The sequence below is a fragment of the Lipophrys pholis genome, assembly GCF_963383615.2.
Source record: "Lipophrys pholis genome assembly, chromosome: 12".
NCBI lineage: Eukaryota > Metazoa > Chordata > Actinopteri > Blenniiformes > Blenniidae > Lipophrys > Lipophrys pholis.
Window position 1 is genome coordinate 15,654,035 of NC_137641.1, and position 576,716 is coordinate 16,230,750.

Genomic DNA, 576,716 nt, shown 5'->3' on the forward strand with positions numbered 1-576,716 from the left:
AGTTATGCCTTGGAAAGGATTCATCCAAGTGAATCAGACTTTTATATATGTGATATGTGATCATTCTGTGTATAGCCCACGCATAATTCAAACCTTCATTTCCCACATAAGCTACTTATATAAGGTGCTTTTTAGAATGATGCTGCCTTTCAAGGTATTGTTGGCCTTTCTCTTACAGTTTTTGGTATTTATCCGTCTGGCAATCTCTCCGTTTGTGTCAGATCGTCTGCGCTTTCTTCCTGTCATCCACCGCTGTGCTGGTCTCGCTCCCCTAGTTACCATGGAAATGAGATCAACATGCAAATACCTGAGCACGCTCGCTAAGGCCGTGTGATGGCAGATGCAAATTGCATCTGCTTGTGGGATTACACGCCACACACACACACACACACACACACACACACACACACACACACACACACACACACACACACACACACACACACACACACACACACACACACACACACACACACACACACACACACACACACACCCCTGCAGGCCACCATAAGAACCACACTGAAGCGATCCTTACATGCAGCAGCAGTTATAAAGCTGGATTTCAAAGGAGATTGAATTGATAGTGAAGTTTGAACCAGACGTGCAATAATAACAGCCTTTCGGGTAACTTCAGCATATTGATGGAGATGTAGGCTATAGTGATGTGCACTGTCTCAGGACGTTAAAGCTGCATTTAGTGATTGTTGGCTACTTGGGGGCAAACAGCATGTAACATTATGTTTACACTACCTATGTATATGTTGATTTGTTTTGGATTGATATTTTGCTACTGATTGCTAACTGGCAAAAGCAGCATTTTGCGCTTGTGTTTGTAAGCAGATAACAAATGATTGCAAAAGTTCTTGTTTTTATGTATTCATCTCACACTGTCAATGCAAATAATGGTAAAATGAGATGATGCACCATGAATGTATCTCTATATATAAGTTGAACATCTAATGAAAAGAAATAACAACACAAACATTTAAACGTGCAATAAGAGAATAAATGTAATGTTTTATTTGCTCTAATGTTTTTTTTTTTATATATTGTAATAGCAGCATGAAATAATGAAGTCACTTGATGTGTGTGTAGTGTAGGCTGTGGTATTTTGTTATCAGCTGATGGGCAAAAGAAATAAATAGGAATTAATCGTTAAAAAATTACATTGGGCAAAAATGTGGTTTATGTCTATGTGATGTATATTTTAATGCTATTATCGTGTTCATTAGCTGGTGAAAGCAGTTTCATCTCCGACCGCTTCATTGATGTCAGTCTTTTTTTATGAATGAACGGCAGAGGAGGAAAGGGCACGCGGAGCTGCTCGCTCTGTGATTGGCTGTTCACTGGTTGACGTCACCTCCGTCGTGACGCGATTCTACTCATTCATAAAAAAAAAAGAAAGAAAGAAAGAAGGCAAAACGAGAAAATAGTCCTGTGGAGAAACAGAAGGAGAAAAGAAGAGAGAAGTGACCGGAGTGCGCGTGCAAAAGTCGTGCGGATACCATGCGTGAGACGGCGCGTGGATAGAGGGAGAGGAGCTACACGGGAATCCGCCGCTTCTCTCTGGGTTTTGGGAGGAGGAGGAGGGTGGAGGCGCAGAAAGAGCATAGAGAGAGAGAGAGAGAGAGAGAGAGAGAGAGAGAGAGAGGGAGGGAGAGAGAGAGGGAGAGGGAGAGAGCGGTTACCAACAGCAGCGCAGCAGTAGACGACAGCCCGTGAAGCGAGCGTGCCATGGAGGACCTGTGCGAGATGGACTGCTCGGTGCTGAAGCGCTTCCTGAAGGACGACGGGGCCAAGTGCCTGCTGCTGGACTGCCGCTCCTTCCTGGCGTACAGCGCGGGCCACATCCGCGGCGCCGTCAACGCCCGCTGCAACACCATCGTGCGCCGCCGGGCGAAGGGCTCCGCGCTCAGCCTGGACCAGATCCTGGCCGGGGACGAGGAGGCGCGCAGCCGCCTGCGCTCCGGGATGTACTCCGCCGCGGTGCTGTATGACGAGAGGACGCCGGACTCGGACACGGTGAAGGAGGACAGCACCGTGATGTTCGTGCTCAACGCGCTGTGCAGGGACTCCGCGGACACGCGCATGTACCTGCTCAAAGGTAAATAAATTACGCACGTTTTACGCAGGCTGGGATGTTGAGGGAAATACAGATTTAAATGCACAGCTGGGAGAAAGAAACCCTTTAATCCAGCATTTCTATTATTTGATTCAGTGGTAATATTTCTGTAATAAAGAGGGAAATGAATAATCGTTATTACAGTTGCCTGTAATAATGCCACAGTGATGTATATATATATATATATATATATATATATATATATATATATATATATATATTTTTTTTTTTTTTTTTTTATTAAAAAATAAACATTGAGTACACTAAATATCGATATTTCTAATAAAATTGCTCCACAATATACACTGATTTTCAATATTATAATGTATTTGATTCTTAAGAGTCCCACATTTTATGAAAGGAATGATAGTCCCCTCTCTAATTGAGGTTATTTATTTTTCTAACATACAAAATCTCTTTAAAAAAAAAAAATTATATATTGTTTACTGCATTAACCACTAAGCTGTAAGATGACACATCTTGCTGTCTACCTTGAGTCTCCTTCTCCATGTCTACATATTTCTTTGTTACACTTTAATTCACTGGCTTCTCCACACATGCACACGCAGGCCAATGGCTGTGAGCTGAGTGAATGAGGTAATGCTGATGCGTAGAAACCACATCAAACCGGAGGGACTCGCTCTCTGATACATGATCGTCTCACACAGAGACTTTTGGGGGGCAGATCACTGATGTGGCGAATAGTCAAAATCGAGAACCAGAGATGCTGCAAGCTGTGGCGCATTCGCTCTCTCGCTCGTATGTGTGTGTGTGTGTGTGCATCCTAATGATGCAGACGTCTTAAAGCACCAGTGTGTGGTGCGTTCATGTGGCTTACAGGGATTCCTTGTTAATCTGATTTGATGCTGAAGGTGCAGATGGTCAGCCTGCAGATGATTTGCACAGGGTGGGGAAGTTGCACAGAAAATCTAGAACAGTAGAGGTCAGATGGTCCGTTCCACTGGCTACGATGTCTTGTGCCCTCAACTGTGCGTCTGCGGTTGTGTTCAGTGCATTCAAACCCCAAATGAAAAGCTTCTGTTGGAGCCGGGCACCGACGATTCACCACAGGATTACTCTAACATACTGCTGATAGTAAAATCATTCCACGGAGCGCGGCTGATGCCTTCTTCTTTTGCTTTGTTTTTCAGGGGGATACGACCGATTTTTCGCAGAGTATCCAGAATTCTGCTTAAAGACCAAATCCTTACCGCCCCTCACCAGCCAGTCCAGCATTGACTCGTCGTGCTCGTCGTGTGGCACGCCACACAATGACCAGGTAAGAGCAGCAGCATGTAACGCCGTGGTGAACAGGGCTTTTCATTCTGATGTGAGTCGTCTGTGTGTGTGTGTGTGTGTGTGTGTGTGTGTGTGCGTGTGTGTGTATGCATCGAGTAAGAACACTCACACAAGCCTACAGACAGAATGAGAAGCATATTTCACTGTCAGTGTTATTAGATCAAGACTTGCGTGATGATATTCCCCAGATTTACACGTATTAATCACATTTGGTCATCTTCATCATCATCATCATCATCAGGTCCATTTTATTGTATATCCACCAAAATAAATAGCAAAATTTGAATATTCTAAATCTTATATTGTTCATAAAGTATTAGAAATGTCATCACTGCGTTTACATTTATGAATCAGGATATAAGTCGGCTGTTAATGTGAGAGATGGACATTTCTTGAGGATTTGTAATCATATGAGATCTAGAAATGCCAAAACTCAACATCCACATCCACTCCGTTCACTTTTATATGGCAATCGACAAAAAAAAAGAAGCAAATTGTTGTGATCATGTTTTATATTTATTAGTTGACTCATGAGTCCCGTGATACATTTCTGGTGAGATTTATCACAAAAATTAAAGAATTTTAGTATTTTAAATATCACATTTGAGCCATAAATGATTACAACCATTATCCACTTTTACACTAATTAATCACATCATGAGACAAATACCCATTTATTTTCTTTTTTTATGATATTCAGCAGAACATTGAACAGATTCATGTGATTGGCATCACATTTGAGCTCGAAATGCGTACATCTGTAAATGTATTTATTGTACTTAAAAGAATACGCTTTTCAGGTGTGTCATTTTAAATATAAATGGCTAAAACTGGCACCACAGTCTCAGCTTTTACATATATTTATTTCACTATAATGCAGTTATTTATTTATAAATTTTTTCGTTTTTTTGCGATATTCAGTTGAAAAACATTTATGTTCAGTTTCATCGTGTTCATCATGTTCGATATGTTTCAGAAAATCAGAGAGATGTTAGTGTTTCTATTGGTCGTATCCGGGCAATAAATGGTTAATTCTGTTTCTAAGTTGTAAACGATTCCATGTTTTAATCTACTCGAGCATTGTGATCATTTTCTGTGATGTCTTGCGGAGCAGTGTGCATATTTCTGTGTTTATTGAACCTATTTAAGCTTCAGATGGTTCCAACTGTAACCAAATGATCAATATTTACAGTCATTATTATCTCACCAATGCAAATGTTAGTCTTTCTCGCACACAAAAGGGCTATTTAATGTTTTTCCCAAGTCTTATTTGATGATCTTGTAAAATGAGCTCTGACCCCCCGAGAGCTCCTGGGTACAATCACCAGAGGTTGTTTGCTCTGCTCGAGATCGACTTTCAGCCGCCGTTCCCACGTTTCCTCATCTGGTTGAGCTCTAAAAATGTATTTATTTATTCTTTAAAAAAAACCTCCTGGACTTATCTCTTCGGGGCTGCACACGGCGAGATGAAGTGACAGGAAGTCCATCTCAGGTGTGGATCTGACTCAGAGAGTCGGTCATGGGTTCCCGTCCTGTGCGTGCAGCCTGGGCCGTCGTTCGAGCCATCAGATTGTACGCTCGCGGTCACATGCGGCCCGGGGTTTAATTGCAGTGGAACGCACAGGAAGTGGGCGGGGTGGGGGATGGGGGGTTGGGGGGGTGCAGACAGACCCGGCCTCTGTGTGTTTTCTAAGAAGAGTCTGCGGTGACATCAGGTGCATCGCACAATGGTTCCGTTACTTCCTGCAGTGGCGTGATGAATATTATGCATCGGGGGTTAAAATACCTGACTGCCCTCCAACCCCCCCCCCCCCCCCCCCCCCCCCCCCCCCCCTTCCCCTGTCCCCTCCACCCCGCTCCTCCTCGCATTACATCCCTGAGCGGCATCGATCATTTCCTGACGCTGTGTCAGTACCGAGTTCGTCAGCAGCGGTGACATAAACAGAGCGAGCGGCTCCTGTCGATAAGTAGAGACCGCCCGCCGGCTGACCTCACAGAGCCCACCAGCAGCCCACCCTCACACCACAAACACTAAGACATGTAGGTCGGAGCATCACAACTGTTTGTTGTTGTTTTTTTTTCCTTGAAGTTAAACCAAAGAGAGAGTAAATCTCCTGTATCAGAGTATTTTTACGTGTTTGAACCTCCAAAAGTTAAAACCTGGTGGTGAAAGACCCGGTCAGGCCTCAATGAGGAGGCAGGTGCTTGTTTCACGCCGGATATTAACCCTCGATTAAATACCAGAGCCCCTCATGTAGCCTCATGCGTCTCGAACGAACACAATTTGGATCCACTGATAAGTTTAAATCTTTGCTCACTTGTTTATTTATCTGGTCTATAAATCAAATGCAAAATAAATAGATACAAAGCAAAGCAAATATTTCTTTATTTCTTCTCTTCTTATACATTTATATCTATATATTGACATATACGTACATAATTCACATTATCTGCTGTTGTCCTACCTGCTCTTTCTGGCGTTGTACTATACTAACTTATCAGTTTTATATTATATATATTTCTTCTCAAAAAGCTCTCATTTGACACCCAACCCTAAAAATTCAGTCATGTGCCTAATTAGTTGGATCTGCAATTAATCATTTCAACCAAAGCACCCAGTTTTAAAAGTTCTCTTTGAGCTCTTCAGCTGACTTGTTGCAAAAACCAACAACTTCCACATCCTAATCAGACTCAAACTGAATTTTCTATTTAATCCACTTAGATACACTTACTTCCTGTGACATGTGCTTTCATTTGAATTAAACTAATCTTTTCTAATTAACCATTTCCTTTATTCAGACCCCAAAGTATGATTTCACTCTGCTTTAATTAGACTTTTTTTTTTCCGCGCCTTTGACGTCAGCACCGGCGTCACAGTGCGTGGTGGTGAGAGCTAACAGGGGGCTGGTTCCTGCGAGCTCGGTCCGGCTGAGGACGCTCACATGAACCCAATTTAGAAGCTTTACTAAGAAGCATTAAAACGACGGGACAATAAACTGAGGAGGACGTCGGGAAGCTCAAAGCGTTGATGCTGAGGAAGTGGGGCCAACATGGCCGGGGGGAAGAACCTCAGTGTGTCTGGGGGGAAATCAGTGGGTTTTCTTTAGCCGTCTTAACTTTTTGTTTGGAACTCATCAGACCTGTAGTCTTGAACACGAGTTAGTTTTAAAGAGAGCTAAATCGATGGACCCCAGTGCTGAACGAGTGCATTCGCACAAAAAACAGGCGGCTCCTGTCCGATGAGAAGCGCCGCGAATGAGATTGATTCACGCTCACGCTGAAGTCATCCGCTGTGTGGCCTCTGCTGCTCCATGAGACACTCGCTCCTTTGTCTGGTTTTCTACGCTGCATTTTTAGCTCAGCCTCACAACTTGCTGTTTTGTTTTGGTTTTTCTGTTTTGTTTTCCTTCAACTATAGCGGCGTTTTTTTGATCGACTTAAACTCTGTAGTCTTAAGTCACACAGTGAGAGGGGTCTTTGTCACGGTCGGGTTGTAATGTCGGAGATGTCAACACGTCGCACAAAATGACTTCCCGCTAAACAGCAAAGCAATGAGACGAAGTGAAGATCAAAGCAGCGCCGAGTAACAAAGAACCGGTGATCTTGTCGTTCCTCCAGGGCGGCCCCGTCGAGATCCTCCCCTTCCTTTACCTCGGCAGCGCCCTCCACGCCTCCAAGAAAGAAGTGTTGGACAGCATAGGAATCTCTGCCTTGCTCAACGTGTCGGCTGACTGCCCCAACCACTTCGAGGGGGCTTACCAGTACAAGTGCATCCCTGTGGAGGACAACCACAAAGAAGACATCAGCTGCTGGTTCCTGGAGGCCATCGAGTTCATAGGTCAGTACGGAGGGCGCCTGGGAATGTGTGTAGTTTGTTGTTAAGTCACATACTTGATATCAGAAGTGTCGAATTTTCTCACTGGTGCTCCGTCCACGGTGTACTCTGATCGTAGTTAGAGGGGTAAAACGCTATAGAAGATGAATGGATGGATTGTCTGAAATATTATCGCTGAAAAATCCACAGAGGTTACTTAATAATCAGAATAGCTGATAGATTATTTTTACAGGGTATACGTTTTCTATAAAAATCGGCTTGAACGTTGTCTACCACCCCTTCATGTACATTCCGTCTAAATTAATGTACAAGACAGTGATCTGCCTTATTCTGGTAAATATATATATATTCTCATAGTTGTTACAGTGTTGCTCTGCAAGTGTTGGGAGCTTGTGTCTTTTCTCATCCTATTTAAAGTGGCTCACTCCACCACCTAGTGCTATCAAGTGGTATTGCAAGATCTAACCCTAACTTTCTTGAGCGTCTCTGCCCTATAATACATTGATCCTGGTGATTATTTAAAGTAAATGTTGACTGTAGTGAACTACAAACAAAGACAACTTGTCAATGTTCAGCTCGAATTTGACAAATTTGCCGTTCGTATAAATTAAGGCAGGCGATAGAACATTCCTTCATTTGTCCCGGGGGATTAATTCCAGGTTGCATTATTCACAACAGCAGAAACCAACAGAATGATGTAATGGGGAGGAATAAAATATCCAAATGAATGACTTGGCTGCAACGTGATCTACTCGTATGTTTGATGCGGGCAAACGTGAGCTTCGCGGTCGCTTTGCATATCCACGCTGTGCAGAGATGGTGTGTGTAGCTTCTCTGCGGCGCGCGCTCGCGCGTGTGTGTGTGTGTGTGTGTGTGTGTGTGTGTGTGTAGGTGCTGGTATGCGTCATAGTTAGCTGCTGTGGGACCACAGTCTGACTCATCCACTGTTACCGCCGTGGCGGAGTTACCTGAAATCTGTCTTTGTGTGAAAAATTGAGGGAGGAAAAATACAGACACGTTTAAAAAAAGAAAAAGATGCATAGGGAGGGAGAAATATGGCGCTTTCACACAAGTGTCCTTCAGTGTTGGGTAATTTTATGTGCAGGAGGTTGGGGGGGGGGGGGGGGGTGAACTTCAAAAGCAGTGTTTCTTTTTATCCAATTGGAAGACGAACGCGTGGCCGGCAGTAATGGAAAATTAGATTAACTCCATCAACACGCACAGAAAAACACAATAAATGAAGTTCCTCGATTATCTCCCTCACATTCTGCGCTTCTAATTTCCTGCATGCGACCAGGAATGTTCCAAGACTTCAACATGGCGGGGGGAAATTGAGTTACGGTAAACGTCTTCCTCGAACCGTCGTGCAGAAATTTGGTTATTCTCTGTAACGAAGTAACAACATCAAGCCGTACTTAAAGAGGCAGGACTATAAATAAGGCGGGGGCAGGAAGTGTGAACGAGGGGCTGATGACTCAAATATTGCACTTTGCGTGTGCGCGTGTGCGTGTGCGTGTGTGTGTGTGTTGACTTCAATGTGATTGGCCGCTTTAGTTATCAGCCGGACTGTGCGGGGAGGGGAGGGGCATGAAAGAAACGAGTCTGGGGAGAAGCTTCACTCTCCATCTGTTATCAGAGTTTTCTTCATGTTCATGTTCTGGATACTTTTTGTGTTGACTATAATCGTTTTTTTATTTTAATGAGCAGCTTAATTATATCTCATTTACTCTTATATAAGATAAAGAAAATCCTTTGATATTTAAAAAGCAGAAAACATTTTTTGAGTTATTTTTCTTTTGGTTGAAAATGAGACAAATTGCTATTTTTTTTTTTCAGTACAAAATCATTTCAGCTTCACAACAACGAGGGACATAAAGTATGTGACTGAAGATTTGTGGCTTTTTCTTCCAATGAAATGTCATAAATACTACCTAAACGACCAAATCCATCCATTTTGTTATTCAAGTACCAAGGTAGTTAAGTACTGCTTATCGCAACACTATTTGTGCCAGTTGACTGTAATATTTATGCAAAATAACAATTTTATACATGCAAACTAGTGTGACCACGTGGTGGTTAGGCAGCCATTGTGTTATTGTCAACTAAAGCCAAATGCGTCTTTGCTTAAACTAGTTTTTCTACATGAAAAATAAAAGTAAAGTGAACTTAGTCTTTTCCCGTCTCAGGATCGTTAGATAATCAGTTTAAACTGGAGTGTAGGTTTGATCGATTGTTCGTGCTCTATCTTCCTCTAATACATCAACATCCTGACTCTTTGTTTATCTTCATTCTATCCATCTGTGGTGCTTGGGCACGCTGGTGATTTATGGGTATTGTAGTATTTTGAAATACCCACTGAAAAGACAAGATTGTTTTTGTTGTTGTCGTGTGGATGAATTTGAAAAAGATTGGCTCACATGACTTAAATTATTCATGTTCTGGGAAAACATGCATAATGTCTTGTATTTTGAGGGAATATTTTTGACTTCAATTCCCCGATCATTTTTTGTAAAGATACTAACTTGGAATTTTTATTGTTGGTTTCGCAGATTCGATGAAGTTAAATTTGCTCCTCCTCAGATTTATTTCCCCCGGTTTCACTGTGAAACACCTTTAAACCTCGAGGAGTTTTTAATTAGTCTTCTGGCCAAAGTCACATAATTCTTTTTGCTGTTGGAAATGATTTTGAAAGCCGTCTGACCTCTGACCCCGTCTCTTCTCAGACTCTGTACGGGACTCCAGCGGTCGGGTGCTGGTCCACTGTCAAGCGGGAATCTCCCGCTCCGCCACCATCTGCCTGGCCTACCTGATGAAGCGGAAGCGGGTGCGCCTGGACGAGGCGTTCGAGTTTGTGCGCCGCCGCCGCAGCATCATCTCGCCCAACTTCAGCTTCATGGGCCAGCTGCTGCAGTTCGAGTCGCAGCTCCTCGCCACCTCCTGCGCCGCCGAGGCCGCCGCCACCGCCAGCCCGCTGCTGGGGCCCAAGGCCACCTCGGCGGCGGTGTCCGCGGCCGCCACGCCCACCTCGCCGTTCATCTTCAACTTTCCGGTGTCGGTGGTGAACCCGGCATACCTGCACCACAGCCCCCTCACCACCTCCCCTGGCTGCTGATGGACGGACTTTGTCTGGCAGCGCTGCCGACCACTTCAGTATGCCAACATGCTTCCAGGGCGGGGAGGCGAGGAGGAGAAGCGACACGGTGCCTGATTCAAAAAAAACTCAAAAAGACTGAGAGGAACGAACACAGACAAACACTTTTTAAGGCCCGACGCTCCTCACATTTCAGATGTAATCCAAAGCAACGGAAACAAAAACGAGGCGGCTCTTACGCCTTGTGACGGAGCGGAGGCGGCGCGTTGGACTGATGTTTACCGGAGACGTTTCCTCTCAGCAGCAGGGCGGCGGCGGCGGCGAACACAGAGACACACTGACACACAAACTCCCACACGGAGACGCACGAGCAGCAGATATACTCTCAGTCTCTCTCTGCTTCTCACACACACACACACACACACACACACACACACACACACACACACACACACACACACACACACACACGCACACACACACACACACACACACACACGCGCGCGCACACGCACACATTCATGACTACCAAACTGAATAAGCTTAGTATGAAAATGGGGGTGTGTTGCCATGGAGACGACAGGTCTTTAGGAGAGGAGATGGACACAGGAAGGAAGGAGGAATTTTAAGCACCCTGCTCTTTCCTCTGTGGGTGTCCCTCCTGTTTGCCAGACAAAAGAGATGGGTGGAAAAAAAAAAAGAAATGAGGGGACGGTGATAGAAAGCAGGTGCTCTGACCGGAGCTTCCTCCCCCCGCCATGCACACACACATACACACACACACACACACACACACCTCTTCCTCTCCTCTCATCTCCTTTTCATCATTTTATATTCCCTCCCTCCTGCTCATCCTCTCATCTCTGCCTCTCGGCTCTGCATCTCTTCCCTCGAGACGCCGGATAAATAAAAGTAGATGCCAAATAAAAGGCAGGGACCCTTGCAGATGGAGCGGGGAAACACCTCTCGCAGACTTCAGGAAAACCCGTCTGCTTCGTCAGGAAAAAAACAAACAAAACAAACTAAAGTGGCGTGAAAGAGATGAAAGAGAGAAAACGAGTCTTTGCTCAGCGCGTGTTGATCGCAGGACAGTTTTGTGACGACACAATCTTTTTGATATCACAGGGCCGAGGTTACAGCAACAGCACACCGACCAAGCGGCTATTTAAAGGACCAAGCTGATGGTTTTTCATCGTATTTTTATTTCTGTGTCTGGGAGAAATACGGTTTATTAAGATGAGCAACCTTAATCAAGTTGAAGTTAATATTTCGGCCACATTTTGTAATATAATATCATCTAATATCATTAAAAAAGGGGACACATGGTGGTATGGTAGAAATCTGTAATCAATTAAATTGTTATTAAATTTGTTGGCTTTGACCAATTAAAATGTATTTTACATCACCCTCAAAGGAACAAATGTTAAGCTCAGTGTCGTCTAATTTGTAATTGGTGACCAAATTGCCTGTGGTGATTCTGAACTAGATAAATTGGCATGACGCAAACCTGAACATACCTCTTTTGTGCTTTTCAAACAAATTGAATATGCTCATCTTGCTCAACCCCCGTGTGTTACCATTTGGAAAACGTACCCGAGTTCAAAGATCTCTTCTTAATTTCCTCCAAAATTAAGTAAAAACACAATGTCTGAGCTGATATACTTTTTTTTTTCTCGCCATCAGCAAAGGGCCCTGTAAGATGTTTGTGCCTTCTTCATAAAGGTATCCCATGGTTATCGGTGCCCCGACATCTTTTATTTATTATGCTACAAAGTACATTCCTGAATGTTTGCAGAAACTATTTAAGCAATCCCTCATTCATCCAACTTTCTCTGACAAAAACAAAACAATAAATGTCTATGATCCAAAAACCCAAAAGTGTACTTAAAGGTACAGTATGTAAGATATCAGTTCGTACCACCTCTGTACATCGGGTGGCAGTAGTGAGTCGCAATCTGCCTCCATGCTACTTCCCAGGCTTCTGGCAGATTGCTTTCTGGTTTGTGAAAATCTGCTATTGCTTTATTTGGATATTATTCACACACTCGTCTTCAGACTGATACAAGGAAAACAAACTATGTGACTCACAACATCCCCTTGTGGTACAGTTTGATATTACATGACACGAGAGTTAGTCGATTGCTACTACTCTTGATTCCTCAAAATTTATTTAGTTTTTTAACCCAGAAAAGTGTTTACATATTGTACCTTTAAAGCACAGTTAATCCGCAATGTCATAACTTCCCCGGCCATATCTCTCTTTGTAGCAACATTTTAGGACGTCACATGAAAACTTCACTTCAAACCTGCATTGTGTCACATTTCTGAGTTCCTGCCACTCTGAGCTTTGTTGTTCCTGTGCTGGAACAACGAAGGCAAAATAGACTAAATAAGCCCAGGCACATAAATACAAATCACTCACACAAACACAAGGGTTCAAGAAAACAAGAGTTTTTGGAAGATTGTCGGCACCTATCTGTAGCACTTTGAAGTGATGCAATACTGTATTTGTAACTTTTGATTGATTTGCACATTGTAGTGATGATAGACTGACTAGATTTTGTTCGCGTAGAGTGAGAAGAGAGAGAGAGAGAGAGACAGAGAGAGAGAAAGAGAGAGAAACGAGTCAATCAGTGAGAAATGCAATACTTTGTACACATGTGTGTGGTCTGTACCAACCTGTCTGCCTCTCTGTGTTAGTCCATCTGTCACCACTGTGTCGCTGTCTGGTCAAAGCTGTTCAACCACCATGGCAATATCAATCCTCAACTTGGGACATTTATATAAAAATATATATATGTAAGTATATATATATATAAAACAAATTTTTCCCTTGATTTTATTGTGGAATGGATGACCTGTGCATTTATTTATTACTGAAGATCCACTGTTGAATAAACAATGTTCTTAAATAACTTCAATTGTTCTTCCTTTTTTTGTTGTTGTTGTTCTGTACACACAGGCTCGTTTACTGGTACGTTTATGCAACTGGGAAAGTTACCAGTTTGCTACTGCTGGTGGTGCAGTCATGCAAATGGGAACTGGGAAAATTAGCAGTGAGTTAACGGTGCTTTCACGTGGGCACTGTAGAAGTTGCCACTTGGGAAATTTTGCGTCCGTCCAACTGGAAACTCTGGAAACTGATGGATTAGGTAATCACGCTCTAATGCAAGTAGGAAGTGGGAGAATTAGCACTTGGATAATGGTGCATTCATGAGCAGTATTGCTGCACCCATAAAACTGAGAACTCGGGAAGTTACCAGATGGGAAATGGTACATCTTACATCTGGAATCTTAACAAATTATAAGTGGGGTGACATGCTCACACCTGGAGCTTGGAAATGAACGCACTGGAAAAGTTCTGTTTATGAGTTTTGTAAAGAGATTTGAGTTGTAAGCTGAATATTATTAATTGGGAATTATGACGGCAAGGCTAATCAAGCTGTGAACTGTGATAGGACTGGGCTATTACAGTGCACTGTTAAGAAATACAATATATTTTCCCTACCTGAAGGTCGAAATTGACCCATTCCCAGTCATTTATGAACACACCATAATATCCATCATCACTAGGACTCAAATCAATGAACCGCCTGTTATTTCCTCCTGAAATAATTGAGATGTATCTGATTTCTGAGCAGCCCTGAAACGCTGGGCTTTACATTTTTTGAATTCCAGTTAACAAAACTGATAGACGACAATGAAAATGTAATCAGATGGGACGAACAACACCTCACTTAACAAATCCAGCTTCATGTTGACTGTTAGGATTTGTGAATCAGAAACAAACACAGGTAAATTAAGATGATTCAACACATTAGGAGGTTTAATGCATTAGTCATTTTCTTATCAAACATTTATGATCATTTATATGAAGAGTCAGGCGATAATCTGCTGCACACAGGACAGCAGAACAAAGTTGTTTTTGTACAACTTAATACAACGAAATCTATATTGTCATCTGCGTGGTGTGTGTGTGCAAATTCTGGCTGTTAGTTTAACAAGACGTCTGTCTGTAAGTTGGCCTGCAGCGCCATCTGCTGGGAAGAACAGGTAATGATGAATGTTTCAAGAGTATCACAAAGCCTCCCCACATGATAAAACCTGGTGTTACATGCCCGGCATGTCGTCTGAACTGGCCAATCACGGCCAACAACACTCCTTATAAAAGGACCACTCCTGCAGGGAGTAAGGGATATCAGTTTATGTTTCAGTTTCTTCGGGAGAGCAAGTTAGTAGGGAGGTTTATTTATTTATGTATTTATATTTTATTATTGAGAGGGCGGCTTAAACCATTCTGATCCACACTCCATATCAGTAGGTGGCGGTAATGCACCGGTTCGTTGCTTGCAAGAAGAAGAAGAAGAAGGTGGTGGAGGTGGTGGTGGTTTGTGAGGACTTTGGTAAGTTTGGGGTACCCTATACACTTCACTCACGTAGGTTTTCTGTTGTTAAATCACTGTATTTACTTTGATTTATCCACTGTTTTTAGATAAGTCAGCCAGGTTTTTTGTTTGATTTAGGTAAGGGGCCTGGCCTGGTAAGGCCTGGTAAGGCCAGGCCAGGTCTGGCCTTACCTGGCCAGGCCTGGTCTGATTGTACTTACAATTTTGGTTTGGCACAACCCCAAGTCCCAACCTCCTCCACAACTATATTGTCTAGTTCGGAATCACTAATTGTTTTTGTTTTTCTTTTGTCATTCCACTTTGACTCCGTTCACTTTTGTTTTTATCGCCATGTTGCGTCTCTTCATTTTTCCACCGAAGTGGAGGTAACACCTGGTTACTGGCCACAGAGTCCTCCTGAGGCCCTGCAAGAGAAATAATAATCTCATAAACTCATAGGAAGACATGTGAAGAAGTCAACTAAATGGCAACACAAAGACATAATATAGGTACAAGCCTGATTGTAGTGGTGTCCAACTTTGGTCTTGTCATTCCGCTGTAATCCATGTTTTACATGTTTTCCTGTTACAATACGCCTGAATATAATGTTTTTTTTTATCATTAATAGTCGCCTGAGAAAGCCCATTCAGGAACTACCCATTGCAATCTGGTGTGTTTGGAAAAGGCAGAGACCTAAACCGTGTGAACGGGACGCCATATTGGATGGGTCTAGTGAAGCAGAGGGCCCAAAGAGGAAACATGCCTTTATTTACAGCTGCCAAACTTTGTCGTAGTCAGTCAAACATAAAAAAAAAAAAAAAAAAAAAAGATATCACATGGAAATTAATTACTAAATGTAATTTGAATTGCGTTTGGCATTTTATAATATTTACTAACACTTGACTTATCTTCTTGATTGAGCTGGGAAACAAAAACTTCCAGGTTTGCTCATTGAAGGAACACTGTGGAACAATCATTTAATGTTTGGTGTGTCAGTGTTTCACAGATATATACAGTATTTTGGGAAAAGAAAAGAGACAGTATTCATCTATGTCTTTAGAAGCAACACATCATATAATTGACCAATCAGGAGTGGCTTTAACAGAAACAACAACATTTCTCTGATCATACAGTCTAAGGATCTCCTTCAGTTTTTGACATGTGTGAGTCACTAACTGATTGAGAAGAACTAGCGACAGACATGAAGAGCCTTCCAAACTTCGCCACATCAAACACGACTCGTTTCTTCAACAGTTTACTGGATTTTAACCAAACGTCCGACAATAACTTGCAGACTTCCAGTGACGGTGGCATATGCTCAGACAGGTGAACATCAGGTCCTTTCTTCAAGAAACGCTCAGAAGAACTGCAATTATGAGGCTGGAAGCTGGCTTTCTAGTGACATTAGAAATCCCTTTCTTCCATCACTTAGTAGATGTAGGTTTCAAACTTATTTTATTCTAAGTTCAAATAAGTTTTTTTATGACTTTAGTTTGTTAACCTGTATGTTGCTTAAAGATGGCCATCGAAAAATCAGTTATGTTTTACAAACCTACCGGCTTGAAAATACCAAACCAAACAACATTATTTTAAAATGGTTTCTATTCTGTAATAATACTTTTGTTTTATTTTGATGATTAACATCTCTTGTGTTTTCTGCATTTGTTTGCAATCTTGACAGATTGCCACTGGTGTGAAATTACAGGTGACTTTCTAATTATTCAACGGAAAATGAGTTTGATCATATTTTCATAATTTGAAAAAAAAAGAAAAGAAAGATTGACGAGAAAAGTGCGATAGGAAACGCTCAGAACTTCGGGTAGTTTTCATGTTTGGCCATTAGTATGGACGTGCACCCCAAAAACATTTGTAATTACTGATTTTTTAATACTGAGTGATTGTGTTGATAACTTCAGTTATGTCTCCACCATGAGCAGACACACCAGACTTTTCTTTGTGTTTACATTGTGTGGCTCCTAAGTGCAAGAAAAACTCTCCTCACATCATTGATTTGTATTCTGTGTCTCTTCCCTTATCCCCCCCCCCCCCCCCCCCCCCCCCCCCCCCCCCATGAATCACAATATCCGTTTCTGGTGCCTCATATCAGACATGATGAATCAGCAGCAGCGCTCCAACATTTCACAAGCAGTTCTATTCAGCTGAGATCTCGTTCAGCCTTCATTGTGCTTTATCACTTCTTCCACACAGCAATATGGAGTTCCTGACATAATTCAGCAGCGGTTTTATTTGAGGAGATTAGATCTCTTTAAGTATCTCTGGATTCTCCGAGTCCTTCCTGTTTGGAATTTGCACGTTCTCCCTATGTGTGCATCGGTGTTCTCTCGCTGTCCAAAAGAGTGTGCGTGGTGCGCTATGTTCACACTGCTGGTCTTGATGCTCGATTCCAATTTCTCGCTGAGATCCGATTTATTGGTGTGATCATTGACACTACATTCTAAAAGCGACTCCCATCAGACTTCAGTGTAAACGTAGCCTAAGTTTGATAAATCAGAAGAAGGATGGATGTATAAAGGAGTTTGCCCCGTCGACTCAGAGACCGTAAGACCAAGTTACGCCACTAGATGGTGAAGTGAGTCGCTTTTGTTGCTCTGAGTTAATTGGTTCCTCTGGCATGTGGCGTGTTCTGACAATGTTTGTGTCTATCTACTGAAGTTACCAACAAACTGCACTGTGTGCGGTGTTTACTTTCTGTGAATTTGTTCCTCAGCTCTGACTACTTTAACCCCACTACTAACCTTCTTCACCATAGTTTTTTTCCTCATCAGATTTCTTACACTGTCAGAAGTCGTCCATCTGCTCTGTTTCTGTTTACCGCGGCATATTTTCAGATTTTCAGCTTAAATTCTGTGATGACCAACCAAACAACAGAAATGTGACTTATAAATATGGAAAATCCAGCAGTTTGGTCATATATTCGTCAGTGAAAAGAATAACCGTGACAGAATCACACACAGGGCCTGAGGAACAGTATAAACATTGACAGTTATAATTCAGTGAAAAAAAGCAAATCCACTGACTTCAAAAGTGCCAGATTCACACATGTAAGGATAAATATTACAGCAGCATAAACCATTTTTCAAACAAATAATCCATCTCTATGCAGTATTCCAAAACAGCCCACAACAACAGCTAGATTAGATTATTACTGATGCTCATGTTGGATTAGAGTGACCTAATTAATGTTAAAATACATTTTGTGTTATTGATTTGTGGAGTTGGCGTCAGTGGTGTTTATGTTTGGTTGTCAAACACATTGCAATGGTCTTCTATTTACACAAACTGACCACTACAGAGCAACATTCAGTCGATATGACTTATACCTGTTATTTAGGTGGGTAATTGTTTCAGGTATGTCAAATACATATATTTGTCTCTGTTGTTTTGCACTTCCAATCTGAGGACAGAGCGACCCGTAATCCCACCACCCTGGTATTATGGAGGTGGGAATTTTCAAACTTTACCGTGTGGAAAATGTCCCAAATATTTTGAGGAAACTACAAGGAAATAAAAAGGCTTCCACTGAGACATAAACTTCGCTTCGCCAACTTTTGTACACCACAATGCTGTTTAATTCTAACAGTTGTCGTCTCCACGGGATTACATTGGACTGCTGGACATTTCTTTCAGTGTTTAATAATAAATCTTGCTAATGATCAGCCTGTAGTAAAGCATCGAGTCACAGGTAGAGAAGAAGCCGCAGTTCAGGAATCAACCAGCAGATGGCCCTCATGTAACATCTTTAGCGTTATACAGTTTGTTTTTCAATAGTTTCAGATTTTGTTTTGGGAAAAACATACATGAGTTCAAACAGTCTATACAGCTCATATCCGAAGAGTTTTTAATCTTTGATTGGCGTTTTTTTCACCACTTGTTAGTCATGTATCACCTTTAAGGATGAAAAGAGCTTGAAATAATTAAAAGAAATCAGATGAGACTGTTGACAGGCTCTCCTTTCGTTCCCTCTTGCTGCACACACGCCTCAAGGCCGTTCATCATTCAGCCCGTCTCCCCGGCCTGCCCTCGCTGTCCTTGCGCTGCCGCACGCTGCTCTCTGACCTGCATTCCCATCATGCCACACACATCATGCCGCTCGGCGGCGCTTTGCAACCTTGGGGCACGATTGATCAACGCCAGCGCTCCACTGACAACTCGTCATTTTCTGCCACTTGTGGCCACTGCGCGGCGTGCACGCCGCTCCCCGAACACACCGCGCAAGACACTGTGTTTGCTTTGATTAATGGATCCCCGACTTCCATTTTCTTTTTTTTACCCCCTCCGTCGGAGACCGGTGGGAAATAAGTGAAAAACTCAATTAATGTGGTGGCGTGTCGATGTGCGTTTGAATCAGAAGGAGCGCGGACTGAACTGCACATGCATGCACTTCTGTTTGGCTAATGATTTATGCTAATGTGACATATATCAATGGCAAATGAGCTGATCCTTTTCTCAATGAAGTCGGTGTCTGTACGTTTCCCTTAATAAGCTCAATTTGTTACAAAGTTTATGGCGCTCATGAATCCATTTCTAAAGCATTACCTACTCTGGAGGAGATAGTGCTGAGCGGGATCTTTTGCGGCGCTGCGGAGCATCACATTCACACCGGCAGTGGCACCAGGCCGTAAGATGAGCACCGTCACTAGGTCCAGGTCGCCACAGTGGATCCTGGAGGTCAGGACCATTGCAAATGGACCACGCCTCCCAAATGATATCATAACTGGAAGGAGGTTTTTTTTTTTTCCAACGTCCAGTTATTGCCATTGCCGCACAGGTGGAAAGAAAACAAACGATGAATACACCAGGGTTTTCCTATGGAGTTGTGTAGCTTTGTCCCAGTTGTTTGTCTGCCAGTCTGGTGAAAGACGTCGACCTTCCTCATCCTGTCACCTTTGCCCTCGATAGACAATCTCCAAAATGGTATTCAGTTCACTGGGTTAGTTCTCAGTGCCGCGTGTCTGATCTGATCACGACAACACTTTTAGGTGACTATGGATAGTTTTCATAGTGTTTTTGGAGCGTCTGTTTAGCCACCGATGACGCAACTTTATGCAAACGGCTCCCAAGCTGCAACCTTTTGAAAATGCTGTCTCTCTGTGTAAATGATGAGGGAAACGCAACTTTGAACTCTGAAGTTTGTGATCTCAGAAGGAGCTGCACACAGTTTGTTGGTGGACGCAGTGATCCAGACTGGGTCTGGAGGGTAGAGGATTTATAATGGAGACTACATCATAACCTTCAGCCATTGCTGTGTCACTTATCCTTCCTCCTCCTCCTCCTTTGACTCAATCCACCACCTTATGGCACGACCTTGTTCTGAAACACAAAACGTGTCGGAGCAAATTGGACAAACTTTCTGATTCTGGTAGAAACAGCAGCAGCACAACATTTAGCCAAAAACAAACTGGAATTTGGTGTATTTTGCCTCCAGAAACAACTTAGCCAAACTGCTAAAACACTATAAATGGTACCACGTGATCCTCATGAGGTAAAAAATCCCTACAGCTGTAAGCAATAATCTCTCACATCGTGGAAAATCTCATGAGACAAAGCATGTACAGTACGACATAGTTGTTGGTGTTGGAAGGTAAAAAAAATCTGCTCTGCACTGATTATTGATTTACATTACAAATCTCTATTATACCTTCTCTTTTCTTAATGTATAAACTGTGTATTTCCCGTAACTGTATTGAAATACTGTCCCTTTTTTCTTCACACAGAAGTTTAATTGCATGTCAGAGGGTTATGGTAAGGCAGTAAAAACGCAACGGTCTGTGCTGAAAGCCCTAAGTTCCTCACAAATTGCTGCATTAACGCACTCTCTCCTCACATCCAACGTAGTGACAGTTTCTTTCCTGCCCCCCCCCTTTTTGTTGCATTTTTCAACATTCTGTGGAAGTGGCGTGAGCGTGCCAACATTATTGACCCCACCTCAACGGAAAGCCTGCTGAAACATTCATAAGCCATGTTTTTAGGCTGCGGGGAGCCGGCGACTGTTCAAATGGCCCTTAAAGGTTAAGTGATCTCATGGCTCCATTGGTAAAAGTCAAAGAGCGTTTGAACATTACTGAATTCACTCTGTGCAGACGACATTACCGTTGCCCTTTCTCGCAGCGTTCTCATTTTCATATTGACAGCGTTGCGAGATTGCAGAGCGTTGTTGGAGTCAACTGAGGTTGAAGTTGGCTGCTGCAGGGTCGAGGTCTGGGAAGTGTTAGAGCAAGGACTGTTTGTCACAACGGCCGTGTTCGTTAAACATGTTTAAGGCGATGTTTCGAAGGAAGTGCGAATTGACAAAAAGTTAAAAAACCGTCAGAAATCCTATCAGAGGTGGATGTTTGTGTATGAAGGCCGTACTGCAGGGGTGTGGACCAATACTTTGGTTCAGAGGCCACGTACAGACTTGTAAAATAGTGCCATAATAACATTTAAATTTCAACTTTAAAGCTGTTTCTTTGTTGTGGCGAGTATATGTGATGCAAATGTCTCTATATTCATCTCAACATGAGGCCAATTTCAATGAAGCACTCTGCTGCAAAATACAGTGAAACGTCCTGAAAGGTCTCCTATAGCTGTTGCATTATGCATGTTTTTACAAACCGCATGGCTTCCAGGCCAGTTTGCTTGCAATGAGGCCTGATCCCAGCTGGGATTCTCACTATTGCAACAACACGTCATCAGTCGGGTTGAACTAACCTGCATCATTACGGTCTAATCCCAGCTCACGTTTCCTGTTTTTGGGGGTTTTAAGCAGGAGGTGTGAGAAAAGTTAGCACAGGGATAACTGGCTTCAGAGCAACATCACTTTTTGCTGCTTCGATGTTGGATTGTTCTTCCATTGTAAAGCAGAATTCCTCAAGCGTTGGATTGTTCACCCGCTAAGAGGGAACGTAAGTTGAGATTACATCCTCATGAGACAGGTTAGTTTCTCCCTACTGATAATTGCTTCAATGGTAATTCTTCCATTGAATCACTGATGTCTCAGCTCGGGTCTCATGTTGTGTCCACGACTCGGAAGGAATGCTTTTTAAAAATCTGCTCTCTTTGAAATGTTTACCGTTTCCTTGGTAGTTTGCCCGGATTGGAGCCTCTTGCAGGTTTACGGGCCATAATGTTTGACACCCCTGCCTTACTGCATCAGAAAAAAACTATTCTATTTACTAGATACTATTTCACTAATCTTTTGTTAGTATATTTTAATTATTTTGGGAGTCATTGTCCTCTATGTTTGATGTTTTTACTCAGGAAATTTACATGCATATTTAGGTTTTCTATCAATAACTTATTAAACACACATTCCATTAGATTTTACTGAGGGACGCCATACAGATATGTCGGATTAGATGAGCGAATCCTTCTGCCGGATCTTTAGTAAATCCAGTTATATCTTTGTTTGCTGGACCTTCTTTGGAAGCCGAGCTCCAAAAGCGTCGGTCTCTCCGCTCGCGCTGATCATTTGACTGTAATGAAACGGTGTTTGCTCAGGATTTCACCATTTCCACCTGATCTCACCTGTCAGGAGCGTGGCCCCGTGGTTACCATGGAAACATTTGATGTCTGCACGAAGCTGTGCGGAGTCTTCAACATCTTGCGCCCCGCTGTGAGATGAACTTGGCAGCCGAGGAAGGGAAGGCTCTCTGTGGGGAGGTTTCCGGAGGGCAACAGGTAGATCAAGGGGCGGGTGGGGTGCACCTCCAAAGGTTGGGTTTGGTTACCGGGGAACTCAAGCGGGTCCTATTTTAAAAGAACAAATGGAATACGAAACAAATGCGAATGAAATTGCGTCTTCCTTCATGTTTTGCACAGTAGTTTCATGAGCATTAACATACCTTCTCCTTTGGTCTTGGTGATTGTCACACATCTCGGTGACTTGTTTGGAGCTTAACCTTCTCATCTGTCTTGAAGAAAAAAAGAGAGAAAAAAAAAAGTCAATTTTCTGACACAAGAGAATGTGAATGACTGCCGCTCTCACTTCATGCCTGCAGATCACCTGCCTGAGTGCGATGTCTCCCGGTGGGGTTTCTATCTGGGGGTGGAAACTGAGCCGGGGAAGCAATGAGACGTGACGACAACGGGGAGGTTAACACGGAGCAGGTGGTGTATTGATATTAGTGGTGATTAAGCAATTAATTGACCATTTTGGATGATTTTATTAGGAAAAGTTGATTTTGGGGGAGAAGAAAATGGAGGAAACTAAAAGGTTTTGTAGTAATCTTTAGGCTTGTTGTAAATTCTCAGTCATCTGTGACAGTAACGGTGAGCGTGCACAATAGTAGGATCTTCAAACTGAAGCCACCAAATCCAACTTAATTCCTCACAGCATTCGACATGGTGTGAAACCTATCGCTCAAGGCTCTGTGTGATGTGAAAGAGACTGAAGACAAACTGAAAACTACGATTGAGCCAGTCGTGAAAAGTGAGGTTGTTTTTTTTTTTTTACCAATGGTGCAAAGCTGAGACACTAAGGCCACTTCACCCAACGCAAAGTAAAAGCGCATCATTTTTCCGTTTACATGGTGAAGTTCTCAAAACCATGTCTGTTTACATGGAAATGGCAGAAGTGCTGAAAATTGTTTTCAAGTTGGTGCTATACAGTACACTATAAACATAAAAAAATAAAGAGTACACAAGCATTTGTATGGACAGACGATCAAGTTGGATTGTTATTACTGTGACTCTCAACTATAAAACTATCAAGCCCCAGGAGAAGATGGACTGGGAGTCATGACACCATTGTTGTTATTGTCCATCGACTCGCGCATGTGCAGAAGAACTCTTCACTACGGCCGCGGTGCACACGCACAGCAGCAGCATTTCTGAAAAGTTGTGTTTTTCCCTCAACTCCACGACGACAGGGTCGGAACGCTTTTGAAGACTTCCACCTTGGGAGCGGTTTTCAAAAAGAGCACCGTTGAAAAGGCAACAAAGGTTTTGCTGTTTTCACTTGAAAACGTTGTCGTGTAGCTTTAGACTTGCACGACCTTGTGGTTGCTTTAGTTTCCTGTTAATGCATCGTGTGGATTCAGATTCCATAATGGAGTAAAAGTACCACCGGCAGGGCAAATATACTCAGTTACAAGGTCTTGCATAATACAGAGGACTGAGTAAAATATGAGTAAAGATCTCAGAGACCCTCAAAACACTAATGTTTTTAACATGAAATGATATTGTTAATATATATTTTTTTTAACTTTTCTTATGACACTTACAATAAGTGATAAAAAAAAGTGTTTGATAAAAATGAATAACAAATTAATAAAATACAAGTAATTTTATCACAGTTCTGACAATATAAAGAAACATTTTTGGGAAATGGCACATATTTCCAACTGCTGCTCTGTTTAACTAGTTTGAAGCACTTGGAATACAGATTTAATAAAAAAAAAGAGATAAATCTGATACACTGACATGAATAATGGGCGAGGAGAGGAAAGAAAGTATTGTTCTGATGCGCTTTTCAGCCTTTCTTCTCTAATCTTAGATGTTTCTTGGAGATAAAATCATTGTAATGAAACAATATGAGAGGTTTTCAAGAAAAGATCTCATAAACTGATGAGGACCTGAAAACACACACAGCTTTATTTTTCTCTAAAGAGACAAGAAGCCAAATAGTTGAGCACTTCTAGTGTAATGTCAATTTTAAGAGCTTGTTGCAAGCGATCTTCTATTTCTATATAAATTGGGTTACAGTGTTGTTCTCTACCTGCACTGGGATTACTTCCACTGCACATTTCTTTCTCAGCTGTCTGTTATTCCGAGCTAGAAATGACTCTATTTCCCTTTACTGCAACTGTCACCGGGATGCAGTAAAAGAAAGCGTAAGCTCAGCGAAACCTCCATAAGTATTCCTCTTTAAATACACAGAGCTGAGTTTTGACATCTCCCCCGAGAATAGAGTCTGAGGCGATCAGAACGGATGCCGATCAGTTGTTGCCTGCATGTGGAAGAGTGTGTGAGTTACTTTTACACAACAGGTGATTAAATGAACGGTGTAGCTACTGATACGTCTTAGATCTGTGCTCCCAGGGAGGATCAGGATCCCAAACTTTCACTCAGTTTGCACTCCCAACACAACCTGCATCATTACCAGACAGTATCACTTTAGTGCTCAAAAAATTATCTGAATATTTCCTTTCCTAAACTCCTGAAACACTTATTTTCTAAACTCTGAACAGCAGGCATGATTTTTCTTTTCACGTCAGGTATATGGACTTTGATAATGATCCAACCAGGTGTGCTGGAGCAGGTAGACTCTGAAACATGCAGAGAAGGGACTCCTCAGTCACTTCTGAAGTCTTTTATCAGGAGGGTAAACAAACAATCAAATAAATCAAACTTCCTTCGGATTTCATTACGATTTTAGAATTTGTATAAATTTTAAAAGCACGAATCCACCTCACGGCCTCACAGTTGCTTTGAATGTATTGTCCGCTTGTCTGTGCTTAAAGGGATTTATGTGTAGAGTTTGCATGTTTTCCCTGTGAATCTGTTTGTTTTCTTCCTCCAAAGTCCAAAAGACATATATTTATGGGTTATTTGGTGAGTCTAAATAGGTGTGACTGTGATTGTAAGAGTGTGTGTATCATTCTTTGTTAACTCTGTAATGGACTAGTGAGCTGTCCAGGCAGGTGAGCAGGTACAACATTATCACTTTCTCCATTATTATCATAATTTTAAATTGCGATTTTAACATTAGATGTCTTTAAAGGCTATTTTAAAACTTTATTATCGTGTTGTGGCATTTGAAAGTAAGTATAAACACCAATATATGACATTTATATGTGATCAAATGAAGTATTTCACAATTTGTAGTTGACAAACTTCTAAAATGGGGTAAATTCCTTCCTAGATGTCCTACAAATATCCCCCAATCTAGCTTAGTGCTGCTGAAACAAAGCAATTTCCTGCAGGCAATCAATAAAGTTCAATTCTATCCTGCATTCTCCCAATACCCCCCCCCCCCTCCCCCCCAAACAATACAGTTTATTTTTTCTGATCATATGAAATAAACCCTCTTTTAAAAAAAGAAATGTAATCCTATTGAATAGAAGTGAATAGAGCTAAGCTACTCACATCAACATAGTCATAGTTTTTTAATCCAGAAAAAATAAAATATGCCATTGTGTTTCTTGCTGGATTATAGTGAAGGATTACTAAGCTTTAAAGTACAAACAAACAAAAATGATTGAATGTGAATTTGTTGCGGTATATTTTCTAGCACATCACCAAAAATTGTGTAATGATAAGCCATTCTAACTTCATCCCATATTTTGAACCAAATTATTTTAGTCAAAGCAAAGAGGTAAAACAAAACATTGTAGAATTGAAATACTTGATTAATCACAGAGGGAAGTTATTTTACAGTATTGCCCCATTCAGAATACAACACAGAATACATAAAAAGGAAAGTTAGATATCCAACAAGACAGGATACAAAGAAAATATTAATATGTACAGACTATACAGTGACTAATATATTTGGAGGAAAGATGAAATAAACAGAAAACACAGCACACTATTTACAAATAGTTATAGGAGTTGTATTTGTGTAAGTATGTGAACTTTGGGCAGAATTTGTCATAATTTCGTATATTTGCACCACTTTTTTAATGTGTATTCGGTGATTATCATGTTAGTCTCGGTGGTTTGGAGAAAATGTGAAGAAATGAGGTTATCAAACATGGTAATTTGCCCGATAAAGGATTAATAGCCCACTAAGTGCAATACAACACAGATTAAGGGACATTGTCTTCAGATCTATTTGTTTTCTTTGTCTTTTGTAACCATTACCGATTGACAAATTGGTGTTTTTGTTTATGCCAGTGCTCTCCATTCAGTCTGTTTGTGTTATTGTGTCTTTAATCCCGTCACATCAGCAGCCTGTGAGCGTTACGCTCTGCCACCATCGGAGGGCGCTTCGGCAGCTCCTGAATCCTCCCTGAAACTCGGATTCCTGCGAGTCTGAAGCCACTTTGGCAAAGTGTGGCCGAGCCGTGAGACTCCGAACTTCACACGGAATAATCGGCACGTGGAGGGCTCGTTCAAGCTCCTCGTGTTGGGCGGGGGGGTCGTACACGCGAGCCCGAAACGCGGAGACCGGTCTCTACCATCAGGGTGTCTTCCCTGCCTCGGGTCGGTGATTTGGGACTCCGGCCGCTCAAACATACATCTGCGTCCGTCCGAAAGGGGAAACAACACAGTGAGGACGGAGACGGTGAACGGAAGGGAGGCAGAGAGCAGCAGGAACGCCGGAGCTGTGAGTGAACGCGGCGGCAACACCACGCCGGAGCGTGCGTAAAGGCGCAAAACAAAGTCGCGGCTCCGGGAGAAACAGCGGTTCTCTCGTGTTTTCCCCGGGCATGTTTCCGCTGCTGGAGATCCACATTTGGACTGGAGGGGAGATCCGAGCCTTTTAGAGCGTGTGGTCTCTCTTGTTACATCTATTTCTCGTCATCTTGAGCTTCTTGGATTTGACTGGAACTACTTGTTTTTGAACGTCATCGGGGAAAACGCCAAATGCACATGCGGGGGGTGACTCCTGGCTTTTTGTTGAACATCTAAAGAGACTCGAAGCGGATCGTCTCCCCCTCCACATCGCCTGGCAGAGGCTGTTTGCTCCAGTGAAATGTGAGACAGCGGCGGAGTGGGTACATGACAAACCGCTGCGTCCAGCTGTGTTGTTTGTTTGGACCCTCCGCTCACGCCTTCTGGATTCGGATATGCTGAGAAAAGTTTTTGAGAATGAAGAGGAGAAAATTTCCGTAGCACGCCTCTGTTCGCTGCTCCCATCCCCTGCTGAAGCGGACCCGTGTTGTTTTTGTTGTTGTTGTTTCCGAGGCTTGGCGGAGAGCTGACATGCGTCTGGATCCGGAGTACTGCGCGCCGACCTGCCGAGATTGAGTGAAAGTTGTGAAATCGGAGTTTATCGTGAGTGATCCAAACAGCCGGAGCCGGTTGGAGATCGGCCGTAGTGCCTGCTTGTGCGCCATAAAGCGCCGAGTTTTTTTTTTTTTTTTTTTCTTCTTTCCCTCCGCTGGTGAACCAGATCCAAGGAGTGCGGGTTGGGGTTTTTTTTCTCTTGAACTAGGATTTAGAGCGAGCGAGGACGAGTCTCCAGGAGCACGATATGGAGGAGTGGAGGCAATGCGGGCGGTGGTTGATAGACTGCAAGGTCCTGCCCCAGAACCACCGGGTCGTGTGGCCCTCAGCGGCCGTCTTCGACTTGGCACAGGCCCTGCGAGATGGTGTGCTGCTGTGCCAGATGTTGCACAACCTCTCCCCCGGTTCAGTGGACCTGAAGGAGATCAATTTCAGACCCCAGATGTCACAGGTGAGTGAGTCTGGGTGGAAGCCTCACCCCAGCAGATGATGGAGATTGATTTAGGCCTCAGGGCTGCACACTGTCAGACTCTGCTTCTCATTCAAACATTAGGATGGTCAGCCAGTGGGAGGCTATGATTTTGCCTGTGTGTTGGGAAATACTGATGTTACTTTACATCATTTCTACTGGTTGGATTTTTTTTTCTTCTTTTTTCTGTTGATCCTCAAGATTTTAACCTTCCTGTCACAACAAGCCCTCCTTCCTGCACATTGCACAGCTGCTATCAGTCTGATCACACAGATGCTGGCCGTATATGCAGTAATAAGCATGCCTTTCTTTCCACACATGCAGGTATTTTTGTTCAGAGAGGTGAGGGCAGGAAGGAGTCATAGACACCTTTGACTGTGACACCTTTGCATGCAGGTGTTGCTTCCTGATGGGCTCCAGCTGAAGTCAGATATGAAATCACTCACACATTATTCCCAAAATAGCCGTCCGTCCTTTAGGTGGGCAGTATTTCAGTTAAATGGGCCTGCATGTTGACAGCTGCAACAGACTTACATTCACTTTTGCAGGGTGTTAATTGAGTATCATTCAGTCGGTTTGACTGCAAGTGGATGTGAGCCAAGATCATAATGTCATTAAGGAAGGGGAAGTAAAACATTCACGCATCCTGGGTTCAATATTTTGCACCGGCTTAGTTTTTCATCCGAGCTATTTTAGCCGTGCCAAGTGGGTGTGGCAGCTTGAAGAACCTGAAACTGAAGAACAGGTTTTGAATCACATGGAAAGTTTAGTTGATTTTCACTTCTTGGCTAGTTTGAAGATGCAAATTTTTTAAAATACAGTTTTGGTTCATATGAAAGCATCACAGTGTTGACAGAGAGCCAGTGAGATTGGTCCCTCTGCTCTTAGGTTTTCAGTTACAGTCTGAAGTATTCAGTACTTTGTTTTAGGAAGTTAACCATCAACTGACCACCTGTTTATTGAGGGGAGAAATCCAAATAAAGTTATCAGCGATTAATATCTAAAATCAAGCACGTTAGTATTTCCTCTTTTATGCAAAGCGCGCTTAAATAACCCACAAATGGGGAAACATCATGAACTTCAGCATCGCTGCTGCTAAATCTCTTTTCTTCAATCGTGAACTTTGAGATACTTTCAGATCATCCGATGGACAATGGCGGTCTCCAGAGTGTCACGACGTCCAGTCCATATTCTCCTGGGACTTGGTAGTTTTATGGTTAAGAGTAATCTGAAACAACAATCCAACTTGGTTGTCCATCCATACGAGTGTCTGTGTACTCGCCATTGTTAATGTTTATAATGTGTTGTTCCATTAAAAAAAACAAAAGTCTTCGTTGAATCCGACATCGTTATCAAAACGTTGCCGTGTGAACTTGAAACTTTTCTGAAACGTGGAAAGGAGTCTTCAGTCGCATTCAGCTGCTGCTTCATTCAACAACCTTATGCTTCAAAAATCAAGAGCTGCCTCTGGGTACTCCGTCTCCCTCCCACAGTTCAAAAACATGCGTTGGCGGGTAATTGGGCACTCCAAGGTGCTTGTGTGTGTGTGAGTGTGTGTATATTTCCTTAGTGATGGGACTGGCAAACCGACCAGGGATAAAGACCCCTGTCTTTGTTTCATAGTAGTTGTGGTTTTTCTCAACCAACCCTCAGCTTTACGAAGTGGCACAGAAGATGAATGGATGAACGACGTCTATTGGTTGGAGAGTTGCTGTTATTGCAATGTTATGCGTTTCTCACTGAGCTGTGATGTCTTCAGTTGGATAATGTTATACAGGGGGGATGGGGGTTATTTGGAACTGTAATTTACTCCCAATATTTTGTGTTTCAGAATCTGTCAAGCTTGTGTTTACCACTCATCCTATTTCAGGCATCGTATTGAAAACCCCAAAATAACCCCTCTGTTCTGTGTGTTTGCTTGTTTTTGGGACTTGTTTCCTGCTGCACTCTGCGTGCGTTTCAGTTTTAATCAGCCACACAGGCGAGAAAAGGTAAACTGGAGTTTACTGTAAGTTCTTTGTGGAAAGACTTCTCGGGGAAACGGCTCAAACAAAACATGTGCTTACACGGTGGTGAGATTAGAGGTTTGGATGGTGATTGTCATGCTTCCACCTCTATAAAGCTCTCCCTCCCACTCAAGCCCGTTCTCGTATCCAAAGCCAGAATGAGGAAGTGTCGGGTGCCACGGGAAGTTTACGCGACCACAGTGGCGGAGTAGAAGTGCGCTGTGGCGAAACACTTTTTTATTGACTTTTATTCACCCCGGTGTCTGCCCCGACGTGCCGCAGAGCCTCCGTATCCGGATGGTGAGAATTCTGCGACGAGGATGGCGGTTGAACCACGTGGAGAACTGTTTTGGTATTCTTTCTGTCACAGCCGTGCAGACCTGAAACAGCCATCGCAGGAGAGCGATCGCCCCCTGACAGCACCTTTTGTCTGATGTGCCTGGCACACCTTCCATGACCTGCTTCTGTCATATTAATGTGTGAAAGTGTGTGTGTGTGTGTCTGTGTGTGTGTCTTTGTCTGCTCGGTCCGTATTGTCTGACTCTGTGTCGTGAACGTTGCTTCTTTTGTCTTGATGATTCCACAAGAAGTCAACTTGTTGACTCTGTCATAGGTGAATCAGTAAAAGGACTAAGGATTGATAAACAACAATCAAAGAACTCGATATTAAATTGGGCCTTACATCAAATGTGTCTATTTTGCCTGTTGCTTCGGCAAAATGTCTCTTTTCTTTCCAGTCAGTGCATCTGATTGTGTTTTACTGCAAAAAATCATATTCAAGGGGTTTGTAGAGGCAACATATATTTTTGGACTAAGTGTTCTTGTTGATCTGGATGGCTTTTAGATATTTTTTTTTTTTTGGCTTTCAAGAATGATAAAAAAAAAAGAAATTAGATGTTCTGCAATAACACTTCAAGCTTAACATTTTACATTTCCAAGTATTTAAAATTCATGCTCTGTAAAGGACGAAGAAGAGAAAAAGCGTTCCAGTTTTTTTTTTGTGATTCATAGCTCTTCAGATTGATCATCTTGGACATAAAATCATTTGTTGGACCGAACAAGCATGCCTTGAAGGCGCCTGGAAACTTGTGCTGGACATTAGGTCCTTTATATTTGGACATTTCATTCGCCACCTGCTCAGACGTGCAAAGAAAAGGATAATGAATGACGATGAATAAAAATAAAAGAGTGAGCTGCAGTCTTCTTTTTGCTTAGTAACCAACAGTGGCCATCGACTTATCAGCCACTGACTTCCATGATTACAAGGCGAGTGAGCGAGAGAGAGAGAGAGAGAGAGAGAGAGAGGTTTGGATGGCATGCTTTGATCCGCCCACTAATCCCGCGCTCCCATTCCCGCTGAGTGAATTCGCAGCGAGGGTGGAAGGGGAGTCCTCAGTGACAAATTGGGTTAAACAAAATCCTGGCAGGCGAACAGTCGCGTGTGATTTATGATAAGGAAAAGGTCAGAGCGCATGTGCTTTAACACCCATAACACCCAGTCGATGGCTTATCCAAATGAAGAGCTGGTGAAGCGCCGCGATTATTTGCTCTGGATAAAAACTCTTTCCTCTTCACGCTTCCACTCGGCCTGTGATTGATTGTCTCAGACTAAATTATTATCTCTGAATATGCCCCGGCATTTAAAAACGAGCTCGCCTCAGGTGTTGGAGGAGGTGTTCATATACAGCGTGTTACAATGGTTTTCTGACCTGCATGATGATGGTGGCGCTTCATCTTTTTCTCGCCACCCGTCACTTAACGTCACTTTCTGTTGTCGATGGACTGCGAGCACAATAATGATAAGATTTTTTTTTTTGTTGTTGTTCCCAATCTATGCTTTAGGCACATTTTATTGTCATCTACTCTTGCATTTGCAGAAGAAGTATTTACTAAGTCCGCGGTGCGCATGCACAGTAGCAGCCAAATAATGAGTGTCACCATGATCCTCATGTTGGACTTTGGATCTACTTTTTGAAATGAAAAAGTTTTTACCAAGGCTCAATCTCAAAGGGCTCTGACAACTCTAAAACCCTACAAGGATCCAAGCTTTTCCCCAGTTTTTCCCAACACTTTCATTGCCTCCATATCTGCTGTGAGTATTCCCCCAACTTCTCAGGCGTCCTTTCACATGAACTGGCCCAGAAATAGTCCAAAGGTGTGAATGTTTTTGCCCTCCGATTCCCAGAGCCTGGTCTCTCATATCCCACCAGAGATGGAGCCAGTCCCTTTCTTAATGGGATATACCTGTCACGAGGAAACACATGGCCGTTTCCTGGTTGTTTCACAGGTTTGAAGACGTCCAGAACGGCGTGAGGACTGACACATACAGTACATTGACTGCATAGTGGTTGACACTGTTGGTACCTGGTCGTTGAGAAAAGCCGTAAAATAAAACAGCATGACAGAAAGTTTTGACACAAGTTTCTAGTAGTTCTTCACATGTTGATTCAAATAATAATCCTTGAACTCGGTGATCTCCACAGACTAAGCTCGGGGCGATCCACTTCAATAAATAAGTACTCATTTGTCCACATCTTGTAAAAACTCTGCATTCAGCCTTAATTATCCAGCGTCGGTTCACTATGACCCCAATAGATTGTGGGCTAATGATACCTCTGCTGGAAAACACAAATCAAGATGGCTTTAGGTACACTGGGGAAAGTACAGCTCTTACCTTCAAATAAAAGCAAATCACTGGTTTTGCATGAATTTTCTTTTTTTTTCTTCCACTCATAATTTCTCATTGAGCTCAGTCAGGAGCCATCAAAGGGCTGCAATGACCGCCCACTGACCACATTTCTCTATTTTGTAGAGTGAGTCTACGTATAACAAAAGACGTTGTCGGTCTAACCTTCCCTTTTGTGGTTAAATAATCCTAAATTGTGTTTCTCCCATTTGCTCGCCATTAGCCCAAGGTTGTAAACTGATGCTTAATGAGCAGCGGTGTTTGCAGACACTTCGGGAGTTCTAAGTGTACATATTCAGAATCCGACGCCTCGGGCTGCGTCTCCAAGACAAGACTTGAGCCGTGTGCTTTTTTTTTTTTGTGTTTTTTTTTTCACTTCTCATTCTTTTACTTTTTTTCCCCCCTGTTAGTGAGGTAGTTGTGAATACCTCTGGGATGACTCAGGCAGATGAGTGTGTGCGCGTGTGTGTTGTTCTTTTGTCTCGGTGTGTGTGTGTGTGTGTGTGTGTGTGTGTGTGAGAGATGTTACAGTACCTGTGTTGAGACTGAATCACAGTTGGCTGAGCCTACAGAGCTCTCCTGAAGCTCCTCAGTACTCCGCAGGGCTCCTGATCCCACACAGAGCCCTGCTGCCTCCACTCGCAGTAATTGAGGTTTTTCCTCTTTGTCCAGCTCCCATCAGAAATATTGGCGGCTGCTGGCAAAGTAACAGGAGCCGCTTTGATTGAGGTGTTTTTGAATCCCGCTAACTGTGTAAACAAGGATTATCATGAAAAGTGCTCCTGGGTGTCAGATGTGATTTCGATTCAATATCTATTGTTTTGATTTGAAGGAAAAAAAACTCCACGAGGACAAACTAAAACATCAGAAATGGTCGAAACTGCTCCAATGTTTCAAAGCGGAAGCGAATCAAACAAGCTTACGGCGTTAACTGAGACCACGTTACAAATAAAAAGCGTGCTGTTTTTGTGTTTCCGTTTTCAAAAAACGTTGTTTACACGGCAACGTGTCTGTTTACACTGAAACAGCAGAAATGCTGAAAATGTAGTTTTCATGTTGGACCACTTGTGGGTGCTGTTGTTTCTTTTTTTGTAATGAAACTGCATGCGCGCAGAGAACAATAGGCTATAAACATTCACAATTTATTTATACAAAACTATTTACGACAGCCATGGTGTGCATGCGCAGTAGCAGCGTTTTCAAAAAGTTGCATTTCACCCCGTTTCCATGGAGCACGGAGTCGGAGCGTTTTCAGTGGTTCCAGCCACCGTTGTCGTGTCAACGGACCCTCAAAACTCATAGAACACTTCCTGTTTTTACTTGACAACGTTGTTGTGTAAATGGGGCATTAGAAAACTTTTGACATTTTCTGTAATGCTATTGAATTGTATTATACTGGAAAAGCATATGCTAAAACTTAAAATTTTCAATAAGAAAATACTGTCCAATGTTATAAAAATGAAGTAAATAGTTGGCGATCTGAGCTTAGTTCCGAGTTTTTTTTTTACATGAACCACATCGGGCCTGTTTTTATTGTGCGTTATAGCCATAACCACAGTTGGATGAAAGTCAACTGTGTGTCAACATATGGAGGAAACGCTTTCCTCAACATGCTGCTCAAACTATACTAAAAGAAAACCCAGAAACCTGTATGAGAATCTCTGTGGAGCATTTGTTCATTTGGCAGAGAGAAACCTTGTTTGGGTCCACGTGTTGGCAAATTCAGTGATATTTCGCACATTCTGCTGCTGCATATTGTGTTTTGCGCCACCGCTCAAATCCTTGAATGAGTTCACTGTTTTTGGGAGCTCTACCACAAACAAGGGCCCTTTTTGTGTTGTGAACACAATGCAGTTCCCAACCTTTTGTTTCCATGAGAAAGGGAGCTTTTACGTGTCGGACTTTGCTCGCCGTTGGCTCTCAAATATGATTTCAGCCAAATGACATATTCTGAAACAGTTGTGTTTTATTGCAGGGCCTGCATACAGTTCTATTGGACCTCGAGTGGGCCATGCTCGTAAAAAATATTAGCATATTAATGTTCCGTTTACTTGACATTTCAAGTGAAATCGCACCGTTTTGGCAATTCCGTGTAATTCTCTCAGTATTTCTATATAGCTGGCCAAATTTCATTTTTGCGGGCCATATTGGACTCTGGTGGGCCGGCTCATTTGACACCTCTGCTGTTGTGGTGATCTCATGAGTCTCAAGAAACAAGATTTCTGCAGCAGGGATGTTTTTTTTTATTTATTTATTTTTTTACATATACACCTTCAAAATTATGCGAATGCTACTTGATGAGCGATAATAGAGCTAACTTTCTTCATTTCTTTCCTTTTTTTTTTTTTTGCATTTATTGCTATTCTGACTTTGGACCCTCTAGTGAGCTGGTTTTGGTCTGCGGGCTGTATGTCTGACGCCCTTGTTATGAACTATTTCAATATCCCAACAAATGGAATATTTGTCACATTCATGGTTCACATTTTGTCCTTCCATGTTTTCCATGTGTTCTCGCCCACACATGTTGTTTCTGTGCTCAGTGGACTGCACACACACAGTATATCAGTGTGTGTTGGCTTGATTGCCTGTCATGAATCCTGCAGACACGTGGCGAGTCCTGTGCAGCTGCACTGAAACCCCCCCCCCCCCCCGATCACATCACTTCCATTCGTGGTCACAGTACACGCTCACTTCCTCTCTGTACGTTGTTCCTATAACACTGACAGGCCCATTTCTCAGCTCAGCGGGGTTCAGAAATGAGATCAGAAGCAGCGTACGAGCTGAAAATCGGGCATGTTAAATTCTGGCCCCTTTCTATTGTGAAGTCCCTGTTTGTGGCTGGATTGAATTGTGTGGGGTGGGGGGCTGTTACTGTAGACAGCCACCCACCCCTGTCTCCCAGAGGGGTAATTTAATCTCACCGTTAGGTCTACTGTTGACCCCCCGCGACCCCTGTGCTTGCCGGATGCAGGTAATACTGCTAATGGAGCTCATTAGGGGAACGTCCCGGGTTGAACAGCTGGGTCTGGGCCGCTGGAAGCTAATGGGATTGACAAGCAGAGAATGTGGCGAGACCAGAGTATTCTAACCTTTAGTGTGAGGTAATCCCACTCTTAAGGTCAGAAAATATCTTTCTTCACAGGAACTCATATTGATCTGGCTTTTTCTGTAAACATGAGACGTAAGATAGTTATTTCTTGAGGAAATAGTAGCTTTTGTTTGAATCATTGTCGGTTCACAATGGCCAGATGAGTCAATCAGGTCGACTATATCCTTTAAGCGGGTTAAAAAAAAAAAACGTGATCTCAAAGACACAAATGGTGGATGTTCGATCTGGTAAGACTATTTTATAGCAAATGATGATGTAGTGACATGTGTGTCACCAGTGAAGTGAGCAAACAACCCACTTTGTTTAATGTATAAAAAAATGTATAGGTTAAGTTAACCTCGAGTTTTGAATGACGAAGCCATTCTAACGTGTGAGGGCTTCGTCTTCAGCACATCAGTCTCTGCATTGTCCTGAAGGGTTTCGATACCTTCTGTAGGCCTCTGTATTATTCAAGCAGTTTTATAAGTTCATCACTCGATACTATAGATTTCATAAACATGTTTCAGTACACTATGTCGACCTCCACTGTAGGCGAGGTCACGTCTATTGACATGTGACTCTGGTTGCGTCATGCAATACGTAAGAACATTGACGTTGCAACGTCACAGTGATCCAGTCCTGGTCGAACTTGGGGGGTTACATTTTGTAACCAAGACTGCAGCCACAGCTCTTTTAGACTCTCAAACTTCATTTTCATGATGATGATGATGATGATGAATGCGATACAAACCAACGTGTTGCGTTCACGGTCACTATATACCCGTCAGTATGCTACCCGGACAAGATAACAGGAGTTCCTCAAGTTGAGAACCATGGCTATGGATAGAACGTACCGTATATAAGGCCAATTGGTGCCAGTTTGCAAAACTATCACGGGTTGTTTACAGACTTTAAAGGAGCCAATCGAGAAAGGGTTTAACCCTCATCTTTTGTCCGCAGAATAGGGCGGTCACCCCGTTACCCTCTTGAGGTCTACACTGAACTCAACATGCTAACAACGTCGTTTTCAGCGATTCTGCCGTTTCCTCACAAACCAACTTTATATTCGAAACGTGGCCGTGTAAACGCAAAACTTATCTGAAACGATGCGTTTTCACTTGAAACATTGAGTAAGTTACTGTATGTCACAGATCACTGCTATTCTATATACAAAAGTGAACTTTCTTCTTGTAATCCTTCAAGGAAAAGATTAAAGTCAGCACATCAATATAGTGTGATTTATATTTATTGGACGTTTGGTAGCATTTCTATTTACGTCGAGGTGTCAAAATCAAAGTCATTGGTAGTTTGCTACATACTACATTTGTCTCAGAGTAAAACAATATTTTTTTTCATCAAATGATATACAATCTACCATCTGCAAACTCTTCAAATGTACATAAAGTAAATTCAAATATGATTTTAGGACCAATTTACTATATTAGGCGTTGCTATCCAGAACAAAAGCTCTCGGTAATGAAATGTCTGGACATTGTGTCGTGCTGAAACGCTGCCAGGCCTTCATCACATGTTTTGTCACTCCTCTGCGGCATTCATTAACCCTGTCCTGACTCATTTAGCCTTTCACTGTGAGGGTAAACCTCGCCGGAGGTCTGTGCTGCAGCTGCAGAGCTGAACGAAATCACAAAAAGTGCTTTTTATTCCTGCCTCGCCTGAGGTGAACACCTTGCAATGTTCTGCAAAAAAAACTGGTGTATTATCCCACAATTAGATGTCATGTGACACTATTGTTTCAGTGATACTGTCTTATTTGCAAAACGGATGGATGTAATTAGCCCAATAATGCACAGACGTTAGAAAAGTTGTAAGAAATTTAAATAGGGATTTCTTTCCGGTAAGATTGCCCGGCCCGGTGAGGAGCTGCGTTTCCCCAAGTTACTTTTGTCCGTTCAAGCAAACCTTTAATTGAACGTCACTGTTCAAATTTTTTGAAATCTTTAAACAATCCCTAGAACAATAAATCAGTTGAACTTGTTTTAAACACCTGCTTTGGGGTATTTTCATACGCCCACTCAAAATCAATAAAAAAAAAAAAAAAGATACTGAAAAAGCAGTAATTAAAAATAAAAATCCTCGCGTCTGAATACAGCACTGTGTGGGGTTTCAGCTCTCCACTTATTAATAGGATACATCTGACTGTGTCACAAACTCAATGAGTAGGATGTGGTGAAACCATAAATCTTGCAGCGTTGCACGGATGAATGAAAGCACAGCACAGACTTAAATAGGATAACCTTTTAAGTTCTTGTATAGTGGAGTGATTAAATGAACCAATGAATTAATTGTGGGCCAGTGTTATTAAATGTTTGGCTGTAATCTTGAAGGTCTGCTGTCTATGCGGTGGGATAAAAAAAACATTGCCGCTGTCTCACATTCAAACACACTGGTTTTTTTGGGGGGATTTCTGTCCGCAGTAACTGTCTTACACAAGTACAGTGTGTAACACCTAACCACAGCCACCACCAGCAATTTTAGACACAACAGAAATACTTACCCATCCCCCCCCAAGAGAATAAGTGATTACCGGTACTAAAACAACGTCAATCTACATGTCGGGATTGAGCATTTAAATGTTTTGTCATGGAGGCTAAAGACTGAGAGATGTGTGCTCCACCTTAAATGCTTGTTTCTCCGCTCTAACATTAACTTGTATGCGGCGTCATCCTTTCCGATGGACTGTGAAGTTCCAACTGGTCTGCATCCAAATGCAAACTGTGAGCACTGGGCTCTTGTGAATGCTGGCCACGCGGGCCGGGTTGTGACAGCTCGAGTGGAAAGGCTGCTGCAGAACAATCAGGGGTGGCGCATGTTGATTTTCAAAGGCCCAAAAATCACCAGGAAAAAAGAAAAAGAAAAAGGGATGAACCGTGTGATTCAGGGGATTACTGAGAAATGAAGCATTGTGGGTGGAAGGGAGTCTTGATTAGTTTCAGATAACTTTATTATTATTTGACAGTTGTTTAATGTACTGCAGCACAGGCTCATGAAGAGGAATTTTTTTTCTCAATCCTGGGAGGACCTGTGATGCTGAGATCTGTTTATGCACGTTGTCATTTGGTGGATTTTTATTTCTTTCATTTTTGAGATATTTTTGAGGAGAACCTGTCTCGTCTCTACTGAACATACAATTTAGTGTTCACAGCTGCACAAGAGGAAAGCTACGACCACATGGACTATTTCCCTTCATCCCACCACCATACTACTCAATTGTACCACTACTACCTCTATATTTAATTAAGATGATCTTCCATTTCTTTGTTTTTTTTCCAATTTCTTAGTAGAACTTAAGAGAAAGTCCTGCTCGGGACAAGCTTTCCCCTGACCCCCTTCCTAATGCTACTGAGCACCTCAGAGGGCCGCGTCCCACACGTTGAGAACCACAGGTGTATTGAGTCACTCTGGAGCCGTACGTTGGCCTTTTCTCCTTTTACGTAGGGATGTCAAACGTTTCAATTTATTTTGAACTAGAAGTTTCATCTAAACTGACTGTGTTGAGATTGTTCTCATTATTTGAACGAATTGTTTATTTTCAGTAAAACGTTGAGATTTTCATCACATATGCTCTGCGCCATTGCAAAATCTACTTAAAGTTTAAAATGAAAGGTTATTATATATTCCTGTATTTTTATGTAGCATTGCGCTACGTGTACTTGTAATACTGCTGTGTGCCTCCACATGGTGTTGTGAGGACTCAATGGTTTATGGTAAGTGTAGTCATTTTTGGAAAGCCCCTCATCTCGCCTGAAGCGGCCCACTATTGGAATACCGTAGTATTTTCTAAATGAATATGATGTTAATGAGTCACTCTTGTAGTTTGTCTATCACAACCCAACAAAGTTGATTTTCTTCATGGTGTTTAACCTTTACTTGCAATCCACTACATGCTTGTGCATCATCTTCTTCAATGCATTTTCTCTCGGTGCTCAAACATGACTCAGGATTTCTTTACAGAAAACTTGTGCATTCTATCGTCTCCATTCAATGCCAGTGCTCCACCTAACGCCTGTGCTGAGTCTGCTGCTTCTTTCTGCATTCCTCAGGGAAAGCTTTTAGTTGGAAATGTGAGCGCTGTGCTTATGCGGGGAACTCCCGAGTTGACCTAATCTTTCAAACAGAGAGGGAGAGTGTAAGTGATGTCATGTAGAGGCAGATTAGAGCAATTCCAGTGAAGAGCATTTCGGTGTTGAGTGAGGAGAGTGTTTTTTGTGTCAGGTGGTGAAATTACCCCAAATTCTCACATCTGTGGAAACGTCCCGTGGAGACTTGGACGCCTGTGTTCGCCTCCTCTGGTAATTATCTTACCTAACTAAACTCTGGGGACGCATGACGCTTTGAGGAAACGGATCCTCCATGACAACTCGCCTGCCAGTTCTACCATTCCGCAAGAGGCGGACAAAGAGATCACGGAGCCTTATGGACGCCGTCTGATTTCTAAAGAGGCTCCATCTGCATAGCGGTTGTTGGGGGTGATTAACATGGGCATGCAGTGGAATGGCGCCTGGATCTTTCCGCAGCCAGCCACGCTCTGCTGGGCGCCATCGCTCCGCGGAGAAATGAGAAAGAGAAGGCCACAGTTCCTCCTTTTGTAGCGGCGAGATCCAGATGGCTGTATCAAACCCCTGCAGTTCATCTCAAATCAAACCACGGCAGACTTTTCCTTCCTCCGAGTCTTGCTTAAAATTGATTTTGACTGTGGAGTTGTTAATCAGTTTTGTTTACTGGGCCTTTGACTGACATCTGTCTTCATCGACCACTGGCAGTGTCGCGTTATTGTCGGGGTCCTACTGTTGCCGGTAGTCTAATTTGAGCGGTTGCTGTGGGTGACTGATTGTGGCTGTTTCCTGTGGCGGGTGAACAGATTAGGATCTGGGATTGGGGGAGAGGCACAATAGTACCTCCTCCTCTGTGGACACTTCCAACCCCAGCTGTAAACACACTTAATACATTAGCAACCTTCTGGGTGGGAAGATAAAATTAACAGCGTCATATTTTTCTCTATCTCTTTGCCAAAGGAAAGGGATAATATGCCCCCCTGTGATGCATCGCCTGGTGGCAGCTGAGTACAGGACTGTTTATATATTGCATGAGCCTCGGTTTTCCTTTTTTTATTTATTTTTTTTATTTAAGCCTTTGGCTCTGAGAGTCAACTTGAAAAAGCGCCAATATCCCATTACTGACGTGTATCGATCATATCACATAATTGGGTGTGGAATAGGAAGGGCACAAAGGTAGGGTTACAATGTTAGACTCTGTCCCGTAAAGAGCCAGCACGTATTGATCCTCTCCGTGGTTCAGTCTCTTGTTAATCATGCAAACAAAGTGGAACAGTGTGTTGTGGCTTACAGAGGGCGGAAGAGATTATTTCCCCATGCTCCACCTTTAGCTCTTGCTCTGTGACTTGTAATTTAAAACCTTTCCAATTGTAGAGCTGCCTTTGTTACCGTATCATTCAAAGAGGCTGTTACTTCATTTGTGCTGGGTTTTTAGATAGATATTTAGGTCATCCTTCACCTTTTTTTTGACTAAGAGTTAGAGAAAGTGTCATGGTTTCCATGGAAGAGAGTACTGAGGGGGAAGTGCCAGGGAGCGAGAGCCACTGGTATATTGGGTTTGCCCTGCAAATACAGATTAAATACTATTATTATTAATATTAAGTTTAAATATAATCTATTATATAGTGTATTCATGTATAAAACTATGCTTGTGTTGCAAAGATGAGTCTTATGGGGTCCATTGACGAAAAGCCAGATGGGATTTCTTGCCTAAGAAGTGAATGGAAACCAACATTTTAGCTCCTTCACAATCTCTTCTTCTGTCTAAAAACAATGACCATGATTGGTTGAATGGTTTGCCCTGCGCAACAGTCCAGGGACTACAGATCAGTGACATGAGTGACATGTGTGGTCCAGGTCTTTTTAGCTCGGGTGTTTGGAGTTGCTGATCTGAATCTATTCAATACCGACGACAAAAAAGCACTGAGCCGAGGAAACACGTGTAGAGTGACTATATTTGAGCACAACAGTAGGTGTTAGTTTGGTCTTTATGACCGGACAATAATTTTCCCTCTAAAATGAGAAATGTCAGTCCCTGGTTTGATTATGGCCTCTGTGGTCGAGGTTATGATGTCCTTATCGAAACCATCGAATTTTGAAAATGAGAAATCGGGTGTTTATTTTCCCCACATTCTTGATGATAGAAGGAACTAACCTGTTCAAAATAATTACAAGAAACCTGGAAGTAACAGAAACTGTCACGTTACAAATTGGTTTTATCCTTTTTTTCTTATCTCGCGCCGTTCAGCAGATTAAACTTGAAGACATTCGTCATGTGAAGACGTATTCGAGTGTCTCTGAAGCTGTGAACGTCATGCAATTTGCTGTTCTCTTCTAATTAAAGTAATGAAGAAAAAAAAAAAAAGTCACAACAGATCAGCTCTCTCTGTCCAACTAATCATCTCGTCTCTCCAGCGCTAATAAACTGCACAGTATGAACTCGGGCCCGCGAATCCAATTTTGGAACTGGAATTAATCCAGTTTCCCACATATGAAATTAATCACACGAGCGATTACGGGCTTAAAGAAACAAATCTCACAATGTGATGCAGGGAAACAGGAAACGCCTCGGCGGCCTGTCTGCCTCCAGCATCGTCGTCAAGGACGGGCGAGAGGCAGAGTGTTGTCAGATGGGACCAGACCCAGCCTCCAGAACCGTCTCGTCCCGTCTCCATCCAACACACTCTCATTTGTATTCCGGAGCTTTTCGAGCGCCAGCCTTCCGAGTCTTTAAACGTCTGCCATTAATTATGTGAAATACGCTGCCACTTTGCATACTAATGCCATTGTAATTGTCGCTCTTAACAAAAGCCAGGGAAAGTTGCTTTAAGCTTTTATCTGCCTCAGAAGTTATCTCGCTCGATTTTGTGGCAATTCGAGAAATCTTCTGTGCCGGGGCTGAGAGGAGGGGACAAGTGAAGGAAGACTCAGATGGCCTGTGTCGAGTGTTGCAACGCTGACACGCATTCCTCAGTCTGAAGTGTGTATTTGTGGATGAATTTGTATTTAGTCTACTGTCATGCCTTCCCTGTCTCGGTTCTTTCATGCAGCCGCTGTTTAATTCTGCGTTCATGAAAGAGCAACATTACACTTTTTTTTCATCGTTCAAATGAGGAAGACCCGAGATTTGGTGTTGTAGCGTAGTTCCATGAGATGAGTTGATCATGGAATGTTTTATTTAATTTGCATGTTTGCTTTAGTCTCTCTCATTGCTCCTGCCAGTTTAGAAATTGTCTTTTTTTTTTTCATCTCTCAGCCCCAATCGACTATCTGTGCGCCGTCCCGTCCCGTTTGATTGATGGCATTTCTCAAAAACCAATTTCTCATAAGTGCCATCTGGAAAGCGAAAGCAGGTGAGCATCCTCAATCCCGTCGAAGAGGGTGACAGGAAGCCGCCGCTGGTTTTGGCGTGAGCATAATGAGAGCAATCGTGTGTGAAGAGAAGAAAACCAAACAATTTAGAATTAATGGTGGAAGCTCCCTGGGAAAAAGAAAAAAAAGAATTACAGGTGGAAGGTGGAGGCAGAAAGAAATCTGACTAAGAGAAAGCTTTTAGCTGCTTTCTCTTGTGAAATTGAGCATGTCGCTCACTCCGACGTACGGAGCTCATCTGGTTCTCGGCAACTTATCTTCCATTAGTGGAGGAAGATTTACCTTAACTACACAACGAGCGACAACAAGCAGGATTCACAAACACTCTGTGCCTGCTGGTTTAGCAAACCTGCCCACTCAATCTGACCCAGGACAGATTTATACGCTTCTTTTTCATGTCTTTTTGTTTTTTTGCCAGTTCTCGTGCCCACACGTTTCGAGGAATTATGAGTGGGGGGGGGGGGGAGCAACACACACTTTCATTGAGATAGACAGAGTTGATAAGCAACACACTTAAAATAAAAGTTACTTCCTTATTACCCTTGGCGTATGTTCCAAAAAGCACACCGACTTTCTTGCTATCTTCGTTGTCTTTGGAGCCGACCCACTAATCACCCGCAGGTGAACCTTGATCAGATGCTTGGATAAAGTTTACATAACTTAACTCAATGTTTGAACGTCAAAGCTCCTTGAACAAACCCGCACATTGTCCGAAGGAAACCACATATTTAATCATTTAAAAGAATAGTTAGCGGTGTACCCAAAAACGTCATGCCGCCGTCTTTTGTTTTTGTACAGCTCTTTTAGTTTTTCAGATGCAAACACTTTAAGAGAAAGCAAACGTTTGCTAAAAATCTTCACAAGTCAAACATAGTTGCTTTAAATCTGATATGAGTTCAACACTGTTGGGACGTGTGAGCTTTGTTTCCCCCTTTTTCTGGCGTTTAACCAGTGGGCTTGTTTCTTCACACGAGCACATCTAAGAACAATAAGTGACTGTTAAAACCCCACAATGAATAAAAGACGCCAGTCACGCACCTGTGGATGGAAAGCTCCTCGTTCCAGTGGTGAAATGGTTGGTGTGGCGGGGGGGGGTAAAGAAGCCTGGGTGAGGAAGATAGCGCTGCAGCATGAATGTTAAATATCAAAGTTTGCATTATGATGCGATTCAGTGTGCAGGCTCAGAACTTCCAAGCAGAAAAGAAAAGAAAGCTATAAATTGAGAATTATGCAAAAATGGGTCACATGTTTGTGAAGATATGGATATTTATTAGTCGTGAACAAGCCCAGAGAGTGTTCCGCAACCAGCATGAACAGCTTTAAGATAAGAAAGCTTAATAACGAGGCTGTGAAGGTTTTGACACGAGAGAAGATGCACCTTTACGTCTCGTGAATCACGGGCCTTGGTACAACACCGTTGTGTTTAAAGTATGAAGCTAATCCAAATTCAACTGCATCTCCTCATTTCTCAAAGATGTGCTCATTTACTGCTATGTTGGTAAAATAATCAGTATCTTGGTCCAGGTTTGTTTTCCCTGGACTCTGCCCATAAAGTTGTTCCTCTTCCTTGTTCATCGGTGAACCGTGCAAACACTTGGTGCTGGATTGTGTTACTGAGGACAGACGTAAAGACAGGTTTCCTTTTAAAAATGTTCTGCATATGTATTGATTTTTTTAAGTGTGTGTTCATTTTCAGGTAGAAAGTGAAATCTGCTCCCGTTGTTCTGGGGCTCGTCTCTGATGTGATTCACAAAGGAATTTCAGTCGAACAATGGTACATTCCTGTAAGGGGCAAACGGCAGCGACGCAGCTGATTCATCTTTCTGGGTTTGTTTAGTTTTCCCTTTCCTTTTTCTTTTTTTTTTTCCTGTGACGACCGCTTCCCACTTCCTGCTTTGCATTGAAGCGCTCGGCGGGGAGAGAAAGAGTTGTGTAATCCCCCACACACACACACACACACACACACACACACACACACACACACACACACACACACACACACACACACACACACACACACACACACACACACACACACACACACACACTCAGCCAGACAACAAGAAACATCTGGAAGGAGAACAGAGAGTTCAGAACGCACCCATCCCCGCCTCGGACCGGTCCAACAATGCTTGGCCGAGGCCGCTCGGTGTCTGGACACCCCACCAAACCCCACGCAGGTATTCTGAACATGACTAAAGCACGTAGGCGGAGTCCATTAACAAGTGCTCCCTGTTCTCTGGTTTTTCTTTCTCTGAGAGGGGTAAAAAGTGTTATTCTCCCCTCTACATTTCCATCATGGCACCTTTTTTTATCCCCCCGCCCGCACTGAGGCTTCAGTATCATTACGTTGTCTGTTTTCACACAGTTCCTACACTCTGTCGATAACCCTGTTTGACCACGACTGCTACTGTGTTCAGCAGCTTCTGCTGAGTTCCGAGTTTTTAAACCAAGAAAGCTTCCCAAACTTCTGTCACACTGGCATTTTCCACATCAATGACCCCATGTGAGAATGCAACGCAGGTGCTCCAGCCAGAATTAGAGCTGTGGGGTGATAGCAGGCAAACTTCTGCTTTTACATGACTTTTCTATTTGCCTTCTCAGTCAACCGTGTCTTCTTCGGTTTCCACCGTTTCCTGCCCGTGTTTGTGTGCAGTGTTAGCAGGCACAGGCCGGTCCATCTGCCACTGCGAGGCATGATGGTTGAATGCATCTCTTCACATTCACACAATCTGCTGAACATAGCTGCTCTGTTATCGAGATGGGAGAGCTGCGGCGACTAGTCGGTGGTCTTTATGTCAGCTCAAGCTGAAACCAAAAATCGGGAAAACACGTTTCATTAACAGCTACTGGACGGAATTGATTCATATAGAAATTGCGATTTTTTTTTTTTTTTGGGGGGGGGGGGGGGGGGGGGGTTGTTTTTGAGAAGCAATGTCAAAATTTAGAATGCTTAATTTAATATGAATCATATGCATCAATGTGGGCCTATTCTGCCCTTCCTAAAGTTTTTATGTAAAGAGTTTGAGCTGATTTAGTGTATATTTTATTGATTCACAGCAAAAAAGAATGTAATTTACTACCGAGCACCTCTTCACTACACAATACAGTGTGTCGGTTTGCAGGATTTGTAATTTGACACCAGCACCATGATTTTTACAATAAATGTTTACATGACTGGTGCTTGGAGCCACTGAAAATGCCACTTTGTGAAAATGTCTCCCAAAGTGGAACTTTTTGAAAACGTATAGTGCTTATCGTGTTAATATCACATTTTGGCAATTTGATAAAATATCCTTGTTAAAGATCATTAATCAAGCTGAAAATATGTAAAAATACTGCTAAAACATTTTTATCTTGTGGACTTGTGAATTTATCTTTTGATCTCTGCCAAATCTAAAATACCTTTAGTCAGACATTTTTTCTCAGGCTTCTCGTGGGTAAAAAAAAAATCAAGGACCAACATTTAATTTTTAACCTCCTGAATAGGCTGCCAGTGGTAACCAAGGAACTATTCTGGTTATTGTTAGACACCAAAATATTATCATATATCATTCAATGTTAAGTTAATGCACTAAGTTATAGTATATATGCAATTATATTAGTTTCATACTTGAATTCACAGTTCAGTCATGGAGGTGTGTTCACAACATGTGTGTTGGAAGTACAGCTATTATCTGTTGTCTGATTTTGTGTTGTTGCGTTTTTTTTGATTCTGCTCTTAAAGGAGGCATTAAAGTGAACATCTCTAGGCAATATTGTGTTTTCTTATTTTCACACAATGAAACTTGAGTCTTTGCCTCCCTTGTGTGCTCCACCATATATTCACAAACTCTGTTTCAAGGTCTCCATCCATGTGATAAATATCTTTACCGTCAATGAAAGCCTTTGCTGCTGCTCCAATCTTCCCCGTCGACTATATCCAGGCGTGTCTTTCCACCTTCCTGGCGAACATTTAGCTCGGGGGCTGAATGTACGTTAAGCTCAACCTGCTCATTTTTGCCGCCCCTCGACATCGTGCTTTCATTCCCATCCCATCCTTCCCTTGTTCTCCCAGTATGACTTGACCTTGACAGTGGAGTATCGGGTGGTGGTGGCGGTGGGGGGGGTGTTATCACGTTTTCCCCCTGACCACAACCCTCAGATAGGTTTCTGCAATGATGAACTACACTGCTGGTGACATTCATCTTTCCTACATGCATCGCCTGTTCTCTGCAAGCCTCCACCCAGATTTGCTTTCTCTGTGTCGTCTTTGTTGAAGAAAAAAGCTTGTATGTGAAGCAGGAGGCATTTTGCTGAAGTATATATTTCTGTATCCAGTTGATACGTATTGAATGATCAAGTTTATAAAGAATCCCAATAGGAAAGATCGAGCCGAGTGATGTGACCTTCAGTCCATATGACAGTATTTATGGAGTATCACTTCAATAGCGATCCATCATCTCTTGGTTTTGAAAACACTCAGTTCATCATAGTTTATATCATTACAGTGATTTAGATCATGGAAGGACATCTATCACTTGCTAACCCAGCCAGTCAGTTTGAAATCAACGATGCCTCTATGCAATCCAGTCTCCATTAAACATAGCTGTTAGTAATTTTGAATTGTGCTTATTTTCTGAAAGTATGTTTCCATTGTTTCACTGGTCCACTCTGGATGACTTGCACACGTCGGGTTATTTGGTGTCTTTGGATTACACATTTCGAGTGGCTGTTCATCTTTGCCATGCCATGGACTGAGGCCCCATTTACGTAACATTTTGCGGGAAGAATAGAAAACTTTTGTTGTGTTTTGGGTGTCTGTTTACATGACAACGGTGCTTGGAGCCACTGAAAATGCAATTTTTTGAAAACAGGACTCGGTCTCTGTGGAATCTGAGGAAAATACAACTTTTCAGAAATGCTGCCACTGTGCATGCGCACCACGGCTGTATTGGCCCCAAATGAAAACTCCATCGTTTTCAGTGATTCCGTGTAAACAGACCTCGTGTTCAAAAAGTTGTTGTGTAAACATGAGACTTACTTAAAACGAAAACACAAAAGTGATGCATTTTCACTTTCCAACATTGTCATGTTAGGCCTGAGACGTCGCCTACCACTATTATAGGGTGGAGTGGGAAGTTTATGTTGCACTCTGCACTGACACGTTTCCAACTCGGTTGTGTTGCACAGTGATCCAATGTCGTGTACTTTATTCGGTCCAGTCTCACGCGCTTTATCTTTTCGGTCATACTCTACAAAGGTGCAACAATGTCATTTCTATCATGTACGTTAGAATATTACCACCATGACGATGGTAATGTTTAAATTATTTGTATTAAACATGCACCTTATCAGGTGAACGCGCAGTGATTTTGAGTCGTGTTTCAGATTTGTCTTTGCAGTTCCAACCAGCAGCCTTACAGAAGTGTAATATTTTGTTAGCTGATTTTTAATTTATTTTAATTTATTAGTTATTGCAATTTTTGGGGGTGAATGATATGCTTTTTTATCACCTTTTTCTTTCATATTTAAAGTCACGCCATTCTGAAATTGCAAAGAGTGAATGCACTACACATGGAAACTATTGATGCACAGTTACCAGTATTGGGTATCAGCTCTGGTACTGCATGGCGTACTCATGCTTGTGAAAGCTCCCTGATGCAACCCACCGGATATTAAATGACGTCATCCATCAAGAACGTCAGTAGCTGGTAGATGGTGCCCGGTGCGTGCCGTTCATGGGCGAGTGTAGGGTCGACTAAGAGGCTGTGCGTAGCCTTTGCGTATAGTTTGCTTCTGGAATATGAATTAGGCTTATTGGCACTTAAGTTCTTGTATCGGTACTCAGTATTGGTAAGTAGCTAAAGGTTCGTACTTGTCCTTTAAAGAAAAGTGATATCGGTGCATACCCGATTGATCGTACTAACTAGTCGCACTTCTTTCAATTGTTTTGCTGGGCTTATGATTTTAATTCAAAAGTGACTTGCATGTAAAAACAATCAGATTTTCTAGTGGTGCTTCCCTAATTTGTATAATTGCTATTAATAATGCAACGTGTCACACGCCTCATGTTTATCCATTTCCTTCTAGCAGTATCCAGTATTCCTGAGTAGGAAAGATTGAAGCTTGTAGCACATGTTGATGTGCCTCATTAGCAGTGTGCTCCCAGTTAATCCAAACAGCCTATTGACTTTGGAAACAGTGCACAGACATATTGCATCTCTTAGGTATTTAATTGTCTTTAAATGTCAGCACGAGTGATGACACTATTGGGAGATCATTACAGGGCTCGCTGGCTTAAATGAGCTTACTTCTTAACCAGACAGCTGGATGGCACTGGTGACTGGCTGTTTGACTGGCAGGGCTGATGTGTTTCCACCCCTTCCTGCTGGAATTTAATTTCAGTAATCATGGAGGCAACCTTTTAGAAATCCACCGTGTCGTCAAACTCCGCTTTGATTGATAACTTCAAATCTGCTGTGAACGTCTGGCTGTCAATCACAGTTTGGTTGACGAGTAGTCAGCAAAATATCCGACTGCTGCGGCGAAACGTGTTGTTTTCTGTGGCTGCTGTCGAGGAAAATCAGCACGCATGTTAGGTCTTCATTTTCATTAAGAACGGGGTTGATTAGTATATCTAATTAAAGCGGAGCATGTCGTCCTTTAGTGCATTATCAGCAGACATGAGTCTGTTATTTATACATGCCTGAACCACTCGACCAGAAATGATGTTATCAACTAAAAATCCTGTGTGTGTGTGTGTGTGTGTGTGTGTGTGTGTGTGTGTGTGTGTGTGTGTGTGTGTGTGTGTGTGTGTGTGTGTGTGTGTGTGTGTGTGTGTGTGTGTGTGTGTGTGTGTGTGTGTGTGTGTGTGTGTGTGTGTGTGTGTGTGTGTGTGTGTGTGTGTGTGTGTGTGTGTGTGTGTGTGTGTGTGTGTGTGTGTGTGTGTGTGTGTGTGTGTGTGTGTGTGTGTGTGTGTGTGTGTGTGTGTGTGTGTGTGTGTGTGTGTGTGTGTGTGTGTGTGTGTGTGTGTGTGTGTGTGTCCAAATCTACCAATGTTATCTTAAAGCCATTGAATTAGGTCAATGGCCTTTGGACTGGCTTTGGAAATGTCTTATAAGATGCTCTTCATACCTAATGTCGTACCGAATATGCATAATTATATCAAAAAATATATATTTTTTTCTTGTATATTTTAACTAGTTTGGTGCAAATTTACTATTTTCTAGAAATTATTTCAAAGAAAGGTGATATTGTTGCTCGGGGTGCGCTTGGTGAAAGGGACTATGCACAGGCCGTATCTAGCTGTTAATGCCAGTGGCTCGGTTGGTAGAGGGGTTGTCTCTCGATCAGAAGGTGGCAGGTTTGATTCCCCGTCGAAATGTCCTTGAGCAAGGTCTCCTCCAATCTTCTCCCAATGTATGGATTGAGCTCCTTGCATGTCCTACCATTGGTAAGGGGCAATGGTGGCATAGAGGTTAGAAAAGTGGCTTTGGAATCGGGAGTTAGCAGGTTCAAGTCTTAAAAAACAAAATGGAATTTCTCCCAAAGGGGTTAATAAAGTATGAATAGTTTAGTAACTAAAACTTTTAAAATGTGTAAAGCGATGCTGAAAATCCATCCTTGACATCAAGTCACAGAACTATTTGTATTTTCCACATTACAAAGATGTCATATTCTTCTTTCTGGAACGGCCTTGCACTAATTAGGGAGTGAATTGCTTGCTCACCATTCTGTTGACTCAGATTTGTTGACTCGGTTGAGCTGCGGCTCTGAGCTGCAAATGCTGCTGGTGAGCTTTTCTCCACATTACATTCATGCTTTCAACCTGCCAGCTCGCAATAAGCTAATGGATACCCCCGCTGCCTCATCTGTTAACCTTAACGTATCTAAAACGGATCCAGAAAAATTGGAGCGTAAAATCATTTTATCTCGTGTTTGAAAAAGAAGGACTGAAGTGAAAGGAGCACAAACTGCATCCTTGTGCCTTTAACAAATGGGATTATGGATATACAGGGGTCCAGTTTAGGCTGACCTTTGACCGTCACCTCTCATCTCCAAGATCAGGCGGTAGGTAGACGTGAAGGTTTTGTGGAGGGAGGGTAAGCGCCTCATCGATGAGCTCCATGATAGCAGACAGCTGGATGTTAGAGGCCCCCGGCCCCTTCACACCCTGCTGACGCTCCTGTCGTCTCTGCTTCCTCCTCCATTAATTAAACGAGGCCCGGCTCCCATCACAGGCCGGCGAGGGGAAAGACTACTAAAATATTCAAGTTAAGTACAAGTACATTACCTCTGGTTAAGGACATCTGAGAGAATATTCAAACATTTAAAAGGCTTCCCGAATGTACTGCTTCGAAATGTAAAAAGTGCTGTTTAAAACTCGGAAGGCTGCTGGTTTCTTCGTTGTGTGCGATAATGGAGAAGAGATGAATTTTTACCTACTCACATCCCTGCTTTGACTGTTAATTATCTGTTTCACCTTGATCACGATGCAGGCGTCACCATCATCTGCTCATTCACAATGAGAGACGGTAACTCGCCCCGATGAATGTTCTTTGAGAGTAGCAAACAAAATAGCTTCAGTGCATCCGGCAACATCAGTTCCTCTGTTTGCTCCATCAGGACGGGCCCAAAGCCTCACTTTGCTCTCAGAGCAGACACACAAGGTGTAACGCACCGTGAGAAGTGCAGAAACACAAACTCTTTAGATCCGCTGCAACCTTGAAGCGTTTCTTCCTAATTGGTACCGAATCCACCGGGCTCCCGACAACAAACGGGATTCTGCGCAGAACTTCACAAGCGCAATCAAACGCACTCGAATAAAAGAACACATTTCCATTTTCTCATCTACTTAATGACAGGTTGCTAACGCCTCAGGACAAACGGGAGCACGGTAATGAGAAAAAGCAATAGGATGTCTTGCTCCGTCGAGGAAGCAGAGGATTCCCCGCCATTTGTTTTATACAAGACTTTTAACGATGCGCTTGATTAATTGGCCATTTTGTTTTAATGCTGTTTTAAGAGCTCATTCAACTGCAACGCCCCGGGCGAAAACCAGCCTCAAACTTTCAGCTTGCGTCTTCAGGGATAAGGCCGCACTGCTGCGTTCCGGACAGCTGTGTCCCCGAACAGTTGATTGAGCCCGAATGGACGAGAAAGTTGCGTCCTGCAGCGGCTTCTTTCGTCACTGTGGCATCTGTTCCCTAAATTATTCAAGTGCCTGGGAACATTCGGTCGTTTTCTGGTTTGCATAGCAGCAATCAGGACTGTCATTACAGCTGTCTGAGACTTGTTATTGGACGATGTGTTTGAAAATGGCCTCGATAGAAGCTTTATTAATCACTCACGCACTATATTTGTGGTTTATTGTCCAGTTGTGGGCAGTGAGTTGTTGTCTGGTGAAGGTCTCGGCTATTGAAGATCTCTCACTGGCCGACGGGGGCACATTGACATCGTACAATGTCAAAACTTTGGAATGAACTGACAACAAGCTTGAAGATGCTGGGAGTTTGATGAGTGAGATCGGTTGTGATCCCTCATCGCACATTTTGATGTATTTGCTTTCTTCTTTTGCACCTCAAGCTTCAAGCCGGCTGCACACTGTACATCTCCTCACAGACCCCATAACCAATTTGTAACTCAAACTCGCAGCGAGCTGCAGCCTGTCAGACAGAAAATGTGAAAACTGTGCTCAGATCTTGTCAGAAACATGCATCTCTCTGGACTTTTTTTTTTTTTTTTTTTCTGGGTTGTTGTTCATCTACAGAAGCATTTGGCAAGTTGACTGTTTGATAGTTAATGGGATCATGATATGGAAGTCAAAATTTCAGATGACCACGATATCAAACGTATAGATAAAGGCATTCTATTCAGTTTAAAAGAGAAATACAGCTCTTTACATTTTCAAGGATGTGATTGAACTTCTTTTACTGTTTAATCTCAGGAAAGCTTGATCTGTGCAAGAAGACTTTTTGGTGATTCTATTGCTCAACTAACATGCTTCAAGAAATGGTGCTAAACTGTTGAACAGCTGTGGGCTGATGTACACTTACGATCAGACATATCCAATATTAGACACTCGTCATATCTGGGATGAACACAGCATACTTGAAGCCAGTAGTTTAACATATAGGGCAGACATACACTGGAAGTACGATGATAAAAGTTTCTAGGGAACAGGGAATCCTTTTCTCACACAGTTTCCCCTCTGATTTTAAAGAATAAATCATGATGAAAGAAAATCTGAAAAAAAAAGGCTTCTATTGCCTAGAGATGCCTATGTGGGCCAAAACCAGCCTACAAAAGGCTCCAATCTGATTCGTCAAACCACCAAGCAAATCCTTAAAGTTTCAAAGCAAACGTGATTTAAAAAAAAATAAAATAAAAAAAAACATTCTTAAGAGAAGTGGACACAACATAAACTGAGATATCGGTGATGAGAGCGAGCTGCGTGGTTGCTCAAAGGCATGTTGTCAGGGTAAGTTTCTAAAAACATGCAGAATGCAACAGCTACAGACGTTTTTCGACTGTATTTTACACGTCTTTATGTTGTCATTTTCAGTAGGAATTGTTTTTGCGAATATATAGACATTTTCATCACGTATACTATACACCGTAACAAAAAAAAACAAAGCAACTTCAAAGTTTACATTCAAAGGTTATTATGACAGTACTTTACTGGTCTGGCCCACTCTGGCCACTGAACTTTATTGTGTTTGACCCCCCATGATCTAAGATATTTCATGTGAACAACATTAGAAAGCCATTCAACAACATATTGTGAGCATGAGAGCCTGGGAATAGAGTTTGGTTTAGAATCTGTCTTATCATCACACAGTTATCGTCGTTACTGCTGTCAGCATTTGTACTTTATGTACCTTTGAGTTGACTGATCTGCAGTCATAAATGACTTTAATAGAGCTGTAAACCACCGCTTGACTTTGTACGTGTATTATCAGGAGTACGCAATACTGAGTGTGAACATCGGACAAGCCAAATCGTTCCAAACACACATTCAGATGCAGAGTACAGTTTTCCTCTTTGCAATTCCTCCTGTTTTGCACCCCTGCTGTGTTAAAAGGGAGATGGTTAATTTTTTAAGGGCCACAGCAGGAGTTGGAGCAGATAGGCAGGACGTGCACGTTTTATGCTGTCGCCACTTGACGGGTATTTGAGAAAGCCAGTTGTGTGCGAGTTGAGTAAACAGATCTTGCATAATGCTTCAAACTTTATTGCACTCGCACCTGAAACCATCTGACACAGAATGATGGGCCGTCATTTTGAGGACATTTTAACAACCGTCCATGTGGTTGCTCCTTTTGTACCTTGTTTCAGGCGAACTTCATCTTTAACCTTGTGGTGGGTGTTTAGTTTGCATTTTTTTTTTCATTTTGACGGTTCAGAGTGGTTGCGTGAAAGCTCTGACTGTTCATTTGGTTACTATTAAAGCCATCTGTTGGCGTTTGTTTCCTCCTCAGGACACCCCCCCCCCCCCCACCCCGATGTGTCGTGCGCTTGCCATTCATTGTGGCACGCGTAAAGCCAGACCTGTGCTCCGATTGGATTAACGCAACAAGACAATGAGCACCCTCACACGTTTAATGGAGCAGTGATGGATGCTGGGAGGAGACAGTTGTGGCCTGCTCGGCCATGCGTACAGAGGGTTGTGCACGTAGGCAAACATGTGCCATCTGTAAATCTCAACTGCAGTTAACAAGTTCAGCTAGATTTTCACGTTGCCATGTAGACGGATCTTTAAAATGCGAAAAAAAAAAAAACCAACCCAAAAAAACGCCGCGTAAACTGGACCCCAGAGTGTCCACGCTTACTGCTTTCTGCTCTGAAAGACTGCAAACAAATTGTACAACAATCTGCTGTCGTCCATGTTTTCGAAGTCTCTTAATAAAACCACATCTGTTTGTAACAAGTGGCTTGTTATCAGGGCTCCTGCAGACCTTGACAGTTGCACAGTCATTAACTTTGGTGTTGAAGCAGGAAACCACCTCAGACATGTTAGATAAGGGCCCTTTTATACCCCAGAGTGGCTGTTCCGGCTCAATGATATATCATATCAAGGTAATATTCGGAGAATCTGAAATGATTACTAGATGTAAGAAACACTGTTGCTCAGTTTATGTAGTGGAGACCACTGCGTGTGAGAACCATTACCTGTGAACAGTTGCTTACAGAGTTCAAAATCCATGATGCAAAGAAGAAACCATTCTGTTCCCTTCTCTGGAACTCCTTAAGAGGAACTCGGGGCAATCGTCGGGAAGCGTCAATTATTAATTTGTTTCGATGGAAGTCAAAAGTCTTCTTATGAACTGACGAATCAAAAGGGAAAACATTAGTGGTCATGGTACAGATGACTTGCACATCTGTGAAAGGGACCAGTACTCAAAAGGTCTGGAGCACCAAATGGTGCCATTGATAGTTTGCATTTATAATATTGGAAAACAAATTATAAGTGGACTTAACTGATGATGATACAGGACGCTCCTGTTTTATTCCTGTTTATAAACATTAAACACACATGCTGCATGTGCAAATTGTTCTCCTGAAGTTCAGACTTCAATCCAATTGTTTTTTTTTTTTTTAACGTTTCATTTAAATTATACTCAACAGTTTTTGAACCACACCTCATTCATTCCTCAACGTAAGCCATTTTCAACACTACGCCCACTCATATTTACCAGCCATTCCTCTCCGGGTCATCTGCATACGTGGCCACCTCGTGATGGATAGTTCCTCGATCCAAAGCTAACACGGTGATCGGTGGCTGCCGGCGGAAGGAGGCAAAGCGAACGAGCTGATCGCGACGTTGCCCGACGCCAAAATTGATCAGGAGGCCCGAGCGGGGTGGACCCGGCGCAGGATTTAATGAATAATTTAAATGTGGATGATGACTCGGCAGTCGTCGCTCTGGAAATACATACAGCCACAAGCTCATATTGTTTTGTTTCAGGAGTGAATTGTCAGAAAGGATTAGCGTGTATTGCTGAGTTTGATTTTTTTTTCTGTCGTAGCATCACTCAATGGATTTTAATCACAGATATGTTTTGCAACTTAGCCATGGTGTTCCTTTACAACCAGATTTTCATCCGAAATGGAAACAAAAAATAAACGATTTTATCTCTTTTTGCTTGGACAACCGGATGTTTTGTCCAGCCAACAGAAGTGCGAGTTATCTTCTCAGGGCCAGATGCTGGAAGAGCATCCATGTGTTGTTTCCTGTTTCATGTCCAGAAATAAATCACCAGGTCCACTTAATATCTGCTCACGCTCATTACACCAGCCAAGAGAAGGAAAGTAAAACTAAAAGCAAACACTGTTTGAGTTTCTATCCTGTCAAAGCACCTTTTAAAAAAAAAATAAAAAAAAATAAAAAAAGTCATTTATAAACTGGTGTTTTTGAATACTGCTGCTGCCTTAATGTCAAAGCAAATTGAATGTCTTCATGCTGGTTCAACAAATGTGATGCTCTTGAATAGATAAATAAAAAAATCGTGGCCAATCTGAACAATCACTGGTATCTGCTTCAATGTTGCAGGTAACCAAAAGAGCCAGACAAATGCATAGCCTTGGATCCTTTTGTTTCTATTAGGCGGCCCTCTTCATTGTATTACGAGCTATGAATTATGGAGTTCCTACAGCGTCTCTCTCTCTCTCTAACTCTCTCTCTCTCTAACTCTCTCTCTCTCTCTCTAACTCTCTCTCTCTCTCTAACTCTCTCTCTCTCTCTAACTCTAACTCTTTCACCGTGTAGCAGAGTCACTTTTCTGATTTAATGCTGGGAGCAGTTAGTTCCCCCCCCCTGCAGTCCACAGTCTCTAATGGATAAGGAGGGAAAACAAGCTTGTATATCTAATGGCCAGCCTTCTAATGTAATGCTAAAACAATCAGGAGCAGGGAGGAGGGGGAGGATGTTTCCGGTTTCGCTGGGGTTGCTAAGGTTGACGTGCCGGACGAATTCAGTAGGGATCACCCCCCCCCCCCCCCCCAGTGGGGGAAGCAGTGACCCCCTCAGGGAGGAAGTGGTGACTCTGGGACAAGGACGGCGAGATTAGAAAGGAACTGTTTGTGAATTAAGACAATGAGAAGACGAGAAGTTCATAGGAGACACAGGATGTTGTCAATAAATTGCTAATAAACTTAGAAATTTGACATAACTAAATATCTCAATTGAACTAAAATATCATTGCTGTTGCTGAATGTTGTTTTTTTAATGGAATAATATGAAATCAAAACAACCATTATTGGATTTAGGAGCAGAGGGATTTTTGCTCAAATTGGAGGTCAGCATCATAATGGTTCCCTAAAATAAATAAATAAATAAATAAATAAAGGCCAATTCATATTTTTTTTCGTTGCTTTTTGGGTGACAGCTCCAACATAACATAAAATTGTATGGTGCGCCCCGATACTATTCTTTAATAAACATCTCATTGTCGTCAATATATGCCACAACAGCACTTTCAAAATGTGTTGAAGTCAGAATGTTGACATTTGGGGATTTGATCGCAGTACAAACATAAATACAACTTTCAATGCATGTTACTGTCATTTTCAAGCCGTAAAATCCTTATTTTTAGATTTTATCTCGTGGGCGTTTAACCAGGATGGATGACTTTGATCGTTCCTTGGTGGCAATCGATGCTGTAGATAATAAACCCCATCCTGTAAGTGACTGAATAGTTACTTGATGTTCAGTGAGTGAGCCCAGTTAAAACGGAACAGTAATCAGAATCCAATGTGAACAGTGCACAAGAAAAGACATCTTAATAAATAACATAACCAGTATTTTTACTGTCTTCGTAAGCAATAGTATCTTGCATCAAATCTTCATGTTATATCATTTGAATTTCTTCGTCAATTACAGTGAATGGACTGGATGTGAGGTAGACACTCACTCATTGGCCTCAAAGGCCTCGCTGACACGTCAGCAACTTCAGCGATTTAAAAGTGGGATGAAATGCGACATGGTCGTTAATTCCGAGGCCCCTTTGTGAAATAAAACCTTTGTGTTCAATTTGGGACCTTATAGGAAAGGTGAATTGTCAAAGTTTCTGTGAAGCAACCGAGTGATGACTCGTGGATAAATACCACTTCAACATTCTTTTACGCTCCACCTTCCAACCTACAGTTGAAAATTGTTTAGTAGAAAGAGTACATGATTCTTCTGAAGTCTGATGTATTTTCTCGTATTTTGAAGCTTCTTTCTTTGACCTCATGTTTTGGTGTTAAATGCTGTCGGGTCTCCGCCTGCTTCCACTTACAGCCGTTTCACTGCAGGTGACGACAGACGGGCTGCGTTACTTGTTAACAGCCGTCCGACCCGAGCTGTTCTTTGCTCTCGGAGCTCACTTCCAGACGTGATTAACCAATCCCGTCCCGAGTGTTATGTAAGTTTATTGGCCGGTATGCGGACGGGGCCCTTTGTAATTCTCCTGCTTGCTGAGGGATTTTTTTTGCAGAGGAAGTCGGGACTGTTTATTTATAGGACGGGGAGGTCTTTCCCCTCTCTGTCTTAACTCTCAAACGGACAGAGGAAGCCTCGCAAGTGATTTCATGTCTCGGCCCGTGACGCATTCCACGGAATCAAATGTGGCGAGGGTAACGGGGTGATGCCTGTAAAAGTTTGCTTTGCTTCCTTGCTGTGGGGGAAAACCCCTCTGCCTGCAGCTGAGGCTGCTTTTTCAATTTCTGATGACACTGTCACTCGCTGCCTGGGAACGGCTCTCTCATGTTTGTAATGATAATGAACATTGCTCAGTGTTTGCCGTCACGTTTAATTACAGCATTAGGAATCGAACGCCTCACGTAGTTGTGATTTATAATCCGCTCGCAGTCAAAGTAGCCTTGCAGGAATGGAAAACCTTGGGAACGAGCTGCGTGGTAAGCGAGTGGACTCAATCCCCCCCCCCCCCCCCCCCCCATCCTAGAGATGAGATCAGGGGGTTCACTCTTGGCAGTTGTGCGTGTTTAAATTGAGGTTACTACATAGACAGTCACGCCTAGAGAGGCTCGCCTCAGCTCCCGCAACCACCGCCGTGACAACAACACCCACCGTGTTTACAATTAGCATTCAGTCATTCGCTGATTAGCAGCAGTGGCGTGCAGTGGGCCGCAGAGACCCGCTCGTAGACTAATGGAAATACACACCGCAAATGTTTTTCAGGGATTGATTTATTCCCCTCGGGGGCATTTCAGATGATCTGCGTTTTACTGTATATTAACAACAATACCGGTGTGCATCGTCTGGGCCTATGAATGCAATCGGGTGGAAACGATTTGAACCGCGTTTGCCTTTATGAAACCATTTACTCTGCTTTGCTGCTCTGCTTTATTGTGCAAACAAACACGCACACACACACACTCTGCTTTATTGTGCAAACAAACACGCACACACACACTCTCACGCACGCACAGGTGACCGCCTCCTCTCACGCATACATGGACATACATACACAATGGGGGAAAAAATCGCACACTGTTGGCTCCCTTGCCTTTGGGATATAATGGATGATATTTACATAGCCGTTTGGATAAGAGACTGGTACCATTAGAAAGATGGATTGTCGCAAAGTGAATGGGGATTTATCAGCAAGCCAAAGCACTGTGTGAAAAATGAGGCATGTCTCTTTGCCAATCCTCATGTCGCCATTGATTCCCTTTGACTCTCTGTGTTTTGCATATGCTTGTGTTTCCTGGGCGTGGCCCTGGCGCCACGGATATGTGTGGATTCACTTGATTGTTTCCTCATCAGTAATAGCCTCTCTGTTATCACTGATCTCCACCACAGCCCTGAAACAGCTTCATCCTCGTATCTCTTATCTCACACAGTCTCCTGAAAATGCAAAGGGGTTACCCAAAGCTGTGTGTGTGTGTGTGTGTGTGTGTGTGTGTGTGTGTGTGTGTGTGTGTGTGTGTGTGTGTGTGTGTGTGTGTGTGTGTGTGTGTGTGTGTGTGTGTGTGTGTGTGTGTGTGTGTGTGTGTGTGTGTGTGTGTGTGTGTGTGTGTGTGTGTGTGTGTGTGTGTGTGTGTGTTTGCATACTCACTGTGTCCAAACATTGTGCACTACCGCCATAGTCAACAACGTCAGCTTCCAGAGAATGAGTCCCAGTCCGTATTCAGTGTCATCCCAGATAGACACATACGTGTGTGTGTGTGTGGACATACATACACAATGGGGAAAAAATCTATCTATATATATCTATATATATATGATATGATATGATAACAATTTCTGCCGTGTCTGTGGAAACACAAAACTTTTTCTGAAACAAAAATTTTTAAAACGATGCTTTTTCCGTTTGAAACGTTGTCATGTAAACAGGGCCTTAGTGTCAAGTGTAAAAACTGTATCCGTATCTAAATATCTGTTAAGCTTTACTTGGGTGAATCCTTGTGTTGTTTGTTTGTTTGTTTCTTTATATCTATCTTCGCTTTCCAAATGTTTGTTCTCACAAGTGGCACAAAAGCTGCAGTCCTCCTCAAAAACAAGAAGGTGTGTGTCTGTGTGTGAAGTCATTTGTCTAATTCTTATCAGGTCATTTGCATTATCAGGGCAGTAGTAGCTGTATTCTGGATTTACTGGTTGTTGGCAGTGAGATGTTTCACTCTGATGAGTATGTCTTTAGATCGGAAGGAGGAGGAGAACCAGAGAAAGGCCAAATCTTTTGTCATGGGTCAAAGATCAACGGTTGTCGGGTACGATGATAGAGGACCAGTTAAACAGGGCTTGAGACTATTTATGTTTATGTGTATGTGTGTGAGACACTTATGAATTTGGGATATTTGTTTCTTTTCCTCATACGACTCCTTCCAGCAAAGAGGAAATGGTCAAGTAATCTTTATAAATCATCATTCCCACCCATTAATCTGTGTTTTGAATCGATTTACTGTGGTCCTTTTCCTTTTGACTTTAACATCCTACAAAAGGGCTATAAGTGCGTCATCCTTGGCTGTTTAATAACGTTGACTCTCGAGCCTGAATTGGCTGCTGACGCCGATCCACCGCCTTGTCAATATGTGCAGTGATAACGGTGAAAGCAGCCGCAGGGTTAGGTCTATTGCGATTGATCCGTGAGATGAATAGAGGCGCATCTGCTTTAGCCAGCAGGATAAACCGCAGCGTGCCAGAGTTTAGTTTGCGTTGTACTTCAACAGCTTTGTTTCCTCTTTGGATCAGTCATCCAGAAACAACTGGAACGGTCTGGCTGTATTTACCGGCCTACGAGCCAGATTTTGCAGCAGACCTGTTCCGTTTATTTAAAGCTGTTCTTCGTTCAGCTAAACTTGCCTTTTTCATTTTATTGAGTTAAAAAAAATAATAAAAAAAATAATCCTTATTTCTTTTGTACCGGCCTGTCACCCTCTCGGATCCAGGAAGTGTCTTTAAAGAATATAAAAATAAATACTGTGCGGCTCTTTCTGGCATGCAGCGTCAAGTATTTGTAATTTGACACCACCCCTTTGTGTCTTACAGGTTTGTGGTATCCCTAGAATTGTCTACAGCTCAAAATAATGTTTGCATCATTAAGTCTCGATAAACTGAATGTTCGGGGAAGCCTGAAACCAAACCTTTCATTTTAAAAAATAATAACATTTTATGCTAGAAAAATGTCCAAATATGGAAAGGCATCAAAGGTTCCCAATTGTAATATATTTATTAAAATGTGTCAAAGGTATTTAATATATTTTATGGAATATCAAAAGATATAAATAGAGGATTGACTGGTGGGCCTTGTAACCAGGTCTCAGAAGTTGAGATTTTATTACATTTAAAAGAAAGCTGAAACTTACTTGATTTTCTGATCATTTTTTTTCCAAACCCACAACAGGCGCCACGGACCATTGATCTTCTATAGATGCTTAATCCAGTGCAGTTTACAGAGAGCTGCAGCTGATCCCAGCTGATTTTAGACCATCAGGATATGTCCTGAGTGATCAGCAGTCCATCACAGGACAAACAGATTAATACAGTGTCACTCATGCGAACTACATCGTTTTCCGCCGTTTCATTAACGTGTCAACAGGGTCTTTGAATGAATGAATCTTAATTTTGGGGAAGCAGATTATGGTACAAAATAACACAAACGAAACTAAAAATATTTTGTGAATGTGAATTGTTTACAGACAACTGTAGACTTGTCCATTACAGCAGCTTTTGAAACCGAATCTAATTTGTAGCTGCATAAAGTAATTGATCCCTTTGGGAATTTGTCAATAGAGGAACTAATTACTAACTGTAGTGGCACATATTGTTTGTGTCAGTACGAGTCTTGTCTTCTATTGATCTTCTGCTGTTTCATGATCAATCTGAGCAACCTTGACTGTTTGTGTATTCAAAACGCCAGAGTGAGCTATTGTTTCAGGAAGAAAAAAATAAAATAAAATGGAATAGCCTTGGATTTCCCTTTGTCCTTGGCCACAGCTGTCATCTTCACTCATGTCCCTCTGTTTCGATTGGGATCGTCTCTTCCTATCGTTCACACAAGCGCCAATGAGGAGCACTTGTCACGTGAAGCTGCATTCCGTGCTTCGTATCGCTCTTGCCCTTCCTCCCGGTCAACTTTCCCGCTGCCCGAGGTACTAATTTAACCTACATGTGATTGCTATTTTCATCTTTGAACCCCCTCCTTCAGCACCTCTGTTGTCAAACCCCCCCAAAAAAAGAGAAAGAAACTGGCCGCTGGCTTGGACCAGGTGGGAAATCTGATCCTTCAAGTTGGCTGAGGAGCCTCTCGGGATTCTCTTTGTAAAAGTTGTCTGGGGCAAAAGAGAGGAACTCTCTCCTTGCCTCCAGAGCATCTTTGATTTTACATCGGTGGCATTAAAAGGGCTGATGTAGGGAAAAAGAGAAGCTCGACAGTCCAGATTTGCTTCGTTTGCCTCTGTGTAGTATTGAATAAGCAACAAATCCTCAAACCTTGATGAATTCATTGTCATTTCTTAACCCAGATCTTCATGAAGTGCGATGAGTGTGTGCTTGTCTCGCACGCTTTCCATCCCCAGAAACCCCCTTTTTGCCTTTGACACAGGACCGAGAGAGAAGGCAAGAGAGAGAGAGAGAGATGCAGAGACACACGGATAGAAGGAAGTCACGGCGGTGCACACAGCAATTTAAATTTTAATTGCCTAGATTTATCTTCCCCATACAGTGTGACGGGTTGATAACTAGGGCTGATAGCGCAGGGAGCCTGTTTGTTAAAGCTGGGCAACATCCAGATATCTGGGCAGCAGCAGCGAGAAAAAAGCAGAATGGATTTACCGCAACGTTCCTTAACCCCGGACAAACAGCCACGTTCACAGTACAATGCACAGTTCAGCCCGGGCTTAAGTGCCGGCTCTGCCGTTAACGCCAAGCAAATTGGCCGATTTCAACCTGTCTCTGGCACTAAATCACCTCCACTCAGGAACTCTGTTTCAACAGTCAGCTCCGAGCGCAAACAGGAGAGTGCCAAGGTAAGCTTCCCTCCACACGTCCAGACAAATCTTAAACATTTAGTCTTGATTAACAGCGAAGGAAGTTGCTCTATTGGTCAATAAAAATGGGGGCTGAACTCTTTTTAGCTTTGTTGCTTCATAATTCAAGTCATCAATGACAAGCTGGTCAAGACAACATGACAACATTGGTTGGTGAAAATCTTCTGTATATGTTTGTAATTTCAAGTTTAAATTACAAAAATCATAGTTAGTTTTGGTTAAGTAAACATTCTAATGTAATAACTTTCATGTAAAATGATGACTTTTGCCACAATTTCTCAACCTAATCCTGCTTTTATAATAGAATTGTGGTGATTTGTTCCATTCCACAAGTATCTCCGATGAGGTTTATATAAATTTCATACACTTCTCTTCAAACGGTTTGAAGTATTTCACGAGCTTAAAGCCAGTGAACGTCCAACTTCTTATTTCTCTTGAATTGTGAGTTCCGAGCAACTTCGATCAAATGACCGTGATGAAACGGCGCCAACATCATCAACGAGCGCTCCTCTCCAGTTTATTAACCCTCCTCTTCCACACCATCTCTCTCAAACATCCATCTTTTCTTATCATCCCCAGGCTTCTTTCTGCAAGTGTTCATTTTTTTCCCCCCACATCTTTGTGAAGAAAAAAAAAAAAAAACAACCTCCCTTTCACCAGCCACATTTGTGAGCCGCTATCAAAACAAAGATGCTTGACCACCATCTGTGCTTTTTTTTTTTTCTTTTTTCCCCTTCTGGTAATGTTCTTTATTCCCAGCCGCCATTGAGATTCGTTTTCAAAAAAAAAATAAACTCACTTCAACAAATGCAATGAAAGTGTAATTGAATAATTTTCTTATGGGACACAGCGGCATAATGTGTAATTTCCTCAGCAAACGCTGTGCCACCATGCTGTTTTGTAATATGCTCTCACTCAATCGTCGGCGCGCCCCGGAGTTGCATCTCCAATCACGCAATATGAATAAGCACCCCAAGTGGGCGATGGTGGAGAACAATCTAATGCAATCCCATCTTTTATTTGTCTCCATATATCTTGTAAAAGACATTGTTTTTTTCTTCCTCTTTCCCTCCCACCAATATTCCAACAATTAAAATCTCACAAATGTACTTAATTAACTGCAATAACATACACTTAACTATCTGTTAGTGGAAGTGTAATGAACCTTGAAGCAATGGAAGAAAGTCAAGCCTGTTGCATGCGTTTGTCTCCGGCTGTGTGAGAATCGAGGGAGGGACTCATTGGGATGACATGTGCATGAGCCGGTCGCGGTGATTGAGGGTTCATCAGGTAGTTAATTTGCTCGTGAGTGTTGTGACTCCTGTGAGCGATGGCCTTTTGGATGATAGCGCCGAGTGGAGTCGCAACCGGCTGCTGCAGAGAAATCTCGTTACCCCGACTGCCACCCGACGCGTCGGCCTCATTTGTAATTAGCATCAGGATAGGAATTTATAGGAGTTCCGCCTCGAAGTGCCACTTGTTCCATTCGTTTATTGATGCTCATTTGGCGGTTTTCACTCGCAGAGAATAAGAAAGTCATCGCAGGATGGAATTTATGACTTCGACATAAAAACCGGAAAAAACATTCAGCCTTACTCATCAAAATGTTACTCTGGATATATATCTTTTATGGGATACTTCAGCTTTCATAAGTACCAGGATCACTGCGTGGGCGTCTTCATGGAATTTGTGGCTGTGATCCAAACACACGGACTGTGCCCAGTCACCGGTCCAATCACTTCACGAGATTTTCCGAGTCTTAAAGGTCTTATATGGGGGAAAAAAGCTAATTACCTCAGAGATGTCCAGTCATTTAGCCTGTAATACCACTTCATACCACAAGATAGTGCAGCAACGTGCACTCGAGGTTTGTAAGCAAGCCGACTCGCCCCATCAAATCAAAGTGTTTTTAGTGTTGTGATAACAATGGGATTTGCGATAAATACAAACACATAAGTACATCATGTTAATGTCTTTCGATTTGCCCCTTTTTTTTTTTTAGGCCAGTTGTGACTGGGTCATGTTTTGTGTAAAATAATCACACTTTCTTTCATATTTAAGATTCTGTCATTTAGGATTTCCAGAACTCCCAAAACACAGTACATGGAGATGCAGTTTTCAAAAAAATGTTTTATTCCGTCTTTTGCAATATGGGCTGTATATCGTTCATGTTCATATTGCGATACACACATATAGACAGACAAACAACCACACACACTCACATTCACACCCAGAGCCAATTTAGCATCACCGATTGACTTCACGTGCATGTTTCTGGACTCGCTGTGAGGAGAAAGCTCGAACCACTGCGCCACCGTACGACCTGACTCAATTACAACACTAGTAAATACAATAGCTGAAGCTCTTGGCAAAAAATCAAACTTCCAGAAGTCTGAGAGCAGCATAGATACTCCAGCTATTCACCACTGCTGCCGTAAAACACAGCGAAGTGCACCAATGTGGTTTTGCTGAAAACTTCCATACTGCGCCTTTGAGGAAAGAAGACGCGCGCATGCAGTTGTGTTTTCATCTTTGTTGTGCTCCCCGCAGCGTGATGGATGGACGGACAGTGGTATATGTCTAATTATCATTAGCCTCCCGGAGAGAGAAGAAAGTCGTAATGGGGACTCTTATTACTGCGAGGCCTTTATCAGCAAATAGCTGTCCTCCTGCTGTTCTGCTCAGCCAACGCCGAGATGACCGTCTGTCTTTCACAGAAGTCCAGATACGAGCACGGAAGCTCTGTTATTGCGGCACAAAGGCTTATTTGTGTGTAATCCTGCTTATTTAGATGAAACTCTTTGGCTTCAGTGTTCCTCACTATTGAGAAGACTGTGAAGATGATTGGGGGAGAGTGGTACAAGGGAATTTGTGTAAACGCATGTACAGCTCTAAATTATGGAAAAGATTTAACATAAGTGTTTCTTCCAACACATCTATCCAGGAAGTTATAAAATATACCGTGAGAGTGGCCCTGCTTACCTCTTTGCCATTCACATTCATGTTTCTTTCACAAGCTGGCATATTTCATTCGTTTCATCTGGATTTTTTTTTTTTATTTTAAACCTAAAGGTAATCGAATTAGATGATATGAAAATGTTCCCCTCCCGTTTATCTCTTGATATAAATCCTATAGAGGTTTATGAGTATTTGGGCTTTTCTTGCAGCAAATATTTGTGTTAAATATATAAATATTTTGTCTCTGTGCTTGATGCGTTTTCTCACAAGACTGAAAAAATACATGTAAAATGCTGATTCAGCTATTTATTTTCATCAACACAATGGTTTGCTTACATTTCACTAACTTTCTCATGAATGTTAAAGAGGAGGAGAAATCAAGTCTAAACACATCAAATTGCTCCTTTTCCTGCTGTGTTGATTCCTCTTTGACCACAAATTGGAGGGGCGTGGCTGATTGTTTGCTATTAGCATAGTTAGTGCTCATTATAACACTACATGAGGGCAGGTGCTGGGCCGATCCTCTCACAATGCCTGTTCTGCTCGGAGGGATTGTTGATGAAAAGGAAATAGAACTAGGAGCACAAAGCAGGATTTCTCTTCATTTCAATGTATGGAATAAAACAGTCTGATGTCCAGCTTGTTCTTCTTATTCCGGAGACCCTGTGCTGTTCTTTACAGAACACCGGGAATGTTAGATCACAGATAAGTAAGGCAATCCTTCTTTTTCAGATGTATACCCAAGAAAAAAAACGAAACAAAACTCTTACATTTAGATCAATACGTTTTTGCCGGTAAAGAAAATCCTGTCAAAACAAAATCAGCAAATTACCTTGGAATTTTTGAGAAACTCAAAGGTTATTGAAGTCTATTGAAAAAAATAAAATAAATCCCTACAATTCAGTAGCTGCCACGGAAACCCAATTTTCAAGTTTTATAACTGTGACCTGTCTCGATATTGGTAGGTTTCTTCGTGCATCATGAAGTTTTAGTTTATTTAGATCTTTATTAATTCTATTTCTGTCAATGGCAGTATTTTTACATTCATCGAGTAAAACACTTTTCCGTATACATAAAGGTATTTCTCTTAATCTAAGCGACTAATCCATAATTCACAGTTAATCATCAGATACACCTCTTGTATTCCCCCCCCCCCCCCCCTAAATGATTTATAGCTGCAGTGTGGCACGTTGTGACAGGTCATGCTCAAGTATTCATATGTTCACGTGAATAAGACTCATGATGTCAGCTGATATAACAAACAAGTGTTTCCTGCACCTGAGACCAAACATTCACCAGACGTTTCGTACATCTTGGAAGAGTTCATGTCGGGTTTTTCTTGTACTCCAACCATATATTTTGTCAATCAAACAGAGAAGATTTTGTTACTGGTGGCGGCTGGATTCAAACCTGATTGAATAGGGAGGGTCAAAATAAAGGCTTTTTCAGTGTTGGAATAGCGTGAAGCTTGCTTGGGGGTACGTATATTCTCATAGCACATCCTCTATAAATAGCTTTCTTTGTATGCTGTGGTGTATGGAGCCTTTTTAAGCAGGCACGTAGGCTACATCTGGCCTGTGGCTGGTCTGAGCTCCAGAAGGATATCAAAGGGAGGAGAGACAAAAGATGGGTCTCTGGAAGCAGCGCTCACCTGCTGCTCCTCATGAGACTGTCAAGCACCTCTCTTGTTGTGTGTTTACAGTGAATATTTCACATAAGCCACTCAGCATTTGCAGATATCTCTCCTTGTGTGTCGCGATGCGCTGATTTAAATGTCACAGCGTGCACTTCACACTGTAGCGGCGATCTTTTTTCGCAGCGTTCTGCCTCAGGTTTTGCCTCATTAACTATCACATCGAGAGCTATAAACCAAGCCCTGCATTCAGCACGCCAGCTCAGCTCACCTGAGTATACATGCGCCTGCTATATCGACCGTTCTATAGAGTCATTAAAGAGTGGAGGCGCCCAGAGGGCTTTGTCTGCGCTATGTGTGTGTGTGTGTGTGTGTGTGTGTGTGTGTGTGTGTGTGTGTGTGTGTGTGTGTGTGTGTGCAGAGAGGGGTAAAAGTTTGTAAGTGTAGTTTGTGGCTATATTCAGATAGGATCTGTGGTTTATTTGTTGTGTTCTTAGTCAGCACGATGGCTTCTTCGATAAGTCTAAATGGACCGTTTGTCTCCCGTGCTATCTCAGTGGCATCTAATCGGACACGTACACTGTACTCTTGGTGCGCTGACATGCATTTTCTTACCGGGATAGACAAAACACAGACGCATGCTTGAGAGCGGGATGCATTCAAACTCACTGAACTAATCAGTTGTACAAATACAGATTTAGACTGATTATATGAAGATCCTGTAAAGGATGACGCCAAAATTCCTATGTGGTCTCATTTTTTGACTTATCAGGGACTTGATGTAAAAAAAAACGTGACGGAAACAAATTCTGGACTGGATGGAGCCTGATTTCTGATAGAGTCCCAGCGAGTTTGAAGGGGGGAGCTACAGGATAGGAGTGAGAACAACTGTGCTGTATTATTTAGAGACAGTGGTACTGGAGGTGAGTAGTGCAGGTGGCACAGCTGATGAGGATTATTGAGCATAACTTTCCTGTTTTCATTGTATTTGGCCAGTAAGTTGACTTACAGCGGCTAATTCTGGTGATTGAGTGCCTGAAGGTCATTCCAACGCTGTGATGTTTACACTGTTTGTGTCTGCATAAAGCATAAAAAATACTTGAAATAAGATAGAAAAGTACATATACCGTTAGGTAAACTTTTCCTTCATTCGTGCATCATCTGTATTTGCTTTACCCAACTCAAGGGCAACTCAGGCCCTGTTCACACGACAACGTTTCAAATGAAAATGCTTCGTTTTTGTGTTTTCTCCTCAGAAAAGTGTCATGTTTACATGGAAATGGCAAAAATGATGTAGTTTTCACATTTGTTTTTATAATGAAACCACAGAGAACAATTGAGTTCTAAATATTAACATACATTTGTACGGACAGTTGGATCGCTATTACGATGTCTCAACTATAAAACTCCCAGAGTCCAAATGTCCCAGAAGAATATGAACTTGGAGTCACGATACTCAGGTGGCTACCATTGCTATTGTCCATCTACTCGTGCATGTGCCGAAGAACTGTTCACTTTGGCTGTGGTGCACATGCAGCTTTTTCAGAAAATTGTTTTAACGCAATCAAAGTGTTTCATTTTCACTTGAAAATGTTCTTTGGGTTGGACGATGCCTTTAAGAAAAACCCACGCAAGCACAGGGAGAACATGCAAACTCAACGCAAAATGAGAACCCAGGTCTTCTAACTGAAGCAGGACCACCACACAACTCTCCATGTGAAAACACACAGCTCCGTCTGTGCAAATATTTTAAATATGAAGACAAGCCCGAATAGCCAGCCTGCGTCTTGAAATCTTGGATAAAGATCGCAGGGAGGAGTTGTGCAACAGATGGTTTGTCCTCCACAGGGTCCTGATCTCAGCGTCATGGATCCATTCTGGGATCTCACACAGAGTGAGAAGACGCCGAGTCTGAGCCTCGTTACTTCATCACATTTATTTCCTCACAAAGGAAAATAAAAAAGAAAGGGAACTGCAGCCCTCAGATGAAGTAGTTGTGAAGTGAGAGAAAGCTAAAATTGAGCTCAAGGAGTAATTAAGGCAATAAAAGCCGATCACTTGTGAACAATGTTCTGGCCGGCTCCTACTGTCTCCATTCTGATCATTTCTACAGAACATATAGTAAAGCTGTCGATAAACAGAAGCACTCAGAGCGAGCTCCAGCTTTCTTTTCTCGGTTACCACGGAGACGAGTACCACTCTGAGCTTTGTATGAGTGGTATTTGAAAAGCGGGGATGTGATGACAGCAGGTTTTTTTGGGATTTGATTTTTCAAATCTTTTTAAAAAGATGTGCTCTGAGCAAAACTAATTTTGGCTCCTATATGCTTAATGAGCAGATCAAACGTGTTTTCACAGCTTATGAATTGAGCAGCAGTCCCACTGCTTGGGTGAAACACTGTTCTGTTCCGTATGTAGAGATACTTAGGTGGATAAGTCCACATATCTTCCTCATTAAAACCGAGTTTTCCAAAATGCTTGAAGTGGATCACCTGGAGAGCTGGTGCCATGTTAAACAGAATTATTGTGACCCCATAGTATGAAGGATTAAAAACTAAGTTTTAACTTCTATCTGCTCAAAACTTTTACAGAATAAGATGTTGCTTTCTGTCTGACACCGATATGAACTCCACTCAAGCTCGAATCATAGCACTTAGTTGAGGTCAAATAAAGACGCAATCCTCTAACTTTAGTGGGAAAAGGTTTTAGCAACATTTTCTAGACCAACACCCCAGCGGGACGCATGCTGGTGTGAAAATGGTTTTGTGCGTCATTTAACCAAACGTTTTTCTCGCCTTATTTTGAAAACATTTATGTAAATATCAGCTGACGCGGTTTTTCTCGGCGTCTCTCCGTCTGGGTTCACCAGATAACAGAGGAGAGATATCTAATGTCAGATCTTTTCCTTCTGGAGAGCTCACATTTGGAGAGAAATTACACCTGTGTAAAGCCAAGAGGTCATTCATTGTCATTAATACATAACTGGCAGCCTTGATATTTCCTGTTTGACTTTTCTGTATACTTTATAGGCTCTCTGTCAACATCAAAATAAGTTTTTCTTTTATTTTCAACATTGATTGAACTTGATAAAGTCCTCGAATGATCTGATTCAGCAATTTTGAGACGAACCGCACACCTCAGTTTATCTTGTACTTTTCCATCCTCTGATTCTGTTGGACACACTTTAACTAGGGCTGCACCAATGTTCTAGTATTGCGTCCGATACTGCACGGAGTACTGGTGAAAGCTCCCTGATTCAACCCAGAAAGTATTACTCCACCCGTCCCCCGTCAGCAACATCAGCAGCAGGTAGACAAAAGAGCATGTGTGATGTCAGCGGTTTGGGGATTATTTAAGATAAGATAAGATACGATCTCTTTATTTATCTTGCATGTGGAGAAATTTCCAGTGGTACAACAGGATAGTAAAGAGAAAGAAGCACACATAGCAGGAACTAAAAAAAAAAAAAAAAATAAATTTAATCGTGAAAATGACAGAAGTGAGACTCTAAATTATGTTCTACCAAAAATATCAAGAGGATGTGAAAGCTAGTTTGTACAACACCAGCAACTTAATCACCAGAGATATTCGGACCAGCAGAGTTAGTGGGATACTTGTCATTAGTCTAACTGCTCAGTGGATCCAGAGGATTTTCCTCTGAGCCATGCTACATGCTAAATGCTACATGCTACATGCAGCAACGGATAGTCTTTGCACATTGTGTATGGAGTATAAATTAGGCTTTATGGCAGGTAATAAGTACTCATATTGGTACTCTGTATCCTCAGTAGCTTAAGGTTAGTACTCATACTTGTCTTCTAAAAATCAGTATCGGTATGTCTTTAGTTTTGATGATGGTCGTTATTGCCATTGATGAAGCACGCTACCATCGTATGAGTCTTGTGCTCAGTCTGTCCTCAGCTGCCGAGGTCATTGAGGGAGAAAAAAGTTTCCTCGTCTGGTATGTAGATATCAATCTGACTGTGTTTGAGTTGTTGTGTCTGTTCTGATTAAATGTTCCATCACTCTGCTCGGCTCCCCCACCTTCATTTAATTGAGTGGGCCGTAGAAATGTTCGAATGTCATTATCCTCTCGCAACAGTATCCATACAGTTACCTCTCTGCACATCTGCTCACTCTGGTCCTGGCCAGCGGCGTCACTCCTCGGCGTGCTGATGGGGTGATTGTTCCGTCGTGGTTTGTCCACACAATGCGATCTGTCAGAGCTTGGATAACAGCACTGTTTGCTTCTTTACAAAAGATCATAATGGAAAAGAAAGAAGCAGTTTCTTACAGCAGCATATTGCTCACATGTGTGCAGAGGTTTGATTGTTATGTTTTATTGATCTTTGTAAGGAGGTCCTCAAGCAGATGCTACTGAGTGGGATAAGAGATCGGGGTCATCAGCCAGCCTGGCATTTTCGTAGTTCAAGATTTCCCCCACTGCAAATATTAGCATCATTTCACTTGATGATGCAGTTGGCGTTCAGCTTCAGATCCATTTAGGATTACACTTTTAGGAAAAAGTGAACTCATAAAAATTAAAAGCCACAGTCTTGATGCTGGCATGCTGCCGTCTATTGCTTGTAATTTAACATCGGCCTCATTGTCTTGACAGTTGCTGCCGTGTCCCGAGTAGACCTCAGCTCATGCAAACATGATCCAATTCTAGAAACCACGACAGTCTGAGCTTTTATCCTCGTAGGCATTACTTAAAATACATTTGACCTCATTACTTCACCCCATTGTCACGTCCAATGTAATACCCAAAGCACTGTAAGATTATGTAATGGAAAATAAAGGAAGGCCGAAGTTCTCTTTACAGTCTACAGCTTCTCGTCCTTTGCTTATATAAATGTATAACAAAAACACACCAATAGTGGTGGGGACATGCAAGCTACAGTTTTCTGGCATTTTAAACTTTTCTGAAACGGAAATGCTAAAGTGACGAGGGAACTATTGCTAGACAATAAATTACACTGAAATTATGTGACAGTGAGCAGATACTACGGTGTGGAATATGTTTCTGGGCTGCTTTAAAAGAAGGCCAAAAGTGAGTGTATGCCCACTTCTCCAGGGACTACCACATCACTGGTATGCACCATAATATTTAGATATATATGTTGCAGGACCAGTCAAATAACTCGGGGAAACTGTGACTTATGGGCCCGCAATTACAGCGCTCGGTTTTGACCTGGCCTTGTTTTCCAAGTCGTGGTGTGTTTTTTTATTCAGTTGTCCCTGAAATGTCTTCATTGTCCCAGAGGGACTTGCACACTGTGCTGTCAAATGTCTTCTTGGATTAGAAAACCATTGTGTAGAATAAAGTCTCGTCCCAACTCTCTGTAATCTGTTTCTTTTAAGCATTTTGCTTATCTGATTGCAGTGCCGCCATGCTGTAAGTCTGGGAGTGTGTGCATCGTAATGTGTTTGGCACAGAAGTGGAGACGTTGGCCTCGTGCCTCGTTCAGCTGGTTTTTTTTTCTTCCCTTCCTGATTGGAGTGTGGCAGACTGTGACGTCACGTCTTGTTCAATTACTTCCAGGCGGGAGTTTATTCAGCCCCGTCGGTCCTCCCTAGAGACGGAATGATCTCTCCTCTCTCCCTCCACCTCTGGCCTTTGGTGCACTTTTGCACATCCATCTCCTCCCACGTCCTACCCTCCTCCTCTGACTCGCACGTCTCTTTGCGGCGTCCATCAGTGAAAACCGGCTCGCGTTAGTGGCTTTCACGAACGAGTCCACGTGGAAATTCCCACATGGGTCTTCGTGTTGACACGACAATATGGAAGCTTTGAGAGAAGGCTGTAATTCAAACCCGCAAACACATGTTGGAATAATACCTCAAGGACGCCGGTCATGATGGCTGATCGCGTGATTAATGATCGTCCTTGAGGACAGCTTGTTTATGATATGATTTACCAAACTCGCAGAGCATTGGCTCAACTCGCAGAGGGCTTGCATGTTAATTAATTACAGATAGGCTGATTGCAGGGGAGTTGATTGCTTCACCTTGCTTCCAGCTTATAGGAAGAGCTTTAGCAGCGCTGTGCGAGGTCTTTATGGCAGAGCTATTTACTGCTGGCAGTTTCCCCTCAGTCTGTGGGGAATGTTTACATCCCAGTATAGAGATGTATCCATCCCGAGGTCTCACGCCACATCTCTCCCCTCTCTTTATTTCATTTTAGAAAAATATCTCAGATTTATATCTGGACCTCTCGACTCGTAAATCCCCCCCGACAGACTTGATGATAAGTGCCTACAAGGGAAAAGTGGATCGATAAAAGTTTAGGCAGAGTTATACTTTGCTGTGAGTTTGTGCCTTTCGACAGCATGCTGCTTTGTTGTGGCTAACCTGAGCTGCACATGCTATCATCTAATAGCAGTAAACAATCACCTTTATGAAGGGTCGCACTCTAATCAGGTTTAAAATAGCTAGAACTGTTTTCTTAGGTCACCACCCTCTCTCCTCCCTCTTCCACGTAAAGCTCTCCACTCTGTTATTCAGCAGCTTATGAGATGCCCCTCCCTTCAACCCACTCTTTTTTTTTTGCCATCTGCTTTGAAATTAATGCACATGTTGGAAAGTAGGCTAAATCCAGAGTGACAGTTTTTTTTTTTTTTTTTTCTCTCTCCCCTCATTCCTATTTTTAAAGAGGTGCCGCAGGCAACAGCCAACTGCGTGGGCGATGGAGAAGAGAGAGCTGGTTCATCAAGCTGCTTTTGCCTCTTAGATTCTCTCACCTGTGCCCTCTGGGATGTTCCTGAAACCGTAGCTCATAGCATCGCTTCAGCTGCCTGCGTTGCTTTTTCACTGATCCCTCGAGTCGTTGGACACGTTTATGTCATGGTGTCATTTTCACGTCGTGGTACTTCGACTGTAACTCGGCTTCTCCGTGATCTGGCAGTATTTATTATTTTTTTGGAGCTCCTCAAGAATCAACATAAATGAAAACAATTTCTGCATCAGTTTGCTCAAAATTGACAAGTATATTGACAAGTCAGTGCTTCACGGTGACAGTCATAGGAATTCACGATGTATTTGTTATCGATTTGTTCAGTTGGCCTAAATGTTTATTTGTTTTCACAACCTCTCCGACCTCACACACTCTTATGTAGTCAGCAGGTATCTTGGACAGCAGGACTCCATCTGATTGGCAGAATGTGTTGACACAGAACATGAATACAGAGTGCTTTGCAGTATTTTATTGCTGTAAAGTCAGTCTTGATATAATATATTGTGCTATGTTGACGTTGCATTATACTGACAGCCCTAATTATTTCATACCTGGTGATCACAGGACAAAAGTCCAAAGCACAAAAATCTGGGAAAAACTTGTAAAACAACAAAGCACAAAGACATGAACATCGCCTGCGTACGTGTTTATTGTAAATCACACTTATCATTATGTATTATCACATGTTCAATTCATATGATTTGCAATAAAAAACACTGAAGTACTGAGGTAGATGAAATGTACTTTGAGATTTGTTTAATAAAATAACGCCGCTTTTCCTCCTTTTTTCGTACGTCTGCACTTTCCACAAGCAGCGCTCCAAAACCAGAGCAATTCAGTAACTTCATTTTTGATCATTTTCCCTTGATTTTTGTGCTTTTCTCTTCCGCCCTGTGGCCACCAGGTTTAAAATTATTCAGACTGTGACTTGATTACATTTTTAGAAATCAGTTAATTGCAAAACGTTTGCAGCACATCATTTACCACTCGTCACTCAATTTTAGTTATGTGTATATATCATCAATGATAATATTGGGATATATTGTACAACCCTAATTAACAAGCATCTGTCGTTTATGCTTCATAGACTGAAGCCTAAAAGAGACTTGAACATTTTCTCAACACTGAACGTGGTTGTTGACAGTACGAAGTACTGCAGACGGCTTTAAATACACATAAGATTTTTCTCTGTTGGTCACTGCTTCTTAACATTACCCACTTATGAAGCAGATTGAATGCCTCCAGCATTTTTTACCTTGGCTAGATTTTTAATGTTTTCATTATAGTGGACTGACCACAAGGTAGAATGTGCCTTCTTTCTCTCTATTGCTCCCCCTGAAGTCAGTCTTATTGACCGTGATGGAGACAGATAGCAACAATTCTCACACAAAGTGCTTAGCTTCAGGTGTTTGTTCAAAAACGGGGCACTTTTGGTAACTTTTAAAGTGGCCGCCAGCAGGAAAATCCCTTAGTCAGGTCAGCAGCTGATGAACTCGGTGAAGTGCAAGTGAACTAAAAACCTGATTTTATTTAACTGGAGCCATCCACTGTAATTTGATGTGGCACGTTTTGATGAGCTGTGAAAGAGACGGGCGTTATTACCATTGTGGCTTTATCACTGTCGAAAGGTTTATAGGGCAACCATCTTATATAATATTAACTGTATTTTCACAGTTGTTATGGAGCCGTGTAATCATGCGCATCCTCCCGTAGCTTCCTAATGTCCCCCGGCCTGCTTTTCAAATATGGACTCCGGATGTATTTTTAGAGTGAATGCTAAATGTTTCATACGAGGCGTTCAGTGATGATATAGGCTCTGACATATAAGCTTAATTTCTCAATCTGTTAGATTATGCCGAGGCTTATCTTGGAGGTATTAGAAGAGGGGAAAAGCTTGTACTTGTGTAGGCTTGTTTACACTGCTGCCATGTTGTGCACCGTACGTGGGCTGAAACCTCCACTTATGGAACAGGCCGAGTGTTGCATCTGAAAAGCATAAGCAGCTACATATGGGCTCTCTCTCTCTCACTCTCACTCACTCACTCACTCACTCACTCACACACATCCTTGCACACACAGACTCTTTCCATGCTTGAGGCTCGGGGCTGTGATCTTTCCAAAGGTTTCCTCCAGTGGCCCGTGTGCCAGACTGTCTGGAGAACCGCGGTGGGGGCTGGCGTTGCGTCGCTCGCCGGATGAAAATGCCAGTAACATTTTGCCTTCTGTGGCACCCCCACCACCACCACTCTCGAGGAGGATTACCGGCAGAAAACTGGACGTTTGATCCTGTCTTGCACTCCTATGCTGCTGCACCCACCAGACAAAGCTCCTTGTATCTCTTTCCCTCACCCAGACTCTCTCTCTCTCTCTCTCTCTCTCTCTCTCTCTCTTATCAAAGATAAGAGCTTTTCCTCCCACTGTCTGCTGTTTGATGCCTGAGATTTAGCTGGAGTGTACCTGGAAACGGGCGGGACAGCTGGGTCGTAGATATGCAAGAAGTTAATTCAATTTCCACCCGGGATGGCGTGAAGAAGATCACAGAGGCAGGTGTGGGTAATTTTATGACCGTTTGCTCTGATAACGTGGAAGAGGCGATGTAAATGGATAATTAACTGTCATGAAGATGAGAGGCTTTCACAAGCAATACCCCCCATTTCTTGGAAATACACTCACACAAAAAAAACATCCTCCTCATCCTCCCTTTCTCTCAAGATTCTTCTCGGTCCATGACAATTTTTTTTGTCTCAACAGTGATTAATGGCGAGGGACAGTGCCAACAAGCTTTCCAATATAATTTGCGGCGAAAGCGTAAACAGGAAGCACTCTCCCAATAAGTTCACCACTGAGGGCCAGAGTGAGGAGGAAAAAAAAAAAAGAAGAAGCCCCGTCAATGCAATGCCATGTGACAGAGGACAGTATTTGCTGACCTTAAGCTGTCAACCTGAAGTGTAAACACAGTTGCTCGCTGTAGGCCGACTGTCGGCGCGTTAATGTGGAGGGAAAAAGCTGCATAAGAGAAGGGAAGAAATATACGCCTCCTCAGTTTTGGCAGTAATAACAGCTGACCGAGACTTATTTGTACTGACACAGGTCATGTCATGTCCTCGCGTGCTAAACAGCAGTTATCTCAAAGTAATTAGCTCAATAAATACTGACGAAGGCTTTCTGGCTTCGATGATCACTGTTGGATTCTGGAGGAACTTAGCTGCAAATGACAGAGCTTTTTGGGTGTTTTGGGTATCCATTTACACGACAACGGTGGTCGGAGCCACAGAAAATTCAACTCTTCGTGTCCCCAGAAAGGGAAAATTCAACTCAAGGGGAAACGCAGCTTTTGGATGGAGCATGTTTTGAACTGTCAGTGCTAACCAGAACTTTTGCAGCTGTGTGCCATTAACCAGAAAACTGTTAATGTGCTCTATATTGACGAATACATTATTTTTTCGTATTCTTTCAGTAACGAGGACTTCACCAAACACACACCAGAAGCAGAAATGTACTATGTACTGTATCTCTTTTCTAATTTGCTCAAGGAATACAGTGTATGTTGTTCTACTGGAGGAGGCAGAGTTTTTATGCAGCGAGTCAGATGAGCGAAGTTTTGAATAAACAAGTGTCCATCTTGATGAAAGAGAAAGTAACAGTGATTACAAATCTGCGGCAGACGTGACATCAGCTGTTTTGACAGTTATTAATACTCGGTGCTACTCAGCGGACACATTTCAGCCTGCAGAGTATTCACACAGCTGACAATGATGGAAACAACCCAGAATGCAATGAAGTGTCATTTTGTTTCCAAAAAAAAAAAAATAGTGTCTCTGTAGCTCAATTGAAGCAGTGCTTTGATTTGGATTTAAAGTTCAGGTGGCTGCATGAAGAATCTCCAAATGCATTGTGTATTGATTGATTGATTTTGTCAGCGGTCCGGCCCCTCGGCCGCTGGCAGGTGTCCAGAGCTGCCACTGTAACCACTGTTTAAGTGCTCAGAGCAAACAGGATATTATCACAATGTGCAGCCTATGCAAACACGACCTGTTGGCTCGTCCCGGTTTGTTTTGTCGTTCAAGTTGCGTCACAATAAATCTGACTGTCCGGCGTGTTTACAGCCATATTGAAAAAAAGGCTTTACGTTTCACTCTCCCGCATGCTGGACGAAGGCTCACTGCGTCTCCGAGCATCCGCCCGTCCAATCACTTAATCTGTAAATTGGCTGATTGCTGTATTGTGTGTCTGCGTAAAGCCGCGTGATGACTGAGAGCTTGTTTATCCGAGGCGTTCGATGATTAAAGCAGGCCGGGCTCGGGGCCCTCCGAGCCAGTCGGGTAATTAACAGGCTGTTCTCCGTGTTAATAGCATTAGTCACCTTGGAGATAATCGCAGCCATCAGGAGCACAGAGCTGCATCCTCCTGTGTACCTGATAGCCTTTTCAAACAAAGGACCCACAAACATCTGGCACTCAGAGTGCTCTCAGTTCCTGGCCTTCAGGCCTAATCCCATCCTGGAAGTGGCGCTTATGGCTGCAAACCAAAGATTATTTATTCCTCACCGGTCTGTGAGGTGTTTAATCCTCTACTCATGCAAAAATGGCAGCTTTGAAACTAGGTTCGGCCAATCAATCCTGAATGGACACCGAAAAAGCAGCCAAGAATATGAGGCTTTTCAGTAAGGAATCAAAACAGTTTGCTCAAAATGTCTTCAAAAGGAGTGACAACACAATGTTTCATGCAAAATGTGTGGAAAGTTAATTTCTTATCATAAGTGCTTAAATTAGGCCCGAATTACACGAGAACCGTTTCAAGTGAAAACAGAAAACTTTTGTTCCGTGTTGGGTGTCTACTGTTTGTAGACAACAATGCTCTGAGTCACTGAAAATGCAACTTTTTGAAAACGATCTGTGTCATCAATAATATTAAGAAGTCTGATGATGAAACAAGGTGATTGTTTTGACATTATTCTTAAAGTTTATTTTAGTTCCTCACTGTTAAGCTGTGCTATTGACACATTTAGTCTTCGTGCTTTCAACTCCAATTACACTCACATACACATGCGTGTTTTACATGCCATATTTTTTTGCAAGCACATTTAATGTTACCGGAATGTTTCAGCGCGTGGTTGCCAGAAAGTCATTATGTGATTATAGCTCGCAGTTAAAAAAAAAAAAAAATCCCCACAAGACTCATCTGTATCTGATTTAGTTTATATGTATGTCAGCATGATCTAGTTTTGGAGGTCCACACAGATATCAGTGTTTTTCACAAAGCCGTGTAAGATGAATTTAAAGTGTTAAGTGAGTGCTAATGTAGCTGTGTCAAAACACATAAATCAATACGGGGTTTCAATCCCACGTTAGCTTTTCGGGTCGCGTGTGCAGCCTGCAAGCTCTCAGGTCTGCACCTTTGCCAAGGACCGGTCAAAACTCCGAGGCTTAACGAGCTATGAATGTGGCCGTGCGCAGTCGAGTCGGGATCCGTTTGTCAAAGTGATGTCAAACTTATGCGCGTGATGTGAGCATTTGTTGCGAGGTAAAAGAAGGTAATGGGGGATCTAAATCACCGCTGCGAGTGTTGAGCTGTGAGGGGAAACTCACCGGGGAAAAAGATAGATGTAGTCCTCCTCTCCCTGCGCCAGTGTCATAAATTACCTGGCCATTGATCCATGGGTGTCTGGGATTCTCGCTGGAGCTACTTCTCACATTCATCAAGCCCCGAATCTGCAGCTAAGACTGAGTGGAAATGCCTCACACACACACACACACACACACACACACACACACACACACACACACACACACACACACACACACACACACACACACACACACACACACACACACACACACACACACACACACACACACACACACACACACACACACACACACACACACACACACAGTCTCCTAACTCTCAGCCACATGGCCTGTTGCTTGGATACAACACAAATTTGTATTTATACCAAGAGCGACTAGAACTGAGCGAACTGCATCATGCATCAAGACGTCTCAGCATCTTCGGCACCTTGTTACAATTTTTAGTTTCGGCGAATGCAAAGCAAAATACAACACACCTTACGGTGCTCCGTTCCTCTCCAGACTCCAGAATGAAGCAGCAGCCTGCGGGGCACCCGGGCAGATGATGATATTTATTATAGTCTGTGAAAACCAGCTGCCTCGATGTGACAGTGTAAATGGAGATGGCGCCGGTCATGCAAAGGTGAATCCTCTCTCACACAAAACACGGAATAGAAGTCCTGCCTGTAGTTTTTATCACTTTTAGGAGGGGAAGAAAGGAGGAGTTATGAATTATTACTTCGTAGAGTTGGGGAAGAATAAAGCAAATTGAAAAATCGGGTCACAATTTCACACATTGCTGTTTCTTTCCCTCTGCTGTAACTTCGGAAAAGTCTTTATGTGGAGGGATGCGTTCTGTAGTGAAAACATTGTGCAAAGTAACCGTAACAGACAAATGCAGGGACAACATGTCAAAGCACTAAGCAACCTTCAAGGAGTCCTATAAGAGAAAAATCTTGTTTCTCTCCTTTTTTTTCCAGGTCCTAATGCTATAAAAGAGGAAAGGGACCAAGCTCAGCAACTGGGCTTGTAAACCAGACTTTTGATGAAAAACACTTTCATTTATAGAAATGTTTTGTCTTGACATGTGTGCAACATGATTGCGGTGCATCAATCATGTGACTCAGTCAGACTGCCAATCAGGTAAAATAAATAATATCCAGATACATTTTAAAGACAAACACACAATGGTATTGTCTGGGAACAACTAAAGTTACAGTGAAGTTGCAAAATAATCAAATTGAAAACCTTCAAATAGGAAAAGCATGCCTGGCATGGGTGATGGATACTAGGTTACCTTTATTTTATTGTGCTTAAACTGCAAACAGTGGTTCTGTAAATACTACATATGAATTGTGATTGGTATTTTTACGTTGGCTCTAAACAAAAAGCACAGCGAACAAGATAGTTCAGATTATATTGAAATGAACAATGGCATCTACAGACATTTGTTTGTACAGACAACTGTTGGATTGTTATTACGGATGACTACAAAACTACAAAACTTCCAAGTCTCAAGAATATATGGACTGGGAGTCATGACACTCTGGAGGCCCTTATTGTTGTTATTGTGCTTTGAAAAAGCTGCCTTTCCCCCCGTTTACACAGAGATAGAGTCGGACCATTTTCAAAAAGTCCCACCTTGGGAGCTGTTTTCAAAAAATTGCATTTTCACACACTGAGCACCATTTTCATGTAAACAGACACCCAATGAAAGTTTTCAGTTTTCAGCGTCATGAAAACGATGCCTAAGTATATTTGCAGACGCGTTGAGCTGTTCCAGTGTGAAAGTTGAGTCGCACTGCAAGGAAAGTCAGCGAATCTCCATAGCAACTCTTTAATACAATCACATTACGTGTCAAAGTATGAATTAATTCCCCATTAATTACGCCAACAGCTGCCTCAGCAAGAGGCCAAAAACAAATCCAAACTTTGACTCAACAACTGTTAAACAAGTAATCTTGATGGACTATCTGCTGTCTAAAAAGTGGTCCGATGTCTGTCCAACAAATGCTTGATAAGTTATCAAGTACCCCATCAGCTGCCTCGTAAAGACCCAACAACTGTTCCACAAATGATGAAACGTTTCTTCAACAGCTGTTCAATAAACACCCCAATAACCGTCCAACATATGTCCTAATTGAACAAGAAGAGTGGTCCAAACAGTCTCCCAAGAAATGTCCCACAATATCCTCAACATCTGTCCAACACATTCCCCAAATGTAACCCCTTACCTCAAACAATTACCCAACAGCTGTCCAACCACTGTCCTAACAGGTAACCATCAATACCTGTCTTATTGCTGCCCAACAGCTGCACAGCGAACACCTAAACCACGTTTGTGTGTTTAGAACGGGTCGGTAGACCGAGTGACTCCGCCTTTCATCCCGGTGATGCCCTTTCACAATAACGCACATTAAACTATAAACACACTGTTCTGCACAGCACCGGCCGCTTCAGTCATCCCAGTTCTCACAAGTGCTAAAACTAGCTCCTTTTTTCTCACTATTATCCAGCAGAGCAGATCCTTTCTTCCGGCTGTGGTCATTTCCGCCTCAGTAGAGGGAAGAACACGCAGTACCTTGAAGACATGCTGCTTCCCTTTCTTCTCCCCACTCTATTTCACAGTCCCCCCAGACAAAAAGCTTCCCCTTCCCACGAAGACTTTTTGAGTTTGCCCCACAGGGGTCACTGCTTCTCCTTTCTCACGAGTGACCTTATATGTGTCTGTGTGACGAGTTACTGATGGCGTGCTACACCGGCGCGGCTAATGCACCCCACCCCCCCTCCATCACAGGCCATGTCCGACACGAGTGCTTGTGTTTGGACGAGTCGCCTCCGCAAATGTGAAGGTGGACCGGCGTTAATTACGCTCTGCAGACACTGTAACTTGACTTGCGCCTGAGTCAGGCCTTGAAGCCGAATGATCTTCTTTAATGGAGATTAACCTCACTTGGAAAAAAAAGAAACGTACTTAGCCTATTTAACTTACATATTTTACCTTGATCCGCACGGGCGCCGCTAACTAAGCAGTTCTGCCTCAACAGCTAAGGGTTGTACGGGACTTAAAAAAAAAAAAAACCTGTGGTCAATCCCTGCCTGCTTACAAGCTTTTAAGGGTAATAGGATAAGATTAAGACATTTGCATACTATTGTAATGCATTATTCATGCGGGGCACCTCGGCTCTAATTTGCAAGAGCAAAGAGGTCTTTCTTTTTTTTCTGACTGGAACATCTGGGTGACCTGGAAGAGGGGCCCCTGCAATCATCAGCATCCTTTGCAGTCAGCTGATGTCAACAAAACATTTGACTAAACGGGGAGTTCCTACAAACAAGTTATTTATTAATACACTCTCTTTTTGGCAATCTTGCAACACAGGAAAAAAAAATAAATGCTGATTTAAAATGATCAAAGCAAATATTGATTACAAATAAGGGAATTTATAGACGAAAGATTAAATAATATCCAGATCGATTTTTCATTTTTTGCTTTTGTTATGACCCGCTCGTTTAGGCCACAATAAAGAAGGGAGGGCCACACAGAAAACCTAGGTTTTAGACAATGATTTTACTTGAAATTAGAACAAATCATTACAACAACAATGAGGAAAAGTTATGCGGTGTTAAATCAATAAACAGTATGAGACGGACATGTCGGGTACAATGAAAGCCATGTGTATACAAAATGAAATAACCAAACCAAACTGGCAGGATCTGGCCTGAAAGAGTAGCCAGTTAGCAATCTCAAAGAGAGGCGGAGCTTCCCAACAAGCAGAGGCGGAGCTTCCCAACATGCAGAGGCGGAGCTTCCCAGCAGCCAGGTAGGTAGATGAACGGGAGATCAGCAGAGCAGACAGCAGAGGTGCCTTGCCGAGCAGCAGCGAAACCCGCCCAAGCCCCGCACCTGTGAAAGACGGCAACCAGCCAGCCAGACAGGAAGACAGAACACGGCCATGGCCGTCACACTTTCAAAAATCTATACGTAGCTTTTTTCACATTTGTTGTTACTTAACTTGATTATCTGTTTATCTGGTGGGTCTTGTAATATTTTCACCATATTTCAGTCTATGAGTACAATCTTAACATCGCAATGGATTTTTATGTGAATTGATGAGACAATCTTGTGCTGAAATGACATTAAAATGTCATAAATGAGTAAAAGAGGAAACCACAAAGCGAAGGCACCAATTCAATGTCAGTGTCAGTGACGAGCGAGCTGGAAGTGACAACGTTTATCCCACTGTTTATTCTAAAGGAAGAACATAACTTTTCGGGAGAGGCCTTTTTTAACGATGCCATTCGCGGCTTTTGTCCTCCTTGGATCAATGTTTTAATTATTTTCTGTAGATGGGACTTAAGTCAATTATTGACCCTGCTGTAGACGCTTCCATGAGCTCTATTTAGATGAGCCATCATCATCACGCCAAGCTTTATTTTGTTTGAACAAGACAGAAAAAAATTGGACTCAATCTTCAAATACATTTTTCTCCTATAAGCCAGCACCCTGGAGGCAGATAATTGCTTTCCAAAAGGTTAAGTTGTTCTTCCAAGAGCTTTGTTTCTCGAGTTTTGGGGCCGTTTAACAAATGTGAGCTGTGCCGACTCAATAACCCATCGATTGAATACATATTTGGAGGAGGTTCATTTGAAGAAGATGGAAGCACCAGGCCCTGTTTTGACATTTCAGGTGAAAAGGCATCATTAGAAAAGGCCGTGTTTTCAGGAAATATGCATTATTCTGTCTACATGGAGTCAAAGAATTGTTGAGGCGTTCCTTTTTCAGTAACTCCATCGTTGCCATTTAAATAGATCCCCAAAGTGCAGCAAAAGTTTTCTAATTTCACTTGAAAACGTATAAATATGGCCTAAATTCCTCCTTCCCATGTCTGTGGTCGAGCTTTGGGTACTCTGACATGCAGAGAGCTTCTTCTCTGTTTGCTCTGGAGGTGCAGAATGAATCACTGCCACCAGACACAACAAGAGAGTGAGTGTGTGTGTGTGAGAGAGAGGGAATGTTGGTCTGCTACACAGGTCCCACCCAGAAAGATACCAGTCTCTTTCATTGACTTCTAGTCCTCTGACTGCCTGTCTGAGTATCTGATTATCTCTCTGACTCACTGCTGGTTGTAAACCCCCTCTCTTTTCCTCCTCCTCCTCCTCCTCCTCTCTCCTCATCTCCTCTCTTGGCTTTAATTGCCCAACTTCCTAATTGTCTCTATTTGTTCAGAAAGCACCTGGACTGGTGACCCTATGTTCCTCCCTGGGCGAAACGCCTCCAAAAACGGACAACAGCAATGCTCTATTTCTTTTTTTTTTTTTTTTCTTTCTCCCACATGATTTAATAACTGTTATTAAATTAAAGCTTAACCGCTTATTTCCCAAGATAATGAAAGCTTTATCTCTGCTGTGGGAAATAAGGTGAGTCTGAGCCAGATGCATAAACACTGTATTGCAGTGGGTTTGTGCGAGCCACGCCTTTTAGTACTCGTGGTCGTGTCTGCACTCAGAGAACGCCGCTGTTCCAGCACAGTTCTGATGTTTACACTGTTGCGTCATGTCAGCTGTGTTGAAGACGAGCTCTGGTTATAGATCCTGCTTTTTTATTTTGGGATTTGGCTTGGTTGAACTCTCAGCAGACACAAAAAGCACCCAAAGCTTAACAGTTTTCTATCAAAACTCGCTCATCTTTGAAGCGAATGCAACTAATTGATCCCGATAAGAGTTTTCAAGCCTCGTCCTTTGATTCCCCGACCTGAGGGTTTCTCCCTCCTGCCCGACGCCCCTCCTACCCCCTCTCTCCTGCCCCGATCACCGCCATCCCCCGCTCCCCGTCCCTTTAATTTGCTGTTGGGTTATTTTTTATTTTTTTTAAGGTGGAAGCTCTCATTTGTACCCCCTCAGATGTGAGCATGTCGGAGTATGAGCAGATAAGGACCACTCTCCCAGAGGAGTAATGCATTATTCTCTGTGTGATGTCGTCTGGTGATATGGTAGAAGGGCTTGTCAAGGATGTGATGGGTCTTTGTTACCTGCCTCCTCCTCCTCCTCCTCCTCCTCCTCCTCTCCACCTTCCCAACAAGTCGGCCTCTTTCAACATTTGTTTGTTCTTGACTTCAGTGGAAAGCAGAACTGTTGCTCCAGTTGAGCGTACACGTCGTTTTGTCTCCTCCATTGTTTCAGTTTTATTGTTGTGGAGGTATGCTTCAGTCAGTTTATGTTTTAAAGATTTAAAAATTCCTTCTCTCTTTAATACTTCCGCTTTATGCCGTGCATCTACTTCCTGTTGGAAACAAGGCATTTTAACATTTGGCCAACTTAAAATACACATTATTCTGGTGTGTATCAGTGGTCAGCTCTAAAACCACTTTGTAGGAAGTTATTTGAAGTCAGGATGTGCAACGGCAGCGTTTCCGCAGTCCCAGTCGGGGGTTATCAGTGGCACCGAGCATGGAAAGGGACACACAAAACAAATGAAAGTTTTCTGTTTTAACATGAAAACAGGCTCAGGTTAGGAGGTAATTAAAAAAAATATAAATTTTTTTTTTAGTCTTTCAAGATTCAAAAAATACCTTTTGTTCATTTTTTTTTTTTAAACCATTTCTTATTTTATTCTGGAAAAAAAAATAGGGTAAATTGGGCAAACCTGTTAAAGAGCAACTGAAAAATGTTTGTTGAACATCAATAATAAAGTAACACCACTGTAATTTGGCACCGGTTTCATCTTCTGGGAGGCAATGTTCTACCTGGACCAAATTCCAGTTTAACATCCTCTGTAATCAGATGAGTTTTTTTTCAAATGAGTTCCCTGCAATTGTAAGTATTGTGGTTATATTGTACTTAATTCACATTAAGCATGATGACCCAACTTTATACTCAAGTAGAGTATCTTATTCCTCCTTCAGTTCGTATTTTGGAGTCCTTTAGTTTATTTTTTTTCCCAGTGTGTCCAGAATCTGATCAGGCTGGACTCGTTTTGTTGACCGAACACCTCGAGAGGCTGATTTTTCCCTGCGAAAGCTGAACGTGAAGCACAAGTAGGGGGATTGACAGAGTGGTGGCTTCAGATGGCAAACACTCAAAGCAAGTGAACACACTCCAGTGCTCACAAACACGCACGCACGCACACTCACTCGTTTAGCGAGGCGTATGTTTTTCTCCGGTCTGCATGGGGAGATATTTACACATAATACAGTGTCAGATTTTTCTTTTCGCGGCGTGATTGTTCAGCACGTTGAAAGGAGTCGGAGGCATCAGGTGCACGAGACAGAACCAGCAGTGTGATTGCCAAAGGCGAGCGAACATCTGCACCCCTTTCTTCAGTTGCAATCGACTTTTATTGCAATGTTTCAATCCACATGTGGGAATTAGTTTTCCTTTTGTTGCTCGGAACAGAACCCGCAAGATGTCGGAGTAATGAAACCGTAATGTGGCCAATCTGTTTTTAAAATAGACCCGCAGCAGATGATTGTTTTAAGCTGACGTCGGGACTTTTGGGACCAGTTGTTTTGTCTGTGTGTGAGTGACAATGAGAGATAAAGTGAATCTTTAGAAGCTTTTTGTTTTTTTCTTATTGATCACAACCCTAATTATAATGACACAGAATTGTCTAAATGCAAAATTGAAGGGTAAAGGTATTTCTAGCTTTATGATTGGATGTCTGCGTAGCTGATTATCTTGCTTAAACTGGTACAAAACCAGAGCCAGATTTGTCCCTAAAGGGCTATTTTAGAATGGGATGTTTTATAAAAAAAAAGCATTAGAATCAGCAAATGTCTTTGTAATAGTGGTTAAATCACCTCGCTTCTCGCTTTACATTTAGGAACACAACTGATCTGATCTGTGAAATTGGCTTCAGGTTCAATGAGGAAGTTCTGATATATTGAAATAATACTGTATCTGTTATAATAATAATAATAATAATCTGTTATAATCCTCTCTCATGATGATCGGACCGCAGCGGTGCGCCCAGAGCACGAAATATGATTGCAAAGTCAATTGTTTTTACTGTTATTCCATCCCCTCATGAGATAAAAAGGTTCAAGTGTTTTTTAAAATTGGAATTGTGGTAAATATTGTGATTGAAACACTATGTTGTGAAATATTCAAGTCTCTGTTAAAAGATGCATTGTTTTTCATGGTTTAAAGGCTATAATCTCTTAGAATAACTCAATAATAACTTGAAATATTTCAGTTTGTGTCAGAGATATGAACTATATTTTCACACTTGAATTAAATTATAGGGCAATTTTACTTCCGTTTTTATTGTAATATTTTGATATGCATCTGTATACAGTGAAAATAGGCTTGTATTATTTTCAAGCTGCAAAAATAATAAAGTTGGATTAATTTTCCTTTGTATTAAACCCATAAGAACCACAGGTCAGACACAACCTGAAGGCTTTATAGTCATTTGAGAAACCTGCGATTGATAAAAAAATATAAAGCTATCTCCATGTGGGAGGGATGAAATTACCTCGACTTTAACCTCAAAGCTTTCAATTATGTTCTTTATTAATTTATTTCCAGAAATCAGTTTTCTTCAGTTATATCATAGTGTTTACACTTTGCTCCAAATGTTGCTGCTTATTTCAAATTCTTTGTTGTATTTGTTAACTATTAGCCTCATCGGGAAATTTCATAGCGAACTAGTTTATTTCTTCCTGTTTGGCTTTGCTGAGCTTTCCCGGTAACTTGGTGACCTACGGTACCTGAATGCCACACGTTTACCCGCTGCAGTTCATTTCCCACAGATTGAGAAATGACTCATGAAACGCAAGCGGGACTTTCTGAAAAGCAACAGTAATGTCACATTTAATGATTTTTTTTGTGCTTCTTTAACCCGATGGTGGTTGTTTCTGGTTATCATAGCACAATGCAATATGGCACCAGGGCCCGCCTGTAAATTCTACCAGCGTGGCCCTATTATTGTTGCATGCGAGAGAGAATAAATAGAAATCTGTAGACCTTGCTTTGAATATGTTGCAGACATCAGTGAGGTACCTCTGGATTGATTTTACAGAGTCTCCGGGCAGCCGCAGTCTCGGGAGATGACCCTGCTCGGCGCGTACCCAGGTGCTCTCATAACCCCCCACTCTGCAAAGAAATAGTGTATTTTCGCTCTTCTTTTTTTTTCCCCCAGATCATAGCACTTGTTTCTACCCCCATACTCAAGCCGTCTTATCACCAAACATACATTAAAATGTCAGACACATCTTCCCCCTCCTGATCTGTATCTGTAGTGCCCCTCTCTCTAGTCTCCAAACTACTCCAGCAAATGTTACCTTTTCATATCAGCGCTGGGAAAATAAGCTTTTTTTTTTTTTTTTTTTACCTCCCCCTCCTCTTTTTTTTCTTCTTTCCTGCCCTCGCACCACGTGAGGATCCACACACATGATAACCTTCGCCGCTGAACTGCAAATGTCACTTTGGTGCGGCAGCCAATGGCATTTCTTCTCGGTGGCTGGTGAGGCACTCTTATGGGGGTTCACACCCATGCACTGCGACTGAGCTGATGTGCACACTTGAATGAGAATGAGTCAGCAGGGCTCTCAGGTGTGGCCGTCAAATGCCAGGGAAGAAAAAAAAAAAAAACACAAAGCGGGTTTTTTTGGTTTTGTTTTGTTTTATCACAGAGGGAAAAAATCACTGGAGCAGCAACAGCAAGTTGATTTCTGCTGCGTTCGTCCAAAGCGCCAAAGCTAATTTGTACAGAAGGATGACGCGGGCGATGTCTCCCGTGGTCACTTGTGGCAACAATGTGCCTCATCAAGCTGCGGGAGGGGTTCACGGGACGTGCACTTCGCAGCCGTACCTGCAAACGTTGCCTCGGCGGCGTGCAGAACAAGGCAAAGTGTGACTCGAAAGGCAGTTTCGCTTGTTTTATGCAACAGCCGCCACGAAGATGAAGTATGTTGTCGAAGCTTTTCAGCATAATCGAGGCAATCAAGCATTTTTGTTCCACACAGTCTCTCTCGCGCAAACCTCTTTTGTTGGTGCGCTCTGCTTGCATCGGTTGGTATCGCTAACACGGCGGGGATTGAAAGGGCATATCTAAGCGGCATCTGCATCTGCATGCTAGGTAATGCGTTCCTCACACACGGAACGAAGGGAGATGGGAGGCGGTTCTGCTTATCATTAATATTTCAATACTGCAGTTATTGGTCTGCGCCCCAGCCCCTCAAGGTTTATCTGTGTGATGGCATATTTTAGGGACCTTAGACCATCAATATTCGTGGCAGGAGCGTATTATGCGGTTTATTATTAACATTCTTCAGTTTGCTGCGGATTCCCTGTCAAACTCCACCTTTACCCCGATATGGAACTTCAGTATCGAGTCCTCGTGTGCTTCATTTCTGAAAAACAATCCCCCCCCCCCCCCCCCCAGAACATTGCATTTATATCTCCTCATTATGTAATAACACACGCTAGATTAGAAGTTAGTTAATGGCAACTTTGGATGTCTTGTGATGGAGGTATGATAAATTGATATCCCGTTAAATAACTCATATGCACAATTTCAGGTTTATCTTGGTCTTCTTTAGCCTCTGTCTGCATAAGACCCTCTCTATTAGTGATCCTGAGAGTGTTGAGGAAGCCGAGATCTGACATAGCCTCTGGCATGTCGCTTCAACGCTTGTAATTTGACACCGTCCTCATCGTTTTTACGTATGGAGGTGATTGGAATATAAAAGTCTTTGGCAATCTGATGTCTTCTCATCTAAACTGAGCTATCACAGGATTGTGGAGCTTTCAAAACTTGAGAAAAAGATTTTCATGAGTTAAATAAACAGAGAAAATCACCTAATTTGTCAAAAAGTGTCATTTTCATTGAAATCTTTTAATCCGGTTATAAAACTAGGTAGCTTTGGGATAAACGTTTGTACTTTTAAGCTAGAAGACATGATTTTTATTTGACATTTTTTGTTTTGGAGGGTATCAGAACTGCACCATATGCCAGTTTCTCATCTCTTCATTTCCAATGTGAGTTAGAAAATGATGCTGGTGATGGACGATAGATTGTGGCTATTATTTTCCATCCCTCTTTAAAACAACTCTATGAAGAGTCAATCTTGTACTTCTCTGTCATATTAAACTCTTTAAAGTGAAGCGGATCTGCTCCTGTTCCTCTTCCTGAATGCAATACTAGTTAAATGATTGTATCGCTTTCAGTAAATACTCCAGCCTCCCTGTGGTTCTCAGGCGGCCTTTCTCTGGTTATTGTTTGACAGAATAGTGACCTTTCAGCTTGAGGTCGTGGCCTAAAGTCACCGGGCTGCATGTACTGTACCTACGGCTCCGGGCTCTTCGTCTGAAGACATCTTCAGCTGTCTGAGGTCATCTGACGGCTTCGTCTGAGGCTCCCCTTATCTGGATCAGGGAGGCCGCCCATCAGCCTATTGCTCAGTTCCTGGTGGGTGAATAATCACTCATGCAGGCCAGCCTGGCTGTCAGCAAACAGGAAATTAAATATTTACAACAATGCTTCTGTGCATTGATGGGGGCAATATTGAACACAGTGGTTGAATATTACAACAGTGGTTCGCTGTTGCTTACATTTGTGTTAGGTCCTGTTCGGAGGGCAACGTTTTCAAGTGAAAACGTAGAACTTTTGTTGTGTTTTAGGGGTCAGTTTCCACGGCAACGGTGCCCGGAGCAACTGAAAATGTAACTTTTTGAAAACCGTGTGAAAGCAAGACTTTCCTAAAACCAAAATGCAACAACGATGCCTTTTCACTTAAAACGCGGCGTAAATGAGGATTCAGTCTGAACATACATTCATGTTTTTATTTCTCCTTTCTTTTTGCAGTTCCTGTGTTTGAAGAACATCCGGACGTTTCTCAAGGTGTGTCACGACAAGTTCGGCCTGCGAAACAGCGAACTCTTCGACCCTTTCGACCTTTTTGATGTCAGGGACTTCGGCAAGGTGAGCTCACCGTCACGACTGAGTGCTCAGCACTTCGACACACTGAACTGAAAGCACTCACAGGCTGGGAGCCTCCCGGAAGCTGCAGACATACCAAAGCTTGGAAACATGATGCTGCTTGTATTACTGATAACATCGCTTCAGAGCTGTGATCTGTCACGTTTAAGAGGTGAAATGTTTACGAGCTTGTTAGACGGACTGGAATGCTGTGTTTTTTATGAGTCTTTCTTCTTATCTAAAGAAAGTTTTCTGTGCATTGGGAGTTTACCTACTTTGCCATATGTGTCAACTTCTCATGTGAGTTCAGCTACACCGTAAGATGGCTCGTCCATATGTTCTAAGAGGGCTAAGGGCATTTCAGAGTCCAATCTGTTTGTGCCGTTGGCCGTCAGTGAAGAGCTGAGAGCTCAGATGAGCAACACTTTAGGGTCATAAGTCAATGCAGCTTTTACAATACGGTCTGACAGTCTGCCTTCAGCAGTGAATCCACATCATGTATTACTTCAGAGAGAAGGTTCTAGATATTAAATATGTATTCTTCAGAGCATTCATTATTTCTGCTCTGTCTGGTTGTCCAAACCATGCAACAACAAAACAGGCATGCAACAACTAACAATATAATAATGGCCAATAATGTCATAATTTTGCTCAGTTTCAATGTAGGAAAGCCCATAAAGTAATAACTTACCACTAATGTGATGCACTAGATGTGAGGTAACATTAATTAAAGTCCTTTCAAAATGTAACAACTGCAGCCAATAATGTAATAATACATAATTAGGGCTGCATTTCTTGGTATAGAGGCTTTTCTTTGCAGGTTTTGTTGATTTTTGGTGTTGAAAAATAGGCATAGTGGATGCAATGGTCATCATATTGACACTCTCTCTTGATCAGGGTTGTAAAAAATCTTGTACTTTATTATGACATCAATGGCAAATTGTTACATTATTGGTTGTCATGTTATTTGATGCCTGGTGCACAAAAGTACTCTGCCAGTTATAGACTGATACAAGCCATAAATACTAGATTCATTTACTGTTTTTCGGCAACAGGAAGGGATTGCATGATTACAATTCCATCAGTTTTTCATAGTCTTCTGAGTTCCTATTTTAAGTTCCTATTTTAAGTCCTGTGTACTAAATTCTGTGGTTTTAACATATTTGACAAATGGGCTCAAGATGTGTTTGTAAAGATTCTTCTCAGGTTATTTTTTATTACCACGGCACAGTAATGCACTTCTTAATAATCTAACATAAGACACAGCGCTGTGGAATGTAGTGCCACTATGAAAACTACTTTACAGTCAGTATGTATCATGACTGGCATTACTAAAAGGTCATTTTGCACAAGTAGATTGGCCAGCAGGAAGTGGATTTCTGCAGAAAGAAATCCTGGGTGATGAAGTGACGGCACACTTGACTCTAAACGCTAATGGAAGATGACGGTCTGATTGGTGTTTTCATACCCATGACAAAGAGATTAAGTTGAACCATTCTTAGTCGTTTTCATGCAGTGAAAAGCCACATAATGCTTGGACACTGACAACTATATCTTCCCCGTTACTTGGTCAGTCCCATTTTACCCTGCTGATGTCTTTGTGACGCATTCGCTTGCACATTGGTTGTCCAATTTATTTAACGCTTGTAAACCCTGAACAATGTTAATGGTTAATGGCTATTATGGCCGGTCTGATCATACAGCATCAACAGCTTATGGATTATCTATGTACAGTTCTCAACGGAGACATTTTTTGCTTTTAATATGATTATTTATTGATGTGTTCCGGCCACAGCCTCACAGTATAAAGGCAGCAGCAGAATAACAGACACTTGCAACAAGTTGCAACACCCATTTATTTCGAATGAATACAGCAAGTAAGTATATCAGAAAAAAAACATTTGTCTTTCAGTTATTCATATGAGGCTAAGTTTTGTACAATTTATTATAAGATATTTCAAAACTGATGTACTACTTTCTTAGAGTCATTGCTATGAAACAGGAGTCACCAAACCCAAATATGCTAGGCTACTTGTAGCTTTCAAAAATTATGTGTAAATAAACATTTTCATACTATTTTTACTGTTGCTTTTATCTGTTAACCTACACATTGAGGTGAATAATGTGACTTTTAGATGAACAACGTTTTCTTTGACATTTTTACAATTTGCTTGCTGGTTTGGCCGACCGGATTGGAGCCTTCGGCCCATGGCCCTTATGTTTCACACCCTTGGCCTACTACAATGAAAAAAAAGTCTCTTTCTTCATGGTATTTGATAATGCAAATAAATGCAACATAAACTACAGCATCAGTTGTCGTACTATATTAAGTTGAACCAGCTCAGTTTCTAACCCAGACCCTGAAGGGAAATCCAATGTCGACTCGAAACCCCAGCATCAACCCTCATCAAGTGATCAAACAGTTTTCACTTCAACAGTCCAAGACCGAAAGTAATCCTCACACACAGATGCACAAATATACACCTCGAGAATTTCTCCTCAGTGTGAGAGTCACTTTGACTTTGGCTTATCTGGACCTGTGCCGGCGCTCTTGGAGAGTCCAGGCAACTAATGAGGATTCCTCGAGGATGTTGTCCTTTCAGAGACAGTCTGGGCATGTGTCCTACTAGTTGGACTATCCTGACATAGAACTGAGGAGGGATTAAATATCCCGTGAAGCCTGGGAATGCCTCGGGATGCCCCGCGGCTGCACCCGGGTGTCCACGGAGAAGCACGTCGGGAGGTTTTCCTCAGCCTGCTGTGATCTGGATTAGTTTGAAGTGTGTTCAGACTCCTGTTGGGCGCACGTTTCAAGAGGCCGTCGTGGATGGAAACGCAATTGTTGCATTTCAGCATTTCAATAGAAAACTGCTGCTTGGCGCTTGACAAAGAGGTCGCGGGGTTGAGGCAGCGTCTGGATGAGGAGACGAGTGCTGGCGGCAGGGGGAGGGATCGGCTGGTAATCCGTGATGGGCACAGCCTGTTGGCTTCGGCCTTAGAAAATGAATTGTTTCTCTTCACTTTCTAATCCCTTCGACCGCATTGTGTGTGGCTGTAGACGGAGGGGTGGGGCAGGAGAGGGTCGACTGGCCACTTTGGACGCTCACAGGCTCTTTGAAAAGGCAGCGAGGAAAGTGTGATATCATTAAATTGATGATGACAGCTGATGGTATTGTGTCATAGCCGGTGCAGTGGGAATGTTAATACTATAGCATTTGTACTATATGCAGTAGGGGGATTACTGTGCAGAGGTGAGGTATGAATAAAGTGTATTATAACCTCTTTGATCGATTGCACAGAGGATGTATTTGCGGAGGCTTATCTGCTCATTTGTCGAACCCAATCTAATCTAATGCGAAGCATCCACTCCACCTGCGCTGCGCCGAGGAGGAAAGAAAAGATGAGCGAGAAGAAAAAGGAGACAAGGACTCATTTGGCAGTTTGTAGATAAACCACAAGACGATGCCTGAGAGTCAATGAGCTCGCAGTGAACGGTATTAAAATCCAACAGCAGTCAGAATCAATCACATAGGCCCTCCATATGTCAATTTAGAAATTGCTTTTGTATGGTCTCAGCGGTGGCGGGCTTGTCTCGCCATTGATTTTCCATTAAGGCCAAACATCACATTATAATATATTGAATCGAGTAGATCCCTACTAATGCGGCATACATTTAAATAGTGAGAATGCCTCATAAATGGAAGAGAAAGGAGGCTACTTTATTCTCCCACTTAGTCGAACTAGTTTTTTTTTTTTCTTTATTCCTCCTTTGTTACCTTGGCAAGATAATTTCTTTGTGTGCACATCTACCAGCAAACAATAGGAATTATAGCTCCTGTCATATATATCATAATGCAGGATCATTCATCTCTTCTTTCCGTATCTCCCTTTTATCCCTCCTTTCTTTCTGTATCATGTGAAGGACAAATGCCTGCAACACAATGTGGATTGGAGCATTTTTGGAGCCAGTTTTAAGAACTTGGGCATAGCTTTGTGAGAAACCTTCATTTAGACAGTTGAAATAAATCTACTAATGGAACTTTCGATTTCAGTAATTCCTAGCTTTCGGATTTTCTGTTGAATTACATTATAGAATCTATATTCTGCTTCTCAAGTCTGCTTTTTGGCCATCGATCGCATTTTTAATAACAAACATTAGATACGTACAATTTACATGTAGCGTGTCTGAAAGCACTGCGATGCATCAAAATGACGGTTTAAAGACACTTAAAAGCATAAAAATCAATGAAACTGAGTTAAGTGAACACTGTTTTGTAATCAGCTCTGCAGATACGCTAGAAGACATCAAAGTGCAAGTCAGGCCAAAAACCCCGAACAGAGAAACTCTTATAAACATGTTTTTATTGGTAGTGATGTTCAGTATATACAGCCTGTTGCAATAGTGTGAATGAGATTAAGGCCCCATTTACATAACGTTTGCAAGTGAAAACGGAAAACTTTTGTTTTGAGTGTCTGTTTGCACGACAATGGTGCTCGGAGTCATTGAAAACGGCTCCCAAGGTGGAACTTTTTGAAAACCCTCTTAGTCCATGTTCTCCTGGGACTTGGTGGTTTTATAGTTAAGAGTCACTGTAATAACAATCCAACTTGGCCGTTTGTCCATTCAAATGTTCGTGCATTCATCAATACGAATGTGTACAGCGCGTTGTTCTCTGCATGCATGTCTGTGTAGTTTCATTACAAAAAATAAACAGCACCCACTAGTGGCACAGCATGCTAAATCGTTTTCAGCATTTCTGCTGTTTTATATAAACGAATCTTGTTTTCAAAATGTTGCCGTGTAAACGCGAAATCTTTCTGAAACGAAAATCCCAAACCATGCATTTTAACTTTAAACGTGTAAAAAAATTGTGATTGATTGGAGTTTTCATCTTCAATATGTTTTGAAAACTGTAGGAATAGAAAAATGCAAGACTAATGTTTATGTTATATGTTTGTTCAATCATTAGAAAAATGACAGTGGTTTGGTTATTAGATGGTGTTATTTCAAGATACAATGCCAGATGTTGCAACATACAAGCACTGCTATTGCCAAGAAGGGCACAGTCATGTCAAATACTGCTTCTACTATTTGTCCTTCCAAGGACTGCGTGAGCTTGAGATTTTCCTCTGAGCTGTCTCGTCCTGATTTGAATTCCTTTCATTAATGAAAAACCCGAAAGTAGTTTATTTCTTTTATGGCTTTCACGAGAACAAAATGCTAAATTTCCTTTTGGAAAGGGAGGAACTCTTGGTGCACATTTGGTGGTACCATTGTGCCTTATTAAAAACATGTCAAAACAGTTGGCTTGAATCAGACTGGACCGTGTTACAGGAGTGGAATTGAAAGCAGGAGCTGGGGGTAGAAGAGAGTGGTTTTCGATAGCAGCTGCTTCTATAAACATTAATCAGCCCCCCTCCACCTTTCATACCTCCACCGAGGCTGCCCGGGGACTCAGAGTTCATCCCTCTTGGCCCCTGATCTTCATCTCTTCCTCTAATGATGCCTTTTCCTAGGTCAGGCAAAGGGATACTGAAGGCCAATGGAGGGTGGCTGGGCGGCAGGTTGAGGGGGGGGGGGGGGGTCTCACTGCTGATAAAAAGTAATTTCACCTTCAGAATCCACCCCCTATTCTGTTTCCAGCGAGTCCAGTATTGAAGCAGATGGACCACATAACCGACTTGATGTCCTCTGCTGATTTTTATATCCACTGCTTCACTCGTTTTTGTCCAGGACCTCCGTGGTTCCACATCGCAGCCTCAGCAGCAGCATCCTTGTTCAACTCTTCTCTCCCCCCCCCGAAACGAACCGGCAGCATTGCTTCGTGCAAATATCATCGCGCGTCTCTTCTTTTGCTCCCCCTCCCCATCCCCCATCATTAGAAATTCATTATGACATCATTAAACCAATGAAATACAGCTTATTACAGTAGACCCCAGAGAACGCTTTTATTTAAACACCTCCCTTCATTGGAAACCCAGCCGCCTCGTTTCCTCCTTCTCCCAACCTATTTTAATTAGCCACCAAAGGAACATTGCTGTCACTTAAATGAACATGGCAATCAGTTTATTTGGCTGTTGCCATGATTAGCATAATTAGCCTGCACCTGTTAACCATCTATCAACAGTTTGGTAATTTTCCATCTGTGAGTGGAGAGCAGCGAAGGAAGGAAGCTTTCTGACAGATTTGCCGTCTTCATTAAAGGGAACGGCATCATTTGTTTGAAATGCAGACAGGGAGCCTTGCATCAATTTCTATCTTCTTTAAACAGCCGCAGAGTTATAACTGACTGCCTTGTAAAGTCCCCGAGATATCAATGTGACGCTCATTGACTTGATAGCGCCGTGTCAAGGTGAATGGATTTTTTTTTTTGTGTGTGTGTGCTGCATGTGAATGAGCAGTGTGAAAGTGGAAACAGCGATCCGTACTTGGACAAACTTCCACCGCACAGCAGCTGAGAGACTGAGGCGGTAGTTTGGCGCCGCATGTTTGCTCAGAGCAACTACATGTTCTCTGGAAGGGATTCTTAAAAATGAGATCCCAGCAATTTGTTCTGCACCAAAGCCTACGACCACCTCGGTGTCATAGACACAGAATGTTCCTTCTGGTAGATAAAGACTTGCACTGGGAACGAGTCAAAGCACAAACGCACACCAATCCCCTGATTGAATTTGTACCAACGCCTCCTTTTGCTGCTGCTTTTCTTCCCGCCTTACTTTCCCCATCCATCTCGTCTCCTTCTTGCATCATGTTCCTCTGCCCACTCATTCATCTCGCACCACTCCCACTGCGAGTGTGTTGTGATAAGGCTAAGCCGGCTGCAGGCGAGCCACTATTGTGTCAGGGCCGGCGTGATTGCCATTGGTCGGCGGTGTTTGATTACCCTCTCCGCTGCCCCGGATTCCGTGCACGCTGAACTCTGCTCCTTTCATTTCCTCTCCGCGCTCTGTGGCTGAAAATAGCTAGTCGCTTAGCATCCACGCCCAGTGCTGCTAACATCTGGAACGTGCCTCAGCCGCCGTCAGCCCGGCTCGACTGAATGCCATTTGCTGAAGTATGTTTTAACCTCAGTCGCACACCCTAGACGCAGCCTCATGCTCACTTGTTGTCTCTGTGGAAAATACATGAAAACTACATTAAACTCTCCGCTGGGTCAAGCCATGTGAACGCAACAGAGGCCCGCCACGTGATCAACTTGGATTTACATCACGATTCACCAAAAATGTTTCCTGATCCCCAACAAATACTCGGATTGGCTTAAAAAAGGACTCATAGATCACAGAACACAAGACATAACTTGATGAATATGCACCCGCGGAACAACTGTTTTAGTTGTATGCTGAATGATTGCAGGTTTCAGAAATTTGGGAATTTAGAAATTATCTTTCAGTCTTCAGGGTTTTTAAACTCAATTGTAGTTTTAAAGCATCTTTATCTCTGCAGGGTTTATCTTTTGTCCTCCACTGCTTGAGAATACTAAATAAGGTGATCATTTGTAGTGTTTCTTAAATTATGTTATCTCATGCAATCATTCAGTTTTTCGTATTTTGTTTCACAGTTTTAGATCCATCTAAATTATTGGCAGAAATTGAATATCCTATCATTTTTCTTAAATTACATATTGGAATTTTACATTGAGAAATTATAACATAATGGTTCTTCTTGTAAACAATGAGTGACTTTTAAAGTGACAAGCTATAGATTAGTATCTGGTGTGTTATACAATGATGATTTTGCTATTTGTTCAGTAAACAGCATTATTTTGTGGCAAATCAAAACATTGAGGTCAAGTCTGTTTAAATGTACGTCACTGGTTGAAAGGCGATAGACTGGATGACGAAAGCTTTGCCGTTGATCTGCCAGGATCTGAGGAAGTTCTGTGACATACTGTTATGCCATTGGTTAGCAGACTGTTGGGGACGTGGCTGACGAAATTACACCATTCGTCTGCTGTCTACTAATATATTGACTGATAAAGTTGGTCAGCAGAAAAAACCCCACCATTGGTTCACAGTCCAGCCATCTTACCTCGTCTTGTTTGAACAAGTCCCAGTTTAAGATTATTTTATGTTCCTGTTCATTGAAGCGCATGTTCCTGTTAGGTTGGAAAGATTATATAATGCTGCAGCGACCGCTCACCGTGAAGGGTTGCAAACATGGTGTGTTGCTATTGATTCACACAACTGAAGAAAAGGTAGTGATCTGTGCCTGTCAGACTCCAGCTGGGGAGAGTACAGTCAATGGTGAAAGGAAGTTTAAGGGTGAAATGCCAGGGTCGCCCGTTCCAGGTGAATGAGTTCTCTTCCATTAGTCTTCATTGCTTCACCACAAGTTCTCAGTTGTCGAGGCAGAAGTATACATTTTTCAAGTTACAGTCCGCTCTGTGTAGTTTTCCGCATTGTATTCCCTTATATCAAGATTAATTCGACCAGTATTACAAAGAATTATTCCTGCTCACAAGTAACACATTGAAAATGTTAATTCTAATCCTTATGTGTGCCATTGGTACTTTGTAGGATCTATATTCCTTCTCTACGATACCCTTGCCTTACAATAATGCATCCCTTGGTCCAGGATTACATTTGGTGCTCCCTGAACAGAGAATTTAACTTCTCTGGAAGCACTCCCTCTTGCCTCAGCAGACAGTTTTGTGGCAGCCTCTCTGGTCCCTGTGCCCTCGTACTTCACCCACTGTCCATCAGGACCCCCCCCCCCCCCCCCCTACACTGCAAGTTTTTACCTAAAGCTTCCAAGAAACAATCAATAATTCATACCAAATGCCACAGTGCTGATGATATTTCTCCTGACATGAATTATAAATGGGATCTTCGCTCCCTGCTTTTAGACCCCCTTCTATCTCTGCTACCCTCAACCTCATTATTCCTGTGGCTCGTTACTGCGCTGCCTGCGGAAACAGGTGGTTGCTGAGCGATGGCTTGTCGTCTGGCCTGCGGCTCGGGGATGCCGGCTGTTGGCAGAGGCGTTGTGGCGCGGCCGCCACAGGTGCTGCAGTTTACAGAAACGTCAGAGATCGGCAAAATAAAGCGATAGTGGCAGTTTTTTGTTCCTCTGTGATTTCTACTTTCTGTGATGGAAGAAGGTAATGGTTCAAATGACCTCAAATATGTTATTTGAATGATGTTGCAGTGCTTTTTAGATTCACTTTGACTTAAAGGCTTTTCAAAGAGGTTGAGCCTCTATTGCAGACACCCTGAAATATTTTGACCAACATTTGAGGAAAAGAAATCATTGTTATCTTTCATGTTTAACATTCGATGAATCACTTACTTCATTAGATCCTTAAACTTACTTTTTTGGGTAATATCACAACTAGTCTGAAAATATGGTAATAATCAAACTTTTGAGTACGGATGGACCGATAGGACTTTTTTAAAGGATGAGTTCGAACCGTTACTCGGTGATACAGCGTACCGATACGAGTACAATTAAATGCCATTAAGCCTAATTTATACTCCATTGCCACAATGTGTTGCCACTGCATTATGTGTACTGAGTTACAGACTCTGCTGGTCCAAATGTCGCCAGTGTTTTAAGTTGCTGGTGTTGTACGGAATAGATTTTGTCGTTAATGATCTTATTGATATTAAAAAATCTCCAAACGGCTGACATCCCTCGTCTCCTCTTATCTGCTGACCTAAAGAGCAAAATTGTTTATTCCTGGTGCCCCCACCCAAAGTCATATGGTTAACACCAAACTCTGAAAACCACTGCGACATACATTTAGAGGCAATGACTTAATGATGGATCGCCTTTAGATAAATATGAGGTAAAGATCTAATGATAAGGAGATTCTGTTCGGTGTTACTGGTCTACAAGATTTTAAATTGCCAAACACAAAAATCGACTTTTCTCCTGTCCCACAAGACTCTTTCATCGGTGAAGACATTCGGCTCAGAGTAGTTTCTGTCCTTTTCTCTCCTCCATACTATTTTGCCACCGCATTCCCTTTGGCAGCATTGAGCAACAGTGTCATTTAAATCCACCGGCAGAGAGCAAAGAAAAGCAGAAAAGTGATGAGCTGTATAAAAATCATTTATTGAACTTTTAGAGCTCGGCACAGTGTGAATCCCTTTGTGGAAATAATTGGCCTCTTTTGTTTTGGGTGGCAGCGAGTGTAGCTGTGCGCCGCTAGAGAAACTGACAAGATAGAAATAACACGGTTTTTGGCCCGAGCTCAGCGCTCAGTCTGGCTCTTTTTGAAATCGCTCAGCTCACTGTTGCGCCGTGCCAAGTGTCCAGAAGGCTGCCGAGATGCGATCGCAATTCCCTTTTTGTCGTTTGGATTGGGGGTCGTCGGTCACCGGAGGGCATGTACCTGTTGTCTGGGTGGCGTCTTTGCACTGCAGCAGGGCTGAAGGCGGGGGATAAATAAGACGGACCCCCACCAAGGAAGAGTCTCTGAATTCATGGCAGCCGGCGTGAGCTCTCATTATTTTTCTTGGCCCCCGCCCGTTTGCCTAAAAGCCCTACAGGTGCCGCTATGATGGACAGGTACATTCTCAGAGGAATCACTGGCATGAAAAAGAAGGAACTCACCAAAAAGCAAGCCCATCCTCAATCTTTTTCCTCATTGCATACGGATTACTCACACGGGGAGCTTAAAAGCGAAACCCTCGGGGCTCATAAATCACCCTTATTGCGCACAAATGCGAATGTGCATTTCAGTCCTACACTCCAGATTATGTAATATTGCTGCATTTGCTCTCAAAATGATGATCCTCTCCCAACCCCTCATTGTTATGCTGTAAACAGTGGCTCAGCACCTTATTATTTTAGGAGACATTTGGCATGCAGAGCACATAATGTCAAGGTTGCTTTGAGGGATCATCAGAAATAAGCAGCTTTTCAAAAACCATGATTAAATCATGAGAGTTAGCAAATGGCAGTGTGTCTCGTGTAAAATGATTGCTCTGTCTTTGTTGACTGGTGGGCTTTTCTGGTAAAATATCCCCAAAAATCCCTTGACAGATTGCACGGAATAATATCAAAATATTTAGTTTTGAGTCGCGAGATCTTTGTGGTATTTCACAGTCAACATGGGTATTAGGTGGTAAGAAAAGATAGACGTGAAATTAGGAAGAACAGAGAGAATGAAAAGCTCTGCTATGTACTGGTGTTAATGGGCCATGTGCTCGCTGACAGTCATTAAGGTTTGACTTCAATTCCAAAGCTCAGTGAACATCTAATGTTTCAATTTGAATACTTCGGGGTGGAGAGAGATTGTTTGGCAAGTGTTCAAGGTCAAGTTCCACTTCAGCCGAGTGACAAATGAGTGGGTTTTGGACAATTATGGAAACTGAGATAATGTGAAAGAAGTTTGGAGGCAAGTTTTCTTTCTTTGATTCACTCGTATTAATCATTTAACCACAGGGTTTTAAGGGTCGACATATTTTCTTCTAGAAGTCTTTACTGTACACTGATTCAAGCGTCAACCTGTTTTGCGATGCACAAGTAGTCTTACGTGACACATTCATTCAGTCCCGGTTAATATATGCTTTCTTGAACTGGTGAAAAATATTTTGCTAAGAATTGGAACTAACAAGGTTCCCCTCAGAGATGTGGAGACTGAACACTTTCTTTCAATGTGAATGCAAAATAAAAAAAATGATTCTTAAAACTGGCTTCAAGTGAAAATTGTGAAATTGTGCGTGAATCTGACAATGTCGTTTTTGGACCGAAACATGACAAAAGTGCATAAAAGGAATATATTAGTATGGAAGGGATTTGAGATGTTCCAATGCGCTTCACAGAAAAGTAACCGAGCATCACTAGATGTTGAGAATTTGAGCCATCATTTAAAAACGATCGTATAAGGCTTTTTTTTTAAGTTGTTCAATGTTTTCTGTTACATAAATCTTTGGAATACTGAATTTTTCTTTAAAATGAATCCACAAAGATAATTGTTTGTCTGATAGGTGCAGTATTGGCGGAAAGCTGTGGTTCTATTCTCAACATGTTATCTTTCCTTTTAGGAGGAAAAAGCCCTGCTGTGAGGCTGGCTCTGACCTCTGACCTCTGCTATCAAACCAGAAACAAAATTCCACCCACAACTCGAGTAGGATTTAAAGTGCAGGTCAACAGAACACACACGGAGAAATAAAACCTTGACAGCAGATCATTTCTCAGTATCTGCGGGGTTTAGTCAAGCACATGAGCACAGTATTATCATTTGCGCTGACCAAGAATGACCATGTCAGATAAGCATGACCATAAAAGTGGAAATGGCCCCGTCACTCAATTGGAACATGGACGGCTCCGTCAACGGGAGCCATTCAATTGGTCATTTCTTTTCATACGGTCCAGTTCAGCAACCCGAGAAAATCAAAATACAAGCATACAGACACATGGAGAGGTGGACGGTCAAAAGCATGCACGCACGCACACACACATCCACGCACGCACGCACACACACACACACACACACACACACACACACAAGCCCAGGGCCATAAAGTCTCTGCTGGAGCTGCTGCTCTCTGATTCCTCCTATCAAAGGGCTGTAAAATGGAAATTAGACTGAATGGATGACATGCTCTCTTATTACCCGCAGCGTGTATTATACAAAGTTGTAGCAACACATTTGAGCACGATGGCAACAGACAGATATTGGCAGCATGCTCGAGCCCACTTACCTTTTACGGATGCCATTAAAACAGTCTCCTCCTCCCCCTCCCCCTCCTCCCGCTCCGCCACCTTCTCCTGCCAGATTCTACATCATATGCTCCTTCATGCAATCATACCGACATCCAGATTGGATTTTCTCACTTTTCTTTCCTACACTCTTCTGAAAATCCCTCACGGTCACCATTGTTGTGCTTTCACCTGTGGGTGTAGATCACGCTCGGCGCGGGCACACGGTAATTCGATACGGCTGATAAAGAGTTCGCCGGTAGGATCCCGGGCTGTGAGGTGTTTGGGTGGCTTGCCAGGTGTTAAAAAAACACCCCCTGCAGGGTGCCACTAAACTGATTCCCTCCGTCGTGCTGCTATTCATTTATTTCTCTGCAGGTGCATCTTAGCAGGTAGCAATGATGCACAGACCCAATGTGGCCAAATGGGGTGGATTGTCTGATGTGTGTCACCACTTCAGGGAATATTAATATTATGTGGTGGAACATAATGATTGGACTGCAAAAATGGAAAATAAAGTTGGTAGTATTCAGTATATCAGTTGTAGGAAAAAGAGAGAATTAAGTTGTAAAAGGGGGATTTTTAAAAAAAAATACTGTTTGCACTTTTACAGAAATACTTGCTGCTCTGTGAACATAAAAAAAAAAGATGGTTCAACTCTGTATAATTTCCAACCCCAAAAGCTTTGAGCTGAGCAAGCTGAGAAACTGATATCATTTGCACATATAGTTGAATTCTATCACCCTCTGAAAATGAGTGCTTTGCAATTATGTGGCAGATGGGAAGCCCTTTTACAAACGGCATAACATACTGCACCAATAGTGGGGAGAAAATAGTGACGTTGCACAACAAATCAAACAGTAGAAACTTGGCCCACATGAACATATCAACACAACTCCAACTATCATCCTATTAAGTCTATATAGCATCATTTGATCAACCCACTTGCCACGTTTCATGACAGATGGGAGCAGAGTTTCCACTGATTATGAGAATATAAGAACATTTCAAGAATTTCAATGAACTCCTAAGTTGCGAGTTGCACGAACATGAAAATAAGCTGCTTCAATGTATCAGGGTACTTTTTAAGAAAAGGGTGGATCCTAAGGTGGATCATATATATATATATATATATATATATATATATACTTAATACTAAAATGCAACAATATTATCTGTTGAAATAATCTCATGCTGGTTCTGTTGAAAAGGTCAAGAGTAGACATAAAAAAAAAAAAACAATCAATACAAATAACTTAAAAGGTGGAGGTTCATACTCACAAAGAGAATATAAAGATCTTTGTTCCCTATTGCAAATAATAATAATGGTTTCGTTTTTTTTTTAAAGAGCCGTGGTTTATCTTGTATCTAAACCTAGAGTGTATTAGTGTGTGACTTTAACCTCACTTCATTAAATTGTGCTTATTTCACCTGCTGTAAGGGTAAACCCCGTTATGACTCAGATGCCTGGAATCTATTTAGGTTTTATGGCTGTTATTGTGCAATGAGTGAATGATTCTGGGACCTTTTTCAAAGGCTGTTTACACACCAAAGGTGCTCAGACCACTGAAAACACCACTTTTTGAAAATGGCTCCCAAGATCTGGCCTGCCAGCTACACCGTTTTCAAAACATCGCTGTGTAAACCTCTTTGAAATGAAAACGCAAAAACGATGCGTTTTTGTCATTTTAACTGTCAATCAAGGTGATTTTTCAGTGTTTTTGACTGTGCGCTACAAATGTTCGACCCTGTGGTGAATCGAGTCTAATTGAAAGGTCGTACTCGGAACTTTCTTGTTTGAATTTTCTCAATGTCATAAATAGTCTGGGAGTTATGGTTATTAGCAATGTGTCTGTCAGCAGAGACAGGCCGGGAATAAAAGAGTTAAAGGCCATTTATAGGTTGTACAAATTGGAGAATCATTCGCTGAAGGTAAAAGGAGAAACACATCAAAGGAGCAGTTTTTTTTTCTTTTTTTTTTTTTCTCTTCTGCTGCATGTTCTTGGAAATAACGTCTCCTCGTGTGTCTCCGGAACTGCTGGACGTGCGTCTGACTGCAGGCTGACACTTAGAGGCCGGTTTGAAGACGGGATGAATACATTTTGGGGGCCGTTTGTGACATTTACTTCAGACGGCCTCCTGAACATAATGCAGTGCCTCCGTGTGTGTGTATACACATGCGTCGCCCCCACGCTGCGCTCCGTCTGCCTCGGACACAATTACCAGCGGAGGGAGCGGCCGTGTAGCTACCTGCTCATCATCTCCGAGCTGGGGCCCAACCCCCGGACAAAGCGCACAGCCGCTCCTGCCAGGGACTGCATTATGGAGATTAGGGGGAGAGATTGACAAAGAGGAGGGAGACGGGTTCGTGGAGAGCGGCGAGGCTTCGGGGAAGGGAAATTAGTTTGCTTCTGGATGCTCCCCTAAGGCTCAAGGGGGAAGGAGGGAGGGTGGCGGAGGGATTAGGAGGGAAACGGTGGAGATAGAGGAGGACAAACAGAGCGAGAGAGAGAGAGAGAGAGAGAGAGAGAGAGATGGGCTAATCTCACCGAGTCCACAGAGGTTTGGATCTGGACTGAAGTGACCGAGAAAACCAATCAATTATTGCGTTTATCAGTTAATTTTTCAGGCATTCATCAAAGCAATGAGCCTAGTTTCTCTGCTTTTGGTGTTTCTGTTTTGAATTTCTTACCAGTCTTACTTACAAGTATTAAAAATAAATATTATAGTCTGTTACGCCACCTTTTATATTGGAGAAGACATCGAACAAACAAAAAAAACGAAGATGAATTCAAACTTCAACCTGTGATTATGTTTCTCAGGTCTGGCCACCGTGCTTTTAGTTTAGTTTTTTTCATCACTGTAGAAGTTCTTCTGAGTTTCTCACACACTCTGACCTCTTTCTAAGCTCTCGTTCTGTTTTCTCCTGCATTTTTTATCCTTTTTACTTGAAATCCTTCTGCGCAGCTCTTACTTTTTGGCAATATTTTGCTTGGGCCATCAGTAGTCATGGAGGTTTTTCTGTGCCACGATAAGCAGCATGTTGTTTTCCCAGACGGTATGTACGTCTGGGAATATATATATAATATATTGATAAACCACTTGGTAATATGTCCATGATATGGAATATTTGGACACTAGATGAGTGTACGAGGCGTCATAAACTCTGATTAGTAGATGTCACCAGACGCCGGGTACCATTGGGGCTGTTGCAGACCGGAAATGACAGAGTTTGGTAGAGTTCTGCTCAGGCCTGTTGCCTCGCACTTGACCAGCTGGTTTGTTCTTGTTCTTTGCGAATCTAAATAAAATCCCCCCCCCAAGTTCATCCAAACCCTGAATCATCATCTTTGGCTCTATCTCACAAAATTCCGCCACAGTCCATAAATAACTGAAAAAAAGTGACTTTCAATTTAGGAAAATGGCAGAACCACATATTGAGGATCAGAGTGTCTTCTCAGCGGTGCGCTGGAGCCAATCCCACATGACTATTGGAGAGTCACACACATTCATATTTACACCGACAGACAATGTGAATCACCTTTTAGTTTCATATGCATGTTTATGGACTGTGGAAGGAACCTGAAAAAAAAAAAGTGCTTTCCTGCCCTGTGTGTGAACCCTCATCGTGTGAGATGACCCCCCCCCCCCCCACACACACACACACACCTCTCTGATCGTGATGAGAGGAGTCGTCTGACCACGTGAGGTTGAGGCTGATGGACAGGCACACTGATGAAGTGGGACGACACTTTTTCGGCAGGCACAGACGGAAACGCTGGTAGACAAGGGGTCGAGTATTCCACGGGGAAAGTAATGCAGAGAAAGATGGCGGGCCGAGGTAGAAAGACTCACAGAGTGAAATGAGGGCGTCTGAAACGAAGATGAAAAGATGCTTGAAGATACCGGAGATGAAGAAATCAAGACAGAATTAAGAGCGACATGGCTGTCGTTTCTTTTGTGGCTGGACTGTGCAGTCAGCCAGGCACCTTTAGTGTCCTTTGTGATGAAGGGCTGCGTTTTCAATGCAGTCGGGGACGGAGACGATAGCAAGCTAATGGCCAGACGGGGCCTGTGTCAGCCTAAATGGCAACAATCGATAATCCCCTCAGTCTCGCCCAGAGAAAGGCTGAGCTGCAGCGGACAGCCAGTCTCTGGCTTCTCCTTTATCCAGAGTGTCTCCATGCGCTGCATAAACATGTGCTTTTCTTCTGAAGCTGGAGCGTCTTCATCCTCCCAATGCCCCAACATACCCGGATCAGATGATGACTGGCTCAACATCAAACAGACATCAGGAGGAAGTCATGTAAACATGCAGGGCAGTGGCCATCAAAGATGAGGGGCGGAGTCCATAGCTCCAGTGTGGGGGGGGGGTGGGGTTCATTTGATACATGTGATGGTTTGAAAATGAAACAGAAAAATTCATTAGAACTAGATCGAGAAACATGAAGGAAAATAGATACAATGATGATTTTATATTCAATATGTTTATGTCTGTTGCAGGATATCGACTGAAGCTGGTTAGTGAAGTCTTAGGTTATTCTTGTAGAGATGATTAGTGTCACATTGCACGGAAATGCACTGTATTGAGTTACTCTAGCGTCCAGTTGGTCTGCAGGTCAGTCAACACAATCTTGGATGGTATGAATGCATAGACCGGTTTCCCACATTGTGCTTTTACATAATCAATAAAACATAGTGACCAAGATGTTGCTGAAGACAAGAGACATGAATGGAAAGTTTTCCATGTGATGTTTTGTGGCTTCAGAGGGAGCTCCATGAGAACGGACTGAGTCAGCACCGTCTGGAACAGAGGACTCCACTGTAGGCGGGAGAACACACCCAACCTCTGTTAACTCTGCTCCACACCAATACTCTGGGTGAAGATCAGTTTCTGTAACCTCAAACTGTTGCCGTGAGGTAACGCAGATGAGTCGCGTCAACGTAGATTGTTCCTATCAGATTTTTTAATAGTTTCTTCATGCTTCATGTCCAGTTTGTCTCCTTGATTGATCATGTCCACATCAGGAGACGTGGCTTTTGTCTTAAAGCAGTGGTTCTCGAAGTGTAAGGTGCAAAGAAATCCGTGGGGGAAATGGAATAATTTCATTAAAACTTGAATTATATTCCTGAAAATGGTGTACATGTAATATAAATTCATTAAAATCGTTAAATCCATCAGTGTGACAAGCGTACCAGACTATTGTAGTGTCCCGCAGGACGGGTTTCTTGTCTTGCAAATCCGCTTCATCATTAAACAGAACCCGGCCGCTCCTTCTCTCTCTCCTCCAAACGGACACACACGCTCGCAGTGCATGCAGTCTGACCTGACCCGCCCCCCCTTCTCCACTCTCAGCCAATCACAGGCCAACTCGCTCTAACGGTGCGTTCAGGTGACACAAAACAATTGGAACCAAGAAATGTCAACAATAAACCATATCATTGCAACAGTAACACAACTCGTTTTGCAATTTTTATTCTTTTTCAATCAATCAAGCAATAAAAGACATCACCGGGTAAATGAATACCAGTAATCGTACAAATATGGTAATAAAACCTTGAGTCAGATAGAAATACAGCAAAGACTGGCGGTGGAAGGTTAAATATGTATCAGGGAAAACCACTTGTCCTTTTTATTTTGAGACGTTGGGGCGAAGTAAAGTAAATAAATGACTTTTTAGAGGAGTAACTATAATCAGTAATCAGATAACCTTTTTCAAGGTAACTGTGGCAACACTGGTCTGGACAGACGACATAGTGGGGTTGCTATTCCAGTGACTGTCACCAATAAAACAACCAAGTCCCAGGAGAACGTGGGCTGAAAGGCATGACACTGGAGGCCGCCATTGTGGAAGAAGTGTTCACTACAGACGTGGTGCGCAGTAGCAATGGGTCAGCATTGTCCTCCATTTCCATGGAGTGGGAGCGTTCTCAAAACATTCCACCTTGGCCATTGTCTTCAAAAAGTTGCATTTTCAGTGGCTCCAAGCACCGTTGTCATGTAAATGGACACCCAAAACGCAACCAATTTTGCAGTTTCACTCGAAAACGTCATGTAAACGGAGAGACCAGATTTTTCAACTTAAGCTTCTGACCAACACAAGAATATACTTTTTTTTTTTTATTCCTGATGGATCTCAGCTCATATCTCATATTTTGACAAAGATGACAAAGCCTGGCATTCAAATACAAACTCTTATTCATCCTCCCACGTTTTGAGACCCCCTGGCTTAAAGAAACATAACTTTCAAACTCGGAGCCAAATACTTGACCCAGTGAAAATAGCCACGAGCATGAGTTTTGTACAAAAACCTGGATTTGGTTTTCCCCTCAAAACATGCCATGAAAAACATCATTCTAACCAATGACAGTCGCATTTCTGCAGTCAGGCCTTTACGGGTGTAGAAATCTTTTTTTATTTAAGCCCAAGTTCCTTGGGAAGGGAAACATTCAGCACAGTGGGATTTTCACTATGTAGCAGAAAGGTGCCAAACTGCACCAAACATTAAGGCTGCCACCCGCTCACACCTGCAGGAGACCCCCCCCCCCCCCCCCCCCCCCCCCGTCCCCACAACACACACACACACACACACACACACACACACACACACACACACACACACACACACACACACACACACACACACACACACACACACACACACAGTGGAGACATTGTGGGCCTGCTGGCACGGCGCAGACTTCCCGGTACGGCATGTTTCCACCACGTCCCGAACAGTGCGGCCGTTGTGCATGCGGTCGCAGCATTGTGTGGACACATGCATGCAGCCGGTCGTCACACTGGATCACATTCATCGCAGAAGGGGATAGTTACAGACCGTCGCTCAGCAAAGTGTTGTGGTGAGATGTGTCACCGCGGTAAATCCGCCCCCAAACATAGAGGAACAAAATCAAGTTGCGGCACTTCTGCTGAATTATTTCTATTTTCTTTCCGTGCAATTTAATGTCATGTCAATCATCTATATTTAATTTCATTCATCATAAAGTGTTAGCCGACATGGTAGCAGTTGCATAAATTCATTCATATTATGGTGACTCACCTACAAACCACATTTCCTCAGGGAAAATAATGAAGTTTGAATTATACGTTTCTTTTTCAAGTGGGTTTCTTGTGGCTGAAGTAACCACAAACACTAAACGAATCTTAAAAAAGCTTTTTGGGAGAGGAACAGAAATCCTGAACAAGTACTGTGCGTATTAAGAAGCAACTGGAGGAATTATAGAGGTTCCATACAGCCAAGACTCTGCTGATTTTTTTTTTCTTTAAAGAATGAGAACAAGTAGCTGTGCTGTACGGTGCTGTTGTGTTGGCAGTGTAATCTATCACTCCTCTTTCAGGCTTTTCCAATATCCAAGGGTTGTGCTGTTCTCAGAAAGCTTTCGGAGCTCACTCTGTGCTGCACTGAGGGATGTTTAACTGCATCAGAATTGCCACAATCCCACCTTTTTTTTGCACTTTAAGCTCTTGTGGATTGGGTCCGACTCCCAGAACTGGAAAATCTTCCAATGCCTCCGAGTCTTACGGAGCAGAGAAAGCACTTGTTTCCTTCCTTCTCTCAGTAGGTTCCGCCATTGATCTCGCTCAGCGGGGGTCGGCACCGCACAGGTTGTTACCTTAGCTGAAGCAGATGGAGGTGAAGCTCTGGTTCGGAAAGCACACGGGCTCACTAATGCTTAAAACACATGACGGATCCTTTTGCACCTATTAAATGACTACATTTACATAGCTGCACACACACAGTGGCAGAAAGTCGCTCAAGTCACTTTCTCCTTTCACTCCGCTTTTGACACAATTTCATTTGACTCCAGTGACTCAGCCGAGGAGAACATGATGTCTTTAGCCTGAAGTGTGTGTGTGTGTGCGTGTGTGTGTGTGTGTGGATGACCAGCGGTGGCCTCTTTGTGCAGTGTTCATCAGTCACCGCTTTGTTGAGTGAGCTTATAGACCTGTTAACTGGCGGTTTGTCACTCCAGACTATGCAGCAGTTTGTAAGAGGAAACAAGACCCAGTACAGATGATAATCACATAATCTGCTTGCTATATTATCTGAATTAACAATATTTAGAAAAAAAAAATCTATAACTATGCATCCCCTCTTTCTTCTGATTATCTTCTTGGCTATTTGCTATATGCTTTAAGTTTTGACATAAAATGGCTGATGTCCATATGAACGGCATGCATGTCAAGTCAAGTCAGCTTTATTTATACAGCACTTTAAAACAGTTGTGGCTGAGGCCAAAGTGCTTTCCAATGAAAGACTAAAATAAAAAGTACAGTAAAGAGTAAAGAGTAAAAACAGTGAAATACAATAAACAAACAATAGATTGGCAACAATAAAACCAGGGACAGAGTCTCAAACATGGTTAAAAGCCAAGGAATAAAAGTGGGTTTTAAGATTAGTTTTAAAAGTGGACAGTGAGGGGGATTGTCTGACGGGCAGTGGTAGCTCATTCCACAACAGAGGGGCTGCAACAGAAAAGGCCCTGTCCCCTCTGAGCTTTCGTTTGGACCTCGGTACCTCCAGAAGAAGCTGATCAGCTGACCGGAGGCACCGAGCAGGGGTGTAGGGGTGGAGCAGCTCAGAGAGGTAGGGCGGGGCAAGACCATTCAGAGATTTAAAAACAAATAAAATAATCTTAAAACAAATTCTAAAATGCACAGGCAGCCAGTGGAGAGACGCCAGAATGGGTGTTATGTGCGTGGTTATAAACAGCCGCCATTAGTGGCCCCAACATGAATCCAGATATAAGATAAGATTGGACTTCATTAATCCCACATGGGGGAATTCAGTCATCACAGCAGCTCAACATTGCACTACATCATTTTACACTTATGTTCATTCAGCTGGGCACAAACGATCACATTTCCATAGACAATAAGTAAAGGTTTTCGTGTTAAGATGCTAAACTAAAATAAAAATGCTCCTTGTGTGTTCTAACCTCTTTATATCTACCACTACTAACATGACTCCTGCTGTTGTCTTGCTGACTCGTCTCCTTGAAAATGTTTGAATGCCTCGCCAGCTTCTCCGTGACCTTGGCTCTTTCATGCTACAATAACACGTGAGAATTAAAACTTTCTCATCTCATCAACTCCACGATTTTCTCAGTTTCCTTGACGTCCATACCTACAACCCTTGTTCGAAAACATTGACACGTATCAAAGTGCTCCTCAGCTCGACTAAACAGTCTCACTTGCCTCAAACGACTGCACAGGTACCTTTGTATTCCTCAGCACTTTGATGTAAAATGCAGTGGTATTTCACCTTATGTGCAGAAGCACTGCAGAGGAAATAATGAGATCTGTGTAGCCTGAAGAAATGCAGAGATTCCAGATCTCCCTAAAACTTTTTTTTTTTTTTTTTTTTAAACCATACTGCCATCCCTTCCTTGCTTTGGTGTTTGTTTTATTTCCCAGACAGCTCTTTTTCACCTTTAATATGTATAGCTTTACCGATCATATCACGGCATGACTGAGGATTCATTTATGATGCTTTGCAGCAGGTTGAACTTCTTCATCCTTGAAAGACAGCTTGCTGTGCTTTCTCTTAGTAGCTGCTAAACAAAGGGTTATTTTAATCTTGTTGTTTAATGTTCGTAGTGTTAAACATGATGGAGGCAGATGAGGAGACATTGCGGCTGTTGCAGTATCGCGTTTGTCATTAGATTTTGCAGCAAAGTCATTTTTGGTGGCTAAAGGGGGCCGACCTGGGGCGGCTAAGCTAAGATAATCTGTTTACATATGGAGGCGGGGTAGGAAGCAAGGCCGTGTCCAGCCAAAGGTCGGGACCCACTACTGCTCCACCCATGTGCGGGGGACGCTCAGACAGGTGTCTCTACGCCCCACAGGTGACCTCAACACTCCTTTTCACTCTCCTGCATACCAGATTTGCTGATTTAGTAACAGCGTCTCACTTCGGCGTGTTAATGCTCCAGTATAAAGATGTTTCTTGCGGCAGTTCCTTTAAAACTGAAGGTGACCCCATCAGAATTGCATCCCTGTAGCTGAAGTCACTTAAATTATGCTTGGTAATGTGAAAATGAGTGTTTTAAATTAAGCTGGAATCATTGAATACACATCCAAAAATGTCTTTGACATCTGTGCCAGTTTGTAAAATCCGTTGGGGTGTATAAACATTTGCATAGCTTTGAGTTGATTATAATGCCTTCCTTCCTTTACCCAGAGTCTTTGAATAAATGACGTCTATATTATCACCATTGCTTTTTTAATGGGTGTTTACTCTGTTTTATTACAAGTTCTATCAGTATAGTCATGTTCATTGCTGAATTGTTGTCCTAAATGCAACTATCTTTATATACTGTGCAATAACTTAAGTCTGCCGCCATTTAACAACGGAGGCAAATTAACTTTTGTTTATGCTTCCGGGTGGATGATTAAGTGGAACAGTGTCTGAAGCGTTTACTACATGGCTCGTGTGGTGATTTAATTACAGGAGACTGTTTTCACGTGGTAGTTCTTGGAGGGTATTGTGCTGTCTGAGTACGTGGTCTGAGCAATTTTCGTCTGCGAGAAACCTGCACCGACTTGTCAGCATAAATCTCCGGTCCCACGCAGTGCCAATAGCAATGCAAGATCTCTGGCAGTGCCACACAACAACAAGAGCGGCTTTGTTCAAGTCTACTTTTCTTGTACCTTTTCTTACTGTTTCTATACAACTTTTCTTCGGTTTTTTATTTATTTATTTTTTTTGTCAATGCAGAAGCGATGTGAAAAAAATAGGGAAAACACACTTCATAAGCATGTGAATAGGCAACCTTAAGTGTGGAAAATATTGTCACGGGTCTCTTTCTTGGAATCCATTCAGAGCCTTTTGTGAAGCTCATCTCACAAGTGTTCAATCAGAGAATAGATTTGCTGGTGTAGGGATGAACCCATACTGCTTTTTTAAGGGACGGATACTGACACAAGTACTTATTAAATGCCATTACGCCTTTTTCATATTCCATACGCAAACGTCATGCGAAGGCTATGGATTTCCGTGAACCACCTCTGCACTTGGAGTACCGCCATCCATCCTGCTGATGAATGGCGTTATGTAAGGCTCGCTGGGTTGTATCGGGCAGCTTTTATGAGTACAAGTACTCCGTGCAGTGTCAGACCTGTTACCCAATGCTGGTATTGGTGCATCCCTATTCTGCTGTATGAAGCCCTCATTCCAAGCACATTTTGTTTTTGTACCCTTGTATCAGCATGTTTTGAGGTTCTTTATCCAATTTTGTCAATATGATCTCAACAGAAGTCTTTAAAAATTGTGTGTTATCATGAAGTTCAAGGACTGTGTAGCCTCTGTTTGCGGTTTTTGGTGCATTCTCCCTCTCGGATGAATCCACACCTCAAATCCTTCTAGTGCGGGTCTTCTTTTCCAAATTTTTGGCCTTTTTTTTTGCAGAAAATATACAAAACTTGCAGACTGAGGAGCATATTCCATTTAGAGTTGTATCAACCTCCAGTGCCCCATCGCTCAGTCTGAGTGTTTTCTAATTATGACAGCATTTCAGCAGTGGGGAATGGATTAGTTACATTAGCATGCCAGTATGCTGCCGAGTCACGATGGTAATGGCGTTAGGGGCTATCAGCCGCTGCAGGCCGACTGGCTCCGACCGGCCCTTCCTCATCGAAGACGCAGTGAGTTGCAGGACACAGCGACACAGATCTGGACAACACTGACGAGAGACAAAGAGACAGCGCGTGTCTCGGGCCGCCTCAGATTTACACTACGGTCTTCCTCTCCTGCACCCTCGCTCGCACCCTCCTACCCCCGGCTCCTGACCTTAATAATAGCTGCCTTTTTTCCTGTATGACTCCCCTGATGTATAATCAAATAAGGACAGCTCCCTGCTTTATATTTCGGAAGGGGAGGTTACATCATACACTCACACAGACATATGCGGGCAAATTGCTCATCAATGCTGACGTCTGAGTACTTTCGTAGTTGTGTGCACACGTCATGTCAGGTAAAAAGCTCTCCACATGAAGAAGAGATATGCAGGGAGCGGGGATGTTTTCGGGCAACACATTTACAATTCCTTTGGCTTTTTGAGTTGTGCGAGCAGCTGGAGGGGATGCATTGGCTTTCCATCTTTTCTGCCCCGTCTTCCTGATAGGAACCGGTGCTCTCTCTTTATGTAACCTTGGCCCTCTGCTGTTCTCAGTTTGCCTTTCGGTCGAGAGGATCTTCGACCTCAGAGAACCCTCTGCAATCTGTGTAGTTCGGGGTCATTTCTCACAGCTGGTTGAGTCCTGATGGCATGATGTTGGTACGATAGCGCTTCCAATCCCTCAGGATAATGAGTTTCCACCTCTGTGTGAATGGGATTGAATCTAATTGACGGATCAGGCTCATATTTGGGTTCAGGAAGATGATTCAATTGTTTCAAATTAGACAGAATTGTTAAGAACCTCGTTACGGTTTGACATTTAGAAATATTGAAGTTTAAAAACATCTTTCCCATGAGCATACACCGTGAACAGATCCTTGAATGTAATATTTCTAGATGGCAGTATTTTTGCAAAGTTTAGCAGCCTTGACACCCTTGACGTTTCTTGTAATGGCTTTCTGAGGGTGGACGCATGCTACAGACTGTTCAAACCCGACCCAAAGATTGAATTTATTTGGGAAGTTCACTCCGGTACCTACTTTTATCCACTTTTGTTGAAATCATTTCGACACACTTTTCAATGTCCGCTCAAAAGCATCTACAACCTTTCGTTTGAAGGTCAACACAAACATCATCTCTGTATTTAGCCGAGTAGACCTTTTGTATTACTCATTGCCCTTAAAGTCACTTGTTTCAAAATGATAAATGGCCACTGAGTTATCTTGTCAAGCTCTGCCACATGTTAAAACTCAGATTCCACGATGTTAATGCAACTTGGAGGGAGCCAATTCAAAATGAATCACATGGACTGTTGTTTTTGGACACCTCTGTCCTCGACCATGGATCATATCCAGAAGATTCAAACTCCATCAGTAAGCAGATAAATAGAGCTCTGCTTTCATATTACTAGTTATTACAATGAACTTTGAGACTTCGACAGCACCACTGTCAAATCACAAATAAGACACACTTGTTTGTAACATGAGCTTTTCGGTACCGTCAAACACACAGATCTCAATCATTGGACTTTTTTTGGTGATAATTCTTCAACTACAAAATCAAAATGATTGTCAGCGTATTATTAATGAGGTTTTAGTTATTTCCACGTAATATGCAACATCTGGGATATTTTAATGCAGCATTGTTATGACAACTTCTTACGGGAGTTTTAGATCAAATGCAACAGTCCAACCTCCAAGTAAAACACACTTATTCAAAGTCGTGAAAGAAGTTAAAGCACACTGACTCATCATGAAAAGTTAAAATGTTGAAACTTCTTGAAGCAAATCTTCAGCCAAATAGTTCTTTGTCTGTTAGTGGAACGTTTTTTTTCAAAGACATTTCTCTAATCTAATCAATCAACGCAGCAGGCAGCCATCTCAATGGCCATGTCAAGAACATTTGTTTCAGACCGGCAAATAAAAGTGAGAGCAAAAGAAAAAAAAGCTCTCTCTCAGAGTCGTTAGGGGATGCAACATGTATTTTAAGATGTGATATCTACATGCGTGAATCTATTTGAATATTCAGCTTTTTTTTAATTTGATCTAATTTGTATTTCTATTCAATATATCTCCATTGTTTTATCCATTTCTTCGTCCATGTCCCATTTTGTGAAAATCAGCGTTCCAGACAGCTCATACTACTCACAGTGTTTCATTGTCTCGATAATTGAAAAATCTAAAAGACACGTCTTTCCTTCGGTTTAGCGCAAAGCTATAAATAGAGGATCATGCCAGCAGGTGCACATGCTTCATTAGAACATCTCTACCAGGTCTACCAGAACTGCATTAATATCCGATTTCCACAAATGCCATTCAGCCACAAACTTAATGGCGTCTGAGTAAATGAATATGTACGTTTGGAGGCTGGCAGGAAGGAGAGGAAAGTGCAGATGAGATGAGACGAGACAAAAAGAGAACAGAGGAAACTAAAAGCGGAGCCCTCCTCTCCTCTCCTCTCCTCTCCTCTCCTCTCCTCTCCTCTCCTCTCCTCTCCTCTCTCCATCCCTCCCTCTTCGCTCTCATACATGTGTTTTGCCTCAGTTGCACAAAGACGAGGTCTCGGGTGGCTTCGTTTTGACACAAATGAATTCAGAATCAACAAAAGCTTTAGGTTGTTTCCTAAGGATGCACGGCTGTGGAGACGGCAGACGGGTTTTTGTCTTCCTCTTAAGGACGACATCTTCCGCTGGCAGAAACAAGCAGTGTGCCGCGACAAAGAAAGAAACAAAACAAACACACCTTGTCTGATATTGTTCTATAAAGCATAAATAGATGGAGGTACATTTGGCAAGAAATGATTCCATTCCAGCAATGTCCCGTCTTGAAAACATTTCTTTAAGGGTCACATCCCAGCTATATAGTGCTGACACGGCAGCAGCTTTAAATCTTATTGTGCTCTCAAACGCTACAGACAATAAAAGACGAAGGCCACAGTGGGACGTTGCTGTGAAAGCCACAAAAGATTTGCAGAGTGTGTGAAATGTGGCGAAAACCAATGATATCTCTGAGCTGCAGTAATCACCAGGCGCATTATTAAAAACCTGCCCCGCCTAATTTCCACTAATCTGGCCCGAATTGGCCAGGTACACATGGGAATTGATTTGTGGCGGCGGCGAATTGCAATGCTAATGGCGAAGCTTTGAGGGGGCTTCTCTCCCAGATAAAGGCAGATTTAATGGAGATATTACACATGGAATCATTTATCAGGTACTGACAGGCAGGCGGTGAGACTTCCACCACCTAAAAAAAAAACAAAAAAAAAACCCTAACCCCACACATGTACTTTGATTGGCGTGGCCTGTTTTCATCAGTTCATAATCCACAGTGACACAACTTTTATCTGCCTGCAGCAGATTAACTCGACTGGGGTTTGTTGTGAAATTAGATGAAAAATGAAAAAGGTGGAGAGAAAAAAAAAAAAAAAAAAAAAGATGAAGAAATGCAGAGCATGTTTATATCACAGAGCATCAGATCTCATTTTTGGCACTACTGAACCGTGACTGCGGACAGACAAAAAAGGAGATTTTTTAAAATGCTGGAGAGGCTACGTCTGAAGCGAGTCATAGATCATAGATAAACCTGACAGTTTAATACAAATGTGAATGTTTCTGCACAGTGAGAGGAAGGGATAGGCGGGAGGCATACGTTTACCTTGACATTATTGCTTTATGAATAGTGCAAGTTTTCATACATTCAGAGTTAACAAGCTCAGGCAGCATGATCCTCTGTAATCTAAAAATGGTTATGGATGTTGCCTTGCTCCCTGATTGGCTCACATCATATAATGTATAGAATCTTCCTGACTGCCGTTGTGAAATATAATAATTTGTCTTAAAAGAGCTGTCATGCATATTTCACGTCAAATAATCTTCAGATATGTAGGACATTTCTGATCTGCTGGATCACAGCTTTAGAAAAGGCATGAGATTAAGGTGACATGCATAAATACAGATATATAATTGTTCCATTAAAGGTTGTTATCGTTGTGTTCATCCTCTATTATCTAAGGTCAAACCGACTATTGGCACCAACCTGGTTTCCTTGACAGAAAATGCTCCTAATGTTTTGCTTTCTTCTTCAAACCATTAAGAATTTACACTCACACATGTTTATGCAGCTATACAGTGTTTAAATGTATTGCTGCCTTTAGGTTTGTTCTTCTAAATAGCAGTGTCTGTATTCCTCTACAAACATGCACGTGAGCTTAATTGACGACGAGTTGGCGTTCCACCTGGAGAGAAAAACGGTGTTTGAACCCTAAAGCAAGGGAGATGGACGAACGTTTGTCAAATATGAACATGAGTTTTACTGGACACTGTAACTTTTGGACGTTAATAAAGGAGGAAGGTGTTCAGTCGGAAATTATGACTCAAACTTTCAATTCATCCAACAATCAACCCATCATTTTGGTATCGTGGTGACGACACTGTCAATCGATTGCAGTTTTCATATTACATTGTCAAACCATTTTTGTGAATTGATCCTGATTCATTTGACTTTAAAATTAATTAATTTACAAGTGGAAAATGTCCATAAGTCTTGCAGTCTTGCATGTGACTTTTTGAGTAGCAAAGTAATGGTTCATGCTTTACTTTTTTTTTAGTTGTTGTTGTTGTTGTTAAAAAAACATTTCACTTTCTTACACCTTTGAGATTTGGAAGACTTTCTCTCTGGGATCATTTCTGTTTGATGGTACTTTTCAAGCAGAAATAATCAAATTCGTCACAGAGGAATGACAGCGGCTGAACATATTCATGACGGGTTATACTGAGTTGTTGGCACAATTTCCATCATATCAAAAACTTAAAGCGCTTTACCACTCACTGTGGCCTTTGTGGCTTTACCATGATGTGCTGTGACATCTTTAGAAAAAGAAACAACGATTTATAGCGAATCTATGCACAAAAAAGCTCCACTGTAGCCCACATTATTCACAACACACTTAACTGCAACATTTAGAAAAAATAACAGACAGGCCTCTTGGGCAATAATATGTTGGAAAACAAGTCAAAGTTAAGCAAACAAATGTACCTGATCGGAATAGAATAATGTATTCCCAGCCAATGAAGCATTTAAATTAAGATATATGAGAAGCCTCAGGTCCACTGAGGCAGCATGTAACCTCTCTTTATCTCATCAGGATGTGCAGCTTTGGGGTACAGGGGGCAAAGGTTAGATTACAGTCGGACTTGAATATGGACTGCCGGCGGCCTGAGGAGCTCTTTTTGTTGTCCCCGTGGTGACCTCACCTGACCGGAGCGGCCACCTCCCCCTTTGTTCATCTCATCTTGCCTGCTAATACTGCTCCCAGGGGGACATGACTACTCCATGTCCCTCCCCCTCCCCACTCCAACCCCCCCCCCCCCCCCCCCCCCACCACCACCACCACCACACCACACCACACCCCACCCCCGCCTTTGTTCACCTCCTCCCACTCCATTTATTCCTGGAACCGGTGATTTAATGAAGAGCTCGGTCACCACGTGCGACCCCTCTTATCACCACTGCCTGCTCACATTTTGCCGTATCGAGTGAGTCGCAGACCTCCAGGAGCCCCACTTTGGATTGTTGCACCCATGGCCGCTGCCGATTGAAAACTGAAGCCTTTTTTGGTATACAAACCTTGGCGAACGCAACGCTCATTAGAGGGAATTTACTGAACTCCTCCTTGAGAACAACTGGAGTTAAAAAAAGACATCAATAGCTGTTGTACTTCTAGCTTCTATATTGTTGAATACCGAGTCATTTCTTCTATAATTTTTGAAAGTTCGATTTAATCCTTATCAAAGCTAATGGGCTGTGGCCGTCCGACTAATAGCGTCTGTCCCTGCAGAGTGGTAGTTCTTCTGTGTATGTCTCACGTTGGAAAGCTTTTGGTCGTCCTCTCGTCAAGGTAATTCCCTGTAATTGGCCTTGTAATTCTGTGGGATAATGAGAGCAGAAGCGAACTGCAGAGGCCACGCTGCTGCATTCACCTACAGCCTCTGACGTTTAGTACGGATGCTGGTAATCACAGGCGGGCGGGTGGACCTTTTTAATGAGGCCAAAATGTTACATGTTCTCATTTTGTACTTCCACTGTGTTAGATAAGGTTGTAACAGGGAGTCGTTTTTTTTTAATTACACAATTTGAAATGTCCTTTTATGGATCGTGAGTGAAAGGTTTTCCACCAAATTGCCTATATTTCTTCTTAGTTCACGAGTAACAGGGAGGTGGGGAAGTTTGGATGGAGGGAGAATTCATGGGATTGCTGTCAAACTTGAAACTTCCAATAAGAAAATGTTGATGGTGCGCACGTGAATAGTCATAGTTTGCCAAAACAACTTTTATATATCTGTGAAATTGGCGCCTGTCGATACATTTTCAAATGATTCCATTCCTTGGCTGGTTAATATGGTTTTAGTCATTTTAATGCCTCCAATTGAAAGGTTTGTCTTTTCCAACTGGTAACTTCCCAGGTTCCCAGATATATGAATGCAGCGAAACACTGTTATGTTGATTTTTGGTTAATTGGCGTACACAGTAATCCCCCGTTTACACGACAAGGCTTCAAGTGAAAACGCATCATTTTTTGGGTTTTTGTTTCAGAAAAATGTTGTACGGAAACGGCAGACCCACCAACAATGGTGTAGTTAGCATGCCAGATCACAAGTTGGCGCTGTTGGTGGTTTTTGTAATGAAATCACACATGCAGAGAACATACACATGCAAATCACTCGGGCTATAAACATCAACAATGGTGAAATGCAGGGACGAATAATTGCATTTTTATTTATCGCCACTGTCGGGACCAATTAAAGCAAATTTTTTGGCCCATTTTTGCAGTTCGGAGCAGCTCTGTAGTCAGTGCCCTTCACAAACTCTGTCAGGCAGTCTTGGGCGGACCACAGATGATCAACCCCTCAGGGACCCTCAGAGCGGCCCACAACTCCGACAGAAAGGATGCTGATTAAAGCAGGGCTCCCCCGGGTCGACAGTGGACTGTCAGATGTGTCAGCTCCAACCAAACCTCTGTAAATTGCCAGTTACAGATCCTAATTTAGGTGTCTTTAACTTTTCCTCCAATTCATCAGCCAGGATTCCTCTACAGTCATCAGCTCTGTGGCAGATTAGAGCAGGACGACGGACGGTTAGCTGAGGGGGAAAGAACCCTTTGAGAGGCGGGAACAATAGATCGGAAGCCGTGTTTCTGTCAGGCTCGTTTTCCCTGCACAGGCAGGAGGACCGGGTGGAGTGACGGGGCGTCTCAGTGGCACTCTGCCCTCTGGGCTGCATATGCTGCATCCAATGAGACAGCCAATCTGCGCGGATATGCACACACATGCATGTGGGGGTGCACAGATGCGTGCCGCATATTAAACACAGACGCGTATGCATGCGATACGCGCATGTTCCCTCTGGTTGGATCACATACACACCGAAAATACATGTAAACAATCACGCTTGATTTCACGCTCCAGCTTCTCTCCTCTCTCCTTGTGTGTCTTTGTATTTCACTCATCACATATGTGCAGCTGTGTGTTTGTCTGGCAACGCCAGACTGATAATCAGGGAAGCATGGTCCCATCACAATCACACAAAGACCGAGAAACTTCCTATATCATAATTAACTTGCTTATACAGTAAAATTTGCTTTTGGTCTAATTTATCTGATTTATCTAATTGTTACTTTATTCTACACTTTTTTTTTTTAAACTTACAATACTCAGTGGACATCTTGGTGTAAAGAAATGGAGCTTTTTTAAAAACAAATTTTGAAAGAATCTACAATTAGATTTTCAGCTCATCACACCAGAATTGAAATAAGACTGTAGAGCAGGCTCCCAAAATGATTCCATTGGGTGATTGTGATGTCATTTGGTAATCCCTCACACATCAGTTCAGCACACAACACTGTGTGGAAGCAAAATCGCAAAATCAATGAAGGCATCTATGTCATTCGGTCCAACCAGAGAATCGTATCACGTATGGACGCTGCTTCAGATAACTAACCTACAACCCGACAAACAACAACTGTTTACAATAAAAACATTTTCAAGTGAAAACAGAAAACTTTTGTTGTATTTTGGGGGTCTGTTTACACGACAAAGGTGCTTTGAGCCTCTGAAATTCTTTGAAATGGCTCCCAAGGTGGAACTCAAAAAACACCCGGTCTCCCTGGAAATGGTCCATTGTTCTCTGTGTGTATGTGTGTGTATGTGTTTCATTACAAAAGCAAACAACAGCACCTCCTAGTGATCCAACATGAAAGCTACATCATTTTCAGTGTTTCTGCAAACAAACCTCATTTTCAATCCATTGCTCTGTAAACGCGAAACCTTTTCTGACACGGAAATGAAAAGAAAAAAAATATATATGTATTTTTACTTTGTCATGTAAACAAGACCTTAGCTCACCACTCTGGTAATGAGATTGCAGTACTCGCCACCTCACCACTGTGTCACCCCGTGTTCCGATAATGAGCCTGATATTTGTTTATTACTGATGCACTTTCTTACAAGAAGCTTGTAACCAGCCTACGTCTTTCACTTTTTTGCTGTGTCATTGGAAGAGGGATTGCGTATTTTCAAAGCCTGGTATTGTGACAGTTCTGTTTTCTTCTATCGCCCTGTCTCCTCTGGATTTACACCTGAGGCGAGGGGCGACCTCACGGGCTAACGGAGGCTGAACTGGGACGAATTCTTCAAGCAAAAACTCTTCAATTTTCCAACTTGTCTGTGACTTTAGATCTCTGAGATTTGTGATTTAATGTCACATTGCAGGTCTGAGCTTTTGGCGGCTCTGCTGGGCCTCTGTCTCCCGCTGCTTGGTTTCAGCACAATGTTTATGAAGGCCATCACTTAAATACTGATTAGATGCTACACCTTGGGATCTCAGAGATGACGAGAATATAGGGAGCATCGGCCATCCGTGAGCGTGAATTAGTTTTGTGCCTGCGCCTTTTATTTGTTGCCCTGTGCCAGATCGTGATTTGTGAGGCTCCTCCTGGGGACGGACGGATAGAAATATCTCTCGGTAAGCGATAACCTCAGGCTTAAAACACTACCCAACGGCACCATTTGTTTTAGTTTTTTTATATATTTTATTTGTCCTTGAGAGAGGGAGCCACCGTCTTTGCACGGCCATAAAGCACATGTGAATGACAGGATGTAAATCACCGCCCAAAGTAAAGATCCTGCTAGATCAATCTCCCGTTTTTTGGAAGGCTTCAAGTTGCTGGTGTGTAATGAACACTCTCATCTCACAGTGAGACCGTCTTGGTTGGAGTTTTTAGCTATTCATGTTTTACCTGTGCATGCATTGATTTGATCTTGGTATGGCTTTCTTAGACACTTTACAGACTTATGTTAGTTAGTGCCTCTAAATTGCTCTGAGGTGTAAATGTGTGCTCTTTCTGTAAGCCTCGAGATGGGCTGGTGAACTATCAATGGTATGCCTGCTTTTCAATCAATATTAATTAGGATCAGTTTCAGACCTGCAACCGTAAGAGGTCAATAGCAAGATGGATTGAATGACCTAAAACACGCACTTACTTTATCACAATACATTTATGAGACAATTAAGTTAATACAACAGAGCAAGTTGTGCAGAACTTTCTTTTCAGTAAATGTCAAAATATGTGTTTTTTTCTCTGAGTTGCAATACGTGTTTGCGTTATTCATTCCTGCTCTTCATTATCAATGTATTTGTCCAGTCAGATGGAGCCCTACTGCCCGAGACTGTGTCTGTATTGCGATCGCATTATTTCAACATCATGTGGCGACAGCAGACCAGAAGACCAAAACATAAACATTGAATAAATAAAACCAACACAGCCAATGGTTGTTCCTTAAACACTGCTATTGTGAATTGCAGATCCTGTATAACAAAATAAAAGGTCCAAGAAGAGAAAGAGCATTGTTATCAAAGACTTACCTCATTTATTTAAGTGTCTATTTATCGCAAGTCAAATCACAAGACTGAACATTCTCTCATACATGTCGTACCCTACTTCTGCCGTCCACTGCATTAATTCTCTCCCATATTTAGTTTAGGAAGAACTGGGATTTGAATCTTCAAATGCTCACCAAAGTACGTGGGAAGCCATTAGAGCGTCAACATATGCCATCGCATTCCAGCTCTTGATGTTTACATGGCTTCTTGACCACCAGCACAATGTCAAGTTTGCCTTTTTTGTGAAGCGTCTCCCACCGGAACCCTGCCATGACCACATCGGCTTGGTGAATCCATCTTCCCTAGGTGCTTCTCGTCTCTGAGCGTTAAGTCCATGTCCTAGTTACGTCTTGGAAAAACTGTAACCTCAGGTGCACAGGAGGATATGACCCCACTTGGGGCACGTCCTTGTCAGGGAGCAAGCTCAGAGTTCAACTGCACTTAGTCTGCCGTCTCTAGGGAACCTAGCCAGGCGCTTGAATCTGCCATGCCCTTGTCAACCCCAATTGCTGCATTGGTCATCTCTCACTCGGTTTTTCCCTGAAGCACTAATGCGCCATCGTCATGGCCTATGAGGTGACGGCTGGTTCATTCCTGGCTCACAATGAGACTTCAGCCTGATCAGTTCTTCACTTTACTTGCGGTAAGTACAACTCAGGTGTAGTTGATCGTTATAGGCTTTGATACAGGTGTACAAAATTGACGAGGGCATATCGATACCAGTGCAATTAAAGGTTCTGCTTATTGGTCCCATTTTTATCTCGGCCCCTTTAATGATTCGTGGTTAATGTCTGTTCATCAGAGCCTGAATGCAAATGTGGTTGTTTTTCTGTCTGTAGCTGTGTGAAGCACATTTTCCATGGACCCAATCTGCAGAATCAACGAAGTCTGTCCTTTTCGTTCAGGGGGGGAAAAAGATTTTCTCTTTGCATGCAGTCCTTAACTGGAATTTGCTTAGTTCACAGGTCCAGCCTTCTTTTGATGAACATATTTTGTTTACACGACATGCCATGTTTTTCACTATTATCTGAAATAATGTATTGGGGGAAATTCCTTTTTCCTATTTGTAGGATGTGGTGGGCGGCTACATTACGGCGCTCCAAGGAGCTGATGGGGGGGGGGGGGGGGGGGGGGGGGTCAAGGGTCATGTTCATCTGTCAGCTATGGTTACAGTGATATTAACACCAGTATGTGGTGTTACTGTGCCCAGATGCGTCGTAGCTGATACCTAAAGCCTGATGTCACCTGACATCGACCTTGCTGGAGCGAATCAGTGCAGAAGGAGTTTTGGGAGCTTTGTGGAGATTTCAGATAAATAACAGTGGCAAATGTACTGCGAACTGCAAATCATGCACTTGGCTTGAGAAGATCGACTAAGTTCATGTCTTGTAGCAACCTCTGTGTGCAGTACACCATTAATTTACAGCAGGCGTGGCCGCTCCGCTGCACAGGTGTCACCCTCTGGAATTTTGTACATTATTCTCTTGAACATATGCAGCCTGTTTCCGCATCAGGTTCAGTAGAAGAGATCAGGCTAGACAGGAAGTACTCATTGGGAAGGCTCAGTAAATGTGATACTCTTCGAAATGAGATATCTCCCTTCATCTGATGGTATTTCTCCTTAATTCATCAAAACTTACGGCATAGTTGGCCAGAATTCAGAGGCATGACTGTGTGCTTATATACCATTTAGTGTTGTTTGCTCTCATTTTTAGGAAAAACACAGTGGAAAACCTTCAACAACATTTGTTACAGTCATTAAACGAATAGCATCTAATGTGGATAAAATATTTCCACAGCAATTCTTTGAATTTTCATCGCATTAAGTACTCATATTAGCACTCTGTCTCCTCTCCAGGAAATGAAGAGATATTCCAAACATGTAAATGGCTCGGGCTCTTGGTACAACCAAAAAAAAAAAAAAAAGACTGCCAACACTCTTAAGACTCATGACAGATTATGTGGTACAGTAAGTAAGGCCGCCCACTCGAGAAAAATGGCATTACCTAATTCTTGCATGTTAAACCATCAGTTAGATATTAAGCAGAATGATTCTCCTTTTTTACTCAGTTTGCGGAAACATATAAAGCAAATAAAAAGCATTTGAAAAGTGTTGTCGAACTACAAACTCAAACTGGTGTAGTTTTTGTGGAGCGAGGAAGAGTTTGCCTGCAGCATTGATGCCCGCAGCTGCTGTGACTGGAATCATCCTCCGCCGCCTCCTGCCTGCTCGGTCTCGTGTTGATTCAGGATTAAGACATAAATGACCATCTAAATGAGCTGTAATAGCAGAATAATCTCCCTGACCTATTACAGTAATACAGCAATAAAACAAACATGCACACAGACTCGCTTAAACACACAGCACACTTTAATTGATTTGCGAGGGTTATTTGCTGTGTTGCATGCTTATTTAAAAGGGAGAGGGTGTTTTGAGCGCATGCAATGATGATAATGGACCACTGAGTTGGAGTGTGCGAGTGGAGGTTTTCGATAATTGTACTGCATAATGGCAACGGAGAGATCGGTTATAGCCCGGGGAGAAGAGAAAAAAAATAAAACAAAGATTAAACTGTGAGCTATAAAAGTGTCACAGAGATACACTAATGGCCTTAGTCAGTGGCATGTTTTGGGAGATTACTTTGATCGCATTCAGGGCTTAAGCTCTCCATAACATGAAGCCACAGTGATTAGCAGCACAGCTCAACAATAGGTCACAAGTAGGAAAATGCAACTGTAGAATTTAAGGGGGACCCAGTCTGAAAAAAAACAACCCAGACTTCTGAAAGGACAAACAGAGCACTCTAATTTTGTTCCCTTTTAAAAATGAAATCCAAGTATTCTCCTGTCGCCGTGAAGAGAATGAATGAAACCGGTGAAGTCTGACGACCTACTGTGAGCCACATAACGCTCAATATTTTACCAAGTGTTTTTTCTTGCTAATGGAAAAGTTTATGAACGATCACAGCACTTCAAAAGAGGAACATGTGCAGAGCAAAGGGCAGTCCATTTAGGTGTTTTTTTTTTGTTTTTTTATTGTGTTTGAAGGCAGTTTGATTGGGTGTTTAGGAGAGAATAATGTGCAATTTTTATGTTTTCTGCAGTACCGGTCTGACTGTAAAGCTAACCAGCTGTTACAAAGCGGATCGGGTCAGACTGGACCAGCACACATTGTTTAAACTGATTAAATGCTCGTCAGGATGATTTGATCATCCACGGAACAGACTTTGGTTTTCATACCTGCAGCTGCATGTCAGAGACATCTTCCTGTTGTAGTTCCGTCCATCCAATTCCCCAACTACCGGTACCTTCAGGATTTCCTTCAGATTTGGCAATGTTATAGTACCAGGTTAAATTCCTCAACAATTCTGCATGCAAAGTTTACTTGTTGGTGAAGGGCATCGGTGTGTGTGTGTGTGTGTGTGTGTGTGTGTGTGTGTGTGTGTGTGTGTGTGTGTGTGTGTGTGTGTGTGTGTGTGTGTGTGTGTGTGTGTGTGTGTGTGTGTGTGTGTGTGTGTGTGTGTGTGTGTGTGTGTGTGTGTGTGTGTGTGTGTGTGTGTGTGACCAAAGAAGGCATGTGACTCCAAGGCTGTAAATTCTTCTTACCCCATTGCTTTTACAGACAATCCCGTAGCCACCTTTCTTTTCCTGATTAATCCTCTGGAATTTGTTGCTTGTCCAATTAAACACAGTCCAATTAAACAGAGTCTTTTCAGTGCAGCTATTCCAGAACTTGCAGTGTCGAATCAGGCCAATTTGTTTGTAGCTCGACATTACTACCGGCGAGGGACGGTTTTTCCCTCTTCTTTTATGACCTGATATATGATTTAATGTCACAAATAGCCACCGTAATCCTCCTCAAGTTGACACATGGCCTAGTCCTGCAGCGGGAAAGAGCTCTTTTCCACAAGCCTTCAGGCACATACACCTGCAAGGCTTGACTAAAAACAAATAGCCCCCGGGCACATTTTTAAGCTTTTTTTCCACGCATAAATGCACACATGTATGCAAAATGATGACTGAACCTGTAGGCTCCTATCAAATATAGGCTCATTAATTAAAACACCAGTCATAGACAAAGTCAGATGATCGTGTTTCTCAGATGTTTATCACCATAGCGACGAGAAATGGGTACACGCCACCAGTCTGCAGCTACCGAGAGTGCTATCCCGTGAAATAATGACTCCATTAATTACTGAGTGATGTTTCTGCGCCACGGTGCTCTTGCTACACCACGTTAATTGAATGTACCGATAATGGATTTACGGCAAAGTCCAAATGCTCTCAGAGTCGCGCGCTCGGAGACGGTCGCGCTCACCTAAATCAAGTCAAATCGAGTGTCACATGCTGTTTTGGGAAGATGGGAAGAGATGACACACAGAGAGAGGCTGCCAGAGTTCAGCGTGAGTACAAAGATAGATCGGAGTAAAGTCAAACTAATGATGGAGTATAAAGCGGGCCATCTATGTTTGATGAATGTTCGCGGAGAGACGGCGAATCGAGATGAAACAAAGATGAAACGGAGGGAGTCTGAGGAGTGTAGCGAGAACGGGGTGATTAGCAGATGAGATAACAACGGAGACACTTGAGAGCAGAAAGTTGACATATTGTCCCCTTGATTGTGAACCTCCCCAAAGAATTGATGTTTGCAAGTACTCATTAGACTTGAGAACAGCTGCTCTATCTTTTAACTTGCTTTGCGACGAACCTCTGCAGACTCACTGTCTGTTCAGTTAATCGTGCAGAGGCCAAAAGGTTAAGCGTTATGACACTGCATCAGGGTCATGCCATATTTCAGAACAATGGATGGGAATGGAAAAAAGTTTAACTTTTTAGATCTTCATCGGACAAATCCATATTTTTTTTTTTGTGTAATTGGTTTTTCTCCCAAGAAATGTTGTGTGGCAAACCTTTGGAGAGTTTCACCGGCGAACTCTGATCCCAGCCATATCTTTATTGGTGAAATTGCTCTCTCTTACCACATAACATTAGTTTTACCCTCACACGTTTGGCTTTTGTTTGGAATATTTCAGGCGATACCGGCGATGGCTTTAAAAATCCCATAACACTGCAGTCTACTTTTAAAAGGTTGCTGGTGCTTTATTGTATTGTATCTATTTTGGTTGTTTATTGTATCCTTGATGGACAGATAGTGATATGTTAGGAAAATATCTCTGTAAAAATGGATGAATTCTAAGTATAAAGTTGTGCGAATGGTGGCTTAATTAAAGTTTTTAGACCTACATTGTGCAAAAAAGAGTAGCTTTATATTTTTAAAGCACCTTGCAGTTGCAGTAGACTGTTACCAAATGGCTGATACACATTTTTGAAATCAAGCCACGTGTTTCATTTGATGCCATCAGAAGTCTGGTATTCACTGAAAATAGACCTTCACCCTTCGAGGAGGAGGTTTCAGTCGACTTCCAAACCACATCTCGTGGAGCAAAACTGTCAAAACCCAGCAGAAATGGAACAAGAGAGCAATCAGAACCACACTGGAGGGATTTCCACGGCTGCTCTGACTGCATAACAACGTTGTGGAAGTTAGAAGTTATCTTGCGCAACATTAGCATTCACAGTGCTTTCACCTGTGTCACAGAAATATTCAAAAGATCCATTCAGAATACATACCAACGTTTTCCTCTTTGTTCCGTGCGAGCCACAAAATAAATGTTATCATAGATCAAGTTTCTGTACTGACAGAATACCTGAGCCAACCGTGCCCCACTGACCCAATAAAGAATGTTTTCCTCACACCCTTTCTGGAGGATCCTTTACTGCTCTTTCCTGTTACTAAAGGCGACCACGCGTCACTGAAATCCTCAGCCTTATTTGTGAGCTTCAGAGGGATTTGCGAGTCATTTGTTTTAAGAGGTTTAGTGTACAGGAACTATTGGTAGGAATCCATGTCTACGTAGAGTGTTTGTGCTCTCCACTGAGCAACACCGTAGTCCAGAATAGACAAGGAAATGCACCAAAGCCTTCAGTGTATTTTACAGGTTTCTCGGTTGCTTTTCAGTTCTCGGGCCCCATTTACACAATAATGCGTCAAGTGAAAACACATCATTTAGTGTTTTGAATTTTGAAATTGATGTCCGTTCTCTACCAAATCAAAACAACAGTGTGATGCTTTCTGCTTTTGAAGCCACCGTGTGGTTTGCGGTTCGTTTGCCGGTGTAACCATCACAGTCGGTTCCGCCTGGTGCGGAGGTGTGCTGGATGTCGTCTTCGCAGTCATTAGTGCTTCAGCGCAGGTGCTAATGGAGTGCCCAGCCTGCCAGCTTCGGCAGTTTTTATACGTCTTCCAACTTTTTCATTTCCCCTCAGATCATTTCTCTGTTTTCTTCCCACTTTAGATGGTTTGTCGTCTTCTTCACACACCCTGTCAGCCATTAAGCTTGCAGCCTCCCCGCCCTCGCTGTGTTTTTCTCCCCCGTCCGTCATCTTATGGCCGGATCGATGTGGGCGGGTGCATTGCAAGCTCTCTGCTGTCTCCACTCACTCACGCAGAGATGAATGTTAATCAATTCAATGTGCAGCGAAGGAAATGCATGAAAACGACTGTGTCGTCCCCATTTGGGACGCGTATCATCTTTTAGTGCACATCGAGTGATATCATTGTTGCTCTGTGTTTCAGTTGGTGCCTTCACATGGTCACTTTTTTTTTTGTCTTCCATTTACCTGAACACTGATTGAACTGATCAGATTGATGTGCCAATTTGGATGCAGCAAGAAAAAACAAACGTGACAATAAGACTAAACGGCTTTCTGTTCTCAGACATAAAATTTAATAAAAAGCCAGGGACAATTAAATAAATGGATAAAAGTAATCCTGAATAATTTGTGGATCTGTCTCACATTTAATTTTTTAACCTTTCTCCATATTTTGTCATATCAGGTCTGTGGATTTTCTGTGATGTTGGTATTAAAAGACGCTACATTAAAATAAATAAAAATAAATAAATAACCCTTTGGTCCTGGTCAGTGGTATAGTCCGGGTATAAGCGAGTATATGATGAATACCCACTTGTTTTTCAATCAGTATTGCGTACGCCCACTTCAAAATCCCCCATGATGCACCACTCAGCAGTATTTTTTCCCCCCCTAGGATGATGAAGCCGTGACCTTTTACTCTGTTTCTAATTGGCTAGTAATCGCTGCATTCACGGATTTGATCGGTCAATGATGATGTTTACCGTGCAACACGAGGGCTGACGAGCCAATCAGAGACACGATAGGGGGAGTTAAGACGAGGCAGATATTGCTAACAAATAAATTATACCCAAATGATGTGACAATGCGTTTCTTTCTGGGCTGTGTCAGAATAAGTTAAAACTACCCACCACTTCAGCTCCTGTCTTGGTTAGTGTATTATTTATGTTACATGGCATGAAATGATGTCCAACATCGAGAAGAAAAACCTGAAGACAAAAAAACGTTGAGATTTTTTCACTCATCAACAAATACTGATAAAGCCAGAACCGCTTCAACAAACTCGACTTAAAAACTTGATCCAGGCAGTAAAGCTTCATTAAATACGGTCTGTCCAGCGACATGGCATTCGTCGTGTCTCTAGCGAATGGTTTCCTCAACACAAGCTTCATCTGTCGCTTCATACCGTTCGTCTTTTTTTAACTTCCACTGTTTGGCTGCCAATTTCTTTCAGCTTCTCTTCACAACATTCTGTCTCAACGAGTGTGTTTATTGGCGGTGAGACGGATAAGTTTGAGCCTCTCTGCAGCAAAGACGTCAGATTATGGTTAGACGTCGACCGGCAGAGCGAACTTCAGTGCAGCAGCGACTTTCCTAGTCGGCCGTCGCACCAGTTGAGACGACTGACTGCTCACTCGTTTGTAACTTATTATCCAGGTCTCAACGTTGGGGTTTTATAGAGAGTGTCTTTTTGGACTGTTGGCTACCATTCTAAACCTTCAAAGTATGTCTTGCGGGCAGAATTCACAATTTGTCAGTTAATGCACAACATGCACCACTGCTTTATAGTGACTATAAATAGGAGACACTGACAGTTACTGTCTCCGTAATAATCTTCAGTCGTTACACTGGTTTTTTTTTTCCTCTTGACTTTCAAAGTTTCGGCTCTCTTTCTTTCCTGTTCAGTTCCATTTCAAATAGTCTTTTCTACATTTTTGCCTGTCTTTTGCCTTTTTCCCCCCCTTCAAGGGTTTGATCCATTATAGATCAGTAATAAAGCTGTGAATCCCCCAGTCCCAATGCGAGTCGATGCCTCACCTGCTCTCCTCGTTCTAAGCCATCAGCCCGAAGAAGATCAATCTCCATAAGTCACTCAAACAGCCCTCCAGGGTACCTTCCCGCCGAGCCGTTCCACCAAAGACGCCAGACGCCGGCAGACATTTGAGTCCACCATCCCGGTCGCATTTAGCAGCTCTCATTTGTCAGAATCTGTCTTCTACCTCACAGGCGAAGACAATATTTTAACCCAGTGTGAATTTTATTGAAGAAGCTACGCTCTTTCTGACTTGATCTTTAATCAAAGCAGGAGGTGACACCATGAATGTCATCACACAGCGGGAATAAAAGAAGCAATGACGGCTGCGGTGTGGCCCGGGTCATTAATGGATGCTAATATATTGTAAAAGTAGAGGACACAAAGCGAAACCGAAGAGAAATGAGTCAGAGTCTCTTTTGATGCGGACACCTTTCAGCTTCATTAACTTGCGCTATTATAACCGGAGCCTCTGTGGATCAGCGCTCATGTCTCTGGGCCATCATTAATATCACACAGCACAGGTTTTTACAAAGGTATTAAGAGATTACAGAGGCAGAATAGATCACATTTTACAAGTGCTCATGGAAAATGGATTTATCCTTTGATACACCTCGTTCAGTCTCCGTCATTATGATAAATTCCAGAGCAATGAAAATCCAGAGGGGTTTTTATTCATTGGACTTATCAGTCAGACAAAGTAACAGTTACCTGTGGGAGTCTCTCATCAGGCAAAACACCATCAGTTCTTCTCTTTCAGTATATGAGAACTATCTATGGTGCTGTGTGTCATCTCTCAATTGGAAGTTTGCAGGTTCTAGTCCATATCTGTTCACATGTTGACGTGTCCTTGAGCAATACGCTGAAACCCAAACTGCTCCCATTATTCCCATATTTTTTGTCGGTTGATTTAAGTCGTAGGAACCCAATTGTAGGCAAATCAATTTTTCCTAATTGGAATCGCATCACTAAAGCCACTGACCTTTGGCCCATTGCTCAATTGCAAAGTCAACAATAGCCAATCACTACTGTCAGAGTTATTGCATATTTCAATCACTTTTACGACTACAGTCCTCACCAGTGACATTTCAGCAGTGGAGCACTCATTTTATTATACGTTTTTTGCCATTTCAGCTTCGATCGAGCGACCTGGTCCAGTATACCCATCCAATTGGACAAAATATGTTTACTTGCACATCAGGAATGTATAGTGCATGAAAACTATATTAAACATAAATTCATCGCAGTTTAGTTGTTTATTTCCGATATTCATATTGCACAGTTTGATATTGCGATAACTTCTGATATATCGTCCAGCCCCATTATCAATACCATATCTATATAGGTTTTCATTTTGTGTTTCTTCCTAAAGGACTTTTGGGACTTTTCCTGTTGTCACTACGTAGTCTCTAATACTATCCTGTGACTTAAGGTTCAAACTGAAAGGGAATTCTGATCATTTATGGAACGATCTCAGAGTTTTGCATCCAATCTCTTCCAAGACATCCACGTTGAACTAATTCATTTGTTTTGAGATGCTTCCTACCTGGAAACATATATAGACATGGAATGAGAGGTTGAGAGTTACTTTTTTTTTAAATCATGTTGACTAAGAGATTCACTGCAAAACATCTGCTCTCTTTGATTTCACCTGTCAACCTTCCATTTTACCTGTCATTGTTCAAATAAATGGTGGAAAATATTCAGTCAGTGCATATTCTACACGGTCCTACTTATTTCAGAAAGATTTTACACACTTGAGATTAGCGATACTCATCAGATGAGAATCTGGTGATGAGCCCAATACCATGCTATAGAGAAAAGTGTTTTTTTTTTGATTGCAGGTGCGTACCTTATTACAGGTGTAAAACAGTCCACTTAGTACACAGACACATACTGACGCGCGCCACTGGATTCACATTACAAATAATGTGAGAGACAGTAAGGCCTAATGGGCCGCTGCAGAGTCAGATGTAATGCAGCATAGAGGACAGGACATGACATCAAGCAAATATAGCAGCGAGGCTAATGCAGCATCACATCATCACATCAGAGACACATCAGAAAGACAGCGTGAGTCACGAGACAGCTGGAGGTCAGCAGACTGGAAGGAGACGGATAGGGGAAAAAAAACCTACTTTACAGAGTTGTCAAAGGTCCCTCATTGTAGCACAAAACAGCCTCTCATTCTTGCATCTTTCATGAAGCAGAGCAAGGTGTTGTATAAATATTGTGAGCTGATCAAAATGCTCAGCTCACACAGAGGTGCACAACCTGTAATCAGAAGCTCTGGCTGTTTGGACTGTGGTGACTTTGTTTGGAGTCACTCTGAGCAATTCCCACTGAAAACCTTTGTTTGTCGAGAAATAGATGATGGTGGAGAGAGGAAAGAAAACCATGAGAAAGTCTATGTTTGACTTGGTCAGCCATTCAGAACGTACAGTAGGTTGTTGACACCAAACCAGCATAAGACACGCCGAAGGACGCAAAATGCCAACATATATTGACATTTTTAAAAGTTACAATTGATATGAACACTTAAACTGTTTAAATTGATGTCTTACCGATGGCCTTAGTGTTAAAATAAACAACCTACTTTTTGATTTATTTATTTTTTTCTGCATTTATTAGAAGATGGTGCCAAATGTGTTTTCCTCATCAGATAGGACTTAAAACATAAACCGTTTAACATTCAAGTCAAGTCACTTATGCATGTTCAGTGGTGGTGAGTCACTGTAACGTCCAGGCTGCTTTCAGCACAGTTGGGGTTAGAGCAAAGCACTTGGGGTTATACTTGTCTTTACCGTCTTCTTGTATTTACTTACGCAAGACTAGACTGACTCAGTACTCCCTCTTGAGAACTTAAAACAAGGTGGTAAAGCATTGGTAACATTGCCTCACTGCACAACATACACACAAGCTTCTTGTTCTTTTTGTTGAACAGAAAACAGAGTGGAATGTGGGGTGACTCAGTAAACCACCTTGTGGTAGGTATTGGTATTATAATGCCTCATGGGCTGAGAGATGCTGGTTAGCCTGCAAATTGCAGTACTCCTGCACATGCACAAGTAGATAAACAATAACAATAATGGCGGCTTATAGAGTGTCTTGACTCCCCATCCATAGTCTCCAGGGACTTAGTAGTTTTATAGTTGAGAGTCACCTGTAACAGCAATCAAACTTTGTCATCTGCACCTAGGAATCTGTTGTTCAGCCATTAACTAAAAAGCCGGGCCTAAATTCTAACGACCCTTCTAATTTCCGCCCCATTTCCAAGCTCCCATTTTTTTCCAGAATTTTGGAGAAAATTGTTTTCATTCAGATGAAGTCATTCTTGGATGAACATGAGATCCCTGAGGTTTTTCAGTCTGGTTTTAAGAACCTCCACAGTACTGAGTCCGCTTTATTAAGGGTTTTTAATGACATTTTAATGTTGAATGATTCTGGCCATACTGTGGCTCTGGTGCTGTTGGACCTAACTGCTGCGTTCGATACAGTCGACCATGAAATCCTCCTGTATCGCCTTGAAAATCTGGTTGGCATTCGGGGATGTGCCTTAAAATGGTTCAGATCCTATTTAACAGGGAGGAGTTTCTGTGTTAAAGTTGGGGATTGTGTTTCCTCCACAGCCCCCCTGTCGTATGGAGTACCGCAAGGGTCCATCCTTGGTCCTCTCCTGTTTTCACTGTACCTGCTCCCGCTAGGATCTGTTCTCCGTAGATTTGGGGTGTCATTTCACTTGTATGCTGATGACAGCCAAATCTATGTGCCCCTGAAGCGTGAGAATGCTTTCAGTGCCACTCAACTTTTGGAGTGTATTGAAGCAATCAAATCCTGGATGTCTGCTAACTTTTTACATTTTAATGACAGAAAGACTGAAGTCCTCCTAGTGGGGCCGAGCACTTCTGGTACTGCCGCCCCAGTGAACCTAGGATCGCTGACACAGTTTGTCAAACCAACTGTTTCTAATCTGGGGGTAAAGATGGATCAACATTTTAAATTTGACAAACAGATCAGTGCTGTGGTGAAGGCGAGTATTTTCCACCTGAGGCAACTCGCAAAGATAAAATCCTCACTTTCAAAACATCATTTTGAAATACTGATTCATGCTTTTGTCACGACCCGGCTGGACTATTGCAACGCCCTGTACACCGGCATCAGCCAGTCCTTACTGACCCGCCTGCAGCTGGTTCAGAACGCTGCAGCGCGCCTCTTGACTGGCTCACAAAAATATGATCATATTTCACCCGTCCTCTCTTCTCTGCACTGGCTCCCAGTGCAATTTAGAATTGATTTTAAAATTCTGTTATTTGTTTTTAAATGTCTTAATGACCTTGCCCCTCGTTACCTGTCCGACCTGCTTGTGTCGTACTCCCCAGCACGTTCACTCAGGTCAGCTGATCAAGCGTTGCTTTCGGTCCCCCAGACGCATCGCAAACTCAGAGGAGACCGAGCGTTTTCTGTGGTTGGTCCCAAACTGTGGAATGAGCTTCCTCTGTTCATTAGACAGGCTGACTCCCTTCATGTTTTTAAATCACATCTTAAAACACGCATGTTCTCTTTGGCTTTTAACCAGTGTTGAAGTTGACTTTTACTGCTCAAAGTGTATTCTGTGCTGCCACTGTATTGTTGTATTTATAATTGTATTTTTATATTGTTGTACAGCACTTTGGTCAACTGAGTTGTTTTTAATAGTGCTTTATAAATACATTGGATTGGATTGGATTGGATTGAATTAGGAATGTCCATGTACTCGCCATTGTTGACGTATATAGTATATTGTTCTCTGCACGCATGTGAACAAAACAACAGCACCCAGTAGTGGCTTCACATGAATGTAAAATAGATTCCAGCATTTCTGCATCCCACATGTAAACGGACACAATTTTCAAAACGTTTTCGATGAAAACGGGGAAGTTTCCGGAAAACAAAATGCCAAAATGATGCGTTTTTGCCTGAAATGTTGTAAAAATGGGGCCTAAGTCCATCAGATGAAGTGATACATCCTCAACATTTATAGATAAAAGTTGCAGTCTGAAACTGGCTCCAGTTTAATGGAAAATTAATTTCGAGCGCTGTTGTGCCCGAGCGTCTGTGGCAACACTTCACTCTGCTGTCCTTGATACGAGGTTGTTTAGGGTGGCAATGTGCAACAAACAACACCTGCTTTGACGGTTCTTTCCTTTTCACTGTCCTTCAGTTTTTGTCTGTTTCACTGTGACTTTATTGGCGTTGAAAAGCACTGTTTGTCCTCAGAGTGTGAGCCAGGCCGCGGATGCCAAGTAGCAACAATTTCTGTGTATTTAATGACCTCCTCTTACTGTGGCTAATTGAGCCCTGCAGTGTGCGACCAAACATGAGGACTAAAATAGCATCAGGATAAGGAGCGAGCAAGAAGAAAAAAGGGAACTCATGTTTTAACACTCAGGTTTTCTTTTTTTTCTTTTTTTTTTTTTAAAGAATGGTAAATTATTTATACTTCTGAAACTTTCATTCTATATCACTGTGTACATGCTGTCTGAATCCAGTGAGAGCTTTCCACCCTGACACCTACCTCCGGGCTCTGGAGTACAGAGCGGTGACCTGTCAAGGTGGCACGCAGTGTCCCATATGGACTCATGTCAGCTGGAAAGTCTCAGCGCCTCCCCCTGTGGTGCTCCCGCCCCCCCTGGGATTTCCTGGGAAAAAGCAGACCGTCAGAGTGCAGAACTACTTCCTCCGCAGCCAACTTCAACATCGAAATACACGGCGTCCCTGCAAAGCATCTCACGTAAGGAACTCCAAATTCAATTTGAATTATTCAAACAAATCTCTTGAGAGTGAATCATTTTTGTGGATCAGCTTTCATTCGCCCCGCGATGCATCAGTTTAACATAGCAAAACAGCTCTCCTCCCGCCGCCTTCAGCTCCGCTGTTTGCACAGTTCACGTAGGAAATGTTTTTTTTGGGGGGGGGGAAGTCCCATTAGGGATTATTTTGAGCTAAACGGTGTGAATTCAGATCACGTTTCGCATTTCATTTTGGAACCTGAAATACACATAAATGGGGATGTGAGGGAAATGATGTGTTTATTAAAAAAGAAATCCTTGAAATGTTGTAAGAATAATGTGTGATTTTTCATAATAGATTCATATTTTGCAAAAACAAAACAAAAATGATGAGCTCGTCACCTTGCTATTTCGGTATGGAATCAAAATAATCGACTGTGTACTGACAATACTATGGTAATTTTGGGTGCGTGGCCATTTAGAAATAGCACCTTTTTACTCTTCATATGGCATTGGCATTGATCATGTATTATGAGGTGGAGACCTGCATAGTTCCTGAATGCTGGGCTGTCCAAAAATAAAGAAACCCAAGAAAATAGTAAAAATCAAAGTACTTTCCAGATAAAAGTTCTAAACCATTTTCTGTTGGAACTCTGAGTCTCAGCTTTGTGTGCGAGTCTGCTTCCTTTGTCCTCGTAGTGTCTGAGTAACTGATGCATTTATATAGAGCATTATAAAACCTTGGGGCTTCAGTCAATCTGTCAAAACTAACATAAACAAGTCAAGACGGTCCTGAATAAATCTGTCAACGTCTGCACAGACGACTGAAACAGCTGGCACAAATGTCTGGAACGGATGCATGATGTCCATCAGCACAAACTGTCTGACGCTCGCAGCTAATTGAGGTTGGCCATGTTAATTATGACGACTGATTCAGCTTTGATTCGCTACATGGCTTTGGGAGGAGTTATTTAAGGTTAACAGCAGCAAACAAGAAAATTATTTTCCCGGCCTCCTCAGTTCCATCTCCCACGTTGACACAACATGGGACCACGGGGGCACGGTGCTCACTTTACGACTCGGCAACTGATAAGGAGGGAATTCTTTCGAGCAACGGGAGGTACAATATTGCAGTTCTCTCAAGGGCCGTCCAGAATAGTTCAGGGGCTCACTGTTCAACAGAAGGTCTTCTGTGAGTCCCAAAAGTTGAAGTATGAGGAGGTGGCTTCTATCGAATAAGTGTTTAGAAAGTAGATGTTATTAAAGCATATGTGTCAAAAGAAGTGCTGGATTTAAGTGGAGGCTTAAATTATTTTACACGTGTTGAAGGGACAGCAGCTGAGGTAAAAGGAGTCATCAGAGAGTAGAAGTAGATAAAGGGATTGTCAGAATGACTAATTTCCCCGATGAAATCCGTCCTGTAAGACCTCCTGGAATAGAGAGTTATCATTACACGCTCACTATAGATAGCCTTGGAATCCCTTACAGACTTCCATAGCCTATTTTCCCCTCATCGGAAAAAGTGGTTGTAGATTTGAGTGGATTCTTGCTGCTTCTCCAATGGCTTGACCTACGACCTTGCTTGTTCATACCTGTGTAGGACATGTTGGAGTTTCTCAGTGGATTGCTGTGCTGTAGTTTTTTTTTTTTGTGAGATTCAATGTGACCTTGAAGCGTCACGGTGTTGTTCTGGGCCCCGGCTCACGTAAACCTGCATCGCGCATCAGCTCAGGGATGCTAAAAACGAAGCCTCTCTACCGTTTGTGGATTTATCCTTCTGCTCTCTTGACTGTAAATCCTCATGCTGCTCTCTGCTAATACCCCCCCCCCCCCCCCCCCCGCCCTGTCCTTGAATGCAGCACATTGTTTGTTTGTTTAAGGAGGTATTTTTGTTTGCTTGCTTAACCCCAGCAGTCCGGTGCTCACAGCCAGAGTATGTGTGCTTGTATGCATCCCCACTTAGCTGCTCCTCTTCCCACCACTTAACAATCGATTCCTCCTGGCAGCCAGACACCCCCCCCCACCACCACCTAACATCATCCCAAAAGAATATGACTGCCAGATAAGAGGGGGGGAGACAAAGTTAGATAATAGAAACAGTGAAACAGACAGAGAGAAAGAGACTGTGAGTGATGAGATGTGCATTTCAGAAAAGCAATATCAAACCACGACTGGATGCCAGACGATGATTGACTTCATGAATACAGTTTGATTACAAGTAATTATTGCAATGCATAGTGGGTTTTCTAATAAACCTCCAAATCTGGGGATCGGAAATGTGATTGAGTAATCAAGGTGAGGCAAGAAGAAAACTGCTGATGGACGTTGCTGAAGGAGACAAAAAGCAAAGCGTGCGATTTGATTAAGGAGTTTAATGACAGTGACATTCAGTTCTGATTTCTGCTTCTGATCTCGGCTCTCCTGATACAGATGTCTGCTGAATACTTTATTGTTCTCTGGAGAATAGTGTGTTCTACCCTGTCACACAAAGCATAGAAAACCAAGCTTGTGACTTGGAACGCTGCTGGTTTGAATCCCTGAACCAGTGAGAGACGTTTGTGGTGCAAAAGTGCAAAACCCTTTCTTAACGTGCTGAGGTTTCATTTATATGATGTCAACTGTCACACAGCTATTTAAAGAAGACATAATAGAAAAAGAAACAATCAAATGCCTAAATTCAGGTGAAAGTCAAAACGTCCTTATCGAAACCAACCCTGAGATGGTGGACCATGTCCCTCAACATGTTGCAGTTAGGCGATAGCGATCCAGATAGTGTGATGGAACAAGGAGGGAATTTGGTATGAATGAGAAGGAAAGGGGTAGAGAGCACCTAGTATAGTAGATATAGTCGCAAGTTCACGTGGCACGGCAAGTGAAAATGGGAAACTTGTGTTTTGAGTGTCTGTTTTTACATGACTATGGTGCTCCAAGCCAATAAAAATACAACTTTTAGGAAAACAGCTGCCAAAGTGATCTGACTCCGTCTGCGTGTAAACGTCACTTTTTTTTTCAAAACATTGCTATTGGCACATGCACACCACGGCCATAGTAAACAGTTCTTCTACACATGCGCAAGTGGATTGACAATAACAAAAATACCAGCCTCCAGACTGTCATGACTCCGAGTCCATATTTTCCTGGGACTCGGACATTTTATAGTTGAGAATCAGACATCCGTGTACTCACCATTGGTAGTATTTATGGCGTATTGTTCTCTACGCACCTGTGTGTGCGATTTCATTATAAAAAACAACTAACAGTGCCACCTTGTGGCCTAACATGCTACTACATCATTTACGTTGTGTTTAATTTCATTAACATGTGAACCAAATATTTTTCACAGATATATGAATAGTTTCCCTGCAGTACTCTGAGAACCCTGACACACCCTGCCTGGTCATTCTAATGGCAATTGCAGACTGGTATGGGATTATCATGGCTGGTTACAAAACCTAAACAAAACAGCAAATAAACATAAGTTGCAAATGCTAAAAGAGACAGTATTAGAGTGTGTGTTTGAAGGTTTTGGACATCAGAAAGAGATGCTCATTGGGGGCATTTACATCAACATCGCAGCCCCAGAGGAGCAACGTTTTGCCTCTCTGCACACCGTAATCACCTGCACAGTCCACAAAGTGCTCCCACACTGCGGCATACAAAAGTTTAGGTGGCACAAAGACGCACCAAACCCCTGCTATCAGCAGCAAGCCTCTGCGTCTCCACATGCACACCTGCCCTCTGACACACGCTCACTCTCCCAGTCCTTCCATACCTTAATGAGGGAGCTCATTATGGACAAACAAGCCGCTGCTCCCCTGAATAAGCAACGAGGACAGCTCTGCTGTTCAGCTGAGCGTGGAGCCCCTGCCTGAATTTTTTATCGATTCGACAAGTCCAGCTGTTGATCCGTCTTCTGTACACGTGTCATTAATGTAGTGTGTGCAGAACAAAGCCCCGCGTCTTACGACTTCATCAGGTTGCGTTAATTGTTCAGTGGCTGTTTTGTCGGGTCGTCACTGTTCGGGGTCGAGACAGAGTGTCTACTTCTGAGAAGGGTTATAATCTCTGTCACTGTGGGTTCTGTGTGGCTGTGATGTCTTTTTTTTTTCTGTTGATTCGCAGATTTCCACTGAGTGTTTGGGGCAGGAGTAGTTTTGACATTATTTGTTCAACAAAGGAGTTTACATATCGTCCAGGTGTGAGCCTCATCATATCAAGGAAGAACAAGCTTTGATCAAGGGTTCACATCAAATCTGCTGGTTTGGAGGTTGAACAACAGATAGCAACATTTATCATCTTTATTGGCACAAGAGTAAGGCCTTGTTTACATGACAATGTTTCAAGTGAAAACACATCGTTTTTGCCTTTTCGTTTCAGTTAAGTTTCACATGAACACAGCAATGTTTTGAAAATGATGTTTGTTTACATGGAAATTGCAGAAACGCTTTGCAGAGACGTTTTCACGGTGGGCCACTAGTGGGTGCTGTTGGTCGTTTTTGGAATGAAACCTCATACACACATGCAGAGAACAATACGGTGTAAACAATGGTGAGGCCACAGACATTCGTATGGACAGACGGCCAAGTTTAGATGGACGGTGGCGATGGCTTTCGTGGTAAGTTTTCTGTTTTGATATGAAACAAACCACCTGTTTTTCTAATTTATGTGAGACATGATTTTATAGAATTCCATCCATCCGTCTGTCCATCCATCCGTACGTCCGTCCACCCATCCCTCCATCCAACTCAAAGCTGTGAGGTGCCTGGAGTCACTTTCATTCACACTTCCAATTTGGGTCCAGCAGTTAATCTAATAACGCATGTATTTGAATTGTGGAGGGAAAGTAGCGGAGTTCCTGAAGGAAACCCACTCACGCGTATGCAAACTTCACACAAAAAGGCCCTCAGGCCCTGGATTAAACCCGGGGATATTTTGATTTTGAGGCGAGAGTGCTAAACACGGTTTACCACCATGAAGCTCCGGGGTTGAGTCAAGTTACCTTAAAGTCTGAAACGTTTTACAGGCTTGAATCTAAGACATAAAATATTAGAATCTAAGACACAGTCTGGTTTCATTCATGCACTCTAGCTACAGTGCAGGTACATTTACAGATGAGCATTTTCCATAGGATTTTCCAGATGCTGTCCAAGTCAAACATCATTCAGTTTATCTCTCTTACTCATCATTTTGTGGTCTTAATGGCAACCAGTTCAGTCCCTCACTTCTGGCCCAAACATTCATTTCATTTGGTCGGAGTTCATCTAAAACAGTCCCAGTCTCATACAAAGCACAGATTACAGAGAAATGAACAGCAGTGACCCGAACATAGTTGCTTTTTCACATTATTCTGTATGAGGTGACTCATGCCCTTTTTCAAATGACCTGCCTAATATACATTTGAGGCATGGAAAGAAAATTCAAACTGTAATGTGTTCAAAGATAAAGTTGATATGATTGAGCCAGAATTGATACAAGCCTTTGGGGACCATGAATGAATCAGGGTTAGCTGGAAGTGTTCTGCCCTGGCTGAGGTGTGTGTTGAGCCAGAGGTTCAGGCCGGCTAATGAAGTTTCTCCCTGTAATGTAATTAATTACAGCACTTATCTGACCAGACCAAAAAAAAAAAAAACCCATCTGGATGGATTATATTAGGATGCAACATCTTGGCCCTGGATGTCCGCCTGGGAAATTGGTCATGATTATCTCGCTGTTAGAACAACAGAGACTCAGACGGGCCCATTGCCTCATATCAGATCAATTAGCTGCAAGGCTTTTTCCTTGCAATAGTTTATATCATGACCGCAGCACACTGGAGGTCACAAAAAAAACCATACTTTTTTTTTTTAATGATAAGGCAGCTTTAAGTGTGGGTAGTTAGATTTTTTATTCATAAAGAAATCTGTCTTATTAGCTGAATTCCATATCAATAAATCAGCCTGAAGCTTGACTCCTTTAGGACTTTTGAATAATATTTAAAAGCCTGTGGCACAGTGGAGTAGTGGTTAGCATTCTGGCTTCACAGCAATAAAACCCATGTTTGCTTCTCAATATGGAGTATGTTCTGTCTGGGCCTTTTCTCATGGTAATCTACCTCTTCAAAGCAGTCCAAAAACACACTATTTAAAGTAAGATGTGAAAGTGTGAGTGTGTGGGTGTTGACAGCGGTGCACCGGATATATCATTGATAGCACATATGGAAGTAACTTGGGGTGGCCAAGTTACTTTATAAATAAAGCATGTATAGAAGTTGGATTGGATATTTTGAGAGGGACATCCTCATAGTAAGTCTCAGCCGTCTTCTGTACGTTACCTGCCTGCTATGAATAAACAGAAACAGTGCCAGTAATTTAATTATCCATGTGTGGTTCTCCACATATCGTCAGTCTCTGTTCGCTGGCTTTTTATTAGCTCTCTGTAAAAGCTCTCGCCGTGTGTCTTTGTGTGGCAGCTGAGGACTCATCTCAAACCTTCAGTCGCTTTCCTTTCCTGTCTTGTCCCTGCACGTTTGTGGACCTGATTCGTGCAATTTCATGCTGCTGATTGCCATAGGTGGGAATTATTAAGTTTTCCATCTCTTCTTTTCTTTTTCTTACACATACCATTTCAGGAAAGTCTTTTTTATTTTTTTCTAATTTAGTAGATACTACTATATGTTTACCGACTCATGGATAAATTGGTCTGGCCATATTTTTGTCGCCCCAAGGAAATTTCCCAACATTTGCCATTACTGTTCACGTGCACCTCAGAAATAAACTGATCAGATTGTCATGGTTATAGAATAAAGCTTTGAACAAAGGAATTTACATTTGATACATATGTAGAAACGATTTGCAGAGGGACTGCAGTGATCAGAGATCAAATGACTATGAATTCACAAAATGAAGAAGTAACTCAGAAACTATTGTACAATTTAACATGAAAGTTAAAAACAATTGACCAAAATTCTCATAAAGCTATCTACACATTCTTTGTTGTTTCTCTGAAACAGCTTTCTCAAACAGAAAAAAATGTAATTCATCACATGTTTGAGACCTTGATGACTCGCTGCACCATCTGGTGGTATAAAGTGGGATTACAAGACTGATCTTCTTGACGAGGCAGCCAGTTTACTAATTTCAATTGACATTGACACAAAAAGTTAAAATTGTTGCCTCTGACATTTCCGGGACTTTTAACATATTTAGAACAAACATTGTTTTTACATTGACTTTGTATGAAATCCCAACGCGTGCAGAGCTTGTATTTTCCAGTCCTTGTTGCTAACACATCCCTTGACAGTCAGCTGTTTGAAACCATGTGGCGCTGCTTCTGGAACAACCCCGCAGCTCTGACGTGACTGCTTATGAGCTGCAATATTTGGAAGTTTAATACTTCTAACAGCACACGTCTTAGCAACCAACAGCAGAGTCAAGTCGCAGCCGTCTGTGAAAAAGCAATACTGGCTTCATCTCCCTCGGGGAAGAGGCGCAGGCATCTTTATCTCCCACTGGCCGACACTCTCCATATTCCGCTGCTAAATTACTTCCACTGCCTCTCTGATGGAGAAGTAAAAGAATACGATAACTCTGAAGGCATGAATATGGAATTTATACACTATATAAATGGCAGTTTCTTGTGGGATCCTTTCGAGGCGAGCCCTCTGACAGATTGGAGAAATGACTCTTTAGAGTCCTGTGAGGGCTGATATGAAGAGAGGGATCGACACGAGGGAGGAATGAGAGAGAGCGGAGCATATACCTTCTGTTTTCTCCATCTGTCATACAGTACGGTACACGATAACCTGTGTGTCTTGGTTCAGCAAGCATGTAAAGTATGAACACTGACAAGGCGCGTTAAGGTTCCCAACATCTCATGACCTCGTGCAACCGTGGTTCTGCTGAAGAGAACGGTGGATTAAGAGGGGGATGTACATATCAAATGCTGTATTCACTCATCTCTTATTTTATTTATTTATTTATTTCCTTTTTTTCCCCTTTTTTTTTTCTTATTTTTTTCTCTTCCCCCCCCGCCATCTCTTAGATGTGTCGTGCAGTAATTTACGTAGACGATCCAGGGAGTACTACCTTCTGTCTTGACCCCAGTGCAGCTTCATGCTCAATGCCAAACGTCTTCTGATATTTTCATGCGTCCACGCATTCAATACGTCAGGTTTTCACGTTGCTCGTCCGTCTGGCCTTTTCCGAACGCGTAGAGGAACTACTAATTTGACATCCCATAAAGAACAAACTGAGACCCCCGTTTACACGTTTCAAATGAAAATGCAGTTTTTGTGTTTCGTTTCAGAAAAGTTTTGTGTCTACACTGCAGCATTTTGAAAATGATGTCTGTTTACACAGAAACGGCAGGAGCGCTGAAAACAATGTGGTTAGCGTGCCAGGCCACTAGTGGGTGCTGCTGTTTTGTTTTTGTAATGAAGCTACACACTCACATGCACAACAATCCACAATAAAACAATGGCGAGTGCAATTGGATTGTTTTTACGGTGACTCAACTATAAAACCGCCAGCGTTTTGAGTGTCGTCCAAAAGTTGTGTGTTCTGTGGCTCCGAGCACCGTTGTTGGGTAAACGGTCACCCAAAATGCAACAAGTTTTCTCTTTTGACTTGGAAAAGAAAAATTAAAATAGGGACTGATTCTGATATTTTAACAATGACAAAAAATGAGAAAGTATTTCAGAAATGGTTAAATAATTTAGTTGAACAAAGGGAGCTCTATCTTCTTGAGGCTATATGGTTTTTATCTTATATATTGTCTCCTATTTGCAGTATGTTGGCTAAATAAATTGTTTTTGGTTTTGGAAATGAGACTTAAACATACACCAAACGAAGTAAGCAGAGGGGTTACAATTGTTTGTTTTCACAGTATTTCCATTAATGAGCATTTTGCTGAGAGATGGAAACATCAACCACCTGTTTGGAAGGAAGCACACTCAGCAGTTTATCACATGTTTTGGCAACACACATTTTGATTTTCACCATCATGTCAGTTCTATTGGTGGACTTGGTCCATAGTTGCTTGTGGGAGGAATGCAACAGGTTGTATCCAAATAAACAGATGTGTTACAGCAAATTACATCAAGAGATACTTTAGAGAATAAGGCTGATTTATCAATACCAGAGGCTTTTTAGAATCAGCATGACACTCCATGCATTACATTTTCTTTTGGATCACTGCAGTTAGTGTCTATTAATTTCAAAATAAATGTGTCAGATTTTGCTTTTCAAATATCAACGTCCTTGCTGCCTTGTGTTGGCCCCAACCTTGTTTTTTTCTTGGTTGGAAATAGATATTATGATCAGATGCTATTTGCTTGGTTGGCTGAGGCCTCCCACATATTGTCCCCGAGCCCATCCTGCATTTGAAGCTTGTTTTCTGTGTTTATGATCAAGTGGTGTTAATTATGTTTTTATTTATGAATATATGATACCTATATGTGATGCATATGATGAAGCAGCAGCCTGTCAGGGCTGCACCCTGCCTTCTACCTAGTCTCAGCTGGGTTGGGTTTTTTTGATATTTACATGCCATGTGATTCAGCTACCGTGGGCGTACAAATGAAAGACAAAATTATTAGGGTACTGCTGCAGAATTCAAAATTGCAAAATTCGTATCGCTATAGGCCATCAATCAAGTTTGTTTTTGAACTGTGTTTTGCTCTTTCAGAGTAGCTTTTATTGCTTGGCTTCAAAATCACATTTGCCTCCCCTCAGTGACACAAACAGAAAGCACAGCACAGTATGGCTGCCTTGCATTAAGAAACAACATCAATTGTGTCACATTTCTCTGTTAGGTCCTCTCCTGTTTTCATTCCGATCTCGACTGATTTTGGACGCAGGACTCATCGCGTTCTTGCGATGTCGCAGCTTTCAAATCATTTGCAATGAAAATGTGTTCTTGCTTCTCTTCATGCCCACAAGAACGCCCTGAAAGGCATCTGTGCGTGCGACTAAACATGTTGCGCTCCCATCTGTTTGCCTGTTTGTTTTTTTAAGGATGTGTACAACATGAACGGATTTAATCAGTTTGACATCGCGAAAACAGAAAATCTAGAAAACCTCCAGGTTGAAAAATTCCTTCCAGACACATCATATTAAAAGCAATAATTTATGAGGCTCTGTTTGCGCATAAACAAGCCAGTTAGGTAATTGAAATATGAGCAGGATGCCTCAGCGTGAAGTACTTTGTCAAACTGTGTTGTTGTACTCGGTAAGTGATTTTAGCAGCTGCAGAGGTGCAGCTATGCATTCCATCAAAGCAGATTTATTGTGTGGGTATTTAGTATTGAAAGCACAGGCAGCATTACACCAGCTATAAAGCACAGAGCTGCATTGGACATTTATTCATGTCCTTATCTTGGAAAAATATGAGGCTTGGGCATGTGAATGAATTTCAGTCTGCATACGGCCACAGAACTGCATCATCGAGAGGATGCATGAAGATGCATTTCAGACTGAAAGGTGTCATCTGACATACTTGTATCTGTCAGATATATTGAAAACACGGCAGGCTCCGGGTGCTGAGGATACCTCGACGCTGTGATTGGACCTTTTCCTCAATGTCACCATCTGTCTTTATGTGTTTGCATTTTGCAGACATTTCCAGATTCATGGGACTGGCCTATATAGTTAAGTAGACAGCAAGCAAAAACATACCTCAATGATCACTATTTGTCTTTATGATGGACCAAATACAATAAAATGTATCATATTTTACCCGCATTTTGTAGTTTGTCTCGCACATTGAACAGTTTTGTGTCTTTTTTATCAACAAGATAAATATTGAAGTTAACATCATGTTCAGCTCAAGGATTAATAATGCTTGATGTTGGATGTTGGATGCATACAGACATATGCAAGTAGCTTTCTGTCTAATCTGTTCATTTAGCCTGTGTTTCTGTGCATCGCCTTGGAGAAATGGAGTTGTACCATGCATGGGAGTGTAATTGCAGGGACATCTACGCCATTTAAAGCATAAATGATTCTTTACATACATCCTCAGCCTCACCACAGATTGCTTCCCATTCATATCTGCCTTTAGTGTAACAGCAGTCAGCAAGAGGCTTGTGTCAAATTACAGTCACTTGAAGATGTATGTCTGCAGACTTTAGTCTGAAAATGACAGAAAACAAAGTTTTAGATAAAAAGATCCTCCGAACAGCTGCGTTAAAGATCACAAGCTCGTGGAGTTGCAGAATATGAAGAAACCCTCAAAATCTTTCTAAAAAAAGTTGCATTGAACAGAAACAGAAACCAAGGCAAGATTAGTTTTTTTTTCTTTTCGCACCAAAGCCTACATTCAGTACTAGAAAGCTGTGCTTGACCCCTTGGAGGTGGCCACGGTGCGAAGCAGCTGCCTTCTTGTGTTCCCTCTGCTCGGCTGCCGTCTGTCTGCGCTGGTTACAACTGGTCGCCGCCTTCTAGCAGACGCGCACATCAGAGTGTGAGGTATAACATGCTGTGGGCCGCTGCCCACACCCTCTCACTTAAATACCAACCGATGTGGCCTGACAGGCTCCACCTCAGTCGGGGGCATCTGGAATACACAGATTAAACCTCCGTTATGCTCTTTTACACAATTTACCTTAACATCATTGCTCGTGCAATTTTTTTTATATAATGTCTAATGCCAGTTTACATTTGAGACTTAAGTCTGCAGATATGTTCTATCAAGTGTGTGTAATTTGACACCAGCCTCACGTTCTCTGGGCTGATGATGTCAGCATGCCAGCAGCTAATGGGGGCATTGCTCTGTGTGTATTCTCATCAATTTAAAAGCTGGGTTTTGTTCTTAACAGTTTGCAACTCGTGGAGTTAGTTTTCAAGATCCCATTTATACGGCAACATTTCTAGTGAAAATGCATCGTTTTTGCATTTTTTTACAAAAGACTTTCAGAATATGGACCGGGAGTCATGACCCTTTGTGGTTATGGTCCATCTACTCAGACATATACAGAAGCACTATTCATTACGGCCATGGTGCACATGCACAGAGCAGCAGTGTTTCTGTTGTTTACAGGGAGATGGAGCCTTTTCAAATAGTCGCACTTTCCCTGTTTTCATAAAGAGGGGGTCTTGAATGTTCATACAAAAGTTATGTTTTCATCAACTCTGAGCACCGTTATTGTGTGAACGGACACCCGGAACAAAGCAACAGTTTTCTGTTTTCACTTAAACGTAAAAGGGGCCGACGTCTGTATTCATGTTTAACATTAACATCCAGCATTGATCAATTCAAAATGTTCATGGAAAGAAAGGCACACTCCTCTTGTGTCAAGCTCAGATTTAGTGCCTTGTGTGTGTGTGTGTGTGTGTGTGGGAAGCTTGACTGAGCTGGCCAGAAGCAGAAGATCTAGAACCGAATAGCCCATTATCATCTATTAGTAGTGTTGCAGTGATCACTTTGTAGTGGGAAGATTAAAAGGAAGCTATCCTTTGAAGCTAATGTGAGGAAGAGTCATTGACTGAGAGTGAGTTCATTGTTCCATCAGTGGTGGAGCAAACCTGATGGGTCTGTTAGATACTCCTTAGACTCTGAGGATTTTAATATTCTTCTCCAAACAAATCTGTGAATATTAGGACGTAAATGTAGGCAATAGGAAAACACTACTGAATGGGTTAGCCGTTAGCTGCTCAGCGACAGTCCACGGGATCTGCGATTCCGCTTTGTTACCTGCTGCTACTTCTACGGAGCCGTAGGAAGAGATTTTTGTGTGTGAAGGAGGGATAGAAGTTGACATATGCCGTGCAGATCGTACTCTCCCGGAGGCAGAGATTTTAGTCATATGCAGAAACTGAAGCGGACCAAGGAAGACACAGAGTGACACACCTCTGCTAGACATGTCATGGCCTCATGAAGGTCAGTGCTCAGAGATTTACAGTCCCAGTTTGGCCTTTGTTTCTTTTTGCAGAGCTACACTTGTATTATTTAGCGCCTCGTCCTTCTTTAAACCAATGTCACCTCTCTCCTGGTGCTAATGCACAACCTCCTAGAAGTGGGTATGAGTGCACTTAAAACATTAGATTATGTTTGCAATCTTGTATTGGGTCAAGAAAGACCATAATAGCCTGATGGTTTGGATTTTTTTCGTCACTAAAAATGCATTGAAAAAAATATCTAATATATTGAATCTTCAATTTTAATTCTACATTAGTGAAACCCACTATGTTTAATCCGTCTGCTGGAGCGCCACGTCTGTGTCATTAAAACAATTTTTTCAGTGTATATGTGTTTATCTATGGGGACGAGACGTCATGGGAGCGTGTTTGCTTCCCTGTTTGCTTCGTTTGAGCAGTTTAACCCCGTGGAGGCTCGGCTGTTAAAGCCTCCCGTCTCCTAGCAGATGGCTTGGTGTGTATGTGTTAGTACATGTTGACTCTTCAACACTTGAGGGAGCAAAGCCGTGTCGTCATACTTTCCTGACACTGGATATTTCTGCTGGCTTATACCAACATGCAGTAATCTCCCTTCGTTTTCCTCCAATTAAACTCAATTACTTCTCATGGAGACCTCCACTTCAGGTCCGCTCGCATTTCTGTGCAGCCCCTCAGCATGTGGGAGTCGATCTGAGATGATGTTTGATAATGCTCTGATTAATATTGCATGGCTCGTCTCACTTGACTATTAATGCATTCCTGCTTTGTGTGGTATCTGTTTGGCCAATCTCTTGGGCGATTCTGCTTGTTCTGCCGGTCCCATGTGTGTTGGTATGTGTGTGCGCTTATACTTTGGAACCCCCCCCCCCCCCAACAGACACACACACACACACACACAGCAGATAAGAACTCATTCCGATGCCTCCTGTGAGTGGCAGTGGAGGGATAAAAGAGAGCGGTGGGCTACCACTTTCTTTCTTATCAGCCACCAAAGAGGAGGCAGCTGGATAAAACAGGTATCGGCAGAGCCTGATTTCTCCCAAATCTTATTGTTATGGTACTTTCCAGCCCCTGTTCATCCTGTGGGGGTGTGCCTCCACTTCTTCACTATCATAGCGAGCGAAACAAAAACAACAACAGCCAAACACAGTTACATATAAGACTTCTTTGTCTGTCAGTGACAGGATTGACAAAGGCGGCGTTATAATCTCCCGCAGTCGCTATTCGTCACTTAAATGGCAATAATAGTCTGCACTTAGCAGCATTTATATAATGCAGAATGGCCTAAACCTCACAGTATAATGTAGATTGTGTGGTTGATTCACGTTACAGTCGCTGCCTTATTTACGATGTGTGTTCCTCTTTGTTGTTCTCCTGGGAGGGAGCCATTGTTCAGCCGGAAACAGTAGTGTCTTAATTATGTTCCTTCTACTGGAAGTGTCGGGAGCAGCCTCTCAGCGTAATGCAGAGCCAGCAGTCTGCACGAAAGCACATCAGTCCCTGGGGAGTCATTCCGACTTGACGCCCCCCGTGGAGCAGCCGGAGAGAGAAACCGAGGCATTGAGACAGACAGAGGGAAACACTGGGACGGACACGGGCCAGACGCCCCTTCCGGCTGTTTGGGTTCCCTGCCACTCACACGGATGTCGGAAAGCGCTGACCTCCGCACTCGACTGTAGCAAGTTAGAAAAATTTTACCAGGTTGTGAACCTCAATTTCAAGAGGTTACTGAACCCTGAACTGTGTTTACTCTTTGTTTGTTTCGTCTCTGATTGAGAGGGGAGACCAAAGAACACGGTGTCACGGTGGGAAAGAGCTGAAAAGATATTTGAAAAGATACTTTTTAATCAGCATCACACAAACCTCTATGTATCAGCTGGAAGTGAAGCTTTTTTGTTTTGGCTTGTCTGGACGGGGCCGAACTCTACGGCGCTGAGACCTGGAAGGGAAACCAACCAGACCGGGTTCAGGTGTTGGTTAACTGGTGCCTGCGTTCCATCGTCGGTGTCCGATGGCCTTTAAATATGTAGAAGGAAGTGGAGGTGGATCGAGCACACGCTCTAGAAAGCCCAGGACCGTGTGACAAGACGAGAGCTGTCTTGGCTGTCCCAATTTTAAATGATGTCCCTCTTTAACACACTGCTTATGCAAATTGATTAAAGTAAAATGATTCCAGAGTATCTGATCGAGCAAAAGTGTAAAAATTACTAATAATTAATGACTTTGCAATTTTAATAGATGTAACTACCGTAGTTTCCGGACTATAAGCCGCTACTTTTTTCACACACTTCGCACCCCGCGGCTTAAACAATAGCACGGCTAATTTATGGATATTTACGGGTAAACGAGCTTCATGCTGCCAATACATGGGTGATGAGGTCAGGTGCATCACGTAACTCCGACCTGCTTAGCTTATATTCAGCTGCTCTCAACAGTAAAGGAAATGATGTTACTGTTTTTGGTTTATTTACTCGCGCTTTTTCTCTCAAACAAATTCACTCTGATGGTGAATCTGTTTTTGTTTTTTTTAAAACCTTCATGCTGAAGGAGAAATTTTTTTTTGGGGCATTTTATACTTGCCTCAAATTCAAAGAGACATGTTGTTTTGATATTTCACTGTGTCTTGCACCATGAAGCCCTCGGATGATGAATTTTTACTTCCATTTCTCTATTTGTTTATCCTTTTTTTCAGGGTTTTTCAAAATATATTGAAGTTATATTCAATTAATATTTCATAGCTCACATTTCTTTGCCCTAAAAGATACTTGAAATGTGACTTATTGTTTATAATAACTTATTTTGCTGTTATTTTACTGTTCTTGGCCACTCCAGATCAAATTGGACTTTATGTGGCCAGTGAACTTAAAGTTGTGTTTACACCCCTGATCTTCGTCACAGTGACTTGACACATATCCTTTGAACACTTCTGCAGGTTTTTATAAATTTGGCGGCAAAATTAAACCTGCACATCGTTTTCAAGACATTAAAGGCGAAACTTGAAACAGAATCCTGTAAACGGGGATTCAGTGTTTTGCAAGGACATCGCATTCCGTGCGCCTGGAACCAAACTGGCAGTTTGTGCATCTATTTCAACACTAAACAATAAAAACTTCACAAAACATCACCTTCATATTGCTATCCATCTGTATGTGGTTGTGGTACCCTCCTCAGACTGGGGTGCTGTCCAACACTGTCACTTGAAAAGCCTTTGCACTGCAAATGTTAAAAAAAAAAGAAAAAGAAAAAAGTTAAACCGTCAAAAAGTTTTCTGCTGTCAGATGACAAAACATGAAAAAATGAAAAAAAAAAAAAAGATCCATTGCGCTTATGATGAATTCAATATTTCTCACAGCCCAAATGTGAAATAGAGCTCTTTTTGAGAATAATATGTTTTGTTTGATCTCCAGCTGCTTCCAATGAGACACTGTCCTCTCCCGCTGTGGAGGGCACCACTCCGAGTAATGGCTGCGATGGCCTTGGACGGATTGCCTCTGGAATGATTCCCTTTCTCTTTTCCACTGTGTAAAGTACAAAGCTAATCCAGCCATGTGGAGGTCGCCGGACCTTTTCTGTCCTCTTCCTGATAGTCTTCGGCGGTGCGTGGCGTCGTTATTGTGGTTGCTGTTGAATGAGCTCATCTGGAGGCAGCGCCGGAGCTCGAAGCGGCAGCCCATCTGATTGTGAGAAGCTTTTTAATATCTAATTGAAAATTTACTGACGCTCACAATTTGAACACACGAGAGAAGATAAAAAGAAGTGGAATCTAGTGTCAGGCGACATTCAACATGCATTAACACTTTAAAGGTGTCGAGGATATAATTTCCTTGTCTGAATATAAGAACAGTGATGGCCCCTTTCTGTTTAGCTGTGACTTATTTCTACATTTTAAATCAAAAATCATTGCTGAAAGGCTTCATGTGAATGCAAACCTTCATCTGGATTCACAAAGGAAGCCCTTTATGTGCCCACCACAACACCATTAGGTGGGATAAATGTAGTTATCGAGTATTTTCGCTCCCCGGTGGCCTCCCTTTCTTTTCTTCTGCAAACGTGTTTGATCAGTTTGATTCTCTCAAACAGAATACGTCCCTCTCTGTTTTCCGGGCAAACTCTCCACACCACAGGTGGGAGATCTCAGTGTACTTTTCATTTATTTTTAATGGCAGGGGCCTTTCACGGGCTGGACTCATGAGCCCATTCCCCGGTCCATTGTTGCAATGTCCACCAGCAGGAGCCCCTACGAGGGTCATATAGGTGGACGTTGAGGTCCTGCTTTAGATGTGCTGAATCATTGTGTCAATCATGTTAAGCTCCAAGCTGTTTTGGGGTGTCCATTCTTTCCACGATAGTCGCATAATTCTTGCACAAGTCAAAATCCCCAGTTGTATCTGTGAAATTGTGGAAATTAAATGAAAATGGAATAATGTCCGAGTGGAGAGTTTTTTTATTTTTTTTTGCTTTACCTACATACAGGGCCTCACAATGCGCTGTGATAACTAATGATTTCTTGACTTTTGATTTAATGTATCCGTTATTGTCCAAGTACAATCTCTATATAATTGATATTCATGTTCACATCAGTTGTACTTGGCTTTTTGAGCTCATTCGCCCTCAGATTAGCTGAACGTCTCGTGCGCGCCAGAATGGAATCACACAAGCCGGCAATGGAAATGCGAGATGTGTCCATATTTAACAGAAATGAACAAACAACTTGTTTGTTCTGTGGATCTCTGAATGAAATGTAGAAAACAAGCATCTCTTGTCCTGATTAGGCGAGTTCGATAATCCTGTGTGTGTGTGTGTGTGTGTGTGTGTGTGTGTGTGTGTGTGTGTGTGTGTGTGTGTGTGTGTGTGTGTGTGTGTGTGTGTGTGTGTGTGTGTGTGTGTGTGTGTGTGTGTGTGTGTGTGTGTGTGTGTGTGTGTGTGTGTGTGTGTGTGTGTGTGTGAGACACAGTCACAGATACAAAGGTTTGTCTTTTATTGCTACAGTGTGGAGCCTCAGTGGAACATGCCAACCACTGGTACCGCTGCCTGCAGCATACTGGCTGCATATTAAGTCCATACTTTAAACCCCCCGGTCCCCCCAACACACACACACACACACACACACACACACACTCACACGCACACACACAGAGGACACCTCTGTCCACTGGTTTTGCTTCGTCAGCGCCAGATCTCCAGTGGAAAGCTAAAAGATGTGGGTTTCATAGAGCTGTCACATACTCACACCTTTTCTACGCTGTACCATTCACATATAGGCATAATCGCACCGTAAGCGCACTTCCAGGGCCATTAGCTGACATGCACATGATCCACATATCGTGAAGCCAGGTCCTCACCTGGCTGTGAAATGCTTGTCAGTGTGTGTGTGTGTGTGTGGTGCAAATTACTTTTGCCAAGCTCGCGTTCAGAGGCACTAAGGCGGAGCTGTGTGAAGTTGGAAAAAGTCAGTTTTCTTCACAGTGGAGCCGCGTCCACAGCCCCGCTGCAAGCAGCATGCTCCCCTGTCCGCCTCGAAATGAACGTGTTCCTCAGGAAGAGGTCAGACTGTGTGAGTATACTGCAGAGCGCCCGGACCTGCCAATTAGGCCTGCCGAGCCTCTCTAGTCTCTCCACTCCTGAGCGCCGCTCGTACTACCCCTTCTTCGATTCACAGCACTGGCTCAAAGACATTTGCGGTTTGTTGCAGCGAGAAGTCTGTGCAACAGACCACACAAAGAAGGTATACTTTGATTTAAGGGAGACATATTCTGCAGAATAATTTCATATTTTTATCATGTTGTGTGTTCTCAGTGAGTTTAGGGATCCCTGCAAAAAAGTGTTCACTTAAGAAAAGTAACTCCTCTATTTCACTATGTCTTTTATTTCACTAAATTTGTGCTTTTATAAAGGAGGAGCCACTTTGCTGCTAAAACTATTCTCATGTATTCCATATTCACACACAGTTTTCACATGATTTTACACTGTTTTCTGAGTTTGCGGAGTTTTAAATAGAACCATTCCTGAACAAAAAACCACGGTAGCATCTAAAAGATAAATTCATTCAACAAGATCTTTATACACATAATGTCATTAAGTTCAGACAAGATTTTTGGTCTTAGGCCTTTTCAAGTGAAAATGAGAAACGTTTTTAGCAACTTGGGTTTCTGTTTACATGACAGCAGTGACACTGAAAAGGCAACTTTTTGAAAATGGCTCTCAAGGTGGATATTTTGGAAAACTCCGACTGTCTCAATGCAAACGGGGGGTAATTCAACTTTTTGAAAACGACTCCATCCATCCATCCATCCATACGTCCATACATTCATCCATCCATCTCCATGCTCTATACCGTTATCCACTTCACGGTCGCGGGGCGTTGGGGTCAATCCGAGCTTACTATGGGCAAGGGCAGGATACACCCTGAACTGGTCACCTCTCTATCACAGGGCAAACACACAGTGACAAACAACCACACTCTTTGTTTGTGGTGTTAATTAATATCTTTGTGATCAAACCATAAAAATGAAATTAGGTGTTGGACAACCACATTTTCCCCTGTGCATGATGATTCTCTTTAAAAAAACAACAACCAATTAAATAAAAAAAATAGCTTCTAGCCACATGAAAATAACACATGAAGGAAAACATCTGACCAAAAAAATGAATTGATCAGCAGATGAAAAGTCCCCATTGGAAAATAGGGATGGGACTGATTCAATCCGGTATCTGTATCGGGTTCCGATACCAACGTAATTCATGTATCGGGAATTTCTGATCCAACCTGCGGAGATTTCCGATCAACGAGCCACATCTCTCCGTTACTGTCTGCTGAAATGACTCCACAAGGCATTCCCTGCCGACTGCTCTGCAGATGGATTTCCTGAAGGCGGGTCTCAATGAGACGCCGAGTAATGAGTCAGGAAATCCATTCCAAAGTTTGCATGCAGCTAGCGGGCTGACGTGGTAGCACTGTGCTATCCAACTTTTCATTACAACATGTTGCTGTTTGGACGTATTTTACGCTCAAAACGCCGCAAAGCAAAACAGAAACGTGGATGTTTGCAAAGCCGTAGTACAGCGAGGCTCCACTCTGCAGCCAGACGTCACCGTTTTCAAAATGGCAGCTCGCCTAAAAGAACGGCACTGACCGCGGCATCAAAACAATGAAAACCAGCTCCTCCAAGCTGTAGCAGGCAATTCAGACCTCCGTGAAGCTGCGTCCTACTCCACGCAAGACTCGGTGAAAATAGTCCCAATCGTTTCTGCTCCATTAGTGCTGGAAAAATACTGTTTGTGCTGCGTTGCTAAAGCATTTCCCCAGGGATTAATAAAGTGATTCTGAGGTTTTAAAGATAGAACGAGTTTATTATGAGATGATGACGTCAAATAGACCCCTACGTTGTCCAAATGGAACAAAAATAGTTTGTACTGCTTCCTTTTATAACCTTATACTATCCTCAAGTTGCATTTTGAGAGAATACATGCACACATTAGTACATTTCATACTTGCCTTTAGAGAAGAGTTTATTACAGCCTCATATAAAATCAACAATAATGATAATAACAATAATAAAGCAAACAAAGCTCTGGTATCGGACTAGTATCAGTATCGGCAGATATCCAAATTCAGGTATCAGGAGTGGATCGGAATTGAAAAAATGTGGATGCGTGCATCTCTATTGGAAGGCCAATATGCGAGCTGTGCCCGCTTGCCGATAATGATTTCACACTAAATTATGTAAGGCATCAAGCACACTAAAGGTATCATCAAGTACTCATCAACTGCCGCTCACAAAAGCTCTAATGGATTTAAGACGAGTTTCTACGCCTGCGATTTTCTTTTTGGCATCGCTTCATTTGAATAATGTAGAAATCTGCAGAAGCTTTTGGCTGTTTAAAAATTTTTTTAAAAAAAGAATCAGAATCACATTTCATAACAATCTCACATCCTTTAATTGTTCAGCTTTTGTACTCGATCAGGGTTATTTCGATGAGCTTTTAATAGGCGCACTTGGGTGTATTATCTGAACAAAACCTTAGTGCTTGGCTCTCTTAATAAAGTGGCTTATGGCTTGGAGAAATTGAAGAGTTTGGGGAATGGCCTCATGAATGAATTAGTCATCTGCAACAGATTACAGCTGCTATAAAATAGCATGTCTCCCATGTCGACCTTCGCAACCATTGTAAAGCCCCGTCGTCACCTTCAGAGCCACGGGGCCATATCCAGAGCTGGGTGAAATCTGCTGCGCTGCACTTCATCTTTTAAGTGGTGTTTTGCAGAAAATAACCAGAGTGTGACACTGCAGGCTTGTGTTGAATATACTGTATGCATATTCTTTATTGCATGTGTGCAATGAGTTGACCTACGGTGTTCTGAAACCCAATAACCCAGTTTAACAGCATTAGAGAAGCTGTGTGAACAATGAACTACTTCCTGTTATTTTTGGGATTTCCAAGGCATGAACAGTCTCTGAATAAGTTACCAAACTACAACTTCAATATGCATTTCATGAAGGGTCACCAGATTAAGAATATAATAAGATGGGCTAGTAAGAGTTTGAAATTTAAGATCTGCTTTGGATGTTATCAGTAGTTTCTATTGTTCATTGTTGGGCTCTATGTTGGGGATAATCTTTGATTAAGTTCAGACATTACTGAAAAGTGGGTGAAGGTCCATACTTACTTATTCATTGCAAAGGTGATAATAGACCCATATAGATGGTAAATGGTCTTGTAATGTTTTTTCATGCTTGAGCAGTCGTACATATTTGCTCAGGCTCTATTTGGGCAAACTGGGATTCAGTGTCCCCCAAGGAGGAGTTTGCGGGATTGAACCAACAGCCGTGGCATCAGGAGATGACCCACTTCACTCTGCATAAATGAGTCATCTTGAAGCTGCTAGGTCATAGCCAGAGTGTTATCGAGCTAAACACTGAAGCCTTAGGTAATGTACATCCATTGAGGATAACCACTGTGGCTGCCACCAAAGGTACACGAGTGTAATAGTGACATTGAATGACGCTAACAGTGTAAAGCACTTTGAAACTGCCATTTCAAAACAAAACCTTCCGTAGTAAATACTTCTTCTGCACACGCATGAGTGGATGGACAATAACAACAATGGCGGCCTCCAGAGTGACTCCCAGTTGAAAACGACGTCATTTTCAGTGTTTCTGCCGTTTCTGTGTCAACGTTTTCAAAATGTTGCTGTTTATTTGTGAATCACTTCGAAAACGAAAATGCAAAAACGACGATTTTACAGTAGACTTGAACACGTTCGTGATTGACATCCAGATGTTGTCACTCTTGTTACAGCCCCTTTCTCACTGACTTTTCAACCCCGTGTGGTTTCCACATGTGGTTAGCATACATTCTGCTATCTGGGTTGACTTCGGGCCTACTGACTCATACTGAATGCACTTTTGTGAGGTAAAAGTTGAGCAGGCTTTGACTTATTACCAGAAACACTTTTTTTCAAGTGTAGAATCTTCCCAGGAACATTCGATAATAACATGTTTCTTTTCTGGAGTGTGACATTAAAACTTCCAGGACACAAAGGCCACAAAGCCCGAATGATTATCGTCTTGGCCTTTTATTGTAATTGTAAAATACGCATGGGGTAGGGGGTTTGTTATGTACAATGTAATTACAAAGACTTAATATGATGGTTCAGTGTGACCTTAGGGAATCAAAAAATATTATACGCTGTAACTGAGGGGTGTGTCAGCAAGAGGCTCTGCAATCTGCTTTTGTTTGTTTCTGCTATTACGGTCTCACTAAAGCCATCCATCTTTTCCCCCTTTACGAGTTGTTTCCAAAGGCCGGGCCACTATAAAGCGTCACCAGCACTCAACTGTCTCCTATTAAAGCACAAAGTCTGAAACCGTGTGAGGAGCCTGCCTGGAGCAGTTGACTGTTGTGCGCTATGTTTCTCTAAGGAACGGAAATGTCACCCAGCAAGAAAAACAGCAATCATTTCCCTACCTTCATTTGCTCTCTCTCTCTCACTCTCTCGCTCTCTCCCTGTAGTTTTTCCCAATACTCTGGGAAGTCCAGGAAGCAATGAATAAACAATAGAGGATACAAGTACTACACAGCCCAGAGCATCAACGTTGTAGGGCAGTGTGCTTCCACATGTCTGGCTCTGTTATGCTCCTCGTGTCTCATGGCCATTTGGCAAATCCCATTTCCTGGCCTCTGCTTGATCGGGATGCAGTATCTTCCATTATCAAAGGCGTACAAGACAAACGAAACCCACCAACAGTTTTTATCTGCTGTAGGAAAGAGGAGGGGGGGGTAATTTGGGGGCGGGGGGGGGATTGTGGAAATAGGATGAGAAAAAGGTAATTGAAGCGGCTTGTAGCCCAGCGATCTGGAAACGCTATATTATTGCTTTTATGTTTCCCCCCCATCTGCTGTTCTTCCTATGGCCCTTCCGCCGTTTCCCCAAGAACGCCCCTACCTCCTTTATCCGCAGGTACATTCAAGCTAATGTACCATTTAATGAAATAAAATACCTAAACAAAACATGCATTGTCATCATGTCCTTGACGGCGCCAGTAGACAGTAAGTCATCCAAACGTTGTCCCCAGGGAAAACAGCCAGTGACGGTGCCAATGGCTTCAGACACGGAGGGCAACCAAACGTAACCTTTTTATGAAGGATTGCTGATTTTCCGCACTTGCCATTTTGTTCTGTGGGAACCTGCAGGCTGTCCCCGTAGGACAGCAACAGGAGAAAACACATTATCGTAATAGCTCTCCCTGCCTTTCAGCCTTGTTTGTCCTCCTTCAGAGAACAGCATTAAAGAAATTACCTTTTATTCTGCTAAAGCTTCTAACGGATGCTTTTCAGAACGCTGAAGGAGTTGTCACTGACGCCTGATGTGTTTCAATTGTTGGTTTGGCAAAGGTGGTGGGTTTGGATTTCTACCACAGATAACGTATTGTGGAGCAGTAAGAAATTGCGGCGAATCTAACAAAAAAAAATAACCAGCCATTGTTGTAAGGCTCTAGGTAAAATGTGTGTGGGGGGGGGGACGCCCTCGCAGCTGTTTGTTCTTTACTACGGCACTCCTGCAATGCAGCGTCCACTCGTCAGATTGAACACGCTTTCTCACTTGGAGGAAAATGCATTAAAAAAAAAATCTGATGACTACAGCTAATTAGCGTGAGTGCATTCACACCCTAAAGTGGAGCTGAACGAGGAACAGCGTAACACTAAAACCTACTCTTGTCAGATACAATATATAAGGCGCCTCCTTGTGTGCCGTGTGCATTATTCATCCCAGTGACTTCCTCTGTCAAAGCCTTCACCTTGGTCCGTCGTCATTGGAAGCTAGAAGGCTCATGGGAAATACACTTGACCGTGTTGATGGTTCAGGGTCACGGGATTGTTGTCGCGCTAAGATTTTAGGAGCTTCAACTGTCATTCAAAGAGCACACTCAGGTGCATTTCCCAGCCTGGGCGAGATCGATACATAACTGTCATCCCCAGGATTGGGGGACAGGCTGGCCCCGTAGACTGTGGTATTTGACAGACTGAATGCCCTACTGACTATACAATCAATTACTCTCCAGATGGTACATTCATGGAAACTGCAAGTGTTTTTGAGAAGAATACACAACCCTCAAAACATCCCTCTTGGAACTTTAAGGTTTCTTGCGATCTGAGTTGTCGGTGTGATGTTGTTAAACACGGCAGCTTGTTTGTTGCCCCCCTAAAAATCATATATAAGTTGTAAAATTACAGAAAGTACAGTACTATCATGGGGACAAAGTCTTGTATCAGTCTACCTCCTCTACTTTGTTACATGTTATTCACCTAAAGCTGCAGTAGGATGGATTATGTTTATTTGTTGTATATAAGGAATATTGATTTCAAGCCTCTGTTAATCTATATAGATAAGCTAAAAGTTCTTCTTCACTTTACTGAACATATTTGTCTCTGACTGTGCAGTTATGTCCAGAGTTTCAGAAAGTTTAGCAGTGTTGAATCTGAGAACAAGCCAAACCACAGTAGACGTCGTAAACCTTTTGCTCTTTGCATTTCAGCCTGATTCAGCTCATTGCTTGTTGATTTAGCATCTCACTTACATTTTACATCCATCGTGGATCCAACAGAGAGAAAGTCACTCACAAACATTTAAGGCCTCAAGGCAATTAAAGTCACCAATCAACCTTCAAAGTATTTTATATTTAAAGAACACTTGTTCTATGAGGCAACCGTGCCTACCGCTCCTACTTTACTGTGAATCATTGCATCTTTAACAGTTTCTGTCAAGGTTTGGTCGGACATAACTATAAATGCTATTTGCAGGGCTTTATTTGGACCGTTGGTCAAATATTTGCTTGATTACATCAAGTGAAATGTTCGGTCTAGACGTAGTCTCTGGGCTGAGAACTGCTTCAGTGATGTGCTGAACTCTCTGTGGTCTTCTGTGGTTTCCTTCAACCCTTCTTGTTCCACTCTTGTTTTAGCAGTGGTTTTGGAGCCCTCAGTTTGTGCTTCTGGGCCGCTTTCTGCTTGGCTAATGACGGTTGCGGTTGCCAGACCTGTCTACGGGTGTCATGTCAGTGGCCTCGTGGCCGGATTACATCATCCCGGGTGCTGTAAGAGGCGACCTTTGCCCTGCGGCGCTGATTTAAGCCTTGGACCAAGAAAGCACGAAAAGATAACACAACCACCTACACAGTGCACAGAGCATACATATTCATACATCTGAATGAGAACACCACATGACGCAAGGAAATTCACTGGAAAGGACCTGCATTGCTGTCACACCGCATAGATAAAAGGCACCTTGGTGTGTGTCACGGTGTTGCAGTTTTCTCCAGAGACAGGATGAAAACACTTGTAACAGCCTCGGATCCAAGTAGCCTCCAACCCCTCTCCGGCATGACAGGACGGGTTGTCAGTCCCCCCTCATCCGCTACACCTGCAGTTATTGAGAGTGTCACTGTCTCTTTGCGTTTGTGCTCAGGAGTGTGCATTCTCGCGGGGCTGCGAGTAGCAGCACATATGTGTTTGTGCATGCATCTTTTATGCTGGATAAAAAAATAAAATAGAAAATAAAAAAACAGACCAAGACGCCCTGTCCACTCCAGGTTGTTTTGATTTGGGTTACCGTATAAGTGACATTTAGGTCAGTAACGTCCTCGGAGGAGTGAGGCATCACATCAATAATAAAACCTGCTGTCAAACCAAATTTTTCAGCATGTGAGAGTCACAAGCCATGCAGTCAGAAACAGAGGTCGGACTCCACTGCTGTCCCCAAGATGCAATCTACACTAATGTTTCCCGGGGGACTCGAGTAAAAATGTGTAGTTTTTGCATTTTTGTTTTGGAAAAGTTTCATATTTATACAGTAGCATTTTTGAAAAGTTCCACCTTGGGAGCCCTTTTCAAAAGGTTGCGTTTCCAGTGGCTCCGAACGCCAAACCACAACTGATGTTTCATGCATTCATTTGAAGATTTTGTCATGTGTAGTACGGTTAATTGTTTACTATCAAGGTTACCGGGTGTCTTTGGAATGGATGGTCCTGGAAGCTTTGTGACCCTTTTTTTTTTTTTTCGGAATCCAAAATAGAGCAGCTTAACTTATACAGTGCTTTCCAAGACATTTGCCAACTCTTTCACATCGAATTACAGTCAAACTGAATTTCCTTGAATATAGAAAGGCTGCCTTATCTTTTGGGATCTTTTTTTTTTTTTTCTCCAGTTTTTCTGTCTTCATTTTTCTTTTTGTTATTTATCTTTTGGACATGGCTTACACCCATTCTGTATTAGGATCATACCTCCTATGTGACTGTAGTGAAGAAAGGTGTATGGACTAAAAGCTTTCCTCACACAGAGGCTGGAAGCTGAATGAAAAGTAGTACATTTTTGACAAAAAATAAAATCGGTATTTGTGGTCTGGAAACCCTCTCTATTATTCAGAGTTCCATCAGGGTACACATCGTTCCCACGAACAGTAAGAAGTATAAGAAAGAAAATATATTATTTCTTGTGCAGAACAGTGTTGCCACAGTATACGATGGGCCAAAAGGAACCATACCATGTACCGTGGCAATTACTGCTACTATTGCAAGAACACATCGTCGCATGGTAAAACTAACCTGACACAAGTCTGGAAATGAAACTGGAATTTTGTACCACAAGGGTGCAAACAAGTACAAATCCCAAGGGTATGAAAGCAGTACCTCCAAACACTGCGACCCCAGTGACAATGTGTTGTACCCCTGAAGATACGATGATTTGTTTTCAGAGTGCGCCCACCTGACAACTCTCAACGTCAATCATGCGGCAAACTTGGAGTGCAAGATATTGGCTGGATGTCACTTAACCGTCAGTGTGTCCCTTGGATTTATTATGACTTTTTGAGAGACATTCAGAGCGACACACTCCGATAGCAGTGGGCAGATAAATATAAAAATGGCGTTAAGTGAGCAACATTATCACAGCCGCACAACATCACAGAAGAGTCTTCAAATAGTCAGACATCTGCAGTGACTCCGTAGTCTTTCCCATGACTTCTGATGAACCAGCGTTTTACAGCAATACAAATTAGACATGTGAGATCTGTATGATGTTTTTCAACCGCTTTGCAGTGACTGACAACTTAATGGATTTCCATGGTTTCTAAGTCCTTCTTCATTGTGGAGAGAAAGACAAAGCCAGCAGCTTCGTTGTGAATTCTGCTCTCCGTTCACATCCCTGTCAAGACAAACCTTCAGAAATCTTCATGAGAATAGAGGCTTCAGCATGACTGAGTAACAGTTTACCCACTGAGGGAGAGCTCAGAGTTTTCAGTCCAACAGTAGCGAGCGCAGAGCAGACCGAGCATGACAGTCGGACTTGTAAGGAGACATTTGCTTCGATGAGGTCCTGCGAGATACCACCCAGAGTCTACTTGACGGCTGGACATTCCTTCGTCAGTTTGAAGAAGACTATTTACTTGTTCTTTTGTATAAAGTGCCATATCAATAATTGAAAGCTCCGTTCGGGGTGGTGACAACTCAAGTTGGAAACTTCTACTTCACTGAGAGCTTCTCAGGGTTTCTGGTATCATGTTGAATTAATGAGAATGAGTTTGCCTCTTGAGGAATTTTCATAGAGAAGCAGTGTTCATATTCATTCTGCCAGAATTGTTGTGTGCGAGTGCCGTTTTCAATATTTAACTCTGCAAATTTTTCCAACACCTCATTTGTCACTGTGTAACCTTCAGTGGCCATATTATACCAGGATACTAGAAAGACGATATAAAGTAGCAGATATTTTGCAAATAGCAGTGACAATCTGTTTGTAGAGTAGAAGAAGGACAAACTGAAACATTTAGTTGTGCTTTGGCGTCTATTTACACGAAAACTCAAAAATGCAACTTTTGAAAAACTGCTTCCAAGTTCGAACTTGTCAAAAATGCTCCGTGGATTTATCTATTTATCAATTTGCTATATTTTGTAATGACCTGCCCTACTCTGCCTCTGATTGGCTCGTCAGAGCTGATGCTGCACTGTCAGCATCGACATCAGCCAATCAAATCAGTCAATGCAGTGAGCACGAGCTAACTGCAGGCAGAGTAAGGAGGGTCATGACTTCATCATTCTAAGGAAAGAGAAATATGCATTCTGGCTCATATATACTTCTGAGGGGTCCATTTGGGGGGATTTGGAAGAGGGTGTACACAATGCTGACTGAAAAAATAAATGGATATATGCTGTATACGCTGGACTGCACCACTGGTCTTATGATCGGTATAAAGGGTGTCATATTTGAGAGTAAATTAAAGTCAACCTTTGCTTTGGTTTCTATATAACCGTGTGTTGAAAACTTACCATTTCTTTACTCTGATATGCTGTCTGTTGGTTTTCCCGAATGCTGTGAAACACTCTTTAGGCGACTTGGATATTGGAAGATCCTTATCATTGTTCATGATAGTAGTTCAGTGGAATAAAGGAACTATTGTAGCACTGCACCCTTTCCTCCACAGAGCTGATTTTCCTCCACTCTTGTATCAATGTCTAATCCAATAAGGAATCTTTTCTTTGCATCCCCTTTTGGAACGAGCAGGAAAAAAAAATGAATACATGTGGATCCTCATCTGTGTGTCCCGGGCCCTCCCCTCCCCTCCCCCAGTCTGCTCCACGCTGTCCCTGGTGAGACATACTGAATGGAGGCCCATAATGAGCCTCTGTCTGCTCCAGCTGACACAGTGAGCTGTCTGAGGCTATGATGTGTCACTCGTGCAGAGCCCCTCTTCCTCTCTCCTTCCCTCCAGACGTCTGTGTGCAGAATAAAGGGAATTCTCTCCCTCTTAAAAAAAAAAGAATGCTTCCAACTGCCACAAGGGGATGGAAGAGGTTCAGACCTCTTTTAGTGAGGTCCTGCAGCTTTGACTTGTGCTGGAAACCACCAACACACATCTGCACGGCTCTGAAGGCTGTGGTTTTCATTTCTGGGCCTCAACCTTTCTTTTTCCCTTTGTTTGGAAAACAAGTCCGATGGCACAAAAGAACCCTGTCTAACAGTTCAACATCATCTCTGCTGCGGCCCCACTGCGGGGATGGCCTTGTGAGATTTTCCCCTCTTTGTAGCCGTCACAACAAATACGATTGTTAGGTCTTTGCCACTTTCTGAAGTTACGCTATCTCCCCGGCCACAAATTGCCTAATTCCAGCTCTTCAACGCGTGGCCCCTCCAGTGTGAAGCGGGGTTTGTTTTTCATTAGGGTAAGTGAGGCAGTTGGCGAGAACACATGTGTCTGGCAGCGGCAGCAGGAGCAACAGCCTGACAACACCCTGCCAGGAAGTACCACGTCTGCCTGCACATCGGAGAGAGCATACTGATAAACCTGGCTGCTTTTATCTGAAGACTTCCAATGCTTTGATACCGACAGATGTTAAAGGGTCGGCAGAGCTCCAGAGGCGATGCTGTTTCTGCCAGATCATTGGTTTAAAGTCTTATGTAAGTGGAATAAATGAGCAAAAAAAGGTAAAATTACAACTTTGAGTCTTTGAAGTGAGTTTTACAGTCAAAACATAAACGCTGTGGCTGTAAGCAGGTGAGGTTGAGAGAACCGGTCTCAAATGCTTGAAAAGGGAAATGATTCAATGGCCGACAGCTGCGAACAAGCTTCGTTGCATTGTGTTTTGTATGTATTCTCTCTTTGTGTGTTAAACATTGTCATATGAGCGTGTGTAAAAATGTACATGACTTTATGATTATTCCAGTAATCGAGGTATATACCTCAATATCAAGGTCATGAGCTCCAGCTTAGCCTTGAAGAGAAGCAACATCAAGCCCAATAAATCTGTCTTTTGTATAGTCCGACTCACTCAGTAATCATTTTATGTTTTGCCCCACATGGACACGTTTGTGCACCCATCGATATGTTGTCTTTCAAATGAGCTGCAATCAGCAGAAGGCAGCAGACATCAAATTCTGATGATCTAAAAAGTGGTGCAGCATTTTCTTAATATTTCAAGGGCACATGAGAAATGCCTACATGTCAATGTTAAATACAGAAATATCTGCTTCCAGCTATTTGTAGTAGACCAAACATCCAGATTAATGTATGACGGAAACATTAGATAACAGTATTGTGTTTATATATATATATATATATATATATATATGAGTGTCTTTCAGATTTATTGATTGTGTCAGTGAATGTAGCAGGAAAATAAAGTAAATTAACATTTCAGTCAGACCCCGTTATAGTGCTGAAGCGTAGAATTGGACCCGAGTGTGGCGTTAAACTGGACACATTTGTGTTGTTGTGTTTGAAACTTCTACCAAGGCCCTGAAACATGTATGAGCACAGTGAGCTTCTGTGAGTCCTCAGAGACGTTGGATGGCTTTGCTCCTGCAAAGCGTTTCCCTGGTGCAGATCATCGACCAGATAGCTTCCTGTATGATGTATAATACAATGTTTATTGATCATATAGCAAGTGAATGGCATGCTCGGACCGTGGTCAGCCATAAATGTATGGGGAATGGATTTTTTTTTATATCTTAATGCACTGGACCGTTTACGTCTCCGGAGACATTTATATTGTCTGTCATGGCAAGACCATGCCTTGGCTGTTAACAATGGGGGGATTTTCTTCAGCGATGAACACATGGAGCAAATCTTAAGAAACCAAAGGGAACAAAAGATTTAGTTTGGCAGCTTAAAATGACTTTATCACCCAAAAACGCTCCATTAACCAATCCTCCTGAACCACAACAAACAATAAGTGGTGGGTACGCCAAACTCTGGGACCAGTTCTACACTGAGATGTCCCATATTCCTCTGAATATAAGATGACTCTGATTATAAAGTCGACAATATTGTTTGTATTTTCCACTCCATTACTTTTGAATCAACTCTGACGTTTTGATCTTTGTGAGACGTGCAGTTCTCCTCATACTAGTCTTGTTTCATTGTTACCCTTTGCCAAAATAACCTGCAATCTTTCTTGTTCTCAGTCTTTGTTTTCTTTGGCCCCACCCTTCAGAGACTGACATTCTAGACACCCTCCAGTTTTTTGGTTTTTTTTTTTTTTTCTGTCAGACTTACGAACCATTGGAATGGACAGACACACGCTCTCGTGGAAATTCACACACAAGCATATTGTCACACACACACAAACACACACAGCGAAGTGAAAATACCAAAAAATTTAACGGTGTCCACATCCTGGTGAGTGAGCTCCCTGTAAGCCCATTGTGAGTGTTTGTGTTGCAGCCACAGCAGCAGTAGGAAACCTCAGATTCCTGCACTTATCTAACCGCACTCTACTTAACCTGGCAGCCTCTGTCGAAAAACATTCCCCTGACACAGCATCACCCCTCGTGTGAGTTGCACTTCACAGCAAACACACATCAAACACGCGCAGGCAGAGCTGAATCCCATATGACAAGCATGGTTTTGGGTTTTGGACATAAACTCTAAACTGTTTACAAGCTTTTAGTTATTTTGACAATTGATTGATTTATTAGTCCAGACCATTTTTTTTTTTTCTGGGAAAGCTGGGATAAAAATGAATGACAAATTAATGTTTACACAGTTTTATTGACAAAAATCAAACCTATGTGTGTTTTTTTCCTCTATTCCTTCACACAGCTTCTATTTTTCTCAGTAGGTTACTTATCTAAAGACTATAAAATCTATAGATATATTTAGAACGGAACTCGATATCTCCCATAAATGGTCGAGATACGGTGCTGAATCAAAGATGCTCAACCTCTTCCATCGTTCTCTTGATGGTGCAGTTTGTCAGCATCATTTATAAAACATGAATACACAATTAAAAGCAGCAGCCTGACTTTTTATGAAACTTGGCAGAAGGAAGAATCCATTACATTTCAGAGCATGTTGGCGTGTTACCTAACTGCCACTTTGCAACCCAAATTCCAGCTGGTTTGTAATGTTCATATAAAATACATAGCCCCATAGACTGCACCAACTCAATACTTTTAAACATCACAAGACATTCAGTTAGATCGATATGTTGCCTGATCAAATGGAATCTTTTTTGTGCCAAGATTTTTTGGAGCCGCTACACAAAGAAATCATAGTTTGAACATATAAACCATAGATAATCTTAATTACTGTACCAGTGCCCCAAAAAAAGGCAACAGTGACAAGAAGACAATCCCACTTTTTACAATAATTTCAAGCGTTCAATCATTCAATAATACAGCTACTTTCAAGTTGCATAACTTAGGAACAATTTTACAATTTAAATAGCATACACTAACTAAATACTTGCCGACTTGGCAACCTTTCATTTCCCGGTGTTGTGGGCATTAAATCCAAGAGGCTCCCTATTTACAAGCCAGTGTAACACAATTCCCTACAGCTTCACGTTGCCTTCACCTGCTCACTTGCAGAGTGTGTGTTTATGTGGGCGGATGCAGAGCGCGGATCATCTGTGGCAACAACAAAATGTCACGGTGTTCCCGGGCGACCTGCTGGCACCGCCAAAGAACCAGAGACATTAACCGCGCCTCATGAGAGGGAATAATTCACCAGTGCGGCGCAGAGCGCACAACAGAGGCCACCTAACTTTCAAGCTTTAGCCCGTGTCCCTCTGCAACCTCCTCCACCCCCTCATCGGCATGCATTATTCTTTTTTTTGGGGTGTCTGTTCACATTGGCTGACGAGCACAGTTTGGTTGGTGTAGCCCGGAGCGGCAAACCACATCACACATACCGCACACACATTCCCCCTCTCTCTCTCTCTCTCTCTCTCGCGCTCACTCTCGCTCTCTCTATGTCACACAGGCTGTTAACAGTGTTTTCAGAGTCAGGGAATGTGAAAATATTCAGCGAGAGAATGTGTGTGTGTGTGTGTGTGTGTGTGTGTGTGTGTGTGTGTGTGTGTGTGTGTGTGTGTGTGTGTGTGTGTGTGTGTGTGTGTGTGTGTGTGTGTGTGTGTGTGTGTGTGTGTGTGTGTGTGTGTGTGTGTGTGTGTGTGTGTGTGTTGGTGGGGTAAAAAGGAAATGGGGGAGGGGTTGATGTAAAATCTCCGACACCGGCTCGGTTGATGCGTGTGGCCCTCCCAAAGGTTAACAGACACCAGCCTCCTCTCTCCGGCCGATGTGACATGACACCCCCCCTCCTGACCGTTGTCGCCCGGTTTGATGTGGCATTCCTTCACGGTTCATGTGCTCGTGTTAGGAGGGAGAGGGGAGGGGGGGGCACGAGAGGGATCCTTCACTTTGTGTTGTGTAGGACATCATGAAGAGTGGCGGCGCCAAAGAGGAGCCAATTAATTATTTTCTGCATTTTCTTTTGCCTCCTTTTGATCATACAGACACATGAATGCGTGAAGGACCACACACAAACAAGTACAACTGTAATACAGACACACACACACATACAAAGCATAATGCATTTGGTCACCCCTCCACCCCCCCACCTACCCACTCATCCTGCTACAGAAATGTATTGTCTTCCCCTCAGAGGGGACATTAATAAGAAACGAGTCCTTTTGAAGTCCGCCGGTGGGCCGTTAGATCTCAACTGACATAATCTCACCCAAGAATAACCTCCTCCCACCTTTTAACACACACTCCCACACACTTTGGCCCCCCCTCTGTGCGCGCAGTGCGCCGTACAACAAAGGTGTCTTTCCAACATGTAATTCGGACGGCCTTTATCCGGATAACGCACCCCCACCCACGCAGCTGTACTCGCCTTTTTGTTTCCCTCCTCCCTAACTACTGCATGGCAGCCGCGATGCAAAGCGTATTTGTTGTTCCCTCACATTCCCTGCAACCCCACCCCCCATTCACTTTGAACTGCTTTGATGCATTTATGCATGCATTGGTAGCAGAACGCATTGGCAAAGAATAAAGGTGTTTCAGTAGTATTCTGAAGCAATGGCTTTCAATTGTTTTGCAGCCGTTCCGCCACTAAAATCCCCTGTTGCTTCCCTTAAAGTCATCTTGTGAGACGTGAGTGGTTCAACAGTTGCCGTTCTTTTGTGACTTGAACGCCTCGTCTCACCACACCCACTGTTGTTTTTGATGTACTGTGTGTGTGTGTGTGTGTGTGTGTGTGAAGCTTCAGTCTGTCAGTTCTCTTACCTCTGGAAATGTAGATCACCCAGTGCCCTCTCCGTCACCCCGAAAACTCCCCCCCCCCCCCCCCCCTCACCCCCACCTCCCCCTCTCCACTCTTCAAACGCACCCATCTCAGATTAGATTGGCGGTAGCATGTTGGTAATACCCCCCGGTGTGATACAGTAGCTGCTGCCCTTCACTCTTCTTTTTTTCCCCCCACTTTCAGATCCTCGGCGGTGCGACGAGGTGGTGAAGGTTTTCTGACAGTTTTTGCTTCATTACCAAACCAGAACTGATACAGCAAACCTGTCGTACAAAGGCGGCGGAAGACAGCGTGTCAAGAAGGCCCAGTGTGTGCGCTTTATTCATACATAACCACAGGCAGATTTAATATGAAGATTTTTCATTAAAAAAAAAAAAGAAGGTAAAATTAGAGAAACACTTAGAAAAGATTGGCGTACAAACTGGAATGACGACTCTAAAGGGGCAGATTCAGGTTGAAACTTTGTCAGACTTCCGTTCACCTCAGTTTAAAATTCCAGGAAACTGGGCGTCATGATGTTTTCTTTGTTACCCGCATTATGATTAAGACCTACATATGGAGAGTCTTCCACACTCTGCAAACACTAACAAGCTGGTCGAGCTTAAGAGATTTTGTCATTTGGCGGCTCACTGTGTTGACTTGAGCACGACAGAGGAAAATAAGTGTTTTGCACAGGGGGGAGTTCCTTCATGATGAGGTTGAAGTTGATAAAAGTTTAGTGGAGTTTCTGAGCTTGTCGTCACACTATTATGAGGCCTTTCTGTTCAGATTTTGTCCTCCCACAAAAGCTCGCTGTGTATTAGCAATGAAACGGTTCATTGCCAGGGATTGTTCATTGTGTTTGAATATTTTAAATATATCCTGGTTTTGGTAGAATTGATTTACAAAAATAAACTTAGCTAGTGAAAATCATTAAAGCTTCATGTTCAGGTTAACACAGATACACTTAGTATTTAGATTTACTCGCAACCAAACAAGGAAATGACGAGATCTGCACTTCAGAGTGTGTCATCAGAGGGTTGTGGATTCAAAGATTTGCCTTAAAGACACCCCGTACTACCTCCGTAATATGTCACACCACTCCATCAATCTGATAGATGAAGTCAGATTTAGCTTCTCGCCCCCTCCTCCCCTCATACCCCGGGCTCATTTCACACTTTCCGACTTCCCCGCCTCTCTGGCAGACAGTCGCACGCCACACCGCCGGTGAAGCTGCACCTCCTTTCTCCTGCAGCTTTTAGCTTCACTCGTAGCACCTGTGTCGAAGCCGCGTGCATTTATTCACTTATAAAATGGGCTCTTGTTCCAACGGTTTGCATGCTTGGGAACATTTATGCACAAGTATCCTAATGTATAACATGTGAACGTGCCCATCTGGAGGCACAGATGGACTATATGGGCGATCCAGACGACCGGGTGATGCACTCCTTTCAGCCTGTGATGGACTTAAACATCTTCATCCGTGACTTATTTCAACCTCTGGCCTCATCCGAACGCGCACTGAGCACAGGGCATTTCCCACAGCCAAATGGCACTCCTGATTACACATTGAAGCCCCATGGTGTTGCATAGTGTTGCATTTATTCAACCTATGTTGCCATTTCACTTTTGCGTAGTTCTGCGGTTGAGATAACTCGCAGGCAGACCGGAAAATGTTTCCCCACTTCTACGTGCTTCAGTTTCCTGGAGGCTCAGTCAGAGCCGGATTGTACTGTAAGCTCCTCGCTGCTGTGATTGACACCGTCTTCACACGTGTGGACAGTCCACGTCAATCCCTTTTTTTTTTCTTTCTTTTCCCTACAAATGCATTCACATGTGAAGAGTTCATGGGTTGTGAACGCTGCAGCCAACCGAGGGGCATGTAGCCAATGTGCTGAATGTCAGTGGAAGACTGATATCAGAAGAAGGGTTTGAAAGTGTTGCAGCATTTTCTATTGTTACTGTAACTTTCTCAAAATGTTGTGTTTTGTCAAAGCAAACAGGACTTTGTATGATCACTGAACCTGTTACATCACATAAGACTGAACAAGCGCTCACACGCACCATGAAGTCCCTCCATTCACAGGAATGGCCATCTAAAGATATGTATGTGTGTGTATTATATTTAAAAAAAAAAAAGAAATTGCTTGAAAAGTAACAACGCATTGCAATACTGTATGGATAAGTATGGTTAATGGCAGACTAACGGCATGATAGAAATATAAGAAAAACTGATCAGTGCTGGAATTTCTCCTAATTCACCCGTATGAACAATTCAAGGATAAATCTCTTAGAGTGCTTCTTGTACAAAGCCCACTTTTGTTCTCCTCAACAAAATCACACAAAGAAAGATTTCTTCAGTAAACTTCAGATGGTTGAATGAAACCTTGACTGTCTTAAAGATAGTGGTACTTTCATCTATTTTGCTGTGGTTTCTTTGCACAAAGGGTAAGGGCATATTACACAAACTGTAATATTTTTGAACTGAGTTTGTCACACCAAGCACAGATTATTTGGCTTCATCAATCGTCTTGCTTCTAAGAAATGCATCTGGTAATGAAGCTCTAAAGAAAGGGAAACGTGAATCTTAGGCCACATTTACACAACAGTGTTTTCTAGTGAAATTGGAAAACTTGTCTGTTTATACGACAACATTGCTTGGAGCCACTGATAAAGGAACTTTTTGAAAATGCTTCAACTCGGTCTCCCTGGGAATGGGGGGAAAAAATCTCAACTTTTCTGAAACACTGCGACTGCGCATTATGCTCCACTGCAGTAGTAAATAGTTCTTCTGCACATGCGCAAAGTGACCGACAATAACAACAGTGGCGGCCTCCAGAGTGTCGTGGATTTGGTAGTTTTATAGTTGAGTCACCTGTAAAAGCAATCCTACTTCGTGGTCAGTCTATACAGATGTCCGTGTACCCGCCATTGTTAAGGTTTATAGCCTATTGTTATCTGGGTGTACTTGTGTGTGACTTCATTACAAAAGCAACCAACAATACCCACTAGTGGAGTTTTCACTTGAATCGCTGTTGTTGAAGCAGTTTTGCATTTTCTTACACACTTTTGTGTGTCTGTATTTTGGCATGTGTTCAGATGCATTAGTGAAACATTACATATTTGTGCTGTAGATCAGCTAAAAGGAGGTATTGAGCAGATAAAACACAATCATTTGGTCGTAATACTAAAAGCTGTGTGCATATTTTCAAAAATATATAGAACACTTGTTAAAATGTGGCTAATGTTTTATATTTAGGGCTTAAATATGAGTGCACCTGGCTCTTAAAGGGACACGCTACTTCTTTCTTCATACAAAGCCAACTTGTGAGTAGTTTTGAAATACAACCTATCTGAAACATTTGCTGTTTTTTCTTCCCCTCTTGTCACGTTCTATAGCGTCATTCTACAGTTGATAAACTTATGCTACTACTACGTTTGCCCATGACCTGGTATAAATCCCATTTCGATAATCAGTCAAAGCTCTCCGTGTAGAATTGCTGCATTTATTCCTCAATAATTATTTCAGCCTCGTTTTTGTGTGACAGTCATTACAGTGAGGTGGGTTTATGATAATGATCTTCCAGGAGTAATATGGCATAATTTCCAATAATTAGGTTTCCATGTAAGAGTTTCCAATTTCTGAGTGATTGCGTGACTTGTGAATATGCATGTTGTGTTTTGATTATAAAGACATGCTTCTGCATATTTCAGTAATGTAGTTTGATACATTTCGAACACTTAGAACAAAGTTTATTTATTATTCAATTCTAATGGCTTATTCTGATTTTCCAGCAAATTGTAGTAATTCCTCTAGAAAGTGCTGCCGAGCATTGGAACAATTTCTTATGAATAGAATTTATTAATTAAAAAAAAAAAAAATACATGCAAGGCACTAAATATCAAGACTGTATTTACACCAGCATATGCAGTATTTACACAAAATGATTCTAGTGCAGACGTAGATTTATAAGGGTGCGAGTCATCCAGTCCTCCTTGCAAGACCTCGGTGACTCCATTTACACCAACCATAACATTGCCTGCTATAACTTATGTAACCAGATATAAAGTGAGTGCTTTATGGTTATGTGAATCACACAATACAGTTCTCTGTCTATAGGACCTACTCATAAAATATAGTACACTAGAAATAAATTAAGCTTTTGACCCATTTGCCTTTTAAACTTTCTCCCTGTGTTTTCTTTCATATTAACTGAATTAATTTAAGTACATGTGACTTGGGTGAATCAATTTCTAGCAAAAATGTTATTTCAAGTAGGGATGTACCCGATACTCTGCATCAGCAGGTAGCTAAAGGTTCGTACTCATACTTCTCCTTTAAAAAAGTGCCATCGATGCATCCCTAATTTCAAATGACTGCCTTAACTTGACCGTCTGTCAGCTTTTACTTCTCAAAATGAAAACTGATTTTTGAAGATTAAAATAACAGTGAAAGCCTTCACGGAGAGCCTCCCACGCCCCGTCCTGCACCTGTTTCACTGGTATCTGGTGAACATTTAGGTGCAGTGGTGAACGGGATGAGCGCCCTGCTGCCCCGTCGCTCTTCTTCATCCGTCACCGGCGCAAGGTGTCCCACCGACAGGGTCTTAATAGTGGCGGAGCGAAGGGGACGGAGCCTCTAATGGAAACCCTTTGTTCACTTGTCACTTTCACCGCTCCCATGGAAACGTCCTGCTGGCCAATCAGGTGAGCCCTGGAGGTGGAAACCCGCGCCGCTCTGTCACTGCTGCACTTAAAAGCATCCATCACGTCGAACTATCTCAAGTTTCTCTCCTTTTTTTTCTCACATTTGCAGACAATTTGTCAATTATGAGCCGTCGTTTTACATGCTGAGGGAAAAACTACATTCAAATTGTGCAACGCAGGCAGTGAGAAGCTTTTCCAGCTCACCGCCCTTCCCCGAAGTGGTCATGAATCCCTCCCACTTGACTCCCTACGACAGTAGCTGTGTACAAAGGTGGCCGTGGCCGCACGCGTCCCTCCGACTGGATAAACATTCTGGCATGCGATAAGGGTTTTAGAGAGAAAGGGATGTTGGCAGAGTGGAAAAAGAGGCGAGGATGCCGCGTATCTCTGCAGCCAGTGTGAATATAAAGCACCGGTGCGTCGCTGTAGGATTCATTTTGTGGGAATACTGCACTTCAGCAGACAGGGGAGCCGGGCGGAGTCGGACGAGGGAGCGTCGCACACTCGCACATGAATAAAGACACCAATAAGATCCGCGCTCTGGAGGGGCTTTAACTGGCAGGATTTGTGACGGAGCGCCCGCTGCAGTGTGCGGAGTCACAATCACTCGGATTTATCTTCATCATTAGTGAAATATAAGCAATGGTAATAAATTCCACTGTGCATTAGTTTTGATTCTAAATTCCTTCTCTAACTAAATTACAGTTATTAGAGAGAGCGTGTTGGCAGGGATGCTGTATATTGTGTGACTTTTATGAGTTTTTATAGGCATAAGCCGGCTGCTTGTACTGTATACACTGAGCCCTGAAGTATACATCAAATTTTGTGGGACTGAGGTTGATGTGAGGGTGGAACCTGCATGCACTCAAACTTAAACAAGCCTCAAACGTGTGGAGATGGAGGAAAACTTTCACAGACTTTTCTCGTCTGACTCCAGAACAAAATATCTCCCATGAAACTCTTGCTCCCCGTCGAAATAATTACAGCATCTTCTTGAAGGAGCAATGTGTTTTTCTGAGAATGAATGGGTTTTTTTTCAGTTTGAAACGACCTGTATCTGTTTAATAATGTCCTATAAATATATTTTTTCTATTGCTGCAATCCTTCAAGGCTGCACCGCCACAAGCAGAAATGATTGCACGAGTGAAAGAGGAGTTGGTAGAAGAAAATTAACTTCCAACTTCTTAAATAGCCTATCATAAAATATTTTTTATTTCTGGCTTTAGGCTGAACATGAGCAGTTTCCTTTTTTGAAAAGTCTTGAATGTTTAACACATTTGATTTGTAAAAAGGGCGTTAGTATGATCTCGAAAATTTTGTTTGATTTTAATTTGAATAAGACTTTTTCTTATGAAGTGTGCAAAGCATTCGCAGGTAGTTTTTGTACGAATTTCATGATATTTTTATTTGGGTTTGTATTTCAGTAGTGTTCTTTGGGGTATATGCGTCTGGATAATTTTAGACTGAAATATTTTATGTGCAGCTTCTAACAGATTGATCACCGAAAAAGCTATTAGATCAATCTATATAGATCAATTTCCAACATCATTTCTCTTGCTTTATGATTTCCAAGAAGCGACAGAAACAAAGTTTGAAGCGGATCGTGTTAATGTTTGGCTTCACGTGTGCAAAATCTAAAGCAACGTGGCATTTATTCGAGAGCTGTGATAAAACAAATTAAGCTATGGAAAGCTGTTTCAGCCCCAGCAATTAATGGAGAACATAGTTTGATAATGGGCTGATTAACTGGCCGAGGCATATTTTGACAATTCATTAATCATTCTAAGTGTGGTGTTTGGTTTTTTTCAGCCAATTTTGAGTCCTGCTGCAAGTTTTTGTGTGTGTTTTGTTCTTGATTTCTTAATTATTCTGTGACAAGCTGTGTAAATTTCAGTCTGCTGGTCAAGTTGAATCGAGGCCTTTTTGGCTCCAATCATTAAAGTCACCTAACCAGCATTGCGTTCTCCGAAAGATACTTTACCGGTCTTCTCTAAACTGCAGCGACGCTACATCTTCCAATAACAGGCATTTATGCAGGATTTGGACAAAATATCGATTGTTCCACTTGATGCAAAGCTTTTTTACAGTAGTGTCCAACCAGTAAGTTCAATGTTTGCATAAAAGGAGAATTTCAGTCCCCCCCCCCCCCCCCCTTTTATTTTTCAACTTCCTTATCTCCTCCAGCAGAACACTGTGGGCAGTCCTCCCTCCCACAGGCCAGCTGGATTACGTATGTTGGCCTAATCCCATTCATTCTCTCAGTACTCCATGTCAGGCCGACATGCACTCGGCCATGGTGTGCCTGACTCTCGTCCACACACACACACACACACACACACACACACACACACACACACACACACACACACACACACACACACACACACACACACACACACACACACACACACACACACACACACACACACACACACACACACGACGCAGGCTCAGGTGCCTGCGTCTGATAAGCACGGTGTGGAAGTATTAACCTCATCAGTCCGGCCCCGCCTCAACACGGGGAAATCCTGTTTCCTCCCATCATCCCCAGTTTGCCCTTATCACCGCAGCCTTCGCTCCAAAGCCCCAAACCCTTGTGTCATCACACGGCCCCCCAGCAGCTTTGTGTCAGGGATCATCTCTGATGTACACATGGGCCGGATAAACCTGAAAATGCTGTTTACAACGTCAGAGCGACTCGAAAAACAGAGTTGACCTCGGGGGTGAAGAAAATGAAAATGTCATATTCTTTCTGATCTTTTCTTTTCAGTCCTTGAGTGTGATTTCTGTATATTTCGACTCTGATATAGTCATTTCAATGACTTTTGATCTTGTGCTAATGTCCACGTATGTTATACAAACATTAAGTTTAAGTAAGTACAAATCTTGTTTGTTTGCCTTCACAGAGCCAAGGCTGCTCTTTGACCTACTATCAGCTTGTTTTCATGTATTTCTGGCCTTCTGATGCTTCTGAAGCATCTGATGCTCACATGTCACAGCTCTCTGCCACAGCAAAACAAACACTTTCCGACTCTAGTTGCTCAAGTTTCTTTGTCTGTTAGTAACATCTCGTCGCCTCACTTCGCTTCGCTGCACAGATTTGCCTCTTGGCGACTCTCTTGCAGCTGTTTGCGGAGCATTATTCCTGATGACGTGGAGGACCCCTCCATGCATCCTTCGCAATAGCTCCTTGATTAGGACGACAATGCCGGCCCAGTGGGTCACACTCTTTATGGATACAATAATTTGAAACATGACGTGACACTGGGGAGATCTTATTCACAGCAGGAGGGGAAAGATCCAGTCATTGCCGCACGCAAATGTCAAACACTTGTTTGGTAGGAAGGCAAAAAAAAAAAAAAAGAAAAAAAAGTGGGCCAAGCAAAACACGCAAGCAGGCAGACAAATACATTTTCCGCATGTGCGCTCACATGTGAAGTTTCTCGTTTCTTTTTGAAGTTTGCTTGTGGTGAAGGCCTTTCAGCGCTCGGAGGAGAAATGTGGTGGTTTTTTTTCGCAGCGGTGTGCTGGAATCAGGAGAAGCAGTGCGAGGAAGTGACCTGCTGCGTGTTTGGAGAAGCAGCAGTGGACAGACGACACCACTGATCTGTGCTCATTTCTGTCCCATTTGATTGTTTTACCATGAAAACGTGTCCAAGAAACCCACTGTAGCCTTTGTGTGTGTGTGTGTGTGTGGCTTTGTGCTTTGTGTCCTTCTCTCACAGTTGAATTTCAGCTCATCGTGAGATAATAGTTCTTGAACGATGCGTCAGCTCAGTTTTACTCCAGACTTCATCAGCAGGGGGAAGCTTGTTCGACATGAATTGTTCAGTGCTTGTTGTTTAGTTAGCTGACATGAAGTCCCTGAAGTGCTGTTTTGCTCAAACAGATTTAAACGCCTGTGTGCCGTCGAAGTGGAGCGCGCCACGACGCCCTCGCAGGCAGGTCAGGAATACTGCACCTGCAGCCTGACCGACTTCCAACTGTAGGAGGTGTATTTACTCACTGCTGTGATTAAACCCTGCGGGCTACATGGGATCCTGCAGCCACACATTTATCACGCCACGGCGACACCAAAGTCTGTTAACTGGAAAATGAAGTTTTTGCTCAGGACTTCTTGACACTTTATGACATATGTTGAAAGCCTTTCGTGAGCAACTCGGTTTAACTTGAGAAAAATCAACATGTCTGCAATTGCCTTAGTGTCACAATAGCACGGAAACAGATATCAGTCAGTGGGAGCAAGCCTTGGGTGGGCCTCTCCTGGCCAGGAGCACACCCAGAGTTCTAGGGCGTGGAACATTTCTACACAAGGATTTTCATGCTCTGTTGCCCTGTTTACACAATGATATTTTGAAGTGAAAATAGAAAACTTCCATTGCATTTTGGGTGTCCGTTTACATGACAACAGTGCTTGGACCCACTGAAACTGAAACGTTTTGAAAATGGTGGAACTTTTTGAAAATGCTCAGACTCCATCTCCATGGAAACGGGAGAAAATACATGCTCACCACAATCAGAGTACATAGTCTTTCTACACAATCATAACAACAATGTTTACCTCCAGAGTGTCATGACTCCGAGTTCATATTCTCCTGCGACTTAGTAGTTTTGTTGTTGAGTCACCGGAATAGCAATCCAACTTTGTCGTCTGTTCATACCGATGCATTCGCCATTGTTAATGTTTATAGTGTATTGTTGTCCGTGTGCATCTATGTGTAGTTCCATTACAAGTAGTGCCAACTCGTGGCCTGCCATGCCGACTATATTGTTTTCAGTGATTCTGGGTGACATATTTTCTTTAAACATGGTCATGTTTCTTGAAACCTTTCTTGAAACGAAAACGTTGCGTTTTCACCTGAAATGATGTCACATAATCTGGGCCTTAGAAGACGTTTAAAACATTGCGGAGCACTATCCTGTTCAGGCTCTTTCATGCCTTTCTTTCTATGACCTCCATCATACTACTGATGTTTTAAAAGAGAACATCACAAACCTTCTCAGAGGACAAAGACTTTTGCATTTTCAAAGGAGAACTATACATTTTGACTGATCAGACCACATGACTTGTTCCCACTTTGCATCAGTCCATCTTTATTGAAGTCCAGTGAAGTCAGCTTTGCGTCTGGATTGTGTTTGTGTTGGGTTTCTTCCCTGCGTAGTTGAGTTTTAATTTGCATGGATGGATGCAATGATGCATTGTCTTCATACTGTGTTTGGTCCAGGTACTTCCTCAGCCAAACTGTGTCTGTTTCTAATGTGGGGCTTTTCTTGAGGGAACAAAAGTCCCAGTCATCATGCATTTGGATTTCAGCTGTTTCCAACTGAGGGACCCCTCTTGAGAATTTGTATGGATTAATAGGATTGTTGTGATGTAATTTCTGACATGCCTATTATTATCATTATTAGTATTTTTTTGTTTAATCATGCAAAACAATTATCAACATAGTCCTGGTGGACATACTCTACTGCCTTGTTTCATTTTCACATCTGCATGAAGACAAAAAGCTGCAGGCTCTTCAACATGACTAACAAAATGTTAGTAAAACACACTGGTTTAAATTATACAGCAACTTAATGTTTCAACTCCACATCTCAGCTTGCCCCAAGTCGTCACATCTTTTTGTGCTTGCTCAGCAAGTCATTCGAAGGATCTTTGTCCAACTCCCCGTGTGCTGAGTCACCAAATGGCTGCAAAACCACCACACCACCTCCCGCATCCTCTCCCACCACACCACCTCCCGCATCTCCCCCCCCCCCCCCCCCCCCCCCCCCCCCCCAACAAAAACCTCCCACCTCCCACTCAGCCTGGAGCTAAAACACTGCTGCGAAGCTCAAAACTCACTGCCTCCTTATTTATTATGAATGATCCTCCTTTGCAACAAGTAGGCCATAAGAAGAGGCGGAATAATAATCCTCAGTGATCTGTTCCCGCTTCTTCCTTTGTGCTGGCATTCCTTCATAAGAGTTATTAATGCAGCTCGCTTCAGACAGCTTTAAAGCAGATTTACTGTGTGGTGATGAAGAGCTAGTCAGGCGGCATTTCTGTCCAATCTTTCCACCAAACTGTTCAGCTTAGGTTTATGGTGAAAAGAAATCCCGCACGCAACCAGCAAATCCATGGCGTCTCCTGCTGTTCCACAGTTCACTGCATCGTCAGACAGTATTAGGACTGTGGGATATTCCCAATGATTTTGACACGGTACTCCCACTGGATGCAAATTGAAAATGTTTTTTTTTTCCATATCTGTGGGGCACATATTCCTGATATTTAATGCAATCACGACGTGAAACTCATTTTTCAGTTATGACATTTAATATTTAGCCTCAAATCTCGAGAGTTACATAACTTCTGAGTTCATCAACCCAGCCGACTCGATGGTTGTGAGGCCAATTGACATTCTGTTTTTTAAGTTTTGTTTTTTCTTTTTGCTTTTAATAGTGATAGGATAGAAAAGCCAACCTGACTCCACTCAAGTCTCTTAGAGGCATTCCAAGTCAAAATGCATCATTTTCGTCTTTTCATTTCAGAAACATCTCGCGTTTACACAGCAACTTTTTGAAAACAATGTGGTTTTCATGGAGAGTCATTTGTAGGTGCACACACACACACTTTTGCAGAAAACAATACGCTATAAATGGCAATGGTGAGCACACGGACGTTTACTATAAAACTACCAAGTCCCAGAATAATATGGACTGGGAGTCATGACACTCTGAAGGACCCCACCATTGCTATTGTCCATCTACTCAAATATGTGCAGAAGAACTATTTTCTGGCGGTGCACAATAGCATAATTCCAGGAAAGTTGCTTTTTCCTCCGTTTCCATGAAAACAGAACAGTTTTGAAAAGTTCCGTGGTAGCGGTTCTCAAAAATGTGTGTTTTCAGTGACCTTAAACAACATTGTCGTTTAAACAGACGCCCAAAACACAACCAAAGTTTTCTGTTTTCACGATGAAAATGTGGTTATGTACACGTGACCTTTTTTCTACGGCAGAAACAATGTATGAAGTCACGGACAAGGAAGATAACAGTGTCGAATTTTGGTCAAGGACGAGTCCCAAACTGAACCAGAATCCAATCCTATCAACAAACCCTGCAACGTAACCGACAAAACAACTGACTTGGTTTCTTCATCATGGCTGATACAGAGTGTGTACTTGTTATTTTTATAGCATTGAAGATATGGGAGATTGTGAACAGGTCCTTATCAGGCCCTCACACATCTGGATCGGCTTCACTTGAGCTCCATCTCTTCCATTTCTTTTCATCCACACTGTACTCCCTGGTGCCCCATTGATCGGGGCGCTTTTCTGTTCGGATCATATTATCACGTTCCAGCTGGAGTGTGTGTGCTGATACACACACCAAACACCCTCTGACACATAAGTATAGTCACGCATAAGTGAGCAGGCCCATGTCTGTTGATTTAGCGTGAAATGGGACAGGGTCATGGACACGGCTGCAGAGCATTGGCAGGTGTTGACCGCGCCAAAGCGATCTATGAAGTACAATTTGCACACGTTAGCCACTGTTGGCCTTTTTTTTTTTTTTTTTTGCCTTCTTCTTTTTCTTCTTCTTCTTCTTTCTACAAGCAGCACGGGTTCAGATTGAATCAATATTTGAGGTCCTGAAGCTAAATAAGCTCCAAAATCAATGACGTGGTACATATTCACATCGATAAGCTACTTCATCGATGCTTGCAGGAAATGCGTTTCCTAAAGGCTTTACAAACCTTTAGCATCATGGGCATTATGGTAATCTAACTCGCATTTTCAATCAGGGACATTAGTGTACATTTTGTGGCCTCACGTAAGCTTTACAGCTGTTTTTGGTTTGGCTCCGTTGCTGCGTTGGGTCTCTGGGTCAGCAGCAGCACTCTTTCAGGCCCCCGGGCCAACCCGGAGGCTTTTCTTGTCCGCGACATACGCCGAGAAATCCCCTGTAATCAAGCAGCTGGAAGGTCTGCTTTGAAGGGGGATTTAGTGCAATGTGGCAGGTGCCAATCTGACTGCAATCAGGATTTATCGCGGCTCCCCGGCGGCATTCAGCAATTTTCCCGTGAACCGATGCTCGGAGACTAATCGCGGTCATTCATGAGGTTTCCTCTGCTCGGCATGTCTGTGTGCGCACTCCAACGGCGACCATCAGATGAGGGGTTGAGATGTCTTTCACGCCCGCTTGGATCCCGGTGCTTCTTTCGTTACGTGCTTCTTCACACTTAGAAAAGCTTTCATTAATAAAAAAAAAAACAATCCAGTGTCAGTGAGGCCTCTGTTTGTTCTGCCTCATAGTGCTTGAATTCTGAGAGTGGAGGATTTTCTTGAGATTTCTTTACATAGTTTTTGAGTCAGTTTCGAGTTGTAAATCGCTCATTTTGTCACATCCCAAAGCGTTTCAACAAGATTTTAGTTCAAAGTCTTATAATTGTCAGAGAACAATTTAATTTCTAAATACCTCATTTACACCACGTTTTCAAGTGAAAATGGAAAAGTTCCCATTGTGTTTTGGATGTCTGTTGTTACGACAACGGTGCCGGGACTTCTGAAAATGTATCTTTTTGAAAATGTTCCGATTCTGCCTCCATGGAAACAGGGAAAAAGCGAAACTTTTTGAAAACGCACGTTCTCCATCTCCATTGTTAATGTATAAAACGTATTGTTCTCTGCGAGCATTTGTCACAAAAACAACAAACAGCACCACCTCGTGGCCTGCCATGAAAACGACATGTTTTTCGGCATTTCTGCTGTTTCCGTGTAAACTGACCTCGTTTTCAAAATGTTGCCGGGTAAATGGGAAACTTTTCTGAAAGAAAAACAATGTGATCTCACCTGAAACGTTCTGGTGTAAACTGGGCCCAAGCTAAGCTCATGATTTCAATGCATATCATATTATATGACCTGAAGTCATGTTAAGAATCTTCCGTTTTGTCTATTTCTACTCGTTCTAACATCTACGTCTATATGCTTGGGGACAAATTCTGCTCATTTGTATTATTCATTCATTTCACAGCAACTCTAAATCCCTAATTTATTTACACAGTTATGTGTATTCTTATGATTCACAAAGCTCACAACGCTTTTCTGTGTTCATGGTTATGGATTGTAGTTGTTAGTTGGCATCAGTGCCTTTGTGGGACTGACTGTATGTGTTTAATGCCTGGCTGCAAGCCCAATTAACTCAGCTCCGTGCCAATATTGTTGTATTCAGCTATATTTATGGTGGATTTAATGGCCTCCCCACCCTTTACCATGTTTATTAATGTCATTTGTTTCAGTTGCTCTATTGAAGGTTTCGGGGCTTGTCTTGAATTCAGCTTTTTCACTCCTTTCTTTTTTCTTTTTTTTTTTTATTATTATTAACTCGTTTACACAAAGCAGCAGTGCAACAAAGCTGAAAATAAAAACAAAAAAGCACAAATAACGGAAACGGGGATTTAACTAATTGTATTTAACATTTTATCAGTCTGAGTATAGTTTAGTTCATGTTCCTAAATGTTCATAGTTGAGAAACATAAAATGAACTCATATTGACGTTGAGCATATGACACTTACTTCACATACTACTATACATATACATAATAAAAACCTGAATAGACGTGGCTTATGTGTCAGAATATTTTTCTGTTCCTGTGTTGAAGGAGCTCTTGTAGATTTCGATATTCATCAATATGTAAAGTACAAAGGGTTAATTGGTCAATTAAAGCTTATGCAAACGTTCATGCGGTTATTTCTGTAAATCTGTAATGTAATCCATGTGAGGCATTCATGGGCCTTAAGTAAACCTTTTTTATTGGGTGCAATATGTTTAAAAAACATGGTTACATTAAACATGGATACATTTCAGGCGTTTGGGGAACATGACTTAATTGATGCATAGTCTACAGAAAACTGCAGTGTGTATAGTGATTAGAAATAAATTGCAATTTGTTAAAATTTTGGAGCAAAAGAATGCATTCAATGTATTTAGGAGACGTAGGTTAATTAAAGCACAATCTACATTTGCATGCTTGGTATAAAGGGAACATGTGTTTATTGTATAATCTACCAAGGCATGTTAAGTGTTTAGACAACATTGTTTAATCGATATTTAGTCTAGAAAGACAAAATGTTAAAGGCTTAACAGCAAATTGCACCTGGTACATTTTCAGCATAATCTACCCAATGCATGTAGGCTCGTCAGGATTGTAAATTAGTGAAGAGTTGTCTGTCAAGGTATGTGAAGTGTTGAGGGAACGTGGCTAAGGCCCAGCTTGCACAGCAGCTTTTCAAGTGAAAATGTATAATTTCTACGTTTTTCGTGACAAAAACGTTTCAAATAGGTTTTGAAAGCGACGTCCATTTGCGCGGCAATGGCAGAAATGCTGTTGCGTATACGGACACCAAAAACACAATGAGAGTTGTCCATTTTGACTGGAAAACGTTGCGTTAAAAGGGCCTAAGACACTGTATAGTCTTATACTTTATGCATGGTGTTATAGAAACATGGGTAATACACAGCATTGGTGTTCATGTGACAGTGGCGATTTGCGGTGTAGCAACGTATTCAACTTGCTTGGAGATCAAAAGGGTTTAGAACACATGGGTGAAGATCCTATTTATCATAATTTAACATTGTTGTTTTCATTGCCAATGGGACTCTTATGTGGCTGATCGAATTTGAAGTGTAGCGGCTCAAGTGACAAATGAACCAAAAAGTGGAATCACAAATAAAAAAAGGAAAAAAAACAAAAAACAAGCTGAGCCAAAGAAAAGGGACAGAGAATAAGAGGTTTGTAAAAAGGCAGAAAGTCCCGGCGGCAGTGGGACAGTGCAACACACACACACACACACACACACACACACACACACACACACACACACACACACACACACACACACACACACACACACACACACACACACACACACACACACACACACACACACACACACACACACACGCACGCAGCCGGCCCTCCTCTGTCGGTCTATTATTGATGGGCATGCAGGGTTCCCACACAGCCATCTGTTCTCAGCTCTCCCACTCGGTGCCCCTTTTTTGCTTCATGCCTACCACTTTGGCAGGGTGGCATAAGCTGAGCGACGCGTCCCCATCAGTGTGAATGCTTCATAATATATCACACCATCACGAAGGTAGCCGTTAGAGCCCATAAAAGGGAAACAAGGGGGAATAAAAGTAATGTGATGAATCTCTCATTAATTCCACCTCTTTCTTGGATCACTTCCAGCTCTTGCATTGATTTGCAGCGTGAGACGTAATCGCGTCATCGCTGCGTCGGGACATAAACAGAATGGACAGTGTGGTGGGTGTTTGGTGACGGCCTGTCAATGGTGCCCTTGCGCCTGCATGCAGATCTTAATCAGATCACATCGCCTTCCCACTGTTGATGGCATATGACTGCAGGTTTTGATTGGATCTGCACTGTAACCGATGACCGTGCATGCTCAGAATCCTGCAGGTCTTCGGATTGGCTCGGGGTGGGAGCGTGGGCGGGGGCTGGTCACATGTGGCGTTGCCTTGGCACCCATATGGGACGGAGGCCTCATGCGGCGAGACGTGTAAGGTTGGCGTGTGTTTGCAAACACTTGGCTTTGAATTCCCCGTTAATCCATAGATGCAATCCTTATCCGAGCTCCCTTCTTTCCTGCCTAGACACACACACACACACGGTAAATGGAGTGTAAGTCTTTCAAGTCGGTCTCGTGCAGAAACCGAGAGCATCAGTACGGATGTCTCACTTTAACACGCATCCTCAATTACATCCTCCTGACTGGCTGACAAAAAGGGTCATGGGCGGTTAAAAGGATGCTGAGTGGGTTGACGTTTGGAGGTAACATATTGGGGCTTTGGAAACCCAAGGCTATCTCTCTATCATGCGACTTGACTCCTCCATATTCCTAGATGGGGTGAAAGAGGCTTTATTTTGTGGCCTGCCGGAGAGTTCAGACCCCCCGGGGAGCACGAGATGAGAGGGAAATTAATAATATGTAGACTCAGAAGCTCTGAGTGAAGCAGAGGATCAGGAGAGGGTGAGGAGAGTGTATCAGAGCCAGAGAGGGAAACAGAAACACACACAGGTCGCCTTCAAGCAAAGCCTGGGGAGCAAGAGGAGGAACAGAATAAAGGCAGATGAAAGACGTCCGCCTCTTTAAACTGAAAAGACATGTTTGTATATCTCGCGAGATTACAAAGATGCCTTTTTGAAGTTTTGGGCCTGCTCAAAGGCAAGATTCAAAACTTTTAACATGTGAAAATACAAATGTAAACAAAGACATATATTTTTACTGTTCAAAAGATCTTAATCCTTCATGAAGATTTAGAGTTTATTGCTCTGCTAAAAAAAAAAAAAAAAGATGCCTCACAGCAGAAAATTAACGAGGATTAAGGATGTAGAAAATATTTTCTTTTAGTAGAATGAGGTTGGCAATCAATTTATGTGACACTCGGGCAGCTCTGCAATAAAAACAAACGGGTTAAAATCTCTTCTCAAATCTGTTCTCAATGAACACAGCTCCAAAGCTAAATGTTAACCAATGCTGCAAATGAATCCGCCAAATATCAAGAAAAAGCGGAAATGCTGCCTCACGATGAATTGAGGCAAGACAGAAAAATGTCCTGTGGTCTCCAGTGTTAGAAATGCTGAATAAAAAGAGAGGAAACCCATCCAGTGTCTCATCAGTGCACAGTTCAAACATCAACATCTGTGACGGTTCACCAGTGCACACGGTGGGAGTGACTCGCACATCTGTTAAAGCTCCATTAATGCTCAACAATATTTACATGTTTTAGAGCGGGATACTTCATTATTATTATAATTATAAGTGTCTTTTTCAGATAAGCCGGCACACATTAGAACATTATGGCTCTGGAGTAAAGTGTCCAGGGCTTGTCAGTTCTTAAACATATTTGACATATTATAAACCAAAAATGCGACCACCGGCATGTCGGCGTGTAATTCGATTCTGAGTTTCTCTTTTATTTGTCCAATTGGCATTGAGCTGAGATACTTTGTAGATTATTGCATTTTCTTTAACAAAATGTTTCAATATGAGTCATATTTTCAAAACAATTACACTGTAACCCATTAGCCAAATATAAAAAAAAAAAAAAAAAAAAAGGTGGTTGTCGGCACCTTTTTCCAGCTGCCCTCAATATGAGGTTCCTAATCTAAGCCAGAGGGAGTCACGAATCCCCCGCGATCCCTCTGAACAGAGACACATTTTTCACATTAGGTTGTTGAGGTTAACATGAATGGGAAAAGAAACTCCTTAAGGTTGAGGAAAGGAGAGATTTAATATTAAATGACTTTACCCCGCGATGTGTGAAAGTCACGTTAGCCTGCTTGGTGCTGGCACACACATGTCATGTGTCGTCGTCCCCCCCCCCCCCCCTTTCCAGAGCAGGGTGGGCTTCTGGCCCCACTGTGACCTGCTTGGCTGGATGCCAGCGGCTCCCGCTCTCCTTTGAACCTGGACGAACCTGGCTGGAGCGCAGCTGCGTTCAGCCGGATCCCACCGCAGCTGATCGCACCCGGCCGCCATCAAATATTAATTCCAATTAAATACCAAACTTTGCCTTCATCTAAGTGTTTCTTTTCCCGGTTCAAGGTTTGCTGTGTCTTTAAAACGATGTCTCTTGTCAGGCTATCACAATGACAATGACGGCTAATAAGACTTGGGAAAGATGGGAGTTAATAACTGAGCTGAGGCCGGGTGCCATATGTGGTTCCTCCCTGCAGCGTGGGGCAGGTGGGCAGGGTGCCACCGGGCTGCACAGTGGCTTTGTCCACAGTGGTTCCTTAAACAGCCCAACCACCGGCCAAAGAGAGACATCGAGCGAAATTAGCAATCTATTGTTCTCCTTTTCGCCCCCCCCATGCCTCTTTATCCATCTCTGTCTGACCCTGGCTGCTTTTCAGTCTCTATCTGCACAAAGCAGTGAGAGTGGATGTTAAGGAGGTGTGTAATGGGAGACTGACCCCATATTGGAACCATTAGGCGTGAACACGACTGCCTATTACACGGGTCTTTAGCGGCACAGAGAAACAACCCCTTATCGTCTCGTCGAGGTTTCCCCTCGACATGAGTGAAAGTGATGTATACGTACGCCACGCCGGCGCTCTGTGTAATCTCTCTGCTCTCGAATATGGTAAACATTACTTGAATAGAGACAGTGGAGGGTTTTCGGTCAACAGCACTCCACAGAGGTGGTTGACTCTTCACGCGACCCTCCACTTGCATTTAAAAAAACGAGGCGCTCGCATTCTGTGTGTGTGTGTGTGCGTGTGTGTTTTTCGGTGAGGAGGGAGTTGGATGAGAGCCCGAGGACGTCGCACCTGCCGGGGAAGAGGGGTTGAGATAACAATTTTCTCCTCCCTGTCAAGGCGACATCTGGCACCGCTACAGTGCTGCAACCCGGAATACGCCCAGGAGTGGGTAATGAGGCGTAGGAGACCGGGTTTCTGTTCTGTGGCGTGTGTGTTTGTATGTGTGTGTGTGTGTGAGTGGCTTTCCCCTCATCACCCTGATCCAGCCTCTGTTGAGACGGCAAGCGCGCCATCTGTAGTCCTCAGCCATAAGCCCACATGCGTGTGACTCGGAAGCAGCATTAAATCTGCTTAAATACACACATTTAACCTTTTGCTACAAGGATGCAACAAAAAAACAGAAAGCAATAGAAGGGTGTAGGTGATGCACTGTCCCTGCGTTTGTGCGAGTTCACACGCACCTCACCGTGTGTGACTGTGAACTGCATGTCGTCTAATGCCTCTAATAACACGTTGTTGCGTGTCCTGTGCGGGGTTGCTAAGAAACATACAAGAAATGGTCAATTATCGTCCTCTGAAAACAGCCCATGTAGAATGAAATGAGTCTGTTTCTCTTGCAGCACACATGGTGTAGTTTTAAGATGGTTAAATGGTCACAGTGTTGTTGTTTGTTACTTTGAGTAAAAGAACGGATCAGTTTTATCCTATAATTATATATTTTTCCCTTCAAAAGTTATAAGAAGAATTTTAATTCCAGTGCTGAGAAAACAAAGACACACGGGATCCGAAGCCCAACCAATGACAGGTGTCCAACCAGGTCACTAAACCACTGAGACCCCCCGTGGAGATGCGAGGACCGATCTTATTTTCTGCACAACACAGTCAATGCGCAATAAAAACATTGATCCTTCAGCCTAATAAAGAAGATCAAAACTAGGCTTATTATTTCCTTTGACGGCTTGCTCTTGCTTCCACGTGTCTCCTGTAATTGTTGTGATGAAACGGTTTCAATACTGAACCAATATAAAAAAAAAAAAAAAAAACACATTTCTGATGAGAACTTGGCCACCATTCCCTTCAAAGCAGTCGCCTTGCACACTGTTACATCAGTCGCAGGGCGCTCGCGTTGCCTTGAACAACCTTTTCTTACATGTCGAGCGCCATCTGTAACTTGTCCTGGATGTCCTCCCCTGCAGGAAATCTTATTGCATCGATTGTGTTCGTTTGTCTGTAAAACATGTGGAGAACCAGCTCATAGTCGCTTGTGCCAAGTTGTGAAGGATCTATTTGCTGTTGTGCCACAGAATCGTCTGACTCCCGGGAATTGCATGTTGAGTCCCTGCGTACCGATCATCTTCCTCAGGTGATGGCCCTTGACTTTAGGATTACTGTCAGTTCGTTAAGAGGCTTGGCGAGTTTGACTCCAGCTGTGCAAAAGGTTGTTTTTGCTCATGCCGTGGTGATATTTTCTATCAGAATCCATGTGTGAAACTGTTGAATCCTTGTTGCAACAATCATGAATGGTCTTGGAACAATTTGCAGAGTTTTGGAAGAAACTCTGAGGTTCCTTCTTACGCAAGCGGGATTTCTCTAATTCAATGGTAACTAGGGGTGTTCTGTTGATTAAAGGAACATTTCCATGAATATAAACTGACTCCAATTGTGTTTTTTAAAAAAGAAAAAACTTTTCAAGTATAATTACATCCAAAGGTTTCATGGACTGGGAGTCATGAGACTCCAGAAGCCGCCATTGTTGTTATTCTCCATCTATTTACTATGGCTATGGCGCGTACGTACATGTTTTTCAAAAGACTTTAGTTTTTCCCCCGTCTACGCTAACTTAGAGTGTTTTCCAAAAGGAGCGCTTTCAGTGGCTCCGAGCACTGATGTTGTGTAGACGGACGCCCAAATCTCAACAAAATTGTCACATTGTCGTGTAAACAGGGCCTTAGGCTCAAGCTTTTAAAACACCGACCCCGAAAATCGATTCCGTCTGTTAAGAGACGAATACGAATTTAAGAATTATCTCTGATTTAAATTCGCTGCCGACATGCGAGACACTCTGCGTTATGCAGTGCAATCTAAGTTAGCATTTGACATCACGGTGTCTTCAGACTCAACTTATTCCATTGACTTCCGTGAACCTTTTACTTTTAAATAATGTAAAGTTATGTGGCACCATGCCTAGCGGAGTCATTGTTGTGATGGGCTGCGTTATCTTTTCAGACCAGGCAGGATAAGACCTTAACAGAGAGCTAGTTGTCCCTGCTCGCAGCAGCCGGGGGGTCGGCGCAGGTCAATGTACACATGATTGGGTGGATGGTTGTGCATTGCTCCAGTGAAGTGATCATATCAGTTTGTTTTTTTGGGTTGGTTTTTTTTCTGACACAGCCTCCACCCTACCTTGCTCTGACTTTCTCGATTAACATTCTGATGAACTGTGCTGGTTTCTAGTGAAGCGATACCTTTTGTTTCCTACATCACTTTGTTTTTAGAATATCCCACTTCAGCGCCGCCACCAGGAAGCAGCCTGTCAGTTGACGATGCAGTGTCATACGTGGATAAAACACGAGCCGATTAAAATTGACTTTGTTCCTTAAACGTCTCTCTCTCTCTCTCTCTCTCTCTGTTTGTTTCAGGTAATCTCAGCTCTGTCGAGGATCTCCCACCACAGCATTGCACAAATCAAAGGCATCAGGTACGTGTCTAATTTGTACCTTTTTTCATTCAGCATTTGTACAACAGAATCCCTCCGTGTCAAAGGGAACCATCTGGATGGACATATCCCAGGTTTTCTTAGTGGCCCCTATTAAAATGGATGTGGCCATTAACATCTGCTGCTCATTTAAAAGCCAATTTACATTTTAGGCAATTAGCTGCAGCTTTTAGTCACCATTATCTTCCGAGGCAAAGTAATCCTGCACACATTTCCATCTGTCACTCAAACGGCGCCGATATTGTATGCATGTGAAGTCGTTCTGTAAATCGGCAGTAATAGTGAGTATGGGGGGAAATCCTTCGCACTTCTTTATCGGTGCTCTGGATGAGCTTCTGATTTCTCTTCGTTTGCTCGCCGTGTTCGGAGCTCGGTGGCTCACCGGCGCCACATGGAAAGCCACTTTTTTATCTGTCTGAGTAATGAGTTGATGGAGAGGACCCATTAGGAGTCCTGCCAGGGAAAGAAAGGAGGGAGAGAAACAGAGAGAAAGGCCCGAGTCGTTAATAAAGACAACTTCTGGTCCATTCACAGCCGGATCACACTGACCATTTTGGTCGTGATTTTTGTGAAACAAGGTTTATTTTTCCCCGCTGTGTGAATCACTGGATGCATCTCTAAACTCAGGTTACTTAGAAAAACTGTAGTAAATAGTTCCTCTGCACATGCACGTCCAAGGGTGTCCTCCAGAGTGTCATGACTCCCAAATTCTCCTGGGACTTGGTCGTTTTATAGTTGAGCGTCACCCGGAATAGCGATCCATCTTCTTCCTCTGTCCATACAAATGTCTGTGTACTCACCATTGTTCCTTTTTATAGCTTTTTTTTGTTGTCTGCACGCGTGCTTGTTTCTTGGTTTACTCTGCCATATCGCGGGGACCTGCTTGGGGTGTGTGGAGCCTATCACACATGATAGGCTCTGGTTTGCACACGCCTCTCTGGATAAATTGGGTATTGGAGATGGATGCAGGGCTTCCACATTTTGTTTCCGTCCGTTTAAATATCCTTGAGCAACCCACCCCAAATAATATATATAAAATATATAAAATAATGTCAAAATATTCGTACCGTACACATCCTATACTGCTGGATGACACGTCTCCTCTCCCCACATGGTGCCTATGAACAGTCTCCTTTCCAACTAATTGATAACTCTGTTTGAGACAAGGTCAGCTACACACAAGGGTCCAAGGACTTGTCAGACCTTTTCTATCTCGCTTCGAAGCCCCTGTCATCTGTGCGCAGGCTTGACAAAAGCTATAACTCATTCAACACATTCCGTGTGCGTAGGTCGGGCACCATATAGGTGCTGTGCTCGTGCCCTCCAGGTCTGCATACACACTTTTTCGGTCACATATCGCACCTTTTAGAATAAGGTTGCAAAGTGGTTTTCAGGGCATATCGTTTGAAGTTCACACCCGAGCTTAACATAGGTGTTTTGGCGTTGAACAGCAACAGATTTAACTTCAGCTGTGAATGTATGCAAGGGTTACTGAGACATAGATCAGATACTGTACCGAACTCCACATTTAGACGTCATCCTTGATTTGTTACACCATGTTGTTTTAGCACCGCTATTCAGATGTCTTCTGGAAAACCTGATAGAAAAAGGAAACGTATAATGGCTTCCATATGAGGCATGTGTTTATTTGGATACTGAGCGTGAAGAGAGCGTTCGAAAACCAGAAGTGAGCTGAACTAGTCAGAGCCGTCCGCAAAACGCCTGTTAATGGTAGCTTGAGGGGTACTGAAATGAAGCTAAAGTGGCATTTCTAAGTTTAAGCTGAATTAATAAGTTGCTCTTCGCATGCAATATCCCCTGTTACTGATACCGGTATCTTGAGAAAAGTAGATTTATTTTTCACAACAAAGGCACGGGAGACAAATGTGGTTCAAAAGTCAGCATTTATATTTAAACTGAAAAAAAAAAATCTGACAATTCATTCTGTTTTTTATTTCTCGTGGGCACCTCTGCAACACATCTCTCAAGTGTTTTATTTCTATTTAGCAAATGGGCAACTATTTGCGAAAAAGGACAGAAGCCAATACATTCAGTGGTGCATGGAGAATACAGGAGATGACAAAACACAACCAAAGACTTCCCGAGTGTGGGTGGAGACCTTCAAAACTTGTAGAAATGACTTTAAGCATCCATCAGAAAGTAGCTGCCGCAGTAGTTCTCTCAGTAGACTCCCCCACAGTGCAAACACAACTGAAAGGTGTGCATGTCTCGATGCATACTGCTGTCATGAGGAGTCAGAAGATTTGGTGTAAGAAACTGGTACTGAGATTATTAAACAAACACAAACAGAGCAGTAAACCCTTAAGGGGAAGGCTCCTCCATAATCCCAAAGACTTTTTCACACCTGAATGTACTTTTGTAAAAACAAAACAAAAAAATGCTGCACAGATTTGTCAGTCTATGAGGGCCAGACTTCTGATTCTTCCTGGATTTACTTTAAAATCTCCCAGATGTGTGGAAAGCACAACTTTTTCAAAAAGGCTTTCGGAGTGAAACTTTTTGAAAATGGTGTTTTCCACTGTTTCCACAGAGCCCAACTCTGTGGAAACAGTGGAATAACAATCCGACTTGTCCGTACAAATGTCCGCTCACTCGCCATTTTTAATGTTTATAGTGTATTTTTCTCTTTGCGCAGGTTTGTGTAATTTAATTACAAAAATAACCAACAGCACTAACTCGTGGTCCTGCATGCTATCTACGTTGTTTTCTGTGTTTCTACTGTTTCTGTGTAAAGGAATATCGTTTTCAAAACATTGTCATGTAAACATAAAACTTTTCTGAAACAAAAAATGCAGGAATGAGGCATTTTACACAATGGCGTGTAAACAGATGCAGCAAATATAACACTAATTGCTTGATATAATACAGTAGTGTGTTCTTATTGGATTATAGAAGTCAAACTGACCCATAGGTGTGAATGTGAGAGTTTATGCGATCGTCTCGCTCTCTCTGCTCACCATGTGATGGACTTGACCTCTTCTGGATGGATGACATTTTTGTTACGTTGAATAAAAGAGTATAAGAGATTGGTGGGACGAGTTATAACTAAGTTCTCTTAACACTCGATGAAACAGTTTTTTCTTGCGTAAACCAAAGCTCTACATCATGTTATCCTCTTCAAAACCACTACTGAATAACAGGACGATCAGACGTGTCAATAGTTTTTTCTTCCACTTCAAACAAACAGGTTTCCAAAGACAGGAAGTAGAGGGCGCTTCAACGATCTAATTGACAAGCACTTGGATAATGGATTTTTAAAAGATCGTGAATTAAAAGCTCTTGTCCGGCTTCAGCTCCTTAAAGTGGTTGGCCTTGATGCTCACACAATAACCCAGTGATCCCAAATCGTTTAAACACAGATACGACGCGTCCATCCGTCGAGGTTTTCAAACGGCCGGAAAGTTCCTCACCGTATCGAGTCTCTGAGTAACATTGCTTCGGGCGTGACCATTGATGTTCTGGTGAAGCTCATTAATCGTGTCTGTTCACTGTAATCAGGCCACAATAGTTCAGCTCTGTCACTGTGTCAGCAATCCAGCGTTACAACAGAAGTGTGGGCTTTAAATTGGTCCCTTATAGTTTGTATACATAGAGAGGCCAAAAAGGTTAAACAATGGCTTTAAACCTTTTTTGCACTTCATATGGATCTTTTGAACTCTTCACCTCTCACACTATTTTGAATATTTGCATAGACAGTAAACACACTTAGATGCTAGAATACAATATCAAAGGTATCAGCAGAATTATTTGACTCACAGCTGGTAGAATGTGTCGTTCAGTCACAAGTGTACCACAAACTCTTAATCCTCCTCTTTTTAGAGACCTCGTGTTCTCATCTCTTTGTGCGTCCTGTCCTCACAGCTTATCTGCAGCATAAGCCCGAGTCACCCTCTGCCCTGTTATTCTTACTGCTTATCTTTTGCGTCCCCGGCCAACCCCATCATAACCTTCAAGTCAACTGTGCTCGCGTCCCGGTTCATCACTGATCCCTGCTGTTTCAGTGTGTGTCATGTGCTCTCGGGGGGGGGACAGGGTCGAAGAGTGCAAGAAGCAACAGTTCACCATCAAGAGAGGACAGGGACTGCCTACGAGGCTGTGCTCACTGTGAGAGGGACTTCATTTTTATGTAGTCATGTCTGGTGTATGAGGCCCTATGATGATTCAGATATCGATATTTTACATGAGCCATTATCAAAGAATAATCACACAAAATTATAGGGATGTCATTTTCACATCGTGAGATTAGCACACGCTCAACTACACAAAACAAATTTGCTTCTCGAAGATATCTGTAATTACAACATCTCCGGCCCTGTTTACGCGGCAATGTTTCAAGAGACAATGCATGGTTTTCGCCTTTTTGTTTCAGAAAAGTGAAGTGTTTACACTGCAACATTTTGACGCTAAAAACCATGTAGTTTTCATGTAGGGCCACTAGTGGGTGCTGTGTGTTTTTGTAATGAAGTCACGCACATGTGCGCAGAGAACAATATGGCATAAACATCAACAATGGTGAGTAAACGGACATTCATATGGACAGGTGACCAAGTTGGATTATTTTTCAAGGTGACTCAACTATAAAACTACCAAGTCCAAGGAGAATATGGACGGGGAGTCATGTCACTCTGAAGGCCGCCATTGCTGTTGTGCGTCTACTCGTGCAAGTGCAGGAGAACTATTTACGGTGACCTTGGTGCGTATGCGCATTAGCAATGTTTTCGAAAAGCCAAACATCCAAAACGCAATTTTTTTTTTACATTTTCACATGAACGCATGTCCTAAGGGATCGCTGCCACTCCTCAAGTTCCCCACTAAGATGCTGACCAGCTTCTTCGTGGGTTAACTACTGATCACTGCTGCTCTGTTAGTGACCAAGAGGGACGACGTTACCCTCTTTCCCTTCTCATCAGCCTTTATTCCATTGTGGGCTGATATCCATCTAGTTTCTGAGGCCCCATAGACACGACAATGAAGTTTTCAAGTGAAAACGCTAAACTTTCATCGTGCTTTTGGGTGTCGGTTTAAACGCCAGCGGTGCTCGGAGCCACTGAAAACACAACTTTTTCAGTCCGAGTAGACAGCGGAAACGCTGCTAAAACATACTCGCGCCACAGCCGCTGCGAAGAAAAAAAATGCACATTTACAAAACAAATAATCATTGCCAACTTGTGTCCTGGAATAAAAAAAACAAACAACATCAGTTTCAGTGTTTCTGTCATTGAGGTGTAAATGTGAAACAAATGTTGTCGTGTAAACATGGTCGAGAATAACACGAAACCCTTAATTGCTATAATGGAGGTATAGCAGTCTTCATCATTGGTGTATTATTGTATGTGAATGTGGTTAACAATCATTTGTGACTGAAGCAGAGAAATAAATGGTCTTGATAAGTGAAACCTCTTCAAACCTTGCTCCCTATATCTTTTTTTTTCCACATGTCTGTATATGTTATGTATGTTAATTTCCTCTCTCTCATTATTTTGCTTAGGCTCTCTGAGTGTAGAGGACGATAATCAGAGCATCTGAGCAGACATGCAAGAGATCAGTGTATTTAGTTCTTTTACTTCGGGATAAATATATATTTCCAAGAATCATTTACTCAGTCTTCTATTTTCTCATCATGTAGACTCAGCTCTGCGCCCATCACACATATTAGTATGCAGTTATCACATTGCACATCCGCTTCTCATTTTTCACACATGGCATTTGAATGCATCCCGTGTGCTAATTTCACACGTGAACACTGTTAGAATGACTCGCACGTGCCAAGAAATAACCGCCTTGCTTGTATGTTATCTGTGCACATTTACCCTCTCTCTCCACGAGCAAGAGTGGCTTGATGGGGGGAAAAGAAAAAAGAGAAAAAAAAAGATCACAGTGGTGCCTTTTAAAAGGGGGGGTAAAGGAGGGTTTTATAGACAGGCATCGCGCAATAAGTGACAAAGTGCACTTGCTGGCTGGAGCTCCAGAAACATATCGACCCCTGTAGATAAGAATCCGCATCCTGGGACATGAAACTGCTTCCACTGCCGACCGTTCACACATAACAGCCTCACTGTTGTTCTGCTGCTTGACAAAGAGTTGATCAATGGGAGCGACTCACCGCGGCATTGTGCGGCGCACGTGTGCCAACAATTCCCCCGGACAGTGCAGAGGACGTCGACATGATCACCAGCGGATTGGAGTTGATTACAGTGAAGCCGTCGGAGGGGGGGGGGGGGGTGGCCGAGGCGCAATGTGAAAAACCCAAGAAAAATGTTAGTACTGACAGAGAAATGAAATAGTTTGACCCCTCTGGCCTCAAGAGTTTTTCTGATAAAGTTCAGTGTATATATCACTGCGTGAATTAAAGCCTTTTTAGAGCCGCACACATTTTAGTTCCCTCGTTATTAATCGCCGAATATCTTTCACAAGCTAATGCTTCTACAAATGTTGGAAGCCTGAAATCAACCGCTATCAACTCGCAGCTTGTAAGCTTATATAGTCTCTTACGTCCTCCGTAAAGATATTATTACCTTTAGTAATTAAGTGCTTGAAAATACTTTCAACCAGGGGTGTCAAACATAAGGCCCGTGAGTCGAAACAGGGACTCAAGAAGCGCCAATCCAGCCCATCAAATCACCAAGCAAACTGTAAAAATGTCAAAGAAACCTGCTAATTTAACAATTAGCATCTTTGTATAAACGTGCATAAAGCCGCAGCTATAGAAGAAGGTCTTTGGACATTTCATTGTATTTTGCACCAGAATTATTCATTGAAATTGGCTTTATGTTGAGGTTGGAGGAATTTTTTAGTAGTAATTGTTTTTTCTAAAATATAAACATTTTCATCTGCACTACATCAAAGAAAAACTTTTTTTTACTATTTTACCAGTCCAGCCCACTCAAGATGAAGTTGAGCTGTATGTGGCCCCTGAACTAAAAATGCTTTTAACTGACATATCAACAACTTTAAAGAACGGTAGTTTAAAGTGGGCACAAACGTCATTCATCCAAATCAAATGGAGGCAGCTTTCTGAGAGGAAATCCTTCCAGATTTCCTTTTAAGAATAAAACCAAAAAAAACTCCTACATTTTGGAATGAAGGAACTGTAAGTGCTGAAATAGCCGATTTTTCATTTTTACAGCCTTGAATTTGGTGGGAACTGTGGGAACAATATTAGTTCATTTAATAAGCAAAATATGTTTCAATTTTTTTTTTTTTAACTTAAGTAAAGTGTTTCCTGTGTGAAAATCTTTTTTTCTCTATTATAGAATCACATGTAAAATATTAATCAGCAACTGTAAGGCTGAACTAATGATAAACACATTGAGCTTGAATAAAGTATTGAAAAATATAATCACACACACACTCACACACACACACACACACACACTGTACAGGAGAGCCATGGAAAGAGACGAAGAGGAGAAATTAATATTTCACCTGCAAGTATTTCCCCCAGCTTCAGCAGTTTGGTGGCTGCTGGTCAACAAAATGGCAACCTGCTGTTTTGCTGCTGAATTACTTCTGTGGTCGTTAAATTCGGCTTTTCAAAGTAACACATTCTCAATCAGTCGTCAGGGAACTTTTCAAAGTGCAACTTTCTGCATTAATAGTTTTCCACTCGGTATTCTGTCGTCAAAACACAACAAAAGTTTTCTTTTGTACGTTGAAGTCGTTGTGTAAACGGGGTCTGAGTCTTCATAGACAGTAACCTGCTGAAGCACATAAATAGTCTCTGTGATGAAGTTGGATGCGCCTCTAAAATCCTTTTACCCCAAAAAATGAGTTTTATTGACACCGAACTAACAAAGGAGAAAAACAAAACTGAATGAGCCAAATCAGGAAGAACTGCGGAGTTCTGTAAACAAATACTTTTTGGATCCTCTGAATCAAGAGTTGATTTCTTTTTTATTGCAACATCCTCTCTGGTTAACAGAGGCCCGAACAACGCGCTTGCAGGAAAGATAATGGAGCGGCGCGGAATAGCCAGGAGACGGCTCGTCAGAGGGCTCCTGATGAAATTATGAACATAGTTCAATTACACCTCGTTGCACCATTTAGGAGAAATGAAAACGGCAGCATTGGACAGTGCTTGGCTCCGCAAAACAACACGGAGGTGATAGATGCGAGCGCGCATCTCCACAAACTACTGTGTAATTAAATTTTGCCCTGCGGGACTCCATTAATAACTTATAATATAATGCACATTTCATTGTAGGGGGCCATCAGATGTGGGTGTGTTATTACGCTCCAGAGGAATCACCTTCTGGAGCTTCATAACAGCCAGCCAGAAAGCAACATAAATCACTTTTGTGTGTGCGTCTGTGTCTGTGTGTGTGTGTGTGTGTTGTTAATACTTGTAATTAGCTTTTGGGAAAAACTAGTTTTAATGAAGTTACACGGCGAAAACGAATCAGAGCGCGTGGCGCTGTTGGTCTTGGTGTGTCCGCCCGCAAGTGACGAGCTGACCTTTGACTATATCGCTGAGCATCCATTAACCTGATGGCTGACACCCTCTCGCTTTAATTACGCCGGGGCTAATAGCCGGTGTCACACGGCTCGGGACACGCACATGCATACCAACATGCACACGACCCGGACCATGAAACAAACTTCTGTTCGCCGGCTCTTTTTATATTCCTTTCGAGTTAACGGCGCGGCATTTGGCCTTAAACACACCGACAGGCCACTTCGCTGAGACACAATAAAAACACCTCAGCCATGCCATTCTATCCCGCGAAATAAAACGTCCAAGGATTTAGAAAGCTTGGGAGCGTTGAAGGTCTTGTGTCCGACGCTGTGGCGTGGGTATCAGCTCCCGTCTCACTGCAGCGTCTCCACCGTCCTCCCCTTTGTTCTCTTTGTCCTCCGAATATCGATTTCCAAATGACCCCGACATGATCTCTTTCAAACACAACCGGCTGACAGATATCGCTCATAATATCGCTGGGAAATACGGTGTAAAAAAGAAATGCAAAAAGAGATAAAGCAGTTCAGCTGTGCTTTCTGATACAGAACATTCTCATACTCGGAAAGCACGACTTCTCGACTGGTTTGCATTTTCTGGCGAGAAGATAACTCGTTTTCAGAGCAGCAGCATCAACATCTTGAGCTTCTTGCAGGACGATTCTGCTGTACGTACGTTCGACGCCCTGCTTTTAACTTCTTACCTGAAGCATGTCGGAGTTTAGACAAAATCTTCCGCAGCTCACATGAAATAAATCCAATTTTCAGCCACACTGAAACAAATTCTCTCCGCAGCATTAAAAATAGTTGTAGATTAGTTCTCTTTTTGTCACTTCTTGACGGCTGCAGAATAGCATATATTTTTAAAGACATTCTGAATGGAGGATCTGACGGGTTTTGGCTCACCCGGTTTCATATAATCAATGTATCAGAGTTTAATCAGCGCTATTGATTGGTGAACTGACATCAGTTACCACTTTGCTTCGCCGTATCACAAAACCATTTTTCGGCTGCTCGACTTTAATACGGCCACTCAGAGAGAGCATCATATTTCCCCCGTGCTCGCCTCCCCGCTGTTGACTATAGTGTTTGAATTTAAAATTTTATGGCTGAAAATTTTAAGGCCTGAACTGCTCTTAAAAGTTTATTGACGTGGCACGTGGCAGCACTGAGCTGCCAAGATGAGCCTGCTGGTTTCCTCCCGGTCCTGGAGGCCGAGGTGATGTGGAGCTTTTCCAGTCACTCATCACCGTTATTCTAATAAATGCTATAATTATATCGCCCTTATCCCAATTTCATTTTTACTTTCTTTTCATTCCTTAATATTTATGCGTTGTCCTTCATCCGACTAGAAAATCACTGTTTGACTTTTTGCCAACCGTTTAATTCCTTGTTTGCTTTAAATGTGACGTTTTTTAGAAATTGCTTGCCTCAAATTAGACATTTCAAACCCCTGTAGTGCATGTGGAAGGGATGCTGGATTTTTCAAGAGCTTTTTTAAAGCAATTTAAGCTGTTCCAGGAGTATTATCTGTTTGTGTTGGAACTGTTTTAATGATTTAGAACATTTTCAAGCAATTGTAGTGTTTGCAGTCATATCATCTATTCTCACAGGTTAGATTCTTTTAGACATTATTCTGTTTTTACATTTTTTTTCTATCAATTCTAGCTTTTTGCATTATTTTCTTGCTTAGCTTTTCTTGTAGTTTATTTAGCAGTAATAGCTGTTTAGGCCCTTTTGACTTATTTAGCCTGAACATAAAACTACTTTTGAAAATGAGTCTGTTGTGCAAATAAAATAGAAATGTTATTGGAAAAAAAAAAAAAGTATTTCCAGAGCATTTTATGAAACAGGGGCTTGAAGACTGTGATTAACATTTTGAGGCGATTCATTTGCAAAAACACTCTGATTTCAAACCGAATGAGAAATTAAAAGGTCAAGCAGCAACGCTCCTTTAGAATCGAGCAAAAATTCTATTCTAATCCGATCAACAAGAAGCAGGGTCAAGGAGAAGAAGTTCTCGGCTGCGTTACAAAATCACAAAGACAATGTGTCTTCACTTAAACATTGTCATTTATATGGAGCCTTGGCACACGGAGCTGCAACTATTTAACCATTTAGACGGTCTTATGCTCGTTTCAAAGGTTAAATATGTTTTATATTAAAAAAAAAAAAAAAAAAGGTAGGAAAATGGCCTCTCACCGTGGATCACCGTGTGTTTGTGGAGTTTTGTTTAATTCCGTTGGAGCTGAGGCTTGTTTCCCACTCCGGGTGTTTGGGTTTGAACATCAGCCGGGACGAAGCAAGCTTTATGGTACACTGCAGTGAATCGCTCAACTATCAGTAATAATGTTTAAAATTTTAATCATCGTTAATGTGGTGCGTTATTACCGGGCTGGGAAAGATTCCCAGTGAATCCTAAAGTTAGCGGGAGGAAGAGGAAGGAGTTTGTTTTGGCTCTGCAGATCATTCTGTTTTCTGCCGTGATTTTTAATGTTGTTGGGAAATTTGAAAAGTAAACCATATTCTTTCAGTTTTCAGCTGGTCTAAATTAATAATAACTTATCATTTATACTGTTGTGCACATGGAATGTTGTCTTATGTGTAGTTAAATGGTCAAAGCGTTATCATTCATGTCCATTAACAAAAAGAATCAATCAGTCGTGCATCAGAGATAAATACCAGTACTTTTTTAAGACACCTAACAAATTTGAAGCAAATTAAGTCCTTTGTATGTATTTAGTGCTTTGATTATAGAAGTAATTTTCACATTCACGCAGGATCACTACTGAAAGTGTTTCATGTCTTCTATTTTATTTACACTTTATATCTTGTTTTGTTTTACTAATTTGGACTGTTTTTGTTCTCAGTAAACGCTCCGTGTACAGAGATTGTTAATTAACACAGCTAATGCAATGCAATACAGGAGCACATACAAGATAATGGTTAGAATAATTATAAAGATAGTAATAATGAAATAACCTCAGTAATTGTGTGTTGATATCATGTAATATTAATCGAATGTGAATGTGAACGTTAATGCGACAATAATAAAGCAATTTTATTGGAGTAAATACAAACAAATAAATGGCCAATAAATCCAAGATGAACGTCGACCTTCAGATTCGTGCCTGAAGTGATAAGAAATGTTTATTTCCTCCGCTGTGGCATCCTCACAGATGTTGTTTAAGTTAGATTGTATAATCAGTATTTATCAGTATCAACTCTGAACATACAGCTTTGAACGTCTCTCCTCCCACACGCTCTGTTTTGATGCCGTCTTCTCTAGTGTGTGTGTGTGTGAATATGTGGGTCTTTTTCTTGTTGACAAGAGGAAAACAAATAGTGTGTCGGGTGGTCGCGTTAAAGCAGAGGGAGTGAAGGTCAGCCGAGGTGTTGATGTGCCTGCGTAGGACGTTGAGCTGGGAGGAGAGTACGGTGCCTCCAGAATCCATAAAAAGACACAACGAAACATATCAACAACGATGCATTCAATGACTCAACTGCTCTCAAGAGCCACTCGGGATCTAATGCAAATAATAAACACTTTATCTCAGTTATGTTAGTGCTGTTGATGGCTCGTGTTGATCGTGACCTCGCTGATTTTAATGGGTTTCGATTGTGCACGGCATTAAGATAATAGGCTGTAATTTACCGCAATCACAATCATCTCGTGGAACAGGGGGGGGAAAAAAGAGAGAAAAAAAAGAAGTCATTAGCACGGTTGGCCATTTGAACCTAATCCTGCACTTGATTTGCAGAAATCCCATCTCTTAGATAAATCCATGAGCTAATTGATTAGTCATTAGTTTTTAACGCTCTGCCACTCCCTGGAGGTATTGTTGGGTGACACGGCGTGGGAGCACGAATACGGAGATGAATCACACGCCGAGTTTCTTCTTTCTTTCTTCTGAATCCACCATGTTTGTCTCCCCTATGAAGGTCAATAACTCCAGCTCATCGCTGTCACTCCCCAAGCTTTACATTGCTCTACATTGTCCCCCGAGGGACCTTGAAAACTGGTCCAACCCCCCCCTGAGAGGATTCATGAGACACCTGCCTATCCATCTGAAAGGGGGGGGGGGGGGGGGGGGGGGGGTAAAAGGGCTGTTTTTCCTCGCGGTATCGCTGGGAAAAAGTTGGCTGTGGGAAGACGGCGGCTTCTTTATCTGTCAGCCGCGACGTGTTGATGTGTTCTGACAATGTTGTTTGTGACTGATGGGATCCTCTGTTGAATAGATCCCAGCCGCTGCTCCGCTGCCGGAGTGACAAGCTGACAGATAGAACACGCACCTTTCCAACCGGTTATTTCTCAGCCCGGGCCACTGGAGTGTGTGTACGTGCAGTGATAAAACACTCTCTCACGCTGTGTTGTTGGTTTTTTTCTGTGTGTGTGTGTGTGTGTGTGTGTACCAGGCCTTTCCCGTCGGAGGACACCGCTCTGAACGAGGACGATGTGTACCGCAGCTTGGAGGAGTTGGCAGAGTAAGTACACGTTCCTCCACAAAACACCCACACACACAGTTTTGTGTCCCCCAGCGAGGCATTGTAATATTTCTCTGAAGAGTTCCCCTAAATTTAACTGTAACCCCACCACTTGATTGCACCTCCGACACTGGACTGCACGGTTTGATGGATCAGCATTTGGTAAAGTCGTATCGCAGGCTGTGCACTTCTGAGTGAAAAGGTTCAATTCTTTGTGAGACAAACACAAAAGATTGACGAGATGCATGTATTTACAAACTGGATTTACATGGGGGGTCACCATGTGGCACTTTAGCTGCTATGTAGTAGCTCCCTGACGCTTTTAAAGTGAAAGTAAACTTATTTTATGCTACTTCAGAAAGACTGCTAAAAAAGGTAAAATTGCATAAATAGCAAACATTTCTGAATGCAGCTCAAAATGCAGAATGCCTAAAATGACAAAAAAGTGGAAAAAAGGTCTAAAATTTCGAGAACGACCAAGGTAAAAAGCAAACATTACCCAAATAGCCCAAACAATACTGTCAATATGTAAAAAAATAAATAAAGCCAAAATGCTGAAAGAGTCAAATTTAACAACTGTTTATTATCAGATTTTTACTATTACTGGTATTTATTTACCCGGCGATGTAGTTGTTGTCTTATTGTTGTTGCATGTTGTTGGTGCATACTGTTGTTGCATTACTTATCTATTTATTTATTTGCACTACCTGCTCTAAACTACCACTTACTTGCCCTCGGGGACAAATTAAGTCTTTCATTGATTGATTGATTGAAAAAAGGGGGTGGCTTCCTGCCAATTTATCTTTACACTCAGGAAAATTACAAAAATAGTGTAACATCTCTGCAGTTTTGTTCTTGTTGCGATGACAAGGTTTATTGATTATGTATGTTAGTTCCGATTATTTTGTGTCACCTGAACGCACCGTTAGAGCGAGTTGGCCTGTGATTGGCTGAGAGTTGAGAAGGGGGCGGGTCTGGTGAGCGTACGGAGTACGGTGTGGAAACTGCCTCTGTGTGTGTGTGTGTGTGTGTGTGTCTGTGTGTGTCTGTGTGTGTGTGTGTGTGTGTGTGTGTGTGTGTGTGTGTGTGTGTGTGTGTGTGTGTGTGTGTGTGTGTGTGTGTGTGTGTGTGTTTGGAGGAGAACGAAGGAGCCGCCCGGTTCTGTTTAATAATAAAGCGGCTTTACAGACAAGAAACTCGTCCTGCTGGACACTGCAATAGTAACACACAGTGACTTGGAGGAGTAACTTTAATCTGATTACTGGTTTAGAAATAGTAACGTGTTCAATTACTCATTACTGGAAAAAGTGGTCATATGAGAGGAACTCTCAGTAACGTGTTACCGGCATCACTGGTCGTGGAAGCAGTAAAAGAGAGTCTTGAAACTACTGCTTTTGCTCTTTGGACCACAAATATGGGGGTTAAAGAAATAACAAGATTTACTTACCGCATCTATTTATATTTCACATTGCTATTTGTTGTTCCTGGTATTGATCTGCTTATTGTTCCAGAACGAGAGCTCAGTTTTCAGTGTGGGATGACTCACTCACAATCTCGTTTTATTTTATTCTTTTTTAACTAAAAAGGTTTAAAAATGTTTTGGGTTTTTTTCTCTCTTTGTTTTACATGATGCAGTACCACTTTCATTTGCATTTTCCAGCAAACGGGTGGGAAGTGAGTCCTGAAACAGCTTCTGGGTGGGATGAAAAGGCAGAGGAGCTGCTCATCATGCCGCACTGATTTAAGTACAAGCAAAGACGCCACGGCACATCTGGAAGTTGGTTATTATAAAAGATCAACTCCCTCATGCAGAAAGCTGTCTTGGTGTGTCACGGTTCTCTCTGCAGTCTGCATGCAACATCTAAAATTGATCTTGATTGCCACTTCGTGCAATTTCCTCTAACTGCTTAATTACATAAGCACGAAGTCCTCTGTCACTCTGCCTGTTGCCATGGTGACGCCGTTGCTGCTTTGCCGCCACGCTCGCCGGGCTGACGGGCCCCGCCGCGCGCGAAAGAGAGTCGTAGGTCGTGGAAGTTGGCGGCGGCTCCAGCGGTGACAGCAGCCGCTCGCCTCAGATTAATGGAGAGTAATTAGTGAACGGCTGGGAGATGGGTGTCATTCATCACAGAGATAGCAGCGAGGAGAGCGCGATGAGAGAAGAAAAGGAGAGCCTATAGAAATATGCTCGCTGAATACATGATTGTCTGTATAGGGGACGAGGAATGTGCTAGCCAAGCAGGCTAATACTGGATTAGCTTCCACGTGCGGCGTATGTAAACTTCAAACGTCTGTTTCAGTCAACTCAGAAAATATATTTCGCACAAACAAATCAAATTGTGTCAGCAGGGAGAAAAGAGCACACGAGGAGGAGTCGTGCTGCTTGTTTCTTGACTTTTGAGGGCGATGGAGGATTCTAGGAACGCTGAGCTAACTGTATGTGGGAATTCTATAGCGGCGCTAGTACCGGCTGAAAAAGTCTTTAAGCATTTGGGAATGCGGAAACCTTCACTGGCATTTCACCTATTGCACATTCTAATGAAGAATTGTTTTGTCTCATTCATCAGGAAGTGTGCAGTTTATTTTTATACAGAAACTACGCCCGAGCTCTTTATTGGGAGCGGGCCAACACCACTTGAAGACTTGAGCGCTCTTGTTCGGTGCACGCCAGATTGAAGCGTTCACACCTCTGAACACGCCACAGTTTGCTTCAGTCGAACTGAACCAGCCAAGTGTGAACACACCCTCAGACGTCAGTGAGAAAAGAAGATGCTTGTTTTAACTTCAGAACTTCCCAGAGACTCAGCATGCCCAGTGACAGTGGCACTTCCCGGTGTATCAATGGGTGTTTGTTTTTTTTAATCGGAACAGCTCACGGATAGTTATGCCAATATTTAATGGAGAAAAGTAGCATTACACGGAATGGAGTTAGGAAATGTTCCTTTTCAAATGAAGGTCACAAATGGAAAAAATAAATAAATAAAAAAAGCAAGGAAAAATATCATTATATATGGGAAAATAGGTGTACAAATTCATACAAACAATGTCTTCCTAAACCAGGGTGTCAAAAAAACAAAAAAACAGCCCAAGGACAAATTCAGCCTCCCTGTTGGTCCAATCCAAAATGTAGGAATAATAAAGACATCAATGTCAAATTCCCAATAAAAGTAACTGCTGTTCCTAATTTGCTCACTGGGGATCACGCTGTTTCAGTAAGAGGAGAAGCAGATATAACACACTATGAGATCCAAGCCAGGAGATCGGTGGTCTCAACAGGAGGCATCATTAAAAAATATACCGAAATTTCAGTCTGGAAACAATTCAGTTTGATCAGGTTTTCGTAAAAAAAAAAAAAGATTTAATCACTAAATGTTGAATCTTTCATACGTCTGTGCACTTGAATAAAGGGAAACATTTGGAGTTGTCATTAAATAAGGGTTATTATGCTGTAATTTGACCAATCCAGCCCACTCGTGATGAAAATAGTCTGTTCTGCTCGAAACCCATGAGAAAAGTGACTTAACCCTCCAACCTTGTTGTTTTTCTTTTCTTTTCCTCACTCCATCCATCTGCACAGAATGGTCCGCTTATGTAAACCTCTATTGAAAGATCCGGTGCACGTATCCATAGCAACAAGTGCCAATGAGCCTGGCTGCAGAGCGAGCGAGCATGAAAGTGAAGTTATGAAGCTTGTTGCTTAATGTATGTATACTTAAAGCGCATGGTATTCCTCCAATCTATAAGCTCTGCTTCTCCTCTCTCTCACTTTTTTTTTTCTCTGTTCTTTTTTTCTCCTCTGAAACGGTCACTGAGGTCGTAACGCCATGCTCTTTGTGTAACCTCTAGGTGTCTTATTAAATTAATCATGGCGCCCGGCAGCACGGCTGCTCTTGACCTTTCCAGAAGAACATCCACACATTCTGTTTCACCAATAGACCCACGCATAATTGATTCATCAGCAGGTCGTGCACTTAATACAGTTGGACACACTTAGCACATGGGCCACGTTAGCACTAACCCCGCTCTCAAAGACTTATTAATTAGCCTGAAATATTGATGCACATGTGATTTATGATGAGTGCCCGCCTGAACTGCGAGAGTGAGGGAAAGCGCAATGATTGTCCTCCCGCGGAAATAATAGCCAATCTTTATGGATGTAAAATCGTTCGGCTCGACGGCCTCCCGGAGGAAAAACGTCGCAATGGAGGGACATATGGTGTCGTAAAAAGCGCCAGCATGCGAGGAATAAAACAGCAGTGCTCTCCCCAAAAATATCAGGTGTGGGAAGAAATAAGGAGTAAGAACCACAATATTGTAGCCAACAATAAAAAACAATCAGATTGCATCATTAAGCTCGATGGTATGAGGACGGAAATGTTAACGGTTATTATAAGAAAAACAAAAATAGATCCAGACTTGACATTTAAAACCCCATTTTATGCTTGGAGACCGAATGTTGGAACTTGTTGTTTGCAACCCAACGTCCAATGAAGTTAAACTGCTGTGCTTATGGTAAAAAATACATTGAATCACATGCAAATGAGTCATATGGAATATGTATTTGAATGTAGTGAGATGTTTCAAGTCTTGTATCAGTACTCAGGAGATGTTTTCCACTTTGTTCTGGGGTTTCGATGCTCATCAGATCAATGGCTATTTGACGTGTTCTTGCCATCTGAAGCACCAAATGCAACCACCAGTGGACATTTCTATGCCACAAGGAGGTAGTCAGACTGTGTTTTGGTAATGGTTCCAATAGTTTTTTTGCCAGGAGATCAAAGCGTGAAGGTGAATTAAGATACTTAACCATGTCGCCAATCTGCCAATGACCGGTCCATTCTGTGAGATCTACAACAAAATCAGACCTACTTTAACGTACTCCCATTCAAGGATGAGTGGCAGTTGTCTGACAGATTTATAATTGAGACCTGTAAACACACCGTTACAATAATCTAACCGGCTGAAAATAAATGCAAGTTTCTCTGAATCTTATTTGGTTGTCTTAATGTGATTGTTGAATTTTTGAGGTCTGAGTCCATTCGATCTTTAACTTTTCTTCTTTTCACCAAAATAAATTACCTCCATTTTTTTTCTAGGTTAAGTTGAAATTTCTTCCACATCTATTCATAAAAAAGTCATTAATATGACTAACTACATATCTTTATTTTTAATCAATATAGATACACTTTTTTAACCATAAAATAAACTACGTAAAACAGTCGTTTGAACGTTTTTTTAAGTGGCCTGGTTCAAATATGCTTAATAGGTTTGACATTGTTGTCTACTTGCAATTTGAATATGGAGATGAAATCATTTGTTACACAACATTTTAAAGTTTTAGAGGAAATGAAGGACATCCCAACCTTTGAGATGTCTGAGTAGTTAGTTTGTCAAAACTTCTCTGGTCTGTATTCAGCAGACAGTCTTCATGCAGTAGCAATACTTCTGGAGATGACTGTGTTATTTTAGAGGTTCTCTAGAGGTCAGTATCTGCATGATTTCCATATTTACAATATCATGTCAGAGGAGTTCATATCCAGCGAGGTGTGTTTCGAGCGTATGAGCTCACCGGAAGGTAAATAAGTGGCACAGAGGTCCCGCGATAGATGCAGGTACGTAGTAGTGAGGCATGCAAGTGTCTCATTGAGGCAGACGATGGTTTGGACCTAATAGAGGTCTCGAAGGTTAATATGGTAAACCTGCTCTGTGCCTCCGTTCTGATGTCAACTCTTCCCGTTACTTAACTCGGACCCCCACCCCATCTGGAATGACTCCATCCTGGAGTTGACAAAGCATGAAATGGGGGTGGATCGGAAACAGTCGCCAAGGGACCATTTCTTCTGCGAAAAGCACACATAGATTTCCATTCCTTAGCAAACACTGTCACTACCTCTTTGTGTCACTCTTTGGCGGTTTATTTTGCTCCATTAATCCCCTGGGCAGATTGACATGAAAAGTCAATAGCTTGAAAATGGATGGAGCTCCGTGGTATTAAGGTATTAACTTATTTACCACATGACCACACTCGGGATACACTATTTTCTAAATGGAGACAGATAGTAAGGACATGTTTCATATTATGATTAATATTGGCTCCCTAATGCTGAGCTGCATACAAAAATCTAAAGTGGAAATTTAAAAACAGAATTTATTAAGGACTTTATATAAAGTAGGGACATATTGCTTTCAAAACTATTGAGTGTAATATTAATATTTTGTGTAAGACTTATTCTAAAAGACAGACTAAAAGTACACTTTATAAGGTTATCTTTTATTACACTGGCAATTGAATACTGTAAGCATAGAAAAGTTACAAATGACCAAACACAATAATAGTATACCATAGTTTGAAGAAAGGATGTCCTACTTGATCAGCTTTTTTTTTTTCAAATTGAGAATCCCAATGCTTTCCCAAGGTAGCATGTCAACATGCAGGATGGTTTTATGGTGTTCAAAATGACATAAACCTATTCTGTGTTTATTATTCATCAAGTGTTCCTCCATGTTCCTCTTTCACATGTTCTGATGTATTCGACCAGTAAAACTGGTGTGACTGCAACACTCCTCGATTTAACTGACAAGTGTCACAATCAATCCGGTGTGCAGTGAGGTCGCAGTGACATGGAGCAAATGTCAAAGCTCCAGATGTCTGGACATCAACAGTGGTCACTTGTTTTCAATGATTTTGTCACTAGGGATGCACCAATGCCACTTCTTTAGAGAAGATACAGAGTACTGATAGGAGTACTTCTTAAATGCCATAAAGCCTAGTTCATACGCAAATACCCAAACGATATGTGAAGGCTTTGCTTTGCCTCCAACCACGACCTCTGTTGTCATTACCAACCGACTCTACCATTCGAGATCATTTTCCCTGGCACAATTCAAAAATGGCTGAGTAATTATTTGAGGAGCCCGACAATGAATTCAAAGGGCTAATATTGCTTCCAGATTCCCCAGATCTCAATCCAATTACACGGGCATGAGATGTACAGCAGAAAGCAAGTGTGATCCACCGAGGCTCGATTCCACAACTTAAGTGTTATTTTTTTATGTTTTGTTTTTTTAACCAATTGGCTGCTCACCTTCAGGGATCTGTTAAAGTTCATGTCCTAATAAGTTTGGAGTGTTTCGGTGGCCACATAATATAAGGGAGGTGTTTTTTTTAGGTTTTGTTGTTGGTAGCTAATTGGTGTTCACTGTTCAAGCATAAGTGAGCCAATTAATGCAACTTGACATAGTTGTATTAATGCATGGCTCGCTTGGTCGAGAGGTCGTCTCCAAATCGGAAGGTTGCAGGTTCAGTTCCCATCTCCACCTGTCCACATGCTGAAGTATCCTTGGGCAAGACACTGAACCCCAAACTGTGCCTCGCATGGCTGCAGCCTCCATTGGGGTGTGGGCGAATGTGATGAATGACGTAAAGCACTTTGGGGCTGCTCGTGGAGTTGAAAGGCACTATATAAGTGAAATCCATTTACTGTTTACCCTATCTGTTGCCTTGATTGTGCTGTAGACAGATGCATTGGTATTTGAGTGCCTTATATAATGACTACAGGCTGCGTGCCCGGATATAATCTTCTAAAAAGTCAAACAGTCAAATTTCTTTAATTATCTTAGATCTCAGAACAGAACTACCACATGTTACTGCTGATTCCTATCCTGTGCTGTATCCAAACGTTGGGTATTAATGCTTTCCAGAAGAGGTTGCTTAAGTCGATCAGTAGTCCCATGATATTGTTAATAATGCTGCCAATCTGTCCAAACTTTTCCCGACACACACACTGCAGTGGAGTCACTGCTGCACTCCCATTCATTTTCTTGACCACATATTCTCTGTAGGGCCTCATATGATAAGACCACATTTTGACAAAACTTTGCTGTCTGTTTGGCAGCACGTTATGAATTACGCCGACTGAGGCTCGCCATCGCATCACAAACGAAAGAGACACCCTACATTTTTAAGGCAACACACCATTGTTAGAATCCTGTAAAGTAGCCAAGCCTTTGGGGGGCATATGCTCAGTGGCTCCGATATGGTGAGTCACCGCATCCCTCCTCCACTGATGTAACCCTCAGTCACTGAGGGGCTGTGAGCACAGGCTCACGGGCCGATTGCGTGCAAGCGTAGTGGACACCCCCCGGCCCGTCACTGAGTAATCAGACAGAAAATCAGACCTAATTCATGAGTCCTCAGGTCCTTGTACGCCCACTCTCCATCTCCCCCTTGCATTGTGATGCGGACGCACGAACACTGCGAGCAACACATTTATGCATTCGAATGATTCATTAATGTCCACCCAAGCCCAAGAGACAAAATATGTCCCTCTGTTTTTGTATTCTTTCTCTTTCTAACAAAGTGCACACACTCTGCGTTGTATTTCTCTCACTTCAGCGGCCACTACATTGACTTACAGTCAATTCCTGGAAACACACCCTCCCTCACCCTTATCTGTTTCAAATGAACTCTTCTCCTCAACCTGCCACTATCCTCTCCTGAAGTAATCCATAACTCCAGCTCTATGGAACTGGAGGAAAACGCAACTTTTCCAAAACACTGCTTTTTTTTTTTTTTTTTTTGCATGATTTCCATTTTTTCCCAGGTCCCAGTCCAAAGACATGCAAATTTAGTCAAATGGCTAACTTTAAATTGACTGTAATGTTAGAGTGTTGTTTTTTTCCCCAACTTGATGTACCCTGCCCTATGTTCATTGTAAACTGGTATTTGATGAACCTGAAACCTTGTTTCAAACCATTAGCTTTCACTGGACATCTGGTTTAAGGTCTGGGGTAAACACTTAGAAGCAAACACCCATTGGGCGAGGTGTTTGGGACGAGTGTTTAAAAAAAATCCCAACCCATAGCAAAGTTTTATGTTGTTGAACCCAATGAACCCTCCACTACATCAGTATATCAATCAATCTGTAATCATTAGTGGAAAGCCTTGAACAGATTTCGAACTGACTGATTGGAAATGAACAAAACCCAACAACAAAATAACCAACTGAGAGAAACCAAGAGTTTTAAATGCCAACGCTAATCAATAGGGAATGTTCCTGATTCACATAAGGTATTAACAATCAGATGAATCAGTGAAGATGATAAAAACAAAGCTACTTGTGGGAAGCACATATTGAGTTTCTAAGCTCGTACAGAACCAGTGAATAAAGGGGGGGGGTACCTCATTCAGCCTGTCTTCCATCGCCTCCATCATGCTGTCCCTGGAGGAGCTGCTCCTCTTAGATCTTTTCAGAGGTCACATTCATATTACTGCACTAAACCTACCTCGTAAAATACTCTCTCCTAGGAGTTACAACAAAATGAAGTACAACATCTGCTTTGCTGAAACCTCCCCGACTTGGACCACATCTGTCTCTGAGGAGCGTACTGTAGTCTCAAAGTTCAGAAGGGAGATGCTTTTGGGACAGCTTCAGCCATCCGTTGTCCGCCCTCGCAGCCTCCTCGCTACTCAATATGAGCCACTTTCACTTAATGAAGGAAGAGAAAGCACGGAGCCGGGAGTGAACCAAGCCACCTCAATTAAAACCTCTAACAACTGCAGCTTGAGCATTACGCTGATCTTGAATGTTTGATTGAGGGCACTTCTGTCTTCTCTCATTCGTCGTGTCCCCTGTTCACACAGACAGTGGAAGGAGGAATATTTTAGCTTCAACAGCTGATGTAGAAGGTCTCATGCAGCCACGTCACTGTGGAACGAGTCCGAATTACCCAGAAGCTTTTCAGGTCTATTCATGAATTATTAAAGAGCACAAAAGTTGCAACAAAAAAGACCCATTTCATCCATGTTCAAATGAAATACTTTGAATCGGGTTGAGTTGCTGAAAGGACACCTGTGTTATGGCCTCCATTAGGCGGGGAGAGGTGAAGTACCTGCATCAGAAAAAAGCAGAGAGATTTCTGTGCAGTGAGATGACATTCATATGTACAGTATTGGAAGGAGTCCATTTTAACTGAAAACACAAATCCTGTTTTTGCTCACATTTGGATTGCTCAATAGCATCCCTTATGCTGGAGGGCTTAAAGCAGTCTGCTCAAGGACACTTTTTGTAATTTTTCAATCTTTCTTTAGTTGTTGTTCCTATTAACAATAAGGTGGAGGTTGAGGGACACGTGTCTGCTTTAATTACGCAGACACATATTGTATGGTAACTCTGTGTGCCCAATCCTAACAGTGTTAAAAGTACAATGAAAACGATGGAGTTTTCATGTTGGGCCACAAATTAGCACTGTCGTTTGTTTTTGTATTGAAAGCACACATATATGCTCACGGAGAACAATACACTAGAAACATTAACAATGGCGAGTACAGACATGCTTATGAACAGACAATAAATTTGGAATGTTTATTCAGAGTGGCTCTCTGCTCTAAATCTACCAAGTCCAAGGAGAACATGAACTGGGAGTCGTGACACTTTGGAGATGGGGTTGTTCCTACTGTACGTGTGCAGAAGCAGTGTCTCCTCCATCTACATGTGTCGTCTACGCAACGATGGAGTCGGAGCAAATTTCGAAGTTCTTCCTCGGGACACGTTCTCAAAACGGAGTGTTTCAGTAGTTCCGAGCACTGTTGTCGTGTGACACCTAAAATGCAACAAAGGTTTAGCATTTACACTTCAAATCGTGTGAAGTAAAGTAATCATGTAGGTCATGGAAATTCCTGCTCCTTTCTAACCTTTGACATCCATTAATCCATACATACATGATGGACGGAGGGACGGATGAATGCCCGCTCATGAGACTTTCACAGTTTCTGTCAAGTGTCCCTGTGCTAAACCTTTAACCACAACTAACGAACCTTACAATGTCACCATTTGGAGCCTTTTGAGGGTGTAATATATTAAATATATATCAGATCAGCCATCAAATACTACATTGAGTATCCAATCATACCGTCTACAATCTGCTGTGTGAGCAGTGGGTGGGGGTTTTTCACTGGAAATTGTGCAGGCTCAAAACTCAAGGATTCTGGAGATTAGCACCAGAAGTGCACAGCGCAGCGCGATTTCCTTCTTTTCATCAGCTGGGGGCTGGTATGTGTGATTACAGAAGGCAGCTAACTAGCAGTTGCTATTTTTGGTCACTGTGCTATTTATTTCAAATAGTTGGCTCCTACCTTGCCCCTCTATCATCGCACCTCATCAAGGCAGTGACACAACTGGCCACAACTGCATTTGTCTGGGTCTCTGAAGAGTTTTTACTCTTTAAAGAAAATACATTTCAACAGTCCTCAGCAGGTGCAGTGTATAAGTTTGAAGTATTATCACTATTGCCCAACAATGAGGCAATTGTCATCGATGTGTAGCACCAACCAGACGAGAAAAAAAATAAATAAATGCATTTTATCAAGGAAATGGAGAGATTTGATGCAATCGGTTCTGTAGATGACATTATGTTTTGAATAGAAATTCAATCAAACCACATATTTACTGATGGGATCTGTTATAGTCTCCATGCATGAGTTTTCATAAATGAGCCTGGAGATAACTCAATGTCAGTTGCTTGTGTATTATTAGGTTAGGTTAGGTGGCAAGATAGAAACCTGAGCAAATAGAGGGTAAACAGGATCAAGCTGTGCTTCACAGTGTACCTCACTGATTCCATGGCAACAGTACAACTCATCTGAGGTGACCTCTGTGTACTTAATTTGAGATTTTTTATTTTTTTTCAAAACAAGGTGTTGCCAAGCTTAAACTGTTAGTCCTCGATTATTTAGCAGACAACTCCACCTTTATTTATTGATAGCATTTAATAGTTTATTTCCTGTTTTGCGACTTTAAGCCCCCTTGTGACTAATTACGTCAACACGGCCCTGTTGCCAGAGTGTTCTCCTGCTGGGATATCTGCACTAAGTTTCCCAAACAATAATTGCATTTTAGTAACCGGGAGGGGGGATACAGTGCGAGCACCCCAAGCATGAGGATCCTTCCCAGAAGATGCTCCTCTCCACAGTAACTGTCTGTGCTCTGTTGGCTGCTTTCCTAATTAAAGGTCAGTTAGCCTGCTGGGTGTCAAAGCAACATAAACACATTAAAGGGAAATGCCACTTAATAACGCAGATCCGCTCGTGTTTGCGTACACTGGCTATTGTGTTGCCTTCGCCTTGGCCCACGAGTTTCGCGCTCCAGGCAGGGCTTGTGAGAGATAATGAGCTCACACTGCTCTGACTACTCGCTGCCTTTTAGCTGTCATAGAAGTTTAAAGTGGCAGCTTTTTTTTCTTTCTTTTTTTTTTCCTTCTTCTTCATCTCGAGAAAAAGGAGTCCTCCCTTGTGGTTTCACACAGCTGCTCATCTAACACGGGCACTTGTGTTTTTCTCCCCCCAGTGAGCATGACTTGGGTGAGGATGACATCTACGACTGCGTGCCATGTGAGGACGATGGCGACGACATCTATGAGGACATCATTAAGGTGGAAGTACGACAACCCATGGTGAGACGTTTGTGTCACACTCTGCTCTTTCTTTTTGTTTTCGGTAAATTATGAATGACGTGTTTGTCATAACGCAACTCTAATGTCTGGTGAAGGTCTGCAACTGAACCGTCATACTGACTGAGTGCGTGATTCCAATTTACAATGAGTTCAAATCGATTATTGCTCTTTTGAATTAGGAGGGAGTGCATTGACTCACCTTTAACTTACACTAGGTTAGTTGTCTGTGTTTATCTTTGTTGTGCATTGTCTGGATGGGCGAAGGTAGGGTTACACCCTGGACAGTTTACCAGTTTGTTTGACTTTCATTCAGTCATCTGTCTTAAGGGCTCCAGAGGAGGTGCCGTATGTAGGAGCCTCTTTAAGACTCATTCATACTTGACATTAGAAACACATGAAGATTTCAGTCTAATGAAGCAACGCCGCTGGTCTGTTAGCCTCGGGGGCAGTATTGAGATTAGAAATTCTCAGAAGTTCTGCAAAAAGTGGCCGTGTGCACTTCGAAGCGTGTATTGACCTGATATACATGATATATGTTGATTTAGTCTCTGGTGGATTAAATGCCAAATGTTCATGTATTTCCTTTTTCGTTAATACACAGAGTATACGTATGCACGTATAGTCGGACCACAAGACTTTTGGGAATAAGATGGTCTCGAGTGATAAATCAGAAATACTGTTTGGAGTAGACTGAATCCAGACCTCGAGCCAACTGTAAAGGTTTGAGATAGAAATGTTCTGGCTAGTGGTTCGCTTCACTCCCTCAGGGACAACTCGCCGTTATCGATTCAACCAGGGATTCTTTATCAGTCCAAAAAACGTACTGTGAGGGTGTTTGTCCTAAAGCTGGAGTAGAGCCCGTGAACATATTATGATCTTCAGAAAATGAGCAAACCCAGTAAGAAATGCCTCAAAAGAAAAAAGATGGAGGGTGAGCGAGCGTTAGATGAGGAAAAATCATCTAAGATCTGACATGAACTTCTGTAGGGGAAGATCTGAAAACTAGAACTATGTGCAGGAAACACTGCAGACTACAGAAAACAGCTAAAGGTATGACTTCTGCCCGAAAGAAGACTTAAGATCGGGAACAGGGTGTACTCATTTGCTTACACAGCAAAGTATGTTTTTTATTGAGGTTCTTGAGGTCATGTTCATCACCATTCCTACATTTATCAGTGAACCTGGTTTTAAAGAGAAAAAAATATTGATTTATCTAGAAAATACACAGTACTACAAAATAGATATAATCAACTGTATCGCAGAGCACGTTCATTCATTTTTCTTTTATAACCACTGATTATTGTGACTTGCTTTGCCTTCCGCATGCCGCAGATAAGATACATGCAGGTGAGTCCAAATGAGCCTGTGAGACACACACACACACACACACACACACACACACACGCACGCACGCACGCACGCACGCACACACACACACACACACGCACACACTACCACACACGCCCTCTTTTAAAACAAACACGCAGCATCCCTGGAGGATGACCCTCTGATTAGGGTAGTGACCCTCGCACGGTGGCAGCGGTGGTGGAGACCCCATCTGGTTCCACCGTCTGACTCAGGGCTTGTGACTTCAGCGTTAACCGGCGTCAGCGAACGCCACCAGCTGCCACATCAAAGCACGAGACAAACAAACTTGGTCCTGCTGGCTTTGGAGCGCTGCCTCTCTGATTGGTTGATTACATGGTGGATTAAGGCCTGCACTGAACTGGCATTTTTACATTTTTCACTCCAAACCCCCCCCCCATCAGCTCCAGTTATCAACAGCCAAATCTGCTCCAGATGGCTTAGTTAGTTATTCCTCAGTCAAGCTGCTCTTATCAATGCCAGAGCCGAGTAAATATGTTGAGAAATGAAGCCTATGTGTGTGTGGACTGCCATGGGTATCAGGGTGACTCACTTTCAAAGCTTTGGCACACATGCACAAGTTTGTACACGGACACAATCAGGCCTCATGAGAAATGCCCCATGTACAAGTTTGTATCTTTTCCCATCATTGCCTTGCCTTTAATTGCATGACCTATATATGAGTAGATTTGCATTACAGCCCACACATATGACACTCGCGTCCGCATTTTGTTCACCACTAAGAGAGGCGGCACGCGGCTTCCTTGACAATACGTTTTGCATCCAAAGCCTTTTTTTTGAGTTTTTGTGTCCAATTTTTGTCCAAGCACTGACGTCAATGGATTCGATTCAGAAAACTAATCACATGAGATGTTAGGGGAGGTTTTTCTTTCTTTTTTCTTCTCGCTTTGTCTGAGATTTATGATTTGTTGACTAATGGGCTCCAGATGACATTTATTTGTAGGTCAGTCAAGTTGTTAACTTCATCCTGGCTCCATTTACAAAAATCCAATCAGATTTTCTATTAATTGATTTGTTCAGTAACATAATCCATAAATTATAAATTCAAGAGCTACATATGATCAGTAAAATCATAAAATTGTAGCTTACCAGCATAGCTGTTTTCAATGAAAGTCATTTATCTAAAGTATTCTAAAGCAGTTGTGTCTAACCTATTTTAGTTCAGGGGCCACATCCAGCCCAATTTCCTTTTGAGTGGGCCAGACCGGAAAACCTGCCCTATAATAACCTTTGAATTTAAACACTACCTAAAGTGTTTTTGGTGAAAAGTTTGATATTTTCACAAAAAACAAACAATTATTATTGAAAAGATCAACACAAAGCCAATTTCAATCAAACCTTCTAGTGCAAATTACAGTGAAAAGTCCAACAAATTCTCCTATAGCTGTTGCATTATGAAAGTATTTACAAAGTCACCTGACAGCATGGCTTTGAAGCTAATGCTTGTTCAAATGTTTGGTGCAGCATCACCAATGTCTCAGCTCGGGTCGCAATGTTGTGTTGTGTCCGCTGTTCCTAGGAATCAATGTTTCTGAAATTTTTAACATTTGCTTGGTGGTTTGGTGGGCCGTATTGGAGCCTGTTTGGGCAACGAACCTTAAGTTATCAAACTTGAACACCCCTGTTTTAAACCTTAGAAGTGGTGCATTTGAGTTAAATTGAGGTAGTCAGAATAAAGATCTAAAATATATAAAATTTCTCATTCTCATGATATCAACATTCACGATATACATACTGCAGAGTACTTATTGCACTGCCATAAATGACGTTTCCGTGCACTGTTCATTGGGATCCATCTCATTGGCCAATCAGTGCTTCAAATGCTGCTGGTAGAAACTATTGACAAGAGTGTCGAGAGAAAAAAGAAAGAAAGAAAGAAAGAAAGAAATGCAATTATGTTGCTCTTGCGTCTATTTTAAATTAGATTTTTTTTCTTAAATAAACAAATTGATATCGTGCATTTTTCCCTTTATCAGTCTGAATGTGCTTTACATGACTCACTCATTCCCTCTCACACACACACACACACACACACACACACACACACACACACACACACACACACACACACACACACACACACACACACACACACACACACACACACACACACACACACTTGTTTTTGACATACCAACAGTATGTACAGGGTGAGATGAGGAATCAAACCCACAACCGTGCCATTGGAAATACCCTCACATATCATGCAGCCTCTTAAGGCATTTAAGACTTTAAAACTTACTTACTGATATGCTACTTTTAAACACAAAACTCACCAAAATTATTTGAAAATATTACTGAACTACTGATTTATTTACTGATTTTTGGGTTTAATGTTGCCGTAATATCGATAACCAACATCACATGTAGTGGTAGTCTGAAAGAAGATCGAATGTTAGTTTTCTCTGCTCTAACACCAACCCCCTCAACTACCACACATAAATACAAAGAGCATGTGTGCAGAACTACTTCATCTCTATGACACACATCTGCTTCATGTATTCTGTGTGTTTCTCCGGCCCACTGACTGACCCACCATTCAACATTTACACCATATCTTTCTTTTCCAGCCATGCCACCTGCTGCAGACAGTCAGCGCGTCTGTTTTACCATTCCTCCACAGCTTCTGTTGGTTTATATTCTGTTAAAACAGGAGCATTTCCATCAAGTATGTTCTCAGAGCACAGTTCAAACTACCGGACATGCCCTTTACTGGTAATCTGGCCCACGTTCAGAGTCATGATTAGGGTTAAGCTCCTTTACAGCACATCATCATGTATGTTTTATTCCCGACCAGCACGCGAGTGTGCCATTCCAAATATTTGGATGAACTTTCCCTCCTCCGGCAGCCAGTAATGTCCATGACAACATACCAAGAAACTTTTTTTTTTTTTTTATTGAAATAAAATCACTATTCTAGTGAGATCAGCAAAGCTGGATGTGGAAAGCCACTCGTCATCTATCACAGTCGACATGAAGTCTGCATTCAATTTGTCAATGTTGCATTATGGCGCCACTGGAAAGCAGTTTAGATTCAATAGAAGTTATTGGATTGGAAGGCTTGATGACATTATCTCCTACTGATAATGCAAAGTGATGGAATTGATGGATTACACAACTCCAGCTAGTTTGCAGAGGTGCGCTCAGATTTATAAAACACACTCAAAATAAAAAAAGATTCCATGAATTCTACAGTCATTGACCAGATGTAAAATGTGTGTAAATACTGTGTCGTTCGCCTGCGCTGACTTCTTTTTCTCCCGACTGTAGAAAATGGGTATGACAGAGGATGACAAGAGAAACTGCTGCTTAGTGGAAATCCAAGAAACAGAAGCCAAGTACTACAAGACTTTAGAGGACATTGAGAAGGTAAGCTGTCATTAGATGTCATCACTATATTCTGCTTTGTGTATTTTCTATTCCGGATCCAGCTGTTAGACTTTCCTTCCTTTTCCTTTTGTCACTTCTTCTTTGTTGGTTGTCTCAGGCCTGTGGGTGGGGTCACAGCATGGAAATGTCAGGTATCGGCACATTGAATGGGGAGCACAAATGTCAAGGGAGCTCATCGATCATGGCTATTATTGGCTCAGCTCCCTCGGGAGACGCCGGTCCCTGTGGCTTTAAGCACATGTCAGAAGTGCCAGGATGTACGTGTGGGGAATATTGAGAATCATATTAAGTACATTTAAGCTTAAGTGCTGCAGTTAAATACAGCTTTGTGCGCTACTTGGACCTCAATATTTCAAAGTTCTGTGCTTTGTTGTCACTTCCATAAGTAACGGGAACAGTACATCTTGTACTTTCCATCACACCACAGATTGCTTTTACTCATGTTTGAGACGAGGACATGACAAAATGATTACCTAGATTTGACAATGATGACAATGGAAAAACTGAATTTAGTCAATAAAACGAGTCATAGGGTTAGTGAACCTTTGTTGCATTTATACGACAACGGTATTTGGAGTCTCATCCCCGGCTAGCTCAGTTGGTAGAGCATGAGACTCACGATCTCAGGGTAGTGGGTTTGTGTCCCACGCCAGGCGCCACCTTCCTGTGGGCTCACCACCTGCAGGAAGGTTCTTAATCAGGTGCGATGTGATCTGGTTGACAGTGCTCAGACTGTCACCCCCGAAAATGGATGGATGGATTAATCTCATTTCACACATTTTCTCTCAGCCTTTTGGTAAAAAAACATTCGGTCTGCAGAAGTCCTCTTTGTAATGGTTTTAACGAATACATACATTTAAGGTGGGAAATAGTCACGATTGAAAGAAGGGGGAAAAAACTGAAAAATGTATTAAAAAAAATAACAATTGAGCGAATACTGGTGTAAAATAGGGGCAAGAGAAAGAGCACTGAAATAAAAAATGTTAATCTCGAGCATTATCACATTTTGCATGATCGAATTAAACCTTAGGACATTGGTGTTTCTGTGTTTTCTGTGATTAAGAGCTTAAGCAGTCACGCAGTGTGGAGAAAAGCTTCAGGACAGAGAACGCACTCGACAGCAGGAAAAAACATTTCCATATTCAGCGTCCACCTTCCCTGCATTCGTGCATTCATCCGGCCAACTAATGTGTAAACCAGCGTGCTCAAAGTGTCGTAAACTCACACACAGATCCGCGCGGCTTTCCGGGCGTAATAACGAACAATCGTCGAGATCGGCGCTGCTAACGCATCAGTTTCCGTGTTGATAGATTTCATACGCGATTTGATGGAGCACCGCAAATCATCTGCTCCACTAATTTCATTACGCCAAATGTGTCTCCCGTGTTTCCCCGCATAAGAGCAACACAAGTCTAAATTAGAATAAATAACCTCCTCGTGATCAGAGGACTCGTAAAGCGTAATTGAGTTGGGGTTAATAAAATCTGTCATCTTTTGGTTGCTTCGTAGTTGATCTATTTGTTATCATTAGCATGATGAAATGTGACAAGCGTAAAGCGGCGCCGGACAAATAAAGGGGCAGGTTTTCCCTCTCTGAGCCGAGGTGCGACACACACACACACACCAGTTTGTATGTATTTATGACGCACTCAGTGTTATGGGCTGAAATTAAATGGCCGTATATATGTTGCCTGTGTCTTTTACAGTCTGGCCTGGTATCGATTTTCTTCAACGCCGCCGTTAACTTTTTGTTGCCCTGTCCTTCAAACGCAGTCGTACAGATCAGCTAAAAGCTCTGCCAGCTTTATTTCATTCTGCTAACACATTCGGCATGGATTTTTCTATAAACTGATTTTTTTCTTCTTTTTTTTTCTTTTCCTTTCTCTTCTCAAGAATTACATGATCCCGTTGAAGCAAGTCTTGAGTCCACAAGACATGGAGGCTATCTTTGTCAACCTCGAGGTGAGTAAACCACTCAAGCAAGTCTATGCAAGCACGCCTGGATGTGTCTCACTCCAAGTGAATAATTCAATATGTGTACGGATGGCTGAGTGAAGGACAGGACGCGTCGCCTCTACGTCCCATAAATTAGCGGCGTGCCGGTATGCAGAATTCACGCTTCGTTATTCGCCGGCGTTTTGCCGTCACGGCTCGGTGTTCTCATCACAGCAGCGCCCCGAAACAGAACGATTTAATTTCTTTTTATTCCTCTTTGGGGGGGGCTTGTGGCCAATAACTCTGGGTGTAAAAACCTACATATGTTCAGTAATTATTGTACAACAGCAACACCACACACTTTCTGTCGGATCTGCTGCCGCAAATAATTCGTCAAAGCTGTGTTTGCTTTGCGACGCTCACAGCTTTTGTATTTGTAATTTAACTTTTTAAATGTTGCTGCATTTCCTTCGTAGTATTTTCAAATCAGATATTATTTCTTTTCATTTTAGACTATTGTGCGTGTAATGATACAGCCGGTACAGTTTGTCCCTTGTCAAAGGAAAAGCTCCCCAATAGATATGAGTCATTGTGTCCAGTTCCACCTTCCTAACAATTAAAATACTTATTTATAAATGTTGGTCGAGAGCCGCACTCAATATAAAAATGGTACAAAACTTGAAGATAGGTGAGGTTAACGTTTCACTAGAATAAAAACAGCTTTATGTCTTAATAACGATCATGATACTACTGCAAATAAATGTTTTATAGAAGATATAGAATCGAGTTGGACTGAATAATTCAAGTTAAATAATTTAGAACATTTTGTATTTGCTGCACATCCTATAAAGCAGAGGTCTGCAACCTTTATGACCAAGAGAGCCATTTTTGTCACTTTCAGCAAAAGAACCGCAAAAACATTTTTACCTTCAATATGAGGCTAAAGCAGCTTTCAAAGTTTCATGGATTATTTTGACATACGTATTTCTATTTTATTTCATTTTTTGAAGGTTTTGTATTTTTTCTCCATTTATGATGGTTATAGTTATATTCCTATTTTAGTTATTTTTCTAAAGCCCTTTTTGAAAATGACTAACCTCTAAATAAGCTAAATATAATATTTCGATATAATTCAGTGAAAGCTTCAGGAAGGGCTAAAAGTGGCTCCAGAGTGGCAGGTTGCATAACTCTGCAATGGACGGTTTCTCCTGGAAAGCAACGATTTACAAGTTTGGAAATATTACGCATGTAACTGCATAAAAGAAAGTAAGCAACTATATTCCAAGAAGGACAAATTGTGTTTGTGATCGTAATTCAGGATGTCATCCGGGTCCACTTTGCCCTGCTGCGAGCCATCGACCTGAACATGGTGAGCGGAGGAAGCGGCCTCGGGAAGATCTTCCTGGATTTCAAGGAAAGGTTAGTGTTCATAAATTGGTTTATTGTGAATGTGATTGCGCCGGCTGTCTTCTTTTTGTTTCGAGGCAGTGGCATCTTTTTTGCTGCTCTGCTTCCAGGAGTTCACATTCGGTCGAGTATCAGTTGGGAAGATTGAAGGGATTGAAATAAAATTGTGTTCACAGAAGAGCTGGGGGAGCATGTAAGCACACTGATATCCATTCAACCAAAACCTTCAGAGTATACACACTGCAGATCACATCAAATTTACAGTTATATGTATATTTCTTTTACAGTTTATTTTTACAAGTTGAAATGAATAGCTGCAAATATTTTCAATTTGTAGTTTCTAGTACAACCGGAGGGTCAAACACATTTTAGTTCCGGGGCCAAAAACACGTCAATTTCTTTGTGAGTGGGCCAGACCAGTGAAATAGGAGTATATTAACCTTTAAATGGAAATGTTTTTTTGTTGTTGTGACGCAGCATATACAAGATGAATATTTTTGCGAAACTGACAAATTACTGTAGAAAATGGCTACAGTCTCAACATAAAGCAAATTTTAATGATGCTCTCTGGTGCAAAATACAAACTATAAGTGTTGCATTATGCATGTTTTTACAAACGGACTCTGATAGCTCGGCTTTGAGGCCAGTCTTCTTGAAGTGAGGAAGCTTGCTTCACCAATATCTCAGCTTGAGTGTCAGGCTCTGTTTACTAGACAATGATTCCAGTGAAAAGGCAGTGTTATTGCGTTTCTGTTTCAGGAAATTTGTGCTTACAGGGCAGCGTTGTGAAAATCATGTCCGTTTACACGGAAACCGCATGCTGAAAACGATATAGTCGGCATGGCAGCCCACGAGGTGCACCTGTTTTTTTGTAATGAAACCACACACACATGCGCACAGAGAACAATACGCTCTAAACATTGACAATGGCAAGTACGGACTGAGTATGGAATGAGAGTCGTACCACATTGCGTTTCAGAAAAGTTGCATTTTCATTTGTTTCCATACAAACAGAGTCGGAGCGTTTTCAAAAAGTTCCATCTTGGAAGCTTTTTTTTTTTTCAAAAAGTCGCGTTTTCAGTGTTTCTGAGCACTGCTGTCGTGTAAACAGAAACCCAAAAAGCAACAAAAGTTTTACATTCTCACCTTAAAATCTTGTCATGTAAATGGGGCTTCAGTGTTGTGTTGTTTCCGCTACTGTAAAGAAATAAAAATAAATAAATAAATCTATATATTTCTTAAAATTGAAAAAAATTGCTTGGTGGTTTCGTTGGCCTGATTGGAGCCTCTTGTGGGCCCACGGACCTTATGTTTGACACCCCTGGTCTACAACATTTGATTTCCTAACTGACTATTTCCAAATCCACCTTTCTTAGATAATCATTTCCCTTGTACGTTGTGTTCAAGAACAAGCAGTCCCGAATCACAGACTGAATATTGGATAAGACTTTAAATAATCCGATTTCCCAGTAGGAATGGTTCAGTTTTGTGCAAAAAATAATTACTTTTGAACAGTCATGGAGAATTTTTTACCAAATATAACTTGATAGGTTGTAGATTTGAGCAGAGTGGAGATTCAAAAACATTGCAGGAAAACCTGACATTTCTTGGCAAGTAGGTTTTTTTTTTTTTGGTTTTTTTTCCTCCGATGAGCTCCATCTTGTCCAGCTGCGGAGCAACGTGGGGATAATTTGCATCCCCGAGGGGAGCAATGATTTGCCTCCCTGCTGCGCTAAGTGCCTGTGCTCCATAGGTAATGGTAATGACGCTGATGATACGCTCTGGCCCCGGTCATGATTCCATGCACATTCTCCTCGAATAATACTCCTATCTCCTGTGCGTGCGTGTGTGTGTGCGTGTGTGTGTGTGCGTGTGTGTGTGTGTGTGTGTGTGTGTGTGTGTGTGTGTGTGTGTGTGTGTGTGTGTGTGTGTGTGTGTGTGTGTGTGTGTGTGTGTGTGTGTGTGTGTGTGTGTGTGTGTGTGTGTGTGTGTGTGTGTGTGTGCGCGCGTGTGTGTGTTTTTGCATACGTGACTGCACATTATTTCCCACTGTGTGGTGATCCATAATTGTCCCTCCCTCCGATACTACCAACAGTCGCAGTATTTGTTTGAGTGACTTCAGCTTGCATAGGTAACGAGACTCAAAGGGCCAGATGACATAAAATTGCTGTGACACTGCAGACTGTATTCGCACTAATAGTCCGAAGCAGCCACATACTCTCTCTCTCTCTATTACACACAAGCATGAATCCGCTCCTACTGGATTGTCCTCTTTGCTCATCTGATTGAGCTGTCGTTGGACACAGTCCTACATCAGCTCCACACAGCCGAAGGTCCATACGAAGAGCCGGGAGGGTTTTAATCATTGGCCATGCAAGACATAGGAAATGTTTTTCATTTCTATTGTTTAAATGTTTTCGTGATCAGCTACAGTTGAATCGGTTTATTATTTTCTTTTTAGATGGAGTTTAAGATATACTGGTGACTACTACTCTTAAACAGTATCAAATGTATTACACAGGTACACTCAAGCACATTACAGAGCAGCAGAATTTGATTTTGATTTTATTAATTTTTTAATTTGTATTTGCGTATTATTAGTTGAAGGAATTATGGAGACCGAGTGGATTCTGCTGCACAGAAAATGAATCTATTTCACCAAAGCAATGGCTGGACTGGAGCTGAGGACTGAGGACGGCTGCTGTCCGACAAATCGACTCTGACAGTTAAAGCTCACCTGTCTGACAAGAGGAAACGGTGGACAATATTATCTGCTATTAGAGGCTGAGTGATCCTGTCCTCCTGTCAAGGTTGATTCATCAATAAGTAATGAAGAACCCGCTGCGCGGCCACATCTCCTACTTTGGAATGGGGACGCCGATGGCAGCTAATTTTCTTTCGGAATTAAAGCAAATGTTTTAATAAGTAGGAAAACATTCAGGAAACAGCGTCCGAATTTAGAACCATATATTTAGGCTGAAAGTAACCGGTTAATTCTCGGAGGTCATAATTGTTGCGGCGTGACCATCGTCACAGCGTCTCTGGGTAAATGATATCGAATTAAGTATAGGTTAGTAGTCAAATGCCTGAAGGCTGTTGTGTGTATTTCCAGTGGTTTTTTGTTTTTTTTTACCTTGTTTTGAGTTTCTACATGAATGTAGTGACAAACCTCGCTGGTTTTGCAAAAGGACATATTTATATTTTCAGCTTCTCACCGCACTGTTTCCGTCTGTCCGTATACCCCGCCATTGCTAATGTTCATAGCCTATTGTTCTCCGCATGCATGTGTGTGTGGTTTCATTATAAGAACAAACAACAGCGCCAACCCGTGGCCCAACATGCTAACTACATCTTTTTATTCATTTCTGCCGTTTTTGTGTAAACGGTCATCAATCTCAAAATGGTGCAGTGTAAAAGTAGCTGAAACACATCACACACACACCTTCGTCGGTGTCTGATGGATCTGTGGTTTCTACTGTTGACAGTCAATCGCATGGCAATTTTAACCCAAAAATATTTGTGGTAGCCAGCTAACAAAGATATTTTATTGTTTGGTCAACTAATCCCTACTTTGAAAATGCTCCTATTTCACAATTTGTTGCTGCTGATATACAATAAAACCAGGGAAAACACTCCTAAACCCACAAAAACAATGTTTTCTCCTGAAAACATTAAAAAAAAAAAAAACCCTTTGAACTATTAAAATAAAAAAATTCAGGTGTTACATAAATGATTGAAAGGTAACACTGCAACCTGCAATTTTCCTTTTCTCCATTCCATTGTTTGAAGGTAGCAGTGCTTCATCAACCAGTCAGTCTCTATTTATAGAATGAGTTTCATAGACATACGGTCCAACCCACCCTGCCCTCACAACACCCCCCAACCTCTCTCACTTGTTCAAATATGATAAAAAATATGAACAGAAAGATACACCACCAATGTACCTGACTCTCCATGTCCTGCAGACCAACACTCCCAAAGACCTCCTCAGGGGTGCATGTACTATTTACACATTGTGAGTGCGAGGCAGTGAAAATAACAGCAACAACACTTCTCACTCAGTGTCATTGAAAGTGTTGATGGAATTCTTCCAGTCACTGAATGATGACGATTATCATGCAAAAGGAAATGTGTGCTACAAAGATAATTGAGTCCTAATTGTCCAAATGCCTCAGAAATGCAGGTGTTTCCGCCAGTTTGTCAGCAACTCATGTATGTCAGGGATTTGACATTTCATTCCACAGTTGTGGCCATTAATATGCTCCAATAACAATATCCACACTCGCTACAAGGTTTTCTCTCATACCTGCAAGGATCTCTTTGATTTAATCGTATTAACGGTAGTTTCAAAAGCTACTGGCTTCAGATAACGAGATCTAGCTTTGTCCACTCGACTCAAAATGAGAAACGTCAACATACACAAGCCTAAAGATAGACGTATGCAACCCCCTCATTGTTATGTGATGGATCTTTGATCCATGACGTTTCTCTTCTATTCATGAGCAAATTTTCCGATTGACACGCAACGCTTTGCTGCTCTTTACCTTCAGCGACATTCTCTGAAATGCGACACGTGGGTTATTTTGGGAAAACAGTTCATTAGATTTGCAGATTCTGCGTGTCACCGGCTTTCACTGTCTGCTGGTGATTGACATGTATACCTCCCTCATTATGAGCCACTGCTGGGCCTGCTGTCTCTCTCGCTCTCTCTCTCTCTCTCCGTGGCAATAAACAGTGACCGTGGGATTTAGAGTCACTCATGCAGCCCTCTCTTCAGGCATCTTGGCAATTTTCCGCAGGACCTGGCTCGGCATAATTAATTTGGTTATCTATGCTTGTAAGTCCCCGTGACCTTTACAACAATGTGCTTGTATGTTTTTTTTTCTCACGTTGGTGCAAAAGATGAAAAGCCTTTTTTTTTTTTTTTCTTTTTTCTATTTGTCATCAAAGTGAATGTCATGCTGATAATGTCACTGGTTTATCTTTTTGGGTCCTGGAACAGCCAGAAAATGGGCTGAATGAAACTGTGCCCCTCAGAGAGGACTCTATAAACCAAATGGGCATCTAAGTGCCCTCTTGTTGATTTGCTCATTTGCGACGATCCCCAAATCATTTCCGGAGCAATCTGGCTCCCAGAGATCCGTGCAGCAGCTAATCACGGCTGCACTATGAGCCTCTTTAGCGGGGGGGGGGGGGGGTCTTTGCTCCACGTTCTCCTTCATTTGCTGTGTGCTTGGCTATGTTGAGTGGAGGTGAGGGGGTCCCAATGCCATGTGTCAGAGAATATTAGCTGGCTCCACGCAGCCTGTCACTTCTGCTTTGCTGGGAGATTTCCTCACCCGCTCGACTTTGCTCATGGGGCTCCGCAAGGCTGAAGGCCCTGGGCGCCGTTACTCAAAATTGCACTTTCTGTGAAATAACATGCACGGCAGCATCCTCATTACGGAAGAGGCCAGCGCAGCTGGGTCTTACCTGTACGCAAATGAATAGAAAACATGAAGCTTTTCTTTCGACCTGGCAAACTCCAAACCGACAACAGGCAGTCTCTACGTGCCGTTTCAAGGCTGCTGCTCGGAAATACGTTCTCTCGGGCCCTGTTTGCACAACGATGTTTCAAAGGAAAACGCAGCGTTCTTTTTGCGTTTTCGTTTCAGGCACATTTTCGCATTTAAACAGCAATGTTCTGAGGCTATCAACAATAGCATTGAAGAGTGGGCAGACATTCGTATGGACAGACGAGCAAGTCCGATTGTTATTTGGAGTGACTCTCAACTATAACAACTCCAATATGGACGATAAAACTAGAATTTGGACTGGGAGTCATGCCACGCTGGAGGCCGCCATGCTGGTTATTGTGTTGCACATGTGCAGTCGCAGTGCCTCCGCCGTCTACAGGGGATGGAGCCCAAGCGTTTCCAGAAATTGTGTTTTTTGCCCACTTACATGACGAAGGAGCCCGAGCATTTTCCACCTTGTGATCCATTTTTGAAAATTAGCTCTGTAAACGGACACCTAAAGCAAAATAAAAGTTGTCTATTTTCACTTAAAAACTTTTTGTAAATAGGGGGTTATTTGGACAACTGAAGGTTTTATAATGCCACCAGCAATTTATTTTATCACATGTGGAACAGATATTTAGGTTAAGATATGAATGTTCTGGATTTTACACATTCTTTACATTCTTTGAATAGTTATACTTGACATTGTAGTAATAGGTATTATTATTTTATAAGTAAAGAATCAATAACTACTTGCTTAAATATTTAAAGGAGCAAAGCGTCAATTGCATCATTAGCTCTCCGCTGTATAAGGTTGTTCTGGGAATTTCACAGTGCTGTGAGAAATTCTCCTTGGGCTAATTATTAGAGCTGAAGGTAATGTTTTTGGAGTACAAATGTCAGCCTCCAATCAATGTAGGCTACAACATGTATTGCTTTTCAAAAATGAACATATCACAGGACTAAAAGACTTTAAAAGATGTATTACTCACTATTGCATATGTATTACTACTGTTTTGTTACTACATAATGGTTAGATTTTTATTTATTAGATTTATTTTCTGTCTTTAATGTGTTTTTTACAGCTGGAAGTAGAAATTTCAAATACTGTTAAATGTCATTTTTATAGAATTTAATCCATTGATTCATTGTTTTTAGCTGTATATTTTAGCTTTGTTGCATGGATGAGTCGGCTTCCCATGTGGAAGAAATAATAGATCTTGTTTGTAATTCAGTTAAAAGGAGATGGGTACACACTAATACCCTGTTCAATGAGAACCTCCGAAGTGTTGCTTACAGCCTGTGGAAATCACATCAACAAGTTAAATAACCCACAAAGAGACATTTTCTACAATCAAGGCAGACCTGGGAAGTTAAACATTGATATGTTGTATGATGTTGAAAGACGGCCTGTCCACCAGCGTTTGGCTTCACGGTGATGTTCTTTCCCAAATGACTTCAGATCAAATTACACCGACACAATTCTTTATGAGATTAATATTATTTATTTGTGACAAGGGGTGAGAGTAAATAAGTTTTTACTTCTTCTCACTCCTTTTCGAATACTCTCTGACGATGTTTTTTTTTCTTGATTTATTTTATTTTTGTTGTTCATTTATTTATTATTTGAGAGGAAAACTTTGTTGTTAATTTTATTTTCTTTTATTGTTTTCGTATTCGAAATAAACATTTCAATCAATCAATTAACAGTCAGTGAAATGTTTTAATTTACCTGAATAGTATTTTTAATAGATGTTGAGAGTCATGGTTGACCTAATCCTTGCATCAGCATTGTCACCTATTCTCTTCCACATATAATAAAGTGTCTCAATTATTGAAAATGGGTTACAACAAAAAAAAAAAAAGGAAATTACTAGTTTCCACCCGCAGTCGTGTGTCAAGGCAGGAATGCGCTTATCACTGTGTCATGGACTAATTACGGCCGACTGGGTGGGAACAGTAGTTGCATGCCACAGTGTGCTTGAGTGTCATTAGCACTTTAGTTCTACTCCCACTGTCGAAGGAAGAGCACAAAGACGCTGACTGCCCCTCAAGTCTCAGACCAAAAGCTGTTATTAGATGGCTTTATTGTTTTCACACTGCATGGCATCTTTTCTTTTGGCTTTATGTTGGGATTTAGTGACCTTGGGTGGGATGTTTAGGAGCCAAACTAAAATATTTACCTAATCCTTACGTATTGAATGCAGTAAATGCTGGATTGTTCTAGATACATATAGTTAGTTTTTTTCGTCAGAAGACACTTACATTTACCATGGTAGTGCACTTCCTGGGATTTGCGAGGACCTCTAGTGGCTGTACTGATTATGGGGAAATCAATTAGAACTGACTGGAGACAAAGTTTAATAAATAAAAATGTCATATAAGTTCAGAATGTTGAAGTAACTCACATTAACCTACCTTCTTTTTTTTCTGTTTGTTTTTTTTTTTTCAAATCAAGCCAAAGGTTTCATGTTTTCCTAAAGCCCTGTTCCACTGAAAATGGAAAATTGTGCGTTTTGGGTGTCTTGTTTACACGTCAATGGTGCTCAGAGCCAGAGTCTGTGTAAATGGGGAAAACACAAAACGTTTTTAAATGCTACTGTACATGTGGACCACATCTGTGGTCAATAGCTGTTCTGCACATGCGCAAGTACAAAGACAATAACATCAATGGCGGCTTTCAGAGTGTCATGACTCCCAGTCCATATTCTCCCGGGACTTGGTTGTTTTATACTTGAGGGTCACCATAATAACAACCTGACGTCATTGTCTGTCCATGCAAATTTCCTTGTTCTCGCCAAATTTATAGTGAATGGTCCTCTGCATAAATATATGTGTGGTTTAATTACAAAAACAACCAACAGTGCCAACTTGTTTCCTGGCATGATAACTGCAACATTTTTCTGCAGATTCTGCACTTTCTGTGTAAACGGATATCATTTCCAAAATGCTGCTGTGGTAACGCGAAAACTTTTCTGAAGTGAAAACGCAAAAATGCCATTTCGCTTAAAATGTCGTCGTGTTAACAGGGCCTAAATGTCACTAAGCAGCGTTGACCACTAAAACTAAAGTGTGACCAAATCATAACGTGATTCTTTGACAAGAAGAGGACGATCTGGTGTGTTTGTTACAGGTAGCTTCCAACATTGATAAAAGTGTGACCAACCATGGATTTACCACTAAACACGGCTTAGAAAAGGATAAAGACGCACTAAACTCATTTTTTTTTATCCGTCAGCATTTTTTTTTAAGCTGTTTTGGTGAGAGGCCTTTTTTTTAAAATGGAATTTATAAAAGCTAAACATCTGTTCATGGATTGTGTTTCAGTTTCCTCAGATGTGGCGCTCGCCTCACCGAGACTCTCAAAAATCACACGTCCTGAAATATGCCTGGGAGTGTTGCATGTGTACTCCTGAAGCTGTTTACACAATTTCTTTTTGAGGATAATTAGTTTTTCACGTTTGTTTGATGGGGAACTAAATAGGATATCCTTCTTCTTTCTCCGTCTTGTAAAGTGAAAAAGCCCAGATCTCCTCTGTGTAATGAGCAAGCGTGAGGTTTTCCCCACTGAATGTTGCTGAAACTCACATTTTTCAGAGAACCAAGCGAGTTAAGTTCAAACCTTCAATTCACATTTGTTGGGAATTCACATTGATGTTTTTTCGTAAGGTTTTTTTGCCTCTTTGATGAAGAACACACACTTGTGCCTTCTTGATTTTTTTCACCTTTTGATTTGGTCTCTACAGACTTTTTTCAAGAGGAAGAGCACTGCGACGTGGTTGACCAAATCTCAAAGCACAAACAAAACAATAATATATTGCGCAGCCCTAATACCGTCTCCCCTGACAACAGCTCGCGTTTTAAAGATGCTCTAACTCAGTCTTTTAATCATCACATTTTGGTCTTAAAGTTCCTTAAAGTTTGATTGAAACCGTGCGCTTTTTGAGGATTTTTCAGCTTCTAACACGTCAACTTTGAGGACAGAATGGTCACTGGCTGCCTTATTTACCCCCACCTCACCATTAGGTGCCATGCCAATGCGATCACCACTCCTCATTCACTTTATCTGGCAGTGGTCGTAATGTAATGGCTGATTGCTGTACAACTGAAGCCATCTGGTACTGATCAGGTACCCAGCAATGATTTTTATTAGAGCTTTCCTTCTTGAAAGGTCGCCGAGCTGCCTTGGGAGTGAAAAAAAAAGATCAAAGAAATGACGTTGAAAGTGGCTCAAACAAACACGAATACACACAAAGGGGGCAGCCTTCCTTAAAACAACCCAGCTGAGCAAACACGTCTCTCTTAATCATTTTCATCCACTCGCTGCTTGTCTTTGCCATGCGAAGAATAATTTGCTCCCTTTGAGTGAGTTTTTCTTATTAAAGCCAGCCACCGATGAATATGAACGAGCCATGCAAGGACTCCGCGAGGCCTCGCCGTTTTTTACTGAACCAACAATGTGAAGAGTAGCGGCTTTTGGTTGATTTTCAAGTTTCTGATTACTTCTAAAATGACGTAACTATGGTTCTCAGACTTGAGTCATGAATCAGCTTGTTAAGAGAAGATCTTCATGTCACATTAAGTCCCGATAGCTACACGATTTGTGTCTCCAGCTGATGAAGTTAAACCCTCGCTACTGTAATTGATCAAGACCTCCATTAATCTAAATCACATTGTGGTCCTGGAGGAGCCGGAGCCGAGGGGAGCCGTCTCCCTGAGTGTGGATCAAGTCTTAATCTGGGTCTTGTTCGCTCAGGCCCAGCTTACAGGGGCCTCGCTGTGGGGGGTGTCCTCAGATACCCCCGATCTTCTCTGATGGACCTCTTTGGACTAGCAAGCAGAGTTCCTCTCCTGGAAACCATGACGCAGAATGCCTTATGGGATTGACATTCTCGTAAACATTGCTAAAGCAGAATTATTTATTCAGAGTGATGTTTTTGCATTAATAATGGAGCCTGGTGAGTTTGCACTCTCGTGCTTTGAGAACGGCATGTTCAAGCCCCTGAATTATATCAATTGAAATTAAAACGAGTCTTATTAGTTGTGGTAGTTTGTGTGCTGTAATTTTGGTATCACTATCTATTTATAACCCACAGTGGCTGATGTGTTTATCGCCGCACCAAGAACCAATGAAGGTTGATTTTGAATGTCTTTATTTAGTGGGAAAGAATGTCTTTATATCGTTGAGAAATCAAAGTAATTAAAACTTACGATTTTTTCCGTGCAAACCAGAAACACATTTAATGGTGGACTCTTCTAAGCCAAAAATACACATCATAGCAGGACTTCAATTGTTGCGCTAACATTATTACTGTTTCTTTAAAAAAAAAAAAAAAAAGGAAATATGGTTTTTACCTTGCTCACAAGTTGCATCTGCATCATCAGTCTCAATCAGAGTGTCACCTGATATATATAAGTACAGATTTTACACCAGCAACAAATTAATTGTTATTTTTTCTTCACGGGATTGCGCAGGAATTCAGAACAAATGTAATGTGATTATTTCTATTTGCAAAGTGTTTTTAAAAAGTATCCTAGTGTAAATTGTGAACTTAACCCTTATTGAAGTGAGAGGTGACTCACAACACCACCTTGTGGTACAATTGGGTAGTTCAAGGCACAGTATGCTAAATTCTGTAACTCAGTGTTACAGAATTTAGTTCTTCACTGTAATATCAGTAACTTACAGTGCACTGTAGATCTCTCAGAAATATTGACATAATTCGCCATCTGCAAAAATGAAGAAGCAGGAAATGAATTAGTAGCTTCATTTCCTGGTTGCACCACTGCTTTGGTGTGTTGGCAGTGCTGCTCTTTGCCTATCTGAGGCCTCACCAGACTCCAGGGTGCCAGCTCTTTGCACTGCCTCACCCCGCTCAAGATTCAGATTAACAGGCCGGTGTGCCAACTCCACCGGGGGGGGGGGGTGGGTTAGCTCTACACCGGCCCTGCCAATGTCCTACTTTGACTCAGTGAGTGAGCGGGAAGAATGTGTGCCACGTGCAGTGGCATCCTCCAGGCAAGATGACTTTGAACTCCCTCCCAGCTGAACCCACAGATCTGTGTCAGTGTCCCATTGTAATATCTAATGAACGCGGCTCTCTTGTCCTCACCGCTTGAAAATCAAGAGACGTTTTTTTTTTTTTTCCCTCACGCTGATAAGAGGAGCTCTGAAAAGTAACTGATCTAAAGGACCGTCTTTCATTAGTGCCCTGTGATTACAGTTTATTGGGAAGAGGACTGTGGATCAAGCTCCGGGAACAAAATACATTCCTAATCATAATACATTTATTCACATCCTGTTGCGTAAATGTCTTCAACACTGATCCCTCAAATTGTGTTATTAACTTAAAAATAATGTTCAGTTCTTTGCCAAAAGGCTGGAAGATACGAACTGATTCACAGCTAATGTGGATTGAGATGAAATTAATTTTTTTTTATTCAGATATTAACAAAAAATATTGTTTAGCATTTGGAAAATTACTTTGCAGTCCTACTTTGGACTATCTGATGGGTTGATGAACCAAGACATGTAAATCACCTTCTCAGATGTAGTTTGTCTCGAAAGTGATTATTAAGGATTTGGATACGAGCCTGCTGGGAGTGAAGGTAGTTATAGTGTTAATAAGGAAGCTATTGTAATTATAGCCCTCTTGACCTTTAGGAGTGTAACTTTTTTTTAATGTTTTAAAAAAAAATAGGTGAAAAATGGGTCATTTAAGTGTTTCCATTAAAGGTGTCATATTATGCAAAATTCACTTTCTAACTGTTTTCCAACAGTAATACACGTCCCCATACCTGGAATGACGCCCCAGAAGTGAAGAAAGTCTGTCCTTTCTCTCCCTGACTTGTTTCAATTTTTAAAAAGTGTGTTGCTCCAACAAGCGAATAAGAACTCAAACCCTATATAGTGTCATCGGGGGTTTAGCCAATCCCAATCAAGGCCGGCCCTCCCTTCGACCCTCCCACAATTAAGCAGCTCTGCTCTGGCACATGGCACCATGAGAGGAAGTACTTCCTCCTCTTCCCAAGATGGGCATGTGTGGGTGGAGCCAGTCCAGCTCACACAGACACATCAGATTCTAAATGCAGCTCCTATGATCCAATATTCAAATGGATGAAAATCAAGGAAAAGCTGAATTTACTGCACTAAACTTTGAATACAATGTTTTCGACCAACAAGACCGATGTGAAAGTGTTGAAATCAGTCAAAAACAAAACAGTGTACCAAGAGAGTTACATAGATTATGGCTTCCTAGAAGCAATGGACAAACTCCTCGGATCCTTATCCTCAAGGTACTCAGTATGGACAGAATTAGCAGAGGGGTAACATAAATACAGCCATTTTTCCAGTTTACACATCTTAATGTATTGCTTCCCTCCTCATCTAACTGCTGTGTATTTGTATTAATGGATGGTTTTTGCTCTTTCCTAGGTTGCTGATCTATGGCCAGTACTGCAGCCACATGGAGAATGCCCAGAAGACACTGGACGAGCTAATAGCAACACGAGAGGATGTCAAGATTAAAGTGGAGGTACTGTACTATCCTTCCTTCCTTCCCTCCTTCCTCCTTCGAACTGCCTACTGCCAACAAACACACTACGCAGAAACAAAGCTAATATATTATTCATTTACTGTTGATTAAAACGCTCTTTTGTACCATTTTGGTTATTTGGACCTTGTTGTTAACAGGTGCCTCAATCTGTAAAAAGTTGTTTATTTTGATTAACAAAAGTAAAAGTTGATTCACCAGATGAGAATGCCAATCGGCATGCCTGTCTCTTGTTCGTAACATTGCAGCATTGCCTGCATAAGTCATGAGACTTATATCAACTTGTATATCAAAATATACTGGTAGAAAAAACCTACTCTGTTTTAACTGACAGTCGAGCCAAATGTCACCAAAAAGAAAACTATATGTATTTTTTTTTAACTAAATAAAATACATTGTTTTAAACTGAATTCAAACAAAAAATGAGGACATCTGCTATAGAACATTGAAACGGGTCATTGCAAAGAATTTCTCATACATTTTTTAATTAATGTGAGAAAAGCAGATAAACCTGTTGTAACGAAGAAAATAAATGGATCGATGAGTTCTGAGCCTTATCAACTGTGCAGTTGCATCTGGGCCTGGAAAAATCAATGCACCTATGATTCCTTTTTTTTTTTTTTTTTTATACATATGCGACTTTTAATCAGGCTTGACGAATAGCCTTGGAAAATACAGTAAATAGAATCTTTGTACAACAGGGAAAATATCTTTTCTGCAAATGAAGGCCTGACGGGGCTGAAAGCAAAATTTGTGAAACAATAAATAATTTTTGTCCACTTTTGTTTACACTGAGAATGACGCTATAGATATAGCTCTAATAAAGCTGGATTGATACACTTTGCATTATTAAAGAAAATGGGAAAAATGTATTTATACTATGATGAGTGTTAGAGCACTTTTCATAAATGTCAGATAATTTATCCTTTAAAAAAGCATGTTAGAGCCAAACACACATATATACACATTGGATCACAATAGAATATTGTATACCCATTCATACCTGGTGATACTGCTCCATTGGTTCATGTTGGTGAGCTTACAGATGGACAGAAATATGACTTGACTTATTATCCAACATTGAGCATAATTGAGGCTTTGCTGTTGACTGATTGGTGATATTGGCCGAGTAATCACTTGTATTTGCTCTTAAAAGGGGCCCAGAAGTGCACATCATCATAAATACACTATATTTCTTATTCTCTCATAATTCCCCTTCGACTGAACATCATCCTGTTTTGCGTGTTACATTTTCTCCAGTTTCAAAGAGAGATGGCTGTAAAACATTCATGATAAAAAAAAACAAAAACTGAGCGATTATAATAATCCAGTTTCACGGTGAAACCTTCCTCTTTGTGTGCAACAATTATTTGCTGATCCTCTATAACCTCCTTTTTGCCGACTCTGAACCTGCGGTAAAAAGGGTAACACCTTTATGTAATAGTGGGATTAAGGCAAATCAGCAGTTAGCAAAGGCAGAGAAATGGCTCAGGAGGCTGTTGACAAATGAGAACGAGGCGATTACAGCCTGGGTAGTTGGGGCTCGGATACGCTCTCTCAAAATAGAAGAGCTTTGTGATTGGGCGAAAATCGGCTTCTTGCCGTTTCTCAATAAAAGAGTCTCGTTTGTGAGGGAAGGATAAGCCGTAGAACCCTACCAAAGAATCATCTGCAACACCAAGCATTGTGAGGAAATCCTATAGAATGACAGCCACAAAAGAGGGCTTCTTATGGAGCTTGTCAGGAGTTTATAGAAACGGATTCATTAATCGGAGGAATTCCTCCCCCCCCAGCATGCGTTGCGATTGTGTCTCAAACGGCTAACACGAGTGGCACTTTTGTGCCCTGGAAGAATAAACTGGCCTCGTTGTTGTTAATGCGAGGCCTTGTGAATGTGTTGGAAGCAACATCAGCGGTGCAGTAATGAATTATTAAAGAAGGACTGAATTCTTGTTAGCCTGAAACCGACGTGACGTGTGCTAACAACCCTGTCTCCCGCAGGAATGTACCATGAAGGTGCAGGAGGGGAAGTTCAAGCTGCAGGATCTCTTGGTGGTTCCCATGCAAAGGGTCCTGAAGTACCACCTACTACTGAAGGTAGGGGGCAGTGCACACCTTCAAAGATCATGCTCACACAATTGGAGAGTATTACAGTAAGTAAATGACGCGTCTGTGCGCTGTCATGTGTAGGGCCCAGCCTGTCTGGTTAGTTTTCGATCTTTAGTTGTGTCATTACTGGAACCTGCTTCTTATTTTCTCTGGTTTGGCTGGAGAACCACACCGAGCAGCCTAATGACCCTGGTAGGCAGGATGTAAGAACACGACTATTTCTTTCCTCCGTAGTTGTGAGTCACTGTATCATGTAGTCTCCCTGTCATCAAAGTCCCAGAAGTTTGGAGTTTGATTTTGGTTGGTAGTTCTCATGATTATCAGCCATTGTTGTATTTGCAGATCTTTTACTGCTAGAACCTGTTACTTCTTCTTACTTCTAACTAAAGATTGTCTGGAGGCCAGATTAAATCACCACGTCTTATACAAAGTGGCTGTATGGTCCTGGGCAGCAGCAGCCTATATAGAATACTTTTGTACATTGTGTGTTGGTCACTGGAGCGTCCAGGCAGTCCTCAGTCCAGCTGGCAGAGTTAGTTTATTTACTTTATTGTATCTAGTAAGTGTCACTTATTGCTCCTTCTTCTTCTCTGACAGACCAGAGACATGAGTGATTCACTGCCCACTATCTGGTACTTCCAGATTGTAAAGCTCCCGCGGGCGGCAGACCCCAGACTGACTCATTACTGTTCATCTGGTTGAACGAGGCATGTTGTGACTGAACGGGCTGTGGCAGGTCTTCGAGATTAAGTCAGTGACACCATTGTCTCCTCACATTCTGTTGATGCCTTTTTTATTTCTTCCTGAGTCCAACTGATAATCCCGATGATTCAATTTTAAACTTCTCGTCATGTCCATCTTTGGTTTCCAGTTGTCTGTATGTCTTTGATTGATTGAATGTAAATCTCCAGGCTCCACGCTCCGTCTCTTAAATATCAAACCCTCGCCTCACTGTGGGCTGGAAACATGGACCTGACAAGTCAGGTTTGGATACTCAGCAGTTTGACTCTGAACTGTGTCCCGGTTTCACTCGAGAGTGAATCTTCATAGCTCCTCGGTGCAGACGTGGTCAGCCTTTTTAGCGATGCATATATGAAGTCGGGTTTCTAAGGTTACGTCTCAGGGTGAATATGCCGACTTAACAGCTCATGAACTCAGAAGGTTTGATGGACGCAGCGTGAGAATGTGGACTACAGGAAGAGATGTGGAAAAGCTCAACTGCAGTTTTTAAAGTGTCGGTGGTAGATTTCACTACTACTTGTTTTACTGGTGATCAACTTAAGAATGAGGCCATGAGTGACATCTTTTGAAAACACACGTATTTATATGAGAGATGTATTGTTTACACGAGAGCAGTCCGCTGGAAACGGTATTGTTGCCGTGTTGGTTTGTCGAATAAAGTCCTCAAACAAAAGTCATTGGGAGCCAGCTGAGGAAATGCAATAAACAGCAGCGGGTCTGCTGAAAGCTGAGCCAATGAACAGCTTCTTTTAAAACAGTGAAAACAATCAGAGAATTGCTACTGTTTTCACTTATTATGAATCAACTCAATGCTTTGTACATGAATCTGTCAGCTTGAACTCCTCAAAGTACTTTGGAGGATCTGGAGCACACGATGTTGCATTTTCATGAAGGAGAATCAATAGTGTTACCTTCTACATATCAGTGCATCCAATGTCATGTTTGCACCTCGCAGCGCTGCTTTATGTAATACATTATGTAATAAACTAATACATTTTCAACTCATCAGGTAATGACACTGCATTTTGTAATACTCTGCCACATTTTTCAATAAACTTTAAGAAGCAACTGTGGCACTAAAGCAATTTTTTCTTTCTTTTTTGTAGTGGTGAAGGCCACACAACAGGACTGTTATTGTAAACCAGACTTGATCTGTGAGCTAAACTCTCAATGATCCGAACACTCCATTGGTATGGCCGCGCATATTTCAGATTCTCCAACATTTCCACAACATATTTTGCTGGCGCAAAGGTTGAAGTCGTGAAAAAGGAAAGGAAAAGTTTCGGGTTTTTTTATTCATAAAATTTGGGGTTAGGGTTACCTGGTTTCAGCTGTTTCTCTGCATTGAATCGATCATGGTCTTTATTTGTCTAAACACCAGTCAAAGCGATGTGACTGAGTTTATCGCTCCCTGGTATCAGAGTTATTACAGACTGCCCCCACGTCTGCTTCGGGGGGGGAAAAACATTCATCAACTTTCTATTATAGTTGGAAACATCAAACACATCTTGGATCAAAGGTTACCTTAATGTCATGTTTCCACACTCCATCTCGTGTGTCTGTGCGAAGAAAAGGAACAAATGAAAGAATGTCATTTTAAGTGTAAAGACTTGACCTTTAGTCAATGACTTCCCTTAAAAAAAAAAAAAAAAGATACAGAATTTACATTTCGTGAACGGTTTGTGTCATTTTTCATTTCAGTCACTTCAAGCATGAAATTGTTGCCAGCAACAGCGGAAGTTATTTGTCTAAAATTAATGAAAACCAAGAGCTTTCCTCGAAAAACTGTGCAACTGGAGAGCACACGTGTACTGTATACACACTAGTGTGAAGGCAGTTTGTCAAATGTTGACCACTAAGAAAAGCCTGCTTTCGACAGATAAATGCCCATCGTGAATTGGTGTCCATCGAAATGATTCAAAAAAAGCACGTCAACCACACTGCTTCAGTGTTGCTACATATTAGAGATGCACTGATATCACTTTATTAAAGGACGAGCACGACTACTAACTTTTGGCTGCCGATACCGCGTACGGATACAAGTACTTCTTAATGCTGTAAAACCTAATTCATTCTCTATATGCCAATAAAACCCTAAGAACTGGGAAAACTGGTTAAAAAGAAAATAGAAATTTAGTCACCTCTTATTCAAATTATGGGCAAGAGAAAGTGCACTGTTATTAAGAGAAAGAACAACAACAGTCACATCATCTGCATAAGTGCTTGTCCATTCATCCCAAATCAGAATACTGTTATATAATACTGTTTATATAATCTACAATGATTATGCTTTAGATTATTATATATTTTCAGTTTATATCATTTTTATTCCTTTCCGCTACACTACAATTAATTCTAAAAATGATTTATTGGAATATTGAACAGCTTTACACACAACCTAACAAGGGATGTCAGAACGTGAAGCAAAAAGAAATATAATCATATTAACTGGAATGGCTGCAGGGACATAAGGATGGCTGGATTTCACTTTTGTAATATCTATTGTTTCGATAGATTTTGCATCCTATTATTGTGAATCAGATTAATGGGGTAAATAGTTTCCGATTCTTGTCAGGCTTTTGTTAATATGCTTATTTTGATATTTAAGAAGATTATTATTACCATTGTATCAAGCTCCCATATATATATATATATATATATATATATATATATATATATATATATATATATATATATATATATTTAAACAACACAACACTGTCGCCATCTTGTTCTTTGTAATATGTAGATGCTGCTGCAACAGGACGTTAATCAATGAGGACGCGATAAACTCAGGACAGATGGTTGCAAAATTCCATTATTCTATTACTCTATTACGAGCGATTACTTCTGACGAAGAAGTTCGGTGGGGGGTTCGGTGGACACGTCATGGACGACCTGCCGCATTTATTGACACTTTCAGCCTATTTTCCAACAATACTCGTGCATCGAGGTCCAATGAAAAGGCGCTTTAAGCAACTTATATTACATATACACATATCAACATTTTACGAGTAGTATGCGTGTGTGTTGCTCTGTAGACAGAGAAGTGTGAAATGAAGCTGTGATGATCCCTGGTAACAGGACGTCTTGGTCGGAAGTAATTGTGCAGTGGGGCATCTTGATTTTAGCAAGCATTCGTTATTGTGCTAATCTGTCCTTCTTGCTTAAAATTGCAGGAACCAGGTCCCGTGCTGAGCGACTCATTATCAGGTCCGATTGCAGCACCATCATATTACGAATGACAAGATGATAGTGCTATGTTGACGTTAGTCAGGTTTCATTCAATATATTTAAAGTTCATTCCATATATTCAAGGTTCCGTTCAATGTATTCAAAGATTAATTTCATATATATATCAGGGATTTCAAACACATTTTAGTTCGGTGGCGACATACAGCTCACTTTCATCTCGAGTGGGCCAGACCGGTAAGACAGTTCCGTAATAACATTTCAACGTACCGAAAATCTCTTTGTTGTGGCTGACAGTATACAGGCGGAAATTGTCTATATTGTCACAAAACTAAACAAGTACTTACCTTCTGGTGCAAAATGCAGTGGAATTTCCAATAAACTTCTCTACCTGTTGCCTCTTGCCTTTTAGTTTGACACCCCTGGTGTAAACATTCCTAACTTATTACATTGAGTAAATTTTTTAAGCATAAAATTTATTGAAAAACACCTCTATCTACCAAATTTAGTCCCATTTTTGAGTTATTTGGAATGCAATCAGGTTGCGTTTTGTTTTTTTGTGCTCTGATTGTTAGACATTCAGAATTATTTTTTTTTAATGTTTGTTCATTATTTCTTCCAATATGGAATGTTCATTGCACATTGTCTAACCAGTGGCAGAGCCAGGACGTCACCCTGGAGCTCCGTTCCTATTGTTCATTTATAAAAAAACAAAAAAAACAAGCTGCCCACTGTAATATTCCCCATGATTAATTGACTTCGCATCTCAATTATGGATGAGCATACGAGTTTATGAGGCGATAGGATAACGGCCGGGGGCGGGATGGGGGGTGGAGGGCGGGCGGCGCTAAGCATCAGGTGATCGCTGATCTGCATATAGAGCGCCGGCGACTTCGCTCCGAGTCTGAATCGAACGCAGGAGTCACAGCGAGCCACCGAGGTCAAATCAAGCGTGCACTAATCACATTAAGGCTCGGCCCATTTCACAGCCTCCCGCAGCTCTGCAGGAAAACACGGCTGCATGCAGCCGGCCCAAGGCCCCGTCAGCCTGACACGGCCCGCTTTTCTGTGTGTGTGTGTGTGTGTGTGTGTACGTGTGTGTATATGTGTGTGTATGTGTGTGTGTGTGTGTGATCACGCCCCGGGGGCCCACATCTCCCCTTGTATGGATATCATCACCGCAGTGTTTCCCCTCCTCGTTTTTTTCATCCCCTCTTATCAGTTCTGTAGCTGCACTCTAAATAAAGTGAATTCTGTGCAGTCTTCTCACACGCCGTTTGAATAGTTGATGAAATTTTTTTTTTTTTTGAAGGAAGCCATGTAATCATGCACTACCTTTCATCTGGCCTTGAGTGTTTGTATGAAAACATACCGGTCTGGCTTTTCCATGAGTGTGAGGTCACTCGTACTGTTGGTGAGAACCGAAGCAGCCGAGGATGTTCGGTGTGTGTGGAATCCGTTTTGGGTGCTGAGAATACATTTGTGCTTTTGTGGTTTAAGACGGTGTTACATTCATGTGTGTTGACTGCAGGGGGATCAAATACAACACCAGTGGTTTTCAGTGTGGAGCGGGGAGCGTCACACACAAGCATACACACAAAATAAATCTATACCCGATGTACATACACCTATTTAGACAATCATAGTCAATAAACATACACATAGAGAAAAGAAATACACATATATCTAATTCAACATGTCTGCAAGGGGTTTTAATTATTCATTTTAGATGATGGATTATGAATATAGAATTGATGGGGTATGTGAATCTAGAATTCAAATTGCAACTTGACGAAAGGTTATATTGAAATTGTGAGATTTTCTTTTCTGTAACTGTCTTGTCACGTATGATATTCAATAGGTTAAGTGAAGCACTGGAATGCAGACATTTTTTAAAATATATCAATGAACCTGATTTGGATGAATCTCAGCATCATTATGTTGTTACGCTAAAGAAGAAGCCAACCTGGAATTTCTCCATCTTCCTATTGTTTATATGTACATTTTTATGTTTGTTGACTCAGTGGGAACGCCCTGCCTCGTCAGTGTCACGTCTGTAATCACACTAAAGACGCACTGTGTTTTCTCGACTCATTTACTCAAAAATGAAAACAACTTCTCTCTTTGCAGGAACTCCTGAGTCACTCAGCTGATCGACCAGAGAGGCAACAACTCAAGGAGGCTCTGGAGGCGATGCAGGTCTGTGTTACACATGTTTGTGTGTGTTGGTGTGTTGGTGTGTGTGCGCCGCATGAAAGCCTTACATAACGGTGCCGCAGCGCTCCGAGCCAGCGTCGTATGAATGCATGCAGCCGCTGCGGTTGAGAGCTCCGTGCATATGCATCGCGACATGACAGATGTCGCAGAGATTTCCACTCCGAGGCTGAAGTAACAGTTTCCCCCCCGCTCTGTTCAGGACTTGGCCATGTACATCAACGAAGTCAAGAGGGACAACGAGACACTGAAGAAAATCAGCGAATTCCAAAGTTCAATAGAAAACCTTGTAAGTAGCTACGACAGGCTCACTCCATCTCCCCCGAGGGAAAACGTGTGCAAAGATCAACTGTCTGCTGTGACCCTGACCCTGGGGTGTGCAACCAAAACAGGCGCTTTTTTTAACTTTTCGCCCAATAAAACATCTAAAACACATTTCCCCTTCAGGTTAAAGATATCACAGCTTATAAACTTATTGTAGATTTTTGCCTAATTCACCAAAACTGTGGTTTTATGTTGCATTCATGAGATTTATTAACTAAAATGAAGAATTGTGGTTGTCTTAGGTTGACCATTTTTTTGCAATCGTAACAACTAATAATGTAAAAATAAACAATAACATAATGCCCGCCAAGAATGTAATAACTTACCAATAGCATAGGAAGAGTTTGTCATCAATGTCTATTATTACATAATTATTACATCAATGTAGCAATTAAACCAAAAGGTCCTTTCCAAGTGTAATAACTGTAGCTGGTATTTTAATAATGCACAAATAAAGCTGCATTTCTTGGTAATAAAATATTTTGTTTGCAGGTTTTGTGCAGATTGAAAAATAAGTATCGGGTATGAGTTGGTCGTCATATTCATTCACTTCGTCAATCATGGTTATATATACATTTTCTTTACTATTTTAATACATTATTGGCAAGTTATCACACTATTAGTTACTGGTTTGGGCCACCATTTATAGCAATTTTTGTTCTTTTTAACAGTTTTATGTCTATTTTTATATATTAACCGCATCAGTTTCGTATGAATGGGGAAGCTTTTCTTTCCTCCTTACATCTGTTATTTGAAGGGAAATATTTTAGTGAACCTTTCCGTTGACATATAAAAATAGATTAATTCCCGGGTGTCAAACACATTTGAGTCCAGGGGCCACATGTAGCCCAATTTTCACAATTCTTTTGTGGAACTGATTCACATTTACGCCTCTTTATCCAACATAGCACGGGAGCAGAGGCAAGCTGTCGGTGGTAAAATGCACATATTCAAGTCTGCAGGGCAGGTTTAGAGTCACCAACAAGCCTCAGATGGACGTTTCGGCGATCGTGGGAGAAAACCGCCGCACCTAGAGAAAAAAACCCACGTGTTGAACACACGAACTCCACTCGGAAAAGTCCCAAAACCAAGATTCCATAAAGATAACTCAAAGATATGAAGTGAAAAGCGATGGTTTGACGCTCGGTTGTTGTCTCGTCGCCTATAAGCAGCAGGTGAAACTGGAGGAGTACGGGAGGCCAAAGATCGACGGAGAGCTGAAGGTCTGCTCCATCGTCAACCGAACCAAACAGGACCGGTGAGTCCAAATCCACCGTCCTGTGTCTGTGGGGAAAAAAACATACCTCCTGCTTATCAGTGTGTGTGTGTGTGTGTGTGTGTGTGCGCTTCCCCTTCAGGTATATCTTCCTGTTCGACAAAGTGGTCATCGTGTGCAAGAGGAAAGGCTACAGCTACGAGCTCAAAGAAATCATCGAGCTGCAGTTGTACAAGATGTCCGACGACCCCATGAACAACCGAGACATGAAGAAGGTGAGAGGATCCCGGGAAAACACGTCGCAGTGATTTCAAAGTGAAACAACCTACGTAATCATTCCCAATGTTGTCCTTGAGCTGAAGCAGCCGGCCGATGGGAATACCAGATAGGGAACTTGTTGGTGATGCATTAAAGTGCCCGCCCGCGCCGTGAAAGATCATGTAAATGCAATGCAGGTCATTTAGGATTCATGAGAAACGTTAGCGGAGTGCACCGCGCCGTCGGGTCTAACATTGCTTCTTATTTTGTCATTGTTTTTTTGGGTCGTTGTTTTGAATCTGCATGTGTCTGTCCATGTTTGCATGTGTAATTGGGTCTTTCTCTGGTGTCTTTCTTTTTGCATGCTTACCAGTCAAGTGGAAAAATGGTAAGCTCAAGTGACCCCTTTATTTCATTCATTTCCTCGACTTTTGAGCAGCGCTGTTATCTGGACGCCCTCATCGCACATGCATCCACTGATTGGGTGAATGGCTTTTGTCTGATGCATCACTAAAGCATGTGGAGAAGCAGTGAATCAGATGCGACGGTCTTCATGTGACAGAGCTGCTCTTACAGGCTGTTTGTTTTGTCTGACATTGCCATCCACACTCCCTCTGCCATCTGTCCTACACTCACTCCCCCCCCCCCCCCCCCTCCAGTGGTCTTACGGTTTCTACCTGATCCACCTGCAAGGGAAGCAGGGCTTCCAGTTCTTTTGCAAAACTGAGGAGACCAAGAGAAAATGGATGGAGCAGTTTGAAATGGCCATGTGAGTACGCTAAAAGAATTCGAAGATTGCGTCGCCACATTCAAGTGGAAAACGGCGAGTTCTGTGTCGCTGAACGCTTTTAACTCGACCAGGTCCAACATCAAGCCGGAGCGAGCCACGGCCAACCAGCACAACTTCCAAATGCACACGTTCGACAAGAACACCAACTGTCGAGCCTGCAAGATGCTCCTGAGGTAACGAGCCCGATAACCCGCTGATCCCATGAGCATGGCATTAATAATGCATAACGAGCACATCCGCTTTCACAGGGGTCTGTAGTTTCAGCGCTAGATAGTAGCAGGTATTTCTCTCTATAGTAGGAGCAGATAAACATTCCGGAACAGGGGAGATGCGTTCAATATGCAGGGAAAAAGTGGGAGAATGCAGTTATTTCATGAGCAAACTCACATTGAAAGAAATGTTGCATGAATTTGGAAGATATGGTTGACACTACACTGGAGACTCATTATGAGACTGAAACCATGTAAATAGTGCATTAATATTTCTTATGTAATTCTACATACTGCCCTTCATCCTCTCATTGCCCCAATGCCAAATTATCCCCCAAAAATCTACATGTTTAGTATTTAGATTATCTATCTATTTCAGAGTTTATCCATCCTCTAAGTTCACAAATATTTATATAACTTCATTTGATAACATACTGGGACTTTGTTGATAAAACGCTTGCATCTGTTGAAGACCAGTATGAAAACTGATTTAATTATACAGTTTTTTTTCCCTTTTGTCTTCTTCGTGGCCAAAAATGTCCCATTTTTAAATCTCACTGCCAGTCATTGGCCATTTTAAGCTTGTGAAATGTAACATTTACATGGACAATGAGAAGAAACTTCAGATAAACAACATTCAATAGGATAATCTACAATGTACATTTACTATTAAGTGTAAAATTTGAGCAGTCTCTTGGTTAAAATGGAAAGGATTTGGCAAATAGCGCGGAGGGAAAATGTATCGGGCTGAAGCTGTCTTTGGAAAACGTCCCTGTAAGTGTGATCTGATATTTTTAAACATCCAACTCCACCACCCAGCGTGTGGCACAGCGAGCCAGACGCCCTCGTACGGGAGAGGGCCAACCCCAGCCACCAAACCGGCTCCGCTCTGCTTATTGACCCACAAATTTCATGGCTTCGCTGACCTAAATTCAGCGAGCTGGTGGAGGCAGGGACCCGGTGCTTCTCACTTCCTGCTAGATGCTAATTACTGCTGCAGCCCCCAGTGGATCCCCCTGTGATTTATGGCACCGGCTATTCAACATGGCAGCCTGCAAATGCACACACGGTTACAGTATCTGTAAGAAATACACTTCTGGAGGCCGTGATCTCAAACAAAGCAGCTTGATTCGGCGATTGTGTTGGAGCCAAGGAGGAGACGGAGCCGTGTCTGCAGAGTTCTAGGAAGGAGCAGCAGGTTTCCCTTGTGTGTTGTTCTTACAGGAAGTTCATTTGTGTCTGAGACACATCCTGTTTGCATTACTGAAGTGTGTGTGTGTGTGTGTGTGTGTGTGTGTGTGTGTGTGTGTGTGTGTGTGTGTGTGTGTGTGTGTGTGTGTGTGTGTGTGTGTGTGTGTGTGTGTGTGTGTGTGTGTGTGTGTGTGTGTGTGTCCTCCAGGGGCATCTTCTATCAGGGCTACTACTGCTCTCGCTGCGGAACAGGAGCTCACAAAGAGTGTCTGGAAGTGATCACCATCTGTAAAATCAGTAGGTGCTTTTAATTGAAAGTGTCATTCAGATTAGATTAGACGTGTGTTGCCATTTGCACAAGAACACAACACCACGAGTACACGGGCGTTTTCAGGGAAATGTGATATGTAATTTATAGAAGGGCAAACGGATACAGACAGAGGAGAAATATACACGTGCACATACACGCACCATTTTCTGAAGAAAATAAAAGTCTTTCTAAACTGTACAATATACAATCTGGGAAAGAAGCGCGTAAAGAAGTTAATCAAGATCTTGTACACAGTCCATATGGACCAGCGGTATGCAACAGTATTATTGATCAATATCCGTCCATCCGTCCATCCATCCATCCATCCATCCATCCATCCATCCATCCATCCATCCATCCATCCATCCATCCATCCATCCATCCATCCATCCATCCATCCATCCATCCATCCATCCATCCATCCATCATAACTTGATATGGACAGACATGATTCTAGCAGAGTTGCGGTCCTGACTCATTAAAACTGTTGAAAAACGTCTACGCGCCGTGAAAACATTCAGAATAAAAACTGCTCATGCTAAAATCAAGCAGCTCGCTTGAAATCAAAACCTGACTTTACCCTCCGGGGTCTTTTAACACTTCTACTGCACAACACCGAAAGCAGCTTTGAGGCTGCTGGAGAGCAACATCGTTACATTTCTATGAAGAAACATCCAGTTCATGACAACATCACAAGTCATGAAACCGTGCAGATGTGTCCAGTCGAGTTGTTGATGATTATCAATAAAAACACTAATTTAGTTTTCTCTCACAAGAATGACCTCACTTCACTTCAGCAAAGCTCCTGTTCAAACTCTGTTCAGGCTAAATTCCACCGTCTTGAAGCTCTTTGGATTGTAGTAGGAAGTCAGACTAAAGAAAGTAACCATCACATATCCAGGGAGAACATATAATCTCCATAACGAAAGGACTATAAGAGGAGGCAGTTCCTCTCGCTGTGAGATGGAAGTACAATCCACCCAGGAGACTTGATCAAGTTTAATCTACTGAGATATTCCTTTATGTACAGCTGCATGTCAAAAATTGACAACATGTAAACAACAAACAAAAAAACCTAGGAAAAAACATGAGCTGGTATGAGACTTTCTACTATTTTTACATACTGTATTTTGATATTAATGACATACGACATAAGAATCGAACTAAACCAGGCTGTTTACTTCACCAGCTTTCAAGTGAAAATGCATCATTTTGTGTTTTCGTTTCAGGAAAAGTGTCCTTTCAGAAACAGCGGAAATGCAACAACGATGTAGTTTTCATGTTGGGCCACTAGTGGGTGCTTTTATTTGTTTCTGTATTGAAATTACACACGCATGCGCACAGAGAACCATTATACTGAAACCATTAACAGTGGGTAGTACACTGACAGTATGGACAGACAACCAGCGCTATTGATTGCTATTTCGGGCGACTCCCAACTTTACAACCTTCCAGGAGGAATATGGACAGGGGGTCATGCCACTTTGGAGGCCGCCATTGTTGTTATTGTACATGTCTTATTTTACATATGCAGAAGAACTATTTTTGACAGCCGTGGTTTTTATGCGCTGTAGCAGCTTTTCCCCTGAAAGTTTTGTTCTCGGCGTTTTCCTTTGGAGAGGGAGCCGACGCATTTTTCAAAAAGTTGCATTTTCATTCGCTCCGAGCATCGTTTTTTTGTGCGAACAAACGTGCAAAACGCAAATTTGATGTTTTCACTTGAAAGCGTTGTCGTGTAAACATGTCACCGTGTAAATGGACTTATTGGCAATGTGCCGTTCGGTTTGGTACCGGGGGGAATGAAAAACCCGCAACTGAGAGTCAGCAAGAATCTTATGAGATGTCCACTTTCTAGACGGCAGTGTTTCGTTTTAGCCTGGATTATCCATGCTCCGGTGGCTTCTAACCTTTTTACCTCGCTGTGCTTTCTGGGAAACACCACAGCAGCTTCCTCATATCTGCAATGAGTAATACACCAGAAAGTACAAAACACTGATATGGTAAAAAAATAAATAAATTGTCACACCCCTTCAGATAATGTGGACACATCTGGTCCAAAAACGGACAGAAATCCTCAAACAAAGGGTTCCCCTTCACAAAATACCTCAATAACTTCCGTTTGAAGTCATTTCCATGTTTTTTATATTTTTAGACCATGCCCTGAGGCTACTCACACGGTCCCTGTGGTCTGTCTACAAAGTGCCTCAGGGTACCGCATAGACTCCGACGGCCTTAAATGCTACCTCTTTAATATTTCACCGTGTCTTATTGCTTCCTCTGGGTTTTAACGTTTTTTTGTTTTTTTTTAACCTAAACAAGCTGGTTCAGCTTGCCTTTAAAAGGTTTGAGTCCCGCAACCTCAAAACCTTCGAGCTATTTGAGTTCCTGCTGGTTTGGGGACGTAAAGGTTTGATAAACCAGACGCTTCAAGTTGGGACTGTATGAAATAAAGAGGGCGTTCATTTGTAAGTTTGCATGTTTGGAGCCGGTTGAGAGTGAAAATGAACTCTTTAGTTATCTTATCATTCTCACAGAGTCGAAGCATAAATACTCAATTACATGCAAGTTAGTTACTCAGTTACTTTAGTTCAGTGGTCCCAAACTTTTTACAAACATTTGAAATGTCCTCATTTTCACACTCAGACTCTGCTGCACTTTAACTGGAAATTCAAACAAACAAAACAGCCCAACAGTGAAATTATTCAAACTGCATCGTGTCGTACAGTCTCCGTTGTCGTTCATTGCTTTCAGATACGTTCTGAAAATTGTGCAAGAATAGCTTTTAAAACACAAGCGGCGCTCTGAAACAAGAGAAAAGACCATCAATCTGAACATTCGCTTTACAGAATAAAGCAGCACTCAATTGTTTTGTTTATTTTTTTTTGCTTTATTTGTGCTTGTGCTGAGATAGCCTCAGTAGCGACAGCATTAGTCTGGATCCGCGTTAATCGTCCAGATGCATGTAATTGAGCAAAGTTGTGGAGAAAAGAAGCCCATCTGTGTTGCCCACATGTCATATTTAAACAAAAGCTCCTCCTTTTCTCGCCCTAACCTGATCAGTAATGTTTGTTTCTAACCATGTTCATGTTTTTCCGTTTGGTTCCAGATCCACTGGACTTGGTGAGTGCAGCCCTGCCGCTTGTTTCTCTCGTATTTCATCATGAAAGTAGAAAAAAATAATGATTTGTTGCTTGGATAACTGTCACTGATGAAGGGTTTGTTCTTGTTTTCAGGAGCCGGGGATGTCACCAGGTAAGGATGCCTCCTCTTAGACCTGCATTCATACTGCCAGCTGCTCTTCAATAGCAAAGCTCTCTACTGCCATCTAGTGGACACCGCCACGGCAACATCACCCATCCTGGAGACGTTTATAACCACAGCATACTTAAAATAGGGACTTTTAAAGAAGATCGCCTTTGCTTTCTGCCTTATATCACAAATCATTTAGGATGACATTCAGGATTACGTTTAAAGTTGCTTTTGGCACAAACTGCATTTAAAACAAACTGCCAACAGTTGGGCAAACACAAAAACAAGCTCTGTCTCTAGTCTCTATATATCGTGTCATTATTGTTGTTTTTTTCATTTTGTGTTCTTTGTGGTGTCCCATATTCCGTTATTTAGCATCTCTGCTTTTCGTGTGTCACAATTTTGAAGTTCTCTCTTGGTTTTTTTCTTCCATTTGATTTGTCTCTCATAAAGATAGTCATACGTTTTGGTCGCTCTCCACGAGTACAACACCATTCTGTCCCTGTCAGTTCAGTTTTAATTGGGAAATGTATTTCCTCATATTCATTATTGAACATTTTATTGTCGTGTCTTGAGGGTTAGGGTTTTATGGTTGATGTGATCTTATTAGATTGATAGTATTATACCGAACAAAAATATAAACGCAACACTTTGGTTTTTGCTCCCATTTTTCTTGAACTGAACTCAAGACGAAGGCGTATTTCTCTCGAATATTGTTCACAAATCTGTCTAAATCTGTGTTAGTGAGCACTTCTCTGCCAAGATAATCCCTCCCACCTCACAGGTGTGGCATACCACAATGCTAATTAGACGGCATGAATATTGCACAGGCGTGCCTTAGGGTGGCCACAATAAAAGGTCAATCCGAAATGTGCAGTTTTGCTTTATTGGGGGAGGGTCTTCACCTGTGTTTGTTGTCCATACCATAACAACACCGCCACCATGGACCTGCGAGTGTCGAGGGAGCGTGCCATTGGCATGCAGACGTATGTTAACAATACCCCCAGTAAAGCAAAACTGCACATTTTCAGAGTGATATCCATAATAGAAAGCAAACTTTCAACTCTGCAGCACCTCTTATTGGATAACAGTTTAATCCAGGGGTGTCAAACATAAGGCATGTGAGACAAAACCAGCTCCCAAGAGGCTGCTTCAGTGCGGCCCAACAAACCACCAAGAAAATGATTAAAAAAAAATAAGTAAATTAAACATGGATTTTTTTATTTTCAAACAACTTTCTAAAGAGTAACAGACACAATACAACACCTTGACCCGAGCTGAGAAACTAGCATTAGCACAAAGTTAAACTGCCAGGGGGAGATTATAAAACATGCATAATGCAACAGCGATAGAAGTTTTGTAGACATTTCACTGTAGTTTGCGCCTGAAAGTTTCATTAAAATTGGCCTTGTGTTGAAAATGTAGTTGTTTTCAGTACCAGTTTGGTTTTCGAAGATATAGACATTTTCCTGACGTAAACTCTGCGGCATTAAAAGCAGGAACTTCAAAATTTAAAGGTTATTGTGGCAGAATTTTACCCACTCGAGATGAAATTTCGCCGTAAGTATCCCCTGAACTGAAATGTGTTTGACACCCCTGATTTAATCCAAACGCCTTCTCGCAAATCCAAACTGACCAACAACTTCATGCTGAAGCCATAAAGACATAATCCCGTCCTCTGTCTGACCTCAGTGAATACCTGACTCGTGTTTCCAGGTCCCAAGATGGTGGCAGTGAGGAACTACCATGGCACACCGGCCCCTCCTGGGAAAACGCCCCTCTGTTTCCAGACCGGAGACTTTATCGAACTGCTGAAGGGAGATCCAGACACCACGTGGTGGGAGGTATGGCCCCCCCGGTCTCTTCTAATCCAATTCATCCACCATCATCATACCTTGTCCTCTTCCGGGCAAATTGACGGTCTGTTTCATCAGTGAGCAGGCCTGCATTATTGGTCCACTCTTCCTACAACGACGCAACAAAACCCAAATGACCAAGTTATTGACACACTGCGTCTCATTTGTTTAATCCATAAAACAAGAAGAGGGTTTTCTTGAACCCGAGTTACTTCTTCTCTTCATTGTGAAGTTTCCAAACAGCCAGCAGAGGATCTAAAAAGCCATGACAAGGCCGAGAGCTGTCAGTCTGGCACTCAACTCCTTGTAAAAGCTTCTCGTTTTTAACTCTTCGGTATTCAGTCAAACAAGATAGAGATTTAAAGTATCTTCTCTGCAATTATGCTGCATCTCTCATGTCGTGTCTGTTTTCTCTCTGGTTTACCAACGGACTGTTCAGATTGTTATTTCATCTCAATTCATCTCACTTATCGTCTATTTTCTTGTGATTGTTCTTTTAAGAAGCTTAAAGAACATTGACCTCACTACTCTAAAGTGCCGAATCGCTTGTAATTTGACTCCAGCCTCACCAAATACTGAGCCTATTCTTGGCATTGCATTACGAAACAATTCAGCTTCGGTGAAGATTCAACAAATATGTGACCAGAAATCAGAAACCGCCGACGGAAACAATGTATTTGAATGGTTTTGTGCTCAGACACTGAATGGGAATTTATCACTGCGCAAACAACCAGTCACATGCGAGATCTTTCCACTTTTGGGGTGTTTCTCTTGTTATCCAGCCTGCTTTTGTAACGGGCTGCAGACTATCTCCTTGTTTCTTCTGCACCACAGTTAACTTTCCAACATTTACTGAGTTTATTGAGTACAGTCATGACAAGTGCAATGAGCATTAACTCTTGGTTCTAACTTTCCTCCACCATACTATGTTATGGACAGAGATAAGCCAGACATGTCTGCACACACTTTAATCCCTTTGCCCAAAATTTTGCAAACTTTATTTCATGACATTCTTCCACTCTGTGATCTTTGGGCTGATTATCCGCAGGGTTTCATTTTCATAGTATCTCAGTGTTAACTTTGTAGATATCACCTTCACTGGGAGAGGCTTTTTCTTTTTTTGGGGGCTGAAAATCCAAATGTTTTATATTATTTTAATCCTCATTCTCCTCTTATGTCGCCGCTGACATGATGTTTTTTACAACCATAACTCTGAGCCTGTATTTGACTTCGAGAATATTCTGAAACTGATAGAAAGCAGATGAAGAGAAGGTTGTGTCTTAGAATAGGAATTACAGTGGCAACCACAAATTCTGCAGCAGGACAGTTTAATCAGCTCAGTGTTTGATAGAAAAGGTTCAAATCCCACTCAGACAAGGCTCACGGCCCCTTTCACGAGCCCTCTGCTACTAGTATGTTTCGTTAAGGTTGATTTTAAAGATAATAGGGACATAATAGGGAAATAAATCTACTTTAAATTCAGATTTGTAACATGCGCAAAGCTAAAAATGCATTGTAATACCGAAGAAGTGAAGTAATCGTGGAAAATGAGGCCGAATCACTCTCTCGCTGCGCCTTTTTTTACCCCATAAAATTTAAAATAAATTCAGACAACCTGAGTAGAATTATAAGTGTTGAACACAGTTGGTCAGTTTCAGCTCGGATGTCTCAGAATAATTAAAAAAGTGACTCCGGGAACCAAACGTGGTTCATTTCTGAGCTGCAGAGGCGCTGATAGTGGAACTGTTTACCGCTCCTCCATGTTTAATTTGTATTGAACATGAAAAGGTACGTGTAGGAGCGGTGACAAAACAAATAAAAACGGCCCATTCCTTCAATGCAAACGACTGTAAAAGAGTCCAAACAAGTCAAAAGTCCTGATTAGATCTGCTGTGGGTTCCAGTAGTCACCACATGCAGGAGGGGGGGGGGGGGGGGGGGGACGTGTCCTGTCGGCTCGAGTCATCGTGGAGCTCTGAGCTGCTAAAGATAGAACAGGAAACTCCACACGGTGAATACTCCAAGGGCATTGTCTGTGAAGAAGTGGGTCAGCACTCCGCGTGAAATTGGTGGTCACTCTGGAGGGAATCATTCTTCCAAATTGTTGGAGGAAGTTGAAGATGCCTGTGCACTTTAATCCCCCTCCTGAGCTGAGGGCCGGCGGCGGCGCGCCCTCACACCCACACCTCCTCGACAGTGAATTAAACCAGACGATGGCAGCACCGGCGCCTCTCGCTCCAGGCTCTTCGTGGCTCTTCTTGCTGAATCACCGACTCCGGAGTGCTACCGGCCCGGCTCTCCCGGAGCAGCTCTCTGATGCTATTAATTGATCTTAAGCTGCGGCACGGAGTCGTCCCTCTGCAGCATGACAGTTTAATATCTCCCCGCGACGTCAAAGAGTTTGACACTGATGGGTGAACTTGGCAGATCCTCCCTTTGTGGTGCAGACATCAGTATGCAAAGTGTACCTAAGTCCTGAGTGAACGCAGCGTCACTGTTAACGGTTTCCTTTCAGGTGGTCTTTGTTTCTTAAGCTGAGGATGGATCAGAGGTCTGCAACCTGCAGCTCCGGGGCCACATGTGGCTTCTTGGCTCCCTGAAGCTTCCACTAAACTATACCTAAACAAAATGGGAATTCATTTAAGTAATTAAAATGGGGGAAAAAATGCTAAAATTACTAGGATTTCTAAAAGGAACAAAAAAAAAAAAAAGCATTTCAAAAATGAAAAACAAAGCAAAGCTGCTTAGAAATGAGAGAGAATTGTTAAAGTGACTAAAACGTCCTTCCTGTGGCCGTAACTCCTCCTTGTAAATAGTGTTTGCTGTGTTTTAGTTAATTTTCTCCTTCATGTTTCAGGTTTTATTCGTCACCATAAAGCCCGTACATATCAATATTGGAAATTGCCTTTGTAGTTTTTAGTCTGTCATATTTGATCGTCAACTTTCTCTGTATTTATTCTGTGTGGAGCAATGCTTAAAAGAATTTCCTTCTGGGATTAATAAAGTATTTTTATTCTATTGTAAAATGTCAAAATTACGTGCAGAATGCTGGAAAAGAATATTAATAATAGTAATAATAATATCAGGTATAAAAATAGCTGAAAATGTAATGACATGTGTACCATCCTAAATCATAATTGAAACTTTGTAAAAACAATATGTCCTTCTGTATATATAAGATACAATAGAAGCTATGTTCATATCATTTTAGAGGTTAAACATATTTCTCAGCTCGGGGTTAATTTGATTTGGTGGAAAATCACAAAAACGTCTCTTTTATTAATAAATAATAATGTGTATATATATATATATATATATAACATTGCAGACCTCTGGCGCTAGATCTTTAAAAGTCTCATTATTGTTATCACCATCAGAGGGCACCAAAAGCTCACACTTCCAGATGAAATACACAGAAATGAGTTCCCCTTTGACGCTTATTCATTCATTTTCATTTTACAAAAACACTCCCAGCGTAGCTTAAAATTTCCTTAAATACTTTAAATAGACTTGATGTCACCATCTTGTCTTACAGGGAAAGCTGATGCAGACACAAAAGAGCGGCTTCTTCCCAAGTTCCTGTGTAAAACCTTGTTTGGACCCAAAGGTACGTTTACTCATGCTCACGGTTTGTATTACAGGAAGTGTGATTTCAGGCTTTTTCACTGTTTTTGTTTACTTTAGGGGGCCAAATTACAAGCTTGTAGTAAACTAAGAGAATTAAAATGGCTGTAATTATTATTTTTTTTAATTATTATTATACTCAAATATCACTGAAATTTCAACAAAGCTTTAACAAACAAGACTCCAGGGTTTTGGAGTCCAGTTGAATTGCAGGCAGTTTCTGGTCGTCTTTTGCTTCGGTCTCATTAAGATTCATTGTGGCCTCATTTTTCTCTGCAAAGTGACGTGTTGTACCTCAATAAAAGAGGGGTGATTGAACGGTGACATCGGATATCCTCATGATATCCTCATTTAATCCTCAGTACAAGAGTTTGTACGGTCCAGAATAAAACGGAGTTGATTGCTGAATGAAAAAGCCCAATAAAGGCTGTGTGATCAAATGAGGTTAAAAGCAGCAGAATAAAGAGTGGACTGTTAATTAAGATTTTAATAATTCAATAGTGCAATGACCAAACCTGTGAGAATATTTCAAAATGTTGGGAGAAACAAAAACAATGAATTTGGTCATATAAAATGATATTATGTTAAGTGGAGGTCTGGACAGTTGGATAGACCAGGAGCCTCTGTTTGGGCTAAAACCGGTCCACGAGAGGTTCCTATCCGGCCGCTAAACCGAGACCCGAGCTGAGACTGGGTCTGTGATGCTGCAATTAAAATATATCAAACTCGCCTGAAAGCCATACTGTGAGGGTGAGTTGGTAAAGACATCCAAAATGCTGCCGTTTCTTTCAGAAAATATCATTTATTGGCTTTATGTTAAGATTATAATCACTTCTGTTTGATTTAGTGAAAATGTAGACATTTTCATGGTGTCCTCTGCACCACCGCAACGAAAAACTTCAATGTTGGAAAAAAAAAAAAAAAAAAAAAGGTTATTATGGCCCCCTGAACTAAAATGTGTTTGACACTCCCTGGGATAGAGAATATCATATTTCAGAGAATATGCCGACATTCTACCATGAAAACACCCCAGAAGTTGCTCTTTAACCACCAATATTCCAGGGTCATTGCGTTTCTGATTTCTTTCTCAGCCTTTCCAGTCGATATCCAGGCCGCCCTCGCGGGATGCAGAGTACTACGGATATCCTTGGTGAGACCTCTGAATGTGTTGTTGATGGCCGTCTCTGCTATATGCCGCCATTACCCCGAGGTCACTGGGCTATAATGAGTTTGCTTAATGTTAACAACCTGTACCGTTAACTTCACACACTGGATTTGATTCAAAGCGAGTCAACCCCCCCCCCCCCCCCCCCCCCCCCCCCGAGCGAGAGATTAATTACGACGCGCTTGTTTGATGCGGAGCTTTGAATATGTCGTTAGGGGATATAAGTTTGCATTGGGGGCTCACGGCCTTTATTTTTCCCTGCAGGTTTGCGGGGAACATGGAGCGCCAGCAGGCGGACAACCTTTTAAAATCCCACTGCAGCGGGACCTACCTTATCAGGGAGAGGACGGCCGAGGCGGAGAGGTTCGCCATCAGCATTAAGTGAGTGTCACATCATCTTCCAGGAGAAGAAAATGCCCAGGGATTGTTTTGTTTTTTGGTTTTTTTTATTAAACCATATCTCACAGGGGGGGAGGGAGAGAAATTCTCCCGGGAAATCCCAGTCAGCTTTTTCTGAGCATCTTTTGGCTCCAGCTAATTACCACTCAGTAATTGCTTTTTTTTTTATATCCTTTTTTTTTCTCCCCTCCTCTCGGAAAATGCAATCCCAATAAGGAAATTATGTCACACAGCAATGTGCCGGGATGAATTTGCACATTTGTATTTGAGTCTTAACACAGGTGCAAAACAACAGACGAGCCCGTTTCATAATTAGGAAAAACAAATCCAACTTAGTTAACTTTCTTCATTATAGTTCTGTCCATCATGGATACTTGTGTACAGGGATGCAACTGCTACAGCCAGCGGTGCTTCACACCAGCTTCACACTAATCTGAGAAGGAGGAGAAATGTCAGCTGTGTGGAGATTTTGAACAGATTAGCAGCAGTGGTGTCAAACTCATTTTACGTCAGGGGCCACATAGAGCGTAATTTGATCTCAGGTGAGCCACACCAGTAATTATATACATTATATTACATAAATAACCAGAATTCTCGATCTATATCTTTGTTTTAGTGCAACGAAATATTAATGTATCATTAAGAAGTTTACATATAATGACCAATGCCTTCACGGCACATGACAAACCTGAAATTTGAACAAAAAAAAATGCAATTTCAATAATATTTTGTCTCAGTTCACCATGTGCTTACAGAGCACAGTGGATTTTTACTATGGTATTTACTAGTTATGCACTGGGTGTAAAAAAAAAAACAAAAAAAAAAAAACAAGACTGTTCGCATACCAGCAATGCTACACGCAAAACATGATTAAAGTATTAAAAGCTGGGTCTTTTGATCCGCAGTCCACAGTACGCAGAGCTCCCTCCCAACAATGCAGGGGGTCAGACCACATGCAGTGTAACGCGATGCATGTTTAATTGTAGAAAAGAAGACGTTTATGAAAAGACTGTGTCAGGACTGAATATTTATCACAGTCAGTAAATAAACCGCTTTTTTTTTTTTTTTTTTTAAGTGACTGTTGGAAATGAAACAGTTTTATTAATTACTCACATTGGATATCAGCAACTTCTACACACAGGCAAACACAACAACTCCAGTGTAGTAAATTCTCGAGAACCGGCAAACAAGCAGCAAGTGCTTGTTTTTTTATTAAACAGCTTTCAAAAGCGTCTTCTCTTTTTCCCGCAGATTCAACGATGAAGTGAAACACATCAAAGTCATTGAGAAAGACAGCTGGATTCACATCACCGAGGCAAAGAAGTTCGAGAGCCTCTTGGTAAGTTGTGGATTTATCTTACAGTTGCGAGAATACACACTGGCAGCATGAAACATTCAACTTGTTTCTTTTTTTTGGTTTGCTTGTTTGTTTGTTTTGTTGCTGTTCAAACAGGAGCTGGTTGAGTACTATCAAGCCCATTCGCTGAAGGAGAGCTTCAAGCTGTTAGACACCACGTTGCGATACCCCTACAAATCGAGAGAACGCTCACTAACACGCGCCAGCACACGGTCGCCAGGTGAACTCCTCATTTTACACTCTCCTCCCAACATTTGGCTTCATTTTAAGCAACAAGAGACTAAAGGGTCAGTTAGCGATCGCTTTATTAAAATAATTATTAGTTTCAGGGAAACATTTACGCGTTTCAGGGTTGTTGTTTTTTGCAACGTATGTGATTTGAAACTATAAAAATATATATATATATATATATATATATATATATATATATTTTTTTTTTTATCAGATGTCATATTAATGTGTGAGCCACATGTTTAAGTTCAGGCTTCACGCTGTTACGGATTGTCTGTTCCAATACATCAATTATACAGACAATGACGCTGATGTCAAATTACAACAATTATTCTTTTGCTCTTTATCTATTTGAAATCATAATCAAGAAGGTTTAGTTTGTTTGTTTTTTTTTGAGGAAGAAAGACCTAAAATGATCATGTTACATGGCAACGTAAAACACATCATTTCAGAAAAGTTTTGCATCGACACAGCTGCATTTTTGAAAACGATGTCTGTTTACGCAAATGGCAAAAACATTGAAAACAATGTCATTGTCATGTAGACTCACAATCGGTGGCTGTTGTTTGTTTTTGGAATGAAACCACACACACACACACATGCAAGCGGACAACAACACACTGCATACATTAACAATGGCGAGTACACCGACATTCCAATGGACAGCCAACGAACATGGATTGCTGTTCCGGGTGACTGTCAGCAAAAAAAACGACTTAAATCCAGGAGAATATTGACTGGGAGTCATGACGCTCCGCCATTGTTGTTATTGATTGTCTACTCACAAAGATGTGCAGAAGAACTATTCACTACGGCCGTGGTCCACATGCGCAGTAACTGCATTTTAGAAAAGTTGCATTTTCCCTTGTTTCCATGGAGACGGAGTTGGAACATTTTCTAAAAGTTGTGTTGTCAATGGCTCCGAGCATCCTTGTCGCGCAAACCGGCGACCAAACCGCAATGAAAGAGTATTTGAAAAAGGGGGATTAGAAAATCAGAGATTAAAAAAAGACTCATTTGTTTGAAATCAGTGGACTCGAGCATCTACTCCGAGTTTCCATCCAACTGAACATGATCTCCTGTTGCTGAAAGGCAAACCTTCAGCCCTGAGAGATGCTGCCGTGACCCACTACCTTCAGATCTGGAGCCGCTTTAAATCCCTCGAGCTAAAAATGGACACAGGTGAACGGGCAGGTGCCTCCCAGCCGGCTTCCTTTTTTCAAGCTTCAGCTCCAGGAGACGGCCCCCCGTCTTTATAATGTATCCTCCATTCATCGGCCGATCTCGGTTGAAGCACTCACCTCTGAGCTCCGGCCGCCAGGAATTCCCCTTCACAAAGTGACTCAGAGACGCTTTTTTGGAGATGAGGGCAGGGAGCCCACGCATCCTGGAGAAACTCTGAGATCTTCCTTTGATTTGAAAACACAGTCGGCGTAAAGGTTTGTGCATCACACGAGGAAGATAAGAGCGGTGTGTGGAGGAACGGCAGTACAAATCCAATCTGGCCCTTGAAACACCACCCCGGACGTAGCTGCAGGACAGATCCGGTGAGAAATTGGGGAGATGAATGTCCTTTGTGAACTCACTGTCACCGCCACCTTGAATGCAGATAAGCATTGAATTACTGCTTTTTATGTTCCGGTTCGGGGACTGATGGCTAAAATGTTTGTCCAACAACATGTCTGCAAATGGCTAATTCCACTCTTTGATGCTCAAATGTGCATATCGGGCACTGAGATTGGATTTTTTTCGCCATCTTCGCAGCGGAAAAGGGTTAAATGAAGGAGACAAATTGTGTTGACAAGGTCGTCGAGTCTCCCGAATCACGCTGAGTTAAAGTGAGGGAGGCCGGAGGAAGGCAGGGCAGTATGAGAGGACCGTGGCGTGAAATGATAAAACAGAGCGTGACCGACTCAACTCACTGTCCTCCTCACACTCGGAATACTTGTCGTCGTCTTCAGCGGTGCACAGGGTCACTGAAAACACGAACTTTTTGGAAAAACGGCTCCGTCTCAAAATGCTCTGTCTCAGTGGAAACAGGCAAAAACCATTTGGAAATGCTCGGGCCCCGTCTCCTTGTAGAGAGCAGAGACTGAATATTTAACTCTCTATAAGAGTTTCTATACTGTGTAACGACTCACTGCCCTCTTACACGATCTCAGAAAGCTTTGCGCTGGACGCTGGAGATGCAGGGAGTCGAATACTGTGGATGAGCTGAGCAGTGTTGGGTTTACTTTCACTGACACACACACACACACACACACACACACACACACACACACACACACACACACACACACACACACACACACACACAGGAGAGCCAGGGAAAGAGAGAAATTATTTCCTCCAGCTTTCGCAGTTTGGTGGCTACTGGTCAGCCAACATGGCAACCCGCTGTTTTGCTGCAGAATGACTTCTGTGGTTGTTAAATTCAGCTTTACAAAGTAAAGTTAATGACTTTCACTTCCTCAATCAGCCGCCAGGTAACTTTTTAAAATGAATAAATAGGACTCCAATTATTGAAGACAAAAGAATTCTTTCCATGTTGTCTGCAGTTTGCTTATCAGAAACAGGTCTAATAGACGAGTTTCATATCCATCCATTGGTTTACATCATGACACAGCTCTCTCTTAATTTCTGAGGTTTTTTGCAAGTTGTTACATTCTAGTCATTTCTGCATGTCGGTCACACTCGATTCCCTCCGTGTCTCAAATGACAAATGAATTAAGATTCTGTAAATTCAGGCGGTTAAATGTGCCGCATGGTGTGATAGACAGTGTTGAGATGAGGAAGAGTGAGGCCAGAAGACAAACAGTGATTCCTCCTGAGCCTCTCTGCTTCCACCTTCGCATGCGCTCACCTCAGATGTTTATTTCCAGCTTCACTTCCTCCCTCTCTCTCTCTCTCTCTCTCTCTCTCTCTCTCTCTTTCTCTCTCTCTCTCTCTCCCTCTCTCTTTCTCTCTCTCTCTCCTCTCAGCAGCCACCTGCGCCTCCTACAACTTCTCCTTCCTCAGTCCGCAAGGCCTCAACTTCTCCTCCTCTCAGACCTCAGCTCCCTTTTGGTCAGGTACTCGCTCTTCCTCTTCTTGCTCTCTCTCTCTCTCTCTCTCTCTCTCTCTCTCTCTCTCTCTCTCTCTCTCTCTCTTCTCCCGTTGTCTTCTCGCACCTCATTGTTGGTAATTACATAATAAGCCCATGCGCCTGTGCCCTCATTACTTTTTCTCTGTGGCGCTCTTTTCATTAACGGGAACATTTCAGTCCTTCCCAGGATGACATTTCCTCATTAAATCACGAAAAGAAAACCAATTTCCTCTCCTGAGATGAAACAACTTGTCGTCCTTTTCCCCATTCGGCTCATTTGTTAGCGTGTGACTACAGTTCGCCGTGCTCAGCACGGACCTGACCGTCCTCCTTCTGTACATTCCTCATTACTAATCGCCGTTCTCCACCGTGCCCCTCATGCATGGAGATAAAAACAAGGCATGCACTAATAACTTTTTTAAAGAAGTTATTAAAGGCCATTAAACCTATAGACCAATGATATGCAAAGGCTACTTGTAAGATTTCCGGCAAACTCCTGTCATTCTCATTAATATTAAAAGAATCTCCAAACGGCTGAAATCGCTCGTAGTCTCTCCTCGACCCGCCGCTGACGGATGACATCATGTATAACACTCGCCGATCTGTGCCGGGCCTGAGCTCCACCCCTTTCTGGTTTCAGTGTTTACTCCCCGGGTGGTCAGCTCAGCCGTGGCCAGGTATAACTTTGCGGCGCGGGACATGAGGGAGCTGTCCCTGCGGGAAGGAGACGTCGTGAAGATCTACAGTAAGATCGGCGGAGACCAGGGCTGGTGGAAAGGAGAGGCGAACGGCAGAGTGAGTAAACCGGCGCGTCTCCTCACGCTGCCCGCAAACACTTCGGGGTGCTATAACGTTTTGCAGATTACAACCGTTCCATTAAAAACGCATCCCATTAGCTCCATTACGTTGGAAATGTGCATTAGATTAAATCAAACATACACCGCTGATGTCCGCTCTCCGAGCACCACATTGATTAAATTTAACAATTAAACCATCAATATTAAAAGCCTTCCTATATCCAGGGTTCCAAAGGGAAATGTAAAAGGAAGAAAGAAAAAAAAAAGTGGCCGCTGGGATTTGTGCCAGTTTATTAAGGCCGGATGTAAATATAAATGTGATGTCAGCTTTTTATTTTAGGAATGTTCCCATTAAGCTGTAAATTCCAGACTCCAGTGTGTGTCGGTGGTGTCTGTTCACTCTGGTCTGCTCCTCAACGGCCGCAGCAGTCCAATTTGTATTTCATTACCGGGCATTTTCATGCCGCCGAGCTCCTTCCACAGAAATAAGCTTTTAACTTGCTCACGCCATCCGTCAGTCGGAACCATCTCTCTGCCTTTCCCTGCACATTTCCTCAGATTTAAATCATTACTCCGGTACATATAATAGCACTAATGTAACAGGTAAAAATAACCCAGGTGCAAATGGTGTTGCCTGAGTGAAAGTCAGTAAGCCCATTAGATTACAGATGCAGATGTTTCACCAACTGGAAAAGTTAAATCAACATATAGTGATAGTGCACATGTGTATGGGGGTTTCATTACAAAAAACGACCAACAGCAACTACTAGTGGCCAAAATGCGAAACTTTCCTGAAACGAAAACGCAAAAGCTATTTTAACTTGAAACGCTGTCGTGTAAACGGGGCTTTAGATGTAGAAGATGGGTAAGCGTGAAGATTTGATTGAACCAGAGCAGTACTGCGAGTGAGCTGGAGGACCAAGGCTGTTTAAAACACATCTGGTCTCATGGAAACACCAACGAGCAATTTTCAAGACTTCAACAATCTACTGATATCTTGGTGCCAGATACCACGTCTTTTCGTCGTCACATCCGGGCTGTTTTATCAGCAAGAAAACGACGAACACAAGCAAAAACAAACGAAATAGAAGTAATTAGTGCACAGGTAAAGAGAAGTAAAGCTCCCCATGGCCTTGTTTCAAATGTTTACATCTGGTACAATAAAAACTGAAAATTGACTTCTTTCCAAAACTAAGGCTGCATGATTCTTAATTTCCAAAAACTCCAGACCGTCAAACTTCAAGGCAGTTCGAAAACAGAGTCAATACATTTTTGAGCATTTTGTGGGATGGCCTCTCTGTCTTCTCAAGACCTCGAGATTGCAAACTGTTTCAATTTACATCTGAGTATACCCATTGAATAACAATAAAATCCAACATATTTCGCGACAAAATAACCTCCGATGAACTTATTCTACATTATTCATGACTTTCTGTTTCTTATTTGGTTAATAAAAACACATTGATATTGGTGGCTCACCTCTTATCAAGACAGAAGACAAAAGAGTGACAGATAATGCTGCAGTTCTCCTTTTGGCCAGAGGTGTCACTGTTGAGATTAAAACCACCAAACTCGACTGATATTTAAGAGGCATCGAAATGCCCACACACTTTGCAGATCTTTTTGGATGTGTTTCACAAACAAAAGAAAACATTGCTGGGGGGGTTATCATGTCCAATGTTTCAGTACACTTTCTTCTGGTTGCAGTCGTCAGGCACAGTATAAGTACACTAAGCAAATTGACCAATTTTCCTCCTGTACATCTTGTACAGCTGCTCAATGTGTTGCAGCCTCTCCGAGCCGAGCAGGAAGCGAAACAAAACCAGGCCTTTCGACCTCTTGTGAGGAAAAAAGAAAAACCCAGCAGATTTCGTTCAAACGTGTTCTACCTTCATCACCAATTATTACTATTTAAGAAACTGCTTCTGTGCAATTAGCTTCCCTCATATCTCAGACCCAAGCAGGTGATAATTTTGTGGCCTTAAAAACAAGCTTTGCTTTGGTAACGCTCCCATTCAATACTCACCTTTGTATTCCAACAAGTCGGAGAAGTTGTTGCCTAGCAACAGCTGAAGTAATATTTGAAGTAGCCTTCAAGTATTATTTTTTTTTTGGGGGGGGGGGGGGGGGGGGGGATAAAGCACGTCGTCTCTCAGATGGGTGTGGTGGAGGGGTGGTCGGACACCGGGTTCACATCATCGTCACCAAATGTGTGTTTCTGTTCCAGATCGGCTGGTTCCCCTCGACCTACGTGGACGAAGAAGGTGTGCAGTAAAGGCTCGGCTGTCGCGGCGCCACATCAGGACACATCGACTATCTACTGATCTCAGAGAAAATTACTCACTCTGCCCAGGAAAAATAAGACAAAAGGAAGAAAAGAAAAAAAAAAAAGAACTTTTTCTTTTTGTTTATTTTTTTTTTGCTGGATTCTCTTTTTTTCTACTCCTGTTTTCAATTATGCATCAGTTGGGTTGTTTGTTTTTTGTTTTTTTTTGGGGGGGGGGGGTTGTTTTAATGGGGTGTCCTGCTTAATTTCTGTACAGTAAAGAAGAAAAAAAAAAAGAAAGGAAATGAGCTTGCCTGCTGTCTGTCAGCCTGCAGAGACTTTTATTGAACCGAGGGCACAGCAGAACTGTTGATAGCTTTACTTAAAAAAAAGGAAAGAAAATCTCCTCTCATTTTGTTTGCGGGTCTATGCGAAGTGAAAGAATTGTACAGTACAGATAATTTATTGAATAGAGATTATTATCCTTACTAATGATTATTGTTGGGGGGAGGGGGGGGGAGTTGTTTTAAGCAAAGAATCAGAAAATAATAAGAAAAGAAAAAAAAAACCAGGGGGAAAAAAAAAACCGATGCTGTGTTTTCATGTCAAGAGATTTTTGCCTTAGTTGTCATGGTGATGCCTTGTGGGCTGACACCAGCGGATCGGGAATCGACTTTGTGGACTGGTTTTACTTCTCCATGTATGCATGTGCCCGTGTGCGGCTCACACACACACACACACGCACACACACACACACACACACACACACACACACACACACACACACACACACACACACACACCAATGTACAGTACGGTGCCTTTGAAGAATGGTGTTTGCTTACTGAAACCTCAACATCAAGCCAGTAAAGAACAACGCCATCCCCCACACAGACATGCAGGACTCCGGGGGGAGGGAGGGGCAGGGCAGGGCAGGGGGAAGTGACGGGGTGGGTGGGAGGGGTGGGGCTGGAACCATGGGAAGCATTCAACACCTCCTCAACATGAGGCCGGACACGCAAAATCAACCGGAAGGATTTTTATCGCCGACAACGATCACAAGTCATCCGGATGAAACAAAACAACATCAACACTTTTCAATCTGTTTTTTTTTTTTTTGTTGTTTGTTTTTGTGCACAATAGTGACTTTTTAGTTGAAGAGCTGGAGCATTTTCATGATTTCAAGCCAAATTGAAATGATTAATCGTTGATTTTTGTCACTCGCCTTATTTTATTTTTTTAACGGATCATCAGGTATTGTGATTTATTCTTTTTTTTGTTCATCCCCCTCCCTTCAATAACAGTCACTTTTGATGTGTGAAATGCATTGCTGTGTTAACTGGTTAAAAAAAAATTTAATTGGTGAAGGAAAACTTTGTGTGAGTCCACAGACGGGAGTTGTGCTGCTTGGTGTTTCAATTTATTTCCAGCCGTTCAAGTGAAAATACATGCAACACAGGGCTTTCCAATAGATGCTGCAAAATCTCAACTTTCATGTGGGGTAATACGGTGGAATAAATGAAAATGACTTGGAACATCAACAAATACCTCCAGTTTCACTGAGTTTCAGGTTTTTATTCACCAACGCGACTGTCTTTAAAAGATCAAGTCAGTTTGTACTTACATGAGATTTTCCACAGATACGTTCTCACATTGACATATATTTGAAAAAAACAAAATGTCATGTAAAGGGGCAGCTTAAAGAGGATTATATTAAAGTGGGAGTCCTAAGAGGCTGGCATAGTGAGTGTAATGTGTGCAGTAGATGGAGATATGCACGGTTTTGAAGAGGCAGGCCGTAAAACTACATACCGCAAGTGTTTGATCCATACCGGCTCCAAACTCTCCAGATGAAAAGTAGATTCCATGCTGTATTATTCATTTCCCGGGTTTTTCTTTTTCCTTTCTTTTTTTCTTTAATTTGATTCTACATTTTATGCTTGGAAACTTTTCAACCAAGTAAAGTTTAGCATCACATAGGTGGAGGAGTTTTCTGCTCGATCGATAAAAACACAGTCGGTTCAGAGATCTTGAAATTGACATTGGCAGTAAGTTTACAAAAGAAAAACACAGAAATCGCTGTTGCACTGCTTGGGGGTAGATACGATAGAAATCAAAGGTCACAATGCATGATGCATATAGGTGGATTTAAATGTCATCGCTATTGTTAGAAACGGTCACTACTTTATTCATTTTTTTTTTCACTCTTCAAAACAAACTTTCAACCGTCATGTTCTGTTTGACAACTCGATGGTGCGTCGCGCTTTGCAGGAATGTACTTTTCCAGCATTTCCCTCCTGAAGACTAGAGAAAAGAAACTGACAGCCAGGTCTGGTGGTGAAAATACAGCTGAGGAGGTTTTCTCTTCGTTCTAGTTTTGAGCTTAAAACGTAAACATTAAGCTAAAAACAATCATCAGTCTGGTGTGACGAAGACACCGGCATTGATCAGCTAATCATGGGATTGTGGAGCCACCCACTCTAACATCAGTCTGTTCTCAGTCTCTACAAGAGAAGAAGTTGCAGACTCAGGCCCCATTGACACAACAAGGTATTTCCAAGTAAAAAGGGAAAACTTTTGTCGTGTTTTGAGTGTCTGTTTACTCAGTTGTGCTCAAAAACCATGTGATTTCACGTAAAACGTGAATAAATGGGGCCTGAAGAAACACTTAGCAACTACTTACAGCAAACTGCCAAAACTCTGACTACCTCTGGATATGACACACAGACGTCCTATTGAATCTTACGTTTTGTAGTTTCAAGTCTAAGTTTATTATTGTCACTGCACAACAGAAAACATCTTCCCCCGCACAATGAAATTCTGTCTCTGCTGTCCAGGGAGAATGCCAACCTTAAAATGGGCAAATACAAGAGCATGTATTGTATTTGGAAATCACAAATTTTTGCGCCGGGCCTGCTTCTCCAAGCCGATGACGTGCAGACCCCCCCCCCCCCCACCCCCATCTACTGCCTGCATTATTGATAAACTGCCTCATGTGACCTCACTTTTCGAAAGAAAACACTAGTTTTAGAGATAAGGACTGCACTCTGTTCCAGGTTCGACACTGAAAAGTAAAGTAAACACGAGCACGTCAGCTCTGCCTCACAAAGACTTCCAGAGGCGGGAGGTGCAGATACACGTATGTTTAGTTTCTAAACTGTGGATTTATCTGTGATGTGTGTGTTATTGCGTAAAGGCCAGCCGGCCTGCCTTGAAATTAAACAAAAAGAAGGAAGGGAGAAAAAAAAAAAAAAAAAAAGTCCTACCACTGTGTGAGGGGGACACTCGGGAGGCCTCCATGTTGTCTGGAGGGGAGGGGGGAGACGGTCTAGTCGCTTTTCTATGTAGTGGACAAAAACCCATTGCATGTCGCTCTTGATATTTTCAACTCCTGTCAGTTCATCCTTGGAAAAAAAAAAGTACTTCATCGTGTACATTTTATTTTTTTTTTTAATGGTTGAGTATTTCCAAATGAGGTCTATCATGAAATAAATATTTCTCTTTTGGTTTAAAAGGTTGACCAAATTCTTTTGAATTGCTCTTTCCACTCACAAAATCCAGTATTTAATTCATTCCTGCCACCTTATGATTAAATATTTCTGGTAATTATATTTAATATAGAATTTTGACATTCTGCCTTATAGATGATCGTGTTCACAAAATGTTACGTATTCAACTAGTGGAAGTCGGACTTTTATAAGGCAATTACATTGAACAATGTTATCGTCCAATCACTGCACAGCTTTGAATTCAGTTAATTAAAAGTCCCCAGCAAAGCTTCTGCTGCTCCAAAGTTTCGGCTTGTCCACATTGTCCCGCAGCTTCTGTTCGAACGCGACAACAGGAGGGAGCTTTTGTCGATGGTCACACTGCATGTCCGTACTCGCTGTCGTAATCCACAGGTAGGTATTTGACTGGCGTGTGTCCGTGGCTGTCACAGGAGGGAGGGCGAGCGCTCAAAACGCCCCCCTCGTTCCCGTAGGTGACCTGCGGGCGTCGACCTGCGCTCCGGCTGGTGTGGCGGCTGGCCGGGCGGCTCTCTGGAGGCGTGGCGTCCTCCCTAGTTAACAACAGAGAGATAAAAGAGTCGGCTGTGAGCACTGTACGGTTTTGCATTTAGACAGCAAAGTTTTGAAAACGATGCCCGTTTATACTAAACACTGAAAACGAGGTCGTTTTTAGGTAAGGCCACAAGTTTATTGTTTTTGTAATGAAAGCACACACACAGACGACCAAGTTGGATCGTTACTACGGTGACTGTCAACTACAAAACTACCAAGTTCCAGGACAGTATGGACCTAGCGCCATGACACTCTGGAGTCCGCCATTGTTGTTAATGTCCATCGGTTTGCGCATGTATAGTAGCGTTGTCCCTCATTTCCACGGAGACAGAGCCCAAAGGTTTCCAGAAAGTGCTGTTTTTCACTCGTTTTCGTAAAGTTCCACCTCGGGAGCTGTTTTCAAAAAGTTGTGCCTGCTCTCTGACCGTCGTTGTTGTGGAAACGTACCCCCAAAACACAATCAAGGTTTTGCCATTTTCAATTGAAAACGTTGGCGCGTAAATGGGGCCTCAGTAGCTATTTCACAGAAAACTAACAAAAGGTGTACACTTTGTTGAAAAGTACAAGATGTTGAATGTGAGCCACCATTTGACCTTGAAGGGACCGGACCAGTAACATGGGAGCATAGAAACTTTTAAAACATACATTTCACAACAAATGTTTCCCTTCATTTGATTGTAAAGGAGCAGTAATGCATCATGAAAAGGTTTACAATTAATTGAAACGCAAATTTAACCCTTACACATTTTTAACAAAGCCTCTTAGTGCAAAATGCAGTGAAATAACCTGCAACCTGCAGTTTGCGGCATTTTGCTGCTTTCAGAAAGAATGTCTTGTAGTATATAATGGTAATAATGGTTCACGGTAGCATTCTTTATAAAATCCAACACTTTCTTCAATACTTCCTAGGTTTGCATGACGTCATCCGTCAGCAAGGTCGCCCACAGGTAGACAAGTGAGCAGGCAGTGGGGCAGAAGGCTCGGTCACCCATCGTCCTGAGTCTGGTCCTCGGGAGAAGGAGGTGTGAGGAGTTACTGGAGCTGAGGGAGCGTGCTGTGGGGAGTGGGGCGAGCAGCTCCTGGAGCTATGGGGGTGCGTTGCCATGAATACATTGGGAGGTGAGGAGGCAGATCTTGAAATGTATTCTGGCGGAGACGGGGAGCAGGTGGAGGGATTTCTAGACGGGTGTGATGTGGTCATGTTCTTTTGGTTTTGGCGAGGAGCCCGGCGGTGCTGTTCTGGATGTGTTGGAGTTTCTGAACGTTTTTGCTGCTGATGCCATAGAGGAGTGAGTCGCAGTAATCCAACCTGGAGGAGATGAAGCCATGAATGAGCTTCTCAGCGTCGGGGAAGGGTGAGTGATGGGCGGAGGGTTGCAATATGTTTGGGATGGTAAAATGATGTTTTGCACAGGTGTTTGAGGCGCATGTCAAAAATAGAGGCGGGAGTCGAACCGCACACCAAGGTTAGTGCCAGTGGAGGAGACAGGGACCTGACCAGAACACTTTATTGATGTGATTGTATATTGCTGAAGCTGATGGGGTGTGCCGACGAGTACGGCCTCTGATTTGGAGCTGTTCAGCTGGAAGAAACTGCTTCATCTCTGGCTTTATCTCCTCCAGGCAGAGGGTGAGTTGGTGGCGGGTGTGAGGTGGATTCTTAAGTTTTAAGTTGGGTTTATGGCATTTAGTAACTACTTATATCCATAGTCACTATTAGCTAGTAACTAAAGGTCAGTATTCATATTTGTACTTGTCCTTTTGAAAAAAAAAAAGATTTTGCAGCCCTAATTCTGGAACAGAGATTTTAATATAATGTGACAATAATGAATGGATTCTTTAATGAAATTCAAAAGGCCGGGTGGGACATTAAAATTTGCAAGTGATCTGGATCATATAGTGACTGTGTAAGATCAGTTAAAACGATGCTCACACCATCAAATTTGTTCAAAAGCAAAGATTCTGAAAGTCTTGAGAACATTATTCAATCTTTTTGTGTTGTTTTATCTCAAACCTGTATCGTCACAGTGCTGCAGGTATTTCTTATATTTTCTCTCTCTCGCTCTACCTTCATGTGTCTGGACGCAATTTCCTCGGTGAAGCGGCGTTGCCTCGTTGGTAAAGACGTACATCTTTGTTGCATTAGCCTATTTGGAGACTTTCCCCCCGGGATGACGACTTTCACGGAGAAACGGATTTAACTTTCTCTTCTTCTGTTGTGGATTCAAACCAACAGACACTGACGAGAGAGTATACAGACTCTCCCCTCGTCAACGCTGCTGCCAACTGAGCTTACAAGCTGCCTTGTATTCTGTATTTATGTAACTTTTGCAGTACACCTCACCCACTTTGGCATTTTCCGCTCCTGTGCGGGCCGAGCGCTCAGACGTACCGCTGCCAGAGGGAAGATATTTGACTTTTGATTTGCTTAAATGGGAAAACTAATGTAACAGAGGCCCGTGGGGCATCGTTTATGGTGCGTCTGAATTATCGCGCAAGACGTAGGAACAATAAAACACACGGAATCTGATCGTTTATCATTTACAGTAGCAGGAGCGCCGCTTGAGAATTATTCGTGCATCTTGATTTACCCCGCAAGTCATTTATTTATTCACGCTTATACAAAAGTTTCTCCTCTTTTTTTTTTTTCTTTTCTTTATTTTATCATTAAAAATGGCAACGCGCGGGACATTCGTGTGGACAGACAATGAAGTTAGATTGGCAATCCGGTTTGTCTTCAACAATAAAACTACCAAGTCCCAGGAGAATATGGACTGAGAGTCCCACCTTGGGAGACGTTTTCAAAAACTTCTGGTTCCGAACACACCGGTTCCGAACACCGAGGTGGTGTAAATAGACACGCGAAAGTTTTCCATTGTCACGTGAAAATGTTGTGTAAACAGTCTTCAGACACATTGGATTACCAGCAGCCGGCTGTGAGTGAGAGCATCTCTTCTTGATCTTATCTTAATCATTTATTTGGTGAATAGCTTGTCTTGTCTGTCCTGTTTCACTCGACCATTTATCTGCTTGTCTGGTTCATTGTGTGTCTTTATTTACTTTGACTCGCCAAATGCGTCACAAAAATCTGTATAACGAGCCTACCCACGGGTACTGATAAACTAACCTTGAACCTTGAAAGCGTGAGCCTGAAAACAATTTGACAATGAGTCAATAAAGTCACACTTCAAAAGTTCATATGTTAAATTAGAAACATATAAAAAAAAAATAATAATTTATTTCTCTGTATTTGCTACACGTGAGACTAAATCAGCCTATTGTGTTGTGGTGTGATTGTCTCTGTCAGCAGAGCTGCTGCTTCCACTCACAATGGCCACACTTCATCCACATCCACGGATTAGAAAGACCTTGAGATTTCACATCTTGCAGCTCCGGTGTTCGGCTCCCGAGTCGACACATAAAGAGATGTGATGCTCGTGAGCTTTTCAAGCCGCGGTGCTCTCCTTCCACCTCAAAGCGTCTGACCCATGTGACAGCGAGCGGTGGGATTTCAATTATTCGGTTTAGAGCTGAGGCGCTGTGATCACGCGAAGGGGGCCCGTCGGACCTCTGTATGTCAGAAACAGAGAGTTCCACGCCGGCTTTCGGGCGTCGGGTGCTTCTCGTCTCTTGTCCGCTGTCCTCCCACACTGACACTACCCCTGTTCCAGCGTCTGCTTTGAAAGCTGTTTTCAACTGTGTGTGAACCGCAACTCCAATTGTCTTCATGGAGACAAAGTCGGTTAACAAAAGACGCCTTTTCAGAGATGTCAGACCGGCAGGTCACCTCTTCCAAAGTGTTCAGTTTCAGGGCCGAGGAGAATCCGCTGCGAAAAAAACCCTGAAAAGGTGCAACATTTGCAATCTTCACATGGGTAATCCGAAAGGCTGTCCAAAATAAATGTAAACCTAATTATTTCATTTTAACGAACTGTTAACTTTCCTAACATACAGTTCGATTGTGTTTTGCGGTTATTCATGAAGAATAACACTGTGAGTGACATCATCCACAAACAAGGGAATTTAAATGAGGGTTTTTGTTCATCAGATTCAGTTTACATGAGAAAGATCTGCTGTAGTTTCCATGTTATTTTGCTGGAGTTCACCATGAAGTGATTGAATGGATTACACTGACTGTGATACTGCGGAGTATGGACATGAAGTAAGATCAACTGCAATATTTCGGGCTACAATAACAGCAGCATTTAGCAACGCAGACATTTTCAAATGTGCATCGTATGATAATATATCACAATATCATATTGCAAATCTGTCAAGTGGAATCCTCAGTGCATCCAATTAGCAGATCAGCTTCCACACGCGTGTGTGTGAAATAACTTTGTGCTGGTTTTTAAAGAATAAGTGCAAATTTCGTCATATATCAGGTCAATTGTCTGTGGTAGATCAAGTGGATATTGAAAATGTGGTCTCGAGACCAAGACTGGTCTCCAGTACTGTTTCAATTTAACTACATTCATATTATCTCTTAACTCTGTACCCAGCCGTTAATACACCCTAAAGCATACTTTATAATACGAAATGCTTTTCATGATCTCGCTTTCCAACATTTAACCATTAAATAGAGTGAGGAGTCTGTACATTCCTCCGCTCCCAGTTATATCACTTTAACCAGCTTCTTTCTGAAGCAATAACAGACTGACACTTGAAGAATCAACATCTGATCTCTGGGTTTTTTTTCCAACAGACAACTTTGTCGCTCAGACATAAAACTGACGATCACCTATATACATTTGTTAAATGCTGTATATTTCGTAACTATTCACAGGGTTAAAGTACAACCGCCGACAACCTCAACCGGAATGACAGCTATATAAGTATCACATATACTGTATACTGAAGTTCTGTAACATTTATGTAACTGGCAGATATTTTTTTAAAGCCTATATAAATTGTATATGCCCCAGATAACAAGCTGGAGGATATTTTGGGGGGATGTTTCTTTATAGAACAAAATCAGTAAAATCTGCAGAAATATGCACCATTTGAAGCTTTTTATCTCAATACATTTCAAAGTTTTCACTCATTCTCTCTTCATTATGCAAAAAAAAAAAATAAACAAAGTAGCCCGACAACATCATGATACCGCTAATACTTTGTGTGTGTGTGTGTGCGTGCGTGCGTGCGTGCGTGCGTGCGTGTGCGTGCGTGCCTGTTTTAATATAAACACTGTCCCAGAAAGACCTGTCGCTCCATTTTGACTTTCTTTCAGTATTGCTGTCCTGTTGGACTTGGCCCACATAGTTGTACTTGATGTACTTGGTGATGTACATGACACATAACTGCTGAAGTGTTTTTAACCTTTTCACACATTATTATTTTTTAGTTTCAGATCCACAGAGTGTCAGAGCAGTCTGATGGCTGTGACTCCCTCACTGCTCACAGAAAGCTCCGTTTGCGAAGACTGGTGAAACTCTGCTCTCATAAATCTGGAATACTCTCATTTCCAAGCAGTATTGTAATAATTACTGGTATGCAGGTCTTTCGGAGAGCTTTTCATATACAAATATTGTTCCCCAATCATAAAGAAAGGTATAGGTCAGGAGTGATTGTTGATAATAACGATTCTCTCAATTTCTGAGAAACGACCTGTGAGGTTTAACGCACACAGCACCCCAACTCTATGCACCGTATATCCCCATCGTAAACAGTGGACAGATCATTAGAAAGTGCAAATAAATGTTAAATCAAACAGGGTGTTCGACATTCACTCCTACTTTGTTCCTTTTGTTAACCAAACGGCTTCGACGTCCTATAGTTACCTCTCCTGCTTTTGAAGTTTGGCTGTCAGTGACGTCCATGTCTGCCTGACAGTTTTGTATTTATTTTATTTTAGTTCTCCAGATGTAACAACCTGCAGAAGTCTACTTAAATAATGTTCAGCCTGCACGTACGTATCCGTTTGACAATACTGGCCACTAACTAGGAGGGAAGTTTTGTACTCGGGGGGGGGGGGGGGGGGGGGGGGACATTTCGAAGATAAATGAGGACTTGGGAGACAGGTGCCAGACAGCGAGAGTGTGAGTTTCAGCTCACTTATCTCCCCGTCTGGCGTGCTGTATCTGTGCAGGCTCTACCTGATTTCATTGGAGAACTCCTTCTCAAAATGTCTTCTGGTGCTCAGCTTCCAGTAAAGCAGCCCGATGAAGACCAGCAGGACGAAGATGAGGAGAAGAGACCCCACAACAGTGCCGACGATCACGGCCGCTCTGTTCGGAGCTGTGAACAACAGAATTATTCACTCAGAGGCTCTGTGGGAGAAAATGACACGGTGTGAAGTATTCATTATGCTGCAGCGCACTTGTTGTCGAGTGGGTTCTCATTGTGTGAAGGCTTTTCCAAATCCTCGTTCACAGTAAGATCCATCTACTTCAGTTTCTTACTTCTGTGCCATTCAGTGTTCATATATAGCAGTGATTAGCTACTTTTCCCTTCTCAAACATGACAGTAAACATTGGTGGATACTCTACTCAGCACTAGATGCAAGGAAGGGCATTATTATGATTTTCTTTGACATGTGCAAAGATGTTTTTCCTTATTTATGTATTATTACAGTATTTCCTGCACTTAATGACATTTTGCCAAAACAATAATTTAAAAATGTTGTAAGATAATGACTCAGATATTAAATTAGAAAGCTTTTACATTACTGGCAGGTAATGTGTTTTTGGCCATTGTTAGATTACTGGTTATTACAGAAATCTTTACGAAAGAGTATAAAATAAACAGACTTCAAGTACGAAAGGGCTTCTAAACAAGCTCACATCCAACATGTTGTATCAAATTGGGGTGGCATGGCTTGGTCGGTTGAGCGATTGTCTGCCAATTGAAAGGTTGCAGGTTCCATGCCCATCTCTGCCTGCCTACATGCCGGAGTGTCCTTGGGCAATATACTGGACCCCGAACTGCCTGGGGTGTGAGAGTGAGTGGTTGGGGTGGTCAGAAGGGCCGATGGCTCAGTCTGTATCTCCATACTGTATTTACCACCATCCAGTATGGAGTGAATGAATCATGCCATGTGAAGTGTCTTGAAAAGCGCTTTATAAAACCCATGCATTATCATTATTATTATTAAATGGATTTTATGTAAGGATGGACCGCCTAATGTGTTTAGTAAGTGGTAAATGGACTGTTACTCACATTCACCCATTCACACACACTTTCACACACCAGTGGAGCAAGCTGCCAGGCAAGGTGTTCAATCCCTCCATTGGAAGCAGTTTGGGGCTCAGTGCCATGCTCAAGGACACTTCGACATGTGGACAGGGGCAGAAACAGGGTACAGAACCCGCAACCTTGCGATTAAGAGTTGATCATTCAACCAACCAAGTCACAGCCACATTTCACATTGTTTAGGAAGTAAGGGCAATATGACTGTGAGGTATGATGAATGTTTATTCTCTAACTTTCGGAAGTGTTACTCATGGTTTCCTTCTTAAAATGTAACACATTCCTCATGCGCCACTCTGTGAAAACTATTGCTGTAAAAGTGTTGGGACTGCTTAAGTGCACTATACAAGTAAAGTCCATTTATCAGAGTCCATTTCCAATAATATAATTCAGATTCATACCTTTGGTTTGAGTCCCCTGCTAAAAACTCTCGCTCTATGGCAGCAGCTCACACTTGAAATGGAAATGAAGGATGGACTGCTCACGGCCAGAAATCAGAGCACTGAGAGAGAGAGATGCTGGAATAAAGGGCCGGATCTGCACGTCATGAAGCACGGATGCAGTGACCCTGTTTGACTCGAGACTAAGTGGTGATATATGTCTGTGATGGCACACCTGTCTTACATTCTCAGAGCCGCCAGACTCATTTCCCCGGCAGACGCCTCGACTGAACCTTTTCCAGAGCCGTTCAGAGGTGTTACCCTGCTGCTCTAAATAATCGGAGTCTTCTGTTTACGCTTCAACGATGTGCCACTAAATGCCCTACGAAGCCTGTTGCATGTGGAGATTTTCTTTGCTGCCGTTTTCCCGTTGCAATTATGGCCAGTCAACGGGGACTGTAGACGTACCGGCTGCAGAATCCTTTCAGCTGCAGTGTCGTGTGACTTTGTGATTCACCAGCACAGAGTCAGAGGGGAAACCTTGTGTGACTCAAAGATGATGATACCATTGAAGTCGACCTTCCCCGAGTCATTGTTAGACAACATAATGAGAGTGAGGCGCTCCACGCTGACACCTCGTCAAAGTGGAGCTGAGACGAGATTTCAAAGATGGTAGACTTAACCGTTTCTGGAGTATTTATTAAAGTGTTTCGGAAAGCTACAATCTGGGTTTTTGAAGATCTCAACGTGTGCATTACATGCCTTACGTTTATCTGCTTTCAGGTGGATCCTGCAGCGTTCTGCCCCAACTTCATTGGTCACCTCACAAAGGTAGATTCCCGCAGAGCTCTGGGAGTGGTTGCTGATTTTCAGATCCCCGGTCATGCTGTCTGAGAGATACACGCATGCACAGAGGTCACAAACACAGATTAAGACGGTAAAACCAGAGAGGAGTCAAATTGGCTGCCTTTCTCCACACGGGAAACAACTTCGTAACGTCAGAGATTCCCTCCCATGTGTACGCGTGTGAGTTTTTGATTGACGCAGCTTGCAGTGAGAAGAAGTGCAAATGACAAGCTGGTAATGCACAAACATCTTCTATTTTTCAATCATGGTCACCAAGTAACCTCTAATGCATGTTTTTGGACTGTGAGAGGAAAAATGTAGTACCACCAAAAAACAGGTAAACTCTTCAGAGTGAGTCCAACAAGCCTCAAACCAAAGATCTCTGCCTGCTGCCGAGCACAAATGAAACTGTTTTTCCAAGAGGAATCAAGATTTATTTATCGTGATTTAACCTGGCTGGCACACCAACCTGTGCAATAAGAGCCGGTTTTTTTACCCGTTTAGGGAAAACTTATTACAGAAATTGTAATATTAACAAAGAAATTGGGGTTTATTGACTACACACACATACACACACACACACACACCCTCTTTGATGTGCAGTATCATGGTGACATCAGCAGAGGTCAGACTTACCCTGTGCGGCAGCAGCAGGGATGGGGTCGCCGCTCTCCCTCCTCCACCTGTATTTCAAGGGAGCCGAGCCTTTGGCAGAATTGCAGTGCAGTGATACGGCTGCGCCGACCAGCCCCCCTCCCTCCGCCCGGCACTTAGGCACCGACGGCTTCACTGCAAATCAAAATAACACAGGGATCACTTTTTGTTGCCATTTCCTTTCTGCTTTTGGACGAAAAACAAGGCAGAACTAATAGAGGTTCAAATTGGGGGAATCATTGAGCTTGAGGGTTCTGGCAGCATGTTTTTCTCCAGAACTTGTACCTGGTGGTTCTCGATTGGGCTCTTGCTGCAGTCAGGGTAATCCGTGTTTAATGCACTCGTGATTCATTGTACGATAGTGAATCCTGCTTTCGAAGCCGTGGACTAACAAGCTACTTTGCTGGACACAAAACACATGTCATTTCGGTTAACGCACTCCATCGTCGTCGTCTGGGTTCAGCTAATATTGCAAGTTATTTAAGAAAACAAACAAAAAAACACATAAAGTACATCTGCAGTATCCACCAACAGCATTTTAAAAACAGAGAAATTGTAAAAAAAAAATTGTTTCTGGTCAATTTTAAGGGAATTTTGTGCTTTTTCTGATGAACTGTGATCACAGACAATGGTTTTAGAAAAGCGTTCCACAACTCCTGCAGTGGTGTCCACCACACAGTTTTATCTATTTCTTTCTACTTTCAGGTTTCAAGTATACTTTTAAAATAAGTGAGTTATTTATCATTCTTATTCTTATTTTTGTTCTTATTCTTATTCTGTTATTATTTATTCTATAATTTAAGAAGAGTTTCTAAACGTTTTAGCTGACTGAGGCCCCATTTACACGACAACGTTTCAAGTCAGAACGCGTCGTTTTAGAGTTTTACTTTCATAAAAGTTTTACGTTGACACAGCAACGTTTTAAAAAAATGAGGTCTGTTGACACGGCAAATGCAGAAAATAGAGATATAGTGAAAACGGTGAGGATTTTGGATCGCTATTACAGTGAGTCTCAACTATCCAACCACCAAGTCCCAGGAGAATATGTGCCGGGAGTCATGACACTTGACGCAGCCGTTGTGCAGAAAAAACTATTTACTATGTGCATGTACAATAATGGCATTTCGTTGAGTTGCATTTTCCCCCTTTTCCTGTAGTGTGTGTTCTGCTCCGAGATGAGCCGAGCAGCACGGTGTGTGACGCCGTGAGTAACGGTACAAAAACCAACCAGGCTGAAAGCAACACTGCTGCTGCAGCCAAAGCCAGAAAGTTCCCGACTTGTTAAGGCGTGGCTTCATGAAATTATACTATAGGAATTTATTAGACAATATAAACGAACCTGCACGGCGCCGTGATCACTCAGTTCCACTTTAATATCGCTCACTGCTCTTCTTTATTTTCCATCAAGTTGTTTTGAGGCTGTTTCTCCGGTGTGAATGCATTTTGTGTTGGAATATTATTTCCTCACCTTGACGGCAGAGCAGATGTGCGCTCCATAAATTCATGTTTCTGCAGTAACATCAGACGAGACCATTATTATTAACCTCATTACTCCAGATCAACCCTCATGGAGCTAAACAGACTTGGAACAAGTCAAGAACAACAACAAAAACATCCTTCAAAGTCTCAGTGGCCAGGATTTATTTAATTATGTCAAAAAGGTCGTTATAAACACTCCGTCTCCGCTCCGCTGCACTCTGAGTTCTCCCACAGGGCGCTACAATCCACTCACCAGTCAGGATATTGTAAAAAATAGGCAGGTCATTTTCAAAGAGATCTGATTGGTCAGTAGACGACGCCTTCATTCTCTGCTCCCAAGCAGTTTAGACATTCAGAGTACCCGGGGTGATTTATCCTGGTAAGAAGTGAATCTGCTTGGCAGTACAGAAAACTCCGGGTTAATCCTGAAGTTACCTCGAAAAGAGAAAATCCAGAGTCATAATATAGGCCCGAGGTTGATTTGTGGCACCATGTTTGTTTACATCTATATGCTGTGTTTTACACTGAAGTCACACGAGATTTGGAATATCGAGCGTGAAGAACCTGATACTCTGCTGAACGATCGGTGGGTGCGTGGTGAGCGCCGTGGTTCACCACACACTATCAGATCACAAGAGGAAGATTCCCCCCCCCCCCCCCCCCCCCCCCCCGTCATGTCACTGAATAACAAAATGCGTCATTCGTATAAAAATGTACATCTTAGTTTAAACACTAAACACTAAAAAAAACATTCTGTTATTCTAAAACTTTTCCTCATATTTCACCTTTTTGGAATTGCGGTCGTAAAAACTGAACATAAAGACATCCACCCATTCATTCAAGCTGTCAGACCAGAGGATCAGAGAACTTTCCTTAACAATGTTCTTGTAATGAAATGCAGCAGTCGAGACCTTTAACATCATTTGAGCCATAATGTCTGAAACTCAAGGTCTCCCACCACAGGACACTCGAATGCTGCTTGTAAATGAAAAGGCTCGTTTCATGGCTGGGATAAATGAAGGTGACTTGGTCTGGGGGACGTCATTTTTGGCTGTGGAGAAATAATTGTTTCTTGAATGTTACTATGATAAACATTTTGTAGGAGTGATTGTTGCAGGTTGAGCAGCTTTAAGCGTGTCTGATATGCTGGATTAATACAAAGCACAGATTGGACGTGTGTATCGAGGGACACGTTGGTTAGATGTGAAAGAATAAGCCACTGTAAAAACTTTATGCTGTATTAATACATATGTTGGTTTAAAGCAAGACATCTTTCTGTCTTACAGGTGAATGTCTTGAATGTACAATTGTTTTACTGTTGTAGAACTCATAGTAAGATAAAGGCACCTGATATGAGGACATTGTGCAGAAGTAGGAATCGCTGCCAAATACTAGTCAGAAACAATAACGTCAAGAAATGTAGTTTTAAGAATGCCAACTTTTTAGTCTTATTCAAGTAGGTGGTGGGCTTGAATCTAGAAACGTGTCACAATTATAGAACTGAAAATGGGTAAATAAATTAAAAGCTAATTAGTTTGGCACAAAGTACGTTTGTCGAGTGTGCGTATAACATAAAAATACTTGCACATGATTTTGTGAAAGCTTCAGGGAGCTACTAGAAGATAGTAAAAGAGCTTCAGAGCCATGTGTCACAGAGACAGAAGAGATCAGACTTGTCCGCTTGAAAATGCTCGGCAACTATCAGGATCAATTCAGACCTCATCGATTTCATAGTGAAACTCCGGGTAACCACACGGCACCAAATTCAAACGCTACAGAAGTTTTTATGATCTCAATCACATTTTTCTTCTCATTCCCATTTGACATACACACTTTCCCATAAGCAACTCACAGAATATAATGCAGCATTGTTGAATTGGACAGATTTGAAGCTGGGATTTTCTGAGTAAAAACAAAAAGGACAGGCGCAGCTGCTCATTGCAAATAGTTTTTACAATTCAGCAGTCATTAAATTTGAATAAATCCAGCTGGCCTGAATGAAACCTAAAGGAGGTACGAAATGGCCTGTATCAAATAGGTATGTCACAGTGCATGAATAATTTAATTTGAATGCTTATAGAGATGTTCAGCGGTGCAAAGATTACAGGCAGTGGTGAAGAAGACCGAGGAAGAGTGTGACGCTCGGATGAGTCATCCTTCATGTGCCAGTTGACCCTGTGTTTTCATGCTTTGGGTCCACTCATCCTTTTAGACGGAGAGGTCACTCTTTTGTTTCTTTTCAGTTTTTTTGTTTTGTTTTGATTGATTATTTCCATCCTGTAATGAAGCATTTCTGTCCTGATGTAAGTGCTCTCAGCTATGACAAGGTCCAAATTGATAAAGCACACCAATCAGCGGGCGGCACAGACCCGCCGCCACCGCATGAAAACACCCGTTGAATTGTTTTCCCCAGTAAATCAAAACGAAACTGCCAACAGAGGTGACTGTCCTCCACCTCGGTTACTCCTCGCTCCCTCAACTCGATGAGTTGGACTTGAATCAAGCTAATTCCAATAAGCATCTGGCAAATTTCAAGACTGGCTACACAGACAAATGGCTCAGAGTGAAGTGTCATTTCGATTTGCTGTTGCCTTTTTCAGTCTCTCATCAATTTCGCCCAGTGTTTCCATCAGATCCTGACAAAGCCATCTTCCTCGGGTTCATTCGGCCGTGTCGAACAGTGAACACCGCGACAACGCCGTGAAAGCGGCCCTGCTCGAAGGAGAAACCAAGCTGGTTTTGCTACTTCTATCTGCGAATCTTTAGACAGGACAGAGCTGCGGTTGGAGATGAGTTCCTGATTCAAATGAAATGGATTTACACGGTGCGTTGGAGCCGATCCCAGCTTACGATCTGACAGTTCATCACAGACTCCAAGAGGCATGTTTTTCTAAATGGGAATATTGTCCCTCTAGCGTGTTTTCGTAAATGGGTATATTTCTCTTCTTTTACAGAGAATAAAAAATTACAAAATTTCTTTCTATTTAACAAATTTGAAAAATAGTGACGTCTGAAAATAAACCATTTTGAACGAGGAAGCCTTCAATATACAATTGAGTAAAAAAGAGTAAAGCCACTCTGTTGGCCTCCAATGTTGTTATTGTCATCGTTTTTCAAAATGTTGAGACGGAGTGATTTCCGAAAGTTCTACCTTCAGGGCCGATTTTACAAAATAGTATTTTCAATGGCTCCGCGCACAATTGTCATATACAAGTGGACGCCCACCTTGCCTAAACAAGGCCTAAAATCCGGCTGCATAATGTATTAACAATAAAACAAGGCCACCAAATTTAAATTGAACTCTTTTTTTTCATAAAATGGTCTCATACGTCGAATCTGTTCTGGCCAGTTTCATTTAGTTACACAACATCTTGCCTTTTTTTTTTTTTTTTTTACAATTGAGGATGTCACTGGTGAATGTTGGTGGACATAAATAATGCAGTCGGGAGTCTTTTGTTCACTCGAGGATGCAACTCAATGCCCAGCCTTACCTAACACCACCAGGGACATCTTGCGCGTGTCCACTCCTGGGGATTTCTTGACCTTACACTGGTAGGTAGCGCTGTGGGCAGGCGACAGCACGGCGATAGAGAGCGAGGCGTCGCCTCTCGAAGGGTCCCCGGCGGCGAAGCTGAGCCCGTTCGCGAGATCAGCGTGGAAGTATTGAGTGCCACCGGTGTAGGACAGAAGCTAGAAATGGAAAAAGATTTAAACGATTTCAGGATCCTGTCTGAGATGCCGAGCATTATACGGTAGTTTTATTTATTTGTAGCTGTCATCTTGTGTACAGATGCTGTGTGTTGTGTTTTGAGCTGACTGGCTGTACAACGAACTGCTCCGCTGGCAAAAATAAGTATTACTGAAATTAAACTTGAATTTTAAGAGTTTAACGTCCAATTCCTTGAACCATGTTCTACTGAGCTGCACTGAAGGTGACCATATGTACTGGTTGCATAAAAACAAGGTAATGCTGTCCAGCTACTCATCAATCTTCCATCCTGCTTTATTCAAAATGAGGAAATTAGCACAAATCCTGGCTGTCAAAGGATATTAATTTGGAGGATTAATCCTTCTTTGATCTTTTTTTTTTTTTTTTTCAACCTGTTTCTAAAGAGGCAGAACCATCTCTGGAGGTCAACCCTGTTTAATAAAGTTTTATGCTTTATTTTCAGAGATAGATTTCTCTTGTCCCGAAGAGATTGAATTGTCTGTTGTGCAGAGGTCCCACTTTAAGTAGAATAAGAATTTCTTTTCCGGGCCCTGTTTACACAACAACGTTTCAAGTGCAAACGCATCGTTGTTGTGTTTTCGTTTCATACACATGTTGTGTTTCCATGGCGATGTTCAGAAGATTATGCCTGCTGACACAGGAACTCTGAAAACAATGTAGTGTTCATGTTGGGCCACTAGTGGGTGTTGTTGGTTGCTTTTGTAATGAAGTTACATGCACATACAGAGATCAATACGCTATAAACATTAACAACGGTGAACACAAACAATTAAAATGGACTGCTATTCCGGTGACTCATAAAACTACCAGGTTCCCAGAAGAATATGGACTTGGAGTCATGACACTCTTTCGGCTGCCGTTTTTGTTTTTGTCCATCTACTGGGCATGTGCAGAAGAACTATTTACTACAGCCGTGGTGCCCATGTGCAGTAGCAGCATTTCCTCACTCGGAATGATCGCAAAAAGTTGTTGCTCTCCCCCATTTCCACAGAGACAGGCTCGGAGTGTTTTCAAAAAGTTGTTTTTTTAAGTGGCTCCGAGTACCGTTGTCATGTGAACAACAAACACAACAAAACTTTTCCATTCTCGCTTGAAAACGAGTAAACGGGGCCTCAGTCTATGTGAGCTTCAGTCCATGTTTACCAAAAAAGTCCAACTATGGAACAAACATATGAAATGATGCACGTTAAACAGAACTTTATAATCCGGCCTTACAAACACTATTAACATGTTATTCTGGTGTGACTTGATCTATTTTCTAAAACATCAGAATTCTACTTTAATATGATCACCTATCATTGTTTATCATGTGAATGAGGCTTCTTAAAGGCAAACCCCCACCCCCCCCTGAATTACCACCAACCTCTGAGATTTATGAATCGTTTCAACAATCTCTTAGCCTGATGTTCCTGAGTATTAATCTGCTATTTAGCACAGAGTTTACTCTTTTAAAGACCCAGAAAAAAAACAATGATTGTATTCTATCTGCCACTAAGAGGCAGACAGGCAATGTAGTTAGTGAACCTGATCTTTTTCTTAATTAGTGGAGACTAAATCAGGAAGTCTGTAGTGTATCTGCAGGACAGAAACACAACCTGCAATTGGAATCGAATGGCTCTCAGCCTAACGGTATACGGATAATCATGCTGTTTCCTGTCTGCTGGATGTGCAAACGGGGAGTCGCTTGCTCCCGCAGTATCATAACAACTTTATGCTGCTGTATGTCAGAGCTGTGTGCATGTCAGAAATATATCATTAATTCATGTTTTTGAAAACAGTGTGTCGCTGCACTATTCCGTTAAAAAAACCCAAACATTGGTCATTTCTCTAAAGCAGCATATATCCTTTGTATTGACTGTGGTAAAACTCCAGCCACCCGAAGGAGAAGATGAGAGCTACAAAACATTCTTTTAAGCCTCCAACAGTAACAACTCATTGAATTTAAAGGGTAAATGTGATAAACAACTAATTCCTGTGAACTTATTAAGGTGGTAAGACTTCATCCTCACATCACCCTGCTGGGACACATTCACAACTAATTCCTATTGAGGTTATGGATTTAGGAAAGGTTGACATTTGAATGGGTTTGCAGTTGTAAAGACCGGATTGTGAAGTGGTTTTAAAAAAAACCTCTGTTTTGGTGTAATTTGCTCTGAAAAAAAAAACGAACAAAAGAAACCCCAACTTCAGCCCAGCTGGAAATACGAAACACGTGCAAGACTGGTTCTCAATCTGAAATCTGAAAGCTAAAAGTAACAGCATTTAATTTTCCCTCTTCTCTATGCATACAATACATGTAGTATTCTAGAGCCTTAAATGCTTTTTCAGGTGTATGTTCTGTTGACGCAGAGGCTGTACGGAGGTTCACGGCAACAAATATCCTTCAACCATTGTTTGAATATGGAATTTGAATTGGGCTTTATTGCATTCATTAAGTATTTGTATCGGGAAGAAGCTAAAGGTTAGTACTAAAGTGAATATCAGTGTATCCCTACTTTGAGCCCTACTAATGTGGTCAATATAATTACATAAAACCCAGAAACATCAACATGGGGGCAATTGTCATAAGATATTTGTCTGAAAATAATACAATAAATCACCATTAAAAAAAACTGCCTGATTTTCATGGTGCGGCTTACAGCGCGGCCTCTTACCATTTGATCTTTCTGTGTGGTGTCTGGACTCACGACCGACCATTCAATGTCCAAATCTCCGGAGTCAAAGGTGCTGGGAGTGTATCTGCAGCCCAACGTCACACTCTCTCCTTCAGCCTTCTTGACGGTCCGCGAGCCCGTGGATGTCACCTGCATCCCCCGTGTGCAAATAAGTCCTGAAGAAGTACAGACGATATTGGAATCATGCATTAGCCCCCCTCTTTCATCCTCTCTTTATTAATATGAAGATTAACAGTTACTGAGCCATGGCTCATATTCTTCTTATCTTAATGCAGTCAATAAATTGATTGAGTTTGAGAATCATTTCTCAGAGGCACTCTACCTAAGAAAGAAGAGAAACACCAACAAAAAAGTCGCAGCCAGACTGCCCACTGGAATTAGATTAGAAGGTTTTTGAGATGCATTTAATACCTTAATCACAATAAAAACAGATCAATAAGAAACACTCAAACAAACAAAAGTAAAATAGGTGTTTTGCTCTTTCCAGAATGAATTTCAAGCAGCTTTATACCACAGCTGGTGCAAGGCCCCTTATGTAATGGTCAAACCCAATAACAGTAACAAAAAAAATTGTAATTAGCGAAACATACTGAATCATGACCTTGAGGAGTAACAACAATAAAAAGACCTAAGTGCAGAAAACATTAATGCAATAAAACGAACCTATAAATATATGAGTAAAAGAAATGAAGCCATTCTGTATGCAAGCTCAACTTGAACCAAACAGCCTTTCAAGATGGTAATTATGCTGGTCAATTGTTCATATCAGTGTGAATACAATTGCAGTAATACTTTCCCATAGTGAATAATGATACACCACCATGTCAACATGAATGAAACCTTTTCAATGTTCTTTTGCCCATGTAACCTCTTTAGAAGCCGTTCTGAGACGTGAACAGGGAGAAAATCTGTAGCTTTGATAGACGCTCGGGGTAAAAACATAAATGTGGTAAGCAATAGAGCGCAAAGCACATTGTCACACCATCTATTTTATATTTTCTAAGTAAACTGTAAATGTATTAATTCATACGCCTTTCTAAACTATGGTATGTTTGTCAAAGATTGAATTAGCAGTAAAAATACCTGCTATCCTTCAAGTGCTGACACTATTTCATTAAGACTAGATGTTGTAAGAGAGAACAGAATAGTAGAGAAGACGGCTCCCAAAATAGCATCACCATGATCAAGCCACTGTGCGAGTGCATTCACGAAAATAATCCCCACAAAACAACGAAGAAACATTTGAAATCTCACTCTAACAATGAATTTCGAAATACCAGAAAGTGATAGTGTGATGAAAAGTTGAACTTGTAGATAAGATGTAGTCGTGACAGTGTGTTGGGTTTGTGTGTGCGACTTCCTCATGGAGTCGGCATGACCTGTAAATACGTATGCGTGGTGTCTCTGTAGTGTGTGTGTGTGTGTGTGTGTGTGTGTGTGTGTGTGTGTGTGTGTGTGTGTGTGTGTGTGTGTGTGTGTGTGTGTGTGTGTGTGTGTGGTGGACCCTCAAGGCCAACTAAAGTGCTGGTCTCAGAAAGACATGAGACCATGCATCAGAGGAAAAGAACGGGCATATATGTCTGTAAATTTCCATCACAGCGTTTTCATTACAAATACAAACAACAGTACCCACTAGTGGCCCAGCATGAAAACGACATCGTTTTCAGGGTTTCCGCCGTGCACGCGTAAATGAACCTTGACTTCAGAACATAGCCTTAAAAACGAGAAACTTTTCTGAAATCAAAACCCCCCTAAAAACAACAGCTGTTTTCAGTTGAAACCTTGTTGTGTGAAAAGGGCCTAAATGTTTAAAGTCACAGTGTTGTCAGTGTCTGCTCCGGAGTCTCCATTCTAGCTCGCTTTGCAGCTTACCTTGTTTTAGTTTGTTTGGATACCGTTTTGACCCGGATTTTTCCGACTCTACATTAACCCTAACCCAATGTACTGTTGGTAAGAAACTGCTGAATGCAAGTCTGTTGAAGTCTCTTGGATCGTGACCGTTAATAAATGGAATTAATGGACCTTAACGACTCAGTTTTCCAATTTCCTTCAAGAAATTCTAATATGAATTGTATTTTTCATTCAAGTTTGTGTATATATGGATGCTGTGTCAAACCAGAGAGTTTTCTATAGAAACAAACAAGTCATTCTGAAGCTGAGGGGAGAAACAAAACAAAACCAAAAAATTCCCCAAACATGAGACATGGCCAACACAATGATTTGTGATGTTCAAAACCCAGCAATGAGAAAGCTGTTCTTTTGTATGGCTCTGAGTAATGAAAGGAGATATTAGAAATTCAGATGCTTTTCATAATAGCTGCCTCTGTAAGATGTGCAATATCGACTGCCCAAACAAGATCACAAATCAAGAGCTGTATAAGAAGATGGCCTTGTCCTAAGGATGCCCGATGACATAACATCCAAAGTTGACATGAGATGGACTCCAACTGGAAGGAGGAAAAGAGTTGGGTCTATCAAAGGATGGAGCGCAAGCCAAAGCTCAAGACAAGGCGGAGGATTCAAGAGATCATGCAACAGCTAATGGCAGATACGGGAACAATGACTTTAAAATTAAACAATCCATTACTGCAATATACTGTATTTAAATATGCATATATCGTGGACAAACAAAGCACATATAAGCACAATCAGTTTTGGCTTGTGCTGCTTCTTCTGGGCGTAGCAGAATGAATTTTCATCAGAGGAGTGCATCCAAATGAAGCAGCAGTCACACAAGTCAACAGGCCTTGAGGAGTGAAAATAACATGTATCAGAAGTTCAATTCAGAGCTCTTAAAGTCTTTGTCAAATCATTTTTGAGTCAAAATCCAAAAAGATGCACTAGAAAACAATAAGGGCTCCACACATGATATGATTTTCTTTGGACTATTTTCAATGTAAAATGATTTTGAAAGTATACACGTCAGTGGAATCTGTTTCTTTTAACCCAACGCCCCAACCCTATTCCAATCGTGTGCTTTTCAACGAGAAGAGGTGATGGAAGAGGCAATAAGACTGAGAGACACCCTGAAGGACAAATAGGAATTCCCTGCAATCATCTCCCAACAGATCGACCTCCGAACCTGATTGAACGGATGAAAGTGCCATGGTAACATGGTAAGGTGAGGCTTATTTCCCATCAGAATTCAACACAGAAGAAGCATGAAAGACCATGAGACACATCACTCATTATGCCGTGTACAAGAACTACTGAGGCAGATTATGCCCGCCATGCGCATGAATCCTGCTTTTCTCGTGTGTTCGTCTTACCTGTGCTGATATACGCTGCAGCGCATAGAAAGTAGATGGAAAGCTGGGGCGGGAAGTGGAGCGTCCACATGTCATTAATGCAATGTCGGGACATTCTGGTGCTGGTGAAAACAGAAGTATGAGCTGGTGAAAATGAGGAAAGAACATGCACGTCAACATAGAGCGTGTTTATTACCTCGAGTATGTGCATCCAAACATCTTCCCACGGAGGACAAAGAAACAAGCAGCAGCAACCTGATGCTTTCCAACCAGCCCCTCCTTTATGCCGTCCTCGTTACCACGGAGCCTCCCGGTTGGGTGGCGGCTTCTCAGGTCGTACCTGTTTACCAGAAGGTTTCCATGGCATCACTGTTCAGCTGATTGCGTTGAACAGCCTCTACCGGCATACTTGAACTTGTGATCCTTATTAGTTGTGTGAAAAACGGAGAAACCAGAGAGCTCAAGGAAATCAGTCACAGCATGTCAATCCACATTATGCAGCCGGCATTTGCAAATGTCCTTTTAATTTTTTTTAAAGTAGGATTTCTTTCCAATTCCCTGGAAGAGAAATTGAGAAGAAAAAACAAATATTTGGAGGGGGGAAAAAAATGTGTATAATTTTATCAATACAAACAACTTTTACGGCATTTGTTGGAGTTGATTAATTCAAATCATGATATACCTTAAGAGGTGTAAAAGCAGTGAGAGTATAGGGCGGCTGGACGTAGGGAGTGTTTGAGCGACTATCCAAGATGAAACATCCAAAATCCAAGAATACATCAGGAAGGCGGCCCCCAACTGATGAGCTACCTTGAGAACCCTGAGAGCCCACCTTCATTATACCCCATTAGCTAAGCTTTGTTTGTTTGTTTAAAAAAAAAAGAAGTAATTATAGACAAGAGTAACCATTTTCCTCTCGAACACAACACACTGCGGTACGCTTCCTCTCGTTCGGTGCACACAAACTGCGGCACACACCACTTAAAGACCTGCCATTTGTCAGATCTCCCAGGTTTTAAATAATGAGGCGGGCGAAAACAAAGCGCACAAGGTCTCAAATGACAAGAAACTGGTTGTTCAGCCAAAACAGAAAGGAAAGAAAAAACACAAGCCGGCAGGTGGGTATACATTACCGGGGCGTTTGAAAACTGCAGAGCTTATCTTGGTGCCACATCGGAGGGGAAGACGGCTCTTATAAATGCGAACGTATCCTCCTGCAGACAAATGGACGAAATGGATTAGAGGAGAAAGACTGGGGAGTTTATTTTTTTTCTTCTGTGCTGCTGTTGTATACTAATATCAGACTCTTTTCTCTGGACTTTACACGCTTTGGGCCATATCTGAAATAACATTTTTCTTAATTTATTCCCACCAGCTGATGAAGTCGCACTCTCAGAGAGATCTAAAAATCAGCTAAACTCCTCTCTGACCTCGTTCGCCCACTCCCTTCAAACTTTCAGATCACATGTAGTTTTCTCAGTAACTGCTCCATGGGAGGTGACATTTCTTCGGGAAAAGTGATGTTTTCAGGAAGCTATTACATTTAGGGGCGTTAAAAGCATAAGATCGGTACTCTGGCTTTAAAATGGCAAGGTGTGTTTGCGATGGGCTTTTATGTCGTTGTGCTGAGGTGTATTACCGAGAAACACCGGCGGCGCAATAATGGCTTCCCATCCTGACATCTGGTAAAGAGGATAGCAGACGGGTTGGCTTAAATGGCTCTTGGTGAGAGAGAAAAAAAAAAAAGAAAAAAAATCAATATAAACACAAGTTCATGACAACGAGATGACAGAAAGTTGTGCGGAGTGAGTTGGCCTTGAGAGTGGCCACGAGCCGCGAGGTCGCAAACAGAAACTTTCCCTTCACCCTCACTGTCCAAATTTGTAACAGTACCACTGTCTGGCGGTATAAGGTTGTGAACTGTGTGTTTCTACAGAAGATGGATATTTTGGTGCTTCTACAAATGAATACAAAACAAAAAAGCATTGCAAAGTCCTCACCAGGGAGCTAGTTGAGGTGGGTTGGATGGATGAAACAACATACTTTCCTCTAGGAGACCACTGTCTGAAGTACACTGATAGTACGTGGCAATGAAAGGACAAAGTAATATCCTATTGTTAAACTATTCTGGCATGAACATTCTCCCATGTGCTGCTCCTCCATTTTGACATCAGGGATTTAGAGTAATATCTATAGGTTTTGGAACGTAAACATGGAGATTCACCTAAAGGCTGAGAACCTAGAGAAAGTGTCCTCTTGAGTTCCCCTCATGGTTTTAGGCAGCGAGCCGTCCAGTCATCATTTGGACGGTCAATTTTCAGAAAAGACGGCCCGAAAAATTAGGGGACAGGTTGCTCAAAGCCGTCTAAAATATGTATATAATGGCCATCACTTCTTGTCACCATCTAATTTAGTCTAAATCCATCTTTTTTCACCTAAATAAAGCCAATTATCAGCTTGTGTACACAACCTGCGACTGACTTCCGGTTTGTATTAGGTCCAGTAACGAGCAGCGTGATTGGTCAATTGATATCATGTGGTCTGTACCTTTTGAAAGGCAGCCTCTGATTGGTTCGTAATTCTCTGCCTCGTCCTGATGCGTTCAAATGCTGAAGCAGAGGAGGAATTTCCTTTACAAAATGCTACAGATCCACACAGGCGGTACTAATTCTATGGAACTATGAGGTATCTAATACGTATCTAATAGGTATCTGATACGTTTAGATATCTGTACACCATTCACGTTTTTCTTTGAAGAATATAATTTTCTTTGTTGTGAAAAAGTTGATTTTGATTTAAGTATTGGCAACCATGCTTGTTCCCCTACATATTTAATTATGTGTGACTGTGACATTCTAAGGTCTTGGGACCTCGCTATAGGTGCCACGCAGATAACAAATAAGATCCAATATTTAATTAAAACCTAATAGGAGGATAATTTCAAAGTTAAAAATATACAGGTGCACAGTGTAGGGGTGCAGATAGAAGCAATGTACCAACTGCAGGGGGCAGACCGATAATACATGTTCATGTTCATGTGCATCACGTAACTGCAACCTGCCGGGTTCCCTGGCTGAGCAACGTCCTCCTCAGAGGAAAATCTCCATAGAATCACAATCAGCAAATACTTTATGAACAGAGATAAAAGTGTTTGTGTATTTTTGCAGTAATTCACTTGCCCTCTCTCCCTCTCCTTCTCTCTCTCTTTCCATCCTGTCCCTCACCCCACCATGGAAGCTGTGTTTAAAACTAGTTTTTCTTAAAAAACAAAAAAACTAAACGTAATCCCACAGTGAAATTCATGCTCTGTTACAACGTGGACACGTGTGCTTGTAGACAAGTGCATCCAATATTTTATATGTACAAATGTTTTATTTTCTTTTTAAATTTGGTGGGTAGAGCTTATTTTCATTTTTTTTTTGAAGCCGTGTATTTGTGATTGTGTAGACTGTACTGACTGTGGCCCATATTGGCGTGATTATCGACAACATCAACATTATTCACAATTACACACTTAAATCACACAATATGTTATATAACTAAGATTCCACTGTGTCAATATTCAAATGGATTCACTGCAGCATTGTTTTCACAATTACGCACTAAAATCACACCTAATTGAAATATTGCTGTGAAGGCAGATGTTGTTTTTTTTTTTTAAATCCCCCAAAAATCTAATTGTTTTCAGTAAACTGCACCAGATTCTTCTTCTACATGACCCCAGGTTCCTCTGTGTCAATTTTCAAATGGATTCACTACACTTTTTTTTTTCTTTTCGCAGTTACATGCTCGAACTACACCCAATACATGTAATGCTGTACAGGCTGATTAAAAAAAAAATACCCACAGGGACAACAAAATTATATCTCAACTTATTCATGATGGTGTGCGGAGAAATCCACTCATCTCTCTCTCATTCTCATTCTTTTCTTTGACTTTTTTAGGGAATTTTTAAAAATCTGCCAATATTTGAATAAATATGCAATTACTGATAAGGAGGTTCAAATTGGTAAGCTATGTAAAAGATGACTGGCACCCATCATGGATATAAATGGTAACATTCATACAATAAACAATAGTGATGTCAGACTTCTTATATCTTTTAATTTATGTCATTTGATTCCCCCATCCTCTACATCTAAGTATATGTACAAGCAGATATTAATAGATTTTTTCAAGCTTTCTGTTGTTGAATGGAACCTATACCCTTATAAATTTTCCATTACTGCAGTTCTGTGAAATACTCGGCCGTAGGATTTGAACAAACACATAAAGGAAACCCTTTAGGACACATATAACGTGGGAAAAGTTTCATAACTTCTACATCAATACTGCGTGGTGGACTAAATGTGTTTGTGGGATTGCTGTTGGGGTATTTTTACTTTCTGAGTACTTGGAAAATGGTGGTTCATGTTCAGCTGTTTTTTTTTTCCTGTTTTGTTACACACCAACATGAGGACAGCAGTGTTCAACTTCTACAAATAAAGCCCATTAATAGAGTGATAGCAACATTTGAAGAAAAAAAAAAAAAACCTTCCGAGTGTGAACCTCAGTTAAAGGTTATCTCTTTAATGGCCACACATCTGCTCCCCCAAACCCTCAACGGGCTGTTTTCATATGCCACTTTGACAAAGCAGGTTTTCCCCCCTTACACACTGAAACACCAAAATGCTGTTTTGATTTACAGACAGCATGCTGTTTTGGGAAAGGTCATTGTTGGGTGAGAAACTTTTAGTGCCAACAGATAACTGCAGCCGGCAGAGAAAGGATTTCACCGGCTTAAGGAGCAGGATTAACAATGTATGCCGGGTGTGGAGCATCTGTTGACCTGTTCTGGTGGGGGTCCAGTGTAGGTACAGATGGGCTGGCATGGTAGCAGAGCTTTAACACAGGGACGTTATTTTAGTTTAGGAGTCACATGCAGCCCAGTTTCATCTGGAGTGGGTTGGACCAGTAAAATGGTCCCATAATAACCTTTTATTAAATTTTTTTTTTTTTTTTTTTTTTTTGTGGTGGCGCATGACTATACATTATGAAAAGATCTATATTTTCACAAAACCAAATAATTACTACTGAAAATTATTACAATGTCAACATAAAGCCCATTTTGATGAAACCTGGCGTAAAATTCAGTGCCATCTATAGCTGTTGTGTTATGCACATTTTTACGAACTCAGCCTGAGCGCATGGTTTCAAGTGGGGATGCACCGATACCGATTTTTTCCAAAATGAGTGGTGTATGAGTACTTGCATTTGAGTACTCACCGATAGGGATGCCAAGTATTTAGGCCAATACACACAGATGTTATTTGAACAACATTCCTACATTGTGATGTACCGACATTCAACATTGGTTCTTTTATGGCGCTGACACATATAGTGTAAGAAAATAAAACATTTCAATAAAACTTTTGTTATTAGAGTGTGTGTGTGTGTGCATGTGCGTGCGTGCGTGAGTCATGGTATCGGTGGCAGTTTTATGATTACGAGTATGAGTACTCATGCCTGGTATCGAACCGATACCCGATACTGGTATTGCTATCGGTGCATCCCTAGTTTTCATGCCGATATCTCAGGTTAGATTTGTGTTGTGGTGTGTCTAACATCTCTTAAGAAATTTGTTCAAATATCAATGTTTTGATTGAATGTCCTCTTTTAAGACGGTTTTGGCTCACTGGCATTATGTTTGAAACCCCGAATTTACCACCTTGAGTGTTTTATTGATGCTTAAAAAAAGTGATCAATATATCAATAGGAACACACACTCATATATACCGACATGCAATGGCACAGAAAGAAGTCTTAAGAATATACATTCTTTAAAATCTCATATGAGGGTAAAATACATTAAAGAATACACATAAACAAATATTTTTCTAATGACAAATTTACAAAAAAAAGTGATTCAAGGAAAATAAAATCAACAAAGATACCCGTCTGACTTGCTCTGGTTCCTTGACATGGTTTTCATCACGGATGTAAAATTGTAAGATCATTATTTCATTTCAGTGTTTCAGTGTGTTTCGGTGTTATTTGGACAATATAATAAACACTGTTGTGGTTTGCATGAAGTCAAAAACAATATGGAGTTATTCAACCGGAGTTATTCAACAAGGCAGATCCTTTCACAACACTTGGATGTTTTTTTTGTTTTATTATTATTATAAAGTGTTACAAAAGCATAGCTCTTCTCGCAGTCTGTATGTGATTACTGCCCATGCTTATTTGCTGGCGTTTACACAAGCCAGTTTCCTGCCAAGTGGGTCAGCCGCTCACAGTTCCAAAGTGCACTGTTATGAAAGCCACACAGGCTTTTTCAGAGAACCCAACTGATAGCAAAAAGAAAAAGAAATACAGGCCGGACCTGCTTCTCCGACTTCCTCGCGTACCACAGGAAACTAAGTCACAAAGTAAAAAAAGAGCCACTCTTCAAGTATGACTGCAGAAATATGGGACGTTATTATTGTTGGTGCAGGACTATCTGGACTGAGCGCGGCTCATTTGCTCAGACAGAGGGACGACAATTTGAAAATCCTGATTCTGGAAGGGAAAGGTACGTACGGCACGTCATTCTTCACTGGGATCCCAAAATGTGGAGGCAGTGGAAAAGAGATTCTGTGTTGCTGTGCTCTGCAGATCGAGTGGGAGGTCGAACACTCTCCAATGAAATTCCCGCAGCCAATGGCATGGATCGCTGGGACTTTGGCGGGCAATGGGTTGGAAGGTAATGCCGAACAAAAACCGCGAGATTCAGTGTCAGAATTTCTATTGTTGTTTTGCACACACTTTTAAGTTTCTTTGTAGTTTCGAGTTCAACTTGGAACTCTAATTATGAGACAAATGCATCCACAACTTCAGAATGAAAGAATGGTTTCCGATTTAAAAATGGTCACAGGAGCTCATAATAATAATAATAATAATAATAATGGCTTGGATTTATATAGTGATTGTGACACCTTGGTTTATTATGAATTTACAACTGTAGAAAAAATTCTTTACTTTTTTCCAAAATATGTCCTCATTTCAATATCTGTTAATTCTTTAAAATCACTGTGTATTATTGAGGAGTTCCTGTTACTAATATTTGGGAATATCTTGTTTGTTGTTTGATGGTTGCACTGCAAAATCCATGAAGGCCACAAAATGACCAGGACATGGATGCAAGGCTCTATTTCTCTGCTTTCTGGTAGTTTTTGAACTGTTTTGATATAATAAATGGTGAATGTGTTTATGAGAAATATACACGCGAGAGCCTGTCAGTGATAACGGGAGAGAAATAAGTTTGTTTGGTCCCAACCATCCTTATTTGGATGCAGTGATTGAGCTGTGTATAAATGTAAATGTTTTTTTCAGACGTGAGCACAGGCAGTGAACAATTCTACTGAGTAGTATACAAATTAGTAGTATACAATGGTATAAAATTGTTTCTTTCAAAAGATTTTAGAAAATCTCGTTTATGCTGTTTGATGTAACTCGAACCAAATTTAATGACAGATTATAGTAATCCTGGGTTCACAATCATTTTCATGCCTTGATATAAAGTGGATTACTTTTTCGAAAGGTAACTTGTAACTGTACATGACTCTTTAGGGGAACAAGACTTTTAAGACTTGTTTTTCAATGATCAGTGATGCGTGGAAACATTTCATTCAGAACATAATCAGAGTCAAGATAAGATTAAGAAGCTGACTGGTTGAATATGAGTGTGGTTTTACTCCAGGTTTTACTCCACGTTCCAGTGATAGCGAACTCACTATCTCCACAAGAGCGGCTAAGAGTTATAGCTGCAACACAACTGCCTCATATTATGTAATACTTTGTTACTATGACATGATGTGAATGACGCTCTGTGATGTGTAGTGTGTATTATGTTGATATGTAGCCTTTTCTTTACTTTATCCTTTGTGTGTGTATAAACACTACATGCAGAATATACTTGTGTTATCAAATATCACTAGTTTAAGTTGTGTTGTTCTTTAGTTTTACATAATACCAGAAATAAGTCATTTTCTTGTCAAACCCAGAAGAAGTTGCTGCTGTAATGGAAACAGCACAAAAATGTTTTAGAGCATGTATAGGGTATGTAGGAAACACACACACACACACACACACACACACACACACACACACACACACACACACACACACACACACACACACACACACACACACACACACACACACACACACACACACACACGCACCCGCACACGCACACACCACAAAAATAGTCCGTCCTGGTTTTGTCTCTATTTTCACTTGTTCACAGACCATTGGCATCTCTTTTCTTAGATCCAGCAGTCCTCCTCGAATCTGCCCTCAAGCATTTGGCAGAGGCGTTTCACAGTAACTCTGTTAAAGAACTGTCGAACAAGAGTGTTTGTGAGACATATTTCAGTCAGAATTTAGAACAATTCACAGCCCAGACGGCTCCACCCGACGTAGCAAACTGTCACACGTTTAAGGCGAGCAGCCGTCTCAGCAGTACTCCGGGCTGCAACCTCCAGTCGGCTGACGGCAACAGAGCTGCTTCAGTGGACAACTTGTGAAGGGCGTCGTGAAGGGCACTTTGAAGACAGAGGGCAGCACCTCTCCTGTGCCTCATGTTTACCTTTCACAAGTTTTCAAAAGATTTGTTTCTCCGAGTTCAAGGATCCAGTCGATTCATGTCAACCTCTTTAAACTGAATGCGTTTATGATTCAGCAGGCCAGTGTAATGACCCTGGAGCAAATTCCAGAAGACACGCCTCACAAAGCTTTAAAACCAAGGACCTGGCTTCTCTTTTAGCACCCAAACACACATCATGGAGCTCATAAAGGAGCTGGACTTGGAGGTCTACCCACAATTTCATGCAGGTAGGAAGGTGCACCACATGGGCGGGCTGACTTCCAAGGTTCGCGCCTACAAGACCAGCATCCCTGCTCTGTCCCCGGTGGTGTTAATGGACATCACCCAGCTCATGTGGAAGGTGAGAGCAAACCCACTGACACAGCGGTACTCTGCACATAAAACTGTGTTCTGTCAGAAATGCCTTCAATATGTTTATAAATGTCTGATCACATGAATATCACATTTCCTGAAGGAGAAATATTTATGAAGAGTACCTCATTTGCATGCATGCCTAGAATAGGACGGAGCATATATTTTTACAATTGGCATTTCCAAGAAAGTATGCTTACCCCCCTGAGAATGCTTATGAAGTCCCTAATGGGTATGGAAATGGAAAATTGTAGCCTGCTTCGAGTTTGAAAGGACAAGAGTCCATTTATCATATAGCAAAGTACCAGAAAATGCTCAGTTCTGAATAAATGGTTAGACGAGCAGTGGGAAAGAGAGGATGTGGGGGTAAAATTGAACCAGCAAAATCATATTTGGCAGACTCCTGCTATTATTTTGTTGTTATCTCTATCAATGGGATGCTTTCTGGTTCGTCATAGTGTAAATCACTGCGTGTGGGTGTCATGCAGTGATGAAACCCTGTATTCAGATTGACAGGCTGTGTGCGACAGTGTGTGTCCGGGATCCTTCTCAGACTCCAAACGCTGTGGACCTGGACAGCGAGACCCTGCACTCCTACATCCAGCGACACGTTTGGACCACAGGTCAGCTTGAAGACTGTTTTTACCTCCAGACCTGAACCTGTAGCGTTAGGAATCGATCAGAGACACTCGAGAGATTCTTCAAATCGGATTTACAAAAATGAGAAACCTCTTTCACTTGCTGCAAAACATCTCCAAGCTTAATTCAAGAGGGAGTGTGAGTTTCAAATCAACGTTAATTATCCCCTTGACTGCGTTTAAAGCAAAACCCATCTGAGCACCTACTGGTTTGTTCCAGTGCTTTAAGTGGGCTGGTATGCAGTACAGGCACTTTAAAATTTTACTCTTCATCGTACTGGGACTTTTTCTCTAGCATACGGGGCATACTGGAACTTTCTGTAATTTACTATAAGCCGCTACTTTTTTCACATGCTTTCAACCAGGCACCTTGTACTATGACGCTAATTTATGGATATTTACGGCTAAACGTGCTTCATGCCAACAATACATGGGTGATGCGTTCAGTTGCATCAAGTAAATCCGCCCTCTGTGGCTGACCAATCCTCCTCCTCATAAGAAAATCTTTCCTCAGAATCACAATCAGTAAATACTTTATGAACCCTCAGTGTTTGTGTATTTTTGCAGTAATCCCCCACCCCCTCTCTCTTACTCACTTCCCCTCCCGTCCTTTGCCGTGTTTAAAATAAGTTTTTTCTTAAAAAATACAAAAGCAATCCTACAGGGAAATGCATGCCCTGTTACAATGTGGACATCTATGCTTATTGGCAACTGCGGCCTAAACTGAATATGTCCAAAAGTTTTCTTATTTTTAAATTTGGTGGGGTGCTGCTTATGCTTTTTTTTGTGTGTGTGTGTGTGTGTGTGTACAATGTCTGTGCCCCATATTGACGTGATAATTGACAACATCAACATTATCCACAATCACATACTTAAATCACACAATCCGTTATATTGCTCTACAGGCCGAACACTTTTTGAAAAATTCTAATCAAATTGTTTTCAGCAAACTGCACCACATTCCTGTCCTGTCTATTCCAACACGACCCCAGGTTCCTCTCTGTCAATTTTCAAGTGGATTCACTGCAGCATTGTTTTCACAATCACACACTAAAATCACACCTAATTGAAATATTGCTGTCAAGGCAGATTTTAAAAAATTCCCCCAAAAACCTAATCTATTCTAATCTTTTTTTTTTTTTTTTTAATCTCACACTCCTATAATAAGGTTCCACAAGCTGCACAAGTGGCCCTTATTTTACACTGAGCACCTGCTGTCTAAATTACATAATTACATAGTCTTTCATTTAGTATTTTATTGATAGAACGTTAAGATTGAAGACAGTAAGCGACATAGAAGCAGTTCACTTCCCTTTTACGACTGACAAAATGGTAGGAGGATGTAGTTGTATATATTACTGTGTTTCTGTCATTGCAGACAGCACGATAAACACAATGTATTTTATTCATATACCATAGTGATCCTACTGCAGTGAGTGTAAAGTGCATTTTATACAACACATAAGAAGCATGATTCGCAGTAAGCAACAGAAGTTCGTGATTGCCGTATATGATAAAGAAAACATCACTTTAATTTTTCCATTTATTTACACCACTTATATACACTTTCAGACAGTTTATTCAACTTTGTGACATTGACAGGAATCAAACAGTCTGAAGGCCGACAAGTCTATCACTAAGCTACTGTACGTCATCATTTTCATAAACATCCGTATTTAAATTCAATCCATTTCATTTGGCTTGGCTTTTTTTTGTTTGTTTGTTTGGGTGTCGTGTCGCACAACAAACGACGTCGCTGCAGCTTTGGGACGCCTCGCTATGACGACTCTGCCCACGCAGAGGTGGTACCGCATTGTTATGCAAAAAACGACTGAAACTAAATCAAGTGGAGGCGAGGCGAGTTGGTACTACTGGAAAAGCGCCATTAGATATAGCATATCTTGCGAATTCCTACCAGCTCCACCACAGAATTCCTTCAATAATGTATCATGAAGGTGCATGGGGCAAAAGGAATGTCGGGAGACAGAATAACAAGTACTACTCCCTCAAGGGTCGTCACAAAACTCAGTGTTGGGCCTTCCGTGTTTGTTGTATACAATGATATACTGGTGAGGATAACTTTGTATAATTGCACTTTTATACCAAATCAAACACAAGTGCAAAGCTCACGTCTGTAAAGTAAAATGACATTTATATCCGACAAGATAAATACCAGGATTGTTATCATCTTCTCAGGTGGCTTCCTGGGAAGGTAGCTTTTTGTGTGGTAGAACAAACATCCTTTTTTTTCTTTTTTGTAAAACTATGTGGTGATCACCGTGATCACATGTTGTGGAACTCTGTCACTGCAGGAAAAGTGTTATCATTACAGCATGCAAGCTGCACTGTGTGTTTATCTCTGTGTGGCAGAACTAAAAGAAGAAATGGAACTCTGCACCAGGTCTGTGTTTGGCATGGAGCCATCCCAGATGTCCTTCCTATTCTTCCTCATGTACGCTGCAGCAGCTGGAGGGCTGCTGCCACTTCTGGAGACCACAGCAGGCTCTGCTCAGGAGTTCAAAATCAAGGTACGCAAGTCAAATCACTCTCCCAGACTGCATATCGAGGACTCTCAGTAACTTTAACTTTCTGCATCCCAGCCTCCAAATACAATCCAAAGTCGAGGTCTGAAAATGCCTTTGTTATTTAATATCCAATGTATACATCACTGTTGATAGGCTTAACCTCGTTCAGTCCCTCAATTCAGACCATATCTTTTCATGTTAGGCCCCGTTTACATAACAACATTTTCAAGAGAAAATGGAAAACTTTCATTCCTTTTGCATGACAGCGGTGCTCGGAGCCGCTGACAATTTCACTTTTTGAAATTGGCCCCCAAGATGAAACTTTTGGAAAAAAGCTCTGACTCTGTCTCTATGTAAACGGGGGGAAAACGCAACCTGTTGAAACAGGTCTGTCTCCATGGAAACGAAAGGAAAGAATTATTTGTGAAAACGCTCCTTGAAAAATGCAACTTTCCTGCAATTATGTCACTGCACATGTGCACCACAGTCATAGTAAATAGTGCTTCTGCACATACGTGGATAAATCTACACTAACAGTAATGGTGTCCATTGTGTCACTATTCTCTTTATCTCTTTATCACCCGTCAATACGAATATCTGTGTACTCGCCATCGTTAATGTACACGAAAACTACATTTTTAGCATTTCTGGCATTTCCGTGTGAAGGACCGATGTTTTCATAATGTTGCTGCGTAAATGCAAAACCTTTTAAAAAGAAATGCAATAATTCTACATTTTCATTTTAAACATTTCCGTGTTAACAGGGCCTTCGGCCAAACACTGCTTCTTTTTGTGTTCTTTCTACCTTATTTAGGTACACATGAATGGTTTTTCTATGTTGACCCTCCCCAGGAAGATTATGGTTCATATACCTATTTCTGTGATGTTGTGCTTTCCTTACCACTCTTTTAACAACAGAGTGAAAACATAGGCTGAAGGCCGCTGAAAGGTATTAAAAACCATTGGACAAAGAAGGCCTTTAAGAAAATACAAGAATGCTGTTTACTGACGGACGTCTTCCAATTTGTCCGTCAGCAGCTCCTCACTTACAATGTCCTTCCAGTCAAGCCCTTAAAGGCATGAATATGAGTGGCGCTGTCAAGAACACCGCACAAAGAGTAAAAACAACGTAAAATACCCATCATAATAAGTTCATTACATGTTTTCATTCATCTGGAAGATGTTACGCTATGTTCTCTTTATATTCTTTCCTCAGATATGTAGAATTGTGACACATTTCCTCCAAGAGAAATAAAAAGGAATGTCTTCAATTAACGTCTTCTACATTGTGAGCAATTTTAGCGGGAGCTGTTTTCTTACCTCTCACTCGACATGAGAACAAAAACAAAAAACAAAATAAACACACGCATAACCAACAAAAAAAGCAAACTGAGCTCTGCTTCCAATAACAGATGAATTATTCAAATTTCTGGTTGCTTTAGAAGTGTTGGCTGACAGGCCAATGTCTCAGAGGCACGCACGTTATGTTTGCAAATGTAATTAAAATATCTGCGGGGGATAGCCTCGAGCACTCTGGTCATCCATGTACAGAGGGGCATCAATAGAATTTCAGGTCATCTCCTTGTATTTATCTGTCTTCTCTCCACAGGGAGGCACCCAGCAGCTTTCAGAGCGTCTGGCGCATCGTGTTGGGTGGAAGAATGTCCGGCTGGGTTCTGCTGTGATGGCCATATGGCAGGTAGAGTACAGTAACGGCTCACTCAGGGATTGATGAGGCGCGACACAGAGATAACAGCTTCCTCAGTGGGGAAACAGGCCGTCTCCTGTGAAGGCACTGTCTGTTCCGCCTGAATGTCTCCGTTATCCACAGCTGAGAGACCGAATATGGTCTCTATGTGCCTTTAAGTGTAGAGTTTTTTCCCCAGTGCTCTTTATTGATACAATGTCTATCCATTATATCCATATTTTTTGGTCAATTTTGTATATAAAATGGTATTTTGAGTGAAAGTGTACTTCATTAGACCCATTAGGAAAGCACTATGCATCAAATAGAGTAAAAAAAAAATGCTGTAGAGTGCTGCAGTCTTTCCCAGAGAGACACAATGTTTATCATTGTGAGAGTCTCAACCGTCTCAACCAGAGGGCCAAATTGTGTCCAAGTACACCTACAGCAAGGCTTTCTGCAGGCATTTGACAGAATGAACAGAGTAAAACAATAATATGGATATAGTTTAACTGATACCAGGTACAGACATGCTGATTATGTGTTCAGATCATTTATTTAAGCGTATGCACACCCTTGACCAAGCTACAAAGGTCACTGTGCAGCGCCCTTATGTCCTATGGCTTTAGAAAATGACATTCATCCTGTCATAATCTTTGAAACTGACATTGTATTCATTTTTAGAATTGAGCTCCTGGGCTACAAAGGTTGGGGGCTGGTGCTGCATGTGGATGTGGGCCACCAGTTGCCCATGACTGATATAACCTGCATAACAGAGTTAAGGTGCAATGCTTGTGGGTCTGTATAAATCATAGTGTTGCACAATCAACATTCTGATATTTGGTACACAATTTCTTGCACATTGTTGTGACCATCCATCCATCCATCCATCCGTTAAGCGGAACTGGAGCCAATCCCAGCTAACGTTTGGCAAAGGCAGGCTTACAACAGACCTCAAACGATTGGTGAGGCTGTCCATGAACAGAGCATGACCATTATGGCAGCTGCAATCATTAGTGAGGAAGCTTGTCTGATACTACAACCCTACAACCAAAGGTCACTCTGGTGCAGAGGAGCATGCAGTCTGCAAGACGAAAGAAGACAAGGCAGGTCACGAGCACTACCAGGAGCATGATTTTGTTATTCTCCACTATTGCACTGGACTGTGAACAATAAATCCATCCAGCAGGAACAGACTGTGGATGACCTGAACAGCGGTCTGATTGCGATTGAGCACTTAATCATGACAACGTGCTTGCTCAAATTACTGGAGGACACATTTTTCACTCTCCAATACGTCTGCTCGCCAGGTTTCATCTTCTTCCTCACAATGATGTTTGGGATGGAGGATGATCATTTCGACACAGTTGAGGAGATCTAGCATATGCGGCAGAAGAAGATGAAGAGTGGTAACTCTAGGGCTGGTTGAAAGCATGGCAGGATTGCTCTGTGGGCTTCAGGTGACTCTTTTGCTGGAAATGCTTGAGCTATTTGCGTTATCGATCAAGAAGCAGTCCCAGAATGTTTTCATGGTGTTCTGACTCTAAGCCATAAGGTTTCCACAGCATTATTTTCTACTGTTGAAGGACTAGAGGTTTGAATGCAGCGTGTTGTCTCTTCTTTCTTGACAAGATCTCTGAGCGCTCTTCCCTTTGACCAAAATTATAATATGAATCAATATGAATGTCTGTGTACTCGCCATTGTTAATGTGCACGGAAACTAGATTTTTAGCATTTCTGGCATTTCCTTGTGAATGAACATTGTTTTCAAAATGGAGTCGTGTGAATGCAAAAGTTTTCTAAAAAGAAATGCAAAATTAATGCATTTTCATTTGAAAAATGTGTAAACAGGGCATTAGGCCAAACACTGCTTTTTAAAAAAATAAGTTTTTACTTTGCTTTGGAACACGTGAATGGTTTTTCCATGTTCCTTACCACCCTGTTAACAGCAGAGTGAAAACACGGGCTGAAGGCCGCTGAAAGCAATCAAAAAAAGAAAGCCTTTTAGAAAATCCAAGCAAGTTGTTTGGGAATCAAACATGTGTTTTGACGCACGTCATCCGATTTGTCCATCAGCAGCTGCTCACTTACAATGACATTCATGACATAACAGCCCTCCCTGTCTCCAGGAAAAGCAGACAACCCCCCCCAAAAAAAGCATATAATCTGCAGTATCTACAAAAGAGATCACAGCTAATTGGTGTATGTGCCAAGGTTCATTATTGGAGATATCTAGCTGGAAAAGTAGACCAGGAGCAAACTACTGCCAAAAAATGAATGTGACATCATGTTTGTCATTTCACTTGTGGGAGCTTGAATCACTTTAAAAAATGGATGAGATCTCATCTTAAAAACTAGTCTTAAAAGCATCATTGTGAAGGACATCAAAACTCTGCGTGCGCTGAGGTTGTCAGGATAACATTTGAGCATGTTCAAGGAAAACATACATAATAAAACACTTCCTAGAATCAAAAATGGAGCAGGAGAATAGTCTTTTTTTATGGGTTTTTTTTAGTTTTTTTTAAAGGTTGTTCCTTTTTAATGTTGTTCAGAGTGGGTGTGTCAGCCAGCGTTTGGATCCACTGCTTGTTTTTGACAATCAGAAATCATGTTCATTCTTAGTGGGCTTCAACTGAGGGACAGCTATCAGTCAACCAGTGGCAGGGCTTCGAAAAAGAGCAACAGATTTTGAGAAGTGTGGTGAGAGGGGAGCCAACATGAGACACACCTGTGAAGAAAATAGAGATCTTCTAAGTAACAGAGGAGACAGGTGAGGAGCAGGCGTAGGAGAGGGAGACAAACATTGTAATTCATGTTCTGGACAGTCTACAAGATGTCTTTAAAAAGAAAAAACACATGTAGCTCCAAAAGAAATAAGAATATGTGTATCAAAGAACTGGCCGGTTGGTGTTTGAACTAATTGCTGAACTGGAGCTGAGGTGAAAAAATAAAAAAGCTTAGTTAAGCTGGTTTCAAAGTTTTGTTGAACACTTGAAAAAGGGCTAATTGTGTTCTGTGGATCATGTGCTTTAATGGTTAAAATGCTTGAAGGTGAGTTGATTAGTGAGATGATATAGCTCTTTGTGGGTTTTTTTTTCTACTTTTGTAGCTGTGGGAGGTAAAGTACTAACCTGGTTACTACGTTAAACCTGCATTAACTGGCAGGATGTAAATAATTGTGATTGGGTTTTTTTTTTCTCCTTTCTGGCACCCAACTATTAATAATTTTACTTTTTCAGCAACAGTTTGAAATTACACTAATAATGACACTAATGGGAAATTATCCTTCAACAACCTTGTTGTTTGATTGAACAATCAAAACACTCTGGCTTCACAAATTTGAACAAATCAAAACATTCCATATCAAATCATAATCCTATTAAGTTAATATTGTTGAAAATACAACAAAATAGACTCACCCGTTGAAGTGTTTTCGATCCACCGCTCCTGCACGGGATCATGAGGTATGGCCTGAAGCCCTGTCTAAAGTGTGCGCCGGCTGCGAGGCAGAGTGCACCCTTGACATTCTGCCTATCAAAGCACAAACAAATATTGACAGACAAACACATTCCCAGTGACATTCACAGCTATGGGCAGTTTGGAGTTTCCACTTCACCTCAGCTGAGAGGCCCAAGGAGAACATCAGGCCATATGCAGGGGTGCCACAGAAGTTTCACGCCCAGGTACACTCACCGCAAGGCAAAAGAGACATGAAAAATTCAACAACCTTGCATGCAAATATGGTCATATATTAGAATACCATCGAGTGCCTCTACAGTAGTTAAAAAATTCATCCATATTTTTTCATCTGATCAAACTTGCATGAACATCTTTCCCAGCACTGACCTAAGAGACTCCGGTTTAGGAAGCGGAGGGTTATCACATCGGTGCACGGCCGCTACATCATCCTTGTGATTTGTTTTTTTTATGTACAGTTATGTTCTCAGAAGACATTGTTAAAGTGGTACTAAACATTAATATAAAAAGGATTTCTTTATGTCAGACCCGAGTGCTTCAACCGTACTGCAATGTTAAAATGGTCCATGGACTAAATCACTATATAAGAGCATCTTAATGAGATTATCATTAAACTTGTATTGTTTTGTCAGATATTCCCACACAGGTATAGGCTAACGCATTTCAGGCTATAGAAAACAGAAATCAAAATGATGGCCTTCTTTTGAAAACAAAACATAAAACCAGAACATGTGAGCATATGATTTGATTTTCATTCAGCTGAAATGATAAAAGATGAAATGTATTTCAACTTTTGTTGACAGTTTCAAAGCATTTTTTCATTCTAGTATGGGAATATGGAAAATAAGTGAAACCCTGTGTCAAATATCTGTTATAGCCGCGAGAGCGGGGTTGTCAAACATCAGGCCCGTGGGCCAAAACCGGCCAGCAAGAGGCTCCAATCCGACCTCCAAATAACCAACCAGTTGAAACAAATTTCCATGAAAACCTCCATTTAAAAAAATGTAAAATGGAATTTCTTAAGAATAGTGGTCACAACACTGAGACCTAAGCTGAGATATCGGTAATGCTGCCATGAACGCTAGCTACCTGTAAGGGTGAGTTTGTAAAAACATGATTAATGCAACAGCTCGGAGACGTTTTTTGGGGACATTTCACTGTGTCTTGCACCAGAAGGTTTGATTAAAATTGACTTTATGCAGAGATTGTAGTCATTTCCTGCCGCTTCGTTTTGTGAAATCATAGACATTTCTGTTACATATAATCCGCGACACGACAAAGAAAACGTTTAAAGTTTAAATTTAAAGGTTAATATAACACTATTTCACCAGTCCAGCCCACTCAAGATGAAAACGGGCTGTATGTGGACTCCAAATTAAAATGAGTTTGACACCCCTGATCTACAGCCTGGGAAGGTTTTCCTGGAGATAATCAAGAAGAAGATATGAGAGGTTGTGAGTGAAAGAGGGTCAAGGAGACATGAAGCATCTGTTAATTCTTACTGATCAGAATAGGTCAGATTATAACGGATGAGGTTAATGTGAGCGATTGAAACCGAGCACCCGTTAAACAAGCAAATGGAGATATCTGAGAAGCTCGAACGCCGCCACAAAACTGAGGCATTTGAACCGTGCGGCAGATCTTTTATCGCTGCTGTCTGCAAGAGGAATATCTGTTACAAGTTTGACTCTTTTCAAAAACCTTTGTACTCTCAGCTGATAGAAATACCACATCAATAATCTCCGGGGTAATAGACTATACATCACAGATGCTGTTTAGCAAGCATTGTGCTTCTATTTTTTGTTCAAATGCTAAAATTGATGACGTGTTCGTCATTATAATTCAGTTTCATTTATATCGCGCCCAAAACAACGCTGTTATCGCAGGGCACTTTTACAGAGAAAATCCAAACTATTCCACTCAAGCAAATATAAGAGACGGCGGAAAGGAAAAAAAAAAGGCTTTTAATAGGACCTGCAGAACCAGACTTTCTGCTTTTTTCCAATTGTTGTGAGGGGATTGAAGGAGCGAAAAAGACAGGGCAGAGACAGACTGCAACAAGCAACAAACATGTTGTCATAAATCCCCTCGGTGAAGTCTTGACCAGATCAAGAACTCCCAGTTCCACTGTCAGAGACCCTGCAGGAAGGTATAGCGATTGAAAATATCAGTGACATGTTTTTTCCTTTTGAAATCTTTGTCTGGACTGGCCAGCTAAAATGACAATAGTTACTGGGGCTCATCACGCTACTACAATGATTGGACCTAACTCGACAAGCTGATTTATTTATTTCGAAGCGAGCCTCTCTATTTTCACTTGCCGCGTTGAAAGCTGCTCTTTGTATTGCAGAACTTTATTCTCTTCCATACATCCGTGCCACTACACTGTCAAAGTGGCCCCATTCCAGAGCATATACGACGTTCACTTCACAACTGTGCTGCATCCTGAACAAAAACTCATCAAAATGTCTCGGCCTTTCATGCTGTTGTTGTGAAAGATGCTCGACGCGGTCTTTGTGCCAAACCACATCTGCAGTACAGGTGAATGTCAAACAAACCACTGCAAAACGGCATTTCTGCCTCACATCCCCGCTCCTGTCATGCCGGCTGTAAAGGCCAGCAGGCGGTCTGTCATGTGCTGCAGTGAAATTTCACGACTTGTATACATGTGAGGATGTAGAGAGAAGCACATATGGGGTTTCTGCAACGAGTCCAAGTCAATTATACATCACACCGCCGTGAATGTTTAACTTCCTTTTAAAGTTGATTTAACAATTTGTCCTTCAGTTGGTGGAAAGGAAAAACAGAATAAAATAGCATTTCGTTAATTAAAAAAACAAAAACTGAGTTTAAACGTCTCTTTGGAAACAGACTTGACTGGGTATGTTTATTATTTAATGGGACTTGTCAACAACAGACCCTCCGAGGACTGCTTGATGTATAAAAATTAAGTAACATGTCTGCACAGCCTTAATATTTGTCACAAATCCGAAACCTGCCGGAGAAGATAACAGGATGGCAGATAGAATTTAGAATAGACACTTGATAAGAGGGAAGCCACTGCCAACAAGCAAAGACTCCAGTTCGGCTGGAAGCACTCGGTGCACTTGCAATTTAAATGAGGTCTGAAACAGGATTTTACACACAAACAGCTGCAACACAGCAAACAAGACATGATTTACCGCCGCGTAACTGAATGAAACTGTATTTCTGTTTATTTATTTGGACAGGATGCTGAGTGGGCCAGGGTGACGACTACCGCCAACACCTTCCTGTGCAGAGCTGTGATTGTCACCTGCCCCCCTCATTTGGCAGGTCAGTGTGCGTCTCCCACCTCCGCCGACTCGCTATGCGGAAACCTCGGCGATGCAGAGCTCTTCTGCGCTGCTCACGCCTGTCAAACACAGCGAACTGTGCAGCCATGCAGACAAATGCAGCGCTTTCCTTCTGTCGTCTCAGCTCCAGGTTGGCAGCCGCCCTCTTTAGTTCGAGTGCATTTTGCCCGAGGTCAGGCTGTGGGCTCTGGATGTGCCTGAGCTGGGTGAAATCTTGGCCAACGAGCGAGGCTCTAACTTACTGGGGATGGATTTAGAGCGACAGCCGCTATGCTCGATGTGGCAGTGTGACGTTTAACGCCTCAAACATGTCATTAACAACCATCTCCGAAGCCGAGCCCACCGAAGGAGCGAAAAATGAGGGACCCCTGCGTCTCGTTGGCTGTTTACAAGAATCTCAGAGTTTTAACTGAAGCAACAAACAACATTTGAAGGCATGCCATATTAAACAGGAAACTCTGACGTCATTAACTGCATCACTCCAAATAGTCTTGACTCTGGCTTACAACTCAAGTTAATATCACGCTGTGTGGCAAAGTTGATGACAGCATTCAACCTCTAAAAAAATCCTCTGTGTGAGACTTCTGCACCATTACAGAGAAAACCAGTGTTGGCTTGCCTGTAGATTGGCGTTATTGCCCTTTTCAGTGGACTTCACCGTAAGGAGATCACATCCTGAAACCCGAGCGGATACAGGTGAAAGTTGAGACTGGAGGAACAGTCTTTTTTTTTTTTTTGTTCAGGCTCAGAAGGGGTTGAAGCTGAATCAGAAGGTCAAGCTTGCACTGGCCCCCTTGCCTATTTGTACTAAGCTGGCAACAGATCTGTCACTCAAAGCTTGATACTTGGAGCTGTGGACCACAGCCAGGATCCTTAATGAGACAGGTTTGAGAGCTGTGTTGAATTATGCAGCATGGACTCCTCCGGCTCGTGTGCCGCGGTGACACACTTGGCCTTAAATCAGTGTGTGGAGGTTGACAGGGGCTCTCAAAAGCTAAAGCCGAGTCAGTGATTGAGACCTCACCTCCTCCGAAATAAGTCGGGGATGAATTAAAAGAGAGAATTGCTGCTTGAAGTCAACTGTGAGACATCTTGTCCTTTAAATTTGGGGGAAGTGGTTAAGCTTGAGCGGCTTTGCGGATGAGTGTGGGAGTTAAGAAACAAGGCAGGTGAAATGGATGATAATGACTCGCTGATTTCCAGCTTGTCTCAGACTGAAGAGGCCTGAAGGGGCCTTTAGATATTTGGATCTGGCATTTCTAGTAAATTCTCAAGTCACATGCCTACTTAAACAAAGATGGCCGGCTGGGGTAAATAATCAAAAGTTGAATTTGTTTTTGATTCGCCGGTTGTCAAGCGTCAAGCGGCACGCATCTCTGCATTCACACAGGAGTGTACTGTTGTCCATACATCATGTTTGCCCTGTTCTTGGCGCCTGGATTTATCTTCCCCTTCATCCATCCATCTTTTATAATGACTTCCGTCAGGTTTATGTTTTCTTCTTTTTTTTCACCTCACGTTCTCCGGTTACCTCTTCTCACACTCACATCAATGATTTACGGACTGTTGGGTCTCGCTGCATTGTGAGATTGCTGTGCATGAGAAAAGATGAGCGTTGGAGGTGGAGATTTTTCCGCCAAGTGACAAGATGTTGATGTGGAAGTGTGCGGACGCTTTTCCCGGCGAAGAGGAGAATGTCTTTACTCATTTCTGAGTAGCCTTTCTTGACATGTATTCAGAGGATAATGCAATTAGAAGGACATCAGTGCAGCTCCGCAGATCCAAAATTAGCATTTGGTTAAAGAAATGTTGTTCTGTCGGTCATCGTTAAGTAGAAGGTCTTGGGGGAAGCTGCTGCCTGGCTGAGTCTACAGGTATATCTGTGATGTTATGGGGGCGAAAGTGTTCATGTGACTGCGACAGAACTTGACAGTCAGCCAGGAGACAATCTACCTAACATCTCACTTTCTGCCTCCTCGTTTCTCACGTTAGGAAACGATTACATCTGCCGCTCATGGTTTCAGTCCAGCGCTTTGTTAGGGGGTTGGGGGGGCAGGTAAAACTTGCATTTGCCAACTGCCACTGTGCGAGCCACAATTCTAGGTCAGTCTCTGCTGTGCTGTGAATGAAACTAATGGAGCCTAATGTAGGGATTAAACACGAAGTGGGAGCGGAAGTGATTGTGAAGATAATTAACGCAATGTGATTTTTATCTCACTGTGTTTAAACTTGCTGGAAATAAATTAGCTGTCTCAATGCATTTTCCATCTCGCCTCATGAGCAACATAGCAAGTACAAAGGAGCACGCCGATGTGCAAGAGATGTTCAAGGACGGATCAGGGTCAATCATGTCTTTGGCCTTCAATGCATGGCTGGTAGGGAACTTTTTAGATCAATAGTGATATCAATAATTGACAGTTTGAAAGATAATAAGCTTATGTGCAGGGAGCAGTCAAAATACATTTGAGCGACTCTGACAAAAAAACAAATTGTGATGATTGGGTTAGAGAGTATGAGCTGCAGGTCTCTTAGTGGGAATAACCTCTCTGGAGTAGGACAAAGGTGGTCCAAAGAACAAGTGAGTTCTTGTAATTTTAAGGTTTTTCTTTGTTGTATGCATGCATGTATACATGATGAAAATGTCTATATGTTTGCAAAAACAAACAATTACGACAGAAAATTACTACAATCTTAAGAATAAAGCAAATTGTAACGATGCAAAATACAGTGAAATGTCAACAAAAGAGTTAAAGCCATAAATGTTTGCATCATGGGTGTTTTCACCAACAGCACAGCATGGCATTGAGGCTAATGTGATGGCAATGAGGTAGCCTGATAATGGCAGCATCAGTAATATTTCAGGTCGAGTCTCAGTGTTGTATTGTCTCCGCTACTGTTAAGAAATTTGTTTGAAATGTTTTCTTTGAAAATGTTGCTTGTTGCCCGGATTGGAGCCTCCTGCGGAGCTTTTTTGGCACCTCTCTATCACTTCCAGCTGTTCGTGCCACTGTGCAGCAGGAAGCAACAGCATTTTTGTTTTGTTGTAGTAGAGTTAAAGTGGCACAATACTGTGCGCTGCATTGACTGCACACGCACACCTCGACATGCTCAGCTGCATCTAACGTCTTGGAATTTAGACCCATTAAACAGGACCTAAAGACTTCCAGGAAATCCCTTTCGCTTCAACTGTCGATGTCGTACTTGATAAAGTCATAATACCCGAGGGTGGGTCTGCCTGCTCGCTTTGCAGGGTGGCGAGGTGACGTCTCCAAGTTTTTCTATCTTCGGCTAGCTGCTTGGCTGCTAAGACGTTGCAGCTGTCGCCAAAGAGAGTTCCTCACATCTCTAGCAGGAGTTTGCAGGATGCTGATACGTGAGCGACCGGCACGTCGATTCCCGTGAGAGGGAGTCCAGCCTAGGAACCTACTAGGGGGTCTAGTGGAGACCATTTGGCGGACATGCCCAAAATAGCATGGAGCATGTTGAGCTGATCTCATTCCAAAGCTTGTGGCAACCAGTCATTCTCCTTATCTTGTTGTCGGTGACATGATCTTCCCATCGTACTTTGAGAATCCTACACAGGCATGTATTTTGGAAGCTTTCAGGACAACGTACTTGCCGCTTCCTTTAGGGCCCATCTCGGTAAACCATGGAGAAGTATTAACAGTACACCGCTTTCGAAGATCTTTACTTAAGTAACAAGCGTAATCCCGCAGTTTTTCCAGATGTCAATTAGAGAGACGAGAGCTCCTGACACTGGACCGATTCTCACATTGATTTCCTTTTCAAGAGAGCCATCGTTGGAGAAAATGGAGCCAAGGTATCATTAATGGTTAACTTGCACTAACGGGGCATCATCTACTGTCAGATCAATTATCTCATTCTGCTTGAAAGGACGCTGACTATGGAATTTGCCAATAAACATGGAGTTGGTCTTTTTAGAATTGATCCTCAGGTCAGCTTCCTTACCAAAGTTGAAAATGTTGGATGTGGTTTCTTGAAGACATTTTATGCTGCTATCTAGTCCAATCTGGATATTTTGATAAACATAAGTTGCTGCACCCTGCAATGTCCAGGACTTGTTAAAGCACTCTCGTTGAAGGCTGGCTGGCTTTAATGTTTTGCCAGTATTCACCGAACACATTTGAATATTAACTTATTAAAACACTTGTTTCAAAACTATCTTGTCATTAGTGTTGTGGGCAATTTTTTCATAACAACTGCTAAAACGGACACATTTTGGGCCCATTTCATTATTTATAACTTATAAATGTGTTTAAATGGGAAATATTTCATACGGTGACTGTACATGATAAAGGATAATCTAATTCTTTATCTTTTAAACAGTTTGTGAAGAATCTTGGGAGTGATTTTTGACAGAAGCTTTAAATTTGACAAACAGATCAACAGCGTGGTCAGAGAGAGTTTTTACCACGTGTGTATTTTAACTAAAGTAAGGCCTTTTTTTAAAATCGGACCAACCGTGAAAGGACATTTCATGCTTTTGTCAGCTCACGGCTATTGCAATGCGCTTTATGCCGTTGTCTCCCAGTCGGCCCTCAGTCGCCTCCAATTGGTGCAAAATGCTGCAGCCCGTTTTCTAACAAACACATCCAGACGTCAGCACGCCGCCCCGGTAGTCTTCTCCCTTCACTGGCTCCCAGTTTCTTTTAGGATCGATTTTGAGATTTTACTCTTTGTTTTTAAAGCTCTCAACGGCCTTATTTATTGAACTTAAGGTCCACAAACCAGCTGCTACTCCAAGTCCCGGGAGCCAGGTATAAACACTGGGGAGATCGGGCTTTCTCAGTCGCTGCCCCCAGACTCTGGAACAAACTGCCCCCTCACATATGCACCATTATCGACTTTGGGATCTTTAAATTCAGGCTCAAAACGTATTTATTCAGACTGGTTTTTAATACTCGGTAATCAGGTGACATTTCATTTAATTTCTTTTCATTTTATTGTTGATGTACTGTATGTTTTACTATAGTTCTCTTTTAATTCCTTATATTCTCATTTTACTGTCTGATTTTAATGGAAAGCACTTTGCTCACCTTGAGTCTTGTAAAGGCTTTATAAATAAATGTTGATTGATTGATTGATTGACTATCTTATCAATTTATTCAGTCCTACATCATTTACATATGGCGTATAAGTGAGACTTAATGGTATTTAATAAGCACTCATATTGCTACTCAGTATTGGCAAGTAGCTAAAGGTTATCACTCGTACTTGTATTTGTGCTTTTAATAAAATGGTATCGGTGTATCCTGAGAAAGATGTTTGCAATTTATGCTAAAATGATCTTTCTCCACGGGGATTTTTGTTGATAACAACAACAGAAATCAAGTAGTGGTGATACTGCTGTATGTGTGTACGTAGAAATGGGGGAGGGTGTGCACTTCTATAAGCGAGGTTTCATTTCCAGTGGGAGCCAAGGGGCTGTGTAGGTAATTCAATAAAGGATCCTTGATGTAAGGTGCCCCGCAGATACAGACCCCCATCTTTAATGTCGGGATTAAGTGCTTTGTGAAGCATGCTGCCTGTCCTTGATGGCCTTTCAGATTTATGACAGTAAGAGAGGCTATGTATTTCATTTTGATTTTATTAAATTGTGTCCATTTGTCATTATTGCCTGTTTGTTTTTCAATTGGCCTTGAGTACCTGCAGAAAATGAGGGCCTGAAGAATCGGCTGCTCTCAGTTTTCCTCAGAAACACAAACACAGATATGCAACATTAAACCTGGGGGAGGCTTTCTTTTCCTTTTTTTTTTTTTTGCTTCTTCCTTTTTTCACACAGATTTATCGCAGGCAAACACCTCCGCTAAAGGCTGTGCCTGTCATTACTTCCTCGTGTTCTCCACAACAGGTTGTTAGGTTGTATGCCGCGCACCGCTCTGTTGGTTTCTCGGGATGAAAGAGACAAACTAATTTCACAGCGCACGTGGCAAAGAACTAAACTTCAGCTAAAGCTAGCTGCAGCTGTTTTAATACTTTATGGAGTTTCTTGGCGCTGCTCTTAAATCGCCATCCGGAAGCTGCATCTCTGAATCATCGTCACTTTGATGTCACGTCTTGATTTGAGTGGCTTTTCGTGTTTCACGTTCCTCATCCCTCTGACAGTCAAAGACACTGAAAGCGCCTGTGCGCGGCTCCGAGAAAAGTTCAGAGTGGGAAAGAAATGGAAATTTCGATGGCCCCCTTGCTGAAGGCTTCCACCGACGTGACTAATAGGTCAGTGTTGTCCAATGGTACATTCGCCAGCGAGACAACCAAAAGAATCAAATGCCATAGTGTTTTAGCGGGAGAACGTGAGATAAAGACGGACAGTGGGAGGACTGAAAGAAACCACCGCGGGGGAAGCGGCGTCCTCAACAAGAAGGAGAAACATGTCCGGGGTCAGGAAGCGGCATCTATGCAGATTGCTTTGGAGCCGTGAGACATTGTTGAACTTGAAACTGTTTTGCAGAGATGACAAAGTAATGAAAATAGGGGGGGGGGGGAGTCAATTGAGCTGTCAAGAGTGTTCCTGAAAACAATAGATGACTGTGTCAGCATCTTTAAGAGAGTACACTCTTAAATCTCTTTCTCTCCTCCAGGCCTCGTCCAGAGGGTCGCGGAAAGTCCACAAATTGAAATTATAATCACCATTTTCTTTGACAAGAAGTATCGCTGTGACTTTACTAATACATACAAATAGAAAGTAAATTGTCAAATGGGAAAGTTGCTACTGAGAACTGCCCCCCCAAAATATTTCCGGTAAAATAGTGCCAGAATAACCTTTACATGTAAACTTCAATGGTTTATTTGGTTGGGACACAGACATGATGCAAATGTCTATATTTTCACAAAAATTATAATATGTAAAACCACAATAATCTTTACATAAAGGTTATTATAATGAAACCTTCAGCTGTAAAATAAAGTGAAACGTCCAAAATACTCCTCCTATAGCTGTTACGTTATGCATGTATTGTGTTGTGTCTTACTGTTAAGAAATTTGATTAGAAAATAATAATAATTTTTTCTTAGTAATTTTTACAATTTGCTTGGTGGTATATGCCACAACATGGTGCCTCGCTATAGACCTGGACTGCACACGGATGTCCGTATGTTCTTTAGCAATGAGGCCCTACTAGATTGGAGATACTACTTTTTTTTGATTTGCTTGATTGCGGTTTCAGTGAATTTCAAGGGCTGAGTGTTTCCTTTCGAAACTGCATGAGTCTCCCACCGACACCACTTTTAAATTCTTGGCTTGTAGGAAAAACAGGGAGGGTAAGCAAAAGCAAACTCGAGCCAGGATTTGTTAAAATAAACGTCACGAATGCAGAAAAAACATTGCTCTATATATCAAAGTATTTCTCGGGCAGTTGTTATGGAAACAGCCACAGTGTCCGACTTCTCCATAAGACTGAGTGAACATTTGTTCAACAGCAGGATTGGCACATTAGTCTTCTCCTGGAGCAATATGTGATCCCTCTGATCACACACGTGTTCGAGGATTTGTGGCCAATGAAGGATATGGAAAAGGAAGTCTTATGTTCTTTCACCATCGTGTCAAGAGTTCAAGTCCCGCTGTCTCGGGTTTTTCCTAAGTCTTTCTTGATGTTCAAGGTCTTTATTTGTCATTTTCATGTAAATGAAATTCATTTCATACCCAAGCACAAGAAATTAATAAATAACAATGTAAGAATATAGAGTAATATAGTGCAGCGATAAAGATAACCAAAGTGAGCAAAATAGTGCAGCAAATACAGTACACAATTGTTTACCTTTATAGATACTTTTTACAGTGGTATAAATAAATAGTGTAGATATGCTGGCATGAACTTCACAATATGACTCTCTGGGTATTTGGCAGAGCAGTCATAGGTGATCAGGGTGGCGAGCAGGGTGGCGAGCAGGGTGGCGAGCAGGGTGGCGAGCAGGGGGCTGAGGATGCAGCCCTGGGAGGGGCCTGGCATTGTAGATGATGGTGGAAGAGGAGCCATGACCAGGCCCGGGAACTATCGGGGTGAGGGCCACCGGTCCACAGTCATTCATACTTCTCAGTGCTGCACCCTTGTGCACTGGGACGGTGAAAGCTGTTTTCAGGCACAATGGCACCACAGCCTGGGAGAAAGAGGTGTTAAAGATGTTTGTCCACACCTCAGATTTCATGTGTACAGCCTTCCAGGACCCTCCCAGGGGTGCCATCTGGCCTTGCTGCCTTGCGGGAGTTGACACACTGCAGAGTCCTCCTCATCTCCTCTACAGACACGCTGAGTGGTAGCTCGCCCTTTGGGACCGTGAGCTTGGAGCAGGTAGAATGGTTGGAGGGTTTAAAGAGTGCATAAAAGGCGTTCAGGGCTCTGGCAGGCATGAGACCCGAGGGCACTGGGTCCTTGGATATAAAGTAGCCCTGAATTTGGTCAGCATGTTTCCTTTTTGCCCGTCCCACACCCACCTTCTTGGTGATGGTAATGTCATTGAAGCACTTCTGTATGAAGCAGGAGACTGCCGAGGTGTATTCCACAAGGTTTACTCACTCTCCTGTGGTGGCAGCCTCCTTGAAGATTTCCAGCACAGGTTGGTGGGCGGAGACCAGCAGGACAGAGATCAAGACAAAGCCCAGGTGGGGGCGTTGCACTGCAACATATGTACCCCGCTTCTTCGTGTAGACCTGGTCCAGAGGATTGTCTCCTTTGTTTGCAATGCCTATGTTCCTATAAAAACAAGGCAGACAGTCCAACAGACGGGCATGATTAAAGCCCTCAGCAATCACACAAACTATCTCTAGGTTTTGATTCTACAGCTCACTGTTGTGCACATGGAGCTCCGCCAGTGCCGTGCGCGCTCACAGGAACGTAAACAATCACCTGTAGCACCAGAGTAAACTCCTCTTCTTTACATTACTGTCAGCGGAAAAAGCAGTTTTGAAATGTGAAGGAAGAAAAAAAGGAGACTTGGTTGAAATGTAGCCATTCATAAAGTTTGTGTCTGATATTTAAAAAAATTAAAAAATAAATCCAGATATCCAAAGTCGACCCTCAACCCTGTCTTGTCAGACTATAAAGAGCTGAAGAAGGCTGAAAAGAAACCACTGTGGGGATAGCGGCAGCCTCAAAAGTTGAGGGTCAAAAAACTGGCGTTTGTTCAGACTGCTTTGTAGCCCAGAGACGCTCTTGAACTTGCAGCTGTTTTGCAAAGATGACAGAGTAATGCAAAAAAGTCTGATGAGCTGTCAAATGAGAGTGCTTCTGAGAACGGTGGATGAGGATTGTGTGAGCATTCTGTGGAGAGAACTTTCATTTTCCCTTCACGTCTGGCCTGGTCCAAAGATAAACCCTTTCTTTTAACATACACCTCCAAGCCTCTCTTGTCAGACTGTGACGCGGGGACTCTTTGACTGAACTAGGTAAGAACAGTGGTTTGCAATCAGTGAGCGGCGGCCCTCGGGCGTTTCGTCAGGCAAAGTAGAAACAGTTTGTAAACCACATCTTTACCATAATGGCACTGCTTTCTGGTCTAAATTTGTGAATATTGTTGCTTATTCACAACAGTTTTAGGCATTCCTTCAGTGTCACAAGTTCAATGACTCACAGGATAAATTCATATTCATTCATGCATCAGCCCAGAAGGGGTCAAAGGTATAGCCTTTGGGCTATAACAGGGCCGCCAGGGGCTCCCTCCTGCCCTGCAGGAGGACACTGCAGTGCAAAAATGATGACGAATACAAACTTTCCAAAAAAAGGCAACTACTAATTTGCTGTAGATTGTACTGTTTTCATGAGTGCAGAGAACATAAAAGCTGAAATGAAAGTTCCCTTTTTACGAGAGAAGCAGTACCAGTAAGTGCATGAATTTGTGAAAACGTCCATAAATGGAGGACTCGTTTTTACTGTACGTAGCACCATTGCACAAAAAAAACAAAGGGGAAAAACACATACGCAGTAGCAGAGTTTCAGTTAAGTTGCACCAAAGCAATGTCAATCAGTTCAGATTCAGTGGTTTCAAGCAACCCTCTGGAATAAACAGATTTCCAACATGTAGTGAAGGTTTTCCATTTTCACTTTAAAACATTGTCTAAAAAAGGGCCTAAAATAAATAAATAAATAAATAAATACATACATACATACATACATACATACATACATACATACATACATACATACATACATACATACATACATACATACATACATACATACATACATACATACATACATACATACATACATAAATAAAATTCATGAAAGTCTTCATATTGTCATGTTCAAGTAATCAAATAAAAAACTAATCCTCATCCCAACATTTTATATGTTGTAAGGAGAGAGGGAACAGGCATGAAAATGTGAAAAAACAAGCAAAGCTTGCGAAAGATGAGTGAGAAGAAAAAAAAAACATAATTTGATCCATCTTAGATATTCTGGCAAATCTGTTCCACGATAACCTTGATGAAGGCCACGCACTGAAAAATCTTGGCCTGAGAACCAAGGACTGCGAACGTGCCGTAACACAAAAAGAAAATGTCAGAGACTCCCTGCAGGACTGATGATTATCTGCAAAAGCATATATTTTATCAAGCTTGAATGAGATGAACCAATTCACAGAGCAATTTTGCCTTCAAAAAGCCTCCGTGGCTTTTGTGAATATGTCACAGTTGACATTATAGCCACTAATTAAATAGCATAAGGTTTGCCATGTTGTTTGAGGCCAAAATTTAAGTGATGTAACACTAGTAGGATTTTAAACATTTTACCTTCTGCTGAAAAGTGTGATGATTGAGGATGTGGCATATCTGATATTTAATACAACACAAAATAATCTTAACATTCTGGATTATTTTGGCAAAATAACATCATATTGTGTACCTCCAGGATTGCTCATGATAAGTGTGAACAGAAAGAAAAAGCACAACAAACAGCATTCAGTCTTGCAGAATTTCCTAAAATTGGATAAAATCAAGGTTTTTCTCCTATTGTGTGTCTTCACGGCTCTGAAATGAAGAGAAAAAGACTCCTGCTGAGAGTCTCCACTGTGTGGTTCTTGTAAGTTGGCATGTTTGACAATTAGTAGCAGATGTGAGTGCCGTCCACCAGAGAGGCATTCAGGGAGGGAGAGCTCGGAGTGCCGCTCAGCTGTGTTTCACAAAGCCTGACGCTCTTTATCATTTTCTTAGAACTCATAATTCAAAACATTGATCTTTCTCAGGGGAAAAATACTGGTGAAAAATTCAGGTTGATGACTTGCACAGTCAGAAAAAAGAAATGTGTAAATATGAGAATAAATTAAAACAATACGCTATTTCATTTGCAAAATGTCAACAAAGTGAATCACTGTTTACATCACACCGCGCACACAAGAAAACTAAGAATTCATGCTAGTATACGAGTACAATCTGAACCAACAGCGAGAGTTTTTACTGACCGTCGCTGTGAAATGCTTGTCAGTGCTGCTTTACTTGGATTTTAATCTGTATTTACTGTTTATTCTATCCTACCCTGTCATGGACAGAATTCAGACGGGTTACATTGGCTAAAGAAAGGTAGATAGATATCCACACGGTGTGTCCATTTTCTATTTCAATTTATTCAAGTAGTTAATGTTTTTGAACTGTAGGAGAAAACGCACCCAGAGCACTCGTAGAATATGAAGTCTCCACACAGCCAAGTCAAGACATGGCAAATGTATATGTATAGCACCATTCAGACAAAAAGTATTTCCCATAATTTTACAAGAAAATAAATACATGTATATAAAAGATTTAAAAAAATAAAGAAAGTAAAAGCTTAATTAAGATTAAGGTAGTAAAATAAGTCAAATCTATTGTGTATTGAAAAGCCTGTGCAAATATTTGTCTTTTAAGGTCTGATTTAATAGTATATGTCAGCAGTCCTCGGATGTTCAGGAAGATTTGAGCAAGTAAATGTTGAATAAAAGAGGGCCAAGGATGGAGCCTTGAGGAAGTGACTTTCATATTCTTAGATTCATAATTACCTAGAAACTGAAAGTCTAGATGTATCACTGCTCACATCACTGTAATTCGGCACGTTAATAGTGCTGTGGTTTGATTATTGCAAGTAATGTTGAAGAAATTAACAGAAATAACTGCTGTTCAGTGTTATTGTCAATTATCATGTTTTAGTGCTGCATACATTAGGCTATGACATTTCAGGCTTTCATACAGGGGTGTGACACAGATTTTATTTACGGTGCCACATACAGCTCAATTTCATCTGGAGTGGTTCAGACATGTAAAATAGTGCCATTGTGATTCCTTACCCTGATCAGCCATAACATTCTAACTACCTCTAATCTTTAAATATGTGTGACTCAAAGTATAGCGAAACAGCCCTGATCCACGGGGGCAACAAACATTAACGGCAGATAAGATTAAGTCCTGGAAATTGTGAGGTGGATCCTCAATGTAATTTTTTGTTTAAACCAGGGTTGTGAAACAGATTTTAATTCAAAAGTGTCACATTTCATCTGACGTTTGTTTGTTTTGGTTAGCCTGATTGCAGGTCAGTTTTGCCTTATGTTTGACACCCCTTATCTAGTCTTTCTCCCAATCCAAAGTTTGTTCACAAAGGTAAAGTTTGTCAGCATTTGTTGAGCTGGATGTGTTTGAATGCAGTTTGAATCACACCCGTCTCGCTTTAATCATCCTCACTGCTGCCTGCCAGTCGGTGACCAAAACCATCATAAAAACGTCATGAATGTTGCAGGCAAATGAGTCATTTGCTTATCCATTCATATCATGAAATATTAATACTTGGCACCGGCGTAAGATTACAGAATTGCCATGCGCAATGTCACAAAACACTGCATTATTCATTTTTTCACCTGCCATCCCTGAGTGTAAAGATCTGCCAGCCTGACCATGAAAACTTGAGTTGAGGATAGTTTGTCATTTTTCAAGTGGCACATTCAGTCAGGGAGAGAAAATCTCAGTGTTTGCCCTGTGGACACGCCGCCGCCTGGTCGATAGGACTGTAATATGGGCCACCTTTTAAGGAGCTGTCAAAAGTGAAGTGCCTTCAAGAATTCCGGTTGCGGAAACTGGTGGCTGCCTCAAAAAAAAAAAAAAAAAAAAGTGTGCATGTCAATAGTTTCATTTTGTCACCTCTTCAAATAGCCGAGGGCGGTTCAAAAGCAAAGCTCAGTCTGCGTTGATTAGTCGGCCACATTTGGAATGCACAGAGCCTGATTTACTGCCTCATCTTTTGCCATTTGGCTATATCAACCGTCGTCTTATTGTTTATGCGGTCCGTGTTGTGGGGAAGTTCTGCAAAAGTGTCACAGCAGATGGGTGCATGATAGTCTTATCATTGCCCTTTTGTGTTCAGAAAATGTCAGTGTACATCTTATTTAGTTACAGAATGCTCAACAGCTGCCTGACAAATAATGAGGATCTATCAGCTTGGCTTGCTTTGGTGTCAAAGCAAGTGCTATTATGAAAATGACATCCCCCGACAGGTATTATGTCATGAGCACAGTGCTGTCAGTCTGACGTCGAGGTGACCGCGTCAAATTAGTTTGGTGCCACTTATCATGTCACGGTTTTTCATTTTTACCTCTTCGAAGCTCATCAATTTTGTTTTGCATTAAGGCATTATTTTGAAGTTGCTGACAGGCCCTTGACAGTTTCAAAACGGCGTCTCGCAGATTCCCGCGGTTCATTCGTTAAAAGCTTGGCTTTTGGCCAGATGTCACTTCGCCTGCCAGGGCGAGCGAGCGAGTGAGCGAGCGCACGAGCAGTCTGGCTCCTCTTCATGCGTGACATGCAATACTTCAGGAAGCTAGCGACGAAGTCACTTGAATGCGCTCGCATCTGCGAGATGGAGCTTTTACAGATCTAAGTGCGGAGATTAGTACTTCAGAGCCAAGGAACAAGCTGAGTAGCTTTGGGTTTCAGGGATTTATTTACAAGGCCATTAATGCTACCCGGTGATTTAAGATAAAACCATCCAGATCAATAGAGGGATTAACTCAAGTGTGCTATCTATCTATACTTTATATTTCCCTCCTTTATAATATCTCTTAAATACAGAATACTTCAGGTAAGTCCTGGAATGTTGGATAACTGAACGGGAATGTGCCGCAGCTGTTGGGAATGGTTCTGCACATGTGCAAGTAAATAGGACGATAACAAAAATGGTGGCAGTCGATGTTCTTCTGGGACTTGGTAGTTTTATGGTTGAGAGTCACCGGTGATAGCAATCCAACTTGGTCGTCTGTCCATGCGAATGTCCGTGTACCTGCCGTTGTTAATGTTTATAGCTCTGAGCGCGTGTGTGTGTGTGTGGTTTTATTACAAAACACCACCCACTAGTGGCCCAAAATGAAAACTACATCATTTGCTGCATTTCTGCCATTGTCGTGTAAACAGGCATAATTTTCTAACTATTGCTCTGTAAACACAAAACTTTTCTGAAAAACAAGAAAGTAAAAACAGAGTGCTTTCATTTGAAGTGCTGTCATGTCAATGGGGTCTGAATTTGAAGAGGCAGCAGCTGAGACTTCTGCTCTGTTTTTGTCTTCCCACCAGCAAAGATCCACTACGAGCCCCCGCTGCCAAGCCAGAGAGAGTTCCTTACCCAGAACATGCCCGTCGGCCACATGATAAAATTCATTCTAACCTACCAGACGGTAAGTAATAGATGGTAAAACACAACACAATTTAACAAATGTTTATAGATTTAATCGGAATGCACCAATACCACTTTATTAAAGGACGAGTACGCGTATCAACCTTTCGCTGTTTGCTGACACATGAGTAATTATTAAACACCATAAAGACCAATGGATGAATCCCTGATGTTTAACAAACCTGTCTCTCTGAAAGAGCAAAATGTCTGTTTTCAATTTGGCATAACAAATGAGAATCAGATTGTGAGAAAACCACAGTCACATTGCCATTTCGTGGAAGTTTATGGACTGAAGTTTTCAAGAAAATCTATTTGAAATCAGCCTGCACATTTTTTATTTTTTTTAACTGCACTTTCAAGCACTAGTGTGTCACTGTCTTCTCTTGTTTACCTTCAATTTGAAGAGAAATGTTAGGAGCAGGTGTTGATGCCAGTGGATATAAGACTGACACACAATAACAAGGCTGAAAATCTTAGCGGGCATCAATTACCACCAAATCCACTGATGCTGGCAGGAGGCAATGTTGGGCTTTTAGAGGCGAAAGCAAAATAATTTCTAACACTGATGCTGTGTAATGCTGCGGGAGAAGACTCTTGGTGAGTAAATAGTTTTCATCTGACTCTGTGCTTGGTTCCTCCTCAAGACAAAGATAAAAGATAATGTTAATGATAAACTTTGTCAACACAAAAGTAGTTTTTTTTTTTAGACTGACGATAAGATCCTGCTTGATCTTATGACAGGTTTAGTTTACCCTTTACTCGGTCTATGAAGGTTAAATGGACTGAATCATTGTGCAAGGGTCTCCAGCCTCGGTCTTGGAGGGTCCTAATTGGTCTTTGTTTATGCCACATTGACATGACAAGTGAAATCACAAAGCTTTTGTGGTGTTTTTGCTTAGAGCCACTTGAAAGAGCTCCCAAGGTGTTTTTTTTGAAAATGCTCTAACTCTGTGAAGACAGTGGAAAAGCAGCTACTGCACATAGTCAGTTTGATCGAGTGTGTTGAAGCAAGGAAACAGGGTCAGGACAGGGCGTCTCTATAACCAGAGTAAGCTCTATGGAGACTTTTATATTTGCTCTTTATTGCCTTCATATGCATATGCAACTGCCTCTTATGAGTGTGCAGAATTTCCTATAACCAGAAAAGGCTCTACTTCTCACAAATGCCAGGGCGGCTCAACACTCCTGACTAAAAAGTGACATTTTACACTTAAATAAAGAGCTTAATGTCCATTCAAATTGGCATCATGCACCTCGCACATAATTCTGAAGATCATCCATCCTCACTGAGAACATGCGTGATCTATAAAAAAAACACATGCTTGTGATGGATTACTAAATTGGTCGGATAGAGAAAATATCATTACTGTATATGAAATCACAACTGTTCTAAAGGCTGCAATATCTACAAGTAGAACGTTTAAATGGGCACGACAGGTCACAATCTCACTAATTAGCTACAATACATCAAGGTATTCAGCACCAAAAATTTACTCTATTATTTGGTTTCATTGAAGTGAAGGAAAAACTAAATCTAACTGTCTTATTGCAGTTTAGGGAACTTGAATCACCATCGTCCATCCACACAGTCCAACAACACAATGAAGGTGCTTGGCCACTTGTGAATTTCCCCAACAAACTCAGATTTCAGACCATTTAAAGTTTGCTCTTTGAACTGAATGTCTGAATAAAGAAATCCATTCAGAATCTGCTCGGTGACCTCACTGTGCACTACAAGTTTTGTTTGAGAAAAGTCAAATAGCCTGTTTTAATATAAGATTTACTGACAGACTGTGGAAGTGTCTCTGAAAGAAGGAGTGTCTTTCTGGGCGAGTTGCCCAAACAGAGCCAATGTGTGGGGAAACAGTGGTTTGATGAGCATCAAACCACTTTGTCTGCCTTCATCAGACAAAATTGAGCTGAGTTGACACAAATAACTTTGAGCACATTTAGATTTGCTTAATCGTATTCATTTAGCACTTAGCAACCTCGCACATAATTAACAAAGTGCTTGCGCACCTTGTTAACAGATTAAATTTGTCAACTGTGATGAAGACAAAATCATTGGTGCTCATGCTAACATTTATTCAGTTCTCTGCCTTGGCAAGATCCATTTTCACTCTAATAAACACATGAAAACACCGTGTTAGTCACTGGTAGCAAAGGTGATTTATACCAATTTCTCCTCATCTTCATAAGTATCTGCACAGTCTGTGGTCTGTACACAGTTTTAAAACTTGAGGTTACTTTATTATTTGTATTAACCCTCTTTACTTATAGAAATGGAGGAACAGATCCCACAAAGTTGAAATACGATGATGTAAATAAATATGGTGTTGTCCTCCACCAATTGTCACCCTGTTCTGGGTCTCCCGTTCTTTCCACCCAAAAATGCCGTATGCTCCTCTAAGGAGCAGTGGAGTCGACTACACTGAAAAAAGAAAATAGTTCAATTGGTAACATCTAAATGAATGACGAATCAAATGAATTAATTTAAGTTTCAAGAACTTGATTCATTGCGTTGTTACAACTTGAACCCATTCAATTAAGTTGAGCTAACCATTTCCAACTATTGTCTCTAATCCTTACGAAGTTGTTTGTTAGTTTAGGAGAAGGTGTTAACCATCCGGTTATTATCCCCAAAGTGTTAAAAAAAACATGAGACCTCGGAAGAAAAAAAAAATCTATCTCACTTATCATCTCGTCATTATGAATGGAACAAAGCGAGGAAGAAAATTCCTCAGGACATGTTTGAATTTCACAACCAACCAGGATTCTGCCCTCATAATGGTTGCTTGCCTCCATGACAACACATTTGGAGCTGATGGTGAAATTTCTCCTAACCTGAAATGTAATAGAAGTATGATTAAATATGTAAAACATTTGATTTTCATCTGAACATTACTTATATAGCATGTATTGACTGAATGACCAGTAAATTGCTGTCTTACATCATTGGGAGCAAATTAGTACTCGATAACTTTCGAGACATGAAACATGTGGAAAAGAGCATTGAATAGCCAACCTTGCAATTGCCTGACAACCAATTATACCACTTGCTTCCAGACTTCAAAAAGTTCCTTAGATCTTTTGAGTTGATTAATAAAGTCCCTCACGAAAACAAGAGCTCAAGAATAACTGATTTACAAAAGACGGCAAGTACTTACAAAGTGGACTCCAAGACTTTAGGTCATTTTCTTGAGGTACAACCTTGATCAACCTGAACAGTTGTATCAGACTTCAGCAAATTCTGAGGATTCTTGAGAAATTCAATGAAATTGCTGGAGCCTCTGACCTGATATGATGAAAATGGAATCTGTTCATTAATCTTTGAGTGAGTGAAAATCTGTTCCAATTTTGGAGAAACACCTACAGGGTATTCCTGAGGAAACACATACAGGGTATACCTGAAGGCTTCCTGAAGAATGTTGAGGTTAAAAAACGTTGACCTTTGGGTGAGGCTGCATGTGCAATGTACATTACAAAGATATTCCTTCCAAGTATATATGGTGGCATTATCTTGGAGTCCATCCCTCACATAAAGACATTTCCTACATTCTGCAGTCGACACCAAGTGGAGGTATGTTGAATTTGTTTTGGGATGTCTTACCAATTCCGTAGTTTGACATTGAAAATGTCTGTATGTGCATGCAAATGTGGAAAATCTCTTCAATGTTTAGAGAACAGAGGCATGTCTTCCCTTGCTGTGATGCACATTTCTTACACTAACTGAAAGTGTGGTCTTTTCTAGCACTGGAGATATCTAAACCAGTTCATTTCATTTCCAGCAAAATCCTAATTAACTTTGCGTCCTTGGTATTTTTGTTGGCAATAGCACTGTTATTTGCTCGATGTTGCAAGACGATTAAACATGTAATTTTCATGAATGAGAAAAAGCAGCTCAATCTCCTCAATCTCCAAGCTCCAAGAAACGTACTATTGTAGATTTATGAATACATTGATTAAGAATCAGATCTAATTTCAGCAGTTCTTTTTTTTGGAAGTGCACCTTACAAACCTTGGTTCTTTAATACCACATTAAAGCGTCAGATTGAAAAAGCGTGCGTGATGCAATCAAAACCACCCTGTGAAAATATTACTGGGCAGAGAGCAATGCGCTGATCAGCAAATCTGTCACAGAGGCCGAGGTGCCTTGAAATGCACTTTCAGAGCCTGAGAAAAACCACTCATGCTTGAAAACACACAAATGTCATTGAGTGCAGGAGGTTGAGCATGTGAGAGAGGGCCGGATAAGTCAACACATCTCAGTTTTTATTAGGAAAATCTTGTGTTAACCGGCTTCCAGTGCGCGTCGTTTACAGCCGTCCTAAAAGATTTCTCAGCATGTGCTGCATTTCAATCCTTTTTTGAAAACTTTGTGAACCGTGGAGTCAACTGCCCGTCTCTCTTGGTGATGACGATGATGAGCTCAACCTCAAAATAGAAAAAAACAGAAGCTGTTGCGTTGTTTGTATTTTTTTTTATCAAAAGTGAATATAGTTACTTTCCAGGATCATGAGGTTGATTGCATTGCTGAGCAAGTTGCATGTCTTTCTTCTCTCCTGTTAGACACACTAAATGTCTCAATACTTACAAAGTGATGATGAGAGTCTAATTGGATGCTCCCGTTTGAACAAAGGTCCCTTATTAAACGTTGTGTTTCTTATGCTTTCAAAGTTGTGAATGCAAGTGTCATTTACTGTTTCACCTGAAACGGCTTGAGCGGGAAGTACAGGCTGCCGTACAGGCCGCCCCTTCAAAAAGAATCGCGGAAACCTCTTGTTAAACGCCCATGATAGGACAGGAGGAGTAAGTAAGTTTAGTGTTGGACAGTGCTGTTGTACCCATCTGACTCTGAGTCGGAAACAATTCACTGTGTGTTTAAAAACCAATCTTGCACTAAAACCCAGGACCAGACGACAGATGGCATTTGATGGCAGCTTTCTCTCTAGGAGAACCACCGAGCTGACGGAGCAGTTTTCTCAAATGCTCTTGTCACATCCCTCGTGCGAGTCCTAGGATTTTGCATTTTCGCCTTAAATAATTGAGTCGGTATTCTTGCCTTGGATTATCTCTGAAGCGCCAGCTTGCCCCTCTCAAGAAGGGAGTCCTCGGAGGAAGCCTCAGGCTGGGCATTACATCTGTCTCTGCACTTACCTGTGACAATGCTCCCCTGTGAAAGATAATTTGCCAGGGCAATGCTTATAGCAGCTGCATCATCTGTACACATAAGAAGTTAAGGTCCAAAAGCAAAAGAATGTGAAATCAGCAAACTGCTAGACCACCTGCTTATGTGTGTGCAGGCAAATCCACAAACATCTCACAGAGAATGTGACTTTAGATGGCAGCATTGACCTACCGTGAGGCAGAAAACCAGAACACCATCCATACCTGCCCAGACCAGGTCCAAGGGTGACACAATTAAGATCAGCAGGGTAGACTGAAGCAAGATGCTGAACAATCCTTCTTGGATTGTTGTTCTTCAACCTTATCTTCCACGCTGTGCAGCTCGTTTCCCAGGGGGGGAAAGAAAAGGGTGATTGCATGCCAAAACACTTTCTGCTCATTGGTCACTTAGATTTAACTTCCTTGCATGTTGGCAGGAGAGCTGCAGTGCCCGGTGTGTTAAAATTGATCATTTTGGCTCTGAAGAAACAAGCTGAATGGAACAATATGAATGACTGACACCAACACTCCTGTGCAGAGAAACACCCTTCCCAAATCTATTCAGTTTTTTTTTTTTTTTTTGGTAGTTTCAAGGAAACAATCACAAACCAATGTAATTCCATTCCATTGTCTTTTTGCTTTATGCAGTAACTCCAGGAGCTTTATTCAGGCTCCACATGATTACCTTACATGTAATCAGCACAAGTAGAGTATTGACTTCTTCCATTATAATTTATCAGCTTGAAGAATCATTATTCTGGGATTTTTCTCGCTGTAATGGATTTAAAGCACTGGGAGCTGGAACTGGACGTGTACACCCTGGAGACGTTGTCAATCCATCATTGGAATAATTCAAAGAGGCTGGCGATTAATCATTCACACATTCAAACCTATGGACAATTTAGTCAGCAATCAACTTAATCTATCATGCATATTTTTGCATTACAGGAGAAGGTGTCTTACCTTGACAAAACCTACTGTACGTACACTCAGGGGGAACATGCAACAACCACACAGAACAGCCATGAGCCCTGAATCCAACCGAGGGTTTTTGTGCTGTGTGGACCTGATGTTCCACCGTCCGATCTTCACACACGCTTTTGGTAATGCCGCAATTTCATCAGTGGGGAAGGTGTGCAAAGTGTGCGTTGCACATTGATCCAAGTGGGTATTAACGTCTTGTTCCTCTGGTGATCCACGCTAGGGAGCAACGCTATTTTGGTTTCGGTAATATGCAGTGTTTTAGCAGAGCAGGCTATCAGCTAACCTCCAACCCAGAGGGCCAGGGGATCACTCATTGTCTGGTCTCTACCTTTTGACCTGTGGGCTACCCTACCTGGAGGACAATACTCCAGCTTTCTTGGAGACACAACCTATCCCATCATGGCAAGGTAGAGATCCCATTGGGGGAGGCTGTGAGGTAAAAGTGCTTTTTATTATACTGCAAAGTCTCCCACTTGGTTTTTTATTTTAAACCAGAAAAGAAATGAAGTGGAACATGAAGAGACATTGTTTCAGTCTGCCATCCCAATGATCCCGGCCTCACAGAGATATGGAGCAATTAGATGAACAGTTGAATGCACATCTACATGCAGCCATATGTAAATGTGTCCGCAAATGTTCATACAGATGTGAATGCAGAGGCATATGCACATCCGCAGCGAGTAGTAGTGATACGAAATTGGCTTTGCAGTTCTCTGTCACAAAAGGAACATATGCTTGAATAATAGACATCCAAATACTATGTGATGCAGACAGAACACGGCCCGTATTGCCCAAAAGCTTTTGTTGCAGGTACATTAAAGTTACTAATTATTACATGAGGCAGCAAGGTTGCCAGTAGGCTACACATAGTGTGTGCAAGAGAGCCAAAATGATTATCATTTAATGAGGCATTTGTATTACATATCTAGGTCTCCTGCTTTCTTTGGAAGAATCATCGGCCTTCACATTCATGGAAATGTAACTTTGTTGTAGAACTTATAAAAAATACATAGTCTGCCACAGAACATGCAATTTGCTTCCATTTTATGTTACATCATTTTGGTCGATTTAATTTAGATAAGATAATATTATTCAATGTTGTGTATATAATGCTTAACTTTGGCAATGTGTTTGTCTGCAAAGTTCTCAACATTATCTATGCAATCAGTTAGACTGAGGCATGGTGGGAAATTAATTGTGAGGAAACAATGGATACAATACAGAGTGCCGCTCTTCTCCAGCACTTACCTTTGTTTGCTTTATGCCACTCAACAGATCAAACCGCACACTGTTCCCACATCACACTACTGACTAGTACTACTGGCATACTACAACATGCCATGCTTTGAAATTCTTTTTTGGTGTTACACTACACATAATGAATATTTTTAGTGTGATTTACTGAAGCTATCAAATAACTTCTGAAACTATGTTGCGTCAAATCGTAGTTATTCATCTCTCCCGTCCATACACCATTCCCCACCGGTAAACATTTGACAAAACGAAAAAGTTAAGCACAACTAAACCAATATAGGAATGGAATCAATTGCAGGATGAAATTGTTAACAACAAAAAGCATTAAATGGTATGAATCTGCTTTACTTTCATTAAGAGACATGATCCTGAGGGAGCTCGTCGTCCAAATGCCTCACGGGAAAAACCCATCCCACAGCCCATCAGGAGGCCGCACACAACAGTCGATGACTTCAAGTGGTCCTTCATGGTCTCAGATAATCCACTTTACTGTTTATGCACCTGCCAGTGTTATGGACAGTCACAGCCAGTCTGTCTGCATTTAGATCCAGCTTCGATATCTTTGCTTGTTACTGTATGTCTCTACTCCAGTTGTGTATACAGTTTCAGCCAAAGTCTTCGGGCCTTGTTTAGAACATTCTGGCGTGGTTTCGGAACCTGACATCCTCACATTCACTTGTTTGGGTCGTTCCCTTGGAAACTGTCAGGTGTGCTGGAAAGACAGTTCCTTTTGTCAATACCACAGGTGGCAGAGGAAAATATGTATTTCTAGCGAACTGAGTCTGACCTTGTTCACAGTTCTGTTAGCATCACCTTCTCATTTTACACAGGAAAAAGGACACACAGTTGTGATAAAGCTCCTCACAAAAACCAACATGTCTTGACACGCAGTACAATGTGTCATGAGACGGAACTGAGGCTCAGGCGCAGACAGCAAAACAGGAGACACAGAATTTGGTTCACTGATTTATTAGAACCAAAAAGAGCAGAGAAACCAAAAAACTACCAGAGCCCCTAGTGGGATGGTGGAGCAACTATAGGTAAGAAAAACTAAGGCAAAAACTAATACTAAGATTTAAACAGAAAACGATCAGAAAACTCCTGACGGAAAAAGCTACTGGAAAAGTAAATGCAACCAAGCAGACTCTGGGGGGCTAAACTAACCGCAAACGAATCGCAGCCAAAGAGGACGGACGGAGGAGTCTGGCACAGGAGTGGGGAGAGTCGGCTGATGAGTGGGAAGAGTAGAGGGGATCGTTGTTCCAGGCAGACGGGAATCCAGCGACGAGGAGGGTCAGAATGAGGTAGATTTCCGGTTTGGCGTCGGTTAGTGGTCAGCCGGTGTTTATGTAGAGGTGCAGGTGGGGAGGCCACTCCCCGCCGCAGCTGAAAGCAGTTGAGTTGATTGGAGGTGAGAGGTCAGGCCAATGAGGCCGGGAGGCCACCAGATGGTGCCAACGGACCAAATTAGGTTGAAGTGGAGGGCATGACAGTACCCCCCCTCCTACGTACGCCTCCAGGTGCACGACTGAAACGTTCAGGACGCCGCCGTTTGAGGTCCCTGATCAGGTCCGGACAAAGGATCTGACTGCGGGGGACCCAGCTCCTCTCTTCAGGCCCGTATCCCTCCCAGTCCACGAGAAACTGAAGGACATCCAGTAAGCGCCGAACCGAGTGAGTCATCCACCATCCTGGGGGGGGGGGGGGGGACTGGAGGAGCCAGGGGGGAGTTTCTGGCGGGCCTGACCTGTGAGACATGGAACGTAGGGTGGATTTTCAACGTTCGGGGAAGGGTGAGACGTACCGCCGTAGGACTGATGATTCGCTCCACTGGGAAGGGACCGATGAACCGGGGCGCCAGCTTCCTGGATTCAACCTTCAGAGGGAGGTCCTTGGCCCTCAGCCAGACTTGTTGACCCACAGTGTAGGTTGGGGCCAGGCGGCGACGGCGGTTGGCATGACGCTCCATCCTCCTGGTCGATTGTAGAAGGCTGAGCCTGGCCTTATCCCAGACCCTTTCGATCCGGCTGACGAATGTTTGCACGGAGGGAATGGCGATTTCTTGTTCCTGGGAGGGGAACAACGGTGGCTGGTAGCCGAGGGAGCACTGAAAAGGAGACATTCCCACAGAAGAGTTTATTTGAGAATTATGAGCATACTCGACCCAGGCAGTCGGGTTGGAGGCGACCAGACACCGGAGGTACGTTTCCAGGGACTGATTGGCCAGCTCCGCTTGTCCGTTAGACTGGGGGTGAAAGCCAGAGGTGAGACTGAGGGTGGCCCCTAGTGCAGTGCAGAAAGCCTTCCAAACTCCGGAGGTAAACTGTGGACCCCTGTCTGAGACAATGTCTGCTGGTATCCCATGCAACCGGAAAACGTGGGTTACCAAGAGGGATGCCGTCTCCTTGGCTGAGGGGAGTTTGGGAAGGGCGACGAAGTGTGCTGCCTTGGAAAAACGATCAACAATGGTGAGGATGGCTGTGTTACCTTCAGAGCAGGGTAGTCCAGTGACGAAATCAACTGCGATGTGGGACCACGGCCGAGAGGGCACAGGGAGTGGCTGGAGGAGGCCCGAGCTGGGCCGGGAAGGCGTCTTGCCCTGAGCGCAGGTGGGGCAAGCAGCGACAAAGTCTCGAGTGTCCCGTTCGAGAGAGGGCCACCAAAACCTCTGCCGAAGGATGGACACGGTCCGGGAGCCCCCAGGGTGGCAGGCGAAGCGGGAGGTATGGGCCCACTGGAGCACCTAGGTACGCACAGACTCAGGAACATAGAGAGCATTAGGTGGGCAGTTACCTGGGGTTGGCTGTCGGCTTTGCGCCTGGCGGATCTGATCCTCCACTTGCCAGGTTAGAGAGGCGACGAGGCGAGCAGGGGGAAGGATAGGTTTGGGGTCATTGGGGGGCTCATCGCAAGAGAACTGGCGAGACAGGGCGTCCGGCTTGATGTTACGGGAACCCGGGCGATATGTGAGGGTGAACTGGAAGCGACCAAAAAACAGTGTCCAGCGGGCCTGCCGAGAGTTCAGTCTTTTGGCTGAGCGGATGTACTCCAGGTTTTTGTGATCTGTCCAGACTATGAATGGGTGCTCCGCCCCCTCCAGCCAGTGACGCCACTCCTCGAGGGCAAGCTTGACCGCCAGTAGCTCCCGGTTCCCCACGTCATAATTCTGCTCTGCTGGAGTCAGGCGGCGAGAGAAGAAGGCACATGGGTGCAGCTTTTGGTCTGATGGGGTCCTCTGGGAGAGCACGGCCCCGACCCCGGAATCAGAAGCATCCACCTCGACTACGAGCTGAAGGTGAGGATCTGGCTGAACTAGGATCGGAGCAGAGGTGAATCGTACCTTGAGGGACTGGAATGCCTGCTCAGCCTTGGGGGTCCATTAGAATGGAATCGAGGTGGAGGTCAGGGCTGTGAGTGGGGCTGCCACCTTACTGTAATCACGGATGAAGCGGCAGTAAAAGTTGGCGAAGCCCAAAAATCGCTGCAACTGTTTCCGGGTCTCTGGCTGGGGCCACTCCGAGACAGCCGATAGCTTGGCCGGATCCATCATGATTCGTCCTGGGGAGATAACGAAACCCAAGAATGGCACAGTGGTGACGTGAAACTCACACTTCTCCGCTTTAACAAACAGACGGTTCTTCAAAAGGCGCTCTAGGACCAGGCGGACATGGCGGACGTGTTCCTCCTGGTTTCTGGAATAAATTAGGATATCGTCCATGTACACAAACACAAAGCGGTTGATCATATCTCTGAGCACGTCATTATTAAGATTCTGGAAGACGGCAGGGGCATTTGTGAGGCCAAAGGGCATCACTAAATACTCAAAGTGTCCTAGGTGGGTGTTAAAGGCTGTCTTCCACTCATCCCCCTCTCTTATTCTCACTAAGTGGTAAGCGTTCCTTAAGTCTAGTTTGGAGAACACTTTGGCCCCATGGAGGAGGGTGAAGGCTGATTTTATAAGCGGAAGAGAGTACTTGTTCTTCACCGTTATATCATTTAGGCCCCGAAAGTCAATACAGGGTCGCAGGGACCCGTCCTTCTTGCCCACAAAAAAGAAGCCAGCACCTATCGGGGAAGTGGAGGGCCGAATGATACCCGCTGCCAGGGCATCCCTAATGTATACCTCCATAGCGACCTGCTCGGGTTTAGTGAGGTTGTACAGACGACCAGAGGGCAAGGTGGCTCCGGGCAGGAGCTCGATGGCACAGTCGTAGGGCCGGTGGGGGGGCAAGGATAGGGCGTCCTCCTTACTGAAGACCGGAGCTAGGTCCCGGTAAACATCAGGAATGCCGAGCGGGTCCGGAGGCTGGGGCACCGGCTTGGGAATTACTGGAGCAGCGGATGAGGCGGAGCGGAGACAGTTGGCATGACACGCTGTGCTCCAGGACAGAATCTGGCTGCTGCGCCAATCAATGGTAGGATTGTATTTTACCAACCAGGGGTGCCCCAGTACCAGCTGTGGGCGTGAATTTTCAATTAAGTGAAAAGTTAATGTTTCCTGGTGCTTACCTGCCAACAGGAGGGTGACAGGAACTGCTCTCCGCCGGACCGTGGCCAGGGGAAGACCGTTAAGAGAGCGGGCCTCCATGGGAGAATCCAGTGAAACAGATGGGATGTGGAGCTGTCTGGCAAGGTCCAAGTCTAGAAAGTTCTCCTCGGCCCCGGAATCCACCAGCACAGGCACGGAGAGTGAGTGAGTTAGGTGGGTCAGTGTCGCTGGTAGCTGTAGCAGATGAGGGGAGGTTACAGCAGTCTGGCTCACTCGTAGACTCCCCGTCACGAGTGAGCCCTCTCTTTTGCTGGTCTCTTGGAACAGGAAGCAATGACGTGCCCGGTCCATCTGGTGTGAGCGCTCTCTGCGCCTCTCTCTCAAGCGGTTGTCAATCCGCTTGGTGGCGAGCTCATCCTTCAGAGCCTCGGACCGTCCCCTATAGAATAACCTCTGGAGGGCCGGATCGTTGAACCCACTGGTAGCTGCAAGGGCCTGGAACTCCACGGAGTATTCGGCGACACTGCGGGACCCCTGTCCCAGGGTCGAGAGGCGATCCCCAGCATCTCGTCCTCGAACTGGGTGATCAAAGACACGCCTCATGTCTGCGGTGAAGCGGGCGTAGGAGGTGCAGACACTTCCCTGTTTTTTCCACACAGCGACTCCCCAGTCCTGTGCAGACCCCCGTAGGAGGCTGATCAAGTCCGCGATTTTAGCCCTATCAGACGCGTAGGACGTCGGTTGCAGCTCGAAGACAAGTGAAACCTGAGTCAAGAAGGCCTCGCAAGAGCCGAAATCCCAAGCATAGCTCTCTGGAACCGGAACCGTGGGTTCGCGGACAGCTGTAGCGTGCACAGAGGGAGAGCTACTTGCTGTCTCTGGGATGTTCGTGACTGTGGATTGAAAACCCGAAGCGGCTAGGGGGGGTGCCAACGTGGACAGCTGACCCGTTAAGTGCGACATTTGACCAATTAGTGCATTAACGCTAGATACAAGACCTTTAAGGAGCTCATTATGCTGTCCTAGGATTGCCTTGTGGCCATCTACAGCTTGGTGAATGGCGGAGGCAGCGCCTGCCTCCGTTTTGCAGTCTGCTGAGCTCATTATGGCCAAACCGTATTGTCATGAGACGGAACTGAGGCTCAGGCGCAGACAGCAAAACAGGAGACACAGAATTTGGTTCACTGATTTATTCGAACCAACAAGAGTGGAGAAACCAAAAAAGAGCCCCTAGTGGGATGGTGGTGCAACTATAGGTAAGAAAAACTGCTAAGGCAAAAACTAATACTGAGATTTAAACAGAAAACGATCAGAAAACTCCTGACGGAAAAAGCTACTGGAAAAGTAAATGCAACTAAGCAGACTCTGGGGGGGCTAAACGAATCGCAGCCAAAGAGGACGGACGGAGGAGTCTGGCACAGGAGTGGGGAGAGTCGGCTGATGAGTGGGAAGAGTAGAGGGGATCGTTGTTCCAGGCAGACGGGAATCCAGCGACGAGGAGGGTCAGAATGAGGTAGGTTTATTGTTTGGCGTCGGTTAGTGGTCAGCCGGTGTTTATGTAGTGGTGCAGGTAGGCAGGCCACTCCCCGCCGCAGCTGAAAGCAGTTGAGTTGATTGGAGGTGAGAGGTCAGGCCAATGAGGCCGGGAGGCCACCAGATGGTGCCAACGGACCAAATTAGGTTGAAGTGGAGGGCATGACACAATGTTTATTTTACATTCAACCAAAGTGGATTTTCTTCACTGGATGATTGGAAGGTCGCCCACACTGAGCTGCCATTGTTGGTCTTTGTACCACGCGGTATCTCGACAGCTACTTCATTCGGTTCAATTAAGCTCTTGAGTGAACGAAACTTGCGTCATAATTGCGTCTATTTAGTCTTCAAATGCTGTTTTTCTTTCACTTACTAAAATTGGCTGGGCTCAGAGAGCACTTACTGAAACAGTTGACATCCCACTGACACCAAGAGTAACCTCTAGTGCTGGAAGATTGTGTTGCTTTTGCTTATTGCTTCAAGGTTGCAGTTGGAAGGAGTTTCAGCAAAGAAACTACTGAATCATTTTAAGTAATGACTCATTTTAGGAGTGTCATGACTCCCAGTCCATATTCTCCAGGGACTTGGTAGTTTTATATTTTTCACTTTAACTTTAATGACTACTATTACTAGGTTTCCTGAAACGATTCACTTGTAAAAGAAACAAAGTCCAATTTCTCACCAAAGACTTATGCATGAAATGTTGGGAATTTAATTAGTAAGGATACCGGACACGTTATGAAATTATGTTTGTTCCCAGTTTTATACAGTTGGATGATTTGTTGAAATTCACCTGTAAGGGCTGCTGCGTAAGTGTTGTTCAAAAAGTAGAATTTTAATCATTAATTCAATGATTTGTTTAAGTGTAACACATGAAACATGATGCAATTAACAGAAAGTAAATATTTTTGACTTGTATTATCTAAAGAATGTAAATTTGTATATCATGCGAGATTGTGACTAATTGCGCGGAACACACACCACTGAGCTAGTTCATTCGTTCATTCGTTCATTCACTGACAGTAAGAAAGCAGTTCGCAATCCCAATGTACTCAAAGTTATTGTTGTCAAACGGATCATCGTGAGGATTTTATGACCTGCATAGATTTAAGAAGCTCAACGAGGTATTCAGTTTTACCGTGTTTAATGTACATTTCTTTTGTTGGGAGAGATCTTGTATTGCTCTGTATCCGTGGACTGACATATATGTCTACAATTTGTTACGACAGTTCTCACGCCATGTTACGTGATGTGTTGTCTTCATTTCTTTTAGGCCTTTTGGAAAGAAAAGAATTTCTCCGGGGAAATCGTAGCAGGAGCCTCTACTGACTGTCCATTCTGTGTCACCTTTGACGCCACCAGCCCTCGAGGTAACGCTGCTCTGGTGGGCTTTATTGCCGGCCAACAGGCTTCTCACTGGGGTCCCAAAGAGGTAATGACTGACACAATTTATCGATCTATTTTATTATGGAATTTAGAGTCTGTGTTCTCAACTTGAATGCACCCCATACTTGGGAAATTAGTTCTTCTAAATGCGATTCATTATAACCCAATAAAATTGATCTTGCAGACAATTGGCAAATCTGCAAATAATTCTTCATAGCCGACCACTATCTTGAGCGGATTGTTATGAGAGCATTTAAATTGATAGAGAGAGACACTTTGCTTTGCAAGAAGAGGTACTGGTTGCTGGTACTGGTTGCTAGTGGGCACCTCAGCTCCTCCTGATCTTTAAAACAACCATGTCAAACTACACAGCTTAGTCATAACTGCAGCTACATTCATTGGTCCACGTTGAACAATGTTTTATTTGATCCCACCATAGAATGAATTACAGATTACAGCTGGACCTTAAGTATTGGATAGTGTTGTCCAGTTTACATGCATGTTCCGGATGATTCACACGAATCATGAAGACAATAGCTTCATAGTGTTCCTTACTGAAATGTTATTGCTCCAAGGCAGCATTATGAAAATTACATTCAAGACGGTGCACCACCTGAGCTCCTAAACAGCCTGAATATGGACTCAGAACAGTGGGGTGCTGCTTCCTGCTGCCGGGAACTCTTATGTCAGTGAGTAAAAGGGCTGTTGTTCAGTTTTACAGAAAAACAAAAGAAAACTATAGTATCTGTTCTGTTATTCCCAAGATTTTAGCGAAATTGTTACTTTGGTAAATCTGCACTACTTGCTTTGAGAATAAAATGTGAGAATAAAAGGTGAGGGTCAGCCTCATAGCTGAGACCTGTAGTGCAATTGAATTCCTTCAAATTGAGGGATTAGATTGTCTCACTTACATGGACCCTGAATGAAGTGATAAAATAGACATTTCTATGCAACACAATCATTAAGTTTAGGCCCTGTTTACATGACACTACACAAAGATGCCTTGTTTGTGCCTTTCATTTCGGAAGAGTTTTGCAATGTTTTGAAAACCATGTCTGTTTCCTTCAAAATGGCAGAAACACTACAGTTTTTATGTAGGGGTGGGTTTGTTTTTGTTATCTACACATGTGTAGCTAACTATAGACATTACATCAACAATGGAGAGTATGCAGAACTTTGTATGAACAGACAACCATGTTGGATTGCTATCACGAGTGACTTTCAACTCTAGAACGACCAAGTCCCAGAAGAATCTGGACTGGGAGCCATGACACTCTGGCACTGACACTCACTATAGTTATTGTCCATCTACTTGCACATGTGTAGAAGAACTATTTTCTACGGCTGTGGTGCACATGCGCAGTAGCAGTGTTTCTGCCGTTTACACAGAGATGGACTTGGAGCATTTTCAAAAAGCTTCCCATCGGGAGACGTTTTCAAAAAGTTGTGTTTTCAGTGGCTACGAGCGCCATTGCCGTGTAAACGGACACCCGAAATACTACAAAAGTTTTGTGTTTTCACTTGAAAAGATCATGTAAACGGAGCCTGACTCACTCTCCTTCTCGTCTCTCTCCTACACACTTCCAACATTGGGGAAGTGCACATCAAACCAATGCCACATTATCATTTAGGGTAATTTGACTACTAACATGGCATCACATAACCAATGATATTTGAAGATACCAAAGCTACTTGATCTTTGGTCATCATACTTAATTGTTAATAAATTTTTTTGTGGTTTTGAATGATTGCAGGATTGAGTGCCCTTTTTGCCTGTGCTGCCAGGGGTTACAGAAGCGTTAGAATCTGTTCTAACTGAGTATCTCTGCAGAAAGCTGCAAATCTCACAGATATTTTACACCCCTGCCTTATCCCTACGTTTCGTCTGAGTTGACATTTCATTAATTACCACTTATTTCCGAAGAATTAAAAGCACATCTTTTGTGTTGTTCTGGCTTGATCCTGCCTGCAAGATCCCATAGTCGCCGTCCTCCTGCTGGGCAAAGCTGCACAGGGAGCTAAATAATTAACTTCCACTGCTATTCCACTGCTAAAAAGAGGAAAAACATGGTGGAGCATGGACTTATAGGTTACAAGTTGGTGCGGTTTGTACAAGAAATGTGGACTATTAGTGAATAATTCACAATAATATGGCCTACAATATAGTACTCTAGTGTTGGTTAGCATTGCATATTCCTCTTGTAAAGCAATGGAAGGCCCTATAGAGCTCTGCTCTAAGCGGTGTATGGGAGACGTTCAGTTTCCTACTGCAAAGGGGAAACCTGAAGGCATAAAAGTGACATGAAGATAAAGAATCTTAGATAATTTTTGCAAACTCTGTCAACATGTTTTATGGTGATTTGTCCTTTTGTTCCTGAGGCCTCAGCTGCTTTGTGCATAACTCACCATGTGTACCATCATAACCGGGAGCTTGAGTTATTTAAATTGACTTTGCTACTTGTGTCCGGCCTGGATTGTTTTCTCAGATTTGCATCCATAATTCAGCAGCATGCTGTTGGAGTTTGGAGTAATGAGCAATGGAAGTACCAAGACCGGAGAGATACTTTTTGTTTTTCTGTTTGCAGACTGGAGAGAGAAGAAAAGCAGTGCTTTCCAGTCTGGTCAAATACCTTGGTCCTGAGGCTGCATCTTTCATCCACTATGAAGAGAAAGTAAGTACCTCAGTGGCAGGTGTGCAGTGTAATAATACAGTATATGTGGTTTAAGGCAGAATTTGACTGTGTCAAAAATTTATAGTCCAATTTCTTATCCTTTATTCCAAAGAGAAGACTTATTTTGTGCAGCAAAAGTCAGCATGTCTGTTGGCTCAGCTGAAAAGATTATGTTTGAACAGAAAGGTAGTTGATCTTATTTTAGGGAAATTCGATTTACCATGATAACAAACGTCCCATCCCAGAAAAGTAAAATTGTGTTAAAAAATGATTTAGAACAAGGTTGTCAAACACGTTTTAGTTCAGGGGCTACATACAGCTCGATTTCGTCTTGAGTGAACCAGGCTGGTAAAATAGTGCAACAATAACAGCGGGGCGCCAAGTATACATTTTGAAAATGTCGATATTTTCTCGAAACCAGACAAGTAAAACTAAAAAGTAGCGCAGTCTTAGCATAAAACCAGCCGCTAGTGGGTGCTGTTTGTTGTTTTTGCAATGAAACCACACAGACATGCACGCAGAGAACAACATGCTATAAACAACAATGGCCAGTATGTGGACATTTTAATGGACAGACGACAGAGTTGGATCGTTATTACAGGTGACTGTCAACTAAAAAAAACTATCAAGTCCCAGGAGAATATAGACTGAGGGGTCATGACACTCTGGAGGCAAACATTGTTGTTATTGTCCTCATATATGTGCAGAAGAACGATTTACTCTGGCCATGGTGCACATGTGCGGTAGCAGCGTTTCCGCTGTTTACACGGAGACAGAGTCGGAGCGTTTTTGAAAAGTTCCGCTGTGGGAATCATTTTCAAAAAGTTGCATTTTCAGTGCCGCCGAGCACAGTTGTCTGCAAAACAGCATTTTCACTTGAAACCAATGTCTTGTAAACGGGGCCTCAGTGTTGTGTTGTGTCTGCTACTCTTACAAAATGTGTTTTTGGGCCCACGGGCCGTATGTTAAACATCCGCTGGCATAGAACTGTGTATTTGACTGCAATTAGTAAAAATTAAACAAAAATAAATGCTCGGTTTAAAGAGGTATGAAAAATGTCATCAACATGTATGAAATTGAAGTGTTGACAGTCTTTGAAAGACTGTGTGAGCAACACAGTGCAGCATTTCCAGAAAAACCTGGCTATGAAATCTGGATGAAGAAACTTCATGTCATTCAAAAACAGGTTTCATAAATCATAGAATCCTAATAAAGGTTTGTGTCTAAGTAACATGGCCACACGCATATTAGATTGGCCGTGAGCCTCTGACCCAATTGGCATTGCACAAATTGTATCCCAAGCCTATTCCAAGTGAACTGTGGCAACATAGAATGCTCTTTGTGAATCATAATCTATATATATATATCCTGTGTATATAAGAGGAGTGTGACTATTCAGTTTATCCGAAGACATTGGAGAAAAAGGAAATGATGTCCATGATAGCACGGCAATCTTACACATTTGTGAATTGTTGGTGATCAATGACATTTTACCATGTGTAACCTTAAAGATACATTCTTTATAGTGGATTCATTGCAACACACTAGAGCACTGCTCTATTTTAAAATAATTAACTTTCTGCTCTCCCAGCCCGTCGAACAGTGGACTTTTACCTCCTAAGGACAAGATAACATTTTGGAGGAGACCCTCAACTAGTAAATGGCTGAAGCCCGACAGCAAACAATAAGACGTTTGACTTTTTCCTTTGACTCGGAGCCAAGAATTGAGCTTCAACTGATGAAAGATAATGCTGAGCATGACCCTCACCGGTTTACAATGTGACTGTCTTGGTTTGAGCATTTGTGATTACACTGTAACAAATTGCTGTAAAAATACGGCATTTTGTACAGTAAAATAGCTTCCTATGTAAATACAGTTTAATACTGCAAATTTGTATGGTTTTCAAGAAAAAAATTTTTTTACAGCAAGTTCCTGTACAATCCCACAGTAGATTACTGTATGTCTAGTTTAGCACAGAGTCAACAAAAAGCAACAAAGAAATAGGTGTCAAACATTATGTGATTTTATTCATCATTGATGGAAGAACCAGAAGAAGGACAAAGATTTTCTGCTCAGCAAAGAAGAGAACCACGTTGACTAAACACACTGCTCACCGTCATGCACCCTGCTCTGGTGGTTCACCTAACAAGGAAATTGTGATCTCTCTTATTAAAAAAAATTTTAAGATCAAAATAAGATAAACATGAGATTAGTTAGATAAGTTAAGTTGTGTCGGCCGTGAGTCGTGAGACTGAATGCTGATGTTTCCAGTCACTGTTAGCTCGTAGCATCGTCCACTATGGCTGCAGAATAAAAACAACTGTGGTTCTATTTTCTGATAAACAATAATACAAGTACCGCGTGTCGCTTTCTTTAATTCTCATAGCCAGGGAAATACATTTCTAGGCAACCAAATCCAACGAGATTCGGCTCGCTCTCTTTTTGAATGGAATCAAATGTGACTCTAAAGGCCTCTTCATACTCCATAAGAACAAGACGAAAGTTCGGCAGTGCGGGGTCCTGCCGAACAAAATGACGTCATTTGTTTGGGCTGTGCCAACCGCCCTGGCCGAACTATGCGGGTGCCGCACTGCCAAAACTTCTGCACTGCCGTGTGCTGCGCATGCGTGTTCCAGTTCGCTCATGACTATCAGTGATATTTTAATCATATTTGGCTCGTAACATCGCTACTGTACGAGCGCCGCAGCTCGTTAAAATGTCGGAGTGCAGGCTTTTACATGATGCATCTGAACGCATCACAAACAGCTGTCACCTCCTGCAGTTAATACCGGACCAACAACTCTCTCTTTTATTGCTGAAAAAGTTCAGACAAATGTATTTCTGAAAGCACTGGAGACCAGACATAACCTGTGCAGTTGAATAGTTTAAACGCCGCATCACAGAGGTGTGGCTGCTGCGAGGGGGCGTGGCCGGCGAGTTCGGCAGCTTCTTATCGGAGTATGAACAGTCCTGCGGAAAAAGCTTTTTTTTCCAGCAGCTGGCTGACGTCACTGCCGACTTTTCTTCTTGTTCTTATGGGTTCAAAAAGGGAGTATGCAGGGGCCTTAAGACATGATGCTCCATTGTTACAAACCCTCCAGTAGATTGTACTTGGATGCATTTGACCTTTTATATCGGGGCTATTTGAAGTTTAAAAAAAAGGTTTGAGGACGTCAAATTGCTGTCTATTGCTGTAAAAAGTAGCCAACTCTAGGTTAAGTGTCTGCCTCTAGTTTGCTGAATGACTTGACTACCCTGTGAGAGAGTGTCGTTGAAACTTCATTTTCTTGTAAACCATATTATGAAAATGGTGATTTGTGTTTTTTGTTCCGGAACACAACAATGTATTTTGCTCTCTTATGGACATAGTTCTCTCACCTATCTTACTTTTACCCAGTCATGGAAAGTCATTTAAAGCATTGTAGCCTCTGGTATTTAATGTAAATGCAGAAGAAAGAGATAAAGAAATAAAGCCTAAAATTTCAAGCTGTTTTGCTGTAGTCAATCCCAGTACCTTGAAAATGTTTGGATAGGACCAGGACGCCCATGTTTGATACGGTTTCAGGACATCAGCTGTGCGTTGTCTGCATCAGGCGCCGTTGATTAAGTCACAACTGGACATTAGGATCATCAGCATCGAAAGCCATGTCGTCTGTGAAGGCACCTTGAATCCCTGTGTGGCCACACTTCTAAAATGACTCATGGACTTTGAATTGTATTTCATGTAAAACCTCAACACGTCTCCACACAGGACCTCAATTTCACAAAGGAAAAGTCTCAGCAGTCTGTTCAAATATATTTCAGTTTTGAAGTTCCAGGTTTGCCCCTTGACTTGGTGTTCTTTCTATATGATCACAAGTTATCACTGATTCTGAAGGCAGAGTACCTATAGTGTGATGTGACATTTTTATACAGATTGTTGATAATGTTTATTGTTCTTATGGATTATAGTTTACAAGACTTAAGTGTTAAGCACTGGATGTGTTCAATGCAGCAGTTAATCCCTGAATTCAATGCTATATTGACATATTTTTTAATAGTATAAGAACAATGTAAATTATACCGAGAACACCTGGACCGGGCCATGCGAAGTGAGATCATGTTTAGCATTAAGAATGTTTGATGCTGAATTTGATGTATTAAAAACCTAATGTTGAAAAGTCATCTTTTGTCAGAGCCATTTATCTGCTGGCAATTTTCAGGAGTCGTTATTTTGAGGTGTGACTTTTTAAAATCATTACTTCTTAGCAATGCCATCATGTTCTCGATCATCACATTCTATGCTATGCATTTTACAGTAAATAGGTAATAACTTATGAAGATTACAGTAGAAACAGTAAAATAAATGTATAATGGAACCAATACAGCTGACAGTATTATACTGTTAAGCTCATACTCTCAATTGCATAATACTGTCATATCTTTTACAGTACTATACTGTTGTTGTACAATACAGTAGGTTTACTGTAGAATAAAAGTGCAATACTGGCAATTTTAGCTGCCAGCTCTTTATTGTAAATCTACAGGGAAAGTGTACATTGTATTCTATGTCTCGACCTCCCTGGCATTGTAGCAGGAGGTTCATCATGTCTCTGGGAAATACAGCAATCAAGATGTATTCTTGGGCTGCACAGCATATTGTGTCACAAACCTTTTCAACATCCAGTACATTTCACAAAAGACTGGCTGAGCTGCAATAGATTACATTTTATCGAACGTGCATTCAAGATCGGCTGATTACAGATCACATTTCACTTTCCTGTTTTAATATTGCAGGATACCTTGTGGATACCAGCAGCAAGTCAGAAGCACAAACGTATCAAAATCAAGAAAAAAAATATTCAATGAAAGTTAACGGACTAGTCTGAAAGGATTGATACGGATTTAATGAATGTCCGATAATTGAGCTTGCGTATTTATTGCAATCCACACTCAAGCATCCTCACTAAAACTGTTCCTTCATTAAATCGTTAGGTCACACTCACAAAATAATCCCAACAAACTTGGCACACGCGGCATCCCCGCCTTGCAAAGGGCCCAATAAGTAGGTAATTGTGAGAGAACAGGTATCCACCAAATTCTCTCAGCCACATTCGTGAATTGCTTTTATTTTGCATGTGAATGTTGATGGAAGTAAGTGTCTGCCAACATTTCCTTTACTGTTATATTTTGGCAAGCAAGAGATTTCATAGGCCCTGTGAGAAAATGGAAAACTTGCGTTGTGTTTTGGGTGTAAGTTCGCGTGACAACAGTGCTCAAAGCCAATGAAAACAAGACTTTTTGAAAACAAATCCCAAAGTGGAACTTTTCGAAAATGCATTGACTCCATCTTTAAACAGAACTTTATGAAAATGCTTTGACTCAGGGCTTTTTTTTTTCTTCACGAAAATCGTTTTTGCATTTTCATTCCAGAAAGGTTTGGTGTTTACAGGCCAACATTTAAAAAAACATCTAGCATTTTCAAAAAGTTGAGTTTTCCCACCGTTTCCACGGAGATGGAGCCCAAACATTTTGGAAACAGGGAAATGCTAATTTTCTGAAATGCTGCTTCTGCACATGTGCACCATGGCCATAGAAAATAGTTCTTCTCCACATGCGTGAGTAGATGGTCACTAACAGCAATGGCGGCCTCCGGAGTGGAATGACTCCCAGTCCATATTCTCCTGCGACTTGGTAGTTTTATAGTCATACGAATGTCCATGGTCTCGCCTTTGTTGATGTTTGTAGTGTGTTGTTCTCCGCGTATGTGTGTGGTTTAATATTTTTTTATAAAAACAAACACCAGCCCCCACTAGTGGAACAACATAAAACTACATAGTATTCACCGTGTCTGCAGTTTCTGTGTAAACAGACATTGTTTTCAAAATGTTGCTGTGTAAATTTGAAGCTTTTCTGAAACGAAAACATGAAAATGATGCGTTTTCACTTGATATGTTGGCATGTCGATGGGGCCTCAGTGGCGTGATATAATTTTTGAAACTTTGATAGCTGTATTGCTTTTGTGAGATACAATAATCAATACAGTAGTATTTCCATTAAGTAACTAAAGGATTTATACTGAAAGAAAGTATGAAGCACGAACATCTTAATTCTTTTCATTAGAGTTTCGTTTTTCAGGCAAATCTGAAAAATCCTGCGTTAACATGAGCCACTGATCAGTACTTCTTTTTCCAATGGAGTTTGGAGGAGTGAAAGCCCTCCGCTCATGGTGTACACAGATTACAGTTGCACACCAAACAGAAAAAAGATGTTCAAAATTATTCATCCTCCTTGTTTACGTAAAGAATTCATTACAAAAAGAATAAAAAAAAAAAAGAGAAGCTGGAAATCCAAAGGGCCGCAATAAAAGTGATGCTACATGTTCTGTCAACAATGGAGCTTTAATTCGTCAGCACTGTTCTCACTAAACTCCGAGCTGACTGCTGTTGTGTTTTAAAACGATGTTCCCCTTGGGTCTCTTTGTCAACAAAGCAAAATCACGATGTCTCCCTTAATATCTGCCTCAAGTTTTCTCAGGGCAATTTCCCATCGCATCGTGTACTGTTAAAAGGCTGCAGAGGGACTGGAATCGTGTACCTGCATACCAATGCACTCTATAAATCTGTCATTCTCAAACAGGGGTGGAAGTAACTTGGGGGGGGGGGGGGGGGGGGGTACTCTTGCAGGAGCCGTGGGGGATGGGGGGGGGGGGGGGGGGGGTGGAAAGATTAGTTGGACTAATCTGAAAAGATAGAAATTTCAATTTAATTAAAAAAAAAAAAAAAAAAAAACAACTTTGTGGAACTGAGCAGGTTTGGGTAGGAAAATTGACAGTTAATTAAAAAAAGTGGATTGGAAGCAGAAGAAATTAAAAGAATGTATGAGTGATGGAAATACACAAGAAACGGTCAAAAAAGGATTAAATGGTCTTAATGAACCCACGCGAAGCCTCGCTAACAGGTGACAGTGTTTGTTCAGTCTGTAAAATGAATTAGAAAATTTGTCAGTTACCACAATTAATAGGCATTATTCGGAGTAGTTATTTCAAGTGGTGGATGAAAAGACTAAGTGCAAAGCTAATAGACTCGACTAAATGCAGTCAAATGTAATTGCAGATTGTAATTTATAGGATATAATGGCAGTTTGAAAGTCATTTGATTTTCAGAGCTCATTCCAGAGTTATTCCAGGGATTCATTGCAACGTATTCCATATGCATGAGAGCACATATTAGAGAGACTTGGCTGCCTGTGACTGCTTCACCAGATCACCTTTCCTCTCTTGAACACTGACTACTGGAGTCCAGGAGAACCTTACAAGGGCTGCAGATCTACAGACGCTCTGACTGCATCTGTTTTAGGTGAAAATGCATCGCTTTTTGTGTGTTTTTATTTATTGATTTTTTTGTCAGTAAAGTTTCGTTTATGCTGCCTTTAGGGATGTTGTTGTAATGAAACCACACACACATGCGTGCAACAATACACTATAAACATTAACAATGGTGAGTACACGGAGATTCTTATGGACAAATTATTAGACGTATTAGTGGGACAATGATTAAGTGGAAAAAACATGGCACAGACATGTTTTATAGGGAACAACATAATTGAGACAGGAGAAAATAACAAGTTGTTTATTATCAAAGTTACAAAAAGGGTGCATTAAATGCAGTTCTATTGCTGAATATTCTTGTGTTTTTTTTCCACTCAACATTTTACAAACCTTGGAGTGGTTGTCCTTCAAGTGTTATGTTATTCGACTGGTCTGATGCCAATGTCACATGTTGGTGGTGGTATTAGCCTTAACATGTTTGAACTCCCTGAGTTTCAAATGAAAGCCTTTCCGAAGCCCACTGAGTTTCCTTTTCTTCCAGTGCCGTGTGTCTCTAAGCCCTGTGAGAGATCACAACCACCAGAGGTCTCACAGATTGCTTAAAAAGTGTCAATTACTTTCAAAAAGCGGTGTACAGGTTCAGGTAGGGTTAAGAAACTGTTTTGTTTTAATTAACTTTTTTTAGCCCCCCCCCCCCAAAACAAAACAGCACCACCAAAAAAAAACAAAGAACTACAGCACCAACTTGTGACCTGTGATGTTAACTACATTGTTTTCCGTGTTTCTGCCGTTGCCATGTAAATGTTGCTGTGTAAACATGGAACTTTTCTTAATAAAGATGCAAAAAAGAATCCCGAAAAAACGCTGGGTTTTTCACTTGAAAAGTTGTCGCGTAAACACTGTCTAAATTAGTCAGAGCAGTAAAGCTGAAAGTGAAGAGGAAAAAAAGTTGGATTAGCAAAGAGTGTGTGGCCTAGTTAAAAAAAACAAACAAATTTGCCCGTTCAAGTATTTAGAAGTTTTTTCCTGTTTTGTGCTTGGCTGAAATATAAAATTCAAGCAGAACCCAAAGGAGTCCTAACACATTTACCAGCACAGCAATTACCACTTTAGTCCCTAATGGCCTGAATTTGGATGTCAAATTTCTCCAATGTCCATCAGTGGACGCTTGTCTGGGCTTGTTGGTGTTCTTGAACAGATTTTTTTTGCAGTTTCTATTAATTTTTACTTCCCCGAGATGTCGGTACATTCTGTAAATGGGACACTTTTCAAACAAGCAGATGGAGATTTTCTCAATTTAGAAAGCTCCTGGTTCGTCGCATATGTTGTGCTTTCCCGAGCTGCACTCTTCACCAGAATCTGCCCTCGGAGCAGCATTAACTGTCTTTTTGCTGAAACAAAAGCCTGGCTTCAGCGCCGTGCCATGAAATAATAATGTGACATATCATTAAGCTGTTTTGTTTTACAGGACTGGGCGAAGGAGGACTATAATGGCGGCTGCCCTGTTAATGTCATGGCGCCTGGTCTGCTAACGTATTACCACCCCAGCCTGAGGATGCCCTGTGGCAGGTAATCACCCCGCTCATTACAAATACGGCATGACACCGCGCCTCTTCTTCTCCCTCACACTCAGAAGACTCGCGTTACCTTGGCGCACTTACTGCAACACATCATTACGTGGAAGGATGGAGCGCGGTAAACGGCTGGAAATATTTCACAGAAATCTTTCGGCGAGCTGAATTTAAGAGTTCGCCGTTGGGTGAATTGTGTCACTGTACACTCTGTGGCAGCGCCAATGTGGAAATATGTGTATTTGCTGACTATTTCCAGCTATTTTCATACCTTTTGAAGCTTTGTCTGAGCCTCTTCAACCGCCATTAGTCACTACTTGCACCCGGTGCACACAGATCATTGACACGAGTCGTGGGAGTGATTATAGCGTCAGTGATACATAGTAGTCCAGTTCTAAGAGAAATGGCAAGAGGTCATCGGGGGGGAGGGGGTTCTCGTTGGTAAAATGTCCTTTAATCCATTTCTAATGGTCAGTCCAGAGATGCACAAAGCTGAACAAATGAGAACGAGAGGTGGGGAGGGGCGATCCAGGTAATGCATTTCCATAATGACATGGAGTCCGTGGGGAGCAGAAGAAGCTCATTAGGTAACGTGACTCAAGCAGCAGCCCTCGTCCACATCCCCGCTCCATATCGCAAATGGATGCTCAAGGACTCGCCGGGACCTTGACACAAATGCAGCACATATAATGAAGGCAAGCCAAAACTGTTGCCGCCAATCGTACGACGGTTAACATATGTGCAACAGATTGCGGCGGCGTCACGTAGATTACGAGGTTGTTTATTTGAGAGGGTCCTTATTATAGACGGTAGCTCTGCAGCTACACTGAGGTTTTCAAAATTAGAGTCATTATCCCAGGTGGATATTGCGCTTGACTGGTCAGTATGTGAGATGTTTACACAGAAGGGAGAAAAGAGAAAGAAAGAAAAGCTGAAGGGAAATGTGAATAAATTGACCTCGCTGGGTCACACTATTCTAAATTACCAGCTCTATAATGCATGCCCATTAAAAAAAAAAAAAAAAAAACTGAAAATAACCACCTAATGGTGCTCTGTGAGATGATAAAAAAGAAAATGTTTTTCCTGGTACCTGCATCGTTCCAAATATTACCTGCATTTGAAAGGGATTAATGTATTCACCCTCCAGTCCCACAGATACTGCTGTTGGTTCTGTTTTTACATGTATTTCAATCACACATTTGAAACTTGCAGTAAAAGTGACATTAAAGTCTTAGGAAGAAGTTAATCTACCTTATCTACTGTAATATTGCTAAAAGAGGGCCAATTACCTTCTGATGGTAAAGTGTGTATTTATTGGGGATGTACCGATACCACTTTCTAAAAGACAAGTTCAACTACACGTTCTAACCTTTAGCTACTTGCCGATACCGAGTACCGATATGAGTATGTATTAAATGCCATAAAGCCGAATTCATACTCCATATGCAAACCATTGGCGAAGGCTGTGGGTCAACGCAAACCGGCTCTGCACTGCCTTTGTGTCGATGCTACAGGGGGGACGGTCTACAGACGCGTTTATCTACACACTGCTCGAGGCGTGTACTGTAGATTGTACATCGAGGGACCGAGCTCACCGCGTGCTGCCACCTGTTCCAGCTCACTCTTAATGAGTGTGTCAGTCATACTTGAATCAAGTAGCACGGGCAGTGGGGGGTCTCGTCGTTAGAGAAGCAGACTTCGGGAGGCCCCCATTTTCTTGGCAAATCCGGTTGCCCTTTTAAAAGCAAATATTTATTGATTAATTACTAATCAAAAGTAAGTTACTTTTTAAAGGAATAACTAGTAATCAGTAACTGGATTACTTTTTCATGGTGAGACAACATTGCAAACTGCAGACATTGCTCCTGCTCGCTCGCCTGCTGCCGACGTTACTGATGCATGATGTCATGGGATACTCCGATTGAATTGGGGAGTTTTCACGATAACTCTAGATATGTAACCAACACCCCTGCTAGTTCCATCGCTATTATTTTCTGAATAGTATTAACTTTTTAAGTGAGTTTGAACACAGTCCAAAAGATGATTGCATTTTAGTAAACTAAATGTAATGTACAAGTAATCAAAACAAAGCTAAATGAATATAAGCTGACAAAAGGCTTCCACTATATTTCTTCTGGCCTCACCTAATGCAGAGTTATGTCTTGAGGTTCATCCGGCTGTTTAAATAGAATTTATGATGTGTTTTGCAGCTTTAATCACTGTCAGAAGAAGATAGATGTAGAGAATTACCCCCCCCCCCCCCCCCCCCCCCCCCCCCCCCGACCCTCACCCTCCCGCCGGGGACCAGAGCACTGCTAAAAACACCAGACATGTCCTTGCTTCATGTTTTAAATGACTGAATGACACATAGTTTGGACACAAAAGCATCTCAGAACTTATACAGAGAGATAATCACATATTCCTATCCAATCACTGGCGTCAGTCCTCACTCTTTGTGGCACCCTCTCTAATTGGCTTTCACATCAGGACATGTCCATCACCGACTTCACAGCCCGATGACGGGCAGTTAGGCCGTTCACTGAGGAAAAATTACTCTCGTTTCACTTCTCCTTTGTAATTAGTGTACTTGAATGAATAAGGTGAGAATAGACAAGTTTTTTTTTTTTCAAGCAGAAGTCATTTGTTTTCAATCGCAGCACGAGAAATCTGAATGACACCAGGCAGCAGAGTAAATGTCAGCCACCGATTAAACAAGCTACATCTCCCGTTCTTCAGAATAACACATGAATGGCTGATGTAATGACTAAAGATTAGAAATTAATACATGAATACAGTGTACCATGCAAGACATTTAGCGATAATGTGTCAATTCACTGTTTGCTTGTCAGGCAGCTTCTTTTAACAGCTTGTCTCCATTTCAGGGGTGTCAAACATAAGAGTCTTGGGACAAAAACAGGCCCGCAAGAGGCTCCAATCGAACCACCAAACCACCAAACCACCAAGCAAATTGTAAAAAATTTAGAAAAAAACTCGATTTTTTTTAAACAAATTTCTTAAGATTGGCGGATACAACATGGCGCTGAGACTGAACCTGAGATATCTGTGATGCTGCCGTAGACCAGAAGTAAGATTTTGAAGTTAATCCTTTGACACATTAGCAGGCAGTGCAGAGATTGAAGCTCAGGTGTGATTTTCTCCACCCTCTTTGTGTTGGTGACGACTCTGGATGAGCTGCAGCCGTCTGACAGATTTTGTACTGAGACCTGTAAATGCGCCGTTACAATAATCCAGCCCGCTGAAAATCTATGCATGAACAACAAGCGCAATCAGGGATTTCTGACAACCGCAAAAGGATCGTGTAGTTTGACGTAATCCTTAAAAGGCTATAAAATGAAATCCTGATCCAGAGCTGTGCGTCACACGCATAATTAAGCGAGGAGGTGCTGTAATGTCCCGTGATCTGAGCCAAGAGGCCCAAGGACAGATCCTTGAGGAACCCCACTTGTGATCTCCAAACGCTCAGATTCATGCATAACTATTGACACAGAATATTCCTTACGATTTTGAGCAATTTTATGCAGATGAATATAATAGTGTAACGTGTCTTGTAAAGGCTTAAAAAGAGTCATTACCAGGGTGATACATATCAAGACACACTCATTTTGTATTCACTCCAAAAAACATATACATGCACAACATTTGAATATGAAATATATTCAAAGTACTAACACCACCAGGTTCAAGTACAACAGTTTCCCTCCAGCTGTGCCCCCTGCTGAACTCTGTCTACATGTGATGCATATCTAAACAAATAATAGCACCACAATGCATCCTGTTGCTTGTTCCATTTTTGCACTATTGTACAACCACGTTTGTGTAACCACGTTTTCAGAACGTTACATACAGTACTGTACAATTGCTGGAAAATGCATAGGCATACACATTGCTTGTAAATACCGGCAGCCACAATATTTATATGTTGTTTCATACCACATCTGTATGTTACTGTATTTATTGCTGCATGTGCACGTCTAGTCAGATGCAATCTGTATCTCCTTGCTTTGTACTTGTGACGGAGGTATTGAAGCTGAATCAGAACAGTGCAATTCCTATTTGCGTTTGTTAAAGCTCATTGAGTTTAAGTTGCAAAAGTTACAGTATCACAAAGTGATATTATGTGATATTTTCTCACATGACTGACGCACGGATCTCCTCCACACGACCGTCGATGAACATGACTCACTGCCTCTCCCTCTGATTTGCATGCAACGCCGTGGGGGTGGCTTCCATCCTGCCAACACATACAGTAGGATACTGATTTTCCAACATAGAGCCAAAAGCAAAACATCTGTTTATACGTGAACAATCCCATAAAAATACATTTGCTGTCCTCTTTTCATGGGCCAAGGCTGTCTAATACAAAAAGTGATAAAAAAAAAAAATGTAGGCAAGAAGCAAAACTGTAACATGCTTTCACAGTGCCACAATAATTTTTTTGCTTAAAGAAACTGGAAAAACAGAATGTGGGTATCAATGATGAGAACACCAATTATTAGTAGAATTCATTCATTGCACGGACTATTCAAGGGACCTTTTGCTCTATTGAAAAGCGTGCGCAGCAGGGATGTTGAGAAAGAAACGGCAGCACACTCCCAATATCAGAACATTTCCAAACTAAAGACACATCTCTTGCAAGGGAGTCTAAATGCCACATAATATGAGGCGGAAGTGCTCTCTAATGGAAGAACGAGCTGCAGCAAAAGGGTGCGGCAAGTTTTAGGTCACGTCAAGTTTTAGGTCACAGATCAAATGCATGGGTTGGTTTCCAGCAGGCATCCCGCTTTCCTCCCACAGTCCAGTAACACCGAGCCTGAACAGGATGAAGCTGTATAGAAGTTGGATGGAAGAATGGATGGATTTCATATTGAATTTTAAACAAAGACATATCGTTACTTGCCCGAACATTGATGAACTTATGACCTGTGGAGAACTTCGGTATGATCAGTTGCCGTGGCTGTCGCTATCTCACAAGGTGAAAGCACAACTCAAGACTGGTGAGGATTAAGGCAGTCTATTCAGAGTCGGGCCAGAAAAAAGGTCTGTACACAGGAGTGATCCCAAGCCCAAGCAACAGTACAAAAGGGGTAATCCGAGACGCGAGGGCAAAACACAGGCGAGGGTTCAAAATAAGCCGTGGACTGTCAATGAAGGAACATGGCTGAGAAAGTCTGGAATGAAACTGATGATGTATGCACGGCACAAACTGCTAACAAGGTAGACAAGAAGCACAGAATATATACAATAGTTTCCAGAATGTAAATCGACCTGTTAGCAGATAAATTGTTACCATGATGAAGAAAACAAAAAAAAAAAGGCTCATCATTGGTTAAAAGTCTGAAGGACTGGGCCAAAGGAAAAAAATTGATGTTTTAGGAACAAAAGCTGCTGGACCAGGATTATTGTTGGTGCAGTTATGTCTGGGCACGGGTAGAACAGGCGTGACTTTGTCCCCATTTACACGAGGATGTTTCCAGTAACTAGAGGCTTAGTTTTTAAATTTTTGTTTCAGAAAAGTTTTGTGTTACACAACCGAATTTAAAACTCAACAGGTTAAAGTCAGTAAACATATCTAAAATCTATTCAAAAAAAGCAGAGTAAAAACTAGGAAATGTGGTTGGATTTCTAAGCGAAAATTTTAAAAACTGGGGAATCAAATGTGCTGTAAATACACAAGTAATGCAAGTAATACAAAGTAACTGTAGCAGTTGGAGACGGCATCTAAGGGAAATCACAGGGTTTCACAAAGAGGGACAGAATGTATGCTTTTGCATGAAAATGTGTGGGTTTCATTTCATGCTTCTTCGTGCACAGTAAAGCACGAATCTTAATCGACTGGCACTTTGCACAGAGTAGTACAGTATGTTTTTACGAGTGACATAATCTGGGAGCACTGCGGGCGGCTTTACTACGTTCATAATCAGAGGAGGCCGGCGTCGGAGCAGCATTCGGGATTGCCGGGTCCGCAGTTTGGAAAGTTTACTTAAACATCACTGACACTTTAAACGTCTCACAATTTAGAGCTCAAGCTGTTTTTTTAAAGCGTCATTTAATGATCGATAAATATGGAGAAAAAAGTGATGACAGAAAGACTTTCAGAGCTCGGTCAAAGAACCGTTTCAGGGAAAAATGCTTTTAATGCTGGCAACCATTCCGTAATTATTATAAAACACTTTGCAGCGATAGCAACACCATGTGATTTTAAAACAGTGTGAATGGTTTTATATGGGTATATTTTGAATTCTGTCATTCTGATGGTTTTTGGCCCAATATTGAAGTGTAAGAGTGGCGGCATGGCTTCTAATCTGCCCGCTGAATGCCAGTGTGCTGCTTTGTAAAGTAACTGGTGAACTAACTAGGGGGGGCAGAGCGCTTCAGGAAAGTTGCAGCATGGGTTGAAACCAAATCTCAGCGTTTAGAGGGGTATCACGTCACCCAAACAGAGACATAAATTCTCCAACAATCAAATATGGTCTAATCCTTACTGTGGTGGGATAGTTTGTCTCTAGGACCCCTAGAGCAATGTTGGCTTGACTAATGAACTCCTGGTAGGGCCACCCGTGATGGAACGGGTCAAAGGTTGGAAACCAGATGAAGAGACCTGGCCCGATACGTTGAGGGTTGTGGGCTAATATCCTGCTCCTGTGAAATCTTCGAATTACAGAAACTGAAACAAGCCTTGCCACTATGTCCTATTCTGGGGAAACAGAGATGCCAGATGGTAATGCCTGGTTAAATCAACATGCGAGGAAAAGATTGACGCTTAAACCGTCGATGAATTTGCTTTCGCCTAAAAATGTGTATTAAGATCGGACAGTGGGATGTAAAGACGTTACTTGAATCAGGCAAGGGTGCCTTGACTCAAGAGATGCAGAGGTATGGTATCAGTATTCTGAGGGTGCCTGAGATGAGATGGAACTCCTGTGGGAAGATGAGGACAGCCTCTGGAGAAACTGAAGGAGAACCAACAAGGCAGTGGCTGGCCTGGCTGATTTTCCTCCCTGGGCGAACACTCTGAACTGTTTCAGTAATTAAAGAGAGAGTTTGTGTCCGAGCCACGATGTCGGTCTGGTTTTAACTGCAGGCGCTGACTGCTGTCTACGCAGACAGGGGACGGCGTCACAAGACCGTGTCTGAGCTGGTGCACAGTGCGCCCCTGTTGAGTTTGCGCCCTGGGCAGCTGCCGACTTCGCTCATAGCAAAATCCGGCCCTGCCACAAGGGGGAGTGCAAGAGAGGGAGACTCCGACACACCTGGAGACGCATCAGAATGTCAGAGTTGGAGGAGAGAGGGTTCACATGGTGTCAGATGGCGAGTGCTCGCGTAAGACCTATGTTTCATCAGGGAGGAAGAGGCATACATCATAATATATCAATAGCCTGTAGGTTAGTATCCTACAGTGACTGTGTGCCAACTACTGTAGTCCTTTAGATCATCATGAAAAAATAATTGTGCTTACTTTAATTTGTCAGACAGATAATGTTTCTTTAACAACAGTTCATCATATTTTTTTTTTAACAAAAAACAAGAACATATTCCACTGGGTAAATTAGTCAGTGCACTTAAAAGTTAAAAAAGAAAAAGGAAAAAAAAAAAGGTCAAGATTGGAATAAAACAAAGCTTTCTTCTTCTGATTGTCTGTCGTTGTTCTTATTGTGACAATGTGGCCGACTTACTTTCTAAACCCATCAACTCATCTGCCTTTGTAGGATATGACTCAGCCTTCAGAGCGGCACGATAAAACCGAAACAGTTTGTACACAGCACAGTTTCAAATACTATCTCTCAATAATGTCTGTCTCGGTGTGCTGTTTTTTTGCCATTTTCCCATTTAGGAGATCGGACTAATCTTATACTTTTACTGCAGTTTGGTTTCAGCCTCTCAGTTATGTACCGCCACGCACCTTCCTCAAGTGTCCACTCCATCGAAACAACATCCATGTTGACAGAGCACTAAATATGTAACGGCTGTCAGTTGATCATATTCCCTAAACTCTCTTCGCGCAGTCAAATATTTAACCTGGCGGAGATTGCTTTCAATCAAATATACAAGTTGGCCTGTTTGATGTGACGAGCTCTCATCCATCGCATTGTACTGCTGCACCTCATTATGTCGTTTACTGCCAAATGTTATACGCGGCACCGTAATGGTCGCGTTGATTGATTTCTGCGCTCCACCACTCCTGCCTGTTTTACTGTCATACATTTTCAATGCATTGGGTGGAATTTTTCATAATGATATATAGATCTTATATCTCGGTCCTCTGAATCACTGCTGTGTTCTTCCAACCCAGTCTCACGGCAGTTCCTCAAACGGTCACAAAATGTAATCTATTTTTCATGTTCTGTGACAGGTTTTGCCCCTTTTTTTTCCCCGTGCAAAGCCGAGCACACATTACAGGATTTAAAAAATCTTCACCGATCAATAGACCAGACGCCTGATGATCACAAAAGACAGATCGCACAAGATGTTCCTCTTCCGATTTGATGGTGTGTGGTATCAGGCTCTGCACCATGTACTTCTATAAAACTATATATATATATAGGTCTATGTTCTTCACGCTCAATATCCAAATCTTGTGTCGTCAAACGCAGTGACGTGCCGTCAGGCAGTGCCTACCAAAAGGCTGAATTGAAATTAATGAAATATTCATTTTGATTATTTGTTTTATTTATTATTTGATTAATTCTCACTTATTTTTAAATTTCCAGTAGCTTACAGTACCTATACGTTTTAACGTGTCAGCATTTTGTGCTTTTCATAGCCAAATGATTCAACATGGTTATTTGCTGGTATGGCAGAGAGGCTGCACAAGTCACTCACTCCTGTACTGTGAAGGCCACACCCTCTCCTGAAGGCCACACCCTCTCCTGAAGGCCACACCCTCTCCTGAAGGCCACACCACCTCCTGAAGGCCACACTGCTGCTCTGCCTTTGCTGGTCATATCCAGTGTATGGATGTGTTTGCTCATGCAAAGTCAGTTCCCCAATATGAAAGTCATTTATGTAAAAAGGCAGATCGCTACGCTGTCAATGGACGTAACTGTGCTATGCTAAATGTTATACGTATGTTCACAGTGCACCGCAGACAGCTCTGCCGTCCGAGTTCTTTAAATTTTCTCTGTGTTTCTGAGAGTATGGAAATGGGACCTGCTCTTGAATCATCGTTTAAGTTTCTTTAATGGTGTTTTATAATCTGGATTTTGTTAAATGAACACTTGACAGCCGAAACATATTGTAGCCTCACGGAGCTGATCGCTGCAATGCATTATGGGAGTTGGGTTGGCAGTGTTTCAAATGCCTTTAATTGGGGTATATTAGGCTCGTTAGTGTTGGTAATGATTATGTTGTGTTGTGTTTGTGTTGCTTAGTTTGTGTAGTTAGTTAATCTAGTTTAGTTTAGTTTGATATTTGTAAGTTGGCAACCAGAAGAGGGTTTTGTGTGTCATGTCGTCCTGCCATGGTGTTCCTGTCTGTTGTGTCAAAATAAAAGTCTTTCCTGGTTGCACCTGCCATGAATAATACATTTTAATTGGACATATCTTTTGTGTCTGGGTCCCACGTTTTTCCCTGTTAGACTCTCTTTTTCTCTCTCTCTCTGCTCATTTGACAGAAAATCACACTTATTCTATTATGCTCCTCTAAGCAAGGGTACAATCACATGCGGCAGTTGTTGGGATTTATGTTTGGTCATTAGCACTAAATTACTTTAAGTAATACATTACTGAAAGTAATAAATCACTGAAAGTAATTCATGAAAAATTTAGATTATTAATAAAAGTAAACTGCAGGGTGGGACCATGGCTCATGTAACGCGTTACCAGCATCACTGGTGAATTGACGGATGCATATTAGTGGATCTGTAATACAGTGCACAACCCATTTGAATGGTGATGTCATGAATGGGAAAGAAAACAAAGAATGCAACACATACTTTTGAACTGCGTGGGGTGTTGAGGACGCGACAATGAAAAGCTCCCAACTGTCAACAGTGCACTGTAGTAATATTAGTGTCAAGCACTTTGATGGGTTAATACGCTTCATCATGGCAGATATGTTCATAACAAGAATGCTTCATTTTAAGTCTGCAGAAGAATGGAAACAAAAGTCACAGGGAAGGATGATTATCAAGTTTCTACTTCGATCCATCCTTCAATCGGCAGCGTTCTGAAGACATCATTTGTCTTGTTTGTGTTTGTGGGATCCACAAAGTAACGACCAAACCGAGGCTAAATAAAGGGGCTTAAGAAATTTACCCTCTTGTAGGAGGGTCTGTGTTTCATGTGGAGAGGATCTGAGTGAGTCTTTCACCCCACAACAAGAGCAGAACACAGATAAATTGTACAGCACTGCAATTAAACAGGTTTCTGATAAACCCTGTGAGGTCTACAAGAGTCACAAGCATATTTTTCAGTTTTGCTTTACCCCCAACATGTGGGCGACTTCATAGAGGGCAAGATTATTCCATATATCATTCATGTTGAGCTCAGGACCCCCATCAGCAGGGCCACACAACACACCCCTCACGCGACCTCAGGGGAACAGTGGCTTTATTCTTTCTGCTGACACTGCAGTGCTGAAACAGCTTTGAGTTTCTCTACCTTTGTGCATACTGCTGTCCAGGTGGTTTCTCCAGACCAAAGGATAAGGGAGGGCTGTCCTCACGTTCTCTTACAGCCACTGGACCTGGTGCATTGACAGTGGTGAGAAGAGGCAGATCAGCATCGCCTTCCATACACACACGTCACACATTAATTCATTGATCTGTGCTGCCAGATATACACCAAGACTGAACTTTGTAGAATGAACGTTGCAAAGTAAACTTACACCAATGAAAAGGAAGTGTTGGTGTGACAATTCTCGCTCCAGGTTCCTTTCTCAGCAGTGTTTTCCTCTCGGAAACACAAATGGATGCTAGTTGACATCAAACTTGATCAGTTTGTAGTGTCCATGTGTGATTTTATAAGAGCGGTTTTCCATGATGTGGAGCAAATGAAAATTGAAGGTTCCAGCTTTGTCGTCGTGTTGTTTTCGACGGCAACTATGTTTTACTTGCTTTCTTCAAGACAGGAAAACAACGAGTAAGTCAAAGTCGAAGTCGGGCCATGTGACCAAACGTCCTCTTTGGCTCGGTTTGGGTAGAGCGGCCGTGAATGTGTGTGTGAATGGGTGAATGTGATCAACGATGTAAAGCGCTCTGGGACTGCTCACGCAATTGAATATAAGTGCTATATAAGTGGAGTCCTTTTTAGTGTTATACCACTTTGAAAGTTTCAGATTTTCATTGGTTTTTACAGAGAAAAGTCCCAATTACCAAATAGTTGGTTTAGTCCTGCTGTTGAGAGCGCGTACACAAAAAGGAAATCAAAATCATCAGAAAATTCATTAAATTCTTAATGATTCAGCAAACCGTTTCTGCTAAAATCCCCCCAAAATTTGAATAATTTGCCACTCAAATTAAAAAAAACAATCAAAAATCACATCTTTAACCACTGATAATATTTCTCCATTACTAATACTTAAAAAAAACCTTTTTAACGGTTACTGGCACATTATTGATACTTTTTAACCATTACTGGTAGTTTGATGATGCTTTTTCGTTGTTACGGAGCAGCTGTGGCTTGGTTGGTGGAGCGGCTGACTCATAATTGGGAGGTTGCCGGTTTGATTCCCCAGGCCCACCTGCCACAATGTTCTTGAGCAAGGCACTGCATCTCAAATCGTTTCCAATGGATGGACTTGGCGCGCCTTGCATGGCAGCGGCAGGCACCTCCATCGGTGTTTGAAGGTGTAAAGCACCTTGGGGCTGATTATTGTTATTATTACGTCAGTCAGTCAGTCAGTCAGTCAGTCAGTCAGTCAGCCTGTCTGTTTGTGACAGCTATTGCTCTTTTAACTTACTCAGTATTGGCATGTGGCATATGGAGGGTGTACCAGTTGGCAGTGAGAAGCAGGTACAATCAGAATTTCATGTTGAATTTTAGTAGCTTCAATTTTTTTCTAATAATAACAACAGCACAATTGAGCCTATTTCACTGTTGAAATACAGGAAGTCCAACCAAAATGCAATGAGACAGAGGGTGTGCAGTGTGAGTTTAGAGTGTATTGCATGTTTTACTCTTGTTGGGTGAAGGATAAAGAGGCATGTACATTATTTGGTGTGTTTCCTCTCTTCAGTCTGCTGGTGGGGAGAAGAAAAAAAAAATTGCATCCCTTCTCCAGAAGATAAATACATTTCAGCAAAACAGTGGCTGAGTGAACCAGAGGGAGCCAGAGCCCTCTGCCCACGCCCAACCCTCGCAGAAAATCACACCCTGCGTGTTAACCTAAAGCTACATGTGGCTAAAACAAAGGACAAACTCATCAAATTTAAACCAAATTGAAGCATGCTGGGTGCCTGAGAGCCGGTGGCCCTGCAGCGGGAAGACACACGGAGCAGGAATCGGCTCCTGAACAGGTGAACACATTTTCTCTGTGAAATAAAAAAGGAAACAGAGAGAAGCAGAAGGCAGGCCAAACTTTCTACGCTGTCATACGGCCCTGGGCCACCATCAGCCCCCACGGGTTCCAACAGTCTGAAGCTAATACTTGCAAATTTCAGCAAACAGAAGGCAGGACGTCCCTGAGCAAACAGCCACTTATTAAAAAGTGAAACCGCCACTCCATCCCTGCATATCGCCACTGAGTGTATGCTCAATGTAAAACGACAATATTTCCCTTGCGTGAGCTTTTCGCCCCGCCCCCCCTGTGGATCTGAGCATCTGGAGTTGTTTTCCGGGTTTTTTTTCTAATGTATTTTTAATTAGAATCAGAATAGATGTAGCGTCGCTGTTGCGGCCTGATCGCTAACAGTTTAATGTGTTCGGGCTCCAGGAATCCGTTTCTCATGGCAAGCTGGTACCACCTGTTGTCAAGCCCTCCGTCACAGACCCGTCCCAAACACGAGGAAGGCAACGATAGCATCTGGAGTATCTCCCACAGCCACGTCGTAGTGAAAACACACAACAAACAGAAGTATCTCTATTTAACTGATATGATCAAATGTGGCGACCTGAGTGTTTTAAAATTAATTTGTACAAATTCAGTACTTTTATTCATAAATTCACAAATGACATTCCTGATATTGAAGTGATCATCAGGTCACAGTGACTTTCCTTGGCTTTTGCCTGCATAAGAGTTAATGGACGTAATTGAAACTTCCTTTGATATGGTTTTGACGACAGCATGCGAGATTGGAATTACCAGGTTGTAGATCAAATCAGGTTGAAAGCATATAAACAATAATCCATTAGATTAACTTGACCTTTACCAAAACCAGGTTCAGCGTCTAAAAGCGGTGGCTTATTGAAAAAGGCTCTTTAGAGACATGTGAGCAATACTGATAATCATCCTCCCGCAATTCACTTCAGCGTCACCAAACGAAGAGGCCAAGTACATCCTTCAGGTTCAAATTACATTTGAATCCATCTCGGTTTTACAGCCTTAGGCTTGAAATAAATAAAACATCCAATATACTGCTAATGTAGATATATAGTGAGAATGATTTACATTCGGTAATGAGAAAGTAGCTCTGGAATTAGGTTAAGCTCATCACTCTGTCCCCGGTGTTTCTGTCTCATGACAGCCAATTATAACACCGCAACTGTTTACTTCCAATCGTACAACAAATCATAAAATGTGATGCCATGTGCAATGGCAGGGCAATGAGCTAGTTTGGTGACTACTAAGAGACATGAACCACTCTTTGTGTGAAGCCCTGAAACTAACAATTCAAATGAATGTTTTTCAGCAGATCAAACATATTTTAGTTAGGGGCCACAAACAGCCCAGTTTAATCTTGCGTGGACGGGATTAGTAAAATACTGCCATTATAATCTTTAAATTTGAATTTTAAAGTTTTTCTTTGTTGTGGTGCAGAGTATACATGATGAAAATGTCTATATATTTACAAAACTGAACAATTACTACAGAAAATTGCTACAATCTGGACAAAGACTTATCCTGCTGTCTTATGGATGTTTTTTGAAAAACTCACCCTGACGGCATAGCTTTGAGGCTAGTTCGACAGCAGTGAGGTCGCAAGCGTTCATGGCAGCATCAATGATGTCCCAGCTCAGGTCTCAGCGTTGTGTCCATCACTCTTAATAAATTAGTTTTAAAAAAAAAATTATTTTTTAAATGTGCTTGATGGTATGACCGGCCGGATTGGAGCCTCCTGCGGGCCGGTTTTTGGTCCACCTGCCTCATGTTTGACAACACTATCTCACAGTAAATGATCCTCCATATCATGCATAGAGAAAAAAATTAAGAAGTCATTGTGTCTTCTCTTACAGGATCCACTGGGCGGGCACCGAGACAGCCACCCAGTGGTGTGGATACATGAGTGGAGCGGTACAAGCGGGTCAGCGAGCAGCTCTGGAAGTCCTGGCTGAAGTCTCCCACGTGGTCCTGACCGAGGAGGAGCAGGAAGTCCTGCAGCAGAGCCTGCATGTGCAGAGCACCGCAGAGCAGACCGCATCATCCAAGCCCGTGTTCCTTCTCACAGGCAAATCGGTGCTTATCGCCACTCTGACGATAAGCACTGTCCTACTGCTGGCTCACCGTGCTGACGCGTTGAGGAAACTCGGTAATTTGACGAACACCGTCTTGACAAGCAGATACGGGATATTCTGGTCATAACAAAGACGTGTAAAAAGGTGTACAGGGGGAGGGGTGGACGTTATCCTTGAGGGATTGGCATTTGATTTTCTCAATCAGCATTTATTCGTCGCTTTAACATTCAAAAACATGTCCAGTTGTTTGAAATACAGCTTGTAAAGCTTCAGGCTTCAGACTGATCACGGTGCATTTAGACCAGCAAGAAACCTGCTTTTGTGCTGCATGGCTCGCGCCGCTTCCCGGAGAGCCATAAAACCTGCTTGAAAGGCTTGGAGCCGAGCCACATGCGGGTTTGCGCGCCCACAAAACCACCAACAGACGTTGGGATGAGCGTAAGATGGATGAACCAGTCGCACAATGATAACGTCCCAGGGAAAGTGATTTAATCGCTATCGCTTGATTGCACAGTTGATTGAAAGGATTTTTGTCAGTCCCCCATGTCTTCTCTGGAGAGCAACTCAAACGCCCACTAATCATTGCGCGGTACTCTGAGTCTCCATTGGCGCCGTGGCTTGCTATTTGTCTTTGTTATCGCGAGCTCGCACTGAATCAAGCGCTTGTTCTCCCCCGTTTGGTCTAAGCCAGCCCAGCCTCTCTGAACCTGTGTAGAGTTTCCTGCAGCTTTCCACTGTTACTCCATCCAAACCCGGAGTCCCTCTCTTGCAGATTTGATTTTATGAGCAAATGTAAATAATGTACTACAAAAAAAAAAAAGAATCAAAGGGTGAGTGGATTAATTTGTGGCCATTGTATTACTTTTTTTTGCATTATTTGATTAGATTTTGATGCATTTTCGGTGAAATAAAGTTGATTTGTCAGAAAGGATTATGAATCGTTATTGTGTCCTTACTGAAATCAGTGAAATCAACAAATTAAAATTAAGTGATGACGCTAAAACGACTCTGAGGCCCAGTTTAAACTATGTTTTCAGGGGAAAATCGTGAACTTTTGTTGCATTTTGCGGTGCTCTGGAGTCACTGAAAATATCACTTTTAGAAAACTGTTCCCCAAGGTGGAACGTTTCGAAAACACTCTGACGCTGTCTCACAGTGCTTTAACTACATTGTGCCCCCCCCCCCCAGGTTTTGTCTCATAGGATATAAAAATGTATATTTGAATGATGTATTTCTTTGTATTTTTAGTCACTCCCAATAATTAACAGCTGTTAATATAATATAGATATATATTATATATAGTGTTTATTCATTTTGTGCAGGAGTTGTTGTTAGGGTTGCACTGATACCGCTTTTCTAAAGGACAAGTGCAAGAATGAGTATGAACCTTTAGCTCCTTACTGACACAGAGTACCGATTTGATTACTCATTTTTTATCATTAAGATTAATCTATACTCCATACGGAACAATATGTGAGGGCTATGCGTTGCTACAAACCAGCCCACAGTTTGAGAGCCGCTGATGTACGTATAGGATAGTTGGTGGGGTTCATTTCAACCTCTGGTTGAACCGTTTCCTTTCATTTAAGTTGACCTGCTAAGAAGAGAGAAGTGGATCGCTGTACTATTTTAGGAACCGACGGCGCCGCTCCAAGGTTCCTACTTATGGTATATGTCATCATCAGCTTGAGACATACATGCGGTAAATGCGCCATCTGGGAGACTGGCAGCTTGCCTCGCCGGTTGCTATTTTTTTCATCATTCAGTGCAATCCTGCTCTGGAGTGCGCTGATGAATTCACGGCCATTTTGAAAAGATGAGCGTTTGCGAGAGCCGGTCGGCCATGCCGCCGCTGTGCACTTGAGTTATACCAGCAGCGTGACACAAGCCCCACAAATAGCTCGGGTATTTCAGGGCTGAACGCCGTGTTCATCTTCCAAAATTAAAGGCTAAATCAGTGCAAGTATTCAGGGGGTAAAAATAACTGCCAAGAAGCAGGCGTCTTTGTTTTAACAGGCAATGGTCAGCGTTCACCAAAATTACCTTGATGAATTGTTAATGCTCATGAATTATTTTTATGAGCTTCTGTTAATTTAGTTGTAAAAAGAAGCACCGATTTGGCTTCACAGAATATTAAAATGCAGGGGGAGTTTTATCGTGTTTGTTAATAATTCCATGCTTAATAGATTTGGATGAAAGAAAACAATTTATTTTTTCAACCTCCGGAAGTTTAAATGTCCAAAAATGAGCTATGAATTTTAAAAACACCACAGAGAGATTAGGATTTTTAGCATCACGGTGGATATTGTGAAAAAAAAAAAAAGATGGCGAGCAGCTCTGCTGTAATTACTGCAGCCTGTGTAAATACCTGTTGAAGCACTTCTCTTAGTGTTTGCCTTCGGGCAATCGCACCAACTTTAAAAATTCATAGGATGCAGTGTGGTGTAATCAGTGTTTGTGACCATAAACAACTCTTTCTCGCGAAATAAACCACGGAATGTTTCTTCACAGCAGATGTTCTTGCGCTTGCACTCGCTCTCGCTCCGTCTCCAAAATGTGGGCACATTTAGCACCTCATTTGCATGCATTTGTTTTCCCAGTGCCGTGATCATGATCATAGGACACACGTTTATTGATAATAGATGGAATAAAATAAACAGAGACACAAAACCTTTGGAGACTTTTCATGCCGTCCTCACACGGAGGTGATGAGATACAAAACAAGAGATTTTCACATTTTTTACAACATCGACTAAACAAACAATTCATGAGAAATTACAGAAAGGAAAAAAAAAAACGGAACACAAAATCAATTTAGGCCCATTTACACAACACAACAAGTGAAAATGCATCGAACTATGGATCACCTTTTCACCCTCTCACAGCTTCAGGTTGGGGGTCAGGCCTATCCAAGGTTAAAGGGGTTCAAGTATCTCAGGGTCTTAGTCACAAGTACTGAGAAGGGATTGCGTGGTAAGCTGCAGAGCTGGTCCAGGAGTAATTACTGTTGTGATCATCATCTACACCTTCACCTATGGTCATGATGATTGTTTCTCGTCTTTCCTATTGAGAGGTAGTTCAAGCATTTCCTGAGAATGTGTTTGTACCAGGCACCTCCAATAGGGACAAGGTCCTAATGTGAACTCAAGAGATTTAATATCTCTCAGCTGTTCTTCCAGTGGCTTGGGGTCCCCTCAGTTGACCTGGAGACAGACGTGTGGACTTCTTTGCTTTTTTTTTTTTTTTTTATTGCCACTGCAGCCTCGTGTGGATTTGGTGAGAAAGGAGGAGAAGATAAATGGATTCGGTTGACTAACTCGGGGCTTGTAGTCTTACACAGGCTGGATGTCAGAAACAACCTCTGATTATGGTTTGCCATAATCCTGCAATCATTTTTTTTTTTTTTACCCTTCGGTTATTTCTCAACATGTACTTCTTTTGCACCAGTGGTGTCTCTGCATCTAACACCTCCACAGTGCAGCTCTTTAACATGTTGTCAGCACACATAAAGTGAGAAGCACTCAGTATGATGCCGAGTTGAGCACAATACCCTCAAGATTCCAATGACACCTGTTTTTCTTTTCTTTTTCTTTTTTTTTTTTTTTTTTGTGATGGATTTCCTGTTTTCACACTTGTCAAGTTTGGTCTCATGCGGATACTCCACGTCATTTGTGGAAGTGTGCATGAAATCCTGTGCAGAAAGCAAGTGGATGAAGACTGAATGTCTGAAAAGCAGGTGTGCTTGTGAGCAGACTTTGAGTTAAGTCAGAATGCAGCATGGGCCAAGGAAGTTAAACTGTGTCAGCACATAATGCTGCAGATCCACTGCCTCTCTTGGTCGAATATTGTAATTGTTCAGTGCAGTTTGACACTGTTTGTCCACTTTGGTGGTTTTAACTTCAGTTTTTTTTTTTAAGAGAATGTGAGTCCTCAGATAGGTCATCTTATTCTACAGTGTAGAATACTTAATGGAGCACAATTCTATCAACATTGCAGTGTTGTTGTGGAAGTTATGAACAGATGGGTGCACAAAGCAAGCTGAAAGAATACATTTTTGAATGTGCAATTACTTGTTAAAGCAGTTTTTCTGAACACCTGATGCTAAATAGGTCGGGTTACAGCTGCAGAGACAAACCATAAGACATGGGACTGGTGGGATGTTAAAACTGAACTGGGTTGATATTGGCTTTCTTGTTGAGTTTCAGCATGTGTACACAACAAAACTTTCAAGTGAAAACTGAGAACTTCCAGCATTTTGGGGAATTTCTGTTTACACGACAATGCTGCTCGGAGCCACTGAAAACGCATCATTTTGGAAACAGCTCTCAACGTGGAACTTTTCAAAAATGCTCCATATCTGTCTCCGTGGAAATGAGGAAAAACACAACTCTTTGTAAAAACAGTTACTGTGCATGCACACCACGGCTTCAGAATGTTTTTACTTCCAGTCCAAATTCCAGTCCAGTCACCGGAATAGTAGTCCTGTGTACATGCCATCGTTCATCTTTGTTAGTGTTTTGCTGTCTTGCACATGTTTGTGTGTGGTTTCATTCCAAGAACACATAACAGCAACAACTTGTGGCATCCCAGCTACATCGTTTTCAGCATTTCTGCCTAAATGGACATCATTCTCAAAACGTGGCTTGAGCAAATGCAAAGCTTCTTTGAAATGAAAATGTGTTTTCACTTGAAATGTTATCAAGAAAATGGGGCCTCACAAGGTTAAAGGGGGGAAAAAACTGACATACATGTGTACAAATATCACAATAAAAATCAGTGCACTGCTATTACTATTGCTACCCTTGAATTAATTGATATATGTAAGCGTTTCCAGCTTCAGCTCTCGATACAAACTATTCCGAAAAGGCAGCGCCTCGAGGCCCCGCTATAATCTCTGGCACCGCCCTCCCAGAAGGTGCTCCTGAACCCTGAGTTACTCAAAGTCACTGTTACATGATATTTCATTCCAGTTCAGTGCCACAGCAATTTACAACCTGGGTATTACTTGGAGTAAATTACTGTCTTCCTGACAGCTTCATGTAAAGGTCAGCGCCGTTGTCTCTGTAAAGGAGGAAAATATGGCAGAGCACTTGAGATGGCTCACGTCGTATTGTACCAATCCAGTCCTGTAACATGGGGAGAAATCCAGCCTTTATGAAGCTTGTGCTCATTTTGTGTCATGCCAGCTGATTCAACTTATGCAATTGTGTTTTGACTGCATTTTTATAGGAATCTTATGCAAATACCCCATCAAAAGCTGCTCAGTCAATGTTGGCCGGGGTTTCCTAACAGCCTCTTCTCCTCTTTGCCAAAGCAGACCTCCTGTATTTAACATAAATCAAAATGTTTGAAGCCCTTGTAAAACTTAACAAGTCATTTGTGCAGCTGTGATTCAGTTACTCCCAGGTTAAGTGGCACTTTTCTTTCGGGACTTCATCACATTATGGGATTCTTCAGGCCCAGTTTGAGGCCAATATCAACATCCAACTATTGCGACAAAAGGTAACAGACGAGAAAGGCTGGCGAGTGCAGAACACATCTGACTGATTTATGTCCAGCCTTAAACCCCCATCAAAAGCATCGCTGCCAATTTAGCGTCACACTGCCCTCGTGCTGTGTGGGAGGGAGAAGGTCAAAATTGAGCTTTTTACATTCCTTTTCTAAATATGGTGCCTGGAGAACTCATTATTTACCTAATACAAAATCAGGGTCCAGAAGACTGAATGAAATTGATAAGCTTGCTTCCCTCGACCAAAACACCCCTGGATGTTTTTATTTATCGTTCCAACTTCAGCTCCGAATGAGATCAATTCATGCAGTTCATTGAATTTGAACCCATCTGGAGAGACACATTGCTCCATATGATTTATTTACATTTGCAGCACAGGACCGATGTGTAAAATCTTTCCACATCTCTTGGAGGAGTTATTTTCAGCAAATCCAACAGAAAAACTACGATTAAGATTATTGTCTCCTTTTCAAAATGGAGCCTTCCTTTGAGACCTGCTTGCATTAAACATCATTGCATTGACAATCCTCAATGAGCTGAGGGAAGGTGACTGAATTGGTAGCACGTGATTGCACACTTGCCTGAAAGGATTTCTGTCGGTGTCTCTCCTCGGAGAAAATCTCTACAGTCCACTGATCGCCGAACAGCAGTCTGGTGCCGCCACTCGCTATTTGTCTTTGTTATCGCGAGCTTGCAAGGGATGAGCCCTGACCGTGGTCCTGGTTTCATTTCAGCCAGTCGAGGTTGAATCATTGCCAGCAGCACCACATCTCTTCACTGCGCGGTGGTAAACATCTGACAGAGCTACGGGGTCTGGGTCCTCGACGCACGTGTCTACAAGCGAGAATCACTGAAACAAACTAGAAATGAGAGGTGAAAGTGAACAAGCTAACAAACGGCGTTACAATAATGCAGTCCAAATGGACATAAAGCTAATGAATTAAAAAAAAAAAAAAAAAAACCCAGCAGGGATTTTATGGATTTCATAGATTTTAAATGTCAATTAGATTGAAGTTGTATCATGTAACACTTCTATCTGACGAGATTGGCCCCGTCCAGCTGAAATTATGTGTAATTAATCCAATCATAGTCCATGGGAACAACATATAGGGAGCTTTGTGTGTTTCATGATCAGTGTTTGAAAAAAAGTTTGAGGGAAAAACAGAAGAGCATCTTTAACATATATGGTCTCTTTCTGATTGGATTTATTCCTGCTTCTTCTCTTTGTAGATAAGTGTACGAACTATTGAAAAGAACAATCAATAATCAAGCTAGTAGCTGACTAATGGCTTTTTTTTTTTTCTCTTACAGTTTTACAAAACCAAACAATCAGTATAATAGTTTTAAATGCAGTACAATGAATAGTGAAAACATGTCCAGTCTAGTACCATTTCATCCTGAATATGACAGAATTAAAGAGTTATTGTGAGGTTTCTCAAAGCGGGTTTTATCTATAATGGGAGCACATCAGTATATGTCCTTGGTAGACACACAAAAATGCTCATGGTTTCCCCTCCTTAATATATCAGAAAATAAACTGTCATTTACAGAAGTGAATAGGATCTTAACACTGTGGCTGTCCTTGAAATATGAATTTTTTTTAGTTTTGTCAGTATGAGCTTAATGTCTGCAGCAAAGACATTTTTATTTTGTTAATTCTGAAGTAATTTTGCATTTTTTTTGTCTGTATTTTATCAACGTATAATTGAAAAAAACATCCTGAATAGGAGTCATTTATGAAATCTGTAATTTAAAAAGTTGATTATTAACTGATGATCAACATTTTCATTTGCAGTTTGGTAAATAAACTGGAAATGTGGACTCTATTGCAAATAACAGATTATTTGTTAGGTTTGGCTTGGGAGAGGACTCACAATGCCAGAAGCCGCCATTGATGAGAAAGAAGCTCATTTTATTTCAGAACCAACAAAATACAAAAGCCCAAAAACCCCAAAACCCGAAAATTCAAAAGATCACGGGAACATGAACCACAAAAGACACTGGAACAGAGCCAACGTAGAAACACAGATAACCAGAACACACAGAAAACACCCAACATATACCTAAGCCAATATAATCAAAATGCAAATGCATGGATGAAACACATCAGGGCAGTGAACAGCAATCAAAGACGAGGAGGGAGAGTCAAGGCACCTGAAACCAGAGACCAAATCGGGCCCTGTTTACATGGAAATGAGGGGATGGGGGACAGTTTTGTAATAGCTGCTCGGAAAACAGAACAAAACTTGTAAATGTCCAAATCTACCACAAAAAAAGATGGCATCAGATGTAGTTACTAGTCAAGCGGAGGGCGGGAGCTGCAAACAACCACCACGGTGGCATGATCAGATCTCCCTGGGCTTGCAGGGAATCGACAGAGCCTCACTGCTACCAGCTTAATATCCAGGGTGTGCAAATGATCCCTTGTGGCAATGCAAACCAAGGTGGCACCATCTGCTGTCAACAAACGTGACAAAACAAACTGTCCACCCAAACTGTCAATCTGGAACAGCTCCTGCAGCCATGTGTGTGTAGGAAACACCCCAGTACACACACACACACACACACACACACACACACACACACACGCACACACACACACACACACACATACACATATCTATCTCACAACCAGCATAGCTTAAAATGTGAGGCAACCCCAAAAAGATATCCCTCTAAAAATGAAGTTGCACATATATTTAGGGGGGGGGGGGGGGGGCACAAGCAGAGGTGTCAGGCTGTGAGCGCAGGGAGTGCAAAAAAAGGAGGGGAAAAAAACAATAGATAAAACACTGGGCTGTCATGCCAAACAACGCTTTCTGGAGAAAACATTGTTTCGAGCCTTGAATACTGTAAGTTAGAGTACTTTTGAGGTAGTTGAACCTTCCCGCAAAACCAAAAGTAAAAAAGGAATTTCAAGATAAGTAGTGTGAAAAAGGCTGAAGACGCAGGGGAATTATACTTATTATTTCTTCGGATTCCCTTTCACCGCAGCAGTTGGTTCTTCCTGGGGTTCACAATAGGAAACAATAAAAGAGAAAAACTGAAAAGTAGAAGAGTTAGATCGAGCTAGACTGAGCTGCGGCGGTGGTGGTAAAGTTTTGACAGACAATATTACCGTTCCTAAAGTCACAGCGGCCACCTTTTAATGAGAAATAAGTTTGGAGTGTTGGTCTACATGCACTACATCATTTTAGATGATGGTTACCAGTATGTGATTAGAAAAACCTCTTCTAATAGAACAACGTTTAAGAAAGAGGTTCAACATACAACCCTATTCTTGAAATAGTGGCGGACAAAACACAGCTGGGCTGCCATGAAAGCGAGCTTCCTATGTTGCTATCAAACTAGCCTCGTAGCCACGCTGTCACGGTCACTTTGTAAATACATGCATGTTGGGCAGTTTAATGGGGAAGAAAAATTGCAAATGCATTGAATATTTTATAATCTACAGTGGCTGATATCAAATATTCAAAGGACATGAAGAAACTGGTGCACATGGGGGCAATCCTGGAGGTCAATATTGGATGTTGGTCATCTCCAGACCCTGAGGCAGGCTTGCATTCTAAAAATAAAAACAGGTTAAAGCCGGGCCACGCTAATCAGAAGCCACAGTGAACGCGAGCTGAAAATGTTGCACTCCTGAAAGATTAATCAAAATCAATTTCAGTTAAATAATGATGCAAAGCTCAGTGGACTGAAGGTGGAAGTGACCATCTGGCTTGTTACCAGCGTACAATTAAAAAAAAAAAAAAAACGTTCCCTATGCACCGCTGATGGTATGGGGTTGAATTTGTGCTCATGGCATGTGCAGCTTAAACATCTGCAGCAAAATATACAAAGGTTGTGTAACAACACATGTTCTCATTCAGGCAGTGTCTCATTGTGTAAAACCACCAGGACAAAACTAGAACGCAAACTCCTCACCCCAACAGTATCGTCAAGACTCATGGTGTGACTTAGGCTTGTCCGTGTGTTTTTGTCCTTCCTGTTTTATTGTGAACTTGTCTGTGGTCTCTGTCTTGTCTCACCTGTCCTTCCTGTGTGTCCTCCCTCCTTGTGTCTGATTGTGGGATGTGTCTCACCTGAGCTCCCAGTGTCTCATTAACTCTTTCTCCTCATGTATCGGTGCCAGATTGTCGTCGTAGCCCGCGTCGCCTTTGTCTGTCTACTTTTTGTGTTTTGGACCCTCAGCTTGTTTTTGGATTTATGCTCAGACCACCACCTGGATACTTGCACCTGTAAGACTTTGAAATACTCACTTTTTAATCTGATTCCCTGTGTGAGAGTCTTCTCTTGGGTCCCGTCCTGGATTTGTGACAAGTATGGCTTTACTAAAGTAGAGAGCGCTGAAAGCGCCTGCATTCGTGCTCTCTTCACATGCCAAACATTCAGGGGGAAAAAAGCGAAGTAATGTTCTAAATGGAAACGTCCAAACTTTTGCGAAATGTGTTACTTTCAGAGAAATTACAATGAGCTGATATTTTTTTAATGAGCTTGTAAAAATGTCATCCTGTCATTAAGTTCCATATGCTTCACTCTGGATGAAGTATGAATTTTATGAGACTTGCTCACACTTTCCCAATTTTTGAGGAATTAGGGTTGTAAATTGTGTGTGCAGTTTCACCTTGTGCTGGTGTTTTATGATTATGATTTCCTCAAAGCAGTTTCGGGGTTTTGAACATTAAGTTAATAAGACATTTTCCACACTTTTATCAATATCAATATAGCATTGATACATTTTATTGTGTTGGTCACGATAGCTACTGAATGACCTCCTCACCTGATGAAAAAAAAAGTTCATTTATAAAACATATTAATGATTCTATTTGTGTTGATAAGCTTTTGTGAAAACACACAAAAAACTAAACAATTATTCAACATTATATTGTTATTAACAAGTGTTGGTGTCTGCAGGTATGTGTTCCGTGTTTGTCAGGGAAACTTTTCTATTAATGAAATGTAATACTACCCTTGTGCTCCGGGTGGCAGCATGAGTCAGTGGCTTGTTGTTTCCAAAAACTTACTTTACTAATAATTCCCATTCAGTAGTGTCAGAATCACTTGCTCTCTGGTTCTGGAAGTAAAAGGAGCCACAAAATGACTCACTACACCATCTAGTGGTAGACTGTCACATTACAAGACACTGGTTAGCTTGTTAAATTTGTTGGACAATAATAGATTTCACCATGCCCATTAGTGACCATTTTATAACACTACATTTTTTCCTCTACCTACATACATTTTGAGCCATGTTTTAGATGTTACCTGAGAAAAAGTTGAATACTAACAATCCGTCTTGACCAATTCTGGTTAATAAATGTTTCAGTGAATACTAAGAAACTCTTTCCTCATGGCAGCGAAATTGTATTTTCGTTGGCAAACCGCTACACGCTGCCCTCCCAAAGCCTCTAGAGCGCCTATGTACAATTTACCAGCTCCATCACTGACTTGGGCACACACATAAAACAACTGCATGACCATGTGTACAGTCAGCCTCTGAGGCCAGGAGCAAATGACCACACTGCTGGACGTTCGAGGGAATTCTCACCAGGCCATAACTCATTAATACAGGAGCAAAACCACACAGCAACAGTGGCTGCTGCAGTCACAACTCACCGCCGGCTACATTAGAACTTCCAGGATCCAACCGCAAGGACGACACAAGGGTAGAAATAAAACTGAATTTTTCTCAGGAGCGTCTGTGAGCAAAGTGGAAATTAAACAGCGGCACATCAGAAACACAACAAGGCCTCAACTGTTAAAAATAAGACTCACCCGCCTTTAAAAATAGCTGCAGGCAGACAATGTCTGAGCCGAGCTAAGAGACGATAGCATCTTTCTACTCATTGGCACACTCGTGGTGAGCTCTTTCTCTCGAAGGCCGTTCTGCATTAAAACAAGAGGAAACATAATTCGATGATGTTCTGTAACCATGAGAAAATGAATCTGCCTGGAGAGGAATGCTGTTATCCATCCAATCCCAGCCTAGAATCAGAGCATATCTCTTTCACTGGGGATAAAGTTGGTACTTTGGATACTTTGGTGATTCGGGTTATTAAAACAAAAGGTTTTTGGAACTTAAAGTTACTCTACCAGACAAAAACTTAAAATGTTCATTCATTCATTCATTTTCTTCCGCTTATCCATTTCCAGGTCGCGGGGGTGACAGTCTGAGCACCGTCACCCAGATCACAATGCACCATTTAAGAACCTTCCTGTGAGCCCACGGGAAGGTGGCGCCCGGCGTGGGACACGAACCCACTACCCTGAGATTGTGAGTCTCCTGCTCTACCAACTGAGCTAGCAAACTTAAAATGTACTTCCCATAAAACCTATCCCATCTGCACGGAGAATAAACCGACACATGAAAACAAGACCATCACCACTCATTTCCAACCCGCAGTTGCCTAAATCGAAGTCGATACGTTTACAAACAAACACGAATTTGTTGCCACCAAACTGTGTTTTTGTTTTGCTAACTGATGTCGTCTTCAGAAACCTACCGCATGGGTTTCTGGGATATTCAGAATGGCCTTGCGGCAGCTCCAGTAAAAATGGCACCATTTGACCGATTTAGCAAAGAGTATTCAAGCCACGAGAATGGTCTTAAATGTTGTGACACTGATTGTTAATCGTTTTTCCGGTGCAAATCGAGATCTCGCGAGATGGAGTGTACAAACGGGATCTTGCGTTGGGAATTTTGGAGCGTTTCTGTGACGCTAAAATGTCAACAAACTCGAGTATTCCGCTGAATGCTGGTAACACGAGTGTAATGACAAATTTCCTTCAGAAAGGTATTGACTATTATATTATATTATATTTTATTATATTATATTACAGGTGTACATCAACAACTAAAATTGTATTTCGCTGCGAATGCTTCTAAAGTGTGTGTCAACCACATTTGGTTCATTTTTAGTGTTTCTGCTAGAACCCTGTCAGGATCTGACCGGTCGAAGTCCAACCGGTTTGTGTGTGAATCTGCTTAAACAGTGATTTGAATGTTAAAAAGATTTAAATAAATCTTTGTAGTGGTGTGGGCAGGACCACCGAACCTGCAACTGAATCAAGCCCAAGACAAGACAAAGACTTTAAGGGGCCAAGACAGAGTCAAGACTAAGACCAGACCAAGACTCTACGATGCCGAGCTCCTAAAGTCCTTGAGACCGGTCTGAGTACTACCACACCAGTATATTACCAAACACAACAAGTAAAAACAGCCTGTGCAGTCATTTTACATATGGAAACTTGTTCTAGTTAGTTAGCATGTGAGGGGAAAAGGGTGGAATGTCTTGTTTATTCAGACAAAGATTCTAAACCAAACTGGAGATATACTGCAGCAGAATTGACAAACTCCTACCCCTGTTGACCATTAGCCTTACCCTTTAGCTTTACTGACAGTGACATGTGGCAGGTCTTTGCCCTCCCATCCATACACTGGAGAAAAAACTCTTCCCCTCAGTATTGCAGCACTTGCTCTCATACCCAGCGAAGACTTTAAGCTGCCGCAAAACTGTTTTACATCATCCCACCGTCATCTGTTGCAGCTAACTTACAAGCACCGTTTATCGACCTTCTGTTGTATTAATCATCACTTGTGTGGACAATTCCCACGAGCTGATGCTCAGTGTCCACGGGAACTGCTGCTGTAATATGTCTGGGATGTGGTTTGGCATCATCTGCTGAGATGAGTAAGTCCTCTGCTGAAAAGGCTGGTGTGTGGACGGTATAATATTGCTTCAGAATCAGTAAATATTGTTCATGATTGATTAATTACCACGGTCCCTGTAAAGGTCGCAGCAGTTCTGGTTTATCTCATATTTCCTTGTCTTTCTTTCTTTCTCTCCTTCACACATTAGACTGATCCGCACACTGCTGATAGCTCAGGGTGCGATTCATCGTGGAGGGTGGGCTGGGCTGTTTCTGACCTTCTTCTTCATCGTTTTATCAAAGCAGGTTGAAAACATAACTCCTCCCGCGCGGTGATTAAAGCGACTTTACCAGCAGATGGGACAAAAAGCGTCACATAAATGTTAAACTCTGAGTAAAGCTGTCATCTCTCACACATTGAGATTGAGCCTCACAAAGTCACACTCATGCCAAACGCCATTTGTCTAAGCAGAAACTTTCTGTTATTTACAGACAAGAGCAGATCCGTTTCGTATAAACAACATTTTGGCTCATGTTCTAATTAGAGTGTAAGAAATTCCTGTAATTAATGCACCTGAGACCTTCAGTATGGTGCCATCACCACCAACCTCCCAACAAAAACAACCTTCTTTCTACTTTGTTGAGTATTTCCCATGAGCTGATGCTCAGCGTCTACAGGAACTGGTCTGGTCATACAGGAACTGGTCTAGTCATACAGGAACTCGTCTGGTTATACAGGAACTGGTCTGGTTATACAGGAACTGGTCTGGTCATACAGGAACTGGTCTGGTCATACAGGTGTTTTGACATTGTCCTTTGCTAAATGGACCCAGTTGACCTCATATACAGTATTTCTTCAAAATCAGTAAACACTATTCCAGCTTGATTTACTGGCTCTGGCCCTGGGGGTCAGCCTTACTTTTCAAACAATGTTTTTTTTTTTAAAAACTTGTAGTAACTATACCAAAATAACGCCACAATTATCCTCTTGAGTAAGTTTATACGGTTTACACTGCCGGGAGAATTATAGTAGATTAGACTGTAGTAGATAAGATGTCATGGTTGCATGCCACTAACTTTGTGTGTCTCTTTGTTTCAATCCCCCCCGTTTACAGAACAACAACTGAATGCGGAAAACTTTCATTACGTTTTGGGTGTCCATTTACACGCTGGTATTTCAAGTCACTGAAAACGGAAACGGGGGAACGGGAAGAAAAAAACAACTCTTCTGAAATGCCACTACTGCGCTTGTGCACCATGGTTGTAGTAAATAGTTACTGGAATTTTGTTACTGGTCTTAAGAGTTTGATCAGGAGTGTATCTGCAGAACTTTGTCCACTTGTTTGTTTTCTGTTCTGTTCTCATTTTCGTTCTTCATGATAACTTTCAACTGCTTGTTTATATATATATATATATATATATATATATATATATATATATATATATATATACATACAGGTATATATATATATATATATATATATATATATATATATATATATATATATATATATATATATATATATATATATATATATATATATATATATATATATATATATATACAGGTATATATATATATTATTTCATTTGAATCCAAAGTGCTACTTTTAATTTGCAATATATCAAAAAAACATAGATGAAAAGAATTGAACTCCACCTCCTCAAGTATGCAAGTGGTGTTACTGGTTTTGTTATTCTGGATGCAGGATTAGTACCGGCCCTCCTCTCCATGCAGTGTCTGGTTCCAATGCTGGCCACTGTGCAGGGGTAAAAACTTGAGCAATAGTAGCAATAGCAATGAGTGCTGACAGCAAGACACTCCTGGAGCACAGGGCACCTATTTTCACTCCTTCTCCTCGGGTGATGCAGTCATTCCTCCTAAAAATACACGCAATTGGAATGCAGCGCTGCCTGTGTGCTTGAAGATCATGGCCACCCAGGACTCATGTTTGATTTTGAGTTTGTTTTTTTCCAAATTATGTAAATCTCTCAATGATATCAAGCAACCTCGAATGGAATCAAGTTGCAAAATCCTTGTAGCTTCCACAGGGGCATAGATTAATTTTGAACAGTTTTATTGAACCGCCTTTCACATCATTGTGAAGCTATTCTCATTTTTATTGCAGAAAAAGACTCGACCTCTGAAAACTTTTCTTTTTTTTTGTACGCCGGTATGGGCATGTCACTGACTTTTCAAATTCAAAATAGGCATGCTGTATGACATCCTGTCGAGTATAATTTCAACCATTCACTGGGTTGGTTTTGTACTATTTTCATTAACGTATAAGGTTTAAATGATATTCACATAATGCCATTTGGTATATACAGTATGTATACGGGAAAAAAACGATGTATGTTAACATACAGGTAATGGCAGGTCAAAACACTGAAACAGAGTAAATAGACTTTCACTTATGAAGGATTTCTTTTCCCATTTCTGAGGTCTCAAAGCGCTTTACACTGTTAGTCCTGCTCACCCGTTCACATATGCTCACAGAGCAATGGCAATGACTACTGTCCAAGTAATTCAAATTTTCCTGAGGGAATTTTCGGCTCGGTTCGGCTCACGGAGTTAGATATTTGGACAAGGTTGGATAGGCAATCAGAATAGAACCTCCTCCACCAACTGAGCCACAGCCGCCCGGTATAATCAGACCGAAGCAAACATTGTCTATTCAGCACAACACAAGGGGTATTTAGAGTGTTTTTTTTATTGGCAAAGAAAAACAAAGAAAAGCAACAAGAAAAAAAGGCCAAGAAAAACACAATGAAATGAACCGAGATTTCATTTGACGTTCAACAACAATAACCACTAAAACAAAACAATAAAGTCAATTAAGATGGAATAAAACATGATTGCAAGAATTTCAATGGATATACGCCTCGGAGACTGGAAGAAAAAGAAATGAAAAATACTAAAGGCTACAGCAAAATACAAGAAATGTAATGTTTGAGTTGAGCTTCTTATAAATCCTGTGACAGAAGACGGAAGCAGTAAATATTATGAAGATCTAGTTGAAAACAGGAAAGTAATACTATGTTGGCAATGACTGAGCACACAATAAGATGAAATGATTGTTGAATCCATTCTACCTTTGAGTGATGGCCACATTAATTATCCTTTAAATGGCTGAACGAGCACAATCGCTATTGAGATGTCAGTTACTGTGTACAATCAGCACCGACCACACAGTGGTCACTAGTTGAATGTAAGGTCAATCATTATCTAACCAGGCGTGTATGGTGTGGTTTTTGCTGGTATTTATAACCTCTAACAAGAATATTCTTGGATAAACCCTTCTGGCTTTGTTCACACTTCTCATATTTGTCATATCGAAACAAACCTCGATACAATTGTCGCATTCATGCAGTACATTTTTGGAAGCATGAACACTTGCTGCTCCTCCCACCAAGTAAACGGATCAAATACACTTGAAAAGCATGTATCAGTACGCTTACAAAAACTGATTGAAAAACAGAGCCAAGAACTGCGAGCGAAACAAACACAGGGCATCACATACTTTAACGGAGCTACTGTACCCTGTTGTGATTAATGTACATGACACTATCGTTTGGCCCCTTTATAAGATCTAATGCTACTAGTATGACCACACACAATGAGTTTCATTTATCTAAATCAGGGGTTTCAAGCACAAGGCCAAAACTGGCCTTCAAGAGGATAAAACAGAAAATACTGAGTTGATTATTTTTTTTTAATAGAATATTGATGGCAACACAACACTGAGACCCAAACTAGCATTACCCTCATAGCCAACATGCTATAAGTGTATTCATCATATGAGATATCACTGTGTTTTATACCACCAGGTATCATTCAAATTGGCTTTATATTGAAATTATATGAACTTTCTGTTGCAATTATTTGGTTTTGGGGAAGAATTAAGTTTTAATTATGTTTTTATATTATCAGTCCGGCCCAGTCAGGACAATATTGGGCCGTATGTTGGCCTTCAATTGAAATGATTTCGAGAATGATTTCAAGTTATTGCAGTGTAAACACAGTGATGGAATGGTGACCTGACCTGCCGTTCAGCCAATGTCATTTGGGAATCTGTTTAACCTCCAAAATCTTGTTCTGGAGGAATCCAGCAGAAATAATGGATAAATGGATGGGACATAAACTTCACTTCTTCCATTTTGAAGTTGGGAGCAATCTAAGGGCACGACAAGGTTTTCATGTGAAAATGCAAAAACTTTTGTTGTGTTTTAGGTGTTTGTTTAAAACACAACGGTGCCCGGAGCCACTGGAAACAGCCAGCTTTTATATTAAACCAAGGACGAAAGGAAGCAGGCTTTGTATTTTTTATTCAGACTGCGAGTGTGCAACGATCAGCCTTTGTGTATGTATGCATGGGATTTTAACAGGGTTTCAAGTAAAACACAGTACATCGATCACTAAAACATATGCTAACTACATTCAATGAATCAATGGATCAAAATCATGTCAAATACAAACAGTTAAAACTTCATCAATAATAAATTGAGTGAGTGCACATACCTGTTCATATGATAAAATCAAACAAATCTTGTGCAGCATGCAGCAGAAACAGCAGCTTGAAAGTCCCCTCGTAGGCCGGTAGACAGACACACAACAGGTGTTCCATACGACCCGTATAAAGTACATTTCTGGGTTCACACTCGGCACACGATTTAGTTGCATGTTCACAAAGTAAGTGAAAACATTCACAACTGCATACTGAAGTACTTGCATTACGGAAGAGTTTTAGGGCCACTGAAGAAAAAAAAGAATTCGGAGGCTAAAAAAAAAAAAAAAAAAACCCTCTGTGGCCCCAGAAAAAGTCGAAAATCAAAGTCGAGATTTTTTTTTTTAACGGAGAGACGTCCATCCATCCCTCATCATTTGCCCGTAGATGTGAATTCACATTAAATCACTTAATTCTGACTGTATCGGGTTGCTTACTGCTTATGGACTTGTGATTTTACACAGGATTTCCTTGATTAATAAGAACACATTTAAATAAGCAGCCCGGGATCCGTGCCTTTGTCCTTCGTACTCGACGAACTTCCATGACGGAACAACGCAGCAGGCTGCTCTGTCTCTTCTAGTCCTGATACTGATGATAACTGCACCGTGTTTAGGAGCTAGATTCTGTCCTGAAGCATCTTTTCATCACTTCATTAAACCGCCTGATATGCATTTTGAGGAAGCAGTCACACGCGCTGGCAAGTGGATGGACGGACTTTTTTTTCCACTGTGAAAAAATTAAATCTCGACTTTGATTTTTGACTTTTTCTGGGGCCACGAAGGTTTTTTTTTTTTTGTAGCCTCCAAATTTTTTTTTTCTTCATTGGCCCTAAAACTCTTCCGTACTTGCATGACATAAGCTATGAAATAAAAGTTAAAATGGCACATCAAAATACCACTTATCGGCTCTCTGCCAGAATCGCGCAAACTAATTGCATTATTAACCCAGTTACACTCACTACCTCGTTTTCAGTGTTTCTGCCACTTCCGGGTAGACAGAACTCTTTTTTACTTGAGACGTCGGGTAATGGAGCCTAAAGGCCGGAAGTTGTTTTGAGGCTGTTTCTCCGGTGTGAAGGCATTTTGTGTTGGAATATTATTTCCTCACCTTGACGGCAGAGCAGATGTGCGCTCCATAAATTCATGTTTCTGCAGTAACATCAGACGAGACCATTATTATTAACCTCATTACTCCAGATCAACCCTCATGGAGCTAAACAGACTTGGAACAAGTCAAGAACAACAACAAAAACATCCTTCAAAGTCTCAGTGGCCAGGATTTATTTAATTATGTCAAAAAGGTCGTTATAAACACTCCGTCTCCGCTCCGCTGCACTCTGAGTTCTCCCACAGGGCGCTACAATCCACTCACCAGTCAGGATAATGTAAAAAATAGGCAGGTCATTTTCAAAGAGATCTGATTGGTCAGTAGACGACGCCTTCATTCTCTGCTCCGGAGCAGTTTAGACATTCAGAGTACCCGGGGTGATTTATCCTGGTAAGAAGTGAATCTGCTTGGCAGTACAGAAAACTCCGGGTTAATCCTGAAGTTACCTCGAAAAGAGAAAATCCAGAGTCATAATATAGGCCCGAGGTTGATTAGTGGCACCATGTTTGTTTACATCTATATGCTGTGTTTTACACTGAAGTCACACGAGATTTGGAATGTTGAGCGTGAAGCACCTGATACTCTGCTGAACGATCGGTGGGTGCGTGGTGAGCCCCGTGGTTCACCACACACTCTCAGATCACAAGAGGAAGGTCTTGTGCGATCTGTCTTTTGTGATCATCAAGTGTGTGGTCTCTTGATCTGTGAACATTATATAAATCCCGTAGTTTTTGCCAGGCTTAAAGCGGTTATCCGTCTCATGTGTTGAGAGCTATACTTTCCGATGCGCAGTGAGTTAGGTTTCAGCAACCTGCAGCCCTGAACACGAGCAGAGAAAGAGAGTTAATGGATATTTATTTATTTCACTTTAATTCATTAGAGCATGAACAACAGAAACACTGAAAGTCCCTAGATCTCTTTCACTAACTAAAAAAAAAAAAAGAAGAAGAAAAAAACACTATAAAATGTCCTGAAGTGCTATTCGCAATAGCCAAATTACTCAATTAATTCAATGTCTCTCTCCAATATGCCATGTCTGACCTTCTATCACCACAGACTCTTTGAATAGCTGAGAGAGTGTGCTGCTAATGAGTAGATGACAACATTTTTTGAGGGAACATTGACAATCGATTCTTTTTAATACGGTCATTTGGATCATGGTTGGACTTTTGAAAAAGTGGTTAAGAGCTATGGAGAGTGGGAATGAAGTGGTCTTTAGGTTTAAAAAAAAAAAAAAAGAAAAAAGAAAAAGTGCATCATTGGCACAACTTTCGCCAGTTTTGCTCACATTCCAAATGGAACTCACCAGGGAACATGTTGACTCAGAGTGACGCAGAGAAACTAATCCATTCGTTTGTTACTTCCAGAGTACACTCTAGTAATTTCTTATTAACTGGGTGCCCCAATAACTGATTAAGAAGTCTTTAACTTATTGAAAATGCTGCAGTGAAAGTAATGGCAGGAACCAGCAGGAGAGAGCACATCAGCCTAATATTAGCCTCTCTTCGTCGGCTTCCTGTTAAAAGAACATTTTGAATTCTATTCTAATTGCAACTTATTATGCTTTTAGCAACCAGGCTGCTTTATATCTTAAAGGGATGGAATTATTTTTTTTTCTTTCCATCGTCACTTATGCTTGCTCATGTGGAATTGTGATTTTTTCTTTTTTCTTTACAGTTGTAAAATAATGTTAGGATTTACTGGGAAAACATACCATTCCCAATCCCCATGGGGTTTCCCATTTGGCAAAACAGTTGTGACTTTCAGGTCTATTAACTTTGTCAGTTGTGTTATAGTCCAGCTGATGCTATCTGATCATAAAGGTCATTCGGGTTGCTTCCATACTGCGCCTAACAGCTGGATTCCAGTGTTTTATAGAAATAGTTCTTTCCTGTCCAACAGCCTCTTACTATATGCGCAAAGTCCTTAACATTCACTGAATTCCTGGTTTTGTATTCATACCAGCCACTCGCACCAAACTCCATTATGCTTCTCTCAGGAGCTCAAAGTCATTGTTTCGAATGTATTCAGTAATATCCTTGCTATCTGGACAATGCCCAGCTCTCTTAAACCCTTGAAAAAAGAGCAGATATTAACTGATCCCCTGGTTATCATAAAACTCCGGTGCTAGAAACTCCCTTCAAAGTAAATCCCATAAAACATAGGGGGATGACTCTCAACACTGAAAATCTAAGCATTTTAGCGCAGTAGTACAGGAGCTCTCCAGCTTTGATCCTGGAGAGCTCCTGTCCTGCATGTTTTAGGATTCTCTTCAAGTGCAACATCTGAGTGCAATGAGAGGCTCATTACCGGGCTCTGGTGAGACCTTGGTGAGGATGGAATCATTTGCCCCCCCATTTACATGAGAATGCATTGTTTCTGCGTTTTCGTTACAGAAAGGTTTTATGTCACACGACACTAGTACTTTAATGTCAAGGGTATATACTGTACTAACATTTGTAGGGTAGTTGTTGGTGTTGTTGATGTGTTTGAGTTTGCCTTTGATAGTTACTTTCACCAACGAAAGTTTGAAAAGAAGTTTCTGTTTTTGGCTATTCATTCATGTATGTGTGTACTATATGTACTGTATGTATATCTGTATGTATACCCCCTTAAAAATGGAACGCAACTAAGAAGATCTCAATCGTGACCCCCACCATTCAAAATAACATTTAATGATGAATGGGGTTAGTTTACTATTTGTGTTTCTGAAGTGCACAACTTTTCTTTTAGAAATCTCTCATATATTATTTGAACATTTCTATGAGATGACATGATCCCATTACGTGTCCCTCAGTCCCATTCATGTCATCTAGTTCAATTCAGGATTCAAGTAAGGTTTCAGCAGTTTTGTTTGGTGGCTTAAAATGGGCTAGATGGTCTCGACCTTGGAGGTCATCTGATTGAAGAGTCTCAGTGATTCCACAGAGGGCTCCAGCTATTGAGGATGCAACACCCAGACTGTGTAGAAACCCTCACCTCGACTGAATCAAACCAACCAAAAAGAAAATAAAGACACTTTTTGTCATGCGAGCTGGCACTGCTGTTGCTGAATAAATGTTTGCTTTTTTTTGTATCAACTGAATCTAATTAACCGTTTCCCCCCAAAAATGTTGACTCCCCATTGTTGTTTCCTCCATTGATTTATTGATAAATACAGACAAAGGGTTATTTTAGTTTCAACTTTGTGGAGCAAATAATATGCTATGTTTTAGCCGTGTGCTTTTTCATGCATATTTTAATATTTCTTGTCTGATTTCAAACTTCTCAGCCTCCCCGAAGGAACTCAGCCCTGAAGTGAATTGAGGTAACACTTAAAGTACTTTGTCATGGAGAAATGCTCCAGACAGTCATTACTCTGGAGAGCTGCAAGAATGTCGCAGCAGGATGCACACACGCGCAAACACACACACAAACACACACACACCCTCCCAAACTACATTTATGGTCCAGCATTGCTCTGACATTACAGTAGCATGCCGCAGCTCCTAATTGCACCGACAACAGCCTCATCGTTTAGCATGACAACAGCTGGGTGGGTGAGGGTCCGTCCCACTTTGGGGCCATTTGCAGTACATGACGGCATCCACACTGACAAAGTGTACGCTATAAATACCTGGATGCGGAGCCCTTTGCGGTCAGAGCGTTAAGTCTGAAATGCTGCTCACGCATTCGCTTCAATTATTACCACCTTGGCCTGCAAAACAAATGGACCATAAGTAGTGGGCAAAACAAAGCAAACAGATATTTCAGTTAGTATTGAGCTCAAATGTTGGAGTCATTATTTCCGGGTGAGTGTGCAACAACAGCGTGTGATCTGAGGTTGCTCGCGGAGGCACAATAATGATAATAAGTTTACTAATATTTAAGGCACTCCATGACAATACACACATAGGAGTAAGCCAATTTGGAGAACACAGCATTTAGTACATGTTGACTTTACATTCTAACACAGCAGAAAACAGCAGCATCCAACTTCGACATGGATGAAAGAAATAAGGGTTTTTGGTGGGCTGATGGCATTTTAGCTGCTGAGCCTCATTCATTGATCTTGATTGTACCAGACCAGTGAAAGAATAGCAAATAACAATAACAACCCCCCCCACAATTTGTGTCATTTCAATATTATGCTATATCCAATTAGATTTCTTTGAGACAAATGCCCCAAAATTGTGTTTTTCATTTGCAGTTCTCAATCTGTCATTGATTTTTCAATTCAGAAAGATTTCATAAGAATGACTTGACTTGATGTCACACTGGCTTTAGAGCTGCCTCCTCTGCTGTGGTAGACCCAACACAACAGGCATTATTCAGAGGGCAGGGGGTCATCACCTGTTTGAACTTTTGTTGATACTTTAAATGAGGTTGGTTCTCTTCATGGGCTTACTGATTGTTAAATGTGTGTCTTCTTGCGCGCATTAACTGCGTTTCCACAGAGAAATGACTGCCGACATGTTTACACGCTTGCTTCTGCCGATAAAGGTTACTGTGATTTAACTTTACATAGGTTCAGTAGCAACAGTGTGAGCACACTGTGTGCCTCTAAAGTGGGGCAGTATTACGCAACTGCAACAACAGCGGTCTTGTCATTACTTACTTATAAGTTGCCTCAGACAAGAGGACACCTTCGGTAAAGGCAAAGGCAAATTTATTTATAGAGCCCGATTCAAACCAGATGATTCGCAGTGCTTTACAGAAAAATAAATGAAATGCATTAAAGCAAGCAATTAAGAATCTTAATCTCAAGCAATTGGGAGTATAAAATACTTTAAAACCTCTCATCCTTTCTATTGAGTCGACTTTCACCTGCGTTTTTGATATTTGGTGTTTAAATCACCCACACCCCTCACATGCCACTGTTCCGGGTACGTTCACAAACAACGGACTTGCTCTACGCATCCAACATAGAAATTAGTCATTTTTTACATGAGCGGAGGAAGCGTTTCAGTGCATCACTTCAGAAATTAATCCTCAATTAAATGGCGAAAGGCAGGTGCAATTGCGTACTTTTCTTCTGCTCAGAGATCGAGGATGTCACACATGCATAAGCAGGCTTGTTTTTCCCGTGAAAAAGCTGTGTTGCCGACTGCTTTACCAGTCTGCTGTCATACGTGTGCATATGCACTGCAGAGCCAGCAGACATGGCTCTGAGGCAGAATGGGAAATAGTTGTTTCATTGGTTCATTATGCAAAGCATGCTCATGAATAAATAAAAGGCAAGTGTGCGACCCCTTTGAACCATTTACTGTACTTTGCACTCATGTTATCAGATAAGTGGTTTTGTTCATGGCTCAATGCTCTTGTGCCATGAGGTTTAGACCATGGGCTCCAGATATGTACAAATGAGGGACCGGGGTTGCCAGATCTGATCGACAGTTTTAAACCCAAACACAAGATAAAACTCTCTCAACTCAGTGCAAAGCAACACAAATGACAACCTCTGTCGGATATCATGTTTAAATTCTGAAGATATTACATGCATGGTGAAAAAAACACGACTTAAGCACAGAGTGTTACATTAATGGAAATAGACTTACCTATTCACAACATCCACAATTTCTCTTGAACACAATTATGTTGAATATACTCACAGTACAGTGAGTCAAAGCCACATCAGCGAGCAGATACATGAAAAAAAGAAAAAGTGCCCCTGCCCAGCTTGTTGAATGCTTACAATTAATACTATAGTATAATATAATAGCACAATATTATATATATATATATATATATATATATATTGCACTTGCCATACAAGGACCATTATTTAGTTTTGTATGTAATGTTTTCTGAAACCATCCAATGTCGTGAAGAGTGGCCAAGCTTTTTATCACTTCCCCCATTATGAACAAGTTTGAATGAAGAGAAATTGACCCAATCTGGCAACACTATTCAGCACTCTAAGTAGATTTTGGTGTCCAGATGTGAAAGTGAGAGTCACTCAAGTATACGATTTATGTCTTATATGGTGACTTCTTGGACGCACATTAACGTCAGTTGCAACTTTGTTGAGGAACGCAACAGCCAGAGGTCATTTTAGCTTCAGTTACATATCTAACTATGGCAAACTCCTATTTATATACAGTATGTAGTCATTTTAATGCATTATAGACCTGTATTGATGTTGCTGGCTGCAGTGGCCCTGTATGTTGACAGAACGTAAGCCTGATATAATTATTCCCCTGTATGAGTGGCTTCAAATCAATATAATATATGGCATGTATGAATTCATGGAGTCAGCTGCTTTCACATAATCTATTATCACTTCCAGCTCAAAACATTATTCAACGTTTTAAGCTTTTTTTCCCCCTTGATATCTTGAATCCATCTCAACTCCACAGTTCACCACTTTTACTTTGTAGCTCCACCCAACTGTAATAATGCCAAACCATTAAGCGCGTTCCTTGGTACCGATGGCCATCTGGCATCAGTCAACGCTTTGCGACTTTTCATAAAAAGAGACTTTCTGCTCCGAGGCGTGAATTGCAGGTTTTAATATCCGTAAGATGATAATTATCGGGGCGCCGGCGTGTCTTCGCGTACTGCTGCGTATCAGGTGGATTATTTGGTATAGATTTATCTGTTCCACTCCAAGATGCTATAGATAGTGTTTTTCCAAGCAGTGGGTGGAGATGTTTTGTTCTGGAGGAGGCTACTTGGATTCAGTGGCGGTGCTTGTCGTCCAAGGGCTCTATATCATAGGTTTATAAGGCTCAAAACCACCAAATGCCAAACCCTGAACATAGCCACCATTCATCTGAATACATCCCTTCAATAGACTCATTGAGACACTTCATTTCATTTTCTAATTTCCTGCCAGCTGCTGATATGTTAACTGTGGACTTGCTTTAAGAATACAGCGTCGAAGGAGGAGTTGATTTATGTCATGGCAGGCCTCGCAGGCTGCATTCCCACATGAGCAAAGAGGAAACATTTCTTTATTATCTAAAAGACTCTGTACTCAACCTCTCTGAAGATTAAAAAGATTAAAAGGGGGAAAAAAGAAAGGAGCGACCAGCAGTTGGCGATGATGGCATCCGAGATGATCTCAACGAGAACCCTGCCGTCCCCTCAGCGAGGAGCAGATGGCTGAAGCAGATGATCTGTTGAGCGCCACTCCTGGTGTGAGTTTGCGAGTGCAGCAGTGTGACTGTTTTGAAATAAGTAGTGCTTACATAAAAGAGTCACCATTCTTTGGCTGACGGATTTCAGCAGTTGTGCTTGGAAATCACTCCCACCCAGCAGCCGCCGACTGCTCCAGCAGCGGTAACAAAGCCACCCTGGGAGTTGCACTCCCCAGACGGAGATTATGTGATGTTTGGAGCAACAAGGAGTCGTTCCTAGAGCGATTCTGAATAAAAGTTAAGACTGGAGTGTCAAGTCAAATTAACATGCCTTATATAGAGAGAAGGAGTCCTTTGTGAGTCAGCGGCTGTGAGGCGAGGCCAAGTTATTAGTGGCACATTTGTTTGAGGTGAAGAATGGCAGGAGAAACCTGAGAATCGAGAATTTTTTTCCCGTTACCTTCAACACTTTCGCTCGTCAGACGAACAAAAAGAAATCACTGGATGGATGAAATGATGTACATACATCAAGGTTCAACAGGGTTGCTAGTTGTTTTTCTTATGCGGGTGGTGTATGTGGATCTTCTCTGGGAGTTGCTCCTTTAAGTCCTGTCACAGTTTTGTGGCTTCATATCTTGTGATCTTCACTGTAATACTCCAGAAAATCTGACCATCTTGTCCTAATCGGTAAGCCTCGGTCTGATTTGTCGCTTTTCTAAACCTTCCATATTATCTGACTTGGCATGTCTGTACAGCGGGGTCCTTCAGGAGCTTTTACACGCTTTAAACTGCCTCCCGCTGCGCGACGGCAGATCAAGATGACGTTTGAACGTTCTGTTGTTTAGGCTGAAATGGGAGTGACTTGATGAACCTTACATCAATGTAGTTTGCTCATAGTTTAACATCTCCTTCCTGGGGCCTTTCTGTGCGAGTGTCAGACTGCCAACTGTTTGGACTCGGGTCAACGGGGAGCTCGAGAACCATGAATTATGCATGGCGTCTGCTCTCAGGCATACAGCCCTTTCTGTGCTGCCACCACAAATGCAGCATCGGAGAGGGAGACACGGAGTAACGGAGATCATAGAGAGCAGTGACGGATAAGACAGATACGCAGGGAAGGAAAAGGAGCAAGGCGTCGAAACACCGTACCACAAGATGTCTAACATCAATGACAGGGAGGGAGAGAAAAAAATACGAGACGAGACATTTAAAGGCAAGGTTCCCACAAATGATAAAAGCTGCTTTTTACGCACCACGATGAAGGCCTCATCATATGACTTCTTTCATTATCACTTCATCCATCAAGTGCTAGTCTCAAAGGAAACTTGATTTACTTCCCATATTTATACAAAGGTTGAGTCCTACCATACTCCGTTGTTGACGACTGAGAATATTCACAATTGTTTAACACAAGTGATTATTTTTAATGATGAACATCATCTATATCCTCTCAGTGTCCACTTATGTCCCAATAGCTACATAATCATCCTGCTATGATCGTTTGAGGTGAGCGAAATACAGTACATGAATTAGTTTTAATTTATCTGGGTGTAACTATGAAGTATACAAGTAAACACATTTTTATGTGTTTTATTTTCTGTTGTGTTTTTTTTTTTTTTAAATCTTGGTGTTATCTTGCTTAAATATCACTGTATCATCATGGACAGCATCCTGAAAGGCGTTGTCCTTTCTCACTCAGGCGGTAGAGCGGGACGTCTTCCAATCCCAAGGTTGGCTGTTGGATCTTCATCTCACACTGTCCATATGTTGAATTGTCCTTGGGCAAGACACTGAATCCCAAATTACTCCCAATGGAAGTTGAACACATTGCATGGCAGCCTTCACCATTAGTGTTTGAGTGTGTGCGGTCATGAATGGGAGAAGGTAGAAAATGTGTAAAATACTTTGAGAAAGAAAAGGGAAAAATTCACTACATAAGTGAAGTCCAATGACATGAACATATTATACCTATAATACCCACTTATTTTCTCTCACTACTTGAGTATGACTGTTTGTTTCCCATGCTGGTAATTGGCCTTATATCTGGTTCACTTGGGCTCGATGCTCCTGAAGGCAATAAAATCCCAAACTTCCCATATAGTTGGAGGCGATTCAATGTTTCCAAATCCTTTAAAGTGCAGACTCCTTGGTTATCTCTGGTGTGTTCTTTGCATCTCAAAATCACATACAACACTCTCGCACTAATACAAACAATCATACTCCATTCCTTTGAATTTTATTTAACATGAATGTTTTGGTTTTGACATGTTGTGTCCACTCAGCTTTTGTCACGGTCCTGAACCAGGTTATGTGAAGCCGAGGACTGTTTCCTCAAAATGCTTTATTTCTAACCTTTAAACATAAACACATCTTAAGGAGCCTCTATGTTCAGTATGTTCAGTAGAGTAGAAATGATAAGCATTTTTGCAAATTGTAGTGCAAATTCTGGTATTTATGTTAAAGAAACTCCTCTTTATTGCCTTCAAACTTGCGTTGCAATGGCCTGGTGGCAGCAAGTAGAAGAGAAAGCAAGTAATTGGGATTGCTCGGCTGTTGCAGGATCTCAGCCCTCAACCTGCATCGCTGCAAGTAAGAGTGAGAAAAAGTGCTAAGAGCACCGGGTGAGCAGGCATCGACGGTACAGGTGTAAAGGTTTAAGGAGCTCGAAGCCTCTCAGCCATCGGAGATAGAGGAGATGCATAGTTGTCTTCATTACGATGCTGACCTGAATTGACTGGGAGCGTTCCTGTGAGAGGTACCCCCAAGGTAATAAAACTATCAGCTCTCTCCACCTGCTGTCTCCTGCAGAAGTCCACAGTGAGTCATTGAATCGTGCTGTTCTCCCGGCACCATGTCTCCGAGTGAGTAACCTCTGAACTGGAGGCCTTTTCGTTGCCGTGGGAGATCAGCTCGACAACTGTAGTGTCAATATAATAACAGGTGTCGATTGACTGAACACATAGCCTCGGGAGTACCCATTGTTTACGGCGTGTGGGGGGATGCGGCGCGTCCTGTGCGAACAACTTGTTCTATGCCAGACATGAAGTTGTGGCTCCATCTGAGCGCAATGATTTATGGATCCGAGCCGCTCAGCTTAGTGATCAGCTCAGAGAGCACTGTGTTGTTCATTTCCAAACAGGATCTTCGCATAATTTCCCTCCAGGTGGGAGACATTCTGCTGGAGCGGGACTGTGATGGAGTCCTTGTTGGATCTTCCTGGGCGGTGTACAAAGTGCTGTGATTTGATGGAGGCAGGTAGGGATGATACGGTGTTAGTGGGGACATCAATCCCGCTGCGCCTGCCACTCCGGTGGCTTGTTGAGCAGGGATTATTAACATGATCCACTGTGGTGTTCCCAGAAAGGAGCGACTGAAAAAAAAAAAAAGTACTCTACTACAGTGGTTCCCAACCGTTTTTCTTGAGGGACCAATATTTTTACCATATTAAACTTAATCCCAGTTGAAGTCACTTTCTCTTTAGTCTGACGCACTGCCCTTTTTCTCCCATTGCTTACTATGCTAACTTATCTTTGTGTTAACTGCAGATAGGATGTTCTAATACAACGTGCCGATATCCTCGCAAGGTTTTAAACGTTTTTGATTTTATGTAATAATAATAATGATAATTCACTTTTTATCAAAACTAAGTTTTATGATGTAAATGAGAACACATACAAGAAAGTTACACCCCTTAAAATCAAGAAGGCTTTGCAAATCAGTGTTCTACTCTATTAGTGGCGAACATAAGGGTGTGAAATGGCAATAGTTTTCCAACTGAAGCTTTACAGATGTGATAGCCTTAAGATTGATTTTTTTGAAGTATTAAAAATTGTGAGACATCAAGTGTACAAGCTGAAACATGTTTCAAGCCTGTGTAATTTGACACCAGCTTCATTGCCTTGAGGCTTTCGGATTATGGCTGGCGCAAACAGCCCCCTGATAGTCGAAATCCACAAGAAGGGTTAAAAGTATAAAATATATTTCAAATCGGTAAGATACAGAAAAGAAAGATCTTCATATTTTCTCCTTTTTGCCTGTTTGAATGTGGGTAAATGTACCATCTCCAGGTCTTAGCATCGGTAAAACAAAACAATAGAGCACTTTTTTCCTCCAACGACAGCACTCATCGATCGAACAAGAGCATAATTGGAAAACTAATCAATGGCTAAATTTACTTGTTAGCTGCTAATCGATTCCCCATCTCGCCCGTCTCCACAGGTTCCCTGTCTGTCTCTACAGCCTGCTGTCAATACAGCACAGATGATTGATTAGACATTCATTCCAGTGCAGACCCCGTGCAGTGCCGGGCTCCACAGACATTTATGAATATTTCCACTCCCCAAACAAAAGTCAGACTTTGTGAAAAAGTTACCTTTGCAGGATGGAAAACAATAGTGTCCCTGTTCTCCAACACTGATTCATGCTTTTGCAGATTTTGGACACACAAGAAACTGCTGACTAGGATGATGACGTGACAAATTACAGGCAAACTGTAGAAATCAAAGGTGGGGGACATTATAAAGATGCCACACGTTTGCATCTGTGTTCTATCACAATACATCTTTAGTAAGTAAGTATTCATATCAGGAGCAGTGTTTCTGTGCTTGTGCCACTCAGCCTTGATGATAGATTACTTTTACTTGCGGTTTTTCATGTTATAAGTAATGAATTTAATGCAGACGTGTCAAACACAAGATCCGTGGGCCAACGGAGACCCGAGCTGACATATCGGTGAAACTGCTATGAAAGTTTACTATACCTTGTTGCTTTCAAACGAGCCTCAAAGCTATGCTGTAAGGGCGAGTTTGTAAAAACATGCATTATGCAACAGCTGTAACGTATACTTTTTTTTTGTTGCTGTTTTTTTTTACATTTAACTGTATATTGCACCAGAACTTTTCATTAAAATTGGCTTTCTGTTGAGATTGTAGTCATTTTCTATAATAATTGCTTGGCGAAGTCATTTTCATCACCTATACTCTGCAACAAAAGAAAGAAAAACTTTAACGTTTAAATTTAAAGGCCATTGTGGCACTATTTAGCGGTCCAGCCCATTCAAGATGAAATTTGGCTGTATGTGGCCATTGAACTAAAATGTGCTTGACACCCTTGATTTAATGATTTCAGTACAACCAACTCTTTTTCATCCAATACTTTTTTTTTTGTCACAGTCAAATTCAAACCTAATTTATGTTTGGATGATGTATCGACTTGATCCAAAGCAGCAACATGTTCTTCACATCTCTTTTAGTTGTTACTAACTGCCTTGGTTAAATGTGGATTTGATGACAGGAAGCAGATCTCCATATGTGCACTTCTGGGTGGATCGTGGCTGCTAATGCTAATCTAGCATGTGAAGCATGGGTTTCTAAATCTCATATTACCTTGGCCTTTGCCGTTCTCAGCTTTTGTGTGTGCACAAACCAACTTTACACAAGGAAATGAGACTTCAGGTTTGACATAATTAAAACCATTTTAAAGGGATATTCATTCTTAGAAAAGAAAACCTTGTCTCACTTACTCTTAATAGTCCATGAACGCTTTTGTGAGCATTCTTATCGGCACTGAATTGTGTTTTCTCAGAATGTTTCAAACCATTTGGTCATGTTTTTATTCCATTTTCTTTCAATCTGTCCAAAGCTCCCAACCTTGACATATTCCATGTGCTGCTGGCTTTATTAGGTGCACTTAGCTCAAAGTTGTGCTGCAAACTTGCAATAAAAAAAAACATTTTCACGAGGGGCTCAATGTGGAGTTCTGGTTGAATCTGTGCTTGTTCACTATTTTCTTCAGCCAATTTCATCGGTAACTGGGTATAAGGGGCAATAATCGGCATGGCTAGATACAATCAAGAGAAGAAGCAAGCTTGTTTAACGATTGCAGCGAACCGGCCCTTTAAAACAGATGGACGGGGAAGAGGAGCAAGGGCGAGCTAGAGGAGCAGAAGACTGGCTAAAAATGTCAGAATATGGGGAAGAAACTCAGTGTTGAGTGAGATGTGGCCACCCGACCGAGAGGAAGGGGAGATAGGTAGAGAAGGAGGATGTGAGAATACCACAGGGAGCGCCGGACAGATTTGGCCATCTGGACCTTTGAGGTGACAGCTTGACATGTTTCATGCGTGGCACACTTGGAACAAGTTCACTAGGAAGCTCCCCCCTTGAGATATGCAACACATTGCACAGGAAGTGTAATTAGAAGGGCTGGTGGTGGGAGTGTCACCATGAACGGTCGAACAGAGATCAATGTTCTGCTCTCTAATGTAATGAGGCTAATGTTGATGTGACAGCCTCCTCACAGGAAACCTGCAGGGAATAGGCCAGAATCCAGCAGGTGCAAACAGCCACATGGAACACTGGAGAAGCTTATTATTATTATTAGAGTCCCAAAGCAGTCTCCAGAAACATGTTGGATTTCTTTGTGTTTTACAGGGTTCACACTTACATTTATGACAGCGATGTGGCAACTTGTAGGGTTTTCAGACGAAATATGTTCATTTTCAAAGATTTGGATTTCAAATGTGCCTGGTTAATTTTAGACAGACACCTCACTCATGGCTAAAATCACTGATCTCAGGGAGAATGTGTCGTCTTGAATAAAGTCACACAACTTCCAAATAGTTAGCCATCAACTCTACAACCCTTCCAATGGTCTTACCATATTTTTTTAGGTTCAACAAAACACAAGTCTGTGGGCTTAAATGTTTCCACCATTTCACAACCTTAAATAATAAAACATTATTCAAGATGGAATAAGTAAAACAAGTAGCCACGAATAACTGCATGATTAGTTTGGAGAAAAGATGCTTAACTGTCAGTATAATCTTTTACCATTTTCTGTTTGTTATGGCATGCACATTTTTGGTCAAGTTTATCTTAGGAAAAAGTTTTTGCTGGCTTTTTTCTTCTTCTTTAAATCAAAATATTTCTGCATTAACACCACCCTGGTAGCTTTGGGAAAAATAAGTGGTTTAAGTTGAAATTGCAAAGTATCAAAAAAAATCCAACCAAGATATGGACTGATATATTTGGGAGGCCAGCACTGTATACATTTAAGGGTTAGACTAAAGACTTTTCTATTTCACAAAGCTTACAGTTCGAGCTGATGCTCGACACCCTGGAGCATTTTCTAGTGAAGCTGCAATAGGTTTAGACTGCTGGGAAAACTACACTGAGCTTCTTTTATTTCTCACTCACTATGTTTCACTATAACATATCACTATTGTTCTGTCTCTCATGTACTCCTGTAGTCTGTGCTCTCTCTCTCTCTCACTTACTCTGTCTTCTCTCTGTACCTCTTGGAACTTAATGTGATTTAGCCATGAAAGCTACTTTGGTAGCTTGAGGCATTAGAATGCTTTCTTAGGTTTAGGTAAATACATTTTTTCCCCATGAAATAATATGGTTGAATTTAACCAGCAAAATTGAAACGCTTTAGTCACCAGGCCTACCTGCTTTTGCATAGGAATAGAGATGGTAAAAATGATCAAACCTGGACTTACTTGACATGTGCTAGGATCCGTAAAATGTTCTCCACAATGTTGTCCATTGTAGGAAGTCTGTTGTATTTATCCCCAAAAACACTCCTCTGTTAATCATCCAGACTTTGTCACAATGTTTTCTTAGGCCCGGTCCACATGACATTTCAAATAAAAATGCTTTGTTTTTGCATTTTGTTTTCAGAAAAGTTTTGCATTTACACAACAACGTTTTGAAAACGATGTCAGTTTACACAGGAACGGTAGAAACACCGAGTCAGCATGTTGGGCCACAAGTGCGCCGTTTGTCATTTTCAAAAAGTTCCATTTTCCGTGGCTCAGAGAACCACTGTCGTGTAAACGGACACACAAAATGCAATGAAAAGTTTGCGTTTTCACATGAAAACATCGTGTCAATGGAGTCTTAATCAGTTGCTTCTTCCACAATCACACAATGGTTCACATGCACAAACTGCAAGAACACAATATGATTAATGAATATTTTAATTTGACCAATTCATATTGCTCACCAATAAAGTCATTATTTTCATTATAAAACATACTGTTGAAAGTGAACAAAGAATACAGCTGCTTACTAAATATCAACAAATTCAAGGGGGGAATGAGTGGACGGGGTGGGGATAGGGGTGGTGGGGGGAAGGGGGGTTGGGGAGTGGGGGAAGCAGAAATGCACAATAGAAAATTATCTTCGTTCCAGTGTAGAAAGATCATGTCTGAAGGTCCGAACAAACGATTCACAACTAACTCGAAGGGGTGTTCTTGGATTTAAGTAGGGGAACTTAAAATGAATGGACCACAAGCACACGCAGAACCACACACAGCAACATCTGCCCGGAGGCCAGATCGATTTTCAGGAAAGTGAAGCATGTATGTCACTAAATTCATACCATATAAACGCAGTGCTCAGAGTCATCTTCCAGACTAAAGTCTGCCTGATGAAGGCCGCCGCTGCCAGGTCGTTTGTTCACAAAGACGTACACGTCACGCACATGAAGAAAACAAAACGGGGGGGGGGTCGACTCGGTAACGGAGCACTGCGGCGACGTGAGGGGAGTTGAGGCTTCTTTTTGATTTTGACGTGGGTTTCACTCACAGGAACAAATCCCAGATCTGTTATAAGCCATGTTTAGGAGAGCCAAGAAACAAAAGAAAGATCCATTGATTTTTGGCTCTTTGGTATTTGGTGTTGAAAAATGGCATAAACACATATTTATAAAGTACAACATTAACATCATTATCGTCAGAAAGATTACATTTCACCCATCTTTTTTTCCCAATTCTTTTGCTTCTGATTGCCCCTTTTTGTCCTCCAAATCAAACCACATCTTTCAGTTTTGATTGCAATTAGAAAGAACTTAGATAAAAAACAAAAACATAAAAATAAACCTCAAACAAACAAATCACCAGAAGTCCCTGGCTGGGGTGGAGCTTGATTTCTTCCATCCTTTTTTTCTCATATTCCCCCCCCCCCCCCCCCCCACAAGCTTCAAACAGTACGCCAGCTGCGGACCTGATGAATTCTCTTGCCTGACTGGTGCACTGAAACTCAGTGACATAATTCATCTCTGCTCCAGTGAGGCACATCGACACCACGGTAGCCTTTAGTCTTCCCGTTAAAAAAGATGGCAGAAAGATGCTTCATATCGAATCAAATTAGGCAAAACCACATTTGTCACACATGGCCGTGTCAGCGGAGCAGTCCCAGCTACGTGTTCAGTGTACTCTCAATGTCTCAATGCTCAGTTTACACCTGTTTTTTGTTTTTTTTTAAGCTTCTTGATTTTGTACAATGCCTGGTAGTCCTCATGGAGACCATAAGCTGTTTAAAGTCTGTACAGTGAGCTCCCCCGTCGCCTGGAACCAATCCACGAGGTTATCACGAGTCTTCCGCCACAAAAGGGCTTTGCTGCCAACGTACATCAACGTGTCCATCAACCAGCAGTGTCAATGTTTGTGATGAAGCGAGAATGGTGTGCAGCGAAGCTAATGACCAAGGACCAAGAAAATAAAGAACAGAAGGGAAAAGACGTTATAAAATGTTTTGATTAAAAAGAAGAAAAAAAAAAAGAAAAAGAAAAAAAAAGCCAGGATTATCTCTTCCTCCTCATCTTGGTCCGCGGTTGCCTTTGTTAGCGTCGAGTATCAATGCGATGTATCCTTGAATTATGAAAGTGGGATCCTGATGGGTTCTCTGCATATCCGTCTCTCGCTCCTCGCTCCATTGTGTTGCGCTGCAGCGTCCAAAGCACTTCCTTGTTGAGGGTTAATGGATGGTAGGCACATCTCCGAGCCAGGCACCGGGGAGGGGGCGTGGACACGTGTAGTCGCTCTGCAAGCGAAAAGAAGTGGAGAAAGAGAAAAACACCATAAAGTTAAAGCCATTTAACAGCTGGTCGGCAGCAGTTACAGAGGTGGTGGTTACAATGTGAAGTTAATTACAGTGCCTGGTGATTTGATAAGAGTACAATGGGGCTGTGACAGTGCCAGCAAAGCAAATTACGGTAAGCAATTAAGCAGATGATGAAATCCCTTGTGCTCAGATAGCGAAGAAGGCCGAGGTGGAGCGACTCCCCCAATGTCTTGCCGCGATGAAAAGAAAAGAGCAGCGCGCAGAAGTATTGAATGTAAAAATGTTAATTAAAGCCGAAATAATCAAATAAAGACATTCAATTAACCTGCCTGTCATAAACTGCCCACGTATTGTTTGCGGCAATTGAAAATTCAATTGGCCTGCAGTCAAGCACATATGAGGGTACAAACAATGGCGGGAGTGCAAACTGTAAACACTTCAGTCTTTCCATTTTACATTCATTGTTAGCAACATAATTTCGAGCAATGGTTTCCAATCCGTTGCCACCCATCCAGAATACAATTATGGAAAGCTATGTGGCCTCTTGACAGTCTCTGACTCACTGAAAGATTACAGTGAAGCCAAACACAAGTAGCCATAGACAACCTTCCTGGGAAATTGAAAAAGCAGGACTCATGTAGAAAGCAATGATCAGGTTTTCAGATCTGCTCTAGGTTCTGGAGGTTTGTTATTTGGATACATAGAAAGCAAAACTATTTATAACCAGCGATGCACCAAAGGTCGGTGGGGGTTTGATAAGGGGTATTGAGGGGGGGCGGCTACCCAATTATTTCAAACCTTGTTTTCTACCTTTATATCTATAGACCATTTGGTAAACAATATTTTGTGTTGTTCTTACCTGTGAAAAAAATCTTTGCTAAAGAATTTCCCCAGGGATTAATATAGTGAGTCTGAGGTTTTAAAGGTATAACAAGTTACACAGACGTCAAACAGACCCCCCCACATTGTCCAAACAGAATGTTACGACCCGGCTCTGCTAAGAGAAAGATGTAGGTGTGGGAAGTACCAATAACCGGGTGAGTTTGGGTGAAGTGAGGGTTCTATTGGTAGTTCTCAGGTTTACAATAATCAAACAGAACCCCAAAGGCACAATAATACAACAAAGGGGAGCCAAACAGGTAGTGCCCACTCACTATACAATGTTTGACTTAATATAACAAACAGGCAGCTTAATAAACACAAAACAAAACAGCTGGCATCTTCACCAAACTGCTGGACAAAGGTTCAGGTTGACTAAAGGTGAACTAAATTCACACAGTCAAATATAGGAGTGGAGCCGAGTTCAAAAGAGAACTGTCACTCGTCCAAACACACACCAAAGTTTTTCGGGGCAGACTGAACAGACACCTCCTGCCTCAGCCGTCACAAGGAGTCTGCTGGAGCTGGTTAAATGGCCTCAGCTGGTGGGCGGCGCTGAGCCAATCAGTCATTCTCCAATTAGAGTGCTCCACATCGGGACAGGAGGAGGAGGAAGTCAGTGAGGGTACCTCCTGTGGCACATGGTAACAAACCCACAAAGAGGTGGAGGCGAGGCCGTACACCCTGTGGGCTGTAACACCGAACAAAAATAGTTTGTACTGCTTCCTTTTCTGACCTTATACTAACTTCAAGTTGCATTTTGAGAGAATACATGCATACACTTCATACTTGCCTGTAGAGAGGAGTTTATTACAGCCTCATATAAAATCAACAATAACGGTAATAATAATATTAAAGCAAACAGAGCTCTGGTATCGGAATAGTATCGGTATCGGCAGATATCCAAATTCAGGCATCCCTCGTGTAAACGGGGCTTCAGCTGAACAAGTTTATGTGAACAGTAAATAGTCTGAGTCTAATTCAACCGTCTGCCCTAAATAATTCACGTTTAGTTAAAACAGTATGAGTCTGTATTACAATATAGAGGTGTAGTTTATAGAGGACATGTACAAAGAGTCTCGATGTTCTTTGTTTTGTTGAAAATCCTTGTTGTGCTTTGATGAATTCAGGTGTTTTTAACAGTCCCAAGTCTCGATTGAGGACCCTCGGTCTTGTATTGAAGACCGCACCAATCTTTCAGGGAACTTAGATTTCTAAAAGAACTGAAGAATCCAGATGTAGTTATAAGAATGAATCTGTCTTAAAAAGTCCAGGTCATTTCAGAGTTCTGTGCCTATACAGAATTGTTTAAGAAGATTGAACATTTTGATCTCTATGCACTATCACACAGTATGTTTGATTCCCAAGTGAAAACAAATTAGGGATCATTGCAAGAGAGTAATCTGAGACCTTTAAATGCCATCTGTTTCCCACAGGTCAAGTCACGCTTGGCGAGATGTTTTGTTCAAATTAGTGAGGGATTTTGACATTTTGCTCCCATTCAGGAGCCACATGCTTTGAAGTGATCGGCACGCTGAAAGAGGCCGGGGCCCACTCAGCCCTCTCATTCAACATTGCCTCGGAGCATTTGTGCTCTGAAACCCTCTACTTTATGACTTAACCTTTCTAAAAGAGCCCATTTGCAGCCCGGCTCCAGGTAAATCCACATTGCCTTAATAACGCAAACGCTTGAGAGTTTCTGCCTGGCTAAGCAATTTCTAAAGCTTTCTCGAATCTGCTGCAAATTATCCCGACTCAACTTTTCTGCTGCTCCAGCCGAGATTGTTGTCAGTGTGAAGCAGATCTCTGTAACGCGGGGCTCAGAAGAGTGTGCCCTGAGCAGAACTTTGATTTAAACGCTATCAAACAGGATGACAAGTCTTCACACGACTCTTTATCCAGCTCTCAGGTGGATGTGAGTGACGCACAGACAACGTCGACAGAGCTCACAAACAGAAACGACTCACGGCAGAGGCGCCGGCTGTTCACCGAACACCTGCACCCTGCAGCAACAGGTGTAACGAAGCTCACCTGCACAACCTTCTGCCCGGACAGACAGAAGAAAATAAGAAAAAAAAACATGTAGAGAGCTTTACCTTCCTTACCTAGGATGGTAAAGCCATGATCTACCTCTGATAGGCAAGTACTCGCTGTAGTCACTGATTTGATTGGTTAATGTCAATGTTTACCATACAGCATGAGGGCTAAAGAGCCAATCAGAGGCAGAGTGAGGCACGCCATTACGAGCGTCATCACGAGCTAAAATGTATTGCTCACCAATAAATTATTTTGAAATTATGTGACAATGAGCAAATACTATGGACGGATTTTTACTACATAGAATAGTCTTACATGCCACTGTTTATAAAAAAAACACGCAAAAATTAGGCATATACCCACTTCTCCAGAGAGACTGACACTACTGTCAAAACCCCATAATTAAATATACTACTTATACTACGGATTAACAAATTTCTAATGCTGCACTGGCAACTAACTATGGAGTTCACACGGACATTGAAAAGCTTCTTATCTTATCTAACTGTAGAACAGATTAAATTCTGAGATACTACTGTTGACAGCTGTTTAGATCCATAAGCAACAGAGAAAAACACATTTTTATGTCATCTGCAATGATTAAAAATGTCTGACTGAAGGTTTTGTACTGAGCCTTATATTGTGATTTTAATGAGTTGCTTTTACACTAACAATAGACGCAATTGTAACAATATACTTTCAATCAAACATAAAATTGTAACCCCTCCACTTATTGAATCAAGATTTCTATCAATAGATAAGAATGCATCCACCTGGAAGTTCAATGTGAAACAGCAATGGCTCGTGGGTGATGTGATTTGCCCATTGAGGTATGGGTTGAAATCTGGGCCATGTGAAGGTTTATGTTTACATTGTCCATATGTGTGTGGATGTTCTGCGGGTGCTTCGGCTTCTGTCAACAACCCACAAACATGTTTGTTATGTTATGAGCTGAGTGAACACATGTGGTACATAAACATATGTACCGCATTTAGACGCGCTCTCAACTGGTCATGTAATTGTTCTAAATGGCTGTGGGGTTGAGTTCGTTGAGATGATTTACTGAATGTAGCTTTTATTTATTCTTTATTTGCTAAGTAGGACAGCATGCTGCTGTTGAGGTTCGCACTCTTTCCTTTACAGGCAAAGAAATGATCTCGGTGTATTTGCCTCGTGATAGACTTGTAGCCATTCTTGAGTGTTCCCAGTCTTTTGTCCGGTGTTCATTGATTCACTGAGCTTTTGTGACTAAAACTGGATAAATGGGAGGTTCAAGTAGATAGATGAATAATGTCTAACCTGATCTGCACAAGGCTAAATGTGATTTAAAGCCTGGATGGGATTATATGGTGACGGTGGGAATGGAAGAAAGACGCGAATGTTTGGTTTCTTAAAAAAGTGGAGCCAAAACCTCAACCAGGATCTCTAACTTTTGTTTCTAAGGGTTGTGCCTTCACAATCAGAGCGAGGACAAGCCATTTGGTTGGAATGTCAAAGCCTTAAGAGTCATCTAAAATACAATTTATTCAATCAATCTGCAGCCTACTGTATATAAAAACAAATGAATAATAATATATTGTGAACTGATGTGGGATTTATGAAAACAAATCAAACAAGCTGTTTGATCATTTTGACATTTTTTTCTTTTCCAAATACTTGCAAATGAACATCGAATGATGCATTTTAGAAATCGGGATCTGTTGCTCAATATTCTAAAATAGACTTTGTTTTTGTCCACAATGAGGTCAGGGATGTTTGGAGCAAAGCAGGGTGCAGAGCTTTATTAAAAGAACACCTCTCCTACTGTTCAGCACGGGGCTGGATCGATCATACTTTGCAGGAAGCTGCACGGGGAACTTCTCGGCAGTAAAGAAAAGAATACACCCAATTAAATATCAGCAACTTTTGGAAGCAATATTCCAAAGTACTGATAAAATACACAATGTTGCGGAATGCAAGGAAACAACAGTCATTGCAGCCCCTAAAACGTTCTAAATTTTAAAGCCTCTTTGCACGACAAAATGTCCGCATAAACAACTTTTTGCAAATTGCTCCCAAGGTGGAACTTTTCAAAAATGCACTGACTCCATCTCCTAAATTGGAGTAAAGGAAACTTTTTGGAAAATACTTTGACTCGTCTCTGTTTAGGCAGTGAAAAACTGAATTATTCAAAAATACTGCATGCACACCGCAACCGTAGTAAATAGTTCTTCTGCACATGCATTTACAAAAACAACCAACTGGATCAACTCGTGGCCCTGTTTCCAAAACGATATCCATGTCAAATTTTCCCCAGTGTTTTCTCACCACAGCTGCAGTTAAATTTTGACTAGGAACACCCTAATATGTCATGCCACTGTACAAACCATATTGTCTTTTCTCCTTGCCCTTATTCAGCTTATTTATTTTCTTTCTTTTGCGGTGGTTTGTAAAATCCGACTTGTTCCAGCACGTGGTCAAAAAGCAGCCGCAAGACCACAATTTGAAAAGCATTCTGGTCACATCTCTTACATCTATATTCAAGAGCGGCTCCTCACACGTCTTGCTGAGAGACGGCAGGAGTGCTTTGCTTGTAAGATGGTGGCCACAGGACCAGTGTGGCTGATTATATGTCAGTTGGTGGGAAAAAAAAGCAAGAGCCTGCAATTGTGTATTATGATCGAAATTTTAACCAACTGGCCTGCTTCATTTCATTTTCATTTTTCTTAGTCTTGTTATTGTAGTAATGTAACATGTAGGTTTTCCAGCATTGATTTGATTTTTGCGTTTTGTTTCATTGACACTGCCTCTGAGCCGGTTCTTGCAGAACTCATTATGCTTCTTCAGCACGATTTTCTCCAACTGTTGGGATGACTGAAGAGAATTGTAATACACACACTTCCGTTCACACCTCTCCTATCACTTGCACTGTGAACAGTCATTAAGCTGTTTGATGGCGCTCGGCCACAAGTTGGAGATAATACGTGGTACAATTTTCATGCGCTGAATGACGAAGCCTGTTATTGTCCCAACACTCCAGAAGTCCCAATTACTTTGACTGCAGGAAGGAGCAACTGACCATTAGCTGCTTTGATTTTGACGAGAAAGATGTGCTCACACTGTGATGAATAGCTTATATCGCGGGCGCTTTTTCAGAAGGGGAACTCTACTGCTGTTTTTTGGTGGAGCTAAAAAAGTGGACCTCCAAACATGGAAACATATTTTACAGATCTGACACAGTGATTATCTTCCTTCACCTGCCTCTTGACTACTGCTGCTAGTTCTTCTTGTTAAAAGCTTCCTCAGCTTTAAGCCAAAACATGAGCGCAACGACAAGCTGGCGACTGCCCAGAATAAACTTGTCAAACTTTGCGGTCAGAGGTCTTTCCCTCGCACCAGTGCAGAATATTTCACTGCAAGTGGAGCTGTTAATTATTCACTGTCGGAGATCAGCAAATGTGCCATAGGGAATCACCTTTGCCATAAAACACAACTTCTTGGACACATTCAAACTGACTGCCAGAGTTCATGTCTACAGACGAGGCAAATGTCGAGAAGATGCACCCCCGGAAATTTGAAACTGAAGGTTTTTGTTTTCTCCAGCATCACAATTTACATTTCCTGCCAACCCTGCTATCTGCTGCTGGTTGTTTGAGAGTCCTCTCAGAGCTCGTCTCGACACCGTGAGAGGACTTGGCTGATGTAACAGCACCGTCATCATGTGTTCACGGGGGACGGCCATGACGTGAGCTGCGTCTGAATGGAGACTTCCTCCAAGGGAGTGAAAACCTGATGAGAACTGGCCTGTCCACTGACGTTATCTACATTTCTGTTCGCAATGTGTGCAATGCAACATCAATGACTTTAGTTTCTTTTTTGGTTCCACGCCAAGTTACCCTGAAGTTGGTGAAGCAAATACCAACTGTACAACGTTTGAATCACTGAAGACGATATAGATAGAAAATATTCTTCCTGTACCTTTTCTATGTTTCATGATATTCTATGAAAATTACAATTCATCCATTGTGAACAATTGTGGAAAATGCTAATGTCAACACCACATACTTAAGTAAATTTCAATGGACACATTGTAATTGATATCTCCTCTACAAATTCTTGTTGTGATTATAATTAGGGATGTCCCGATCACACTTTTTTGCCCCGATACCGATCCGATTTTTCAGAATTGAGTATCGGCTGATACCGATACTTTCCCGATCCGATACTCACATTGCTATTGCAAATATACTCAATAGTCTATTTTTGGAGCAACTAAGATGTCTGAAGCTAAAAGCACTATTGGCAGAAGCTTTGTTTAGCTAGAAATTATTGTAAAACTCACTTATTGAATCAAAATTCTTCTCTTTCTCTTTAGTTGTTGTTGTAAACTGAGGGTACATCCACACGACGAAAAAACGATCTTTTTCCTCCCTGGCCTTCTCCCAAAAAACCGTCCACACCTCACTATGAACACGGCTCAACACGAGGCTTCAGGGCATGTAGTACACATGCCAGGCCTTTAGGGGCGCTGTGACTCACCAAACACAATAAAAAAGCAGAAAAAGACAGACCACATAGAAATTTAGAAGTAGACTTCTTTACATAAACACATAAACCACTATAAATAACTCTAGTTTTATAGGTCTATGGCCCCGCTCCGCCTGCTTCTAGCTTCTGCAGCTCAACCGGAGCTTGTAGTCCGTGATTGTTGTGGTTATTAGGTGACGTTGTGGACTGCATTTTTTTTTTTTTTTTTTTTTTTTAGATCGGCGGGGTGATCGGCTGGATTTGCCGATCCCCGATCACTCACAAATCACCAATATCGGCCCCGATCCGATATCTACCAATCGGATCGGGACATCCCTAATTATAATTGCAGAACAAAGGCCCTTTATTATCGAAATCCTGTATGTAATCACTGAGAAATTGAATGCTCACAAATAAAGGTGTGTTTGCTCAGTTTACTCATGGAGTGAGTGAACAGAGCACTGTGTCCTTACATATACATGATGTAATGTGATTACCATGGAGTTTGAATTGTTGGAGGAAGTTATCGAAGATACTGGAGTGTCTGAGCAAATGCAGTAGACGGACATTCAAATGGACGGACGATAAATTTGGATTGCTGTTATGGTGACTGTCAACTATAAAACTACCAAGTCCCAGAGAGAATCTCAGCGATGGCAGCCACTCTGGAGGCTGCCATTGTTGTTATGGTCCATCTACTCGCACATGTGAAGAAGAGATATTTACAATGGATGTGGTGTGCATGAGCAGGAGCAGTGTTTTCAGAAAAGTTACATTTTACCCTGTTTCCATGGAGACAGAGTCGGAGCGTTTTTGAAAATGTTCCCCTTGGGAATCCGTTCTCAAAAAGTCGTGTTTTCAGTGGCTCCGGGTATCATTGTTGTGTAAACGAACACCCAAGACGTAAGTTTTCTTTACACTTTTAGCGTAACTTATTTTAGGATTTGGTGTTCACGCCCAATACTCCATATCCAAGAAAGGAGACATTCAACAGCTTTCACACGTTTGCACCTGATATCACACCAGTGAATGTCTAAACACATGCAAACCTTTTGCAGCCAAACCAACTTAATGTATATGACTATCTGAAAGTTGCATTTTCTCGTCAATGTGAACAGAATAAAACACATCTTTATAAGATAGTGTTGTTTATGTTACTTTAGTAACCTAGGGCTCATGTTCAAAGTGTGAAATTTGGAATAATATAAACATATTAATTATACTTTTTTTTTAGTACATATTCTATTTGTGAACTCGGTTGGACGCGGCACATCGGTAAACTTGTATAGATGTCATTAAAAGTCATTACACTTACAGTGGATGCAAACAACAGCTTCTGGCATAAATGTCGGAACAGAAATTATGATTGCAATTGTTAATATGAACATAAATATCAGTTTCCTTGGTGAAATTGGTACATTTGTCCAGAAATAGGAATCTATATCATGTGATAAAAGCACACATGTGAGTGCTAATTTGTTTTTCACGTTTGAAACAAACAGCAGTTCATGTATGAATGTGACATCTATTTAGATGCATTACTGTCAAAACGAGTAAAAAAAAAAAGAAGTACATTTTCTGCGAGTTGCCTGACATGTTAAAAGTTCAAATAAGTTAAACCGCGTGTGATCCACCTAATGACGCAATAATCTATCATCCGAGGTGCTCCAGTTTGACACCTTTTAAGCTTCTTGCACAGAAAACCCACACAGACGTAACTTCAAGAGAGGCGAGGAGGTCATGATGCGCAAACGATAGAACCTTGACTGCTGTTGTTAAAACGAGGAGGATCTGTGAGAAAATCTCTCAGAAATCAATGGCCCTCTCTTTACAAAAGGAGTGACATATACATCTCTTCTGTGCGTGTGATTTTCGACGGCAACCTTAACTGAGAGCTGCGTAATCATTAGCGCTTGTCCGTTCAAGGTTACTTTCTGGTCGATTCAAGAACATGGGCCGTTTGTCTGGACCTGTCCTAACTTTCATCCACCCGCTCCGACGTCTTCATGCACTTTTTTTTTTTAATTAGGATCCTAATTGGCATGGTGCAAACATGATGTAATTAGCCTGCCCTCAGTCAAGACAGCTGGAAGTAAGGCAGACGTATGTCTGACATTCTCAAAGGGTTCCCGAGCCTCTTACTTCACTCAGTGCTCCAATTACCCTGTTCTATTTCCCCACCCTGGCCGTGTGAAGCTAAACCCCTTCCCGACTTTCCCCCCGAAGACTTAATAAAAAAAAGAAGGAAAAAAAAAGAAAAGGCGAGACAATACGAAATGAAGCGATCGTGTCAATTCTTTGTGGAGACTGAAGTTAATGAGTGTGTGGGAAACACCAAATGAAGTGAAATTATTAACATAACAAGGTGCGTGTGTGAATCAGCTGCTCTGTTGTGTTGGCGTGCAGAGGTCCAATAATCTCTGCATGCAATACCAACAAAGGACCGGCAAATTAAAGTGCCACGAATGGTCTTTTTTTTTTTTTTTTTTTTTTTTTATGCACAAAGAAGAAAAAACAAACAGGGATTACACAAGGAACAGTCTTTGTGGAGAGTTAATGCTTTTCTAAGCTTTTGATCTGTAGCGCGCAGATAGCTAGTTTTAACATACGTTTCAGCTCAAGCACAACCTTAATCTTAAATACCAAGAAATGTATTTTTTTTTTTTTTTTTTTTTTAGCTATTAATGTGTCTTACTGACTTTGTTCTGTTTGAATATGGTTGTGGGAAAGTTGTTAAAAGTATGGCGTAGGCTCGATGGAAGCATCTCCAGGTGCTGGTCCGGACTAATTGGGATCCTGCCTTTGATAGCAAGACGGAGTTCAGTCGAAATAAAAGGCAAAACGATTTACTCTCCGCTAATGACTTGACAAAATCCATCCATTAAAGGCTTTTAATTTTGTCTTCAGCGAGGTCACACCACACAGGCCCAGCTATTAGCGTGACGTATTAACAATGTGCAATATGTATCATGGGAAAATAGTATTAACCTAATTGTCTTTGTAATTTGACTTGAGGCTCTCTGAGTTTTTTTCACAAACATCATGTCTATCTATCTATCTATCTATCTATCTATCTATCTATCTATCTATCTATCTATCTATCTATCTATCTATCTATCTATCTATCTATCTATCTATCTATCTGTCTAGCATAAGGTGTGACCAACATAAGGCCCGTGGGCCAAAAGCAGCTCGAAAGAAGCTCCATTCTGGCCAGCCAAACTGGCAAGCAAATTGTCAAAATCTGAAAGAAAACATTGATTTCTTTAAACATATTTCTTAAGAGTAGCAACACAACACAAGACTGAGACCCAAGCTGAGATATCAGTGATTTCTATTTTTACATTTCATTGTATTTTGTATTTGATGTTTTCATTAAAATTGTCTTTATGTTGAGGTAATGGTCATTTTTCACAGTTAATGCTTAATTTTCATCTTGTTCACTCTGCGCCACAACGAAGAAACACTTTGAAATCTAAATGCCGATGTTTCTATGGCACTATTTTAACCAAACTGGCTGACTTAAGATAATGTTAGGCTCTATGTGGCCCCTGATATAAATCCTAAATGTGTTGCCTCTCGCTGTGCTCTATGGATTATGTTAAAATGTTGCAGCGACAGCATCTTTGCCCCTGGCAATCAGTGAATGACAGACCGATGTGTACAAACAAGAATGCATCATCACATCATCTGTAGGTACAATGTGCATTTAACTGCCAGATGTGCAAACCGAATCATTTTAATAAGCTGCAGCCTTTTGCTCGCACCCAATTTTCTTTAAAAGCCATGGAAAGCTCCATTGCAATAATGCTCATATGTGGGGGTGCCGTTTAACTAAACCTAAGTGGTTTTACCCTTTCCTCCCTCCCTCCCTGCTTCGCACAAAACAAACCGAGTTTCATAGTAGCGGGGATATAAACTGACCTACATCTAAGTGGGCCAGCAGGAGAGAGCTGCTCTCACGTCATTCCAAGTCGAGAAGAGAGTGATTTTCTGCATGTGTGCATTAAGTGAGACATGCAAACGGTGGCCTAAAGGTAAGAGCTCAAAGATCTCCCCGAGGAAATCCGATTCCTGTGAATTCTGGCTGGGAGCGAGCTGAGCACATCCCCGATGAAACGCAGCGGTGTATACGCACGTGTTCGTAAGTGCACGCACATGCATGTTTATCTGCGCCCGAGCGTTATGATTTATGAAAGCTGTGATTCATGGAGGTGATGGATGAACACATTAAGGGCAGCACTTCTTTTTTTTTTTTTTTTTTGCTTCTCCTCCAACTCTCTCTCTCTCTCTCGCTCAGCATATATCATGTAATACACTATAAATTCAGTTTCACATGTCTGGAAGAAGAAAAAAAAAAGGGAGCAATAATTTGTTATTCTTGTTAGGATGCATGTAGCATCTGCAGAATAATAACCATACAGAAATGTTTTGCGAGCGTAATGGACAATGTGACCACATCGTCATCCATTACCTTTTAATATCCATTACTAATGATTCCCTTTGCCCACTAACTGCCATGTCATTCAATTTAAATTCCTACGAGTACAATAGGACATTTGCTTTTTTCTTTTTTAAATATGTTAAAAATAGCCTTAATTGAAGTTCTTACACCGGTTTGCAGACACGAGTACACCAGAGAAATGCAGCTTAGAAGTCATGTGAGACAGTTTACCAAATATAGTTAAACTACAGAAGTTCAAGCAGAAATGCCTCCCTAAGTTAACAACCCATCTATGCTCCCTTTGCACACGAAAAGTAGGACGTGTGTTTCAAACCTTGTCATGCGTCACTGTTTGCGACACATCCCACAAGCTCCCCGGATACGAACCAAATTACTCAAGCAATGAACGCAGAACGTAGACAGAAGGCTTCATCTGTATCCCTCTGCATGTTTAGCCTGAATGTGAGCCCGCTCACTGTGAGGCTACAGTGCCAACAGCTGTGTACAAACATCCACACATTGTCTGTCGTCTTTATTCAATCAGGGGTTTTAAGGGAGCAAGAGCCTGTCTTTACCAACAAGTGTCTAATTTATCACAGGGCCAATAAACAGAGACATACAACCACACAAAGTAGCACACCTATCTCTGATTCACAGTCAGGTTTGTATTCCATATTAGGTCAGAGTTCATGTGAGCACCTGGACCCTGGCCGTCGGAACATGTGCGGTATGTGGTTCAGTCTACCAGCCGAAAGCTTGGTCTTCCCTGGAAGTAATGCTGTCTGCCTGGGAGCACATATGTTTCTCCAACATCTGTAAATATTGTTCAGCATTCTCAGAGCACTCACAGATGCGCAAATCACTCATGCCCCGTGCACTAATGAAACCCCATACCGTCCCAGATGGTGGCTTCAAACTGAAAGGTATGTGCGCTGGCCACTGTATCCTTGATTTGAATAAAGACATTGACATTTTGATTTGTTGGATGGAGTAGGTCATTTTCATTCACAATGCCCAAGAATACGGTTGCATCTTTACATGGTATTTGTTTTCACGAGATGAAGTGAGGCACTACAGTGCAGTAGCAGCGCTTCGGAAAGGTTGTGTTTTCCCTCGTCTTCAAGGAGAGGGAGCTGGAGTGTTTTTCAGTGACTCTGAGCACTGCTATCATGTAAACAGACAAAAAACTTCTCAGCATTCTCTTGAAAATGTTGGTGTGTAAACGAGGCCTAAACATGGCCGTAGTGTTTTAAGTTTGGTGTCTTTCTGTATCTCCGTGTTTGACCTGTCCAGGTTGTATCTTACATTTATTCGGAGTCATCTGGCATTGGCTCCAGAAGACAAGAAAGAAAGAAAGAAGAAAAAATAGATATTTGCAACTCAAATTTGGACTGTAAAAAAATATTTTATAGAGCAGGAAAGTATAAATCCAAAACTATTACCATCATTTCTGGACTATAAGCCGCTACCTTTTTCACGCGCTTTGAACCCTGCGGCTTATACAATGACGCGGCTAATTTATGGATTTTTACGGGTTAACAGGCTTCATTCTGTCAGATTCTACTTCCACGTGTAGATTCATGATGTTTTGAGCCTCGGCTTCTCCGCAACTTGCCCTAAAAGTGATATTTCTGCTCTTCGTGACTCTGACTTTCTCTCTCTCTCTCTCTCTCTCTCTCTCTCTCTCTCTCTGTCTGTCTGTGGGCGTCTCTGCAGCAGGTAGAAGACAAACACACAGCGCTGTGTGCAGAAATTCCCACCACTATGAAAGACAGATTTGCGGGAATTGATAAAAATATAAACAATCTCTGTATTCCTACAGTGTAAATATAGTCAAAGTGTGGCATATATATGTACTTTTTTTTTCTTCTTTGAGAAATTTTGCCGGTGCGGCTTATATTCAGGTGCGCTCAATAGTCCGGAAACTACATCACTCAAAATTGCATTTCTTTCTTCATAAATGTCCTATTCAATATAGTTTTTATCTGGCCATTCAGCTTTTTCTTCCCAAATCATTTTTCATTTAAATACATTCTTTCTGTCAGTCTCTGTTGTATTTCTGTGGACTTGTTTCACCGACTATTGGCATTTTTATTTAAAACACACACAAAAAAAAACCTGTCATCTATCATTTGCTTGCATTTTATTTAAATGCCTCTGCCTCACTCACTTCCAAACAAAACGATAAATAGACCAACTGACTCTTTTCCATGAAAGTCAGAGACGATGAGAAGCTGGATGTGAGTTGGGGAAAACCTCCAGAGTTTCTAAGGAGTGTGGAAGAGGAACTTGTGGAGCTTGCGGAACGTCAAAAATAACTCAATAAATTTAGGAAACAAGTTTAAAAAAAGCAGCATCCTGCAACTGCCAACGTTCACTCATAACTCACTTCAAAAAAACAATTCCAAATACCAATTCCAAATGACTTTGTTTTCAGCTTTATCATTCAGTGTAGTGTCTGAGGTCCATTGCCAGTTAAAAATGTGACTCAAATAACTATCGTTTTTTTTATGCCTTAATTGTTTTCTGGGATACTGGCTTGCAGTTTAAACTCTTCCGACCACTGTAGCTCAGCCGAACATCAAAGGGCCGATGGTAGCGAGACGGTGCGACTGGGCCCGAGATTACAAGTTCTGACCGCTTCTGCAACACTTTGAAAAGGTTTCATCACAGAGAAGTTCAGCGATTATCTACTCCGAAATCGAGAACGCACCCAAGAGTGTGGGAATAAAGTAAGGCCTTGCATCATGAACAACAGGATATTGGGAGGTTCTATCCACCTGAGATATGCATGGCCTCACCTTGCCTTGCTTGACATGCATGGCCTCGCCTCGCTCTGCCTCCGCAGCGCACTCCTGTTATCCACAACTGAGTAAGACTCACTTCGGCACTCTGTCTTTCTTTCACACTCTTGAACTTGTGAGCCTTCGCCGTTTCGGTCTTATGTGTGCAGGTGAAGACGTGTCAGCCTCAGCAAGGTTGATCACACTTTCCACTTCATTTTTTTTTTTCTCCACGGCCGTCATTCAGGCCTGCAGGACACGCACGCAAATATCACCGCTGTCAGATTAGCAACATTTTCATGGAAATTTGCTTCGTATCAATCGAATACATTGAATACAATCTTTGCGTCAAACGAATGAGGTATTAAAAAAAAAAAAGTTCTCATACTCAGTGGGAGCCCGCTCATTTCTGTCTGAGCAGCTGACTCGTGGCGGGAGCACAGCTTGGGGTCGATCCTCATCTTTGCTGATGGTGACGCACTCACAGATCAGGATCACTGGATAGGACGGAGTCTCTGGGCAAGGCAAGGGAGGGCGGTGTGAATCCCACAACCTCCCACCGAACCAAACGGGTGAACTCTTCACTGGGGCGGAAACCGCCTCGGCTTGGAACAATAGTGACCCAGCAGAGAGCAATGAGATCCGCTCTCCCGACTCAGCGGCGCAAAGAGGATCAGAACACGCTCCAAGCTTGCGGGATTATGAGGAAACCTCCACCTGCCGTGCACATTTGAATGTGCGCCCGTGCCTCCGCATACTTTCAATTGTTTAGTTAGTTTTAAAAGGTTGGATCACGCAGAGTTTGCATTCTTGCATGTGTTATTATTCTTTTCGAGTTTCATTGACTAGCGTGCCGCATTATACGTCCCTGTTCGGAGAACAAAGAAATAGTACATTTCTGAGTCTTAATATTTTTCACATATAACCATTCAATACAGTCAGATGTCTCAGATTTAAACATTTTATGGAGTAAGTTAGTGATTTGTTTCAGTCAGATAACAAAGATTATTGATTTCAAAGATTAATGTTTCTATTTTTGTCCAACAAAACGCCCATGTCTAATAACCCATAATGACATCGTAAGAAAATACATTTTCAAATGTGAAATCATTTTTAATTAAGCACTGACATCTTCTCTCTACAAAATTTGAATTATGAACTGCTGTTTAGAAGTATATAAACCTGAAAGCTTTTCCCAAAAGGGACATTTGATTAAAAATGTGTAAAACCAAAGTGACCCAATGTTCTCTATGGCGGAATCCAAAAATTACAAATGTTTCGAGGGATGCTACTACAGAAGATTCTCAAAGTTTTCCCCACAAATACAAGGAAAATTATGATAATGAACACACAAATGCCTCAAATGTCACATAAATCCTTAGCGTGTTGCCTCCAGCTGCACAAATAATAGATGTTGCACCTATAGTGGTTATTTTATTCTCTTTTTCCTATCGTGAGCTCAATACTAGATTTGGGGCAGGCACGCTAGAACAGTACAGAAGATGAATTAAGGATAGATTCAGAGCAACATGTGTATTTTTTTTCCCTCTCTTGGCATGTCTGTCATATATGTTCTTGACAGATTTGAGTGTGTTATTAATCAGCCACACAAGATTGCCAAAATGGATCCCCCGCCCCAGAGATAGACGCCCCCCCCTTTTTTTTTTCTCCACACTTATTTTGAGCATAACAATGTCATCCATTTTTCTTCCACATCCATCAGTTTGCTCCTCTATCAGCTGTCACCGATTCCCACACTGAAACTCTAAAAACATGTCAAACGCCAAAGCCTGACGAACATTCATTAAACTGCCGTGAACACACAGCGTCAGTGTGAGCTGTCTCGTCTTACAAACGCACATTATTTATACAGTTTCAATGCAGGGACGATCCAGGGCTGTCACTCAAATCGATGGAGGCAGTCAGATCAGTGGAGCTACAAGTTAATTTTGCACTCTGTGCTGAGAAGAAGGTGCACTCCATTGAGACAATTGACATTTCCCACTAATTATCTTAGTAATTTGCGCACACAAATAACTTTCACGTTGTTGTCTCATAAACCACACTGACAATACTTTGAAAAAATAATAATGATGTCACATTTTTTATTCATGAGTTAACGTCGCACAGACTGCGGAAAACAAAGCAATCAAGTCAATATCTGGTGGAAACATGTTTTTCGTGTCTTATTTCTGGCGAGAGTACTTGCTCAGTTGCTCAGCTTTTGAAGGTACTCCAAGGTGCAGGTAGGTCAATCCAAGCATCTGGGAGAACTTGTCACAGCTCTTCTGTGGATTTAGACGCTCGCAGTGTATCCTCTCTCTGCATGCCACTCCAAACTCCATAATGTTGAGATCAGGCCCCTATGGAGGCTACGCCATCTGTTCCAGAACATATTGTTACGCTTGTCTCTCAGGAGAGCTCTTGCTTTGCAAATTCCAAACTGCACAAATATCCCTGTAATGCAGAAATACTGTATCGTGCCTCCCTGGTATTGTATAATGGATGAGAGGCGGCGATACATCAATCAGGACAGAGTACTTTGCACCAATAGGATTTCGATACCACTGGACACATGCAAAGGTTTGTGCAGTCAAACGCAGTACTGCAAATATAGATCAATCACCCCCTTACTACTTGACAGCACAGGACTTCTGAAGGTGTCCTGAGATATCTGGCACCGAGACATCGAAAGCATATCCATCAGGTTGGAAAAACCACCACGATCTGTTCTTCTCACACAAGTCAAAGTTTCTTGGTCGGACTGAAATCTGGACAAGTTGCATGTTTGTTCAACACCTGGGCACCTTCTGTCTTGGTGCTGAAGCCATTCCTGAACCAATTCATGTGTGTGACAGTCTGACTTATCTTCATCTTGTAGACTGCTGCCGTGATTCACTGTATATGGTTTGCAGCAATTTTTAAATAAGGAGTAAATGGCAAAGTAATGCAGGCGTTTCGTGCCAAGACTTAAGGTTTACCCTTTAGAGCACCACTCCAACCATCACATTGCTTCTGCCAACACATTCTTCTTAAAGTGCATCTTGCTGCCAAATATGATGATCAAATAGATGACAAAAGTGTCCAACTACCCCTAACAAACACACTCACCTGCCAACAGCAAGTGCAAGAATGATTAATGGGAACAAACCACATTTTCCAGTCATCCATAATGCTCACATTCATTGCAAAGTACTTTTGGCGAATGTCTACGATGCTTCATGCTTTATGCCCATGAATGCCGTCAGGCATGTAGGCCATCGACGAATGATCGCCACGGTTGTCTGTTCCGGGCCAAGAGGCCCATCGCACCGAGGAGCGTTGATTTCCTCTGTAGAAGTTTTTGTTAACTTTAGCGTTTGTTTTTGTGTCCAACCCACCAACCTGGAGGGCTCGTTGATCCCGCTTCGTCAGGCTTCTACCATTTGACCTCCCAGGACGAGACGAAGAGGGCTTCAGCACCAGTGAAGAACCAACCACTGCAGAGCAGTAAAACCTTCCAAGGGCTGCTCATTCAGAGATGACCTTACCTAAACCCTCAACACGTGCCCATTTTCATAATCCTATCACATCCTCTTCAAGAACTGCCAGTTCATGTTCTGACTCTTGACAAGCACCCCTTTAATGAGGTAGTTAATCGCTTCCGTTCACCTGTGAGATTCCAATGTTGTGGTTAATTGGAATGTTATAACTCTACGCACTTAGGCAGAGCCCACCATCGATGGTTGGATGCAACAAGTTCCACAGCCATAATGACATGGACTTGCTGTGAGCAAAACTAGAGCTAAAGAAGACGTTCTTGGCCATCATAGTAAATATTATTATACTATACAAGCCCTCCATGCACCACACCACTACAAAGACAAGCCTCTATGTTTAAATCAAAATCTCCCTGTTTTCCCCACACATCTTCTCGGGGCCTGTTAGAAACCCAGCAGCACAGGGGTTCTGCTTTGGTCATGTTGGCTCCCTGCAGATCCTCTTATCTCAGCTCAGGACAAACTCTCAGCTCTGCAGCCGACAAAGCTTCTGCTATTTGGTTTTTTATGTTTATTACATATGTGTGCACTCCTTTTTCATAAATCCGAAAAACCTTGGGCTTCTTGCTTGCATGTGGGTAGGGCAATACTGAGTAACATTAATGGGTGTTTTTTTATTATTAATAACGTAAATTTCCTACTTTCTCTATTTTTTAATTTTGACTGGTTTAATATTTGGTATTTGGCATGATATATAGTCATAAAAAGGAAGGAGTAATCGAGGTGAGAAAAATTCAACCTAAATTACGGTTGTGCTTTATTTCTGTGGTCAGACATGCTTCAATTAATCAACTTTTCTTTTTTTTTTTTGCAAACATGAATAAGTCATTAAGGAAGTGCAGCTGGGGAATCAAGAGGCTGGGCTACGATTTCTGTGATGCAGTACAGAAGTGTGCAGCAGCAAATCCTTTTGGCCGGTGATCAGTCAGACAAAATATTTCCCAGAAAACGCCTATATTTGAATTTGTATGCATGTTTTGGACACTGACCTATTAATAACTTTTGCATGGAACCTGAATTTGTTCTCATCAACTTAATGAAATTCCACCCAGGCCCAACTTGATGCAGTACAAAGCATTTTAATAAGATTTACTGTGCGAGACATTGTAAATATTCTTCCTATTCAATTATTTAATGCGGACAGTATTTTGGCCAATGGTTACGGAAGCGTGGTTTGGCATTGGGAAGACACGAAGATGCAAATGAGAACAGAGTCATTTCATAACCTAGTGGCGATATAAAACCCATTTTTAGGTGATTCATTGCGTTTGAATTTGGTTTGGATAGATATCTGTGGGCTTTTTATCTTATTGAAGATAAAAGAGAAATAAGTCAACTTCAATAAAGCTCTCTGAACACCGATGAGGCCACACTGCGGTGGTTTCTACACCACAGATGCAACAGATTAGGTAATTGACTTTGACCAGGCTCGGAGCGTTTGGCGCACCGTTTGGCCAGAGCTACAGTTGAGTCTAAATAATGTGTGTTCTCCAGAATCTGCGCTTCAGTTTGAAAGGGAATGAGAAATAGTATAAAAAAGAAAAGAAATTGGATGCTGTGACTATATCATCATTTCTGGATTTATTCCTTTCGATTGACTGGTATCGAAAGGAATACTCTCTCTCTCTCTCTCTCTCTCGCTCTCTCTCTCTCTCTCTTTCATTATGAGGGAATAATACAGTTTGTCCCCTTAATGATAAAAAATAACCCGACAAATTGTGGAATAGAAAGTCCTGTGGCCAAAGTGCAACAAGTCTTAAAGTACCAATGTGATGATCAGAAACAAATAATAAGAAGTAGGGGTGTCACAGATATGACCTGCGGCCAAAACCTGCCCACAGGTTTTTTTTTTTACTTTTATCAAAGTAACTGCTTTTTCTGGTTTGTTTGCTGGTATTTATTTGCTATTTCAGTAAGAGTAGCAGTCATAGAAATAAGAAAAAAAAAAAAATCTGTTACAGTGAGGGTGACTTTGGAAAAACATACATCCTGAAGGCCGCAGAAACTGTGTCCAGGTGGCCGAAGCCATTGAAAACGCAGCTTTTTGAAAATAGTCCGACTCTGTCCCCATGTAAACGGAGACAAAGGTGTAACTGCGGACGCGCAGTAGTGAATAATTCTTCTGCTTATGTGCGAGTCGATGGACAATAACAACAATGGCGGCCTCTAGAGTGTCATGACTCCCAGTCCATATGGGACTCGGTAGTTTTATGGTTGAGCAATCCAACTTGGTCACCGACTACTGGCCCTAAATGAAAATGAGAGTTTTTAGCATTTAAACAGACATCAAACCTTTTCTCAAACAAAATCACTTAAAATGATGTAGTTTCAGCTGAAACATTTTTGTGCCTTTGTCAGATTTTGTTTTTTTAAAATCTTTTGGCCGATTTGCACTCATTAGTGTTGCTAAAACATTTCAAGAGAAAGTATGCAATAAATTCCCCAAGTAGTTTTGGAATATTTCACTGTAGAATTTTTATTCACTTTCTTTGTACATTTTAATACGTTGAAGTCTTGTAACTAGATATTAAATGAAAATTCTTATTTCTTTGCGATAAAAAAGGGAAAGTTTCCATTTCTGGTAGTTTTTTTCATTACGTCATTTTCCTGGTCAGGATTGTAATGAGCTTGTATGTCGCCGTGAAATAAGGCGAGTCTGTCACGCTTGATTGAAATAAAACTTCCAGACACGATCTTAGGATCCACAGCAAGTCTCTTGGTCATTGAAAGGAAATACTAGTTGAAACTCATCCAGGCAAAAGAGAAAACAGGTAATAGGCTGATGCGGGGATTCTGCTGCCCTCGCTGGGCCCAAGCTCATTAAAGGCAGATAAATGTGAAGAGGAAAACTACGCTGAAGCACGATGTGAATCCCCATTTGCAATTCTGTTTTGGCTGAGGAGGAGAGGGACCATCCAGGTCGTCATTAGCGTACAGTTCAAAAGCTAAGGGATGCACAGAGGCGACTGATTACTTTGGCCTCGAGCTCATTGTACATAAACGAATAGAGACTGGTGAAAGGTCCTGGGTGACTTGCAGAATTACAGGTTTGGGTTTTTGGTGTGATTTATATATATATATATATATTTATTTCTGTCCAAGCAGCTCTTGCTTAATTTCATCGAGACCACGTCCAGCTGCATGTTTTGCAACAGCATAGCTTCATAATTTGTTTGTATTGCCTGAAGTATTTTTCATTAAATAGGGCCTTGTGTGTTTCTTGACATTTCAGAAAATGCTTTAACCTGATTAAAATTACTATTGAAAATTAAGTCAAACAAATCCTTTTATTTTTTTTTCTTCTCAGTATTCAGGAAAAATACACCTTTGCAAACCTTGACTACCGCAGACGGTTTGTGTTCTTCCTCGTAATGCACCGCCAGGCTTTCACTACAGCTCCCCTCACACTTGTCTTTAGTCTGGTTTTCAGCGGGTGGAATGAAGCTCGGTCAGATCAGAAGTAGGTGACTGACCTGACTAGTCGAGCAGTCGTACTTTTTTGTCCTTGAAAACCTTTTTTAGACGCCTGTTTAGGGCGGTTGGTCTGCTGAATGATGAAATGCAGTCCCACAAATTTTGAGGCACTTGGCTGGATGTGCGCGCGCGCGCACGCACACACACACGCACACGCACAAATCCTCAACAAATGCCAGTGTGCCACTTCCATTAACTGCCACATATAGTCCAAGTCATGACAGAGCCACCACTTTATTTGACAGACGAGGTGGCACAGTGTGCGGCGGGCAATGCGATTTAGTATTTTTCCTCAACACTTTTTTGGCTGGGCTTCAGCAGACGGCCTAAACTCTCCACAGGACTCCGGGTGATTGGATGAATGATGATGTTGTGTTGTAACGTTTGGATGCTCAACTCAGCAAATGCCTTATCCCATCTATGGAGAAACTGTACTCACAAAATGTTGCTTTTACAAGAGATGGGCACAAAGTGAATCAAAACTACTTTCAAAAGATGAGATCCTGAAATATGATTTGCCAAAAAAACGGTGCTTCTTTAGATATCTTTTTAGGGAATGATGGCCCTAGTGGAAATTATAGGTGGTTTGTTAAAAAAAAAAAAGAAGAATGAAAAGAATGAAACTGCAAGAAATCAAACAGGTTGCTCCACTTCTTTTTGTGTGGACTGTCCTTAACATCTATATCTAAATACTATATTTACCATCAACTCAGCCGTTTGTATCTACACCTAAGCCACCAAAGTCAATCAGGTATACGAGGGACAAATACAAGTGAATTCTATTTATCATTTATTCCAGAGACGCTTAAAAAGAAAGAGATCCATGAAGGTAGGGTAGATGTGAAGGAATACTATTCAAGGGTCTACAAGTAATAATTTGTCAGAGAAAGAGTTGTTTCATGGACTATTAATGTTTTAACCGATGCTATAATTGGTATACATGGACCATGAACATAAAGCTATAGTGCTATTAAATACAGCTGATTTGATCCTGGCGAAGTCTCAACAAAGTAAAAACGGCTAAACTGAGATATTACTGTGGAACATGGGCTTTAGAGGAACGGTATTCTCGCGCTTTATCATAACAACGTTATATCAATTTTAGCTGCTTCATATATATTTTGTAAGTTCTTATAGCGCAGGGCCGTCAAACACACGTTAGGTCAGGAGCCACATGCAGCCCAATTTCAGTTTGAGTGGACTGGACCGGTAGAATAGTCACAACCTTGAAATGCAAACTTTAAGGTTTTCCTTTGTTGAGTACACCTGATGTAAATGTCTATATTTTTTTCACAAAACCAAACAAATGCTACCGTAAATGACATCAATCTCAACATAAAGCTAATTTTAATTAAACCTTCCGATGCAAAACCTAGTAAAATGTCCAAAAAACTTCTCCTATAGCGGTTGCATTATGGATGTTTTTACAAACTAACGGTGACGACATGGTTTTGAGGCGAATTTAATAGCAATGAGGGAGCTTGCTTTCATAGCGACATCACCGATACCTCAGCTCGGGTCTCAGTGTTGTTTGTATGCCAAAATCTTGAAAATGTAAAAAAAACAAAAACAAAACATGTTTTCATAAAAATTTTTTATCATTTGCTTCATAGTTTAGCCGGATACATTAAAAACTTTAATGTATCGTTGACTTCAAGCTTAAAAATATCAGAATAAATGCAAGTGAACTACCCCTGATTGGAGTTTGTTTCCATTTTTAAACACAATCCCCTCAAGGTGTTAGTCATTGATCCCAATTAGTCCTCAGTCACTTTGCTTCATGTCACGTCTCTTCAGTCATGTTTGCTTGCCCGTGGCAGACACATGCATGTTGCTGGGTAAAGTATAAAAAAAACAACTCACCTTGGCTTCATTGCCCACACAACACAATTGAAATGACTCTTCTATTGGGCCACGCAATGTCACATTTCTACCCATTCACATCACTTTATTTTTTTCTGTCAACAGGCTGCTTCTACTTATCTCATTTATGTAATCCACTCTGCAAAGACAAAAAAAAAACAAAAAAAAAAAACACATTTCTCACAAATTGTGTTTAAGGCATTTGCATTTGAAAACAATGGCACAGATTATATAAAATCACAGGAGCTCAGAGCGCCTGGTGGATCATTCAAAAACGGTGCAAGCGTAACTCGCACACTTTCCTGACTCTGTGATCAAAAGCCAGCTTGTCTAAAGATTTCTATAGAGCAAGCAGCTGAAAGAGCTCCTATCTGCTAACAATATCTTCCTCTTTCAATCAGGTTTAACGGAAAAAACATCACAGCTCCAGCGGCTGTAAGGTTCAGTCAATCAGCAACGCCGTGCAGACTTAGGCGGCTCTTTTGATTCTCTGGATTATGCATTATTGAAGCAAAGACAAATGAGTGAAGAAGTATAAGAACAAACACTTTGCTCGTCTGAAAACTAACAAATACAAGGGTGTACCCCAGGGATCAGTCTTAGAACCACTTATTTTTTTTGTACAAGCTTTTCCACTCCTGCGATACACAATGCGATGCATTTACAAACAACCGCAATCCTTGATGACTACAACTTGTACAACTCGCCTTCAATGCACTGCTACCATGCGCGACTTGTTTTGAATGTAACAGAATCAATGGTGTATTTTTAAGACAAATCTGCTCCAACTTCTATCGCTCACAACGTTCCCAAAGCACAGAAACCAAGTCTGTATTTCAGCAAAGGCATATTAAGATATCATGGCCTGTATCTAATGACTCTCTCACTTTGCTTTCAGCAGCATGTTGAAATTAGGTTTTTAATTCAAGAAACAAGTGTTGCTTCCCATTTGAGGCAAACGAGACTTGCTGCCCACACCTTCAGTTTGATGCCGGACAACAGCGATGCTATACATACTCGAGTCTTTGCAACGCCTACGCTTTTCTTGATACTGTCCACGGAGGAGCACTCAGGTTTATTAGGGATTTTAAAACCGTGGCTTGATATTGCTTTTTTGGACGTCTATAAAGTTAGCCACCAACAGATTCCCTTTTACAGGCCTATTCTTGGACTCCGTTCATCTCGCTTGGATACGTCGAAAAAGTAAGGCCACTGATTATCTTTGCAGGAAAAGGTGTCAAATGTGCTGTCAAATACAAGGCCAGTGCGCCAAAAGCGGCCTGCAAGAGGCTCCAATCCGGCCAAACCACCAAGCTAATTGTAAAAATTTCAAACTTTTGTTTTTTAAACAAATATCTTAAGGGTAGCAAACACGACAAAACACTGGGACTGAGATATTGGTGATGTTGCCATGAAAGACAGCTACTTCGTTGCTATTAAACTTTCCTCAAAGTCATGCTGTCAGGGCGAGTTTTTTTGGGGGGGGGACATTTAACTGTATTTTACAACAGAAAGTATCATTAAAATTGGCCTTGTGTCGATAATAAAGTAGTATTCTGAAGTAATTGTTTGGATTTCTCTAAATACTTACATTTTCTTCACAGTAAAAAAATTTGATTTAAAGGTTATTAAGGCACTATTTTATTGGTCCAGTGGACTCAAGATGAAATTACGTCGTGAACTCCCTGAAAAGCAAACTTAAAAACCGATTTGTTATAATCTTGGTAAATTACTTGAATCTTAAAGAGGTGGTCTGGCTTGCTGCATTTAAACTAATTCTACATTACGCTCAAGGCACTCACACTATGTTTCTTTGACTGTTTGGGTCCTGATGAGAATATCTGGATTAAGATGAATTGATATCGTCTATCAAACAGCATAGAAACAACTGAAACACTATACGTCATGGTCATCTTGAAACAGTTCTTTTTTCTCTTGTATAAATAAATAAGCACAGGCTTAGCCGGGTACTGACCTTTTTTTGAGTGAATGAATGAATCTTTATTTCGAACGTAGAAATAAAAAAAAAGAAAGAACGAAAAACACAACAAAAACAACACGATCCGCTCGATCTACATTTGCATGAACCAACAGGAAGCTTTAATCTAAGCCTCGAGAATAAAAAGTTTTGCGTAACTGTGACGACCAAACAACATGATCTCTAATTAGTTTCTTGGCTTGAATAAGAGGAAGAAGTATGACATCATAGAATTAGCATAATACAAAAGAGTCAGTCTCTTCCTGGGGAGGCCTGCCATGAAACTCTGCATATCTGCATGCAAATACACCAGGGCTCTGGCTCTGCACTCCCATTAATCCCACAAAATACAAATTTGTATTTTGACTACTTGGTCTTTAGTTTCTAGCTGTGCACGGGGGAATTCAAAAATAAGTTCACGTTGTTTAATTTGTTCGGCGTGATTCATCTATTAACTTAATCTCCGACATTATTCTGTCAGGTGGGAGCACCTGAAAAGCCATTTTCTACGTTTAAAGTCTTTGGACCCCATTGAGCACTACAAGGCATCTCACTGTTGTCTTTCAGTCCTTTAAATCTTTATGCAAATGCTGTCCCAATTCATCGGCGCCTCTCTGACGTGATAGGACTTGATACCAAAGAACTGCCAAAGAGCTGCCGGAGATATCTTCTTCATCTCCCTGCCTTTTTCTGCTGGAGTCGCTGTTGACACTTGCCAGAGGGTGCAATGGTGCAATTAGAGATCCGACTGCAACTGCTGGCGACAGTGTCGCATTCAGCGGTTAATAAATGGCAGGCGTGAGGTGACATTTACAGGGAAATTGTATGCAAATGATGGTGGGATCCAACATGTGCTACCTTGAACTTCTTTAACACACTGTTGTGAAAAATACTATAAGGGATGTTCCAAATTGAGTTTGTGACGAATGGTGATGCGCGTCGCGTAAACAACGCAAAACGAATCAGGATTTATCAAACATGTGAAAAGATGTAAAGCAAGGATGTCAAATATAAAGGCCTATGGGCCAAAAACTACTCCACAAACTGTGAAGTTAGATTTTAAAGGTTATTATAACACTATTTCCGACCCACTCAAGATGACATGCCAGTGAACTCAAATGAGTTTGACACCCCTGACGTAAACGCAAGTCTTTCATATACCAGATTTTGTGGTGTGCGGAAATACAATGAGTCGTTGTACTTTGATTTCTTTGACGCAACACAAGGTTAAAGAGGAATTTTGAGTTTATGGGCCGTAAAGTACATGATGATTAACCTCTGCATGGTTTAGAAAGTCCATAGTTTTTACAAGAGCTGATGGGGAAGGAGGTTAATTACAAATATGTGATTGAAGGAAACCGATTTTATCCTGATTGATTTTCTTTTTAGGGGGATTTTCCGACAATTTAAGCTGTGATTTATACATATATGTGTGTGTGTGTGTGTAATAATAAATTGTCAACATCCATTGTCAACATTCTCATCATATCAAGACGTGAACCAGAACTGTATATTAAACTAATCATTAATTAGCCTCTATTCATTCCATACATATATGACCCACACTTGTTCTAACTAATACACAACCATATATGTCTTTATTCATAAATCAATTATAAAAAAGTTACATGTCGGTCTTACTACGACAAACTATTTCAATCTGATGCCCACTGTCATAAATATCCCCCCCCCCCCCATTAACACAACCAGTTATTTTGCTTTAGTCGTCATTTATTGCTTTATCGTGTTCAAAGTTATCCTGGGAACAGTTAAGATGTTTGTAATTGTTCAAACTCCATAAAAAGTTTGTCATTGTTTTCTCCTTTGTCACCTCAGCTTATTATTTCACGTTGAAGGCACCCATACTTGCCAAACTGAATTTGTTCCTCAGCCAGGTTATAAATTATTTTAGGTTTAGCTCGTTTATATCTACAGCGTCTTGTCTTTATCAAAGCTGCACATCTGCTCCCAAGCTTAATCATATTTGCTATATTGGCACTTACTGCGAACTGTAAATTTATCAGCAGTACACGAAAAAACGTGTGGTTTGTGACACATTAGAAATATCACACGTTTTGTGATTGTAAGACCTCCGTTTATACATTTTCTTAGCCGGGTTTACATAGTTCATTGGCGGCTTTTCAGCACATAAATGTCGTGAATTGGCACGGTGCAAAGATAAAAATGGGATTGATCCCAAACTGAAGACAACATGTTTTTAATTAGTCATAACCTGCCTTCCATGTGTGTAAGTGGTTTGTTAATTCTTTATAAGCCAATACATAAATATGTTATGGGTGTGATTTTTCATGCCCTATAAAACCGGGGAGAGATTTTCTGCCATGCCGTGTAAACGGGGCCTAATTAAGGTTAGGTGCATTAAAACGAGATTCTGACGAATGTGCAAACAACCTGATGGTTTTAAAAATCAACTTCTTCCCATGACCCTAAACTGGATGGCACTCTTTGCTGAGAGTCGATGTAAAACTTTCAGTTGGGAAGATTTTACATACTGTTCTAACATACCGCACTCAAGAGAGCGTAAATAATGAAAAGCGATCGAGTGTCATCGCAGCTCTGGGTCGCTTGACGGGTTTTCAAAGGAGTCGCAGGGAAAATGTTCTGTATTGCTGCAAATAATTAGGAACTGATGATGAGAAAATGCTTTTAAAAAATATTTGTCATCCAAAGCCCCAGGCCCCGACGGGTTTCCTATTGAATTCTATAAAAAATTTATTGATAAACTTGCTCCACTTCTATTATCTGTATTTAATGAATCCTTTGATATTGGTTCCTTACCACCAACCATGACACAAGCTACCATTGCTCTTCTTTTAAAGACTAGTAAGGATCCAACCTCCTGTGGCTCTTACAGACCTTTATCGCTGCTCAATGTAGACGTTAAGGTGTTGGCTAAAGTCATTGCATTCCGTTTAGAGAATGTGCTTCTGCACATAATATCTGAGGAGCAGAATGGTTTTATTAAGGGACGTCAGTTGTTTTTCAATACACGTACACTTTTCAACATAATTTACTCAAAACATTCATCTGAATTTCCTGAATTGGTGATCTCTTTGGATGCTGAAAAGGCGTTTGATAGGGTTGAGTGGGAGTACCTGTTTGCAGTCTTGAAGAAATTTGGATTTGGTGATATATTTATTTCCTGGATTCGTCTCCTTTATTCATCTCCCAAAGCCTGTGTTCATACCAACGATGTCTATTCAGATTATTTTACTCTTGAACGTGGAAGTCGCCAAGGATGTCCTTTGTCTCCTTTGCTATTTGCCATCGCTATCGAGCCACTCTCTATTTCATTAAGATCTTCCCCATTGTTTAAAGGAATCATCCGTAATGGAATTGAACATAAATTATCACTGTATGCGGATGACTTATTATTATATGTAACTGATCCCACGCTTTCGATCCCTGCTGTTTTGGATATTCTGGAGAACTTCAGCACCTTCTCAGGTTATAGATTGAATTTAAGTAAAAGTGAGTGCTTTCCCATTAATTCTACTGCATGTCTTCTTCAACAGTCGGACTTACCTTTTCAACTCAATCCTTCAGGGTTTAAATATCTGGGTATAAATGTGACCCGTTCACTATCTAGCCTTTTCTCAGCTAATTTCACTCCCCTTATCTCAAAGATCACATCTGATATTCAGAGATGGGGTAACCTCCCCCTCTCATTAATCGGCAAGATTAATGTGGTGAAGATGAATATTTTGCCGAAATTGTTATTTTTGTTTCAGTCAATTCCTCTTTTTCTGCCAATACATTTTTTTAATTCACTGGATAAGATAGTTAGTTCTTTTATTTGGGGTGGGAAACCACCTAGGGTTCGTAGAACTTTACTGCAGAGATGTAGACTAAGTGGAGGACTGGCACTACCTAATTTTCTGGCCTATTATTGGGCTTCTCATATCTCTAAACTTTGCCACTGGTTAAAATCTCCCGGTCTCTCCTGGTGTAATTTGGAACTATCTTCCTGTAGGGGTTCTTCTATTCCCGCTTTAATTTATTCCTCGCTTCCTATAAACCCTCTCTATACACTGATAACCAAGTGGTTCTTAATACATTAAAGATCTGGTATCAATTTAGGCGGCACTTTAAATTTATAGCTACATCTTCCTCTGGTCCACTAAAAAACAATCACTTATTCCCTCCTTCGCTTTCAGATCCGACATTTACAGTGTGGCATGATAAGGGTATTACACAGTTAAAACATTTGTATGTTGATGGGATTTTTGATAGTTTTGTCAATCTTTCATCTCGCTACTCCCTACCTAATATTCATCTGTTTCGCTATTTTCAAGCCCGCAATTTTGTTTCTAAATGTTTTTCTGATTTCCCCTCTTTACCTCTGGATCACCAGTGGGAAACCATGCTTTCATTTGTTCCTAATCAAAGAGGAATTATTTCAAAGTTGTACAGTATTATTTTGGATTTGAACAACCATTCTACTGACAAACTTAAAGGTACATGGGAAAAAGAGTTAGGAATACAAATACAGGAGGAATCCTGGCAACAGGCAATAGAGAGGATACGATCTTCCACCTCTTGTGCTCGGCTTGGACTTATCCAATTTAAGGTGCTACACAGGGTGCATTTCTCCAAGTCTAAAATATCTGAAATGTATTCAGAAGTGGAAGACAAGTGTGATAAATGCCATGGCTCTCCTTGTCACCTCAGTCACATGTTTTTTCTTTGTCCTGACCTAAGGGCTTTCTGGGCAGGTTATTTTTCTATTTTGTCTGCTGTGCTTGGGTTAAATCTCCAACCTTGTCCGCTGATTGCGGTGTTTGGGATTCCTGACCCTTCACTTACACTTAATTCAATGCAAAAAGGCATAATAGCTTTTACATCTTTACTGGCAAGACGTTCCTTATTGTTGCACTGGAAATCTGCTAAGTATCCTTCCGTCTCCCAGTGGCTCAAGGATGTTATGTTTTTTTTAAAGCTTGAAAAAATAAAATATACGTTGGGTGGGAGTACGGGGAAATTTTTCCAAAAATGGCAACCATTTATCTCCTATTTCACAGACTTACAAGTATTGCCCAGCTGATACCCAAACTGTATGTGCCTGTTATAGCTTTCCGTTATTGTGTAAATAGGTAAAATATTCAATAGGAGGTGTGTTGTTGAGCCAAGGTGGGGGGGGGGGGGGGGGGGGGGGGGTGTTCATTGTTTGCACAGAAATCTGTAATCTAATATCATTTATTTGTTTTACTGTTTATATGACTGTTCGTGTGCACTCATGTTGTTGAAAAAGCAAAAAAAATCATTGAATTGTATTTTGTGATTAAAAATTGGTATTTTTCAATAAAAAATAATAAAAAAAAAAAAAAATAAATAAAATATTTGTCAGTACAATTGTTTTGAATAAACAAACAAAAAAGGTGACCATGGACATTTTATCTGATAATACGTATGGATTATAAGCACAAGTGGCAGCTGTGTATCGAGGAATTGCTCGTGTTATGTGGTTTAAAAACAAGAATGCCTCGTGATTCAAGACTAAAAAGTTTGTTGACCATATTTTAGCTGTTACTCACACAGAAGAACTGAATAAAACCCATAATCCACCAGATGGCTGAAATATTCAAAAGGGGAGAAAATAAAACAACTCTTCCTTCACTTTCTTCAATGTGATAATGCATTAATGCAGCGGTGATAAATGAGCAACTTTCACTACAGACTCGGTGGATGTGTCTGTGGTCGCAGCCTCGATCCGGCTAATGAAGATTATACCTATGGGGACCCATTAGGACATACGTTATCTCCACAACTGTCTCTGCTCCCTTGTGAAAACCACACTTTAATAATTCAAACGTATAAAGAGAAAACAGCATGTGCCCTGTAAAATTACGACGTATGTGGAAAAAAAAAACCCCACTGTGACTTTTACTGAATGTCAAGGAAAAGAAAAGGGCATACGATATAAATGCTCACATCAAAAACTTCCCGAGAACGTGTCTGTACAAAGTAGGTCGGGAATGTAACTGGGTTAGTAAGGACTCGTACAATCATAGAAGTATTAAGTGCAAATATTCTCTAAATCTGAACTTACTTGACGCTTAAAAATAAAAAAATAAAAATTAAATGGATCAAACTTAACGGTTTTTGTCTGATAGCCTTTGGACCACTAAATAATAACCTCTGCAGACTTTTACACAAGACCATAATGGTCCAAGTTCTGAAACTACATAAAACCTGACTGCTCAATATCCTTCATCTTCTGAGGGGAGGAATAAAGCGTTTAATGATTTCCATGTGCACCTCTACGTAGTTTCAAGGCCCATGAAGTACAGTACGTCTGGCAGAGACAGCTGTGGCTCAATCTCTCACAATTATAGGAGGCTGCTCTTTGCTGCAAGCCCTTTTTTTTCGGGAACTGCAGCCACCTCGCTCCACATAACAGCTTCCAGTCAGCCTCCACCCGATTGAACATTAGCCACCAACCTCTCACTGATATAAACAGCGCCTCAAAACACCGTTTGGTTTCCTTGGTCCCTCTTTTTCTCACAGCTGATTCCCTGTGGCATTTACTTCCCCACATTGTTGAAACTCGGTTGGCTCACAGTGGGCAATAAAACCGCAAACGAGAAATCAAAGGTGCTACAACGGAGGTTTTAATATGACAAATGGGTTGATGGGCGTGGACGCTTCCCTCCCCGTAGGAGCAGCTCACTATAGAAAGCCAACTAATGACTGTTCGACATCAGCCCCAAGGCCACCAACAATGCTTTCAAAGGGTTCATTTGAGTGGGTGCAGGACCATTTGCTGTATTATAATGACGGAGAATACATGGTTGTGCCACGCAAATCATCGTAAATTTTGCATTCACAGCTCAACTTCTAGGCTCTTTTCTTACTCTACAGAAGCCTGATAATAACAGTTCTTGTGTGATTCAGTTATGTTGGTGTAGAAGCAGAAAGAAAACGCTGGGCAGATGGCTCTCAAACAAGGATTTATGATCACAGATCCACACGTTATCTTTTTAATGGACTTAATTGTGGGACTTTGCCTCTATAAGACCTATTTCCCCCACAGATATAGATGTATTCCAACACACGCACAAGGAAAAGGGGGAGGGGGACCAGCCAGGTCCGACCACTGGCCAGAAGCCATGTTGTAGAGTCAGCAAACATGTGGAGGAAAGTGCTCTGGTCGGATGAGACTAAAATCTAACTTTTTGGATGAAATGCAAAACGCTATGTGTGGTGGAAAAAAGGAGCACTGCCCATCACCCTGAACACAGCATCCCCACTGTGAAACATGGTGGTGGAAGCATCACGCTGTGGAGATGCTTTTCTTCAAGAGGGACAGAAAGGCTGCTCAGAGTCGAAGGGAAGATGGATGGAGCCAAATATAGGGCAGCCATGGACGAACACTTGTTAAGAGTCTGAAAAAAACATGAGACTGAGGCAGAGGATCACCTTCGAGCAGGAGAACAACTCAAAACATACAGAGCTGCAATGGAAAGGTTTAGATCAAAGTATGCTCATGTGTTAGAATGGCCCAAAGTCCAAAACCGAACCCAATTTAAAATCTGACATGACTTGAAAGTTGCTGTTCACAGACACTCGCCATCTCCTCTGACTGACCTTGAGATATTTTGCAAAGAATTTCAGTCTCAGGATGTGCAAAACTGGTCGAGACTTGCAGCAGTGATTATAGGCAACAGTGAAGCTACAAAATATTTCTGTGAATATGGTTATTCTTATTATTCTTTTCAATCATGAAAAATGTGCGCAAGCACATATGCACACAGATGCACCCATATCCATATATGTACACATGTACAAACCATCATATAAATAATTAAATAAAATTTTTAAAAAATATATTGACTTTTTATGCGGTCATAGATACTTTTGGAAAACACATTTTTTTTGTAAATTTTTTGTTATGTTGTTTTGTAGATAGATAGATGGATGGATGGATGGATGGATGGATGGATGGATGGATGGATGGATAGATAGATAGATAGATAGATAGATAGATAGATAGATAGATAGATAGATAGATAGATAGATAGATAGATAGATAGATAGATAGATAGATAGATAGATAGATAGATAGATAGATAGATAGATAGATAGATAGATAGATAGATGTACCAAAATGTACCAGAGAGTAAGGGCTGCATCAGCCTCGCATTCACGTGGAGAACCACAAGTGCAAATTGCTGGCTTGTGAATAAAAAAACGGAGAGAATAGAAGAGCTGCGATGTTCCAGTGTGATTCGGCCAATGTGCGTCCCACTCTTCAGAGAGCACAAGCTCCCATCATGACAATAGGATCGTATCAAGCACTTCCACCTCCTACTATCAACGGCAACATATATTCAAACATGCAGTTTATGAACAAGGTGTGGTAATGTTCCAGACATACAGTAACCTGTATCACTGAAGTTCCCTTCCATATTTAGGATTGTGTTATTTTGAGTGGCATCAAGTATTTTTAATGGACATTGTTAGTATTGCAAATGACTGGTGTTCAAAACAATGTCTGGCTAAACATTTTCCTCACAATCCATCTCACGGTTCAACTTTCTCCCTGAAGCTTTAACTCTATTCCACTTCTCATCATTTCTTCAAGGAGAAAAACACAGTGGTTAAAGCCTCGGTAATGATTAGCTGCAGTGACCATGAGAGCAGCGAACACAGGCTGGGATGGCTCCGCGTGCAGACTGGTGATTGGCGATTCAAACAAGTACACATGAATCTCATCATTACAGTAATTTTCCAACATTGTATTTTGCTTTGAGTTGTAGATGGAGGCTCAAGAGAAAGTGGGAGGAAGATAAGTGCGACAAGAGAGCCAATATAACGGTAGACCTTTGGAAACGAAATGATTTTCAGGGTTTCTGCCTTTTCTGTGTAAACGGACGTTGGTTTCTGAATGTGTCCTCACTTGGAATGTTGTCAGAGCCGAAGTTACACAATTAGTTAAGTACAGATGGTGTGTGCCTTATCTGTGCATTTTGAGTTTTGTCACATTCATCGTATTAAAACTGCTCCAAGACTAGTTTTATAATCAACACAAAATGATAACCTCCTTTTGTACGATGTCATTCCGATGACATTTGCAAAACCTTTTGTTTCTAATCCAATGTTATATCATTCGGAATGTCCTGATGGCCTCGGGGTTTAATATGTTGAACATTAACGCAACAGACGAGCACAGTACCAGACTGGCTGAGGACCTTTATTTCACACCGTTCATCATGTTTATCAGCCTCGTCATCGTCGATACATTTCCACTCCAAACTGTCACGTTCATGAAGCTGAAAACTCCCCGCAATTTGTTAATTATTCTTCTGGCAGTTCACTAATTAATTCACAAGTCTTCCCCACGATGCGTCATGCATTTACCACTTCATATGTGTGTTTTGCATTGAGAGCGTGTGGGCAGACGTGTTGTTCCTTTTAATTACTCCGACTCCACGACGCCGCTGTTTCCATTTTCCTGTTTGAACGTTTCAATTTGCGTTACGTATGTGTGTGCCGGCTCTGCAGTTATTAAAGACTGCAGTTTGATGGTTGTGTGTTTTCGACAAAAAACAACTGAAGGTGGGCGGGTTGACGCTACTGTTGTCTGAGGATGAAGTGTACAGCGGCTGCCAAAAGCCCGCGGTGAGAGGAAAAAACAGGGGGGCATGTAGCAAGCTTATAAATTCAGTTTAGGGCAAAAGAGGGGGTTGATCCTTTATATAATGTGTCACTGAGCTGCGCTACAGAATATAAGACACAGACACATAGATCCATACGCTTCCAGAAATCTGCTGTACAATCTCCTCTCTGTGTTTTTGTTGTGATATCCAGTAAAACAGAAGCTCCCTATTTGTCTTAGCTGCGGGGGCAAAACCGAGCTCCAGATGCTGCTAATAATACTCCAGTCAGTGGGGTTTGGGCTGAGCGTGTATGACTACATTTCTGCATGTGAGATAAGGAGGAGCGCCTGGGGTAAAGCGCCACGTTTACAACATTTCAGTACATGCATCATCATCCAGCACAGCCGCACCGGGAGCTCTTTTGAGGATGACCCGGCAATCGAGGGAAGAGGGCATGAAATTGCCCCTCTGAGACTGTTAAGAGGTTGTTGCAGCGAAGGAGTGGAAATACTTCCCACCGAGGGGCTCTGCCGGGCGTTGTCGTCCAAACGCCTGTTCCAACCATCCGTGTCTCGGTTTTTTGTTTTTGTTTTTTTGCTTCCTTCAACCAGAAAAAAATACTTGGGTCAAAAAAAGCGAGAGGCATACATCTTGCCCTCATTAGCCTCCACGTGCCACCATTAACAGCGCTTCAGTTACCAGCTGACAGAAGCAGCATGATCCAGCTCCCTCTGCAGTGCGAGACACCGGGAGTTTAAAACTCGACATTAAACAGACGCTGAGGGTTTTCTACTGACCAGAATACCCGCTTAATAATTCAATCTTTTAAAACTCTATCTCGTCTGATCACAGAAATGATGAATTGAATAATTTACAACCTGGGAGGATTTCCTAATGCCGATATTAAAAGCTGTTTCAGTGCCTGCAAGGGGGTTTTTTGGCAGCGAGGAATGAGGGGGGGAAAGAGTGAAAGAAACCAGATGACTTCACTGGCTTGTGGAGTGTGAGTGAGGCTTACTGTATATTCATTGAGATCTTTCTCTGTAGTGCATGCCTGCTTGCACTTAAGCTCTTAATGGTTCCTTAAAACTGATGAGGTAAAGGGGAGAGGGAGCGGAAAATGAAAGTGTTCTTCTAAATGGTTTTTGGAGGAACGCCTGTCAAGTGGAACGGGGCTGGAGGGGGAAATTAGCCAGGGGACATGCAAAGTGAGCACTCGGGCTGGCCGTGTGACATCCTTCTCTCTTCAAAGCTTGATGGCGGGGAGGGCTGAGATGGGGGGGGGAGGAGGGCAAAATATCTCCCAAATGCAGGGAGCGCTTGAGGAAAGACCTGAGCGAGACGGTAATCCCAATATTTTCTTTATTTTTTATTTCTTTTTTCTGAGGCTTATGTAAGAAAATCAAACCTCACTTACCTAATGCTGATTTCTAAGACTGTTTATGCCAGGCAAACACTTTATATCCACAAGTTTCAAATGCTGGTACTGAATTTTGATCCACTGCAGTTTGCTGAACGATGATGACAGTGGTGGTTTTTTTTTCAAAGCCTGATATTAAACAATGTATTTCTCTCCATTTTGTCTAATAACGTGTTATCCGAACAATCTGCTATTCAGCTGTTTACAAACCATCTTCTTTTCTAACACTAACTACAATGTATGATCCTCACTGATGTCTTTTTTGGTGTTTATAGCAGATTGTCAGTGAGAAGCTGCAAATATGCACAAACTAAGCATCGACATATACCACCCTGTCATCAGCATAGATGGAGATGCTGTTTATATTTTAATTTGACCAGTGAGGGATTTCGAAAGAATAGGACGGGGTCCAAAATATAACATTCTTAGATAATTGTGTCTCAAAATAAATTTGAACATAGTGCTTCTGTGATGAGAGGCAAATCTACATGATCTGGCAACAAAAATATCTTCCTTGATGATATGAGTGTGTGTGAAGTTTAGGTTTGTTGCATCAGTGTTGATATAGGTTTTGTACAGACTTTGATAGTTTAGCCACCAAAATACAGTGACAATAGGTTGGCAAGTTTGACAGAAGCATTAGTAATCTCCTTGATGAAAGCCAACGGCTTTATTCATCCAAACACTAACACACAACTATTTATACCAGGGATGTCAAGCATAAGGCCCATGAGCCAAAACCGTCCCGCAAGAGGCCACAGTCAAAAGAATTACGAATTGCAAAGAAGACGTTGACTTTTTCGCATAGTTTTCTTAAAAGTAGCAGACACAACATAACCCTGACACCCGAGCTGAGATATCAGCAATGCTGCCGTGAAAACTAGCCACCACATTGTGAGCAAACTAGCAACCTCTTTGCTAGCAAGCTGGCACTGAAGTGTCTGCAGGACCCCCTGCTGGGTGGGAAGCTCAGGCACATTCCTGAGTCAGACTCCACATTTCATGACCTAATATCATGACAAATGAAGATTGTCTTTCCTTAGAAATTAACCGACTTTCTGTGGCGTTGTAAGATCCCAACACCATCCATCCATCTTTTCCACGTCACACCACGAGGGGATATGGGCGGCTGGAGCCGATCCAACCTCACTATGAGCTGACAAAAGCAGGGTACACGGAATGAGTCCATCCCAGGGTCCACATAAAGGGAAACAACTCAACCTCATACTGCCGGCTGTGACATTCAACACGATATTGCTTTGTTATTCACTGTTTCCCCTCGTAATTATGGCAGCCACAAGGGGGCACCATCAGTCCTTGAATGTTTCAAATCAATATATCCAAGGTTTGCAATAACATAGGATGCTGATATTTCTTCCTGGTGATTTCTTGGGGATCAATGCATTACTTAACTGCTTTTTCATTTCGTTGCAATTTAAAATATATTGAAATATTTCTTGCTCGAGGTTTTTTTTTTATTTCGTTTTCTGTGAAGTCTTTAATCCTTAGTTTTGATCGCTTACTTGAAGATGGATGACAGTGAACAAATAACCAACACATTCCTTAATTGATGTGATATAATTCTAGAAAAAAAAAACCATTTACATTTAGATTACATACATAGCAGCTGTGTTGAATTAGCGCTGTCTATTTACCATTAGGTTACTTATATGGTACTCATTACCAGCTGTTGCTGATGCATCCCGGTAATATCAGTCGTTTTGTTGTTGGTTATTCTTGGATCAATTGATTTCAACAGCTGGTAACACAGAAAATGACTGCTTATGACATAATGCTGGTGGTTATAATGAGTATATCAAGTCAGCATTAGACTAGTGAGACATAAAGTTTGGGCAACATTACCATAACATAGCTACAGCATGTGTATATGACATAGGACAAATGAAATATACATTTGAAACATTTTTATTTACAGTAAATAGTGGAGCAATTCCACTACTTTGGGGGAACTATGTAAGTTGGAACGACTGCTAACTTTTGGATTCAAGTTCCAAGATTCAATCTATAAAACAGTGTGTACAATTTACAGCAAGATGACAGGATTGAATATTAGAATATTATCTGAGATAATGATCTACAATCTTAATTCATAAAAGTCTGTTTGGATTTAGTTTGTCTTAGTTGGAGCATGTGGGTGGTTTGGTCAGGTTAGAATTACACAGTTGTAAAAAGTGGAAAGCTGCAACGATCAAGTATTTTTAGAGGCACATTATAGCCAATAAGAGTAACTTTGTGTGAGAGGGGCCACTACTGTGTATATCTGTCTCACCTTCTCGTCCAATGATGGTGTGGGTGTCAACTGACAAGCCTCCACTGACCTACAACGGCAAGACAAGTCACACCTTTGTGAAAATGTTGCATTGGCCTTGGGTCCCGGGGTGTTGCTGCGGGCCTCTCCACAACAGTTCCGACCACACCCAGTGGACAAACCGCACACAGGCACGCACGCACACTCCCATTCCTCATCAATGAGATATGCTGCTGTTGTTGCTTGTTGTCTACCATCATATATTTAACCGTCAAAATCATGCACTTCTGTATTCTGTGTGCAACTTTGCTGATTTGTGTACCTGCTCGAAAGTCATGCTAATATCTAGACAGTGCTGCTCAATTTCGTTTAAATCTGACAACAGTTGGAAGGTGTCTGGATCAGTGTGTTAACAGTAAATAGTATACAGTATATAGCATTAACAAGGGTATTGTCTGTTGAACCACAGATTGGTTGTTTGATCGGATCGCAGTCAAACTTTGCGGCTGTGAAGAAACTCACAAATAGTTTTGAATGAGACACAGAAAAATTAATTTGAGTAAACATTTGATTGAAGATGCCCCGACAGTATCTCTGAACAGGTGACACTGGTGTCATACGTCTCGGTAACACACGTCGATGAAACTGGTGGAACTCATGACAGTGTTTTGGTTTGGGATCGGCAGCCTTGTGATATGTGTGACAGCTCAACAGTGTACTTTCATGTCAGCATTTCAGCCTGACAGGAGGAGCCGCTTCATGAGGGCTTAGAACTACTAATTAATTAAAAAAAAAAAAAACGAAATGAGGCGCTTCGACGTTTAAATGAGGGCTTTACAGGGCTGTTAGCCATACACAGTATATATACAGAGGAACTTATCAACTAACAACAAATGGGGAGTTTTAAACAACTCAAGGTTTGCTTTAATAAGACACTGGAGAAAACATTTTAAATTGCATCGAGCAAATAGATTGTGCAGTCTGCATTTTGTGGGTGTTTAACTAAGAAAACAACAGAAGCGACAAATGCAGTGTTTTGCTTCCATTAGGATGTTTACACAAGCTCCTGGAAATGGTATCTCTGAGATGTTTTGCTGTTTGAGTTCACCATGGAGTCTTTGGACAGAATGATGATTCAACATAGGCACAGAATTAAATGTGATGCCATGGATGTGTTGGCGGAGGAAGTTATGAAACATATGAGATCATTACTGCAAATAAATCAGAATTTTCCAAATGACAGCAATGGGAAAGCAAAGCGGCACAAGAGTTCTGGACCCCGTTTCCACGACAACAAGTGAAACCGCGTCGTTTGAGTTTCAGAAAAGTTTCATATTAATACGGCAACGTTTTGAAAACAATGTTTTGTTTATGGCAGCAATGCTAAAAACAATGTCGCAGCAGCGTTTCCGTCGTCTGTGGCGTCTGAGTGTTTTCGAAACGTTGCATTTCTGATGGCTTCGACTACTGTTGTCATGTAAATAGACTCCCACAATGCAATGAAAGGCTGCAAGACCTGAGAAGTGGAACAACACAGGAAGTATGTTATAATAAAGCGAGATAAAAGTCGCATAGAGCCAGCTAAAGAAATGCCTCTCACTAAAACAGACGGATTTCGTTAAAAAGTAACATAAACAACATTTTGAGATGTTTCATAGATCCCATAGAGGCACACTTATTGGTCAATGAAATTAATGGAGGTACTAAACCATATTGGACCATATTCGTATACAAAACTGACACAAAGCAGTCATGATTGGTGAGGTAGTAGTCAGAATATTGATTTTGAATACATTTTTCTGATCTCATTATTTACAAATACTTTAATATTGATTCCATATACTTGGTTTTAAGACAAAAGTACTGCATTCTTGCTTTTTGAGATATACTTTGCTTGCAAAAGTCCTTTTATATTACCTATTCAATGTGGCTTTTAAACTGCTTTTAAATAGACCAGTAACTTTCAAAGTGTGAGCTTGTTTTCTTTGTAGGCAAAGCCAGAGAACAGTAGCAGGGTCAAGGAAAGTATTTTATCGCGCCATGTCTGTTTTCCTTCTAACATTTGAGAGGAAATTATGAAATAAAGTAAAAGAAGAGAAAGCATTTATGTGGTTGAAAACTGAAAAGTATGCTGTGACTAAGCTAAAACAATAATAATCAACAAAAAAAATGACTGTAAAAGGTAGAAATTTTACTTTGAGAACTATGCTTTTATGTTTTGTATTGTGTTTTTGTGAGTCAAACACCAGGGACACTAAGTATCAGTTAAATAAAAATGAAAGAGGCTCTTAATCTATGTGGAGGAAAAAAACTGAGACGTAGTATTTTCTGCTAATTCATCTAGCTAGAACGACATCACGGCGGCAAGAAGACACCAGAACTGCAATACATAGCGTGCGCGAGGGATTCACGTGGGACGAGATGTGTGGAGCATTGGTACGGCGCCATTTGGAGGAACAGCCCCTGCATTCTTGGCTGAAGAATAAACACGAACAGCAGCACCCACGTGAAGGGGATATGCTGTATCAAAGTGATTAATTCGCCATTTCAACAATACTGTAACAAGCTGTAGATTAAAAGTTGTCCTCATTGTTTGAAACTTGTCACTTTTTGTTTCTGTAACCTAAAGGAACAATGGTGATGTCTGTGGTAAACTGAAAAGTGAAACTCTTGCGCATTGTTTTCCACATTCCCACTGTAATTATTATTTTAATCTATAAACAATGCATCATTAGTCACACGAGATACAATGTAGGCTTACGCATGCTGTATAGTCTCCATTTTAATTACTTGGCTGTATTAGCAGTGGAGTTTCAACGCTTTGTAGTCATTTTGGGACTTTTTCTCTCCAAAAGATATTTCAGCTGATATCATTTCTCATGACTTTTATTTTCATTGGGTACAATATGAAATGATTGCGAATGGATATTGCTGATTCCAGCAAAATTCTCTGGATAGCTGTAGCTAGCCTCAACTGACACAGAAGTCTCCTCATTGTACGATAAAATATGAATTTATAAAGGTTCATTTCACTTTTTCCTGGCACAAAAAAAATAAAAAAAAACGAAAAAAAAAAAATAAAAAAAAAACCTTCTCGACAGCAGTGAAACATACAGCAAACTGTCTCCCGTTGGGCTTCAACACCGTTGCATGCCAGCATTTACAATACCTCACTGAATTGTAGCCACAGCAGGGTACAGTGCAGCGCTGGCTTTTGTTCCTACACGTTCGGTTCCGCGGGGACTGCTGGCGCTGCACAGAGGCGTAATGAAAGCCAGAGCCAGCTGTGCCGACCAGCGAGATGGCACTTTCATCAAACTAAACCGGGCTGACGCCAGCTTCTCAATTATTAAACACCTGAAATAAGCAACAGAGTAGAACACCCCCCCCGCTTCCTAAACAAACTACTGCAGATGCCCGTTAGGGATGTTGAAAATGTGATGGGAGGGGGTTGTTTTTTGAGATGATGAGAGTTGGGTTACGGTTATGTAGAGGGGGACAATATAATAACTCTGGCAGCTCCAGAAATCGCTGCAGTGAGAAGAAGTGATCAGAGCAACAATTTAGCTTTGTAGCAAATTGTATTTAAACTTTTAACAGGTCACAGTCTGAATATAAATCTAATAATTCATTTTAGGGGGGGGGTACCACAAATACCCCTTTGTCCCTTTTGTAAGCTATTAACAGATATCAGACAGACTGTTAATTGTGTTCTGCCAAAATATCAAAATAATTTACTTTACTGCTCTATGGAACCTGGAGGATTTTACTCTGAGCCGTGCTACATGCTACATACTAAAGAGTTTCGGGGCCCACACATCAGTGATGCTACATGCTACACATGGTTAAAATGTGTGATTGATTAGCTCAGTCACTCGGTCTATACAGTCCTCTTTATGCAGAGCGTCTTATGCTTACTGTAGACTCAGTAGAGCCTTCAAGGCTAGTGGAGGAGTGCTTAGCGTCAACGCAGAGGTAGCGTGGAGGTGGTTCATGGCCATGCAGAGCCTTCATGTATTGCTTGTGTGTGGAGTATAAATTAGGTTTAAAGGCATTTAGTAAGTACTTATATTGGTACTCTGAATTAGCAAGTATATAGCTAAAAGGTTAGTACTCGCACTTGTCCTTTAAAAAGGGGTACCAGTGTATCTATATCCTCAAATGCATGTTTCTTGACAGCTGGAGAAAAGCCATGAACTGACAGGAAGAACATGCAAGGACTCAAACCCATGACATTCTCATTATGAAACACGAGGGTGAACCACTTCATCACAACCAGGATGGCGAAAGAAATCTGGAATAGTCAAATGTTGAATCACTTAGCATTTCTCATGAATTATTATTTATATAAAATGAAATTCACATGCACACTTTAATGAACCAAAATATAAAGGGAAGAGAACACACATGAAGAGTCACATCAGAGTTGACTTTAGTCATAACAGTAAAGTTGATGTTAAATAGCCAGCATATAAAAAAAGTCTTGAGAAAAGCTTTCAGTTCTGAACCCGCCGAGGAAATACCAGTCCATCGTCGACTTTGTATTCGTCTCATACAGCGATAAGGAAAATAAGAAATTTTCGAACTTTGTTGTGGCATTATTTCCACCAACAAGAAATCCCTAACCTTTACGGAGGGATGAAATGCAGCCACGAGGACTCTCTTGGCAGTTGCATTAAGTCATGGTATGTGGCTCTGCAAAGCATCGAATTCCTCCGCGACAATAAAGGGATGTTATCTCACAGGTGCCTGGGAAACGCGGTCTCATGTTTTACAAGTTGGAGCATTGCACGCAAGTCGCACGGGGGCTAACGGCGCAGATCTCTGAAATGTGTTTTCACAACAGCTATGGCTCAGAAAAAAACAATAGTGGCTGTAACTGCCACTGACATGCATGTTGCGTGTCATATTTTCTACTTTTATGCTCAATCTGGCCTCCCACTGGACATCAGGTCGACTGACAGATGGCTCAAGCATCAATGCTTTTCATCTTCAACTGCAATATACAGAATACATTCCTCAGGTACACATGTCTATTAGAATGTTATGAGAAATTAAAGCAAAGCGTTCACTCACAAGTTATTAATCTTTTGTAAAGATGGGCTATCATTATTATGGTGTAATCACATTATGCAACCATAAAAATGACTGAAGTGAGACAAACTGAATGCATTATCTCATTAGACTAAAAAAAACAACCTGTTTTTGAGAAACTCTTCCTGTGGGGATATTATTAGCAACTAGAAACAAGATGCTAAATTAAAATAAATGACAATAATGTTGTATCATGGCTTGGGCTTTGTCTTAATATCATTACAGGGCAGTTGATTTAAAAGATCTCCAATGAGGATGTATCTTCATGTGGTTCCAGCTCTGTGAGGGGTGGGCTCATCCTGCTTCATTTTGAAAAACAAATTGATTTCTTTATGATTATAGCTGCTAATAGTTGTTAATGTGAAATCAGAAAGATCAGCCTTAGTTTTTGTGTTTCATCTTTTCTTTCCAGTTGTTTACTGTGCCTGTCTATATATAGGCACATTACTAGCGCCAGGCTTAATTTTATTGTTTTAATTGTTTTGGGTTTTTTTCCCCAGAAAATATTTTGGTGCGTTTGGAGTGCAATAGCGTTTGTTAATGATTCAGCAAACTGTTTCCGCAAGAAAACCTCACACACAAAATTCATCCCTCTTTGTATAAGACTTCAGTATACTTTAAGTTAAGAGACTTAATCTAAATTTTAAATTGTTTGTACATGGTTCCACCATTCTGGTGTGAAGCAGCTTTTTCCTATCTCCAACTAATTTTAATCTGAGAGCCCTTTGTTTTTTTTTAACCCTTTCAGCCATTTTGGGGGTTTCAAATTGGTGTATTGGATGAGCTACGGCGGAGAAGGCACGCTGAAAATTCCAGGAAAAATGTTCCTGTTTTAAATATATTGACACATGAGTGTTGGTGAATTTGGAAAAAAAATGTATCTTCTTACAAAATGTCACGAGGCATCCAGAATTTGGATTTAAAACAAGGATCCCAGTCTCTGACAAGGTCACATTTTTTTTGCAAGCAAGCAAGCAGCAGCAGCGGTTCAGATTTGTTTTCATTCACAATTCACACTGCTCAGGCAAAAAGTTTGTTTATGCGGAAAACTCCCAACTTTGTTTTTGATGTCTGGGGAAGAGCCCGTCCATCGGCCAGGAATGAACGTGCTCAGACATCCCGGTTCTCTGTTTACGAATGCAAAAGTATGATTGTTGTGTTTCCAGTAGCTTCTGGATAACGGCAAATGTCTGAGGCGTCTGCTCAATCAAGCAAGTGGCTCATCGCAAAGCAAAAAAAAACTGTGTCAGACAGCAAATATAACAAGCTTTTGAAAAACATTTTTTTTAAAGGGTTGGGGTGGATCAAAACTCTCTGCCACTGACGCATGAGTCGCAATTGAAACTGAATAAGTACCCTAAGAGAACTGCCGAATGTCTGAAAGCAGTCAAAACCTCTTTTGGATGAATAGCATCCTAATTGGCTTTAAAATTTACATTTGTTTCACCCCGTCTATCACCACTGGACTGTACCTCGAAAGAGCTTCTTCACTCACCTAGAAGACTTGCTCAATTAGTCTCGGAAAATCCTCTGCATACACAAACACTCACCGATATAAGAATATTCCAGAAAGACACGACTCAGCACACGCCTTCTTACAGCCTCTAAATAGGTCACGCCACACTTCCTTCGGTCATTACCTTTTAGACTTTTTCCACATCAGTTTGATCTGCCGCAGTCATAATAGCAGCTTCGTATATTGGAGCTTTTAATGTAAGTAAACATGTCGCATTCCTCCTGTCAGCCTTTCCCTCTGAATGCCAGGCGCAGGGAACAATGTAACAAAGTGCCATTGAAGGAGGAAGCAGCTATAGAGAACAATTTAACAATCGACGTGAAAAAATAAATTGAAAAAAAAGCCACAACTGCAAGCGCTCCAGTGTCTATATAAAGTAAAAGTCATGACTTAATGAGAATCAATTGTCTTGTTTGACTTGCTTTGTATTCACTTGACCCTTGCCGCTAAATTCCACCACGGAGGGAAATATATGCTCTGCTGTACTTAATCAGTTATCCCAGCAGAGTCATTTCACAGTTTGGTTTACTATTACAAATGAGACGCTCCATACAGAGACCGATCCATTACAAAATAATGACTTACTTGTTTAATGTGTATAATTTAGAACAGTTAGATTCCTTGACTCCATAAAACCCTGTAATTAAATTAAATTATTGCAAGGAGCCCTTGCTGTTCGCACAAAACACATCTCCCACTGGTTGGAAGTTACAACTTTGTTTCTCACTTTCCCTTCATTGATGTTGTGTTACTTAACAAAAAATGATATTGCGGAATAGGGACGTACCGATACTGGTCCCAATATCCAGTATCGGGTCTGATACTGCATAGACTACTCATATTCGTAAAAGATCCCCATTACAATGCAGCAAGTATTACGTGCTATCTATCAGCGACATCAGAGGGGACGAGCGATATCAGCACTTGGAGATTCTTGTATATCATAACAATGACAATGACCAGCAGAGTTCGCCCAATGTCGCTCAGAGAATCCGGGAGGATTTTACTTTATATTTTAAAGTACTTGTATCGGTACTCGGTATCGGTACTTGTGCTTGCAAAAAAGTGGTATCGGTGCATTCATATCGTTGAACTCAAAACCTAATTTTAAAAACAGCTAAGATTCATTACAGTTAAGATAATAGTTTTCAATGGTTAAAGCGAGATCATGTTCTTTATTGACTGATTTTTTTCTTTCATCTCCTTGTGCTTTCAATGATTTTGTAAAAAAAAAAAAAAAAAAAGTACTTCGGAGTGTTTCAATAATTTTTTTTAAACTGGTCTGACTCCGTTTTTGTGATTGCAATTAGCCTCGTTTTTAAACTTGCCTCTTATCACGGCAGAGGGATCCACATTTGAGCCACATCACAAGCTTTGGGATTACAGCCCTGCCTCCCCTCTGTGAAGATTACCATAAATCTCCCTGAGTATGAAGCATGCACCATCCAAGACAGACTCGCACAGAAGGGCAGTCGCAAGCCCTCAAAATGTACAGTGCAGATGACAAATCTTTAACAGTTACAGTGGAGCCAAAATAACTTCCACATTTCAACACATGTGTATGTGATGAATGAACAACTTTCATGATGGTGTGCATTATGTCAAAAAGTAAGGAGGGGAACTATGTCTGGCTGGAGTTTAATGTCTGTAATAAAAAGGCCATGGCCAGAATAATTCATGACCTTCTTAGAGTAGTTGGTGACAAAGCCCTTACTTGCATTCACAGGAAATCTTGAGGATTTGGCACATTTCCTCAAGGACTACAGCAGTCAAGGTCTTTCAGCTTGCGATGCTCTGTTGATATTTCTCCAGTTTTCAGGTCCATCCACCAAACTTAATGGCATCAAGGTCTGATTTTGGCCTAAATGTTTGTTTTTTTTGTCTGCAAGTTGGAAGAGTTTTACTGTAGTCCTCTTCTGATGCTGTTTACTTTTACATTTTGCCTGAGAAACACTCCTTACAATCCCGCCTCCAAGGCTGGCCTGGGCAGATGGGGTTCTTGGAGTTGGATACTTCTTCGAATGAACATGATCATCTCGCCATTCAACTGACCAGTGAAAGCATCCTACTTGGAATAGGTTACCTCAAATGCTAGTCAAGCTTTGATAAGATGAGGAATCGTCCTCAATGGTGTCCACGAGACCAGCCGTGTATAGCACAAGTGCGCTGGAGTGTCTGCATCTGTGTGTGAGTACCAGAATTGCTCAGCATCATCAGGGTGGCCTTGGTTGATCCTTGGATGCATTTTGGCCCCTCATTCCACCATCCTTGCTAGGGCAGGCTTAGGGTGATGTTTATTCACAGCACTGAGATCCGTGTCCCTTGCTTGGCAGAAGCCATATGCCATTCCTGAACTTTCCTGAGCAGTCTTCACTACATGTTCACATATATATATATGAGTCTGGAAAGACGTTGACGCTAAAAGCAACTCTGCTGATTGGCAGAGGCATACAACCGTACGGTTGCAATGCCAATTCATTAGTCTTTGGACTGTGGCTCCTGGCACTTGAAAACACATCAATATGGCTTTGTATCCTTCCCTTCTTGATAACAGTCACAGTGTAGGATTCTAATGTGTAGTTTCTCACTAATTTCTTGAGTTTCTTTGAAGTTCCATTTGACTAGGTATTTGTTGAGCTCAAGCATCAGCTCCTGAATTCAATTTTGATTATTATTCCTTATCTTACCATGGGGGTTACACTGTTTAGTTTTATTCAAATGCCTTATTTGTAGGCTCTGCATAGAGTTTTGGTGGCCTGTTCTTGTCAATAAGGTGTGTCGGTATAGGGACACATCGAAAACATGTTGTGGCCAGGAGTTTTAAATCACTTCAAAGACCATTTGGTATTACACAAGGATTATATTTTTTTGTTGCTATTTGTTTTTTTTAATCAAAATGTATAAATGTTTGGTAGCTACTAACAATTCTGTTCATAACTCCTTTATAAAAATGGTAAAATAGGATCCTCATTGCCATCCTTTTGGCCACTTCTCTCCAGTTACAAAATTTATGATTAGTATTTATTACAATAATAATAATTATAATAAAAATAATGATGATGATGAGATTTGAGCCTAGCTATGAAAGAAATGCCAACCTATGATACGTTGATATTTTCCCTAAATCACAAAAGTTTTTTTTTTTTTTTTTGTGCAAAAAGCCTAATGAAAGACTTAAGTCTTACTTTAACATAAAATATTCATTTCAAGAAAAATAAATTATTTTGGCAATCAATATTGTACCCATAAACACACAAACCCCACCAATCCTCAAAACATACAACACCCGAAACAAAAATCTTTGACAGCACCTGAGCCATGCAATGCTAATGTGGAGCAGTGTCTACAAATTGGTCAGATGGTGTCCAATTATTCGTTGTCTCTTGAAATCAACACATCATAAAGAACATTTTCAAAAGTGTGGCTTCACAAATGTCAATTTAAATCGCAAAAAATATGGAGACAAAAACCAAATGGAAAAACGTAATCAAAGCCATACTCAATTAATTTCAGAGAGCGCAGAGCTCTTCGTCGTGTTATTGTGATATTGTGGCTGTTTGGATTCATGTTTTAGATGTTTTAGATTTCTTCTCTGGGATGATATTAGTTATTATCTATTTTCCACTTCAGGGTTCGATTCTAAAGTAAAAGGGAGAATAATTGGAGACATCTAACGTTTGAAGTCAAGCGTGTTATGAATGAAGAGTCAAGGGTGCGTAACTGTGAGTTATAGTGTTTCGTTTGGGGGGGTTTTTACAGGGTATACTTGATAAAGGATTTACCTCTCTGTTGAGCCTTGTATTTTGATTTTGAGTTTGTATTTTTAGGCTGATGCGATGAATCATACCTCACACTCCCTGGAGCCAGAAATTGTGCAAGTGCAGGAACCAGTGCCATTGCCTAGCACCTCCAATGCTTCTGGTGTTGCAGCAGGGTTGTAACTCATGTAATACTCTTGAAGCTGGGAGCTGAGGTTCTGCTCTGGCTCGGGACTCTTTTTGCGACGCTTCCGTCCCACCATGGATCGCTGCTGCAGCAACCTTGTTGCACCTGGGTAGCGCCGCCACAACACATAGATAATTGTCAAGATTAGGGACATGGTGAAGAAAAGTGCCACGCTGCCCACCACCACTTTGTGCAGAGTCATGTGCTCCATCTCTGGAGGTGGTATGTGAGTGGGTTGAGGCCGAATCACTGAGTCTCTAGGATCTTTGCTCACATGCCCCGGAAAAGTCGGATTGGGAAGGGGTCGAGGCCTGAATGGTGGTAGAGGACCGTAGGTGCTTGTTGGCGGCATAGGTGGAGAGCCGCTAGTCGGGGCAAAGGTTGGTTCAGCAGTTGCTTCAGAAATGAGCTCTGACATTGGTGAAGGTGTCTCTGTCAAAACGTAATCAGTTTCCTCGCAAATACCGTGACTTCTTGTGGCTTCCATTATTTTTTCTCCCTGGAGATACTTTGGGCTGCTGCATATCATGGTGGTGTCTTTACTTCCCCGAAAATTCCTCAACCAGGCCACAAGCGGACAAATGCCAGTCCCACAGTCCCACATGTTGCCAGCAAGGCTTATGGAGGTCAGAGAGATCCATGCTGACACTGCCTCCTGAGACACATTGGACAGCCTGTTGGATTCCAGGTTTAGGACTTGTAGGTTGGGCAAGCAGTGAAACACAGCCGGGTCCAGTGTCTGTATTTCATTTCCAGACAGGTCAAGCTTTTGAAGCGTATACCAATTCCAAGGAAGGCCCTGGTTGACCACCCTGATGCGATTCCACTGCAGATAGAGGGATCTCAGATTGGCCAAACGTGGAAATAGAAAAAAGTTGATCCGTGAGAACTGGTTATGCTCCAGGTGCAACTCCATCAACCTCTGTAGCCCGAGAAAGGTGGTGCGGGTGAGAGCCTTGATTCGATTGTAGCCCAAATCCAGAAATTCCAAACTTCGGCATTCCAGAAAAGCTCGAATTGGGATATTGGAGAGGCCGTTTGAACGCAGGTGAAGGTTTTGTAGTTTTCGTAAGCCATGAAATTGACCTGGCTGTAGGATTTCCAGTTTGTTGTAGGACAAGTCCAGACTACGAAGATTTGGAATTCCATGGAAGGTCGAATTGTGGAGAGATGTTATCCTGTTGGAGCTCATTATTAGCTCTTTGAGCCTGCGGACCCCCTGGAATGCTCGACTGTCGACAGCTGAAATCTGATTGTGATCCAAGTATATCCACAGGAGCTGGCTGAGGTGAGCAAATTGATACGGTAGGAGGGTGTGTAGTTCATTGTAGCGCAGGGAGAGGCCCTGGCAGCCAACAGTGATGTTTTCAGGGACATCTGAAAATCCAGACGTGTCGCAATGGACCGTTTTCCCTTCACATCTGCAGCTGTTGGGACAGGTCCTCTCACCAAAGCTTAATAACAAGGGAGCCCGCAGGAGGAGTAGCAGAGGAAAGAGGAGGTGCACCAGTCGTCCATCACAGAACAATGGACCTGCAAGAGAATATAAAAAAAACTGTGATCAATACAAATCAAGAAAATAGTGTAAAAAAATTGCCTATAGCAGAGTTTTAGCCACAGACGTCACAAAATACAGAAATTTGTAAGATAAACACAACTCTTCTGTAAATTTTATGTCAGACAGAATGCACACAGAATAGTTTCTCATCTTCTTCGGTATATAATAGTACTGGATGAGTCCTCTCCAAACACATGAAGAATTATCAAAGAAGAGAAAATGGCGAAACTCTGAAAAATATCATGAAATCTTCATGCATGCAGTGACAACACCCTCATTTGAAATCTGTTATAGTAAGGTACGAATAGCATGTCATCATCCCTTCACAAAGTACAGGCAGCCTTCTTTCCTCATTTGTGCTCGTAATGGTGAAGAACAGCCTGTATGTTCATGGTAATGGGAACACAATGTGAAAACTGCTATCTTTTCTTTAATTACTCCTTCACTGATAATGGAACAGTAGCTCTGTCCTAATAATTGTCTAAGAGCCTCTTCAATATGTATGTGGATTCTATCCCCTTTCATCCTTAATATCCACCAGGTCAGAGCACAACTTTCTGCAAAAGTACACTTACTGGCACGGCCGCTATTCTGAAGCACTTTGTTGTTTCGACCATGGATTTTTGAATCTGGATGAATTCTATTCATCCATTCAGATAAAGCTTCAAGGATACTCATGGCTTAATTGAAAAGCAACTAAAATTTGTCAGATAATGTGCAATTACTGATTTCACGAGATTAGCCGACGCCTCTCTCATTCAGTTTTAAAGATTTGCAGTAATTTGCAATAAGCCCCATGACCTCTACATTAATAAAAAGGGAAAACTTGCACTTGTACCTGAAAGTCTTCAAGAAAAAAAAAAAAGTAAAAACCTTTGCAGTGAGACAAGATCAATTTTGATCCTGCGTTACAGCATTGTCAGCACTTTTTCTAGTAAAGGGTTATGCGTAAAACAAAATGGGAGTCAACGCGACATTGCACACACACTGTGGAAACTGATCAACTAATGGGACTCACTGAGGGCTTAATCTGAAACAGGCTATACATTCAGCGCGTATACTTTCATGAATATGGAATATCCAACACATCCCTCGGATCACTGAAAGACTGGGAGAATACTTCGAGAAGGTAAATTTGACAGGTTAATCTAAAATAGTCAACGTGATTCACTACTGGGCTGTTTTTGGACCCGATGCTTGTATTCCTGTGAGTAAAATAATATCCTCAAGTTTTCATGATGAACTTCATTATAAGATATTAAGATATCTTCTGTGTTGTATGTGAAAATATCTCCCGACTTGCTTTTTTTTGCCTAATTCAGAGTAAATTGCTGTAAGGTTCTGATATGTTTGATAACGTCCTCCACCAGTTCCACTTCATCATTTTGTTTGTGGGAGCTCAGCGTTTCAGCAGATCCTTCCACGGTGTTTGCAAGCTCAGCAATACGGAAGTGATACCATTTCCAGCTGATCATACTCATCATACTGTAAAAATGGTCTAAAGCAGGCATTTAAAAACTCTTCAGTGCGCACAATCTCATTTATTCGCTGTAAATCACCCACGAAAGTCAGGCAAACTAAAAAAAGCAATCTATTACATGAACGCTACGTTTTTCACATGCTTTGAACCCTGCGGCTTATAAAATGACGTGGCCAATTTATGGATTTTTACAGGTTAACAGGCTTCATGCCACCAGATTCTATTTCCACACATAGATACATGCTGTTTTGAGCAACTCTGCTTCTCCAAAACTTGGCCTAAAAGTGGTATTTCTGCTCTTCGTGAGCTTGTCTTGTGCTGCTTTCCGTGGTCCGGAACTCCAGCAGCTGACGGCCGTGCGTGATGCGTTCAGGTGCATCACAAAAAGCCGCCCTGCTGGACTCTGTGATTCTGAGGAGGAAGATTTCTCAGCCACGATCAGCAAATAACCAATAAAATACCAAGTCAACAAAGATATAACCCTCGGTACATCATCTCTCTCTCTCTCTCTCTCTCTCTCTCTCTCTCTCTCTCTCTCTCTCTCTCTCTCTCTCTCTCTCTCTCTCTCTCTCTCTCTCTCTCTCTCTCTCTCTCTCTCTCTCTCTCTCTCTCTCTCTCTCTCTCTCTCTCTGTGTGGAGGACACACACAGCGCTGTGTGCAGGGATTTCCAGATTTAAGGGAATTTATGAAAATATGAGCAATTCCCACAGTGAAATTCCTGCCCACCTCTGTGGACACCTGCGGCTTATAGTCAAATGTGGCCTATATATGTCCTTTTTTTTTTCTTTTTAAATTTTGCGGGTGCAGCTTATATTCAGGTGCGCTCAATAGTCCAGAAAATACGGTACTGAGCACTCTTTATGCAGGGTCTTAGGAATTCAGGCAATGCCACTTTGGTTTGCCATTTCCTTATTAAAGGTATTTACATATTTCAGTACACAGGAATGGCATGATTATAGCTGCATTGATATTGAAAGATATTTAAAGAGCAGTGTTGTAGCCAACCCCTAAGCTACTTTTGTTAAAAAATCGCACTGCCAAATTTTGAGAAGCAAGCACCACTGACACAATAGATTTTAAAGACTTAAATCGGGTCTACATTATCAAGAATTATGAATTCCCCCGGAGTGTGTGATATCTCCTGTAAAATTGCTGGCATAGCAATCCCTGCAAGCCACCAGTACATTGAAGGTCAGCTTTCAGAGTAGAGTAATATGTAATTGCTGCCACGGGCAACCTCAAATGTCTGTAGTACTTACGAGACCGAACCAGCCAAGTAATCTGGTAAAAGCATGTATTATGAAAACTGAGACACGTAATCTTGCGTAAGAGTAGAACTTTGTTTCTTGTCTTTTATTCTAAACCTCACGATTATTTCTGGAGTTTGACCCAAAACCAAATGACTACTCCACAATGTAACACGTGCAGGTTTGTTATTATGTTGAAGACCAGTCACTGACAAAAAACAAAACTATGAAGTTACTTTTTTGCTGAAAAAACATTTCACTCATATGTGGAAGACATACTCATTTATGAGAAGGACCTCACCATCAACTCGCCATTATACTAAGGATGTAGAAAAATTCTGTAACATGGTATTTTCATTATAACACCTCAAACTATATCAGGATGTATTGACATTCTGTCAGAAAAGTATAAAAACAAAAACAGTAATACCATCACACTAATACTAGAATCTGTGTTTCGTGAAACAGAAAAGTTTGTTGCTGTTGCCAAAGAAAAAATGCTTTCCCACATGTAGGCCCCATTTAAATGACAATTTTTTCAAGTGAAATTGGTAACCACACACAGTTTTAGGGATTTGAGATCTGATCAAAGTATTGTGATACGTGTCTCATTTTCTAGACTCCTACTTTCCATCACGTGTCACTGGTTACTGCCAATAAAATATTTTGCACTTCTTTCAAATGCATTTTTTCTCTAGTAAAATAAACAATGCCCCCTGTCTAAGTCTTTATTCTCCATAACAAATTAAACCTTGTGTACATAGTAAGCATTCCCAGATATAATGATCTGAAATATTAGCAATGTTATCCTTTGTGCTGAAGTTTTGAAAGTGCCATGGCTACTCCTTGACAGAAAAATGTGAAATATTGTTGACTGTGACTGTCAGTCAATCTGATGTAAAAACCTTCAAATATTATGTGACAGACAGTTTTTCAACCTCACAGGCTTGTTTGATTTTGCATTCCACAAAACCCAGTACAAAGCCAACAAGTTAAAAGATGTGTCGCCGGCTTAATGCATTGTGACTGCACTATATGTCAAAGGGACATATCCTTGAGTTTAGGGCTCTGTTCGGGTCGCGCGTTGAGTGATGCTGCGAATAAGGACATTAATATCTCTCAACAAAGCAAGCTTTCAATGTATTATTACCTCCTTTCAGCCTCTTCAGTTGTCTGCTCTCATTTTATTGTTGGTTTTGTAGCCAGACTTTTGCCATTTAAAATAGCAGAGATATGCTACAGATTCATCTTTTGTCAGACTTTATACCGTATTAGTATTACAATGACATTACTGTATAGAAGCTTACCTCCCCTGTTTGTGTTTATGTTCTTGATAATGTTATTTTCTTAATTGCATCTCCTCAGTGCTACAACTTTATTATTGAACACATACAGGACAATTACCTATAATTAGCCTCATCATACACTGGTTGATAATATGACAGAAAACATATTGACTGAACATCCATCCTGTCATTTGTACTATTTCATAAGAAACAGACAACCACACTCACATTTACACATAAGGGCACTTTAGAGTCACTACTTACCCTGAAACACAGATTTTTGGACAGTAGGGGGAAACCTGAGTACCTAAACACATTTTAGTTCAGGGGCCACATACAGTACATTTTACCTTCAGTGGGCCAAGACAGTAATTTAGTGTTATAATAAACTTTAGATTTAAACTTTAAAGTTTTTTTGTATACGTCATGAGAATGTCTATATTTTTGTAAAACCAAACAATTGCTACCAAAAATGCATTCATTTACTTGTCATTTATCATACTTTATTAAGGATGCATGGTGGGGCAGTTGCACTGAGATAAATGTTGACTGGTTTGCCGACGACTTGTCAAACAGATCCCAGTCTATTGAAATGAGTGGCTCCAATTCTTCCTTCTTAAAGGTCACCAAAGGTGTGCCACCGGGCTTGGTCCAAGGACCCATTTTATTTTCTATTCATGTGAGTTGCTTATGTGAAAATCTGCCAAATGCATTATACCACTTCTACGCTGATGATGCTGCTATTTATTTACTGTTGTTCGTCATCCCGAGCTCAGGCATTTAGGTTTTTACAGTCTGCTATCAATGTTGTCCAAGCTCACCTGCAAAAATGTAATCTTGATGGTATTTACTCATTGTAAGCTACCAGACAACCTCCCAGAAATAACAACCATTCAGGGTAAACAAATAGAATGTGTCAGCTTCATCCTGAGCTTTCTTATAGAGAACATATTGCAATTGTAGTTGCAAACTTACATTTAAGATTGGATTTCATTTTAGAAACAAATCCTGTTTTTCTCGACATGCTCGTAAATGTCTTGCGTCTGCAGCATGTTTGCCACTTATATGAATGCTTTATCGAAGTAGCTGCAGTCTTTGAACACAGTGTATCATTGTGCCTTAAGAATTGGGACTGGTAGTAATTGTCTCACTCAGCAGCTGAGTGGCCTTCACCCAGTGAGGAGCTAGACTCTCTGGATGTGACATTAGTGTCCAAGGCTCTTCTTGGCTTGGTTCCCCTCCTACTTATGTACTCCTCTCTAGAGAACCAGCAGCCATTACTCCCTATGCTCCAGTGGCATTTTCCTTTTGCACGTTCCTTGTGTTTGCACTGAACTGGGAGAGTGAGCTGTTAGTTTCTTTACCCCCTCTGCTTGGAACACTCTCTAAATACAATCCAAAATGTCCGAACTGGTTTCTTTAAATCAGTTTCATTCTATATTATGCATCAAAGAGCGAGGTTCAATTAGTCAGTGTTCATGTTTTTAGTTTTGGAGTGAACTTGTGCACTCTTAATTGCTCTCTAAACGCACATGAAATAATAAATATTCTTTAATAAAACAGTCCTTTTGAAGCGGTCAATGTTGAAGAAAATATCCTTTCTTTGCACAAATGTCCTCGCTCCTCAAGGTCCCCGCACTAACAGTGGATTTTATAAAGAGAGAAACCCGAGCGCTGACGAAGCGCCCAAAACGTTCAGACTCCTTTTGCACATACACGAGAAGTTGCTTTTTGACTTTGGGACAAGGTTTTCAAAATGACAGCAAGGGGTTGACATGAATACCAAACCAGAAATGAATTGCATTACTAGAGGGAAGTGCAACTCTTGAAGACTCAGTTATCACTTGACCAAACATTGTGGATAAACAGATGGATGAATTTGCATATCATCGACATTGTAATCACCTTTAATATATTAACGCCAATAAGAAATGTTGTAATTGAACAACATAACGACTGTTAATCACTGGTTTAACTACGTTACTTTAATATTGAGTAAAGTTCCACGGCAGATGTATCTGGTGCAGAGTGAATAACTAAGAAAACCAAGGCAGAAAAATAAAAGAAGAAAACCCCTCCATTGTGTGGCATATGGTATGCAGAAAACACAGTTATGCATCATTATTTTACAACTTGGGGGTTGTTGCACAGCACAGTGACAATTTCATGCTAAAATGGGTAGCAAACATGCATGCATAGAATCAGAGTGTCACTGTGCCTGACAGTCAAGGCTGTTTCTTGACTTTCACTTGTTGAAAATGACAGCATGCCATGGAATGAAAATCTGTATGTGGAAAAATATGTTTTCATAGTCGTATACAAGCTTTCTTTGTCTGTCGGCAAGGTGCCAAATTAAGATCCTGCGATATTAAGCACTATCGAGCTTAGATTATGCCCTCGCATTTACGGCAAAGACGGGAAGGTAAAGTGTGTGCAAAGACCTAGTGGCATGTGCAGCAGCAGTCAGGGAGAGCGTGTGCTGAAGCATATCATTGTGGAATCTAAAAGGGCTTTGTTTCAATGACAATTACGCAATGAGTGCTATGAGGCACTCACACACCTCCTCTGAAGCGCTACACATTACTACCGACGCATTGTTTGAATGAAGAATGTAAAAATGTCAAGCCACTGTTCATCCACACACATTTGTCCGACGCTGAGCCGGGTTTACACCTGGTGAAAAGGCTTTGTAAAGTGCAAACAATCATCCAAGTGTGCTGCATTCTAAAAAGTATGGTTTCTCCTTTTCCTGCATGATCGACAGACGATGTAGAGCAATAAGCCTTCTGGCAACTTAGCTGTGTTAACCCCATTTCAATCAGCCTCGTTCAATGAAGCAACTCAGAGCTATTTAGCAAGTTACAGCTTTTGATACAATTTTGGGCAAACGTCCCTCGAATTCTGTAAAAAAAAAAAAAAATAGAATTGTTTGATTCTTGTGTTCTACCTGTGCACGCAATGTGATCTGGAGACTCTGTTTTCCTCGAACGGTCGAAAAACATCCACTCACTTGGTGTTTCTCAATAGACCATAGATGTGTATGTGTGCGTGCTATCGTCTGTCTATCTGTGTTTGTCGTGTGACAGACTGCTGACCTGTCCATGATATGTCCTGTCTTTGACCCGAACCATTTACCACTGGGCACTAGAAGTGAGGGACCCAGGCACTTCTCATTGAGGAACTTAAAAAGGTTCATTTGGTTTATTCCATTGTAAATGGGTTCATTGTGACAAGACTCGAAACGAGCCGAGCCCTCATAACAAGATGGAAGCTACAAATGTGTATTGATTAAAGCAGAAAGGTGATTTATGGAAAAAAAAAGAAAATGCTATATTGGTCAGTTGTGCACAGCAGAGGCCACCTCCAGAGTTTCTGGATGTTTCAAAAGTATTAAGGGTAAAGGTGACTACCCCATCACTAAATTTAGGCTGCATTTCCGCGGTTTTAAAGTGTCGGTTTACACGATAATAGTACTTGGAGCCACTAAAAACACAACTATTGGAAAATACTTGGGAGGGTTTAGCTGTGAGTACTGGTACTAAGGGTCCCAGGTACTTGTCTTCAAGCAACTTCAAAGTTCCTTTTTCTTTTTTTTTTTTTAATTTCAATTGTAAATGAGTTTATTGAGGTAAGACTTGTCGCAAGATGATTCCAAAATGCTCATAAGGAGATCAATGAAAAAAAAAAAAAAACTGTTGATATGTTCAATATGTTGGTGGTTAAAATGCAGCTGTTGTCAAAATTAATCAAAAATAGAAAGTGGCTGCTCACAAAATGCATTTATACAATATGTGCTTTTCATGGTCCTTTCTCCTCTTGTGCCGCAGCGCATAGTTGTCAGTGAACGTCATGACCCTTCAAACATCTTGAGTGTACAACAATTTGACCCTGATTACAAAAAAGAAAATAATCATTTATGTAAAGTGGACTTTGCTGACCATGTCTTCCATTTTCGGAGTAAATGGTCTGTTGCATTTGCCATGAATGTGCCTGTCCTTGTTGAAGAGCAATAAAAGTAAACAAATAAATACCGAACACTGGATTTAAATCCGATATTTGGGCTGCACCTTCTGAATCAGTAGAAAGGTTGATGAGAACATTCATTTCTGAATGAAGTGTCCTTCCATTTTTCATACATGAAATAAAGCTCACTGGATCATTAAAAGCTGATTAACAAAAGAACACCTTATTGGTCCCTTCATGGTCTCAACAGTCACTGATTATACAACTGTGAAAGGGTATTGAGGAACAAATAAAAAAAAAAAAATGTCATTCCTTGGAAAGATGTCACTGATGACATATAATTCATAAAAAAAATGAATGTTTTAGGCTACACTGTCAAAACTGAAAGTGCTTACCAAGCAAGTCATGATCACAAAATTAGAGAAGAATCAAGTCTGGTACCATCAATCGGCGCAGGAATAATTCTGTAATCAACTGACATCTTCAGAGTTTGAGAAGCTATTCAGCAGTCTCCGTGTGAGATCATCTGTGCGTAAACTGCATTTCAGGAAGCATCCAGTTTATAGCTTTCTAATAAATCGCACTGGCTTAAACTACCTCCCAAACACTAAACTTTGTGTCTGACCTCATTATGAAATAACAAAGGAAGACACTGTTTCATGAATGAAGGGTTTTCACAGATTTGCCAGAAGGGCGAGCAAAGAGTGGCAGACGTGCTGGGGGGGGGGAAGGGTGGGAGGGCGATAAATGAAGTCTATGATAGTGGGACCATGAGAGCGAGTGCAGATACACGCAAAGTGAAAATGTGTGCTATAAATAAATCCCTTGAGTCCTCTGAGGCAATAGATGCACCGCCACTTCCATCACCTCCAATAACGACTCGGTGCACTCGCTGAGCATCCGTGACGCTGCACGCAGCCATCAGTTTTCCATAAATGATAATCCCACTGGAGCATTTAAAAAGGTCTGCTGTGAAAAACCCTGAGGCACCTCACTCTGCCCTACCACTGAGAGCACATTTGGAGTTTTCTGGTGCATGGACCCCTACAAACAAAAAAAGAAAGACAAATGGAGGTTGTTCAGACTTTCTTTAGATGAGTGAAATCTCTCGGCTGCGCAGCCACAACATTCAGACCGCTGGCTCATTGACGCCTCACCTCGAAAGCGTCTGTAATTAGCTCACATTGGTCCGGCATGGATTTCTGTGTGGACGGAACAGTAATAAAAAGTGGCTGCCCATGTGTACACTGGCTTCCCGTGGGAGGGCTTCGGAGGAAAGAATGAGGAGAGACATTTACTGAGTACAGATTGATTAACCGATCATTAAATGTGGCGTTTCACAAAGGCATCACTTGGGTGTGGAGGCAGGCAGTACCGTTCATGAAGGTACACCACAGAAAAGTGGAAATCATTGTCAACTTAAATAGAAAGCATGTCTGTCCAGGCGTCATCATTAATGGTTGTGCGTGTGTGTGTGTGTGTGTGTGTGTGTGTGTGTGTGTGTGTGTGTGTGTGTGTGTGTGTGTGTGCGGGGGGGGGGCACTGCTATTAAATCCATTCCCCCTCAGAACAGATTTGATCTATGTGGTAAGCCACACACATCTGTTTACCTGGCTCTTTCCTCCAAAGTAAAGCATGACCGATCGGAGCCGGAGGGGGGTTTGGGGAGATTTCATATCTTGCAGAAGTTAAAGCCGAAGATTTGAACAACACCCGCATAATACAGCAAAAAGAAAAAAACACCGCAAGCGGCATGCATGCAATTATCGCAAAACTAAAGCTTTTCGGGTCTCAGGAGTGCTCCCGTCACTCATTTTAGAGTAAATTTTTAGGAGCGGAAAAAGGAGTTCCTTTGATTTGGAAGACTGCAGCCACAAAGTGACTTCACTTCTGGCAATTTATCCATGTCTGTAACTTCTTCCTGCTTCGACAGAAAGCCAAAACTGGTGCAGCTTCTTTTTCACGTATGCAGTCGCACTCCAGACGACCTATTAAACAAAGTTTGTGATGAAAGCGATGACAAAATGTATTCATATATTCAATGCTGACCATTTTTTATGGTGAAAACAAAAAAATGTGGATGAAAATCACAGCAGTGGCTGCGATATGAAAAACTTGTGAACGACTCTCAAACTATATAGCCGATAATCAATAAAGAGCCTATTTTCATCAAATTGTTCATTTGCGAGGAACCAGCTAATATAACTTTCAAAAACATGCCATTGTATATAATTAACTCATCCAATGTGAAGGCATCATCCATCCATCCATCCAAACATCCATTCATCTGTCGGTCAAGCCGTCTGTCAAACCCCCATCATCCATCCGTCTGTCCGGCCATCCGTCCATTAGCCCAGCCAATCAGTGGTTCCATCCATCCATCCATCCATTCAGCCAACCATCGGTCCATCCATCCAAACATCCATTCATCTGTCCGTCCAGCCATTTGTCGAACCCCATCATCCGTCCATTTGCTCGTCCATCCATCTATCCATCCATCCAACCATGGGTCTAACCATCGGTGTATCCACGAATCCATCCATCAATCCATCTACTCATCCAAACGTCTATTTGTCTGTTGTCCATCCATCGGTTGACCCCTCATCATCTGTCCATCCCTCCGTCTTCTGTACCTGTGTTATCCAAGTTATTGCTGTATGCAGCAGGAAATCCCAGCTAAAGTTCACTAAACTGAAAAGTACATCCAAGAGCTATTTAGAGAACCACACTAACCTAACCACCATGTGTTTGATGGTGGGAGGAAGCCAAATTACATTGATAAAAAACTTAAAACAAGCAGGGAGAACATGCAAGCGTGACTACTTCAAATGTACCATCAGCACTGGGTAGCACTGGTGATTTGGTCACGTTTGTGCACTTTAAGAAATTCTTGGATACGAGGAGAATTGTTGCCGGGTGACATAAATACATTGTTAGACGAGGCACCCATTCTCCTTGCTTCTGTTTGGAAAGACATCATACTGAGGTACTTATGTTAATCACTTCAGCTGCATTACATTATTGATGCACGAACTTTCGAACATTTATAAAATATACTTCATATGGGTCTCCTCCTGTCCCATCTTGCACCTTGTTTCCAGCCTCCCCACATTTCTGCTGTCATAATTACTACAGCCACTAGACACCACAATAAATCTTGCCTTTTGGCTCCAGTAGCCGCAGTTGGGGCCCGACTGCTACAAATCTGCTGGGCTGCTAAGAGCTGACAGCCATTTAGTTGGCCTGAAAATGTTGGATTTCGCTTGGTAAGCTGAGGTAGGGTCATTATTATAATACAGTGAGCAAATGTTTGATCAAATGCCACGGGTGTAACTTTGCTTTGAGTCAGCCACCTTTTGTTTTGCTTTCATAAGAAATGAGTAAGCTCCGGGATAAACGTCGGCAGTCAACAATCTAAATCTACTTCTAGTCAGTCTCTCAGGAAATATCTGTACTTTATGCAATGCTTTCTCCCTTTCGGCTAAAAACTTGAAAGTGAAGGAGTGAATGAATCCTGTTTAACAATGATTTACTGCTCTGGAGTGGTGAAGACAGGTAGTTACCAGCGAGGCGAGGTGGCCTGTGGTGTTGCTGCACAGCAGACTGACACGGACACTGTGTGCACGGAGTAAACAGAAGCCTTTTCCACTAACCTCCGTGATAGATGAGAACGACACCTTTAACCAGAGGAAATGTGCTCGGTAAAAGAAACGACAGCTTCGACATTCTTAGGAGGCAGGTCAATTACGAAAACAACAAACGTTTCTGTGATTAAAACCTTTCTAAAACGTGTTTAAAGTGAAAAAAAATTAATAAAAAAGCCATCAATACAACTATATTGGTATATGTATACAATGATATCAGTGAAATAACGTTTTAGCTGTACTGCATTGAATACGATTGCTAAGGTTTTTTTGCCCCATTGACAGGATGACATTTCAAGTGAAAACACATTTGAAAAGGATGTTGGTTTACACGGAAATGGCAGAAATACTGAAAACAGTGTGGATTTCATGTTGGGCCACGAGTGGGTGCTGTCATTGGTTTTTTTTAAATGAAACCACGCACACTTGCACAGAGAACAATATACTATAATCATTAACAATGGTGAATACACCAACATTTGTACGGAAAGACAACCAAGTTGGATTGCTATTACAGTGACTCTCAACTATAAAACTATCAAGTCCCAGGAGTATATGGACTGGGAGTCATGACAATCTGGTTGCCGCCATTGTTGTTATTGCCCAACTACTCGTGCGTGTGTACAAAAAACTACTTACTATGGCTGTTGTACACATGCACAGTAGCAACGTTTCAGAAAAAGTTTTGTTTTCCTCCGTTTATATGCAGTCGGGGCATTTTCAAAAAGTTCCACCTTGGGAGTCATGTTCAAAAAGTTCCATGATCAGTGGTTTCATGCACCATTGTCTTGTATATGGACACCCATAATGCAACAAAACTTGTCCGTTTTCACTTTAAAACATTGTGTGTGTAAATGTGAGCTTAGCAGCTTTGTCATGGATGAGAAGAGTTGCAGAACTTCCTGTTCTTTGTTGGTTAGTTAGTTGAAGTATCTTCATTAGTCCACGCTGCAATTTAACTCTTTTCAACTTATTGACCAAACTCCAGTGTACCGATGGAGGTTAATGTGTTTCATCGGCACAAATGCTCAGCATTAGTGTTTGTCCTGAGTAACTGTGATGTATTAGCTGAGCTCCACGTAACCCGTCTTCTGCTGTCAGCTATATGTAGTTTATATCAGCTGCTTTGTTGCTGCTACTTTCCAAGTCATCCCGTCATTAAAGATTTCTTTCAAAAAGTACCGGATTCTAAAGCGTTTCCCTACTAAATGGTGTAACTTCAGCTGAACTGAAGGGAGAGAATTAATCATTACACTGACCGACAAGAGTCCTGACAGCTCAGCTAATGTGTCACACTGACACTACAATAATAGACTGATGGAGACAAGAAATGAATAGAAATGAAATAAGGCACGAGTTCATTTTCAAAGTAACTGCTTACATTTTATTTGCAGTTACAAGCAATCCCGGCAGTGCTTTCTAAAAACACAACTTGCGAGCAGCATCAATTGTCCAGTAACTTGCACAGCGCTGGGTATTACAATGTTTGCAACAGCCAAACCTTAATTATGAGGCTGATCGATGGTGTAATCCTTATGAGTATTACCATAAGGCATTCCACTTAAGCCGGTGTGACCGGGCTCTCCGTGAAGCACAAGATGTATAGTGGTGACTTCAATCTAACGGGAGCAGATTGCCATCTCTGTTATTGCACTCCCAGCAAATGACGCCTAAACACAATCTGTGTCTGATAAAGCCACAATTGCCGACAATAAATATCAATTAAAAAAGCAGGTTCAGCACTCAGGCGTCCCGGGGGCTCAACAACTTCCCCGACTCTCAGTAGTTTGTTGAAGTTAAGCCCAAACACGGGCAGTAAATGTCAACCAAAATGGGTCTCGCGAATGCACAAAGCAGGAAAACTTGTGACATAATCTCCTAAAATGCATCTTCTTTCCAATTACCTCACCTGGGGTCGCATTCCAATGGCAACCTTTCTGAAATCACATAAAAGCGATGCAGCTTTCGCCCCACCACCCCCACCTCAGTGCCACCGCTACTGCAACCCCCCCCCACTCTCTCGCTCTCTCTCTCTCTCGCTCTCTCCCTCTCTCCCTCTCGCTCTCTCGCTCTCTCGCTCTCTCTCCCACCGTCCCTCAGGACTGAGTGGGCTCTGGCAGGCCCGCAAGAGTCAGCTGTCGTCTTCCTTTGGCGGCGCGACAAGTTGATATTTCATTTGAATGCGCAGCGCTCTGAGCACTGATGCAGAGGCTATTACCCAGAGTGCCCAAGTGGGTTGGCCGACGGTGCTAAGGCCGTACGCCGGGGCACTTCAAAGAAATGAAAAGTGTGCGAGAAAAACAAAATATATCTACCATTTCTTATTAAATGTTCTACTGAAGCACAGGTTAGACACATTTAACGGAAGAGTGCACCATGGCAGCTTTTAAAACTTTTTCACATTAGATGATATATTGCATCAGGTTTCATTGGTTGTTTACTCTGGAGAGTGTAAGGCATCATCATTGTGTAGCACCGTTTCTCCCTAAAAATACATGCATCACATATTCACATGATATGCAACACAGAAATGTCGGGGTCTGGCCTGATTAAAAAAAAAGAAACACGAGAGAAGAATCATGACCGATTGGAGGGAGCTCTGTAAATCAATATTCCATATGATGTTATGTATTTTGTCTAAGTTGGGGGCTCAAATGAAGAAGTACTCGCCTTCCCTTCCCCTGATTCCTTTCCTCTCTGACACGGGAGCCAAGGGTTTTTAAAGTGGGTGATGTGCAATCGAGCTTAGGCAAGCAAATTTCAAGAGGGTACTACCGCATGTGTGATATATTACATTATTGAGTGTGTTCGCTCAGATTTAAGGCACATAAAATTAAAAATACTTTCCGGGCACAGAGGTACGTGACATATTACTAGTCACGAGGAGCCTACATGCAACGGTGATTAATTGGACACACTGGCGTTACAATATTGAAATGAAGGACCTTTTACACACTTAAAAGTCATTATTTTACACCAATTAATCAGAAAATTTGAGTTAGCTGTAATTCTAACTTACAGCAAAAGCACGGAACTGTATAAAACAGCTGATTTATGTTAAAAGCTTCTTTTACTACCCGCGCTGCACATACATGCGGAGATAGGAGGGGCCGCCAGTCCTGAATACAGACTAAATTGAACATAAGGGACAATGATGTATGCGAATGTGGAGTTAAGCTGGTTAATATCAGAGCGGTAATGGCAAAATGAAGCTTAAATGGGGCAGTATCCATTAAATTGGAAATGAAACGAGCGGTCGGTTTTGTTAGCTCAGTTATTCTGTCTGGATTTGTGGGGGACGTAGCGAGAGAATCGACCTACTCGAGCAGAACAGGCGAAAGAGAGGGATAAATGCAGGCAGAGCTGGTCCCACCGGAGCCTTAATAGGAGAAACAAGGAGGCCTGAAGTCACATGCCAGAGTTTGGGCAAACTGAAAAGGAGGCTAAGGACAAGTGTTGCAGAAGAGAGCCTTCCTTCTAAAGTTTCATGTCGTTGTCTTAGAAAAATGACTTTGAAGACAGATGATTTTATTTTCCCCATTTAGAGGCGGTTAGTGCACAGTACATGTGCGACACTAATGCACAAACACTCCTAAACCCCTAAAGCTCCCTGCGGCTCCGTTGGGAGATCTGGGAGTGGAGGTCTGCCCTGCAGAGGTTCGCCTTCATCTAAAAGGTTTTTTGGGTCCCGACTTCCACATCTTGCCTTAACTGCCACTTCTTAATGACATTTCAGAGGATAGAAACTGCAAGCTGGGAGCACTTTGATAATTTATTATAGCTTTTCCTTTTCTTTGTCAGCATCAATTACCTTTATTTCCAGGTCTTCATGCAGTTGCTTTGGAGCCGCTGGTTGTTGAGAGTTACCACGAGGTTTGGAGCAGCAGGAAAATTTATCAAACTCAGGAACCATCTGTGGGCACTTATTAATGGCAATCCTTAGCATGGCGTCTGAGTCCTGAGGTATCAATTAAGGCTTAATGCCTTGATGAAGGGCATGACATGAAAAGTAACAGGGTTTTAACGTTTAAAGAAAAGGTCCACTTATGTTTCAGAAATGAAACAAAATGTGCAATTAGCCCAGGCCTCTGCATACATCTATAAAATGGTTTATTTAACCGAGGCAAGGAGGTACAGTGACCATATAAATACAAGGCTGGACATTGCTTTAGATTTTTGAATATTATCGTGGAAAGGATGCAATCAGTGCAGTTTCATAAAGTCCCTCCAAAATGCATCGGGATCAACAAAATGGATATATGATTAATCACCATGTCGTGCTACAATTTGCTAAAACCTAGCGTTGTAGTCAAGGCCATTTGACCAGAACATCCCAAGACCACGACAAGATCAAAACTTTAAGGAGCCGACACCGAGTCCAGACCATGGCCAGGGCATTCCAAGACCAAGACTTGAAAGTGCCTCGACTGAATCAAGACCAAGACCTTGAAATTGGGTTCTCGAGTACTGCAACACTAACAAAACCTTTTAAAACGGTTGTAATATTTGGCGCAGTTACAGAGCCAGACAGTCTTAGTCCTCGATTAATCCCCCATATTCACCCCAACAACGTTGCTTTACTTATTGTCAGTGATTCTTTGGGGCAGAAGTTGAATTAAGGAGGCACGCCAGGAAATTGTCTAAATCATACCTGACGTCTCTGTGCGCAAAACAGACCTTTCCCCTGCTTGATATCTGCCAGAAAGTAGACATTTAAATCAGCTAAGACTAGGAGGAGCAGACAGAGGTCTCTTCCGCTGGCAGCCTGTGGGTCTAAGGGACTGCTGCAGCAAGTTCAACATAACCTGAAAGCCCACGGAAAATAATAGAATTTGGAGAGGCTGCAAGGAGAGCGCAACAGGGAGCAAGAGAGTGGCGTGAAATGCTCACGCGTTCAGAAACTGTCTGACACAATGCCCGAATTAATGATGTGTAAACAAAAAAGGGTCACGGTTAAAAGCCACACAAGGAATATAGAAAATAAAACAAAAAACAAATCACACGATGATTCATGGTGCTTTACTTATGTTATTTCTATCACCTCCATTAATATACAACTTTACTGGATGAAAACACGAGTCTGGAACATGTGAGAGTAATTATAAACCCCAGCAATAAAGGTAATCTGGCGTTTTTAATGAAACGTTAAGGAGCTGGAGCTCAGTGTCTCGTGTGCAGCTGTTTGTTAGAGTCCCTCCTTGGAGTTTAATAAATACCTGCCGCCTCACAGCAGCAGCATTCATATACGTGCCTCCAAACCCAGTAGCGAGCATTCACGCACATGGCAAAACAGCTGCATCTTCACTAATTGCTCATAATTATAAATTACCCCCCCAACACTTCGGCAGGATCAGTCAAGATCTGACAGCAAATAATCCCGTGTGATTTCCCAGCAGTCACAGAGGCATGCTTCACAACACGCTTTCTATAAAGCGCAGCCTGATCGTTCTGAAGATATTCCTTATTCCACTGTTCGTTAAAGTCTGACATGTTCATTAAATATTTTGCCTGTCATGTCAGTATCATTATTATGTTTTTTCTTCTTTCTTTTTTTTTTTACCCCCTTCATCCTCCAAATAAGAAGTGGGGAAATTATTGTGCGCATGGATGCTTCCTGTAATTACCTATAGATTATAGCTTCTCTAATCATTAAAGTAACTTCCAAAATATGACAGCGAGCAGCCATAGGAAGAATACAAATGTATTCCACTGCGCAGCGAGTCGCTGTAGTGAGATGGATTATCATTACACGGCAAATTTAGTGTTTCAAGTCGGACAATTTAGGTTGATGTTGTGTTGTAGGACATTTTCCCCTTTGCCAGGAAACAGCAATTCTTCTCCTGGCCTATTAAAAGGGTCAGTCACTCAAATTACAATAAACAAATGTTAAAACTTAAATGTGCTGCCGCTCCCAGGAGTGCTTTTCTTATTAATGTAAGCCCTGCGGCAACAAATGTTGTGGAGGCCCTTTTGGCTCATGCCCGCTGACGGGACATGTGCATTTCGGGGTGGGGGGGTGGGGGCTGTTTCACACCACTCGGACCGCCAAGGGGGATCAGTTCCCTTCTGTTCCACAATCAAGACTTTCAGACCAGTTTCCCTTGGCTCGAGTTCTCGTTGTCACTATTACTCCCTTCACTGATCACGTGTTGTGCATTCGCTCGTAATGTAAAATCTTTCCTTCCCCAACAGCCAACACTGAATTTGGAGTGAAACACAGTGACATCTATCACTGCCTACCAGCGAACACAATTAAAACTTACATCCATAAACGCGGCACCCACAGCATGATGGAGAAGATGGGAAATACTAACAGTGCTAATGTAATTATAGACATACATTTGAGCTAAATTGGGCTTTTAAATCATCACAATTTACATATTTATTAGTTATATTAGCATTTCTGCCGGTGCCTATTTCTACAGAGTTTTAATATGTATGACAACCACAGGCATATCAACATCGGTTAGGACCTTCCAGTAACAGAAATGGGACAGAGAAAAGCCTCGTCTTCAGCCAAGCTCATGTGTTAATGTTCTCTCCAACTCGTGGCAGGAATTTAACAGCTGCTTACTAACAGGTCAAAGCTGAGCCCAGCAGAGGTGGCACAGAAGATCAGGCCAATCCTCCACTCCACACTTGACTCTCTCACCCACAACTACACAGTTGATCACGACTCTATCCAGAATACATTTAAAGTCGAAAGACTCACTCCTCAGTCTCCACATTTGAGGTTTACTGTGGGATTGAAAATATAGCTGGGGAACGGCACATCATATCGCACTATCAATATCTGCTAAAGACTGACTGAACAGTATTACATGTCTCCAGTGACGGGTCGAGCAACATCAATGCGTCGAGCTCACGAAGCGAAACCCCGCGTCGGTGCGCGTATCGCTTTAAGACAGATTCACGTGGCCGATGGAGACGCTGAATCGCTTGTGACTGAGGCACCAAACTGTGTTTATAAAAGAAGCGCATCTGTCAACAGGACACGTCTCTGCCAAAAGAATCACAGATCTTTTGAAGCACAATTCTTCCGCTCAAGCCACTGTGACCTGGAGTCCAAAAAAAAGAAGAGAGCTTTCTACCGTGTGGGACCATACTGGTCTTATATTGGCTCATAAGGCAGTTGTTTCTTTTCCCTTGTGCCATCCTATTCCTCGCTGTTTCCTCTTCATCTATCAGAAGTAAAATCCATTCAAAGTTACTCTTAGTTGAAATTATAAATTTTGTTTTCTACAGGTTAAATATCGCATTTGTTCACCTTTTTTTTTTTTTTTTTTTTTGCTCAAATGCAACAACAGAAGAGACAAAACGACTGTGAAACTTATCAAAACGGAACCAGCACATATCAAATCCTGGCAAGGCTGAAGGAGGAGGAGGAGCCAGTGTGTGTGTGTGTGTGTGTGTGTGTGTGTGTGTGTCTGTTGTCTCATTACAAACAGATAGAACTCCCCTTACAGCTGATGACTTTACCACTATGAGACAAAGACTTTTTGTGATTGCTTCTTTCCTTCAAGCTACAGTGGAGTTGTCTAAGGAGAAGAGAGTTTCACGCTTAAAGGTCATCCCCATGATGAAAATACTCTGGAGTGTAATGCTTCGAATTGGCGTGCACTACATAAAACGTATTTATTTTTAATAAAAATGTATAAAAAAAAACAAAAAACCTCCATGCACCCAAGACAAGTACATAAGCAACATCACACTCACTACACTTCCCCTTTGATTTTCCAACTTTATTGACTGCATATTTTAAATATATCAAACATATTTTGATCTTAAATTCATATGTATACAATATAGAATACTAAAACTTAAATAATATTGAATATACTCCCTCATTGAATAAGTATGTCAGGTGAGTCGCTCAACAAGGTTTCCTGCAATGATTTTTAAGATCCAGCAGGTGTCAGTATTGAGAGACACAGTGATACAGTGACACAGGACTGACACAGTATCGATACAGTTTGGGTTGTGTGCCGCCGTTGAGGTGGCACACAACGCTTCACGAGGCCTCATCAACCCATCACTACGTGTCTCCATGCACTGTGAATACATGCCTTCCTTGTCAACATATCTACCAAATCGCAAACAGCTTTATTGTACTAGACTGTGTTGACATTGGATTATACTTCATACCAACAGGCCAGAAGTCCGAAGCACAAAAATTGAAGAAAATGAGTCAAGTCAAGAAAATTCTCTGCTTTTGGAAATTTGCAACCAAAAGAAAAAGCAAGGGGAAGTAAAGGTGATGAAGTGTGTGTTCTAATATGGTCCGAGACATGAAAGTGTAGTATTAATCCTTAAGTGGTTTTTTATTCCTAAGTGATACTGCAATCATACGGATACACAAATTATTGCATGTTGCAAACTTAAGTGATATCCTGCAGCTCGTCATGTATTTCAATGCAATTTAATGCTTTGTGCAGTCATGAATAAAGGTGCTACCAAGAATAATTTGACTACAATATAATCCTCTTGAGTAGGGAGTGAAATGTCCCATCATTCAAGCGCAAGTTAACATCAAGGTCGCATTTCCACAATGACGTTTCAAGCGAGAACGTATAATGTTTTCGTTTCAGAAAAGTTCCAGGTTTACATTGCAATCTTCTGAAAATGTTCTGTGCGTCCACGGAAACAGCAGAGAGCTGGCGCTGTTAGTTTGTTTTGCAATGAAACCACACACTGGAGCGCAGAGAACAACATTCCATCAACATTAACAATGACGAGTACACAGATATTTGTGTGGACCGATGACTATGATGGATTGCTATTACAGTGACGGTGAACTATAAAACTACCAAGTCCCAGGAGAATATGGACTGGGAGTCGTGGCACTCTGGAGGCAAGCATGGTTGTTATTGTCCATCTACACATGCATGTGCAGAAGAACCATTTACTTTGGCCAAGGTGTGCAGGAGCAGAAGCAGCATTTCAGAAAAGTTGCATTCTACCCCCCCCCCCCTTTAATGCACTCGGGGAGCTTTTATTAAGGTCTTAAATAACAAGTGCTAATTTAAAATTTCCAAGTCTTGTTGTAAAAAAGTAAAATCACACAGGTCTCAGGTCTAAGTTCCCGAGACACTGTATGATTTATTTATTTTACTATTAAGACAGAGTAACTAAATGAAAATGAAGTTACATAAGTAAACGACTGAAGGTAAAACATTAATCCAAGCACATTTTGTCATTCTGTTGGCAAGCGCCATGAAAACACATTCATCTATCTCTATTACCCATCCACAGAGAAGTCATCAATACACTGCATTATCCTTTTATGTTAATTTCTCAAGGATTTCTTTGTGCAGCATGTTTTAGATAGCCCTTCAAGTTGGCTGCAGTTATTCTCTTTTCATAAGCAGCAACTGTCTTCATTTTGAAGATAAATAAATTCGGGAAATAGATATTTCCAAAATAAAGTGATAATTGGTGGTTTTGTCCAATCCAACTAAACATAAGCTGTGTAACGCAGCTGGAAGGACACCAATATCATGGCTTCTTTCATTTGTTATCAATTGTTAATCAACCGTTTGTACTATGGACATGCTGACTTGACGTCCCATGGGAAGCTTTGGTGACGTGACAGACGTCAGAAAACGAGCTGCTGCCTCACAAAGTCACAAAGGTCACCCACGACTTGTGGATTCCAGTTGCCAAGGGTGTAAAAAATTATTTGCAAAGAGGGAGACCTTTCAAAAGGGTAATTGCTTATTTTGAATGTCAACAGGTTTTACACCAACAGGTTATCTGTGGCCATGAATGCTGCTCACATGGGGGACGGGGGGGATGGAGGGGTGGGGGGGGCACTCTTAATGACAACTGTTGGATGGGATTCTGTTCAGAACTTGTTGGAGGAGCTGGAGCCTGCCCACTCTGCCTCAGAGCCTACGGTTTATCTGACACGCTGCTGGCCTGACAGCACACAGAGCTGCATAAATATCCATAAACATACAGCTTTTGCTTGCGACCACTTCTCAGACGAGGGAATAGCAAACAGGACACGTGCTGCCTGAAAACAAACCGCTTTGGTACGTAACCATTAAAGCTTTAATTATCTGCCATGATGCCACACCTTTCAAAAAAGATAGGGATCTGCGTGAATAGATGATGTGGTGTACAGATAATACTTTACCTTCATATCTGTTGTTCTAGCGGGCTTGTAGACTGCTTGTCATTCATAATATCGGTAGAATCTTTAATTTGTTGGCCATAATGACATTTAAAATTGTGTTGTTTTGTCTCCCTCTAGGTGTACCTTAATAAAAGATGGACTATGGATTCCATTTTTACCAATCAACTAACAGCAGATATGACACATCATTATTATTTGCGTGGTTTCAAATAAGGGAGCAGCTTCGGGATGACAATTTAAGACAGCAACTTTGACAATATTATAAAAAGAAAGATTACAATCGATGGGGATGTTATTAATGCAAGCTAACCAATTAGCCTTGGCTAGACAAGCCTTGTAACACTTGTTTTCCTTGAAAAATGTTTTATTCAAATGTTGTACAGCAGGTTGTTAAAAACATTTCAGTTCGAGGGCCGCAAACAGTTCCATTTCATCTTGAGCGGGCCCGACCAGTAAAATAGTGACCAAAGTACCTATAAATTCAGGCCATTAAAAGAACCAAGTAAATTATAACTTCTGGTGAAAGAATACAGTGAAAATTCTGAACAACTTCTATAGCCGTTGCATTAAGCATGTTTTGACAAACTCACCGTGACAGCATGGCTTTGAGGCTAATGCTAGTTTTCTGGCAATGAAGCAGCTGTTGTGTTGTGTTGTGTTGTGTTGTGTTGTGTTGTGTTGTGTGTGCTACCCTTAAGAAATTTAAAAAAATATATGTTTTCTTTTCTTCTATACTTTGCTTGGTGCTTTGGCAGGCTGGATTGGAGTCTCTTGTTGGCCGATTTGACACCCCTGATCTAGAGACTTGTCTTGTGCTTTTGATATTTGTGATATTTATTTATTTATGTTTGTTTGTTTGTTTAAATATTTATTTTAAAACCTGATGAAGCATTCCAGTTAATCACAACTAGGAACATTTTCAAAAATATTTAGCTTTAAAGTTTTTCATGAGAAAATTGTAATTCAACAGCCACACATTATTGAAAAGAAGTTACATATGTGTTCATGTATATAATGTATGCATATATGAATGGAATGTATGTATTTACAATATAAAAACACCGCTTAAAGTCCTTCCAGCCTTGTCAGAGTTGTCCATGCTGAGAGTCCCCACTGGACCAGTCTATTATCTGAATATTTTCCATTTTCATAGACATTACAACATCTTCTGACTGAGGTTCACAACCTGGTCTATACCATTCTATAATCCACCTGGTTTGAGTTGCGGTGCGAAATATTTTGCAAGCTCAAAATCATTGCATAAACCAGTAAATGGGATTCAAACCCTGGTTGTCCTTGCCTGTTGCGCCGGGTCTTGAAGTACTGCAGTCTGCAGGTGGATACGATTAACCCCCTCCAGGATGTCATTATGGCAGACAGAAAAAAAAAATGAACGGTGTTCTAAATCTGATCACTTGTGGCATTATTATGTGATATTTCTGACAGGAAATGGTGGGACCTGACAAATGTTGAAAGTCTAAGAATAAGAGTGTGATTTGTTTTTAACTACTGCCTATTAAATGTGAGTCATGTAATCTCCTTCCATCATGTTGCGTTTCAAAAAAATAACTCCAAATGATTCAGTTCTTTTTTCTTTTTTTTTTAGGCTTCAAAACAGCCTCTGCCAAAGGAAACCTTGACTTAATGTTTGCTTTCAAAATCCATCATTCACAGAACTGCATCTTATGGAGAAACATAACAAAATACAGCATTGTTGACATGTAGTTGTTGCCATGTTGGCAATTAGAGCATATTCTGAGGTCGTGCAGTGGAAAAGCATGTGTTCCACCACGTCAACAGCTTTTTTCCCCCCTGTCATTTGTTACTTACTTCATTGGCCAATAAATGCATTTCCCCACACTGTAGTACAATCTATCTAACTGTCACCGTATGCCCAGTGACCTGCTGAAAGTGATTCTCAAAAATGACGGACTCAATCGAAGAAACTGCGAGCTTACAGCCGAAACCCTGAGAACCAGAGCGAGGTCACACTGAGTGATCCCCAACACAATAGAGAAGTTCTTTATTGTCACTCTGGCGATGTTAAAACTCAGTGTTCGCAGTGGAATGACGCGCTCATTGTATGTTATCTCATTAAAGGTCTCTATTCTGCTTTTTTTAGTCTTTTCAAATCCATCGACATGATGGCAGCTCATGCAAGAAGCACAGGGAGCCTCCAATGTCTTGCAGTGATGTCGGAGGAATTGCCACTTTCAAGTTTCTTGTATTAAAGAAAACTTGGAAAAAATAACCTTGAATCTTGTGCAAGTAATCAGCTGTTCTGCACACGTACCTCGGTTATTTTCACACACACGCACACACACACACACACACTCTCTCAGAGTAGTAGTGTAGTAGTGGCTCTAGTTCTCATGGACATTCACTCTCTTACGGGAAGTCGGAATGTATGCCCATCAGTTAGTACACTCTTTTGTTTTGGGTTTTAATCTGACGCAGCATACTGTAGGAACAAAAAATAAATAAAAAATCCTAACAGTGACAAGAATATAAAAACTTGTTGTTGCATGATCCCCAACGTGTATAATGTCACCTGGCTTATGCAGCGTCAACCGCAACCAGTCAGACACTTTGCTTCAAGATGTTTGCACCCAATAAATCAGCCGCATCGCCAACTCTTCAACATTTTACCCCCACTGCAACATTCTGGAATGAGGATGTCCAAAAAGAAAAAAAAGGAAAAAAAAAAAAAAAAAGGACAGCTGAGACTCTTTTAATCTTAAAATATGACACGTATCAGGACGCTGCCTTTCAGACGGACACACGCTGTGGGTTTACAAAACTGTGCTGAGAGGCAGAGAGCTCTGCTGATCAATACAAGCACCGATGTCAAAAGATCAGCACAAGCTGAGCTGCATAATCTTGGCCACTGTAAAAGCCCGCCCGCGGTAAAAAAGTGAAGGAAGCGGACATCGCAGCCAATGCACAGTTGTGTCGCTTATGGCAACAATGAAAGGCAGTAAAGGCAAGCTGCTCTAACCTTGAGAAAGCTGCTCTGGAAGAACAGCGATTGGATTTAGGAGTATATCTTCGACATATTGAATTTAGACCGGTATTCGCTGTGGCGATGATAAATTAATCCCTCTCTGGTGTTTGTTAGCAAACCTTCCAAAACAATAACACTCCTTGGCACAAATGCTTCACAATTTTTTACTCACTCCCACAAATGGAGCAGAACAAATGGAAACACTAAACTGGTTGTATTTTATTAAATGTCTCTCCTACTTTGAATTTTTATTCTCGCATTGTGTGTTGTTTGGGAGATTATTTTTCCTTTCTACTATCTATTTTCTTTCCTCCGCGGCCCCTGCAGGAAGCCACGTACTTTACACAAAGACGCCATTGGTAATTTGTTTAAAGGCCCCCGAAAACCTCATTTCTGAATCAGCTTCTTAGTGTAACGGATGGACGCCCACATGGATTACCTTTTTGTTTTTGTTTTTTTGTATTTCTCTGCAGTAGTTTGGATAGTTGAGGTTCCTTAACAGAAGATACCAATACCGGTATCGACTATCAGGTCCAACACTGCACAAGAAAAGGAATTTTCCAGAGAGAGAAATAGTCATGGAGGAGGCGGAGGTCAGGAGAATGATATTAATTGGTGATCACGGTAGTGGAATCACGAATAAAAGAAGAAAAACGATCAACAGCGTGTCGTCACCGCTGTAAATACTGTGAGAGTCACAGAGAGATCAGTCACTGCAGAGGCGGAGAAGAAGAATCTGATCTGAAGGTGGAGGCCATGAGGAGAGGGACATCATGGAGGGCAGCGGCCCAGCACACCGCTGGACACCAAAACAACCTGCATGGTTGTGACGGCCGCCTTGTGTCAGAGTGTCGGAGAGGGAAGCAGGTATTTTGGTGGAAACCACAACGGACACCCACAAAATTATTTTATCTGTTTATTAAATGTATGAATTAAATATTTGAACAGGGACTTGTTAAAAGGCTCGGTGGACTTTGTGTTGTGTCCTCATTACCTGGAGTTGGAGGAGCGGGGGGTGACGGGGAGCAACACGGTGCGCTCCACACATTCTATGCTTTCTCTGAAACCAGACTGATCGTTACACACCTTGTCACAGTTGATAATCAATCAGTTCCATCCACCGCCCTGTGTCATTCGAAGAGGAAAGTTTGCTGCTGATTCAGCAGTGATGTTCCACTAAAGAAACACGTCTATACCACTGCAGCTTGGCTGTTTAAGATTACATGGATCTATAGGTCTGATATTCGAAGAGAATAAATGGATGAGATGAATCGGGCTTCAATTCTCCACCTCACCATCTGGTTCCCCGTCTCCAAAATGTGCGTGCGCAAGGTTCAAAGTTTGCGGGCCGGTACGCACATTCTCCCGCAAAGTTTATTTTTTTTTTTTTAAGATCACAAACTTTGCGTGGGAAGTGGCGTACGCATCTTTCAGGACCTGTCTTGTGCGTAAGCAAACCTTTATAAATGAGGCCCCCAGAAGTATTTACTCTATATGTTGACAGATACTGGCGTGTATTCGCTTTTACATTTTTTACCAAATTTATCATTTTTCCTCAAGCATAATAACAAGCTACTATCCAAAATATGTTGTAATCACTGCTTGCATAGACATATAAAAGTGTTTGATGCTTTTATCCCATTGGGGAATTTGCCAATATATAAAAGATAAAGTAACACAATAATAGACTGCATCAAAACTGTAAATGGTTGATTTGAAAGTTGCCTGGCGATAAAGAAAAGTAGTCCCACTCAGACTGACCACACTGATCAGTCATAACATTGTAACCACCTCCTTGATTCTGTGTGACTCTCAATAACGCTGCCGAGCAGCCCTGACTCATAGAGGCACACCCCGGTCTCACACATCCCACAAATGGTCACTTGGTTTGAGGTCCTGCGATTTTGCAGCCCACGTCAACACTTCATGTTTGTCAAATTATTCATGAAGCATTTTGGTTTTGTCCTACTGAAACAGTCCACTGCCACCAGGGAATAGCATTTCCACAAAATGCTGCACACTGTCTGCAACGATGCATCAGTAGATGGTATATGTCAATGTGACATCCATATTAATGACAGGACTCAAAGTTTCCCAGCAGAACATTTGCCAAAGCATCACACTGCCTCTGCCAGCTTGCTTGCTTTCCCAGGTGCGTCCGGGTACCATGTATTCCCCAGGTAAACCATACATATGAGCCCAGTCATGTAAAAAGGGGGAAAAAAATAAATAAAGATCCTTCTATTGTTGTGTGGTACACTTCTCATTGTCACCATGCAGAGTAGTCACACAACAAACTGTGACGCAGAGTGTATTCTGACACCTTCCGATCATTTCCAGCATTAATTTATGCTGCAAACTGAGCTTCGATCACCTCGTAGGACCCCCCCATCAGAAAGTAGACGCCACCTCTCAAGGGGCTATCCTTCATTCAATTCAGACTTGTTAGATGAGGCTACCCGCTCTAACCTTCACTCCCCACATGCATCAGAGAGCCTCGGCCACCCATGACCCTGTCATGACTCACTCCTTTTCTTTCCTTGGATCACTTCTGATAGATAATGACTACTGCACGCCGGAAAAAAACAAACATGAGCTGCAGGTCTGGAGATGCTCTGGTCGAGTCGTCTCGCCATCGCAATTTGGCCCTCGTCAAACTCATTGAATTATTTATGCTTGCTCATTACTTCTGCTTCTTGTACATTCACTACGAAGAGAATGGCTTTATTTGACGCCTACCATATCTCCCCAACTAACAGGTGTCCTGAAAAAGGAGATCAACATTCTCATTCCCCTGATCCTTGAATTACTGCCACTGTACAGAAGCGAAATCTAATTAGTCCGGTAACACGCGTGCCAAATTTGAATGAACTCGCTCAAAGCACTTGGGAGATTTCGCGTTGATGAGAATGTGGAAGGTCACAGTGACCTTGATTTCTGACCTTTGGCCACCCAAAATCCCATTAGTTTGTCTATGAGAGAGACTGAATGTGCTTGCAATCGAGATGAGGGGCAACGCCGTGCTGCAGTGGTCAGCATGACAGCCTGGTGGTCTTCACAAAAAGAACATGTTTATTGGGGAATTTGGTGGCGATAGGTGTGTGTGTGGAGGTGATTGGATTTCTAAATGTATTAGACATTTGATGAACTTGTGACCTGTCTAGACTGTGAGATGCACTTTGAACAATTTTAGCCGGACTAATCTCCAGTCCACCTCGCAGATATAGGAAAAAAAAATGTAAAATAGAATTTCAAGACACCTTCTATATACAACTTGGGCGACAGGTTGCAGGTCCATCACAGGTAAAACATAGAAAGACAGAGAGACACAAACACTTATATTCACACCTATGGTCAATTTCGAGTCATCAGTTGACCTGGAATGCACTTCTTTACGGGAATCCCTAACAAGACAAATCCGCAGGGAGAAACTGCAATTTCACAATGAAAGTCCCAAAAAGCCTGGATTCGAACCCAGGATTCCTCAATCTGTGGCGCTAAGCACTACTGTACTGAGCAGCACTGAAAAATACAATTCCTTGTAAATACGAGATACGGCGAAGGTATCTTTCTCACTGGTACTGTGGATTACACCAATGTTACCGAGAACAGGACAGGTCTTTCATGTATTTGCCAGGAGGATTAAATAGATATATCTTCTGCACATGTACGAGTAGATGGACAATAACAACAATGGCGGCATCCAGAGTGTCATGACTCCCCAGTCCATGTTCTCCTGGGACTTGGTAGTTTTATAGTTACGAGTCACTGGGGGAAGCAATCCAACTCAGTCATCTGTCCATACAAATGTCTGTGCAAATGTTAATGTCTATAGCGTATTGGTCTCTGTGCGCATGTGTGTTGTTTCATTACAAAAATGAATGTTTCCATTTACAACAAATGTGTTATGAAGCCACACAAGCTTTGGTGATCGTAGCCATCTCACGAGTCGAAATCACTGTCCAGCACAATATCAAACACAGAGCTGTTAAAGTAACATTCTTTCCAATGCTCAAGTCCCAACACCACCGAGAAGTCTGTTTCACTTGTGTTCACTTGTGGGTTGATTTTTAACTATGACAGAGCTCCATCGAGCGATTTCTGCAGCAGATTCGCAGCAGATCGGAAAGCATGCTGTCATTGTCATTTGGGGAGGCATTAATAAATTATCTTTGCTGCTGTTCAGGCTGTCATACTTGCAAATAAAGCCAAAATATTTGAAAGGCTAGCAGAAGTGAGGTGATAAAACCATGACAACCAAAAGCAGGCTGGAGTGCACCTCAGTGATATCAAACGTACGACGCGCTATCTCCAGCCTCCCGTTGCAGGGTCGTTCTTCTTTGTGCGAGCTCGGCGTCCCCACCGCCAGACTTTGTTCTCACTCCTGCGCCTTTTTTTCCCCCCATATTTCACCGTGCCAGTTCAACGTGCACACTCATTGTTTGGGAGAAGTCATTCACAGCCGAGTCCACTTCAGGAAACCACAAAGTGAAAAAGACGAAAACAGACGTGGAAGAGAAGTCGCCGTTTCAAGATGTTCCAACGCCGCACAAAATAAAAAAAGAAGGAAAATCCACTTTGAATCAATGACCTGGAGGTAGAGTGAAAGAGTTTGATGTGATACGTCCTGTTATGATGGTTCGATGGCGTGAGTGGGTAGAAGTGCAGCAAATATTACCGAACTCGCAGCAGAAATGGCTGATGGGGACTTTCAGTCAGACTCAGCGTGAGGAACGTTTCCTCATTCTGACAGAATAATCTTTATTGATGGCTTCAGCTATTCTAAAAGGAGTCACAGCCAATTGGACTGTTCAAGGTTAGTTAGTTTTTTCTTCTCCCCTTGCTTTCATTTCATGTCTATTATTCGTTTCTCAAGTGTCTCTGGAAGAATCAAAGCGAAACTGATCAGTTCAACAGCTGCATGTTGCATTAGGGCTTTAATCTAAAGACAGACCGAGCTTGTTTTTGTCGTAAAGGTATTTACTTTTTCTTTGATCTACCTAATCTGAACCCGTATTGTCATAATAATGCATTTCTAAAGAGGAGAAATAAGATTTCATCCACATAATGGCTGTAAGGCTGCAGGGCAAGTTAATGGTCGTGTGCCAGAGGTGACCCATTGAAACAGAAGCAGCGATTCTTTCAATTATTTGCACGTCGATGAACGTGAACGCATTGGATGGAAGGAGCGCATCTACACAGGTAACTATCTGCTTTCTTTTCTTTCTTTCTTTCTTTTTTTTTTTTCAAAGAGATCCAGCTTAGGTTTTCTGCAAAAGTGCTCGGCGGACTAATTAGTGTCTCCCGTCTGCTCGAGGAAACTGATGGATTATTGAACAAATGGAACGTTATTTGAGCCTAATTGCCCTGTTGCTCTCGCCTAAGCAGTTCAACTGCATACATCAAGGCGGGCGTGCTCGGACAGGCTGGGGGGCGGGGGGGGAGGATCAGGCCCTGCTTCTTACAGCATCACTTTTCCTCTGCAACCCCTTTGTGCTTTGGTCCACCTTAAAAAAAAAAAAAAAAAAAAAAAACAGCCTCCCTGGTTTGCGTGTTGTTGTAGAGGAGAGCTGACTATAATTTCCACAGCTTAGAATGCTGAGAAGGTGATTTGCATTCTTTGCTGTAAGGTTGTTAGTCAAAGTCCATGAATCCTTACGGGGTATTAATCAAAAAAATAAAAAATTAATTGCATCATTTTAAATACAGCCCGGTGCATACTCATCGAAACAACGTACAACTTGCAATATTTTAGGAGCTGATTTTGGAAGTAATCCCATATGCATGAACTGGAGTTATTAATACAAAATAAGAATGTACTACACCAATGTCTGTGACTCATTCGGACAGGAACCTGATAAATGCATACATGTTACTAATCAAAAATGTATGCGATTTAACAATGTTTTAAACTTATTTTCTCCCTTTTAAAGTAACCAGACACATGCAGCTTTGTTATTATAGACAAATACATGCATTGCAACAAAGTTTGGGACTTGGAATCTAAGACATGCATACTTATCAGTTACTAATCAAGAAATCTATACTTTTTAAAGATGTTTTTTGCAGATTTTGTCATTTTGAAAGCGATCTCATAGAACATGTGCTGTAATATTCACGTGTGAGCAAATAGAGATAGTTGAAATATAAAGTCATGACGATTTTTCCATCACTCTGAATTTAAAACATATCAAAATCCAATCTGAAGGACGGAGTGAACATCCTCAAGGTGTCAAGTCGCCTGTGAAATTCAGGGCTGTGTTATAAAGTTATTTGTGTCACTGTGTCCTTGCCTAAAGGGGAATAATAATTCTGAAAGAGAGGGGGTTCAATTAAAAAAAGTAGATCCCTTCAGAAAAACAAAAACAAAAACAAGCACTTATTTTGGGGGTACGATTGTGATGACACAATTAAAACGTAGCACTACGTGCTCATCATCCGCACTACGCTCCTCATTACTTGGGAAAACGCCACCATTCTGCACAGATGTGTGGGCTTGCGCGCCTCTGCCAGCTCAGACTGGACTTTTTTTATACTGTCGTTGTTGTTGTTTTTCTGTTTGTTTGTTTGTTTTTCATTCTGGGGGAGGAGGGGGGTAGTAAAAAAAAATGAATCACAGAGCATCCACACAAATCAAACAGGTAAGGAATGAATCTCATTGTGGCGCAGCGAGTGGAATCCTCTGCGCCACACGTGCCTCGTTCAGCGCAAGCGTGCACGGTAGGGTATATGTGAATAATAGTCCTTTAGCGGTTCAACAACTGAAAGTTGCGCGGGGAGAGGAGATGCGTCGTGGCACAGACTGAAAATACGCACCACAGGCGTATAAAACGGAGACGCAATAAAAGATGCGATTGCAGCTGATGAGCGGCAAAAGTGTCGGTTAGTGATCCAGAGCGCCGAGTTTTAAGGTTTGGCGAAGCACCCGCAAACACTAAAATGGAGGAGGTGATAAGCAGTGTGGGATGAGATTGTAGGTGCCCAGTGCTGTCAGGAGAAGAGGGGAGGATGAGGAGGTTGAGGCGGAGGAGGAGGAGGAGGAGGAGGAGGAGGAGGAGGAGGAAGGGGAGATGGAGTCACAACATGTCATAGCTTTTGAAGGGGGTGAGATAGAAAAAAAAAACCAAAAAACAGGGGGAGCACACACGAGGAGGCTCATCTTATCACATTTAAGCTATTTAAGGTCAGCTCTTTCGACTGTGACAATAAAGTTGTCATTGCGGCTTCAGTGGGAAAGGACAGAAGATAATGCTGTCACTGAGCTGCCAACCAATTCACCGCGGCACCAAGAAGAGGTGAGGATATTCCTGCATCCCTCACTCCTCCTAAAACCCAAATATTTGAATATGTTGTTCTCATTTCGGTGAACTCATATGACATCAAGATTTTAAGCGCAAATATTGCAGATTAGGAGAAACGCAAATGGCCAAAAGAAAAAAAGAAAAAAAAAAAGGTGGAGATGCCAGCTTGCTGCGAATGAACACAGAAACATTTGGAGGATGGGAGGAATTATTCTCAACATCCACACATTCGCAGATGGCTCCAATAATGGTCTCAAAAAGAGAATTGACACAATCCACCGACTTACCCATGTTGGCTCATCAGTCCGTTCCCCTCCGTACGTCCTCCGAAGCGCAATCCGCCGCGCAAGATCACGACTTCCTCCGTGTCGCCTTTTTTTTTTTTTCTTTCTTCCTCCCCCCAATACCTGAAGAGCCGCGGAGCTCTTTGCGCCTCTCTCACACCGCGGGTGACTCACCTGCCTTCATTCCAAATAAACACACTAAAGATGAGGCAGATACAGAAGTTGCTTCTCGCTCACGGCGCGCTCTTAAAGTTTGCGTCCATGCTCCTTGACGCAGGGCAACTTTCCAGTCCAGGCGGTGCCATCAATCCCTCTCCGAGTTCGGAGTTAAGAAAGAAAATCTCTACGAGGGTGGATGATGATGATGATGATGATGATGATGATGAGGTGGTGGTCCCTTCCTTTATCCTGATGAAACCGCAGAACAGATGGTCCTCAATGGAAGAAGAAGAAGAAGAAGAAGAAGAAGAAAAAACGAGTCACAGGCTGTAAAAGTTTGGAGGCGAAAACGAGCACGGAGAAGAAGAGGTGGAGGTGGAGGTGGAGGTGGATGGGGGTCGGTGGGCGGTTGTCACCGGCGGGAGGTATGGGTCCTCTGCGCAAACATCCAGCGGAGCGGCGGCGAGGAGATCACAGGCAGACACGGGCTCTGTCTGTCGGAGCTCCTGTGCGGCGCAGCGTCGAGCAGGTTCCGGCGTGTGCGCGCAAGGCTGCGCGTGGGGGACGTGTGTGTGCGCGCGCGCGCGCGTTGGCAGGCGCGCATGAGGGAGAGAGAGAGAGAGAGAGAGAGAGAGAGAGAGAGAGAGAGAGAGAGAGAGAGAGAGAGAGAGAGAGACCTCAATGCAGTGTTTAACAGCTGCAGACAGATATTGCCAAATATAAGATTTGCGTTTTCTTCTCTTGTTGATCTGCCTCTTCCATCTCCATCACCACCAACACAAGCACAAGCACACAGCAGCGCGGGAGGAACTGTCCCCCCCCCCCCCCCCCGTCACCCCACATGGGTCTATTATGCAGGTGTTGTGGAGGATCTGCTGAGGGCTATATGTGGTCATCATTATCGCATGAGTGGGTAGCCTGCCTGATCCCACCTCATGTTGCATAATTATCGCGGATAGGAAGACTGAACGGTGAGAGCAGGGAGACTGCTGGGCAGGCTTCCCCATTTGAACAATACTTTTGTAGTAACACTCCAGTTTCTCTTTATCATTGTATAAGCCAGAAAAAAATAAATAAATCCATCCCAAGCGCTAAAATATGTGTTTTGATATCATAAGCATGAATAGAATTAAGTCTAATCATGCCTTTGAGCAATAACAAAACTCCTACCGCTGTGACATCTTTCCCTCTAATTCAAATAACTCACTAATATTGCCACATCATAACAATTTCAAATATTTGATTTAGTACCACCTCATCACTTCATATTGTGACAGATTCTTGGGCTCGTGTGAGTAGTGCTCCAATTGGTACTTATTTTATTACAGATGATTCATCCACAAGAGTTGGGAGAAGAAGAAAAAAGAAAAGACGAGGAATTCTAAAAATGTTCCCATTAATATGAAATAACTCCGGTCTGACTGGACTTTATGTTTGAAGTTTGATAACATTCTGACATTGAAAGTCTTCGAAACGACACATTTCTAGTGAGTTTTTGCCTGAAATGAGATTGTTTTGAGGTTCGCTTATATTCTGGCCAAATGGTTAAATTATTAATTGTGATTCCTTTCATTCAATTGTCTGTTAGATGACAGACCGGCTGTTAACCAGACGGCAGAGCGCTTAGAATTGAGTCCACTTTGTTAAAAGTTTCCGATATTGTAAGAAAAAGTAATTTCTTCAACATTTATAATTATTTGTCTTTCATCTCTACAGCTATTCTGCCCATAATGAGTCGACTGCCGGATTGCCTCTCTGGTACCTTGCAATAACTTTTGTTTCCTTCCATAACTCTTGCATGTCCTCTCAACAGGTTTGCATTTTTTTCACCCCCCCAAAAAAAAATCTTTTTTGTAACAATTTGCACTCTGTTGCAATACTTTCAGGTCCCTTTGCAATTACCCCGATCTTCATTTGCAATACTTTCATGCCCTCTCTTAATATGCTCGTGTTCCCTTATGAGCCTTTTTGCATCTTCTCGTCATATCCCTTCACAAAAAAAAATTCATCTTTCATTACCTTTCAAGGTGCTTTTTCAATCACAATGACAGTTTTCTTTTTTTTTTTCAGTTCCTTTACAATTTTGTTCCTATGTCGAAATGACAAAAACGTTTCAGTCGCTTCTCGGAAGTTCCGCCATATTTTTCTTCGTTTTACTCGCTTAAAAATGTCAATCCATAACATATCACAAAAAAAAAGTGGAATCCTGCACGGAGTATTCATACTGATAAAAGCTCATAGATAGACGCTATATGCACTGCCTTATGCGTACTGTAGAATAGTTCTCTGACAATATTTCTTTTTCTGTCACATGATTAAATTCTTTTTTTTAATGGGGTCATGTCTATACCATACATTTAGAAAATGTTTTGTTGTCATCACCACATTAGTTCCCCTAAATATATTTCTGCATTCTCCCTACAATCAATACATTTGTTCACGTTCCTTTACATCAGCTTACCTTGATACATTCACTTCTCTTTTTCCATTTCTTATTTTGCCTACATGTTTGCAATACTTTATTCCGGTGCAAGCAGACACAGTGAGGAAATCAGAATTTATGACTGCATCCAGTATTAGTTCAAACAAAATAAATTACATTCTAGTCGGTTGTGGCTCCTTCTAACACTAGTTGGCTTTGCCCAATAATAGACATTTAACAGAGTATGTATGAAGCTGCCGAAGCCCCTGTTTACACCAACAGTGTTTTCAACTTAAAATGTAAACCTTCCATTGCATTTTGGGTGTCTGTTTATATGTCAAATTTGCTCTGAGCCACTGAAAATGACACTTTTTGAAAATGGCTCCCAAGGGGGAACTTTTCGGAAAATGTTCTGTCTCTATGTAAATGTAGAAAACACAGATTTTTAAAAAAAATAATATGACCCTGTCTCCGTGGAAAGGCTGTGCTTGTGCACCACGTCTGTAGTAAAATCCCCAAAACATGCAAACTGTGGGTCTCTGAGCAAAACCCTTGGCCCTCATTAGCGATAGGTCAGTTCAGTGAAGACATTTTTATTAAATCAATACGTGTGCGGTTGCATTGCAAGAACAAAACAACAGCAACTCACTCGTGGCCAACGTGATAACTACATCGCTCTGCCATTGAGGTGTAAGTGGATGTCGTTTTCAAAACGTTGCCTTGTATAGACAAAACTTTACTGAAACGTTGTCATGTAAACAAAGGCAAATGAGGTTCGTGTATAACATCCAACTCAGCTTTAATATCAAAAAATATACAACGTAATGTTCAAAACAAATACATTGTCAGACATAATACGTGACAAAGTTTTCCTTACTTTAAAATAACATTCGAGTCTCTAAAACTGTCTTTGCAATCAATACAACGTCCCCTGTCATGCCTTTATTTTGCATTATTTTGCAAACACGTTTGAAACAATTGACCTTCTTCTGTGTTTTTAGTGACAGGGACCTTTGTGTTCCCTTGCCACATTGCGTTCCTTCATGACTGTTTACATTGCCATGCAGTAGTTCATGTACCTCACAGTGATGATGATCCTCCTCTATCTACCTGGCCAGTTAAAGAGAACACTGTGCAGACACTACAGCAAGGAATGATGACACTGCACTGTGGATGTGTTCAGCACACAAAAGTCCTTTTTTTTGTTTTTTTTTTCAGGCTGATCTTCAGCAGTTGTCCCCACAGCTGGTGGCGAGCACAGCAGCAGCTGCTCCGCCTGGCTGTGGCAGGTGAAACTCTGGCTGGATTCACTCAGCGCTCGGATTGCTGCTGGGGCTTTTTGGAGCCGGGGCGCAGCGCACACGTCCCGCCGTTACTACCAAAGCTGGCAACGCTTTAATGACAGCACCAGAATGGAAATCATCAACGCTCACACAATGCAGCCTCCCGCGTAGTCAGTTACGGCCATTAAACATGAACATGTCACAACTGAGGCCAGAGCTCCAGCTCCAGTCACAGTCACAGTGACAGCTGTGTCATCCCGGGGCTGCGGCTGTAATCAAAGCTCCAGTCTGACTGAGCGGCGGTCAGCCAGGGAGCTGAACCAGCTGCTTTCGTTCTCCTCCTAAATGCCACGGTTCAAACTTGCGCCTGATAAGACGTGGTCGAGTGTGCACTGACTTCAGTGTAGTGACGGCCGGCAGTGGTGCGGCCTCTGATACTGTATTGCGCCACAACTCTACCAATGAAAATACTCATACAAAAAAAATAAAATAAAATACTTTCTTAAATTCTTTCCTTGACCTTTCAGGGTCTCCGTATGGAAAACATACAGTATAACATAAAAGGGAGCGATCCGTACAAACGGTTATCACTTTGTTTCCGCTGCAGTCGCTGACTCCGTGTGGCCAAATGAACAGCGTCGCCACGATCTTCTGTGGGTCAATGCTCCTTTGAATGTCAGACCTGCTCCCTTTCTTTGAGCCAGTCAAACGCCAACAATAGGATCTCTTTATTTATGAGTGGAATTCGCCTAACAAGCTGACCTTGTCTTGTTGAGGATTCCCTCCAGGTCCAACCTTTCAGCGCTTTACATACCATGCAGTTTATAAAGCAGGACGCTGGAGAGTAAGAGTGACAGAAGCCATAAAATTCATTTAACAAGCACAAAGAGCAAGCGGCCTGTTAAGGGGGGGCCGGCGTCGGGATCCTTCCGCCTGCAGTCGCGAGAAGGAGGAGCTGTAAATCAGTAGGACTTTGAAGATCTGTCTACCTCCTCCTCCCTTCTTGGTCACAGCGAAGGCCTTGGCTCTGGAAGAGAGTCGGGTGGAGGAGCCATAAAGCAGCGGTGTCAGCAAAGAGATTCCAGGTAAATCGGCGGAGAGGAGGAGGAGGTAAACCGCCGTGATCGAGGTGGAGTAACGATAACCCGTTGGGAAGACGGGTCCTGGCAGATGGAGGTGAGGAGGAAGGCCTTTCATTAGTTAATGCTCCACATGAGTGTCTGTAAGTGCTCCAGCTGCTCAGCCCTAAAGGTTCACGGTGACCTCTGGTGGCCGCTGCAATCACCGCGGGAGCAAAGGAGAAAATGTCATGCGAGTGTAAAGAGCGACGACGGGCGCTTCAATTACAAGATTGTGCTCTTGGGAGATGGAAAAGTTAAACAAGAGCCGTAACCAAACAATAACTACCTACAGATGCTTTGTTTTCGGGAGTACACGATCAGAGATCTGGAAAAAAAACTACATCAGAGACTAATTGATAAAACACTGAGAAAGCAGGATGCAACATTGAATAAAAAGGATGAAAAGTAAGTTAATTTGTACATTAAAAAAAAAAAAAAAAAAAAAAAAAAAGCATTATAAGAGGCATGTCTCTCGTGGAAATTTCATGTTGCAGTATCTGGGTCTGTTTTGTGACAAAAAAATCTATGACACGGTTCTATCATTTTGGTCTTGCATTGTTCCATATTGCTTTCCCCATTGAGGGCGCATTGATACGACAACATTCCAGAGTAAAAACTGAAAATCTTTCATAGCGTTAGATGACAACGGTGCCCGAACCACTAAAAATGCCACTATCTGAAAATGGCTCCCAACGCGAAGCTATTAAAAAAAAACAAAGCCCGGAAATGGGGAAAAACACAACTTTTTGAAAATGATTAGACTCCAGCTCCATGGAAATCGGGAAAATGCAAGTTCTTGAAAGTGCTCGCATTCAGTCTCTATGTAAATGACGGAAATGCTGCTACTGCGCCTGCACACCACACCTGTAGTAAAATAGTTCTGTACATGTGGCGCCCTCCAGAGTGTCATGACTCCTAGTTCATATTCTCCTGGGACTTGGTAGTTTTATAGTCACCCGGAATAGCAATCCAACTTCATCGTCTGTCCATATGAATGTCCATGTACTTACCATTGCTATTGTTGTCTGCTGGCATGTTTTCAACATTGTTTTCAGCATTTCTGCTGTTTTTGTGTAAATGGACATCGCTTTCAAAACTTTGCTGTGGAAAAGTGAAACTTTTCTGAAAAAGTTGTTGTGTAAACAGGGCCTGAAGATAAAAAAAAAAAACAACAACAAAAAAACCCACAATATATACTTTTGCATTGCGCCCAAAAATAAAAATTGCTGTATGAGAGCAGTAAAAAAATAATACTTCATCACATATTTAGGCACATGAACATCATTCTCATCAGACATGCCCCATGTATTCAAATTGCTGACCTTTGGCGTGTCCTTTCTCGAGAGAAAGTGGTTGTCATTCTGAATGAGTGAGCATAGTTGTGGCGTGTTGTGGTGCTGTGATCCGGCATGGCCACTGGGATGTTTCCAGTTCTGTATGAATATGAGGTTACAAGGCATGATTAGTCATTGTACTGTCTGGACATGAGAAAGGTCAAAACATCGCAGAGGGAAAAAAGACAGAGGTCACCTCAGAGATACACTAGAACATTTCTACATTGAGGAATGAAGTGCAAGAGTGAAGGCTTCTAAAAATCTGCCACTGAATATGGACAGAGAAGGCAGCGCCACATGGGAAGACTGTGATCTGAAGCAGTATAGTGGTAGAGCCTGTAAGACCTCCACAGTTAAATAAATTCAGTCCCTAATCATAATTCAGTCCCTAATCATAGTGTTTGGGAGAAATTGAGGTCTTGGGGGATAAAACTCACTTTGTCCAATAGCAGGTTTCATTAGCTCTTATTGTAAAAGGTACATTCTGATATATAATCTGCAACTTTTGTCACTATTTTGCACTAAACAACATTTAACATATAAATTATAAAATAGATGCATGCTCCACTAATGAGTCAAACAAATCATGCTGGGGGGGGGGGGGGGGGGTAAAAGCATACCCCCTGACCCTCTTATCTTTCCCACTGCTTTGGCATTCTCTCAAGCGACTTGCAGCCCTCCAGTGGAAGCTCGCCACCATTTCATAACAATATGGGCCTGATTTGCTGAGATCCTGCATGGATTGTGCTCAGATGTACTAAAGACAACACCATGAGTGGCGCCACGCACAAACAAAACAGTCCAAAGCCCACAAACCTGTATTTGAACAGTGCTTGGAGAACAATCAGCTGGAAATTGTGTCTCTTCCATGTTAATTTGCATGCAGGCATCATGGAGTGATCAGCTGGAGGAAATCGAGAATTTTTAATTTAATCCGCAATCTAGGGGCCAATCATAAAGTTTGAGCTACAAACCAAAATAAATTCTTATTATAAAATCCAGATGCAAAGTCCTGGCGATCCAGTTATGGACATGCCAGCATAATAACCTATTAGTTGCATAAACTCCACCCAGTATTTTCTCTGGATGACCTATTTCATAATCATGGAGATAAACGATAGTTTGTCAGTTAGACAGTGTAGGTCACCTTCTTTTGGCATCAGTTGGCGGTTAAACGGTAGCGGTACTCAGAGCCACTGAAAATGCAACTTTTTAAAAAACAGCTCCCAAGCTGGAGCTTTCTTTTTAATGCTACGACTCCATCTCCATGGAAACCGGGGGAAACGCAACTGCACATGGGCACCACGGGCCGCCAGGAATAGTTCTTCTGACGATAACGGCAACGTTTGCCCCCAGAGTGTCATGACTCCTCGTCTGTATTCTCCTGGGCCAGTAGGAGCAATCCAACACTGTCGTCTATCCATACAAATGTCTGTGTACTCGTCATTGTTAATATTTATAGCGTATTGTTCTCTGCACGTGTGTGTGTGTGTGTGTGTGTGTGTGTGTGTGTGTGTGTGTGTGTGTGTGTGTGTGTGTGTGTGTGTGTGTGGTTTCAGTACAAAAACAACGAACAGGGCCAGGCAGCTACATAGTTTCCAGTGTTTTGGTCGTTTTCAATGTAAATTAACATTGCTTTCCAAAAATTGCAGTGTAAAGGTGAAACTTTTCTGAAACGAAAACACAAAAACGATACAAGTAAACGGGTCATTAGACAGATTTTAAAGGTGTTTTTTAAGAAGATTTGAGAACTTTTTGAGACGATAAATGAGGCCAAACTAAATATTTTAATATTATAAATAGTGATGTAAAACTCACATTGTTGTCTCTAAACTCACACTCAAAGCTATGGTAAGTACTACGAACACGTTCAACACTTGTTATTGTCTATGGCGCTACAGCTACAGACTTTGTTTTGCTTGCGATTGCTACAACCTTGCACTATTTCCACCGCGCCGTCAAAACGGGCGAAAGAGTCTTTGCGTGAGAAATGATACGAATGAAACTTTAATGGCACACCAGCTGAAAAAGTACTCTGAGGCTCCGTAAGTGCGTGCGTGCGTGCGTGCGTGCGTGCGTGCGTGCGTGCGTGCGTGCGTGCGGCAGAATCTCATTTTCTGATCCGGCTCCAGTCGGGGCTCCGCATGACGCAGGCTGAACTCTCCTCTCCGAATGTGGTGAAGCCGCTCCACGTGTCACTTAATATTTGACCCGATGAAAAGTTACTTTAAATAATGGGGTGGGAACGGTTGTGGCTGTTAATACAGAGGCGAGGCGATGGGGTTTCTCTTCTGATTTGCTTCTGTGTTTCTTTGAAGATTAGAGACGCCATCAAATCTCCAAATATTTTGGTGCGTGGCGTTGTGTCTTTCCTTTTTTCTTTTTTTTTCTTCTTCTCTTCTTCCTTTTTTTGATATGATTAGGATAAGGATCTGTGCGTGAGTCTGTTGCTGAACGAGCTGCGAGTTTTAAGCCAGTGGTGGAAACTTTCTTGTCATATCTGGGACAACAAAATCTGTTTCTGTGAATAACAAATGTTAAATGTCTCAACTCGGCAGCCATCTTTTTCTCTCTCTTTTTTTTTTATAACATCACTCAGGATAATTTCAGGATGGTAATGGTTTTTCCTGAGTGTCACCGTTTTGAAGAGCACAATCAGGGGGAATTCAGGCTTTTGGCATGTCTTCAATTGGACATTTAGAACAGATTAGTGTCGTAAACTTGGTTTTGGTGTCTTTTTTTGGGGGGGAGGGGGGGATACCACAAACAAATGGAGATCGTGTGAAATAGCATGTGGATATTTTTTTTTTAGCTCAGCTGGAGCGGAGTTTGATCAAATAACAAATGCTCTCTGAAGCATCAGACAGACAGCAGCTTTTGGTTGCCAAGTCTCACAAAAAGCAAAGGCTTACAATTTCCCCACCAACGTTCGACGGGGGGAGAGGCCCCCTTTGTTGGAGGCGCTGCAGATAAGAGCGTCAGGCGCTCAGCCACCCAGACCCAGCGTGATCGCTGACATGCCCCTCGTGTTCATCAAGCGGTTGACTCACTTGGTGGCGTATTTATAGTCCCGCCGTCCCACCTTTTGATTGAACACGTGCAGCTGGTTCATATCAGTTTCCTGCAGAAATGGAGAAAATCAATAACTGGGGGAGAAGTGAAAAGCAGAGGTCGTTAAGGAGCGGCTGCAGTTAAAAAATAAATAAATAAATAAATCCAAAAAAAAGACAGAGATTAAAACACTTCATTCACGGGATGCAATTAAGTGAGAAATGTTCGATGAATTACATCCAGGCCCGCGCGACAAAAGGTTACGCTGTTGCCTTTTTTTCTCCTTTTTTTTTTTTTAAGCAAAATGCCCATTTGTGTGTGATTTCGGGTTCATGAAGCACAGTGGCTGAGCTTTATTTCACTGGGGAATCATTTAAGAGAATTAAATCCGGAGGAAAAAAAAAAAAAAAGACAGCCGCTATAGCTTAGCGGTGGCTGAGCAAGTCAAAGTGGTTTAAGCATAGAAATTCAGAGGAAGTATTGTATCAACCTCTGGAGCATTAACGCGTTACCGATCGACGTAATTAGGCTATGGACATTCAAGTGAAATGTGTCGGTCTTAAGTGACACTCACTATACTGCTCAGAGCGATTTGAGCAGAGAGAATGAACGCTGCAAAAGGTTGAAACGGCCACATCTTCCCGGGTGAAGTTTGCATGTTGTTCCCTCCATCTCTGAAACCAGTTCATCCAGCCAATCCCAGCTGACTCTGAGCGAGGCCAGGATACACCCTGGACAGGTCACCGGTCCATAACAGAGCAAACACAGAGACAGACAACTACACACACACTCACAGTCCCACCTTGGGGCAATTTAGGGTCACAAATTACCCTTAAGGTCTCAGGGCCTGTCCACACGGGAACACCATTTCACCTAAACCCATGGTTTTTGTTAGATTATCCACATGGCGTGGCTTTTAAGGAGCCCGGAATTGTATTTTATTTTTTAATTGGGAGAGTGTTCATAGTGACGCGTGGACAGAATTTATTTTGAGAACGGCGGGGTGAAAAAAGATAGTTTTGACCCATGTGGGCAGGGCCTTAATTCTTTTAGAAAATCTAAATGTTTTTGTTTGTTTGTTTGCGTGTTTTTATTTAAATGTATTTAGGAATAACTAATCAGTTATGGTTACAATGACCATTGGTCTCCCATCGGTGAAACTGACAAGTTGTTGGTTTTTAGAATTTGAATTACAGGAAAGAAAAACCTACAAACACACAAAATTCTTTTTTTTTTTTTTTTTTTTTTTTTAAATCGTCTGCGTACGGATCTGCACTAAAGACAGAGGCTCAGTCATTCGACTGAAACAACTTTTAAAATCACTTAATTCACCGTCGTGTCAAAAATACAAACGTCCACATAAACGTCCTTCATTACTTCCACTACATGATCGGCTGATAGCAGTTTGTGTGCGGTCAGTAATCCTGCGACTGGCTTTTCTATTAGTTTGTTGTATAAACTGAGCTATAGCATTTTGACTTAGCGGCAGAGACTTTGACTTGATTTCATTTGGTGTGGTTTTTTTCAGAAATATGATGTCCACCACCAATCGACCGCCACAGCAGCGTGAGAACGTTCAATCTCGGCCCACGGCAGGGCAATGAAGCCGCTCAGCCTCGTGTGTTTTTGTGTCCATATCTGTGCTGGTGGACTCTTTTCTTTCAGCCTGTTGCCTCCGTGTTTAAACTTCACTTACATTTATCTGATGGTGCTGCTCATGTGCCCCTGAGCTGACTTCAGTTCTCTGTTTTTTTTTTTTTTTAATTTTTACAATTCTCTTGGTGGTTTGGCGGCCAGGTTGGATTGGCCCCCTGGCTCTACGTTTCACACCTTGGAAAAAGGTAGCTAAAGGTCTTGTGGAGGGCTTCACTTTCCACTTTCAGACTGTCCTCATCTAGTAGATCTACCGAGCTTCATTACAGCTTCCTACTTATCTGGAGACGTGTTGGCTGGTGAAGATTGGTGAGAAATAGGGAGCCAGTTAGAGAGACTTAAGGTACCAATTAGGAAGGAATGTTCCTCAAAGAAACGCTAAATTGTTAAAATGTAAAAGTGTTATTGTTTTGATTTTCAAGCTTGCATGTGGAGCGATGATGAACATGTTTTCACTGAGGGTCATTTGGATTGAGATCAGTGGATCACAACTCATTGAGGCTTCTTAATCTGATGACAGAATACTGCAGAGCAGCCTGGTGTGCTTATTTAACCATCCTCACAATGATGAGATTAGTGACCGTATTCATTAGGAGAAGGGATGTGTAAATGGGAGCTAATGGAGAATTGGCAGCTACACCTGCTTTTATTAACTTTGATGGGAGAGGAAAAGGTATTCATGAATTATTGCAAAGTGCCGCCAACTATTTTCCTCCGCAGTTTTCATCCTTCTGTCCTGGCTAATGTTCATAATTACATTTCCTAACAGGTTCGCTAATCATCAGTTCTTTTAATCCTTAATGGGGCAATTTAACCAATTCTTTCTTCATATTGTTTCTTTTAAAAATAGCCATCATAAAGTTGCACAAAACATGACTTTATAGTGTGATGTGGATGAGCGATGAAAACCCTTTAAAGACATCCACTGAGAATTTTAACCTTTTAAAAAAAAAAAACTAAGTTGTGTCATCTTGGTCAGTTTTACACAAACATTTTTATTAATTTTAAATAACTTCAATTTTTTTTCTTGAAGATTAGATAAATGGGTAGGTTTTGAAATGTTCTTAAAACTGCATTTCAACCCATAAGCAGGTGTCTCACCTTCACTTGTGGTTTCTGCATTGTTGCCTCCGAGCTTCGACTGCAAAATAATCCGTCATCATTTTTCCACCTTGCCCCTATGATTTTCTCAGTCAGCTTTTCACTGCCAAATCTGACTGAGGAAACATATTCATCATTCAGTTTCACGCACGTGAAGCAAACATGTCTCCATCCTGTATTTGTGATTATATATTTTCTTTAAAAAAACAAACAACAACTTAAAAACACCGATGGCACTGTCAATATTGTTTTTGCTCACTTATCTCCCCCGGCTTCATTATAATTCCAACTGTTTTGATATGCAATTCTCTTCTCTCAAAATGTATGTTGTTTTTCTCTGTAATCAGCAGTTTTGTATCTCCTTGTCTCATTATTTTGGATATTGGAAAACAAACAGCTTTTCAATGAAAAGAAAAAAAACAAACAAAAAAAAAAAAAGCCACTGATGTCCGCTGTGTGTTTTCGGTTAGTAGACGAGATAAATCAATTAATTAAATTAAACCTGCCCCACAGTTTGCTTTTCTTCCCTGTTCTAAAAGCGCGGGACATTTCAAACAAGTCAAGTGGTTAAATCAAAGGCGTCAAACACATTTTGGTTCAGGGGCAAATTTCATCTCTAGTGAGCCAAACCAGTAAAATAGTGCCATGATAATGTTTGAACCCTTTAAAGTTTTTCTTTGCCATATCGTAGAGTATATATGTTCCCAACAAAAACAAACAATTACTGTACTACGGAAAATTACAACAATCTCAACAGGAAAACAATTTGAATGAAACCTTCTGGCGCAAATTACAGCGAGATGTCAAACAAACGTCTCCTATAGCTGTTGCATTATGGATGTTTTTACAAAGTCAACCCTGACAGCGTGGCTTCGAGGCTTTCATGGCAGCATCCCCGATGTCTCGGCTCGGGTCTCGGTGTTGTGCTGTGTCTGCTGCTCTTGAGAGATTTGAAGGGGGGAAAAAAAAATGTTTTCTTTAGAATTTTGACAATTTGCTTGGTGGTTTGGCCGGATTGGAACCTCTTGCAGGAAGGTTTTGGCCCTATTGGCCTTATGTTTGACACCCATCATCTCGTCTCTATTAATTGCTTCAGGCATCACAGCTCCATATCTGATGCATATGGTCCGATACCATTTTCAGTCGAGAATAACCAAATAATGGACTCATTTCATCCTTGTTCATGTGTGCACAAAGCCAAAGAAGATATGTGGCTCTGCTGCTGGGTGTACTCTCTCTAACAAGCTCGTCATTAAACGTTCATTCAACCAGAGCGGGGGACGTCACGCCAGACACCAGATTTACTACCTCTGGGTGGCCTCACTGAGAGCTCCGGACAAATCTACCTGGCAGCCGTCGGTTTAATCGGCATTGTGGGAAATCATCGGCGTGTGCTTTGGTTGTAACTGGTGGTCGTTTAAGTAACATCCAAGAGATTTAACGCTCTCAAAATACACATTGTGTAGAACGAAGCTGCTATAATAGAGCCAGAATGACACACATCTGAAGATGAATGACTAATTAGGCAAACTGCTCAGGCGACACAAACCAATCCAGCTATTTTCACTTTACCTGCGGAAAAAACGTTTTACAAAACAGTATTATTAGGAAAAACCACACACCTACAATATTCTAACTTGTGACATTCTCACTACGAGGCGAGAGCCCGAAAACCGCTGCTCCCCACTACGCAGCCTGTATTTCTGAGTTTGTGAAAAATGTCCCACCTTCTCAGTAGGAGGTCCCGAGTTTGATTGCCCTCGGATGTATTTTTAACGCTTCGCATTTACTCATGATTGCAGAGAAGTAAGGAAAGCGCGCGGCTCCGAAAGCAAATATGTTTGCATCTTTCGGTCTGAAAAACCCACAGGCAAAGCGAACACGTCAAATCCATCTCTCCTCTTTTTCTCGGAGACTTCACTTAACATCAGAGAGCCACACCACAAGTGCGCCGCCGCCATTTGATCCAACGCACCTGATTTGTTATCGGGCGTGTGCAGGGCGCGATGAGGAATCACTTATTTGGATCAGGTGTGCTGGAACAAAACAAAGCTTGCGAAATGCAGAACGGTCCCGCTCTCCAACAATCAAGGTTGCAGCGCACAGATAACAATTCAACAGATCCATGGATTGTACAGACTAATGGGGGACAGATGTGTCATAACCTCTTTTTCAAAGAATTACTCAATTTCAACTTAAAATAAAAAATAAAAAAATTGACATTGAGCTTCTGTGAAGTCACCGTGTTTGACATCATTACAGCCTCAATGTGAGTTCACTTTAAAAAAAAACTGACATCACAAAGCATATTCTTTCCACTACGTTAAAATCAGCACTGACTTATTTCCCCAGAGTTATTGAATTAACACCGATTAATTATTTTCTTTGAATACAATATCAGCGTCTTGAGCCTTCGATCTTGTTTGTCTCGTTGATCTTCGCTGAAGTTGGCACGTCGGCCACCTTGTCTTTGTCGCAGTTCTCCGATTACGTAACGAGCTGCTCGTAGCTCCATGGGGCATGCTGCTTTATTAGATCTGCCCATCAGTGGCTTTCAATTATGGCCCTCAAGACGCAATGTCCCGCTGATTTTCTATAATTACCTTTGTCTAAAATCAGACTCTTACTCAAAGACAGATATTAAGGAGGGACACAGGGGCTATGAAGTTATAACAATTCAAAAATATTGCTGTTTGTGAGTTGAGCCATCATTTTTATCCATTATCGCATAATATGGTTTTTTTTAAAGTCAGTTCAGAGTCTCCAGGGTAAGTAGATCTGTGACTTCATATCAATATATTCTTGAAATTAAAAAAAACCTTAAAAGGATGAAAAGAATGCAAAGAAGGATTAAAAGAAGCAAACGTGTGTGAAGAATTGATTGGAAATCTAAAATAGTTCAATACTCTTTTTAGTATTTCTTTGTGTTTCAAGACATCTTTAAGAGTCGCCAGATGGCTGAGACACAGGAGGAAGGAAGAAAATGCTCCTTTAAAAGTAGATTTCTATATCAGTGGTTCAATCAGAAACCCCATCCAAGTAATCATGACATTGGAAACCTGTAATATTTCAGTCAGGCTAAGTATGCCATTTAGTTGGAAATACAAGCTGCTGAGCCTCAAGGCCTAATTTGTTCCTTAACTAGACTAAATGGAGCATGTTAAATTTGACATGAATTGTAAACATGCATATCAATTATTCAACATTATAAGCAGGGGTCAATCAGGCAGATAAGGTCACATTACCATAAAAAGCCACCAGTCATTCTCTGCAGAGTTTTCACCAATACACAACCCCAGGGCCAAAAATAATCCCTCACGCATGATCTCCACTCGGTGTGTCAATTGTCAAAGCAAACATATGGACAGAAATGTGAGCACGGCTCATTGAGCTCTGAATCATGACCAGGAGGAAGGGCTATATTATGCGTCTCCGACTAGACGTACTTCTGCCAACTTCAGGTTACCTTTGGGGGGGGGGGGATCTTTTTCCCCCCCCATGATAAATAACATAAAAAACAAAAAGGACAATTGCATTACAAATAGCATCTACTTTATTAGAACCTAAACAACGAAGTCAAGCACCTCAAATTAATAGAGAGATGGGTGTTTCCCTCAAAGTAGCTCTGTGCTGACCTCGCTGTCGTAACACCGAGGGCCAGTAAATAAATTGGTAATCTATTTGATTATCTTTCGTAGAAGGCTGTTAAACACATTTTACTTCAGGGGCCCAGTTTCATCTTGAGTGGGCCCAGACCGGTAAAATAGAGCCATAACTTTTAAATTTAAATGTTAAAGTTGTTTTTGTTGTTGTGACACAGTGGATACGTGATGAAAATATCTATATTTTTGCAAAAATTATTACTATCAAAAATGACTACAATCAAACCTTCTGGCGCAAAATACAGTGAAATATCCGCCCCCTTGTGTGCCGGTTTGGGCCCACAGGCCTTACGTTTGACACCCCTCATCTATGATGTTTATCTCATTTACTTAACAGTGGCATGCTGTATCAAACTACATTATGCTATTGAAGACCCAGGAGATTATGGACTGGGAGTCACTGGGAGCCACTCTCGAGGCCCACCATCGTTGTTACTGTCCATCTACTCAAGCATGTGCAGAAGAACCATTTACTACAGTCGTGGTGTGCATGCGCAATAGCAGGGTTTCAGAAAAGTTGAGCTTTACGCTTTTCCAATGAGTCAGAGCGCCTCATTAACAAAACAACCAAAGTCGTCCGTTTTCACTTGAGAACACAGTGGAACTGGCGCCTCAATGATTGAGACACTTTCGCCTCTTCACTATTGTCCACTGCGAGTCATTGTCTAAAACTAATGAAACGTGATAAAACTTTGTTTACCCACTTCGTTTACATTGAGCAGATATGGTTTCTTAGACATAAAACAGTTTAACACTAACCCTGTGTTGGAAGTCAGTTCACATTCTATTTCAGATAATGTGTGTTTAGAGCTTAGATATATATTGCTTGTGCCGTCTGTCTTGCAACATGCAATGACGTTACATAGTGTACAACCTACAGCTTTCTTTGACTGCTTTGTGGCGCTTCAAGTTGCTGCAAACATCTAGGAGCAGTATGTGACGTCGAGCCGGGCATTGCTGGGAAAAAAAGTGTTGATTCTAAGTTGGGTCCTTGAAATGTTGTTTTACTGTGATTGTTGATGTAGAAACGTACATGGAGCTTGAGTTAAATGGCCTCACTTTGTTCAGTTACTGGGTTGTTTTTTTGTTTTTTTTACCTCCAACTATAACTTTAAGGGTCGTGAATCCTAAAAACCTGAAGATCCCAATGTGTGCAGACCAGAGAGATGTGATTGAATACAATTGGCTGTACTCACAAGCTTGTCCGAAACACCAGACAGCATTGTTTCTTTTTTTTTTTTTTCTTATTGTGGGGTTCATTTAGAACTTGGTGGAAAACATTGCGCAGCTCAAACTGTGATGGAAAATTAAACCAACCCCCCGTCAGAACAAGTGAACAAAGAAAGAAGCCGAATGCAAATGCTTCCACACAGGTGCACAGCGTGCTACAATTAAGTAATTAACATCCAATCATGTTTCGGAGCATTTAGGAGCGGGATCACTTGATGCTGATTTTGTATCCAGATGACAAGAGGAAATGATCTGAGTGTGTGTTCACGCTCGGTGAATTCAATTTCATACAAAAAGAAATTGGATGCTTTTGCTCTGTTAGCGGCGGTTCATTTGTAGAACCGGGCAAATGGGGCACAATGAATGAAAAAAAATACAAAAAACTGGAGGGGGACATGTCTTGGCCTTCCCTCAAACAAACTAGCGACGACCGATTACAGTGGGAACGCGACAAAAGTCGTGTAAAAGGAATCAGATAAAGGGCAGGCACTGGAATCTTTTCTTTCTTGGAGTACGTCGTCAAGATCCTGCTGCAGTCGCCCCGTTTTGTGGAACAATCACGAGCGCTCCAGCTGGTGAGTGCATTAACCCAGCATGAAGCATCATTGTGGAAGGTATGGAAGTTAGAGTCAGAGGCCCAAGGTTATTCCGTCCTGTTGAGGTGAGTTAACTTGGCCAGCAGTAATAAACAATGAGATGACAGACCTCTCGCGCGTGTTGCCACAGAGAGCGGCGCAGCAGCTGCAGCGGGGGGACTTCGTCTACTAGGGGTCTTTAGCAACGGCGTCGGGCATAGGTCACACGGGCTCTATTTGTGTTTCAAGGCCTGTGCGCGACAAATGTCGCTATGCATGTAAATAAAGCACAATTGACATGAATCCTACTGTTACTGCAGTGTCCTTGGCAACTCACGTTGCACTTGTTTGTTTGGAAATATAATGATGATCTTGTGTTCCACAGAATGGGGGAAGGAATGAATGGAAAGTGTTGTGATGAAAGAAAGGCAGTGTGAGGCTGCACGGTATGCATTTGTTTGGACAAACTCTTTGAGATGTCTCTATTCTATGTTCTGTTCGAGGTTGAGAAAAAAAAACGCTGATACAAGAACACAAATTGAATGACAATGATGTTTCATATAGTTCATTTTATTAAAATTTTTTTGGGGGGGGGGCAGTCTCAGCTCAGTAACTGCATGCCCCAAAATAATACCAACACCTTCAGGGACACTAAGGTTACTCTGCCAGGAGTTTCAGACCCTGTTGACACGACAACGTTTTCAAACCCGGAGCCACTGAAAATGCAACTTTTTGAAAACGGCTTCAAAACAATGCATTTTCACTTACGTTGTCACATAAACGTCAGTCTAAAGTCACAACCAATATTCAACTCGTCTGAACAGAATCAAAGACCGGAGGGACAATTGAATTTAAATGAGTATGGAAGCACTTAATCTGGAAAGCGTGCCTCAGAACCTGCATTCAATAATTGTGATTTTTGAACAGCAAAACCTGCGCAAGGCTATCCATTTGAAAAGGTTATAAAACTACACAGAGAGGATTATTATACAATGAAGGAGCAAAAAAATTTTGAATAAAAAAAAATCTCACACCAGTCACCTCATTATCAAGGACGATGAGAAGATGAAAGCTAAATTTACATGGCTTTCAGTCTGAGGTTTCCTATACACAAAGGTAGTGTCATGGCTTTGTCTATAGGCGGCTGTCATTGGCACATCAGGGCTGACGGCTGTATGTCTTTTTCTTTGATCTGCTCATGAAAGAAGTTGTGGTGATGGCAGAAGCCCCTTTCTGCTCATGGTGGGGTTGCACGCACAAAAATCTCTCATTTCAAAGATGAGTGCTCATGTAAAGGTGCAGTAGTGCATGAACTAGAGGTACAAAGATATCGAAAAAATTGAGAAGGTCAAATGAGTCACCCTTTACATTTCTGATAATTTGCAACTGCATGTGTGAGATAGACTGAAGGACCATATAGGCTTGAATGCTTGGAAGTTATATTGGTTTGATAAGGTAGCCCTGCTATGCTCAGGTAGGGTGATGAAAAATCTTCTAAATCATTAAAGTATTGTACCTATGTTCTCGGCCGAACCTGGAAATAGATATTAGAAATGCAACTCTTTGTGATAGAATGAGTTCATTTCAATACACTGTGATGCCATTTATAACCGCGCTTAAATTTTCAACCATGTCTCACCCCACTCCCCGAGGAAGTTGGCGAGGGACTATGTTTCCAACAAGTTTTGCACTGATGGGTAATTGTGAAATGGAACGATATCAGATCCATTATAATAGAGCTTGGATTGACTTTTTAAAGAGTCATTGTCAATTTTTGTTAAACAACTAAGAAACAATTATAATTCTATAACCATTTCCCTGATTGCTTATTATGTAAACTCTCCTGCATTGAGCTGTCTTTCCCGTGTTGGTTTAATTTAAAATGTCATCCTGATGGGTCACATTATTTATTTTCAGTTGAGCTACTGTATTCTAGGACATGCTCTTAGTGAATCACCAACGTTTTAACCCGTGTTCACTTTGTCATAGGCCTATTTTCTTTTGTTTGTTTTTGGTCAGTGTGTTAGTTTCAAGTGTGTGTGTGTGCATGCGCATTTCTCTTTGTTATGCATACATTGGCAAATATAATACAATACAAAATGTATAGGTGGATGTATGCATTTTTGGATTTAATTTATGTTTATACATCAACTAAGTTTGAGCATGACTGGGTGAAAAAATATATCTAAGAAGCTGTATTTTTATGTAGAAAGTTGAATAAATATATTGTGGCAAAAAAAACAACCAACAAACTAACAACAACATGAAATTTAGGTGGAGGTGCAAATGATTGTTCATCAAATTAGATGACACAGTACACCTGGAAAGTTCAAAATATAGAACTATTCAAAAAAGTTTGTATCTATAGCTCATTTTGCATGTTTCTGTACATATGTTTGATGGCAAAAGGGTAGCTGGTCCTCATAGTGGCATCTCTCATATCTCAGTTTGGGTCTCAGTGCCCCCGCCCCAAAAAAAAACAAAAACAAAAAAAAAAAAATCGATGTTTTCTTTAATATTTTTACAATTTTCTTGGTAAATTGGCCAGATCGGACCATCTTGTGGCCCAGTGTTGGCCTACGTGCCTTATATTTGACACCCTGCTTTAGATGTTAAATTTAACTTGACATTTTTAAAACAATACGATCTAAATAGTGATTGTAGGAATACCTTAAGGAAGCATTGTGTTTGATGCCTACAGTTAAGTTTCCAAGCCTTGGAGAATGAATGCAAAAGTACACTAAAGTGCTTTTGCCGAGCACACGGTGGCTCAGTGCCTGACTGGGATTTTCACTTTAATTTGCCACTTGTCTTTATATCCTAACACTCCCGTTGCTGCGGGGCAAAACCAGACAGTGAACCAGCCGCCTGCTGGTCGCGTCTTCCAGCGGGCTTCACCCAGATGAGCAGGTCAGCTCACAAGAGGCGACGCTGACGGATGGTCCAGCAGATGTTGTTCACCTTTAGGATGAGGAACATGTAACGGGCTGAGAAGCAGAGGAACGCGCTCTGCTAACTGGGGACTCACACCAGGCTTCGGGCCGTGGGTTATCAGTTACATTTGTGCTCCATGTCTCCAATTGCCCGTGTCCTTGAATATAATCAGTTATATACACATGAAGCGCTCCTCGTTTGTCTTGCCTGCAGCAGGGATGGTGAAACTGCGGGGTGCCATATTAATTTGCAGGGGCAAACAAAATCATACATGGGGCTATTGTACTCGTATGTCCTCACCTGCAAGGCTACAAGTACAAGAACAGTTTGCTCAGCGAGACTGAAATATCTGTGAGGAATGACACTTAAAAGAAGAACAAAAAAATTCCTCACCTTTGTAGTTGTGGGAATATTCCTTCGTACTTTTTCAACGAAACTGGCAACCCACAGTTTGAATCTAAAATTGGCATCTCTCTTGAACTATTTTTAGTTTATATCCAATATTCAAAAATGATAATAGAAAGAAATGACGACACCTTTAACCCTGTATCTAAATCCATGATGAGCGATCATTAAAAACAAACACTTTCTAATACTAATAATGAAGCATCTATTTTGGACTAGTTGCGTCATGAGTCTTGTGCAATCTGTCACACCTAATTCAACTTTACTTCCTCTAGACTTTGTTTCTGTAATTTCCAGAAGTGTTCAGAATAGGTTGGTGATTTTTTTGTCGCCATCATTGTCTTCTTTTTGTTTGTGGCTTGTGTGGCGGTCTTGCCGGAGGAACCTGTGACTCGGATTGAGCTTTTCTGAGACTGGGCGGTACATTTCACCCTGGTATGACATGACAGTCCTGAAATCTCATGGCGCCCTCTAGAAATTCAAAGCACTCCTCGCCAGGCAGAAAAGCAATCCTAATACATAACGGAAGCTCCATGTTTCACAGTAGGTATGGCACATCGACTTTGAGAGTTTCCTTTTTTCTTCCGCGAACACAGATCTGAAGTGACTTGCCAGAAAGCTCCAGGTTCATGTGATGTGTTCAAAACACACTCTCCCAGCAGTATTGCGACTTGTCGATATGCATTTTCGCAAATTCTAGTCTGCCTTTTTCTTGAAGGAGTTTAATCCTCCTGGGTCTTTCTCAGCAGAGTCCACTGTCACTCAAAAAGTGCCAGATGGTGCGACGATATACCTTGACCTTGAGATTTACCTAATACTATTTTGATAGTTTTTTATTTTTTTTATTTTCTTGATAGCTTTTTGTCCTATTATGACACCAACATTAGGGTTATTTAAAAATGTTGTATTTTCTTGTGGTTATATATGTGTATTGGCTTCGGCTCCATCGACCTCATCTATAGCGCATTTAATCATTTTCCTTTTTCCACAATTGTAGCACTGCACTTGATACCCGGAGGACTATTGAGTACTGTTTCATGAAAGCTGACTATTTAAAATGGTACAAATAGTACTGTGAAAAACTTTTTTCTCTCAAGAAGATCTAACTATCTAATTTTATTTAACAATATTAGACTCTCTGTTTATAAATGTAGGTTAAAGAAATGTGAAATAAGTGAAATTCATTTTTTTTGGATTCCTCACATGGCTCCTCCAAACCCTGGGAATATGGTGGGAGAGGCAATAAAAAAAACACTCCATACTTTGGAATACTGCAGAGTGAATTCACCCCAAGACAAGGACAGGATAGAATCAAAAATGAATGACAAAAAAAAGCACTTACTCATATCTGCCTGTTCTTTTGTGGGTTGTAAGAGGGGACAGGAGTGTATCCTATCTGACAGATGACAAAGCAATCCACAAGTGAGGGACACATTAAGTGCGGGTTTAAATATGGCTGTTTGGTGTTGAGGTTGTTTGAATAGAACAAGCATAGAAACTACAATCGATATCACAGAGAGAGAGGCCATCATAAAAAATAATATTTATATACCCTCTACAGTACAGTACAAATTCACTTCACAGCTGAAAACAAATTTATGCTCGCCGGCTTCAAGGTGTGGTACACCCAGTTAGACCCCGTTCAGTGAACATCCCTCATGCAAGGCCAGATTAACACTTCACAGAGCCCTGGGCAAAAACATTCAAGGTCTCACCCAGTGTGACAAAAAGCTCCTGCTTGCCCTCACTGTGTGTCAGTTGGGTGGTTTACTGCACCTGCTCAAGCAACAAGCCATAGGCGGGGTTTTTTTTTTTACATGACGAAAGGGACATTTTGACTGTACCAATGACCCTTGACAGGTCCTAGGTCCTGTTGCCCATATGGTTAATCTGGCCTTGCTCATGGTTAACTGCACAGGCTGGAAAATGTGTTTGTTTTCACCCAAAATATCATCGGGCTGGTCCTGCAGAGTTGTCTGATGCATCATCCTGGGACGTGAATCACCCGTTCAACCACATCACGACTACACTCTACTGGACAATGACCTGGTGACTATGAAGGTCAACAGAGCGCATGACTGCCATGATAAAGAAACTTGGTACACTCATCTACAAGGTCGTAGTAAGGGGCCCACAGCTGTGTGATCAAAATATCAACCACACTATCACAGGAGCATCGGCAGGCTGAACCTTTGTCAGGAGGAAGGGTGAAGCAGCAGAGTTTAGGACTCATCACACCAGGTAATGTTTTTCTGGTCTTCTGTTGCTCAAATTCTAAAAATGTAACCTCGGTTGCCTGTTTGGAGTGATACCATGCATTGTCTTAGGCCTCGTTTATGTGGGAACATTTCACGCAAAAAATGCATAGTTTTTGCATGTTTCACGTTTACATGGCAACGTTTTGAAAATGATGTCCGTTTACACAGAAACTCTGAAAACGGGTGTATTTTAATGTTGGCCCACTAGTGGGTGCAGAGAACAATACACAATAAACGTTTACAAAGTACACCAACGTTCGTATGGATAGACGAGGAAGGTGGATTGCTATTACGAGGGACTCTCAAATTTAAAATGACCAATTCCCAGGAGAATATGAACGGAGAGTCATGACACTCTGGAGGCCGCCACTCTTGTTATAGTCCACCTGCCTGCGCATGTGTGGAAGAACTGTTTATTATGACCATGGTGCACAGTCGCAGTCGGAGTGTCTTCAGTAACTTATGTTTTTCCCCGTTTCCACGGAGACAGAGGTAGGAGCATTTTCGAAATGTGTTTTTCGGTGGCTTCGAGCACCGTTGTCTCGCAAACGGACACCCAAAACCCAACGTAAGTTTTTGCGTTTCCACTTTAAAATGTTGTTGCGTAAACAAAGCTGCAGAATCTCCGACGTGTTGGGCTTTCAGCGATGGTTTCCTGCACACCATGGGGAGGTACTGACTGCTTATCAATAAGTCATCCTTCTCTGGTGAAATACTGCTTTTTAGACATTTCCCCTTTTGGAACATTGCAGCTGTTCTTTTTAGAAACTTTTCCTCGTCTGCTCTCGATTCTTGAAAGTGTTCATTTTCTCTATCATGTACATTGAATTTTGAAAACCCAAAAACCGGCAACGCCTTAGGCGAGCCTGTGACTTCAGTGTAGTCAGACAGTGCACGCTATCATTAAGATGCCCCCCCCAAAAGTATAACGTTGCCTATTTAAACAAGATTATCCCAGTGCCCTGCAAACCCTGCTGGTCTGGATTGCATTCAGCAAATTGCAAAAAGTGCAAGAGATAAAATCCCAAACTATTGACGAGGTAAAACTCGTCACAATTGAATATTTAAATTTCTCCTCATTATTTTGCAACAGATGGACAAACATCTGAAAAGCGACTGCTTATTCAACAACTCGTTGTGATTTTGACAGTTTGATATGACAAACACCACTTGCGGCGTGCCAAAGCTTTTAGCAATGTCGGTTTTAATTATCACTTTTAGAATACATCTGACATACATACATCCGTTGTGTCACCGTTGCTTTTGTCAGAAGTCGGTGAAGCTCTGCAACCGAAATTGATTTGCATGAAAGGTGCCATGTGAATAACGTTTGACTGATTGGTTGCACAAAAATAAAAAGATAGAAAATAAAATTACATCGTTCACTCAGTGCTACATCATTCTTTAGATTGCTGAAGCAATTCTTTCTTTCCTTTATAGTTAGAAAAAAAAAATCAAGGACTTCTTTTTCAACAAACTGATAAAAAACGAGGGGGGTGGGGGGGTTGGGGGGGACCTGTAGCTTGGTGTACTTTATTTGGAGCTGAAGATGAAGTTTCACTTTTTCAATTTGTACAATTTCATACCGGTTAATCTTAATAGAATCTTCAAGCGCGTGCGTGTCTGCAAGCGTGTGTGCGAAACCCGGAGAAGGACAAAGAGAGAAGAGGCAGCTTCTCATCAATCTAGCAGACAGTCATCAATGTTCATTTGTATGGCTCTCCTGTGGCAAACAGCCGGGAGACGGTTTGAGCTATAACACAAACACACTGGAAAAGGAAAAACTGCGATTGCTGTCGGTGAGTGATTTAGATTAACCTGTTCATTATTTGTACGGTAAAAGCGTTGCGGTGTTCAATGAGAGGAACGACTCGGCACGGGTACAAAATAATGGAAGAGTACAAAAACCCTGACATTTATGCAAGGACATGCGTGATCAGAGTCCCTCTGTGTTACGGCGCATGCATACAAAAGGGAGCCTGACTTACGGCTGCTTCTCATTTTGCTCAGTTTAGTCTGCCTCTAAGTGGGTGTCCAGCTCATGATGTAAAGGCATAAGCTGCAGATTTGGTTGCTAGGTTGCAGAGCCATGAACACAGAGAAGGGAAGCAGAAGCAAAGAGAGCAGCAGTCGCTGCAGCAGCAGCGAAGAATCACAAAAGTAGTGTTATTTTTCTCCTCATGCTGCACATTCACACCATCCATCCACACACACACTACTAGCCCACATTACAGCCAATTGTTAAATGTGCTGCGTTACCCTGAATGCCTCTCTTCTCTTAGTTTTATACCTAAATACATTACAGTTCGTTAAGAAACTTAGAATAGTGTTGCTCCCTTGGGAATTAGTAATTGGTGCATTGTAATGCAGAGTTTTCTCACTCTTAAAGCCTGGAGTAGCCCTGGCCCGGTAAGTTTAATGTCACCCGCATCACTTGAGCGGGTTGTTATCGGGGTTCTGCAGAGTTTGATAATTCAAGTGGATCAGGTATGTTTGAAGGAGAGAACTGTCGAAAACAAGCGGCGCGCGAGTCCCTCAGGACCCGAGCCGAGACACACTAATGTGATCCGATGTGATCCAACACTGCAGTCCTGCGACAAGTTCAACCTCTTCAAAGATAACCGTGACCGCGGTGTCAAATGTATTGATGCACCCTCGTGTTGGCCAGCGCTGAAACTGCTCTGTCACACAGAGTGGTGGCCCTTTATATTTTGGCGAGCATTAATATCACGTGAGGACCGATTAAAAGATATACCTTTGTGCTTGTCAGTTCATCGCAACCAACCGCTTCTCGCTCATTAATAAGCCAAAAAACAGTCAGCTTTATAGATGCAGAATCAGTAAACTACACAGCTGCATGGGCGCAGACTGACAGAGACCACAATAAGGTGCAATTGTTTGTAGTCCGTGGCTTTTTTTCCATCACACGATCCAATTAGGCATTTTCAGAAAATGAAGACAAAACAATGTCATGGTTCGGTGGAAGACTGGACTGGACTGAAAAAAAACCCCAAAAATAAATCCCAAAGAAAAAAACTCCTGGAGAGCACAGAAACTAACACAGAGACACCGGAAAGAAACAGAACACGCAGAAGACGCCCAATATAAACCACAGCAACCAGGTGAAGACAATCACACACTCAGGTACAGGTGAAACACGTCAAGGAGCAGCAATCAGCCACGAGGAGGGGAATTTAAGTAGCCCGCGGCCATGTTCACACGTCCCCGGGTTTATACAAAAAACAGATATTTCCCCCTCTATGGTTACAAAAAAAAATTCCAACAAACCTCATTCACACTGACCCGCATATACAACTGGTTCAGAGCGACTATGAGCCTGCCAAAACCTGTAGGGGGCAGTGTAATGAGAAGCATGGAGCCATCATAGCCAATCAGAATCCTGGAAAAAAAAAACAACGTCATGAATTGTGACGTAAATCTTGGCCTACCCACCTTAATATGCAACCAGAGTTTTTCTAGATTGCCTTTTTAAGATTAATTTCATTAATTGTTTTGCATCCGATGAACTAAAATGTAATGGTATCAAATTTCCATGAAAGTAATTAACGTACACAAGAATGGCTTGTTTGTTTTTCTTTGCTCATACTTAGATACAATATACACCATTGTGGTTTAATTCACGACTGAGTACGTCCTTAGTCTGATTTGAAGCTCCCTTTTCTTTTCTGAGAAATGACCTTTAAATGCAGATATTTGATACAAGTACATCGTTTCAGATGCCTACTCTCAATAATGCAGTTTAGCTTGACAAAACTACCAATAATCTAAGAAGAGTATTTATTTATTTATTTATTTTTAACAACAGCACGTTTAACTATATTCATATAAAATATAGACACATTGACAGTTGTTCCTCAGCTGCAATGCAAATTCTAAATATTCTTTCCACTTCATAAAGTGACCAGCGACAGTAATGGCAGTAGAAGTGGTAGTTTTAAAGTTGAGAGTTAGAATAATAGCAATCCAGCTTGGTCATCTGTCCGTTGTTAATGTTTATAGTAGGGATGTCCCGATCCGATCGGTAGATATCGGATCGGGGCCGATATTAGTGATTTGTGAGTGATCGGGGATCGGCATATCCAGCCGATCACCCCGCCGATCTAAAAAAAAAAACAAACAAAAAAAAAACTCGGTCCGCAACGTCACCTAATAACCACAACAATCACGGACTACAAGCTCCGGTTGAGCTGCAGAACCTTGAAGCAGGCGGAGCGGGGCCATAGACCTATAAAACTAGAGTTATATACAGTGGTTTATGTGTTTATGTGCAGAAGTCTACTTCTAAATTTCTATGTGGTCTGTCTTCTTCTGCTTTTTTATTGTGTTTGGTGAGTCACAGCGCCCCTAAAGGTCTGGCATGTGTACTACATGCCCTGAAGCCTCGTGTTGAACCTTCATAGTGAGGTGTGGACGGTTTTTTGGGAGAAGGCCAGGGAGGAAAAATATTGTTTTTTCGTTGTGTGGATGTACCCTCAGTTTACAACAACAACTAAAGAGAAAGAGAAGAATTTTGATTCAATAAGTGAGTTTTAAAATAATTTCTAGCTAAACAAAGCTTCTGCCAATAGTGCTTTTAGCTTCAGACATCTTAGTTGCTCCAAAAATAGACTATTGAGTATATTTGCAATAGCAATGTGAGTATCAGATCGGGAAAGTATCGGTATCGGCCGATACCCAATTCTAAAAAATCGGATTGGTATCGGGGGCAAAAAAGTGTGATCGGGACATCCCTAGTTTATAGCATTTTGTTTCCGTGTGTGTGTGTGGCTTCATGACAAAAACAACCAACAGCACCAACTCGTGGCTCGGCATGCTAACTACATCGTTTTCAGCATTCCTGCAGTTGCGTGTAAACGGAGATCGTTTTCAAATATGAAACGTCTCAGAAATGTTTTTGCTTGAAACTTCGGCCAACTCACCTTTTTTTTTTTTTTTTCAGTTCAGTGTGTATATGCATAAGTTCTCTTTTCAGACAGCCCTGTTGTCTTTTTGGCTTTACCTCTGGCTTTGATTTATCTTTTTATCTTTGGACTCTGTGTTCCAAAAAAAAAAGAGAACAAGTAGCAAACAGAAATCACTTTCAGTTGCCGTAATAATGATTCTATGCTGAGGAGTCTGGATTCAAATTATTCCAGACCAAGAAAATTATGGCATAATAACTTTTGAATACAACGACAACTCAAATTTATTCCTCATAGTTTCAATGAAGAGAAGAACAAGGTCAGTTTTAAAATACACATTTAATGAACTCAATGGCAAAATACTGTCACTTCTTTTGATACACGATTTCTTCAGAACACGTGGTGTTTTTCCCCTGATAGTAATACTTTACTGATTACTATGTGTATTGTTGGAATCTCATGTTCAGCTTTGGGTCTCTGAGTTGTGTTTCATTAACTGGCCGCTTACACACTGTGATTAACTGTGGACAAAGAGACAAATCTGTGAGTTTTTATTCTTTCTTTGTTGATATCGGTAAATGTGCTCCTTGTGATCTTACCAGAATGGATCCACCTTGCAGGCAGACTTTTGGGTCTATGAGCCGGATGCTTGACAGCCTCAGTCTAGTAGGCAAAATCTTAAAATGCTGACATTGTTACGATACAATACAGCTACAGAAGATATCATTTCTGTCTCCAAACTAAGGCTCCGTTTACATGAAACCGTTTGTTCTCCGCATGCACGTGCATGCGTACTTATGGCCTGTCATGCTCACTGCATCCTTCATCGCCATTTCTGCCGTTTCTGTGTAAAATTATATATGTTGCAGTTTCACTTGAAATGTTGTGTAGATTGGGCCAAGGAAGTTAAGCTACCTGAGCAGTAAATAGATCAGTCAGATTACTTACTATTGTTTTAACATTTGACGTATCGTTTGACCTTTTATTCAATTAATGTAATATGTTTTCAGTTTCGTTATGATGTACCACATATTGAACATAAATCTCTGCGACTAAAGTGAAGACAGTGAAAAAAATAATACAACCTTCCGAGCTTCAAGTACATGTTGAGTGTTGAAATAAACCAGAACTGTCATTTAACTCTGCATGATAATGATGAGATAACTACGGCAAGGACAGGGACAATTACAAAGCAGAAAATCAGGCAGAGTGACAGCAGTTTTTTTTTCTTCAAGATGTTTGGAACAACTTTCCTGTAAATCACCTAAAATCTCGGGCAGTGAATTGAGTCTGTTTATCCCCTCATTTACTGCAGATGCCAACTGATGAAAAAAAAAACAACAACCCCAAAACAAACGCTGTTCAGAACATTTTTTTTTAAAGGCTTCTTTCTTTTATATGTGTGCCAGCCACTGACAGGCTAAACATTTATGTATATAACCTCTGTCTGCAATCAACAAACAGGTCTGCAGGGTGTCTGCAGGCAGGAACCACACTGTTCCCCCATGCCTGCATCGCCTCAGCCTCCCCACTGTATGTCAGCACCCCGGCTTTGTCAGAACGGAGTAAGAACACACTGCGAGCATGAATGCTTCCACAGTTCAAAGTGTGGCTACAACTGAACTCAAGCCGTTTGGTATTATTATCCAATGCAGTCATTAACAGAAGAACGGAGGGCCTTCCTCTGAAATTACAGGTAGAAGAAGGAGGTGGGGATAAATGCTGCAGTGTCTTCGGGCTTGACGGGGGCCCACATGTGGTTAAACCCCTTCCATTTTTGTGCACAAGCTCCCACCAGACTTCTGCGGCGTCTCGCACGAATGGCCGCTTGCTTTGAATAATGGGGAACAGCAGCTCGGTTGTATCGTTTAATTTAATAAGGGTGCAACATTCAGCAACGATGAAAGAATTAGCACACCGATCATACGCTGATCAACCATAACATTGTGACCAGTGACAGGTGAAGTGAATGGCACTGATTGTCTCATTACACTGGAAGGTGTCAGAGCGAGGGAGACATGAGGCAGCAAGCGAACATTTTTTTTTGTCCTGAAGGCTGGTGTGATGAAAGGAAGAAAAATGTTCCAGCGTATTGATGTGAGCGACTGCGACAGGAGCCACATTGTGATGACTTGACAAGTGGGTCAAGCCGTCTTTAAAACTGCAGTTTTTCTTACGGCGTCACCAATCTGGAGGAGTCGCTACCTTCCTGGTCTGTCACGGAAGCGCTGAACCAACGAAAGTGTTATGGGTGGCTGAGCCTCATTGATGAGCAAGGGGGGGTGAATAGTGAACTCACTCCAACAAAAACCTTCTGTGGCGCACGTTGCAAAGTCGATGCCGGCTTACATAAAAAGTCCACACTGGTCAGCCATATTTACGAGCAAACAATCTTCCATGAATACATGAACTAGGCCTTGGAGTAGTGGCGTAGTCTTATGAAGAAGGATAGTTTTTCACATCATGTGGCTGGCAGTATGTGTCATTTACCTGGAAAAAAAATTAAAATGCCACCACGATGCACTGAGGAGTAGTTGTAAAAGTCACTTGAAAATGTTGCCATGTCAACAACACGCCTGATTACATTGAAGCTCATTACTTGGGTTTGTTAAGAGCCTGGCAATGATGTTTTAATTAGATTTAGGGGTGTTGGAGCAAGGAGAGAGCTAAAACATACAGGACAGGTGGTTTCCAGGGCCGGAGAGATTATGTCTCTGGCTCGGTCTGGGATCAACTTGTGGTCCCCTCAGAAGACCTGGAGGAAGTTGTGAGGAAGTCTGGGCCTCATTCCTTTCTCAACTGCCACCCGACCCAAATAGATGAAGCGGGAGGATGGATGGACGATATCACATTCATGTTTGCGCACTCAAATACGCCATGGTACACAAACTCACATATGATGTAGTGGAGTTGGACATGGTGGTGGACGGAGTTACTAAACATATCGGAGCATGGCAGTAAATATATCTGGCAAGAAAAGTAAAACCCAGGATGGGAGATGATCGTCACAAAGCTGCAAAAAACAAAAGAGCAACACAAGAGATTAAGAACAGATTTTAAAAGCTAAGATGCTCAACAAGTGATCTGAAACACACGCCCAATATTCCAAAATCATGACGTTGAATACAGTAAAATTCAGCGTGTGTTATCGCGTTGGTACATGCCAGGTCTCTTCCCGAGTCTCCGTAAAGTGTTTGTGTGTGTGTGTCTTGCCTGTCTTCGTCCTTCTGGTTTTATTCTGTTACACACCTCATCTCTGTTGTTGTACACTTGTCCTTCCTGTCGGCTCCCCTCCGTGTGTCTAATCATCCCAACGTGTCACCGGTGTTTTCCTTCTCCCCTTTGAATTTAAACTCCTGTTCCCTTTGTTTCTGTGACAGATCGTCTTTGTACCTTGTGTCAAGACATGCCGCATCTCTCGTGCTTTCCCCTTGTGTTTTCCTTTGCTTGTTCTTCTGTGCTTTCGGACACTTCACCTGTTTTTGGACTGCCCTTTTGATACCTCTGCCTGTTTCTTAAGATAAACTCTATTTAACCGCCGATCACGCAGAGTCTGCTTTTGGTTGCACCCGGGCCTGTGACAGTACATCAATTTCCAGTGTTTCCGAGCAAAATATCCAGTGTGTGCCTGTTCGTAGGTGTATGCAAAAAGACTGCGGATGTTGAGTATCAGATCTTTCCTGAAGATGTCAAAATATGTCTCTACTTGTCTCTACAGTTCTTAAAATAGATCTCGGACACTCATTATTTTACATGTTTTGCATGATCGTAAACCTCCTGCATTTTGCTTGCCTGTCACAGACCATAAAGGAGGTCTTCAGCTTTTCTCAAAGGTAAACTAGGAGGCTCCAGGGGACAAAAAAAAACACAACAGGTTGAGAAACACTGTTGTAGTCGAGCAACGAAGCCTACAAAAACCATAAGAGGGTGTCATGATCAAGAGGAAACGCTTCTGTGAAAGGTTTGTTTGGATTTCCCCACAGCTAACATGCTGACTTATTCGCTTTTCTTCTTGTACCATTGTTTGCTCCCGTAATGGAGGTTTCCCTGCTTTGCTGCTGTCATCAAACATGTTTCACGGGCTTAACAGAACCCTTGCCCCATTCGTTCTCACGTTTAACTGCATAGTTTTCGCAGTCAAGCCACGTTTTTGTTCACACCAGCTAATTTCACTGTCATGCCATTTTTCTCACCTTGTATCCAACAGGGCACGCACTACTGGCAGAAAGTGTAACGTGACGGGTGACATGACCCAGAGTCCAGCTCAATAATCTGGGTCAGAGAGCTTTTCATTTATTTATTTATATATCATTTTTTTCCCCCACCATGGGTGAGTCTGTGAATGTTTTGCAGGAACAGTTAAGCTCAACACTCAAGGGCGATATTTTTCAAGCCTACAAATTACCATCAGGGGTGCAGGATGTTGTCACCCCAATTTTTCAATCTCGCAGGTTATTTGCTCGGGCTACAGATGCAAACGAGCCCCGCCACAGTTTATCCGAATTGCATTAAGTGCCTCCAAATAAGATCTGATGCCGGATTGTTTTGATGTGTGTCGCGCGAGTAATGAAGCGTGACACCGGCGTTTTCTGTGGGCGAACTTGAAAGACCGACTGAGGAGGAGACACTCAACGACACGCTCGTATTGTTCAGGCAAGAAGGTGGCTGTACTTGATGAGAAGAAAGCCAATGTTTTTGGACAGAAAAGGGCAGCACTGAATGACTAATGGAAAAAAAATAAGTGTGGGAGATTTTTAATGCAGCTTTGTCTCAGATTCTGTAAAGAAAAATAGCTCTCTTCTGTTACTCACTGCAGCAGTCGCTGAGCCCTGAACTGGAGCTGCAAGAACTATTAGGACGGGGAAAGAAAACCTGCGTTCTTATTATTCTGTCTAGTCTGGTGGTCCTGAGCTAAGCAGCTTATAATTTGTTATATTTTTTTTTTACAGTGTAGTCGGTTTTGTATGTGATGATAAAAGATCTCCATTTGAGCTTGTAGGTGTTGTGCAAGTATAGCATTGATTAAAGGTCAACTAAATCTATTAGTTTCTTACCTGGATGTCATCAGTTTTGTAAACAAAATGCATGAACTAATGAGAAGCAGCAACAAAACAGCTGCAGCAGAGTGAAACCACTAACATGAACCAAGGAGCAGACAACTCCTTTATAGTCCAACTGAGGACTTCTGAATGCTGCTGATGCGTCACATGTACCGTGTATACAGCATAATGTTCCGGATACTAAAAGTCTAGCATGACAGGTCGGGATTAAATAGATTCTCCACCTCCATTAAACAATAGTTTGGTGAAACAGTTGAAGCAGAGGTGGCCAACCAGTCAGAGACCGAGAGCCACAAAAAATATGGGGGTACTACAAAGAGCCCCATCGTGCAAAATTGGGCTCACCAACAAACTCTCTCACACATACACAAAGCGACAAAGTGAAAATACATACCTAATGTATGATACGACTCCATTTGGAATTACAAAAGTTTGACAACAGTTGGCAACCAGTGGATTTACAGCATTAAAAAGGAATGATTTCCTCCCCTCAGCCCACACAACTGTGCAGGGACCGTCTGCAAATTGTGAAACTGCTACAACAGATATTACATCCATATATCACTATTAAACCAAGTTGAAGTAGAAGATAAATAAACTGTCTTTCATATTAATACATGCTTCATTTGACTTTATCTTAACATAAGCCCAGCCTATAAGAAAGAACAATTTATGTATCATAAATCTGATCTTGTTTATTAGAATACAGACTGATTTACTGCTTGTGTCTGTTGAAAAATACATGAGAAGAGGACCTTGAAAAAATAATCGCATATTTAATCGCAATTGCAATATTGAGGGAAAAAAATCACAACAAGATTATTTTCCAAAGTCGTTCCGCCCTACTGTGTAACGTGAAACCTTTCTGAAATGAAAATGCAAAAACTATGCGTTTTCACTTGAAACGTTGTTGCATGATCGGTAATTGGTGACCCTAAATTGCACCTAGATGAATGTCAGTGTGTGTGTGTGTGTGTGTGTGTGTGGTGGTCTGTCTCTCTGTGTTTGTCCTATGACGAACTAAAGACATGTTCAAAGTGTAACCTGTCCTCGCCCATAGAAGCTGGGATTGGCTCCAGTGTCCTGAACAGGATAAAGCGGTAGAAGATGTACAGACAGACAGACAGACAGACAGACAGACAGACAGACAGATTATGAGCCATTGTTTCCTGGGGGATTTACTGAATAGACTAAGCTGGATTCACCAAACAACCGTGCTTTCTTAAAGGTTACAGGTCTTCATGATACTTCCAACGTCTTTCCATCTTTCCTGTTTTGACAGATTTCACATAAAAAAGGTCAACGTAGTTTGAAAAAAAAAAAGTAATATGACCACATTAATATTTCCATCACAACTGTCAGAAGCTTATAATCAACATGCTGGCTCGATACATGCGAGTAAACCTCTTTTATCAAGAGTAGAAGAAAGCAGACAATTATAACTACAATGGTGACCGCAAAAGTGAAATTAACCACAAGTCCTCAATTTATAATTGCAAAGCCCTCTTGAACCTCAGGCCGCATCAGAAGACTCTCACTTGTGCTCTGCAGAAGAAGAACTGGATCATCGTTCAGTGCTCCTAACCCCTATTTTCACAAGAGCATCACAATTGGATTTAATTTGGATTCAGGAGTCCCAGAGTGTGGCCAAAGAGCAGACAGTCCCCCAATTCAAGCTGCTCGATGTGGAGTGTCCTCGGTCAGTGATGGCTTTGGCCTGCCAGGTCATCTGCTGCTACTCCGCTGTGTTTATCAAGTCCAAAGTCGGTGCCTCGGATTTTAGAGCACTTCATGCTGCAGTTGTTTACAAGCTTTATTGAAATGCCAAAATGTCTATTTCCAACACTTGTCCACGGAGCTAAAACACCTCAAAACTGCTTTTCTGTCCATGGTATTACTGAGCTGTGATTGAATTGTGACGAACTGACTAGCCTGACCTGAACCCTGATGACAATCTCAAAAAAGAAATCGAGAGAGATGCCAGGGCTGCAATACAAAGTTAATGAATGCTGATATCAATGCAAAGAGACTGAGCTCTTGACTTTTATGATCTGTAATCCCCAAATCATCAGTTTAAACAAACAGACAAGCTCATTGACACGCTTAAATCAGTTCAAATGAGCTTTGGTGAAGTGCTCAACCAAAAGATTTCTTACCAATGCGTGAAAACACAGTTTGCCTAAACATGTATATCCTACACTGTAATGCAGTACTGACAAACAACAGCATCAATACCTGATGTCGTAAGTTTGATATGTTACTTTATCCTAGCTTGAGGAATTTATTTTTTCAGCCAACCCAATTTAAAAAGAATTACCCGTGGACCTTGCCTGATTCTTTATTCCCAAGATGGACAAAAATGTAAGAGCTAGACTACCATTATATCTCATTTTCAAAGAGCATCAAGCAAATATGCAGTTATTCTTTCTGGGACCAAGAGTAAAACTGTGCCTTGTGTTATTTGAAGTCAACAGTGCCTCACTGTCAAATTGTAGAGGGCTTAAGGGTAACACAAATCAAAGGATGTGAGTCCTTGAGTGTGGATACAGGGATTGGGCAGCAGTGTATCTACTGAGACACTGATAAGCAGAGTGGGAACATGTAAGCAGAGGGGCAGGCGAGATCTGAGCTGCAGGAAATCTGGGCAGGTTGAAACGGCTGATCACAACAGGCAACGGAGTCCTGGTCAAGACCGCTTTATCATATCATATCATCTTTTATGCATACAGCTGCATAGCAACATATCAACAATGGCAGATTCATGTGACTTTTCCCAAATTGTGTGTGTGTGTGTGTGTGTGTGTGTGTGTGTGTGTGTGTGTGTGTGTGTGTGTGTATGTGTGTGTGTGTGTGTGTGTGTGTGTGTGTGTGTGTGTGTGTGTGTGTGTGTGTGTGTGTGTGTGTGTGTGTGTGTGTGTGTCACCTCTGACCTTTGATTTTTGATTAGCCAAGTTTCCCGACGCACATTTGAGAAAGATGCTTTAAAATCTGCATGTTAGAGCTTCTTTAATTAATTTGCAAACCGGACGCATGCAGACATTGGCAGGCTTATAAAGGTCGGGGTAAATAAAACTGCACCGGGGGCACAGACTTGTGCCATTGTGTTCATTTTGTTGAAGGTTTATAGACACACTCCTCCAAACACATCAAACTAAGCTTACACTCCCTATTAGTGGCTGAACAATCCAACGCTCAGTGAATTCTGCTTCACAATGACTTGAAAAGCGACAACGGAGGATCAGGAGACTGTTGCTATGAACGCTGAACTGATACAAGCCCGATATTTATCACTATGGTAACCTTTGTGACTCCTCCTGCTTAAAACCCAAAAATTCGGAGGGATGATGTGGTCCTGCCTTGACAACAAAAAGTGAAAGCAGGCATATATTTAATGCCGTTAATGCATGACAGCTTCTAGGGATCCAGAATAACGTCACTATTTATCTTCAGCTCTGCTGTCAGGAGGACGGAGTTATTTTTCAGGAACAATGGCGCTTCTCCTCCAGTAAACAGGAGTTTGATAACATAATAAAAGAGTATCAGCAGTTGTAGTGGGAGAAAGACAGAGGGGCAGCAGCTCTGCATCCATTCAGACGTTTTCAGGTCGGGGTAAGAAACCTTAAGTAGTAAATAGCTCTTTTGCACATACTCAGTCGATGGACAATAACAACATCGGCGGCCCAGTCATGAGTCCCAGTCCATTTTCTCCTGGGACTTGGTAGTTTCAGAGATGAAAGTCACCCGCAATAACAATCTAACTCCGTCGTCTGTCCATGCAAATGTCCATGTACTCCCCATTGCACCAACTTGGGGCTTTGCGTGCTCACTACATCGTTTCCATGTGAATGGACATCATTTCCAAAACGTTGTCGTGTAAACAGGAATCTATTCTGGAAAGAAAATGAGAACGCGACTAAATACTTTGTTGTGTGAACAAGGCCTCAAAAACCAGAGTGACTGTCTCATTATGTATATTGTATTTCTCATTAGAGTTAAAGCCTTGATTTTACTCTTCTTTTTAAGAACTTCACATGAACAAGTCTTATGAAGTATTTTTTGTATTTATTTTATATTGATGGGCCTTTAAGTTACGATCATGATGAAAAATCCTCGTCAGTAAACTGTGTGAGCAGGCGCCCATTGTCTCGGTTCTATTCCTGCTCATACACAATAAATCTACCGGCTGGAGGTTTATAAATAAAGTCACCTTGCCCCTAATTATTCTGATAACAGTAATCGGTTAAGAACCTTTTAGTGCCACACACTCTGGCAGACACGGGCCCGACCTCACTTGTTTCAGCGCTAGCCTACACCGGGAGAAGGTTAATTTTGACGTAACAAATTCATCAAGAAAAAAGAAAAAAAAAAAAAAAAAAAAAAAAAACTACAGCTGAACAATTAAATCTCTTTGAACAAGAAGCCTTAACTCCTTGTAGAATTTGGCCTTTCACAAAAGTAAGACTGTTCAGAAACTGGAACACCACTTTGGCTATCTTTGATAATTTTCTCATACCAAAAAAAAAAAAATTAAAAAAAAAGGCGAGTTTTGTTTGAGGGAATGAAATAATTGTTTCAGCTTCTTGTGCCTAATGTTGTCAGTGCAACACGTTGGAGGCGTGCACTTACAGACCAACAGACTGTGTCCGACCCTCATTATTGCAGAGGGCCAGCTCCACAGCGGGAGTGGACTCCTGTGTAGGAGGGCCCCTCCTGTCTAGTTCATTTCCTTCTCGCCTGTTGGCCGCGAGTAATCTCACAACATCTTTTTTGTGCTTTTGTCGACTGATGTCATCTCAAAGCATCTTCACAGTCCGTGTGGCAATTATGGGGCCAACTAAACAATAGGACTAAAAACCATGACAAATATATCGACGCAGTACATCATACTGCATACATTCATAAACTTAGACCTGGTTTACATAACAATGTTTTTAAGTGTAGAAGGCAAACCTTCTGTTGTGTTTTGGGTGCCTCTTTACACAATGGTGCTCAGAGCGCTCCCAAGGTGGAACTTTTTGAAAACGCACCACTCCGTCTCGATGTGAAACCCAATTTTTATAGCTATTGTTCTCTGCACGCATGTGTGTGTGTAAACATACATTGTTTTCAAAACGTCGGTGTGTAAATGTGAGACTTTTCTGAAACGAAATGAAACAATGACGCGTTGTCGTGCCAACGGTAAACTGAGGCCCACGATACGTTTCACTCCGGAACGTTTCTCGGCACCGAATCGGAGATGACGATCCATATTATGTACTGCACTCTGCTTCAACACCAACTTGACTGAACAAAGGATTGAGTCATTGTTAGAGAATCGTTATGTACAAGTAAAAGGCTTGGTATGGAAATATGGACAAGGGGTCCACTATTCTGTGCAGACCGCCTGTGTTGGTTTCATTTTGTCACAACTGCTTTGATCTGCCAGAAACACAGTATACAGCTGCCTTTAGATGGCTTACATAGTTCGTCTCAACTGAATGACTGATCAAGGACCTTTCCCGTTTTTGTGCATTTTTGAGCGTCTAGAAGGCATTGCCGTTTTTATACTTTGGATCAGTTTTTGTTTTGTTTTTTCCCCATTATATTTGTCACCTCTGTTTCCAGTTTTCCCAGGTTACAGTTAGTCTTTAATCTGAATGTGCTACACTGGCATGGAGCATTATTAAACAAAGAAACACACACACACACACACACACACACACACACACACACACACACACACACACACACACACACACACACACACACACACACACACACACACACACACACACACACACACACACACACACACACACACACACACACCTATTTGTATGCTGTTCTTTTCCTGGCTGTGTTTCTATTTCAAGCAGCTTTGACTTCATTGTTTTTGGTGTTGTTGCGAGAACAGATATTGTAGAGACCCCCAAAGGACGTCAGCTACGCCACATGAAAACATAAACACAGCATTCTTTGCATATCTCTGAGAAGTGGGAGGAAATGTAAATGGGGGGTAAAAGAAAAGATGCTACATTTTCATTTCTTTTTCTTTTTTTAAATCTTTGCCAGTGTGGACACTGAAATGCTCTTCTCAAGCGGTGATGCAGATTTTCGATCACGCTGATGGTGGAGTGCTTCTTCATGAAGGGAAAAGTGGCCATTGGTTTCCCTGGCTAACATGAGGACCCATGCCGAAATGAAATAATATTAAACATAGAAGAGGAAGGACTCATGTTAAGTTTCTACTCGTGGCATTTCTACTTCTGTCTTATGAACACAATACGGCCCCCCACCTCATGTCGGTGTGCATTAACACACATTATGAGTAGTCTCTGACCTTTAAAGTAGCACTCAGAGAAGGAGCAATTTTAAGGGTTTTTTTGTCTCTTTTTTTTGTCTCTCTTTTTTTTTTTTTTTTTAACTGCGACTGCTGAATTCCCAAACGAACATGGAAAGCCACTTCAGAAGTGTAAAGATGTGACCTGAACTTCTCTTCTCCTCACTGGTCCCATCAAATCTGTGTCCCTTCCACTTCCATACAGGTGCTCACCTGGATTCAACTGAGATGTGCGCCTCCACTTTAGCTGACCTCTCTTTATCCCCTCATCTCATTCATTTTGATGGGAATTAAAAGTGGATGAGTCCAGAATTAAATGAAGCCAGCAGATAAGTACAGAGTAAGTAATTCAGTTTGCCAGTGAGCAAGTAATTGAGCTAAAGCCCACATACCAGCTAATGCTCATGTGGAAAAAAACGAAAAAGATCCCTCCTAAGTTGATGGTGAAAAATGGGATTTTTGGAACTTCCAGTGGGTGCAGTGATTATATTGTAATGAACTCTATGGATATAATGTGTTTTCCACACTCCAGTGTATTGCCCTAGGGCAAACGGACAGGTGGAGGCAGGAATCCAACTGTTGACCACGGGACTGGAGTACAACTCTCTACAGCACATCTAGAGATCTGGAATGGGATAGATTATGTTGACGACAAAGAGCAATTCCATTCATGTTGAGATGAAAATCAGGTTGATGGATGGTCTACGCTCAAGTTTATCAAGCAGTTCAAGTATTGCATTAAAAGAAATGTCAACCTTGATTTCAAATATCAGTAATGTAATGTCCCAGACTAGATAATTGTTTATACAATTATTCCCACGGGGAAGAAGGTAACAGTCCCACATGACTGTGGTGGAATCCAATCTGTGATTTCTTCATGAAAAACGGATGTAGGTAAGATTTGAGTTGTGATAACAGTAGGAGGTATAGTATGTTTTTTGATCAGTGTGAAAAATTAAAGGAGAAATGAGCAACTTCAATACAGCATCATGTTTTAGTCAAGCTTAATGGCATTTCCCAGTGGGATGATAAAAATAACAGTATACTGTAATCAGCTTGGTGAGATAACATACTGTAATTTCTGTTAACGAGGCGAGACTTCAAGCTTGTGAGTTATTAATAAATGAGATGATTTCACAACATGATGCCAGATCAAGCATTTCATCTGTGAACAGGCCAATATTCAAATGAACTAATTTCAGTCAAACCACAGATTAGTTTCAGTGGAAACAAATGTGAGCAGGGCTTCATGTTCCCACAACAAATTTAGAAATGCTAAGTTTATATGACATTTCATGTTGAAAACGCAACATTTTTAATGCCAGAAACAATTGAGTTTATAAGATGGGCCACTAGTGGGTGTTGTTGTTGGTTTTTGTCATGAACCCCCCCCCCCCCCACACACACACACACACACACGTGCACGCAAAGAACAATACGCTATAAACATCAGCAATGGCGAGTACACAGATATTCGGACGGAACATTTGGATCGCTATTACAGATGACTTAAATAAAAAACTACCAAGTCACGGGAGATTACGGACTGACAGTCATGACACTCTGGAGGACACCATTGTTGTTTTTGACCAGTTACTCACACATATGCAGAAATACTATTTATTGCTGTGGTGTTGCATGCGAAGTAGCAGTGTTTTCAAAAAGTTCCACATGGGGAGCTGTTTTCAGAAAGTTGCATTTTCACTGACTCCGACCACTGTTTCACTTTGTAGGACTGAAGTCATGCAGGACACCGGAGAGTTTCGTCAGAGACTAATTACTACCCTCCCCTCTCTCATGGGAGCGTGAGGACTTAAAGGCGGAGCGCAAAGAAGAAGGGAGGACTGTGTGGCCTGGAGGGCAGACGACAGGCACAGTGAAGAACAGCTGTGGCACGGGGAAGGGACTGCGTGGTCTGAAAGACAGCACGACTACGAAGATCTGGGTGACCTGGGATGGCAGCGGCTCTACGAGGAAGACTTGGTTGCTGGGGTGGTGAAAGCATTGGTGTGTGTGTGTTGTTGTTTTCTTTTGGTTTGGGACTGATAAAATGGTGAGAAGAGAAACTGTGGCCACGTGCCTGTAAACGTTACGTTAACAAGGTCCCAGTTCTTCAGGCCACATATACACATACCCAGGTATTTGAAAGAACGGAGATATCTCTCTGCGTAAGCTACGTCTCACCACAAATGATTCCTGAACATTCTGGCCACAGTGGAGCTCTGGATAAACTCTGTGTCTCCGGTTGCATCGAAAGGGGCAGTGAAGATTTACGTCACAGTTTGTGATGTTGTGTTTTTTTTCCAGGATTCTGATTGGCCATCATGGCTTCATGCTTCGCGTTACACTGCCCCCTTCAGGTTTGGCATGCTCATTGTAGCTCTGAACCAGTTGTATATGCGGGTCTGGATGGATGAAGATTTTTTTTGTAAACGTAGAGGGTAAATATCCGTTTTTGTAAAAACCTAGGTACATTTAAACGTGGCCTCAGTTTCCTCCAACAGTTAAAAAAAAAAAAAGCCATGCATGTGAGGTTAAGTGGTGACTCTATATTGCCCGTAGGTGTACAATATGTGCGAGACACTGTCTGACACTGTGTTTGCCCTTTTGATGGCCTGGGTGGGTATTACCATGAAAACAACATACAGTTGCTGCAGATTTGTCAGCAGAACATCCCTGAAACCTCAAACATGCTCCATTGAATAGTGGAGGCCATCAGTGTAAAGCGAATGCATTGCAATGTCCAGGAAACCAGTTTAATGTTGATTTGGTGTGTTTGCTGCTGGAAGGAGCCATAAGAAGTTGGTCCACTGTGGTTATGAAGGGATGGCTGAGGTCAGCAACACTGAAGATGAGTTGATCCTACCTGACCCAAAGCGTGCGAAGACAATCTCTCCTAAAATTATAAAAAACACCGCATTAGAATGACCCGTTGATACAGGATGGATCCATGCATTCTTTTTTTTCTTTTTTTTTTTACATCAAAGTATGATCCTATCATCTGTATGAAGCTGCAGAAATCAAAACTCATCAGACCAGGATCCGTTTTTTTTTTTTTTTTCAATCTTCAGGTCTATTGAGTCGGTGTGAACTGTTGCTTCAGTTTCCTGTTCCCAGTTGGCAGCAGTGACACGCATGTGGTATTCTGCCGCTGTAGACCACCGGCTCCAAGGTTTCATGTGTCAGAGATGATCTTTGGCATACCTTGACTGAAATGAGTGGTTATTAAAAATCACTGTCAAAAATCACTAGAATCATTTTGCTTTGGTTGAACTTCAGCAACTCATCTTTGCCAAGTCTACATGTCTGAATGGGGCTGCTGCCAGTGGTTTGATCTTCAGCTATTTGCTTGAGAAAAGAAACAAATACTGTTTTTATCTACTTAATGCTATTTTACTGGAGCATTTAATGAGAATTTCATTCTATTGAAAAGGGTTTAACTTATTGGCGATGCTAACTATGAATGATAATCTTTACCTGAGCTCAGGACATTTAGTATATAATATATAGTACATATACGTATAATACATATAATAGTTTTATGGTTTTAACATGATTCCTACACAGGCTGAGAGTTGAGCTGGTTGTTATTGAAGTGTCTGGGGTTTTATGTTGTTTAGGCTGGAAACAGCGAGTCACATCTGGCAACCCTGGTTCCATCCCGTTTTAAATGTAATGTGAATGAAATATCGGACACCAGCAAGAAATTGGAATTGAGAGAGAGAGAGAGAGAGAGAGAGAGAGAGAGAGAGAGAGAGAGAGAGAGAGAGAGAGAGACAGAAATCTGAGAAGATTGGGCAAGAGATAAAAAAAAAAAACTTGGTTCCTCCTTCATTCACTCTCACGGATGCTGAAAACCTCGGATGACAAAGACGACCATCAGCTGACTGTAAATTATTTAGTAGTTGTAAAGTGTGATATAATAAAGGTGTACAATATATGTAAGTCTTATGCTGAATTGATGTGAGGTTATTATTTTGTGGAAATGCCATGGTCGTGTTTTTGACATTGAAAATAAAACTGATACATGTTTTTGTATTACAAATGTTAAATCTGTGTCGGTCTTGCATATTCAAACCTGAATACCATTCTATAATAGACTGATGAATATTTCTAATGACCGAATGTTTGGAGAAACATTTGGTCCACTAAAACCAATGACATATTGTTGAATAAAACTAGACTAATACTAAAAAGAAACCAAGGCAAAAAAAGAAGAAAAGCGATGATTCTTTAGTAGGGAACACAAACATTTCATTTTTTCTTCCTAAATTTTATTTAAAAGATGGGAAAAGAAAGATGCATTCATTTCTGCCTTATTTTGCTGTTCAAACTACAAATTCAAATAAATTCTCATTTATTATTAGCCTTTTGAATATCATGCCATTTAGTTTTAGTCTCAATTTAGGCAATCTTATATTTTGCTGCACGGAAAACTAAAACCAACAAACATTTGAGATTTTGTATTTTGTTTTCGCAGCGCTGGCAGTTCAAATCGTGGTCAGATGAATCCTGTTGGGTCTAATTGTACTAGAAATATGTGTGAAAGGATAGAAGTCTTTCAGTGAAATATTGAATCAAATCAACTCATTGTTGGCTATATCTAAAAATACTCACCCACTGTGCCTTCTGCAACGGACTATGTTTGAAATCAAAGAGGCTTTCTGCAGACAATCACGATAACCTTCAAATTGGCCAGAATAGTTGATAAATGAATGTAATCGTCCACTAAAAGCAAAACTTAAATAATGTGGGCAGACCTCCATAAACAATGAGTAAAAAAAAACTGAAGCACGACTCTTCACCTGTCAATATTGCCCCTGTGGCAAAGCAGAATAGACGGTTTCGTGCTATGGGGGTGGGGGGCGGGGGTGGTGGTGGTGGTGGTGGTGGTGGTGGTGGTGGGGGGGGGTCTCTCAGGAAAAGATGACTGCAGCCAAATTCAGAAAGGTCCTTGAAGAAAATCGGCTCCAGAGTGCACGTGACCCGAGACTGGGGGCGACAGTTCACCTTTCAGCGCGACAGTGAAATAAAGCGTACAGCCAAGGCAATGCTGGAGTGGCTTCGGGGCAATCTCACTGTCCTTGTGTGGCCCAAGCAAAGCCCCAACTTAAACCTTACTGAAAATTCATAGAGAGAACCCTGAAAATTAAACTTTAGTTGATTTCCATCTTGTGTAATGGGAATTGACAATACTGCCCAAAACCTGGCGAGGAAAGTCATAAAGGTCGACTCTAAGCAGGGACTACTTTGTGAAGCGCTTCTCCAATGCCTCAACGAATTGAGATTCTTTAAGTTTTGACTTTCACTGTCCAATAAAAAAAAAAAAGGTTTTCGTGCTTTCTGAAGATACTCTATATCACTCATTCCTAATTGATGGATGACTCCGGCTGACATGAGGGTGTATCTGTCGCCGCATGAACACTCCACATTCATATGTGAATTCAGCTGAGTCACACACCAGTAATAGCAGTCATAGCAGGCCATCCCTGTTTGACCTCTGTGTCTGTGCTGCGGGGCATCCACAATGCACTTTATGTCTACATTGATTGTATGAGTCAGGATGGGTTGTTTTTTTTTCTTTTTTCTCCTCAGCGGGAGGCAGGACCCTCGCTGGCTCCGTGTGATTGGTGCTCAGCAGAATCTGTTAGTGGCGGCGCTGAGCAGGACTCCCGTGGACCCTATCAAACACACTTCAGTCATCGTCAATAGCCCTCTGACCAAGGTTTCATTACTCGCCGAATGCGAAGACTGAGGTGTGTGAATTAATAAAAAAAAAAACACTTCATACAAAATACAGTTTGTCTTTGTAAATGGTCTCAGCAGCCTCTCAGTGGCTGTTTGTTTGCAGATGTAGGTAAATATTGACTCGAGTACTTAAGTTTGACTCTACAGTGTGTTAAATGTTCTCACAGACCTGCTGGAAATGCACATTGATGCTAGTTTTTGTGGATGTTGGTAGATTGCCAATAAATATTGACAAGAGCATCCTGGGGGTGAAGTTACAATGATTTTGGTGGCAGGAGGCCGGGTCCTGAATTATCAGCTTACAATTTTGTAATGCTGCACTTTGGCTGTGGTGAGACACTAGACTGAAAGCATAAAGTTAACTTTAAGCTTTGTCAAAGATTAAAGCTTTAACAAACGGCATGTATTGTCCATTTAATGAATCATCTGTCAAGTCTAGTCCACATGCAGTCATGGTAGTAATATGGAGAATAACACTGCCCGGTCAGCCACCTCCCCATACATCTTCCTACTGCTCCTCCGGAGGGAACCGGCTTTCCGACATTTACATGAGCATTTTTGAAAAGTTCCACTTTGGGAGCGGTTTTCAAAAAGTTCGATTTTCAGTGGCTCGAAGCACCATTGTTGTGTAAACGGCATTCCATAACACAATGTGAGTTTTGCGTTTTCACTTGAAATGGGGCCTCAGTAACTTACTGGTTATTTTCTCTTTGTGCTTTCTCATCGCACCATCTAGTGGAACAGAGTGGTATTACAGGACTTAAAACATTCTCACTTGTGCAGGTTTTCGAATAAACAGACTTTACTTACTTAATCTAACGTTCTTACCTTATTTATTCAGCTTTTAATGCTGTTTGTATATCCATTCAACTCTCATTTAAGCAGTGATTGACTTGAAAATTGATCCTTCAAATTAATTGCACATTAATCTTTGTCATGATGCCATGAAGCACTCAGCACATGCAGAAATAATTCTATTGGATGCATAGAGTCCATTGTTTGTGAAGGTACCTGGAACAGCGTGATGTGTGTGCTTCGCTGACAAGAGAACATCATATTTGAGACGCCAAATACCAATATGGGAAAAGCACAAAGTAATCTCTAGTAATCTAGAGATTAAGATTATTTATTCTTTGAAAAGCTTGTATGCATTCCTTTCTTTTCTTTTATTTCTTTGTAAAACACAGTGAACTGTTTTGTGTTTGAATGGCAGTTTATAAATACATTTGAATGTACGTTTCAGAGATGAAACACCCAAGGTTTGCAGTTTGTAGCAGCCTAACCGGAGGAGACATGAGCAGAAGAGATTGTGTTGAGAGGTTTGCAGGTTCTAATCCCACTGTTGAAAAGTTACCACCGGGGGTCCCTGAGCAAGACCCCTGACCTCCAGTTACCTGACAATGTGGCGGCACACTGCGCCTCGCATGCATAGGCAGGGTTAACTAGAACTATAAATGATGGAGGATGCAGAGGAATTATTTCTGTGAGGAGATCGATAGAGGTTTCGCGGTTGTTGTTTTTTTTGTTTTTTTTCTTTCTAAGGTTATGTAACAAAGTTTTAAACAAGTACAAAAAAACCCAGATTGTACCTTTGACATCTTATAAAAATATGAGTTTCAGCACTTGAAGCCAATAACTATATATATATATATATATATATATATATATATATATATATATATATATATATATATATATATACAAAAGCACAATTTCAGCTAAATTTAATTGGCCAAGAATGTAGATAGCACTTCTCTGAACTTTAGAAAATTACTCATCTGTGGTTTTGAAGCAATGTATCAAAAGAAGGCAAACTGTTACTCATTTTAGCAAACCCACACTTCTGCTAAGTGATGAACAGCAAAGTGGCTGGACAGATGTTTCCCAGATGCCACTGATGGCAACTGTTTGTCTGTGTGAGTCGATGCAGCACTGAGATCGCACCCTGTGTGGGAGGAAGCGCGAGTGGATTTCCGATGATAACCAGAGGGAAGGCAGCCTGCAAAAGATGACGCTCATTATGCAGAAAATCTCTGCCTTTCATGTGAGTGACTGGTAAATGATGCGCCAGTGGAACGCCAGTGAATCGTCAAGTTGTGAGACCCCCTGGAGGGCACGCTTCCAGTCAAACGCCGTGCTCGCAGCCCCAACTTCCAACTGCCACCCCAACGCGTATCGCTGTTTACTCACTGCCCTCCATGTGATTCTTACATGTTTGCAAGATAGTGAATGGCGCTTCGTTTTCTGAGTCACAGAAAGAGCAGGAGCCTTCGGGCTCGTGAGCATAAACCATTGATGGCCTCCCATCGCAGGGGCCAGTGAATGTGTCGACCGGAGAGCCGACAGCTTCCGACTCCCGGTCGGGCTGTGCATCAGTATCAGGCTTCTGAGAGGAAAAGCAGACCCCTAACTGCCGTTCCAGTCATGTGACAAGAGACCAGATAAGCAGGGATTGATTATTTGCCCCGTGACTCTGGCTGAAAGGCGAGTACTGTCGTGGTGTAATTGCAACGGGTCCTGCCTTTGCAGCTGTTGAATAGGATATGACCTAATGGGTGAGTCCTGAAGCTCTAATAGAAGATACATTCATTCACTCTCAATGGGCTGTGTGAACTGTCTCCAAGTGAGCCTGCTCTTACCTGATCTCCTATCCACAATGAAAGGTTTTACAGTGAGAGAAAAAGCTTCAGAATTGTGTTTGCTGCACATGCTGCAGTTTGTGTAAAGTTGTTGTACTTCTACCACCTGTTTTGAAGTGAATAGAAATGTGTAAAAACACAATAATAGGGATGCACCAATACTGACACTGGTAACCTAAATCACAGCCTCCATGTATTGTTTGCGTCCGGAGTATGAATTAGGCTTTCTAGCATTTAGTGAGTACTCATATGGTACAGTGTATCTGCAAGTTAGTACTTGGACTCGTTCATTAAAAAAGTGGCATCAGTGCAGCCCTACTGAATACAAACCTAAAGAAAAATAAATAAATGACCAAAGAAAGCAGAAAAGTATCCCAAAATCTCCATTTGTGTATTCATAATGTGGCACCTGTAAGGATAGCACATATAATCTAATAATGCCAATAAAGATCATTCTGACTCTGTATCATGACTGGGAATGAAAAGTTTTTCAGAGTGAAAGAAAATGAAAGTTGCACCAGTTTATGAAAGACTGAGAGGACAATTTGAGACGGCGTTTCTCCACCATAAATTGGCATTAAAATATTTCAACAATCTGAAAAACTAGCTTATTATTTGATCACAAACTATTCAAATAAGACATAATCATGCAAATATTGCTTTATAGGCCCAGGAACACTAATGAAATGCATTATCTGTGAATATAAATCATCACTTCAAGTGGCATTCAATCATACAGGGAAGAAACCATAAATAAATAAGAGCAGGAAATACTGCTTTTATGTGAGCCTAAACTAATTTGAGAGGTGACTGAGGTGAAGTGTCCTGTGGTTCGATGAATTACATTTTAAAACTCGTGGAAAACACAGATGCTGTTCCCCCCGGGCGAGACAAGAGTGGGAACACTAATCTTGTTATCAGGGCATGGATCCAAAGCCTGCATTCATGATCTCACGAAGCCGCAGGAGCGCACAGAGCACGGGTGACTCGCACATCTTTAAAGGCTCCACTGATACTGAATAATATAAACAGGTTTAAGAGCACCATAGGCTGTTATTCAGACGATGGCTTCTTCAAGGAAGACCTTGCTTTTATTTCAGCGAGACAAGACCAACTGGCTTTCTGCAAGTATCACAGCAGTGAGTCGCTGAGTTTCTACTTAATGCAACAGGAAAACATGAAACCTTGGCCATGCTCCAGTACCAACTTTATCTAAATAACGTGTTGATGGAACCTAAGTAATCTAAAGCGTTACTTTTGGCTCAAAGGAGACCTCAGGATGCCAGACACTGCCACTGGTGGAGCAGAAGCTCATTTTAGCAAACTCAGAATATGCACGACTAAAATCACGGAATCCTGTGTAGACCATACAAGAGCATTGCTGGAAAGACAAACAGAAACACAGACTGCTAAAGAATACAGACGGACCAACAACCCGAACACACAAAAGGCGCCAAACAATTACCACTGACACCAGGTGAGGACAATCGCACACTCAGGCAGAGGTGAAACACACCAGGGGAGGCAACAGCAATGAGGCACGAGGAGGCAAAGTCAAGGAGACTGAGTTTCATACACAAGAACTCAATATGGATCCTGACATAAAGCCTGTTGCATAAATTGCAAACATCTTCATCAACTCAGGATTTGATATGTTGTCCTGATCGAGAACAGGGGTGTCAAACATAAGGCCTGTGGGCACACAAGCGGCCTGCATAAGGCTCCAATACGGTCCACCAATCCACGCAGGAAATTGTAACATATTTTATAACAAATTTGTTCAGGGAACAGACGCAACACAACGCTGCCATGAAAGATAGCTCCACCTATCAAACAAGCCTCAAAGCCATGCAGTCAGGGTGAGTTTATTTCTTTATTTCCACAATGTCCCGTTGACAATTAGGGATTATGACTTGTGCCATTGGTAAATTGTGGGAAAAAAATGGACACCTCAAAAAGCTTGGAGCTTATCATGCAGGGGGCCAACCACTACAGTTTGTAAAAATATGTGTAATGCAACAGTTATAGGAGAAGGTTTGTGAACAGTTTACTGTATTTTGCACCAAAAGGTTTTATTAACATTCCCTTTATGCTGACATTGTAGTATTTTTTGATAGTAATTGTTTGATTTTGGTAAAATAAACATTTTCAAGTTTAAATTTAAATGTTATTATTGCACTATTTTACCAGTTTGGCTCACTCAGGATGAAATTGGGCTCTATGTGGCTTCTACACGAAATTGTGTTTGACACCCCTGCTCTCGAGGTTTTCATAATGTTACTTCTCACAGCAAGTACTACTTTATGTTTCAATGGGGAATTTCCTCATTTTTTCACATTTCCCACCCTGACCAAGATAGACAGTTTAAAGTTATGGGTATTTTCTATCATGATTTCTTAAAAAAAAAAAAAAATCCAATATTAAAGTTGCAGGGAAAATAAAATCTCCCTGACCACTTTCTGGTGACCCCCAGAGAATCCCTGCACCACACTTTCATAACCCGAGCAGATAGACAGTTATGGCGGTCTCGAGCCGAGCCCGGTTAACACTGGGGGAGGGGCCTTCCCACACATGCCAATTCCTAGGAGAAATTTAAAATTACCAATTAACCCAACAACTATGCATTTATATATAGTTGGAGGAAGTCAGAATACCTGGAGAAAACCCACGCAAGTAGAACATGTAAAATCCTCCAGGAATCCTCAGGCCTTAAATTGAATAGAAATCCAGATGCTATCCACTACACTTCTACTTTTTGTTGCTTCTAATTAACTCTAAGATGAAAACGTTTCAATCCCACATAATGCCCCCCAACAAACTGTGGCTGTGCATTATCCAGCTGCTCGTCCCTGTTCTTCAAAACACGGCTCCACTCGAAATTCACAAATTCCAGCCCGACTTTGATATTTTTACCCATAAATCATACATGCATGCAGTGTGCGGAGAACAATCCTGCTATAATCTCTGTGTTTAATATGGATAAACATATTTTCATATACACTTTGGAGAGGTACTCAACGTTCAATTCATTTACTTCTATTTCTGAGGGGATGGAAATCCCTTAGACACATGGCAATTTCATGGAATACATTAATTTATTCATAGACCTGCTACAGTGGTTTATGTTTTGTTTTAGCGCTTGCCAGCAAATAGATGCATATGCACGTACAGTGTTTTGTGGTGATTTGTCTCACAGTGTCTGTCGTATTTTCACCACTATCCGAAACGCAGCCCGTGGCAGCAGTTTTTATAGCCAAGCTGATGGACCATAACTTAGTCCCTTAAGGACCTCGCCGGGCTTTTACTTCAGCAGCTCATTGTGGGAAACGTAAAAGCAATTTGTAGAGTTTTACCCATTCATTTGCAACCACAAGTGCTTCTCTATAGATTTGAAAAACATGATGCGGGCACATGTAGTCACTCCACATATTTGCATACTCTTGATACGAAGAAACTTCAGTTTCTGCACTTTCTTTCACAATCTTCCCCATGTGTAGGAAACTATTTGATAATTGTGCTTTGTGTTATATAGATGGATGTGATGTCTTTGTAATGTCTTTTAAATCAAGGTTCCATAAGTGGATGTAAAGGTATATATCAAAACGCTCTTTGATTCCTTCATCTGTAATTAGAGGCAATGAAAAAAGAGTGGTTTGAACTACTCATCAATTTCTACCTCTAAAGCCGCACTACGTAATAGCTGGGCAATCGCTAAGTGTTTTGTTTGTTGTTTTTGCAACCGACATTAAAAAAAAGTTAGATGTTGGCAATCACTTCTCTCAGAGCTGGCACACAGTCATGCGAATAAACCCTATGATTACCCTCGGTGCTTTAGAGGGGCGGCTGGATGTGCCGGTGAGGGTGAAGGTCCGATGTCGGACTTCTGAGTTGCAGGTGCAGCAGATTGGGTTTAATAAAGGATAAGTACAAATCGACCTGGCTCACCAGGTAAGCGGGAGCAGAGAGAGTTTGCACTGATAAGGATCCTGCTGTGACTGGAGGTAAAAGCCACATGGAGAGTTCGTCCCTGTTTTGGTTCTGTTGATTCTCAACTAGAACCTACACAATTCTTTGTTATTCTAAAACTTTTGCTGTTCTGCACTGCATTCGGACTGCACTTTGGATGACATATGACTCATGTTCCTTAGATTCTGTGTAAAAACACCTTATATAGAACAGCCATCTTCTATGGCAGGGGTGGGAAACTAATTTCCCCAAAGGGCCACATGAAAGAAATAGCACTACTATTGAAGGTTGAGACATAAGTTGACTTGAATTTTTACGAGGTATTGTCGCTCTGGGTCACTTTTACTCAGACTCTCTCATTCTTTGTCTGGGAATCATGAATTTTTCTCAATTTCAAGTTAAATTAAGTAAATGAAAACTTTTTTTTCCCCACTGTGAGACACCAGTTTTGTGAGGTAACAGCTGCTAGCTCTGCTAGCCAAAGTGCTAGCCACAACTGATAACGCTATAATGGCCAATAAGGCGAATAAAGGGATCGTTTTAGATATAAAGAAGCTACTAATAAGAGACATTTTCATTTGAGTCAGTATTTTTTCAGCGAGTGGCTCCTTCACCCTATTTACATGACAACATTTTCAAGTGAAAAGGCAAAACCTTCGTTGCACTCTGTGGTCTGTTAACATGACAACGATGCTCCGAGTTTCTGAAAACGGTCCCGAGGTTTAAACTTTACGAAAACGCTCGGGCTCCGTCGTTGTATAAATGGCCAAATACGACACTTTTTGGAAACGCTCGGTCTCAGTCCGGAGTAGACAGTGGAAGCTCTCCTACTATGCATTGCAGAACACTGCAGTAGTCAATGCACTTGGGCAAGTAGATAGATAATACCAACAATGGTGGCCAGAGTGTCATGACTCCCACTCCGTATTCTCCCCAGACTTGGTAGTTTTACAGTTGAGAGTCACCTGGAATAAAAATCCAACTTTGTTGGTGTACCCACCACTGTTAATGTTTAGTGTGTTGTTCTCTGGATGGATGTGTGTGGTTTCATTCAAGAGCACTAACTCGTGGCCTGGCATCATTTTCAGCGTTTCTGCCATTTCTGTGTAAACTTATTTTCAGAATGTTGCTGTGTGAACATGAAACTTTTCTTTAATAAAAAATGCAAAAATTATGTGTTTTTAATTGAAATGTTTTCGTGTATATGGGGCCTTTGTGTGTGTGAAGGAGCAATATCATATGTCCTTCTTCACTACAGCTGTGAGACTATAGCCAGCACTGCCCTCAGTAACAGCCCCCCACATGTCTCCCAAACGTGGACAATTTGACACACTGCACTTTTTAATGTCCATTACTGTTTCTCTTGTGTGCAATATACATATGTTATTCATTTAGTCCATGCAATAACATCATCTCTGGTATATTTCCCAATCACTACCAACGTCATCATGCAAGAATGGAGAACAATATCATGGTCATTTTCTTGGTATTGTTACTGTGGTTATTGTTTTTCATACATAATATGTATTGTTCATATTCTTTACATTTGCTATTCTTTGATTACTAATCACCGGCCACTTGCTGTTGCAGCAATGCAAATTTCCCCACAAATAAAGAATTATCCCTGGATGAGGATGGTTCACTCTAAATGACGATGCATTGATTAGAAGCTGTGTCTGTACAAACTGTATTCACTGCACTGTGCAATAGTGAGATGGAACTGCTTCACAGTTAATCATGTTTCCACCAGAGGAAATATCAACAACATTGATAAAATATCTAGTTTGATTGTCCGGAGCAGTGATTCCAAAGCTTTTTCTTGAGAAATACAAATTGTTACTATTGTAAAGTTATTCAACCGCCCAGCACACCGTGTACCATTAAAAAGAAAAGTTGAAGGAACCTCATAACACACTCTATGTAAAATACAGTTCCTGAGTTGTATTCTGTAATGATGAGTTATTTTTCTCTGAGGATAAACTCTTCGGTTTACACTCCGACTCAGGATGTTTAGTGTTTCTGTTGTGGCTTCAGGTTACATGGTTTCAAACAATCACATACCACAAAAGATGCATTCAGTTTTATTTTTGCCCATTGTTTTTGTGAAGCCATATTCTATGTTAGTGATTCCCAACCAGGGTGGCTCAACCCCCAAGGGGGGCATTAAAGATTAATGGTGGGGCTGCGAAGCCCTCTTGATTTTAATGGGGTATGAAACATGTTTAAATAGATGGACAGATGGAATATTTCCAGGTATATTAGCAAGATATTTGCACATATATTTGGTTTGGTGTGAGGTTTTACAAAAAAATTAAATAATGGTCATTCACACATATATTGAATCTGTTTGAAAACATGCCAGAGGTCAAGGGTCACATGGTGGTATGGTGGTCCCTTAATTTTTTTTTAGGTATTCTAATTTCCTCCAAAAGTAAAAAAAAACACGCACTTGAGCCGAATCAGTGACAAAAATTGAAAATTAAGACAGAGTGTGTGTGCTTGTTTCTCTCTACCTGTCACCCATAGTCAGCTGGGATCAGCTCCGGCATCCTGCGGCCTGAATTAGACAAAGTATAGAAAAGAAATAGATCGATAGCTCATGTCTCAAGGTGAAAATAATCCGGACAAATTTATTTTCTGATATTTTCTGGGTGAAGTGTTTGGAACAAAATGATGCCACGTTGTGTGATAGAAATGCAATTGATCAGACAGTGACCAGAGAGCCTATACAAGATCAGCGGAGGACCATCTACAACCCCGTACAGCTCATCTAGAGTAACTTCCTGCCCTTGGAATCTCTTACATTCTATTCAGACTGAGCACACCCTCTGATAAAGACACATCCAGTATGCCACCAAAGGTGACATTGATCTCAGCCAAATGAAAAACAACAAAACACAGAAAAAGATCTGATAAAATATGACGATGGAAAATATCAAAGTCCTGCGTCACCTGGTTGTCTCATGGCTTTCCCCTTTGTTGAATCTGTCGTAGCTGAAAGTGAATAATGACGAGCTTCACTCCAGCTTCCTTGGCTGTTTTCAGTCCGATCGGTAATGAGGTAACAGTGGTAACAGTAAACAGTTTATTTTAGACATGCGGGTACAACAACAAAACAAAAAATTAAATAAAAACACAAACAAACTTAACGATGATGATTAAACCCAAAAGCAAACTGTCAAGGCTGAAGACTTACTTAGTGCTACAGTGGCTGAACAACATCATGCAAAAGTTATATTACTAAAGGCTGACATTATTTAAATTTTAAAAGGAGCAGGATTACTTTTGCAACAACGCATCATCGTCTCGCCACAGTCTATGGCATGTTACTGCAGTCCAACACATTACAAATGAATAATGAAGTACTTTAACATCTTAGCAAATATTCGGGCAATAACTTTGAAACCAATGCAACTGACAGTAAAGAAGCATTAAGAGATATTGTAATCGACTGCTGTAATCGCAATTGATATTATTGATAGGAACTCTATGAGAAGCACAGGAACAGTGTTTGTGGCCTGCAGGCATCCTATCTGTTAAATCTAAAACCTATGATTAAAACATATGACTCTGTTTTTATCCACCAAATCACAAACTATTTGTTATCTGCAGATCTACTTTTCTATTTTATAAGGGAGATTTATTGTTGCATCACTGTGCTCTGTCACTCGATTTGCAGGGAAAACAGGTCCCAGATAAATCTGTAGTTGTTTAAATCCACATCGTTTGCAGATAATTTTCCTCACAGTGGGAATAATTCATTTCAAATTGGGAGATTTTTTTTTTCCACACAGAGAAAACTGCTGAGCCTAAATGTCACTTACTAACTGGTTTCTAACCATCTCCAAATATTGAAATGTTGTGCATTGTATGATGTGATCTATGCAGGATTTTAGTCCTGGATTTCAAACAGTTTGTATTTGATATAAAAAAAAATTGTTTATTTTTAAGTTGGTTTTTTTTCTCTTTTTTTCCCCCCCTCATTACGTTATATTTATTAATCTGGAGTCTTACATACAAGAGAAGCTGTCTGAAGGTCCAGATATGACATTGGTCAGTCCACTGTCTTGCTTTATGAGACTGCACAGAAATCTCATCCGAGTTCATCCCAGTTCACGTCTTTTGACACACGACCAAGCGCTTTTTCTCCCGTCGCTGTGCGCCGGCACCCCACTGGTGCTACTCAAATCAATGAGGGAATAAGAAGCTCTGCTGCTGACATTCAAACATTGTCTTTGAACTGTTTGGTTTGGGTGATTTTTCTTCATCTTTATGATTCATACTTCCTTTTTTAGGAAGTTCTGGAACTTGTTCTTCCCGTGTTAACATGTGGGACCTTCTATTGTAAATGATTCTGTGGGCTTTGAAGGGTTTCTAACTGGCCTGGGCATTGTGCAGCATGGGATATTTTTGCTATCAAAATCTGATCAAGTGGAAATTCAGCATGGGTGTTTTCTTTTTGTTTGTTTTTTTTGCTAAGTACTCTAGTTTCCTCCCAAAGTCCAGAAACATGCATTTTACATTATTGACCGTGAATATGTGTACGATTGTTTGCCTTGTGACCTCTGGATGTGTGGCTGGATGGATGGATTACTATAGATAAAAGATGACTTGAGGTAGGCGTGTAAAAAGTCTAAATACTGCAGTAACCCAATTAACTCTGAGGTATTGACTCCTGAGAACTATATTTGACATTGAGTTGGACTTATCTCGACACTTTTCAAACTCAAACATTGGAGCATTGCTTGGCTTGACATCCTGTCTTAATGACTTTTTCTCAGCAAAAAAAAAAGTGACAGAGCACAGATCACAACACTGCATCTATTGATAGGAGAAGCAATTTTACAACACTGTTGTGACAGCAGCTGGTTTCCTTTGTTTGGGTTTGCCCGTAATGTGGTGGTGCTGGATGTTTGATAAAGACTGTGGGAGAAATGTTTTCTGCTCATTGCTGTGCTTGTACAAAATTACATTTATTTGCCAGCTCATTAATTTTCTATATAATCAATATATAGCAATGAAACTAATCACACTCCGCGCTCTCACTACCTTTGTCAATTACAGCATTGCTAAATATTCTCTGTACACAAACCCAACAAGTTCATTTGTTTTTACAGTCAAAGTTTCTTGTCTTTATTCCCTGTACCGCTGACGTGGGTGATCATGATATCGTGATGCTGATTGTTATGCAATAAGTAAATGCTGCATGTAATGTCTGATCCCATGTGTGCTCTGAGCAGGTTTGGGTGACGACACGAATGCTGATTCGAATGTATGATCGCCTTTGGATACGAACACATTATAAGATTGGTGGCCTGCCTTCTAATTAAATGTTTTAGTTTGAGCATCTTCCACGAGGGTGTCCTGGGATATATGGCTGACGTTTTAACCAAGGCCACTTAAGAATATTTGTGCCCTGGGCAGCTTGGCTTTTCTGCAGCAACGCTGTTTAGAATCCAACATCTAACTGAGCGTACGGTGCCTTGGCAGCGCCGAAGCTGCGGCTCAGCTCTGCTCCAACATGATATTTTACTTTGAGTTTGTTCGCCTTGTTCTCATGCTCATAATGACAAGACTTTGTGTTGCCTGATCTCGAGAGTGCACTACCCTCCTGTAATTACACGTCTTAATTAAATGCAGTCAGAGCAGCTCTCATGTACTGTTCAAACACAAAAATATATGATAGTATTATATGTTCTCATGGGAAATCAACACAGTTGTTTTCACAGTTTTTCCCATTTAATGAGTCACTAAAACTTGATTTCCAACTTTTGGATATGAACATAAACTATTGAGTACCTGTGTAAAAACCCCACCTCTGCACAGGGAGAACTTAGATGCTCCACAGGACACTGGCTTGGATTCAAACTGTGGTTTTATAGTTGTAAAAGTGAGTGCTAACCACTACACCACTGGATACCAATATTTTGAACTTGCCGGTTCTCCAGTCTGCACTCAGCAAAGGCCGCAGACCGTTCCTCTGTGTCTTTACAGTGTCGTCAACCACCGGCATGCACACTCCCACCAACGTATAAACGTAGATAGATTCTAGAAAGTGTCTTATTATATTTGACATGTGTAAATCTCTCTACCAAGGAATTCGTCTTCCCAGGCAGGGTACCACTGAGCAACCGCTGATTTGACTTTTTACTTATGAAGTTTCAAATATAGACCTTCATTTATTCTTTAAAAAAAAAACTAAAATAGAAGTTTACACATACAGGAAAGACCCTGGTTTGACACTTTCACTTGGCATTCAGCATCTCACCTTGACGAGTTTGCATATTCCCCCTGCGCATTGGTGATGGATGGATGGATGGATGGATGGATGGATGGATGGATATAAAGACACTTCATGTCTAGCAGCTGTCCAACAACAACAATAATAGTAATAATCATCATCATCATAAAAAAATCACAGTTATAATTGTGATAGCAATAAAAAACAAAATTAAAAATCAGAGCGACAGCACAGGTAACTAAATGTTGCACACAAATATGTCACTGGTTGCTATATTGTCTTATGACACAGAGAACAAAGGCACAGTGAGATGAGCCTCTTAATGCAGCTGCTTCTTTGTCCCACCAGAATACTGTGCAGAGGATGCGCAGGCATTGTCCCTGATAGCTTTCAAATTAACCGTGGTGCCATCCTCTACCGCAGTTCCAACCGTATCCAGATGCTTTTTCCCACAATGTTAAGAATGATTTGATATATTAGTTATGAAACGCCTCATTGCGGTCATATGAGAAGGTGTCACAGGGGTTAACAGCTCCATAGATTGCAACGCATGACAGAAGTGCCGCTCAAGAACAGCTTACTTTCCAATAAACAGATGACGAGGGCGAGGCGGGCTGCAGGAGCTCAGCCGATGCCTGCAGCCACGTGAAGACAATGCCTTATGATGAAGAGATAGTTTCGGAAAGTGAGAGGAGCAACACTTCTGAGAAGATAAAAATGCACGTTTCTAGGAGGTGGACACTCTTTGTCATGAGCTGCCTGCAGGCACGGAGCCAGAGTCCTCTGCAGAAAACACATTTCATGTGATTCTGTAACTTTGTATTTCTGCGATGAATGTCTTCACACTGAAGACGGACGGCTGTTGATTCCAATTCTAAATCTGAGAGAGGCACTCGAGACGAGTGTAGAACTGCGCACAGGCCACCATAGAACATGTACAGTAGTCCCCAATACAGTGCAGTGGCAGTTTTCTGTGTTTACTCCCAAATATTTGGTTGCTGGATTAGCCTCAATGGACAATATGATTGTGTGTTTCTCCGTCACTGAAACTTCAATTTTTCAAACTTTCAGACATGTACATGACTTGCACCTTGAACACACTTAGGGAGAGATGAGAATTACACCACAATGTACCGTTTCTTAAAAATCCTTATCTCTCAGTAAGTGCAGCCTTGTACAGCGTTGATAAGGAACAAGCTTACGTTTCCATTCACTTTCTCACTGCTGTGCCCAAGTGTGTCCACAAAAAAGTTTTTTTTTTTTTTTATAGAATTCTGATATTCTGAAGATTGTTATCTCGTGTTCTGCCCATTATACAATCTGAATAACAGCCTATAGCAGTTTTACAAATGAGATGTTTAAATCAGTGTTTCACATTGGAGATATTCTATGCTTTTGCTCCCTCTAATTCTGATTATACATGCTTTCTGGTGATTCCACTGCAGTGTGTCAAAACAACAGCCACAAAACTATAAAAAAAAACCACCAGTGTTAGCCTTCCATGTTGTGCATATGGCTGTTGTATTTTTCCTTCCTGCTCCTATTTATAGACGGCTCTCGGGCTCAGATCCCGGGAAAAAGAAAAACAATAAACAGATGATATTTACCAAACAAAGTTCAAAACACAGTTTAAATGTTTTATTGATAGTGTGCTGGATTGCTTCCTGACATTCTGAGACATGAATAATTTAACTCTTTGACTTTTTATGCTAATTTCTTTAAGCCGACAAGCACAATTAAGGCAAAGTTCTGGTGAAAGTCAGGAGAGGAAACAGCCGTGGTGGTGAACCAAAGCGACATGTGTGTCAGGCCAGCACCTCACATAAAGTGCGGGAACTCAGCCTTGGCAACTTTCATTAAGAAATGTCTTTATGCCCCAGTTTTTTTTCTCCATTGCTTGTCAGACGCATCAAGAAAAAGCAGCATGACTTTGTTTATCTCTCCTTAACAGAATTTTCCACACTTTAGCAATCAACACCTCCTCTACCACACACAGCGTTGCACGATCTGAAAAATGCATTGTTTTAATGCTTAAAGGAAAACATGCTCGCGCAAGATGCACAATCCATGGCACTGGCATCATCTTCATCAACTTCAATTAACATATCTGGTAAGTAATATGCAAGAACTGATAAGACGAGTAGTGTCGGCGGACCCAATCACGGCTGACACTGGGCAGGATAAACCCAATGAACAGTTTTTGTCGGGCCAATAGTCAATGAAGAGCCCAGTACATACAGCACAGACAGAAAAATAAAGCCACTAAATATCCAAGATGCATATTTCTTGATCGTCAGTATCTGAAAATCATCTTGCATGCTGAGGGAGCATATGCTTCCTCTGCACTAGTTCAATTCAGTTCATTATATTTCTAGTTTGTTGGCGTTTTCCCTTTTCCTCTCTTCAGGCAAGTAGATTTTTCAACATACCGTTGACATGATTTCACTGTGAAGATGGGAGACTCCAGTCAAAATATGTCAAAGGTGTATTGCAAAACCCTACTTGCCTGAAGAGAAGAGAAGAAAAAACACTATTCTCTTACACTGAAAGGTCTTGGTCTCCAAGCTGGTCTGTCTTGCTGTAAAAAAGGTTACCATCTTTTTTTTTTTCTCTCTCTGCAGTACCACAGTTTGTCACCCCAAAGCACTTTACATAGTTCATCACATTCACCCATTCACTCACACATTCACACACCAATGGAGGCTGCAGCCATGCAAGGCGCTGTCACTCCAATAGGAGCAGTTTGAGGTTCAGTGTCTTGTCTAAGGACATAACGACAGTGGTCTTTAACTGAGTCAAACACATGGCAGGAGGACTGCTAGAAAACCGTTGCAGGATTGTTCCTCACACCCATCCAGAAACAACGTGAAGAGATTGCCGATGGAGACTTGTGGGTTTAATGTAGCCAACCACTTTCGTATTTCTGGGACTGCCAGGTAATGAGGCCATACTGGGAAGAGATCCACAAACAATTCAAAAATGTCAATATCCCGTTTAAATTTGAATCAGTATTTTGGGGCAATTGCCTGTATCCTGTCTCAAAATATCTGAATACAGGCATCCTTTTCCTACTTACATTGTCCAAAAGATGTCTTATCCATGCCACACGGGAGCAATAAATTGGATTTTGGTCACATTACACTGACAGTGTAAATGCAGCCTAATTGTTGACCCAGATGAAAAACATTTTAGATATTTCAAAAGCACATATTCAAACCAACCTCAACCAAAACCTTTAGACACCCATTGCAGACACCTTCTCAACACACCGATGTTGCATTCAATGTCAGTGGATTTGAGCATTCAATACTGCTGTTCTCGAAATTTTTGCTTTGTATTCCCCCTGCACTGTGGTTAAACCCGACATCCTTGATCTAGCGTAAAGCATTATTATCAGGTTTCTATAAAGATCGATGACAGCCCACTGAATTAGAGTATTTGTGTTGAAGCAGGAAGACCTTGAAATAATGTGATGATCAGTCCCACAGAGCGAGAAAATATGCCTTCCGGATTGGGATAGGCATTTTGGATCAATGGCAGAAAAACTGGAAGGTGATGTTGTTTCTCCAGCCTGTGTGAATTGATCTTCAAGGTCAAGAAATGAACCATGTTAACTTGTAACACAGTCACAGGTTGGGTTGGGATTAAAGGCCAAAAGCCTTAAAAGATTTTTGGGAAAAGAAGTAATTGACTGCCAGCAGATTTAAAAACCGATATAACTTAAAGGCATAAGCATACCTGAAACCCCGCAGAACCCTACACTGTAGATCAATTGTTTGTTGGAGTGAAAAATAGCAGCTTTTATACAAACATGATTTCAGAAGACACATCTTCATTAACTTATCTAGGTTATAAATCTGGCCTAAACTTGTTGCTATTGTCTTTCTAGCAAATGCTGCACTATGGAATTAGCATTGCCTTCATCATGGCAATTACTAGTAATGTATGCAACGAAAATCTTGAAGCCACAGCCACCATTCAGAGCCAATTTATTGGAAATGATGAAGGCATTCGCTAAGAAACGGGGAATTTGAACAAATGATTGATTGAGATCTAAATGAAACCAGGCACCCATGGGCTCACAAATAACACAAGCATGGACACGCCAAACAAACCATACCACAAACTCACCAGTCTGACCACACTTACACAAACCCTGCATGCACATGAACATCCATAAACTCCATCCAATTGTGACGTTGACGGTTAAATTCCCACCCGGCTCTGTCCATGTGTTAAACTGTCCTTGACAAATACAGTCAACCTTGAGTTGCTGCTAGTGCTTTGAGTCACACACATGGCAGGCACTGGATTGTGAAAGTGTAAATGTGACAGATCATGGTGGTGAAATAAGCCGTGTAAGTAAAGTCAATTGACCATTTAATGGTCAATATTTACATGCAAAACTGTTTTATCAATATCCATCCATGCATCCATCCATCAATCCGTCCATCTTTCAAGTTTAGTCCACATGGAGTCACGGTAATAATGTGGAGAATAACTAAGCCAGGTCATCCCACCTCCCTATACAACTATTTAAAGCTCCTATTGAGGGACCAAGAACCAATCCCAGACTAATGGGCCTGGTTCCAGCTGAACATATCTCTAATTGAGGCAACAACAAGTATTCTAATTATTCAGGGAGATAACCCTCCTCAACTCATCCCTTCCCGGATGGTTAAGCTCACTCAATCACAAAGAATAAGGGGCCGTCCACACGGGAATGCCAGTTCACGTAAACGAGCCGTTTTTTGGCCGATCATCCACACAAGGCGGCATTTTTGAACACGGCTCCCAGAGTGGGGAGATTCTAAAACCCTGGCTCGGCTGTGAGGTGTGGATAGCAAAGATGACCACTGATGGAAAAACAATGATGTCATCAGCCTTTCGCCCCCCACGGCGGCCCGCGAGGTCACCTAATAATCACGACAATTGTGGACTACACGCTCCAGTCGAACTGCAGAAGCTACTGACGCTAGCCGGAGGAGGAGCAGGGCCATAGACCTATATAACTTAGAGTTATATAAGCTTCTGTGTTTTTGATGTGTTTGGTCAGCCATGTTCATAGTGACGTTTGGACGGGATTATTTTTTGAAAAACCCCGGCGTTAATAAAGATTGTTTAGTATAATGAGCTCGCCTGGCATCTTAGATTCTCAGCATGGGACAATGCATTAATGCTGGAAGTACATGGAAAAAATGTATGACATTTATAATACTGTATAGACACCACTTTATCTGGAAAAGGTCCATGTCCCACTAAGGACTGGACAACCCATCTTCCATACTGCTTGCGTCCTGTTTAGAGTCGCGGGTCGCGAGAGCCAATCCCAGCTCACAATGGACACCCTGGACAGGTCTTTACTTTAACATATACACTGAAAATATTTTAAACATATCTTTCAAGCCTTCTACAATGATTAGATAGCGTCTCTTGAAAAGGGATTGAATTAAAACTGATATGAAATTCCTAGGAAACCAGTGGTGGATGCGAAGATGCAGAGGTGTGACTTAAAGTATATTGCAGTTTGGAGATTGAAGGTTGTGGGAATTCGGCCACATCAATCTTTTTAACATGACATCGTGTTGATAAGGAATGATACAAGTGCCCTTTTCTCTGTTAAAAAAAAAAAAGGCAAACCGCATGTCTGGTGCAATGCATAGTCATCCGCCACCTTTACCTCCACAAACTATTTCTTTTTTTATCTCCCCATAAAGGCACTGGCACACGGGTGGTTGCTCACTGAACATAAACTGTGAGGATTGGAACCATCTAATAAGGACTTTCCAGACTGGACAGAAACCTCTACAGCTGCTGCTGTGGGAATTTTGTGTTTGGGATTTTTTTTAATGGTCCATTTTAATGATCTGACTATTACACAGATATTATGTAATTTGGGGACCTGGAGAGACTCACAGCTCTAATTGTAGATGACATGATATACGATACCCACAAAATAAGCTATAATAAAACTCTATATTAAATAGGAATGGTAGTAATATATATGCACTAGTGATATCTTTGGAGTTGGAGTAGAATTAAATTAGTTTGACATGAAACAGAATGAATGAGCAGGGCTGAATGCTGTGCTTTCATTTGAGAGTTCAAAGCAACTTGGGGGGTAAAAAGAATAATGAACACAAGCAATGGCTTTCAGTGTTATATATATATATATATATATATATATATATATGACACTGTGGCAGGTTGCTTCCACAAATCTATGATCCCCCAATGTCCCCTGTAACAAATTCAGAAAGTGTGTCTTCAAGGACAAATGCTAACTTTTTTAGTCGATGGGGAAGGTGAGCTGGATCGCCCCCAAAATTGAAAATCAAATTAAACTGGACAGAATTAGCATGATGGATAAAAAATAATGGAAAAAAAAAAAAAGCTGGTTCGACCCAATTATATATAGAAAAGACAACAGAGCCTGCTCCTTTCCCATTTTCTGAGACCTTCAGAAAGAAATATTGAGAGACTTTTCACAGCAGAGGTGAAAACAACATTCGTGGTTGTGTGTTCTCTCGCTGTGTTTGAGGTCTACTTAAAAACCAGTAGGGATGACATATTCGCTGCTACTTTGGCTGAGTGCTGCAGTGACTCATATGTAAACTCTTCCTCGGAGGAATCTGGCATGTATACTTTTAAAGGGCTCAGCCTTTTCACCTGGTATGACATTTTATAAAAGGAAAATATTATTCATTGCCCTGGAGTGGAACGCCGATTTTTATGAACGAATCCCGGGATGCCATCCAGTGAGCGATTAACTGCATGATACTTGATTTCTCTTCACGTGAATTACTTTCATGTATGTTTCCCACTGGTTCCCCGCATACTGATTAAAACCAAAGGGGGCAAAAAAAAAAGGTACAAACACAGATTCATTTGCCGACACATACTTCATTCTTCCAGCCTTCGTTAGCTGAAGTTCCTGACGTGCTGGAGCTCTGAATGATAACATGTGTGATCCTCACATTCTGGAGATAAATTTTATCGTGTGCAGCAACAGACCATAAATACCTGTGCTCAGAGCTTAGCAGGCATGCATGGTACTTTCCAAATACGAAATGCTTTCATCTATGAGTCACTTCTTCTTTGCAGAGATTTAAAGAAAAATAATTTAAAAAAAGCTGTACTATTTACAGACCCCAGGTTTGCGCTTGTGAAAATGTATGCCACAAATAACATAGCATGGATCCAAGCTGCAAAGCAACATATATGCTCTTCCATTCATTAGGATGTTGAATATAGTGTTAGATATTATTCTCTCGGGTTTCTGCATGTTCCCAAACTGTGGCTGGCCTAAGAACGGCAGACCTGAGATTGTCAAACGTTTACACAATTATTTATTTAACAAAAACATTCTCACCACGTGGTAGCTTGCACGGGACGGCCGTAATCTTCCCAACACTTACGGAGAAAAAAAAAAGAGAATGAAACTAAGGAAACACACAGTTTTGAATCAAATATTTTTTCTTTCAGTGGAGGTTTTGGTGACTGGCAGGAGGAGTTAGTGTCTTTGTGTGTGAGGCCTAAATGAAAACGTGCTGTGTGTTTTGCTTCCCGCTGCTGTCGAGACTGCATCAATGGCATTATTTGTGTTAAAGTTTCCATTCAGTGGCGTGTATAAGTGGCAGGCTTTCATCTGTTTCACTTTGGCTAAATATCTTGCGTATTGTGTCGCATGATATTGTTTTAAATAACGGAGCTTTTACTGTATGTGCGCAGCTGTTACCTGCATGGCGCGGTGCGCGCATATTGACGGCGTTACAGTAGAAGATAAACTAGAGATCCCTAAATTCCCCAGCACCGTCATTGAAAGATCAAGCTCCCCCGTAGCACCAGCAAAAAAAAATACAAAATCTGGCGCCACCACTGCACAGATGCCTCTCCTTTTTAAATGACCGTCTTGTGATTTGCTTGTACATGTAGCGATCACTCCTAAGGCTGACCTGTAAAGACGTGTTCAAAATGTGGAATTACCTCGTGTTTAGCCAATATGGACGTCTGACTCCCCAACTTGTGAAGATTAAAGACCATAACATGTTTTCAAAGAGGTATAACAACATCTGAAATTTGAAAGTCTTATTTTCAGTACGGACACGATAGTATAGCAACAATTGTATTCATGTGTTCATAAAATGTACGACCATACTTCTCGTAAAGATTAAGATCCGGGCCCGTTTACATGACACGGAAAACTTTTCCTTTTGTTTTGGGGCTCGGATTATGAAAGAACGATGCTCAGATCCACCTTAAAAGTAACTTTTTGAAAACGGCTCACAAGGTGGAAATTGGGGAACAAGCTTCTACTCAGTCGCCGTGGAAAAGAAGGAAAACACAAATGTTTTGAAATGCTGCTACTGCTCACGCACATGAGAGAGTAGATGGACAATAACAACAATGTGTCATGACTCCCAGTCCACATTCTCCTGGGACTGGGTAGTTTGCACCCAAATGTTCATGTATTCACCATTGTTAATGTTTAGAGTGTATTGTTCTCTGTGCGCATGTGTGTGTGGTTTAAGGGATACAATTGGCAGCATTGGTTGTTGTGTAAGAAGATTCTTTTAGATTCCCTCTTAAGATTCCTTTATTGTCATCGATGCGCAAAGCCTACAGAACGAGATTTTGGCAAGCCGCCTGAAACAACGTTTGAGGTTGAGAAAAAAACAAAAGTATGAAATTTGTAATGTGTCAAAATCCAAAACTAAATAAATGATTCAGATAAAAGTGTTGGTTGAGGACATTCGATATGAACATGTTAAGGCGTTACTCTAAATGCAAATTGAGTCTTAAATTCTACATCATAAGCTGGCTTATTGAGATTATGTAAAGCATGTCATTTCAGTTCTAGATCCTGCATCATATCGTAATCTACAGGGGTGGTGTTTGCCTTTGTCAGACGTCTTTCCATTGTCTGCGTTTGGGTGATTCATGTATGTCACATAGACCCAAGACTCAATTTCCACAACAATCCACAATGTCAGGAGAAGATTCTAAACCTGGGATTAAGTTGTGTACAAATGCTAGTATGTACTATATGAAATGTACGACAACCCCTAAAACACTTTTGGGAACAGGAAACACTCGAACACAAGTTTTGTTGGGAGAAAAAAAAAAATCAGTGAAATTGAAATAATCATAGGAGGTGGGAGCTTCGATCTCTATAGCTTTGTTTTTACATTTTGAATTTAACTTAACGAACAAGGCCTGGACTTCTTCTTAAATATGTTGACAGCAACATAAAAATAAAAAGGCCTTTGTTTTTCTCATTGCTAATGCAACATTAGGAAATTTATATAGTGAAACAAACTATTGTCATCGTCCTCTATTCATGTCATTTCACCCACTGCAGCCAAGCAGCTTCCCTTGTTTTCAGTCTGCTTGTATTCTATTTGTGCACAAACAATCAGGAGTTGCCAAATAAGTGGTTACATCTCAGCTATACTCAAAGTGGCTGCACGTCGCAGAGTCAAATGGTAATTTGTGCGAGAGCAAGCTTGTATAGGACCAAAGATGAAAACATTCCGTTGTTTGTTTAAGCAATGAATTATCGCAGGTCATTTACGGCAAAGCTCAGAGGTGATCCCAGTGAAACACAGGAAAACAGAAAGAATATTTGTTTAAATTTGAGTTGTTGTTTTTTTTTAAAAAGGTTGGGATCCCATTGGGGTGGCAGAGCGTTAAAGGAAGGGTATGCCGCAGGATAAGGCCCTGTTTACACAACAACGTTTTCAAGTGTAAATGGCAAACTTAGTTTTTTTATTTTCATTTAAGGGATAAGAATGTGAGCATTAGTTGTTGTGTAAACAGGGCTTAAGATTGCTTTATTGTCAATGATGTCGAAAGCCTGCTGAAGATGATTTGGGTAAGCGGCCTGCTTGGTGTTAATATAATGAAGCATTTTCATGAGAAACATTTTCTTGTGAAGTTCCCTAAATGTCAGCGTCTCAGGTTTGCCTACACCTGCATAACTTTATTTTTCTTAATTTTTCGGGAGCAAATATAAAAAAGGTGCAGAGTAGAACTTTGAACTACTCACTGAAACATACATTATAGAACAGAGCATATTTCAAACGTAAGCTTTGGTGGAAAAATGTGTGCTTGACCGTCATCACAGGTACACATTACTTCTAAAGGGTGATTTCTGATGGGCAAAATGCACGACTCTCATGTCGTCATGCCTTTAAAGCGATGGTCTTGTAGAGTACAATGAGACAGGTTCGGATGAAGATGGTTGACGTCACAGTTGTGTTTGTCAAGAGCATCCAACAATATACAAACTGTCGGAAATTCCCCAACGGCTGACACAACCGACTGAGGGAAGTATTGCACCAATGAACGTGACACCAGCACAACAACCAAACCAGTTGACAGGTTGTGAAAGAAGGTGTGCGGGTTTCCAAAAAGAGGGCAAACTCGTAGAGCTGTGACAGCAGAACGCTTGTTTACAACAACGTGAAGTCATCATTGATGCATATCGATGTCTTTAAACGTCAGCACTGTGCAGAGCAAATGACTTTATCTTTAAATTTCTAAATTCTAAAACTGCTTCAAGGTCTTTAATGGACAGACTGTCATGTGAAAAGCAAGGGTTCGATTCCCCGACCAGGAGAATTGAAAATATTGTGAGCAGCGGTGGCCCAGAGGTTAAAGTAGCAGATGTAGGAGCTCATGTTTGCTGGTTCGATGGGTCACCATGGGCCCTTGAGCAATGCCCCTCGACTCACCCATTCCCCAGGTGCTGCAATGGCAGCTCACCGCTCCAGGTCATTGGATGGATCCAAAATAGAGATTGTGGGCAGTGGTGGCCTCGAGGAGAGAGTAGTGGAACTGAAGCAGCAGAAGATCACAAATTTGATTCCTACAGTGGATAACTCACCACTGTTTGTCAATGACCAGCGCTGACCAAGCCGGTCTGGCACCGCGACTGTAAAACACAGGATAGTGTCCTGAGTCAATCAAGTCTTTTGCCTGTCCCCTAGAAAATACAATGAGCAAAACGTGCTAGTGATAGACTCTTCTTCCTCTCTTAAAAGGTTTAATGACTAAACGAGTATCCGTCTCCCTGGAGCTGCATGAGCGTCTTCAGCCTCTCTATACAGAAACGTAATAAACAGTTACTTTAATTTCTTCCAGTTTTTCCAAGGGACTTATCTTGTTGTTTCAAGGTGACAAATGTGACACTTGGATGAAAAAAATGTTTAAAGATTTCATTAACTAAAATATGTGTCGCATTCTAGTTTATCACTTTTCCCTGCAAGTGATTAATGTTGGTCGTCTGACCCCAGCCCCCTGGGAAGCTAATCATAGAGAAATCTTCCAAAAAGAAGACCTATTTGGGAGAGAGGAAGGTGATTTAATTCAACGTGAGCACACTCATTTGCTGCTTTACCTTCATTTTGAAGGATTAATATGTTTTGCAGCCCCATGTGAAATTCATCGGGTGGGCTTGGAGGAATCTATTTTGATCGTAAAGATTGGAGACGCCTCAGTGTGGCGACACTAGGTGGACGTAGCCAGGGCCGGCACTGATAGATGCAACTGTGAATGTAACGCTGCCCGAAGCTCCTCACAACTCCAAGCTATCAAGCAAAAGTGCCAAAAGTCTGGAAGTGGGACTGAGGGCAAACTGGATGCCAGACTGACCCCCACACACCACAGCAAAAGTGTCATTACTGAATCCTCTGCTGCTGTCTCTCCAAAGACAGGCTTTCATAAGAAAAGTTTACACAGCAGCATTTTGATAATGATGTCCGTTTACATGGAAATGGCAAAAACACTGAAAACAAATGTAATTAACATGTTGGCACTTTTGGTTGTTTTTATAATGAAGCCGCACACATATATTTGCTGAGATAAATATGCTATAAACATTAACAATGGTGAGTACACACACATACGTATGATTGTCTTATGGATTGCTATTACGGGTGACTCTCGGCTATCAAAACTACCAAGTCTGAGGAGAATATCAACTGGGAGTCATGACACTCTGGAGGCTGCCATTGTTGTTATTGTCCATCTACTCTCTCATGTGCTATTTACTACTTAACTATTTACTACAGCCAAATCAGTTGACACAGAATGTTATTCAAAAAGTTGCGTTTCCATGGAGACAAGAGTCGTCTTCAGCAGCTCCGACCACCGTTGTTGTGTGAACAGACACACAAAAACACAATGAAAGCTTTGTGTTTTCACTTTAAAACATAACCGGGGCCTTAAAATTTGATTCTTTTTTTCCAACTTCATGTAGAAGTGACAAGCTGATTTCTCCCTTCGCTGAGCAAACACGATATACCCATAATTTAGATGAACTTTGTTGCAAATGAACCTGGCCTCATCCTGCGGGCCTGCAGAGCCCCGAGCTCATTTGTTTTACATAATAATTAATGGCGTGATAGATAGTGTATCGGAAACGTGTGCCACATTTCACAGGTAGCGCGGCTGCAGTTATCAATCACGGCTGACATTTTGCTGTTGTATATTAATGTTCTGAAGTTTCATCACTCGGGTTCCCCACCGTGATTGATGTGGCAGACTCTCCCCACATCCCCTTCCTCGCCACAGACTACCGGAAGAACGGGCAGTCGCTTTGTAGACCTACACCGACACTGTACTCCGCGGACACTTTCGCCCATTTAATGACAGCCGGTGATGAGCCTGTTTGCGTACACTGAATGCTGTCCTCCCCACTCCACCTCCTCCTCCTCCTCTCCGCTACAGCTCGACTCTTTTTCTTTGCCTTTTGTGCTTCTCAGCTGCTGACTCATGACACAGTTCTTCTTGAATGAGCACAACATGCCTTAACCGTATCCACTTTCACAGTCTACTTAATCCGTGGAAGTTGTCTGCAGCAGATGTCGTAACAAAACTCAGAATTTTGTGTAAAACTCTGTATCACCTTTGCATTTGATTGTATGATGTTAAAACCCTAAAAAAAAAAAACTGGTTTGATTGCTGGATGAAACTGGCGTTTTGTTTGTGAAATACTTTACAATTTACTGCAAAGTGAGCAAACTATATCAGCGAGTGTGAGAATAATCCCCAGCAGGACGGGAAAGACTTAATTTGCTCCACTCTTATATTATGAATTTCAAATGGTGAAATTTCTCTCACTGAAGCACAGTAAAATGCATATTTAATCACCCAGTGCCTCTCTTTAATCCTGTGCTCGTTTGCGCTCTGGCCCTCAGAATATCAAAAATATCCATCGAACACTTTGACAAAAACAGAATGAGACCAGAATGCACATGGTGAGACCACATTGGCAGTTGGAGCTATAGTTTGGAGAGAAAAAGCACATTTTCAGAAGCTATATTTGACTGAAATCTCTGTTTAAATGAGAAGATCCCAGAGCACGTTACAGGTGGTCCAGTTACCATAGCAACCATGTGGAAATTTATTTCCCACTGTTAGAATATTCATAAATTATCAAAAAAAAAAAAAAAAAATGCAAGATGAAGAAATATTTCTGTGTTTTATTAGTTTAAGGCTTAATTACGTTAGCATGCTGGCTCAATTTGCCGTATTGTTCCGTCCTGGAATTCGACATTTTACGTTAATGTGGGTCCATCAAATACTTGGGCTGTAGATACTGAAAGGTTTAACGAATAACGGCTTTGGCTTATAGACAAAGAACGCCTGTAAACAAGAACGCAAAGTATCTTGATTGCTGCTGCCCACTTAGTCAAGCAAAAAAGCTTTTTACAACTTTCAAAGCTTCCATGACTTTAGGATTCTCACAGAGCAATTAGGCTGAGTACTTGACACACTGTCAAGTCGATTTTATAGACTTGGGTAAGACAAGGTTTCACTTCACAGTGGCAACCACACAGATTGGCATATGGTGATCCTGGCTATATTATGTATAAGCAAAATGATCTTGATGGAACTCGATATAGACCAGTACAGACTAAAGTTTGGGCCACTAAATAAAATATACACAGTTTTGTATCTCACAAGCTTTCAAATTAAAAATGCACAGCGCTCAAACTGATATTCACCCAGTTTATGGACAATAGATGGACAATAAGAACAATGGCGGCCTGCAGAGTGTCATGACTCCCAGTCTGTGTTCTTCCTGGACTTGGTAGTTTGATAGCTGAGTCACCAGTAATAGCAATCTAACTTTGTACTTTGTCTCTCCGAATGTCTGTGTACTCGCAATGGTTAATGTTTATAGTGTATTGTTCTCCGCACACGTGCGTGTGGTTTCATTACAAAAAACTAACAACAGCACCCCCCTAGTGGCCCTACAGGAAAACTACAGCGATTTCAGTGTTTCTGCCATTTCTCTGTAAACAGACATCCTGTTCAAAACGTTGCAGTGGAAATGCAAACATCATCTAAATTAAAAAATATTTCAGTCTAAAGGTTGTCGTGGAAACGGGACTTTCACTACACAGCCCAACTCAATGTTCAGCAATCCCAAAACATAAAACAATACTGAACAGAAAAACACATCTATATTTATCTTGTCGTATAAATAGGGCTTAAGTATAATCTAAATTAACCATTACCTAACTTCCAAAAACTTCAACTGGAAGAGCATATAGAAAGAAAAGCTACTCTGCATTGATATTTCTTAATCTTATTGTATATTGCACTTTTAATAAACTCGCAGGATATTGAATTGTCTACTTCTCCACTTTGAGGTATGTAACGGATTTCTATCACTGCAGCTACACCATTTAATGTTAAAGTGTCAAATATGACAAAAGGAGTAACTAGTTTCTATAGAACTGCTTCATCTCGTTTGACTGGTTATTTCAAATTAACATGAAACACTTCAAAGTAGTCATAGTTAATTACTGCTGATGTTTTCCTTTATTTTGTTAATTGTTGTATCGGGGAATAATCCAAGCCCTCAGCGAGCTGCGCGACGTTTTAAGTGTCACCTTCGAATTACTTGTTTTGTCTGACCAGCCATTAAAAAGCCATCCATGGCTGTAAAACACAGAGAAAAGCAGCAAATCATCACAGCTGAAAGGCAGCTGGAAAATGTTTGGCCTGGCACTACTCTTGATTAATGACTTTAGTTATTGATTTTCTTGTCTTTGTTGTTGTTTTAATTCAAAAGTGTCACCAGGAACTTTCCCGGGGATCCACCGGGCGACTCGTCTTCTCATTCTGAAGCGCATCTGTTCTTGCCGGATTAAATTGCTTCCTCCCACCTGTGATGGGTATCCTGGGTTATCTTCCGCGAGGCTGGTCATGCAAGTTCTGCCATTGTTTGTTTGGGTCTCTCTGAGGCAGCCGTAGAGGCTGCCCCGATGTTCAACTTGTCTGGTGAGACGGGCCCCTGGGCCCTCGGACTGATAAAAAATTCACTTTCAAAGTCCAAACAGGAAATCTAACGAACAGCTGCACAGTTACGGGGGGCCAGCTTTGCGACGGTCGCGAGACAGAAGGTGGTGGAGGAGGAGGCATTCTTTTCCTCTCCCCATCTCGCTCTTTTCTTCACGCTCTTAAGAATGGGAGTACGGAGACTCGCAGCACATTTCGGCTGTCAAAACACATCGTCGTCCATTTAATGAAAAGTGCACTCTCGTTCTCGACATACAGGCAAGAAAAAATATCCACTTTGTTTACTTATGAAGCCTTTTGTCTAAAAAAAAATTGCTTTCATGCTTCATGTCACCGTTTGAGCGCCCGCGATCACTGCGGCAGATGACTCTTTTTGTTTTTATTAATTCAGCACCGTTGTAAACAACACAGCCCACCTTCAGTCAGCTCCCAGTGATGCTTATAAAGGCATCAGTCTCATCTGTCAGAATCTACAGTGTTCAAGCCCCCCCACCTTAATCTTTTTTTTTCTCCCCGCTGTGACACATGGTAGCAAAACATTAGTTGGCACGTTTGTTTTTCTCCCGATATTACACATGACACCCGATCACGTCAGCGTACTCTTGTTACATGCAGCACGCGGGTAGAAAAGGAACAAGTACTACTTTATCAATCCTTCCTCTCAACACCATTACGGCTCTTGTTTTTCAACGGATCCCAGAGAGACATGGAGCAACCAGTAATGTACTGATGACCAACGTGCCTGCGCATAGTGTCGTAAAATAGAAAAACACATTTAAAACTATAATTGAAAGACTTGGATAGTATTTATCCTCAATGAAAGAATACTACACCGAGGCAATTCGCAATACCTATTTTTGATGCACTAAAGGCAGGAAACCTGTAAGAGAATACTTAAATAGATGCTTCTTTATCTTTTTTTTTGGGGGGGGGGGAACAAAAGTTGTGCACATAACAAAAACATAAAGTGCATTATTGCGGCTAAATAAAATAAAGTAAACAAACAAATGAATAAATGGCAGAACATTCTAAGAAAGTTCTTCATTTCAGTCCCATTTCCACCAAAAGACAAATAATCTTTGGTTCAGGAGCAAAAACTCTGAAAATGCAACTCAAAAACCATGAACAAGGGAAGTGATAGAAACAAATTCAGTAGAGCAAAACATACAAATGTACCTTTCCCCTCCTTTGTCCCTTCAATTCTCCTTTTCAGTTGCTTTGGTGATTTCAAGTAATTAATTACCAGAGCCCAACGAGTCAAGAACAGATATAGCATCATGGGTCCAGTGGCAAGTCAGCATTCAAGATGCATTGACTTTCTGTTAGAATCTCAGTCCAGAAATTCTTCACCATCGACCAGTCCCAGAAAATGCGTGTGTGGTCTCACACTTGTTTACAATTTCTCCAGCACAGATTTGTCTTGCTTTTATCATATTTCGATGTGATAGTTAGTGGGAGTTTTGAAGTACCTCATTTTTAGTTTCCAATTAAATTCTGTGGTTAAATTCTAGTGATTTTCTGTCCTTTATTGCAGGCGTTTCCCCATTTTCCATAATTTCCATTCTTTATCTATTATTATTGTCGTTATTACATTTTCAAAGGATTTTTAATGTGATCTCAATAAATTCGGAGAATAGTATGCTAACTAAGCTATTGTGAAAATGTTATGACATTGTTGGCTATTTATTACATCACCCATTGCCACAACATGCCAATGTATAACTGAAAAATGGGGACGTTTGAATTTTTCTGTGGAAGCACATCATTGCCTTTTGGTCTTAGAAAGGTTTGCAATGATTTGTCAATGTTTTGAAAACAATGTCCTGGCATCATTTCAGAAAAACTACATTTCCCCCCCGTCTTCACTGAGGCAGCTTTGGAGCGGTTCAAGAAATTGGCACTTGTCAAATATTGTCATATAAATGTTGCATGAAAAACTTTGGAGTTTGCGTATTTGCCAAAAAAAGAAAAGAAATGTATTATAGAAGTGAAGGAATAAAGAGAGCACAGCTGAAGCTGTAACAAAGTCCATAAATAAAAGTCACGGGGTGCCAACTGAAGAGTGTGTAATGTTTGGCGATAAGCCTCAACGTGCAATTGTGCCGATTTTCAAGTTCAATTCTATTCGTTAAAAAAACATTCAACAGATCAGATTTTATGTACTCTGGATAAAAGGCACATCAGAAGTTATCGTTGAGAAAAACAATTTCTAGAGATGCACCGATTCCACTTTTTTCAAAGAACGAGTACAAATATGAAGACGAACCTTTAGCTATTTGCTGATACCAAGTAACGTAATGAGTACTTATTAAATGCCGCAAAGCCTAATTCAAACTCCATGTATAATTGTATCTCAGTACTGCAAGGTATATAATATCATGTATGATATTGACTCGAGAAAAATAATGTTATCTTTGTTGGTTTATATATGTGATGACTTGAATGCAACTGACAGCCTTCTTTATGAATGCTTTATGAATGCACCTGAAGGATCAGAGGAGTTCGCCTTTAAAATTTCATATGGCCTCAAACTAATTCACAAAACTGTTTTCAACACGTATCCTTTTCCCTGATTCAGCATTAAAAATACAACAGTTCCTCAAAACGATTCAGAGTGTGTGTTTGTCAGTGTACATTGTCTGTGTGTGTGTGTGTAAATGTCTGTTTGTGTTTGTCGTTCATTGAATTTCCCCGAGGATCTTCTTCCCTTGCCGGATCAGCATTTTTTTTTCAACCGATGCCTCCATGTCCTTTGTGCCCCCCCCCCCCCCCCCCCCCCCCCCATCTCAGTGCAGTTGCGTCTCAAGGTAATAGAGAACAAGAAGAAGCAAGGTGTGAGTAAGGTTGACAGTGGTAGATGATGCAGAATACATTACTAGGAATTTTTTGCAGCATATTTGCCCACGTCCGTCCGGAAATTATGCTGGAAACACACAAAAAGTAACAAAAAAACAGCAACTAAAAGTCTGAATACCTGAAGTCCCGTTGTTGCAGTGCAGGGATGGGATTTCTTGTAAATTCCTCTTTTCCGACTCTCATGGATCTTTCATAAGATACTCTAAAACCTGCACGTGTATCTGACAGCTTGGACATTTCTTGGAAGTCATCATACAACCTGGGGGTGTGGGACTTCTTACACAGCCTCCCTTTCTGATTCACCAAACAACCATCTGTTATCACGTGACTTTTTTTTTTATTGTTGTTGTTTTTCTGTCCATCTATGGCGCGAGAAAGCATCGAATTCTGAAGCGGATTTGCATAAAGTGACATCAGTCATCAGCTAACCATCTGTCAGCAGTTTGTCATCAGAAAAATACAACAGATTGTAACACATTAGATTATTTAATTCCAACTAATGTCTCAATCAAATCAAAAATGTGACACAACACGTGATGACGACTGCCAGCCGGTTCATCAATAGACCCCATCGTCGCATCAGAAGACAAACAAGCTGATATGTTAAAGTCACTTCCTGGATGAACCTGACAGGTTCATTCGCCATTTATGGTTTTCAATGAAGCCGCCCAACAACTCCAGGATAGACTGCACTGTTTGAAACCAAACGAGCATGTTTGATTTCATCAAAGGCTTATCTTTCCTTTTGCATTTATTCTTTTATCTTACGGTTGTCAAATATACGGCCTGCCAGAGGGTCCAATCTTGTCTAGTCTGGTCCGTGGGATGATTTCTCCACAGACGTTGACTGCATCTTCTTTACTGGGGATGGCTGTATTTTTTGTTACAGGAGAGGAGGCAACGCAACACTGAAGCCCATTTCAAGTGAAATTACATGGTGTTTTGGGGAGTTTTCATTTCAGAAAAGTTTCACATTTTCACGGCAATGTTTTGTAAGCGACGTCTGTTTAAATCTCAACGACAGAAATGCTGAAAACAACATAGTTTACATGGAGAGTCGCCAGTGGGTGCTGTTTGCTTTTGTAATGAAACCGCCGACACATGCGTGCAGAGAACATCAGCTATAAACAGACATTTGTATGGATAGACGGTCACTCTCAACTAAAACTACCAAGCGCCGTTGTCTTGTGAACTGACATCCAAAACGCACCAAACACTTTTCTGTCCTCACTTAAAAATTTGGTGTAAAGGGGGGTCTTAGTGTTCAGTCCACCAAGAATACGTAATAACAAACACTGACTTAGTCCACAAAAAATAATTCGACATCAGACTTAGCTGGTACACATAAAAATGTTCTTAAGCAAATACACAGGTTTCTATTTCACACTTAGCCTTAGAACTGCCAAATACTCATGTAAATATTTGATTTTGCCAATGATTATTTCACAACTGCCTCTAGTTCATGCACGTTCGCCATTTTCAGTCTCAAAAGAGATAGGAGACAATGAACATTCTTAATATGCTTCACGCAGTTTCACCTCGACTTTCTTCTTTTACTTCCAGTTTTCTAACGCTCCCTCAGGATCACTTTGGTTCTTTCTTGTGCTGCTGCAAAAATATGCACCGACTCTATTATCTCAAAAAGCATTAAAGCGCAATGACTATATGATGTTAGATTTTAAACAGTATCTCTCTGTTCCTTTTCCTTTAGATGTATATTTTATTTGTACAATTGTTACAGAGAATGTGTTTGGTCGAGCCTCTCTTTTCTTAGTGTTACTTCATGTTGCGAAAAGTCTAATTCCTCCTTTGTGCCTAAAGTTAGCAACTTTAGAAATTAAAGAAATGAAATCCGTTGAAAACTGGAACTATAAATTTGAGCCTCTGAAGTGCTGGAGATTTAATCTCTGTAGCCAAATATGTTTGATCTTCTCTGCATACAAAGATAAAGATGTCAATTAGGTACAGATAAGCAGAAGGGGACGGGGTTGGTGCTTCGTAGAGATTTTTAACATTCATTTTCCTCCATCCTCATGCTCATATCCCACTCTTCACACCTTATTTTAGCACTTCTGCAAGGCATCAATGAATTTTTCACTGGCTGCCTCCCATTTCCTGATTTTAAATTGTACTCTGAGCAAGTGAAAAAAAAAAAAAAGAAGAAAAAAAAAAGGGAGCAGTATTCAGACTAGTTTCAATGCACTTAACTGTCGAAAAACATTCAACTCATGTTACTGACCTTTTTTTCAGATAAAAAAAAAAAAATCAACATCATGTCACTCTGATGACGTCTGGTATACACAGACAGAAATTAAATCATAGCATACATGTCACGGTGATAAGTTCAGGTGTTCCATTTCATTAGTGTGTATTAATGGTATGTCAGTGGTGTCCAACCTTTCATCTGGAGTCTATTAATAGCCCGCGAGTCGGGGCAGGGAGAGACGACGGAGGCGAGAGTGACAGAGATGTATCTCGGATAACAAGCTGTTCTCTGTGCTCCTAATGAGACGCATCAACCTGTCTTTCTTAATATAACAGCAGCACGGTGATGCGGGCGCACTCATCAAGCCCACACGTGTTGGCAATGAACACACATATACCTCCATGAAAACGGTTTTCACATATTGGAGCAAGCGATCGCTTGATGGAGGTGGTACGCTCAAAGCGAGTGACGTGTCAAACCGGGGTGCCAAAATCCGGACCCACGAGAGGCTCCAATCAAGACCGCCAAACCACCAAGGAAACGGTAAAAATTGAAAAGAAAACATTGGTTTTTGAACAAATTTGAACACAGCACAGACACACGAGCTGAGACATTGGTGGTCGTGTCGCCATGAGAAGGTTTCATTAAAATTGGCTTTATGTTGAGATTGTAGATCATGTAGAACATCGCCGAAAAAATGTCAAGTTTAAATGTAAAGGTTATTATGGAACTATTTTACTGGCCCATCCCACTCAAGATGAAGCTGGGCTGTATGTGACCCCTGCAGTACACTGGCATTTCGGGATCACGTTGTGGAGGGGTCAAGTTGATAGAAACCCGCCAACCTACTGTTGTTGCTCCTGCATATCTATAAAACTGGAACTTTCCACGGGAGTGACAGCATAAAACCTGTCCCTTTTTTTTTTCTTTTTCTTTTTTTTTTAAATCTCTGACATGAAGGCTCTGCTGTTCCCTTTGCCACTGAATTGTGAGGTGTCATGCCAAGATCTAAAGAGTTCTGGAAAGCCTTCAGGAGAAATGCTGAAAATCTCTGTGAGCCATTGAATCTCAAGACCTGCAGGGAATCAAATCACAAAGAGATTGCAAAAAATTTCACTTTTTATGAAAGGAGAACATTTCTGCTGCGTTGAATGAACAGCATAGCCAGACTACAACTACACACAGAGAAGCCTTTTGGCTGTATTTTCAATAACCAGATGACCCAATCATTTGAAGCACGTCATGCTACCTGGGAAGCATGGTGCTGCACATTTCATGGTTTGGGGGAGTTTCTTCACTGCCTCAGGGACCAGGCAGCTTGCAGTCATGTTCTATTCATCACATTCTGCATCAAACAGTGACTGAAGATAACGTGAGGCCATCTGTTTGAAAGTGCGTGTGTGTGTGTGTGGTGGGGGGTTGAACCGGAAGTGGAGGCAGAGAGCGATGACACGGACCAAGTCAAAGTCCTAATTTGAATACCAAAGCGACACCGTCGGGGGTAAACATGTTGGATATGCTGGGAAATCATCACATGTACTGTGGATTGGTTATGGAAGGCTGTTTGTCAAGATTAGCAAGCTGCTTTCAGAAACTGGACAAGACGTGGAGCTAAAAGAGAACATTGGTAATAGACTGGCAGGAAGGGAATAACGTTCTCTCACAGAGGATTCTTTAAAACTTCACTTTGGTCAAAAGGCTTGAAAATTATATATTTCGTTTGATTGTCTCAAATTCTATTAGCATAGCTCCAGGCACCATTCATGAAGCATTAATAGCACTGATGGTCACTTCACTAATGTACTTGACGATAAATCAAAGGGGAAATAAAAGCATTTAGATGTATCAATGTCATAAAAATGGGGAACAAAGCAAGTTTTCTGAAATGCTGCGACTACGCATGAGCACCACAGCCGTAGTTAATAGTTCTTCTGCACATGTGTGAGTAGAAGGACAATAACAACAATGTTTGCCTCCAGACTGTCCAGCCCATACTCTCCTGGGACTTAGTAGATTTAGTTGAGAGTCACCCGGAATAGCAACCTAACTTTGTTGTCTGTCCATGTACGAATATCCGTATACTCCCATTGTTAATGTGTGTGTGGTTTCATGCTGTGGTCAAGATTCTTTGGGCCCCTTCATATCAATTGAGTACCTTTTAAACACCACAGCTTACCTGAGAATTGCTGGTGAGCATGTAGACTCCTTTTGAGTCCAGTGTACCAACATCTGATGGACACTTCGATGGGACATCGCACAATGTCAGAGAGCTCAAACCATCTTCAACATCTTTTTGTGAACATAACAATGAGTTCACTCCACTCAAAACGCCTCAATAATCACCAGATCCGGATGCAACGGCAGACGAGTTTGCCATCATGGGTGTTCAGCTAAGAAATATGCAACAAAATGTAGCACGTCAATATTGACCACAATCATCGAGGAACAGTTTTGGCTTGAGTCACTGCCTCCAATAATAGAGAGTTCTGCTCAAAAGAGCAGCTTCTAGCTTGTTGCTGCTACTTACTCTCATTGCCCTCTGTCTTTCTCCTCCTATCCCCCTTTTCAACTACAGAACTACAGAAACCTGTAACCTCCAAGCCTGTTTTTGCAGAGGTGTCTTCCTGTCAAAAAGTTAGTTTTTCCTTTCCATTTTCACCTACGCTTGCAAGGTGTTTCATTTGTTTTGTTTTCTCTGTAATACCGACAGGAGGAATATATGTTGTAATTGGAACAAGATTAAGATTATGGAATTTAAGTGTTTTGGCCAGTGAGGGTATGTTTCAATAAAATAAAGACTTTACTTTGAACAGACTTTAAGCCAGGGGTTTCAAACATAAAGTCCGTGGGCCAAAACCGGCCCACAAGAGTCTCTAATCCGGCCCGCCAAACCACCAAAGAAAACCTTAATTTTTCAAACAAACTTCCTTAGAGTAGTGGACAAAATACAACACTGAGACACGAGCTGAGATATCAGTGACGCTGCCATGAAAAGCTTGCTACCTCGTTGCTAGCGTTAACCTCAAAGCAAGGGGTCTGGGTGAGTTTGGAATAACATGCATAACGCAAAAGCCACAAGAGAAGTTTTATTAAAATTGGCTTTATGTTGACATTATAGTATTTTCCAGTAATAACGCTTTGGTTTTGTGAAAATAGACACATTTTGATCATGTATACTCTGCGCCATGACAAAGACAAACTATAAAGTTTAAATTTAAAGGTTATTATGGCACTATTGTCCCAATCCAGCCCGCTCAAGATGAAACTGGTCTGTATGTGACCGTTGCATTAAAATGTGTTTGCCATCCTTTCTTTAAAGCATCATAACAATAGTTATGAGTACCTATATATTGGTAAAAAGCATAGATATTTGAATGAAAATCAATATGTGATCATTTATGCCATGTAACTCCCTGCTTTTTGTTTTCAATTGCACCAAATATTTCCTTTTGTGTTGATTGGTGACTATAAATATGTTGCTTTTTGTTCCACCTGTGCTCCACACTGCCCCATACTGTGTTTCTTTGACTCAAGACCCAGAAACTGTTCAAAGGCTTCCTGTGAATGTGTGTAGTTTGTCTCCGTCAAATAGAATAGAAACTACCCTCCCCCCCACCACCACCTCTCTTCTGGAACAAGCAACTTGGTTCACCCATTTTTTATTTTTTTTTCTGTCTTTTGATATCTTTTTTCTTCACTTTCCTGCTTTTTAATTCTCCCCTTGACATGGTGAGTGATGGCAATCCCCCTACCTCTCGCTTTCCCTCCACAGACACACTCGCACAGTCATCACAGTCATCACTGTCATCGCCGTCTCTCTCCGCAGCATGCAGCTGATGACTGTTAGTGAACAGTGTGCTATATCCACCGCTTCCATTTAATTCACACTGAAGCTTGAACACCACAAAGGCACTTTCCACAGTGGGGGTTGGGGGGTGTAGGAGGGTGATTGTGTGCGTGGGTGTGTGTGCGCTTACGTGCATTAATTTGCCTGTGTTTGTGAGGATTGAGGACATCGCTTCACACACACACACACACACACACACACACACACACACACACACACACACACACACACACACACACACACACACACACACACACACACACACACACACACACACACACACACACACACACACACACACACACACACACACACACACAAAGAAATCCACATCCACACACGGAGGCTTGGATGGTGAAAGCCACTGACAGGCAGCGTGTGAGTGCAGCATCTTTTTTGTTTTGGCAACACAGTGTTTCAGGCTGCTGCTGCTGCTGCTGCTGCTGTGCATCAGCCAAACCCTGCAGAATGCAGCCATGGAAACTCCGTGAAAACAAAATTTTTGTCTCTGGCAAATGAAGGAACGAGCAGCCTGAAAACACTGAATTTGTAGACTAGTGTAACCCGCAGACGTGGCGCCTTGGTGACGCCATGCGACATGGACTAATGGCTTAGTAGGGACCTCTGTGTGTCCGCAGAATGAAAGCCTCAAATCCACCACCAGAATAGATGGAGGGAGAGTCGGTGTGTGGGTAAATAAATCAGCACAGAGGCAGGAAACAGTGACAGGAGACAGATGTGGTTGCAAAGTGTCTGTTAAATCCCAGCACAATCGTGTTTTCGTGCGAGCTTGCGTTTGAATAATTGCTGGAGCTCTAACCTCTTCGGTTAAACTTGT

At 41.7% G+C, this 576,716-nt stretch overlaps 5 protein-coding genes across 7 annotated transcripts; 3 read left to right on the plus strand and 2 right to left on the minus strand.

The window, feature by feature from the left end:
- Positions 1–1,434: 1,434 nt before the first annotated feature.
- On the plus strand, positions 1,435–11,103 carry dusp4 (dual specificity phosphatase 4). Its single transcript, XM_080477282.1, has 4 exons — positions 1,435–2,107; positions 3,277–3,404; positions 7,043–7,262; positions 9,983–11,103. The coding sequence occupies exons 1-4, from the start codon at positions 1,738–1,740 to the stop codon at positions 10,369–10,371; spliced, it is 1,107 nt and encodes a 368-aa protein (XP_080333408.1). The 5' UTR covers positions 1,435–1,737; the 3' UTR covers positions 10,372–11,103.
- A 15,604-nt stretch (positions 11,104–26,707) lies between these two features.
- vav2 (vav 2 guanine nucleotide exchange factor) lies at positions 26,708–274,677 on the plus strand. Of its 3 annotated transcripts, XM_080476260.1 has the most exons (29): positions 26,708–28,080; positions 92,498–92,614; positions 196,901–196,959; positions 209,866–209,934; positions 222,279–222,384; positions 227,041–227,139; positions 229,054–229,122; positions 230,414–230,514; positions 243,436–243,535; positions 245,555–245,650; positions 251,726–251,794; positions 252,012–252,098; positions 253,303–253,391; positions 253,492–253,624; positions 253,981–253,995; positions 254,267–254,376; positions 254,469–254,570; positions 256,006–256,094; positions 259,214–259,227; positions 259,341–259,359; positions 261,073–261,200; positions 264,747–264,818; positions 265,927–265,985; positions 266,265–266,381; positions 267,651–267,738; positions 267,853–267,976; positions 270,969–271,058; positions 271,713–271,867; positions 274,097–274,234. In XM_080476260.1, exons 1-29 carry the CDS (start codon positions 27,877–27,879, stop codon positions 274,142–274,144), a joined length of 2,628 nt encoding a protein of 875 aa, XP_080332386.1. In that variant the 5' UTR covers positions 26,708–27,876; the 3' UTR covers positions 274,145–274,234. The 3 variants fall into 3 exon arrangements, with proteins under 3 accessions (XP_080332386.1, XP_080332387.1, XP_080332388.1); XM_080476261.1 differs by lacking the exon at positions 270,969–271,058 and having other exon boundaries at positions 274,097–274,677; XM_080476262.1 differs by lacking the exons at positions 253,981–253,995; positions 270,969–271,058 and having other exon boundaries at positions 253,306–253,391; positions 274,097–274,677.
- Positions 274,678–277,999: 3,322 nt separating this feature from the next.
- Positions 278,000–295,283, minus strand: vsig8a (V-set and immunoglobulin domain containing 8a; the record flags this gene model as incomplete). The annotated part of the gene is made up of 6 exons (XM_080477612.1): positions 278,000–278,195; positions 284,292–284,433; positions 286,532–286,654; positions 287,247–287,399; positions 292,235–292,433; positions 295,128–295,283. The coding sequence occupies 6 exons, from the start codon at positions 295,281–295,283 to the stop codon at positions 278,000–278,002; spliced, it is 969 nt and encodes a 322-aa protein (XP_080333738.1).
- A 9,397-nt stretch (positions 295,284–304,680) lies between these two features.
- Positions 304,681–375,437, plus strand: LOC308118142 (putative flavin-containing monoamine oxidase A). Its single transcript, XM_080477416.1, has 12 exons — positions 304,681–304,949; positions 305,033–305,120; positions 307,185–307,365; positions 307,885–307,999; positions 310,385–310,542; positions 312,149–312,238; positions 318,931–319,015; positions 333,575–333,675; positions 348,374–348,532; positions 351,072–351,158; positions 359,937–360,037; positions 374,391–375,437. The coding sequence occupies exons 1-12, from the start codon at positions 304,832–304,834 to the stop codon at positions 374,734–374,736; spliced, it is 1,629 nt and encodes a 542-aa protein (XP_080333542.1). The 5' UTR covers positions 304,681–304,831; the 3' UTR covers positions 374,737–375,437.
- A 34,280-nt stretch (positions 375,438–409,717) lies between these two features.
- Positions 409,718–494,269, minus strand: lrrtm4l1 (leucine rich repeat transmembrane neuronal 4 like 1). Its single transcript, XM_080476956.1, has 3 exons — positions 493,575–494,269; positions 459,568–461,198; positions 409,718–410,277 (listed from the first exon to the last, which is right to left on the minus strand). Exons 1-3 carry the CDS (start codon positions 493,576–493,578, stop codon positions 410,212–410,214), a joined length of 1,701 nt encoding a protein of 566 aa, XP_080333082.1. The 5' UTR covers positions 493,579–494,269; the 3' UTR covers positions 409,718–410,211.
- Positions 494,270–576,716: the final 82,447 nt, after the last annotated feature.

Excerpts from the sequence above, each read along its gene's own strand:
- dusp4 (XM_080477282.1), top strand. The coding sequence starts at position 1,738 with ATGGAGGACCTGTGCGAGATGGACTGCTCGGTGCTGAAGCGCTTCCTG. Across the intron at positions 2,108-3,276 it reads GCGCATGTACCTGCTCAAAG|GGGGATACGACCGATTTTTC; the intron begins GTAAATAAATTA and ends TTTGTTTTTCAG. Across the intron at positions 3,405-7,042 it reads GCACGCCACACAATGACCAG|GGCGGCCCCGTCGAGATCCT; the intron begins GTAAGAGCAGCA and ends TCGTTCCTCCAG.
- vav2 (XM_080476260.1), top strand. The coding sequence starts at position 27,877 with ATGGAGGAGTGGAGGCAATGCGGGCGGTGGTTGATAGACTGCAAGGTC. Across the intron at positions 253,392-253,491 it reads AACCGAACCAAACAGGACCG|GTATATCTTCCTGTTCGACA; the intron begins GTGAGTCCAAAT and ends CTTCCCCTTCAG. Across the intron at positions 254,377-254,468 it reads GAGCAGTTTGAAATGGCCAT|GTCCAACATCAAGCCGGAGC; the intron begins GTGAGTACGCTA and ends TAACTCGACCAG.
- LOC308118142 (XM_080477416.1), top strand. The coding sequence starts at position 304,832 with ATGACTGCAGAAATATGGGACGTTATTATTGTTGGTGCAGGACTATCT. Across the intron at positions 305,121-307,184 it reads GGCGGGCAATGGGTTGGAAG|CACCCAAACACACATCATGG; the intron begins GTAATGCCGAAC and ends CTTCTCTTTTAG. Across the intron at positions 348,533-351,071 it reads CTCACTGGGGTCCCAAAGAG|ACTGGAGAGAGAAGAAAAGC; the intron begins GTAATGACTGAC and ends TTCTGTTTGCAG.
- lrrtm4l1 (XM_080476956.1), bottom strand. Across the intron at positions 410,278-459,567 it reads CTGGCTCCAGGGAGTGTGAG|AGCGACTACACGTGTCCACG; the intron begins GTATGATTCATC and ends TTTCGCTTGCAG.